This window comes from Canis lupus, chromosome 34 (genome assembly GCF_003254725.2).
Source record: "Canis lupus dingo isolate Sandy chromosome 34, ASM325472v2, whole genome shotgun sequence".
Classification (NCBI taxonomy): domain Eukaryota; kingdom Metazoa; phylum Chordata; class Mammalia; order Carnivora; family Canidae; genus Canis; species Canis lupus.
The window spans coordinates 35,460,263-36,004,284 of NC_064276.1; the positions used below are offsets into that span (position 1 = coordinate 35,460,263).

General features: G+C 42.4%; 3 protein-coding genes, 2 long non-coding RNA genes and 1 pseudogene across 15 annotated transcripts; 3 read left to right on the top strand and 3 right to left on the bottom strand.

The window, feature by feature from the left end:
- Nucleotides 1-834: 834 nt before the first annotated feature.
- SLC2A2 (solute carrier family 2 member 2) lies at nucleotides 835-32,596 on the bottom strand. 2 transcript variants are annotated; one of them, XM_025425585.3, is made up of 11 exons: nucleotides 32,463-32,596; nucleotides 24,846-24,938; nucleotides 21,455-21,717; nucleotides 16,538-16,662; nucleotides 13,641-13,756; nucleotides 12,600-12,762; nucleotides 11,951-12,138; nucleotides 9,234-9,338; nucleotides 5,954-6,055; nucleotides 5,103-5,306; nucleotides 835-5,016 (listed from the first exon to the last, which is right to left on the bottom strand). In XM_025425585.3, exons 1-11 carry the CDS (start codon nucleotides 32,475-32,477, stop codon nucleotides 4,816-4,818), a joined length of 1,575 nt encoding a protein of 524 aa, XP_025281370.1. In that variant the 5' UTR covers nucleotides 32,478-32,596; the 3' UTR covers nucleotides 835-4,815. The 2 variants fall into 2 exon arrangements, with proteins under 2 accessions (XP_025281370.1, XP_025281371.1); XM_025425586.3 differs by lacking the exon at nucleotides 24,846-24,938 and adding an exon at nucleotides 24,993-25,144 and having other exon boundaries at nucleotides 32,463-32,578.
- LOC112645962 (uncharacterized) lies at nucleotides 30,246-35,529 on the top strand. Of its 3 annotated transcripts, none has more exons than XM_035710381.2 (4): nucleotides 30,246-32,757; nucleotides 33,869-34,101; nucleotides 34,671-34,888; nucleotides 35,234-35,529. In XM_035710381.2, exons 1-4 carry the CDS (start codon nucleotides 32,713-32,715, stop codon nucleotides 35,287-35,289), a joined length of 552 nt encoding a protein of 183 aa, XP_035566274.1. In that variant the 5' UTR covers nucleotides 30,246-32,712; the 3' UTR covers nucleotides 35,290-35,529. The 3 variants fall into 3 exon arrangements, with proteins under 3 accessions (XP_035566274.1, XP_035566273.1, XP_035566275.1); XM_035710382.2 differs by having other exon boundaries at nucleotides 31,187-32,757; nucleotides 34,671-34,744; nucleotides 35,234-35,520; XM_035710380.2 differs by having other exon boundaries at nucleotides 30,247-32,757; nucleotides 34,671-35,528.
- On the bottom strand, nucleotides 34,227-35,270 carry LOC112645963 (uncharacterized). Its single transcript, XR_003127383.3, has 3 exons — nucleotides 35,080-35,270; nucleotides 34,738-34,837; nucleotides 34,227-34,526 (listed from the first exon to the last, which is right to left on the bottom strand). It is a non-coding gene; the product is annotated as an uncharacterized LOC112645963 (long non-coding RNA).
- Nucleotides 35,530-43,083: 7,554 nt separating the features above from the next.
- LOC112645961 (zinc finger CCHC domain-containing protein 9-like) lies at nucleotides 43,084-44,619 on the top strand (annotated as a pseudogene).
- A 14,598-nt stretch (nucleotides 44,620-59,217) lies between these two features.
- Nucleotides 59,218-435,842, bottom strand: TNIK (TRAF2 and NCK interacting kinase). Of its 8 annotated transcripts, XM_025425576.3 has the most exons (34): nucleotides 435,654-435,842; nucleotides 353,893-353,958; nucleotides 212,732-212,788; nucleotides 199,134-199,259; nucleotides 181,993-182,103; nucleotides 178,537-178,627; nucleotides 176,002-176,132; nucleotides 164,698-164,752; nucleotides 162,395-162,473; nucleotides 153,921-154,096; nucleotides 148,766-148,832; nucleotides 145,126-145,330; nucleotides 127,713-127,823; nucleotides 126,396-126,482; nucleotides 125,174-125,362; nucleotides 115,778-115,942; nucleotides 113,215-113,454; nucleotides 112,053-112,159; nucleotides 103,514-103,677; nucleotides 101,414-101,511; nucleotides 100,552-100,575; nucleotides 94,681-94,865; nucleotides 86,222-86,351; nucleotides 80,393-80,557; nucleotides 78,209-78,320; nucleotides 77,869-77,955; nucleotides 77,195-77,365; nucleotides 75,393-75,536; nucleotides 72,523-72,657; nucleotides 68,653-68,753; nucleotides 66,336-66,485; nucleotides 64,614-64,773; nucleotides 64,187-64,326; nucleotides 59,218-61,923 (listed from the first exon to the last, which is right to left on the bottom strand). In XM_025425576.3, the coding sequence occupies exons 1-34, from the start codon at nucleotides 435,708-435,710 to the stop codon at nucleotides 61,840-61,842; spliced, it is 4,170 nt and encodes a 1,389-aa protein (XP_025281361.1). In that variant the 5' UTR covers nucleotides 435,711-435,842; the 3' UTR covers nucleotides 59,218-61,839. The 8 variants fall into 8 exon arrangements, with proteins under 8 accessions (XP_025281361.1, XP_025281364.1, XP_025281362.1 ...); XM_025425579.3 differs by lacking the exon at nucleotides 126,396-126,482; XM_025425577.3 differs by lacking the exon at nucleotides 100,552-100,575.
- LOC112645964 (uncharacterized) lies at nucleotides 375,749-378,689 on the top strand. The gene is made up of 3 exons (XR_003127385.3): nucleotides 375,749-375,904; nucleotides 377,181-377,389; nucleotides 378,261-378,689. It is a non-coding gene; the product is annotated as an uncharacterized LOC112645964 (long non-coding RNA).
- Nucleotides 435,843-544,022: the final 108,180 nt, after the last annotated feature.

Here is a 544,022-nt window from a genome sequence, read left to right on the forward strand (position 1 = left end):
TAAAAGCTAACTCAATACAGAAAAAAAATGTTAAACATTTTGACCTTTTTGATGTGGGATGTTTTTAAACATGAAAATTCAAATTACAGGTATTTTTGTTACAGAGAATCATAATAGAATCATCAAAAAGTTGTTTAAAAGCATATAAATTTGTTATTTGGGATAAAATTCTTTGGGGGAAATGAAAAGGAAATCTGAGAAAAGAGAAGAGTGCAGTAAAATTTCCAATTACTAATATATATGTATTTATATGTATTTTAATGGTTGTGTTGAGTAACAAATTACTAGGTATTTAAATTCCATTAAGTATATAGAGCATAGCAAATTTTAAATATCAATACATACTATATTTAAAAATCACATTCTTTGCAGCTATTTAAAAAAATTTTAGATGTTGACTAAAAACCACTATAGTTTTTTTTTTTCTATTTTGTTCTTTGTGCTGTAACTATTTGTTTTCAACTTTTATCCCTTTTATGAGAATGTAAGTGGTTGAGGATATGGACCACATTTTCTAAATTTTGTGTCTTTCACAAAATTTTAACAAAGTGTCTTATTCATAGTGGGAGCTCAACTAAATATTTACTGAATGAAATATTTTATTTTATCAAAGGGAGTCAGTTGTTTTTACCTAGACTTCAGGTTAGTTTTTCCTATTCATTGATGATCAAAACAATTGCCTGATGGAAATAAAATTTGAATTTGAAAAGTAACTCACATATTATCTTTAAAATGAGAATAGGTATAATACTATAAGAAGAAAGTGAGGATATATAGTAAAACAATATTTATTTTCTTAAATGGGGTTATTTTTTATATAAAATAAAGCAACACTTAAGCATTCAGAAATGTATTTATTGACATAAAACTATAGCGTATATATACCCCTAACTAAAACCAGTCTCTTTTCATGATGATTCTTCCTAATGTGCACCAAATTAGAAAGCAGTAAAAACACCAGCAGATGGCTCAGTGTCGTTGACAACACGCCTTTTCTCCTCAGGTCACTGATAGAATTGTAATGAAAAATTATATATTCTATTACACTTTACTCAGCACATCTGCTTAGGACACCATAAGCACAAGATATTGCCAAGCATTGCCTTAGTTGCTGCATATACTATAATAAGCTATCAAGAAGTAGCTTATGCATGCACACTGGTTTACACGTATATACAGGTAACATAAAAAGGATTAACTCAGTGCTCCACTTTGTGGGGAAAACAGTCTGGAGATACTTCACCTCCCTTCTAAGCCTTTGGTATCCATCAGAATTTTATTTCCATAGTTGTAAAATTGACTAAGTTTTGGAGGATTATCAAGAAGGTTTGGTCTTGTCCTGTGATCATAATCTTGTTGAATTGCATTTAAATATATAGCATTTTACTCTGTACCTAGTATTATCCAAGAAGTAGTATTACATAGCAACCTTTTAAAAAAACAACATAACTTAGGCAAAAGCAAACCTTAAAAATACAATAAAAACTCATAACCAACTTAGAAATACCAAGTTTGAATTTAGGAATTAGATAGCCTAATATCTCCCTTAATTTTTACCATTCCTTTGTCATTGTGAAATTGTTGCTTCAAGTAGGAAAATATTATCTTGAATTTATATAATTTCTTGTTTATTCAAAAGAAATTTGGAAAAACTTTAAAAAAGAAAAAAAATGGAACTATCTTATAGGTTACAAACTTATATTTTAGAAGTATCTTTGTAAACACTAATTCTAGGTAACATTTATTGAGCACCTCCTTTGTACCAGGAACTCTGCTTAGCACTTTACATTTAATCCTCACCACTCTCTGAGGTAGGTAGTATTACTCTGCCCATTTTACAAGAGAGGTCTCCAAATCAAGTTTCATGGATGGCAAAAGGCACAAGTGGGGACATTCATACCATGGTCTTCCCGAACTGCTTATTAGACCTTGAGCTCTTTGAGGTGGAAGGGGGAGTCTTAGTTTATCACAGTGTATCACAGTGCTGTTTGCATAGAGGAGAAAGTTAGAGAAGACCCTTTCACTGGTGTCATGACTGGGCAGTAGCTAGGTGTAGCAGGTGAGTAGCCAGACAAAGAATTATAATCATGCTTCAAATAAAGCTAAGAGAAAAATCACATTTGTTAGAACATTAAATATGAAACAAATTCCACAAAAATGATAGAGTACTATGAAAATTAAATGGCCAAACTCAGATCTGATTTCCCTATAATTACATCTAATTAATCAATGCCAATTTTATTATTTATTATGATGTATGCAATTGAAGATCTAGGAGTTTCTATTACGTTAAGCTAGTTTCTAAGCTTGTTCCTTTGCCCTCCTATAAAGCTTTAACAGCTTCTTACTTCACCTTAAGTTTTCTTTTCAACTCATTTGTATTTCTGCAAAGAAAAAAATATGAAAGGGAAACAACGTAAAGTAGTTCAATTTCTCTGAGGCAGAAAACTCCAGGCATGAATTTCTGGTGTTTATGCATCAGTGGAAGTAAGTGATTAGATCTTAAAAGTGGTGTTTTGGGTTCTTTATTTAAACTTCTACTAGTTTTAAGATTTTATTTATTTATTCATGAGAGACTTAGAGAGAGACCCAGAGACATAGGCAGAGGGAGAAGCAAGGCTCCCTGTGGGGAGCCCAATGCAGGACTCAATGAGGGGACTGCAGGATCATGTGCTGAGCTGAAGGCAAATGCTCAACCACGGAGCCACCCAGGGGTCCCTAAACTTCTACTACTTTATTTTTTCATAGTAAATGAGATCAGGAATGGCAATTTGATTAAATCACATTCATCACTTGTGAAAATGTTAAACTTCTTTATCATTGTAACTTCAGGCTTCTCAAAGACCACCAGCATCCTAAAGGGAGACAGAACGTAAAGACTGCTAACTCTGGGAAACGAACTAGGGGTGGTGGAAGGGGAGAAGGGCGGGGGGTGGGAGTGAATGAGTGACGGGCACTGGGGGTTATTCTGTATGTTAGTAAATTGAACACCAATAAAAAATAAATTAAAAAAAAAAAAGAAGAGGACAAGAGCCACATAGGAGCCATTATCCTGCTCCTGCCCAATTCAGAGTCTCCACATTTTTTTTCTAGAGTTCACAAGCTAGCACAAAAGTAAACTACTTAAGCTCATCTTAACTGTGTCCTGAAATCCTAAGTAAAAATAATGTATTCCAAATTGGTCCAAAGGGAATAAAATGCAAAGTGAAAAGAAATAATTTTATGTTGTTTGGATTGCCAAATTATATAAAGGTAAACAATTCTGGGAAAAAACAAAAACAATAAGTGTTTAGCATTTTTCCTCCCTCCACTTACAAAAAGTACTTTTTAAAAAAAGTACTCTGTTTTGTGTACAGTGAAACAAACATAAAAAGGATGGACTCAATGGTCCACTTTGTGGGGAAAACAGTCTGGAGATACTTTACCTCCCTTCTAAGCCTTTGGTATCCATCAGAATTTTGTTTCCATAGTTGTAAAATTGACTGTAAGTAAAAGTCTATTTAATCATCTGTGTGTTTCCAGTTTGCCTACATAGGTAAAACCCCTTAGAACAGCACCTGGCACATAGATAATATACAGCAAATGTTAGCAATAAGATTAGAACGGCTTAGATAGCATCCATATACTGCCGTGACAAAGAAGGAACATCAAAGCGGATGACTGTCTAACCAGGAAAGTAAATAGCGATTTTGATCAAGTCTGAAATTGAGCATTCATGAAGTTTCAGGACCCCACCTTTAGGAATCCTGCAACCCACTCTTTCAACTTGTCTTGAAACATAATTCAGAAAGTATTTTTTTAACAAACAGAACAATCCTTTATTTCAAATTTCCCTTGAACTGCTCTAACCTATTTAGGGTTTGAGGAGATATAAAAATGCCCAACTTAATCACTGTTTGAATGTATTTTACAAAAATGCAGTTGAGACAACCATGCTGTGCTCAATTTAAAAGCAAGCCAAAATAGAGCTCAAAGGATTGAATAGCCAGGAATTAACATAGGTTTATAATAGATATTAATATTAACTGACAACCCAGGCTATATGACTGGTAAAATCTTTTCAGTCTTTAATCTTATAAAAATCATTTGGTCATCAAACAAAGGAATTAATTGTTTTTTTTTTCCGAGTACCAAAATATTTGGTAAACATACCAAAAAAAGTTTTTCTTTATGAACATATCTTAATAATACACTCAATAAACTATTCCACATGAAAATACAGAAAAATAAAATTTTAAACAAAATACAAATTCTAATACAGAAGAAAAATGGTGAGTGGGAGAAATAGAAAAGTTACCAATTTTAACATAAGCCTTATTGCCACTAGCCAAATCTTTAATATGAGGTCTGTGGGTACGAAAATGCCAACATAATCATATTCAAATGTAATGAGTTCAAATGTAAATGAGTTGCAGCTTCAGGTTTCCAATCACATGCTTAATGAAGCAATAACATGATACATTGAAACTGCTTCCGCTTCACGAGAACCTTGTTATAAAGGATAGAGCTAGGAACATTACAATGTAGTTGCCCTTTGGTGTAGTAAAATGAGCGAAACTTTTTAGTTTACTTAATTACAGAGTCTTACTATCAAAAATAGATGCTCTAACTTAAAAAAAAAAACAAAACTTTCTTTGGAAATATTTGATGACATTTCTGAGAAGAGCCCATAAAAGCTCTCTAAAGAATAATACTTTCAAGACGTAGATATAAAATTCTCAGAGAATCGTCCATTAAAAACACAACTTTCTTCCAGTTTCTGTTCTTGTAAAAACAAACAAACAAAACAAAACAAAAAACAAAAACAGGTTATCTTTACACAGTCTCTGTAGCTCCAAGGAATTCCATTTCCACAGCAGCTTTTGGCTTTTGGGCCAAGCCACGCTTCTTTTGGAACTCTGCTGCGATTTCCTCAAAGGATTTTCCTTTGGTTTCTGGGACTTTGAAAAATGTAAACAAAGTGAAGGCCAGGATCACTCCAGCAAAGAGGAAAAACACATAAGGGCCACAGAACTTCTGCATAGAGAACAAATAGAATTCCAATTAGCGGCTGCTCTCCTCCATCTCTGTTCAGCAAGTTTGCACAATATGAGGCTGCTTACCGCAATGTACTGGAAACACAGAGCGATGATGAAATTGCAGGCCCAGTTGCTGAATGCAGCTATTGCTAAAGCAGCAGTCCGTGGCCCTTGGCTGAAGAACTCTGCCACCATGAACCAGGGGATGGGACCAGGCCCAATCTCAAAGAAACTGACAAAGAGGAAGATGGCTACCATGCTCACATAACTCATCCAAGCCAATTTATTCTGAGGGAAAAAACAAAACAAAAGCAAAAGTGGAGTTGGGATCATTGGCTGCTGCTTCCCTTAGCTAAGCAGGCTCTCACTGAGTTCCGAGGTGACATAGCCCTCTTCCAGACGTATTTATGTGCAAATAATTATAAATTATCCTGGTTTGAGACATGTTTATTGCAGTCTGAGTCATGCTTAAGTCTTTTGAACTTTGATATAGGAAATCCTCTGGATTAGGATTTTATAGGACTCTCAGTCACTCTGAGCATACCGAGATTGCTAGACAGGATGCATTACCCTCCATGAAGTAGTGGACAAGGGTGCTGGTTGGAGAGAATCTGGTGCTTGTGCTAGGTCACACAGGTAGCCCAGTGGCAGAGCCAGTTTTAGAACCTGAAACAGGCTGACCCCAGAAACTATGCTCTGACCATTTTGCAACACTGCCTCCGTTGGTAACAAGTGTGATTTACTTGTGAATTTTAAGTCTTTAAACCCAAAAAGCAAATCCCCTTTCTCTTTACATTTCTCCTTTGTATTATATGCTGTTCCTCTAGCTTTATTTCATAAGTCAATCTCAAATATTTCGACATAAGAAGCACTTTAACCTGGAGCACAGAAGTGCTATCATATAACCAAAAATCTCAGTGCAAAACTACACTTACCAGTAGTACAAGTCCCAAGGACATGAAGATGGCACACACAAACATCCCACTCATTCCTATGAGAAACAGAGAGCGTCGCCCTGCCTTCTCCACAAGGAATACCTAGGAAAGTTTTAAAATGTTACTGACTTAAATAGTTTTTACTGCCAAAGAGTCACTTTAATTCATACAGCTGGAAGGAGGCAGTTCTATAATCCCATTTTACAGATGTGGAACTGAGTGGGGAAGTGACTTTTGCCTCAGGTGGCTGAACTTGGTCTCGGTGAGCAGAGGTAATCATAGATACCTGCTTCATTTAATCACATTGATTTGAACAGGCCATTCTGGAGAACGAGCCACAACCTTACCATCACTCTGCAGTTATCACCTGAGTACAATATTAAGAGGCTGTATATATATCTCAGATCTCTTCCAGTAGGTTTGTTGAACATTTAAAATGGCTCTACATAAAAAAAGGACATTAACTTATCTTTTGGTAATTATCCTGTTGTAAGTACAAGGTTTCATGAACTGCAGACACCTGTAATAGTATAACTGTTGGGTTGTCAGCCATTCTCATCCAACTTTCTCACTGCTAGTAAAGTCAAATTATGACCACTCATCTGGCAACTTACAGAATTTGATCACTTTACCAAATAGATCTGCATTTTTCTGGTGTGCCTAAATATATTTGGTGCTGGAAGTGAATTATCCATTTGAAAAGACTTTAAAGCAAAAACTTTAAGTGCTTTCTTATCCTAACTCAGGAGATATATCATTGATACCTTTGGGTCTGTGGACCTTTGTGTTAATGGTTAACATTTACCAATTAGTCAAGACCAATGTTTGTTAAATAGACTCTTCCTGCTTGATCCTTAGAATACTGCCAAGGTTGGTGAATCACATCTAAATATTATCTGTCATAATTTCTCACTTCAATGAGTAAATTGGCTTGGCTCATAGATCTATTAGTAAATCAATAGCAATCCAGTACCCTTGAGCTATGGCTCTGAAGATATCTAAGAAACATTTGTGTTCACCTATAGTGAAAGCCCCTTTCACTTCAGAGGTGTTTCACATTTGAGTTTCAAATCACTTCAGGATGATGAGCAAAGAGCCCACACTTAGTGTTGAGAAGGTAGTCGGAAAAACAAGTCTTGTCCAAGTTCACACCATTTCTCTATTTAATTAGACTCTGTAAATATGACTTTCAAAATTGGCTTGATGACACCATGTCAAGCTGTCAAGAAGATAGAAACATTTCTTCAGGAATGAGGGCTTTTACTATGTTTCTTCTGTTTCTGAACAATTATTATTAATAGGATAATAAATTCTAAACTCACTCCTTAAGGATGGAGATGTCTGCCTGACCAGAACCCTTGTCTTTGCTCAAGACCATGTGTGTCATGCAGATCCTGGATGTCTCCTTAGAGTTTAGTAGCTACTGCTTCTCCTCTCAACCCTTCTGTGTCCCCGTTCCTTCCACATTTCTTCCTGTTTTGTTTTCTCTCAGGTTTACAGGCCCTCTTCTACTGGCCCACTAGTGTGGAAGAAAATATGGAATGTGGAAACATAATTCATCATGGAAATCAGAAAGTCTTTCTTTTCCCAAATATTCAGGAAAAAATTGATTATGTCCCTTCCAAGTTGGTGAAATATTAATATCTTATCAATGCATATTCCTATTTGCATATCTTTATGTGAAAGGATACACAGAATTCAATTTAGGGGAGAGAAATGGGGTGACTGAAGGACTATACTTTTTGTACGTTTTGAACCTTAAAACAACTTTTCAAAAATAAGTATAATTAAAAATTTTAAATGTTGTATGTAGTCCTGGAGGGTTAATTAGATGATTAGAGATGATTTTTAAAGTGTCACTTATCTGCTTAAAAACTTTCACAGAATAAAGGGATAGACTCTAAAAGGTCATATTCAAAATAATCAAGAAACTCAAAACTCTAGCTGGGTTGATGGGGAGGGGGGGTAGTAGTTTCCTTTTAAGGCATTTACAGTTTGGGTTACCCAATTTTGACAACCTGATGCCTTACATGGCAAATCCTGTTACATATAAAATGTTTTAAGCATGATCTCTATATTAGGAAAATATGTTGATGTAGGATTTGTAAAAAATATACCTCAGGAGACAAAAGAATATGAGTAGCCTTTGGATTACATCCCAGTAACAGGCCTTCATCGATTTCAAGTGGCCTTTTGGCTTGAACAGGCATTATCTCTAAAGGCATGTCTACAGAATGGCTGGTGCTCCCTTGTTATCTGTTCTCCCTCCTCTTTCCAAGGTCCAGCACTGTTTAGTGTAGTCTGGACAAATCTACTTTTTGATCTAGGTAGCCAGCCTGTAATTTATTGACCACCCTAAGGTAATAGTTAAAAGTCCATGTGCAGAGCAGAAAAACAAGTGACTAGAGTATAGTGAATATAACATGGTGGCCAGCATTGAAAGGCACAAGCTTTTTGAATATCCTGCATTCAAATATGAAAATAAACCCAATTATCCTCATTTTAGAATGAATGACATGAGTTGGGAAGTTTTAGGGGTTTTTTGTTGTTGTTGTTTGTTTACTTTAATTCTTAGAGTGTTTATGTTAAATATTATTGTCAAGATGCTTATTCCTTATATAAGGTATTCAGTCTTGAGAAGACTACATGACCTTTCCCCCTTGTCAGAAAAAAAAATAACATTTCAAAACTAACAACATTTCAAGTTATATCACTTCTATTCCATCTCTTATAATATCACATACACTTGTTTTGCATCACTAGAAGTTATATCCTCGTGAGCTATCTGGAAGCTCTGCCAATTAGCCTAATATCATAAGAATTTGCTGAGTCTGTTTAACTCTGTTATAGGCATAGATATCTGTTACAGAAGACCTTTTTTTAAAAAAGTATTTTTGCCAAGACATCAGGATAAAAAAAGAATTTCAACCATGGAAGGAGAGGAACCTAGGTAGAAGACCCAATATTGATAGAAATGACAACTGTCACCTGATCCCAACAGATTCAAGTACAGAGCAAAGGAGAAGGAATCCAGGTATTTACACAAAGAAGTCTTCTTTGCCCCAAGTGAGTTATTAATCTACAAATGTGTGACTACATGGCATCCCAGCAAATGGAGACAGCCAGTGATCCACCTGTTCAGCTCTGCTTACTGATTTATTTTACACCCAATATATGTAAACAATAAATCACTAGTTGCTTCTAGCTCACAAGGTACCCTCTTCCCCCCCACTTCTGAACTGAGGAACAAGCAGCATATTTATCTAGGGTGTTAACTCACAGACACAGCAGTGAAAATCGTGTTGATGGTACCAACTCCAATGGTTGCATAAACAGGTTCGCTGATTCCAGCTGTCTGGAAAATGCTGGTTGAATAGTAAAAGATCTGTAAAGTAAGCAATTTAGCCTTAATAAAGAATTCTAGCACTGATAGCTTGAAAGGAAGAAATATTTTAGGTTGTTTATTTTTAGTTGTTTCTACTGAGCCATGATCCCTAGGACACCCTAAAGGTTTTATCTCTCCTCTTCTTACAGCCAATGAGAAACCACTATCAATCTTTAGTATTTAAAACTTCTGATTGCTTAAAATTCTCCTTAAATTCAGCTGAAAGCTCTGAATCTGCATTATCCTGACATATACTTTTTTAATTTTTAAGTTTTTTGTTAAGTTCTAAAGTATATACAAAAAAGTACACCCAATGTAAGTATACAGATTAATTTTCACAAACTGAACACACCTGTGTAACCAGTGCGCAGATCAAGAGTAATTTATTTCCAATCCTCCAGAAGCCCCCAGAACATCCCCTTATTTTTCCAAGGAAACTCTTCAACTTCTAATATCATGATAAATTTTACCTACTTTTGTACTTACTATAAATGGAACCACACAAAGTGAATTATTTGGTATCAGGCTTCAACATTATCTTTGTGAGAACCATCTATATAGTTGTGTGTATTTGTACACTGTTCATTATCATTGATTAGTTTTTTTAGTATTAATATACCACTATTTATTACCCAATCCACTACTGATGGATATTTAGCTAGTTGTCATTTGGGCGAATATGAATGGTGCTGCTATGAACATTTTAGTACAATCCTTTTGATGAAATACGTACACATTTACATCTAGGAATAGAATTACTAGACTATAGTGCATGCATATGCTCAGCTTTAATAGATACTGGCAAATGATTTTCCAGAAAAGTTGTATCAATTGACACTCTTACCAATGTGCATAAGAATTCTGGTTGCTATTGTTTTCAATCCAAAATTTTTCACTAATCTCAGTGAACGTGGAGAAATCTTCAAAATCTCTCTAATAGTGTTTATTAATAATTATGTTTTTACATGTTTTGTAGGCCTTTCTGTCATTCTGTCATCTTTCATTCTTTCTCTACTTAACAAATCCTGTTCCTGGCACCTCTTCTTGTACAGATAGGGCTAATGGAGAAGGACTGTGCAGATTATGCTCACTGAGGAGTATCTTACAGCACATTGCACACTATCCCACATTTTTAGGCTGCCCAACAGCCTCAGTTCAACATTTCCTGGATGCCTGTAAGTCAGGCACTGGGACAATAGCTAAAGCAGGGAGGTTCAGAAAGATTAAATATTGTTCCTTTGGATATACAGGCTGAACTAATTTGGTCTCCAAATGCTGAAGTTCTGTAAAATGTTAGATTGAAATGAACATCTAGGACCCCTTAAAGGAGGACAGAGATGACAAAAGAGTAGTATTCAGTGTGTTGAGTGAGGTTCAGGTCTCCTTTTGCTTCAACTGATGTAAATTACTTTCTTTACCTCTCCCAAGGCTCTGCCCATCCACAAGCCACCCCCTTGTGGATCTGTGATTGGCTCATTATAGAGGAAGCCCAAAGCACATTTTTAACAGCAGTATAAGGGGATAAGTGATTTTTTTAAATCTAGTTTTTTTAGCAAATGCTTACTTTTCTTCTTTTAGTAGCTAATTGTTGCCAGTACAACAATTTTAGTCTGTGTAATACAATGATTTCAGTTCAAAACGTAAAAGCTAGCTAGTTTAATATTCAGTATGTTTTCCAGTCATGTCTGGTCTACTATCCTCAGTCACCAGTTTCATGCCAGTTCACGCTACTATTTATTTTGTTTGCTGTCTCCTCAAATAGAGTGAAAGTTTCTTGCATGGCAGGAAACTTTTGTGCACCTAGCTATTTGGTTCTATCTATCTATCTATCTATCTATCTATCTATCTATCTATCTATCTTCTATCATCTATTTATTTAAAGTAGGCTTCACATCCAGTGCAGAGCCCAATGTAGGGTCTGAACCCACAGTCCCAAGATCAAGATTAACAGTCCCATGATGCTCAATCAACTAAGCCACCTAGGTGCCCCTGGTATAATTGGGTTAAACAGATATTGGAGGTGGGGGGTTGGTGGGAGGAGGATGCCTGGGTGGCTCTGTGGATTAAGCATCTGCCTTCTGCTCAGGTCATGATCCCAGAGTCCTGGGATTGAACCCCACGTGGGGTGTCTGCTCAACAAGGAGCCTGCTTGTCCCTCTCCCTGCCCCCACTCATGCTCTCTCTCTTTTAAATAAATAAAATCTTTAAAAAAACAATAAAAATACATAGATAAAGGGAACCATGAATTCATTTTGCCTAGGCTATCAGAAATCCTAAATTTGCTACGCAACTCCAGAAGCCCCTTGTAATTTAGGGCGTTTTAAAAAATAATTACTCTCTTTTTCCCTCTTTTGTGTTAATTATGATTTTTGCCTTCCATCTTAATAGATACACAGTACCACTGATTATTGACATTTCAAAAAACTCTAAGCCAATTTTAGGAAGTGGATAAGGCAAAACAAAGAAAATTAATGCTTACTCAATATCTGTTTATTATAGTAAAATGTGATGTCAACATTTTAAAATGCCTTTTTGTTATTTAAATTCATACCCCTTTCTTTCTCTATTTTAATTCACTTTGCTTTTAATTTAGAGAGTATTCTTAAACTTACCCCATTGATTCCAGAAAATTGCTGAGCCAAGTGCAGCATCAGTGCCACTAGAATAGGCTGTCTGTAGCAGGAATTGGTGAAGAGTTGAATTATGGAGACTACTTGTTCACTTGATGCTTCTTCCTTTTCTTTTCTCATCTCAGCGATGTCTTTGGTAATATCAGCATCTCCTCTGAGTCTTTTCAAGCCTGTCCCCCAAAATGATCAGGTTGGCACAACTCAGGTCAAAACAGAGTAAATTATAGTTCCACATAGCCCTTTCTATTGCTTTACAGCATAAGTGTTGGCAATCCTTTTTGTTAAGTTAAATCCTGCTTTTAAATTAAAAAAAATTGGTTTTATATAATGACCAAACAAATCCCTGATCTTTATTATCATAGAAGCATAATGCAAGTAAAAAGCTTTTAGAAGCCTCTGGTTGAGTCCAATACCCTGCACGTGGGGTTTCCTATTTGGGCTCCAAGTGTTTAAGGGTTTGAAATGGCATGCATGAATCATATTGAAGTGGTCTTTCACATTCTTCTTACATGTAGTCATTGACTTCATCTGGAAAACCCTCATACCAGCTTAACCAGTAAACATTCATGTACACTGCTTTTCATTGGCTAATAATTCCAAAACACTAGGAAGAAAAAAAAAACAGACTTACTTTTCTTTGCTCTGACTTCTTCGTCCAACTTAATGTAAAGGTATCTGGGGCTTTCTGGACAGAATAGGAGCAGCAAAGACTGGATGATGGCTGGCACACCAGACAAACCAAGTAGGATATGCCACTGCTCATGATTGCCCAGGATAAAGTTGAGGCCAACAATCTGAAAAGGCAGGGAGGAACCATGGCAACTGCACAACACTTTGGGTCTGCCTTCTGTAACCATTTGTTGAAAAAAGTACATTGGTTATTTAATAGTAATCCCTGATAACTTTGATTCAGGTATGGCCAAAGTAGAAACTATTAGTAGCATGTCTTACCTTAACTAAGTTTGAGACTGTTTTATGAAAAGTTCACTTAGGTTTGTTTTCATTAACTTATGTGGGCCATTTAGGATGGGAAACAACTAAACTTTTAAGAACACATTTGACATCTAAAGCAACACCAAAAATCATGTGTAACTTTGGACCTTAAAAAATTTCTTCTTAGATTACCTAGAACTTAAATAAAATGGGATTACATAGAACAATTATTGTAATAAAAACCAGCTTTGTCATCCTTAATGCAGGGGTTTACCCTCTGATAATCTTAAGCTAGGGATTCTAGGTCTCTGAGTCCATGGGATAGAAGGGAAGCATAGAGCCAGCTGAACAAAAAACTGCTATGGTAATCATATATATGTTAATTTTCTAGGTAAGATGCTCAAACAAAGGAAACCCAAGCAATCAAAAATGTGAAATTTTCTATTGTTTGAAATCTGCACAGAATAATTTAATTCTAGACTAGCTCCAGAAGTTCAAGACCTGGCATGTTGGGTCATCTTTAGTGCCAACCCTACCACATATCCAAGGGGAGAAGTGAGGAATGGAGTACTAATAATTTAGCTTTGAGCTAAAGAGCCTAAGTTTGTATAGCATCCCCACTCCCAATAGTGGAACTAGTTTTTTTCCTCTATGTTGGTCTACCATGAGAGTGGACTGTTAAGGAGGGAAAAGTTGGATAAAACAGAGGATGGGTGCAGTAGGGGATGGGAGTTTTTACCTGACTAATAAGAATGCCTGTGACAATGGCCAGCTGATGAAGGGTACCAAGAGCACCTCTGAGTGTGGTTGGAGCAATTTCACCAATGTACATTGGAACCAAGCCTGAAATTAGTCCTGCATAAAACATGAACATAAATGTGAAAGTGCAGCCAGGACTATCTCAATAACAATAACTTGGTTTAAGTATAATCAATATCTTAACTGAAAGTCCCTTTCTGAGTCTGTTGGAAGGAAGACCCCTTGTCCCCAGTCATAGACAAGTTTATGCAAAGAATATTTGTTGATAAGACTTGAATGAGGTTGTAGTTGGATATAGGAATAGAAAGAAATGGTTAGTCATGGATTTACCAATCACTCATAGCGTGGCCTTATTTAGTGAAAAGATGTTAAAATTGATTTTACATCATAATGCCTTAAATTGTCTTCAGAAAAGAGACTAAAGAATGCTCTAATAATATTCTTAATCTAAACTCATGGTATCACAGGAAATTAGAACATAGGCCAATCTCTTTACTTGATAGAGATGAGAAACAGTTTATCCAAGATCACAGAGCTTTAACACCAGAACTGCAAGCCCTGAGTCTCCACAATGCGGAAGTACCTCAAGATTACTGTTTGAGTGGTGAGGGAAGTACGGACAGGTGGAAGAGGTTAAGGAATTCAAGGGCTCTTCCCCCAGTTACTCCCACCAGAGCATGATCTTCCAATAACAGGCTTTGGAAAAGATTCTGGTGCTTAAAGGAATAAAAAAAAAAAAAAAGAAAGAAAGAAAGAAAGAAAGAAAGAAAGAAAGAAAGAAAGAAAGAAAGAAAGAAAGAAAGAAAGAAGAAAGAAAGAAAGAAAGAGGAAAAGAAAGAAAAGAAAGAAAAGAAAAAAGAAAAGAAAAGAAGAAAAGAAAAGAAAAGAAAAAAGAAAAGAAAAGCACTAGGCAATCCAGCCTTCTATAGCTTTCTTAAATACAGATGTAATCAGTCAGGTTGGAGATGGTGGAGCATCCAGCCGTTTGCTGAGTGCATAAAAAGGTCAGACGTTATCAATAAGCAAGGCTGAAAGTAATGTTTAGCATTTCCTTAAGAATTTAAAAATAAGACTTGTCAGAGTCTTCCTCTTAGAGAGTTTCTCTACAAAAATGGAAATGTATGGTTTTTGTGTAAAGAATGAATCTGGGAACCATTTCAGTATATTTTTAATGCTTTAAATTGTTCTTAATATCTCACGCGAACAGTTGCATGATTGATATGGCATCTGAATTTTGGCTGACATTTACATATAACTCTAATGCGTGGTCTGTTGATCTTAAATAAGAAAAAGCCTATTTATTTGGCCCTATTCCAAGCTATACTGTCTCTGTAATGCTTCCTATTGTCTCTCCAGAACATAATAATGCAGATAAGTTCACGGGTCTGAGTTCACATAATTTTAAAGTCAAAATGTATTTCCTATAATTTTTAGCAGTTTTAATGCTCAGAGCAGGATGAGGCATCATTTTAAAAGGTAGGTAGGAGTACAAATTACTTGGCAATGCTAATGATAGGTTGCTCCACATCGTTTTATAGCATTTCTTTTCAATTTTCCCAAAAATATTTGTGATTTTTTTTCATAATGTATTTTAAAAAAATGGAGAGAGAAGAAGGAAGAATCATGATGATTTGGACCTCCTTGATAGTGTTATTACTTGCATTTCACAAAAGATCTACTTAATATATCTAAGGCCAGACAGAAACAGTGCCAGAATTAATTCATTCTGAATTTAAATCTCTCCATATGTGGGTTGACTCTTCACCTTGATAAAACTACTCTAACTTTCAGCTACTTGTATTATCATTTAAAGTAATGAAAAGAGACTTTTAATTAAGTTATTAACTTGTGGGTAATTTAGACTTTTGTTTCAAGGGATCACTGAAGACACATGGAGCTATAAGTCTTTTTGCAAGTAAAAGCTATAAACATTTTATAGGTCGTTTTGTGCTCTTGCACCTCCTCTCCCAGCCCCAGTGAATATTAGTGCTTTGAAAGACAACTTTATGATTTGGGACAATGGATTAAAACCTTGGCTCCAAACCATCAGAATCAGGGATTCTTCGGCATTGAGAAGCTAAAGATTTGGCTATTTTAGAGATTAAGTGATCCTCCCTTTGTTCAGACCTCTGCTGATTAAACTTGCTTCTGAAAGTTTGAAACTTCCAAAAGTTTGAAAAGCTGTTTCAAGAACTAGTGGTTCCAGATATTCAGATATGAGGTTTTCAAGGGGAGCATCCTTCATCCATTATGAACTCCCCTACCAGCTCCTCCTGCCTAACTACCTCTACCTGTGGTCACAGCCACTGTAATGCTTCATTCAGCCACATCTGGAATCCAGTTGTTAAGGGAATGTGGTCTGAGAGATGGGCTTGGGTGTCAAGGGCTTTCTAGGAAGGAGAGACAGAGACTCAAGTGGCCAAGTAAGCCGTAAGAGCTGAGTCGGGGGTTCTGGGCGTAGCGATGTGCCACTGTCTACTGTACAACAGGAGCAATAACAGCAGCTAGCTTTTCTTGGCAGCTTAGTACAGGCAGATTCTATGCTGAACATTTCACATGTATTCTCATAAGTGCCCTACATGGTGGATATTATCTCCTTCATTTAACAGATTAGGAAACTATGAGTTAAATAATTTATCTGAGATTATACCACTAGAAATTGCCATGAGCAAGAAGAAGCTTTGCAACTCCCACTTACTGGTCCCAAACCTCCCTGACTCAGGACTTCAACTTTATGCTATTGCCTTTCACTTTTGTGATGCCACCTCTGGCTCAAAAACTTCCCTACATGTTACCATATCTGCCTTTAGAATAATTTTTGGACAAGTAAGTGTGTGTGTGTGTGTGTGTGTGTGTACATGCACATGCATGACTTACCACAGTAGAGTCCTGATAAGCTTCTTCCTGAAATTATAAGAATGTGAGATGGTCCCAGTTTTGAAAACCCCATCAGGAGAGCTCCAGCTAATGAGAGAATGTTGGCTACCAACATGGCTTTGACTCTGAAATTTTAAAAAGCAAGGATTACAAATTCAGCATCAAAACTTGATAAAATTATTTGCTTTCAGAGTATGCTATTTACCTAAGAGCAGTTATTGTAATTTTTGCTGAAAAAGTTAGTTGGGGAAATTTAAACCATGATTGCTAGTTTATCGGTGGACTAAAGCATTAACAATAATGTTTATAATGAGAAAATCTGATGTTCATGCATGTGATGTCCACATTTTAATAGAGATGATTCAATTGTGGCAATGACTAGTTTGATTTAAGATAACACTTCTCAAATTTTTCAGTTACCTAATTAAGTTTTCTACAAATTGATTTTTTTAAGTAACAACTGTGTGGTGATAGCTACATTCAACACTGTAATTATAACCTATTACATCCTCTTTCTTTCCCCTCTTTCTTCCTTCCTCCCTCTTCCTTTCCTTTCCTTCCCTTCTCTTCCCTTAACCTTTCCTTTCCTTCCCTTCTCTTCTCTTGACCTTTCCTTCCATTCCCTTCCATTCCCTTCCCTCTCCTCTCCTGCCCTGCTCTTCCCTCCCTTCCATTTTTCTTCTTTCTTTCTTTCTTTCTTTCTTTCTTTCTTTCTTTCTTTCTTTCTTTCTTTCTTTCTTCTTTCTTTCTTCCTTCCTTCCTTCCTTCCTTCCTTCCTTCCTTCCTTCCTTCCTTCCTTCCTTCCTTTTTCTTTCTTTCTTTCTTCTTTCTTTCTTTCTTTCTTTCTTTTTCTTTCTTAATGGTGCAGGGTTTTAGTTGACATAGATGATGTAAGGAACTTTCAAAGTTAAATTTGTTTTGATAAGAATTATTTGGAAGTAAATTAAAAGATATTTTTACTTTAGCCTTATCACAGAGAATTATAATTACTCATATTTTAACATTGTATGTAATGATATTTTTAGAACCTATGAATTAATGTTTACCAATGTAAAATATGTAATAAAGCTGACAATAGCAACAAAACATTATTTTCAAAATTAACCATATGAAAATTAACAATATTTATGATGTCTGATACTTTTTTTCCTATTAAATGGGAAGGTGGGGCACAAAAACCTTCAGAGTTCAATAAAGTTCAATAGATGATAAGGCAACCAATAAAAGAATCTGAATGGACAAGGTGTGGAAATACTGTGCCACAAAGAGATGTAAGCATCTTGTTATGTTCTGTGTTGAATAGGTGAGCTTTTCTTAAGCAACTTTCTTTAATACGTGACTTTTTTTTCCGGAGAGTAAAACTATGTGGCCTTATACTACAATGATTGCCCAACAAGTATGTGATAGGCTTAGTAATATCCCCTAAGAGTTCACATCCTAATCTCTCAGACTCTGGGAATGTATTACCTTATATGGTAAAAGAGATTTTGCAGATGTGATTAAATCAAGGATATCGAGATAAAGAGATTATCTCAGATTATCCTAGTGGGCCCACTGATGGAATCACAAGTATCCTTATAAGAGAGTGGCAGAGGAGAAGATTATATAATGGCAGAAGTAAGATTGGAATAATGTGCTTTGAAGATTGAATAAGGGGCCACAAGCCAAGCAATATAGGTGACCCCTGGAAGGTGGAAAAGGTCAAGGAAATGAGTTCTTCCCCCAGAAGCTCCAGAAGGAACCAGGCCTGCTGACACCTTGGCTTTAAAACCAAGTGAAGCTGAATTTGAGCCTCTGACCTCCAAAACTGTAAGAAAATAAACTTGTGTTGTTTTCAACCACTGTTTACGGTAACTCATAAGAGCAGTAATAGAAAGCCAACATATGAAAAATGTCAACTACTCAAAGGGAGGGGAAACAGTGATTTAGAGCTGGCCTGTTTCAGAGCTGCAGAGCAGAAAAAGACAGGGCTATTTCTCTGTGAAGTGCCCTTTCTCTACATAAGGACGGAGGGCAAACAAATTTAAAATTTTACCTTGAGAAATTGTTATTAGCTGGCTAGTAGTATATATTCTGTTAGGAAGTATATTCTGTTAGGGAGGAAAAACTCTTAAAAGAGATAGTCTGAAAGTATATTTGATGCCAAATTGCTCTAAAGTCTGTCTTCCTTACCATCAATGGATGCTAGAGCACTTTGCACTACTTAAAGGATTTTTAACTTCTGCTTAGGCAATAGCCAAGAATAACCCAAAAATACATGGAATTATTGAATCATGGAGAAAGAATTATATTTCTAAGTATATTTCTTTAAATTTTGCTCCAAATACTCCTGTTAGCATAGGTTTTAACACTGTCATCATCGTCTTCACATCATTGTCATCAAAGTAAGGCTATATTCAGTACCTGCTTACTCTGTGCTAGGCATTGTGGTAAGTCCTCTATCTGCGCTCTTGTAATTTTCACAATAATGCCACGAGTTAGGTATTATTATTTTTTCCCTCAGTGTAGATGGATGGGGAAACATGTTAGAGAACTTAAGTAACTCACTCATTTTCACACAGCTAAGTGACAAGCTAGAGTTTGATCTGTGTGAAAACAAAGGTTAATGCTTGGTTTTAGTGAGTTCTGTTTTTTTTTATACAAAAGAAAGAACCCATTCAAAGGAAGGCTATGTATACCTTCCTACACTTAACAGTAGTGTGGATTGCACAGACCATGGTCTCCTCCACTATATCATTATAGTTAAATTTTAAGTGTACAGCTTCTGGAAAAAGTGACCCTGAGAAGCCAAATCTATAAAACAGTGGCCACAGACATTTATTGCCTATTACACAATTACAAGGAAAGACTTTTTTTTAAAGCAGTAATGGAAAAATACATTTTTATTTACTTATTTTTAACAGAGCACTGACTTAGTAAGGAAAATCATGTAATTTCTCAGTGAATCTTCCTAGTAAAATTGTTTAATAGGAGGCTGAACTCTTTTGTCGTAAATTTTGACATTAAAGTTATCAGTTTTGTGGCTGTTAATCATAGAGAATCATTCTTCTGAGACTTGGAAGAAACTTCACTTTTAGTTTACCGTAAGTCATTCGATACATGATAATTTGACATTGATTTGGAGTATGACCATTGTTGATGCTACATTCTAAGACTTGAGAGGGTATGCGTCCTGTTTCCATCATGAGGACATGAATTGAATGTTTGAGTACATCACTGGACCTGCCAAAAATTTAATTTCTAAATGAGATAAGAACAAGGGCTGGCTGGCTCTTTCTTTCTTTCTTTCTTTCTTTCTTTCTTTCTTTCTTTCTTTCTTTCTTTCCTCTATGCCCAACTTGGGACTTGAGCTCATGATCCTGAGATCAAGAGTCAGGCTCCACCAACTAAGCCAGTAGGGGTGTGAAGAAGTATAAAATATCAATAGCTGCCAAAAGAATTGGTTTGCTCATATTTTAAAATTTAACTTTGCTTAATTTTGTTTATTTTAGAAATAGTTAATATAGAAAAAATTTCAATGACTGCTTAAACCAGTTTGGTTCAAATTAAAATGATTTTTAAATTTTTTAAACAATTAAAGTCAGTTTATGAACCCTGTAATTTGCAGATCCTGATTTTAAGTTCAGCTAAATACCAGTAAATTGATAAAAACGTGAGAAACTGACTATTTTATGGTATTATTGGTATTCATTATTTAAGAAAACTTCTTGTAGTCTTATTATATAAAATCTCCAGTGCTAGAGGAGGAAATTATCAGAATTTTAATAACAAGAGAGATAAAATTATAACTTAAAATAGGAATTTTAAAAACTAAATGAATTGTAATCCAGAATTACTAAAATAGTTATCTATATCACTTACATCTTAAAAGGTTTTTGCATTTTCTAAATATTCCATACTTGCATATTTATTCTTATTATCAGGGAAAAGATAATTAATAAAATGTGGCCTCAAAACAGAAGATGAATATAAAACAACAAACATTTGATTTTCTGATTTTATTTCCTCTCTATGTGTGGCTATGGAATCTCAATTTAGTATGTCACATGACTAAGTGAATGAAATTTAAGTGTAAAGGAGTTTCAGTGATTTTTTTTTTTCAGTGACATTTTTAATCCAAGACACGTGATTAAAATCAGAGTAAAGAAGTGGAAACACTATTTGCTTCGTTTCTAGTTAGGACTTTGAGATAGCAGAAGCAACAGCTAGAAACCCATGCCAAGTATATGGGACAAATGGGAGTTGGGGATATTGACTGACCTTAGGACTTGACTGATCCAAATGACAAATTCTAACTTGAAAATGAAAAAGTGGATGTCCGAGAAATGAGAAATGGAGTGATTTGGTGAAGCAAACCATGGATTCCCTGGTTAAAAATTTTACTCTTGGTTCTGCCATTGGGTTCCTGAGTTAACCATTTGTATAGTGGTTTCTTAATATGTTCTTTTTTTTTTAAGATTTAATTTATTTATTTGAGGTAGGGGGAGCATGAGCAGAGGGAGGCAAAGGAGAGTATCTCCCAACAGACTCCCAAATGAGTGTGGAGCCTGACTCGGGCTGGATCTCAGGACCCTGAGATCATGACCTGAGCCAAAATCAAAAGTCAGACACACAACCGACTGAGCCACCCAGGCGCCTTGATGTGTTTTAAAACTAACAAATTTAGAGAATCAAATCATTTCTGTGGAAATACACACAAAACTCATTTTTGCTATAAATGCTTCCATGATTAAGCAAACTAGGGCAACAGCTTTCTACATTATTTGTTCTAAAACCAACCTAATTCATAGAGTCATGAATTGAGAAGCAACTCTAGAACTATTCCACAAAAATAAGGACGATTTCTTTCTAACAAAGTCTTAGAAACCCCCAATACTAAAGTTTCCATGTTTATGCTTATTTATGAAACTTGCCTACCTTCCAATCCGATCCCCTAGCCATCCACCAAAAAATGATGCAATCATTCCACCAATTGCAAAGCTAGACACAGACAAGGACCAGAGCATGGTGACAAGGTTCGAAGATGCTGTAGTCTCTTCCTCTGCCAAAGGGGTTGGTATTGAATCCATTAGGCATGGGGTTGTGGGCAGTTCCTTTGTACTGTTGATAGTATAGTTGTTGATAGCTTTTCGGTCATCCAATGGAATACCCAAAACGTATGCATAATGGGATATTATTATCTGAAGAAATAAAATAAAGAAAAGTAGCTCCAATAGTTCAAGTAATCTATACACTTTTTGTTTATTTTTCCTTTGGAATGTTTGTCAGGTGTTTAAAAGGGTCATCCCGATTATGGTATTATATACATACAATCATGGATAGATTTCCTTATAGTTGACTATATCCTGTAAAACAGAGGTTGCAAATTCCAGTGCCCACAGGAACTAGGCAGGAACAAATTAAGTGAAGGAGAACCCTGATAACCAAAGGACTGAAGTACTATCTCTATTATTGAGAATATAATAGCAAGTGGGCAAGATTATAGCACTGGAAGGCATTTGTCCCACCTAAAGAAGGAAGCTGCAAATGTGACACTAGTGTTCCATAACATGTAAGTTTTAAAAAGAAGCCAGAAATCTGGGTTTTATGTAAAATTCTTCAAGTTTTAAATGCAGGAAGCTATTAAAATTGAAAATATTCTGCAGGCTAAAAAGATAACACTTTTCACACCAGTGTTACCTGTGCACAGTAGGGTTTAAATAGATTGATGCAACTATTCAAATAGAAGCATAAAAATAACTATAAGAAAAAAAGATTGGGAAAGATGAAGCCAACAATAAAGTTAGTATACAAAATCTAAACACTAGGTGCTATATCCTTGCTAGAAGTATGCTATAAATTTAACAATAAACTTCCTAGCAGCCAGCGCAAAGAGAGGAAACCAATCATGTTGATGAATTTGATGAATTTCAAAGATAAAAATAGCTGAGTGCCCCCTGAGAAGGGATTAAGACCTGAAGGACTTTTCCCCTCTGTGTCCTCATAGATTTCTGTATGTAATAGAATGAGCAGCATTCAAAACTAAATTTCATCGAGCCATAGTTTATGATGTGTTTCAATAGAGGCAAAGATCCTACCAATGTGTAATTGAGTAAAGGCGCAGCCTTTGGGCTTCCTTTCTTGTCCTTCCTCTCAGGGCTGATTGGGTCACTCTTCAGCGGCCTGGGAGGACCTCTGACAAGGGCCTGGCATGAGCTGCTCTAGGCTGCCAGTCATGGGCAAAGCCCTATGTGACGAAATCTGCTTAGTGAGGGACAGAATTGATATCCTCTTATTATAAAAGAACTTTGACCAAGACATTTGCCTCATTAGTAGACCATTCTACATGGATAATAATGCATAGAAAAAAAGGCTGGAAGGTAATATTCAAAATGTTCTCAGCTGTTTGCTCTATGTGGTAGAGTAAGTATAGGTGATTTGTTGTGAATACTTTCTGTAACAGGTATGTGTAGTTTTTATAATCATAAAAAAGTATAATTTTAAAATCATAAAAAAGTATAAATTTTAAAATTTATAAATTTAAAATACCCTAAAATAATGCCACGTGTCATTCCACTAACAAATGACGCTGGATGACTATTCTTTAATGGTGTTTAAGTGGCTTGTTAAACACAGAAAGAGGGGCTCTAGAGTGGTCACCAAGCCTGATGCCAGTGGGGGATCCATGTTTTAAAGTCTCGCTCTAGGACTTGTATTGAAGGAGGGGGAACTTTAATTTTCCCTCTCCTTCCCTGGAGAGGATGATTTAAGTAGGAAATGAAAAGGTCTTACACAAAAAGAGGCTCTTCTGATTCCAAATTATGCTGATGTTGAACCAAATTTTAAGAAGGCTGCTAAGTTGGCACGTGTTGTCATCACTCACAGAAAAAAGCTGTGGCCCCCAGCATTGTTATCTAAATCTTTCAATCTCATGATAATATGGTGCATACAACCAAAGCATATCTTCTGGCCCAAGGAGCAACACTTTTCAGGTGACAGACTAGAGCCAGTACACATTTTTTTTTTTTTTTTTGGAATCCAACATTGTAAGGGAAGCAGATGAAATATGATGTATTCATAGAAAGCACCCAACAAATGCTTGTGCCTTTAATCTTATGCCTCTTCTCCCCCACTGCCCCACCAGCTTCTCTCCTCTTTCTCTCTTTACTCACCAAACAGTTCATTGAACACCTTCTTTATGCCAATCATTGTGTTTGACATTGGTTACAGGAGGAAGAAAAAGACGTTGATCCTTCCCTAAATGCCTCAATTAGAGCAAAGGGAATGAAGTCCTGGTTCCCCCACTTACAGGCTGTGGGAGTGAAGAAAAATGACATCCCTCTCCTATTTATTCATTGGATACCAGAGTAGGGATGCACAAAATAAATGAGGCAAATGATAGGAATTATTCAAGATCTTTAAAAACCCCCATCCGGATAGTTATCATGGTGAAAATTTTGTTGGACTTCTTGACTATGATTTAGCAGTTTTATATTATCTTTTTTTTTAAAGATTTTATTAAAAAATAAAAAATAAAAGATTTTATTTATTCATGAGAGACAGAGAGAGAGAGAGAGAGAGAGAAGTAGAGACACAGGCAGAGGATAAGCAGGCTCCATGCAGGGAGCTGACCTGGGACTCCATCCTGGGACTCCAGGATCATACCCTGGGCCAAATGCAGTGCTAAACCACTGAGCCACCCGGGCTGCCCAGTTTTATATTATCTTATTTTGAATTATCTAGGGGAGACAGAATTAGGTGGGGAAGATGGGACCTTTTTAGTGTTAGGTCTCCTAAACTTTTTCATCTGGCCTAGAATTGGGCATAATAAGGTTTCTGGAGGTTAGACTGGGACAACATATGTTAAAGTACCCAATGCACAGTGAGTTGGTGCCCAGTGAAAGTTTGTGCATAAAATGAGTCATTCCTTTTATTCGTCTCGCTTATTTCCCAGCATTTTTATTCCTTTTTTTTTTTTTTTTTTTTTTTTACTCACTTATGGCTCAGAGCTCTAAATACACTCTTAAGTTTTTTAAAACAACATCTGTAGGCACGTGGTATTCTGGCTTGAGTTTTCAGTGAGCTCAGCGAACAGCAGAGTCAGAGATCAAGAATTGTTTATTACCTTTTCTTTCTTTGTGAGGGTTATTGAGTAGTCAAGGCCAAGTTATCAGCTTTGAAGCCATGCACACAGTGCCTGACGGAACACTGGGATTACCCCATGTTCCCCACGTGGGTACACTTTATCTCTGTGTATGAGGAACACAGATCGTTCAGTCACTGACAGAAATCGTCAAAAAGAGATTTGAATTGTATGTGTTTCACTTGCCTCTTGAGGTGCATTGATCACGCCAATGTCATATCCAAACTGGAAGGAGCTGAGTGTAGCGGTGAAGACAGTGAGAACCAAGGTCCCGGTGATCTGTGGGTAATGAAACACAGGGCTGGGAAACACTAGGCAGTTTCAGTTACCTACCCTCCTGGCAGTCTGTAGCTTGGACTTCTGATAGGCTCCACAGGCTGGTTCTTGCTCCTTGCTCCTTGTACACAGTGTGCCCTATGCTCCCAGCAGAGGTCTTTCATTCAGGAATGCAAGAGCCATCCATCAAGTCCTCCACATTGCTAAAGCTGAGAAAAGTTTGGGACAATTTCTTCCGAGACAGGAAGGAACCAAACCTCCTTTTCCATATATATATATATATATATATATATATATATATATATATATATATTATAAAAATATATTTATATTTTATTTATAAATTTATATTTATAAATATATTTTATATAAAATAAAATATATTTTATAAAATATATATGTATTTTTAAGATTCAAAATCAAGACTGAGGACTAGAATTGCTACTGACCAAAGGACACTGCCATGATAAAAACAGCCAATTTATATCATTGGGAGAAGCCAAAAAGGCACTAGTAACAGAGATAGGGAGGTCTGGGCATTGCTACAGTACAAAAACACCTCAAAACTCATACAAGAGGCATCACTCAGGCTTTATCATGACCGCATCAATATCCAAGTAAGGATAATCTTCAAGATTTGTAACTAATTGAACCTAGAATTATGGACTGAAGGATGTTATTTTCTTTCCAACTCCATGTAGCTACAAAACTCAGTGTAGAAAGGGACAGAGCATTCACTCCCTTCAACTCATAAATACATGTCTAACCTTCTTAGAGAAATCCCATCATACATGTAGAATCATATATCAGGATATTTGATTCAGCACTCTGTGTGTGTGTGTGTGTGTGAGAGAGAGAGAGAGAGAGAGAGAGAGCAAGATGGCAAAAATTGTAGAAAGAACCAAAATGTCATTCAATGGAAAATGGCCAGATAGGTTCAAAAACATCATGATACATACAACATGTCATGCTGCAGTTAAAAAGGGTAATGTGATCATTATGTACTAACTTATTGTTAAGTGACAAAGGAAGGTGTGTAATCTCATTAATTTTTTGGAGGCTTAAACCTGAGTATTCCATGATTTGTGCATGTTATATGTAAGTCACATAATATTTTCTTGAAGAACAAATAACAAAAGGATGACCATTGAGGAATGTGCTACTAGAGAAGGGAAACAAAACATTATTTTTTTCTTTAATTTTTATTATAAGACATTTTATAAGGAAATCATTTCATGTATAATATATAATTTAAATGTTTAAATAAATTGCATGGGATATTGTAGAAACTTCATTGAACAAATGAATGAGTCATATCAACATGGATTCCAGCTCCCATTTGATATTTAGGGAGTATTATGACCCAAACCACTTTTCCTATAGGATCTTCAAATTTTCTCTAAGCAACAGGATGATTGTAAATCTCTACTCCATCATGAATAGTTTATTAGCTAAATCTCCTCGTTCCTTAATGAAGTTAGAGGTCAGAAATCTCAGTGTCATCATCAATGAAGTATTATCACAGAACCAGCCTGAGAGCCCTTGAGTTCTATAATGTAGAGGTTCTAAAACTAGACCCCCATTGGAGAGCTTGTTACTGGTGTAGCTTCCTGGTGTACTATTGGGTTGGAATGTCTGTGATGAGAATTGGAATCTGTAGGTTTGTACTCTCTTTCCACTAATTCAGAATGAATTTCAGGTGGCACTTCTGTAGGCTTTTCTTCCCAGCACCTTTCTTCTCCAAAAGGACTTAAAACTATCCCCAAAGGTATGATAATATATTATCTTGAAAGAAGCATATATATCCTATATCCATATATATCCTGAGGGAAGCATACATATATATAAAATATACATTATATTGAGATATAAATCATATATGCCTATATATAATACAATAATTACAAATAAATTCAAAGTATATTAACTGTAACTGTGTATGCACATACACACACACAATATGCTACATTGTGTATGGGATTACCAGAGATTTTGAATTATCCTTTAATATGTAACTAGATACCTAATACCTAGTGTCTCAGGCAACCAAACTAAAATGAGTTCCATTTACTTGGTTGATAGTTTCTCCTCAAATCCTTTTTCCTCTTCAGCTGTTTCCAAGGACAGGGAATTTTATCCTTTCCTTTTATTTGTAGGAAGTAACCATCATCAGCAGTGAGGGGGCCAGGGGCCACCTTGACAAGGCTTCCACCCACTTCCCTGAAAGTCTCCATCACTACAATCTAGACAATCTGATAATAGGCGCAATGCAAACACAACTTCAAGGCCTAATACTGAATATTTCTGCCTACTGCATGCCTATTCATCGATATAGGTGATTATCTCTTTTAACTATATTGGTTTTCTCTTGCAGCTATAACAACACATATTTGTTATTCTACAGTTCTTATAGGTCAGAAGTCTGGTATGAGTCTCACCAAACTAAAATTAAGATGTTGGCAGGCTGTGTTCCTTTTTTTTGGAGGCTGTCGGGGAAAATTTGGGTTGCTGGTAGAATTCTGTTCCTCATGGCTGTAGGACCAGGATCTGTGTTTTTGTGCTGGCTGTAAAGCGAGGGCCATTTCCAGCTCTAGAGGCCTCCACAGTCATTGGTTAGTTGTGCCCTTCCTCTATCTTCTTAGCCAGAAATGGGCCAGTAACGTCCCCATGTTGCATTTCACTGATCCTGACTACAGCTGGTGGAAAAGTTCTTCCCTTTGAAGAATTTATGGGATTAGATTTGGCCTATCTGGATAATGATAGATAATCCAGGTAAATCTTCCTATCTCAAGGTCCATAACCTTAATGACATTTGTAAAGTCCTTTTTGCCATTTAAGGTAACATTTACACATTCTGGAGACTGGGTAATGGATACTTCTCATGACAGCACCATCAGTGTCCCTATTTTATAGATAGCTAGACTAGTTTAAGGTCTCACAGCCAGTAACTTATACAATAATGATTTAGACTGAGACTCTATGCTTTTAACTAATTAGTTATTTTGTATTTCTCATCGGTCAGAAATATTCAAAAGTCAAGCACATCTAAAAGTCTAGGATCATAATCTTCCTAAATAAAAAAAATCTGAGGGTGCACATGTTCACAGAATTTGCCAAGTGTGATGCTGAAGCCAAATCACCAATACCCACCAGTTTCAAGTGCATTTTCCTACTACCCACCAGACAAATCCCCTCCTTCCTCATCTACCCACAAAAAACTTTTATGAGGTTTCTGTACAAAACTACAAAAGAGCAAAAGCTACTCAACTGCTCATCTGTAGCTCAGTCAAAGAAGAACCTCATGGCCTTCCCACCACCAAGCCCAGGGCCATGATGTACTCACCCAGTTTCATCCCTGCATCTCCTTTTCTTCCTGTAGCAGAATGTCCAAGCACTTGGTGTCTTAGTGACTGCCCTTCCCACTCCATCCCTGGGCTTCTGCTCTCTGCTGGCTCTGTCCTCCTGCCCCCACCAGACAATCATATAGTTCCTTTCTTCTTATTTTAACAATCCAACTAGTCACCATGCCAATGGTGAGCAGAGGTGCTATGGAAATGGAAGTTAGGGATGCAGGTGGTGGCCGCAGCAGATCTGGTTCCCCGTAATCTCCATCGGCCCTCCCCAGCCACTCCAAATACACACTCTAAGTCACAACAGCGTTAACTGCTCCTATATTACTTGATAAAAATGAAATTTTAATTTTCAAAGATTGAAGTTCTCTGGAGCTCCCGTTCCTTTACTTTCTAATCAAATTGTTCTAAGTCATTACTATAGAAATTCTGAGGCTGCCCCTAAGACCAATTTCTCATAGGAATAATGGAAAAAGGAACTGTAAAGGAAACAAAGTTTTTAAATGTTTAGAAATCTTCAAGTGTCCTTTAAGTCCTTGTCCTCTGGTTTTCTTGGCTGCTTGTTCGGAATTGGCTTTGGTCTTACCATCCCGGGGAGGGAGGTGGCTGCAGTTTCCCCACTTTAACTTCCTAAAATAGAAATCTCATCTAGTTGGTCATGTAAGGAACAATGTTATCAATTTTAAGAAAGTTACTTGAATTCCCTACTAAAGTCATAATTCCAAATATAGAAGTCTCTGGAGCTGCTTGATTGCATTTCTTCCTTTCTTTTTTCTTTTCTTTTTTTTTCCTTTCCTCCCTCTCTCTTTCCCTTCTTTCCTTCTTCTTTCTCTATTTTTCTCTTTCTTTCTTTCTTTCTTTCTTTCTTTCTTTCTTTCTTTCTCTCTCTCTTTCTTTTTTTTTTCTGTTTTATATTCAGGTTTAATTTACCTCTCTGAACTTTGCCTTAAACTGGCTCTTTGCTTTCCATCTTTACTTTTTCTGTTGTGAAATGACAATAGATAAAATTTGTAGTCAATCTTCTATGCGTGTTGATATTAGGCTTGGTCAAAAAAGTTTTGTTTATGAGAGGGAAAGTTACTGAAGACTGCTAAGCCTGAATGAATTAGCCCATCAATCCTACCCATTAATCTAATGTCCAAGAGGTTGACTCAAGGATAGGTATATAGGAGCTAATAAGAACAGTGAGAACTTAGGAACTTACCTAGTGCAGGCTCTGGGTTCTAAATGGTTCACCTGTTCTTTCAACAACTCTGTAGGTAGTAATTATTATTTTCATGTCACATATGGAAAAACCAACACACAGAGGGTAAGGAACTTGTCCAAAGGCTACATACCTACAGAGTGGCTGAAGGTCTTCAAGCTTTGTCTTTTACCTCTTCATAGGCTACAAGATATTAAGCCTGACTCTTAGGAGGACTACTTTCACTCAGAGCTCAATAATTTTAAGTTAGAGAAACTAGGTTCTACATCCAATGAAAGATAGGCTGCAGGATAAATATGGGATTACATAGAATGGACGAGGGCTGAGCCCTAATGTAAAACAAAGTGTGGTGTTTATTTTGTGGTTTAGAAATCATATGGTGTTTGTTAGAAAGAATAAATCAACGTGGAATTCAGAAAACCTAGAAGAGTCCCAGCTAGGCCCTTATCCCTGAACCTGCTTCTTTACCAAAAAATGGGTATAATAGTTATTGCATAAGATTATCATAAAGATTAAATAAGATACATAATATAGTCTTCCTACAAATAGTGAGAGGGCTCTAAAACAATTGCATCTTTTTTCTTAAATTTTTATTTATTTATGATAGTCACACAGAGAGAGAGAGAGAGAGGCAGAGGGAGAAGCAGGCTCCATGCACCGGGAGCCCGACATGGGACTCGATCCCGGGTCTCCAGGATCGCGCCCTGGGCCAAAGGCAGGTGCTAAACCACTGCGCCACCCAGGGATCCCAACAATTGCATCTTTAATCACATTAGCATCTCACTTATCTCTCTTGTCAACCAACCATCTGTCAACTTTTCATGTCACCAATAATCTAAATAACAAAGTACAAGAAATTATCCCTATTTTATAGGTGAGGAAACAAGGGCTTAGTAAGTGATATGTCCAGTACCAAATAGCTAGTAAGTAACAGATACTCTAGTGTTCAAACCAAGAACTGGTGTTCATAAACTCCCATTGCTAAACAAACAAACAAACAAAGAGATTTTAAGGAGCTACGTATTGACTTGGTATGGAGGAGAAGCTGATGTCTTTCCTCTAAACTGCATGGCTCCAAATGCCAACCTGAAGGTTATCTTGCACCCAACTTTGAAAAACTCCAGGGACCTCTCAGGCCATAGAGTTTTCATGCTGAAAGGGATCTTAGAGAACAGAGGATTCTAGTCTAATTTTTATCATTTTTCCCTTGAAGAAACTGAATTCAAGTCCTTGTCTGAGTTATACAGCCCAGAACTCAGGTCTCCTGACTCTCAGTTCCATGCTTATCCCACTTCTTTCAAAAGGTCTGGGCAGATTTACAAAGCTGAAACATTGTACTCTACATCAGTTCTCATTATTTCTGGGTTCCATTATTACACAAGAACCAAGAGCCAAGGAATTTCTAAAGCAACAATTTCCAAAGCAAATTTCTAAAGGGAATTTAATGATAGTTCAAAATGAAGCTTGAGCATTTACTATATGTCAGACACCATGGTAAGCATATTACCTTCCCTTTTGCAGTATCTTATACACTTTAGTTATTCGAACACTACCTTTATGATATTTGCCAAATCTACATGCCATCCATATAGTTATTAACCTAATATTTGTCTTTGTATCATCTTTAAAATGCTAACCATTTTAGTTCTATCCTGTGCTATACTAGGAAATCATGAAATCCTAGTTATTTTTAAAATACATCATACAAATACATAACTAATAACATTAAAATATTTGTCATCTGTGTCTCTCAAATATTATCACATTTAGATACTCCCAGACTATAAAGAACTATTATAATCCCTGTATATCTTATATTATATTCTCCTATTATATCCCAATATGTTCTTATTTTGTCACAATATAGAAAACTCAAGCTCAGTTAAATAACTTAACTTTGGTCTCATAGCAGGTACGTAGCATCACCACACTCCAAATCCAAGCCAGGCTAATCGCAAAGTCTGTGCTCCTACTTTACTGACATCAAAAAGTGCTCAGCAGAGTAAATTAAAATCAGAACTTGAGAGATCCTACTCTAACAGGGCCACAGACTTACCTCTTGGTGTGATTGTGTGCAGGGGTAGGTGCGTGTGGTTGAGGAAAACTTACAAGGGAATGACAGCACTATGAGCTTTCTAATTTTAAGTGTTTATTTTCAAAAGTATCATATCTACAAAGAAGTTGAAAAAGTAGCGCAGTGAACGCTCCCTACCCTGTGTTCAGGAATGGTTACCATTTACATTTGTTTAATTTTCACTGTGTGTGTGTGCACGAGCACACGCATGCACGCATACACGCATACACGCATATGTATGTAGTTTGGTTGGAATCATTTGAAAATAAGCTGCAGATATTAGAATCAGTTCATTCCTAAATACTTTAGCATGTGTTCACTAAGAACAAAGACATTCTCCTACATAATTACAATACCATCACCATATCCAAGAAAGTAATAAATACGCTAATATTATCTACTGTAACAGCCCATTTTCAAAATTTCATGACTGCCCCCATATTGTCCCTTACAGCTGTTTTCTTTTTTCCAGGATCTAAGATCGCTTGTTGCACTTGGTTGTCAGTTCTTGATCTCCTTTTATCTAGAACAGTCCTTCTACCTCTTGTTTTTCATTCATTGTCATTTTTGAAAATTTCGGACCAGTTTTCATGAGTCGTTGATACAGGTTAATTTGCCCTTTTTCTGCACATTCTTTCAGAATTACTTGAGAAAAAGTTACATAGACTTCTCAGCAAACAGCAAATATCCTTAAAGTTCTGAATAGATTACATGATATAAAATCCTGACTATGATATATATTTTAGCAGCCAAATCAACTATCAGTTGGCCAAGAGAAGTAGCCTTGATCTGTGGTAGGTACACCCAATATCCCCCAAATCCTCCATCTGGACTTGAACAAATCCAGATTCATTTGGATTTCCTTAAGCTGATTTAAAATGAACATAATGCTGCTTTACCTTGTCTTCTGTCATTTTATCGGTTAGGAGTCCTCCTCTTAACTCCACGTCCTGTGATGAGTGTGGCACATGCAGCTGGCCAGCCGCTGCCTTTCTCCAGCTTTCTACTAGTTATACATTAGAGGAGGAGGAGCAAGGAAAGGAAGCGGAGTGGTCATTTTTATTAAAGTCCAAATCTAATCTTGGCAGAGGTTGACTATTGAGGAGAATCTAATCAATAAATGCTTTGCCTTCGTGACTTGTAGCTTCAATGCTTGTGCACCAGCAAAAGGAAATGGGAACAGGTCTCTCTGGCGTAAGTTACGAACCAGGGACGGTCACACTTCAAGAAATTTTAAGTACACCAGTAACCAGGGATGGTGAAAAAGAAAATCTTTGGTGTCTTTTGTAGAAGATGAGATGCTGGGCTGACGTACCGTGTTGTGAGATACAGAGACAAGGGACATGGGAGGTACATTGCACTCTGCCCTGCAGAGAACCAGTACTATGGTGTTTGTGCTTTAGAGCTGGGCTGTGTGGCCAGAGGCCCTTGTAAGCTTGATTGCTTTACCTGGATGAGCTTTGGAGAGCTACGAACTTGGGTTTGAATCTCAACATTTTACTGGTGGTATTACTTTGCTTAAGTTGGCTCCCAGTGACTTTTCTCTTTGTTTTTTCACTGAATAAAATGAAAGTAACAGAATGCATTGTTTGCTATATGGATTAAATGTGATAGGAAAGTGGTTAGTCTAGTCCATAATACGTGCTCAGCAAATGTTGGTTGTTGTTATTTTTGCTATTATTATTATTGGTATAGTGTTATGTTGAGAGGCGCTTGTAGAATATAGAGTTCTCAAGTAAATCTGCTCGTATGGCTTGAATCTGTACCCTTCTGTGTCTTCTTTATCATGTTCAGCCCTGTGGGAGCCCAGACAGGGTCAAAATTGGTTGAGCTTGAACTATGTTTGGTGACTGTTGTCACTGGCTCTACTGAGGCTCAGCTGGAACCAGTTCCAGCAGAGGACTTACAACAGACAGTCCCCCAAATCCGGGGATGTTATGAAGAAGCAGACAGTGATAAAGTGAAGGATAAAGGAGACTCCAATTTCATGTGTCTCTTATTTCACCACCGCCCTTTTATTTCTATTATCTCTGCAGGGCAACCCAACGAGTAAATAATTCAGTCTAAACCACAAACTTGAGCCCAGCACAGTCCTAGGTTCTGATATGCATGAAATAAAAGACACTTAGGTGTTCACAAGGTATAAGAATATTGTCTAAATGAAATCACAAACAATAAAAGTTTTTTTTGGTAGAAAAACATGAACTAATATATTATTAGCAATAATAATTAATCTTTATTGAGTTGTTGCTTGTCGCCAGGTGCTGCTCTCAGCATTTTACACGGATTACTTTTTCATCCCAAGGCAATCTCCTTTGTAAACTGGGCTTTGGCGAGCAAAGTTAGCCCAGATAGCCACACGGACGTCAGCGCACAGCCAGCACCTGGCTTTCTGCACCAGTTTCAGCTGGTTCTGCACCCGTTTCGGCTGGGGATGCGCGCTGCCCACTCGTCAGAGCGCCCACGATCAGGAGAGGATTTCTTAGCAAACCACTTTCCAAGCGACTTGACACTGCAGGGAGGAGTCTTGGGGCAACCGTGAGAAAGGAGTTCCCTTCTGACTTTTACCAACCTCGGGGTCCTGAGTCGTCCTTTTAAGAGACGGAATTGGCCTCGCGCGCGGCGTGGGGTCCGGGGAGCCTGCACCCACCCCCCACCCCCCATCCCCCATCCCGGCGCAGGGGGCGCGCCCTGGAGCCGCGCGCCCGCCTCCCCCGGTTTGGCCAGCACCTGTCCCTGCTCTGTCTCGCCCGGAAAGAGCAATCCGTGCCCCTTAGGGATGGGCTGAAGCTGCCTCCGGGGCGCAGGGAGGCGGGCGCGGGATCGCGGCGGAGGCCTGGCGCGGGAGGGGCTGCGGTGGCACCTGCGCGTTCCCCGGGCGGTGATGGGGCGCTGGGGGGGGGGCGCCCAGGGGCTCCGAGAGATCCCCGCTGAGCCGTGGGGTGGTTCTTCACGCTCCAAACCTGGAAGGGCAGAGTCTGATTACTTCTTGGCTGATCTAATCCTCGTGGTAGATAGCCCTGGCTCTAGGGGGGAGAGTCTCCAAGGATAGGAAAGAGTCCCTCCTCTTCCCCCCTCTTTTTCTTCATTATTTTTCTTCCTTTCAGCAACAGGAGACTTCTAGAAGAGGGAGGAGAGGAAACCAGCCCTCCCAGCTTGCTGCATTCCTCTCACCGGGCAGGTGCGGAAGGCAAAGGCGTCCCGGGGAACCCCATCCAGTGTGTTGAACTGGGCCAAGCTAGGGGCGCAGGGGGCAGCTGGAGACTCCTTGACCCTGTGGGAGACAAGTGCACTTTAAGATTTCCGAGTCAGACTCGCCCTCATGGTACTTGCCTCTTGCCCTCTCTAGACACTCTGGTCGGGGCCACCAGCATCTCTCCCGGCTGTGACCCCCTGGCCTCCCTGTCCCCATTCTTACCCTACAGTCCCCTTTGACAGAGCAGCCAACAGTGGTTTAAAAATTAAACCAGACCATAACCCCCTTTGCTTAAAAGTATCCAGAGGCTTCCCAGTCACCCTTAGAAAGAAACCCGAATTCTTTTCTATGGCAGGAGCAGCGGGTTTGGTGTAGTGTTCATTCCCTGACGCTGGGATCTCTCCTCCTCCTCCTCCTCCTCTCCTCCCCGTCTGCTCAGCCACACTGGTCTCAGGCTTGTTTAATGTATTCCAGGCTCAGCACCTTTGTACTCCTCGGGCCCCTGCCTAGAGCACTCTGCCCCAGATTAGTACGTGGCTGGCACCTCTACAATCAGATGACAGCGCAGACTCTCTAACCAGGCTTGTTCAGGTGGATGCCACCTCCCTCTTCCAACTCATTCTCGGTCCTATTACTCTGCTTTTATTTTTTCACAGCCCTTATGCTTGAAATTTTATTTACTAGTATTTTATAATTAAAACAAAATATTTCATTAATAAAATAATGAATAATAAATGACAATATTATGTATTAGATATGTATTATATACATTATGTGTAATAATGGTTATCTATAACATAATAAACATATTTAATTATTTAAATATTACAATTATTTTAATTAAAATGTATTATTATTTTATTATTTTACATGTCTATTATTTATTATGTTCCACTTTCCCCACCATATTTAGGTTCCATGAATGTGGAGACCTTGCCCATTATGTTATTTCCAGTGCCTGCTAGAGTGGTGGGTACATAGTAGGGACCCAATAAGTATTTATTCATTTAATAAATGAAGGAAGTTCAAGAAGAGTTGCCACATGCTTGGGTTTTGTTTTTTAAAGATTTTACTTTCTTACTGGGGGGGAGAGAGAGAGAAAACATGAGCAGGGGGAGGGGCAGAGAGAGAAGCAGACTCCCCAGTGAGCAGGGAGCCCAATGTGGAACTAGATCCCGGGGTCCTGGGATTATGACCTGATCTGAAGGCACGCACTTAACCAGCTGAGCCACCGGGCGTCCACCACATGCTTTCTTTCAATGCGGGAGGAGGCATCTGAGGCTGGCATTAGATATTTATTGATTTAACGTTCAATAGATGCAGTATTTACACTGCATTTTGGTAGGCACCAGTTACAACAGTGAACTGAACAGACAGGTCTCTGCTCTTACGGGGCTTACATTCTATGAAAGATACAAGATGGGTGCTGAGAAAGAGAACACCAGGGGGTGCCCACTTTAGAAAAAGTGCTCAGAAGAATGTTCTTTGAAGAGGTGTCTTTTTAGTTGATACCTGAAGAAGGAGCAGGCAGGGTGGAGGGGGAAAGTATGTGCCAAGCTTCAGGGAGGAAAGATCTTAGGTTGAAGGATAAGAGAAGTTTGGTTAAAGAAGGGGAGCAAGAGGAAGTGGCAAGGGATGCTATTGGGGAAATAGACAACAGCTATATGCAGTCAGAGCCTTGAAGGCCATGGGAATGAGCTTGGAGTCATGCCAAGGACAATGGGAACTCCTTGGATGGGATTAAGCATGGAAGTGATGTGATCCAGTATCCGTTTTAAGATTACTCATGCTGCTGAGTGAGGGGTGGAATGGATGGGGCACTCATGAAAGAGGAGAGACACAATTGCAAGGCTCTTACAACAAGCACCAAAAATAATAGTGGTAGCAGGGAAGGAGAAGTAACAAATGCAAGATATATTTTAGTGGCGAAGCTGGACTTTTTCCTAAAAGTTTTGGAAGAGTGAGAATTCAAGATGGCAGATTGGCTTCTGGATGTTGAATTGGGATGACTGTGATGCTATTTAATGGTACCGATGCTGGATTGTTTATTCATCTGAGTGATAATCTAAGTTCATCTCCCAGACCTCAAGAAGGGTGGCAATAAAATAATCGAAACAGATACATTTTGTTTTACTTTTTAGAAGTTAAACTTTGTCAAATAATTGTAGTTGTCCGAAATAGTATAGAGTTCCCATATACCCTTTACCCAGTTTTCCCCAATGTAACATCTTGTAAAACTATAGTATAATATCACAGTCAGGTTATTGATATCAGTAGTCAAGATACAGAACATTCCCATTGCCACAAGAGTCTCTCATGTTGCCCTTGTATAGCCACAGCTACTTCCCTCTCACCCTTACTGACTCCCAAACTGTGGCAACCATTAATCTTTCCAACATTCCTATAATTTTGTCATTTAATGAATGTAATATAAATGGAGTTAGCTAGGATGGGTAGTGTTCTCCAGAGAAACAGAACCAATAGTACACGTGGATAAATATGAGAATATGAGAGAAAGCGATTTATTTTAAGGAATTGCCTCATGTGGTTGTGGAGGCTTGGTGAGTCCAAATTCTGATGGGGGACACCGGCAAGCTGGGAACTCAGGAAGGAGTTGCACATCAAGTCCAGAGGCAGTTAGCTAGAGAATTCCCTCTTGCTCTAAGGAGATCAGCCTTTTGTTCTATCAGACCATTGGCTGATGAGACCCACCCACATTCTGGAAGACAATCTACCTTACTCTAAGTCCACCAATTTGTTTATTTATTTATTTATTTATTTATTTATAATTTTTTAAATTATTTTTTTAAATATTTTTTTAAATTTATGTATTCACGAAAGACACACACACACACAGAGGCAGAGACACAGGCAGAGGGAGAAGCAGGCTCCATGCAGGGAGCCCCATGTGGGACTCGATCCCAGGACTCCAGGATCACACCCTGAGCCAAAGGCAGACGCTCAACCTCTGAGCTAACCAGGTGTCTGTCCTTCCACTTTCTTTTTCTTTCTGAAATTTGTAGTTCCTTTCCTTTTCTATACAAAATTCAGAATAATCTCATATATATTTACAAACATTTCTTGCTGAGGTTTTGATGGGAATTCCATTAAACTTGTATACCAGTTTGGAAACAACTGATATATTTGCCGTGTTGAATGTTCCAATCTATGAATATGCTCTTCATTTATTTAGATCTTCTTTGATTACTTTTATAGGTTTTATAATTTTTAGCATATGAATCATAATACATATGCATTTTTAATTTTAGTGTCCATGCATTTGTTGCTAGACTATAGAAGTATAATAGATTTTTGCTTATTTATCATATATCCTACAACTTTGCTGAACTCACCTACTAGTTCTATGAGTTTTTTTTTTTAGCAGATTTCTTGAGCTTACTTATGTAGACAATCATGTCACCTGAAAATAGGGAGAGTTTTATTTGCTACATTCTGACCTACATGACTTTTATTTCCTTTTCTTAACTTATGACACTGGCAACAACTTCTAGCACCGTGATGATTAAGAGTGATATAAGTGGCTATCTTTACCTTGTTCTTAGTCATTGAAGAAAGCATTAGTCTCTCAAAATTAAGTATAATGTTAGCTCTGGGTTTTCTGTAGATACTCTTTATCAGGAGGCAGTTCCTCTTCAAATCAATTATTCTAGGACTTTTTTAAAAATCATGAATCTGTATTGAATTTTGTCAGTTTTTTTCATCAATTGATCATGTGATTTTTCTTCCTTAACCTGTTAATATGATGGATTACATTGAATGACTTGAATCAGAATTGTTTCTCTGGAATAGCTTCACTTGGTATTGAGTATAATATTTTTTATGTATTACTGAGTTCTTTTTTTCTAGCATTGGGTTAAGGATTTTTATGTCAGTATTCATGAGAAATACCAGAGTTTTCTTTTTGTATCATCTTTGTCTGGTTTTGATATCAGGGTAATATTAGGTTCATCAAATGAATTTAGAAGTCATCTTTCATCTTCAGTTTTCTGGAAAGGATTGTATAAAAATGATGTTTAGTAGGATGCACCAATCAAAAAGTCTGGGTCTGGAGATTTCTTTTTGGGAGGTTTTAAATTATAGATTCAATTTCCTCAGTAGTTACAAGATGATTCAAATGATCTATTTCATATTGGATGAGTTGTGGCAGTTTTGCTTTTTGAGAAAGCAGTATATTTCATCTAATTTGTCAAATTTATGTCTTTATTAGTATTCCTTTATCATTCTTTTTATGTCTGCATGGTTTATAGTGATATATCTTGTTTCATTCCTGATATTGATAATTTTTGTCTTCTCTCTCTGTCAGTCTTGCTAGAGGTTTGTAAATTTTATTGATTTTTTTTCAGAGAAGAAGATCTTTATTTCATTGATTTTCTATATTGTTTTTCTATATTCAATTTTATTAATTTCTGCTCTTATCTTTATTAGTTTCTTCCTTCTGCTTACTTAGGGTTTATTCTGGTATTCCGTTTCTACATTCTTGAGATGAGAGATTAACTGATTGCTTTGAGGATTTTCTTCCTTTCTAAGAAACTTAGAATTTAGTGCTATAATATTCCTTCTCAGCGCTGCTTTAACAGTGCCTCACAGATTTTGACATGTTGCATTTTAATTTTCATTCTGTCAACGTATTTTTTTAATTTTTTATTTATTTATGATAGTCACAGAGAGAGAGAGAGAGAGAGAGGCATAGACATAGGCAGAGGGAGAAGCCGGCTCCGTGCACCGGGAGCCCGACCTGGGATTCGATCCTGGGTCTCCAGGATCGCGCCCTGGGCCAAAGGCAGGCGCTAAACCGCTGCACCACCCAGGGATCCCTGTCAACGTATTTTTTTTTAATTTCCCTTGAAACTTCCTCTTTGACCCATGAATTATTTTAGAAGTTTATTGTTTAGTTTCCAAGTGTTGGGAGTTTTTTCTCTCTCTGTTATTGATTTCTAAGTTGATTCCACTGTGCATGATTTCAATTCTTTTAAGTTTGTTTAGATTTGTGTTATGGCCCAGAATATAGTCTATCTTCGTATGTGTTCCATGAGTACTTCTGTTGTGTCTCTCTTCTGTTGTTGGGTGGAATGATTGATCAATGTTGATTAGGGCCTGCTGGTTGATGGTGTTGTTGAGTTCTTCTAGCTCTGTGGTCTAGTTGTTCTATCAATTGTTGTGGGAGGAGTATTAGAGTCTACAACTGTAATGATGGATTTATCTATTACTGCCAAGTAAAAGTAGAAGTCCATGTTGCCCATTGAGCTTACATTGACACCCAAGGTAGTGGGAGGGCTTTTCATTCATGATGGTCAGGGGTAGGATTTCCTCTTCTCATGTGGTCTCCAATGACACCATGATAAGGATGATTTCATTACTGATGAGCAAGGTAAAATTCCTGTCTCTCCAGTAGGCATCTTCTGTCAATACCCTGACAGGAAGGGTAAGGAGGGGCTTTGTTATTTCAAGTAGGAGGGAAAATCTAGAGTCCCCACATGATTTCCACTGATATTGGTGAAGGGGAGTTTCAGTAAAGTATGGATAAAAGTCCTGTTCCCTACTGGGCCTTCTTTGACATCGTCCTGGTAAAGATGTTAGTTTTGTTTTTTGTTTTTTGTTTTTTTTTTAGAGCCTCACAATGTGGAAGTGTAGGCTCCCTACTTAGTCTTTGCTGGTATCATTTGGGTTGCAGCCATAATTTTTTCTGTGGTGACTGGCTGGAATAAAGCAGTTATTATGCAAAAGGTTTTTTGTTTTGTTTTGTTTTCCTTTCTAAGTTTCCCTTTTCCTTGTCCTTTGGCTAGAGAGAGCAGGTTTTTGAAGGTGAGAGGCAGAGACATAAGCAGAGAGAGAAAGCAGGCTCCATGCAGGGAGACCAATGCGGGACTCGATCCTGGGACTCCAGGATCACGCCCTGGGCTGAAGGCAGGCACCCAACCCCTGAGCCAACAGGCATCCCTGTTTGTTTGTTTTTTTAACTTGTTTGTACCCATCGACATTTCTGGGTTGCTGACTTCATTCCAAATCAGGGATATATGAGGCAGTGGAATTCACCACTGCCATTTTTCAGATGTTGAAGTTTCTAGCCAGGTAGCCCTCTATTCTCCACTTTCTGTAGTCTTATGTTTGTTTTATATTAATGTCCAGGATTTTTTTTTTATTCCAGGAGGAATAAGGAAAAATATGTCTACTTCATCTTCCTGGTTGCAGAAGGCTTGTTTCACTTTTAAAAGACTTTAGGGAAAGAAACCTAATTAATTATAAAACAAACACAGAGCAAATAAATAAACAAAAGATGAAGTCAAGCCAAACAAAGAACAAAAAATTTTTTATGGCATTTAACCTAACTTTCCCCTGAAGTAACTTCCGTTCTCCCATTCTTTTTGCTTTTTCTTATCTCATCAACACTAGAATTGAGAAGTTACTCTTTTCATCCCCTGTACTTTGGTTCATCATATTTGGGGTGAGATATAGGGGAAAGAAAATGAGTTGGAGGTAGATAAATTGTGAGCTAAAGACCATCTCCCTTCAAGCTTCAGACAACTGGATATTAATTGCCTACTCATTATCTTCATGTAATTGTCTAATAGGTACAATATGGATTTTATCATAATTAGACAGAGACCTTGATTTCTTACCTTCCTATGCTCAAATATGCCACTTGCTACTAATGTAGCTTTGGGCCTCAGTATCTACTTCTGTGAGACCGATAGGATAATGCCTACTTCTTGGGTTAGTTAAAACCTTTAGTCTTCTCCAAAGCCAAAGCCAACACTCCTTTCTAGCCCCCCTCATACCTTCCTAAGGACCTCACTCCTGCAATTATCCACTACTCTTCTTGTCATCAATAGAAATCAATTTCCGCATCTCTACTGAATCATTTACTTCACTGGTGTAAAGCACATTAACTTGGCCCATCTCGGGGAAAGTATCTCCCTTAGCTTCCTAGATGTTGCCTCATTTCTCTGTTTCCCTTCATGGCAAAACTCGTCCAAAAAATTGTGAACGCTATCTACACTGTTTACCATTCTTTTCTCCTCAATCTACATTAAGTGGGCTTTTGTCCCTCACCACACCTCTGAAATAGTTCTTTATGAGTTTCCCCACAATCTAAATCTCCCCAAGGCTAAAGGGCAATTCTGTATCTATTGGACCACTCCCCTTTTTCTTGAAATGTTTTCTTCTCTTGACCTCATGACAAATGGACCACTTGAACCCAAAGGCCACTGTCTCTCATTTTCTGACTCCTTCTTCATTTCCAGACTTAATAGTTTTATAGTCCAGTACTCAGTCCTTGGCTTATTTCTCTTTTTATCCACATTCATTCCGTAGATAATCTCATTAAATCTAATGGCTGGTATCCAATAAAATGTCCTGTGATGATAGAAATGTTCTTCATCTGTGCCGTCCAGTGTAGTTGCCACTAGCCACATGTGACTATTTAAATTTTAATTAGTTAAAATTTAAAGATTCAGTTGCCTGTTGTACTAACTATACATTTCAAGTGCTCAGTATCCATGTAAGGCTAATTGCTATTATATTGGACAGCATAGAAGTACAATTATCTGTTTCTCTTTCCAAACTTCAGATAATACTCAACATCTCTATGTAAATATCTATGAGTTTTTGTCTTAAGTTAATCCTATGTAAGTAGAACTCTTTCTCTACTTCTTTATCTTTAAATTTGCTACACAACAAGCCTTTTCTTGTTCAGTAAATGGCATCAAAATTGCTCCAGGGGCCAATTCACTGGAGAGCTCTGCCCACTATGCCTTCCAAATATGCCTTGAAACTGACCACATCTCACCATCTTTATCACTATCACTCTGGTCTAAGGAGCCACTCTCTCTTGCCTTGACTATTGCAGTAGCCTCTGAACTGCTCTGCCTGTCTCAATTCTTGCTCCTCTGCAGTTCATCTTCCTTATGGCAGTCAGGAAATCTTTAACAATATTTAAAAAATAAAAAGTCAGAATACATTTCCCAGTTTAAAATGCTCCAATTGCTTTCTAGTTAAAGGAGAATAAATCAGAACTCCTAACCTTACCTTAAAGGCCTGCATGATTTGATTCTTTGCTTATATATTAACATCTGCTCCTCCACCTTCAACTTGTTCATTTTACTGCAACCACCAAGTTGCTTGAAACCATTGAGCTAGCGCCTTTCTGTCTGGAACAGTCTTTCCAGGATGGATGCCTCCTTCTCATAATTTAGTCTCAATTCAGATATGTCCCTCTCACCTCCACCTACTTCCTCCTCCAATCTACCTCCACCCATCCCCTCCCTGACCACCCTAGCTAATATAGCATCTTCCCTGCTTTCCCTTATTAACATAATTACCCTATTATAATTTGTTCATTGCATTTGTTAATACCTAACCCCACCTTATGTATTTGTTTCCATGTTTATTTTTAGTCTCTCCCCTAATACAATACAAAGTCCTTAAGGGACAGACTCTGTCTATCATGCTCACTGTTGTATTCCCAGCCCCCCGAATATAATCAGTACACCCACATGGTAGGTGCTCCTAAAGGACTGACTTATTAACTTTAGGCTTTTCTGGGGGTATTATATTTGTTGATTAATTCATAATTAGGCAATATACGCAATTTGCCAGAATCCCTTCCTACCTTACATCAAGAGTAGACTGCCTAGCCCCTGGAGGATTAGTACACGCTTGATAAGGTACTGATAAAATCATGACCAGGTGGGCACAAGTTACCACCACGCGTACCAAGAGACCTTTGGCTGCAACATCATGGGAAGACATGAAGAAGGGGTCCTGTGAGGGAGAAAGCCAAAACCTACCAAAGAGTAAACAACTTGAAGCCAATAGGCTTTCTGTGAAAAATGATGCTCCCAAAGCAAAACACAGAAAGGACAAAAAGAAAAAGGAGTATTTAAATGAAGATGTAAATGGATTCATGGAATACCTAAGAGGAATCCACAGATGATTCACAATGGAGAGATGATAGCAACAGACAGTCAGGAGGTAAGGGAAGAAATTGCGGTTGCCTTAAAGAAAGCCGAAGGGAAGGAAGAAGACTGAAAAGACAAGCAGCAAAGAAAAATGCAATGGTATGTTTCCATTGTAGAAAACCTGGCCATGGGATTGCAGATTGCCCAGCTGCCCTTGAGAATCAAGATTTGGGCACTGGAATATGTTATCGCTGTGGGTCCACAGAGCACGAAATAACCAAATGCAAAGCCAAAGTAGACCCAGCTCTTGGTGAATTTCCTTTTGCAAAATGTTTTGTTTGTGGGGAAATGGGACATCTGTCCAGATCTTGTCCTGATAATCCCAAAGGACTCTATGCTGATGGTGGTTGCTGTAGACTTTGTGGCTCCGTGGAACACTTTAAGAAAGATTGCCCTGAGAGTCAAAATTCAGATCGAATGGTCACAGTTCGTCCCTGGGAAAAGGGAATGAGTGCGGACTATGAAGAAATTTTGGATATGCCTAAACCACAGAAACCCAAAACAAAGATACCTAAAGTTGTTAATTTTTGATAGTGACTAGTTCTATCATTTGTTACCACCTCATTGTTAAACATGAACTGAGCCTAATTCACAAATTGGAGCTGGGCTTCTTTGGAAACCTGTGTTGTGGGACCAGTATGATCTGGGTATGATCGAACAGTTTCCTGAGTGCTTTCCATTAAAGAGTGCTTCTATCACTGGAGAAAATCACTGAAGAAAAGTATAAGATGTTTAAATTGGATTCTCTCAAAGAACATTTTTAACAGAACTGAGGTATTACTGAGTGGTTATATGCTTGATTGTAACAATCACCTTTTTATTAAAAATTATGCATTAATGTGAACTACCCCTAAACAAAGTATAACTGCTTTGCATTTGGAATTGAATTTTTGGAAAAAAAAAAAAAGGAATTGAATTTTTGGTTTTATTGTTTTCTCGGTTCAAAGTGCCTTTTTATTAAGAATTTATAAGTTGCCGTAAAATTTACTGTATTTTTAAAATATTTAATAAAAATTCATTTGCTATTTAAAAAAAAAAAAGAGTAGACTGTCTAGGTTTGAATCACAGTTTCATCATGTCTAGCTATATGTGATCTTGGGAAAGTTTCTTTTAAACTTTCTGTGTCATGGTTTCCTCATCTATAAAATGCACATAATAGTGTTTCTCTCATAGAATGGGTAAGGATTAAAGAAGTTATTTTTTTTTTTATTTATGATAGTCACAGAGAGAGAGAGAGAGAGGCAGAGACATAGGCAGAGGGAGAAGCAAGCTCCATGCCGGGAGCCTGACGTGGGATTCGATCCCGGGTCTCCAGGATCGCACCCTGGTCCAAAGGCAGGCGCTAAACCGCTGCGCCACCCAGGGATCCCGGATTAAAGAAGTTATTACATGTACCTGGGATGCTTGGAACATTGCCAGGCCCATAATAAGTATTTGCTATTATTATTAATATTATTATTATTTATTACTGAACCTATGCTACATTTCATTAAAGGGCACCTTCATTTCCTAGAAGATTTTCAGTAAGGACATTGGGTTGCAAGGGACGATGATGATATTTCAAGAATTTCCTGACTCTGATCAAAACATGACAACTGTTTTATATTGTAGATTTTATTTATTTAAACAAATATTTATTCTCTGTTTAATCAAGGATACTTAGAATTAGTCTATTACTAGAATAGACTACTAGAATTAGCCAGGAAGCAGTTTAAAAATATCATCTCTTGCCCACTTAGAGAGAAAGGGAAGAAAATTTAATTAATTAGTATGGCCTTCCCACAGCGAGGTTACTGGTGGGCAGCTTTAAGCCTTGAAAGAGCCCACAGGACCTTAGCATCATCCTTCTATTGCAGTGTATGTCTGGTAATAAAAGATCTTGATATTATCCTTAACCTTGAGAAAATAGGCAGCAAGGCAAGAGGCAGCTTCACAAAAGAACTAGGAACTAGAAAAGTAATCATTAACCAGATTCCTAAGCCCTCTTTCTAAAATACTGAACATCTACCGTAGCTCAAAATTTTACACATCATCACTTCATCCCTGTAACATCATTTGAGTGAGACATTATTTTCATTTACTGGCAAGAAGACTAAGGCTCAGAGCATTGAAGAATCTATCCCAAGCTTCCATGGCTAATCAGTGGCAAAGCTGTTCAAGAAAAGTTTATAGACTATCTTTTATGTGCCAGTACTGGAGGGAGCAGTGAACTAATCAGGTGAGATTCTTGTCTTCCTTGAATTTACATTTTTATAGGTATTATTTGGTTCCAATTTTAGAACCTATCTTGAGAACACCTCAAAGTTTTTCAAATGACAACCTATGGGGGATGAGGTGACACATTAATAAATACATCAGAAGAGTGAACAACCACTGTAACAGCAGTCACAAATATTTAATGAACAATTTGTAGGTACTTGTGCTTATAGGTTCTAATAACAGCTGGAAAAAAAAAAAAAACAGACACAATGCCAGAGTCAACAGAACTTTTAAAAAAGATTGGCAAACAAGTGCTTAACAGGGTGGGGCAAGTAATGTAAATGGAAATGTCTATGCATTGTATCCTTTCCACACAGATATATATTGTGTATTAATCAATTAGACATATTCTTCAGTTTTTCAAAGGACTATGGCTTTGTCTAATTTTCTTAAAACACAAGTCTCTTTGCCTAGCTTTTCTTTTCCTGATTTTGTGAGTGAAATTCTATCTTATTTCCTGCTTCATATGGGAAAAACTGTAGTAGATGGCATCTGACACTTGGCTTCAGCCTCAGAGAGTAATAGAGAGATGTAAGTTCTGTGACAACCTGGAGAGGCTACTTTCTTATAAGGAGGGTAGTCACTACCCAATTCTAGATGATTTCACCATCCAGGCCCGGGGATTTGTGTTCCCAGAGCAAACGTAAGCCGTAAGTAAATGGGTGGATTGTTTGTTTTGAGTTCTTCCAGAATTGATAAACCCAAGAAAAAAAGAAAGAGGAGAAAATCTGGGGAGTTTAAAGGCAGGAACTGACTAAGCACATTTTCTTTTCCTTGTATTTGTCTCAGAATGGTTCTAGGTCTATAGATTCCAGAAAACGAACCACAACTTGTAATGTAGATTATCTATTTGCATGTTATTCACTGTGTGTTTTCCTTCTGTCATCTCTATCCCTCTAGCAAAGCTTTCAAGAGGAACTAAGGGATGGGTTAATGCCCACACTGAAGGGCTAGAAGGGGCAGCTGGGGAACCAATGACAGGATGGTGAATTTGGGGAGACTCGAGTCAGCCCTGTGAGTGCCCGCAACCTCAAACCTTGTGGACTCTTGCTTTCTTGCTAATGTTGGGGATGTGGATTTACTTCTAAGGGAACCTATAGTTTTATTTCAAGAAAAGAAGGAGGTTTATAAGTATGACAATTAAGATGAAGTGATGTGAAGTGCAAAATTCCTGCATCTCTTATCCACATTCATTTGGGTGTGCCCACATGCAGTACATAAAAGCTCCCCAAAGGTCCAAGTCTGCGAGATTGAGTGTAGTTGCTCTGAAACAAATTACTAGAACCTTGTTCATTTGTGTATAGTTCTGTATTAATGATGGTTCACATAACTAATAATCTCATTAACTTTCACATTCATAATGAATATAATCGTACAGGGTTTTCACAATATACTCTGAAGTAGGTATTATTATTGTTCTCATTTTATAAACAATGAGTCTGGTATTCAAATGCAGTTTAGTAATTTGATCAAGATCGCATGATTAGGTAGGGCTAGGGTTTCTTTTGAACTCAGATTTTTGGCTTCAGATCTTTTTGCTGTGACCTGCTATCTTTGCTGTGGCCTGGAAGCTACTTATAAGGGTTGTCATCATGTGATCTATGCCACAGTGAATGGTTGGTGCCGAATGGCCTAACTTATTCAGCAATTAATAACCAGATTCTTGATCATTAAGGGCAGGAGTAGACAGTTGTTTAAACTGCAAAACCATTGTTCCACTTGGTGGAAAACATACTTTTTTATTTAGTTCTACCCACAAGGAAAACACTAAAAAGAGTGGAGTCTAGGTTTCCAGCAAGGTCTGCTGAGGCTGGTATATTGTTCCTGTTTGGATGCTCTGGGGTTCAAATGATCTCTCGGACTTCCCCTGGAAATGAACCATGGCAGGGGTCCAGGGAGATCAAGTCACGGTCCAAGTGCAGTCATGATCTCTGTCTCCAGCCACACCCATGGCTAGGGGAGACTGCTAGGAGCTTAAGGATAGTGTCTTGTGCTGTGATTAAAAGGAAAGAACCCTGGCAGATTGTTGGTGCCAGTTCTGTGGCAGCCAATGCATCGGCCTACTTCCTTTATTCCTTTTCTTTTCCTTCCTTTAATATTGCCTATAATTGAGTTAATTCAATGGATTTATATAATGGATCAGAAGGAATGAGTGGACTCTTCTGGCTAGCTCAGTGGTTACCTGGAGAGACTCAGACAATCTAAGGTGACAAATCCAGATGCCCAGAGGACCTCTTGACTCCTCCCGAAGGCAGACCTATGGCTACCAAGTGCAGGGCAGAGGAAGTAGCCCTGGTCGCTGGGGTTATGACTGTTAAGACTTCTTGTATAGATGCAGTGACCTTAATAGCCTTACAGTGACCCGCACTGGGAGTCACACATGAAAAGCTACCCAGTAGCTCCTACAAGTCTAGGTACCATTCCCACCTTTTTGCTCTTTCTTTTAACTGGAGCTCGTGATACTTGGCAATGAGGACAGCTCTCATTAAAAGAGCAAGAGGTCTGCTGAGTGGGCAGCCCCCTGAATCTGTGCCATTCATGTCACGAAGGTTTGACAATCTGTGTCAAATTCCTTTGACAGTTGCACATCTATGGCAATTTTTCAGTGAGCACTGTCCTAAATTAATTAATCATTGGGTAATTCAGTCTAAATTGAATGGTGCCTCTGCATGCAGAAAAGTTTTGTTTGTGATTTTTAAGTCATCTCAGTTTAAATGAAGTCTATTAAAATTCTCCGTTCCTAACCAGTTTTCAATCAAGGATGCCTAAATGGCCACAACACTCTGCAGGGCATCTTTCTGTTTTGAGTTTGTGTCTCTTCAGTGTTCAGGGTTAATCATTTACAGACAGTGCTTGTAATATTTTCTATCATTGCCTTCAATACCATTTGCTGCTAATTTGTGGGGTGCTACGGGAGGCTTATGAGGTTGACATAAAAAAGTGGGAGTAAAGATCATGAGGTCATCATTGAGGTTTAACAAACAATGTTCCTCTGTGTTGTTGACCAATAGGTCACCAATAAAAGGACTAGTGTCAGGGAGAAATGGTTCTCATGACAGCTGTTTACCAGACACAGAGGAGTTCTAGGAATGTACTGTCACAAGCAGATGGTGCAATTTGCTGGTGGGCAAGATGTTGACCCAGGTACTCCTTTGTCTTGCAGATCTCTAAGAGGCACAGCCAGCTTCCACTTATTAGCCCCATTCCCTGGAGAAAATCCCCAGTGCTTACACCAAATGTGGGCCTCTGGCATTTTTTCAGAGACATTTGAGAGACAGTGGCAAGACCAGCAAACATAAAAGCAAATAGAATCTCTCTCCCTTGCAACTTGAAATCACCTCTTTCTTTGAGCAAGGCAAATGGATTTGGTGAAGCACTTTTTGGTGATTGATGGGAAGAGGAAACAGTTTTTATTTTTCTTCAGTGACTCGAACGAGCATATCAAAATTGAAGGTTGGTGCCTCAGTGACTCTGTGCAGCAGAGGACTCAGTTTCCCATAGGAGGACTCCTGTGGGCCTCCAGTGATGTTCAAGGCAGCCTCAGAATGGAGCCCTCCTTTGTGGTGGCTACAGTCTCCGATTACAGGGGGAGTCTGCCCCAAGGGCCTGTTACTGCCTTTCCTCTGACCTTTCTTCTCTGCTCTAAAACTCTCCTCAGGTGGCCTATGCTGACATGAAGGGGGAAATCGCTCTGCTTTGCTACAGCAAGAGCACAGGCCCCCATCTCTCTTACCCTGACCCAACTGCCAGATTGTAGCCAATCCTCCTTACAGGTGGGCTCTGTTGGCCACACAACAAAGCCTTTGCCTTTATTTTGCCACTGATGGATGAAGGGTGAAGAGGGTCAGGAACACATCCTGGTGGACAAGAGAGAGTGCTGTCCTTGGAGTGGAGATGAGCCTTCTCCTTCCATTGCTGCTGCAGCCTTTCAGGCCACCTTGAGCCACTCCGTTATGGTCTCTGAAGGGTGAGGCTCTAAGTTCCTTGCAGGTATGCAATTTTGCCCTTTTGAGACATGTAAGATCACGGCAGGGATAAGAGAGAGATTTCTCGATGATGGCTTCACACTAAAGGGCAAAGAGATGGTCTGAGTGGTCCCACAGGTAAGAGTCTAGATCATTTCTGATGATTATAGCCCCCCACTCCCTGCCCCAAGAGGAGGCCTAACGCTAGAATGTGATCCTTTGTCCTCATCACTTAACACCCAGCCTGACTAATCCATTGTCTTTACTCACAGATTGCTTGCCAGTAAGAATTCACTTAGCATTTTAATCCATTAATTTGCTGCTGCAGAGCCAGCTCTGCCTAGGAGATAACTGTTTCAGATGCCAGGGCACTAAAAGATCACTGCTTGAAAAGTTTATTGGGTAATGAAATTTTAAAAATCTCAAATACCAGGTAATGTTTTTTTCTGATTGTCATTGTTGACTTCCACGAAGATTGTAGCTGGAACGTTTGTAGGAATGTAGGAGTACAAAAGAGATTAGTAAGAAATTATGGAATTGCCACAGAGGCCACTGCTTGATTGGTGAGGCTAAATGGGAGTCTAAAGACAGACATTCTTATAAATTATCTCTTACTAAGGTAGTTCTATTCATTTATCTTAACCATCAAAGCTTAGGGAATGAAGCAGGCCAATGCATGCATATAATGCAGGAATAGAAACCCAAGAGCACCAGATGGTGCTCAAAAAACAACAGAAAGTCAATACAAAGTAATTTTGTTTTGAAGGAGGAAAAGGAAAACATATAATTTTGGGTATTGAGTGGCATAGGCACTTTTTTTTTTTTTTATAAAAAAGCTTTTATTTATCTGTTTGACAGATAGCAGGAGTGAGGAGAGGAGGAAGGACAGAGGGAGGGGCAGAGGGAGAGAGACAAGAAGACTCCCCGCTGTGCACAGAGCCCCAATCCCAGGACCCCAGATCACTATCAGAGCTCAAGCGATCACTACCAGAACTCAGGTCGGACACTTAACGGACTGAACCACCCAGGCACCCCCTTCTTTCCCTCTTTGAATAAATAGATACACACATTTAAAAGGTAATACCATTGTATTCCTTTTACATAGTGATTCCTCTAACCTCTCTTTTGAATGTTATGGTCATTATAAGAACAGCTACACACAAAATTTACAAGGAGCTTTTCCATTCATGGCCTGATGTGATCAACATAACACAACGGTGGGCATTATCCCCGTGTTAGAAATAAGAACACAGAGGCTTGGGGAGCTGTGTTTACCTAGGAACGCATATTATATGGGCTTTAGGTTCTGTTCTTCCAAATAGTTTAGGAATAAAGTCCCAGTTCTCAGCTTTGCCCTTTCCACTTGATTTTCACACACTCCCTGGGTGATCACTGATGTTGAATCATTTCTTGACCTTGATGTCTCAGGAACTAAATGCTCTTTGAAGAGGTGCTAATCAAGTGGTCTTTATTTTAAAAAAGGTCTTATTTGCACATTGTTACTGCACCGGTTTGGTAGAAAGAGCACTAGACCAGTAGCCTAAAGAACAGTCTTCTTATTTCAGTTCTACCCTTGCTATGCTAAGATCTTGAGCAAGTTATTTCTAACTCTTTGCATTTTAGCTTCCCCATTTATAAAATAAGAGGATTAAACAGAATGAGTTTTAAATTAAAATTAAAATTAGGGAGAAAAATTTTACGTATAATGGAAAAATAATTATAATGAATAATTAAACACTGATTAGGACATAGAATAGACAAAACCAGTAAAGCTAATCAAGAATAAATTAAGAGTAAAAAAAGAAGCTAAGTGCAGAGTAAAGCATATAGATAAAATGTCAATAAAAAAGGAAAAAGTTAAGAACAAATAACATACAAAAGTGTAGGCAGATGTTTAATCATATAAATAAATATTCAAAGAAGAAGAACAAAGCAAGAAGAATTTAAAGTCACAAAGACATAGAAATAAGGCCAGTTGCCAAAGAAAAGGGAAAGGCAAAAAAGAAGAAAACAGTAAATAGCTGAGTCAAAAGAAATGAGAAGTTGGTTATCAAGGAGAGAAGTATTAAAGGGAATAAGTAGTCATAAAAAAGGTTATCTCCACCTAAATCTAAGAGACAATTATAAAGAAATTAAATGGAGATTTGAAGACTTGAGACACAAATGGAGGGCTGCTGAAGGGAAGTGGGTGGGGGTGGGGTAACCGGGTGACAGGCATGAAGGAAGGCACATGAGGTGGTAAGCACTGGGTGTTTTGCTATATGTTGGCAAATTGAATTTAAATTAAAAAAATTCTTTTTATTTATTTATGTATTTATGTATTTATGTATGTATGTATGTATGTATGTATGTATGTATTTATTTATTTAATTTTTTTTATTGGAGTTCAATTTGCCAACATATAGCATAACACCCAGTGATCATCCCATAAAGTGCCCCCCTCAGTGCCCATCACCCAGTCACCCCCACCACCCGCCCTCCTCCCCTTCCACCACCCCTAGTTTGTTTCCCAGAGTCAGGAGTCTTTATGTTCTGTCTCCCTTTCTGATATTTCCCACTCATTTTCTCTCCTTTCCCTTTATTCCCTTTCACTAATTCTTATATTCCCCAAATGAATGAGACCATATAATGTTTGTCCTTCTCCGACTGACTTACTTCACTCAGCATAATACCCTCCAGTTCCATCCACATTGAAGCAAATGGTGGGTATTCATCGTTTCTAATGGCTGAGGAATATTCCATCGTATACACAAACCACAGCTTCTTTATCCATTCAGAGGAGAGAAGAAAGAAGGTGAGAGGAAAGGCAGTAACAGGCCCTCGGGGCAGACTCCCCCTGTAATCGGAGACTGTAGCTCCGGAGACCCCCAGAATTCAAAAGCCAGCTCCTCCCCACCCCCTGCACCCCAACTAGAACATTTAATAAGATGAAGAGCTGCCTGTATTAGGAGCGTCAGCTCTCACATATAAATCCTGTCACTGTGCGGGGCACTCATGCCGTCTCCACATACAGGTGTCTTTGAGGGAGCTGTACGGAAAACTCACTCTATTGCCCTTTCTGATCATTTTGCCTCGGACTAGGGGTGACTTTGGCATGCTCCGGGTTCTGGGCCTTCGATCATGAACGGCCGTCAGGAGAGGGACGGAGAAGGGGCGGAAGCCTCGGGTTCATCTGAAGGCTGTGCTGATTCTTCCTTGCTCCAGAATGCCTTCTGGTTCTAGATTCTCTCATCTTCCAACGGTCACCTATCTTACTAAGGGGGGTTAGTAATACAGATAACCTGAGATCGTGGAGCACTGGGGGTAGAACTGAAAAATTTGGTCAGACCGTGCGTAATGCTGCTAATCCATGTTTTTATGACAGCCTCTGGTAAATTAACTTTGAGATCTAGAAACCAGGATGACAGCTCTGGGGACCAGACACGTGACCCTCTATCGCATGGTTGTCGTCACAAAACTTGGGCTTAGTTGCTTATGGAAAGATGAAAACACATCCAGGCTGGGGATATTCCATGTTAAAGAGAACTCAACTCTAAAATGCTTTTCCACATAAATTACGGAAAGTTCATTTTGCAGTAACACCTTGGGCATCCCTTAGCATCTGTTTCACATGCTTCATCTATACCTGAAACCAATGGCTTGTATCTTTTGTAAAGACCTTCAGGAATCTGCAGCTTAGCACCACAGAATCCCCAAATGGCTTTGGTCCTGGAAAAGGTCGATTGAGACCTTGACCCTGGCTATTTAACAGGAATTACACGCTATCCTTCACTTGGACAGATTTGTGAAAAGACACAAAAAATAAGAAAGGAGCAAAAAAATCATTTCATTGTTATAGTGCTTCACATGATGTCATTTCATGATCTTCTTCCTTTATTTTTTAAATATGTTTCTTTTATTACGTGAGCAGGAAAATACATAATTGAACAGATCGAAACTACAAGGTGTGCCCTTTACAAGACTGAGTGAAACAATAAATTCATCAGAAGGCGTGTTTCAATTTCCTAAATGAAACTTCATGCAACAACATTCAGCGGCGCTGAGTATATACAGATGTTCGAGCCCGCCCGGGCCAGCCTCAGAACTCGTCACCTGGACAAATGATAAGTCCCAAATGTCATGAGGTTTTCTTGAAGCTGCCTTGGGCAGGGGGATACTTTTCCCATTGTTTATTTCTTGTTTTAGGGGGAAAAATGTCATTTTTAAACATTTAGACCAGGGAACAAAATGCAAAATCCTCTTCCCATTCCAATAACTCTAATACCAGTAGCTTAAGCTGGGTCCTTATCCGTATAAACGTTAAGAGTCGGGAAATGCTGCTTTTCTCCAGCTTCTATACGACAGTCTCTCCTCCAGCCCTGCGACTTGGCCTGTTAGGGTGATTAGTGGAAAAAGTACAGCCAGGATCACAGTCAGGTGTTTTCCATCCACAATAGCCTTCCAGGAAAAAAAACCATAGGGCTTTCTATTTTCTACATGAGAGCAAACCAATGCTTTTATGATAAAAAACTGTGGACATAGCTTTTTGTTTTGATATTGAAATCAAATGACCATATACCTCTGTAACTTTTTTCAATGCCAAAACTCTGTTATTGTTTATTTTCCTTCCTTGATTAATTCGTCCGATAACTACATCTACTATTTGCCAGCTGTTCTTCGAAGTACTGGAGATCGGCCAATGAACAAAGTAGATGCTGATAAGTACTATGAAAAGCAATAAAGCGGAAAATGAGTGGGTGATTAGAGAGCTGATATACCTCTGACAGTAAAGGAATATTTGTGTAGGGACCTAAGTCACGCAGAGGTGTGGGGGAAGAGATTTCCGGACAGAGGAAGCAGCCAGGTCTAAGACCCTGAGACAAGAGCACGCTCTGAGAGTGTTCTGGATAAAGCAAGAGAAATGTGGTGAAGCAAATGAACTAGGGAAACAGTAGATGAGGTGAGAAAAGCGGTATTAGTGGTTGGAGAGGGGGCAAAGGATAGGTCAGATTCATAGTGCTTTTTAGCAATTTTAAGTACGCTTGACACTTCCGGTGAGTGGGGAAAGCATTGTGGACTTGAGCAGAAAAGTACCATAACCTATATGTTTGTAAAAGTGTCATTCATCCCAGGCAAGCTGTGGCCTGGGCTTCTATATCCATAGACTGTGGATATATTGTGAGGCTAGGAAAAACAGAGTCCCCCCTCCTCCCCACACCCGCCCCTCAATGGATTGTATATGGCATGTGAAAGAGAAAATTTAAAGGCAACTATAAGATTTTCTGGTCTGGAAGAATGGAGTTGGTTGTTTAGTGACACAGGACATACAGTAATGAAGTAGGATGGTGGGTGGGGTGCAAAGTGGTTTAGTTTTGAGCGTGGTGAGCTGGAGATGCCAACCACACATCCAAATGAAGATATCAAGTAGGAGCTTAGACATAGAACGCTGGCATTCGGGAAAGAGGTTAGGGCCGGAGCTACAAATGTGAGTATTTCAGTGTATAGAGATGGTTTCTAGAGCCCCAGTTGTGGAGAAGATCTTTCAGGGAGGGACTGTCCAGTGCTGGGCACTCCAGGAACTTGGCAAAGGAGACCGAGAAGGAGTGGCCAGTGACGTGAGAGAACGTGAGGGATATTCCAGAGCTGAGAAAGTATTTCAGGAGGGAAGAGGTTATTAACTGTGTTAAAGACCGAGTCCAGAGTATGAAGCCAGAGACCTCATCGTTGCATTGAGCAGCATGAAGATCACATTGTTCTTAGCAATAGCTATTATGGTGGGAATGAGAGCCTGATTCAAGTTGGTTCAAGAGACCAAGGAGGGAGAGGACTGAAGATGGGAAGTATATATAATCCCCTCTGAGGAGTTGTTCTGTGAAGGGGAGCAGATAAATAAAATGGTAGACAGGGTGAGGTGGTCGAGGTGCGTGTTCGTAAGACAAGAGATGGCAGCATGGATGTAGTGACATCCTCCACTGGGATGAGGGACATTGGTGATGCAGGAGAGGGAGGGAATGGTGGGGGCAGTGGCCTTTATGTGGTGAGGTTGCAGAGGACCTACCCGGAGCAAATAGAAGAACCACCTGCTGTGAATTAAGGAGGCACAGTAGTAACTGGTAATCTATTCCACTGGACAAGACCAGGAAACCAAGAAACCAGGGTGTATAGAGGATTGTCAAAGTGGATATTGAAATCACCAAGAGTTAAGAAGGGGTGGTGGTGGAGCCAGCGACGGTGAGCCAAAAATGAAATCCTTAAGCACTGTGAGGGAGTGCTGGAAGGTAAATGAGGACTTTGTAGGCTGATGGCAAGAGCTTCAGAGCACTGGGTGTTTGGGAGGGACGGATAACAGTCTGGAGGTGGCAATGAGGAACAAGCAGGCATCCTACTACTATTAATGTTTTATTACCACATCTTGACAGAGATCATATATTCTGGGGCATGGCAGTGACTCTAGGGGAATACCTTGGCTTAGAACCCACCAAATCATTTCTAGCTACTCCTCGGAACAACTATGCACAACAACTGAAGGCTTTTTGTATGCAGGGAGAAAATACTGGAAAGTACCCAAAAGGTTCAGACGAGAAAATACGCCAAGAATGTTTCCCTTTTTACCCTGACACAGGTGAGACTTACCCGGCTTCAGCGTATTTTTGACAATGTGAGACGCTTTAGAAAACTGGAGATTTCAGCAACGTAGCCACTTGTAGGCATAGCAGCATGATAGCCTCCCTTCCCAATCTTGGTCAATCTGGCATCTCTACAGTTATGCTGACATTGTAAATAAGACCGCTAAAATGCACAGAAATGGTTTTGTAACATCCGATTTTAAAGTTCATCCAAGCTGTCTTTTTATTTTTTCCCCCCCTGCTGTGATTTCTTGCTGTCACCTAACATTTGAAATTCTGATTCAGGGTAACAACTGGGGTTTTTAAACAAAGCATAATACAGTATTACTATTCCTTTACACTAACCTCAGGGGAAGAGATTAACGGGAAAGGGCAGCTGGGGCCGGGACATTTGCTACGTACACAGAGGGACCCACTGTGGGAAATGAAAACTCACCTCTCCACCAGCCTTTGCTCAGCCTCAGTGGTGTAATGCCACGCACCGATGATAAAAACAAACCGTCAAAACCAAACTGTCATGCAAGGAGTTGAGTTAATTTGAAGATATCTACACAAAACCAAAAACCTGTAATCTTTAGAACATTTCTATTTTTAACTGTGTTTTTTAGTCTTCCTGCAAATGTTTGGCCTCATGGACACAGAGTCCAAGATTTTGACCTGGATTTAAAGTATCTCAAAAACATATCCAGGGACGTTTGTTTAAAAACACACTTTCATGGGGATTTGGGGTGCATCTGGCACTTCCTGCAATGGCAGGCCTAGAAGAATAAAGTTCACAGTAGAGATTAGGGTCTCATATTCTTTAGCACTATGCATTTTTTTTTTTTTTAATATTCGAGTTGCCTGTGGAAAAATTCCCAGAACAATGATACAGGACGGAACTCAAACACTAGAAAATGCTTGGTAGAAATGTACAAATGGTCAGTTTTGAACCTGAAAGTTCTCAAGGGATTTTCTTTGCTGGGGTTTCTGAAGAGAGTTCAGTTTATACCATTTTGAGACCCATGGAAGGACAGCACACCTTAGGGTTCCTGATACCACTATACTGATCAGAGTCAAAAGGCAGTGAGGCATTTGAGAAATAGTGGCAGGTGAATGAAGTCACATTTAGACTTTTGGATTTTATGTTGTGCTGTGTGGTCTCAAGGGAGGCCAGTTACAGATTTGTTTGTTATGCTTCCTTTGATTTGGTTAGTCTCCAAGTTTTACACAGACTGTTGAGATGGCCAGAACGGAGTAGCAGAAAGGATTCTGAACATGAGGGGCTCGGTAGGATGATTCAGAACAATCAGTGTGTTGTGGATATTGTCCTGTTTTCCTCCAGTGGGTTAAAAGAATTTTATTTTCTTTCTTAAAAATAACGTGGCACACCTTACATCTGAAAGCCGTCAGCACAAACGCAGTGACGCTTGTTCAAGCAGACTTCCAAAGACAGCACACATAAAGAGCTTTTCCACATTTCAAGAAAACAGCGACGGGAACTGGTACACATAATAGTAAAGAAAAAAAATTTTTTTAACCTCATGGAATGGGGTGGGGTGGGTGTCAGACTTCGGGCACGTCTTTGTCTGGCAGTGGACAAAACCAAGAGGGCTCTGACCTGCATGTCACATCTCTTTCTGATCTACTGCACAAGAGGGACCAGAGACACCAATTACCAATGAGTCACAACAGCAGACAGAAAACTGTTAGTAGGTCTTGACAAGCAGGAATGAAGATGCTTTTTAAAAGTGTGTATTTGATGCCAAGTATGTAAGCAGTGTATCTTAGAAAGCAATGCCCTGGTGTTAGAAAAATGGAGTCCCTGTCCAAGTGGCCTTGTGGGATTTGGTCTTGATCTATACTGTGGAAATAGCTCTAGCTAGGTCTTCTTGAAGCATCGTTTACGTCTTCAAGAAAAATAATGACATCTATATAAACAGAGCCATTAATTCTGTGTGGAACTTAGTGCGAGCTGTCTTCATCTCTGTCGTGTGCATGGCAACGGCTGCGTGTAACTGGCACGGGGAGGCCTCCAACCCCTTCAAACAGAGATGCTGGAGGTCATGTTTCTACCCCCAGCTGGATGCAGGAATCCATACAGTTCCCCTGACTGGCACCCTAGAATGACGGCCACCTGTCAGAACCCGGGCCACGACTACAGTATGGGCAGGCTCAGGGGAGTTCACTGCATGATTATCAATTTAGAGCAATAAGGACTGAAAAGACCGAGTGAAACTTACTTGGGGGGGCGGTGGGGATGGCTTAGTTTCTCTGTAGAACAATGAAACTAAAATCAATTCGAGAAACAAAATCCCCTCCGGGAAGAACTAAAACTAGTTTCAAAATTAAAGAAATTTTTATTAAAATGCTATTAAGATGTATGAAAAGCACAATCCTCCCCACAATGTAAAAAAAAAAAAAAAAAGCAAGCAAGCAAGCAAACCAGGAAGTTGGGAATTGTTATGAGCTATGAGAACAATAGTCTGCAATACTCTGCATGACCGGGGTCTCAGTGTGTCGGGGCTAGGGCCCACCTTGGTGGAAGAAAATGTATTTTTGAAGATAAAAGCTTCAAGGAATTCTTTAGATATCTGTCAGGGGCCCTTTTAAACTTAGTCTTGCCTTGTACTCCGTGTAAAATATTTGTACAAAAATATAAAAGGCATGGCTTGATGTTTAACGTCTGTGTTTTATTGTTGTTGGCACCAGAAAAAGCTCATGTTCTATGTTATGTCACTGTACATACTGTAAACAAGACTGCATTAATATTGTTTTTATGAGTTTTTGTTTCAATGACTCTAGATTTTAAAAAATACATTCACAAACTACCTTATGTTTAAACACAATGATTCCCTTTTATTTCTTAACTGTACCCAAAATCCCACAATAAAAAAATCATTTAAAGCTGTGTGTTTCGAACTCATCACTTGGAAATCGAAACAAAACATAACATAAAAACAAAGATCAGTTTGCAACATAATTTAAAGAAGCTTCTGGTTTAAAATACCACAGCAGCAATATAAAGAGCTGGTGGCAATCACATTTGGGGATGAGGCCCAAATCAATATATTTTGTCCATGTCAGCATCCAATTACAGTAGTTGCTAAATTCAATCCAAAAAGTTATTGCTGAATCTGTTGCATGGAATTTGCGAAGATAGTACTGTTCAGCAGCAGAGCCATAGCAATAAAAATGAGAACGGGAGGGTTTCATTGCTTTTGAGAGCTAAAGGGACCATGATGAGGACATCTTGGTGATCGCCTTGAAGATAACCCCCAATTCCATTATTGTGTGTTACCTGTTTAAAATAAATGCAAATGATAACCACCTTTACAGGAGGGGCATAATCCTCTAGGTCAGAAACTGGAAGAATTCCCCTGCCCTTCCCCCGATTGCCCAAACCACCAGATTGAAATGGCTCCATTTTCCTAACGTGTATTTCGTTCTCATTAATAGTACATCAGCTGCTAATGTATTTAGGCAAAAATCAGTAGGATCACAGACTTTGAAAAAAAAAAAAATCTGTTTACAGTGATTGTTTTCTCCAGAAACCAGCCACATTAGTTTTTATTGATGTTGGATTTTTTTTTTTTTTTGAATTTTTGAAGAACAACAATTTGGTCAACTACTGTTTTGTTTAAAAAATATTAAATACGCCTGAGATTGCCAGTTGAGCTCTCTATATGTCTCCTGGAGATAACACTGCTGTGATGAACCGTGAAACAAAACAAACGAAACGAGGTAGGTTAAAACAGGAAGCGCAACACAGATATCGTTTTTGCAACACCTCGATACCACAGGCGGCCATGCTTGTAGCTTTGGAAAAAAAAACCCCAGACAGTCACATAAAAGTTCAAATCATCCGAGTAAGAGTTTATAAGGACACGAGTCAACCTGAACTAAATACATACATATCTCTGCACAAATGTTGTTTACCGTATGTTGGGTAATTTGGAGGAAGGTAAAATGATTAGGGTCTCAGAATTTTGGCCAAAGCCTTGCTTTTAAGTTCTATAAAATCTGAACCAATGATGCCTGCTGTATCTCAGGCAGGCTTAGTAGTCTAGTCCCTTCTCTCACCAACCCAGAGAGAACACAGGCAGCTCAGAAACATTTATTATTATTATTTTTTTTCAGTCACAGTTTTCATCTTGAGAAAGTGGCACCCTCAGGAGAAAGCTGGGGATGACCAGAGCCTGGATGTCATTCACTCCCCGATTCCCAGAAAGAACTCAACAAAGTCTCACTCCTAATGAAGCCCGAAGCAAGTGACCTCTTAGCTAGAGGCTTTGTGCATTAAAAAAAGAATGTGTGTGTGTGTGTGTGTGTGTGTGTCTATATATATATATAAATTTTTTTTTAGTTTGTTTCCCAGAAGCTCTTTTTGTCCGACCTCGTCAGTCATCCCATCTTTTGCCCTGATCTGTTGCATAATAGCTGAGGGAAAGTTGTGTTACAGAGTCCCTCAATTGCTAGAGCCAACTCAACTCAATGGCACTACTACCCCATTCAACACATTCCATTCTGTACAGGGCCATATAAAAATAGGGCCTGTCAGACTTGCAAAAATGGTAGTTGATTTTATTAGTCTAAGGCTAGTAGTTTAGCCATTTAAAATCTATTTCCCCAAAGAGGGGAAAACTAGTATTTTTCTTCTCTTTTAAAAATTCATTAGCCAGTTGCTATCAAAAAGCAACCTTTTGGGTTGGTGAAGGCAAAAGAGTTCTAAAATTACCCCACTATGCAATTATGGCCTTCAGTGTAAGGAGATAAGGTACATTTATTGTGCTGTCTCTCACTATTTGAAATTGGAGATTTTACAACGTATCATATACTTAAAGCTAGCAGGCAGACAGAATTAAAAACAGACTCATTTTCTCGGTATGCATTCTCTCCCCAGTCTTACAAAGTAAGGGGGTAAAGAAAAAAGGTAAAAACGGAACAAAACTCAAAATCCACCATAACACAGCTTAATCATAAGAGCACACAATATTTGTTTCTATCCCTAACTCCGAAGGGCACATGATCCATCTTTGTCCACAAGACAACGCAGCATTCTTGAGGATCTCCTGGAAATTCCTGCCACCTTTTTCTCTCCTTCTCAACCAGGCTGCAACACTGCAAGATGGACCGTGGACTGTACCGGGACAGGTGGAGGAAGAGGAAAAGGGGAAAGCAGTATGTTCAACCAAGCCTTCTGATTCTGCCTCTAGACTGGCATTAGTCCACATGAGTTACGTTCTTTTTAATTAGAAATAACGCCATGAAGATAAGTGCCAAGTGCTCTTCTGTTACCAGTTCATCATGGAATTTCTGTTGAGGGTCATGAAAAACACTTGGCTACTTCCTCCAGATCGCACGGATGCAAAAAATACCTGTTTGAAATTAAAAAGAAGTTAGTTCAACTGCATGGTTGTTTCTTTTCCTCTCTTCTTCCACCGTCCATCCATTTTCTCTCACATGTCCTATCCTTTCCACGTGTCAGCTCTTAAGACTCAACGGCTGGTGTTTATAAAAGTGCCTTTAAATACAGTGCATCCTCTCTAAACACGCCTGACGTTCTCACTACGATTGTTACTATGACTTCTTGTGGTACTGGCCTTCAGGAACGTGGCAGGGGCTATATTTTGATTTGCGACATCCCTTCGGATGCGCGCATTTCAAAAGGGAGTTTCATGCTAGGTAATGTCCTAAATTCCTGGCCGGGGACACAACAGGTCCTTCGTTCATCTGTGGAAAAGCCACAGAGGGCTTCCCTTCTCTCCCTCATAACGACAAGGGGTCAGAGTTTAGGATGGAAGGGAATGGAATGCTTTCAAATTCCCAAAGTCAAGGGGGTAGTTTTGGGTCTACTGTCTACTATACAACTTAAGTTATCAGTTTTTAAAGTTAAAAAAAAAAAAAAAAACGGTGTGGTCAGACAGGATAAGGTGTTTAATGCCTATTCACTTTGGTATCAAGAGTTAACCCTTGGCTTGTCTGCTGGTGCAGGGCGTATCCTAGGCCAAAGGAGATAATGGCATTAATAAATAGAACCACAGTCCATTTGGTCTGGGTCTGTTAAATTGTTTTATCAAACAACTAAAAGAAGTGAGCAAAAAATAAAAAAAAAATTAAAAAAAAGAAGTGAGCAAAATTTGGGTTACTGCTTGCTTGAATGTCAGTGAACCACCGCCCTGGGAAAATAATATTCTGGGCTGTGGCCTAGCCCTTCAGTCAGCCAATACTAAACTTTGGTGCACAGCAGTTACTTTTGTCACTAGTGTAAAGTCTCTGCTACTTCATTTCCACAACTCCTCCAGAAGAACGCTGTCTCTCCCAACAACAACTTCTTAGGAAGTTCAGTGGAAATGCTTGTCATTCAGCTAATGCTACATATGTAAGTACAGCTACTGTTAGGGTCAGTGAATCAAAACGGGGAAGCACAGAGGACCCATGGAAACACAACGTGGAGGGGTGGTAGGAAGAAAGGGCTGCCGTTCTCTCCGGGCTGTGCGCACCCTGGGCTCTGAACCTTGGGCCCCCTCAGCCTGCTCCTGAGGGTTTGGGCATGGCTTAGAACAGGCTTCCTGGGATGGGTCTTCAATGAACTGAAGTGTGGGGGTCTATGCCCACATCACTCCTCATCTCAGGATCCCTTGAGACTGGGTTGGGCCTAGAATTTCACTGGGGGTCAGGTCTATTTCTTGGCATACTCTGGCCAGGCCCTGGAACTATCCTGGCCATCCACAGCTGCTGTCTACCCAGACCACACCAACTCAAGAGGAGCTGGCCAGGGTCAGATATAGTCTAGACTCATAGCCCCAGGGTTGGACTAGGACCCCATTCTGGCTTTGGGCAACCAAGATGGAGTAAGAGATGTCTGTCCGTTCAACCCATCACATTCTCTACTATAGGCGCTTTGCCTGCTATTTGGGGACAGCATTTCTAAGTTGGCCATAGTCACAAAGGATGAATTCACAAATGAGCACAGTTTAGCTACTAAAAACTCTGGGTTAGTCTACAGGGAGGGAAAGGGAGAAAGCAGCACTGCTGCACAAATACCCTTCTGAGGCGACTGATCATGCCAGACGGACTCCCCCAATTTCACTGCAAAACAATCCCCTTATGACACTTCAGAAGAAACATGGCTGGAATGACACAGGACATGGCACTAGTTGAGTTTGTGACTGTGCATTTCTTAAGGAATGGGTGACATTTTGCAAAAGTTGGTATTTCTACATGTCAAATGTCTTACATTTAAGGTGAATATAATGTGATGGATTAGGTCCCCGTAGTGACTTTGTGAAAAGTCTCAAAGTGGAGTGTGAAGTCGACCCACTGTGAATGATTGATGATGGGCCAACTCTCCCAAGTGCGGAGGAGAATTTGGGATGTCTGCTGAGTCATTATAAGGCCTTCAAGCCACAAAAGTTGCTAAGAGTTTACAAGAAATTTGTAGAAGTGTTAATGTCTTTTTAAATATGTGAATAATATGTTTTGAGGGCTCACATGAACCAAACCAAATAATGCCATTTCAAGATAATACTGTTTAACACAGATATGATTCAAATCAGTATAAAGGAAAATGAAGGTTTCACAGGTACCTGGTGGTCTCTTAAAATGCAAACACTAATGCAAATGTTGAAACGGATTTACCTTATCATTTCTTTCACATAGAAACTTTAACCTTTGAGCTCGCTTATGCATAAATACTCCATCCAAATGTCCTGTTTCCACTGACCGGATCTCAATAGCTTTCTCGCCCCAGCCCATTATCTGATTGGAATGAATGTAGGCTGTCAAAAGGAATTTCCAAAACCACATTAAAAACATTAGATGGGCAATAACTCACAGCATCTGTTCACATCTTAACCACAAAAATGACAAACGACTTGAGATAAACAGACAAAGCAAGTCTTACAAGTGTTATTCACAGACTGTTTTTTTTTTGTTTTTTTTTTGTTTTTGTTTTTTTTGTTTTTTTTTTTTTTTTTGTGGAATCAAATGGTTGTTTCACATTTCTTGACTTTCGTTTCATTTGGGGGGTGTAACTGCTGAAGGAGATAAGGAATGGTTAACCTACCCACGGACGTGGGCATTTCTCCCCATTGAAGCACCACATCCTTAGTTATCCGGCCATAGGTGTTTACATACACCCCCTCATCCTCATAGCAAACGAGCATTTCCATTCCATCTGTTTTAGGCAAGATGACAATGGCATGAGGAGTGATATTGCCCTGAATCTAGGAGACAAAGAAAGGCCAGGCATTATTCTTTTTAAAAAAATAAGACAGCGTCTTGACTATTAATCACTAAGAATTGCAAAAAAGAGTGTCCCCCCCCCGCCCCGCCCAACCACGTTCATTCTAGAAACTGACATTTTGCTTTGCTTTGCTTAATTTAACCACTGACCTGTCAAATGCCCTAGTATACAAATACAAACTCAGGTACCAGGTCAAGAATCCAATTTACCTGGTTCCTAAAAACAACAACTGCAAGTATGGGACACCTACAGAGTGCGGAGCACGGGGCTCTTCCCATACATGATTTCTAGTCCTTAGAACAGTTCCCCATGGGAGGTACCATTCTCTATAGACGAGGCATCTGCATGTCAGAGGGGTTAGGCAGATTGGGCAAAGCTGCACTGGTATTTTGGTGGTAGAACTGGGATTTGAGCACATGTCTCATGGCCGTAATAATTACGTGTTGTCCATCTACTTCTAAAAAAGATGAGGGGAATGCAGACCAGCTGAATCAGATGGAAATACCCTAAATGGGGTCAAACGGTGGGGCCCAATGCCTACCAAAGAGGCCCTTAGCATACAACAGACTGTTCATCTGCGTGCCTAAACAGGAAAATCCAAATTAACAGCTCATTGAGAAAAAAACATTTAAAGTGACCACTCTATTGGAATAAATAAACACAGATGGGCTTGTAGGAGAGGAGATGCGAGCTGGGACACAGCAGTGAGCGCTGTGTGTGTGCACGTGAGACAGACTGTGTGTGTGTGTCACATATTGAGGCAACTTTTTTCAATATTCGTGCTTTGTTTTGCAGTAAAGCCTATAAACTCTCAAAAAATCCCAGTCGGCAATAGATGAGGCCTCGGACTTTCCTGACAGTGTCTACTGTATGTTGGCCTTGGGATCACACGCAGGAAACACAGCTTGCACTGCGCCAATCCCAGTAAGTGAAACCATGTGCAGTATTTGTGTTTCACGGTCAGATTTTAGGCCATGTTCCAGGATTATAATATGAAGATGATAATTTGCAGGGGCTTGTGCCAAGTACCTTAGAGGTATTCTCTCATTTAATGCTGAGGACAACAACCCTCTGGGATAAGTCCTTTCACCCCCATTCTGCAGATGGGAAAGCTGAGGGCTGGAGAGAATGTCCAGTGTGCCGGGGTGTGCACTCCAGTGTCTGATTCCACTACATGACACTCCCCTCCAGTTGGAGAGAGGAACAAAGACAGCAAAAGGAGACCACTGACTTCCCAAGTAACATGAACCCATCTCCCTTCAAGAACTGAAAACATGGAACTTGTCCATTGTACTCTTGCTTAAAAAACACAATTTATGCCCCTGAAGGAAAAATATCATATGCATTTTAATCTAAAGTCCAGCGAGGCAACATGTCCAGTAAATGGCAGAGAACTGCCTTTACGTGCTACTCAGTTTCAAGCATTTGTAAAAGTCGGGTAAAAGTTAGCCCGACTTCTACTAAAAATGTGCAAGAACGAATCTCCTTCTACATGCACATGGTTGCACAGAGAGCCCGGGCGGCTTACTTCCAGAAACTTACATGAGACGGTATGTAGATATCATAGGAGTTTCCTGAATCAACATCAATTACATGGAAACCAGTGTGTGAGCCAAAAATAACCTTTAATCTTTGACCTTCTTCTACCGTGAGATCAACAAGCAGTGGCTTGTGCTGGAGATCTGCAAAAGACTTTAAGAAGCGCCCCATGAGTGTCCACATTGTTCAAAGAGGTTATCTTAATTTTGTCTTTTAGCTAGAGCCTGGTGAAGTTAATGTCTGACTTTCTTACGTTGAAAAGCCAGATTTCTCTTTCAGCTTTAGGTCTATTCATATTCTGGCCCTAGGAGGAAGGGTCTAGCACCCATGTGTGGCCCCTTCCCCACCTCTTGTCCTTTAGGGCAGAGAAGTGGTTTACAGTTGTCAACTCTGACCGTGTCGTTATACCTGAAAAAGCTGGCACCTGGGTGCTGCTGCTCTTTCCTATTTCTGGCTTTTCCCTCCGGAGAAGGTCCAGCCACTTCTCTGGCGCCTTTCCTTCCCATGGAACAGCCGGACCCAGGCATGGCCATGACCTCCCCAGAGACAGCCTGGGGTGGGCTGCTGGGCCAGCTCTGTGCTAATAAACCTGTTCAGAATTCAGGCGTATGCTCTGTTCTGATTTTCCTTCAATGACTGAGTGGGCATCAGATTGGCACCTTCTTTTAAACTCATTTGAGATCTGAGACTTAGGTTTGGCCAATCAAGAAGCAGGGGAGGCTGGAACATCGTAAGACTCGTGGCTTAAGTTGGCCAGTTGAGCTTAACGAGGAAGGAAAAAGAGAGCTCCAGCCAAGTTTATTGAGGTTCTTGAATCCAGAGCCCGAGCCCCAACTAGCTGTCAAGCATTATTTCTCTGTTTTCTTTTGCCATTATTTCAAGACAGTCTACTTTTTCTAGGGCTTTGGTGTCTGGGAGAGAATCTGTAAAACCACAAGTGGCTCAGCTATCATGCCACCGCCACCCAGGGGAGCCCTCTTTCTTCATTTTTTTGCTAATGGAGTCTCACAGAAGGGGAGGCTCCAGTCTTTCCTGTTCTAGTCTTGGCCTTGGCACTGCCCTCCTGCCAGGCGGCGTGGTCTACTCAACACAGCCTTTTGCACCCCCTCATTCACTTTGGCTGGTAAACTGATGGCTGTAACTTCCGAACTGGAATGGGAAGGAAGGGACCCTGCCTGGAAAGCTTTTGTGGACTGAGATTTTGGCACAATGGCAGCACCGCTTTAGCTTTTAGGTGTCACCCCTTAAGTGTTATTACTAACTTAATACAGTCCAAAATTTCCACAAAAGTGCAGTTATGGAGGAAGCCCATTTCCATCGATGTATCATCTGTCTTCCTGAGCCCATCAGAAATGAGCCCTTGCACCAAAGGCAACAAGACGGCCTCAAAGAGCACCTTACAGTGTTCCCAAGGCAGCTTCTGCCCTCACATGGCCTAAGGGGCAAGAAAGAATACATAAAGGGGCCAAGGAAGATCAAAGCCACAAGGGTGGGGAGAAAAAGTGAGCCAATGTGCTATGAAGAGAGTGAGAGGTACACAGGCAGAGAGACAGGGGACAGAGAGAAATTCCCATGGGCTCTGCACAGAGCTGCAGCCCTGCAAACACCCAAGTGCCTGCACGTACTGGTCCTTCTGGCATTTGGGGGTCAACTTTCACAAGCCGGGGTCCACAGTGCTAGCACATCCTCATCCCACTCCTGCTGAGTGTCATGAGTGACCAATCCAACCATGGTGGTTACAGACTCAGATAAGGGCAAAAATGAAAAAGCAGAATGCAGAGAAACTAAGCCATTTCCTTACGTAACTACATTCAGCACTCATTTCAGAGAAGTCCGATAACATTGGGGATACATAGGTGTCATGTGAGTTTTAGGGGCTTTACCCCAAAGGCTTATATGGATGACAAGATCTGGATTCATCCTTGAGATTTGGTGCGGCTGTTGGTATGCCTTTTTCAGACAACATATCAGAGTACTCTAGTTAGCTGCCTGTATAACGACTCTCGTTGCCTAATATCACGGTTAATGCTTTGCCCAGTAGCCACGCCCCTCAGAGATGATTCGTAGACCTGAAATGGAAGAGGGCGCACCCTAATTTTTCCCCATTCACCCACCCTCTCCAACCCCAGTATACGTTATAACACTTATTAGTGCTTAGTCTTTGCTTTTGGAAGAATAAGTCTAAGAGTTCCTATACTTTAAAAGAGGCTTATTACATATAGAAAGATTGGTTCTAGTCAATATGCAAGACTGTTAACTGGTGCAAACCTAAAATTAAAAAAAAAAATCCCTTCTTTAGGGAATCGGCGTGCCTGCTTACCTTAAATGCCATGAACTTATGATAGGGTTTAGGAGCCCAAGCATATATCTCCACAGCATTCTTTAAGGCAATCACTAGGAATTTAATCCTTTCATATTTAACTGTAATAGACAAATTATGAATTAGAACAAGGATACCAACTTATTCAGGTTTTTGTATTAACGTATGTGTAAGCCACGATATGTAAATACGTAATTGATGGTGATGCTCTTGCTGTGAGATTTGCTCATAGATCCAGATTGAACTTTCTTTTTTTGTTTTTTATTGGTGTTCAATTTGCCAACATATAGCATAACACCCAGTGCTCATCCCATCAAGTGCCCCCCTCAGTGCCCGTCACCCAGTCACCCTCACCCCCCACCCACCTCCCTTTCTACCACCCCTAGTTCGTTTCCCAGAGTTAGGAGTCTCTCATGTTCTGTCTCCCTCTCTGATATTTCCCACTCATTTTCTCTCCTTTCCCCTTTATTCTTAAACCACTCGGTCTGCAGAATACTTGGGGCCTTTTGCTTTATACTGAAGGCTCCTTTTTTCATCTGAAGGCTTAGGACACTCTTTAATCACTAGGTCTAGATGTCAATGACTCGTTGTGATAAGAATCTGCACAATCACCTTCATGTTCCCCTCCTGGCTCTTACAGTCATCCACATGCAAGAAGCTGAGGGCTGCCATGGCCAAATGGTAGAAAAATTAGCAAGAGGGTAGAGATATAAAGGTGGCCATTTGCTTATTATCCAAATTTGAACTCCAGTTATTAGGGATTTATAAGTGATGAGTGCCTTTATAAAGAAGGCCCTTACATCGATCCCCCTCTCCATACACCGCAGGAGATTGTAGCAAAAGGACTGCTGTGTATGAACCAGAAAGCAGGCCCTCAGCAGACACCGAGTCAGCCAGGACCTTGGTCTTGGACTTTCCAGGCTCCGGAACTGTGAGAAATAGATCCCTGTTGTTCATGGTGTCTGCCATAGCAACCTGGACAGGCTAGGACGGTACCTGTGGCAGTCATTTCCTTTGGGGGAATATTTGAATGAAGAGAACACTCGTGTCCTACAGAAACTGGACAGCCCATGGCCAAGAACCAAATTCTTGCTCTCTGCGCTCTTTTTCTGTAGTGTGCCCCTTCTGTTTACATGTTCTGTCTTTCATATGCTTTCAACTACTTCCTTGGCCATTTATTTCCATATTTCTAAATAATAAGCTTATCATGTGATTTCTTGATTTTCTTCAGTTGCAGGTATTATCTACTGAGTTGAGAGTCTGGAAACGATTTAGTCTCTTATGACCGTCTCCTCTCTCTAGTTTCTTTTCTCACACACACGTTTCTTCCTCCCCCAACACCACTAATACAATTATGGTTCAAATTTTTGGTTAAATCAAGATTTCATGTTGAAATGATTATTGTTCTCATCTGAGGCATCTAGGATGCCACAGTCACATTTCCTTTCTTGTTCTCCCTTTTTTTTCCCACTTCATTCTTCTCCATGCGTCTATCTCTAAGCACATGTAGACTTGCTGCTGGTGCTGTGAATGCCTTCAACGTGGTCAAACGTGGCAGGTAATCTATTCATGACCTTTTCTTTTCCCTGGAGACACCCCTTTTGGAAACGCTCCCTTGTCTCACTCTACTTGGACTGATTTTTCTCTAGACCTAAGACAGAACTGTCATTCACATTTCCTTCACCACCATTCTGGGTATTTTCTTCCCTTTTTAACCTTTTATGGCTTTATTTTGATGGAATACATCAGTCAGTAGTTTCCTGAGAAATACTGTATGGAACATAAATGTTGTGAGACCCTGCCTGTCTGAAAGGGTCTTCACACTGCATTCAAAGTTAACAAATGGTTTGGTGGTGTGATGGTTAATTTTTTGTCAACTTGACCTGGCCACAAGGTGCTCAGATATCTGGTCAATCATTGTTCTGAGTGTGTCTGTGAGGGTTTTTCCAGATCATATTAATATGTGAATGGGTACGCAGAGTAAAGCAGATTGCCCTCTCCATATGGATTGGCCTCATCCGGTCAATTACAGGCCTGAATAGAATAAAAAGATTGAGTAAGAGAACACCTCCTGCTTGACTGTTGAGCTGGGAAACTGGTCTCTTCCAGACTTCAGATTGGGTCTGAGACGCTGGCTCCCCTGGGTTTCCAGCTGGCCGGCTACAGATCTTGGGATTCTTAGTCTCTATAAGTCTGTGAAGCAACTTCTAGAGTAAACCTCTTTCTATAGAGAGAGCATGTATACACACACGTATATGTATTTATATACACACCTCTGTGTGTGTGTGTGTGTGTATCCTACTAGTTCTGTTTCTCTGGAGAACCCTGGTTAATAAGGATGGCTTATAAAATAACTAGTTGGAGGCTTTGTTTCATCTTCTTGGAAGCTTCTAGTATTGCTACTAAATCTCAAGCCACCTAATATAGAAACTTTATTTATAATCTGGAAGCCTTAAAGACTTCCTCATTTCCTGGGTCCTGAAATGTCATGTTAATATATCTTCCTGTGAGTCCTTTTTTTTTTTTTTTTTCATTCACTATACTGGGTATTCACTGAATCCTTTTAATTTGGGATTTTTAGTTCTAGAAATTTTCTTATATTCCTTCTTTGATACTTTCCTCCATTTCCAATTTGATTTTCTCTTTTTCCTAAACCCGAATAGATTTTGAAGCACTTGGACTGATACTTTTACTTTCTGACTTTCTGTCTCCTTTCTGATCTTTTTCTTTTCTTTCCTTTTCTTTTTGTCCTACTTTCTGGGAGATGCCTCATCTTTATCTTCCAATACATCTACTACCTTTCTATACCTGCCAATATATTCAGATTTCCAAAATTTTTTTCTTGTTCTCTGAGTGACCTCCTCCGACCCTGCTCCAACTTTCTTCTTAATGGTCCCTGTTCTTCTCTTCTGGAAATAGGTTTTCTAATTTCTCTGAAGTTATTACAGTTTCTTTTTAATTTGCTTCCATTCCTCATTATCTTTGTTTCCTCTAAAGTCCTTTCTTTCTGTTTAAGTTTCCTTCTTGTTAGTGGATGTCCTTGCTTCTAGTACACATGAGATTACCCACTGCTGGGCTTCAGGTGTAGGCGGTGAGATAGCAAGCTTTTCCACGGCACTTTAAATGTTACTACCTGGATATCTTTTCTTCTGGCCATTTAGTTTCTCCAAAGACAAATCTTTCAGTCTCTTGCTTGGGAATATAAGTATGGCTGCCAACATTCTGGGAGCTAAACAGGGGAAACGTGTGTGTGTGTGTGTGTCTGTCTGCTCTGGCAATCCTATATTCACACAATTCAGACTGGCTGTGCCAACTTTTCACCCTCTGTTGAGTGGGAGAGAACTTGCTGCCTCTCACCCTTCTAATACTCCTTCTGTTTTCAGTTCCACTCATATATACCTCCATCTCAGATAGACCTGGCCTCTGACCCTGGGCTTTTCTGGGTTAAGTGGCTGGATTGTTTTTGATGACTTTCCGCACTGCAGGCATAGAATTCAGCATTTCTTGGTCACCTAGGCTAGTAACTCGTCAACCAACTATCAATTCTGTTGACATCTCTTGTTTGCTGGTTTCTCATCTCTTTGTCCTTGTGGGTTTATGGAATTTTTTTTTTATTCCTTTGCTGTCATTTTAATGGGTATTTAGGAAGGAGTAGAGATAAATGTTTAAACTGGAGCATAGGACTTTAGTCTGAATGTGCTCTTTGAACTTCATCAATCTGACTTTTGGGAAACAATGCAAGTTTACTGGAAGTTCCAACGTCTTAAACTTGTAGCAAATACATCATCAATACCTGACAAAAAAGAAATGGGATGAAGCTTAAACTGAATAATTAGGATTGAGTAAACAATTCCATGTCTTTACACTTACCAACTTTGTAATGTATGCAGCCTTCCAAGTCCCCAACCGTGATCCAGCCTTGTTTCTTTTCTACTTCTGGGTCATTGTGTAGTATTCTGTTTCTTAACCATGAAAGATAGTAAACTCGTAGTTTGTTCTTCTTTCCTGTTGAAATAATAGAGCTCTAATTTCAAGCCTGTGACAGCCTTTTTTCTCAGTCCTTCCCTAAAATCTCTATTTTATTTTATTCATTTATTTTTATTTTATTTACAATTGTGTGTGTGAAGGCACAAGAACCAGTGTGCTCGGCCTCATCAAGGTGTTGTCTATGCCAACAGCTCCAAGTGTTTTGGGCAAATAACCATCTTATAATTTGTCTTTACCTTCAGGTTGTTTCTTATTTGAGCAAGCTGCTCTTTCTCTTCTCAATGCAAAGGGAAGTGTCAAGACCTAATTCTTGCAATGGAAGAGTTGGTCAGACTTCCAGAACATTCTAGATCTAATTACACGAAGGAGTGTCGATAACTGGACATTTTAACACGCTTATGTGTGACTGTCTCTCTCACCTTCTAACCTAACAGCATATGTTAATGGAGAGCCTCTTATTTGCCTTCTCTCTTACTTTGAAGATGACAGCTGGGCGTAGTTTTCTTTTACCTGACTAACAACAACAAAAAATTATAAGGAGAAAAAAGAAACAATTTTAATGAAGGCAACCTAGGCTCAGCAGAGAACCCTGGACATGTTGATGATTCTGAGATCACTGAAGGAAATACCAAACAAAAATAGTAGAGAAAAGATATATGTACTTGGAAAAAACCCAAACATGTGTACTTGGGAAAAAACAAAGTTCCCTTTGGTAAGGTGCTTCTGGAGTGAGGAATTTTATGATAAGAAAACATCTTAAAAATGTTGAGGAGTACACAGGAGCAAAATTTAATATACTCTATAAGATTCTCTGAGTATCAGATAAGAAAGCATTCCTTGGGGTGGCCCTTCCTTTCTCGGGGAGGGGGAGAGATGGTTTTTCCTAGGTGATCAGACATTTAGGCCTGTGGGTTATACTTCTTGGGTCCTTATTTTCCCTTGATTTCCCTTAGGCATCAAAAGATGTTTTATATTTTACAGATGTGATAAGAAGAAAATTTATTAAAGCATCGCACACTGGATTTGCAGGACAGTGCATTCGTAAGTTAAGGGAGTCACTGTGCAGTTACTATTCCTTTTCGTAGCCAGTGGCACAGAATTGATCCCAAGAGCTAGGCTGGGCACAAAGGCCATGCTTCCTCTTTTCTATGCCAGTGCAGATCTGATGGCAGTTCAAGAATCATTTGCTCCTATTTTCATTCTCTTCTTTCGCCATCTTTACTTCATGATAAGAGGAGATGGTTACTTTTTTTAAGAATGGGAACATGTCATTCACAACAGAGTGAAGCCTGAATGTGAATTTTCTGGTATCATTTCCACTCTTGGTAGGTGAGTGACAGATGTACTGTTTTAAATGGGATTTGTGAAAGGAAATTAGTAAAAGGGAATAAAGGGAAAGGAGAGAAAATGAGTGAAAATGTCAGTGAAGGAGACAAAACATGAGAGACACCTAACTCGGGGAAATGAACAAGGGGTAGTGGAAGGGGAGGTGGGCGGGGGGTTGGGGTGACTGGGTGACGGGCACCGAGGGGGGCACTTGATGGGATGAGCACTGGGTGTTATGCTATATGCTGGCAAATTGAACTCCAATAAAAAAAATAAAAAAAAAAAATAAAGGATTTGGTAGCTTAGCAGTCAAGCAAGCAATTAACCAGAAAAGAAGACTACACCGAATTAAGCTCAAATGATAATACAAGAAGAACTTACTCAGCTAACTCTTTTTGGGGGAGAATAAAAAGAGATATAACTCTTGAGTATTCTGTGGAAAGGTAGAAGAAAGGGAATTGTAGCCTCAAGTGAAGGCGGTTTTTCAAAACAGAAATATGGCTCAAGAGCTAAAGTTTATTCAAGGTTGAACCCAGTAGCCCTGTGTTTTCTCCTTGTGAAACAATGGCTGAGTATAGAGCCATAGTTCTCAAACTTGGCTGCACACAGGAAACACCTCAGGAAGTCTGATAACTATTGATACCCGGGCCGTACTCCCAGGGATTCCGACCCCCAGGTCTCGGGTGCATCCTGGGTTTTTCCCACCCATTCAAGTGGTTCTAACGTGCACAGGTGCAATGGTTTCATACTGGATGGGATGGGAAGGCAGGGGTAAAAAAGGGTCATTGTTTATTAAACTTCAAACATCATCAGAAAGCAAAGAACTTTCAATAAACACAGACTCTTTTAGGTTATATTGTTAACTTGTCAGTAATAAGGCCTTCACTTCTGTGTCCCTAGTTCTTTAAAGTTCTTTTTTGGGGACCAGAAAGCTGCATAGCGTAGCGGTAACGATTCCCACATTCGAATCTCTTTGCAGACTCAGCCACCCAATGGGCCGACTGCATGTGCTGAAACATCAAAGGGGGATAACCTAGAATGGTTCTTGAGAGAAAAGAGACCAGAGAAGCTCCTGCTTACAACATTTTCCACTCTGGGAGGCCTACATTTTGATACTCTCCACCCAAGAATAGGTAGCAATGACCAGAGCTCAGACCTCAAAAGCTCCTTGCTGAGTCCCGGCAGAGGTTAAAGGCCTATGAACATCCAGCCTTTGTGCTACGTCGGCCTGATTCAGAGATCATGGAGAGGTGAGAGGTTTCCCTTTGGAGGGTGGGATCCCCAGGTGATCTCACTCTGGCCCGCCTGCTATAATTCCTCGTGTCACTGTTAGCCAGGAGGACAGAGCTTGCTGCTTTTTCAGAACGAAGGTGATGGCCTTTCCCACCCGTGCAGACCCGGAGGTCTCGGTCATCCCAGTAACATACCTGATATTGTCACCAGGACATTCAGTCCCTCTAGCACGTCCATCTGCTGAAATCGCCTCCGGTTGATCAGATTATAGACTTTGCCTTGCCCACTCCGGTCCAAAAGCATCAGGCCATTTTCTGTTCCCACCAGGAGGTTTACACCTGCAAATTGAAGGAGCACCTCGAGACTGACTTTTTATGTGCTTCAACCTTCTGCATGCGGGGTCCCTGTAAAACCTGAGAAACTGTGGCTTGTTAATATAAACTAATGGGCAAGTAGGTACCACAGTAGGGAGTGAAGAAGTAGAGGCTCTGTCACGGTAATTAAATCACTGTCCCTCCTGTAATAAAATTAGTTTTCTCTTATAAAGTGGTAGCAGCATTCATTACATCCGGCTGTTTACTACCTGGCGTAGAGTCCTTCTCACGAGAAGCCTTGGGCACAGCTGCGACACCGGCACAACTAGCCTTTACTCCCTTCCTGTAACACCCATCCCTTCCCTGGCTCTCTCGATAAATCCCACCTTGAGACTTCCCCAAGGTTTATCCCCACCCCTGTTCATGCAGGGATTTCGAGCCTACCCGCCCTCAACATACAGCAGGGTGCCCTATTTCCATACCCCACTGGAAGGAAAGCCCTTCCTCCTTCTGACACCAAAGCTCACCTATGTCTCATACCCTCAAGTTTCTGCTGTCAGGGAAATGACAAGCCACTGCAAGTGGAGGTGTCAACAGCCTGGGAGTTGTAAGGGACCACCAGGTATCTAAACCTCGTGCAGCCCATCTCCCGTACCCTGTGCACTAATCCCTATTACAAAATCCCTAGCAGGTTAGTGGTCTTGTCTGGATAGCTGCCATCCTAAAAATTCGTCACTAGGCAAACTAACTCCACCTCCCTTGTCCTGCAACACACATGCACACTGAGGGTCCACTGTGCTGTGGACTATATGAACATGAACTCTCTAACTTCTGCTTTTGTACATCTATTTTTTGATTAACATAAACGTCTATTCTTTTGCCCGTAAGTTATTCCATATTAAACATGAACATCTCGTCTCCTATCTCTTCCCCAGAGGACATAGACTTACTCCCTCCATTGCATCTCCCATGAAATGGTTTCCAGCCTTCATCCACGTCTCTGAGCATCTCAAATGCTTTTAAAACTGTGGTACCCCAAAGTAGGCCGAGTATTTTATATTTTAGATGGATACAGATGCGTCCTTTTTTAATCAGTATGTAATGTTTGCAGTAACACGGACCAGGACTATAATAGAATCTCATCCTACCTAAACTGCGTTTGAGGTCAGCTACAACCTGTGCATCATTTTCATAGGAACTTCTCAACTAAAAGGGAAAGTTCATCATGCGCTGCCCTTTTCAAAGTTTTATCTTGCTACGGCTGGCCTTTAACAATTCACTCAAATATGCTAGGCTGGCTTTTCCAGCTGTGAAATGGGGGGTGATGCCCTCATTCCCCTTACAGGATGTCGTACAGCTCACAGAGGTAGACTGTGGGGCACGTCACACAGTGCTGGGCACACAGTGGGTGTGTAGTAAGTGGTAGCTTGTACTGTTGTTGACTTTAGTCCATCACTATTATGGGATGAGGCCATTTCGAGTCTGATCTTCATTATCTTGGGCATTAGGTTATCAGTTCTTGCTACATGTAAACCTGCTCTTGATCTCTCCTGAGGCCAAGACAGTCCGGAGTTGGGACTCTGACATCCATGATTCAGCCACTGCTCTCCTGACGGGAAGCTGCACAGGCTCCTAAGGTTTGAGGGTTGATGTATTAAAGAGTGGTAAAAAGCAGCACTTACCCCAGAGAGCTGCACAAAGTATTTCTGAGTTGAATCGTTTCTTATATTTTCTGATTTCCGGTGTGTCGCTATGAGGTCGAATGTTGGTTGGATTTACGTTCACCACTGAAATCTTTCTTGCTTCATTGAGTTTGGCCTGTTCTTGCCTAAGAAGTTCGCTAGTAAATAGAGCTTTGAGAAAAAGAATCAGAGAAGTCAGTGGCACCTTAGAAAACAACCAGTGGAGATACGGAGAAGGCACTTCAAAACACTACGATTTCTCCTTGTTTAGTGGGCATTACAGGAAAGGCAGAGAAACTCTGCAACTATGCACATTTTATACATTGTTTTAGTAGAAGACAGTAGAAGTCATTCACAGAAGCGGTATTTTATCCATTAGTAAAACAGACTTATGGGTATGACTTGGGTGGTTTAGAGACTAGGTATTCATCTCACAAAATTGAACACAACTATCTCCTGTATCATACACAGGAAAGATCTACTTTTTAAAATTCTGTATCATCAACTGACAAACTGGCCGAAGCTTCCCCTGATGATTAGTGAGTTGCGTTAAGTCCAAAAAGCAAGACTCTGCTCTATATCAGCCAGACCCGGGTGGTAGGAAGCACACACCTAGAACTCAACACAACTCGACACGCACTTATTAACTGCCTACTGCGTGCACAGCATTGTACCCAGAAATTGCTTTTGAGAAGTATGCGGTAAGTTTGTAGGTCTCTTAGGAACAGCTTTTCCCAGGGCCCCTGGATACCTCTGGGTTCCTACCAGAAGCAAAATAGGAGAGATGAAAAAAAAAAATGGAGAGAAAGAAATTGTTTTAGAAATCCTACAAAAATCATAATGATAATAATAATAAAAATAATAAAAACAAAACAAAAGAAGAAAGACTTCCCTTTAAGGCAGGCCCTAAGCAGAAAATGGCTTAACTACTGGGCCAATAATTAATTTCTTTACCAGGTCGTACCAGACAGGAAAACCAAGCTGTTTCTAAAACATCCGGGCCTTCTTGCTTACCCGCAGCTGATGATTCTTCATCTTCTTCATCTTCATCAGTGGGAGATGTCTGATATACTCTGGGGTCCACAAAGGGGGTGAAGGAGGCCTTCGTGCTGCTCCCCATACCGTACTAATCGATATGCAAGAGGATTAAGAAAAGCAGATAAATAAATTCTACGAGGATGAACAATACTAGGAATACTTAGCTTGGACTTTAAACAGATTCTTCAATTCTCCTCCTGGTCTTGGCTGCCAACAAGCCATTGTGCCTCTACAGGGCCCCATTAGTTGTCAGACTGCAAGAGTTGCAGTGAGCAAATTATTACATTTAGGACAATATGGTAAGATGGCCGTGGCCATAGAACTCCTCTCTCCCTTGAATAAAAACAATCTCACATTGACCATATAGTCTCAAGAAAGGCTGGCAATAAACGAAGTGACCACATAGTAGCGTTTCATCCCATACAGTCTGCCGAAGGCTCCCTCTCGGAGCCTCTGGGCCCTTGCACACTAGCCTGGTGATGTGAGTGGATTGGTATTGGCTCAAGAAGCCTTAAAATCCTCAATTCAGGGGCAATTTCGCCCAGGATGGAGTTTCTCCTTCCCGGAATGGTTTCCTTAAAAGGATACTTATATTTACACGCCTTATTTAGGGACTTCATGAAGATACTAGGTTTGTAGACAGTGCACACCTCGAGGGCTTACTGAAAAAATAAATCTCAAGGGCTTGCATGGCACCGTAAAGACATGAAGTCAAAACAGACTAGGGAACAGCAAGCTAAACATCAGGGCTTCATGGGGTGGGAGTCCGTATTTCAGCTTTGCCAAAGAAGGTATAGTAACTACCTCCCCAGCCTGTCTGCCCTCTCTCCTCCCTCTCCCATACTCAAGTCCTTTTTAATATCACAAGCAGACCTGCATTCAACATTAAGAAATATCTCCTTTTAGGACAAATGTCTTTAACTAAACTTTTAGTTTTCAGCTTTGTTTTTAGGTTTCTACTTAAAAATAAAAACATCTCAAGACCCCTCAACACATATGGAGAAAACCACAAAGATCCAACCTGATTTAATTCAAGGCTCCCCCTCCGCCTTATGAAATCAAAACCCTTTCACCCTCTACAAGGTAGGACTCCTTCCAAATAGAGGGCTTTCACATGCATCTTCTCCTTTGATCTACAGAGGTCTGTGAAGGAGGTGGCGCAGGTACTCATATTCCCACCTGGAGCTGGAGCAGCAGCAGAATTTGAACCAGCAGCAGAATCATTTGAACCATTGATTGGACAATCCCATTGGGGTTCTTTTTGGTACCACGAGAGGGGTTCAGGCAGAGAAAATTTGCCCACATGGCGTGAAGTCGCCAGAGGAAATGCCGTGCCTTCCAATGCACCTGTGTGCTCTTTCCCTCAGGGTAAACAAAGCTCATCTGCTCAATAACTTCAGAACCCAAAGGGTATATCATAAAAAGTGGGTGGACGGCATCAAAAACACCAGTGCATAGGCTTCATAATTCCCTTCAGGGCCTATGTGTGATTCACAGGACTATTCATGAAACATGACCAAGCACCATGAACTCATCCACTGGTCAAGGCTGGGTAACACCACCCACGAGCACTTCCTAACAGACTATTTGTTCAGGCTGTTTCCAGGGACTGTTTCTATTCAGGAAAGATAGCATCTTATTTCTCCTTTCCCCATACAATTTGGAGTTTTGGAAGAGGAACGGTTGGAGAACCTATTCATTGATTTCTGTCTTTCATTTAACAAATAATTTCAACCTCATTTTAGGTCAAACTTAGGTTGCCTAAATTAATGTAAACATGACCCTCAACTATTGGCCTTGGGATCTCTATAGGCTGAAGTTTCTATCACTGGCCCGGGAGATAGGAAATCCCAGTTCTACTTAGATTTGTCACAAACCAGATGTGGCCCTGGGCAAATCACTTAACCTCTCTGAGCCTCAGTATTCTCATCTGTAAAAACAGATTTTGGGCCAGATGGTACCTAAGAACCTTTTATCGCTGTGCTTCTATGATTTTCCTCTAGTTAAGTATTTGCATAAGTAGTTCTATGGTAGATACCAACTGAACACATTTCAGGGAGCTTAGCAAGGCCCATTCTTGAAGCTGGAAGGGTTTCAGGCCCCCCGCCCCTGCGCCCTGGGGAGAGAACAGAGCTGTCCTGGCTGTTGCCCAGCACCTACTTCAGTCCCGGATTCCATCTCCTGGGAATGGGTGGAGACGCGCCCCAGGCCCTCGGTTGGTGTCCCCGCTGGGGAATGGCTCTGCTGCACCAGGTCTGGAAGATTGATGTGGCCGGCGAAGCCATTGCTGTCACTGTGGCCAGATCGCTTCTTCTCTCCAGATGTCTGAGGGGGCGTAACACATGAGGAGCATTAGAGAGAGGGCAAGGGCCTCAGAGCCACATCCCTCCTCACACAGGACAGGCACAGTGGTCTCCAAATGGACCCGCTGGGCTGTGTGGGATGATAACATTCACATTTCTATTTTACTAAGAAAATAAAGAAGACGTTAGACTTTGTTAATATTTAGTATCTGGACTGACCATGGGGTCTTTTGCTTCTGCATGAGGAGCAGTCAGAGGTCACACAGATGTGGGGGTTCCCTGTGGGAAGACAGGAATGCCACAGGCAGGTGGAGGGACTAAGCATCAGAGGTGTGTACCTGCCCGATCCCCTCCTGCAGTATTTGTGCGTACACACCAGCTGACCAGATTTGCAGATTATACTACCAGCTCACAATGACACAAACCCACAAGACATATACATGACCTGAAGATATTCAGATATTGCTGAAACGAACAGGTTGAGATGAGATGATGCTAATAATCCATGTACCATGGGCCCCAAGAAAATTCAGAGACAGTATCAACCCAACTCCCAGGGCTCTTTGTCAGTCGTGAGATCAAAACAATGATTAATTAATCAGATCTGACAGGAGTTACCAAAAAAATGTATTGAAATGATCTACAGATTATTTGAAACTACAAGTTTATGTCTATCATTTTTTATATTTTTTAAATTTTTTTATTGGAGTTCAATTTGCCAACATATAGCATAACACCCAGTGCTCATCCCGTCAAGTGCCCCCCTCAGTGCCCGTCACCCAGTCACCTCAACACCCCGCCCACCTCCCCTTCCACCACCCCTTGTTCGTTTCCCAGAGTTAGGTGTCTATGTCTGCTATCATTAACCTGAATCTCCCACAAGCAATTATGGTGCCTTGTGGTAAAAAATGGAAGTCATCGTGACTAGCAAAGAATTTGAAATGTTTATAGCATCCCTTTTTCATGTCCTTCCCAGGATTACATACATATAACATATGCAGTAGGACACATGCATGATTTGTGAGTAAATACACTGTAATTATGGGGCCCTTGGGTGACTCGGTTGGTTAGGCGTCTGATTCTTGATTTCGGCTCAGGTCAGGATCTTAGGACTGTGAGATCAAGCCCCCGCATCATGCTTAAGATTCTCTCTCTCTCCCTCTGCCCTTCCCTCCTCTCCCCCCAAATGCTGTGTCTGTGCTACCTCTTAAAAAAAATACACTGTAATTATGTGCGATGGCCCTAAAATTTTTACTGACGGGACTGTATGACCTAAGAATTTGGAAACCACTGCTCTGGAGGGCAAAGCCTCCCAAAAATCCCAGGGAAGAAATACAAGATTAAAAGACAGCTCTGCTTCCATAGGCCTGGCTTTCCAATTTATATTTACACAACCAGCCCACCGAGGTTTCTTAAAACAGACCTGACTTAGTAATGAGTCCCTTCTTCCTTCCTTCCTTCCTTCCTTCCTTCCTTCCTTCCTTCCTTCCTTCCTTCCTTCCTTCCTTCCTTCCTTCCATCTAACATTACTGAGTGTCCACTAAGGGTAAAGCATTTTGCTGAACGTGGAGGAATCAGCCAGGATCAGAGGACGCAGATAACACTCCATGCCTTCTTTGGGGCTGGCTGGCATGTGCTCACCAGCCTGGCTTCCCCCATCCAGAGCCTGTCCTTGTCTTGCAATGACCACTCTGGACCTGCTTCTGGTGACAAGTGAAAGGAGGCACTTTCTGGGGGAGGGGATGGGGTACATGGAATGCATGTTACCAGGGAGCTTGAGAAATAACTGGAAGGCAGAGGCCCCCTCTGTTTCTTGGCAACCTGCTCGTGGCCTGCAAGCTGCCCCAGCGAGGGCTATTTTCTGGATTCAGTCTGTCCTGGTACCCACCCGCAACGTGTGCTCTCTGAACGGAACACTTTGTCTTCTAAATGACATTTATGGGGTTTGGTCCTGATTCATCTCACCGTCTCCAATTTTATGTGTACTGGGCAGCTTTTCCTTCCTTCTAACTTCTGTTCAAAAGCTGAAAGGCTTTTTTTTTTTTTTTTTAACATTTCCCCCCAATCTCCTAGTAGCTATAAATCACACAGGGTGTCTCTTTAGAGTTTTACGGGCTCTCTGTTCTCTCCCCAGCATTCTGACTCGGGCCAAAAATGGATGCAGACACACTGCTTATCAAAGAAAGACCTGAAGAGGCTAAGAAGGGGAAAAGGCCCCGACAGTGAGAAGCCTGAAGGAATCCAGTGGTGACCCCTGAATCTCCCCACTCTGAGTCATCACCTTTGGTCCATGCAGTCAGCTCCTTAGAATTAAATACCTTCTGTGCGCCAGGCACTCTGCTGGGAATGCAGAGATCAATGAACCACAGCCCTGCCCCTGAGGACCTCCTTACAGAACCCAACAATTTCTAGATACTTTCTGCTCTCGCCATTCCCATGGGGGCGGGCACTAAGATGTGCTGAGCAACACACGTGTCTGGGACGATGCCAACGCTCTAGGTATGTTATTCCACACTGTCCTTAAGATAACACCATCGGCTAGCTTCCATTATCCTCATTTGCAGATGGAAAAACTGCAGTGCAGAGAATTCTGCTGACTTGCTCCAAGCGACACAGGTTCTAAGTGCTGCAAACGGGGGGCCGCTGCCACACTAGGTGGTTCTGCTCTCGGCCACAGCGACTGGACTTGGCGTGGACACTGAGCCAAGCAGGATCAAGTTCCCTTTTGCGTTTGGTGTTGGGTCTGAGGACACTGGTCAGTGTGTGCGGGGCAGCTGCACCGGGCGGGATGTGGCGCATATCTTGCAACTGGGGGGCAGGTGGGGGAGGTGAGAGCTTGTGCCTGCAAAGGGAGAGAAAGTGGGTCTGTGGAGTAGAAAGAACAAAGGAGAAATTGGAGGAAAGAGAAATGAGGGAAAGGAGACACAGGCATCGAGGAAAGCAGAAGAGACAGGAGAGACAGGCCGTGAGAGAGCCAGAGATGGGCGCAAGAGAGCTGCCTGGGCTCCTCACCTGTTTTAGTTTCTGGTTCCAGCCCTGCACAGAGTCCTGACTTACTCTTTGCCTTTGGATTCCGTGTATGAAATACCTCGGAATTTTTATTTCCCTCTCTCTGACACCTACCCCACCTCTTCTTCCCTTGTTTAAGCTGTTTTAAGCGGATTCTTTTTCCTATTACTTCCTATTACCAGCTGGTCAGTAAGAAAGATGCTATGGACGGAGGCCCGTGGAGTCCCAAGAGAGGCTTCAAGGAGAACGAGAAGGCTGAGCCAGGCCCACAGGGACCTGCTGGGCAAGGAGTGGGCAGGAGGGGAAGGAGGAAGGGGGAGTAGCTCTTCGAGTAGATGAGGCCCTATGGACAAAGTGGGGGATGACAGCTGGTGTGGAGTGTTCTAGAATTAGAGTAGGAAAAGGTCTTATAGGGCCATAGGACAGGGAGACAGAAAACCACGGGGCCTGGGCATGCACCAAATTTGTGTATCTTGGCGAGAGTGTGGATAGTAGAGCCAGTATGTTCCTCTGGAACCATCCTATCCACTCACATGAGAATGCTGACTTGAGTGAGTTCTCCTTGATGTCCATGTTGGGGGACTTAACAACAGCACCCTCTAAGCTAAGTTCGATTACGAGTTTTTCTTTTCTTACTGTTCTGTCAGGGACATACTTTTATTTGCAGTCAACATTTGAACACCTCTCCTTTTAATGGACTCCAACGCAAGGTTTGTTATCTTAAAAGTCCACATTTGGTTAAGGTGGAATTTAGAAACCGAGAGACGAAGAGATTTGGGGCCCTCAACAGATCAGATGAGTGCTGTTTTCAAAGTGATCGGCTGCGGTCGCGGAACACTGGAGTGCTTTCAGCAACGTGGAGCCATTCGGGTATCTCGGGCCGCCCAACTGAAAGTGTGTCTCCTGATAATCTTCGTCAAGGTCCTGACTCTGTCACAAAGACTCAAGCAAATCTTGAACTGCATCAGAAATCAGAGTCCCTTTGTGTGGAGTCAGAGTAACGCATTCCAAAACATTTCCCCCCAAGTCTTCCCAGTAGCAAGTCATAGTGATAGCAGCCTTCTACACGTCCACAGGAATTACCCCCTCACCACACCGGGAGATTCATACACCAGCACCACGCAATGCCAACTGCACGGCCAAGTCCACTTCTTATTTCAGGCTTGCATGACAGGACTCTTTAAAGCCTACTTCAAAGATTCAGCAAGGCCATATAATGAGATTCTAGCAAGTTGCTCTGGGAACTACTCCTCCAGTGATAGCCCTACTCCCAATTATTATTTCAAAGGCCTTATTCATCTCAAAACTACAGTTCTTTTCTTTCTTGGGGAGAGCAAAGCCTGCCATTACAGTTTCCCAAGCTCTCCTGGCTGAAGAATGACAGACGATGTACATTGTTTCAGAGGCAAGAGTGGGGAGTGATAACAAGCAAAAGGAGAACTTGATTCTGTGGTGACAGTGAGATAAAATAAAATAGAGCTGACCCTTGCAAAACACGGAGGCTATGGGCACTGACTCCTGGTGCAGTTGAAAATCTGAATAGAACTTTGGACTCCCCAAGAGCTCAACTACTCTAATAGCCCACTGTTAGCTGGGAGCCTTATCAATAACATAAACAGGTGATGAACACATATTTTGCACATGTATTATACCCTGTGGTTTTATAATAAAGTAAGCCAGGGAAAAGAAAAATGTTATTAAGAAAATCATAAGGGCAAGAAAATACCAATATCAGACCGCATTGAAAAAAACCTCCACATGGAAGTGGAACCACGCAGTTCAGACTCGTGTTATTCAGGGGTCAACTGTGTTCACATTTATTATTAACTCACCCAATCCTCTAAGTCATCCTATGAGTCATCTACCATTTACGAAATTTTATACATGATAGCACCGACCCATGGGGACATCAGGTTACCAGCCATTACTTTCCTTCTAAGCAAAGACTTGGTGTCAGACTTGCATGGTGACGATGAAGTGAGAAAGGAGAGAAGACAAATTCTGATTCGTCAAGGCCCTTCTGGTTGGCACAGACGCTGTGGGAAGTGCTGCCTGTGGGAGGACATGTGCAAGGGAACACATGCCCCCCCCCACTCAAATGAAATGATGTGCCTTGAATTTAAAAAAAAAAACCCAATCGTACAGAGTGCTAAGGTACATTTTCGAGTAGATCTGCATATTCCTTTGTTCTTTCATCAAAATAGCTTAGCAGCCTTTTTAATGTTGACTTAATTAGGTAAGATGATATCACCACTTCTTGGAACTTCTAAGCATTTTCTCCATAAAATCCACAAGGATAAAGCCATGGGGGGAGGAGGCATAACAAGGGCCTCGGATGCTACTGAGAGAGACCATTCATTTCTGTTTTCCTGCTGTAGGAAACATCTAGATTTGCCAGTTTTATATCCTCAAGCTCAAAATCTATATTCCGATTTGCATTGCTCCGACTGAAGAATTGGGATTAACGTAATTAAGTCCCACTTGCAGAAGCTTTGAAGGGTACGGGAAAGAAGGTGGCGGACAACTGAAATCACTCAGCCATTTAGAAGCACAGGGTCCCCTGTCCCCGGGCCCCATTCACAAGATTCACAAGGCTTATAAAGCTTTCTGCGAGAAAGTTCTAGTATTGAAGCCTTAAGAAATGCACTTCCTCTACACGGTTTTTACACCAGCTTACCTCTCTTATCATCAAGGTTCCTTCTCTTGAAATACTGCTGCTGAAAGTGTCCGCGTGAGAGGTCTCCAGCCCATGCGTGCCGACCATTCCCACATTGTACTGCTCTGTGCTCCCGGGGGCTCCCGTTGGTCTGAGATGGGAAGGAACAACAGAACCAGAGATGTATGTTTAGGGAACGCCTGCTTCTTGGTTACTTGAAGTCTTTCAAATTGTGGTAAAGAAGCATATGTAGCATAAAGTTTAACCATCTTCACCATTTTTAAGTGTACATTCTAGTTCATTTGTAATGTGGCACTGATGCCTGAACAGGTGCCCCACTTTTGCAACATCCCGTCTCCACCTCCTCTGCACACAGCAGCCCTCGTGAGCAAGCTTCAGACTCCCCAAGGACAGAACTGCTGCCGTCGGGGTCAGAGCTGGTTCCTTCTTCGACCTGCACTTTGCACATGCTGTTCCCTCTGCCTGGAAAACTGTCTCCAACCCTGGCTCTTGGCTGGTTGCTTCTCATCTCAATGATGCTTCATCTTTTTTTTTTTTTAAGATATTATTTATTTATTCATAACAGAAAGAGAGAGAGAGAGAGAGAGAGAGAGAGAGAGAGAGAGATATGCAGGCAGAGGGAGAAGCAGGCTCCACGCAGGGAGCCTGATGTGGGACTCGATCCCGGGTCTCCAGGATCGCGCCCTGGGCCGAAGGCAGACACTAAACTACTGAGCCACCCAGGGATCCCCCGATGCTTCATCTTAAATGATAAATTGCCTTGAGCAGTCTTCTCTCAGCACCTGGGTCTTATCCTACCAACCCCTCTTCTTTCTCTTCACCCTCTGTCCTATTAGTTCTCATCACAATTTGTGATTCTTTGTCTTTTTGAGTCCCTTGTAACTTTCTCCTTCTATCTCATTAGAATACACGCTTGTGGGTGCTACACTATATGTTGGCAAATTGAATTTAAATTAGAAAGAAAGAAAGAAAGAAAGAAAGAAAGAAAGAAAGAAAGAAAGAAAGAAAGAAAGAACACATGCTTGTGAGGGCAGTCCCGTCCATGTGTTAGTGAATCAGAGTTGAAGAAAGCAGGATAAACCTTTTATTTAATGTAACACAGATGGCTATATATGGAAACATTTGTAGATATGTGTACATAATGGATCCAGTTTGTTTTTTTGTTCTTGTTTTTAAGATGTAATGGAGAAGGTAACAGGACCTTGACATATGCCATGAGAGCAGAGACTGATGCTGAAACATTTCGCAATGTGCTTGTGAGGGCAGTCCCGTCCATCTCTGCTCATCACTGCTATACCCAGTGTGGAGCTGGGCACAGAGTAGGAGTGCAACACGCAATCATTTGATACATGGATTTATACTACTTATGGAGTAGAAATATCAATTAAGGGCATTCTGGCTTCCTAGGACATCCATCAGCTACGCTGTTTACCAATATGTAGTACTTTTTAAAACCTCTGTAATTGTTCCACAGTGTGCTAGATTTATTTCCAGTTTGTTTTTTTGTTCTTGTTTTTAAGATGTAATGGAGAAGGTAACAGGACCTTGACATATGCCATGAGAGCAGAGACTGATGCTGAAACATTTCGCATGTGTCTTGTGGCACAGACTATAGCATCAAGGGAAACTGAGAACCAGGTCATGTGGTTCATCCACAGGATTTCAGTTTCCAGTGTGGACCTCACTGACATGCTGTAGCAGCAGCTGCCTCTCTTTCAAAGTGGGTTTATTAAAAATAAAGGCATCAAGGCCTGTTTCTCTCATTAGATACATTTTTTTTTAAATTTCTGGTCTCTGGGATCCAATCAAAGTCCAAACATTTGATGAAATATTCAATTCAAGAAAGAAGAAACATGCCAGTTTTCTGACATCTCTGGGACAGAGGAGACGAGACATATGTTAAAGATCCAAACAAAAAGATGAGAAGATGAAAAGATGAGTCCAGACTAAAAAGATGCAGAGCAAGATGCTTACTTCAAAACTACTAAACTGGAGCAGTAGACGGACTGAATCTAAATATCAGTTAGAACCGATGTGTTTGGGAAGAAATTTCCAAAGAAGCAATTTCAATATTGCATTCCTAGAAAGGAGACATTAAGAGAGTTCAGGAGGCATGGAAAAAGATACTGCTGCAATGAATGCCTGAGAGCCAGGTTTCCCACTGCTGGAGTGGGAATTTCCAGGTAAGGACGTGGAGGGAGCTAGAATGAGCCATGTGTTAGTGAATCAGAGTTGAAGAAAGCAGGATAAACCTTTTATTTAATGTAACACAGATGGCTATATATGGAAACATTTGTAGATATGTGTACATAATGGGTTCAATATACAGGTATATATTTCCTTGCTGTGTCAGCTGAGAGGGCCTAAAAGAAACGATACGCTAGTAGCAACGAGCACACCTAGGGCCCAAATCTTGGTTCTGACATCATTCTTTAATAAAAGGAATCAAGGCTTCCAGGAGAAGTGGCTGATTCCAGGACCAGAACAAGGAATACACAAGATAAGCCTGGAGCATCTTACAGTGTCAGAAAGTAAGGAAGTGCTTGATTGGGATGTGTCAGCCATAGGGGTATAGGTGCCAACTGAAACAGCCTCCAATGGTTGAAGATAGTGTAAGCAGCAAAATGAAGTACTGGATCATAATCCAAAGTGCAAAGTAAATATCTAGGAGTCTATATTGATATAAGTAAATGAGTTAATAAACAGAGAAGAGATAAATCTCTGCAGAATGAAATTATGTAGAGACTCCACCCTAAAGGAACGTAACTCCTCACTCCCTAAGTGCCAGCTGTGGACTCTGGCTTCCTTCCAAAGAGTACAGTGTGGAAAGGGGAGGAAATTACATCACAGCACAGAAACCTGACAAGCATTACCTCTCGGCCAGATGATCAAGGTTAATGCCAAGAGTCCTAAGTCACATGTAGAGCACATACTCTTGATATGAAGTGATAAAAATGACATGTGACCTCTGTCATCTTTCTCCCTCCCCCAAATCCATGACCTTAGTCTGATCATGACAAGAACATCAAATAAATTCCGGGAGAGGGTGATAGTCCTAGTTGGTACTCCTCAAAGCTGTTACGTTCATCAAAAACGAAGGAAGTCTGAGAACCTGTCACAGCCAACAGCAGTCTAAGTAGATATGGTAACTGAATGACTAAATGTAACATGGTATGCTGGATGGGATCCTGATACAGAAAAAAGAACTTTGGGTAAAAATTAAGGAAATCTGAATAAACTATTACAATATATTGATTTTGGTTGATTACTTGTAACATTTGTACATACTAATGTACAGTGCTTATAACAGGGATAAGTGGGACAGTGGGTAGGAGCAGTACCAGGTGAACTCTGTACTATCTACCCAATTTTCTTGTGAATTTAAAACTGTCCTAAAAAAATAAAGTTTATCAATAATAAAAGAATGAAAAAAAGGCATAGTTAAAAAAAAAAAACACTAAGGCCAAAACAACTAAAACATTTTATAGTTCAAGTAATCCTTTGTTCTAAAAAGTATTTCCAAGATCGAGCCTGGTGGAAACAACTCGTCCAATTTCTTATAAAGAAAACAAAATACTTCCACTGATTAGAAGGAAATCTATAGGAAATTTACTGTGATGAGGTCACAGGTTTAGAACAATAATTTCCTCTAATAGTATTTGTCAAAGTGTTGCTGTAGGTACTCATTTAATTCAATTCCATACACATTTATTGAACACTGGCTATGTGCACGGCTCTTAGTGTGGCATTGGGAGGTGGATATAAAAGCTGAGGAAGGGGCACCTGGGTGGCTCGGCTGGTTGAGCATCTGACTTGATTTTGGCTCAGGTCATGATCTCAGGGTCACGAGATCCAGCCCTCCATCAGGCTCTGTCCTGGGCATGGAGTCTGCTTAGGATCCTCTCCCTCTCCCTCTCCCTCTCCCCCCCCCTCCCACCCATGTGTTCTCTCTCTTTAAAAAAAAAAAAAAAAGCTGAGGAAGACACGGCTCCTGAAACTACAGAAGTGAGCACGCCAAAGAGCATCAAAACATGATGCAAATACTCAAATACAAGGCAGGACATAAGTGCGAATGCAAGACAGAGGGAGAGGTCATTGCAAGAAAAGGTGCAACACTGGAAAAATACAAAGCATCATTTGTAAGAACTGATAGGTGGGTTTGGATTGAAGCATATGTTGATGCAATCACGAGCCCCAGGGATGAAAAGGGTCCTCCGGCACCAGGATTTGGCGTGACAAGAGCCATGCTTCTAGGACACTAATAAGACCAGAGCTGGAAAAATGGACAGAAGGGCAGAGAGGACCACAGACAAGGGGCGGGGGGCTCACTACAGCAGCCTGGGAGGGCAACGGGGTCAGAACCATGGCTTTCCAGTGATAACAGAAGGAAAAGAACACATACTATGTGGCTTTAGTGTCCACACTGCATGCCCTAGGACTGTACGCAGCTCAAGGGCTAGGCCAACAGCAGAGGGTCCTAATGGTTAGATGTGCCTCCCCTGTACTGCTCTGAAGCAGGCGCAGGCACTTAAGGGAAGATGCTGATTCAAGAGGATGCTTCTTCAGCTTGCTTGATCCGATGCAAATCACCTTAGCGCACTTTTCCTTCCCTTCCTCCTGTTTTATAAAGCTTTTGTTTTTTTCCTGCTTATAAAAATAGTAAATGCTCATCATAAAATTGGGGCTCTACATAAAATAAAAGCCACTCATAGTTGTATAATCCCGAGGTAATCACTTTTATAATTTTAGTCTATTTCCCTCCACCCGTTGTTTTTCCATGCACGAGGCATAGGGCAACGGTGCAGTTGGTTAGTCAGGGAAATAATCTTAGTTATGGGCATGCTTATAGGTTCCACCCTATGCTATAAATATGAAACCGGCACCATCCATTAAAAAAAAAGTTGTTGCTTTGAGCAGTAGGGTCTACAGTTGTTTGTCTGAATGGCTGGGCTCCATTTCTGAGAAACTCTTTTAATATATTTCATGGCAGTGAGCTGTGCTGTCATATGTATATTTATGTCTGTGTGTGTACACACAAAAAATATGCCATATAGATGTATATGTGTGTTTATTTTAGATATATGGATCTAAAAATATGTGGCACAGAATGTAAAGGCTCATCTTAACAATAGAAAATAAAAATGATAAGAATATATATATATATAAGTGTTCTAACTCTGAAATACCCTATTCTGAAAAAAAAATTGTTTTATAATGATTTTTTTAACAGTGTGAAATTTCTTAAGTATACAACTATCATGCTATAGCAGAACAGACTGCATATATTTTAAACTCACAAAAATGCATATATTTACCAAACCAGAATAAACACATAGACAGAAACCCACAAACTTGTATCCTGCCTTGTCTCTGAGTATATCTCATACCCAATTAAATATTTTAAATGTTCTTTAGTGGGTGGTCATTTTCTTCTAAAATTTACCAATTCTTGGGGCGCCTGGGTGGCTCAGGGGTTTGGCACCTGCCTTTGGCTCAGGTCGCGATCCCGGGATCTGGGATCGAGTCCCGAATTGGGCTCCCTGCATGGAGTCTGCTTCTCCCTCTGTCTGTGTCTCTGCATCTCTGTCTGTGTCTCTCATGAATAAATAAATCTTAAAATAAAATAAAATAAAATTTACCAATTCTTAAAGAGCCATGTCAACTTTTGCCTCCATTCAGTGATAGCCCATTTATTATTTCTGGATTAAAGAGAATGGGTGACGGGCACTGGGGGTTATTCTGTATGTTAGTAAATTGAACACCAATAAAAAATAAATTAAAAAAAATACAGAAAAAAAATAAAGAGACAGATCCTCTGAATTGCTTTACCAGTGTCTACTCTGTCCTTTTTACAAATCATCTTGCTGAAATGATTTCTCTCAAACACGGCACTGATTATGTCACGTCCCAGCCCAGGAGGCCTTCAGTGGTCCCCAATGGCCACATGATAAAGCGCACGCTTCTTAGTCTGGTTTCACTAGACCAGGCCACCCCCCTCCCTGCCTCCATGCACCCTGTATCCCTACCAAAGCCAACCGTCTGTGCCTTTACTTCAATTCCCCCTTGCCTGAGATTCTAATATTGCCGCACGCTCCCTCTATTTTGATGAGTTGTGAACATGTCTTTCTTCTGGATTGGGCTATAAACTCTATGAAGCCAGGACTTGCATTTTCAGTTCAGTGCAATTGAACATAAATCAAAGTCACTGAAGACCAATTCTATTCCAGACACCGTGCGAGGTGTTAAGAGCACAGAGATGAATGAGACACAATCTTCACCCTCAGGGATCTCACAGCCCAGAGACGGAGACAGCATGTAATAAATATCCCGATTCCAGTATGATATGAAACTGTAGGATTATGCTCCTGCAGGGGCCCCACAGGGGAAGGTACAGGCTCTCTCTGCGCAGGCTGGGCTGTACGCAGGTGATTTCCAAAGGGACAGGAGAGTGCCGGACAGCAGAAAGGAAGTGCAGCATGGCCCACCTAAGCAATTTTAGAAAGGTGGGTGTTTCCATAGCGCAGGAAGAAATGGATGTGCCCTTAGCCAGCAGCAGGCTAAACACTGTCAACAGCCTTGCAAAATATGACAGGGCCTCAAAACCAATGTGATCGAACATCTCTTCCAAGGCTGCCTTTGGTCGTTCTTCCAAATATTTATATCAGTCTGAAGTTTCCACGTGTAATCTTGTTTCTCTCCAACTAGCCTACACACACTTCTAGAAGGTGGAAGGCAGGACTCGTGTGTGCACTCGCCGAATGTCTCAAAGCCCTCGGTATGGTATGGAACACAGAGTGGAAGTTTTATCAGTATTTTAAATTCATTATCCACTCTCATCCTGGTAGTTGTATGCTTGGTGCTTATAGGGAATTTAAAACATCTGTTAGAAAAATTAACCAATGCTGAGTCAAGATAAAAACTGAAAGGACCAGCATATTTTGCATAAATGTTTTGGATTAGTGATTTTGCCTCTAGAACAATTTTATTTGCTGTTAAAAAAGCAATTTAATGCAATTTGTTTCAAATGTCATATTTTAGCATATTTATGGTTGTCAATAACTGTGTAATCAACAGCGGAACAACAAGTATAAATTTTCAGCTATGATAATTGGATTTGCCTCTCAGAATTGCTCGTATATAAAGACTGTTAATCAATGGATGACATGCTCTGCAGCCTGGCCAGCCCTCTCTCTCCAATCCCTGCTGGACAGGACCGTAATCTGTGACCCGAAATGGCATCTTCTCTATGGGGAGTGAGTGCAGTGTGATGACCAAGACTAGTAGCTGAGCCAAAGAAATGGAGGTGAATGGAGAGCAAAGTTGGTATAGTCAGTGTCCCACTCTGTCGAATTTACAGCAAATCGGAGCAACAGCAATTGTGTGTTTATTGGGGGGAGGAAGCAAGAAATTTATGTGAGTGTGATTGTCTGAATCTACCTGTTTTAAACTGGAGAAGGAATAGGGCAGAGGAATGCTCTCATGGGACCCTGTCCAATGAGAAAAATAAAAAAATGAGCCTCCCCCTTCACTAAACAAAGAAAAGTAGTAAAGGCTGAAATATAATATTAGTAAGCAATAAGGGAAATGTAGGTAGGCATAAATATAGGTATAAACAGCCAAAAGAAGACTGCAAAGAGGTGGATAGAACGTAGTGCGGCAGGTCACAGGCCACAGAGAAAAGGATCGCACAAGGGAGACAGTGAAGAAGAAGAAAATTGTAACAGGGATATGTTTAAGTCAAACCCTCAGAAGGTTCTCTGCAGGATGATCTGACTCCTGAGTCCTCTGCTGGGATGCTAACCCACGCTGCCACGTGCATTCCTCCTTATGCAGTAGTGGTGCTGATGATGGAATATGTCTCATGCTGTTAATTTTAACTCCTAAATGTCATTGCCCATAATCCCACTCTTTCAGTTCTAGGGGGACAGGCAAGTGCCAACAGACTGGCTGTCAATATCATCTTCCCCGGAGATGACAAGAACCAAGAAAGTGTCACCGAAGGGAGAGCCAATCCAACCAGAGTACCTGGATAAAGCATATGCAGGCCGCACATCGCTCTGTACCGCAGGGGATGGTGTCTGTGGACGGAGGTAACCACAGGACTACGCTCTAATAAAAACTCAAATCCTGGGTGGCTCAGTCTGCCTTCAGCTCAGGTCATGATCTTGGGGTCCTGGGATCGAGCCCCGTGTAGGGCTCTCTGCTCAGCAAGGAGTCTGCTTTACCCTCTCTCTCTCCTTCTTTGCCCTCTCTCCCCCTCTCTTATAAATAAATAAAATATTTAAAAACAAAACAAAAGAACCAAACTCCAGTCCCCAAAGTCAGTTGGTCCTGCCAGAGACCCATACACGATCCTAGGTTTAATTCGTATTTCTTGAATATTTAATTCTTCATATTTCAGCTTCCACTTTGGAGACCTCGCCCTCCCCGGCTGACATGTGAAAAGCAGCCCCCCTTACATGAGTCTGGGTATGTCACTGACAGCCACGGTCCCATCGTGGGTCTCGCTCTCGCCATCCTCCTCCTCCTCATCACTGCTTTCTGACTCCTCACTAGAGGAGGAGTAATCAGTCACCTTCTTCAGCGGGCGGTTTGTTTCTTCAATCCGGAGTTCTCTTAATTCTTTGGCTAATGCCGTCAGATCCTACAAAAGAAAAGGTTGTTGGGCATGTGTGAATTGTAGAGACGGAGACGACCAAAGTCACATCTCTCATCAAGTCAGTGCTCCCGCTTAAGCGACAAGAAAAGAAAGCTCTATATAGAACTGTTACAAACATAGTTGCTGCATGGAACTAAGAAAACGATGTTTGTAGCGCAGAGAAACTAGAAAAGAAAGATGAAATAAATTTACACTTTGTTCAAAACCAATGGCTAGACTGCGACGGTTCAGTTCTGAGTACACATGCGTATATATGTGTATGTGCGCTGTGTGTGTACACATATATACCGACATCGGGGTCTCATTTTATTTTGGGAAGGTGAAGTTGGTCACCCTCAGAGTTAAGGGGGAAACACATGGGATTAGCAATTGCTCCCCAGTATTTTGGGACTCCTGCCCAAGCCATGGTCATGGCCTTTCCCCTCTTTGATTGCTACTGTACCAAAATCTAGCATCAGTCACAGAACAGAGCAATTCCCAAGGTTCCAGCTACTACAATGACTCATTTGGTGTGTCATCATTCCCTGGAGAGCAGAGGCACGGCATCAAAGGATGGCCCACCCCAAAGCCCAGTGCCACTGACATTTAGAGCCACAGAGCTGAGTTAATCAAGAGGAACAACAACAACAACAACAAAAAGAGAAAAGAGGAAAGGAAAAAAAAAAAAAAAAAGAATTCTCTTCCAGCACGATAGGTGTTTCATTTTCTTTTGTTTAAAATTACAGTCACCTGGCAAAAACCCTCGTAAGGAATATGGAAACGAATGTGCAAACACCAAAAGGAAGAGATCGTTTTTCAGCTTTCCATGAGTATGATGCGATCTTTAGCCTTATGGAGGTGATGATGTGGTATTTAGTCACGAGGCACATGGCAGGCAGTGTGTGGATCTCTGACTACCTTGTATTTCGCATGCTTTCAGAGCAATGCAGAGGGAAGCCGTTCTGCAGAAGCATGGCCACTCTAATTTGCATGGGTTCAGCTGCCCCTGGCACATGGCATGCAAATGAGGAAAAAGCAATTTGACATCATTCTTACCATTTCTCCCTATATTAGTGACCCATGTGGGAATCAGAGCATTCAGTGAGAGACAGGGCATTAGGGAGAAAGAAACTCATTGAAAGATACTAAAGCCCACAGTTTTCTTATGGCCATATTCTCTCTTTATTTCAGTTCAGAAACGTTATTTGTCCAATTCGCCTGATACAAGATTAGAGCAACGTATGTGATCAAAGTGACATCTCATAATCTAGCCGAATTGGCTAGAAGAAACACTGTGATAAATGTGCATAGTTAAATTAAAAATAGAATTTATCTGGGGGAGGTAACAAATCGTCATGCTTCTTTATCGTCACCTCTAGGTCAGGCATTTGCTAGGCTGGCTACGACTAGGAGAGGAAACGTTTTGGGTGTTTCATTTGGTCTAGCAATTCAGGAAGCTCAAGGAGGGAAGTGAAGGAGTCATCTCTCCGAATTTCATAGTAAAATCAAAGGAAAGCGATCGTGGCTTTTAAATTTGTTCTGAAGGCACCTGAATGGCAGCATTTGTAAAAGGGAAGCTTTTGAAAATTCAAATTGTGCATTTTCCACCCAAACATGCTTGCTTGGCTTTTTACACACATGCACACACGCATGGCCTCGCTATCAGTGGATATATTTACCCCATCTGTGAAAATGGAAATAGGATCGTATTAAAAACACTCAAAAGTGTTTAAGTAGAATGTATACCGTTGAGGAAGAAAATTACCACATAAAATTTATGCAAATTTATTTCTTGTTTCTTTGGTAATGGGCCAAAATAGGAAAAGCCAATATTCAGATTTCAGCTTTATACTCCTTATTTCCTCTGGACTTTGGTAATATTTATCTTTATCAAATTGAGAGGACAGTGAAGAATATGCAATGCTTGAGCACCATGGGAAATACAGTTTAGATATTTGTTAAAGCTATGAATAGAAAAGGATACTATAATCATCGAAACCAGTAAAATAATGACAGATAAATTTATTTTGCATTTTGTTTCCTATATGTTAGGAGCATGTTAAGTCTCACCAAAGAATGTAAAGCATTTAAAAGGTTACTTATCATTTAAAAACACATTTTATTATAATTTAAAGAGAGAATATGGTTTAAAATAATTTATTTCTAATGGCAATAATTCTGAGTAAAATATAATATTATTAGTTGTGATTTATTTAAATTTATAATACATTTTCCCCGTGGGTTCTTTTTCCTTATCTCTGACATTTCAAAACAAGACAAAAGAGATTTGAAAAAAAAAATTAAAACGATTTAGAAATATTTAGTTGGTTCAAAGCCCGTTCATTTAAAGAAAGTCTCATTCATGAAAATGTCCTAATTTTTTCTAAACACCGGACCCAGGAAAAGTTTAACGTTCTGACCTGTTTTACAAATCTCACTTTTAATTAGAACTTTTATTTGTTTCTACATTATTAAAAAGCTCTCTTTCTTGAAACACTGAAAATAACTGCAAATTCCTTTTAAGTTTACTTGGTAACGGCTTGGACGGTGAGACATATATGAGACTCCCAAAGTAACAATAATGAGTAACTCAAAGGTAATACCCCAGTCAAAGAAAATTAATCTTCCATTGCCAATAGCTGAGGTTTTGTTCCTTATCCATCCACTCTGGAAGAATTTACAATAGCAAAGTTATAGAAAACAGACATGAACTAAAATTGACACCATCAGGTTCAGATCCATTTTCATACATTTTATTTTCTGACAATACCAATTTTCTCCATATAATGAGTTTTTGTGGTAATTTATTGCTTGGCTGTCTCCAGCCTGGAGCTAAGAAGTATTAAAAAAAAGGAAGAAAAAAGTGCTATTTAGCATGAAAATATTTGAGAAACATATAACTAAAAAAAAAGAAATACAGCAAAATGGTAAGATTTTTTGACTATGGTGTAAATGTGAAGACAGGAGGCTCTTATCCAAAGGCTTCTCTTGCTGTAACACTTTTTAGAATTAACTTGACATATTTTTTTTCATTAAAAAGACTCTTATTTAATCTGACAATTATGCACACTTTACCTAAAAAAGGTGCTCTTTTAGGTCTCTTTTTAGAAACAACGCGATTTATTCAGATTTTAGTTCAATTTTTTGGAACTGTTAAAATAATGGTTAAAAATCTTTAAGCTGCTCTTTTGTTTACACATGAAAATAATTTATTTCCTTTTTAGGAAATCTTATGAAATGGCATTGGGGAAGTTCCTTAACCTCAGTATCCTCATCTGGGGAAAAAAAGGTTTTAGACCACTAGCTGTTGTTCAAGGTCTGCCCAATCTATGGGTGTGCTCTGGAATCTCTCAGATTCTTACACAGTAACAAAAAAATAGCGCTAAAGCCAGTGTTTGCTTATGTACCTAATCCTCACGTCATATGTTTAATTGTGCTAAAGGAAAAAGAGTATTTATTTTCAACGATTATATTAAATAACCACAGACTGTATCGAACAATCTCCTATTTCACTAGAAAGGAATGCTAAATTAATGGACACTCCCTCAGATCGATTTTCATGAAAAATCAAACCATTAGATGAACAATAACAAGCAACACGTTTTCAGAATCTTAAGGCTTTTCCTTTCAATCCTGGGTTATCTAAATGGCAAATCAGTTACTATAGAAGGAAGCCATATCAAAAGCTATGAATGAAGGTGGGAGAAAGGTTTATTGGACTCGTTTTCTCACCTGTGGCACTACTGACATCTGGGGCCAGATCATTCTCTGCTAGGGGTTGCCCTCCTCTGCACGGGAGGATGTTGAGCAGCATCTCTCTGTTCTACCCACAAGACACCAGTTAGCCCTGCCTCCTGCCCTCGAGTCGTGACAACCAAAACTGTCCCCAGACTTTGCCAAATATCTCCCAAGGGGATGAGGGGATAGGAGGGAAAAGGAGAAGAGGAATCGTCCCTGGTTGAGAACTACTGAGTTAGGTTGAACCAAGTAATCCTCTATTTTTAGTGGGCCTAGATCTGTGATCTCAGAATCACCTGGAGGGCTTGTTTCTACCACACAGGGATCCAGAGATTCTGGGGGTGCAGCTTACATCCCCTCCATGACGTGTACTTCGGTTGCCCCCTCTCATCTCTGTCCAGCGTATGAGAGTAAAGCAAAATAAATAAAGCAGTTTTTAAAAGCCTAAGGCATCCTGGGCTAACCAGATGAAATCCATTTCCCTTACGACTGCCACCTTTGAGCTAATTTCTGCACTCATGAGCTTTCCCTTGAGTTACGAATGCACGTAACCATTTTACTGGCAGTCATGGCACCAGAATATCGTTCTCTTTCTTCGACTATTTGGGAGAAAACTGATACAAGTTGTGAGAGTTGCTGTCCTTCTGACTATTATGAGGGGAAGGAAGGGCCAGGCTGTAGCACAGAGCAGTGAAGAGCATCCTCTGTTTCCCTTTCTATAAATGCCACCTACACGTTGTAGACGTGTAGTCTTTTTTTTTTTCCCCCAAACGAACAGCAATCCTTTACTTAAGAAATAATGTTCTAAATCACTCTGAATGGTAAGGCGGTCCTAGTTCTGAAAAAGGGGACTCTTTGGTGAAGATCAGATGCATAGAAACCTGCTTCTTCCACCTGCCAAAATGGTTCCATGTCTCAGGCCCAAGCCTTAGCATGAAGACAGCCTCTTGGCTTACACTTCACCTTACACCTTACACTTCATAAAATGCTCTTGCATACGTGATCTTGAGTGATCCTAGTCAATCTCGTAATCGAGGCAGAGCAGGTGTCTTTATCCCCATGTTACATATGAAGAGACTGGCCCAGGGACATTATGAGACTGGTCCTGGCCAGTTATTGATTAAGGGGAGCTAGACTTTGAGTCTGTTGACTCCAAAGCCAGTGCTTTTTCCATATCATTTCACAAAAAATGGTGCTCAGCAGAGCTACAGCCGTAAAGCCATAATAATAATCTTCAGATTCCATGCAGTTAGGACTCTTTGCAAGGCCTGTCTCTTAAGAAACAAAACAAAACAAAACACAAATCTACTATGCTGTGTTCATGCAGGTCTGACAAACAGCAGTAAGGCAGTCATCCTTCTTAGCAAGCTACCTAAGATTGACAAAGCCATATATTTTTCTAATGGAAAAATGTCTCCACAGATAAGGAAATAAAGTCACTTAACTCGCCAGGATTCATTAACTAAAGTTGATGTTGCTGCTGCTGCTGTAGTTAATGTCCCACAAAATTAATCTAACAATACCCAGTAACTCCTTGTTCACAAATCACACACTATAAATTTGGAGTGCTTTAGAATGATGTCTCTTTTCTTTGTTAGTAAAACTGCCATCCCCTCGCAAAGCTGGTGAGTTCAGGTTAAGGGCTGGGCTTTGCTATTGGAAGATGCTGGAATGAGAAATCGCCAATAACAAAGCACTAATGCTTCTCTTTAGCCAGACTCGAACGTTGGAGAAGTGACATTTTGGCTCAGGAGGAAGGTCTCTGGAGCTTACATGGGTGTCTGAGGACCTCAGGCTGGCTGCAGTTGAAGGGGCTCGCCTTCCAGCAGACCACTCCAGAGGACTAAACTTTAAATCTGTGATCCAACAGGCCGCCTCTCTGAATGTCAACACCAGGAAATCAGCTTTATATTTACATCTCGTGACAGCATGACCAAGAAAAGGTAATACTAACCTCATCTATCGCTTTCTTATAGCTCTGAGATAGGAGGAACCCAATCCAGAAGAATCCACAGGAGAGGGAAAACCCAGAAGAAAGGCAGCAGGTTAGACACAAAATGGGAATTGTTAGTACACAACTGATAAATGCAAAAGAGTGGGGAGAACCTCAACCCTGGGCGGGGGCAAATCCCCATCGTTACTACTCTTACTGTGCCTCCCGACTTCAACATGTACAGAGCAGAGTAAACCAAAAAAGTCTTCACATTCATTTAATAGAAAAGGTTCTCCGAAATTTCAAATAAAGTAAGTGCATAGTAACTCATCCCAAATTAATTTCCAACTTTCACATGTCAGCCGCTATGCTCTTATTTCTTTTGCTAAAGCTAATGGGGTCTGTTATGTCTCAGCAAATGAAGCTAGATTTCAAGTTGTCAAACCATGCTTATCACATTTTGGTCCGGAAAAATATAGTCCTGAAGGCATGAGAAACAGCAAAAATTACATTGATTCATATGGAAAATAATACGGGGAGAGGGTGGAGTAGACAAGAGAAACCCACAGAAAGTGCCCACATCTCCTTAACTGCCAGCTTTCACATCTTTTTGCCAAAGCTGCCGAGTAGAAATTATGTAATGCTAGGAGTTATTTCTCCCCCTTTTTTAATCTCTAAAGTAGTGCTAATGATCAGCAAAATGCCTAAAGGCAGATAAGCAATCCAAAATCTGTTCAGTTCTTTCTGGATGGCTTCCTTCTGGGTGCTTCTAGCATCCATTCTTCTTAATCTCAGTAAGTTTTGTCTCAGAGTCATGAGTGTATCCCCAACTACTTTATCCTATGGTTTCTCTGGTAACTTAAAAGAGTTCAAAAGCACTCACAGCTGGTCGACTAGGTCGGGTAATATCCCTGGATTCTTCTGGCTTCACCTTGGAAGGCTCGTGGGGGAGCACAGGTGATCCTTCCGACTTACTGTTAGCTAGATAGAAAAACAGGGGCCAAGAAAAATAATGACCATCACAAAGTGTTGACTCAAGTTCTGGAGTTCTGTGGTGAGTCATCCTTCAGGATTACTCAGGGAATACGTCATTCACTTGGGCAAATCCTCAAACACATCTGTGAACAAATTGTTAATATTCGGGCAAACACATTTAGGCCTGTAACCTGGAAGTCACTATTAATAATAAGAAAAATTGGCAAGCACCACTACCACCGCCATTTACTGAGTGCTAAATGTGCATCACGCTTAATGCTAAATGCCTTCCAGGTCAACTGTCTCATCGGATTCTTGATCCAACCCAATGTGCGGCACCCTTTTCCCATTTTACAGTTCCATATAGACTTAGATGGCATACTAGCCTAGGGCTATGCTGGAATTATGGGCAGAGTTGGGATTCTGTTTTATCCGAGCCCACTTCTAGGTTATTACACTAAACCAACTTCTGTGTTAACATTCTATGCTCGGCTGCTTCTTTGACCACCTACCCATCAGGATAGGTTATTTTGAAGGGATAGAAATCTATTTCATTTGATGGAATGTTTTTTAAACAGGAGGCAGGGGTTGTCTGGGTCCTTTAAGGAAGAAAGAATAACGTGGGAACAGGAAGGAGAGTGTCGGTGGCAAAAGGGGAGATTCCCAGAGTAGAGGTACAGAGCAAGGGTGGGGGAGGGCTCCCCAACAGCTACAGAGTAAAGAGCATCTCTCCGATTTACTGATGGTAGACAAAATCAACCTGGCACAGGAGAGATTCTTTTGTTTTAAACTGGGCTTTCCCGGGCACAAACACACCAGGGATACAGCAGTGTTTTTAACCCAGAAGACCTAGAGGCCAAAGGAGAGAAGATATGAAGTAAACCCAAACCAGATCAGAGAATTAAAATGATAGGCCTAACTTTTAGTTTCCTTTAGTTTGCTCTAAGGATATTATGTTGCTTATAAAGAAAAGAAAAAGTGGGTGAGTTTACTAAATTAAGCAAATTTATATTTGAATTAAAGCAACAAAAGCACACATAGCTATGGGCTGGGCCACACCAATGTCTGAGGAATGCATATGGGGGCAGCCACATCCCAGTCCAGCGACATGAGCACCACATGTCAGGTTTCAGCCTTTTCAAAACAGACATACAGTGATTTTACTTATTTAAAACCTTCGGAAGATATTAGGGGCCCGACTCTGTGTCTAATGAAAGAAAAAAAAATAAAGTACTGGTGTTTTTTTCTCAGGCAGAGAAATTTGTTAATATCTATCAAATTACACTTTGCAAAGTTCTAGTGTTTATTGCTTGGAAGCAAAATTATCTTTCTGAAGGAGGTTGTTCAGAAAGAGTCCGTTTTGTCGCGAGAAACGATGTGTTGTGTGTAATTAGCTGGACACGCTGCTGTCTTTCACAAGCTCCTTCATTAATGAAAACTGAACAGTGATGGAAGACTTGAATAAATGGTCAGAGAGGCTCATTTTTTATTCCTCTTTAGTAGCAATAACCTGAAGAGTCAAATACACTTTTTAAGTCAAAGAGTTTACTTCTTCTCTAAAGCGTATGTATTCTCCATTAACCTTTACCAAATTCCACTTTGAGAGATTCCCAAGTATCATGAGCAATACTCAGAATCCCGAAAAGGGACGATGGGCGTATCGGGGAGGGGGTACTAGGGGGTATCTGAACCTTGAAACAGGCAACAAGGGGCAATGGGAATTCAGGTGACTCACAAGTGATTATATTTTCAAACAGGGCCAATAATCTATGATCTTCCTGGAAGACCATGTCATCGGCAAAGAGAAAAGATTTAGTCCAAACTGTGGTGTCACACATGCAACTGGGGCTGGTGGTCCTCTCGTCTACGGAGACCGAGGCTGCGGGCAGAGAGGACTGTGCAGCATCGCACGGTGGGGGCCACGCCAGGAGCGGGGGGCACAGAGGTCAGGGAGTCAGCGGAGCCCGCGGCTCTCGGCCCCAGGCAGTGCTGTCCGGGGAAAGCTTACCTCGAACTCTGGTCCGTTCGCTGGACCCCGCTTGCGATCCAGGCTGGGAGCCCCCTTGGGAGCTGGGCTGGGAGCTGGGAGTGCTGGAGCTAGAGGAACTGCCGCTGCTGGTCCTCTGCAAGGGGCTCTCCAAGACGGGCTCCGTTCTCCGGAGGTCAGGGTTGCTGTACGGAAGGCAGAGCACGGTGACTACACCCCCAGACCTTGCCACTCACAGACACAAGCACAGTCCAGTCCCGCCCCCATGCAGAGGAGCAACGATGGCCCTTGTGCCACCACGCACTGGAAGGGTCCACGGAAATGCCAGTCCTGAGGGTCTCCGTGGAGCGCCCAGCCTGATACTGCCAGGCGGGTCCTGGGTCATCACGCTAAGGTGTGGGCTCTGAAATGGTGTTCTCCTCGGGAGGCTTTCTCTTAAACCCTTATTCTCATGTTCATCATAAAAAAAGATCTTGAAAAATATTAAAAGATTAAAAAAAGAGAGAAAGCCACACATGCAATCTCTGGCCCAGGAGACAGCCAACTATGTTTTGTTATTTGGTATAGTATCTTCTAGAATTCTTTCTTCTGTATACATAGGAGCATGCTGTATGTTCAGTTTTGCAGCTTGCTTTTTCCCCTTCGGATGGCATCGTGAGCAGCTTCTGCTTACCAAACAATAATGGCTGCAGAGCAGGCCAGTGTATGGATGAGTTAGTTTAACCGTTCCTCGACGGTTGGATATTAAGGTGCCTCTACTACGCTGGCCTGACGCATAAGGCTGAGAGGGGTATCTCCAGGCATACAAGTACTCAATCACATCTCCTTCCTGGAACTGGAATTCCTGGGTGGAAGGACGTGAACTGGCAGGTGTGCACCGCATAGGTCTGTATGTGAGTGTGTAATGACGGTATCACCAGTTTTCGCCGAAGCGTATGAAACGGTCCATCTTACTGAATTCTTAGCCACACTTTATTATGAGCAGTTCATTGATTTGTAAAAAAAAAAAAAAAGTGCCCTGTTTTAAAACATTACTACTGAAGGAGAGTAATTTTTATTCTCCTTTATTTACCATTTATAACTCCTCTGTGAATTACTTAATCATGGTCTTTGCTTATGTAGTTAGTGGTGTATTTGCATTTTTAAATTTATTTCAGGAAGCCTTTATATACTTTGGCTCTTATCAAAGGGAGGGATGTTTTATTTTATTTTTTTAAGATTTTATTTATTCATGACAGACAGAGAGAGAGAGAGAGAGAGAGAGAGAGAGGCAGAGACACAGGCACACAGGCGGAGGGAGAAGGAGGCTCCATGCAGGGAGCCCGATGTGGGACTCGATCCTGGGTCTCCAGGATCAGGCCCTGGGCTGAAGGCGGTGCTAAACCGCTGAGCCACCCGGGCTGCCTAAGGGAGGGATGTTTTAAAATCATTATTATTAAGCACTAATTTAAGAACAAATGCTAGGAGTCACCGCTTGTTATAAAATCTTACTGTATTATTCACTTTCATACCTTAAGTGCCCCCCAAATAGTGGTATTTACTAGCTCGCTCAGTTGGTTATACCAAGCACTGGCTCAGGCATTTGAGATATGATAATAAACATGACACACGCCCTTGTCATCTGCCGCTTGGTCAGACACAGCCAAACTCGCCCATGCTCTGCCCGCAGTGAGCACCGGGCCAACAGAGGGGCATGGAACAGGGCCACCTAGGCCACTTCTGATCATATACCTGCTATCCACCTGCCAGGGGGCGTGACATCGGGCCCCTCCACGTTCCCGATGTCTTGAGTTCTCCAAACAGAATTGCATGTCCTTGCTAAACAGAGTCACCGTAGTGTGACCATGGACTCTGATTGTAATGCAATTAAGTCATGTTAAAATGTAATTTTATGCCTTCCTTTCCCTCCACTCATTTCAAGAATGTCAAGCGCACTCTGACCTGTGTTGGGTACCCCATGTTTCATGTATAAAAATGAAAATAATAACGGTCCCTTCCCTCGAGACAATAGCATTTTAGTGTACTAAAAATCTGGCCACAGAATGGCATCATTCTAGCAGCAACTAGACCAAATGATTTCTTTTAGAAAACACAAGACCTCTGCTTTTTGGTGATGTATCTACCAAAAATATTTCATTGACTTACAAATATTTTAAAATATTGGGTTATCGGAAGACATGGCTAGTGGCCCTGGAAAACATATGTAAAAATAAATATGTCCTCATAACCTATTAGCTTTGATCATATAAATATAGGATTTATGACAATATTTATCCTTTTAAGTTTTTATTGGTAAAGGATTTGCTAAGTCAACCCAGCAGTATGATCAACTGCAGCAGAACTGATGATCAAACTTAAGGAAAATGTTTAAGATTCTCAATATTTTTACAGAACTCCTTTGTGCAGTAATTACTTTTGAAAACTGCCAGCACTTAATTGGTTTAAATAGATTTGGATCCATACTGGAAGTGGCCCTGATTTGGAGACTACCTAAAATGAAAAATGTATAATACTTACGCAACAGCCTACTTTGGAATTCTCCTTAAGAAAACAATCTTATCTCCTTTTATTTCCAAAAATAAATTCTTTCCCATGGTCCTCTTTTATTAAATAGTGGTGGACAGGAATTATTTAGATATAATTAATAAAGCCCCCCAAACACTTTTTCTAAAAAGTCTATTGCTAACCAACTGTATTGCAGATTGAAGGTGACAGGCAAGCGAAAGCTTCTTGATAATTGCTTTCACTTTGTAGACTGGTAATGTAGTGTTTTTTGTATATATATATAATATTATATGTATTTTAATATATATATATATTAAAAAAACAGCTATTAAGAGAAGGGTGACTGTGAGCTCTGAGATTTTTTTCCTCCTGTGGCTGTGATGTGGCAGCGGGACCCAGCTGTTTGCTTGAACACAACACCTTTCTATGAAGCACCTACTTTGTGAGTCTCGTTGGACCCGTATGAGGGATGGAGGAGAGCACAGGACACAGGCGCAAGGGGCAACATAATTCTCGAGATTTATTTATTCTCGAGATGGGAAACATGCAGCGGAGATAACAGTGGATAAGGCCCATCTCTGCAGGCTGCATGTGAAAGAACCTGTAAGTGATGTTGGAGTTTGGGGAACGATGGATGCAGCCTGGGGTGGTCGAGGTGGTGCCAAGACGGAGACAGGACTTGACTGGGCCTTGGGGGGTGAGCAGGAAGTCTGGGGGAAGCTCCTGAGCTAGGACACTGGGCTTGCTGGCATAGGGAGGACACTGGCCTGCTGGCGTACGGCGTCTGCATCCGCTTACCCTGGAAAGGTGGCTCAGCAGAAGGAACGGATGGCTTGGGGAGCGGTCCTGCGGGGCTGGGGGAGCTCATAGGCCTCCCGGTGCAGACTGAGCAGGTGGGGGGCGGCCACCTACCCACGATGAGGCCTGGGCCAGGGCTGCCAGGGAGGGGCATGGAATTGGCAGGACCAGCTGGGATGTGCAGGCCTCTCTGATGGGACTCGGAGCCTCTCTGGGTGTGAAGTTAATTGGTTCCCACGGGCATTAAACCCCCGATCTGGGCTTCCTTAGGGCTTCCTCCTCACCGGAGCTAACCAGCGTGGGTGCTGATCTTAGGAGGCTGCTGTTTTTGCTGCTGGAGACTGAAAGAAGTGTTTAGTTTCTACGTAACCACATACAGAAATTGGGAAAACTTTAAAATGCTTTTTCTACTTCATTTTTTTGGGGCGGGGGGGGGAGTAGAAGTATTTTGAGAAAATGTTACACCACTCGTATTTCTCTTTTCCTTATTATGTAGTAATATGGTCTGGCCGTGGGGCCAAGGGGTCTGACATGAATGCCTTTAGAGGGAATTTCAGAAGAATTCTATGAAATAACAGATTTCCTTTGTTCACATCTTAACTGAAACTACTCAGATCCAAATGTGTAACAACTTGAAAACATTCACATATATTTCTTAAATGCCAACTTTTAGTTCATACATTTGCCATCCCACAGACAATGCTATAAAACACACAGTAAAGTGGAAATGTGGCAATTATTCCATTTACCCGACTCATATAAAAAGTCGAAACAGAAAATTAGGATCACAAAGTGATTTCTTGGCCCAAATACTTGGGCCAAGTCTATAATTAACTGGCTGACAGCCAAAATTCACTTTACTTTGTTCTTTGATGACACAGCCAGTGAGAACAAATGAGGCATGGGAAGATAGGTTTGGGACGGGACAGAGAATTATTTTTTGAAATTAAGCATTTAGTCATTGGGTGTTGACCAGGTGTTTCTGGCTTAATTTAAATCTCTTCATATTCTAAATGTGCTTGTTTGATCAAATATTAATTTGCTTTAGAGGAACACACGAATCAAAGTTAAATATTCAAGTACCTGGGAATTTTTTAAGACAGTGTTTCAAAAAATGAACAAATCAAATCTTGATCTAGACTCAGCTGGTCACCTTGACAACATAAGGCACCCGGGAGTCCATGCAGCAGGTAAGAAAGAACTGCAGGCTGACGTGTGCCTGTGTGAGAAGGAAGAGGGGAACGGGCAGGCGGGGGTGGGGGGTGGGGGGTGGGGGGGGTGGCGGCACGGTGACTGGGTTGTCACGCAGACTTTGGCCATGTAGGATGGGAAATGTCAAATGCATATAATGACGTTAGCACCAGCTTGGGTAGGAAAGTCTGGGGCCTATAAATAGATCCCATGGGACAACTATTTTTGTTTTATTTATTTTTTAAAGATTTTATTTACTTATTTGGCAGAGAGAGAGAGAGAGAGAGAGAGGGAGAGAGAAAGGGAGAGAGACCACAAGCAGGGGGAGTGGTGGGGAGACAGAGAAGCAGGCTCCCTGGTGAGCAGAGAGCCCGACTTGGGGCTCGATCCCAGGACCCTGAGGTCATGACCTGAGCCGAAGGCAGACGCTTCACCGACTGAGCCACCCAGGTGCCCTGATACACGTCTATTTTAAAACATATTCCTATAGGGCTCTTTTCGATTTGATGTAGTGTGTGTAGACAGGAGAAGAGTGACATACTTGGAAGTTTTTATCTGGGAGAAGGAAGGCTTTTGAAAATAGTAAAGCTCCGATGTTTTCCTCACGTTATAGGTACATGCTTGCATACTCCCACTTTAACTCACCTCAAGAATCTTCCCATTCAGGGTGCCAAGTAGTTTACTGATTTAAACATACTGTTTCCTATATTCTTAGAAATCATCACACATTCTGCAGTCACTGGGGAATATACACCATCTTGCACCTAGTACCTGGACGTCATTAGTACCTGAATTCAGGACGCAAAAACTAAGCTTTTTAACCATTAGCCTCTGTTTTCTATTCTTTCTTTTTTCTATCGACTTTGCACAAAAGTGGCTTCTTTCCCACTCATATCACAATATACACAGATAGAACTGCTCTCCTCGGTGGTTCTTCTCCAAGCAGGGACTTGGAGACGCAGGTTCCTCCTGGGTTCAGACACTGTTGCCTTAAACTTGTCGTCCCTAAGTCTGCCACAGAAGGAGAAGAGAGAGCCTCTGCCTTCTTTTGCTTTCTTTAGATAAGTCAATTCACAGATTTACCCCAAAGCAAAATAAGAAAGCAAGGCAAGTAACAGAGTTTTGCCCCTAATAATGCCCATAGCCCCAAAGAGTAGCAGGTAATGGTTTATCCTCTGACCCATGGGCCCTAGACTCAGGTGGTCTTGGTTGACTCACTGGCTCCCAAGGTCCCATGTGGCCCTTTGAATAGGGGGGGTCCCATGCCCCTCTACTGGGGACCCAGGAGGTCCCCAATATACATTTGCTGAATTTAGTAAATGAAAAAAAATAATAACAAAACATCCTGATTTTCTTATTTTATTAACATGTGTGGTTTTTCTTGGGATCCATTTTTTACTTTGCCAATTTCCCACTCTACCCTGAGGATCATTTTCAAGCAAGAGGGCTGGGAGGATAAAAAGGAATATTGACCAAATATAAGAAATATAGCTGATAAACATTGTAAATTATTGATTATTTAAAACAACCCCTTTTTATGGCTTTATGGATGGGCAATTGCCTGAAAAATGGTACAAAAAGAACTATGAGGACTTCATTAAGACCAGTGTAAAACAGGAGAGTCTGCTTTACAGTAATGCCCCCGGCCAGTCACATCTCCCACTGTCCATGCCCCCGTGTGTCTCCTTTACCCACTGACTCAGGGCTTGGCCATGTGATTGTGGTTGCCAATGGGACATCAGCAAAGGTGAAGCAAGCGAGGGCTGGAAACGTATTTGTGTACTGGGGCTTCTGGGACTTTCCCCGCCAGGAGGCTGTCCTGAGATCGCCAAACAATGAAGAAGACCAGGATGAGAGAGCACATGAAGGTACAGCTGACCCATCAGCTCAGTGCAGCCACATGGGGAAGCCCAAATGAGACCGGCAGAAAAACCTATTAGCCAACACACAGAATCGTAAGAAATTGGAAATCGTTGCTATTTCAGACCACTTAGTTTTTGGGTGTTTTATTATGAAGCAATCATGAGCTAAGAATTACATCTATCACAGTAGATAAGCCAAATCCTGAAACTTAAAAAAATGCAATCCAATCTAGAGTTGCAAAGTCTGATTCACATCTTAAGTGCTGGTCACTTGGAGATGGGGGCGGCAAGAAGCAGCGTTCAGTAGGATTACTGCACACGGCAGGGATGGGGAGGCTCCAGGGCCCTCTCCGACAATCCCTCTGACTTTCACTGTAGGTAAATAATTATTACCCCTTAGCTCCCTCCCTCCCTTCTCTGTAAGCAGAGAAATGTTAGCTGTCTCACAAAGTCCACATTCTTTGGACTAAGAACAAACTTAAGTGGTTCTGAGGGGGAAAAGCTCCTGTTTTACAAGCCAATGACCATCAAAAGCCAACTATCTTGGACCTAACGTCATTAAAATAACACTTCGGCGGGAACAAAGAGCTGCTTTTTATTTGATTATATAATGATAGTGCACTTTCTTTCTGGTGATAGGAGGGAAAAAGGCTTAGAGTTGAAATGAGGCTTGATTTACAGCAGCTAAAATTCTAAGCAACTGATCTGATGAACGGAGCCCTGGGGGCCGGGTCCAGAGGAATAAGAAGCACCGATAATCAGGGGCTCGCCGCTGCTTGAAGAGGGGGATCTGACAAAGTTCACCCCGGCAATCCCAGGGCTGCTGTTCCTCTCGCTCTGGTCACAGCACACTCTGGACTTTCTCAGCGCGGCTTAGCAACACCTGCTCGGGGTGAGGCTGACAAGTCCCTGGGAAAAAATGGCTCATGCGGAGCCTCCTGCCAGTGGCAATCCCACCCAGAACGGGCGAACTTCTTTGCCCTAAAGGGATTAATGTTCTTAGTACAGTTCCATCTTATTTATTGTGGACTGACCTCTTCCTAAAGCTCTTCACGTGACGAGGAAAATTAAAGCCGCACTATATCAAAATTCCATATATTAGAGGCAGACACAGATAATCCTCTCCTTCATTCCAGCCTCTCGTCCTTACTAGCAAGGGAGAGGCCTCCTCTTATGAACACAGGGGAGAACAATGCAACAGCCTGCCCAAGCTCACTCTTTTTATAGTCTCAGCAGAGACCATTTGCTATTTCGGTTGATCCTAAAAAGCGGTGCATTTATCATGAAAAAAATCAGAGGGAAGCTCGACAAACTAGAGCAGCAAATAGTGTCTGTTGCCACATAACACCAGCTCAGATACAGTAAAGGTGTTGTTTACTTTCCAGATTCTCTTGAGACCTCTACACCAGCCGGTAGGTGGATGCAGTTTCCTGACTGTAGGAATATCCATTGTTGATGGAAAATTCTAGGAGAGTACAGAGCCGTGGTGGAAGTAGAACTGTATCTGAGTGACCCTCCGTAATGCCAAGGAGGTGATTTCCTGCTAAGAAACAGTCTTTTTGTAACGTGCCAAGCTAGGAAGCTCTGCAGATGGCCACTGATGGGCTTCTTTGGCAATGACTTTGTAATGCCTTTTTTTTTTTTTTTTTTTTTAAAGTAGGTTCCACACCCAGCATGGAGCCCTACATGGGCTTGAACTCACGACTGGAGATCAAGATGCAAGCTAAGATCAAGAGTCCGATGCCCAACTCACCGTGCTACCCGGGCACCCCTGCCTTTGTAATGTGTTACTGGCTCCCAGGGCATTAAAAATCACCTCTAACCAGGCCATCTTGTTCTGCTGACTTTGCCAAAGGGTCTCTGAAGTAATGGTTTGGGGTGTTTTAACCAGACTTATATTTGCAACTTTACTCCCCAGTTTTTAAAATTGTCAAGTGAGGTACACCGGCTTGGCTTTTGCGCGGTCTCATTTTTCTTCACCCACTCCCTCATTCATTCAAGAGCCTCCACTGTTCACTGATCTCTGTGAAAGGCGCAGAAATAAGAGGCATGTATTCTGGCCCCACCAGAGCTTACAGTCCAAGTGGCCAGTCAACAAGCCTCTGAAGTGAAAAAAGGACGGATGATTTTTAGGAGAGCAATAATGACAATGACAGGTGGGGGCCTGCCTTTTCCTTCACTTGAAACCATCTTTCTCGCCTTACCTTGCTCTGATGGGTTGAGATCCTAGTCTGGGTCCCAGAGCACTACCATTTCCAGGAGAATTCTTTCTGGCTAATGCTGGGGATATGGAAGTTGTTCTTTGAGGCACCTGAAAGAAAAAGCAGGATTCAGAAGAGTTTCCATGAAACAGCTCCAATAGGCTCCTTCCTAAAATTTACCAGGAGTTATAGAAACTATCAGAAATGGGAAAGGCATAGTGTTCATTTTTCAGAGAAAGATTTAACTCCCTAAACAAAACCACACAGAAGGCACTGAGGCACATTCAGCGATCATAAAGGAGTACGGTCTTCAATTTTATTTGTTTTTATTTTTTCTTAATAAATTTATTTTTTTATTGGTGTTCAATTTGTCAACATATAGAATAACACCCAGTGCTCATCCCGTCAAGTGCCCACCTCAGTGCCCGTCACCCGGTCACCCCCACCCTCCGCCCACCTCCCCTTCCACCACCCCCTGGTCTTCAATTTTAAAAACAAATTAAAAAGCAGACCAAGCTAATTATTTTGATTCACTGGGCTAAAATAGTTGACCTCCTTTGCTTGTGTACGAGTGGTGGATACCAGAAATTTCTCCGGGATACCATTAACTCAGTTGATCATTGGAAATTGCATCAGATGAGAATCATCCAGATAAGCTGAGCTCCACCCTAACTGATAAACAGATAAGGAAATGATGAAACCTGGCGAGAAATGAGGGTACCGGGCTACAGCTTGGGACATGAGCCACATGCCAGTGAGCTCAGAGCAATTACTTCAATGGATGCTAAGTGTCCCCACTTCCTAATCAATTTGCAGTCATTAATTAAAAACACCCCCCCCCCAACACTGTGCTTTGGAAGGTCGATTTGCAAATGTGATACAAAACAGGATTAATATTGAAAATCCTGGCAGGGTCTTCAAAAAGACTGTATGCACACCAGCAGACACACAGTAGGAAAATGTATCATTATTAGCTTAGCTGACAAGGGCCAAGTCTTAGCTTGGGGACCAGGAGGGGGAAAAACCCAAACCTAAGAAGGGGTGGTGCTCTGGCATTCTCCTGCTCCTCACTGCTGTGGAAGTGCTGGAGGAGACGTAGTAAAAGTCATCGTGAACGAGGCTGATGATGACAGGAACGCGGAGAGAGGCCCGCCAGCCTATTTACCTTTGGTGGAATGTCTTCTTCCTGTCGTAACCAAGAGCTTCGGTCAAACTTCTCAATGCGAGTGGGGAGAGGAGGGTTTTCAGAGGTGGGGTCCGAGTTCTGGCGCGGCATCTCCACGCGGTGAGAGGTCACGTTCAGGGCCTCCTGAAACCCAGACAGGCCCTTGGTGGGCTGCTCGTGCACAGACTGGGAGGCGGTCAAGGCAGGTCCCTGGGACTTCACAGCTACCAGATGTGGAATCTAAACGTCAAACCAACACGGTAGCGACATTATTAGAAGAAAAAGCAGATCTACTAGGACCTTCATTCAGTGGAAGGGAAAAATAAAATTTTAGAGCACGAGCGCTGGAGTACACGGAGCCCATCACAGCTGTCTCCAACCTGCTTTTGGAAGCTTTTCCACATTTCCCATTCACAGCCATGTGTAGGCCGGACCCAGGGCGCCTGGCAAAAACTAAGCGATTCACTTGGGCCCGCTAAGAGGTCTGTGAAATAGGTGTGAGGACAATAACAGCAATTTTTCAGTGGACACTTACTGACCAGCAGTATAATATGTTTACAAGCACTTTTCTTCTAATATGATACACCTCCTCCTTCAAAACCCTCAACTTTGACTTTAGAGAGTGCTATCGCTCTGTAAAACAAGGAGTGTTCCGGATCACCTTACTTCTTAGGAACTCACTAAATCCACTACGAGGCGGACACAATCATTTTCACCGTTTTTCACGTGAGGATGGAAGGTTTAGAGGTGAAGTAACAACCTGGATCTCACAGCTAATACTTGCTGGAGCCTGGATTGGAAGCCTCACACACCTCATGGTCCAGACATCTAGCTCCGCGCTACTCCACTTTCCGGTGAGCTGACTCTTACCACCCGTGATGGCTCTTACCATCCACACCAGGATGTTTCTTTTAGGGGGAAAGTCACATATGTTGGCACGCATTCATATCGTTCGTGTAGGGAAGACATGCCGTTTTTGGTAGAAATGTGGTTCTTTAAGACAAATCATTAGAATCAAGAGTTTTCAGGGGCGCCTGGGTGGTCAGTTGGGTAAGCGTCTGCCTTTGGCTTGGGGTGTGATCCCAGGGTCCTGGGATCGAGCCCCACGTCAGACTCGCTGCTCAGTGGGGAGCGTGCTTCTCCCTCTCCCCCTGCTCATGCCCTTTCTTGCTCTCTCTCCCTTTCTCTCAAATAAATAAATAAAATCTTAAAAAACAATAAGATCAGGAGTTCAGCGTGTTCTTGACCGTTAGCACCACTCACACTTAACTGTTACTGTCTCCTCCCCCATCACAAAGTCCGACTCCCTGGAGATAGGAGCCGTGTCTGGATGGCATCTCTCAGTCTACACTGTGCCTGGCATGTGGAATGTGGTCAATAAATCTCAGCAGGCGAAACGTCTAGGGGACTTTCTAAATTAAACTATTAAGTCAATAAACACTAACATAGTATCTGCTTTGTGCAAGGGACCTAGCAGACCCTCTTCGGTCTAAACTCTCGATGCCAGGCCACTGGGGAGCATTTCCGCAGCCCTCTTCCGCCAGCCTGGCCCTGCTCCTTTAGCCCTTGAGGTCTTATCCCTGGAGCAGCTCTGCCCTAGCTTCTTCATACCCTCTCTGGTCTGAAACCTGAAGTGTCATTAATTAGAGTTCAGAGAAAACCCTCAAGGTCTGCTTCAGGTGAATGTTATGCTTCCACCAGAAAAGACCTCTAAATCGATCAGGTTTTTATTAATGTTAATATAATAACATTATATATATAATATATATAACATATATATAATAATGTTAATATGCTAAATACTAATATGAAAACAGGGCATGTTTTAAGAACATAGCACAAAACAGAAACCTACTTAAGAGTCTTCAAAGACATCTGGGTGAAACTGGCTGCATTATCACTCTTACTTTTCGTAAAATTCCACTTTTTTTTTTTTTTTTTCATTTTTAGTATTTATCGGTCAAGAGGTCCTCTAAAACCTCCCAGAGACTTGTCCTGGAGCAGAGGAACGGTTTCCTTTTTTGAAATAGCTCCCAACTGGGGCTCTGTAGGCCGGGGGAAGGGGGGGCCTCAAGGGCCCCAGACGGCCGGGCTGGGCTGGCACAGGTATGAGGCCGCAGGTGGGAGGGGGCCCCGGGCATCTGCATTTCCACCAAGCTCTCGGGTGACATTGATGCTGAGGGTGCCATGAGCACCCTTGGGGAACCACTGGCTTAGAAGCCACAATTTTATCCAGGGTCATTTACACTTTCTGCGCCCAAATCGCAGGGAGCAAGAGACAACTGTTCACCTATGACCCCGAGGCTATGACCTCGGCCTAAGGGGCTCGGCGCCCCTGCTCGACCCGTGTCCCCAGGGAGGCCGCTGCCCAAGGGCTGACCCGGCGGTGCGCCCAAAGCCCAGGGTGGCGCTGGCCCCCTTCTCAGCGCTCCCCCCGCCCCGCATCCCCTGGGGCCTGCCCTAAGCCCGGGGGCCCCGGACCCCGTGGGGCCCGGGGACAGTCCCCTGCTCCGGGCGCCTCCCCGAACACGCGGTGTGGGGCCGGGGGACCCAAGGGCTGTACCTGGGGGTCCACCGGCCTGAGCATGGGCGGCGTCCGGGCGGGCTGCACCCCGCTGATGCTGAAGGACTCGGACCGCGGGGGCAGCGCGGGGTCGGATATCCTGTTGGCGACCTTGTGCGGCAAGGCGGGCGAGCTCTGCCGGTTCAGCCGCGAGCGCTCTTCCACCTGGAGGCCAAAGCAGACGAGACGGACACAACCCAGGCCTGAGGGCCGGCGGGAGGCTGCTCTGCGTCCTCGGCCCTCAGCGCCCCGCACCTGCTCTGCGGCAGGCACCTTTGGAGAAGCTCTTCTCTGGGGCCCCGGGCGGGGGGGGGCAGGCCGTGACCCCAGGGTCCTGGGATCGAGTCCTGCGCGGGCTCCCCGCAGGGGCCTCCCTCTCTGTGTGTCTCAGGAATAAATAAATAAAATCTTAAAAAAAAAAAAAGGCAGATCCTTTTTTAAAAACAAAAGTAGGAGGGGGCAGCTCGGGTGGCTCAGCCGGTAAGCGCCTGCCTCTAGCCTAGGCCGTGATCCCAAGGTCCCGGGATTGAGTCCCCCGTCGGGCTCCCTGCATGGAGCCTGCTGCTCCCTCTGCCTGGGTCTCTGCCTCTCTCTCTGTATCTCATGAATACATAAATAAAATCTTTTTAAAAAATAAAAGGCAGATCCTTTCTTTAAAACAAAAGTAGGGGATCCCTGGGTGGCGCAGCGGTTTGGTGCCTGCCTTTGGCCCAGGGCGTGATCCTGGAGACCCGGGATCGAATCCCATGTCGGGCTCCCGGTGCATGGAGCCTGCTTCTCCCTCTGCCTGTGTCTCTGCCTCTCTCTCTCTTTCTCTCTGTATGACTATCATAAATAAATAAAAAATTAAAAAAAAAATAAAATAAAACAAAAGTAGGAGGGGGCAGCCCGGGTGGCTCAGCAGGTGAGCGCCTGCCTCCGGCCTAGGCCGTGACCCCGGGGTCCCGAGATCGAGTCCCACGAGGGGCTCCCGCATGGAGCCTGCTGCCCCCTCTGCCTGGGTCTCGGCCTCCCTCTCTCTCCGTCTCTCTCCGGGTCTCCGGGAAGGAGTCCCACCTTACACCACCACCTGCCCCGAGCCGGAGCCATCACCCCGTGCTGCCGGGCCCTGCGCTGGGGCCTCCGGCCGGAGTTGGGGCTCCCCAGCAGTCTCTCCCGCACTGCCTGGCTCTCATCCTGCCAACGGGTCGCGCCAGGCTGTGGAGCCGCCAGGGAGCCCGAGGCGGTGTGGGGGCATCGGGTGCCCGGGGAAGGCGGACCGCCTGGAGGAGGCGCCCACTCACCCCTTCCTCACGGCCCCCACGGCCTGTGGCCCTCCCTTCAGCGGACTTCCCGCACCGTTTCCTTCCCCCTCTTTAGGGCCCTTTCTTTCCCCTCATCTCCCTGCTCCGCTTCCGGCCTGGACTCTCCCCACCCCGTTCTCTGGGCTCGTCCACGCGTGACCTGCATTTTCGCTCCCCCGCCTCCTGTCTCCCTGCCGGCCGCCCTCCAGGGTCACTTCATCTCCCTCGTCATCCCCCTTCTTGCGGAGTCTGTCTCGGCCCAAGGCAGGGGCCTGAGCAGAAGCGTTCCCCAGGAAAGGCCCACGGGCCAGGGGCGCCCCTCCGTGGGAGGACACCCCCCACCCCCTGTCCACATCTGGAGCCTGCGGACTGTCAACGAGGGCATCTCCCATGGAGATTTAGATGAACGCGACAGACACTGCAAGGCACGACTGAAGATCTGCGACAGCTTCAAGAGGCCTAGGCCTTTGCTTTCAGATCACTCTCCTCCGGCCCTTTATTTCTGTAGGGTCAGTTTGGCAGCCCTATATTCCAAACCTCCCAGGCAGCGCCCCCCGCCGTGACCCTGCAGTGTGAGCCGGACCCCCCTTCTGCTGACTCACTGATGAGGGTTCCAAGTGCCCGCCAGGGAGCCCACCTGCAGGCCAAGACCCGTCTCCAGGGGGCGCCTTCTTCACTTCACTGCCTGATTTGAAATAAAAATCCACAAGAGCTGTTCTTTCCCATCCTTCCTATTTCATTTTAAATCTTTCTAGACGCAGACTCAGCCTCAGATACAGAAGCCTGTTATTAGGTGCTTATATTAACTGCAAACGTCTTAACACAATGAGGGGGGCTGAAGAATAGAAAACCGTGCCCCCACTTCTCCCCGGGGGAACTCAACATCTCCTCTCCCACCATGGCTGTGCAGGGTACATACGATTGGCATCCAGTGGACTTTGGTGTTGAAACTCCACGTCCCCCCCACCCCACCCCCCAAAAAAAGAAACTCCACGTCCCAGAGCTCACCACACACCAAACCAGGTTAGCTACCCAAAGCCAGAACATGCATACTTTGCGTACGCGCGTGTGCAAAGTATTACATCAGCAGTAATTATTTGACCATTGCACGGAGCAAAAAAATAAAATAAAGCCAGGTTTGAGCTGAGACCATGAAGAAGAGAAAGTCCCACAAAGACAGATAAACTCAGACTAAGCCATGCACTGTATTCTTTTCTAAATACTAGTGTCCTTGAAAAGAAAGTGACGACTTCCAGACCACTGGACTCGGCCAAATATTAGCCATCTGCTTACTTCCCCGGAAGAGTGAAGAACACTTGCTGTTATTATTATCTTTTCAAGCTATAAACACCCTCGGTTTTAAACACACACTTAGAGACAGCACATTCTGAAAGCACTAGAAAGAGTCTGCCTTGAGGGGATGGAGTCGAAGAGGATGCCACCGTGAGCAAAGAAACCTTTTTTGAGACAAAGAATCCTTTTGGCAACAGCCAGCAGCAAGGTTCCAGTAAAGGGGGGACTCAGCACAGGCCACACGGCTCCAGAGCCACGTGGGAAATGAACAGGGCAGGAGAGTGAGGCACCGAATTCACAGGCAGGTAACGGGTTTGACAGGTTGTGAGTAAATATTACGAATGCACGTCTGCTAAAGTTGCCTGTGCCTTCTCTCAGTGGTTTACATACTAAATCCTACCACCGGTATGCGTCAGGCTGTACCATTCTAAAATACATGGTTTCAATAATCTATTGTTGTTTCAGGACAATTCAATTTGTTGACATTTCCTGGGTTGGAGTATGTCCAAAGAAACTCGAAAATCTATGAGAAAGGTGTAATAATGAGCCATTTGGCTATATGCTTTGTCCCAAGAGAACTTTGTCCTAAAGTTTTTAGGAAGAGAATGCTGCCCACTGCTTTTTGCACCAAAGGAAACAGCATGAGTACTGGAGCAAAGATACCAAATCAAGCATCCTACTATCAGACAAAGGAGACGCTGGGTGGTGTATCTAGGCTCAGGCCCTTCTGATTATTTTGATACTGGGCAAAGGCCTGTCTCCTGATTCACCACATCTTATTTCTACTAATTGAGAAGGAGATGGATCTGTGAGTGAGACAGAAAAAAAATGTTTTTTTCACCCAGAATAAGGATATATATGATTAAACCCTGGGGTACAATGAAGATATGTTTCGATCTGCCTTACATAGCACTAAAAATCAGTCTATTAGCTGAGCCTCTGCTCCAAGGAGATGTAAAATGTCAGAGACACCACCAAAAAAGAATGTTCTAGTAGCAACAGACATAGAGTGTCAAGGTGCTGGACCATGACAACAAGAGGTATCTGTTATGAAGGATTTCCTACTTGAAGGGATTATCAGTGAATATAGAGAACAAGATTAGGAGGGACTGGTCAGTTTTAGGACAAAAGCCATATTTTTCTTATTAAAAGGATCGTTTTAACATTAAAACTAAAATTGAGAGGTTTAGATCACCTCTGCAGAAATGCTTTCCTATGTATTACAGCATTACAGGGAGAAAAAAGGAACAGAATTGTGGTCTCAGAAATGAAAATCTGCTCCAGGCATGGCTGTGTTGTCCACTGGGTTCTACAGGAGTGATGCCTAACGCCTCTGAGATGCATAAAGGCTATGTAAACCCAGGAGACCTGAAAATAAATTTGATTACAAGATTTCAAAAAATTCCTCAAAATAAATAAAAATGTTTAAACATGTATAAAAGGACACATGTCAATTGTTAAATTATTTTGTACGTTGGCGACAATTCACAGCTTTCAATGTCTCCCTTAGCAATAATGAATGGTATCTGTTGAGAGGAATATTTCAAAACAAAATCACAGAAGCGATTTTTTAGATGTTGACAGCAAAACTATATCTACGATGTCATATGGGTGCATTTTTTATAACGCTTTATATGATGCAACATCCGTGGGGTCTGTGGTCTAGGCCTTACTTAAAAGCCTATTTATCCATGGTGAATTAAACACAGTCACGTGGGAATTCCAACTGAGCAAAACAGTTTGATGTTTCTGTCTTTACTGGCAATGTTGGGGAAAGAGAAAGAAGTCGACAGATAACCTTCAAGTGCTCATTAACTCTGTAGGACCCCACATTCACTGGTCACATAAAGAGTTGAGTCACATTGTCCTTTGGCAAAACCACAGGAACAGATGGTTACTGAGCAAGGTTGGGGATATCCCTTCTCTGAGGCACCTGTGAGAACAGGGGAGACTCATTCATGTGAAATGCTTAGAATGGAGTCTCGTCTGAAGACAAGAGCCTGGACTACTTGTCCAGTACCCACTCTTAACCAATGACTCCAGAGAAGAGTATTAGGTCTTCATGGGGATGGAGCACGTAACTTAAAAATAATAAGGCAAGCCCTTCACAAGCTGAGATGACAAGTGAAGAAGTGTGCATGTATCCCTGGAGGGGAGTGGGTGGAGGCCATGGGGTTGCATGTGGACTGCCCTTGTGAAATCCAAACCAGAAACAACAGAAGCAAAACACTTATTCCTGGTGGGTGACAGTGGCCTTGGAAACAAAACGCGACTGTGTTGAAGACTGTATTTCATTGTATGTGCACAGGGCCTAGAATTTCCATGGCGCACTCACATATGCGATGGCCAGGGGGGCATTCCCGAGAGGCAGGACGTGCAGCTGGGGAAGCTGCACCTCAGGAAGGCTACAAGACTTGTCCCGGCCACCCAGCCCGGTGGTGGGAGAACTCGAACTCAAACTTCTTACTCCTTCCCAGGTCTCTCTCATGCCAGATCTTAAGAGAGTGAAGCAGAAACTGAGGAAAGAAGGGAGCAGAGCTGTAAACTCTAAATGGTAATTTGGGACCTCATCTGTAAAATGACTCATATAAAAAGGGGGAAAAAAACCCCACATCAGTGTAGAGTAGGGAAAACCAAGTGGAGGAGTTCTTACATGCAGGGATTTCAGCGTCCAATGCGCTGATGAGATATAAAGAGACATCTTGGCCCATCGTTTGCCAAATTACACCATGGCCAGATGACTGGAATGCATCACAGAGTAAGAACATGATGGAGTGTTGAAAAAAATTAAAATACAATCTCATACAGTATTCATGTGGGGACAGCACTCAATCACTGCAGAGTGTTGATGGAGATTTAAAAAAATACGGGGGGGGAGGGCACGCGCAATTACTGCCAGGCCCATCCACATGCCATTTTAAGGAAAGGAATCTGCTCCGTTATAAGCAAAAAGGTATTATAAGAAAAGGAATCTCCATCTTTCAAAAAGTGGCAACGAGAAAAAACAACCTCCCGGTTCTGCTGATTTTTTTTTTTTCTGCTGATGTTTAACAGAATGTCATACTGATGTTTTTACGGAACAAATCTAACTTCCATCCCAATCCAGAAGTGGACGAGAATTTGCAAGGGGTGAAAATGCCTTGACCCCGCCCCTTTCCGTAGAGACCGGAAGGTTCCTCTCTGGCCCAAATCTGAAAATCACAGTCAGTGTGACAATCGGGACAAAGCACTCCTTCAAAGGAGGGAGGGAAGAGCTTGACAAGATGTGCAGAGGAGTATTTTCATTTCTTCTTATTACATCCAACAGATTAATGAGAAAGCTCATGCAAAATGCGATGATGACCTAACGTTTTACAAAGTGAAGCAACAAAATCACCGAGGGTGAGGCACTGTAACATCACAGCAGCTGCCGAGAAACTGTTGGTTTGAAAAATAAAAGAAAAAAGGAAGAGAAATAAGGGGATGAGAAAGTAACCAAAGAAGGACAAACCATCCTGGCGGGGGAGGTAGAGAGCTGAGGTAGAAGACAGATATGGCACAAGTCACAGAGGCTGCAGGGGGAGGAGCCCGTGGCATGGGCACCGCTGGCCCCTCGTCCCTGGCAAGGATCATTTCCATTTTAGACCCTGGGAAAGGATGCATTTGAAAAAGAAAGGGTACCTTTTATTCTAACTGCTAAGGAGAGTTTAACTCAGGTTCTTTCTCTTGGCTGATGAGTAAGATTCGTCTGGGCTTGAAATTCTGTCCACATCTAAAGTTTTGAAATGTATTTTGTCGTCTAGCTACTTTCAGCCCCAGCAACCCCACTGTTATAGGGAAAGAAACCTTTAAATAATGCTTGAGAAGTTCATATGCTGCTCGGAGAAGCATTAAAAAGGTCAAGGAGACCAGGATCCTCACACCCATTTTTCTTCCCATTTTAAGAAGTGGGTGTTAAGAGAATGATGAATCAAACCAAAGCAGACAATTATTTGTTCTTATTTGTGTACCAGTCACTCCAGTTCCAAATTCAGCCCATCACTTATCCAATGATCTAAATGTTTCGTCTCTCTTCTAGAATATGAACACCCACTCTAAGACTTGGGAACGGTTTCATGAATAGATGGGTTAGTTGGAAGCCAGATTACGTTAACCACACCCAGGAGGATAGGACTAAAGATGAATCCCCAAAGAATGTTCCCACACATGTCTAGAATTGCGTGAAGCCCAAAGAAGAGTGCCAGGAGCTAGGAAGCCAGAGGCCTTGGAAGATGTCACCCACCAGAGGTGGCCCAGATTTATGATGGCCGGGGAACCTCACATCGGGAGTGCTTGCTGACACAGCTGGGTTGTTTGCACGCCCAACTGCTGTGTTTCTTTCACTGCTAGGAGCCTGGCCAGGGAGCACAGAGGAATTAGAAGGTCTAGGAAACCATCTTGATGGTATCTGCAGAGATTGGCCTCCAGGAATGCCATGACTTCTGAAAGCTCGGGAACTGTGACCTAATTCCGAACAGAGAGGATAGGCCGGGAAACTTAGCGAGGAGGACAAAGAGTAACTAGATAACCATGAAGTCAAAGTGGTTAAGTTCACATCAGAATGTGCCGGGTGGAGGTGGAAGGAAGGACGTGGGAACGGCTCCGGGCTTCTCCCCCTTTGCTGGAACATTTGCACATGAGGGAGGTGCACGGGGGAAAGGAGGGATTCTGGGAAGCTTTGCAAAGAATCACGATCTTCTCCAGTGGGGTCAGTGGGTGCGCCTCTCCTAGACTCATGCCTGGGGCTGGGGGCACCGAGGGCCATGTGGTCATGCATCAAGAAGAGGTCATTTAGCGATGCAGCACTTCTTAGAGGCGTTGAGGCACTTGGAAGGATGCATGAATTCATGCCCCTCCTGCCCCGAGGTCCGCAGGAGTCTCTAAGGCCCTCCTTACTTGCAGTGATGGACAACTTGGGGCTGGTCACTTTGAAGATGTTGGGAGAGGACACACAAACGACCTTAGACCCTAACTCTTGAGTTGGACTACATCCTTGGGAGCGAGATCGCCGTGGGGATCTCACTGTGGTCCTCCAGGCTTCCTGAGCCTTCAGGGGTTCTTCAAGACCAACTCTAATAGGACAAGCTGGTCCACCTTTCTTCCGAGAGTGATGCTCCAACAGGAGTCTTGATCTGGCATCATTAATCTCTGCAGGTGCTACTGGCATTAGCTTAGCGGAGCCTAATTTCTCAGCCTTCTGAACACCTGCCATGATCAGGAGCTGTGAGTGTAGCTTAGCTGAGGGTTTCAACTTGGCAGGGCCAGAAAACGGTTTAGCAGTGGAGGAAGGTGGCACATCTCTGCCAGCCAGGACGCACATCAGCTGCTGTCTAACAGCAGAGTGATTCTGCTTAGCTGGAAGAACAGGTGGGTTATTAAAGGGTCGGTGCTGTACCTGGGAGTAGGATCACAAAATTGAGTTATTGATCTAAGAGAAAGAGGCAGCTGTTAGAGACACAGGTAAATACAAATCATCTTTATAGACTCTAAAGGAAAGTGATCAAAAACATTCTTTATGTGGAATCAAACGATTTTCTCTACAGATTCCGTTTTTCTAAGTTTTAAAAGAAAAAAAGTTTGGTTTCTGTAAAAATAGCACACGATCACCATAAAAGATTTAAGCAACATATGAGAATACAAGAAAGTTCAAAGAAAAAAATTGTTTGTGCTGCCCTTAAACAATCATCGTTAACATTGGGGTGACATCACTTCAAGAATTTTCTATATATATATATATGCATATATATATATATACATATATATATATATATATATATAAAAGAGAACAAAAAAATAAAAAGACGGGAATATGTTTATAAAAATGGGATCTTAGGTAAGAAATCTAGTTCTGGTAAGACTGTACTCTAGATAACTTGAAATAAGCTCTAGCACCTGAAGATACTAGAAGAAAATACAAAATACCACAAACATCCTCTTAAATGACTGGCTACGCTTACAAGGAAATAAAGGAAATCACTGGGTGCCACAAACAATGACAGACCTGAAAACCAGGGTTTTAAGCACACAGACTGACACAGCGACTTCTGGGAAGGTTGTTAAGCTTGGCTGATCTTGTTTTTTTTTCGCTCTGTCCATTGGGTCATCACCTTTTTTCCTCCCATCCAAAGAGTTTTAAATTAGATTTTTAAAATAGCTCATCACAAGGCCGAGTTCTTAAAAATCCGCCCTTACTCTAGTAGTTGAGCAAATGAAGAACCAGGGCTTTGGAAGTACTTGCAAAAGAACTAGCAATGACCTCTGATCCTGAAAGCAGAAGCCACAACCGTGGGTCTGAGACCAACTGTGCCCCCATTCATACCGCAACGGAACAAGGGAGAGTCGGCGGCAGTGCTAACGATCACTTTTAGGGTCTAGGTACAGACAGGAAATGATTATACCTAAAATTCCCCAAGTCTTTATTGAATCATCTTCTTTCATGGGGGAAGTCATTAAATATCCTCATGCTGCAAACTCATTCGGACCCTTACGACAAAAGTGACTTTTCTACTTCCTGTTATTGTTTACAAAAATCCCCTGTATCCAAGAAGATACCAACAAAAAAACAAAACAAAACAAAAAACCCAAATCCCTGAAAAACAAAAATCACTAATGGATTAAGGTGCCTTGCCAATTCTCTACAGAAATAATATTATGGCTCTTCCCAAAGCAAAGCATGCACTGCTCACGAGGCATCGTTTTCCAGTTGCGTCGCACTAGTTTAATTCTCTACTTCTACTGGGTCAACTCACCGCAGCCACCGGCCCGGCCGGCGGGACATGGCTACACTTGCTGGAGCACTTACCTCCTTGGCCCATGCTGGCTTCTCGCTAGGACTCATCCCTTCCTTGTAATGGTACAGTGGCTTCTTCTCCACAGGCCTCTGCTCCTGCCGCTGATGCTGGAGGGAAACCAAGTAGTCTCTCTCTTGCTTCAGCTGTCTCTGTAGTCTTTCTGCTTGTCTCTGTTCTTCCAATTGTTTGCGTTTATATTCCTATCCGGACCAGGAAAGAGAAGCAAAGAAAGGGCCAAATCACCATATGGAAACCACTGGCCGGCACCGGAGAAGCATGCAGTGGAGCCCAGAGAGATGGTAACAAGAGGCCTGAACGCCAACAGAACCACAGAAGGATGTCAGGGCGTGTTACAGAGATAGGCTCCAGCCGGGGCTTAGCACGTCACGAAAACACTCTTGCCTTCGTGGCAATCCCTACAGCACACCCCCCATTGCAAAGTGACTTGTCCCTGACCTGTGACCAAGAGAGTAGCAATAAGAGGACATCTGGATGGTCAGCACCACCCCTACAGGGAGCCATCCACTTCCCGATTTAGTAACCAAACCATTCAAACATGTCCAATGAAGCCCCAAACTAAGTAAGTAGCTACAGGTATTGCTCAAATCCTCTTTCGTTTAACAAAAGTTGGTCCAACGAAGGCCATTGGCAAGCATATGCAGAGGCTGAAAAATATCATAGGGCCGCTGAAGAAGAAGCTCAGGTAAAAAAAAAAAACACATCGAGAAGCTCATTTGGAGAGCAGTGCGATAATAATAAAAAAAGCCCTTCAAGTGGAAGCCGCGTGAGCAGGGAACACAAAATGTTCCCATCGTAAGGGTAAAACTAATAGTCTGCAGATGAAATATGACTGCAGAGCTGAGTGGGTTCCTACAGAAGAGGTGCCTTTTGCTGTGATTGTATTCCAGCACGTTGCAAATGACCTTAACAATTACCCTGCGATAAACACAGTGGGCCTCGAAAACAGCCCGAACTGGTAATACGCCCGGATTCGTGCGAAAGTTTCGCAAAGAGAAGGAGGCACTAAGGAGTGCCTCCAAGTGCCTCACATGTATTCGGGTGGCAAACTAGGTCAGGAAACGTAGTAAGCCCCCACGAGCCTTTGGAGGTCCATGGGGCTCGGAGGACCCCCCCCCACCAGGACCGGCGTGTTAGGGGGCACACACAAGGACACACGCGCACACACGCAGGAGGAACACAGAGCAGGTGACTGGCCCTCGGCTTTCCCATTACCAGAAGTAGAGCTTGTTCATGCAGTAGCTGCTGCTGCAAGATCTCTAACTGTCTCTGCTCCTCCTCTAACTGTCGCCTGATGTACTCCTGGAGAGGTAGGCAGCAGAGCACGCACAGCGACACAGGAGGGAGAGAGAGAGAGAAAAAGAACCGGTAATTTCAAAGGTGACAAGAGCTGCCGAGGAAAGTGTGGAAGGAAGGAGGGAAATAAAAAAAACAAACAAACAAAAAAACAAAAAAAACCACCAAAAACCAAAATATACCCAGACACGTCCTCTCACCACACGGGGAAAGTAGGGAAGTAAAAGCCCTTGTTGGCGGCCCGAAGCCCCAGGCCTCGCGGCTCTCATGAACGCGGCCAGTTCGAAAGTTTTCCAGCGCAGGCTCCCCGCCCCGGCTCCCCACGCAGCAAGGCCAGGGGTTCAGGGGCTCCTGTGCGCGGCGGGAAGGAATCCTCGTGGGCTGTGGTCGGCCCGCAAGTGTCACAGGAGGGCCCGCGGAGGCTGGGGTGTGACCGTCACTCGCACCCAGGGCCCCGCACCCGCGCGGCCGGACGCTGTGCGAACAGAAAAGCCCTTCCGAAGCCACGGCCGGGCCGGCTCGCTGATCGGGCCTCGGGGCCACGTTCCCAGGAGCCCCCACCCCGGGGCTGGGGGGACCCCAAGATCAAGGTGGGTCAGGAGGCTCGGCCTGGCAGGAAACCAGGCGCCACGCGGGCATCGCCACCAGTGGGCATTGCTAGGGCTGTGCGTCCTGCTTCTGGAAGGGGCGAGAGGAGCGGGCTGATGAGCAGTCCCGGGGACCCCCCCTCCACCCCCAGGGTGGCTGGTTCAGGAGCTTCCTCCCGGGGAAACCCCTCCAACCCCCCACCCCCAGCCCCGGTGGCTGTCTCAGGAGCTCCGCCCTGGGGACCCCCTCCACTCCCCCGGGGCAGCTGGTTCAGGCACTCCATCCCGGGGACCCCCTCCCAGGGTTGCTGGCTCAGGAGCTTTCTCCCGGGGACCCCCCCCAGGGTGGCTGGCTCAGGAGCTCCACCCGGGGACCCCAGGGACCCCCCCAGGGTGGCTGGCTCAGGAGGTTTGACCCAGGGACCCCAGGGACGCCCCCCAGGGTGGCTGGCTCAGGAGCTCCCTCCCGGGGACCCCAGGGACCCCCCCAGGGTGGCTGGCTCAGGAGCTCCACCGGGGACCCCCCCCCCTCCAGGGTGGCTGGCTCAGGAGCTGTCCTGGGGACCCCAGGGACCCTCCCCCAGGGCGGCTGGCTCAGGAGCTCCGTCCCGGGGACCCCCCACCCCCCCACCTGCTCAGGAGCGCCTACCTGCTCGTGCTCGGCGCGCCTCCTCTCCTCCTCCCGCCGCATCTGCTCCTCGTAGTGGCGGCGCTGCTCCCGCTCCTGCTGCTTCCGCAGCTCCTTCTCCCGCCGTTGTTGCTGCGGGGCCACAAGCAGGGGAGCGTGAGCGGGGGACAGGGCGCAGGGCCTTCCGACGGTGGGGGCACCGAGAGCAAGCCGGGGCCACGCAGGTCCCCGCAGGTCCCCGCGGCCCGTGCCATGGGCTCCCCGGGTTTTACTCCCCCGGGGCTCCCGCCCAGTGCACCCCCCCCGCCGGGCCAGGGGTTCCACTCAGGGGCAGGAGGCCCCCGCCGCACGGGGACATAGGACATGTGACACGTCAGCAAACCGCTGAGGAGATTCTGCGGGTCCTACACGCGTGGGCAGAGCTCGCCACCCGGTCTCTGACACGCGCAGGACAAACATTGCACAGGTGAGAGAAAGCAGGATCCACGGCGATCAAGTGACCTGTTCGAGGCCATTCGGGAATTAATGGCCACAATTCACTGCCTCTGACCCCATCCGCCACCCCATCTGCTACCCCACGCTGCCTTTCTTTACTCTCTGGAGTATTCTCTGGCCCGTGTGCATTTCAACTTCTCATCGAGTAAGACCCTTACACGCGCATCACGGACAGTGGACAGGGTGACGGGCCTTTCGTGCTCGGCCTTACTTAATCGTCGCAAAGATCTGCTGACGTGGAGGTTACTATTACCATCCCCAGGCCCCATGAGAAAACGGAAGCGCGGAGACATCCGGCAGTTGCCCAAGGTCCCCCTCCTGTCGCAGGTCATGCCCCCCAGTCGGTGGCGGAGCTTGATTTCAAAGCACAGAAGATGAAGAGGCAACAGCAGTGATAGACGGAAACAATCCAGCTCTTCCTCGTGCTCTGGGAAAGGGAGCCCACCTCGGGGTAGTCACAGCAACCAACGGTTCTCGGTGGGACAGTACCGTCCCCCAATCCCTGGAGCATTGGGAATGTGCAGGGCCCTGGGGGAGTTCTTCTCTCGTCTCTAGGACCACAGGCCGTGCCTGGCACTTCGTGTGAGGGGCCAGGGATGCCGAACATCCCATAATGCACAGGACGCTCACGCATCACAGTGTCTTCCTACACCACATGCCATCCGTGCTCCTTTTGAGAAGGGCCGCGGCCCTATACTGGCATTAGGATTTCTTCTTCCTCGAATATGAGGTTTGGGGGAATCCATGCGAGTGGCTCATTCCCCTTTAACATTCTCAACAGCACTTTGCTGCCCGGCTGAGAAGATGGGAGTTACTCAAAGCAGAATGGACCCGGCCTATATCACACTGACAAGCAAGCTTAGGGCAACCAGGGAAAGAACCTTCTGGTACAAAAGCTCTCCGTCACAGGCCCAGCTAAACCAGGCAGACGTTGGAAACGCCAAAGAAGCCCACGAACGGGGAGGCCTTCCTAAGGTGGCTCCCGCCTGCAAGCCCCGGGCCTGCTGTCTTCCAATGACCCCTGACGCTCGGAGATAAGCTACAATTTTTTGAGACTCGGGATCAAGTTGGAGATCAAGAATTACTCGTCCTCCTTAGACTGCAGGGGATAGGGGGCCACTGTAGGACTTTCTGCAAATGCCAGGACCCGACTTGCATTCTCAAGGGGCCTCCGGACAGCCGTGGGAGGGGGCAAGACTGGAAGCCGAAGTGCAGAGCGAGGCCGTTCTCTGGGTGCAGCCAGAAATGACAGGGCACCCATGAGTCAGGCAAAGGCAGCGGGGGACCCACGTTCACACTCGCGGCTGAGAACGGAGACGCAGCCAAAACGCAGACAGACTCAAAGCTACCCAGATTTCCAGCTCTTCTAACAGGACTGGAGTGGATGCCAACTTAGAAGGAGAAATTAGAATTAGGCCAAAATAAAATAGGCAGGATTTGGGGACTATGGGGCTTGGGAGGGTGAGGGAAATTCCTGGCCAAGGAGCAGGGCAGACGGTTTGAAACAGGGGGAAAAGCAGGTTTGGGGAAAGGAACGAGGGGTATATTGGGGGATGGGGATGAGTCCAGCTCCAGACGTGTAATTATTTGTTTTACAGAAAAATAATACCGGAAGATGCGAGTAGAAAACATCATCAGAGGAACTGCCTGAATAATTTGGATTACAGACCCAAAACAGAGATCTTTCCAACACTCAACCCAAGTGAATCAATGCCAGCGCAGAGGATAGAATAATTATGTGTACAGATCTGGCTCCTGGCAGGAACTAGCCCTACTTTAGCTAACATCTCAAGTTTTTTACTCCCACCATTGGCCTCTTTCTGGACAAAAAAATAAAATAATCAAGGCTTTTGAAGATTTAGCTGATTTTTATGTGAAGGATTTGTACATTTTCAACCCCTTTGCCGGGAATCAATACTGTTTTATAATTACATGCCACTCAGGTGCTTGTGCAAGGTGTACACAGTATTGATTGCAACTCAAGAGGGTCTGTAGTTTCTGAGAAAGACACTCAGAAGTGACTAATAATTAATAATGATCTCACTCAGATCAGCTGCCGCTAACGCACGGAGGCATCTGCCGGGGCTTCGGTTCCTGTGGCGAGGTTGGAAAAATAAATCACTTCCCCAACCTTCTGAGGGCACCTTGCCAATTTCCAGCTGCTGTGTTTCAACGCCAATGCCTTTCCCGGAAAAATCTTTGCTCTCTTTCCTCCTGGGCGTGGGGCTATTTGAGGGGACATACCAAAGGCCGGGTCGCTGACCTCAAGCAGACACCTCACCTCTACAAAGCTCTGATGACGCCCGCTAGAAGCAGCTCATTGAGGGAAGGCCTGTGCTTGATTCCCGCTGGACCCGCAGCCCCCCACGTGTGGCTGGGCACCTGTCAGGGACACGGAAGGTTCTTTGGACTGAACCAAGGAAGAAATTTGGGGCAAAAGAGGGCAACACAATATCTTACATTTCCTTGGAGGCATTTTCTGTCTCATCAAACCTTAGAGTTTATATCATACTGTGCCTTAAATTATGGTTATCTGAGTGTGTCTTACCTACTCTACAATCTCGCTGAAAGCTATTTGTGGGCAGGATCTCTGTTCCACTCCACTTTTTATCTCCCACTAACTCCCAGTACGTCCCTGATACCATTGATCTTTGTTGCACTTAATACAGTAAACTGGGTTGCAAGAGGGGAGGAGAAAGGCTAGCAGAGCTTCAGACAACCCCTCCACCCTTCTATGCCTTTCTGGGCCAGAATATTCTTTTGTGTTGAGCACAGACAATGCCCGAGAGTATTTTTCTTTTCTTTTTTTTTAAAAAAAGATTTTATTTATTTATTCATGAGAGACACACACAGAGACAGGTGGAAACATGGACAGAGGGAGAACAGGCTCCCTGCCAGGAGCCTGATGCTCAGGGATCACGCCCTGAGCTGAAGGCAGACGCTCAATTGCTGAGCTACCCAGGCTTCCCCTGAGAGTATTTTTCTAAACCGAGAGCATTGGCATGGCATCTATTTGCCATCTTAAAGAAAGGCGGGAAAATAAAATAAGGGAATAAGAATCTAACCATTTCTAAATTTCATTTAAATTATGCATACAGTTGACAGCGGTCCTATTGTCAAAAAGGAATGGCTTACACCAACTATCCTAAAACTTTTGACCAATGCCCCACCTTTACTGAACTACCTAGAAGTATATTTTCATCCACATCTTGTATCACTTAAATTAGATATCCAATAGGTTTTTATAAGTTTCTTAAATTTTTTTTCCCTGGTTGGGGGATGACTGATAATACCCACTGAAAATTTTCCAGGCTAAAATCACTATTACTGCCTTGCTCTAAAGGAGTAGGTCACTGAGGTCTTCTTGTCCTTCTGTCTTCTTAAAATGTTTTTTTTTTTAATTTTTATTTATTTATGATAGTCACAGAGAGAGAGAGAGAGAGAGGCAGAGACATAGGCAGAAGGAGAAGCAGGCTCCATGTACCGGGAGCCCGACGTGGGATTCGATCCCGGGTCTCCAGGATCGCGCCCTGGGCCAAAGACAGGCGCTAAACCGCTGCGCCACCCAGGGATCCCTTGTCCTTCTGTCTTCTATGGATCTTCCCAAAGAATAATTTTGTTTAGAGTAGTTTTGGTTCTCCCCCAGGGTGTTCCCCTCAGGCTCCCTCGAGTGGAGGCTGTGTGGCTGTATTTCAAGGATGTGAACTGGTCAGTTTATCCAAATGAAATAATCCTGTTCCCTTGCTCAGGGGAAGGGTTATCCATTACACCTAAATTGATTATGCAGAGTTTTGGCTCTTTAAATTCTTGCAAGACAATATCACCTTAACTCTTAAGTATTCAATTCTTATTAAAGTTGAAACAAATAATCTCATGGCTGGTCATCTCAAAAGCCATGGTGTTGATCTGTCTTTCCTTTGTTTGTGTTTTTGTTTTTGTTTTGTTTTTAAATGATCCTTTTAAATTAAGTTTAACCAGCAGAAAGGTGTGAACTCCACTAGGGTGCTCTGGCTCTCGTAGAATTGACTTTTGATGAACTGTCGGGCCAGACCCTGCATTTCACAATGTTATCAGAACAGCTGAATAAAGCTAAGCACTGTGTTTGTGGGAGGAACATCGCCTCCCACATTCTTCGCAGCACTACTCAACCATGACTAGGCAAATGTACAGGTTCTCAGTTATCTCAGAAAGCTTGCTCGAGCAGCACATTTACTTGTATCCACTGGACAACGTGAATCTCAAACCACTCGAGTTCACCTCTTTTCTCAGGGGCTAGGGTTCTCAGAGTCAGACTGGTGGCCCCCTTCAGGCACCTGTGCCCAGGGGCACCATGTTGTGAAATGACCCTACCTGGCTTTGTCTTGTTTTTCTCTTCTGCTTTATAATCCCTTCTACTTAATATTCTCTTCTATAAGAATTTTAGTTGCTGTATTAATCCTTGTAAGCAACCTTACGTCCTCTTTCTGAAACGAAGAAAAATCACAAAGGCTATGCACAAACAAATGAAAAATAAATCGTGGTTCTCATGAGAGACACCTAACTCTGGGAAATAAACAAGGGGTAGTGGAAGGGGAGGTGGGCAGGGGGTTGGGGTGACTGGGTGATGGGCACTGAGGGGGGCACTTGGCGGGATGAGCACTGGGTGTTATGCTAAATGTTGGCAAATTGAACTCCAATTTAAAAAATTAAAAAAAAATCTTGGTTCTCCACAGATTTTATGACCTCAAAACCTCTCTTGGAAAGATCAAAAGGAGATAAACAATAAATTTAGACTTGTAATTTGGTTCTTTGTTTAAGAAGGTGGCACCTCTGTCGATATCACCTGAGCAAGTGGTTAAAGTTGTTTTTACAGCAATGGGGGCAGTTCCCTCTGATCCCACCACACCCTCTCACTGAAGGGCTGTGAAAGTGAGCAATGATGGCCCGCGTAGAACTGGCTGGCACCGAAGGGAAACAACACAGTCTCCTTCCTAATATAAAAGATCATACAGTGCACCGGAGCAAATGTGGCTAAATGCAGCTCACCCATCGTTCTAGAACATGGAATCTTTTGGGAAAAAAGTACAGGATTAAAATCTGTATGTATGGCATTATTTTTACCTAAAAAAGTACTGCATCACTGACTATTCTAATTATAGGCTCACGTTAGCTCTGTCAGGCCAGTGAGGCAGATGTCATTTTCTTTATTTTCCTTTCCGACTCTAAAGAAGGTTCATTGCCTTTCAATGGCCACATGCTAAGTTGAGGGACGATTATGAAATGAATACAAATCGTATCAGGCAGTGTCTATGGATGTCAGGTGTTTGCTTGGCCGGGTGATTTACATGCTTCAACTCATTAAATCTCACAATATGACTACACACTTTATTACCATTTTACAGATAAGCAAATTGAGGCTTAAGAGGTAAACTGTTCCTTGTCACACAGCTGGAAGATAGTGGAGCTTGGAATCAAGCCCAGGTTGGTCTGACTCCATGCTATTTCCACTCCATGCCCTACCACTGCCCAGCCCTGGTACCTAGAAGAATGTTCCAGTGGTTGGAGAGGTAATGGGAAGCGCAGTTCCGAGTATGCAGGGAGTCACTGAGCAAAAGATACCTCATCTATCCTACCACCATCAGCATTTTCTTCAATATCCTTAAGAGGGATCCCTGGGTGGCGCAGCGGTTTGGCGCCTGCCTTTGGCCTAGGGCGTGATCCTGGAGACCCGGGATCGAATCCCACGTCGGGCTCCCGGTGCATGGGGCCTGCTTCTCCCTCTGCCTGTGTCTCTGCCTCTCTCTCTCTCTCTCTCTGTGACTATCATGAATAAATAAATAAAATCTTTAAAAAAAAATATCCTTAAGAAATTCCAGATGGGATACTTGGCTGTTTTTTCTATTTACTGAATGTTCGGATTGAATTTGAATCTTGTTCTCATGACAGTCCTATAGATTTGGGGCTCTGGGTCCATCTATTATATGCATTACATTTCCCAATATATAGACTCAGGGGTAATACCCATGTTTGAGAATGAATATCCCATAGCTGCAGTGACATGTCACCGGGAGAAGAGGGGGTAGGTAAGAGAGGCCTTAGGGCCTGGGCAAAGAACACTGGATCAGAAATAGTAAGACTAGGCTCTGGTCCCGCTTTGTCATAAAAACAAACATTTAGACCACAGTCTCAATAAATATTTTTCTAACAAATGAGTGAATGTTAAATGACCTTGAATATAAGTCACCGTAACCCAACCTTCAGCATGGGAGCAGGCTAGGTGACCTCACAAGTCTGTTCATCTAGCCTAAGCAAGGATGTATTGTGGAGAGCCCAACTAACAAATCAGAAAGAGAAGTGAAACAGTAGAATTTGGGTTTGCTCTTGAACAGCTCCACTTGTTTCTCAACTTGGGTGACCTCCTGGAAGGGCTGAGAGAGGACCCCATGGACCATGGAAGACCTGAGTTGGCCTCCAGAAAACAGGCCAGCAGCTGACACAGGATCAAGTTGGGCTCCTTGGCAAATACCTCAAACCGTCCCCTCAACAAAGCAGCTCTCTGTTCAAAGACACTTGGAGTGAAAGGACCCAGTGTGCCCTTTTGAATCGACCTCACAGCACACATGCCCCTCACTTAAGTAGGACTGTTCTGTAACAAGCCTAACAGCAGCTGTGAGGAGAGATGTTCGGGCCTTTGGGCATTCGTTAGCCCATTTAAGACTTGCTCACATTTCAGTTTTGGAAAGACCTTTGTGAACCATCCATTTTTAGGGCAAGGGCATGATTCCCTGCAACTAACACTAGGATTCTGAACAAACACTAGGGGGTGCCTCCCAAGAGGCCAAGCACAGCCCCAAGCCCTTCACTCATATTAACTCATCAATTCTCACCACAACCCTGTGGGGCATGTGTTGCCGTCACTGTCCCCATTGGACAAATGAAGAAACCGTGGCACACACATGTCGATACCTTGCCCAGGTTCACTCGCTAAGTGCAAAGCCAGGACGATACCCTATGTCTGGCTCTTGCCATGCCACCTCTGTGGATTCGAAAGAAGCTGGTTGAGACATCTACATACACAAAGTGAAAGATGTCGTCTTATGCTTTTTCAAGTTGGCCATTTTCTCTTCTTTTCATCCTTGCTTTCTTATCTGCCTTTCCTCATAGTCAACGGAAACCCAGTGAGAAAGCTCGACAGACCAGGCGGGCCTCATTCTTTTCTTTTTACACTTACTTTATGCTACTAAAGCCAAACCATTCAACCTACCCATTCAGAGACTTCCTGGAAAATTAACTGCCTAAATGAAGCTCTTCCTTTGGGTTCTCAGGCCAACTTTTGATCAGTAGGCAGTCCATCGCTAAGCACCATCTGAGCACCTGGGTGCTAAGCTGGTTTTCATGCATGTAGTACAATGAATGAATGAAAGTTCTAACTGGACTGAGCTAAGAGAAAGCTTAATGAAGAATTCTGGTTTGGCCTCTTCTCCAGGAGCTAGTCAGTATGATCAAGCTCCTTATTATCTCTCGGCTACAGTTTCCCCCCAGGGGAGCGGCTACTGGGGTCTTCCTGGATACCATATAGGGAAGCCGGAATGACATCCTGAGTACCTATGACTTCATAGGTTAGTGTAAAAGTCAAGTGCAGATCCCTCCAAATCCCTCTGCCACCATTTGGAAGCCTTAATAGGAGACTCCCAGATGGGGTCTTGTGAAAACAAGCCTGTCAGAGACCAGTTTATTAACACAGTGTCCCACATCTGGATAGTACTGGAGACACCAAATCATATCATCCATGGAAAGGTTGGGGGAACTGGTGACAGCTGGGAAAGAACATTCTCCTTGCCACAAACATTTCTGGGGCTGATGTGGAAGGTGATATGGTTTTCTTTGGCATAACTAGTGTTAATGCAGGGATATCACAAGGACTTGAGTCGATAATAGGATACATAGTTAAATCAGGAGCTGCTCAAATACAGGATATGCTTCCATACGCCTCTAAGCATATAAACAGAAATTTTATGTTAAACAGGTTAAATGACTATCCGAGGACTATTGACAAAGGGATTCTTGCTTCGAAAGAAGAATTGGCTTAGATCACTTTTGAGGTCCCCTATGTTCTCCAGCCTCTATGGTTCTACAGAACTGCGCACTGAAGAAAACAAGAGGGAAATGAAAACAATTCAGGGTAGAGGTCATCTGAAATAATACTGTGAAGCTACTGTTGTCAAAGTGCCACGGTTGGGGACAACCAGGAATACTGACTGTAAAACAGAGATGCAGACCAGATGCAGTAAAAGAAGTTCCATGAAGACCCTAGATACTGGAATCCCATGCTGTCCCAGGACAGTGGCTCTGGCATCCATCTAAGGTGCTCTTAGGGGCAGGAGCTTCCTAACACTGGCTTTTTTCCAGTACGAAATGCTCGGAGTATGAAATGCTAACCCGTCTTTCCGATTCCTTGGGAATGGAGGAAGGGGTCTGGACAAAAGGATTTCAAACAGCAATGACATCTGAAGCTGCCGTACAGGAACGTCAGCCCACCTTCTTCACCCTACTAGGAAACCCCTGCCATCACAGGGCCCAGGAGACCAAGCAGCGTGGTGGGCCAGTCAGAACAAGGAACCTTCTGGATGCACTGGGGAGCAGCGTTCCCTGCGGCTATGCAGACCACATGGCCACACGGCCTCCTGAAGCACCAGCGTGACCTCCACACGCGTGTGACCGCGGACCGCTGCCAGAGGCCCACGGGCAGGCCCCGCCCGGGACAGTGGGCATCCAGTTTGCCAGCCTGGCTCCCAGCTGTTTCATAATTTCTGTTCAGTTACTGAACCCAAAGAACAAAAAGGCCAGCCAGGAAGCGCTCAGGCTCCTTGCGGATGCTAACGACACTCAGGGATGAAGGGCTGCTCGGCTTCCAACCGGAGGCCGCTCGCCAGGCACATTAGGGTGCCTACCGTTCACGACGAAGTGGATTCAAGGCCATTTCTCAGCAGCGCCAATGAATGAACACCCTAGGCCCCGAATGGAGGAGTTATTCTTGTTCATGGTGCTTTCTTCCAGCCGAGGGCCCGGGAGTGCAGTCCAGTGGGTGGGAAGGTGGCACCGGTGAAAAGCCACCCTGATTTCCCTGTACCCCTGCACCTGTGTCCCAAGCTCACCCACAAGCACCTCGAAAAGATGACTCAGGGGAGCAACACAACCTAGATCATGGGATACAAAGATTTTCCCCTTGTGCGACTCTCTTCTTGAACTTCCCGTAGGTACCTATTCAGCGCCAGGGAGTAGTACTCTAAGTGCTTCCTGTGTATTAACTCATTTAATCCTCGGAAGCTCCACTATCCCCTTTTATAAACAAGCAACCTGCAGCACAAAGAAGTCATGTCTCGCCCAAGATCACAAAGGCGGCAGGCAGGGCAGAGCCGGATTCAAACCCAGGCGGTTTTTTTTTTTAATTTTTTTTAATAAATTTATTTTTTATTGGTGTTCAATTTGCCAACATATAGAATAACACCCAGTGCTCATCCCGTCAAGTGCCCACCTCAGTGCCCGCCACCCAGTCACTCCCATCCCCTGCCCACCTCCCCATCCACCACCCCTAGTTCATTTCCCAGAGTTAGGAGTCTTTCATGTTCTGTCTCCCTTTCTGATATTTCCCACTCATTTTTTCTCAAACCCAGGCAGTTTATTTGGTGGCCTTGACTGCCTTGCATCTACCCTCTCGGGGAAAGGGTTCACATCAGTTCCTGCTGCCCAGAAGCTTCCTACTGAGGCAGGATGAGATCTCTACCTTCTTATGGGTCTTGTTTCGGTACTGGTAGGCCCTAAGATTTGCTGCAGCTACTTGGTGGCAATGACGGAATCCTAATTACCCAGTGTCGGAAGTGACAGCAAGAAATACAGGTACGAGGGGATCCCTGGGTGGCTCAGCGGTTTAGCACCTGCCTTCGGCCCAGGGTGTGATCCTGGAGTCCCGGGATTGAGTCCCGCATCGGGTTCCCTGCATGGAGCCTGCTTCTCCCTCTGCCTGTGTCTCTGTTTCTCTCTCTCTGTATCTCTCATGAATAAATAAATAAAATCTTGAAAAAAAAAATACAGGTACGAGAATAAGTCAGAAAGCAGAGTTTCTCCAGGGGGGGGTTCCCCTGAGGCTTGGGACAAGGCTAAGTCACCCGCGGACAGATAGCCCAGCAAGACACAATGAGAGGGGTGCTCAGAAAAGAGCCCTCAAAAAAGGGATGGAAAAGTCCACATGTCACAGTAAACGGAGAAGACACGTCAGTGAATTAAGGAAGGCAGACACCGGGAAATGCCGTCTCTCTAGACAAACCCAACAACCACTTTGGGATCTTCCGTTCCAAAACAACAACAAAACGTTCCCCGAGCAACGACAATCCTTCTCGTGTCAGGACTGTGGCACGCCTTCCGTGTACCTGCTTCCCTTTACCTCTCCCAACAATCCTGCAACGCATACCGTACGTCGAGTGTGCGCATAAACAAGCTGGGGTTCCGAGAGGGTCCGTGCGTGGCTCGAGGCCACGCAGCTTGAACTACACCTGGGGTTCTGCAGCTTCAAAGCTGCCACACTTGGCCTCTGTACTAATGTGCCATCCAGTCGTTTAAAAACCATCGATGTATATTTTTTTTCTCCTAAGGATGTAAATGAATTTTAACTGGTATAACAAATATCTTCCCCAAGACATGAATAAAAGCTTACCTTTTGGTACATTGATCTTTTTTTTTATTTAAAGATTTTATTTATTTATTCATGAGAGAGACAGAGAGAAAGAGAGAGGCAGAGACACAGGCAGAGGGAGAAGCAGGCTCCATCCAGGGAGCCCCATGTGGGACTGGATCCCAGGACCCCAGGATCACACCCCGGGCTGAAGGCAGGTGCTAAACTGCTGAGCCACCTGGGGGTCCTCTTGGTACATTGATCTTAACGGATGCAAGAGGGTTTTACTACAGCACATGAAAGAGTTTACACTTTTGGAAATTACACCTCTGACGTCAGCCAAAGGCACCTCCTCCAGTAATAATAACTAACATTTACCGAGTGTGTTCTCAGCGTTAGTCACAGTCCATCCAACGGTTTCCATGCACTAACTCATTTAACCCTCGTGACAGTCCTGGAAGGGAAGTGCTACTATTTTTCTAGCTTTACAAAGAAACCGAGGCACGAAGAACTTATATAGAATGAGCATTAACCAAAACACTACCGTCAACAGAATCTCCCCCAAATGCTCCAAGGCCCACGGGACTTTTTGGAGCTTGAGTACGTTGTCTTTAAAGACATGTGCAGATTCCCCCTGTCTACCTCCGGCCCCTTTTCTTTGGTTTAAAAACATCTGGGTGGGGGCGCCTGGGTGGCTCAGTGCTTGAGCACCTGCCTTCGACTCAGGTCGGGATCCTGGGGTCCTGGGATCGAGTCCTACATCGGGCTCCGTGCAGGGAGCCTGCTTCTCCCTCTGCCTGTGTCTCTGCCTCTCTCTCTGTGTCTCTGTGTGTGTCTCTCATGAAAAAATAAAATCTCTAAAAAAAAAAAAAAAAAAGATTAGAAACATCTGGGAGAAACCACATGGGTTCCAAAGAATAACCTAGCTGACCTGTGGCTGCTCTGGGCTCGGGCTGCAGCTGGCCCAGCTTCTCTGAGACCAGTCTGCTCACCCCAAGTGGAAGCAAATGCTCAGAGAAAACGTGAGCAAGAGCTGACCCCAAGTGGACGAGCATGTAGTTCTGAAGAGTCCCCTGAACGGAAGCCCAAGGTGGGACCCGTTGGCAACCTTCAAGCCATCCCGGACGAGGCCTTGAGAACAGAGTGCTTTCAGGCCCAGCCTCCCGGTTCCTCCCCAGTGTCCCTTAGGGGGTGGGAACAAACTGCACGGGGTGGCGGGGGCGGGGGGCTCTCTGCAGAGCCCAGGGAGCGGGGCTGGGGAGACTCGGAGAGCAGCCAGGGCGGGCAGGGGGTGCACGGCAGCCCTCAGACCTAAGCCACGTCTTCGCACCCCAAATTCACATCTCACCGGCTGAGCAGATTGCTTCCCTTCCTCCCAAACAGGAAATGAACGCACTTTTAGAGAGTCCGACTGACGATGTCAAAACGACCTTTTCACATAACGTCTTTGCCCTGAAACCCGCGACGCGGTCATCTCCCTCGACCTCTGGCGGGCTGGAGGCTGGGCCTTAGCTCTGCTGTGCTGCCCGCTCGAGCTTCTCTGCCTTCGCGCCAGTTCTCCTCCGGGCCCTCAGCAGCCTTCTCTGCTGGCCTCCCCTCTCCGGCCCTGCGGTCTCAGGGTTCAGGCCCACGCTCTCCCCTCGTGTCGGGGCCCACTCCCAGGGCCCGAGGCCAGCAATTCCCCTCGTTTCGCCCCCCCCGACCTCCCTTGCCTGGCTCTCTCCATATAATCCACCTGCACCCTTGGCTTCACCACTGGCCACCTCAGAGGCACCTTAAATTCACCGCGTTCCAGACGGATCTGCTCCTTCTGCTCCCACCCCTGGTCCTCCACTGCTCCGGTCCGCACCGGGGACGTCCTGCGACCGCTTTCTCTCTTCCCTCTGTGACATCTAGTCAGCCGTCTCCCGCCCAGTCTGCATCCCTTCCAGATGTGTCCCCTTCTCTCACACCCCACTGCCCCCCACCCACAAGAGCGTCACCCTCCCTGGCCTACACTGACTCGGCCCCCTCACCCACCCTTGCTTCTTCCACTCGACCTTGCAGCAGCCAAAGTTTCCTTTGAAAAATGCAGATCCGATCGATTAACACACAGCAATGGTTTCCCACTATTCTCGGGATTAAATGTAAGAATCTTGAACTTGGCCTGTGAAGTCCTACAGGACTGGGACTTGGCCTCCCCGCCTACCATCTCCGCGGGCCCCTCCCCCAGTCGTCCTCCCGGCCAGGCTGGGCTGCTTCCCCCTCCCCGCACCCCCATTCCTTAGCCCCCCATTCCTCCCTACCGCGGCACCCTGGCCATGATAACGAATGGCTATTTGGGTGGCTATTTGCCCAATGCCTGTTTCCCCCACAGATCTGGTGAGCACCCGGGCAGACTGTTCCTGGCGTCCAGCATAGCAGAGGGATGAATTCACAAAATTCGTTGAATGGCTGCGTATGGGACTAGGAAAAAGTTTTTAATTCTACTGTGCCCTTCTTAGAAAAACAGTTGAACCCAATGTCCTTGAAATAAGAAGCTCGCAATAAGAAGTTAGAGGCTCTAGGAAATTCACACACAGTGAGACGACCAGGCTCTCATTTTTTATATCCGGGCTCCGCTATGTCTGGCCAATAAGGTGCTGGTGGTATTTCTTTACAAAAAATTTCGGGGCACCTGGGTGGCTTAGCGGTTGAGGGTCTGCCTTCAGCTCAGGTCGTGATCCCGGGATCGAGTCCTACATCAGGCTCACAGCAGGGAGCCTGCGTCTCCCTCTGCCTCTGTCTCTGCCTCTCTCTCTGTGTCTCTCATGAATAAATAAATAAAATCTTTAAAAGAAATTTTATTTTCAGGCAATAGAACCAAAACCGTATAATATCTCTTAGCTAGAATTGGCTGTTTCTATAACGAGCGGTGTTCTGATGGTCTTGAAGGCACTAAGTGAGATGCAGGTGTCTTGGAAGACTTAACACAATTCTCTGAAGAATAAAACTTACCACCATTGAGCAGTTTGGTGCCCCTGGGGTCAAGGCGATTATTCCTGTGACTTAAAGATATTCTCCTCCAAATGAAGGCATAGAGAATGCTCTTAGCGAGTTGAAAAAAAAAAAAAAGATAAATCCCTGAAATCATTCCAAAACTCTTGAGCACAGTTAAGCATCACCACAAATCTTTTGGCCAAGGTTCGTCTGTCTGAAAAGATGACCAGGGTAAGTGCCTTACGGATTCTTGGACTCCTCTCCTGCATCCTGCCCCTGATTCTGGGATCCTCCATCCGTGATGGAGAATAAACACGAGGGACTTTCCTAGGCCAAGCAGTAGGAAGTTTTATTGAACTAAATAACAATAAAAGAGGCCTTCTTTGTACTTTTCTCACTATTGAGGGACTCATTTCACCTTAGCTACGTTTAATCAATTTCCTGGAACTTAGTTATAAATTGTACTTTATCACTGGTCAAAAGCTGAAAGCCTTGTACCCGACATTTCATTGGTCCAAAGCCATGTCCTTTTCATGAAGCTGATAAATGACTACATCCAGTGTACAAAGTCCTTTTAAGTATATGCAGATTTAGAACTACCCAAATCCACATGGTTATCCATAAATAGCAAAGGACGTGCAGGGCTTCCTTAGAAACCACAGCTCTGGTAGGAGGTGACATCTGAGACCGCTGGGGAAGACAAAGGCTACAGCTTACCTAGCCCTGTGTCACCAAAGGGGCATCTGATGGGCATTTGAGAATGGGAGTGATTTTTCCCAGGACGCCTGCAAAAGCCCACCTGACCCACACTGAAGCTAAATTCGCGAGTCTAACTGTGGGCTTTAAGTGCCTCCGTGTGCCAGCGTAGTCCAAGCTCCTACTCTGGAACCACAAGGTCATCATGCAGGAGAGGAGTCCCCGGTGGCAGAGACAATTGTTATGTATGGGTTCAGAATTTACAACCATTTGAGTATCGAATATCTCTTCGTCTTCCTGTTGAGCAATAGGAGCAAGATAAAGGATTAATGGATAAAGCCACCATAGTCTCTTAATGCCCCGCGGTTACAAGTGTTCCCGGAGAAGCCAGGGCTCACACACTGTGGTGCATAAAGCAAAGTGTCCTTGGGGCCACTGTTGCCTTTGGTGCAAGTGAGGACTTAGCGGGTCTGTCCTCGTGGGTGCATGTGCCCCGCTGGGTCTGAACTCTGACTTGCCTCCAAGACAGAGGCTCCAGGAAGTGCCACAAAAGAAGGGACACGAGGAGGCCTCGGCTGTTAGCTCTGACGGGGAGCGTGAGAACCAGAACCCATCGCAAAAAAGAGCACCTGCTGGGTGCAGCTCCTTGCCCTAGCTCAAAACTCGAGTTCTCAAAGAAAAAAGACTACAGAAGCGGAGGCCGGGTACAGAATATGGGCAAACATGACTGGCTTATCAGCCGAGAGGCAGTGACAGCACCCGGGCTCTGGAATCCTATCCCCTGGGCTCGAATTGCCCAAGCTGTGTGACCTGTGGCAAGTTATTAACCTCTCAGACTCAGCTGCATTATTCTGAGACTGTGGGTTACTGCGACGATTCAGCGAGACGATTCAGGTAAAGTGTGGAACAGAGTAACTGTCAAAGGGCAAATGCTTTGGGAAGTGTTAGAAAATGTGATTTTAGCAACTCATGAAAAAAAAAATAGGAAGCTCAAATAAGTCATGCCAGGTAAGAAGGAAAGAAAATAGAGATCGAAACAAAACAAAATAATACCACGCATCCTTTGAAAGGCTTTGCATCAACTGAGGATCTAGGCTCAAGGGCCAAAAGTTCTCATGTTAAAATTAAAAAAAAAAAAGAAAGAAAAAAGAAGGCGCCGCCGACCCCTCGAAGCCCTCTGCCACCCGCGCTACGGAGGCTCCGTCTACAGCCTGATTCTTAGCACAGGAGAGGGGGACGGTGAACGTCTCGTGCGCCGCACATTCTTCGCACTGACCATACGCGGACTTGCACACTTACATCCGAAGGTGCTTCGCGTGCCCACTGCTGCCCGCAGAAGCCTGCAGGGTCCAGGTCTGAGGCTCACAGTTCAAGGCTTCGGTGACTTATCTACACTTCCCGTCCAGGGCTCGTGTGGACGTTGAGATCGGACACACCTGGGTGTGAGCCCTGCACACTCGCGGGCCCTGTGACTCGGGACCGACGACCTGCCCTCCCTGCACTTCGGTCTCCTCCGTGTTACACGGGGTTTGTGTGCATCTCCGCCCGAGGGGCAAGGGACGCTCGCAAAGACGGAACGACAGCCGCTGAGATCCGGGACGGAGCCGAGGACCTCACCTGGAGCCGGCACACAGAAGTCGCCGCCTGGTCGCACCTGGGACGTTGCTGTCGCCGGCCTGCGTATGCGGACGTGTGAGGTCGATGGGGTTTTCCTGCGAGCCGGAACTGAGGCCCTCACGGATTTCTTTGATTACTTTTTAGCTTTTTAATTTTCTTTTTTTTTTGAGGCCCTCGCTGATCTGAGCCAGGAACACTGGGGCCGAGGCGCGGCACCTCCCGCCTGGCCACCGGCCACCGCTCCGAAGCAGGGGGCGGCTGGGGCAGCTGTCACCCCACTGCCCGGCGGCTGCTTACCTTCATCTCCCGGCCCACTTTCCCGCCAGCCCAGGCTCTCAGCCTCCGAATCCTTTAGAAGCTTTGATTTATCGGACAGAGGAAAGGGGTTTTAAACTAAACACACGGGGAAGGCCGGCGGGGCGGGGTGCGGTTTCCCACACAGGTGCCAGCGATGCCGCTGGGGAAGGCGAGGGTGGCCCCGGGGCTGGGGACCCGCCGGGATGCCGACGGCGTGCACAGGGACCCGGGAAGCCGCGGGACGGCTCGGCAGGCCCCGTGTGTCCACACGGGACACTCGGTCACCAGCTGTCACCTCCGGTCACCGCATTAGTTCACGCCCGCCTGACGGCGGCCTCCGGGGGCTGGTGACGCCCAGGGGACATGGCCCCACCTCCCATCCTCGGGCTCGGCCTTAAGGTCCACAGGAGACGCGAGGGTGACAAGTGCGGGCGGGACTCGGGAAGGAGGCAGGAGCCCAGGAGGGGGCCGATGTTAGGTCTGGGGGTCGGGGGGGCTGCCCGGAGGGGGGGGCAGCCTTCACCTGCCCTGAGGCCAGCACAGCAAGGCCGGGCGACCGCCAGGTCACACGTGTCACCGCCCCCAGCAAGGGGAGTCCTCGGCTTGTCAGAGCAGGCTGGCCTCACCCCTCTGCAGGTGACCGTGTGTGCCCCGGGGTCACGGCGGCGCCCAGGGTGGGACCCGGCATCCCGGGGGCCCAGGGTGGGACCCCGCGGACCTCACCTCCTCCAGCCGCCGCCGCTGCTCCTTCTGCTCCTCGATGCGCTTCTGGCGCTCGGCCAGCAGCTGCCGCTTGTGCTCCTCGTTCTCGCGCTGCTGCTGCTCCAGCTGCTGCCGCCGCAGCGCCTCCGAGCGCTCCTTGTTGGCCAGTTGCAGCCGCAGGAAGTCGCGGCGCAGCGTGGACTCCCCGGGCAGGTTCAGAATGGAGCTGCGGGAGGGGGACACACTTGGGGATCCTGTGCCGGCCGGGCCGCCCCCCCGCCCACGAGTGTCGCTGGTGACCAACCCGGAGTCCCCGAGTCCCCGGAACCCCGGATCGGGGCTCGCTGCCTTGGCCGGGTGACTAGGGCATGCACCTGCGGTCACCGGCCCTTCTCGGGGTCACCACCTGCCTCCAGCACTGTGCACAGGCTCCCTCACCCTGTGACCCGCGCAGATCTGCTTCTGAAGGCGAGGGAGTGAGCCCCCGGGCCGGAGCTGCAGGTTCTCATGCTCAGGAAAGGCATGAACAGAGTTGGCGAATGAAAAAATGAACCATGCAGAGAGTAAGGGAACCTGCTCTAGTAGGGGTGCATCCTCACCCCGGGGACTCCTTGCACCAAACCTTAGGAGGCCAAGGCAGGCTGCTCATGGGAAGACACAATAAGCTAGGAGGGTGGACCTCTGAGTCCAGGTCAACCCCAGAGTGGAGCACGAACCCACGCCGGCCGGCGTCTGAGAGCCAGAGCTGTCTCTCTGCCCCATGCTTAGAGAGCAGGGAATGGTTTGGCTCTGGAACACATGGTGTAGCTAGGACTTCAACCCGGCTCCCTGATTTCTAGATTCCAGTTAAGCACCATGGGCCTCAGTCTTCTCATCTGTAAAATGGTAATTGTGCATAGATGTGCGTGTGTGTCTGTATGCGTGTGTGTGTGTGAGACAGAAAGAAAAAGAGGACAGAAAACACCATAAAGGAATAGCACCTACTTCCCCAGTGGTCTAGGGCCGCCCTATTCACATCTAACTGCAGGTGAACAACTCAAAGTTGGGCTCTTTGGTTGGGTGTGGCAGCCTAACGGGGTAGGCGGGGTAGGCAGGGCTCCTATTTGTTCATGCAAACCTAGCTCTTTTAATCTTTCTGGCAGCTTCCACCCGAAACCCGTTAAATAACTGGTGAGCCATTTGTATGCAGCAGGCATGGTAATAGGCTCTCGTGGACATGGGCAGTAGCTAAACAAATTCTCCCTCTAGTTACCTCCTTGTGGGGAAGAGAGACAAATAATTAGACAAGTGACTACAAATAGCATAATTTCCCATATGAACAGGCTCCAGAGAAGACAAAAGATGTAACAGTTTAAGAGTACAGTGGTGGGGGGCTGGGACGGGGGCGAAGGGCTCTGCTTCAGAGGGGGTGATCGGAGGAGACCCCTCTAAAAAGGTGCCAGCTGAGCTAAGACTCAAAAGATGGAGTCAGTCCCATGAAGAGGTAGGGAAAGAACGTTTCCAGAAGGAAGAAATGGGGAGGCCAGTGGTGGGGACAGGTGGGACCTCTTTGAGGACTTCCCAGAGCAGAGTGAAGGAGACAGGAGCTGGTAAGGCACGTAGCATGGAAGCTGTGCGCGGAGAGGTTATCGTCAGGAGAGGGACGTGATGGGATTTGTTGGGCTGCTGCATGGATGACTGTCTGCAGGGGGCAGGAGGTCAAGCAAGGCCACCTGAAGCCTGTTGATGGATCTGGTGTGGAGAGTGAGCCATGACTCGCAGGTTTCATCCTGGCACCCGGACAGTGGTGGTGACGCAAACTGGGGTGGTGAATGGTGAGGGGGAGCAGGTTTGGTGGCAGCTGATGAGGGGATCATGCTGTGTTGGACAGTGTAACTGCTGTGCTGTGTGACTGCCATCTATGCCCAAAAATGACATGAAAAGGGCTTCGTTCACAATGCCCTACAGACAGTGCCTGCATTCCAGTAACAAACCTCCTTTAAAACTTACAGCTTTTGTGCAGAACGCTAAACCAAACCCCGAGCGACAGTGCGTACGTACACAGGCCACCAGCCCTGGGCAAAGGCGGCAGGACGGGGGAACCCGGCCTCACCATGCACACGAGGATGCTCCATGAATACAAACTGAGGTTGAATCTTTGTCAGGTGAGCTGAGCCGTAGTAGTGGCTCAGTCATTGACTTGGTGTGTGGCCTGGGTGCCACCTCTGAGCTCTTACCTCATTTCTAAAATGAGATAACCACTGTCTCTTTGTTCTTTTCAGGATTTCATGAAGATTGATTACATGTGTCCATAAAACAGGCCTTGGAACAGAATCCTCAATGTGATATGATGACACATTGAAGTGCTGAGGCACGGCTAGGTCAGCCCGCTACGGGACTCCTAACACACGGGTTAGCGAGTACGAGTTAAAACAGGGCTTTTCAGTTCTATAGAGAATGGTCAGTAGTCCTGACGTGACATCTGGGTGAGTTTGGGAAACATAAAAATAGTAGGCAACTTCTCTGAAAAGCAGGGCATTCGGTTCTTTGCCTTTACAAGAATGTTCATTTTCCATGTCACTATTTGACAAACGTCATCTTTATCAGCTAAACTGGGGGTAGCCAATGTGTAGAGTATTGGATGGAAGGAAAAATTCTTCAATCTTTGACTTTGAAAATTCCTTTAGTAGGTGAAGACAAAAACTGGATGGCCCTCTAAGTCCCTCCCTCTTCCATCAGTTTAGGAATAATCCAGCTGGGTAGAGCTGAGTTAACTCAAAAGAAAGAAGCCAATGGCTTGTTCTAGCAGCAGTGGCTGAGCTGGCCCCTTTCCTGAGCAGTATGGGACCACAGGAGTCCCTCCTTGGATGGCTAGAGGACGGAGACCTATATACCCCACTGAGCCTTCTGCTTGTGCATTTTCCCCAATAAATGTTTTCTGACCATGGTTCATGTGCCCGTACCCTCAATTCGCTGAACTGCCACCTGCTGAATTCTCTCACGGAAGACAAATCCTTGAAATGTGAGCACCCTAACCTTAATTATTCATACGCACACTGGAAGAAAGTTGCAATCAATGTCAAGTGAAATTCAAAATGCATGGATGATAATGATAAAGCAACATTGATCCTGGGGTCCAACATGTGACAACTGGAATAAGCATGTAATTTTCTATCTAGGGTTCCCCTCCAGAGTGTGATTTGGTTTCCTGGGAATCATTTTCTCTTGGATTAGCTTGTGGTGAAAATACCAAGACAGGTGACAAGGACGGTGGCTGCTGAAATGGGCTTCTCAAAGGTATGAAGAAACGAACTGAATGTGTCAAGTCCAAAGATACCACTTAGAGGTCTCCTGAAAGTGACAGTTTTAGGCACTTTGAGTCTTGGATTACTCAGATAATTGCCTCCTACCCATTCTACACGTTACATATGTGAGGAAACAAAGTCTTAGAATAGAGACCATAAATCTTAGGGGACAAGATAAAGAATACGCTGATTTCCACGTTTCTGTAAGAGTCTGCCTGGGGACATTTTCCCAAATTAATGAGTAGGTTCATGGGCAATAAATTAAATAAGACCACCTTGCTGGATTCTTAAAAATGAACCTATAAATCAAAAGGAAGCAAGTTTCACAGTCGCCCAATTCAGAACGTGAAAATAAGACTCGGCTTTTGCTCTCCTACCTGGGCTCTCCTGAGTCATTCTCCTCCTCTTCTTCCTCACTTCCGCTGTACTCATACTCGGTCTCATCTAAAGAGAGACTCACAGAATGTTAGTGCACAAAAGGACGCTACAGTTCAGTCAATCCCACCCTCTTCTTCTTATATATATATATATATAAGCCTGGGACAGGCTCCAGGCCTTCTGACTTGTGATCTAACAGTTCCCACCACCTGGATTCAAGTACGTGGACTTAACATCCAAGACTGTCCCAGCTGATTCCAGATATCTGTCCCTGATGCCTGCTGTTCATATGAAAGTCAAGATCAGGAACTGAAAAATAACTTCTCGGTTTGTGTTAATTCCCATTAGAGGACCACGTGAACCAACCTTTTATTGGCCCACTATTAACACATTGTCCTATTAATCATTTCTCAAGCAGGAGTTTTATTAGGACTTACATGTGCCCACAGATTTGTCTTTAGATATCTTGATAAACACCAGAAGGAAATCTGACAACGTGCTATCAGAAATACGGAGTTAAATGACCCACTGGGGACAGCCATTTAATTCAGTCATACGTTAAAGCAGGTTAACATGTAGTAATGAATAAGACTGGGTCTTTGCTTTGGAGCGGATCAGAATCTAATGGGCAAGGTGGACAAGTAGGTAATCAGATCTGCCATGATTATTAAGAAATTAATCCATATTGAGTGTCTCCCATGCTGGTCACCCTTCTAGATACTTTACCTAGGTTCTCTCATTTGTTTTGCTTAACAATCCTTTAACATACTGCCCACGTTTCAAGCGCAGACACTATGACAGGAGGTTAAGTGATAGAACCAATGGCTTATTAATAAAAGGTCAATCAATCTGGGATTTGGATTTAGAATTTGATCCAGAACTTGTCCAACTTTAAAACTAGTGTTCTTTCTAACATATATATGCTAAATAAAAGGGCATAAAAAGAGCAATGAGATATCAGAGATAGGCGCAAAGTCCATTGGTCATAATAGGGGAAGGAGACAGGAAAGTCTCTTGAGGAGATGAGCTGGGCCTTGCAATGTCGGTGACCCTGTTCTAGGCAGACGGCAGCTAAAAGTGGTGGCCAAAGGGCATTCTAAGCAACATAACCACGTGAGGAAGCCTGCTAGTATTACAGGGCATGCAGGACATGTTCACAAGGAGTTGTGAGTGGCTAGATGTGTGGCTGTGACAAAAACAGATGGAATAAGTAAGCCCAGAACATGTGCTAGGACGTCTTGATCCTTACATATATATATATATATATTTTTTTTTTTCTTTTTCCTGAGGACTTCTCTGTGGGCAATGGTGAATTTTGGAGGAGCTTTTAATTTTAAGGAGGGAGAGTGTCACATTACTATTATCCTTTCATAGCTGTGGGTTAGTAATTACAACTTGGGAGGTTTCGGTTTAATTCCGAAAAAGGAATTAACACTGCAATTTGGCTGTGTTACCACCAGGAAGCAGCACATCTGATAAGAACTAAACACTGCCTTCCAGACTCTTCAGCCAGTAAAGGAATAATGAAAAGGAGCCAAAAGCACCATGACTTCAAGTGTATTTTTTAAAATCACAAGTTAGCTTCAAATATTTAGACACGTATGTGGTTTTCAGACGACTTATTTTTTTGAGTATTATCGCACCGGAAATGTAAAGGACCTTCATAAGGTGTTTCAATATCCCACACTGAAAGTTTACTACTCCAAACTTTCCTGAAATGGGTCAACAGGGAGCTTGAAGGAAGCTGCAGAGATTTTATCTAGCAAAGGAAATTCTAGCAAGGGAAAGCAGCACACAATTGATCCAAATATTTCTACTAAGGTAAAACCTTCATTTGTCAGGCCCTTCAATTGTAATACTTCACCAGAATCTGGTCTTATTGCTTTTATGTTACTGGCATAAATTAGCATATATCAACAAACGTAAGGAAAAAATAACATCAGGTTAAAAAATCATAATGAATTTTCATTAAAATTGTTTAATTGTGGGACACCTGGGTGGTTCAGTTGTTTAAATTCCAGTTTTGGCTTAGGGCATGATGTCATGGTCCAGCGATCCAGCCTGCCTCAGTCTCCCTGCTCAGTGGGGAGTCTGCTTCTCCCTCTGCCCCCCCCCCACTACTTGTATGCTCTCTCTCTGAAATAAATAAATGAAATCCTTAAAAAATAATTGTTCGGTAATAGCAAAAGCTGGTCTTTGAGCTACTAAGAGAGTGTGAAATTTTTAGAGGAAGTAAATTAAGTCATTTGGTGAAACCGAACAAATGGAATGAGACCTCACTTGATGGATTCTCTTTCTGGGGAACAGACAGAAAAGAAGGTTTCTGATGGCTCTAAACCTACACAGAATTAGGTTCCTTACATTACTGGGTAACTCCTAAGGGCATCTCCTACCAAGAATCATACTCACCTACTCTGCAGAGAAGGAACCCGTTAAAAATAATCTATTGTCATAGAATGGGGAGTTCTGAGTCACCTTCCAGCATCTGAGCCCCCAAGAAGTGAAAACAACCCAAGGCACAAGCTTTACCCACTCTACTCACAGGTCAAAGGCAAAGAAAGAGGTTACGAGTTCCCGGAAGGTAACTCTGACTTGTTCTGAAAACTTATAGGTCCATAAAGAACTGTTTATGTAAGAGTAGCTAATATTTATTGAGTATGTTTATACGCCAGACATTGTATTAAACATCTTAATGCATTATCTCATTTAATCTGCAACAATGCCAGGCGATAGTGGTCACTATTATATCCTCTCTCTTATTTTAAAGATAAGAAAACTGGCGTGAAGGTCATCTAACCCTTCAGGGATTAGAGCTAGAATCTCCAGTCAGAATTTGAATCTAGAAACAATAGGCCTGCAGGAAAATAAGTTTCCCTTTTAAAGAAGTCAGCCTTTAATAGTTGCATGTTTGATGAAAAATCAGTCCTGGAATTATTTTAGGGGGTTGGGGAGGGGCAGAGGGAGGGAGAGAGAGAATCTCAAGCAGACTCTGTGCTCAGCATTCAGTGTGGAGCCCGACACTGGGCTTGATCTCATGACCCTGAGATCATGACCTAAACTGAAATCAAGAGTCAGACACTCAGTTGACGGAGCCCCCCAGGTGGCCCAGTCCTGGGACATTTTGATCTTGACTTACCTGTTTCTCTCATGCCTGGTTCCTCCTGATTTCTCCAGTTCCCTTCCCAGCTCCTCCTGACCGACACCTCATCCCTTCCCACCCACTAATAACTGGAGATGGGCCTCCTTTTTTATTTTTTGTTTTCTTTTGTGCAGGATTTTTATTTATTTATTTTCCAGTGCTGTAAGAATTTTATGTTCGATCAAAATAGGCAATGAAGCTTCATCTCCTATTTACCACTGGAAATAAAAATAGTCTGGGGAGCGCCTGGGTGGCTCAGAGGTTGAGCATCTGCCTTCGGCTCACGGAATGATCCCGGGGTCCTGGGATGAAGTCCCATGTCCGGCTCCCCACAGGGACCCTGCTTCTCCCTCTGCCTGTGTCTCTGCCTCTCTGTGTTTCTCATGAATAAATAAATAAAATCTTTTCAAAAAATAGTGTGGTCCCCAAACATTTAACCGTGTATGTTTTTTAAAAACAGGGATCCCTGGGTGGCGCAGCGGTTTGGCGCCTGCCATTGGCCCCGGGTGCGATCCTGGAGACCTGGAATCGAATCCCATGTCAGGCTCCCTGCATGGAGCCTGCTTTTCCCTCTGCCTGTGTCTCTGCCTCTCTCTCTCTCTCTCTCTCTCTCTCTGTGACTATCATGAATAAATAAAATCTTTAAAAAAAAATAAAAACAATTGCAGGATAGTTGAATATCATATTTTATCAATTTCAGGTGATGGGTCTCCTTTTTAGCTTAGCTTTATAACCTCGTACTCCTGAGACGAACTTGATTGCACATTTCCCTGGCAGCCGGGAAGAAACTCTTCCCTTGAACCTTCACTCAGGGCTTCTCCTCTTGCCTCAGCCCTCTACCGCTCTTACCTCTGCGTGGTTTTGACTCCTGCACCGCTCACCACCCACCCCACACACCTCCTCATACCTCGCCATATTACAGACAGTAACTGCAGAGGCAAAGAAGGGGAAGCCAAATGAAAGCAGAGCACCCTCCGTCCTGTGAGGCCCCCCACCCTCCAATGCTCCATCTGGCTTGGAAAGAACAGAAAGGAACGGTGTCCAGGACAGAAGCGAGGAAAAGCACAGGGCCGTGTGCCTCTCACCCTAGGTGTCTGGCTTCCCCTTTACTCCCCACTCCCCACATGCTCACCTCGCCAGCCCTGTAACGTCTCTTCACTGTCATCCCTCCTCCCCCCTGCCCCGTGGCTCCTCCAGCCTCCACCCAGGGAAGACTCACCCTGTCTGTCCTCTGGATCTTTCCCTTTCCTCCCCCTACCTCAATCTTCCTTACCTCCCACCCACCGAGGCACAAAACCGGCCCCAGACCACCTGAGTTTTTCTCCTTGGTCAGGATGCTAGGTAAGGAAATCTGAGTCTCTACTCCCATAACTAGGACACAGTCCCAGGACTCCAAGTTTGAACTCTTGTCCACTAATGCACTGAGAAGGCAGTGTGTGGTGCCTCAGCCAGCTACAGCCACCAGAGATAAGGGTTTTGAATCTACAAAATAAACAGGTGCATGAAATGATCTTCTAGCTCAAAGTGCAGGGTTCTGTATATCAAGTCTGGCAACTCTGTGACTATTAGAAAATTCATCTGACTTCTGTAATAAATTCCAAATGGGCCTCAGAGCTCAAAAACTTAAATGTTGAAGCCTGCCAGTCTAGAAAAATGTCAACTAAGTGTTTTTTTTTTTTTGTCTTCTGTCGATTTTTTGTCTTCAAAACATGAATATTCATTTGAACTAAGCAAATCACTTGTCATATTAAACCACTTCATAGTATTACTCAACATGACTCTTTGTCAGGGCCTGGAGAAGGTGATATTCCTTACAGTTGTATCCTTTCATGAAGATTCCATTTCACAGTCTCACTCCATTGATGCCTACAGGCTGCGAGCTCAGAGGCAGCCCTTCACACTAGAGAATAATGCAGGCCCATTTGAAAGCCCCACGGCCACCTCCAAATATATCAAGAGCCCATGACTCACTCCATCTTTTGTTTCCTTTGCTAAACTACAAATGTGCTTCTAACCTTTCTCTCCTCGTTTCTTCTTTGTTCTGTCAATATGGTCCTTGAGTTGAATGCGAACCTGTCGTTCATTAGGTTGGTCTCGTATAAATGGATGCTTCATCAATTGTTCTGTTGCTGGTCGCTGGCTGTGATTCTTTACCAAGCAGCTCTCAATAAATGACTGGAATTTTTTCGACCTGCCAAGTGAAAGAGATGAACCCAAAGATAAAAAGGCAATCCAACGAAAAAGTGACCTTCCATTTTCTAAAACACTACGATGAGAAAAAGAAGGCAGGTTCGATTAGTCAACATAGGAATCAACCGATCACAGAGTAGGCCTAGAATTCTATTAGGCACGATGGAGTTCAAAGGCATCATTACCATCAACACACAATTGACGCATTGTATGGGAGTCACATGCATAAGAGCATTTTTGCCCAGATTTATAAATAATATCACACAAGAAACTAAAAGGAATCAGATAAGAGAAAGGCCTTGGTGAGAATCACATCTGGAAGGTCTAGTGTAATGAGGGAACCTGAGCTGGGCTTGAAAGGATGCAGAGGAAATCATTCTGGGAAGACAGCTCAGGGAGATAGGAAATAGTGAAAAGCTAAGGCTGAGGCTGGGCACACTACACACCAGGGCACATTGAGGTGAGCGGCCTAAAGAAGGCAGAAAATGCAAGCTGCAGGAGAGCAAAATCAAGGTTGGCCAGGGAAGGAGGAGGTCATTCTGTAGAAATGAGAAAGATTCCTACTTGGTAAAGTGAACTTGATTAGGTAATTTTTTTTCCCACTGGCAATTTCAAAATTACCTTTGACCTTTGCACTCCAATTATTAAGAACAGGGTGTATGTGTATGTTCGCTATCAACCAAAGGACTCGGAAACTTAAGGACTAAGTTCATACCCACACATGCATTTATCTCTCTCTAGAAAGGCACTATTGCTTCAAAGATAAACCCTGCACCAAAGACGCACAGGGGAGGGGTACCCAGGAGCAGGCTGCAAGTCCACACCGTGGTAGGAATCACCGGTGGACTTCAGCTGTGACTCAGGAGTTGGGAATGCATGTTCTTGCTGAGAGTTCCAAGAAATTGTCCGGCATCATAAATAATTACTTCACGACTCTATAGCATGTGCTTCCCCTGGCAGCTGGGCATAGCACCCCGAGAGCTCAGGGGAACTCTCATCACGCTCTTGGCGGTTCCCCCTCTGCTGGGAGCAGGAGGGAATCCATCCCGTGCCCGCCGTCGCCCTCCTGTGGAGCGCTGTGGAGTCACAGGAACGGATCCCTGAGCAAGCTCCCTGAGGTCGACCAGCTGGCTCCACACGGACTGCAGGCCAGAAAGCTGCCCCGGCCACAGGGACACCCGCCGACACCCATCGTGGTGAACATGTTCTTCAAGATTCAAATGCAAGAGGGCGCTTGCATCTGCACCGCTCTCCACCTCTGCCCAGGTCCACGCAGGTCTCCTCTTATTCCATGTGGTCAAAGGACCGAATATGAATATTTCTTCCTCCCTAAATACATGTCTAAGCTCAGTTCAAGCTTTTAAATTATTTGACATCAAAGTAGATGCACCCTGCTAGGCTTGGGGGTCCCCCCCAGGATCAATCAGGATCAGCTACCCTGTGGACTGTGGAAGACGGAAAGAGCAGGGTGGACACCCCACGCACCTCCGTGTATGTCCCTCAGCCCATGCCCTCCGCGGCCTCCACACTGGTGTCCCCTCTATCAGGTGTGCCACACTTATCTCTGCATCCTGAGCACGCCGCTACCTGCAGCCTCCAATGCTCGATGAACACCTGCATGCATGCGTGCTTATCGGTGAGTGCTGGGCAAGTGTGGGGAATGGCAGCCTGCAAATCTGTGCTTCTGAGGGACAGAGAGGGAGGGTTGGAGATGAGATAGTACCGAATATGCCTTCTCCTTCAGGCCCACCAAAGCCATGGAGGCGCCAATGTAATTTAATCGAAGGGGAGACTTTGCTTCAAACAAACAAAAACACAAACAGACAAACAAAACCCATCATGGAATAATAGGCTGTCCTGAGGAACACGCCGAAGACAACGAGGGTAACCTGCATAAGGAGATAGACACATTCCACACGGCACCCTTCTAGGTAGGAAATCAGGATCAGGAACATGAAAACAAAAACAAATTAAGACAGGGAGCTGTTAAATATTCATGAGAAATGCAAATGAAAGCCCTGTTTCTTCTGCTTGCAACTCGAAGGAAGTGCTTTCTTTTTATAAAGTGCTCAGCTATTAATTAGAAGGCGATAAATAAATCACACCCAATTTAAAAATGAGATCCAGGCTGGATAAACAGTACATTCCATTCCCCAGTGCTGACAACCAAAAAAAGTCAGTGGTGTCTCTCGGAGGAGACCGCGATCAGAGGTCAGCAGAACCAGCCGTAGTACAGGGTCCTCTTTCCACTCTCTCTTCTGCTGGGAAGGAAGCCTCGGAGACGTTCAGGAGAGTAACTCTGGGCCCAAAGGTCGGGCCAAGATGTGCAGAACCGGGGCAGCTGGGTGGCTCAGCGGTTGAGCATCTCCCCTTGGCTCAGGGCGTGATCCTGGGGTCTTGGGATCAAGTCCCACACTGGGCTTCCCACAGGGAGCCTGCTTCTCCTTCTGCCTGTGTCTCTGCCTCTCTCTCTCTCTCTCATGATAAATAAATAAAATCTTTAAAAAAGTGTGCTGAAGCACAAAGCTGGCGATGTACCTCATGTCTTCTTCAAATGGTACCGTTTGAAGAGAAAATAATGCTTACTTTAAAACAAATCTTCGAAGAAAAGATTCATTGTCTCTTATTTAAGTTAGCGTGACCAAAGAATCAATATGCTTAATTACACATTTAATTAAAAGTAAAATCCCTTCCCCTATGTTGAACACCACTTGACTATTTGCTGAGCGGTCTGATGGGTTTAAAGTACATTTATATAACTTTATTGTTTGCATCTCTGCTGCCAGTAATTTAGTTCTGTCTCAAATAAATAAATAAATAAATAAAAAAGCCTAAGATTAGTAATACTAATTTCCCCAGTGTTGGCCTGGAGAGATAAATGTTAATGTTTGGCACTTACAGTCTGAGGCCCTGGTTCTAATACCTGCATCACCACTTTATCTTCCCAGAGTTTTTCTGTTTGTATATTTAATTGTGTTAGAGGAATTAAAAAACGCCTGAAAGATGATTACATTAATCATTATAACCTGTCGGGCTAAAAGTTTTTGGTAATCACAGGACTCCCTAAATGCAATTTGAGCTGCAGAATTTGCATTTGCCCAGAACCACCCCATTTCTCTACTCTGGGCTCTATCACTTCTTAACGGTGTGACTTTGGGCAGGTTCTTTAACTTCTCCGTGCCTCAGTTCCCTGACTGCAAATGGTGATATTGTTAGGATTTATCTCAAAAGAACGTTGTGATGATTCAAGGAATGAATTGATGGAAGATAGTGAGCACGGCGCCCGTTACATCATAGACACCGCATGTATGTTTGCTGTTGCTATGACTTTTACTCCCACGATGATGACAAGGTCCTGGCAACCTGTGACCATCACCAAGCAGCAGCAGTATCTCTCTGCCGTTAGGTCTGGGGGTAGAAATTGGAAATTCAGCTTCTGTTGAACTGAATAGTGTAGTGTTCTTAAAAGGGAATTATTGCACATATGTTTGGATTAGATACGCTAGCATGAAGAGTCAACGGGACCATTATCTCCAAGGAGACCGGGCAGAAAAGGTTAATTAAAAAAAAAAAAAAAAAAAAAAACCAACCGTGCAGCAATTTTTGTTTTGATTTTAATAAAGTCCCAAGTCACATTACTGCTAGCAAATTCAGTTAATCGGAGATATTTTCTAATATTTGCTTTCTGTTATTATTATTTCACTTAGAACATGCACACACACACACACACACACACACACACACACACACACAGCTTTGTCGTTTCTTAAAAAAACAAAAGTGCCTGGAGTGCTTGGGTGGCGCAGTCGGCTAAGCCTCGGACTCGTGGTTTCAGCTCATGCTGTGATCTCAGGGTGGTGGGATGGAGCCCCGTGTCGGGCTCCAAGCTCAGCGAGGAGTCTCTCTCCCTCGCCCTCTGCCCCTCCGGCTCATGCTCTGTCTCAAATGAATAAATCAATCTTAAACAAACAAACAGTGCCTGACAACCCACCAAGAATCAGAACTGGTGTTTCATAAAATAGTAGGAGTGACTGAAAGTTTTGGGGTGAAGGCAGAAGGCGGGGGTTCCAGGTTGGCTGTACAGGGAGGGGCCAGCTAACCACACCAGGGCCTCTGGTCTTCAACTGGAGCACCAGTAGCTTGGACCAAGGAACCTTATGTCTCTTTCCAGTGAGAAGCACTTAAGGTTTTTCTAATGATCTTGATCAAGTGCTCCTTTGCCTGTGTGCAATCTCCACATTTAAGGAGCATGGGAAGGGAAAGAGGCCAACCATCTTTTACAGGAAGGAAGTCATCCCCGTATTTCTCCAGAAACTCCTGCAGGAAACCATAGCACTCAGTAGGACAGGGGAGCCAGGGGGAGCATGGTGGGAAGAGAAAGGAGAGGAAATGGGTTGAAGGAGATGGTTCACCATGTGGGTGGAATCTGACCATGTATTAAGACGGGAGGAAGAAATGGGCATCACAGCTGGCTGCGCCTTTGCCTGTGGTGACATGGAGACGGAGGCCGAGAGCACGCTTGGCCTCTAATTCAGCTGAGGTTGTAATCCTCCCGGAGACCTAATTATTGAATGGCTGGGCACTGACTGGAGCCCTGACCCCATGACCTCCTCGGCACTGAGGCCTCTCCTGATGCGGGAGGAAAGGGCAGGTTCTGGAGAGTGGGGGTGCTTTCCTTCGCGTCCTCCCACAGCCTAAGGGCCGAAGGGTAGCTCTCCTGCCTTTCTTTCCCTGGTTTTAAGGCACAGGAAAAAAGTGTTCAACTAAGAGACTAGTGTCCCATTCTAACCTTGAGCTTAAGAGGCCGGATGATACAGTAGAGGGAATGGGGTTACGAACCTGGGAAACGAAAAGATTGTACAGACTTGTGCAAGGAACAGAACCCACCTAACCTTCGATCTTCTAGCTACAGGATGAGGACCCAGAGCATCTGCCTGGCAGGGCTGTGGTTAAGATTAAATATGTGTATATACATATACATACATATCTATAGATCTTATATATATGTACAAATAAGATGTAATTGTATTAAATTTAATTTTATTAAATATATATTTTAATTTTATTAAATTGCATTTTATTACATATATTTAATCTTATGTATAAGATTAATCATTATAATTATATAAGATTAAATATGTATGTGCATATATATATATTTATACACACACACACATAAATTATTGAGTCTACAACACGCGTATGCCCTCTATGTCCTGTATGTTGTAGATTTAGTAAGTTTGCTGGAAACGACCCGCAACTGCATACTTGTACTACTAAAGAGTTGCTGGCCCATCTTACCACAACGGTGCGCCCCTTTGGTAGCACTTCAATATATACCCTGAGAACAGGGTACTTCATCTGCTAATTCATCAGACAGAGAATATGGCTGGATAGAAAAGCAGCATTTTGGAGTTTTGTATCTTTGGACGGGTGGGGAGAGGGATCCTCTCCCTTAAAAAATAAAAGAAAAATAAAATATTTCACTTCCTCCCCAAACACATATTAAAGCAAACCCTAACTTTTTTTTTTTTTTAGATTTTATTTATTTACTCATGAGACACACACACACACACACACACACACAGAGGCAGAGGGAGAAGCAGGCTCCATGCAGGAAGCCCAACATGGGACTCGATCCCGGGACCCCAGGATCACACCCTGGGCGGAAGGCAGGCACTAAACCGCTGAGCCACCCGGGGATCCCCAAACCCTAACTTATTGCAAATCACTCTGGACTTGGTCATTCAAGAAAGTACTCTGTGGCTTATTTTCACTTAAAAAGTAGGATTAAAATATTTTTGCTTAAAAAGTGGGATTCTATTGCAGAGGATCGGGAGCCACATCCCGTGTCCTACGGCCCGGGGACTACATGGCCATGTTATAAAGGCGGGGTTCTGAGTGAGAAAGAGTCCTTCGCCAGGGCTCCTGATTGCCCACGCACACCCGAACAGCCAAGCCATCTCCCCTTCTCTGTCGGGCAGTGTGGTGCTCACAACCTAAGGGGCTTCCCTTTGGAGTCAGGGAGGCCGGGTGAGATGGAGGCCTGGTCTCCTCACTGTCCCTGGACGGACCCAGCCCTGGAAGCACCACCAGGATTAGTTCTTGTGGTCAAAGGTTTGAAGCAGGAAAGTCAGCCTGTAGTTTCCTCCAAGCCTGCATTTCTCAAACAAGGTCAGGGCAGAGTTGACCTTTCTTGGAGCAGGGTCAACAAAAACTAAAACTGTAGTGCAGGGCCTGTTCACTCACTTTGCTTTTCTAAGGGGACAGAGAGGTTGGCCAAAGGGCAGTGCAGGCCCGGGAGAAGAGAGAAATAGGACATATGCAAGGACCAGCCACCCCCGGCTTCTGAGTTGGAGAGAGGTGGCGATGGGTGGAAGGACAAGCTGGCACCCAAGAGGAGCTGGAGCCACTCGGCCAGGCGGTAGTGCCACACCTTGGCACAAAAGGCCAGAAATCTGAATATAATGCTCCACCACCAGATTTTTAAAAGTTGGCGATTAATTCAAGTGTTTCTGAAACAGCCCCACTGTGCTGACCAACCATAACACCTGTGTGGGTGGCCAGGGTGTCCTCTGCGGGTCCAAGGCTGGAAACAACTGTCCAGCAGCAATGCAGGGAGCAGGAAGGGAGGGAGGGAGGGCACAGGGTCAGGAAAGCCCACTTTATACAGTATATGGGGTGCATGTGGGCGGGGGGGGGTGCGGGGGGACAGGGAGGCTTGGCACGGAGGACGAGCAGAAAGCTAGCAGAGGGCTCTGTGGTGCCACTGATGCTTCCTGGGAGGGAGGTGACCCGAATTCTTTCCCGGGGAGTCTGTTGCAGGGAGAAGAGAGGAAGCAGGGCCTGCTGCTCATGTGCCGTACACGTACCCAATGGCAGGCTGTTGCTGGGGAGAGAACGACTTCTCGCACAGTGACCCTCCAGAGTGAGGAGGAGGAGCCACCTTCCCCCTTGTTGCCAATAGCAACTCTCAAGCTCTTCCTCTGCAGGCCTTGGCAACTCGGGGCTGTCGGTCCCCCGGCTGTTTCCCTCTCCTCTCGGTGCAGTATGCCTTTCTCCTGTCACACCCGGGTGGCTGTGTCATTACTAGGTGACTGGTATGAACTAAGACGGTGCTCTGCGTGGTGGAGGGGGAAGCTGTGGGTGAGAGGGGTCCCAGGCAAGGGTGACCATGAAGTGACCGTGAAGTATGAAAAGGGGCCGGAAGGTCTTGAACCTTCATGCTCTGACTTGCCTAGAATATGTCTCTAGAAAAAGATAGGGGGTCGTAAGTGGTCCAGGTGTTGGCCCGGGGCATGGGGAGTCAGAGACTCAAGAATGTGCTGGAATGCATCAGGATGTCCCATACACACAGGGGGAAGAAAGGAACAATGAATTTTTGTCAGGGAATGATAAGCTACAAAGACCCTGATCTAAGTACACACAAAACTCAAAAGTCGACCCTCTGGTCTCACCTACAGAATTGTATTTCCCAAACTTGAGCCAGTCGTGTACTACCAACACAGTTTTTTGTTTGTTTGTTTGTTTTTTAAGTAGGCTCCACGCCTCCCCTGGAGCCCAACATGGGGCTTGAACCTACGACAGTGAGATCAAGACCTGAGCTGAGGTCAAGGGTCGGATGCTTACCTGAATGAGCCACCCAGGTGCCCCACAACCAACACAATTTTTAACCAGACTCTTACATCGTCCAGACTAGTATCTATCTACTTGTTTTTTTTTTTTTTTTTAAATCAGGTCAATTTTTTTATGGCAATAGGTTTGTTAAATGAGAAATTTTATCACCGCCCCAAATAAGAAGCCAATACCACGTGTCTTAAGGGGAAGCAATAGTAAAAACCAATATTACAAATATTTATGCACAGGCCAGTGAGATCATCCCTCATACTACCGGTGTGTGTGCGCCCTTACAGGATTACCATCTTCAGGAGCTGAAGAAATGCCAGCCAACCTAGCCAGCTGACTCTTGGAATCGTCACCGTCTCTGATGAGATGCCAGGAAAGAGATTTCTTGGGAGGGTGATAAATCAAAGAGCTTTCACGTTGTTACTTGGGTTCCACTACTCCCTTAGCTAATCGCTCCTCACCTTGAAGGTGGAGTGATACAGACCTGCTGTGCAAAGAGTCAGTACTTAACATTTGCTCTACCATGAGTGACGGCAGATGGGAAATCACTCCCCAAGGCTCGGTATCCGTTGGTCTAATCCTGCAGCTGGACCTACGGATTTGAGCTCGTCCAAGAGAGCATCGCAGGAAAACCCTGCCCTTTGATCCATAAAACACTGAAGACCAAACTCACCACTTCTTGGACTTCAGGCGAGGCGCTGGGTTCCGGGGGATGAGGAAGAGGGCCCTCATGGGGTGCATGTCACAGAGAGCTGCAAGAGACCAGAAGAAGGGCCGGCTCAGGTTAGGAGGCCAACCCCAGGCCAAGCCCCATCTGGCTGTGCAGCTAATGCTGCCAAATGGCTCGGAGTCCACACAGGCCCAGCGAGCAGAGTCAGAAGATCGCGAAGCTTCTACGCGTTGAGCATTTAAAAGAGCTGATGTTTAACTACAGGAGTCCCATAAGGTACGCATTAAAACTCGACACTGTTAACATTTCTACGTTTACTTCATCTTTAAGAAAACAAAGTTAGGGGGTCAAAACCTTTGTTTGGCTCTAAATAACCATCTAAGACGCAGAGTAAACAGCATCAAGGTAACAACTGCTCTGGAGACGGTAGGTTAGTTTTCTTTTTCCTTTTTTTTTTTTTTCTGGTAGGTTAGTTTTCATAGTAAAACCCTAAGTCATAAAATGAAAGGTAAATGGTCTGTTTCTTCTACACTGAAGGCTCACGCGAATGCAATGCTACCTACACAGAGTTTTAGAGTACAAGGCGCTAGACCAGAACACCTTTCTCTCTGTATTTCCAAATATCCTGATGCCTTTCCAGGCTTCATGACAGGTTTGTCTCTGGTTTTGCTTGTTTGTTCACTGGCCCCAGGAAGAACAGAGAGATCAAGGCAAATAGGGTCTGGTAGGAAAGTTATTAAAATATCTCAACCTGTAAACTACGGCATTATGGTTTCTAGAGAAAGCACTCACGCATTCTTATCATAATCACAAGATTTCACTAGTTTGCTTTCCAACCATCGGGGTATCTTTTCCTTTGTGCCCAGAATAAGAATATATTCTCCCCAAAAGCTGAAGGATTCTGTGGGTAGAAGTTTATTTTCGACCCCGTCTCCTGCTTATCAAGAATGACAATGTGAGAGTCATACTTCAGGCTGCGATATCTGATTTTCCTGATTCATAAAGGCCTCTCAGCATCGCCAAAGGAGGGGAATTTTGTCCCAACAGCCCGATCACGCTGCAGAGGACGCCTCCCAACGCTACGGTGAGAACTGCAAGGACCACGGCAACGTGAAGACCAGCAGTTGTGAGCAAAACCACCGATCATGCGCCGAAGGGGACGGCTTTGGTTCAGGCCGTCCGCAGAGCAGACACCAAGGTGGCAGTGACGAAGAGGAGGCTCTGCCGGGGGGATCCTGCCTGAAAGGAGGTGGGGGGCAGGCTGGCCGGGCTGTCCCATCGCTCTGCAAGGTTGACCCGAGTGAAGGTGAGAGGTGGCCCTCGGAGGCAGCTGTGCACTAGCAGGTCCTGCGGCCTGAGGACCCCAAGCCGAGGACTAAAGAGTGAGGTCTGCCTACGAAGGCATCCTGTGGTTTCGAGAAACAGGTCTGCCGTGTGTCTCTGCCATGCAGGGCACAAGGGCACTGAGTCGGGGTGGCGGGGTGGGGGGGCCTGGGGGACCCTGGGTGAGCCAGGCTTCCTGCAGGGGAGTCTGGGGGCACAGGCTCGTGGCCGGGGGAGGCACCCCTAAGCCCCAGCTCTCCAGAGCTCAAGCCCTTTCCGGGGTCCCCCGGGGAGCCCTGGCCTCTCAGCACAACCCAAACTCTAAACGTCGGCGTCGGATGAGGACCCAGGGCCGCGGAGGCTGTGACTCGTGCACGGAGCGTGGGTTCTGAACTCCGGTTACGCGGGCGTTTACTGGCGCTGTGGGTCGGGCCGCTTCTGGGTTAGGTCAAGAGCAGCTGAAGAACAAGTGACACCCGGAATCCGGGAAGCACACCAGAGTCCCCACGTGCCTTTTGCCTTTTCTTTCCTTTTTTCCCCCTCTAAGCTCAAGATCCTGACTGCGCTCCCAAATCAATGGATTCCTGGTTGATGGAAGCAGACTTCGCTTTCCACGCACGCCAGCCGCACCCCCACGGGCTCTGCGCAGCCGAAGGAAAGCTCCTCCGGCGCCTGGCAAGGAAGGCCCAGTCCCCTGCAGGGAGCAGCCCGGCTGCAGGTCCCACCCGGTCCCCTGCAGGGAGCAGCTTAGCAGCAGGTCCCACCCGATCCCCTGCAGGGAGCAGCCCAGCAGCAGGTCCCACTTGGTCTCTGCCAGGGAGCAGCCCAGCTGCAGGTCCCACCCGGTCCCTTGCAGGGAGCAGCCTGGCTGCAGGTCCCACCCGGTCCCCTGCAGGGAGCAGCCTGGCAGCAGGTCCCACCCCCACCCAGTTCCCTGCAGGGAGCAGCCCAGCAGTAGGTCCCGCCAGGGGGAAGGTACTTACGGGGAGCGCCCTCTGCCATCTCGATCGCGGTGATTCCCAGAGACCACAGGTCACTCTGAAAGACATGCACACACGCGTCAGTGCGGGCAAACTGCTGCAGCTGCTAAGTGCTCCAGAAGGGCCTGTAGGAAACCCATTCCCTTAGCAACCGATTTCACCCACGAAGCTTTAAAAAAAGCAAGGAGAGCCTTTTATTTTAATTTTTAAAAAATTTTTTTTCTTTTTACTTCTCATGGAGAGCATCCTTCGTGGTATTGTCTCATACACAGTGGCTTTTCGGAAAATATGGGGAACATGCATCTCACGTTTTAACAATGAATGTACAGCTGAAAGGAATCTGTTGATCGGACCATGTGCAATTGGTATTTTTCGACAGTTTTTAACACCTTTATTCAGGTATGATGTTTCCTTTTTTTTTTTTTAAAGATTTTATTTATTTATTCATGAGAGAGAGAGAGAGAGAGAGAGAGAGGCAGAGACACAGGCAGAGGGAGAGGCAGGCTCCCTGCAGGGAGCCCGACGTGGGACTCGATCCCCAGACTCGGGGTCACGCTGTTCAGGTAGGATTATCATTAATTAACTGCCCCTGTTTCAAGGGTATCCCTTGAGAAGTCCTGACGTGTACGCGGCCCGTGGAAGCATCCTCACAACCAGCAGTGTAAAGAGATGCAGCACCCCCAAACGGTTGTGCTTGCTCCTCCGTCGCCTCTCCCCCCGCCCCAGTCCCTGTTCCGAGGCACCCCCCAATCTGCCTCCGTAGTGACACTACGGATTGCTTTGCGTCTTTTGAAGTTTTCTGTAGATTCAGTCATTCCGTGTCCTTGGCTACCACAGGGGATGACAGTCCAGGCCCGCTGCCGTGTGTAGCAGCACCTCATCCTTTTTATTGCCGAGTGTGGGCCCCTCGTGTGGATACACACTCGCCACACTCTGCTCATCCATTCACCTGTGGATGGACATTGGGAGTGTTCCCAGTCGGAGCCACTGCAAATAAAGCTGCTACCGACGCTCACGTGCAAGCCTTTGTGCGCACAAATGCTTTTATTTCTTTTGTGTAATGGCTGGATCACAGAGTAGGTGCCTGGTGAGTGGGTTGTTCTGACCCACAAAAACAGCAATTTCACGTGGTCTGAGCAAATAAGATGAGGACAGGGCAAGCTCTGTCCACCACCTGGGTGGTGGCATTCGCTGATATATCTCCAGAGCCTAGGACGGAGCCAGGCCCAGAGGTCGGTGCTGGATATGTTTGTTGAATGAGTGAACAATATCTTCTATCTTGCAAGTAGACATCCCGTAAAAGAGAGAGCCGGTACCCTTGTATTCTTTCTTATGTTCTTGTCAGAATTTTCTAGACTCATGTCTTTACCCCCTGCCTGTGCAATCTCTGCCTGCACCAGCATGCTTCTCCTCCACCGTGTGCATGGCTCAGCTGTCCCTAAGTACTGCACAGGAGGGAGCAAAGTAGAAGGGGGACACCAGGTTAGGAAACCCCAGAAGGGATGCTTGCTGCTTCACGGTCCCAGCAGCTTGGTAAGAACACACAACGTGAAACAGGATTCAACTCGAGGAAGACTCTCATCCTCCTCTCATTTTCAATATATCCTGCACTTTGTGTGTTATTCCAAATTCCCTCCTGTCACCTCACTCGGATTGACAGAGATCAAAGTTAAGTTTCCTTGCTATTCCCATCAAACAAATGTCAAGGTCACAAGACAGGAGATACACCTGGAAAAGGGACTATGAAGTCCATGCCAAGCCATTACCCAGAGCTAGACTTCTCGGTGTGCCGTGAGTGACGGCCAGCCCTGCTCAGTATTTGGACGGAGGCTCACATGCACACGGAGGTCGTCTAGCCTCTTGCCTGAAGTGTAATCTACTTTAGAGCAGGTGCCTGGGACACACACTAACCCCATTCTAGGACCAAGGTGGGGGGATTCTTTTAATTCATGAGCCCATCAATCTGTTCGTGTGTTACAAGCTCTCAGATGACCTTGTGACAATAACACACCTGCACAATACCACTGTTCTCAGAGTCCAACTCACTTCTCTGCATAGGACACAACTCAGGAAGGCCTTTCCCTTTGTTCTATTTCAAGACGTTATTCAAAGTTGTCATCACACACACACACACACACACACACACACACACGCAGTTTGCAGAGCCCAGCAAGTGACTAGGTTTGCCTGCAGGCGCCTGGCCTCGCTCAGCGAGGCTCCTCTGGAGCTAATGGGGAAGGCCCAGTCCACTATTACCAACGGCTCAGGAGCACTAACTGGTAAAACTGAAAAGCACAGCAACCCCGTACCTGGGGCTTCACGGTGGATTAACAGGGACAATCATTTGAGAACATGGCAAAATAACACTGAGTCACTCACTGTGCAGGAGGCTTTAAACAGGAAGCCCAGCAAGAATAGTCTGGAAATGGCGGGTTGTGCTATTTCGGTAAGATTTCAACATCTCTAGGACTTGGGGGCTCTACATTTTCCCTATTTGCCCAGAAATCGAGTGTTTCTGTAATGTGAAATGGGGTGCAAATAAATATAAAGGGGGTTGCCAGGCTCTGTGTCCCTAAGGGCCATGGCAGGGTCAGGTGTAAGTGGCCTTCAACTCCCGGGGGTTTGAGCTGGTCTGAAAGCCAACTGAAGGCCTCTGAAAGGAAATGATGGGGTGAGAGGGGCTCCGGGCCCGTCCTCGGATGGGGAAGCAGCAGCTCCGAAAATCCAGGCAAGGTCCGCCTCCGAGGCCTTGCCTTAGCTCTTCCCTCTGCCCGCAGCAACTCCCCCAGTCCTGTGCTGGCTGACACCCCCTGCCCAGGAGGCCTTTGTTCACACGCCCTGTTCCCAGGGAGGCTCACTGCATTGTCCCCCGGTGCGGCCAGACCCTGTCCCCTTGTCCACGTGTGGCCTCCGGAGAACGAATCCCCTCTAACACCTGCGTAAGTTACTACTCGTCAGGGGCTCCTACTGTTTGCTGCTGCTGTTTGTGTCCCCTGCCCCCCCCACACACAGTAGAACATAAGGTCCCCAAGGGCAGGGAGGGATCTTTGCCCTGCTCACTGGTATGTCCCAAGTACTGAAAGCAGCACCTAGACACAGTAGGCACCTAGGAAAGAACTGTTGAGTGAATAAACGAATGGAAGATGCTTGGGGGAAAGGAGCAAAACTGCATCCTAAGATTGCTGGACTCCTTGTAGGGCATCTCCAACCTTCCACACACAAGGGGAAACGACTTAGGCAAGACCACAGCACAGCTCAGCACCAGGCTTGGAGCAGAGCTGGGCCTCCTGCTCTCTGAACTGTCGTCCCAACATAAAAACCCGAGGAGTCATCTTTTAGGTAAAATTTAGTCCCGCAGGCCTGGCGCCGAGCACACTCTTGGGCATGCAGTGAGCTCGGGAACATGAATTTCCTCCCTCTCCGTTGTCAGGTGGGACTGCGCGTGCCGGCCCAGGTTTCCCTGGCCCTGCTAGTGGCAGATGTGGTTTGCTGGCTGACCCAACAGGCATCTCAGTCCTCATTCCCTTGCTGCCTCTACCTCGGAGCACAGGGACGCTAAGCGTGTTCGTCCAGACTCCCCTGCAGCCAAGGATGGCGGGTAAGGACGTGACGTAGCTCTGGCCAATAAGACCCGGGCAAACATCTTCTGGAAGCTTCGGGGAAAGCTTTTGTTTTTCCCGACACGAGTGACAAATACAGCTGATGTCTTGACAACCCTTTCCCACTTCTTATTGCCTTGAATAAAAGCATCAGATCCAGAGTCGCAGCATCCAGCTTGTCAACCATGAGGCTGTACGTCAACAAATTCACTGTGACAGGCTAGAATGGCAGGGCCCGGGGGTTTGAGTCCACCAGGGAGCCGCTACACCAACTCCGGGCGGCCTGCCTCTAGCCTCCGGAGGACGTAGGGGACCGGGGTACGGCCCAGAGCGTTCCTTAGCGGGACACGTATACAGCAATAGCGTGAGGGAGCGCAGCCGGCCAGTAGGCAAATGGAGGGGTCCCAGTTACGAGGTGGTCCTGGCTTTGCCCCACAGGCAGCAGGAAAAGCCAGCGAGGAGACGCTTCTTTTATTCAGTACACATGATCTCAGGTCTCCTCTTAGGCAGCTCCCCACCCCCCACCCCCCAAAAAAACCAAACCAGCCCCATTCAAACCAAAGTCACACCATCCCAAGGCCTGTACAACCTCTCACGGTCAGGCCAGAAATTGTACCTTCTTTAAGCCCTCATTTGATACCATCATTAGGGTCTTTCTTTTCTTTTCTCTCTTCCTTCCTTCCTTTTTTTCTTTCTTTCTTTCTTTTCTTTCTTTCTTTCTTTCTTTCTTTCTTTCTTTCTTTCTTTCTTTTTCTTTCTTTCTTTCTTTCTTTCTTTTCTTCTTTCTTTTCTTTCTTTTCTTCTTTCTTTCTTTCTTCTTTCTTTCTTTCTTTCTTTCTTTTTCTTCTTTTTTCTTTCTTTCTTTCTTTCTTTCTTCTTTCTTCTTCTTTCTCTTTCTTTGTTCTTTCTTTCTTTCCTTCTTTTTCTTCCTCCTTCCTTCCCTTCCTTCTTCCATCCTTTCCTTCCCCTTCCCTTTCATCCCTTTCCCTTCCCCCCTTCCCTTCCCTTCCCTTCCCTTTCCCTTCCCTTCCCTTCCCTCCTTCCCTTCCCTTCCCTTCCCTTTCTTTTCCTTCTCTTCTTTTCCAAAAGGAACATTTCTATTCCTGGCCATATATACCCAGAGCTGCTTGTAAGCTACGCTTAACTGCCCGTGCTAGACAGCAATAAACGTCCTTGACGGGACTTGTTTTAAGCCTTTGGATACATTAGCAAGTCCCAAAGACACTTCAGAACTTAAATACGAGAGAAAATGTTCCAATTACAACTGGCAAGACAGATCACAGGAGATGAGAGAGGGAAGAGGGAGGAACAAGATGGGGAGAGAGTCGGGGAGAGATAAGTTTCCTTCGTGGCCGTGGTGTGACTCATTTTGGCAGGAGCTGGGTAATTCATTATTCCGGAGGCGCTGTGCAGCCTGGCCTGTGGCATGATTAATAGCCCCGTCCTGTGTGCATTACAAACAGAACAGAGACAAATTCTAGCGCCTCTGAGAAGGCAGAGGCAAGCACGCGACTTCTGGCCGGTGGGGGGTCAGCTGGCACGCAGGCGGCCCCAAACGCCGCAAATGAACACTCCTTTTGGGGCTGGGCTGCCCATTGCGTGAAGAAAAGGACGCTGGCAGATGGCTGAGCCAATCACACAAGGAAAGAGAGGGCTGCTGTGGTGCAGGAAAGAGCCCATGCTAGACAGACAGACCTACATCTGACTCTGAGCTTTGCCACCACCAGCTTGGTGGCCTGGAGCAAGCTGCTCAACGTCTCTGTGCCCACTTGCTCGCCTCTAATGTGAAGAGAACACCTATCTTGCAGGGTTAACACCATAACTCAATAAGGTGATGTATGCACAGGGCTTCATGCGAGGCAGTGCAAATCGTGGGTATTGCACACACACACCAGAGCCGTTACCTCCGAGTGGCTCCTGAGTCAGGGACGCTGGCCGGGAGCTCTGGCACTTACAGCACTCAGAGAAGTAAGTCCCTGAGATGATGCAGGAGGCCTACAGGAGGCAGAAGGGCATGTCCTGCCCCCTCCAGCCTCCAGGTCCCCCTTTCCCTGGCAGAGCCTAGTAAGGAGCCGGATGGACAGGCACAGGTGGGGGGAGCTGGGTGCCGGCCCCATCATCCCCAAGCAGAGGGCAGACCTGAAAGACAGCAGCTCCATAACAGGCACGGCCCACACCACGACTCGTGGACCAGGCCACAGTCTTCTCCTGTGACTTCTCATTACTCTCTTTGTGGGACTGGTCTTGCCAGAGAAAGGAAATTGTATTTGTTGTGTGCATGCCCTAAGGGAAGGATCTGAACCTAGAGGTAGAAGTTATGGAGATGCAGATTCCGACTCAACGTAAGCGGACAACTAAAGGTGGGTAAGACAAACAGGAGGTTTGACTCATATGATGTTGCTGGCTTTTTTAGGTTAAAAAAAAAAGAAGGCCTCAATAGCAGTGCCTTCCTATGACACACAAACACAAATATTAACCATCCAACCACTTTATTCTGATGCAACCTGGTAATACATGATTTGTTATCCCCATTCTATAGAGGCTTAAGAAGGCTTAAATAACTTCCCTAGGTGATAGAGCAAAGAGGAGGAGGCAAAGTCTACATTTTACACCAGTAAAATGCACTTATGTCATACACTTATACTCTACATTATATATAATCAGACACGGGGGCGAGTCACCTGGGGTCACGGAGGATGTTCGAGCACAGGTAGTGATTAATAATTCCGTTTCCCACCCTAAACAAACTGAGTGCAGGAATCTTCAGCGCCGTGTTCATCTACATGTGTTATGTGAGCCAAGGGAGAAGGTTAGAGTACCTTTATCATTCAGCTGGGGACCAGCAAGGGGGTGGAGGGGGTGCTCTGTGTCTCACTGAGGACACTTACACATGTAGATGGGAACGTAGAGCCACAAGGAATACATTTAATAGCAATTTCAGCTTCTCACTGGTGGTAATAACAGGCTATCGGTGTCATCTGTCCCCCCTTCGGAATAAGGGTGGGGCCTTCGCTGGACTCTCAATACACAGAGGCCCGGTGTCCTTTGAGAACGTAAGCCTCACTCTGCAACCTGAATCTTGTCCTTTCACATCACACCCTGCGTGGATCTTGGTGCGGCCCAACGAGTCAAGATTTCTCCTTCCACCCTGCCTCAAGAGAGCCAGTCACCTGTAACACAGGAGCCCGAGTACTCGCTCTACAGCCAGACCCTGGAGGAGACGCCCGTGGCTGCAAATGAACCACAGCTCCTGCGCGGAAAGTCTCATAAGCAGAGGTGAGGGGAATGATACACAACATGAGCACAGGTCGGGCCAGAGGATGGGGGGATGTGGTGGGGGGCCGAGGGGCTATGCCATTTTACTGGAGTTCTCTAACTTTACTAATTTAATATAAAAGCAAGGACAGTTTATGGAGGGGTGTATGTGTGGGTGTGTGGGGGGTAGGGACAGGACAGAAAAATACATAAAATAAAATATAAAGAAAAATATAAAAATACATAAAAAAAATTTAAGCTTTCCATTCCCATGTCCTATGTCATATATCCACCCACGGGCCAGGGGCGAGTGAGACAGCTCTCCACTCCCGTGTCCTATGTCATATATCCACCCACAGGGCAGGGATGACTGAGACAGCTCTCCCCTCCCATGTCATAGGTCATATATCCACCCACGGGGCAGGGGCGAGTGAGACTATATCATGTGCACTATCCCGTGAGCTGCTCTTTGCATCTAAGGCTCTATCTTGGGGTCTGTCCACCTTCAGCACGCCCGCCGCCCCACGGCTGAATAGCTGCGTAGTATTCCACTGGACAGATAGATGCTCCTTGGCCTTATTCCACCCGTGTCCTACTGCTGCAAATTTGGCTGCAGAGAACCTTCATTAGTGAGTAATTCTGTGAAAGCAATAGATACACAGGACTGTAAAATACTTGACAACTCCCTTCCAACTGAAATGAAATTCAAATTTCAAAAATAACAATTTAAACAGCTTAGGAATTCTGAGCGGTTTTATTAATTTTAAATCTCTTGAATGCTTATTATGAAATGAGAAAGCTCCCACTATTGCCCCACATACTTATCAGGGAAATGAAACCTTTCCTTTTGCTTGAAGTGTTTTGACAGAATTTCTGAAAACAAGAAAGGAAGGGCCTCTAGGGGAAAGTGAACACACCAGGCATACGAGCTGCTGGTGCTCCTCCTTAGGATAAAGGGTTATTTTCAATCCGTTACTTTCTATGCCTGGGAGATTCCAGACAAAACCAGACTGCACTGAAAAGCAGGAACTCTTCAGACTACTTTCCTACAGTAGAGGCCTTTCTTTTATTGAATTAGAGTAGTTTTTAGAAAAATCTATAGCAGTCTTTAAAGATATTTTAAACAGTAGATAGCTCAAGATATCTCAAAAGGTAGCTGGTAATAAATAATAAATTAAACAGTAAAACACAACTATATTCTTCTCTTACTTTGGTCTTGATTTTAAAGGAGGGGCTTCCGTGAAATCTAACAGAGCCTGGTGGCTTTCAACTCCTCTTTTATGGCAAACATTCCCCCTAGATGGGAAGTATCTAGAACACACGAGAGCCCAAATGTTGACCTGGGTTTCTGAGGCTGGGATACACAGCTGGGTCAGATGGACCGCGGACCCATGGTACCAAACGCCTGAAGTCGGATGCTGTTGGAGAAGAATTTTCTATGTGGAAAACTGCATGTACAGATGCAACTTGCCTCAGTCTCTACACGTGGTGAGCTTTTAATAAATATGTGCTGAGTGAATGAAGAGATGGTTTTGAAAGGCAACATATTGTCAAGTTGTCTCCTGGTGACAGACCACATTCCTAAGAATGGTGAACAGAAAAATGGATAAAAGCTGGTGCCAAGAAAGAAGTAGAAAGATTATATTTCCAGAATCGTTGCCTCTCTGGTCCACTGTAAAGGTGTGAAGTGGTTGACATAAATCTTCAAAGAACACTCAAACTTTCCTATCTGCCCAGGCTTCCTAACTCACCCTTTCGTCGTGCCCCTTCTTGTACTGGTGACAATGACCAGTGAGAGGCTCACAGTCTTGCCAAGGCTTCTTCTTCCTCTTGTGCCATCTGCACCCATAACAATCCCGATAAATTAGTTCTCACTAAGGTCTCAATGACTACCATAGCGAACCTGTTCTCTCAGCAGGATTCCTTATTTTTTAATAAAAGACACAGAAATTAATCTTTGGCTTATTAATGTCTCAGGATACTTTTATAGTCACATAGACCTTCCAGTATCTCTGAAATCACCTTGTGCAGCACGATGCCCCCCATCGTACCAGGCTTTGTCCACACCTAGAATTACGCAGTGGGCTCAAAATTCTTTTACCGACCCCAAACAATAGTCCTTAGACTTAATGGGAGGAAAGACGACCAAGATACCAGTTTCACTCTAAGCTTTGGTTTTGCTAGAAGGAGGTCCTCTTCTGTATTATCGAGAACAACTAAGTCATGGGGATTTATTTTATGTCACAGAAAATAAGTCCCATATATAGTACAGCCACTCAAACTCGTTAAGAGGCTAACCCAAGGGTAAAAGTTGGAAACACCCTGATTCTCCATGGTACGTTATAAAGCAGTAAAAAATATCTGTGGCCCCGAGCAGACTAGTTGACACTTGCTAAGTATAACTATTGTTTGAAGAATTGCTTATGGCCAATTATGATACACTTCCCTGGTCTGGGACATATATTTTGTAGTGGCTCCTCTGAAGGGATCTGCCAATTGAATTATTTAAATGTGCTTATCATTAGCAGTTTAAATAAATGACATTTATTTTGGCGAGAGATTAATTTTTAACTTGGCAGCTGTTTTCAGACAGATTGTTGTCAGGTTATTACACTGACTAACTTTGAGAGAAGGAAGACATTTACAGGAGATTATTTTGGTTTTAGACTTTCAGCTTGTGTTTCTCCAAAGAGGCAAATAAGTCTGTCAATGCCCTGAGATACTGGGTCCCGAAGACATTGCAATGTTTGCATCTTTGTGACCTGATTTCAATAATAACCCCACATGTGGAGAACTAAAAATGTTCTTTAAAACAGGAATTCTTCAAATATGCTCTTCAGAAGCTGTTTTGTGGCTAAGTTGGAGATTTATATAGGAGTACATCATAGAGGAGCAGGGTAATATATTGGTAATATTCTGAAAAGAGCATAGGAAGATGAGAGTTCAACTTTCAACTCTGAGAAGCCCAGTGACTTGATGTGCACTTGCAAAGGCCTCCAGCCTCCATTTCCCTGTAAGAGGAGGGCACACGGAAGTGACCAGTAAGGTCCTTTAGTGAAAAGTCTAGAGCACCTGGGTGGCTCAGTGGTTGAGCGTCTGCCTTGGGCTCAGGGTGTGATCCCGGGGTCCTGGGATCGAGTCCCACATTGAGCTCCCCACAGGGAGCCTGCTTCTCCCTCTGCCTGTATCTCTGCCTCTCTCTGTGTCTCTTATGAATAAATAAATAAATAAATAAATAAGTAAATAAATAAATAAATCTTAAAAAAAAAAAAAGAAAAGTCCATGCACCTGTGAAATCAGCTTGAGTAGTATCAGATTTTGTCCACTGTTGTGCTGGGGTCTACACAAACACCAAGCATTATCTCTTCATCTTTTGCACCAAAAACTCACAGTTTCTACATCCTATTTGCCTCTAATTTTATGATGTCTCAACTTTCAGCCACAATTCATGACAATACTATCAGCTGACATTGCAGCTATCAGCGGGATAGTAACCCCAAATCATGCTTGACCATTGGCTAGGAGAATGGAAAAGAGGGGGGCTTTCTGGAGAAGGGGACAACTGTCACCATCTACTTAAACATTGCTTTGAATTTATTAGCAAATTGCCAGTTGATGATGCAAAGTGACAAGGCACCAATCACATTTCAATAAACAGCATGACAGGCCACAGAAATACCATGAAGTAGCTACCAATACCCCGTTTTGTTCTCTCTCATTGAAAAGAAACTTCAATAATTAAACTTTGAGCAATGGAGAAATGAAGATGTCTATTCTTTTTAAAGATTTTATTTATTTGAGAGAAAGGGAGAGAGAGACAGAGCACCAGCAGGATGAGGAGCAGAGGGAGAAGCAGAACATCCGTTCTCATCCCCAATGAGACTCAATCCCAGGACCCCGGGATCATGACCTGAAGCCAAGGCAGGTGCTCTACCGACCGAGCCACCTGGGAGCCCCGATGAAGTCTATTTTTAATCAGAAAAAGATGACCCAAGACAACAAATTGGCATCTTTTAACCTAAAAAGCTCTCAGAATATATCTATATGCTTTGTCAAACCTCTAACCTATAATCGTAATAGATATTTGTTGCCTATTTTTAAGTTTTTATTTAAATTCCAGTTAACATACAACGTAATATTAGTCTTGAGTGTACAATACAGTGACTTAACACTTCCATAAGAAATCTATTTTCCAATAAGAAACGAAAGGAAGTTCAAGAGAATATAGAAAATGGTTTTAACATCTTTTACAAACAGGCAATCAGATATAACGGGTGAACGCGTGAAAAAGATTCTAACACTTGAGTGTCTTATTATTTTAAATTCAAATAATGCTTTTCAGTTCTCCCTTTGGATTACATAAATCCAGGCCCAAAGGTACGTGAGAATTTTCCCACTGCAAGACTCGGGGCGGGACATGAGGCACAGTTCTGAAACAATGAAGAAGTCATACCTTGAAATCGTATGTGGCATCTGGGTTTTCGTCACAGGCAATGACTTCTGGAGCCATCCAGTAAGGGGTCCCGATGAAGGTATTTCTCCTGCCCACTGTTCGATCCAGCTGGGCACTGACGCCAAAGTCCACTATTTAAGAGAAGACAAATGAATAAAGTCTATGATCCTTACGTGGTGATAAGACGAATGCTCATTTTTTTAATGTGGCAAAATAAACATGCCACAAAATTTACAATTTTAATCATTTGTAAATGTACGGTTCTGTGCCATGAAGAACATTCACATTGTTGTGCAACCATCACCGCCCTCTGACTCCAGAACTTTTTCATCTTCCCAAACTGAAACTCTGCACTCATTTAAACAATAACTCCCCATTCTCCCCTCTCCCCAGCCCCTGGCAAGCACTGTTCTACTTTTTGTCTCTAAAAATCTGGACTACTACAGGTACCTCATATAAGCGGTACCGTACAGTACTTGTCTTTGTGTGACTGGCTTGTCTCAATTAGCATAGTGTCCTCAAGGTTTGTCCTTGTCAGAGCATGGGTTAGAATTTCCTAACTTTTAAGGCTCAGTAATACTCCATCGTATGCAGGCACCACGTTGCATTTATCCATCCACCTGCAGATGGGCAATTTGGGTTGCTTCTCCCTTTTAGCTATTGTGAATGTCTATTTTTATCTACTTTTATTTATTTTTTTGCACAGAGATATTCACAGCAGCTTTATTTTCAACAGCCCCTAGTTGGAAACAATCCAGGTGTCCTTCACTAGGTAAATGGTTAAAGAAATGGCAGTGGTGTAGCCCGGTGTAGTATCAGGGAATACTACGCAGCAATAAAAAGGAGCAAACTGGTATGCATAATAATCTAGATAATTCTGTAGATGTTTATACTGGGGGGGGAGCCAATTCCAGAAGGCTACATACTGTATGATTGCATTCATACAACCACATCCTTTTAACTGTTGTGAACGTCTATTTTTAAAGCACATGAATATATGAAATGTGTACTGAGGAGGAAAGCACGTAACGCTGTATTTGGTTAAACCAAAGGTCTGTAGGGACAAAAACAGATGTTAAATAACAGGCAAGCTTGTTTGCCATAAGAGATAATACTTAGGGGGATACAAAGAAAGTGTTTAAGAGCCAGGTTTCTGCAGTCAGAGTGCCTAAGTTTGCAACCCATCTCTGCCACTTACGAGTGATGTGACCTAGGGCTAGCAGATCAGGATTTAAGCTCCAGTTTCCAAACTTATAAAATGAGGCTGATGATATTTACATAGGGTTGCTGTGATATAAAAATGCTGTGTATAGGGCCTGACATAATCTCTCAACAAGGGACTGTTAATGGGTGATGGGTGAATATTCTGAGGATAGAGTACTTAGCCAGTCCATGGAAGATATGTGTATATACATATACACAGGTGTGTGCACACACACCCGCCTTCCCAACTAATGTATATTTTTGTTTTAAAAGGGAATATTCATGGGATGAAAGTTTAGACCCAATGCTAAGAAAAACATGGAAATTATATATTTTAACGAAAAGGCACGAACAAATGTTTGAGATATAAACGTAGGGCGTATTTCGATCTCTTTGAAAATAAACAATCATATGGGCAATAACTCCTTTCTAGATGACAAACTGCACATCCTACAGATAGCTGTCAATTCATCCTCTGACTCATAGACACCAAGGGGGTGGAGCTTGTGCAGCATGTGGATTCTCTACCCTATGTGGACAATCCCAGATTGGTGGGAGGAAGCACCAGGGAAAAGGGTTCCCTCACTGATAACTCAGGCAAACAGAAGTAGGATAACCTGCATGCATGCAAAGTAGAATACTGTACGCCCGTTATGCACAGGTGCCCCAGGTAACAACGAAGTTGATGTAAATATAGCTTAAAACATATGGGAATATAGCAGGAATTCGTTATTCTAAATATGTCTAACTGCGGATATTTTTCAATTAAAAAATGGGTCATCACTGTTCTGTGATAGCGACAGCAAAGTAGACAAATGGTAAGATTTAGGAAGCCGTTTCAAGGTCATTTACTTCTAATCTGAAAGGTTTTTGCTTTAAAAAAACACTCAATTACTTCTATAAATTGATTAAGCAAATGGTTCCTCCAATTCATTCCTCAAGCACTTTTTAAAAATGTTTTGAAATAGACAAATAAATATTTTCCTTTTCATTCCTTAGTACAGTGACCTCCAAATTCAGTGACAATTTACATTCATTAAAAACAAAACAGGGCAGTCCAGGGGGCTCAGCGGTTTAGCGCCGCCTTCAGCCCAGGGCCCGATCCTGAAGACCCGGGATTGAGTCCCATGTTGGGCTCCCTGCATGGAGCCTGCTTCTCCCTCTGCCTGGGTCTCTCTCTCTCTCTCTCTGTCTCTCTCTCTGTGTCTTTCATGAATGGATGAATACAATCTTAAAAAACAAAAACAAAAAAACACAAAAGAAAACCAACTAGCTGCTGAAATAATCCTATTCATTCCCTCAATTCCTAGGCTCACTGGATGCTGCTCTTACCCAGTTTAACTTCTGCGTTCTCAGTCAGCAAGACATTCTGCCCTTTAATATCTCGATGAATCACTTTATGCTGATGCAGATGACTCAGCCCCTGGAGTAACAAGGAATTGAGAAGGGTTAATAGGAACATAAGCCAAGATGAAAATAAAATTACTTGGACTGTCAATGATCCCAAAGAGATGTTAACTCACCCAGAGATAGTTTCCTTTTTTTTTTTGGTACTTTCATTATCATACTCAGGTCTTTCACGTGTATACAGTGCCGTCCTAAACTAGGCAATTGATTAATAAACTGCACTAGACGTTAACTCACTTGAATTTAAGTAAAAACTTGAAAGAAAAAAAAAGTTAAAAGTTACATTATATCATATAAGTTAATTTCTCAGACCAGACAAAAAATTTCCCATTGGCTTTAGCCAATGTGGCTCATATTAAACCCACCGCCCCCAATTTCTGTTTCCTTTGTTGGCATTCATAACTGTCTTCTTTAGTGCTTTATGGTATCTGTGACGTTGTGTTCATTGCATGAAATAATTATTTGGTGACATCTAAACCGGATTGTGTTCCATTTCTCCATGAATTACTCTCACGCTGGCTTGTGGTGTGAGTTCTAAAATCTACAGATTGCTCTAAGTGTACACTTCTCAAAGTGTAACCTAAAATAATCTCAAATTGGAGTCTTGAAGCAAATTATGCTATGCTAACACTCGCTAATTCAAGGTACTGTATACTCAAGTATTGTCATTTTATTATTTATAATTTTCGGTACTTTTAATTTTCCTCCATAATGACCCTGGTATAAAAGATGAAGTTGAAACAAAAAGAAACAAAATATCTGAATTCCTTTGTTGAAAATACTCAGCAGGGATCCCTGGGTGGCGCAGCGGTTTAGCGCCTGCCTTTGGCCCAGGGCGCGATCCTGGAGACCCGGGATTGAATCCCACGTCGGGCTCCCGGTGCATGGAGCCTGCTTCTCCCTCTGCCTGTGTGTCTCTGCCTCTCTCTCTCTCTCTCTCTCTCTCTCTCTCTGTGACTATCATAAATAAATAAAAATTAAAAAAAAAATACTCAGCATGAGAATGGGGATGCCCAAAAAGATCGATGTGTATATTCAGGAATATCAGTAAACACAAACCATGTGAGAAATTGAAGCACTGGTTTGGGTTTTAAAAAAAATTATCTTTCCTCTCTACTCAATTCAGCTCAAGGTAGGCATCCAGCAGATCAAAATGTATGGTTTTACGGCATATTAACTGCTCATGAATATTTACAGGGAACAAAGATCCCTCACACTCTTTCACTACCAGAGTGGTTGGAAACAGGTATCAGAGCACGTAAGCGAGCCAAACCTTATAGTTAATGAGATCATAGGATGCACGGAGGGTTATCTCTGAAACTTCTTGTGATTGAATGTCCCTTCCAATGAGTCATCTTATCTCAAATGTCAGTATCTTTTGGGAGAATGTATTGGAAGCGAGAAGAAAACACAGTTTTCACACTTTCGAATCAGGTACTGGGATATACTCATCAGGTGAAACAGAACCCTGGAACGCACATGGTTGATCATCCCCAGGGTTACCCATCCAAGGCTCCCAAGCAGAGCAGAAAGGTGGACTGCAGAACCAGCCGGGAGACCCAACAGATTCTTGGCGTCACGGGTGGTCTGGATGCCTAAATAACCCTTTGTGCTTTCTCTCAATGAGTGAAATTCTAAGTCAGAAATTCAAGTGAAGTTTACACAAAAGCACCTCAACATTTGAAAATAAATGTCAGGTTTGAGGGAGAACAGCAACCATACCTCCCTGTTTCCTGCTCAACTTTGTCTTGTGCTTGTTTCAGAAATCTTTCTGCCCACTCCAAGCCAGAGAGGGTTTATCCTATGCTTGCTCTTAACAGCTTTATTTTTTGTATCTTTCCCATTTAAAATATCTCTAATCCAGCTGGAATTAATTTTTGAATATGTTAGAAAGCAGGTATCATGTTTTCACATGACTAGTCAATGGACCAAGCACTATTTACTGATAAGAGCACCCTTTCCCCATGTGCCGCAAGCACTTCTTTTGCCATAAATCACGTGTCCATACGAAGTAGGTCTGTTCCTGGACTCTTGATTCTGTTCCTTTGGCCATTTGTCTATTCTTGTGACAATACTACTCTGCCTTATTTACTTAGTAGCTTTAGAAGAAGTCTCAATAACTGGCAGCATAAATCCTCCAGCTCTATTCTTCTTCTTCAAGATTGCCTTGGCTATTCTCAGCCCCTTTGTACTTCCATATAATGTCTTAAAAAACAGCTTGTCAATATCTACAGATACACCTAGAGGGATTTTGATGGGGAGTTCACTGAAACCATGGATCAAACCAGGGAGAAATAACATCTTCACAATATTAAGTATTCTTATCTGTGAAATGGTATACACACCTCCATTTACTAAGATCTACTTTAATCTCTCCCAGTAATGTTTTGTGGTTTTCAGTGTAGAAGTCATTCACATCTTTCTGCAAATTTATTTCTACGTTTTTGATGTTTATGCTATTATCAACGTTATTTTTAAAGTTCACTTTCTATTTGTTTTTGGGTTCTTGCCTAATGTGGTTTGAATATTTTTAATGTCTTCCATCCATCCACCCATCCACCCACCCACCCATCCATCCATCCATCCATGCAGAGCACATAATTTGCCTCTCAAAAGTGTATCTTGGACATATCATGAAAATACTTTTAAATTTTATTTCCTTAGATTAAATAGGCAGAACTTATAAATAAATTATGATTGTCAAGCACATCTAATAAGAATGCTCAGTGAACACACAATAGCCTCCATATCAGAAGCAAGAGATAATTAAACTAGCCTGACTGAACTAAAATATGACCTTCTTTTCCCTGAATTGAGCTCAGTAAATTGAAGCTACTGTCCAGATAGCCTGACTGAGATTTGTGGGCAAAACTGGTCAAACAGATAGATACAGTCTTGTCCAGCTATTTTGATCAATTTAAGTGACAAAGTCTTGAAGGTTTTTTTTTTTTTAAATTTAAAATCAGTTAAAAGTTCTATAAGTTCTATATGCTAAAATGGTAAATGTCATGCAATCCTTACACTAGTTATAAACTTTCAGAAATGGAAAATTCAAATGAGTAATCAAAATACCTCTAAAAAATTCATTTCCTAAGTAAAACCTTATCTCTATGTTCTAAAATCAGATTTCTAATTGGAAATATCATTGGAAATGAATCCTTGTTAAGGGAAGTCACCCAAAGTTAACACTCCAAATGAGAGTGCACATGGCCTGTTCAGAATGGCTCTCACCTCCACTGGAACAAGACCACAAAACTACCACTACTGCCATCACTGTTAGAATGAAGCTTTAAAAAAGTATGCAATATTTTTGTGAATGTCAGTGGAAGGTTATTAATACAAAGTTCAATACCATCCCAGATATTCCGTGTTGTCACTTACTCGTAAGATCTCCCTGCAGATGTATGCAATCCACTCCTCCTTCAACGTGTTACCTTTTGTGTTCTTGATCAGGTCAGTGACAGAGCCAGCGCCACAAAACTCCATCACCAACTGGCAAAGGAAGCAAACACACCATTACTATAATTATACTTCACAACTTTCACTCGGTTAAAGCATAAGTCATTCTAGTTGGCTGCTTTAGAATGCCATTCCCGTAAAGAATAAGTGATCATAAGACAATATATAAGATATAAACTCATATCTTAATTTCTTTCCAAAATGATGGAAAGGAAAGATTATTTTTAATTTTCCAATCTGAAAATTATAATTGGAAATTGAGGAAAATCTCCATATTCTAAGTATTTTTAAAAAGGAGGACAGCTAGGTGGTTCAGATATGGTTGAGAATATCTTCATGTTTTTATCCAGCAATTGAGCCCATCTTTCCTACAAAAATGGATCATTCCCCTGTCTGAAAGAGCTATGGTTTTCTAGGCAGTCCAACATTAGGACAATAAAGTGTACACTGTTTATGCTATTGGCTTGTAAGTGGCACTGTAAGCTGTCAGAATGGGGACTATCTGTTTTTAATTAACTTCAGCAAATGTTCCCAGGAGGTTAGACACATCAAATAAATTCAATAAACAATAAGCCTTAATTTAGCACCTTTCATCCAAAAAGCTTCAAGTTCTCTATAAATATAAACTCATTATAGCACTCAGCAACTTTATCAAATAGGCGGAAAATAACCATCTCCTTTATTTAATGGAGAAACGGAGACTAGAAGAAAAGCAATCCATCTGATTTTATATCCATTTTCTAGGTTTGGGAAACACATCCATCTCCTTACTTTCTCCCTTTGCTTAAAAGAAAAGAAAGAAAAAGAAAGGTCTTCAACAAATGGCATTTATTAAGGTACTTATATTTTTTCCTAATTATATGAAAAGGATTCAGAATAACTAGCAATCGATCTCTGACTAAACTAATCGATCTCTTGTTTCTGACTAGAAACAGAACTAAAATGGAGCCATAATGAAATCACACTGACGGTTTGGGCTTTGTCCAAATGTACATTCTTAACAATACCATGTATACCTAGTAGAAACTCAAAAGAACTCATGAAATGAGTTTTCAATGCCTCTTCTGACCTGTCTTATGATTCCACAAATGGTAGTGAAGCCCTATCATCTTTTCCAGAGCACCAGAGGAAGTGAAGAGACCTCTTAGGAGTTTTTGTAAGGAAATCTGAGAAGTGCCACAATAGACCACATTGCGGCCCAATAAGAGCTGTAAAATTATCACATAGGATAGTCAGCAAGCTATCAAAGGCCATAAACTCCTGTTACAAAGAACTCAAGAGCCAACCTGAAGAGGTTCTCACTAACCAAAGATGAGATGATTTGAGCATCCATAAGAATAACAACTGCAATGGCTTGAAACACATTAAATAGGCATTAACTAAATGCATTAACAAACAGCACTCAAAAAAAGAATAGAACTGGCCCTGGCTTATTTTGCTACTGGTAAATAGAGGGAAAGAATCAAGAATTGACACTGCCTTTCTTTCTTTTCTTTTTTTAGAGATTTTATTTATTTATTCATGAGAGACATAGAGAGAGAGAGAGAGAGAGAGAGAGAGAGACACACACAGGCAGAGGAAGAAGCAGGCTCCCTGTGGGGAGCCCGATGCAGGACTCGATCCCAGGACCCTGGGATCACAACCTGAGCCAAAGGCAGATGCTCACCCACTGAGCCACCCAGGTGCCCTGACACTGCCTTTCTTAGACAAGCTTTAGCATTGGATAATTAAGTAATTAAAAGGGGCAAATCTTGTCTTTATAAAATGCAGGCATTCCATATAATAAATGAAAAGGATACAATAGAATTAAAATATCATTATTTCATAGCCCCTAACAAACTAATGCGTTTAAGCACTGATTATCAATGGCTGCCAACATAAAAAAATTAAGAAGTAACCAGAGTGTATTTGCCTCTCGATTAGAATAACATTACCTAAGAAGTAGCTTTGTGAAGAACAAACAAACAACAGAAAACAAACCACAAGATCCCCAGAATCTGATCAAGCATCTAGTTCCAATTACCAAATTACAGAAAGTTCAGAGGACTCAGGAACATGTCACCTCATGGGAATACAATTGAGAAAACCTGGAACAGGAAACTCCACAGGGCAAATGACCCAATTTATTTGCTTCAACAAATAAATTGCAAGAAGGAAAAAAGGAGATGGAGGGAATATCTAAAGACTTAAAAGCATCAAAAAAGATATACCAACAATTTGCAAGGGATGTACCTTATCAGGATATGAGTTTTGTTTTTAAAAAAAGTTCTTAAAATTTTTGAGGTAATTAAAGCTTTGAATACAGATTAGAAATTTGATGATTTTAAGGAAATATGAAGGTTTTCTAAGTGTGATAATGGTACTGTGGTTATGTAAAAAAAAGTTCTTATCTTTTAGTGAAACATACTGAATTACTATGGATAAAATGATATGATGGTCTTCTCTATAAATGGTGCTGGGACAACTGGATATCCATATGTAAAAGAACTTCAACCTCACACCATACAAAAAATTATCTCAAAATGGATCAAAGACCCAAATATAAGAGTTAAAATGATAAAACTCTGAGGAAAGAACATAGGGGAAATCTCCATGATCTTGGACTTGGCAATGGTTATTTCACTATGACAATAAAAGCACAGGCAACAATAACAAAAAAAACAGATGAGAATTACATTAAAATTAAAAACTGTGCATCAAAGGATACAATTGAGAGAGTGAAAAGAAAAAGCCACTGAATGGGAAAGATATTTGTAAATCAAATATCCAATAAGAGTCTAGTATCCAGAATATATAAAGGACACTTACAGATCAACAAAAAAATGCATAAATAAATAATTCAAAGATGGGCAAAGGATTTGAATAGACATTTCTCCAAAGAGGATCCACAAATAACCAACAATCATATGAAACGATGCTTAATAACATCAATAGTCATTAGGAAAGTGCACATCAAAATCACAATAATATGCCACTTTATACCCACTAGGATTTTTTTTTTTTAAAAAAGGCAGAAAATAACACATGTTATTGCCAACGCATGTTAGCAAGAATGTGGAGAAATTGGAACCCTTGTATGTTGCTGAAGGGAATGTAGACTGTTGCAGTTATAAACAGCTCGATGGTTCCACAGTAAGGTAACACAGACTTGCCATATGACCTAGAGATTTCACTTCTGGGCATACACTCAAAAGAATTGAAAACAAGTATTACAACAAAAACTTGCATCTGAATGTTCAAAGCACCACTATTCACAATGGACAAAGAGTGGAAGTAACCAAAATATCCTATCAGATGAATAAACTAAATGTGGTATATCCATACAATAGAGTACTACTCTGCTATGGAAAGAAATGAAGCCTGACACAACTTGATTGAATCTTGAAGACATACTCATTGAAAGAAGGACCAAAAAGGTTATATATTGTACAAATCCATTTATATAGAAAATCCAGAATAGGTGAATCCAATCCAGAGAGTAGATTAGTGGTTACCAGGCTCTAGGGGGAGGGAGGAATGGTGTTGAATGGGTGCAGGGTTTCCTTCTGGGGTGATGAAATTTCCAGAACTAAATGGTGGTAACAGTTGCACAATATTATGTACTTAATGCCACTGAATTATGTATTTTAACATGGTTAAAATGCTAAATTTTATGTTATATATATTTTACCAGAATTTAGAAAAAGCAGTATGATGAGGTTTCAGAATAATAGTAGAAGGGAAGAAGTGGGTGAGCATGTGTTTGGGGCAGGATTGGTCAATGATTGTTGGTTGTTGGGGCTAGTTTTGGGCACATGTGTGTCCATGATAGTGTTCTCTTTACTATTGTGTATTTGGGGGATTCTCTATAAAACAGAGTTAAAGAAAATCCCATTATGTAGCAAACCATGGTTCAATGCAGCAGGAGAGACCAAAGAAACATCCTTGGGTAGAAAGAAAATATTTTCTCAGGTGAGCAAATATGCTTGTGTCCCTTCTCAAACCCCATTTTGAAGAACACAGTGACCAGACCTCCTATGAATGCCTCCATTGCTCCTATATCAGCTGAAGAAAATGTCCCACCACTGGGCTCTATTAGGCCATGTAATTATAGTTCCCAGGGAAAGCAGTGGAAGCCCAGTGGCTCCAGTCTTTTAAAATTAGATTGGACAAAATACTTTCAAATATTCAGTAGGAAACAATCCTGCTCTAGCCAGGCACTAATGTCAGTGATTTCTATAATTTGCTTCTCTATTCAGCTCCAGCTGAAGGCTGCTAAATTCTTTTCATCTCACTACGGAACGAAATGATTGTTAAATTATGTAATGGGATTTAAAAAAAAAAAAAGAGAAAGAAAAGAAGAAACCAGCATTCGCTAGCAACTGGTTCCTGCAACCGCACAACAGCACTGATAATTACTGCCACCACGCAGCAGGGACCCTCCCTCACCACAAGTAACCTCATCACATTAATAAACAGAAACAGGGCTCAACATGCCAAGCCCAGCAGTGATAAGTCAATAACTTCACATCTCACAAGCAAGAAATAATGGATCATTAATGTTCTCTCCAAAAGAAAGTTCTCAAAGAGGTGACACTGGAGCAACAATACTTGCTAACATTTACTGAGAATTTGCCATGTGCCAGGCGCTGGGCTCAGTGATTTGCAACTACTATTTCATTAATTCTCCTTTCCCTCAATTCCCTTTTCCTTATTTACTTGGAAATGAAGCTTAGTTGTGGTCCGCAGCCTTATCCAGAGTAAATATACTCATTAAGTAAGTAGAGCGGGGTTGAGAGCATGGTGCTCACTGAAGTACTACCTATGTGACCTTGGACATGCATGTCCTCTAACCACCCTGGGCTTGGCACCCCACCATCAGCACTATAAAATGCAAAATAAAATAAAATGTTTGATGTGAACATTAAGTGTCTATGAGTGTAAAACTCCTAGTAGCCCCAAATCTTAAACTACACTTATTACTTTTTATCATTGGTCTGTTTGCACTTTAAAAAAGGAAGAGTTTCCAACTTGGAAGATGGTATCAATAGCTTCCCAAGATCCACTTCACTTGGATGGTAAATAAAAGGCTGACAGGTGCTTATAAAGGGCATTGGGCACGTGTGTTTTTAAAACCCCTGTTAAGGGGGCACCTGGGTGGCTCAGTGGTTGAGCATCTGCCTTCAGCTCAGGTCATGATCCCGGGGTCCTGGGATCGAGTCCTGCATCAGGCTCCCCGTCAGGGAGCCTGTTTCTCCCTCTGCCTGTATCTCTGCTTCTCTCTGTCTTCCTCGTGAATAAATAAATAAGATCTTTTTTAAAATCTTGAAAACAAAAACAAAAAACCTTATTAAGAAAAGAGCACAAAAGACACATGTCCTTTTTTCAAGCTTGTATCTCATGGCAAGAAGAAGTGGTGGATGTTGCATCCTTTTTTTTTTTTTTTTTTTTTGGAAAATTGGAGAGGTTGAGAAGGAATGGTACATTTGAAATGCTCATTCAACTCCACCTAAACAGGATACACCTACATGTCACTTGGGAAGAGAGAAGGATGGCTAGGTTGAAGGTGAAGACAGAACCAAGCTCATGTGGGACAGGGATTGGTCCTGGACCTAGAACTGGAACCATTCTACCCACAAGATGTTTAGGAAACAGTGTAGCGCAACCCAATTAAGAGAGAAAGGGTTGCTTGGATGATCTGGGCATGGTAGTTATTTCTATCTAAGTTAAAAAGGTTAACTTTTACAAAGAGTTCTAATGTATGTCACAACTGCGTGGTTGCTCATCATTTATTTTTGTCAGTTGTCTTATATTTCTAATCAGCACGATGTCTTTTCTTAGAAGTTGTGGGGAGAGGGGACAATATACATTTTTTAAAGATTTTATTTATTAATTCATGAGAGACACACAGAGAGAGACAAAGACATAGGCAGAGGAAGAAGCAGGGTCCTTGCGGAAGCCTGATGTAGGACTCGATCCTAGGACCCCGGGATCACGACCAAAGGCAGACGCTCAACCACTGAGCCACTCAAATGCCCAAGAGAGGGGACAATATTTAAGCAAAAGATCTTTGATCTCAGCTGAGCCCAGAGGGAATTTCAGAAGCACTGTCTGAGCCAGCCCTGAGTTCACCTCCTCATCGGGAGGGGCCTTTTGTATGGAGTCACCTGTTGTGGTCACTTTTAACCTGAGGTTTCCAAGTCCATCACCTCTGAAGGAATTTTCAAAGGTTTATCTTTAAAACTAGCTTAAGAAGTTTAGGACGATTTCTAGGTTCTGTACAATAGACACTCATCTGCTAGTTAACTGGTTTTAAGTTCCTATAACAAGAAATAACACATTATGATATTTTAAAACTGCAGGCGCTAGCCAAAAATACCTTCATTCGTCCCCCCCACCCCCAAATGTCACTAGTCAGTCAGTCACCCAGAAGAATAACTGAATCTAACAGATCGCTTTTATAGTAAAACAAGGGGCAAGAGACGGGGAGAGGAAGAAGAGGGAGCAGGATGTGGAAGGTCTATCTATAATGAGAGAAGTTTGGGACACCTGGGCAGCTCAGTGGTTGAGCATCTGCCTTTGGCCCAGGGCAGGATCCTGGGGTCCTGGGATCGAGTCCCACATCAGGCTTCCTGCAGGGAGCCTGCTTCTCCCTCTGCCTATGTCTCTGCCTCTCTCTCCATGTCTCTCATGGATAAATAAATAAAATCTAAATAAAATAAAATAAAATAATAATATAAAATGAGAGAAGTTCAAGCCCAGCAAGTCAAGGGGCACTCTAACAAAAGGGTAGGAAAGAGAAACATCCAAGAATTCATAGCTCTGCAAAGGACCAGCCTATTGACCTTGAAGGTCCAGAAACATCAGCAAGGCACAGGATATTTTTATCATGTGTGGCTGGGAATAGCCACAGATCTCATCTGCATGATTTATGAAGGTGTAAACAAAACCAGTGCTTTGTTATAGAATGCTATCACACTTGCCAGACATGGTTTAAAGTCCCACAACATAAAATACGTGTGTATAGAAGTACACAAATTGGCAGGTATACATATGGACACATTTATCATTTAAATCAACTTATATAAAGGTAAGGTAAAACTGTTGAGAATTTTAAATTTGAAAAGGCAACCTAAACAACCCTTTGCAATCATTTTTAAACTAGCATGTATTTGGACAAGAAAAAAAAAAAAGCCTTTGGCTTCTAAACTATATTTTTAGACTTGAGAAAAAGTGCTTGAACTACAAATTCCAAGTTTTCCAAAGGTAAAAAATTGAGGCCCAAAGACGTGAAGTGTTCCAAACTTTGTCAATACAGCTTCTGGGTAATGAACAACTTTATATCTTGAGAACGACAATGGTGGTTTGAATATACAGAACCAACTGGTATTTTTAGCCCCAAAAAGCCACTTGAAAGGGTCAATGGTCAATTGTCCAAGGAGAGTGTCCCCGAGTCAGTATGGCAGCATTCAAGGAATGAGAGAAGTTAGTTACATCTTGTATTTGGTTTCTGGCACTCAGATTTCTCAGTATGTATGCAAAGTCTGTTGGAGAATTTTTCCTGTTAGGAGTCAATCATTACGTGCCCATTCTGGCCAGGGACTCACTCCCAGAGATTAACCTTATTGGGGATGTAAAGAAATGTTATGCCCAAACAGAAGAATTTGGGGAGAGGATGGGAAAGCAAGCTTTCAGTCAAGTAAAAATACAAAAATAAAAGAATATACTAGCCTCAGAGGATTTATGATTAAATAGCTTGATAGTTGAGATAGTGAAAGGGATTATAAGGGAAAGGAGGGGGACTGGGTGGGAAAAATTAGAGAGGGAGACAAACCATGAGAGACCCCTAACTCTGGGAAACACACAAAGGGTTGAGGAAGGAGAGGTAGGTAGGGGGACGAAGTAACTGAGTGATGGGCACTGAGGAGGACACTTGATGGGATGAGCAGTGGGTGTTATACTTATGTTGGCAAATTGAATTAAAATTTTAAAAATGTAAAAAAACAAAACAAAACAAAAACAAAAACAAACAACCCAACTTGATAGTTGAGAATTTTGAGAAGCACAACTTAAATGGAACACAGACTTTGGCTCAGAATTCATCTGGAAAAGGAACCGGAGGTTTGTATAGACCAATAGCAGAGTAACGTCGGGCACACAGAAGTCTTCCTTCTGCTAAGGTGAAAAGCAGTTTAAGCACAATTCAAATGAAATTCATTGGGATAAAAGAAGAAATCCTTTGTACATTCTGGTCACAGCATCACCCATCAATTCATAAAAATAGCTCTTTTAAAGCTGAACTAAAGCCCTGTTGCAACGTATTAAATTAGGACTGGCTTTCACTCTGTTTGTTCCTAAGTAGCATATCCTCTTGCTATAGGTCATGCAATAGGGCAGCTCTGAGACCGAGGGCCTGTTTACAATCACTCCTCCTAATATTTTAGGCACTCCCAAGTCAATTACTTATAAGAACGAAAGTCAACTTTTCAAAAATTTCTATTCACAAATAATAAGATTCAATCACTTCTTCAGACAAATGACCAAGGCTCTACATATGTGAATAAGGGAGTTCTTCAGTTATATAAGTGACAAATACTGATTAGGACAATCTGAAAAGAAAAGAAGAAAAAAAGAAAGAAAAAAGAAAAGAAAAGAAAAGAAAAGAAAAGAAGAAAAAAAAGAAAAGAAAAGGAAAAGAAAAGAAAAGAAAAGAAAAAAGAAAAGGAAAGGAAAGGAAAAGGAAAAGGAAGGAAAGGAAAAGGAAAAGGAAAAGGAAAAGGAAAAGGAAAGAAAGGAAAGGAAAGGAAAAAGCCTCACTTCTGATATAGAATTCAAAAAAGAGACATTTTAAATTGTTCAAAAGACTCAGCTACAGGTGGCTGGATTTTGAATCACGCTATCTGCGGCACCTCCTATTTAAACCTTAAAACAACTACAAGAACAAGAGGGCCTGGTTTCTTTGCCAGACAAGATGCTACAGCAAGCGTTAAACTATACTAGACCTAAGGTTTAGGGACTGTGGCCATCCTCCCTGCAGATTCTAGAAAGGTCCTCTCATTGGTTCATCTCAGTATCTCACTCCTGGATGATGTTATACAGGAGCTGAGCAAGTAATGTCAGTGCAGGAAGGCGAGTGTGTGTGGAAGACAACAGGGAGTGCTGGGACCTCTGGTACAAACTGGAGTGGGCTGTGTGCTCTCCGAACAGCTATAACATCCTACTGCTATGGGGGGAGTTCAGGCCCGACATTCCCATATCCTCCTATTTTTCAAAACTTTTCAAGGAATCCAGACTTTTGTGTGAAATAGATTTTTTTCCAACGCTGGCATAAAACACCACCACCTTATGTGAATCAAACTCAAATACATCCACCTCGACAGTATTTAGCCTCCAGGCTGCCAGCCTGAAAACCCAGACCTACTCTAACATCTCTATCATCTATCTATCTATCTATCTATCTATCTATCTATCTATCTATCTATCATCTATTTATAAGATTTTTATTTATTTATTTGAGAGAGAGAGAGAGAGAGAGAGAGCGTGCAAGCCCAAGCCAGAGGGAGAAGCAGGCCCCTGCTGAGATGGGAGCCCAACACCGGGCTCTATCCCAGGACTCTGGGACCATGACCTGAGCCCAAGACAGACACTTAACCAACTGAGCGACTGAGGTGCCCCTGCCATTTTTTTTTTTCTTTTTAAGTTACATTTTTATAAGGAAGGAACCCAATGTCAGAGATACTGCCTCTGCCAATACTAGAAGCCAGGTCTCTGGACTCCAGGTCAGTTTCAGCCAGTAGCTGCCACGCTTGTCCCCAAAATGCACACAACATGATTTGATGACTCTCTGATGCTACGCCGTAGCAGTTTAATGAGTGGCCTATTAAGAGATTTTATAGTACAGCAATCTGTCTTACTTGACCGCCCCACATTTTCCGAAACTAATCAGAAAGGTATTGTTTTTGTAAGCTATTCTAGTCCTGCGATTGTGGTGGCATCAGAAGAGACAGCAAAATATACGTGATTTCGCTTCTAACGTCAGAGAAATGGGTACACCTGATGGACGGTGTACTCGCCCTGGGCTCCCAGCGCCTGAATGCTGCGCAGCAGGATGGAGAGCTTCTCGCCACTGGCTGAGGCCAGGCGGCATGAGATGGCAGGGGCGTGTGACACAGCTCACTTGTTTCCAAGAGATCAGAATCTTTATTGAAAGAGCTCCCTTTTTTGATTTCCGGTGCAGGCCCTGAGCAGTTGATAAAGTGGAATGACTTAGCCATTATCAGAAGTAGCTGTATTTCCGCAAAGAGATGGTACTAAACCAAGAGTTTATCTCTACAACAAGACTGATAGAATTTGCCCAGATTATAATTCAATCAGACACCTAAAACAGCACATGTGTTGGCTGGCAGGCTCTGCGCAAAACCTCCAGCCACAACAAAAGAAATAGCTGGGGAATACTTGAGGCCGTCTGAAAACTGGGAATGAACGGGACCAAGGCTGCTCTGGGTGCCTGAGGATTATGTCTCTATATAATCCACAATAACATTTTTATATAAATGTGATCCTAACAGAATGCCATTAGTCCAAAGAGTCAACTCTCTGTGACCTTTGCAATTGTTTGCTGAAACATCCCCGAAAGGTTTAATGTACTCTTCAAAGCATATTTCTTCGACTTCACATCAGCCTTATTAGTAGCGAACTGGTCCTGCTATACCCTCTTTGAGAATTAGGGAACTGAGGAACGAAGGTTAAAGGTGAGGCCGAAATAATTTATTTTTTTAAAAATATTTTATTTATTTATTCATGAGAGACACAGAAAGAGAGGCAGAGACCCAGGCAGAGGGAGAAGCAGGCTCCATGCAGGGAGCCCGATGTGGGACTCGATCCTGGGACTCCAGGATCACGCCCTGAGCCGAAGGCAGATGCTCCACCGCTGAGCCACCCTGGTGTCTCCAGGTCAAAATAATTTAAACACAAAGCTTCAATCCTGTTTGGAATACCAACTTTTGATATCAGAACTATTTCTTACAACTTAAAAAAAAAAATGAGTGTAGAACTCAGGGGCTTGATTCTAGCTTCAGACAGCTTGGGGCTGGCTAACGCACTGGCTTTATCATCCACCGGCTGTGAGACCCTGGGAAAGTTCCTTAACTTTTCTGAGCCAAATTTCCTCATGTGTAAAGTGGGACTAATGATAATGTCCAATTTGTAGGGTGGTTGTAAAGATCTAATGAAATACCATGATGATGCAAAACCCCACAAAACTTGGCATGCGATAAGCAAGCAATAAATATTACCTGCTATTGTTATTATTAACATGGGATGGTCCAAGCTTAGCAAATCAGAGGCCTTGGAACAGAGACTTACACATTATCAGATTCTATAATCAAGTTCCCACCAATACTATAATCTGGTATTAATTCCCTATTTTATGTTTCTCTTCTCCCTTTACTTTTCCAAGTCCCCCCTTAGTTTGTTGCCAAATAGAAAGAGCACAGATAGAAAAAAGCAGCTGCCCTTGCCCTCACAAGCATCTCGTGGCTTTGTACTTCCATCCCCAGTGACACAGAAGCTAATGGATAGATTAGGGATGTGGGGACGGTCAGAACAGTTCTCTGCAGGACCACCAATCGGTAAGTGCCAGGCCCTCTGTCTTCCAAGCAGAACATGGGGCCTTTAATACTTACTTGCAGGTGGTAAAAAGGAATGTGAAGGTCTGGGTCCTCCCCTGGGGCCTGGGTTTGGGAGGGATCACCACTTGCAGATCTCCCTTTGTTAACTTTAGGAAAGGGATTAGCTTGCTAAAACAGTCTCCTAACTGGTGCCCCTGCTTCTGCTCCGGCCCACATCTGGTCTAATCTCAACCCACCAATAAGCGGGAACCCCTTAATTATGAGGATCAGATTCCATCCCTCCATCTTCAAAACCCTCACCTCACTTAGAGTAAAAGCTGACATCTTTCCAGTGGTCTGTAAGGGCCTACATGATGTGGCCCCACGTCATCTCCCATGTTTCTGGTCACACTGCTCCCATTGTTCTTCTTGGAAAACACCAGGCTTGGAATGTTCTTCCTTGAGTTATCTATGATGGGGCTTCTCCCCGGCTGCAACCCCATTAAGCTTCCCCTGCTCTACCAGGCTCTGTCAGCCTCTAGCATCCTCTACAGTTTTCTACTGATTATGTTTATTATCTGTGTGTGGTCTGTAATAGGAATGTAAGCTACATGTAGGTAGGGGCTGCCATCAATTTTGTTCAGTGATATATCCTAAGTGCCCAAAAGACTGCCTTGTGCCTAGCAAGTGCGTGATATGTATTTGTTAGATGAATGGATGGTGAATGAATAAATGGATATATACACACATGCAGACTCTCGATTCCCGGCAACCACAGCTGTCTTCATGGGAGGAGCAACTGGCCAGGGTGAGGACTGGCAGGCAGCAACTGGTTCCCAAGAGTACAAAACCTTCTATTCACTCCATGCAGATGCAAAGAGGCATGCTGCTTTCTCCTAGTGCCAATTGGAAAATGGGCTGCAGGTTTCGCTTATTTAAAAAAACAAAAAAACAAAAACCAAACAGACTTCCAGTGCCTTTTACAGAACTCCAGGCCAAGCTAAATTGTCACATTTCAGGATGCCTGCATTCTGGCTCTGCATTCATCCATTAATGAGCTTTGAGGCCCTGGGAAAGTCAATTAACTTCATGGGGACCCAGCAAAATAAAGGAAAAGTAATTTTCTTGCCAACTTAAAAAAAAAAAAAATCACAGCATTAGGAAAAGGGTAAAAAACAGTCAGTCCCCTTGACCAATCTTCCTCTCTTTCCTTCAACCAGTGATTTCTAATAGCCAGATTTTAACAATTCATTCTCACAAGAAAACCGACAATCCAATCTGGCCCATCTCACAAAAGAAATGATATTAATAGTTGGGTGTGACTCAACTAGTACTATGGGGGTGATTCCTGAAGGTGCTGGTTCCAATGCTACAGTAATGCCTTCTTTTAATTGGGAACAATGGCCCTGACCAAACAAAACACCTCTCTCCAGAGAGTACTAAAATAGCTATCATTCTCCACTTATTATCTGTTGAAGTTTATGGCAATATGGGGTCATTGCTAAAAACCTAGATTCTTTGGGCGTCTGGGTGGCGTCAGTTGGTTAAGCACCTGCCTTCGGCTCAGGTCATGATCCCAGGGTCCTGGGATTGAGTCCCACATCGGGCTCCCTGCTCCAAGAGGAGCCTGCTTCTCCCTCTCCGTCTGCCTGTCACTCCTCCTGCTTGTGGTCTCTCTCTCTGTCAAATAAATAAATAAAATCTTTTTTTTTTTTTTAAAGCTAGATTCTTGATTATACAGAAGTGCTTTAGGAACACAGACATATTCCAACTTGTGTCATCTCATCATTTCTGCTGAACCTAGAGGCCACAGGAAAAATGAGCTCTCAAAGTACCTACAGCAATCTGCTTCGTACCAACATTAGCAATCAAGTTTATAGGAATGATAATCACTTCTCTACAGACCAACTATTTTGTCAGCATCATAAGCGTGGCACCCTCCTAGCACCGAGGACATTGAGGTGCAAACAACACAATCTTTGTCCTCACACAGCTGATGGTCTATGAGGAACAGACACAGCCCAATGAGAAGCAATTTAAAAAAGAAGGAACAGAAGTGGCTCTGATGTGTTCAACTTCAGAGAAAGCTTAGAAGAAATAAAAAAAGAGCAGACGTAAAAAAGGTTTCAAAAATTAAATTACTGAAATAACTACCCAGATAGGAAATGTAAGCTACACGTAGGTAGGGGCTTCCATCAATTTTGTGATTTTCTTTTTTTTTTTTTAATTTTTATTTATTTATGATAGTCACACAGAGAGAGAGAGAGGCAGAGACATAGGCAGAGGGAGAAGCAGGCTCCATGCACCGGGAGCCCGATGTGGGACTCGATCCTGGGTCTCCAGGATCACGCCCTGGGCCAAAGGCAGGCGCCAAACCGCTGCGCCACCCAGGGATCCCAATTTTGTGATTTTCAACACCATTGGTATATATTATTCTAGACATCTCCACCATTTATAGATATAGATGGATAGATACATATATTTTTTCTTTTTCTTCCTTTCTTTGACAAAAATGAAAATGCATTTTATCTAATTGTAGCTTTTTTATAAAAGGCTTAAAAAACCCCATTATAATAATGTTTATCCATTGTAAATATAAATCTACATCATTTTAACTGGTGGATATGTCCTTTCATAGTGTCCTTTAATGGATTTACTTAAGTAATTCCCTCCTGGTTAACTTCTACACACATCTTTATGTAGTTACCCAAATATTTATTTAGGATACATTCCTGTATATCTGTGTGTGTTGGAGGGTGGGGTGGGGAAGAGAGGGAGCATGTTTATCCGTCTGTATTCCAATCGCCCTTGAGATAGAATACAAACCTCCAACCTCCATTTCTATAAGCAGGGGGCCTGACTGTCCATTCTGGGTATATTATTAAAAAACAAAAAATCTTTGCCAATCTACAAGTTAAGGAATGGTATCTAATTCTTGTTTTCTTTTATATTTATATAAATATTTTATATTTATGTTGGCATGATTATATTTTAAGAACATCTTTACAGGTAATTGATATTTCTTACTTTGTTAATTGCTGCCTTGTTCTTTTAAGTCTTTTTTTTTTTTTTTTTTTTTTATGATAGTCACACAGAGAGAGAGAGAGAAAGGCAGAGACACAGGCAGAGGGAGAAGCAGCAGGCTCCATGCACCGGGAGCCTGACGTAGGATTCGATCCCGGGTCTCCAGGATCGCGCCCTGGGCCAAAGGCAGGCGCCAAACCGCTGCGCCACCCAGGGATCCCTGCTGCCTTGTTCTTAACTCCATATTTCTCTTAATTTCATATTTTACTACTGATTTATAAAAATTCTCTAAAGGCTACTAAATTCTTTCTCATCATGTATGGATTGATATTTTTCCTAAATCAGTTATTTGCATTTTTACTTTAGTTATTATGTTTTTTTGTAATGGGAAACTTTAAAAAATGTATATAGGCAAGTCCATCAAACTCCTGTTTTGTGGATCTGCCCTTGAATATATGCCCTTGTATATCTTTCTTTAGCATTATATAGTTACAGCTATTTTCTCCTACTACTTTTACATTTTTAATTTTCACATTTATATCTACCATACATTTAAGAGGCCATGATTAAAATCTCACTATAACTGTCAAAAATCACATAAAATATATAAAATCAATGTGATCATACAAAGAGGGTTTATTTATACAAAAGTGCTTTTTAAAATTTTTATTTAAAGATGAGACTTACAGGGAAAAAAATATCCAGCAGCTCTTTTCACTTCCAAAGATCATAGCATTCAATTATCAAATGATATGAAAATCTTGCTATTTTTCTGAGCTAGCATTATTTTTTCACTTGTGGTCACCAACTCTGTTCACTGTGGATGTTTTGTGTCTTCTCAGCTGGACTACAGATGTCTTTTGCATTAAGACAGTAGACTGAGATTCTCTGATCCATTATCCATGAAATAGTAGTCATAGGAGCCACAGAATTTAGTATCTAATCTGGCATATAGTAAGCTCTAATTAAATAAATTTTGTGTGTCAGACACATTTTAAGAGCTCTAGAAAAATGAATAAGATGATGAGTGATTAAAAGAGTATTTTTAGACTAATTAATCCAATAGCAACATATGAGATGAACAGAGATTCAAGAAAGAGAGACAGATCAAATAGAGGTCTACTGCAAAACCTAGGCTTCCAATGAATGGGCCTGCACTAGTGGGGTGGGTGTAAAGTTAGCAAATGAAGATTAAAGCAAGAGAGTATTATACATCAGCCTGAGGGACTAAGAATAAATAAAAGTTCCATGGACAGAAATCAGGAAGGTGAGAAGAGAAGCAATCAGAGCAGAGCAGGGACAGGAGTAGTGGTTTTAGTATCAGGCGTACTGAACTTACTTTCAGTGGGACAGATTGTCAAAGATACAGGACTGGAGCACATGGCTAACTGGAAAGGCAAGCAATCTATTTGAGTACTTATACAGTATCGGAGATTGTCTTAGGCATTTCACTAACGGAATTGGAATTTAAATTTCAGTTATTGGGACACCTGGGTGGCTCAGCAGTTGAGCAACTGCCTTCGGCTCAGGGAGTGATCCTGGAGTCCCGGGATTGAGTCCTGCATTGGGCGCCTGCTGAGGAGCCTGCCTCTCCCTCTGCCTGTGTCTCTGCCTCTCTCTCTGTGTCTCTCATGAATAAATAAAATCTTTTAATTAATTAATCAATTTAATTTCATTCATCCACACATTTAGTGATAGACAAGGCAAAAGACTCCAAGAGCTTGGTTAGATCATTGCTTTGCCATTTCCAGCTACAAAGACCTTAGGGCAGTCTACTTACCATCTTTGTAAGCCTAAGTTTTGTCATCTAAGAAATGAAGAAATGATAACGTCTACCTTAGAGAGCTGGAATAAGTGATATAATACATAGAAAGCAAATAGCATGATGCCTAAAGTATCATAAAAACTCAGTAAACAGAGTCACTAGTGGAAAAACCAGAAAACTTAAAACTTGCTGTAGGGATAGAAGGGATGGAAGATAGAAGATAAAGATACTTAAAAGATGGAAGTGCGCCTAGGTGTCTCAGTCTGTTAGACGTCTGTCTCTTGGTTTCGGCTCGGGTTGTGATCTCAGGGTCATGAGATTGAGCCCTGTGTCAGGCTCCATGCTCAGCGAGGAGTCTGCCTGAGATCTGCACTCTCCTTCTCCCGGTGCCCCTCCCCTAACTTGCAGAATCTTTCTCTCTCTCTCTCTCTCTCTCTCTCTCTCTCTCTCTCGCAGTAGATAAATAAAAAAATAAAAAATGTATTTTTTTTTTCAAAAAAGATACTTAAATGATGGAGAGGTGTTTAGGGAAATGAGAAAGAACCCTGAAAACACACTGTTATGGAAATCATGGGACTGAGAGTTTCGAAGAAAGAATTCATTACTCCAACATGAAGATAGAGAAATGAACTATTTGGCCCTGGTTGTTCTTCATGTAAGAGGCAAATGTGGATAGCACTACATACCCAAAGTTGGTCATCCATGCCTGGTGGGTTCTTTTTGATAAAAGCACCATAGTATGTAGCAATATTTCGGTGATGAGAATATTTCTTCAACATGTTAATTTCTTGTTTGATTTCTTCCTCTTCATCCTGTATTAGAATAAAAATATTGTCATGAAAATCCATTGTCTTTAGTAGGATTCTGTTTTTCATCACCATCGATATCAACTATGTAATAAATTCTTAAGTTTTTTCTTCTGTGGTGATAAACAAGCAAAATTATTATATAACTTGACTTTCTCCCTTGACCACAAAGAAAAAAATTACAAGACAACAAATCGGCAATCCAAGAGGGTCTTCTGTTTGTACAGCAAACAGGCATAGCATGTAACCTGCTAGAAAAAAAAAAATCTCACCCTTTGACCTGGAAAAAGATCAAGGTATATAGACTTTGAGATAAAATTCACTCCTGGCTTCTGGGAACTGTGTCCACGGAGTACCTAACACTGATCATATCTGGTATAGGAAAGATTAGGGGAAGAAAAAAAATACAGACTCAGAGATTTAAAATTTGTTAGGTTCATTTTCTTTGAAGCCTACTTTTATTGAAGTAACTGACTGAAGATGATGAAAGTCAGATGGGAAAGGGAGTGAGGGTAGTTTCCTAGATCTGAGGAAGTTCACAAAACAGGAGTACTCATCTCACCTTCAGGAAACTAAACATAAAAAGAAAGGGGGGAATGTGGTAGTGCCATGGATGTGAAAAGAAGTAACTCTCCTACAGACTAAGTTTCCTGATATTCCAGTGTCATTCATCCTGAATTTCAATTTGGAGTCCTCCACTTGGGCTCCTTTTGGGGGCCTTGACATTATCAGGCAAGTGTGCATGTGCTATCCCTAATTTTATTTTAATATGTACACATTAGTTGGACTGTAAACTAGCACTTTACTTCCGAGATTGGTGGGAAAAATCCATCCCAGGAGTGTTGTTTTAGATGCAGCAGTAGTAACAATGATGTATAATAATAATAATGTAGTTTGTTTCATCATCTTTACCTAAAAGGCTGCCCATGCTGTGTCCCTATCTCTCCCCTTACACCATAAGCTGCTCAGCCTCACTTCAGTCTCTACATTGTCGGGCCCTTCTGCAGTCTTCCATGTGATGACTTCTTTCCCCTTCCTCTTCTTCACATGATTTATACTCATTATTCTTATTAAGTTTAAATGATCCCCCTCAAGATGTCTCCCCTAATTCTTTCAGGCCATGTCAGGTCCCTACCTCCCCCCATCTCTCTATCTTATCCACCCCCTACACTTAGCATATGCACCATATTTGTTGGTACTGGTATGGAGATGTGTCATAATTTGCTCATTTACTTGACTCTTGTCTGTGGATTATAAGCCCTCCTCGGCCTTCAGGTCTCTGTTCCAGAGTCCCTTCCCCACCAAAGCCCTCTGATCTACCTGACTTGGCTTGAGGCTTGTGGATCATCCCATGGGTCTTCCTTTGAAGCACCTACCACAATTGTAATCCACATTTATCCACCTGACCATTTGATTAAACTCTCCCTTCCCAATGAGTCCATAACAACTGTAAACACAGGAATGGTGCCCGCTTTTGCTCTGTAACATGCCCGGCATCAGACAAAGTGCCTTTGAAGAAGTGTGAATAAAAGAATGAACACCTGCAAAGGGCGAGCTGCCTAGAGCGGCATTAGCAGGTGCTTGAAAGGAAATGGGAAGAATGAGATGAGAAGAATGGTGAAATGCTGACATTTCCTGACCACGCAAAAATAAGTTTGAGCGAAAAACAACGGAGATCTGACAACCCAGGAGAACAAAACATGTTACATGTCACGTGGCTTAACAAAATCCAAGACTAGGTGATCTCAAAATAGAATGTACGATTGGGGCGCTGAGCTAAGGAGAAGCATGTGGCCATCATGGTGAGGAGGGGGGTCCGGGAGGGAGGGGCTGGGATGGCATACTGCTGACCACCCATTCTTCCCTGCAGCTATCAGAAACTAGCTAAGCCTTTGTCGCTGGCCTGGGGAGAGACTGACCTTCACAGACCTTCCACTTGTTCAAGGGTCCCTGCAGCTCACCTCAAATGTCTTACTATGGTGCATATGAGGCTATTTTAAACCTACCATGTGGAGCCAAATAATTGTTGATGAATGCAGGATGTGAGTGGATGTACTTTAGGGAAACCCAGACAGAAGGGGAGAAAACAAACCTGAGGGTTTCTGTGGGCAGCCTGGGATCATCGACGGCTGCTTCCATTAAGGAGCAACTTCGTGAGGCAAGAAATCACCCATCCCTTTCCCACGGCAGCTGGCCAGTGTCACCTTCCGGCATTGTTAGTGACAAGTTGGTTCTAGAATACTGCTGCCGGCCTCCTAGGTTCTCAACAGCATGGAGGGTGATGTAGGAGAATCCAAGGGGGGAAAAGTGTCTTTAAAAAGCTTACAGTACTTTTAAGAAAATGAGACTTTATGAAACAGTTAAATAAGAGTGCAATTCAATATATAATTAAATCCAAAATAGTGTTGGAGATCGGAATGAAGGCATCATGCTCTCCATCACTTTGCAAAGGTAAACTGAGGCAATCGGAAAATGAAGAAAGCACATGCACTGAGTCAGAAAAATGAGGGTGGGCATGTTCACTTTGGGCTCCACGGTCCTAGGAAAGTAACCTATCTTCTACAACCTCAGTTTTCTCCTCTGTAATTAGATCCAGATTTTATAATAGTATTTTATTATATGCCCCGGTCTTTTGGGATATTTGAATGAAGTATATTAAAGTTTAAAGAGTGATACAAACCAAACATTATTATGGATCTTGTCAACCAATAAATAAATAAATATCAAGGATGGAAGAGCAGGAATGAAAGTATCTTGAATTTTTCTTTAAACTGTATAGTTTCCAAATACAATTACGAAACCACTGTAGGTCTGGTTCTGTAGCTCTAGCGTAGAGCCTCGATCTAGATCTCATATGACCTTGTGTGTGGGCAAGCATTTTATTGGGCTACTGTTTGTCACAATTTCTAGTCTAGGGCAGTGGTAGCAGCGAGTGAGTCAGTGGCACTGAAAGGGACACACTTACTAGTAACTACGAGCACTTATTTAACATTGGGCAAGCAGTTCACCCTCTCACAACACAGCTATTGAAAAATATGAGTTATAACGTTTTCAAAAAGACAGAGACAACAAAAGAGGCCAAAATTAGATTACAAAGTTATAAAAGAAAGGTGTCTTTTGCTTTGTAAATGTGTAATTCTTATGTCTTAAGAATAAGGTGAAAAGATCAAGCCCACCGGGAAACTAATGACCCCTGGGTCATACTGGAAAACAAAGGCATGGTATCAAATAGTCACAAATTTTAAAAGGGACTAGTTTTAATAAGACAAGTCCATTCCCCTAGAAAGAAGTTATTACTTCAGTCATGAGACTTCAACATCTAGTCCAAGCTGATACATTACGTACCCTTAGACATTGCATATAGACTCTCTGAATATCAGTTACGTGAATGAAAATAAGAACATCTATTTAAACCACCTCTCAGGCTTAGAAATTATTAAGTGCTTAAGCATAACTTTATTATCAAAATAAAGAAGACTGTTATTTTCTCAAGATCACGGGAATCTATTTATTGCTTAGTATTTGTGATATACTTGGTGGTGGGGGGGGTGGGATGTGTGGAAAGGTCATGATTTTGCAGGCCTCCTTCATGAAGAGATGGGAGCCCATTTCCTCTTCTTGTGTCTGGGCTTGGCCATGTGACTCGCTCTAGCCAATGGGACATTAGCAAATGTGATGGAGCAGAGGCTGGAAAATTCCTTGTGCACTAGGGCTAGCTCTCTCCTACTGTTTGCAGACAAACCTTCCGTGTGAGAAGCCACGCCTGACCTCCTGGAGGATGGCAAATCACGAAAGAGAAAGTGATTTTCAAATGCAAAGAAATGGAGGCTTCCATTTAAGCACTGAGCCATGACTATCTCTGATGATGGTATCATATAATGATATGACATCGTGGTCATAAAATAGAGCCAAAGTTCACCTCCTGCCATGTTTGCTATGTACCAGAAACCGTGTGTTACCTTATTAAATATGCAAAACAGCTCTATGAAGTAGATGATTTAATAGTTCCATACAAATGACGAAAATGAATTTCAGAGAGGTTGAGTAACCCCCACATTCATTCATGTGAGATTCAAGGTGAGATTCACCTGACTCCAAAGTCAGTGCTCTCAATCCTATACCAAAAACTCCTAGACAGAAGAGCAGTTAACCCACGGTGATAAAACTAAAGCTGCTAATCATGAAAGACGTGTTTGGGAGCATTTTAAGCCAGGGATGATGAGAAAACTGCCTTTGGTCTTCCAATTAAAGAAGCTCATTAGCACACAATAGTATTTGCTTATAAATGATATCGGGGGATAAAGGAGGGATTTTAAGTTGCATATTGAATACACAGGGAATATACTTTAAGCATCTATAATATGCTAGGATTGAAAAATGGGATTAATAAGATACTTAATATTAGTGTGCTCTACTGATGAGTTTTTTTTTTTTTTAAGGTTTTATTTATTTCTTCATGAGAGACACAGAGAGAGAGAGAGAGAGAGAGGCAGGGACACAAGCAGAGGGAGAAGCAGGCTCCCTGCAGGAAGCCTGATGTGGGACTCGATCCCGGGTCTCCAGGATCACGCCCTGGGCTGAAGGCAGGCGCCAAACCGCTGAGCCACCCAGCGACCCCCTATTGTGTGCTCTATAACAAAGAGCTTGCCCAACATTTAGCTCTCAATCCATGGAACAAGAATTAAACTGTGTAACTCTTATAATAATCAAACTGACTGGTGCATTTGAACTCAAAAGAAAAGTCTGAGACGTATCCATCCAAGTCACTTCACCCGAGGTGTGTGGACACTGGTTTAAACCACTTCTGCTCCCACCTTCCATAGCACTTGTTGGCCTTAGGCTGGAGTTGGCACCAACTTTCCTATCGTTCTCAGCTTCACTGTTGACAGAATCTGACACAAAGTTGAAGATAATTGATTGTTAAAGAATCACGACACTAGACTTTGAAGGGATTGTTGACTTTTTCTGGGATGTAGTTTTTAAATGTTTTAAAATAATCTGTAAGAGTGAAATCCCTTCCTCTAGTAGAAAGTTTAGTCAGGATGGCAACAAATTGGATCAACAAAAACTAGAATTTTAAAATAGGTAAAATTGCATTTTTATGAGTTTAACTATTCATATCTAGTTATTAAATTAATCAATGACAACAAAAAAGCTGTTTTAGTGAATACAAAATTAGAATTTCTGAAAGAAATACAAAGTCATGGGTAGCCCTGGTGGCTCAGTGGTTTAGAGCCACCTTCGGCCCAGGACCTGATCCTGGAGACCCGGGATCGAGTCCCACATCGGGCTCCCTGCATGGAGCCTGCTTCTCCCTCTGCCTGTGTCTCTGCCTTTCTCACTCTCTCTCTCTCTCTGTGTCTCTCATGAATAAATAAATACAATCTTTTTAAAAAAAAAAAAAAAGAAATACAAAGTCACATCAGCTTCAATATCTCATTCATTTTCAGTCTTGTCTTACACCCAAAATAGAGATAAGCTATATTCCTAAGATAAGTAATTGCAAATTTCTCTTTTTAAAGGGAAGGGTTTGACACCTGCACCCCGATGTTTCTAGCAGCAATGTCCACAATAGCCCAACTGTGGAAGGAGCCTCAGTGTCCATCGAAAGATGAGTGGATAAAGAAGCTGTGGTCTATGTATACAGTGGAATATTACTCAGCTATTAGAAACGACAAATACCCACCATTTGCTTCAACGTGGATGGAACTGGAGGGTATTATGCTGAGTGAAGTAAGTCAATCGGAGAAGGACAAACATTATATGGTCTCATTCATTTGGGGAATATAAATAATAGTGAAAGGGAATATAAGGGAAGGGAGAAGAAAAAGACTCCTAACTCGGGGAAACGAACTAGGGGTGGTGGAAGGGGAGGAGGGCGGGGGGTGGGGGTGAATGTGTGACGGGCACTGAGGGGGGCACTTGACGGGATGAGCACTGGGTGTTATTCTGTATGTTGGTAAATTGAACACCAATAAAAAATTAATTTATTTAAAAAAATAAATAAAGGGAAGGGTTTGAAGTTTCAGTAGAAATTCTTCTTACTGAATGAAATTCTGCACACGGATAGAGGAATCCAGGAGTATAATTTAAGAGGTTGCCATATTCCAGTGTGTTTATTGGTGTAATAATATACAGCTTGAGGTTTGTTTTTTTAATCACATCTTATTAAATATGAAAATGTATTAAAAATTAAATGATAATTAAGCATGTATGGATCTCCTAAAATTATCTCAAGGTGGGGTTATGCACCTATAAACTATACTTTTACAGACCCCGAAAGGTTCAATGAGTTGCCTGAGCCTTGAGGGAACTAGGACTTTGCCACGACTTTCTGCAGGCGGTACCTGGATCTGTTGCATTTTAATCTTAGGCTAAAGAATTCATTCTGCGGATATTTAACTGTTTACTGTATCCCAGGTGCAATGCTAAATGCTAATAATATCATAATACAACCATGGGCATCACAGATTCAAGCTCTGCACCAATGACACTTACTATAGGCTGTGGGCACACAGATGGGAATCAAAGAATGACAAAGATGCACGAAGAATGACAAACAGGAGAGGTATGGGCAGCTCACCTAACTGGAGGCATTGGGGGACACAGCACCAAGAATTTCAAGTTTGAGCTGAATTCTGAAGGCCTTGTGGGGGTTACCCATTTAGGAAGAAAGGAAAAGGCTGATGTGAGACTAAGAAGGCAACTGTTTTTCCAGCAGAAAAATCGTGATTGCCAAGGCCCTGCAGCTGCAGGTTGCATCCTCTAGGGACTCTTGGTACCACGGAGAGATAAAGGAAAAATGTCATGCCCTAGTGTCAAAACTAGGATATACTCAGATGACCGTGCCAATCTGCAGGGCTCTTCTTTACCGTGAGGCTGGCCTGTTCTCTCCTGCTGGGAAATGCTGTCCCTTAGAGAAACCGCTAACGCAGCCCGATGTGCATTTTTCTCACAACGAAACCTCCACTGATGATGACTCTCAAGAAAACCATGAATTTTAAAAATAATAATAAACTACTCATGCTCAAATAATCCAGAAGTAAATGAGTTTCACCCCCTGGTAGTGTGGTCACTAACTTGCCTAAAGTCTGCCATAAATGAAGTGGCTCATATTGCTCTTAAGCAATCTCTCGGACACGTTGTGCATACACATACAACAAGCCTACCCATCCAGGCCATACACCCAGCGTGTGCGCACATGTGCAGAGGCCTAGACACACATAAGCCACCAAGAGGGGTACACTCTGTAGGCAAGATGGGGGGAGACGTGTAAGTGTGCATGTATAGTGGGCAGCTCGGCCTGTTCATTTTTAGAACTCTAGAAGCTTTCCAATATCTATCATCCCCTACAGAACGGAAGCACTAAACACAGGCTCCAAAGGCAGATGGTATTATGCAGGCAAAAATAATATTTGTTTATCTTTTCTTTTTGAAAGTTCTCATCATATGCCTCATTAGTCGGTCTGTCTGCTAAAGACACCTCCCTGAAGAGCCCCAAAGAGGTCTCAAGAGGTGTGTTCTGAAGGGTCTCTGTAAGCAGAGTCTGGGGTGGGGATTCCCAGGCTTTGTTGAACCCTCCTGAGGGCCAAACTCCTACAGCTGAGAATGCCCTTCCCCCAGCCCTAACAATGCAAAACCAAGATCAACTCTTCCTCAGATCTTGCGTAGCTCTCACTTTATCTGGAAACATCCTAGCCACACAGATAGGAAATCTTAAATTCTCTCTTATACTCTCTGCACACTCCTCAGAAGTTCAGAACTGTGATTCGGTCGTTCAACCATTTGTTCAGTGTGTATAAATGTGTTTTATGCATGCTGGAATGTAAGATTCCAGAAGATAGTGTGCGTCTCGGTTTTCACGGCCTTCACACTGCAACGCAGCACCCATTTATTCTTAAATGAATGAGGAAATGAACGAATGGTTGTGGTTTCAGCCTTCAGCTTCTGGAATCTAGCTGTCCGTTCTCTCTTAGAGCTTGCTCTATACTAAGTCATTTTGTATATGCTCAAGGTGAGACTAATATTGTTCAGGGGAAGACTAATAGCTCTGTAACTGAGCTGGCGAAGACAGGCCCGAGTCAAACTATTGACGTGTATTAACGAGTAACTAACCCAAGTATGGCACGTAGTTCATAGCACAGGCTGCCAGCCCCATGTTCTCATCTACTGATGATAGAACTAGGCACTCTCTAAAATCCTCTCCAATCGTACTGCCTGCCCCATTCAGGCATTCACTGTATCTTACCAGTAATAATTAAAATCATTTATTGAGGACCTGTTAAGTGGCAGGCACTATGCATTATGTCATTTTAGCCTCATCACAAGTTGGTGATGTTTGTATTTCCACCAAACAGGTAAGTAAAATAAGACTCAGCAAGGTTAAGAAAGCTGCCTGAGGTCACAGTCAGTAAGGAGGGTAGTAGGGCGTGATCTCAGCTCAACCTGAGATGCTGCGCCAGTGGTACACCCTCACCTCATTCCCATAACTGGGCTGTGAGGAGGGTGCACACACCCTGATTGGCTGACTTGGAATTCCAACTCTGCCATTTACTATCTGAGGGGCTTGGGCAAATTACTTAGGCATTTTGTGTTTTCAATTACTCATTTGTAAAATGAACAGTGTCCGCTAATGGGGATTGTTTTGAGGATTAAGTGAGCTAACATATATTTAACCAAGTACAACAGTGCCTGGCACATGATAAGTACTCAGCCTTTTTATTTTGACCATGGCTGTTGTTGTTATTACTATTATAAATAATACTATGTCCTGTGCTACCAACCACTCCACTGAATGGCCTCTCTTTGGGAGGGAGCAACAAAACATGCTTGGAGCAATATGTCCCCTGACTCTCCCAAACAACTCAGGATGAAAAGATTTTTTTTTCTTTTTGTCCAGTTTCAGTAAACATTCACTGAACCCATTAATTATGGGCAAAGCCCTCTACCAGAGGCTCCTGGGAGACCACTTCCTTACTCCTCAAAGAGAGATGGAGCCTGGTCATAAGCTTCAGTTACAGGAATTCAGTAAGCAAGACAGAAATAGGAACTCAGTCAAGCAGGGTTTAAAATGGATCCTCCTAGTAGGCAGATGTTTAGTAAATGCTTATTGAATAAATTAGTGGGAAAAAAATCACAGTGAATTAAACACCAAATGCCCTTCTGTATTAATTGGAGACTACAGCAATGTGTCAGAGGATGGACTTCAAGGATAGAGTTAAATTGCCCAGGCTGAAATAGTGACCCCACCATGTACATGTTATATTGAGGCTACTTAATAGGCCTGGTCTTCTCATCACTATAATGGTGCTGTTAATGGAAGCTGTTTTGCAGGTTGCTGAAATGATTAAGTAATCAATATACAGAAAATATTTAAAAGAGTTCTGGCTCATAATAATCACTCCACCAATGTTAGTTACCATTATTATTACTTTTGGCTGAAACATAACAAAGGCTCTTGGAGAGGCACTTTACGTAAGGACCAAATCAACTTTAAGCACATCCACTACAATGATAGTTGATGTCATGGTGTTGCAATTCTCCTGATTTTGCCAACTCAGCAACCTTTCCACCCTTTTCTCAAATACTTCTTTACGCTTTGCTTTGAGGAATCATCCTTTCCTAGCCTTTGACCCTGTAGGTCCCTGGGCCAGGTACCCAATCCAGATATGGAGGAAGGAAAAGAAGGATTGGTTCAGGGTTGGGGACATGACCCAAGCTTCACCACTGATATTCAGACCGGCACTTTGTTGGGACTAACAATGATGAAGTAATTAGAACATGAACCTGGAAGTGTTGGTGAGAAGAAAGCAGAGCCCAAAGAAAGAGAAAGATAACATTCCTAATCACATCGTGTGACTTCTAATAAACTCCATATTCAGCTTCATTTGGCTTGAGTCGGGCTTTGGTACCACAACCCAAAGTGTCCTGAGTAATAAGATCAGAACCACTCATTCTGAGTGAAGATGATTGGTGAAAGGTGAAAGCCTAGGATATTAAGTTATTATCTCCTTAATTCCTGTGTAGGCTTTAAGATACCATTGTAAAGGGACTAGTTGACACCAGGAATTTTTATCCAAATGAAAATGAGGATTATTTACAGGGTTATCAAAGAACCATAGTCTCTTCATATATGGTGTCCAGAAAGCAGTGAATATAAAAGCCTAGAAAAGTATCCTTCTGACTTTCATGAATCTGGAGTTCCTTGGGGAGCTTGTAGAAGAGGCAGGTTCAGAGGCTCCACCCTGAAATTCTACAGCAGGTCTAGAAATCTGCATTTCTAATGAATACCACTTGGGGGGCTGACAGTTCACTGAAGCTAGTAGTCCACTTTGAGAAACACTACCCAAGAGGGCCCAGTTTTGTTTAGATATTGTAGGCAAATCTAGAGTACACAAACCCAGCTGGGAAGGAATCCCTAGAAAGCTGCGAAATGAAGAAATTCTCATAATTATTTCAGGAACTAAAACAACTTCAAAGACTAAGTCTGAGTTGAAGTACTAATTCTGAAGCAAATATCGGCAAATTTGGAAGTGCCTCAGCTCTAAAACCAGAAGAGCAGAAGCATTATACCCAGTTCTTTCTGTGGCTAGTTTCTATTTAAAAAAAAAAAAAAAAAGAAAGAAAAGAAAAGAAAAGAGGAAGTGGTGTAGAATAAAAACAATAATCTAAAAATTGATTTCAAGCTTATGGTTTTATCAATTTCATTACAATAAACTATAGTAACTTTGCAGTAGATCACTGCAAACAATTAACAAAGACGACCTTTGAGAATTCATCTCAGTTTTTAACAGAGAAGCTATAATGAGCACAATTATAATAATTGGTAAGAAGCTCTCGCAGCATTCCATAATACACAAAAGACAACACGGCAAAATGAAATAGATTGTTTTCTGAGGATACCACACAAATTTCACAAAGGAAATCTTATGCTGACTGTAATGTGTAAGGAGATGATACAAAAGTCATTTGATGCTGTATCAGACACTATGAGAAATGAGAAAACTATCTCCTCATGTGATATCCATATTGATCTTTGTTAAGGGTCAGTGGTCACAAAATATCAGTAGTGTGTGTAAACCAGGGAAACTACCCAGCCCTTTCAACAAGGGTTTTCTAAAAAAATTAAGTCTAAGTGCCATAAAGCGTCCACTGTATGCTTCTCCTATGAACTGACAACAAACAGCCTTAGCTCTGTACCATCCTCTGGAGAATTGAGAAAGAAAGAGTCTCTCATATTCATTTTCTGCAGAGCTTTGCTATCTTGTGGAACCCAATTTAGAAAGGCTAATTGACATTCCCTAAACTGAAAATAGAAATGTTGGGATAAATAGCTGTGTTGATGCCACAGCAAGGTGGTCTAACAGCAATAAGTGGTTCTTTAAGTAACTTAAAGTCTCAGACATAGAACCAGAAACTATGAAAATAATATTCAGGGTTCTCAAGTCATACTTTATGCATCAACATACAACATTGTGGCCTGAGATTAACGATGCCAGTGGAAATCAAGCGTAGTTCCACAGAACCACACAACAGAACTTCATGGCATGAGTGGTGTGGGCTCCACCCACAGTCATTATTAAATTGCCAAGTGTATCACATGATGTGGAGATCCTATTCAATCCAAGAAAATACGGTGTTATGACTTCAGCAGAACTGCAAAATAAATTCTGACTTATTTTGTGGTAAAAACTTTATAAAAGGTTTACGTATTTTTTATGGGTTTCCGCGTAGAGGCTAAAAGTGCCTGATCTTGATTTTTGTGTGAGATCTGCTAACTGGTGACACCATCACCCATCCTCCCTCCACACCTCACAAAACACAGATTTTTAGCGGCACATATTGGGAGAATAAAAGACTACATTTCCCAGCTTCCCTTGCAGCTAGGTTTATGAAAGCAGAAGTGAAATGGAAATGTTGCATATAAGTAGAAAGGATTTTCGTGGAAGTAGCTCTTTTCTGTGCCCTTCTCCTTCCACCCACTCACTCTCCTTTTCTTGCCACCAAAGAACGTGATCGATGGAAATTGGACAACCACCCAGAACCTGAAGTGTGGAAGCCACTCCACCACCTGGTTGCCATGCAGCCTTGGGCTGTAGGTTCCAGGCTCCTCTAACATGGAAAAGCAAGACACTTCCATCATGCTTGAGCCTTTGTCCTTTTGAATTTTCTGCTTCAAGTGGTAGAACCAAAATGTAATTCTAAATAATCTACATGCAGCTTCTTCTTCAATAAAGGCCAGGTGAATTAATAAACTAATAGGGATTAAGTATTTGAGCTGGTTTGCAACCTTTGAAATTTGAATAATGTATTTACTTCAAATGCATTATTCAAATAAAAGGACAAATAAAAGGAAGTGGTACTTTAATGCTAAGAAACATGGGGATAATTTTTTTTTTTTTTTTTGCTGGTGAAAAATTCATATAATTTAAAGACAAATTCAGATCAATAATAAATAAGGAAAGGAAATCAGTACAATACATGGTATAAATGAACATTAGTGAAATTAGGATTATGGTAGACAATGTACCATATAATATCTACTTATCAAAGGTAACAAACGGGGCCAAAAGGATGTAGACTGAGATCTGACAAGCAGATATATTGTGTGTGTGTGTTTTTTTAATTTTATTATATGTTGGCTCTTGCTATCTTTGTGTGATTCATTTGTTCTATGTCTATTTACATTGAATAAACCACTTCCGGGTTGAATGGAAGACTTAGGTCCTTTAGTTTTTATGTATAGTGTGCAGACATCTCAGAAAAATCTCCAAACAACAGAAAATTATTAATATGCTTTTGATGTCCGGTGAGTCCTTTCAAGTCTGATTTTTGCTCTGTACTCTCAAAAAGGCATTAAATATTTTAAAGAGACCTAGCAAAAAGGATTGAAAGCATTAGATTTTATTTAAAATGAAGTCTAGTCCTTAGATTGCTTTTGACCTTCCAGGCAGAAGTTATATTTCAGTGTTGCTCCAGAATAAGAATTTTTGGTTATTGGGATTTTTTTTTTTTTTTTTTGGTCAATATTTTGGAGGAGAGAAATATTCATGTGAAAAGGCCCTAATCAAATTGCAGTAGTGACCCAAACTCTTATCTACTCCAGCACTAGGTGGACCTTTGGGGAAACAGTTAAGACCCATCTCTTCTGTGTAATCTCAGTATTATTCTTTTAATACCTTCAAATCCGTGTTCTGTCTTCATAGGCAAATATCCGTGGCTGTGTTTATGTAAATTTTCAACACACGTTATTCACTCTAACTATAGAAGGCAGTGGGTAGGTATCTAATTTAATTAGAGTGATTTATCCATGGTCTTTGCAGTCAGCTGTTCAATACTCTTAACTGCTTTACATTAAGCTCAGTGGAGAAAGACCTTAGATGTTTAGGAAGATTCTATTTCTGAAAAACAATTTTTTTATCACTAATTTCTCTATCACAAATATAGAGCTACTGAGATGGAAGATAAAGATACATTACCCCTGTGACATCCATGACCTTAATGGCTGCAAGCTGGCCCGTTTTAACATGACGACCCTGTAAAGAAAAAAAATAATAAAAGATTTAGTTCTGATAAGCAATGTCCACATTCAGTTCCACCTATAGAGAACAATTACCCAGATGACTGTTACAGAATATGGATGGGGAAAACAGAAACACACACACACACACACACACACACACACACACACACAGTAATCTTAAATGCTGGGTGGCTCAGTGGCTGAGCGTCTGCCTTTGGCTCAGGTTGTGATCCCGGGGTCCTGGGATGGAGTCCCCATCAGGTTCCTACAGGGAGCCTGCTTCTCCCTCTGCCTGTGTCTCTGCCTCTCTCTGTGTCTCTGATGAATAAATAAATAAAATATTTAGAAAAAAAAATCTGAAATGCTTTAAGGATCAATTTCTATGTAGTATTTACTTCGAAAAACATCTCCATCACTTTGATTTTGGATTTATTTTCATAGTGGTAAGTTAACCAAAAAAGGCAATGTTGAATAATTTGGTTCTATCTTCTCTCCAAGGTGGTAGATAAGGGCTTCTGTGGGAGGAAGGAAGCTCCGCGTGGAGGCGACACCAGTATCTCCTCTGTCAGAAAATAGTAGGTGAAGCAACTTTAGTTTCCTGGACAGTGAAAATATCTTGTATTGTAACAGTTTCAACTGGACAGGATTCTGCTCTAACTTGAGAATGTAAATTTATCTTTGTCTTAAACGTGAACCTAAAACAAAACAGGTAGTAATCAATTCAAATTTGTGATTAAAGAGGCAGCGTTGAGCATAAGCAGCTGCTTGGCTAAAGCAAGCATCTTTGGTCTTCAGAACCACAATAGAGGGTCAACCACACAGAATCCGAAGAAAATAGTGTCTGGTGAGAGGGCAACCTCCGAACAGAAGCTTTCTCTACACTTGCTCCTTGAAAAACGTAAAATCTACATCCAATTCTCAGACAGTAGCAAAGATGGTCAATACACATTCCTTCTAAATGCATTTTATGAGTGGCTTCTAAAATACATTTCGAGGACGCCTGGGTGGCTCAGTGGTTGTGCGTCTGCCTTCGGCTCAGGTCAGGATCCCCAGGTCCTGGGAACAAATCCCACACTGGGCTCCCTGCAGGGAGCCTGCTTCTCCCTCTGCCTGTATCTCTGCCTCTCTCTGTGTGTCTCTCATGAATAAATAAATAAAATCTTAAAAAAAATACATTTCAGCAATGACTGTGACCAGGAAGTATTATACTGTCTCCAAGATCAGCTGGATTCAAATGCCGGCTCCGTGACCTTAGTCAAGTCCCCTAACATTCTAACCTTCATCTGAAAAACAGAGATAGTGGTACCTGACTCCTGGTATCTCAGTGAGGATTAAATGTCATAACATATATAGAATGTTTGACAGTGATGAGCTGTCAGCAGGTGCAATCTATGATTATTTATGACCCTGTTTTGTGATTAATGTTAAATGTTGTCTTTCCTTCTAGGCTCTGTGTTTCATGAAGGCCAGGGCCACATCTCATTGTTGTATTCCCAGGGCCTGGAATGGTGGGTAGTCACCCCACAGCTGGAGTGGCATGTTTGTGGATGAAAACAGCAGGTGATGGAGGCATGGACGCTTGTAGTTGGGAAGAGGGGATAGGTTTGGCGCTGCCTGTCCCTTTCCTTCTCATCGCTCCCAGCTTTTTACACCCATTTTATTCCGATTCTGGTAGTGCTCCCTTCACCTTTCCATTTCCCATTCTGCTCCTTCCCTTTCCTCCTTAGTCAGGAAAGAGCTAAAAGAAGGAGGCAGCAACTCTTAACCCAATATGGTTATGAGCACAGCCTCTCCTACTTATTTCCTCTTTGAGACCCTAAGGGAAGGGCCTGGAGTGTTAGTGCACAGAGCCCTGGACTGGAATTCTGGAAGCCTGGTTCTGGTCTAGGTTCTGTTCATGACCAGCAGGTTCATCTGGGAAGAGTGATGTAACCCATCGGGGCCCTAGTTTCCCTGTCTGCAAAACATGGGGGGGAAGGACACAGTGGCTGGGGGTGGGGAGTGGGGCAGGGGGCAGGTATCATTGTTACTACCAACTCTTTCTCCAAAGAACACTTGGAATTGCAGTTTTCACCATGACTGAGCGGGAAGCATAGTGCTACTGCAGTTCAGTGTCCAGAGGCCAGGAATCCTACTTTCCTGTAGAAGTCCTTTCACACAAGGGAGAAGTTGCAAGTGTCCTCTGTTGACAAACACTGAATGGTCTCCAGAGTTGTCTGGGTCCCAGTAAGAGTCTGGGCCACTGTAATGATGACCTCAGCAAAGCAATCAACAGCTTCTCTTTGGGAATACCGTCGACTCTTGAACAATGCATGGAGTAGGGGCACTGACCCCTGTGCAGTCAAAAAATCCATGTATAACTCTCGACTCCTCAAAAACGTTTTACTACTAACAGCCTACTGTTCACCCAAAGCCTTTCTGACAACATCAAACCCTCGATCAACATATATCTTGTAAGCTGTATGTGTTATGTACTGTGTGCCCACAATAGAATAAGCTAGAGAAAAGAAAATGTTATTAAGAAAATCATAAGGCAGAGAAAATACATTTACAGTATGTAATGTAAAAAAAATCTTCGTACAAGTGAGCCTATGCAGTTCAGACTCATTTAGGGTTCAAACTGTATAAAGTCTTTAAAGCAAGGGCCATCAATCATACCTTGAACAGTGGCTGCTTCTCTACAAAAGCACTAAAGGAGGGTAGGGAAACGGAAGACAAATGCAGAGCGTCTGGCTGGTGTCCTACAGCTGTTTCACCTTGATGTTCTCCTAATGGCTCCATACAGCCGGATAAAGGCACACCCACCCCTGCATGTGGCCTGCACGGCCGCCTGGGAACCGACCCTCTATCTGCCGGACCACCTTGAGGGCCTCCCCTCCGCTCTTATTCTGTGGTCCCTGAGACTACACTGTTTGTGTTCTTTGAATGCACCATATTGTTTCTTGCCTCTCTGATAATGTGTTTTCTTTGCCTAAGATGCTCCTCTGCTCCTGAATCCCCAGTAAAGTTACTCACTCTTGTTAGATTCAACTCAAGTACCACCTCCCCTGAAATCTCACTGTCAATCCCTCCTCACCTCTGTGCACCAACGAACATGTCCATGTTTCTACCACGACATTGAGCCCAAAGAACCAGTGGTCCCCCTCCATCCCTCTCTGTTTTTCCTTCCCATTCTCCCTTCTTTGTCCTCTGACTTCATTTGCAGCAGAACCCCCACCCCCATCCCCACCAAAACAAAAGAAAACAAATCTCCAATGGAATCTTCCTGGTTCAAGCAAGGGCTTGACCAGCGAAGTCTGGTCTGCTCTAAGGGCCACCTCTTTCTCTTCCCTTGTCAATACACAGTTTGAGAAACATTACACTTGACCTTCAACTCCTTAAGAAACAGGGAATCTTCTTGGAATAAATAATTTGTTACAAGGACATGTCAACACCTCCTTCTTTCCACCAGCAGCCCCTGGAGCCGAGCGGATCTAGCCTTTGGCCCAGGTTGGAGGCCAGGAATAGAAGCAATCCACTTCATATTTCAAACACAAGGCAGGGGGTGGGTGGTTCTCAGTTTGAAAGAAATAAATTAAATATCTGCTACTTTTTTGAATATAGGGTATGTTGTTGTTTTTGTCTTTGCTTTTATTTGAGTGACTGTTATCATGTCACTGAAGGAAAACACCGAGAAAGAAAATAACCTACTTCTCTCCCATTTCCAATTTCACTCCCAAGCTGAAGAGCAGTTCTCGATGGCTCTGACAGATGACTGAATAACACACCTCGGGATGGCAGTTTGGGCTTTAAATGAGATCCTGGAGATGGAACAATTAGCAGCCTCAGCTCAGTCCCAGGCAAAGACATCCCCCGCACTCCGGGATAGGAAGGCTGCTGAACTGTCACCCTTTGATAGAAGAGGGCCACAAAGGAGGCCGCCTGGCACGAGGTGCCTTTTACATCACTGGAGACTGTCAACCCAGATTAGGATCCAGATTAAGGCTGACTTTGAGGAGATAGCCAGGAGTCAGCTGACCTAAAGATCCTAGAAACCCGAGGCGCAGTCATTGTTAGGAGTGTTTAAGGAGGCAACTTCATAAAATCACAAATAAATTAATAGGAGGAGCCCCTAAAGTGCCTAATCCAAGACCCTTTTAGAGATGAGGCCAAAATCTCACAATTAATGAGGACCTCAAACGCAGGACACCTCCTCTTCTCTCACGCATCTGCCATCCAGCCCATGAATTAAAACTTATCGTGAACATTTTAAGAAATTCTTAAACAAACCTTCCTTTCATATTTTACATCACAGGGGTGAAACATTGAACTGTTTATCTCTATTTCAGGTAGGATCCAAAAAAAAAAAAAATCTTTTTTATTTGAGGGCAAGGCAACATGGGAGGATGTTATTACAGGAGAATTTTAAAGCGAAAAGTTAACACTACTCCTAATTTTAATTTATTTCCACTTCCAAAAGAAACGAAAAATATAAACAGGGAACTCCATCTAAATTTGAATCTAAAATACATATTCAACCAAGGACAAAAAATTTTTTTGATCCTGGTTGGTGGGGGGAGAAACTTTAAAGGGAGACAAAAGGGTTACAGTTTTTTCTCCACAAAAATTCGAAAAAAAAAAAAAATCTTGTTGGACTGCAGTTGCTGAGTCATTTTTTTAATAAAAGAAAGAAGTTTTTTTTTCCTGAAATAGCCAACAATAACAAAAATAACAGACTAAATCTAGACTAGAAAGCATAATTGGTATTCCAGTAGGACCCAAAGCCTATTGTCAATCACGTCCTCAAGCATAACAAGCAGGCCCACTAAAAAGGAGGAAGAATGAGCATCAAATTGGGGAGAGCAAAGGGTGTGGGGTCACTCAGAACTGGTGAGCGTGGTCCAGTCCCATCCTCAGACACACATCCGAACACACTCTGCTCCCCTTCTTCCTTTCTTCTATCTCACACTTGAAGTCAAAAAATATATATGCTGATTCTTGTTCTTTACAAAATAACTGCTGTGAAATCTAAATCACTCAAGGATTATAGTACTCTACCCCTTTACCTCCTCCCTCAGATGAATGCAAAGGAAAAACAATGGTTTTGTCTGAAATAGCCCTGTAAGCCTTGGCTCTGTTATTGCTGTTCTTTTCTAAGGAACAGCAAGATGGCTTTAGAGCGACTAGCCCGAGGCTAGCCTGGAAGAAAGAGTACTTTCATTTCTAGGTCACTGAAATACATTTGTTTCCAGCAGAGCAGAGGAGCAAACTGGGTTTGTGGAAAATGCAGACATTCTACCATTTCCTTCCGTGCTGTTCAAGGACTCACACACAGGTAGAATGTTTTTAGCTCCTCGCGTGTAGGTTAGATTAGATCTCACCTTTATTGAGGAAGACTTCACTTTCCTAATTGCAAGCGCACTTTCCTAATTGGAACAATTGTGTTTCCATGGCATCCTACACGAACCCTAATGGTCATATCCAACGCTGTGATTTTCAAATTGTGCATCGCTAAGAACCATGAAAATTGGGGTGCCTGGCTGGTTCAGTTGGTAGAGCATGTGACTCCTGAGCTTGGGGCTGTGAGTTCAAGCCTCATGTTGGGCACTGAGCTTACTTAAAAACAAAGAAACAAACAAACAAAAAGCCACAAAGGACCATGAAGATAAAATCAAATGGAAAAAAAAAAAAATCTGAGGGTAGCACATGTGGTTATGGCTGTTGTTTCATGGATCAAATGTCATGATTTTGTCTGTCTATCTATCTATCTATCTATCTATCTATCTATCTATCTATCTATCTATCCATCCATCCGTCCATCTATCATTGATGCTGTAGGAGACCACCCAGATTCTCCCTTCAAAACTGAAACATCTGACAGCTCTCAGCCAGTTCAATCTCTGGGAATTGGCTTCAACCACAAAAGCACTGCCAGGCACATGCTTCCACCTGGAGACAGCCAAATCAATGACTGGTTGACACAAGAGTATAACGGTCCAGCCCTCTTGTCTTAAAGAGGGACAATTCTGAAGGACCATCTCAGCTCCTGACTTCCTAGGGATGGCTGTGGTCTTTATAAGACTGCATTGCAGTTATACTCTTTCTTCTGCACAATTCCATTTTTCTTCACAGGTGTAGACCCCAAGACCACTCCTCCATAAAATTCCTGGATGTAAATCTCCATCTCAGGGTCTGTTTCCAGGGGAACTCCACCTAAGACAGTCGGTGACAAGAATGGCTCGAGGAAACAGACTCTAAGAGTAGCTGTCAAGGAGATCCCCATCACTGGTGGCAGTGGCTCCTGCATAGCCTCTGGCATATTGTAGCAGTGTCACCTGACAGTGAGCACTGTCAAGATGTTCACTACTGGGGAAATGGAGTAGGATACAGGTGCCTATTGGACACAATTGAGTCCAATATTTCCAATGTTGGAGAGATCCGGAAGAAAGAATAGTTTAAAAAATGGAACCAGATGGCTTTTGCTGAGAGCCACTTATATACTAGAGTTTAAAAAAAAAAACAAGAAAGAAAAGCCAAGAGCAATTAATCATCAACTGAAAGCAACCTGTGAAAATCATCAGAGAGGTGAGGCTAATTCCTGAGGCCTACCTTTAAATAAGATGGGAACATCACTGCTGTGGACTCAGAGGAGCTGGAGAAATCGGAGGTTTCAGGCTCTCAAGTGTATCAACTTGGATGCCTCTGTTCCAAGCTTCAGTCTTATTCCTTCCCAATCAGACCTGAATTGGGGATTCATCCTTTTTCTTCTACCCTGATAATTAATTCCTGAGTCTGGGCTTCAGCTTTTCCTACTCTCAGGCTTCAGAAGATAAGATTTTTTTTTTTTTTTTTTTAATGCCACCCAGGATTTTGGTAGAGGGACAAGAGAGGCAGTCAAGCCTGAGAAAGACATGGTAGGCATGCCTCAGACTTCTCAGGAATGAGGATCAGGTCACCTCAACAAGTCAGCCACAGAGACCAGCAAAGATGCTAACCAAGGAGAAGAGACGTAAAATGGATAGTCGAGGAGGGAAACAATGAGCCTAAGCTGCAACCATTAGATAAGATGCAGCTGGGGGCTCTTATAACATTGCCAAGGAAAAGAGACGAGCTAAAATATTAGAGGAGCTGTTTCCAGACTTATTATACAAAACAAGCAAGCCCAAGCATCATGGGAGCATGTTCAAAGGTCCTGTTATGCTATAGTTATCAGAGCATTTCAGTAACTAAAAGTAGGCCGCTATGGCAGGGTAGAGAGAAAGTGTCTAGCAAGTCCACAGGGCCTCACAGGCTACTTTGAGCAGTTCTTCCTTTATCCTAAGACCAATGGGCAGCCTCAGCCTCTACAGGGTCTGAAGCAAGGGTGTAAAGTCACCAAGTTTGTGTTTTGAAAAGATTGTTCTAGGGGCAGGGCAGAGAGCAGAGGCAACAGAAAAGAAGGTGGAAAGAAATAACATTTATAATGGTAATAATTAATTCAGCTGAGGGGATGGCAACTTGGACCAGGATGGAAGTAAGGGAGAGGGTAAAGAGTGGATGGAATCAAGAGATACTCAGCAGGACCCGGGAATGGCTTGGATATATATTTACCCTGCTCCTCCCACGTGCTTGGCACAGCAGGGCCTCAGAGTAAATATTTGCTAACTAGTGAACTGGAACAAGCCGTAAGGGCTGAGGGTTGTATTCAGGTTCTTGGTCAACACCATCCATATGTCCACATCAGTCTCTCCCAGTTCCTTCCATTTCTATCCAGGCCCAAAGTGTACAGGAGCAGATGGGGTGGGCCTGTGAGCAAGAGTTTCAATCACCCCACTCATCAATAAGACAGGAGAAGCTGAATTTAGTGGATGAAGTTTCTTTCAACTCGACAGAGAGGCCAATATACTCCCCCTCTCTACAGATCACAGAGACCAGAAGTTGGTTTTAGCTTCCCCTCTGAGCTATAACGAGGAGGGTGAACTCTGGATTCTCTAGTCACAGTTAAGATTAAAGCATAGTTTAGATACCTACTGGACATCTTCAAGAATGCGGCCTTCCTTTGACACAACATGTCTTGAGGCAAAGAAGTAGACCAAACCACCTTATGGAAAGACTCCAGAGAGCCTTCTGATCAAGGAACAAGAATGGTCACAGGATATATTTGGACCAGCGTCTACTCCTAGGGTTTCCCCAGGTTAAATAAGGACTTATTTTCCCTTGGCCCACATGTGCGGTTCATCAGGAGCTTTAAAAAGTCCTGCTCTCCGTGCCGTAGAGCTGTGATCCAGCCATCAGTGCTTCCAGACTTGTGGCAAAGATGAAGCAAGGTGCTGACACAGGACAGTTCCCAAGCAACAGCTCCCCATCTCCACACCACTCACTGTGAATTCCTCTGCTTGGCACCTCTGCCAGGCAGAAAATGGATTGTTTTCAAGATTGTTCAGGGCTGGGCCAACTGAGAACCAAGGCTTGCTCACAGACACAGGGTGGGCAAGAAAAGACTGTCTCATTTTTCTTTGTTAGAAACTAGGATTCCTGTCTTCAGGGCTGCCAGTTTGGCTCAGTTTATAAATCAAAATGGATGATTAAAGGGGGAAAAAAAAATCAAATAGTCACAATTTTTAGCAGACAATAGTTAATGTATGCAGATTCCATGGCAGGGAGCCTAATGCCTGTACCCAGGAAAGACACACACAGCTGAAGTGACAGCAGTGACGAGGCAGACAGGCTGCAGGGTGGTGAGAGCTCAAAAAAGTAGCAGAACCAGTCTCTTGGCCGTGGCTGTGAGCCAAGAACACACTTCCCAGGAACCTCTTCTCTCCACCCAAGGAGAGGAACACAAGACCAAAGATCTCATGGGCTCTCCTCTCATTTATTCCATGGAATTACCAGTCTTCGGTGGCTTTCGGACAGTAATTGCTGGGAAGATAATTCCTCTCGGAAATTCGAGCCTCCTCGATGTAGGGGTACAAAAGATAGAGAAAGAATGTGTGTCTGCAGCCAACTCCTGGGCTTCCCCAGTGTTCCACCTCTCCCCACGTGGGCCAACAGCCCCCCACTATTACCTGAGTTGGGGTGGCCCCTGTAGACATCGATGGTATTTAAAGTCCCTGGTTCCTGGACACCAGTCCAGGATGATGAGTATACTCAACTTCATTGGAAGGAAGAAAATAAGGACCTTGTCTGTGGCTTTTTTCTTCCCCCCAGATAAGCCAGAGGTATTCAACTCAGGTAGGTTTCTTTACTCTAAGACTGTTGGTGGAAAAATGTCCTTCATGAAGTGTTCTTAATTTTTAAAAAGCAAAAGGGAACAACTTTATGTTGATTCTCAGTGGTTATTTTTGTTTTGTTTTTTGTACTCTGAAATCTGAGTGTCCAAGCACAGTCTTTTTTTTTTTTTTTAAGCAATTAATATTAGTTTCAGAGGCCAGTGTCTTAAAATGCATGGGTTGCATGATAGAGGTCAGTAATGCCCCTACCATACACAGACAGGCTGATCTCGATGCAGTCTATGATAGTTCAATGCTACGGTGGACAGCCCTCAAGAGTTTAGACTAGACGGTGTGAATCCTACTGGAACCAACTTGTCCCTCCTCTGAGTTCCCTGACTCCCCAGTGCCTTTGGGCCTTCAGTGCACCAAGTACACGGCTGCTGGACGCTGAAACCACAAGCTCCTCAAAGGCAGGGACTTGGCCTTACATATGCTTAATCCTCTGCCGTGGCCTAGCACAGCATTGGACAAAGAGTAGGTGTTAAATCACACCTGGAAACATAGTTGCTGGACCTAGTGGACCTTGTATGCTGCCTCCAATCACAGTGAACGGAGAGACCCTAGTGATCCATCCTGGCTTAACCTGGAGAAGCATGACAGAATGTGGAGAACTATCTACCTACGAGAGGCAGGTAGCTTTTCCCTTAAGATATAAGGGACTGTAAGGCCAGTTCCCAGTATGGTAACGGGAGGAAGAGGCCACCTGGTCTGATAGGAGTATTTTGCTCAAGAAGATTTTGGGTTTGTTTTCCTTTCCCTCTGCTAACCAACACCCTTGGGTCATAGGAGTGAGGCCCGGAGGCGTGAGCAGACACTAGCGCTCTGCACTTCATGACCTCACAATTTACCTGACAGAGGAAAGGGACAGGGAGACAAAGATATGACAAGAGAGAGGTAAGGCCCAGGTGCCACCCTGCTCAAGCACCTCCCTCTCTGCCTTCTTTTTTCCCGACACATCCAACTGCTCTTGGAGGAGGGCACCTCATTTTGTCAGATTTTGAATCAACAGCTCTGTCTTTGTGGGCTACTTCAGGGGGCAAGTGACAGACCCTTCGGCCCACTCCATTCCACTTCCCAGCTGCAGATTAAGAAGATGTATTACATCCTCTCCCGGGGCCTGCATCGGTTTGTCATTACAGCCTCACACCAGCCTGGGCTTTTTGGAGATTTACCACCACGTGGTCAGGAGCGAGTGGGTTGGCTTTGCACCACGAAGCACCATAGGCAGCAAGGCAGAGATAAATAATAATAATGATGATAGAAAAGACAGTGCTGCATTTCATTTTCACCTAATTTATGGCTTCAATAGGAAGCCGGTCTGCCCACAGTGCCGTCTGGGTTACTTCATAATAGCGTGTCTGTGGCAGCAGCAGCAAGAGCAGGTCTGGAAGCTTGGAGTTCTGGGGGAAGAAAAGGATGGCACAGGAGTGGTAAGGAAAAAACAAAAGGCAAGGACCACTGTGTCCCCAGCTATCGTGCTCGGGCAGCAGGGACACAAATAGGGACCCACTTGACTCTTTATCAGGGCTGTTGATGAATAAACTCTCTCCCACAGTGTCCTCAAACCTCCAGAAGTTTTAATTAAAACAAAAGAAATGTCAGCAGGAGAAGCACTGGAATATAATTAGGGCCCACCAAATCTAAAGTAATGCGGGGAAAAAGGACTAGTAATGAAAGGGAAGCTTTCATGTTCTTACTGAATCCCTGCTCTGTGGCTGACACAAAAATCAATTTCAATAGGCTTTAGTTGTATCTGAGCAGGAACGCAGGCGACAGATGAAATTTAGTGAGCAATTTACTGGAGTCATAATGATTCCCATGGAGAAAAAAAAAAAAAAGACTACAATGAGTGCTTCCAACCAAATGTCTCCTGTGTAAGGATCCTGTAAGAATGTGTATGTGCACAGATAGATGGTGTGGGTGTGGGTATGAGGATGGGTAGGGTATGGGTGTGGGTATAGGTATAGGTATTGGTGTGGATATGGGGATAAAGATGGGTATAGGTAGAGATACAGGTAATAGAATGGGTATGATGGGTATGATGGATATGGGTACGGATGTGGGTATAGGTATAGGCATAGATGAGCGGGTGAATTTTAAAGTCATATATGTTTTATCCTAAAAAAAATGCAGTTAAACTCTCTACCTCACCCTATTTAAGGGACAGTTTTCACTCAGCCCCCAAAAGGCATTTGGGGATGTCTGGGGCCTTTTTTTTGGATTGTCATGACTGGTACTACTGATACCTTGTGGGTAGAAGCCAAAAATGCTTCTAGACCTTATACAATGTGCAGGACATTCCCTTCCCCCAACAAAGAATGATTGGGCGCAAAATATCAATGGAGTCAAGACTGAGAAACCCTGCTTTAAAAGAATTCGACATTTAATAGGTACTCCGTGAATGCTGAATTCTAAAGTCATGTTCTCCACAAGGGCACAAAGATCAAAAGATAAGGCTTTGCCCTCAGGGATCTCCCACAGTGGGTGAGAGGAGGGCGAGGGAGGTGGCATTGTTCTTTCTCTGCTTAGCATTTACAGATGAGGGGCATATTTCTCAGATTCCAACATGCATGGTCTTCTGGAACACAGGTAATACCCAATGGCCATGACCCGTAAGACCACTTTCCACCTGGCTTTGATATGAGTAAGAGACTCATTCCAAGATCTTTGCTGTCTCCCAATTAGGGGGCATTTTCTGAATTAAAGCAAACAAACAACAACCTAATAAAGAAAAGTACTGGGGCCAGATACAATTTGGTTTATGATACTTGCACACAGAGGTATAATTTTGCTAATTACATTAATTTTTGAAAGAACAGCCTATTTTCATTTCTTAACAACTCTTTACAGCGCGTGTGTCCTTTCCCCCTTTTTCAAATGTTTGGTTATAGTTTTTAATTACTGGCAGCTCGATTCAGGAATACATTGTTCTGTTTGATTAAAACATAAATCAAGGGGCACCTGGGTAGCTCAGTCGGTTAAGCGTCTGCCTTCAGCTCCGGTCCAGATCCCAGGGTCCTGGGATCAAATTCCCGAATGAATGAGACTTTCTTGCTCAGTGGGGAGTCTGCTCCTCTCTCTCCCTCTGCCCTTGCCCCAGCTCCTGCTTGCTGTGCTCCAGCACAGGTACACTCTCACTCTCTTTCCCTCAAATAAATTAATAAAATCTTAAAAAAAAAAATAAGGTATAAATTGTGATGAAACTTTAAGCTTAAAATATAAGGGTTATCCAACACAAGCTCCTCAAATGAAGGGATATAGGGATCGTGCTGTTGCTGTTGATCGGTTTCCAGGAAATAAGGGAAGCATCATTTGGTATTTGTAGAAAGAATAAGATGAGCAACGCTCTGCTTTATCAGGGACAACCATTCCCCACTTTAGGCTCTTGAGGATTCAAGAAGGCAAGTCTCCTGAAGGCAGCCAAGGTACAGCATCCAAACAGGGCTCCCCCACACAGGGCCCAGGGAGTGACTAGGCCCGGTGATGGTCCCACCCACAGGAGCACCAAACCCAGACCTCTGCGAAGCCTGAGTCTCTGCCCCCAACAGACGTGTCAGAGCCCGCACAGCCTGCAGTAGCCCCGCACTTCCCACGCGAAGGCCTGCAAACCCTGCTTTGGGAAGGGGGGCCAGAGGACAAAAGGATGTTTGAAAGCAGAATGCCACTTGGTGAACGCAGGACAGCTCCTGCATATTTATAATCAGGTAAACGGGTGGCCGGCAAGGACAAGGGCGATTCGTCTGTAGACACATGGGTCTCGGGAAGCCAGCTGCCGGGCTGAGAGCTGGGGCGCCCCTCGGAAGCCTGCACCCTCCTCCTGCCTGAGACTGGGGCGCCGGCCAAATACGAGGACACTGTGAGCAGGAACTTGGGGTTGGCCCGAGCTCTGGGCAGGGCTGGATTGGGGCGCGGGGGCGGGGGGTAGCTAAATGGCTCAGAAATGCACCGATTTCCAGCTAAATTTAGCTGCAATCCGACCTTGACCAGTCAGGTAGCTTCCTCTCCGGGAGGGCAAGGTTTCCCTGACTCCAGTGTAATCCTTTCTCTGCCATCACGTTTCTAGGCCTCCCGCTTAGATTGAGGGATGAGGGCTGGCCAGGGGGGCGAGGAGGGCCTCTTGCCTGCGACTTGGGGTCTCGGAGGGAGCCAGAGAGCTGAGCTGAGGAGCCTGGAAACCAAGTCAGGAAGGCTTTGGAGGAGGCCCGAGGTGCCCTGGTATGATTTATGGGGTCTGGAGCTACTTTGGGCCAAATTTTTCCTTATCCAACAGGTATAAAATAATAAGGATTAAATTTATATATACACACACACACACACACACACACACACACATAATAGTGTATATATATATAATAGTAAAAAAGTAAAAGTGTGTATGTATATAGTAGTGATGTACTTTCTATATGTTCTGGGTAAATGACGATGTTAAGCGTGGCTAGTGCAACTGTGGGGTCCTATTTCTGGCCTCACCTCCTGTTCCCCACCCACACTCCAGGCACGGTGCCTTTCTCCCTTTCCACTCATGTTTTCACTCTGCTCCTTCACCTGCCCAAAGAGTCATTCTGGGGAAGACACCATTAAAAACAAAATTCTAATATATGTTGGCCTGATAACTCACAATTATTATCTTGAAGAAAAGTAGTGAGAAAGAAATCTAGCTTATCTCATTGCGAAAGAACCATTTGTATCAGATCCGGAATATTCTTCCCTAACTTACTTTGCAAGGTTCTCCAAGCTTCTGAAAATGGAGCAAATGAGTAAAATGGAGCCTTACATTTCTATAAATCTTCTTTTGGGAGTAAAATTTATTAAAATGAAATTAAACTAGTGAGGAAATTTTAATAATTTTGATGATGATGATGATAATGATGACGATGATGATGATGATTCAGACCCTACAGAGATGGACACAGCGCTTTATATACAGTAGAGGCTCAGTAAGTAGTCTATGAATTTACATTTTAATCAACAGGGCTGCCATCCTGGTCAACTCCAGGAGTCCTTTCCGGTCCATCAACTCGGCCCTCTTACTGCCCTCCTCCCTCTTACTGCCCTCTTCCCCCATTTGACTACCATCTGAGAAGTTACACCTTCTGTTTATCTACCACGTGTATTGGACATGTCTCTCCAGAATGGAGGCGGCTTGAGGGGAGGCCCTTCTCTCTGAGTTGGTCTCTACTCCATTCTCAGTAGTGGATCAGTGCCTACACAGAACGGGGCACTTCACGGACAGGCACTGTCTGAATGCATTCCCAACCTCTTTGTGGAAACACTTTTTCAACCCTCTCTACTCTTTCAAAGAGCACGGCAGCTCTGGAGGGCGTAACAACTCTGATACTGGGGCTCAGCAAAGCAAGGTTCTTGCAACCTGCATTTTCCTTTCAGACAGGTCTTGCATCTAAGTCAACCAAGCAAGAACATGACCTCAATTTTGCCCTAAAATTCTCCCAAAAGCTGAAAGAGTTAAGAATAGAGCTATAAATTCAAATGCCTGACAGTCTGAGTATATTTTATCCATGAAGATTTGTGTAACTATTTGCCACTGTTTCATTTAGATATTAGCGATCTGATTGAAAAATTACATAAGAGAGAATGTTGAAACCCTCCTGCTGGCAGCAGCCAACAGATCAACCTTACTGGTAGCAGGAAAGACCAGGTTGTGCTTTTTGAATCAAAGAGAACATCTGATGACCTTTTCTTGATACAAATACAAAAAGATGGAGCTACCAACTTTGCCTAAACCTTTTAGACCTCGACTAAGGTCATCTGCACAAAAGAATGAGGAATTGCCTTTCTTTCCTCCTCTTCCTCATTTCCAGTTACGGAATATGTGTAGGGATATAGCCTAAGACTTATGCACTAAATCTGATTTAACCTCGGTGCCCAGACTTGATTTCTATCACCTGGGGCCTTAGGTAGTTGCCTACTATCCGAAAGATCAGTGTCCGTCTGCATTCCCTTGGCATTTAGCTCAGCAATCTGGTGTACGCACCATGAATGGTTCTTTCCTTTGGTGGCTTCAGTCTTCAGAAAGGAGGGTAAAAAAATCCAAATGGTGCTCATTTAAAGCAAATAACTGAACTAAGAATTTTTAATTATTTAAATATACCATGTGGTATCTCAGGAACTCCTATCCAGAAAATTTGTCTTAGATTTAATAAACCATTAAATGATTGTAATTTAAAGATTGCAATTTAATGCCAATAGTAATACCATAGATTAATTTATTAATCATTGATGGACAGTCAACAGTTTATAGATCTGACTATTGAAAAACATGTAAGAATTGTACCCCTTATGCTTAAGAAGCTTAAGCCATAATTTAAAAAATACATTAAATTTCTATTTTTGCACTTTTAATGTTTTCAAAATCTTTTTGAAAAGAACTTTAGAAAACAAATTCAAAAGTCATGAAAAATCTCTGGAGGATAGTAAATGCAGAGGACCCAAAGGAGTAAATATATATATATTCTCTTCAGAATTTGATCTGTTTTCAATTTTTCAAACAAGGCTCTAGGCAAATCTCTTTAATTTTTCATGTATGTTCTAAAGAAAGAAAATGGAAAGTTCCTATGCCTATTTTCCCTTATAGGACAAAAATGTAAACAGAAGCAACCGGATAGTGAGTTCTGATGACTCACCTCATCAACACTTCATATGTGTTGTTCATGATAACTTCTGATGGAGCTGTCTGGCCTCGACAATTTTTGTTACAGCCTCACAATATATCATACAAACAATCAGTACAATATTCCACTATTAAGCAAAATGATACTAAAAAAAAAAAAAAAAAAAACCTTTCCAAAAGGCATCATTTCCATAAATTGAAATGGATTTCAGTGCACACTGAAGTGTATGAAGTTTTACAAAGAAAGGTCTTTATGGGAGCACCTGGGTGGTTCAGTCATTAAGCGTCTGACCCTTGATTTCAGCTCAGGTCATGATCTCAGGGTCGTGGGATGGAGAGCCCTGAGATCATGACCTGAGTTGCCTGATGGAGGATTCGCATTGGGCTCCCCACTCAGCAGGGAGTCTGCTTGTCTCCCTCTCCCTCTCTGCCCCTCCCCCTGCATGCTCTCTCTCTGAAACAAATTTTAAAAAAAGAAAGAAAGAAAAGAAAGGTCTTATGAAGAAAGTATATTAATGTCACATAAAATGAGAAGAACAATTATAATAATTAAAAAAAAAAACCTTCTTTCCTAATAACAAGTCACATAATTACACAACTCCAAGAAACACAATTTTTATTCTTCTCCGTATGAATGGAGTTTCTGGAGTTGACCAGGATGGCAGCCCTGTTGATTAAAATGTAAATTCATATGCTACTTACTGAGCCTCTACTATATATAGAGCACTGTGTTCATCTCCGTGGGGTCTGAATCATCATTGACATTATTATCATCATCAAAATTATTAAAATTTCCTCACTAGTTTAATTTCATTTTAATGAATTTTACTCCTAAAAGAAGATTTATAGAAATGTAAGGCTGTTTTACTCACTTGCTCCATTTTCAGAAGCTTCCTCAAAATTAACCATGACCAACATAAAGTCACGGCATGCCTTTCTGGGGAAGATACCATTAAAAATAAAATTCCAATATATGTTGGCCTGCTAACTCACAATTATTACCTTGAAGAAAAATAGTGAGAAAGAAATCTACCTTGTCTCATTGAGAAAGAACCATTTGTATTTGATCCAGAATATTCTTCCCTAACTTACTTTGCAACGTCCTCCAAAAACAACCCTAATGCATCAACCCTAAAACAAATTGATGAGGATTGAGATTCTAGAAAGGCTGTTTTCTAAGGCTACATTACAATTTTAATTTTGTGCTTTGTACTCTCCTATTCTCAGCAGATACTCTTTTATTCAAATAATCAGCATTCAAATCCATTCTTAAATATACTCAATTATCCTGGGGAGGGGGAACTTTTCTCAAATTGTTTAATAAATGGTAGCAAAAAAAACAAGACTTCCTGCATTCTAATTCATATTTGCCAGCACAAAATCGCTCTCTAGTCTGGTCACATACTATTTCTGTCACAGCTTTAGGTGAATATACTATGAAGAAAAATATCACTCTTTTCAACTTGAAGTTTAATCTACTGGCTTCTGTGTTACAAAGGTCATATAGAAATAAACATTATGATTGTATTTTATTAATCGACACACCCATATCTGATATACTTCACTTAAGAGAAAAACTAATTCAAGGGCAATAGTCTAACAGCTTGCTGGTTCTCTATAGATCACGGAGCATGTTCAGATTTCAACAAGAGACCTGAAATTACTATGAGATTTTGAAACAAGAATTTAGTTAAAGCAATTTGTATGAGCTTCCTAACTATTCTGCTTTTAATACACCAAAAACTATTGACAAACAAATTCTTTCTGGATTGTCAATAGTCTCACAGACTCTTAGGATATATGGTGTTGAAGCGAATGATTAGGGAAAGGAATCTGGAATAAAAGGATATAGTAATGCAGGTCTGTTGAACTCATACTCCCATTGTGTCCAAAGGAGCTGGCCATGTAGGGATCTGGGTTCTACAGGACAAAGACCTTTTAGTTTTCAACACTGCACTTAGGTAAAGATGTAATTACTATAAACCTCAAAACAAAGTTAGGGGAGTCAGAGGATCCTGAGAGTGACCTGAATGATTTGGTAAACAAAAACTTTTGGGGAAAGGTTCAGCTCAGGGCAGTCTCCTATGCATTTCTCAACTCCCTCCCCCAGATGACTTCTGCAAAAACAAAATTAGATCCTCATGATTTTGATGTGATGACAGTATCATAGTATTCCATAACAGAAGAGGGAAAGGCTAGATTAGATTTTTTTTAAATCTGTGGGGTAATTTATATAGTTTATACATTTGTCTCCTATAGATTACCTCATTTGATTCTGATCATTTTCCTTCAAGGGAAGTTCTTACTCTACTACAAATACGAATAAAATGCTATTTCTTGCCCTCGTGGGACTTACAGGCATAGGCTTCCTTCATTACACATTTGTAATATTGTGAACATTTTAATACAAGTAAATGGACATCAAGTTCTGTCGGAAATAGCGGTGAGGGGGAAGAGAAGTGGAGGTGGGGAGCAGAAAAAGAGCAGCGGTCACTGTTGGTGTAGGGCGGCCTTGGAAACAATATAGGACGTAGAGGCAAGGAAAACCAAGTAGAGAGCAGAGAGCTCTGTGGTGAATGAGAAAGCACGAGCATGGGCGTGAGCATGAGAGAGCATGCTGCCAACGAGGTTTATGAAGCCGGGCCAGACTCTTGTGCCATTTTCTGGACATCATGGACAGAGCTAACCCTCTACTCTGGGGCAGAGAGTTGAGAAATGCATATGAGACTGTCCTGAGCTGAACCTGCTTAGAGAAACATCATCCCCCAAACCTTTCCCAAGTCAAGTGAAAAGGTACATCTTTGAAACAAAAGTGGAAACTAAGATGACTCAGCAATTACAAGGAATAAATTAGACCCACTGAACACTCAGGTAGAGAATCAGTCAAAGGAAATGTGTCTTCATATTCATACTTCAAAACAAGACAGATTCTAATCACTTTAGTAAAAATAGAAATAATAAGTTTGGAGCAATCATAGCTAGTAAGTGAAAGTTATTATTAATAGTTAATACCTTCTTCATGCTTACTGTGTCAGGCATTGTTTTAAGCATTTTACAAAAATTAACTCATCATAACAAACTATGTGGTAGGTATTATTATTATCCTCATTTTACAGATAAGGAATCTGAAGCACAAAGAAATTACATGACTTGCCCAAAATATCTATAATTTAAGGTATGTAGCATCTTAAATACTACTTAAATTACTTAATATATGTAACATTGACATTCATTTCACTAACTACATTTTCCTTCCTGCTTCATTGAAGTAGACAAAAAATATTTCTCAAGGCTCTTGAGAGTTCACTCGTAGCCTTAGCCTCTCTAGTACTGGTTTCTTTCTCAAGATCTTGGCTTTTCAACTGTGATTGCTCAAAATGGAGTTCTCAGAACTCTCAGCTTGAGAAACTGATAACATGATGGACTCATTCCCAAACATTAGACAGCTGTAGATGTAGAGTAGACGACTCAGATTGGGCTGAACAGGAATGGGAGCAAATGTAAGACTTAATCCAGTCCTAAACGATCCAAGGACAAAGGCAGAAAAGGACATTTAAGTCACTGAGTATAAAGGCACTGATTGGCCAACATACTAGAAAGGGCAAGAAACTGTGTATGGCTATGACATCACACGTATGTGGAAAACAACAGGAAATTAGCTTGGAAAAGTAGACAGGGCCCCCAATCAAGAAGAACTTTCCATGTCATGCTAAGGAGTTTGACCTTAAAGGGTTGAGGCTGGGAGTCACAGGATGAGAATGGATTCCAGAAAGGATACCCTATTACCATCTCCCCCACTTCTTCCCCACCTTCCCACCCCCCATCACCCATTCCCAGCTGTGTAATCACAATTCATCAATCCTCCAACCAAGATCTATAGACTATTAAACAAGACAGATTCTGAAACAAAGTCTGTGGCAGAGAGAATGGATCTGAGGAATGAATAAGAGGTAGACTCAACAGGAGTTGTGCATGGGGTTTGGAGAGTTGAGAGAGAAGAACTCTAGGAAGAAGTTGGCGTTTCTGGTGTGTGTATAAGCATATCATTTATCAAGACAGAAGAGTAGGAGCGAAATGAAGAGGGGAGAAGGTGCCTTCATTTAAGACACACAAGGTTTCCAGGGCCATGATGCACATCCCAGCTGTGCATCCCACGGATGGCATGCTAGCTATGGGAGCTAAGCTTCAGGAAGTTGAGCTGGTTTCACTGAGACAGAAAGATTCAAAAAGAACACTAAGAAAAAACAACCAGAGAGTAGGGAAAGAAAGAATTGTAGAGCCACTAGAAAATCAAGGAAGGAGAAAATTTCAGAAAGGAAGTGGGAGGAGTTTCAAAAAGGAGGGTATGATCAGAACCAAATACTACAGGAGACCAAGTTGAAATAACGACTGAGAAGGGGTCATTCAATCTGGCAATTATGAGGCCCCTGGACACAGAAGCAGTGATTATGAGGCAGGACTAGAGGCCAGATCATACAGAGGGAAGAAAATGATGGAGGGTCATCAAGTGAAGACAAAGAAGGTAAGAAAAAAATTGGCCCAGTCTGGAAAAAGAAGGATACAAGTAAGTGAGATGTCATGGAAAGTGTCTGTGGGCCAAGGGGAAAGAGGCAATACAGGGGAATGGCGGGGGGGAGAGACAGTAGAAAAAGGAGGAGGAGGGAGCCACACCCCCACAGGAGGTTCCTTCCTGGGCAGAAGGGAAGAAAAGTCTTGCTCCAAGATAGGACACAAGAAGATAAGGATGTGGGTGGGCACGGATAAGTGGGGGGGGAGGAAGTGGGGGTGGGGGGAGGCATTGTGTGACATCTGTGCCATGTCACACCCCTCTCTCTAAGACACAGGCAAGAAAGTCATCTGCAGAGAGTAATGAAGGCAGGGGCAGTGGAGGGAAGAAAGATGAAGCTTTGGAGTTGCTCTTCGAGGGAACAGGAGAAGGACCCGAGCAGGTACACAACGAGCAGGTACACAACGCAGATTACTGAGCAGTCCTGAGTGTCTCAGCGGGGTCAGGGTTTGCCCTTTTCGGAGTTGTGCAGCCCCAATGCAGAAGAAGGAAGCATCTGGCTGGTTTGATCTCAGGGGAAGGGGGTCTGCAAAATGGAAAGTCTCGAAGCAGAACAGGCAAAGGAGATAACCTGTTGGCTTAAAGTGATCAAATTAAGGAATCCTGAGGCCCAAGGCTGGACGGACAAGCTTTTAAAGTTTCATGGGGTCTGAGAGGCTGCCAGAAGGGGCCTGAGGGCTTATTCAACCTCAAAGAGCAGGTGTGCGGGTGGGAGGGAGCACACTCTAGGGGAATCAAAGGCTGTGTTCTGGGATTTAAGATTCTTAAAAGCAGAAGAGAGGAGGTTCCTGATCAAGTCCAAGGTGTGAGTCACGAGAGTGGAGTGTCATTACAGGTAACAGCACCACAGCTATGGGATCCATGCTACCCCATTTCACTAATGAGCCAAAGATGAGGACACTTATCCAAAGTCTGGTTAATGGCAAGACCAAGGCTTTTTTTTGTTTGTTTTGTTTTTTTTTTAAGATTTTATTTATTTATTCATGAGTGACAGAGAGAGAGAGAGAGAGGCAGGGACACAGGCAGAGGGAGAAGCAGGCTCCGTGCAGGGAGCCTGACGTGGGACTCGATCCCGGGACCCCAAGGTCACACCCTGGGCTGCAGGCGGCGCTAAACCGCTGAGCCACCCGGGCCACCCAAGACCAAGGTTTTAATCCAGACCTCAGCTGCCAACTCTCGTGATCATGTCATACAAAATCATTTGGTACCTTTTCTTTTCAAACTTTGAATAAAAAATAGTTAAGATGGTGATTTTGCTTTTACTCTAGAACCAAGTCAGAAAGGAAAGAAACCTAGAAATCAGGCTTAAAATGCAGGTGAAAGCTTTATTTTCGGTATTCTGGTTCTAACCACCCCCACCCCCCACCTGCAGACGCTTGTGAAAGTCTGTTAAAGTGCATCTTTGCAAACGTTTTCTTATTATAAAAGAACGTAAATAGCTACAGAATGCAGCAACAAAAACACTTAAGCCCCATTTTAGCTCATAGAACATAAATCCAGCCTCAAGTTGGGGGTTGGCCATGATTTCACTACGGGGTACGCGCCGCTACCTACCGAGGAGCAGGCTGCTTTAGCATGACTGGGGCTGAGTCAGGAAGATAACGAGGCGCTCCCTCACATGCTTTTCAGCCCAGGTACACTCAGGCGTATTCCCGAGTGTGAACATCAGATTTGCTCAAATGCAAATGGGGCTGTCATTGCCCCTGATGAGGAATCATTACTGTCACCAGACCATGGAAGGAGCCAAGCTTGAGGATGGGGGGCTGTGCTGGAAATGGCCATTAGGGGCCCTGCTGCCCTTGGCCGCTGCCAACCCCGTCGTGGGCAGCCCTGAGGTCCTTATGCATTTAGAGGCAGGTTCAGATGAAACGTTGGTGGTAAATGGTAGTAAAATTCAACCTTGAATAATTCATTATGGAAGACAAAGGGAAAAGTGTCCAATTTACTCCCTAGGACATCAGTCATCACCGGCCTTTACTATGTCTGGAAGCGAGGAGCCTGCAGGAGAGCGGATTCTTCTCACCTTCTCGCACGGTCACGCCCCAGCTACCCATCGCCCCCTCTCCTGAAGCAGCAGGGTTTTCACCCGGCAGCTGGGTGGGGCCACCCTGGGGGCCACCCACCCACCCACCCACCCAGCCCACCAAGACTCACTCACTGTCCCTCGTTTTCCTGTTCCTCACCAACCTCACAGCTAAGAGCTTGCTTTTCCCACGTACTTATTTGCCAGCGTGGGGCTATTTGACGTCCACACTACCCACGTGAGGTAGGGCTGGGGCCACCTCACCCTACAGAGGGGCAAGCGAGGCCCGGTCGCAAGCCCCGACAGCGCGCAAGGCCAGACTCGTAGCCGAGCCCCGCGTCCGCTCCAGGCCCCTGCCGCCCTGCTGCCCCCCTAACCTCCCGCAACTTCCCTACCGTCCAGGGGCCACGTGTTCAGGAAGGCTTCCCACTGACCCGCGGCCACCCCGATCCTCCAGAGGCCGTGGGTTTCTGCCACCCAATGGGTGGGCCTCGGGGAGATTAAACGGGCCCTGCCTGCCGGGGACACCGGTGCTGACAGATGAGACAGCTTCTGACAGACAGAAGTGGGGTTTGCATTAATTAGCTTTGGCACTTTAAAAGCTGTAAATGCAACCCAAGCCCTGGTTCTCCAAATTGCTCAGGAATAGAGAGTTCTGGAAATCTGAGTTCTGTTCTTTCTTTAACCTCATATGCTCGAAACCGGTAGACGTAAGAGACTAGAAAAAAAGCATGTTGGCGCTTTTGGGAACATCTGTGCCTGTGACATTAGCCCCTCGCAGCCCACTCCTTCAAGGCCACGCGGCTGACTCAGAACACAAGGATTGCAACCCCTTTAGCTGTGGGCGGAGGAACGCCTGAGGCCAGAGACCCTGGGTCTGCACCAGGGGCTGCCACCCACCGGCTGTGTGACCTTGGGCGAGTCACTCAGATCTCTCTGGGTCTCCGTTTCCATCTGGAAAGTCAGAGTAATGATACCTAAGGCTGCTGTAAAAATTAAATGAGCGGGCATGTGGAAGTTTGGCAAATGTGGAGTTCTGTAAAAATGCCACAACTTTCCATTATTTCTTTATATTCGGGGTTTTCGGCTTGCACGTTGGAGATTGATTTTTTTTCCTATACTCCTCTGCGTGCGGTACTCATCAGTGGATGATGTCCAAGACCGCTGTCAAGCACAGGGTGCGGTGTTCAAAGGCACCAAGTAACAAGTGACCACGAGCCGAATGAGCTCTGTGCCTCTGAAAATGTGTGACCAAAGATATGGCTAAAGCTCGTCTAAACAACAACAGGAAACCCAGCAAAGCCTAACAAAAGGTGTCGCCTATGTGCATAGACCGCCGGACAACTGAAAGGTGGAATCATTACTGTCACCAGACCATGGAAGGAGCCAAGCTTGAGGATGAGGGGGCTGCGCTGCCCTTGGCCGCTGCCAACCCCGTCGTGGGCAGCCCCGAGGTCCTTATGCATTTAGAGGTAGATTCAGATGGAACGTTGGTGGCAAATGGTAGTAAAATTCATCCTTGAATAATTCATTATGGAAGACAAAGGCTATCGGAGAGGAGCCCAAAGCAGAGCACATGTCGGAATCTGCGTAGAGTCTGGGAAGACCTAGACAAACAGCAGAGACCAGGACGCTGGTGTGAGAGCCTCCTAGAGGAGGATCAAGTGAGGCGTCCTTTAAAAGATGATGGTTTCAAGAGTGTTCAGACTGCCCCGGTCTGTTCCAGCAAGAGCCTGGTCGCTCCTATTGTCAGCGGCCTGAGCTAAAGTCTGAGCATGTCTGGGTAAAGGTTTTGGTGACATGCATTGACGGCTGGGCCCAGAGATGAGAAATAGGAAACGCCACAATAGTTATTAACTCTCCTGTCACAGTCTTGGGATGATTTCCTCTGGCCTGGGCAGATTAGCAACCTAGGGCTGCGGCAGGAGCGTGGTGCAAGGGCACTGCAGGATACTCCTTATGAGATTTTTCATTGAACTCGACCCTACAGAATACATGTGTTTAATGAGGGCCTAAATTACCAAGAACCTGAATTTCCTACAGATGTTATTAGATATTCAGTATAAATAATGTGTCCAATCTTATTTAACAAAAGTACAAAATGGATTTTGTCTCTCAGCACTAATGCCATTGATGTTTAAAAATCATTTTCAAATTGCCTTCATCGTGTCCCTCTGGATGCCGAAAGAGAATTATGACCCCCCTTTATCTGTTAGAAGAGGTATTTGGTTTTTTGAAAGAGTTTAATATCTTTCCAAACATTTGCCTTCTTTTCATAAATACGTCTTCACCTTAAGCAGTTATGGGAGAGAGGATGCCTCTATAGCTTCCTCAAGCTTACTGGTTGGTTAAGGCCTAAGTGTTGGGCAGAGAGTAGGTACGGAATCAATGACTGACTTGGCCTTAAAACTTAATCTGGATAAGTGGCCTCAACACAAAAGCTAAGAAACCAAAGAGATCTGGGTATCTGGTAGAAAATTAACATGTTCACTCACACGAGTAATGTTAAAAATTGGGGGTGGGAGGAAGGGTTAAGGATATAAACAAAATCATGGAAAGAACTGGCATGTGGCCTGCCAGTGTGAACGGAATTAGAGCAAATTCTACGTCATTGCATAGAACTGGTTCCTGACATTCAGCATGTAACTTAGGCGTAAGAAAGCAGTCTATGGCAGGGGTGGGGGTGGGGGTGGGGGAAGGGAGTGGGGATGAGGCCCAGGTTTGTAAGAAAGCAAACAAAGGGTAAGGGTGGTGGGTTGGGAGACTACTAGGTCCGTAATATCCAAATCTTCCAAAAATGTGAAAATCTACAGCTGGGATCTTACCAGGGAAGGCAGAGGAAAGGGGCATTTTAAGAAAATTTACATGGAGTGAGGGTGTGGAGAAGTATTTTATATTTGAGAATGCGCAGGTTTCCTAGGGCAGAAGAGCAAGCCACTTTTCCTTGATTTTGTGAAATAACTGAAGTGTCTGTGAATATTAACCCAGGACTTGAGAGCAGTCTCTCTGGCAGCCTGAGGGAGGCTGGCAAGGTCTCTGATTGCAGCCTCTCACTTCTGGCTCCCCTCGTCCACCCCCAGATTTGGTTTGTCTGGTTAAGCTAGTTAAAGCAAAATCCATGGAGAAGTCTTGACCCGTCTCTCCAACTCTCACCTTGCGCCTCACACCAAATGGCTGTTTAAAACCCCTCTCTCATAGATCTGATTTCAAGAATAGAAGCAATCAGAGGATGACTTTTGAGGGGCTTCTGGGTGGCTCAGTCAGTTAACTGCCTTTGTTCAGCTTTTTTTTATTTCTCTCAAATGCCCCAACTAGGAGAAAATTTAGGCTGGTAGGGCCACTCAGACCATAGAGTAGATGTGAATAACAGACCTCCTCCATTGCCCTTCCCAGACAAACTCTGAATTCAGCCATTCTATCCCTTGAAGAACAAAACCCATATGATTAAGTTAAAAATTAATTATTGAAAATTGGGGAAAATAGCAGGAAATATCTTTATCCTATTCATTAGTACTTCTGAGAATTAGAACAAAGGATGTAACTAGAGGGCCTTCCATTGTTTAAATAATTGCTTTATAAAAACATATAACTGGCAAAATTATAAAATGTTTCATGACTGTAGGGATCTGGACATGGGTCAACTAGCCATGTCAATCTTTCTTTACATTTCATTTTTAAAAATCTGTTCTTAAATCCTCAATTCATACCAAAAATGCAAATGACAGATAACAACATTATATATCCTCTTTTTTAAAAAGGTTTTATTTATTTATTTGAGACAGAGAGAACATGAGCAGGGGCAGAGGCAGAAGCAGACTCCCCATTGTGCAAGGAGTTCAATGCAGGGCTCCATCCCAGGACCCCGGGATCATGACCTGAGCTGAAGGCAGATGCTTAACCAACTGAGCCACCAGGTGCCCCTATGTATCCTCTTTCTTAAACATATATTCATTTTAGCAACTTGTAGAACGCCACAACAAAGATATTCAATAGCTCAATTACATCAATCTCCTTACAGGCTATTATTAAAGGCATTTTATATATTAAAAACCCAAGGTAGTCTTAAAAATATGAACTGACTCTCTGAAAGTCTGTTCTCCAATTCTTTGACCCCCAAAGACCACCCTTTCCTTCCTCCATCTGATGCCACCAGGCCAAGTGATGATGAACTAATTTACAGAATTTTGGGTTTTACCCAGGCTCCTGGAGGATTCAATCCCTAGGGCTTCAGTATTTGCTCACTATTCCCCATATAAACCACAGAGTCCCACATAAAAACCCAAACTCCCTGTGACTCTGCAGTTCAGTTTCTGGGTGTAAATCACCAAAACAGATGTAGTTAGATAAAAATGTCACCTAGAAGTTTTGTGCTGCATTGATATTAATAACCCCACAAGCCTCTCGTTTTGGTGGAAAACAAACAACAACATTATTACTAATCAAATTTCTATTACTAGATGAAGATTCAACTGCTGACTAATACAGCTACAAACCATATATCTATCCACCCCTTACAAGGAAGATTTAAGAGCTAAATGGAAATCCTACTTTTATAGCACTAATCCATCATTGTGATAAAGTTCGTGGGTATATAACACAACAGAGACCCATTGTTTTAATCCTATTTCATAATCGGAGAGAAGCGATATGCAAAATACAGGCACAGAAAAGCTATTTGCAGAAAATATGATCTGATTTTTCACCGTTTTTGAATAAGCAAGATAAATATGTTCTCGTTTGGAGTATGGTAATGGCTTTGGGAATTGTGTTCTGAGAAGCAAAATAAAAAGGGATTTAGCATGTAAAGTAATCATATATGGCTTTCCCAAAGATTCAAAATGAGAGAGCCATTTTTAATGTATGTGAAAATCACTTTGAATTTGCAGTGCCCACCCCACCTCAGCCTCGTCTCCTAACTTTGGTTCATCTGGTTCTGCTGGGTTGTGGCTGATTTTGAAGCTGCAGTGTGTTTTGTTTGATGCCAACTCAATCTAGAAAATAAAGGAGTAAAGTTCTTGAAAGAAACGCCTCGCCAACCACGCCTGATCTGGGAAGAGCAGTTATCAATCACTCCTTTGGTTTATGAAAAAGCCTAAGTTTAAATAAACCAAAAAGATCCCTCAAGTTCAATCCCCTTACTCTCCATGAGGAAACCGTAGATTTTTCTCAAGCCGTCTAGGTGACAAATGCTGTCTGGTGATAAGTGATGCGCCATGGCTTAGCTAGAGCAAAGACAGTTTGAAAACCAAACGACAAATCATTTTGAAAGTTCCCTGTTTCACAAACTCCAGACACAAGTTTTAGCCATTCTTCTATTCACTACCGAGACATCATCTGCTCATCAACAGGTTTTAAAACATTTCGCGGTGGCAAATTTCCAAAAAAGGTCTTCACAGGTAGCCTAAGTGCTTATCCACTACACCACCTCTTCAAAAACAGCAGAGAGTAAATACAAAGTTGTCTGATGAGTCAGGAGACAAGACGAATTCAAGCCCAAGTGCCTTAACGCAGGCAAAGGAATGTCTGGTGTCACAGGCCCAAAGAACAAAGCTGATCTTGTTCTACATCCTTTAGCTGTCACGGCCCATATCCTGGAGTTATCTTTGGAAACCACAGGTATGGTGCTCAGCGTTTCAGAAATGTCTTTCTGTAGGAAGGAAATGGAAAAGTCATCGACACGACAGTTTGTTCTATACTTTCTAAGCCCTCGATGGTTTTGACATTTGTCCCTTGTCCTTGAGTTCACACTCAAGGGTGGGTACAGATAGTGTGGAGGACGGGGGGTGGGAGAAGGATCTAGGGATCTAGTTCCCCAGGCAGAACCAGAAGGGAGGTAGTTCTACAGACCCACAGAAGGGAGTAGGATTTTACAACAAAGGATTCTGGGCAGCCAAGAAGGCAGGCATTTACTACTCTCCCACACAGAGAAAAAAGAAGGAAATCATAAACTCCAGCAAAGCAGAAAGAAAAGGTATCTGCTGCCCCTCTGCCTTGTCTGCTTTGAGCATGGCTGCTGTCTCGGGATGCCTCCAGCAAGTCTTGTTTTCTTCCTCAGTTCTTTTCTCTGCCTTCTACGCCTGCTTCCTTCAGTTCCAAGCAGAAGACCCAAGAGCAGACTATTAGGAATTCTCCCGATGCCAGAAATGCAACAAATGACTCTCCCATTCCCAAGGCCCGAGGCCTAGAGAAGTACTGGCCGAGAATTACAGGAAGCAGAAGGGAAAAATCTATAAAGAGGTTAATTAGCTTACGTGGTACAGCCAGAGAGGCACAACACCGTGCTGAGAAATAGCCAGGGTGTCCCAACAGGGAGACACTATATTTTTAACCAAGCGAGAGGCCTGGGGGGCCTCTCTTCTGCAATACTTCACAGACGTTCAAAAACAAAAGCCGCAAACGCGCAGGACAAAGGGCTAACCAAGAAGGCTCACGGGAGCGAGCGCATGAACACCTCAGGAAATACTGTATTCTCCTCCACTCAACCTCCTCTACGCTCCAATGTCAGATAGAACTTTAAAGAGGGTGAATAGCCGAGGGGTCCTTTGATGGACTTCCTAGTGACATCGGAGAAGCCATTTACGTCACCACTAGTGCAGATGGATGGGTTCTGGATCATCCCGTTCTGAGGCCTGGGCTTTTTGGGGGATCCCGGAAGGATATTTGGAAGCAGCCTAGCTGAAATGAGAACTGGAGGTGGAGGCCCAGGATCAAAACAAACCAAATGCTCATTTGAAAAAGTACAACAACTTAGGCCTCTGTCCTGTAGGCAGAGTCCTCTGGCCTTCCCCAGGGATGGGTGCGCCACCGAGAGTTTCCAGTTTGGTGTAAAAAATCAGGAAAAAAGTAACCCCGCTGCTGAGAGACACTTCCACTTCCCCAGGTCCAAACATCCTTTCCATCTTTTTTTTTAAACGTGAAAAGTACCCACCAGGGGCTGTTTATTCTAGTTCTAAAGTGGGTTTGACTTGATCAGCCACTGCACAGAGATGGCCTGGAGAAGAAGGGAGTCACGAGGGAGGCAGCCTTAGGCCTGTTTCATCTCAAGGAAAAGATGCGCTCCTCATGGTGTGGCACTCTGCTGAGGTCCTGGGGTGTGTGAGGAATTGGGGACTTGTGCTGGGGTGATCAGGGCACGGGCTGCTCTAGGGCTGGCAATTCATTTCCCACATGTTCAACATAGAAAGAGGTCCACATACCTGTCCCTTGTGGAAGCATGCAAGCATACTGAGACCACAGGGGTCCAAATCCTGGCTCTTCCTCTACCAGCCGTGTGACCATGACCCCATTTGGGGCCTCAGTCTCCCCATCTAAGAAGAATAACATCTCCTATCTCATAGAGTTGCTGGGAGAGAGTCCACGGAAAACACAGGCTGGCACTCAGGCCATGATAACTATCATTACTGCCGTCCTAATTTAATTGTACTTGTGCTCATCACAGCCCTCTGTCCTCTGATCCAGCTTCTCAGAATAGAAAATAACATTCCGAGGACAATGAAAGCAAACTGGACATGTCGGGAACTTGAGAATCCATGCCGCTTGAAAAGCCCAGCTAGGGTTCCCACATGGCCACTGGGCGCCAGGGAAGCCACCCACCCCAGAGCACCTTCCCTCGCAGCATTAACACCCCATTCATCTTTGCCATAAACCGGGCCACACCTGATGTGACACTCCGGAGGGGAGGCCTCCCTACTCTTTCCTTGCGGCCCAGACTCTGTGATTGCATTACACTGCCCAAGGGAACTGAATCCCGCATATGCTGTCAGCAACCCAGCTTCTCGAAACACCTCTGCAATACCAACCGTTAGTCGGGGTTCTGGTTTCATTGCTGATGAGTCTCATTCCAGAGGTACAAGTCAGAGAGCCTTTTTTAGTTTCTGCAGTCAGAGACTGTCCCTTACCACCGCAGACAAACACATCATTTTGCTCTTACAGATGGGTGTTTTTCTTTTCTCCCCTCGTCTTCATTTTTCCACTACAGTGATGATTGATGCCCCGAGATCTCACGAAGAATAATGGCAGCAAAATGTAAAGCATATGTGTCATCTCTCGGAAGACATGTGGGCAGTAAAATATAGTTGTACCAAGGCCTCGTGGTCATAACTCTTAATATCTCTGTGCAACTGGAAATGATAAAGCAAACTTTATGATTAATATTTTATCTAGAACTCCCACCACTGTGGAGAAACTGAAAAAGGCAATCCACATTCCCAAGGCCCTTCGCGTCGATAAACAAAGAACCTTTATAAAACCACGGTATCCCACTAAAAATTTCTTGACTGACCCAAACCAGCTTTCGGAGAGAAAATCCAAGTAACAAAGATCCAGGAGATGGGAGGATAACTTGTTTTTCTGATTGCCCTCTCCTATTTTCAACGCCTCCCCCGCCCCCCCGGGTCAGTCAAAGAAAGAAGAGCCAACAGGGCCCTAGCCCTCAAAACAACTGCCTGCAGCCACTGTGCAAGCTGCCTGGGAAACTGGTAAAGGAAAAGCAAAGCTCAGGCTCTTCTTGATGAGGATCAGCCAAGTTCCAACTTACAATAGATAAAAGGGAAGTTCTTTCAAGCCAAGTCCGATTCTCTCCATCTCTTCCAGGGACACCATGCCTCGGCCTACCCCCTTTCTGCCCATTCAGCCTGGTTCCCAGGATTTTTCTTTCTGTTTCCCTGACCCTCTCAGAAACTATTGGATACACTAAGTGGTGTTTATCTTCCTGGTGACGTATACAATTTGTTTTTTATTTTTATTTTTATTTTTTTTGATGTATACAATTCGATGACGGTGATCTTATTACAAATCAGTAACCAATTATCCTTGTCTGCCCCTCGTACTGCTCGGTTGAGTTTCCCACACACAGGCCACTGAAGTATGATTTCCCCCGTAACTGTCCACACGTCTGCCAGCTTTGTAATGTAGTGTAATGACCTGTGTGTGATTTCCAGATGAACAGCTTATGTCCCACCAAGTCCATGACCATGTGTTGTTCTGTGTGTGTGTGTGTGTGTGTGTGTGTGTGTGTGTGCATGCACCACAGTGTGTGCTTACTATTTAGGGAATAAATCTTAGATGTAAGCCTTACATTCAGGCAGAGTGCTGACACCAAGCTATAAGCACAGATCTAACACTTAAACATCACCTTCCAGGAAGAGACAGCCATACTGGTCTTTCAGGGGCCATCGTCCGGGATCTATCTCATGGATGATGGAGTAAGCCTTAGATTTTAGAAATAAGGAAGAATTGGCAGTTGTCAACTGGCAGTTGATACTACCTCTGAAAACTGCCAGAAGGCCTAGAAACTGACCCGCGTGGGAATCCAGCCACGCCAACCAAAGATGTGATGAGCCTCCAACATTGAGCTCCTGAACAAAGAGGGTTGAAAGAATTCTTGTGGCTTATAGTTTGCTTCACACATGTGTTGGGAAGACCTAAAGACCCAAACATGGACAGGAATGCCCCAGCATATTAGTATATAGAAGGAGAGGAAAAGAAACAAATGTTTTGTTTAACCACGTGGCTAAAGGTCAAGACTTCACAGAAATTAGGGCAACACTGAAAAGCGGTATCCTCAACTAAAAAATACTCACTTTTTCTACTTTTGCCCAGGCACTCTGTATAATATCACAGAATTGCAGTTTTAAATTCTGCCATTGTCTGTTTTCATTGCCCTCACCTCTCACCCAATGCTCTTTGAGAGATCTAGTGAAGCTATAACTAGCTTTGCACTCCTCAAAAGCCTTCCATCATTCTTCTTGCCCTCATTAACTAAAGCCCTAGAAGTAAGTGCTCACCGGCAGTGTCTGGGGTTGGCTGTCCCACATATCCCATGTAAGATGAAAACCTGGTGAAATGGCATCCTTTCCTACCCCTTCCTCCTCCTTAAGACTGACAGACAGACAGACAGACACACACACACACACACACACACACACACACACACACTTTACTGAGGGCATTAATTTTCAAGAGGGTAAGTTTGTGTGATTTGGCAGGGATGGGGTGGACAGGGTGACAAGGGGACAGAGGCTACCAGAATTCATTGCATCTTTGTCCCGTGAGTTCTGGGCAGCTAAATTGATATGCACTTCAGAAAACAAGAGAGTTGAGCTCAGCTCACAATGGTGGCTGCACCATCTGGTTCCCAATGAGTTGTTTTTAGCTAAATTTTCAGTTAGGTTCATTAAAATCTAAGACACTTCAGTGTTTAAACAAATGGGTTCATGCAGCATTTCAGAAACTCAATAGAACTTTCCTTTAATGGCTAAAATGCTTTATGAAATTCCTTTGGGTCAGATGGAGTGTTTTTCCAAAGCCAACTACTTTGGAACTTCTTACCGGATAACTAGGGTTACTGCAGAAATATTATAGATTTTTAGTTTCAAATCTTTTCCTAGACCAAGAGCTTATTTTGTATTAGGTATTTCACAAAAATCTAGGGTAACTAATAATAGATTATGTAAGTTTACAAATTATCTTTTCTAGAAATTTGTCTGCTTTCCTTTCTTCCTCCATCAAAGCCCTACTGTTTATAGCTCGGTGTTAGGCGCTGGAGACTCAGCAGTGAGGAACACTCAGCCAGTCCATTTTTATGCTGTTGAGCAGCAGAGCAAGCAAAACCCCAACCTCAGAACCCCCAGCCAGTTAGTAAATTGAACACCAATAAAAAATAAATTAAAAAAAAAAAAAAAGAACCCCCAGCCAGGTGTCTTCTCTGCCACTTGGGCACATCCCTGCGCAACCTGCTTCATCTTTGTTAAGTGAAGTTAAACCTAGTCACTTCCGGTTGAGATTTGAGATTTAAGTAAGAATTAATGGAAAGCCCTTTCTCTAAGTAGGAGTGGCGGGTAGGTGGGGGTGGCAGTAGTATTTTCCACCATTTTCCCATCACTGCTGCCATTTTGAGTGAAATGTTGCTTAGAGACGGCCAGCCTGCCCTGTAGCCTACCCTATTTCACGAAGGAATAGGGAGACTGACAGACTTCAACAAAAATATCTGTAATAACACAGCTGCACAGAAGTACATATGATACACAGAAAAGATTACAAATCCTTTTCACAAACTGCCTTCTACCCAATGCTGAAGAGAAGCAATAATAGCAGTAAGTTTGGCAACCTCGCATGTATAATTTTAACTTCAACAGAAAGTTCTGAATCTGCTAATACAACTTTCTGTCAGCGTGTCCATTCACTCATAAATCCACCCATTTGCCTGTCATTTGTCTCTTCATGTATCTATCTATTAATCTTTTTATCTCTTTGAAAGGATGATAATTCAAAGGATGGCGAGACATGCCATGGTAAAATTCTGGAATATAATTCTGCTGACTATTTTCACTAACACTGTAAACTGCGAGTCCCCAGTAGGTCCAGCTGCATCCTTTGTCTTCCCAGTTATATCCATAAAGTTTTCCTGATTGGAATGGAAAAAAAAAAAAAAGACCCACAAAGGTTCTGAAGTCCCAGATTTAGAGTTAAGTCCCTGGTCTGCTAGTTATAAAGCCACATGAATCTAGGAAGTTACTCCACGAGCCTCGTATCTTCATCTGTCCTTATTTCTCAGGGCTTCTCTGTTCATGAAATGAGTAGCACATAGAAAGAACCCAAAACAGCAACTGGTACATTTTAGGGAGATGCTAAAAAAGTTAGCATACTTATTCATGTATACCAACTCCACTTGTTTGTTCAAATGTTTGTTTTTTTACTGTGATATTTTCATTTTAAAGTTTTAAGTAGGGGATCCCTGGGTGGCGCAGCGGTTTAGCGCCTGCCTTTGGCCCAAGGCGCGATCCTGGAGACCCGGGATCGAATCCCACGTCGGGCTCCCGGTGCATGGAGCCTGCTTCTCCCTCTGCCTGTGCCTCTGCCTCTCTCTCTCTGTGTGACTATCATAAATAAATACAAAAAAAAATTAAAAAAAAAAAGGTTTTAGGTATAGAGATGGGAACTTCTTTATTCTAAGCAAATGTGGAAATATATTATCCATATGATCCAATTACTTAAAGGAAATGAATCCTTCTTTTTCCCGATTCATTATATCCAAATAATCATACCCATAGTGGTAGTACTCATTTGAATATTGGATAAACATAGTTTTACTCGAGGCAGCAGTCAAAACTTACAAAGATTTTCATATAGTTCCTTGCATACAACACAGGACAAGATTGATACCCAATAAAGAATCTCATCTCTGTGGCAAATGCTAGTAAAATCTTCCACCATAAATAATAATATTTCCTTCATCACCACTTTCAACTGCATAGGGACTCAGAATTAGAGACGATGCATGCAGTGATAAAGGACTGGTTCACTTAGAGTTGAACCTACTGAACACAAGATGTTACTTTAAGGCTGAGACTTAGACACCACAAGTGTCTTAACAGGGTCATATTAGTAAGTGGCAGGACCCTGCTTCCCAACAAAGAGCTCCTTACTCCAAATCCAGTACTCTTCTGACCACATCTGTGTTCCAAAGTAGACATACAAAGGAAGTTTAATTCACGAAACCCAGCAAACATGAGACATTTAGATTTTCCTTTACTATGACATGAGTGGTCCTTTATCATGTAGCCCCAGAATTTGTCTACTCTCATCTGTTACCTCTTTCTACTCAGCAAGCACATGAATCACACTTACATGCATCCAACAGACACCAACAGGTGTAGGGTGCCCTAACAACACAGAGTAATTCTTGTCAATCTCCATAGCAGAATACCAGACACACAGCAGACAGTTAGTGCATTTCTTTTGACCACTAAGTCATCCTAAGTCTTTTCCAAGCTCTTACACATGTTTTTCAAACATTTAAAGGTTGATCTCATGTCTCAGATATCTTTTCCCCAGATAATTAGCCTTAGTTTCTATAAACTATTACTTGAATATCAGATGGATCCCAAACTCTTCATCATTTTGACTATTTTCTTCCACCAGAAGTACCCCCACATGGTCAATATCCCTGCTAAAATTTGGAGACCCAAACCCGACCTTGGTGCTGGACAGAGGCAGGTGAGCTGTTCACTCCCCTGAGCTGGACAACACCCATGCATTTTTCAGAAGAGTTGCTTATAAGGATACCTTTCTCCTTCTCCTCACTTGCTGAGTTCATTTCATGGTGTTAGATTTGTCCATAGACAATGTCATCTTGGTTCACAGTGCTTCTACCCCATTAATATAATTTTAATTTTATCAACCCACAGATTAGTGATCCCTGTCACTTTTGTGTCATTTATAAATTCCACATTTAGGCCTCCAACATCTTCATCAAAGGCACTGATTTTTAAAAGGCAAGAAAGGAAAAAAAGAAAAGGACAGCTGCCATTAGAAACTTCTACCAGATGGATGATGGCCCATAAATCAACACAGGGCTGTGAGAGAAGCCATGAATCAAGCCAGCTCTGTTCTTATCTAACCAGTAATATTTTCATAAATGATGTCTCTAAGACACAACACTGATAAATACATTGCCTAGTGTAAATGTCCTGATAGCTCTTCATATTCTATTCATATCTATTTTATGGACAAAGTAAAAGTCCTTAATATAATATACAAAACACCCACACATGGCCTCTGCCTGGCTCTTCAGTCTCAACTGTGGTTCCACTATCCCCTCCCCACACTTTCATCCTTACCAAGCTACTTTCTGGTCACTTGGGACTAAAGCATTTTTCCCATCCTTCCAAGTGATGCCACATTTCTACATCTTTGTTCATGCTTATTTTCTTTCCAAAATTGCTCTCCTTTTCTCTCCCTTTGGTAAACAGTCACATCTATTTCATGATCCAACCCAAGCATTATTTTCTTGGGTCTTCCTGACATTTCATCCCAGGCAGAGTCAATCATTTCCTCCTTTCCTTATAAGTAATTTTAATCATGGTATCTGCACATTTACTCCTTTACATGTCTGTCTCCTCTATTAAATGTCAGTCTACTTTTAAATAGTGGCCTCAGCACCAAAAATAGTTTCTAGTAAGTAATAGACAAATATTTGTTGGGTGGATGTATGGATAAATGAGTATCATTTTTGCTAAAACAAGGCAAGTGGCCATGCTATAATACCAAGGGTAAAGAAATTGATTTTAATTTCCTGTCTTTCTTATATAAAGTCTGACTCCCTTGTATAAAAAGTATGACTCATCCACTCAACAACTGAGCACCTATCCTACGGGGCATCATTCTAGGTGGGCAAGGCAACTAACACTCTTGTTCTAATGAAGTTAAAAGTAAACACACGAAGTAAATACATAAATGAAGATCATTTCAGACCAAGATGTGTGGTATTTGGAGAACAAAACAGGTGTCAAAACCCAAGGGCAGGGAGGTAGGTCTCGGGGGAGTGGATACAAAATTTTACATTGGTTTAGATAGAAAAAGTCTCTCCAAGGAGGTAACATTTAAGCTAACTCCTGGATAATAGGAATATGTCAGATTATATGAACAATAGGAGTCAAATATGAATACTCCCGTTTATAACCTTTTTGGTCCTAACCCAACAGTGCGGTCAACAGTAGATCATTCTGGGGGCACTGGAAGCAAGTCCAGGACTATGGTCTAGCTCTGCTCACCAGAGACCCCTCCAGAGGATATGTCACTGCTGTGCTGATTAGCCATCCTAGGGCAAGGATGGACTGACCTAGAGAGGCTTACTTTTTCTTAGTTCTGTTTGTAAAACCTGTCTGCGCTGTTTGATTTCACTGACCTTTTAATAAAACAATCAGATTTAGCGCTTCTGCCTGTCTCTCGAGTGCCCACACGCCTCCCATCACACCGCACCCTACCCCACCCCACCTCCTCTCTGAAATGAGCCTGAATGCCATTCCTCATCACTTTCATCTGGACATTGACAGAAAGAACAAAAGCTGGCATCCCACATCTCAATTTATCTGCTTGCCCTCCAGAGCCCATAAATAAAACAAAACAAAACAAAAAATTCTAACATGACTCCTAAAAATACTCTGCGAGATGAAAGATCAATGTCTGGAAGCAACTTCTCTCAGTTGTTCAGGGCAGAATCAGCAAGAAAGAAACCCCCTTCCTAAACCTGAAGGGATTTCACCTGGTTTTCCAAGGTGAGTAGCAATTGCGAAGCCCTGTGGTTGAAGCCCTGTGGGAAGCAGCGGTACTAATGCATTTATGGGGAATCAGAAAAGGGATTCGAGTTCAAGGTTTGTTACTATGTAGTTGGTTGTCTATCAAAAAAAAATTTTTTTTCTCACCTTCTACCTGGAGAAGGGACCCACAATTTTGTCCTATGATCCACCCCTCAATGAAACGACATTATTCCGAATTCAGGTATGAATCCTGACCTATCTTGGTAATCTGAGCCCCCTTGCAAGTGACAGTCTTAGGGGTGAACGGGACCCATTCTAACTAAAAGAGAGGAGGCAAAATCTGCAGGAGGCCTTCTGGGAGAAGTTTTCTTGCCGATGAAACACCCACAGAAAGATAGAGACCCTCTTATGCTGCTGGACATTATCATACCCGCATCTGACACATGGAACTTCAACAGCCACGTTGAGTCTCCAGATAAGCCAACCTAAAGACAAGCAATAAGCCTTCTAATTCATAACCTTTGTCACCTCAAAAAGTCACCACGGCATTCCCAGACTTAAAAATAAGTGATTTTTAGCTATATAAATTTCAAGGTACTTTCTAGCTCAAAAAAAAAAAAAAAGGAGTGAGATTCTCAAGTAACAGAGCCAGTGTTGATGTATGTGATGTTACCTGTAAAAACCCTGCCCAGAGACTTGACGAGAGACTTGTAGAGGTTTTTGTTCATAGGGAGATATAAAATCAGACTTGTTTGCCTAAAGGCTTTCAACCTTTTTGGAATGAGTCAAGAATTAGAGAGGGTTAAGAAAGGGCATTAGTTAGGAGAAATATCAAGTTTATGCTCACTATGCCAGATTGCAACTCTCTCTGTGAGGAAGAAAAAAGGTAGGCCTCTCAAATTTCAATGATTTAAAAAAAAATGCTTTCAACGATGTTAATTTTTTTTTAACCTCCATGTGTTCATTTATCCATTCAACAAATACTTATGGAGCACCTGGAATTGGACAGATAATGCCTGTACGCAGTGATGTAAAAAAACAAAACAAAATAAAAAAAACTACACAATTCCTTTCCTTGCGAAGTGAACAGTATGGTGAAGGCCGTAGACAGGTAAAGATACCACACTGTTCCTGAGAAGAGCCATTATTAGAAGAGTCCAAGGAATTATGAGAGGCCACATGAAGGTTTCTTACCCTGGCCTGGGGCAAGTGGATAGGAAACAACCCTTAGAGATTGGAAGTAGGAGGGCTTGGTAGGAGCCTGGCACATGGAGGGGTGGGGAGTGGGGGGACCAGGGCTTCCTTGAGGCCGGCTCACTGGCTATGCAGCAGGGAGCTGTGGAGCTAGAGAGGTAAAAGCTGGGGCCAGATCCCAGGAGTTAAGACTAGCACCTGGGAGAGCCATGAAACAGGATGTCTGCATGTAGTGGTGTTCCTCCCCCCCTACCACCAGGCCCCACAGCCCTAGGTCCCTTGGGCTTTCCATCCTCTATGCAAACTCACCTCTGGAGGCTCGAAAATTGGAAAGAGATTCCACAAACTAGCTTAGACGGTGGAATAAATGAATAAGCACAGCTGAAAGTACAACTATGTGTTCGTTCTAAAGGGGGATAGACCCTCAACACAGAGGAATGAAGCCACAGTCCTGTGTTTTAGGGATTAAGGAGCTCCCGGAGACACATTTAGATCAACTCAATTTACAGCTCAGGAAATGGAGACCCAGAACCACTGTGGAACATTCCCCCAAGCTGACCCACAGCATTTCAGACCTCAGCCATTTGAGAGGTGGTGGGAGGAGTTCCCTTAAGAGGCTGTTGAGTGAGGCCTACAGGTGGCCAACTCCTGAGAACAGTCTGTGTCACCTCAACTGAACACCTCCACTTTGAGGACAGGAAGTGCTTCTCTTCATGGCACAAAAATACGGACCCCCCACTCATTTACTAGAGGAAGGGAGGATCCTGTTGCCATTCCTCATGTGCAAGTGAACGCCACTTCTCTCCACCGTAGGCACCAAGAAACAGAATATGGTGCATGAAGTGTATTTTCAAAAGAAAAAGCTGGCAAATGACAAAATCCAAAAAACTGGCACAGCTGCTTGCTGTTTAAAGAATCAAATACTGAAAATATTTCAAATAATAAAAGGAAATCTGGAAGAATTGTGACTTAGGACCAATTTGGAAAGAATTTCAAAGCAGATAATGTTCAGTTTGAAGAGATGTGTGGATGCTCATTTTCAAACCTACTGTGACTTCTTTTCAGAAAAGCCACGGGCTAGAAGAGGCTCCCCAGTGAAACTCGAGTCTTGTCTTTAATGACCCGACAGGTATTTCCACGACCTGTGTGGTCCCAGACCTGCATTCGTTCTGATTGGGGAAACAGATTTCACAACTGTCTGGTGGGGGAAGAAAAGAAGAATGTATTCTTCAAGCGTTTTAATTTTTTTTTTGTATTTACAGTTCAAGCAGATGCTCCTAACCGGTACACATGCAAGAATGGCTAAAGGTTGCAGGAAAAAGGTAATTAAAATCATCCTAAGGAGGGAATTCGTTTTTGGAAATGGAACCAGCGACAGACAAGCCAACGTTAATGCAACCAGGGTTAACAGGAACGCAGCAGGAAAGGGGAATGGCCAGTGGTTGAGTCTGAACAGAACTGGCCTGAACCATGAACCTTTGCTTTCAAGAAGCACTATTCTTTTTTTCCTTTGTAAAGGGCAAAAATTACCAGATAAGGATCTACAACTTGCCTGCTCAGTAACCCTGCAGCTCCTGGGGGCCTCCAGAGGCACCAGCCTGTCGCGGCAGCTCAAATTTAGACATACCTCCTCCCAGGTCAGCACACCTCCCCACATGGTCTAGAATCCAGGGGAGGCACAGGCTAATGGGGCAGGAGCCCACGTTGCTGTCAGAGTTGAGAGACAAAGGGAAAGGGCAGAAGAGAAGAAGCGGGAAGGAGACAAGGAAGGAAAAGGGGAAGAAGGAAGGAAGCAGAGAGGGAGGAGACAAGGAAGGAGAAAAGGGGAGGAGAAGGAAGGAAGGGAGTCCTTATTCCATAGATCAGATCCCTGTTGCCACAGGGCTGTGGACATGAATTTTACAAAATGAAAAGAAATAAGGTAAGCTCCTCAAGCTTCCAGGAATTGTCATTTCGCCATCCTTCCCAGGGGACAACTGCTCAGGGAGGTGAAGAATTCTTCAATATTTTGAAAAATTTAAAAAGCTTGCATTAGGGTCTCCTACTTGGGAGCATTAAAATAAAAGCAAAACAAGCAAATAAACAAAAAACAAAAACAAAACCTAGCTTCTGGAAGCTTCTCCCTTTTGGGTTTCCTTTCACCTTCCCCCAGAGTAGGGAGGAATGAGTTTGTCCCCCAAGGCTCTGCAACCTCAGGGCAGGGAACAGGCTGGACTCTTTTTTATTTGAAATGCCTCTATGGGGCTCATAGTCGTTACTGCGTCCTTCCGCTGATTTAGAATGCAGCCCTGCTCTGCCACAGTTGTGCGAGATTTGCCAAGTGTCTAATCCAACCGCGTGGTGAAATCTGGATGCTTACATGGGAAAGCCTGGTCTTAGCAGGAAAAGAGTGCATTTTACACAAAGGGAACCAAATAGAAATTTGGAAAAAAAACAACCTGGGGAAAAAAAAGTCATAGGATGCCTTGAAAACACTTCCTTCCCCTGGCCTTTGAGAAACCAGAGCCAATGTCTTCCAAGTTGCAAATTGGTCCAGCTTAAGTTAAACTGGCTTCCTTCTGTTCTCCAAAGCAGATGATTATCATATTTGACTATTCTCACTCCGAGTCTGTTCAGAACAGCCTGGCCAGTATAAAATCCAAAAACGTTTCGCTCTCAGATTACTGTTTAAAATGCTTCTCTTATAACGACAAGCCTGGACATGGCAAATGACATTTTCAGATTTACTAGACTTTATTGACCGATAAGAAGATGGGACAGATAAATCTATGTATTATTTATTGGGATGTGACTTTTTTTTTTTTCATTTTCATTTGTAAGGATTAGTAGAAAAAATATTATCCAGGGTGTAAATGAAAGGAGAGTTTGTGATCAAACCATTTTGGAGTTATAGCAGTATATACCCTCTGGGGCAGGGATGAGTCACTGTATACAAGTTGGCAAATACAGAACTGACATCTTGCTTCGAGGAGCCAAGAGGTTCTCAGACAGCCAGCCAAGGCTGCTGGCGCAGGCCACTTTCTTCACCTGGCTTGGTTCAATGTAGTACCAAAGGATTCCTGGCTCAGTAGGTCCTGAGAGAAAATGAGGGGCCAACCTCTTTTAAAAAGAGATAAGACCCAGTCAAGAAGGAGCATGGCAGGGCTGAGGAGCCTGAAATGAGAACCAGACACTCCCAGGTACTCCCAATGCACCTCTCTCTCCATCTGACTGTTCTAGTCATGGGAGATAGTCATGGGTTCAAACAGTCTCCCTTTCAAGGCAAGTCTCCAGACTACAATGTTCTATTGTGACACTAAAATGCTTAGTCTTCATCCTTCTGATTCCAGAGACTAAATACTTACATGGCCATCAACCTATCTCCTCATGGATAAGTTAACAGTGTTGTCCATACTGTTGCAAGTACTGACAATTTTCTAGTGACCTTCGCCATTGAATAGGACAGAAACAATAAAGGTAATTTTTCGTAAAACTGAGATGTATAAGAGAAGAGAGTGAAGTTCAGCCTCTCTATGTGCCAGTTCCCTCAGCTGTGAAATTCACTCATTCATCTAACAAATTTACAGAACTGCTGCTATCTATCCCTAGGGATTGAGGATTCACTAATACACAAGCAAGATGGACACAGACCTCACATCTACTCTCTGCCACTTCCAAACTTTGACCATGGCCCCAAACCCTCGGCTCCCCTTTCCCTCTTTATCAGAAGGAACCTAACATGGCTCTTCCACTGCACTGCCTTACGTCAGGACTGAAGAGTCCTCCCAGAAGTCTGTCTCAGACTTGAGCCATATTTGGAGTTGATTAGCAACTCATCTCATATGCAATCCTTCCTCTTACGATACTACAAGTGACAAGGAGTCTCTGCATGGCCAAACGTTAGTTTGGCTCTTCTACATCCTTTTGACAACTAGGTCTCCACTTTTGGACTTCTATGCCCACCTTTACATTGCCCAGTTTTAGCAAGAATCCTGCCATGTTGGTATTGCCAGAATTCTTCACCACTGGCCCCCAGGTAATATCTAAGACCTGGAACTGCCTTCAGCAAGCATCCTACTAGGTATGTTGGCCAGAATGACCCTACTCTGATTAATTTTTCCATCCAACCACCATACCCTGCTCCTTGGCTACCAATCCTCCCTCTTCTTGTAACATTTGGGGCTGAGCCCAATTCTATACTGAGGTCTCTTTCCCCCTGGTACAATAGTCCTGAATGTAATCTCTTCTTACTGCTTTAACTACTGTCCAATTCTGGTTTTCTCTGATGCCAGTCCCCCAACCCTGAACATAAATTACATCAGTGACTCCATAATTTCTAAACTTAAGTAAGCAGAGACCAGCTGTGGGGAGGAACCAGAATTTCCTTTTGGGAGAAGCTGAGGGGCATGGTAATTCAGAAAGAAGATCTGGGTGGAATGCTATGCGTGAAGGCATGGACAACCCAAAGGCTGGAGCTCCAGGAAGAGGGGCAGAGCATTGCAAGAGGAGAGCAGCAGTGTGCCCATGGCACTGTAGCTGGCGGATTTCAGAAGTGATTCGGTAGCCAAAACAGTGGCTGCTACATAGAGGGATACAAATACAAAGGCATGGCTATGTCACAGCAATTTACACTTTCCAGAAGTATAGTCACCCCATGAGTAGAAAAATTATATTTTTTACTCAGAGTAATTCAACTCATATATGACACAGCTCACTAATGTTATCAAAGTCTTCCTATTGACATCTCAATACAAAAATTTTCGGGATTATTCAAAGCTCATTTGAAAAGCTTCAAAAAATTGTAATTATAAGTACAAAATGGCTGCATTCGGCTTCTTGAAAAAACATCAAACTATAATTTTTCTTACAATGAAAGAGTAATACTGTCTGTAATTTATTTAGAGAATCTAGTGTAAAGCAGACATGCATATTAAACACTCTCTATTTCATTTCATCTGACTAAATGAATAAATACATTATACCATCCAGACACACAGTTGAAACATTTCCCCGAGTATTCTTTACACACAATGTGCAAGATTGCAATGGCATCATGACTGATAAAAATGACAAAGACGCTGTTAATCAAGTAAATAAAAAACAACAGCATGAATTACTTATGCCAATAATATTTGCAACCATACAAATTATATATTGATGCTATATTGGAGTGCTTGGTATTTCAGCTAACATACATCACACGATGTCCCCATCCCACCCCCGCCTCTATATTTAATTTCCTTGAAAAGCTTTAATTCAGTAGTACCACTTAAAACAGAGCCATGGATACAATAGCAATTTTTTTTCTTGGTTGGCTCAAAATGTGATTTCTCTCTTAATATGAAATAGTTACTCTGCAAGCCATGGCCACAGCTGGCGTTCTTTTAGAACTCCCTGCATGAAAGACCACCGAACTGGCCTATGCCAGGAAGACTGGAGTTCCATTTGCCTTCATCTCGAGAGAGAAGGGGCATATATGACAATCACTGTTAAAATGGTCTTTACTCACCCCTGTATTAGAGCAAAAACAATTTAAGGGAGGGGCAGCTAAAGCGACTCTCCTAAACCAGAGGCCACAAAGTTTCCTTTTGTTAACCTAAAAATATCAGAAAACTTTTGAAATATTGAATATCTAGAAAGATTTTTATTTCTCCTTCATGTAGGAGATCAATCATCTATACTGATTCCTACACCTCAACAGAGGATACTCTCACAATCCACACGCATACTCACACGTGCACACTCACGTTAAGCAGTTCAATTCCTGCTTGGAAACTGAGAAGACAATTATTTTTCCTTTGCTAACATCATCTTTCCAAGTTTGGAGGGAGCCACTCAGGTTCTTGCCACAATTGGGCTGGATACCCATCACAGTGTGACTTCCTCAAGGGTTGGAGGCAATTACTCCCATAGCATCCACTGTTATGTAAAATACTGTTTCATTTTTTAAATTGGAGTGGGCTATTCATAAACAACTGAACCCCTTAGGAAAGAGCTAGAAGGTAGTACTACATCTACCTTCTTGAGATACATTTCCCTGCTTACACAGAAATGGAACATAAGGAATGCACTAGTGTGTGTCTGCCAACGTGGAGAAAAAAGAGACCAAACAGAGAACACCTGGTAACTTCAAAAACACCCACCCATCATCTCCTTAGTGTGACATCCCCACCTAAATATCACAGCAGTCCAAATGATGCCCAACGTAAAACTCATCTCTCATCTCCAACCTCCTTCTTCCAACTCTCTATATGCCTTTCCATATGTTCATTTCACTTCCTGAAATACTTCCCCAGCTTTGTTGGCTCCTCTCGAACTGCTGACCACCACTCAACTCTCTCCTGATGGGATGTAGGGGTTCGGAGCATGGACTTCGGTTTGAATCCCGCCTCTACCACTGTCTGGTTGGGTGATCCTGGGGAAGTTACTGCATGCTCCGTGCCTCGTTTTCTTCATCTACATAATAGGGATAATAAAAGTTCCTACTTTGTAGGGTTGGCAGGAAGGCTAAATGAATTAATAGATGCAAAATGATTACGATAGGGAATAGGGTCTGGCACATAATAGGTGGATGTTAAGTGATAGTTGTCATCCTTCCTGTTACTTAATCCACAGCTGGACCTTGAAAATGCACTTAATACAGCACTTCTTTGCTCATCCTTCTGCCTCCCCTCTAAACTGAATTCAGGAACTATTTCTCACCCCTGAGTGCAGCACTTGATCCATGGTAGAGATTCATTAGGTATATGTGGAAGGGATTGTGTTCTGGTTTCCCCCTCTGGACACTTTAACCTCACTGTGTCTGAGTTCAAAACCTATCTGCAAGTCTTTTAACAATTTTTTTTTTTAAGATTCTATTTATTTACTCATGAGACGCGCACACACACACACACACACATACACAGGCAGAGACACAGGCCAAGGGAGAAGCAGGCTCCATGCAGGGAGCCTGACATGGGACTCGATCCTGGGTCTCCAGGATCATGCCCTGGACTGAAGGTGGTGCCCAACTGCTGAGTCACCGGGGCTGCCCTCCTTTAGCAATTCTGCTTCGAAACCTGTATCTTTCCTACTTACGTCGCCAACTCTAATAGTTTTGGCATTAACACATCAGTTGCACTTTTCCGCTATTCTCATAATTTGCCTTCCCTCTTCATCCTCACTGTCATCTGAACAATCTTTCTAAGAGCCAATCTGATCATTTTTTTAAAAAAGAGAAATAGTTACTGGCTTCACTCAGATCATGGACATCAAATTCAAGTCCTCCTGCTTGGCACTAAGACTCCTTTATGATAAGCCCCTGTTCTCCTTTCCAACATCATTACCCATGACCTGCCCAATATACAATTCTAACTTGCCTTGCATTTCCTACCTCCAATTCTGTGCTCAAGATGGGCCTTCATCCTGGGAACACTGCTGTCGTCTGTTAAAATCTCATTCATTTCTCAAGATCAAAACCAAGTGCCATTTCCTCTATAAAAGTTCTTTTCAGAATTAATCTTTATCTCCCATATAGTTCTAAAACACTCTTTACAGGAAGTCTGTTTTTATAAAAATGTTTGTGATTGTTTTGACTTTAGCTATTATATATATTAAGTTTTTAGAAAACAGGGACTGGGACTTAGTCCTATCTGTGTCCAGAAATGAAAGCCTAGAGCAATATTCCACAAACTACTACATATAATATTTTAATTGCATTTAAAAGTATAGATTTTTTAAAGGTTTTATTTATTTATTCATGAGAGGCACAGAGAGACAGAGGTACAGACACAGGATCCATGTGGGGAGCCTGATGGGGGATTCAATCCCAGGACCCTTGAGTCAAAGGCAGATGCTCAACCACTGAGCCACCCAGGTGCCCCTAAAAAGTATAAATTTAATTGATGCGTAGGATGGTAGGACGTATATACCCTTATAAGCAAACTTAAATTTTTAATTAATTAAGTTCCAATTAAATTTCAGTTTCAGAGTTTTTCTTGAGTGTTAGATACTTGCTTGAACCCCACTATTTGGTTATAGGCTTCAAGGTCTCCTTTGTACGCTCTGAAGCATCTTTCACACAATAGGCACACAAAATATTTACTGGATGTAATTGTTCAATTAAAAATTCATACAATTATAGCTGCCACCTGGTACTACATGATGATACCAAGCACCCTTTGCTGGTCCACAACTGCCATGCAAACACATGCATCACTTACAGAACTGACCTTGACTTTCCCCCCTCCCAGCCTACTGGACCCATGACTAGTGTTGGGATTGCCCAGGTCTTGATGGGGCTCTGCCTGGCAAGATGTGAGCACCAAGGGCTTCACTGACAGGGAAGGCAATCACAACGTCAATTTCTAGGGAAGTCCAGGACCCGGAAGTCAGGTCTTCAGCAGCTGAGAAAGGGATCTCCACATCTCTTTTATGGGCTAGAGCTCTGCAGCTGTGAGTTGGCAGGGGGCCCCTCCTTAGATCACATCCTGCACACGGAGACAGAGGGGAGCCAGGTACAATCCCTGAAGTGGCTGTTCTCAGGCTGAGGAAGAAGCCAGACAATATCTTGCTTCTTCCCTGAGTTTATTTAATCATTTAATTTCCTGTTGATTGTTGTTCTCTCCCAGTCTTTGATAAAGTGTTCGTTAGCTATTCCAGCCATCTCAAACCGTGAGCCACTGAGTAATAAGGAGAGTATCCAGGGGTGTGATGGTAATTCTTTAAGAACTGGCTCTCTAGGAGAAATGCCCCTACTACTTGTCCATCTCTGTAAGTGCCATGGCACCATGGCCAATTTCAAACTATCAATATGCTGTCAATCGGGAAGAGACACACACAAACAGCTCCAGGCAGTACCAACTGGCTTGAGAATACTCCTCACATCCCCCCCACAGTGAAGTATTGCCAGTAAATATTCATTCAAAGGACCTACACCAGCAAAAGATGCTGGAAGGAAATTTTATTTTTGTTATGGAAAGTAGTATACCTTTACCACACATACCAAAATTCCAAGGGAAAAAGAAGTTTGAGGTTGAGCCAGTTATGAATTAATACCAAAGCCTTCAAAACCATCCATTTTTGTCTACACAACCTGAAAACATACAAAATTTGGTGAGACTGAGATTGGCCAGGCATTGCAAAACCTGAAACACAGCTAGGCTACAATACCCTGGGTCCCTTTTGTTAGGTACGGACACATATTTACAGTCAGTCAAATGTGAATAGAAGTGATGTGCTGTCCTTCCAGGCTTGGCCGTAGTAGCCTACCAATGTGGTCTCTGTCTCCCCCACCCAAGTCTTTTCTCTTCCACTGGCTTGATGCAGACAAGCACCTCAAGGGTAATCAGAGTGAGTGAGTATTTTAAATATGGCAGAGTCACAGAATGTAAGGAGTCTGGGTCCCTGAATCACTTTTTGAAGGAAAACTGCTCTTTCTATAAGAAATATCTGTTTTGGACCTTACGTTAACAAGAAATAAACAACTATCAGATATGAGCTACCTAAAAGTTGGTTTGTTGTGGCAGCTAGTGTTAACTTAGCTTAGTGTTAATTTGGCAATATCTGCCATGATCCTGTGTACTGCAGATCACGAATATTCTGGAAAAAACTTAACATAGATACTCTGGGAAAAATCCTCCAGGCAAAGCTAGAGAAAAAAATTAAAAGCACATATTTAAGGGCACCTGGGTGGCTCAGTTGGTTAAGCATCTGACTTTGGCTCAACTTAAGTCCTGATCTTGGGGTCCTGGAATCTAGCAGCAGGTTGGGCTTCCTGCTCCATGGGGAGTCTGCTTGCCTCCCTCTCCCTCTGCCCCTTCCCCTTGCTCGTGTGAGCATGCGCTCTCTCTCTCTCTCTCTCAAATAAATAAAATATTTTCAAAAATAAAAAGTAGATATTTAGAAATGAAACTTGAGGCTCTTGATTCACAAAACACACTCTATTCATTTTGATTTGGCTGCAGTTTGAGGTCCCACTAAGAGTTTTTTTGTTGTGATTTTGTTTCTTTTTAAAAGAATGACTTTTTAGATTAACAACTCTAGGTGAGAATAAGAAGGGGAAATTAGAAAAGATTCTGAGAAGGTAAAGGGAATCAGACTAAGATCCATGCCTTGCTGATTACACTGTTTTCCCTACAATTTATACATTCATTGTAATGCATTTATACACATACATATGCTCAAATACTAAGTGATAGTTAAACATTTATAAACAACAACATATATTTTAACCATGCCTACATCATTGTCACAAACTGGAAGCCCCTTTATAGATCTTTTAAAGCTGTGTTTTGAATGTTGCCAAATCTTATTTAAAAAGTCCATTCGTTTACATATTTGTGTAAAATCAGTGGTACCACAAGAGTCTACTCATCCAACTTAAATGTGTGCCATTTTACACCGTGGTAGTTATTATGTATTAGTGCTGTCTTAAATAAATATAATTATATTTGCATGTAGGTTGGTCTGATAACTTAACCCTAATATATTCTCAGAGTATATTGTGTATTATAATAATTCATATATTATAAATAAAATATTAAATCAGAAAATATTATATTTTTACTGTATTAAAGTTCTTTTCATAACCTACATTAGCCACAGCACTAGTTCATCAGTGCCCTGAAGGCCAGTGTTTGTGATCCATGTCTAAGCCACTCACATCTCTCCCAGTGCAATCCTGTGGTGGGCAGAACTGTGTAAGATGATGAGTAAATACACAAAAATAGTAATTTTCCAAGGACTCATTTGGACTTTCATTAGCAGTAATTCTTTTTTAGAAGTTGATCAGTCACTCTTCCCTTTTAAGTCCATACATGTGGTCTTGGATCCACATCATCATGGTGTGACCTGCTATGGCCAGGGCTGTCATAGCAAGCCACCTCCAAAAGGGGTCATCAGCATCCATTCGTGGAGACCAAATTTGAATGCTGGATCACAGGACAGGGGTAGCTTGTAGTCAACAGGCCCATGCATACTTCAACACCCACTGTCTCCCTTTTAACTATTCCCCTAGTTCCGGTTGTATTTTGGTTAATAAACACAATAGCATACTCTGTGTTCAGAGACTCTGCTATCTCAGAGAAAAGTGTTCTGTACAAATGGAAAGACCACCACAGTCTGGACATGGGTCACTTAGATGCTTTCTCATAACTGCACATATATTCCAGGTTCCTGAAGGCCAGTCTAGATAAGGTTCCTGGAAGATATACAAGCAACTAGAAGGTATTAATGGATGGTGCTCTCATGGACACTTATCCAAATAAGGAATGTGCCTGCAGAGCAATGACTAGCCCATCCTCACACATTATCCTCACACAAGATAATGGATTCAAGTGGAATTAGATGGAGCCTCAATTTATACGTGCCATGCAACCCTCAGGACTTCATCTGGGAAGCCTCGTGAAAACTTTGGTTCTGACCATTCCTGAAGCTTATAGGAAGGCTTAGAAAATCATCCTCATTCTATTTATTTATTCAATCCTCAGGGTTTTTTTTAAAGGCAGAAATTTACAGCCTTCTAATAACTTTTTAACCTTGGGAGCCTCAAAATTTACCATTTGGGTATGTGCCACAAAGCTTATTATTAAATTAAAATGTGAGTAGAGCCTAAAGAAACCAGCATAGAAACATTGGAGACTTTTTGACAACAGACAATGAACCATGACACCATTTGTCTTGTTTTCCCGGGAGGGAAATCAGAGCTAGAAAATCTGTGAATCAACAGCTTGATTTACTCTAAACTTGCATGAAGAAGGTGGAAATATCAATAAGACATAAGTCTTCCTAAGGATCTGAGCACAGACATCCCAAATATCTGATTTTTCTCCCTCATTTTGAAGAACAAACATTTATATCATAAGGGCTGGATAGAAAATGAGAGAGAGGAGGTGAGTTAACAACCTACTTTCAACAGCATCTTGTTCGGTGTTTAAGGGGAAATAAGCATCTCAAGGCCCTATGTCCCAGTCAGCTTGTGAGTATTCTTTAGCATGCAGGAAAAGGCCTTAACAAAGGAAAAGGCACACAAGAAACATGAGTGTTTTCATTAGAATTTTCTATAATCCTCAAGGGTTAATTTGGGATGTTTGGAACTTTTAGACGAAAAGTAAGATGCAGTCTGACTTAATAAAATACAATTTGTTGTCAAAGCTAAGGAAAAACGCATTTTCTCTCTCTCTCAGGTTGCTTGTAGGGACTGAGGCCAGGAAGAAGTGGAAATCACCTCAGAAGCACCTATAAGGTATTGGCTGCCTAATCAATAAGGAGCTACCCATCCTCCAGCCCCGAGTCCCTGCAAACATCACACAATGATTGTACGAGGAGGGAATTAAGAAGATGGAAGCAGAAGGAGTACTGTCATAATGTTAAGACAGAAATATGGTTCTAGCATACTGAATTTCAAGGAACTCTTACACAGATAAAGGTTAAGTTGGCAGGCCAACCCATATACCACTATAAAATGGACAACAGGATAAAATATTGGCTAATAACAACTCAAAATACAGGTGTAGAAATATTGTGACTTCTAATTGACCACACAAGTTGATCATCTCTCCATCAACCAACCCCACTAAAATGAGAGTTAAAAGATTGAAAATGGTGTAAATTCACACATTTTTTTAAAATGCAAGAGTCCCAAGAACGTTAAGAGATTCAAGTCAGAGAGAAGATGTAAGAGTGATAATCAAACAAGGCAAAGCAGCAGTCTTTAATATGAAAATCCCTAAAAAAGACTCAATTGATCTTGCAGAACTTGGCAACACTTGGGATTCCTTGTAGGACAAAGAATGAGAGTAAGATATAAAGCACGAAAAATGATTTGAAAGCTTGTACATGGAGCAACCAACAACTTATACGTACCATGTGCCTCCTCCATCCTGCCAACCAGCCATCTCTTCTCTCATCCCCCTTCTCCCTTCTCTCCATCATCCTAGAAGCTGCCTCCCCACAAAATAAATAAATACATGAGTTTGTAGCAATCTTCTCTAAAGAAACTGAAAGGCCTCGGAGAGAAAGATTCCACAGTTCAGACCCACTATCATAAAACTAAGCCCACATAGAAAGTCACAAATTATGAGTGGACAATTCTTAATTATGAATGGACAATTATGGGTTAACAGACAAATAAGGAAAACCTCCAACAAAAAGAGAGCACAAGCAGAGTCTTAAAAAGGGGGGAAGTGGTCCTGGAGGAAAAACAAATAAAACGGGCAATAGAAGAGAAATATCAAATATCCCAAAGAGAGTCAAGAACTATAAAAAAAGAAGACAATGCTATAGAAGAGGAAGAATGAGTAAGCAGGAAAAAAAAAAAAACCTAGTAACTGAAAATTCTTTTTAACATTAAAAATTGGGGTGCCTGGGTGGCTTAGTCAGAAATAACTTTCATCTCAGAATTCTATGTCCAACCTAATCATCAATCAAAATGGAGAATAAAAATGTTTTTAAACATTCAGAGACTCAAAAAAGTTAGTTCTTTTACACCTTTTTTCATAACAATATAACTGAAGATAGGTACAACCAAATTAAAGCATTCCGCTCTTGACTTTAGCTCAGGTTGTGATCGCCCAGTCATGGGATCAAGCCCAGCTTCAGACTCCAAGCTCCATGGGGAGTCTGTTTGAGATTCTCTCACTCCCTCTCCTACTCCCTGCCCACTCATGTGCACACACACACACACACACACACACACACAAACTCTCTCTCTCTCTCTCTTCCTCTCTCAAATAAATAAATATTTTCTTTTAAAAAATCAAATGAAATTTAAAATTAAATGGAAGATAAATCAGGAAACATTCTCATTTCTTCTAAAATTCTACCAATTTTAGAATTTGAATTCACCACAAAATGCACCTTTGTATAAAAGAGAAAGGAAAAAGAAAAACTTGACCTCTACAAAGGAAGAGGAATCAGACAGGTATGGGAATCAGACTTTTCAGCCTGGAAGACTGAAGACTAAGAAAACCCTCCTGCCACGTTTCCCTTTCTCTCCATCCCACTCTAAACACTCACCCTCCTAAGTTCTAACAGAGGAGCCAGAAGGAAATAACTTTCATCCTAGAATTCTATGTTCAACCGAATCATCAATCAAAACTGAGAATAAAACATTTTCAAACATTCAAAGGCTCAGAAAAGTTCATCCTTCTTCTCCCTTTTTCATAGGAATATAACTGAAGATAGGTTCAACCAAAATGAAGGAGTGGCCATAGAATGAAGAAAGGATGGTTTGGAGGAACGAGCTGATCCCAAGCAACTAATACCCCGAGTGACAGGTGAACAGCAGGCCTGGAGCAGTGAGGAGGATGCTGGGCAGGAGAGTCTCAGGAAAGGGCATTGTGGTGACCCTAACGTGAGAGTGACAAAAACTAGATTTGTGACTAAACACCAAAAGGGCAGGGAAAAGAATGGCTTTTAGAAATTCCATGAAAATAGAAAGCCATTCCAACAAGAAAATTGAACCATACTGATCCTTAGCGCCACTGGAAACAATGGGTTGCAAATACTAATGTTATTTGATTTTCAATTTTTACAATTAAACTTTCTATAAAGCTCTAAAAATTTAAGTGCAGTTATATAACAGAATGAAATAGTATGAGCCTTGTTATATAAAAATAAAAAGAGGTAGGAAGAGCAGGAGTGCTAAAATCTTAATTTTACAAAGAAGGGAATCTAAAAGATACTATTAGTGAAAATTTGTCGAACTGTATATTTAAGAAGTGAACTTTTGGCTATGAATTTCAGTAACAAGTGGAGAAACAAAAAATAACAATATAAGTATGTTGCAAATACAAAAGAATGGGCACACGAGAGCATCATGAACTCAAGTCTCATCTACCTCAGCAGAGTGTCAACAGATGTCTCAAACTAATAAATTAGGAAACAGCAATAAATGCCTATTATACTGAGATTGAAGGCAATGTCCAGAAGAAACAGCTGAAATAGAAACAAGCAGCTGCTTTTAAAATATATATATATATATATATATATATTTACTTATTTGAGACAGAAAGAGAGAAAACATGCTCCAGCAGGGAGAGGGGCAGAGAGAGAGGGTCAAGCTGACTCCATGCTGAGCAGAGTCCAATGTGGGGCTCGATCCCAGGACCCTGAGATCATGACCTGAGCCCAAATCAAGAGTTGGACACTTAACTGACTGAGCCACCCAGGCACCCCCACTCCCAAGCAGCTGTTTTTTGACATGCACTGGTGCTATTTTAATTTAAAAATTAATAGATTTTATTTTTATTTTTTTAAAGATTTTATTTATTCATGAGAGACACAGAGAGAGGCAGAGACATAGGCAAAGGGAGAAGCAGGCTCCTCACAGGATCCTGATGTGGGTCTTGAGCCCTAAACTGGGATCACACCCTGAGCGAAAGGCAGACACTCAACACTGGGGCACCCAGGCATCCCAAAAATTAATGAATTTTAAAGAAACTAGTATTATCATAAATGTACAACGTATCAACAACCCACAAGATAAATAAGTTTCTGTGAACTGTTTTGGGAAATGAATGGTCATTCATAACGGGCACTGACCATCTAAATCCGGTTCACTGTTTTTAGAAATAAAGCTTTATTGGAACACAGTCACATACCCATTTGTTTACATATTTGTCTGTGCCTGCTTTCTGCTACAGCAGAGCTGAGTACCTGCAACAGCCCACCAAGCCTAAAATATTCACAATCTAACCCTTTACAGAAAAAGTTCGCCCATCCCTGGTTTGTAAACACTAGCTTTCTCGGAAGATGTTATCTATAGTCAACTTGATTTTTGGAGAAGAGTTGGTTTCTAAATTGGGGCTGCCCTTTCTTACAAGTGCAGCTCGCTGGATAGCAACAGATGTGCCCCCGGACTCGGTGTCTGACGTTTTCCTATTGGGGGTGTGTAAAAGGTGCAACCTACCATCCCTGTCTCCAATCAATAGCGATGGAAGAGTCTGCCATTCCATTGTAATTCTCCTGACCTTTCAGATGACAGTAAAAACCTAGCGCTTGTATTTTCATTGCCACATGCTGGATGTTACCTGTCAAAAAAACAGCCGCCTTCCCATGCTCACATAAAAATGAATTTTTGCCCGTATGTCCATGTGGACATCAGAAAGAAGCTACTGATACCCATTAACACAAGCACTAAGCATTCTAGGCTGAAGACCCAGCAGCCGGGCATTAAAAGACATGCTACAGATAATTGTTTTTGTTTTTAAAAAGATACACTAATCCAAATACCATATCTCTGGCCCGTTTCATCATGGTTCTTCAAATTGTCGTATTGCCTGGAGATAAATCCAACGATGGGAAGAGGAAATAAGAATGAAGTAATGATCTGTCAAGAAGACCATTAAAACAAAAAAGCAGTCTTCTTCCCACATGACAAGCACTGGCTTTGCCTAAATTGTGCATTCAGAGTGAACATTAAATAATCGTATTTCTTCATTACTACCTAGTTCCTAAGAGGCCTAGCCACATAGAACCCATTTGACCTTCAAAAGGACTTCGCTTGTGACAAAAACCTTCATCCCATATCTGGGATTCTCAGTGGGTATCATGAGAGAATGTGTAGGTTCATGTCCCTTGGAATTGTATCAAAATTTCAGGGTGGAAGGAGCCTCTTTAAACTGCACTTATTCAAGTTAGTGAGAATTATTACCGCACTGATTAGAATTTGTTGCATGACTCGGGTATATTGATGAGGGTGACAGTGCTACACAATTCTCTTTGGGGGGATAAAGATTCCCATTAGGATTTCATCATCACCCTTAATATTTGGATGCAAGTTTATATGTAGACATTAACGGATAAAACTGTGCATAACTAGCAAAAACAAAGTGTAAGCAAATTTCAAAAACGAGAAGTTAACTTACTACCTCTGGCTTTAAAGAAACTAAAAAAAAAACAAAAAAAAACCCCTCATTTGAGAGTATCCATTAAGACATTTTTTTGACAGGAGACGTCTATAGATATAGTGTATGTTGCTTGTCTTTTTTCATTTACTTTATTATTGAATCTTTTTATGTCCATAAGCATACATCTCTACTTTTAATATCTTCAGTTAGGCATATGTCACTTTGTCCCTAGGGCAGAACTCCCTAGGTCACAGAGCTTGTACCTTTTTAAGACTTTTGATAACAGATCTCCTAACTGACCTGCCCAGAATTACCAACTTGCCCTACCACTACTGGCATAGAACGGTGTGAGATGCCCACGGCTTTGCCAGTTCCAGCTACTGGCATTCATCTCCACGATTGCGGTCTTAATGACTCTTAAAAAGGTGCACAATTTGGTAGGAGTCTGTTTGAACCGCTCCATCCAAGGCAGCAGTGAAGTGCACTTAGCATCCCCAACAACAGCAACAACAATGGTGGTGGTGAGGAGAATGGGATAAAGGGGTGCTATTTTTACAGAAGAGGAAATGAGAGAGACTCTGTAAATTGCCCAAGCCTACAAAGCTAATAAGAGGTAGAACTAGGTAGGATTTAAACCCCCACATTCTGGAGCTAGAGTCCTTCACAAGTGATCTTGTCTCTTCAGATATCAGTACATACCCGGCTCAGGGTCCATCCACTGTAAGGAAAAAAGATGCACAAAACTAGAGAGATCACCATCCATTCCTACCCTCAGGAAAACAGAGTTTCTGCAATTTTGCAGACATCCATTTACTTAAATACCATTAGCTGAGTACTTTCCCGTCTGGAATTGGGTCTCTTTTAAATCAGAACTTATGCCTCCGCCTCCACCCACTCCATCCCACCCCACCCCACCCCGGTCTTGGATACATGACACTCATGAATGGAGAACTAGTGTCTCCATGTATCACACTGGTCAATCAGCCAATTCTTCAGCCTTGACTAGTTAGATGGCCTTAACCCTGCCCAGTATCCAGATAATCCATGAAGCTTCGACTGAGTCAATTCTCACAAATGTTGTGTGTGCTCTTTTTTAAAGATATTATTTATTCATTCATGAGAGACACACACAGAGAGGCAGAGACGTAGGTAAAGGGAGAAGCAGGCTCCATGCAAGGAGCCCGATGTAGGACTCGATCCCAGGACCCCAGGATCACGACCTGAGCTGAAGGCAGATGCTCAACCACAGAACCACCTAGGTGTCCCACAAATGCCGTGGTTCCATTTGATCACCATACATGAGACTTTTTGAACAGTGCAAGAGACTTTTGGATTTTAACAGGCAATCGAGCATGATGTGCAAAGGCCTTGGCTTCCAGGGTCTACCATTCAGGAGCTGTGTGCTCGTGGATCAGATGTTTAATCTCTGATCCTCATTTGTTTTTATCTGATAAGTGAAAATAAAAATATTTACAGCTCGTAGAGATGATATGAGAAAATGTGTATGAAAGGCTTATGCCTGGCACATAGTAAATTCTTGATTTGATACTATTGATAAATAGTAGTTATTGCTATTTCCAGGTGTCTCAAATGTTAGCTCCTTTTGTTATCCCTCTTGACCCCACCTTGAGAATTATCATGATACTATAGAGTCCAAACTGTCTCTAAATTTAAAATTGCCTCCAGGAGCCCCTGGGTGGCTCAGTTGGTTAAGAGTCCAACTCATGATTTCTGCTCAGGTCATCTCATGGATAGTGGGATGGAGCCCCATGTTGAGCTCTGGGCTCAGCAGCGACTCTGAGTTGTTCTCCCTCTCCCTCTGCACGATCTCTCTCTCTCTCTCCAAAATAAATAAGTATATCTTTAAAAAACAAATTGCCTCCAAAAGAACAATTCTTCAGGGATGTATCAAAAGATGAAATAAAAGCATTCTTCACTTTAAAAAAATCAATATTAATGTACATTATATAATATTTTCTTAATATCAGATCTATAGGCTTTAGGACTATGCTGTTACTAGACTTAGGGCTAATACTTTAATACTTGTTACCCAATAAATGTTAATTATCAACATTAACACACTATTTACTAATGTTGATATAGTTAATTAATAATTATTAATATTGATACAACATTATACAATAATTACTATAATAACAATAGAGAAATCGATATTTCATGCTACTGTAATGCTGATCATGACTCGAAGAATAACCTGACAACATCTAGGGCAGCCAGGAAAACAGATGGTGCTATGAACCGACTGAATAAATGGTCTCAACCAGCTTCCAGGAAGTACCCCGCTGAAGAAGCTTGGGATTGATAATATCCTTAGAGAACAGCGCAGCGTTCAACACAAATAGTCCCTATTGTTAGTAGGAAATATAAAAGTCTTGTTAAATTGAGATAGACTAGACCTAGTCCCCAAATTTTGCTTGGATTGGAGCTACTTTCTATTTCCCTTGTGGCTTAAAAAAATAGGAGAACACTGCCGGCGAAACGATTTACTAAGAGAGGGAGGAAGCCTCCCCAGCCTTCTCACATGAAAGATCCAAAGCTGAGAAAGAAAAGGGATGGCTTTATACAGTCAACAAATTTCAACCACATTAACTCACAACTAGACCTTTCCACAGGGTAGCCAAGCATGTAAAACTTTGCTTTTAAGCCAGATTGCTATGGGTTCAAATTCTGGTACTGTCCTGACCAGCTGGAAAGTCATGACCAAGTCATTTACCTCCTTTTAGTGTCAGTTTGTTCATCTGTAAAATGGGAATCGTAGTAGAATCTCCCTCACAGGGTTACATGAGGATCAAGCAGGGCAGTGCACACAAGGTGCTTAACACAGTGCCAGAGGAGCAGGCAATACATTTTAAATATTATTAATATTTTTGACATATCAACAGCTAACACTAAAACTGTATCAAAAAAAATAAAAAAATAAAAAAATAAAAATAAAACTGTATCAAATATAATTATTTTGCTCTCTCTCTCTCTCTCTCTCTCTCACACACACACACACACACACCACACACATCTATATACATCTCAGCCCTATCGATCTTGCAGCACCTTAGGGTCAATGAGGGCCATGTTTGCTGCCATTGTACAAAACTTTGATTATGTGAAATGTCATCCTGGGCCCCACTCACAGGGTAGACCCGAGATGTGATCTCCAGGATGACTGTTGGAGCTGCAAGAAGTCATCCAGGCCATCATCAGTGTCTTCAGTCCGGGTTCAGGTGAAAATCTTGGGTTATCCTCAAAACAACATTATCCTTGCGGCATCGGGCCAACATCTCCATTCCAGTGAATCACAGAGACGAGAAGGAAGAGCCAGCAGGAGTATTTATAGGTCACTGCCTTGGTGCAGGGCCAAACGTATTTTTCTAACGAACATCTCTGCCAAAGGAACTATCTGTGGGTTCTCCTAATGGTATCTGGAAGCTTTTTGAAATAACAGATGAAATTGAAAAGAAAAATAGAGATATCAAAACAGCTATACTGAACTGTTCTCTGAAGCTCGAGAACAAATGATGTAAAAACCTCATGAAAGAAGCTGAAACCACTTTCTTGAAAATTCAAAGCAGCAATTTAGAATGTAGAACTCCAAGAGAGAGAGAAGGAAGAGGAGTGGAAGCAACAGGAAGGCCCAGCACCCTAATCTTATAACGGACTTGGGCAATTGCTGTTCTTCATTCTAACAGAAGAGTGAGGCAGGCGTGCTCTTTCCAGGCTGGCACCCAGCCTACGTCACCTGCAAAGGGAGAGTGAAACCCCGGGCCCCGGGCCCCACACTACTTTCCCATGAAAACTCTGGTGAATAAGCAAGCAGTGGCCTTTATAAAGGAATCATTTTATTAAAATTGTGTAAACTAGAAATTTTTCATAGTTCCTTATGGAGGAAAGGGGGAGGAAGCTAAATTTTATACTAACTTTTGAAAAATCTCATGTAAGGTTAAAACTGACCAAATTCTCCTTGAATTTCATATGTAACAGGAAAAGGAGCTAAGAAAACATTACAGTCTTCTGAAATGTTTCCTGGATTCTTTCCTCTTTTTCCACAAAAATAGAAGTACCCTTTTTTTTTTCCTTTTTTTTTTTTTTTATGGGAGATGAGGATTATATAGGAGATTTGGCAACCTGAATGCACATATGAGAAAGCCAATTGTATAACGAAAAGAAGTAGATCCTCCAAAATTATTCACTCAGGAGAATTTCAAACTTTGGTGCTAAAGCTTCAAAATAATAATCATCACCATCTGAATGTTCCTTCTCACCAAGGGGCTGAGGACTTCAGTCTTGCTATCTACCAGTTAAGGGCTCCAAAGAAGAAGGGCTTCTTGACAGCCAGCCAGAGCCAGTCATGGAGGAGGATCCATCATTCCTGCCCTCTGTAAAGCAAGGGGAAGACGGAAGAGAATTCTAGGAAGCCTGGAAGAAACCTTACAAATCCAGGGCTGTGGGGAGGCCAGATGAGGAACAGGAATTCCCACCATCCCACTAAGATTCTGGAAGCACTAGTGTACTGCCAGGCACTGCAGTATCAGGAACTGGTTCCCAGAGAAGTGCCTCCAATCACAGGACGCAAGGAAGCCACCCAAGTATGGAGCTGCGTGGGAATGCAAGCCAACCAATCTCCCCAGAACTACCTTTGACTGTCTCTCCACCATCTGCCAGGCCTCCCCAAACCCCTGAGGGATCCTTCAGGTGGCTGTAATTCGGGTTACGCTACCAACCCTCCTCGGGATTCCCCGGCACTGGAGTTTGAGAACCTCTGAGCATTCATTCTAGAGCAACACAATCTCATGAAAAATCAGCCTTGAGAACAACATCTGGATGCATGTCGGGCAACAGATAGGTGCCTGAAGAGAAGACACCCTCTCTGTCCACTCCTGAATTATATTACCGAATAGCTCCCCTTTGCAAAAAATGTCCTCTCACAGGCAGCATTTTATAAGGAGCAATCTACTGCAACGAGCCAGCGTCACATAAATTCCCCTGCCTTTGTAGTTTCCCTCAAAATCGTACATTATCGAAGGGACCTGTCTCGTAGACATTTTTCAATAACACCTAGAGCAATACAAACCCTTCACCAGCTCTAACTAATATGGACTAATACAATAATAAGTAATTTAGGAACCAACACTCAAATTAGTAAGGTCTGGTTTCCTGCAGATTACCAAAGGGTGAGGACGGGGGAAGGGGGAGCTCAGATAAAATGTGCATGGACTAAAAGGCAGAAAGGAAGCAGAAAATTTATTCTGAACAGATGCCAAGACTTTGCCACATGCTTACAGTAAGAGAAACGAAGAGCAGAGAAAATTATTTTTAAAACCTTCTTTCCTTGAGAACTATGTTAATAATAGCCCAGCTTTAGGATACTAAGCAAATACTTTTTCAATGGAGGACATTAGGCAAACACAGAACATTAGCATGAAATATGCCTTAGATTATGAAAAGGATACAGACTGTTTATCTTCCATGGACAGGAATCACCTGTCTTCAATGATAAAATTCAAGCAGATAATTTCTTGATAAAACTGTTTTCTTTATAGGCTGTTGATAATGTATCACTTATATTCCAAGGCTGGGATAAACACATCACCCGGTGAAATTCCTCAGCAGTACTCAGGCTGCTGAATCTGTTAGCATTAGTAATACGTGGCAGCCTGCTTGACTTCAACTGCCCTTATTCAAAAGAAAAAGTGGGAGGAGGTGGCAAGAATGCAGAGATGACGGGATGAAGTAAAAAGTGATTAACAAGCAATAATTGTGAAGAAGCACCCACTTGCACTTTCAATCTACTCATCAGATGTTAATAACATTAATCTTTATTCTTCCATTTGGCAGGTGAGATAGGTTCCAGGAGTTCTCACCCTGGCTGTACATTAGTTAGATTCACCCGGGGTGTTTCAAAACCAAAAAGTGCCACCCACCACAGAGCACCTGGATCATACTGCCTGGGGATGGGGCCCAGGCATTGGCGATTCTGGTGCATTCTGGGGGTTAAGAAACATATTGTGGCTTTTTTTTTTTTTTTCTTGACAAAAATCAATTGGGAGCAAATTGGCTACTCTGCAATGTGATTATTTGGTGGATTGGTTTCTCCATTCCTGATGGATCAAGAGTAGGACACCGCCTTGGCCCATCTCAGCATCCCCAGAAGATGTCTAGGATACCATGATTATGAAGGACAAAAACAAAACAAAACAAAACAAAAACCAAAAAACCACTTACTTCAATATTGCTCCATCATCTTTTGGTGGAAAGAGAGGGGAATATATATAAAAATGAGCCATTGAAATAGCATACCTGAATTAAGTGAGACAGCAGGACAAGAGAAGTGGGGTTGGTTGTTATTCTTAAAAAGCCACTGTTCTCCTTGTTCATCACCATCATCTGCCACCATAACAGATACATAAAGAGTCCCTCCCACAGCACTAAGAAGATGAGCTGAGAGTAAGAGGATAATTCATGAGTGCCTTGACTCCCCTAGACATAAAAGGGTAGTAGGAGACTGATTCAGGCATCTTTGGAAGAAACCCACGTCTTCTACTACTTCACAGCCTCTGATATTCCTTGATGATCTTTCATAGCAAAAATATAAATTGCAAATTGAGATATAAAATTGTAGATGCAGAAATGTCACCTTAGAGAGCAAACAGATGTTGACTACTTGTTCTGAGTCAATTAAAATTACCTAGTACTAAATATGAGCCAGGACTATGCAAGGTACTTCCATTCATACAACCTCATTTATGACACAACGTTGTAGTTGGAAGAGCTCTGTGGACCATTGTCAAGAACACAGGGACCTCTTGTAATAATCAATTGCGATGGAAGCTTTTATGATACTAGAATCTTACTCTATATTTCATATGTTTTATAGCTTATTTTTGGCAACATGGTTTATATGATGCCAAGTCTTTGTTCCAAAGCGTTTCTTCCCTCCATGATGTTGTTCTCATAAAATATATATCTGTTTTAAAATAAATCACTTTGTAGTTACTGTTTCCAGGAATACGTTGAGGCAGATGTAGGCGCTTTCACTGCAGTCCTCAAGGCAAATGAAGATGATCCTGAATATGATATGCTGTTGCAAATCTTCCTTTTGTTTCCTTGCCCAAGTTTTTGAGCTGGGCCAGGAAAAATTCTCATTTCAATTCTTGAGAAAGTTCTCAACACTAACATCTTAGTATCAAAATGACATCAAATGCTATTTTTATCATTGGCCCTTTTCAAATTCAATATATCTAAACTTCAAATTCATTATATCTAAAAATGCCCATAGACATATCTAGTCAATTAGTTTTGTGCTTTCTTCTTTGGTTCTAATGCAAACACCAGGATAAGAACATCTAAGGAAGTCACCCCGTTGTGCAGGGAATGTGTTGTGAGTCTAACAGGATCTCTGTGTCTAGTAGCTTTAACCTGGAATAAAGGCTCGTGGACAAGGAACTGCATCTCCTGAAAATTTCCATTTAAGGAATGTTTCACGATGTATTTTGGAAACTTCCTGGGGATTTTACTGTATTTCACAGTAATGTGGTTTTAAAAGATTACAAGTTTGACCAATCATACCTAGTGCATCAGCTAGTCAAATAAGGTGTCGAATGTGGCTGCGTATTTTATTCAAGGTCAGTATTAGTAGCACCGACAAAACTATTCAAGATTACCAAAGTCAGTGAACTTCCTTTATATTTCTTCTCCTCAAGTTCATTAATCACCGTCAAATGACGACGCTGTCCCAAGATGGGTTTAAAAATTTAAGTTATAACATGTATTTTCATTCAAAGCACCTTTTCAGGATAGTAGTTCAAGAGACATAAAAGGAATCCTCGCAAAGAACGCATTACCAGAAGAAGTAGACTAAGGGGAAGTGGAAGGAAAACATGCTTAGGAATGCCCTAAATTGGGAATTAGGACTCCTGAATGGTAATCCTCATTCTCGGATGACTAATTGTATGTCCCTGCCTCTGAAGTGGACATTAAACTGCTCCTGGGCTTGAAAGCACCTGCAAAAAGAGAATATGAGAATAGTGTTCTCTACGATTCCTTCACCCCTTTAAAAGGCTATGGTTCTAAGTAAACTGGGAATTTGATTTTGTAAGGCCTTAAAAACTCTTTAGCTTTCCAATTAAAAATGTTTCATCTCCTGTAAATGTCACTACCAATCTGATATCCTGCCATGACATTCCAGACATGAGACAGGAGAAAATGTGACAAGCTTATGTAGATGCTATTCCCATCCTCTTACTACTCTGACTTTGCCAGGAGCCAGCTCAATCCTGGAACACTTCAAAAAACATGTCCTTACCACTGAAATTCTAGAATAGGCATTCAAATTTAAAGTGTAAGAAAAGGCCTCAGTTTAGATCTGAGTCCAGACATATGACTTCACACCTTCTTCTTACACTACCATTCATCTGGGCCTCAGTTTATTCCTCCAAATAGTGGAAAAGAACAAATCATGTGGGCAACTGCTATGAGATTTATGTAGACTAATAGCTTTAAGAGGAGTGGAGGAGGATGAGAAAAAGAGCTTCTAGCACCTTGGGCCCTTGGGAAGCCATGTAGGACCCCTATCATCACCAGCGGACCAAATATCGTGTTGCATCGTTATTCTCAAGCCCTCAAAAATATCCATGGATGAATGATGATGACAAAGTAGATGTCAATGTTTAAATGTGATAGACTTCAAACAAGAGGAAATGTGATGTGTGGGAAGGGGTTCGAATCCCAGCCAACCATCATTAACTTGACCTCCCTACGCCTAGTTCTCCATCTGCAAAATAGGGAAATTGTAATTTTTCTTGTTGACCTTATTTTGAGTATTAAGAGATATATGACATGTAAAGGGCCAGTGTAATGCCTGGCACATAACAGGTATGTGATAAATGGCAGGGATTATTATATAGAAAAAACTGACTACGTGAAGCAAACCCTAATACCTTTTTCATCATATCACACTTACCCACCATTAACAGTATCACGAGTTACTTGCAAGACACCCAGTCATCTCTGACTTGTAATTTACTAAAACCTTACCTTTAAGAAAATATTTTACTTCGTCTGAAACTTCCAAGTCCTCATCTCCATAATTAAGGAATCATTCCAAGTTTACTTAGAACCACAGCTTTTAAAAGTATAAAGGAATCTTGGAGAAGGGCATTCTCATATTCCATATTTTCAAGTGTCCTCAAGACCAAGAGAGATTTAATGTCCACTTCATAGGCAGGGATATACAATTAGTCATCCCAGAACCAGGGCTATCATTCAGGTGTTATCATTCAGGTGTCCTAACTCCCAATGTAGGACATTACTTACTTCGTAAAACAAGGAAGAGCACTATAAGCCCAAAGCTCACACATTTATGGGGAATGGAGAAACCCTGTGACAAAGTGCAGTGGACTCTATGGGAAGTGAGTGAAAACAGCCAGAGAAGTAGGAAGGAATGGTAGCTACAATGAATTCCAGGACCAGTCCATACAACTGAAAAAGATCGCCTGTCCTACTATGTTAGTCCGTCCATACCACAAACAACTTAATTAGTTTTTAGAATTCCATTTTAAATTATCCATTGGCTTTTTAGCTACACCTCTTTGCAGTATTTTTTTCCTAGGTTGCTCTAGAGAATATATTTCCTTAACTTGTCACATTCTACTTTGAGTTAATATTGTACCATTTCACAGAAAATGTAGAAACCTTACAACCATATATTCCATTTAACTCCCCTGCCCCAACACACACCATAGTGTAACCTTATATGCTACGGTTGTCATATGTATTACCTCTACATACATTATAAACCCCACAAGGTAATGATACAATTTTTGCTATAAATAATCATGTGTACTTTTAATTGAGAAAAATGCAGTCTTTTATTTACACAAATATGTCTCATTTCAAATGCTTTATATTACTTCCTAAAAAATCCAGGTTTCCCTCTCCTATTATTTCCCTACAGCTTAAAGGACTCTCTTTAGAATTTCTTGAAGTACAGATCTGCTGGGAATGAAATCTCTCTTGTTTCTTTTTATTGAAAAATATCTTTGCCTCAGGGTGCCTGGGTAGCTCAGTCAATTGAGTGACTGACTCTTGGTTTTGGCTCAGGTTGTAATCTCGGGGTTGTGGGGTCAAGCCCAGCATCAGGCTCTGTGCTCAGTGAGGACTCTCCTGGAGATTCTCTCTCTCCCTCTCCCTCCTCTTCTGTCCCTCCCCCTGCCCTTGCTCGCTCTCTTGCTCTTTGTCTTTCTCAAATAAATAAAATCTTTTAAAAAATCTTTTTTTGCCTCTTCTCAAAGGATACTTTCACTGAATATAAGTTTCTGGTCCAACAGAGATTTTTGTTCTCCCTTCTAGAAGTTTGAAGATACTGTTCCACTCTCTTTGGGCCATCATAGCTTCAGATGGGAAGTCCACAGATATTGGAATCAGTTATCCTGTAGGTAATATGCTATTTTCCTCTGCCTGCTTGCAAGATTTTCTCTTCATCAGTAGTGTATCTATGATGTGCATTGGTGTGTCTTTCTTTCCATTTAGTTTGTTTCAGTTTCACTGAGCTTTTTGAATTTGTAAATTTATAATTTTCATGAAACTTGGAAGTTTTGGTGACTTTCTCTTCTATATTTCTTTGCTCCGTTCTCTTTCTCCTTTCTTGCTGGGATGGTAAACATATGTTGGACTTAATTTTCATCCCACAGTCTTAAGATTCTTTACTTTTTCAATCCTTTTTTTCTTTTTTCATCAGGGATACTTTCTATTGATTAATCTAGGTTTACTGAATTTCTCCCCATTACTTCCATTCTGTTATTAATTTAAGTCCATTTAAGTTATTAATTTAAGTCCATATGGAAAATTTTTAAATTTCAGAGACCAAAAATTTTTAAATTTAAGTCCATATGGAAAATTTTTAAATTTCAGAGACCAAAAATTTTTAAGTGTCCCTTCATATTTTCTGTTTTCCTGCTGGAATGCCTTATATTTTCATTCATTTGTTATAAGAATATTTTCATTTATCTCAATTTTAATAGTTGCTTTAAAAATCATGTCTGATAATTTCAACATGTGAATCATCTCAGGGCTGGCTTCTGAGAATTTTCTCTTGAGAATGGGTTATATGTTCCTGGTCCTTTGTAGGACATGTAATTTTGAATTATATACTGAACATTCTGAGTGCTAAGTGTGGAGGCTCTGGATTCTGTTACAGTCTTATCAATAGCATTGATGTTTATTTTAGCAGGCAATTAATTTTGTGAAATTATAAATGTTGTCTTGTCTGCAGTAGGGAACAAATTAAATCTCAGTTAAGTTCTTTGATATTTACCTATGCTGCTTTGAGTCTGTCCTAATGTATGTATAGTTCAGGAGTCAACCAGAGACTTAGGCACAATTTATGCACAGAACCTGGGGTTCTCCTTCTCTGACTCTCTCTTTCCTGGAACTCCCCTCTCACTCTCAAGTAGTTGTGGTCACTCCAGCCTCTGTCCTTTTGTAGCTCAGGCAAGAAAGATAGCAACTGTCATCAGAGCTTCAGCTATTCTGAGCCAGGCCACAACTGCAGCTTGCTTCCAGGTTTTATATAAATATGTGTGTGTGTGTATATATGTGTGTGTGTGTATTATATATGTAATTTATACATAATTTTAAATAATGAACTATAGGCTGTCAGGTTTTTCTGTGCATGCTTCAGTCTCATTTTACCCCACTCTCACAAGAGTCATGCTGGGTCTATCTACCATGGCCAATACACATCCTCTATTGTGCATTTCAACTCATCCTCAGCTTCATTCATATCTGGTCTCTGCTTAACGGGTCTTTGTTTTCCAAGTGCAAGATGTGCACCACTGATAAACCAGATGACTTCAGGTGGCTGAGATCTAATATTAATAGCACTGAATCGGAATCACACTAAGAGAAAGCTATTTTCAATTCTTTTTCAACTCTTCTAATTCTGTCAAGGAATAAGTCTCAGTTTTGTGCTAATATGCCTTTAACACCTTTCTAATAAAGGCTAATTTCCCCCTTTCCAACATAGAGACAACAGGTCTCATCTGAAGAATCTCCTCCAGGCAACAGCACCTCCTAGAAATGAATAACATTATTTTGTTCCACTTAACGTATTTTTAGAGTTGCTTTCTATTTGTAGTGATACTGTTTTCTATTTGTGATGATAATATAGAGCTTAATTTTAAAAACAAAATTCACAAAGATTAAAATGATTTAAAAATAATAAATGGCCGTATAGGTCATTTACAGATAAGACTAAGAAAATGATTTGCAGTAGAGTAGATAATTCTAGGTGCTGTAACAGATATCCACCCCACCCCCTTCCCAAATCAGCAGCTTAACACAACAGAACTTATTTCTTAAGCATGAAAAAGCCAAATGAATGCTTCTAATTTGTGGTAGTTTTCCATTTGTTCATTCAGGGCCTGAGAATTGGAAAGCCTCTACCTTCTTTAACACATGGATTCTAAGATCACTTTAAGTATATCCAGCCAACAGATAGGAAAGAAAAAGCATGACATACATACAGTATGGAAGGTTTTTATTGGCAGGCTTAGAAAAAACATGCATCCTTCTGGCCACATTCCACTGGCTGGAACTCAGTCTATGGCCATGCTTAACTGTGAGAAGCCAGGAGGAAACTGGTTTAACTCTGAGCCCAGGAAAAAGGGAATTCTGGGTCTGGGTGAGCATAAAGTTTGAGAAACTACACTCAAGTCTGGGAAACTCTGCTCTAGGTTGTTTCTTCAAAGCAAAGCAGAGGAGGGAGTCATCACATCTCAGAAACTTCCCTTCATCTTTTAAGAATGACTCTGGATATTACCACCTCTTCTTTTTGCTCATCTTCCTGCATCCAGCATTAGACCTCTACCCAACAAGTGCAGAGAGACAGACAGAAAGTCCCAGAGATGTTCTGTCTGTTTCGGTAGACCTCGCCCCACACAGGATCCCGGGATGTTCTCTCTGGCTCCATACTTCCCAAAGCTCCTGTCCCCCGCTGGTCCTTTTCTTCCTGACAGTTTGGCAACCATAATGTACCAAGCCTGCCTCTCACCTTCTCTACAAAGACGTTGCTTTCTGAGAGTTCCAGTAGCTAACCTGAAAAAGTAACCAGTGTTCATGGTAATTGAAAGCTCTTCCTGCCTTCCCTCCAGGGAAATTAAGAACATTTTACACAGCAGCTTCCTGGAGCCCAGGATGTCACTCCCAGTGTGTCCTAACAAGATATTGCAACTGCTGCTCCTGCCTGAGCCACCCCAGACCAGGGAGGGACCCCTTGGGGAGGGGAGCATCTTCCTGATGGGATCTCTGCCCCTCCACCAATCCCACTTTGGGAGTATCTGGCCAGTTCCTATTTGGCCACTCCATCATGCAAGAAAGGGTGCCAGGTGTTTAAAAGCAGGAAATGTCCCTCCATAGGATCTTTCTTTGATCTCCACAGATCACAAGCACCTAGTTCAGGGTCTGAGTTCTCTGCTTGACCTCAGTAAACTTAATTGAATCAAATTCAAATTATTGATTTAGCACCACTGAGGCATTAGCTGTCGTTCAAATTATGTTCTATGCATTCCTTAAAACCAGTATAATCTTAAACAGTCAGGAACAGTAAGGGTCAAACCTTTGATCATCCCCAAAATGCTGTAATTTGAGAGCCAGCCCCTCACACTTTGTCAGAGCACAGTGGAAGACCCCCATGGACTCAAGCCTTCCCTCAGAGTTGACCAATGCTCGACCCCCGCTATTTTAGATTCATGAACTGTTCAAAGAGCGTGTCAGCAAATAGTAATTTCTGTGACTATGTTGCAGGAGAGAGGTGGGTCCTGCCATAAGCTGGTGTTTCATGAGTATATCAATAAAATGCTACACTAGAGGAGAAGACTTCTGATATCGAAGCCTAAACCCACCCTCCACACACTCACACCCTTCTAAGAAAGCAAGGGAAGCACTTAGATTCAAAGGTAGGGTGGAGTTTCCCCAGAAGGTTTTGCTTATTACTTAGTTACACTAGTTTCACGAACATCTCCAAACTAAGTGGGCTTGTCTTCTGCCTTGAGGATCTCCCAGAGCTTCTGGAGCCAGACTGCAGAGGTCTGAATCCTGGATTCACCACTTCCGAGTTATGAGATTTGGAATTTGAAATTCTCCAACCAGAAAAACAAAAGGGGGGCAGCCACAGCGTAGTGAAACAGGACGGGCAAAGTATTGATGATTACTGAAAATGGGTAAGGTCATTCTATCTACTTTCACGTTTGTCTGAAATTGGTATAATTAATTCCTAAAGTCCACTTTTTAATTACCTAGAGCATAAATAATTTCCAAGTCCTCCTTTCATGAAACAACTTTCTCCTGTTAAGAAGACCCACAGGCCCAAAATGGTGTCACTTAGGCCAAGTCACTAAATGGGGCTTAATACCTAACCTGACTGTAGCTGCGAAGTCCCCCAGAAATGTAACCTTAGCCGGTCAGTTGGGAATTTTCTGATCAGCACCAGTGAGGTCATCCATCACATGGGCCCTCCTCATCCCCCCACCTCACCGCAAGAAAGATGAGGTCATCTGCATAATAAAGAGCCCTCTGACCTTCCCCCAAAATGGGAGGTAGTCTTGCCTGAAACGCTTTTTTCTTTTGCTAATAACTTCCTTGCCCCACTCTCCTAAGAAAATTTCCATTTTGTACAAGTCCTTGGAGCTCCCCTCTGCTTGTTAGATGGGCTGCTTGCTGGCTAATTACGAACCGTCTAATAAAGCCAATTAGATCTTCCACCTTCCAGGTTACTTAACTGAATTCTGTTTTTTAACACTCCTCTACTTCAGAGATACGTAACAGACAATACACTGAGACTCCTCCCTTATTTTGCAGAACAATGTCAGGTTTCCCTGTTCTTATATGTTAATGACAGAACAAGAACTTTACTTTTTCCCCTTCTTCTACTTCAGCTGTTCAGACCTAGGAAGAAATCAAATTCCCTGACACACATTATTACACTGTGATCCTTGCCCCTTACGGGCCAGTTAAGATACTAGGTATCTGGACACAGTTATAATTTAGTGCCATTCTTGGTGTTTGCTCAAAGATTCTAGGGCCTCAATACCTCCCCTTTCCAAAAGGGGACACAAAAGGAGGCAGGAGGAGGAGAAGAGGAGATGAAAAGTTATACACTGACTTCCTTTTTCAAGCACCAAACACAACTCTGTTTTTCTCCCTTCCTCCCCATTGACTCAACATCTGGAGAGATCAAAACATAGATGCCACATCCACGAAGAGGGGAGACAAGTAAGGTGATGGGTTGGGATCAACATATACTTTTCTTTTTCACCCTTACCTCATCTTTCACATGCATGTAATGAACTGAGAAAAAGAGATGGTTTCCTGCTGGAGCTCCAACAGCGCCAACATAAACTGCTGGCGTCCCCTGAGTTATATTAACATAACTGACTCACTGGTGATCCCCGTCAGGTCTACATGTGATGACGTCAAAACTGTAAGTCTCGGGGGAAAGGATGTATAAAATGCTTTCCCCAAAATGATCAATTTTTAATTCTAGCCCAACAAAATATCGACATCTCCTTTATTACTGACAGAGCACATAAAATCCGGACATGTTTTCCTTCATGTCTTTCACAAAAATTGAACTCGCAATATAATTTTACTACTTCGTTCCTATGTCTTCGTCACCCTAACTTAACCTGGGTCAATTCTCTTGAGTTATTTGAAGTGTTAAAAAAAAAAATGAGATCAGTTTGAATTTCAAGTTAAAAATTCAATAACTACAATCAAAGTAAAGGTTAGAAATAGATGCAAAACCAGTTCATATCCGCAGCACATGAAGAGGAAGTCTAGGATGGCAGTTGTAATTATTATGTGCTCTTGTTTTTCACTTCAGAAGAGCAGCAATTCGATCTCCACTCAGACTTTTGTGGAGAGTACAGTGTTGTGTACCTGCAGAACTGGCACAGTCTCGCTCCCTCCAACGGTGGAAGGGGTTACCTCCTGCCACCACAGATTCCGGGTCAGAACGGCAGATGTGCACTGTTTCACGAACAGCCCAGCGTTTCTGATGATTTAGGATGGTGCTCATCTACCACTTGATTTCCATTCAGTAGGAACAAGTACAAAATGATCTTCGTAGCCTCTACCAAAATCAATACAGACTGAAGCACATGTCGGTTTCCATCCAAATAGTGTATCTGGACCAACTACAGTTTCTAAGGACCGGAAATTCCATCATTCACTGTCTTACCCTTGGGTCAACCCCTTTCTCTGAACCTCTCAACTTCTGCCTCTTTCTAAGGGCGATTATTGGGAAAGCATTGTTGTAAAATGTAAAGCATTCGCACGTGAAATTTTTCTTGGTCACTACCCACTCGTAAAAGTGCTCAGCCAGACTGAGAGGCTGACTTTGCACAAATGCTTGTCTGTGGCACGGACAATGTGCTCGCTAAATATTCCATGTGTTCCCCCTAGGTCCCAGCTCTCACAGTTAGGTTGGGCCATGTGATAGTTCTGACCAGAAAGCTGTGGGCAGAAGTGGCCTGTGTCACTTTAAGGTCAAAGCACGAAAGAGCTGGCATGTGATCCTCTGGCTGTGTCTTTTCCTGTCATGGTGAGTGAAGGGGCCGTGAGTTACACATGTCACAACTACAAGATGTTAGACTGCTGGCATCAGCCTGAATGACTGTGTGGGGGTACAACACCACCACAACTCTTGCTGGATTTGGACAGTGAAGAAACAAGCCTTTGTGTGTTATGCCACATACAATGATGAAAGATGGGGTTATCTAGTTCCTGCAGAACATCTGTCATATCCTGAATATAATGTCTAAAGTCCCCAAACCTTAAAATTTTCACCTAACCAGCTTCACACAACTCCAGATGCCTTATTGCTGCACTCCCTCCCACAGTGATGGCTGAGATGAAGGGCAATATGCAGGGAATGGCCCCACCATGGCACCCTGGCAACCTTGGCCATCTCCACATAGGCCACGTAGACAAAGCTTAACCACAGTCTGACCCGAGTCTTGGCAGGCTGCCCTCAATTCTTCCCAAAATGAAGGGAGATAAGCAGCTCTGTGGGGAGCTACCATGTGGCAACTTCTCAGCTACCTCTCAGTCTTTTGAGATGGCCAAAGGATAGTTTCCCAACCATCTCCCTCGGTTCAGTTAAGCACAGGACTTTCCTCCTAACATGCCTTCCCACTTAGGGCACAGCTACAGGTGTCTGTGTCTACAGAATGACTCGGCTGTATTTTAGATACGGCTCTTCTAGGACAGAGTGACCCACCACTCATGCCACCTGTGATCTGGCCCCTCCTGCTCAGTGTCATCCTCTGTGTGGAACAAGGGAGATGGGGTAATGATGCCATGCTGATCTTGCTTTTGCTGTAGGAGCAACTGATACATGTGTGAATCCATCTGGACTCTTGCTCCCTTTAGTGGCCAAATCTATGGAAGTGTGGGGATCCAACGGGATAGCTGTCCTATTGGCCACCACCATTAAACTGCTGCTTGGGGACTGCCTGACCACTAGACCATTTACGAAAGGTGCTTTCGTAAATATTTGTTGCTCAACTTCAGACAGGTTTGTGCTAGGATGTCCCTCTCTGGCTTAAAAGACTAAAATGGGGCTCTAAACGGGACTCTATATAGCTTTCTGATTTGAAGTTGGAGAGCAAATGAGCCAGGCTGATATTCCACCACTTTAGCCTCCTCAACATTCTAATAAAGTTAGCATTAGGTTTATAAAAGTCAGAAGGGGGATCCCTGGGTGGCGCAGCGGTTTATTGCCTGCCTTTGGCCCAGGGTGCGATCCTGGAGACCCGGGATCGAATCCCACGTCGGGCTCCCAGTGCATGGAGCCTGCTTCTCCCTCTGCCTGTGTCTCTGCCTCTCTCTCTCTCTCTCTCTCTCTCTCTCTGTGACTATCATAAATAAATAAAAATTAAAAAAATAAATAAATAAAAGTCAGAAGGCTCCAACAACCCAGGCCCGGCTTCAGATATTTGGTGTCTACAGGGGGTAACAAAGTCTAAAGTGTGTTGAGTGGTGGCCTCAGGGTTTGGTGAAACCCAAAAGAGATCGTCAATACACTACCTATCATGCAAAGTCTGGTAGGAATCACACGAGTAAAGCACTCAAACACTGGTGCTTTTCTGAGGGAAAAGACCTAGTGTGCTAAGCAGAAACTGTTAGAATTAATCAAAAGGAAATAGTAACGTGTTATCCTTATTACTATTCTATCAATCACAAATGTTTATGTGGGCCTTCCTCCATGCCACGCATGTTGCTAGGCAGAAAGAGTACAAAGCATCGTGGACATGTTTGGTCAATCAGTGCCTTGGCACTGTTAATTGAAGCTCCATTTCCTTGGAGATTCCTTGGTTCTAGGGTAACCAGTAGTGCTCAGTTAAAAGTTTCTGGGCTTTGGCAACCTCTAAAACAATAACTGATTCAGGCAAGGATTCTCAATGGATGTCAGGATCATTGGGTCAAAGTTTGGAAAGGATCAAGAGAGTCGCATAGTTCTCAAAGAATTACCCGCATACATTAATTAATTACAAAAGGGAAAAGGAGAAACCACTGTAATGGGGAAATTTAGTGGGTACCAGTTTAACCAAGGGATTAAACTCAGCACCACCAGGAATGGCACAAACATTATGTGGCTCCTGAGGTGATGCAACGGAAAGGATGAAATATTGTCTACATGGTACTCTTGCCAAATTCATTAACTTGAATCTAATCATAAGGTAGCAGACAAACCCAGATGATGAGATATTGTACCCAACAACCGAGCTGCTTTTTCAACTCTGCACAGCAGTTTTATAAAACACAAGAGACGTGGATTATTCTAGATTAAAGAAGACCAAAGCAACAGAACAGCAAAGGCAATGCATGAGCCTTGATCAAACCAAACAACTGTACAGATAATTCTTTGAACAACCGGGGAAATCTAAATAAGGTCTGTGTACTAAATGGCATGATTGTTTTGGTTTCAAATTCCTTTGTACTTCATGGTTTTACGACTTTTATAGGACCAGTCTTTGTTTTTAGATAACAATACTAAAGTATTTAGGGGTGAGGTAGCATGATGTCTTCAACTTACTTTCAAATGGTTCAGAAAAAAAGCCAAATATGTATGTATATATCTACATCAATACGTGAGGAGACACAAAGCAAAAATGTTCACAACTGATAAATTTACATGAGAAGTACATGGGTGTACCCTTACTAGTGTCACAACTCTTCTGCTTAATTTGAAACTTTTCGTTAAAAAGGCAGCAGGTGGAGGGGAAAAACTCAGCAGCTGGCTAAGCTCAGGTTACAGCTGTGGGTCACAGAAAGCAGAAAGGCTAAGAGGCCGCATGGACGAAGCCCAAGCTCTGGGTCTCACAAGACACCCTCCGCCAGGGTGGGCCTCATGTGAATGATGGGACGGTCCAGGAGGTACATTCCTGGTTTGACATGGTTCACGATACTTCAACTGCCACACCCCAAGAGATTCATGTTTGGCTATACCTACGGACTCATATGAGCACACTTCAGAAAACGGACAGCTTCCCACGTGTTATTTAAGCCAATGAAAACCAGCACAAATTCTACAACTGCAGTAGTAGGAACTACTCAGTAACTGACTTCAGGACAGGGTCGGTAAAGCTTTGGGACAATGTGGGTAGTGTGCCCATACTCTCAAATGTGGTTACAACCAACCCCTGGCTCCAGTGGGAACCTCAACATCAGGCTTGAGATTTTTCTCCTGAATTACGAATTTGAGTTATGAATAGTCAATAGCCTATGCCTTTAAAATTCTGGCAAAAGTCCACATATGAATGAATTCATTATATGTTTTAAAGGAAAGTCATGGATCCTTTGTAAGTATTCTTTGGGGACCTAACAGGGAAAAATCAAGAGATGTTATTTGTACACAAAAGAAGAACAACTCAGAGTCCAACCTTCAATCTTCTCTTTGCAGCTGAGAAGACACTGAGTGCTTTTCCCTCCTAGAGCCCCCATCTCCTCCGCCATCTGTGCCACACCAATGTACATCTCTCTTGTTCAGGTCATCTAGTTTCCTTATTATTATCAATCAGCCTTTTCCATTTGTGTCTCCATGATGCAAAATCAGATTCACATTACAAAGTGATTATTTTTCTTTACAGGTTGTCTAATACTGACAGAACAAAATGCCTTTATAACAAAGGGCCAACACCAGCCAACGCAAAACTCACAAAGTCAAACAAAGGAAAATTTCTATCACATAGCTGAAAAGTAATATTCCTACAAAAATTGAGGAGGGTCAAAATGACTCTTCCCTCGTCTTTTATTGTTCAGGAACAGTGTAAAGTAAATAGGCAATTACTACTTAGAGAAGTTTTGAAGTTGAAAACTGTCAGACGTCCCTCTTCCATGCACCAAAGAATCTGAGCATCCATGTCCATTCCTCCAGGTCCAAATTCTAGACTCTATATGTAGGGCTTAATGTATGGCTTTAGCATCATTTAAATTAATAATCTGTAGTATTTTCAAATTATAACTTTCACTTAACATTGTGAAACACATAATTCAAAGTATCAAAGTATCCGACATTAGTATAGAACTGGAACATAGTTCCGTTCAACCTAAGAAAAATATTTTTTACAGTCTACCACACGTCCTCATTTGTCTATATATATACATATAGAATACATAACATTTCAAAACATTCAGATTATATTACTAAATGCCTGCCTTTTTTTTTTATGCCTGCCTTTTCATCAAGAATTTGAGGCATTATATGACATAGCTTTCACACAAAAAGCTTAGAACTAGGCACCCCGTGGTTCAACTCACATATTTTTCCTGTGCTGACTCCAGTCTGCCAAACATATGTATTCAATTATTCTTCTAAGACCAACTCTTTAAAAGCTGGCATGTGTGAGTAAACACTCTATACATGGTCCCCTTCCACCTAAATAGAACTCAGGTCATGATCTCAGGGTCGTGAGATTGAGCCCCAAGCAGGCATGGAGCCTGCTCAAGATTCACTCTCTCTCCTCTCTCCTTTTCCCTCCGCAGGCCCCCAGCCCTGCCCCTCCCTCTATCTCAAAAAGAAGGGGGAGAGGGGAAGAGGAAAGGCCCAGGGAGGAAGCATGACCTGGGTTGGGCCTCAAGGGAGGAAAATCCAGAGGGGGATCTACATGAGAGGAATCCTGTAAAAGGAGAGACAGAACAGCCTGGGATGTGTGCAGGGAAGTAAAGCTACCGCAGTTCGATGAGGATTAAGGAGTGGTAGACAAATACCTGCTGCTAGGTCAGCAGGTGCCCAAAAGAAGAAAACCCTATGGGGAAAGAAGGGGAGGAGCCAGGCCGATTGGCTAAGAAAGAAGGGACTTTCTGTAAGAAGGGGGCTCGAGAACAACGTTCAGAAAAACACTGGATTAACAATAGTAGTAACCTAGAGAGCTAAATGGGACCCTGCTGCAATGTGGCCATTGCACAGCATATACAATTTTTTGGCTGTTTTCTGTCTTTCTCTTCAACCAGACTGTTAAAGAGAAAGGCCACAGCGAGTTCAGGAGCAACTGAAGATCCGAAGCGTTCCTTACCCATTAAAGAAAATACTTCATTTGGAAATTCCTTTGTAACTCTTTTGATAGCTTTGCATCCCAGCTCTGGTTGTGTGGGGTAGAAAGCACCATTATATAAAATAAGAAGACAGGTTATAGATGCCAGCTGTGCTCCTCAGGGCGTGCAAAATGACTTGTTACCGGATTTAAGGCAGAAAAAAATAAGCAAGTGAAATTTCTTAATCTTTCCGTCTCAATGATCAATGGTGAGACTGTTAGACATTTGGACTCAATTTGAACCAAAAAAAGAAGTATATTTGGATGCCAAGTGTCTCACTCAAATGGATATTCAGGGAACAATGAAATGACAGGGCCCAAATGTAAATACCACCAAAGCCCCAGGAAGTGGAAAAGGAAAACAACCAGTAGGGAAAATTTGCTCTCAGTGGTCAGACACAGCAGCAGTCATTCCCAGCAATTCCATCCTCAGCTTTTCTTGAAATAACAAAGTCTCTAAAGAGAGAAGAGAAGGCGTGTGTGCTCTGCTGTCACGGTGATGGGAAAAATCTCGGCTGGCAGCAATGGGAAGTGACTGGGCAGATTTGGCAGATGCCAGGCCTGGGAACAAAGTCAACAGCATGCTTCGTGTTTTAGGGACAGTCCCCTGTGCATCCCCAGAACAAAGACTGGCAATGGGATTCATGGCCACAGTCAGAGGTCGCCTAGAGAAAGGGCAGCGAGATGTCAAAGACATCTGGGCAGATGTCTGATATCAAACCTTCCTTTACATAAGCTGGCCAAACCCTTGTTTTCCATTGAATTCTTTTGGCCTTGGAACTCTAGGCATAGAATTTTGGTGGGGAGTGAGGACAGCTGCATATGGCAGAGGTGCCACTCTGTGCCATCACTCTGGGAGGAAGCTCGAAAGCTAAAAGTGATGGCAGACCAAGGGTAGTCAAATTCCAACCCTGCCTCTGGGCTCATCCATGTAAACCAGGACTCTGGGGGAAGGCCTCTTCTTAAATAGTTTCCAGTTTGGGGGCTCCATACATATTCCACACTCACTTAGCTCCATGGCTCAAGAAGATCCTCACCATATAGGAGTAAAATACATTCTCCTCACTTGATCGGCTCAAATCTAATTTAACGTGTTTCAAAACGATGCAAGAGTTAGAAACCACCAAATATTTTTCTTGTGTTGTAACTATTGAGTTTTCTTTCTTTTTTACTACTAGCGGTTCCAATTCTGGACCACAAAGCGATGTGGGAGGTTCAACCTTCTTTATTTTTAACCCTTCGTACAAAGTTATTCCTCCCAGAAAAAGAAGTAAGTGACAGAGGACTGAATGAAAGAATCCGCACAATCACTCTCAAATCTTTTTTTTTGTTGTTTTAAAGTATTTATTCATTTATTCATGAGAGACACAGAGAGAGGCAGAGAGACAGGTAGACGGAGAAGCAGGCTCCCTGTGGGGAGCCCGACATGGGACTCGATCCCAGGACCCTGGGATCAGGCCCTGAGCCAAAGGCAGAGGTTCAACCACTGAGCCACCCAAGCGTCCCACCCTCAAACCTTGAGACAGCTATTGTGCCAATAGGGCGAGCGGTTCTCAAAGTGGTTGACGGGCCTCTGAGGGCTTCTGAAACCCTTTTGGGGGATCCATGACATCAAACCATCTCTCTAATGGTACATGATGGTCTTTGCCTAATTCACTTTCTCCTTCCACAGTTGTACAGTGGAGTTTTCCAGAGGCCCCATGCCTCAAGAGGTTATCATCACTCTGAAGCTAATGGAGTGTGTGTTGGTATATTCTTGTACTGTAAAAATTCCTCACTGTGTTTCATACATTCTCATTTATTGATAATACAATAAAAATTGATAGCTATACCTCACCTGAGCAAAAGCTTTTTGGAGACCTCAATACCTCGGACGAAAGTCAAGGGGCTCTGAGGTAAGAGTCTTTCTAAGAGGGCCCTTTCATTCAGAATCTTACTAAATAATAAGCTCCTATCAGGGTGTCACACAAGCAGCTGGGTGTTTTAAAAATGAAAAACTTAAATATCCTTCAACTTTTTGCTTTATGTGATGATAGAATTCTAGGGCTTTCCAGCTCTTTTACCAGTAGCCTGGCTTTATCCTTCCCTGGAGCTCTATTTGCTGATTCACCTTTTGGGGAGAAAGAAGTTGTCTCATCACCATTCCTCCAATCTACTTTTGCAAATAAGACCTTTCCCTGAAATCTCATCAGGACAGTCACTCCCTGAGGCTCTTAGTCGCACACACTCCTTGACTATTACTTAACCTCTCCCCATTGTGGTAATCACCTTTACCTCTTTACTCATTTTTAATCATTACTTAGAATTTATCTACTCTTTCAAATCTGCTCTATCCCAAAAGGTACACATTACTGCCTCTCGTACAACATCTTCCCAATAGCTCTGTGCCCGGCAAAGTATATGATTCCCATATGCAGCCCTTTGCTGGATCTTCTCCCTCCATAGATGGTGGGTCTGCTCTGGATGGAAGACAGTCTCTGTTGAACTACAGTCTTTGTTTACAGGGTTCCTCAAGACTGTGAGATGTATAGGGTATTTTTTTTCTTTCCCTTATAACTAACACAGAACTATGTTGGATGACTGAATCAGTTAATGCATATAGGAGTATTAATTTAGAAATTAAAAATGTGAGGAAGAAAAAGGGAAGCAAACGAGCAAAACAGCAAAGCTGCAATAACTATTTACAGTACATTAAATCTGATTCTGATCTTTCAGAAGGCTAAAGGAGAAAAAATAAATAAGGGTTTGACTTCATTTCCCCCATCTAGAGGAATCGGTGCTGAATAAATATCCCTTGTAAAAATAAATAAATAAATAAATAAATAAATAAATAAATAAATAAATAAATAAATAAGTACCCCTTGTAAACCAATGCCTCTTCTCAACAAAGTCTGAGTTTTCTGCTCAATGATATATTGGGTATCACTCAAGATGTACCTCAAGGCAGGTGTGGCTTCTTCCAAAGGAACCTCCGTCACCCATTTCTAAAGAAAGACTTGAACTTGGGCTTCCCACATTCCAACCTCTGTCTTTCCCTCCAGAGTGGGTTTAATGACAAAAACAAAGTTACTCCACTATGAAATGACAAAAACTTAAGGGAACTCAGTTGATTGAGAAGAAATGCATCGAGCTTAGAAAAATCGGCTGAGTAGCCAGAGGGGTTAAAGATCTTAGGGTTGAAAAATAAGGAATTTCCCTCAATTTCTCTTACCTCTTTGTATGAAAACTTGCCAATTACTTTTCCTGCTCTACACTATTATTAAGCAATCTCTTGCTACATATTAATATTTAACATGTAAATGAAGCTTGTATTTTCGAGCATTACAACACAAAGTCTACTTGTCCTTCGCCTCATATGTTAAGAAGCAGAACAAAAAGCTGATACCGCACTCTTCAGAATGGCTGTCACAAGCAAAAAAGCAAAACTATTTACTTTTAAATTTTTCTTCCAGGAATCTATCCAGCACTTATAAAATACGTGTGCCACCCAGTTATTTCAGATCATAATGTGTTTCCCCGAATGTGTCTGTCTTTTCAACTCAAACACAAAGTGGCCCCCAAATCCCAATCTCCCCTCACTGCTCCCACTCACGGAAATTCTTGGGAGTTGATGAGAATGTCATAAAGAGAGGCCCTGCCAGCTTTATTAACAAACATAAGAACGTGTTCTGACAGCAAAGTAGAGAAGATTTTTTTCAATTCAGTGACTCCCTCTCATCCAAATCTTTTTAGTATGAGGGAAGGAAAACTCCAATCACAGCATATGATGAGAACCTTTTCTACTGATTAACATTATACAAATCATTTTGTGCAAGGTGTTTATCTGGGTAAATATTAGCATCCCATTATCACCATCACTCACTGTCTCGAGGATGAATTGTATTCCTCTGCGCACTTCCCAGAAGCCTCTGGGGAAAACAGAAGGAACGAGTGCACCAGTAAGCACCTACTGTGTGCCAGGGAACTCCACATACATTTTTAATTTTATATTTAAGCTCCCTAAACATCTGGCAAGATGCCAGGCACCCCTGCCTGTTGCCCACAGGTGAAGAAACTGATGTTCATAATAGTTACGTAACGTGCTCAAGATGGTGCCGAGGAGCTAAGGGACAGGGAAGCCAACACTCAACACCAGGTCTGTCAGATTCCAAGGCTCCCGTTGGTTCCTCTACACTAGGCTGCCTCCTGGGAGCAATCTTTTAATATCAAAACCTGCCCCCAAACCAAACATGTGTCATCTGACCCCAGCTGACCCAGAAATGTGAATTGGAAAGATTCATCAAGGATTCCCCCCCGCTTTCCATGACTTTAACAAGTCCTGTCACATAGAACAACATGACAACTCATACCTTTGCTTTACAACAGAATTTAGAGAACAAAACCCATCATTTAGGTTTTGCTCTTTCACCATCAACTTTGCTGTACTTTAGATAAGCTGGACTTTGCTCAGCCACCCAGTTGTTTATAGCTGGGTAGAAGGGGCAGGAAGGGTTTTAGCAACTAACATATGAGCAAGGCCAGGAAGTGCCAAAGTCCCAAGAGTACACATGACCTTCCCCCAGGGGATGACAAGGGAAGGTGCCTGTCCACTCACTACCACCGGAGTGTGGAGAAGGGAAGCAGGAGACGCACATGTCATGGCCCTGATACTCGTGCCCTCAGCTGCCCCTAATGGCTGCTCCAAATCAGAAAAGACAGGACAATGCCTGGCATGTCTGATTTTCAAAATCTGAGCACAGTTATGCTGTCTCTAACACATGAGTAATAATAATAATAAAAGACTAGAAGGAAATATAGTAAAAAGGAGAATAAAAGGTTGTGCCTGGATAGCAGTATTAAACCATCGTGAGTTCCTTCTATATTTTCTTACTCCTTCCAAATTTATCAGAAAACATGTTATTTTTGTAATATGAAAGAAATGTCTATGTAAATGTATCACTTGTAAAATATTTCCATTTTCAAATTAAAATTAAGTTCAAACTAGACGGTTGACTAGCTTGACTATCCAGAGCAGCAACTCTCTGATGGGTCCCAGAAAACTGCAGTCCTGCAGAGGATTTCACTCTTACAGACGTATATGACTTGGGACATGTTTGCCTGAATTGTCCCATTCTTGGTGGATATCCAATGGGCCAGGGATCTATTTAACTGAATGCTTTCAATCTATTGTACCAGGCATCTCCTTTTGGCTGGGGTCTTTTTTCTGTTTCACTAGCAATCTTCAAATTTCTAAAACATGTCGAGTAAATTTACCATTTCCTTGGTCTGTTGTGTTGAACCTTAATAAATTTGCCCCACTTTTTTCCAGCAGGAATGGCCCAATGCCCAGTTCATTAATTCAATAGTATCACCTGGGTGTCTCTGGCAACACTAACTACCTTGGCTTTCACAAGATGCATCTATCCGAATTCTGGTTTATGGCTGAAATCCAGCAGCTCCCAAATGGGGCACTTCCTGGAGCATGGCAATTACTAATGCTTAAAGATGAAGGTATTGGACCACAGAGTGCCATTAGATGTACTTCTGACCTTCAAGATCTGTGCGTGCTTAACTTCATGTGGATCCCAGCATGCTACGATGAATAAGAGATTACATTTCACAGGCATCGCTCTGCAATCACGGAGATAATGTTTGAAAAATGAAGGAAGTTAAGAATACAAATGTTTAGAAACCACTTGGGAGATTTTTACCAGCAAGTAGTTTATAAATTCAATACCAGGAACACTGCCTCTAAGGAGGCCAGCTTGTCCAATTTTGAAAAATTCAACTTTGTCATTATTTGTGGTACTGTTTACCAACTTTTAGCCTCCATGCAAACAAAAAACATGAGAATGACACACAGCGAAAATCACAGAACAGTAGAGCTGGAGGGAATTTCGAGGTCCTCAGCTTCAAACTGCTCATTTTAAACATTAGGGAAATCGTGGGTGTAAGAGTTTAGGTGATTGGTGGAAGACACACAGAATTAGTGACAGAGGGGGATCCCAGAAACAGCTTCTTTTTTTTTTTTTCTTATCTATCAGTCCTAGAGAGTAAAGTGTATAATTGCTCCTTTTGTCACTAGATGGATATTTCATAAGAAAACTCCTGCAAGTACAAATACCTCCAATGGTGTGAAATTCACCCATAATAATAATTTTCAGAGAGATTATTATGAAATAACAAACAAGTAGCCATATTTCCTCAAAGCGGAGCTCTGGCATGGGGGAAGGGGAGGGAGAAAAGGAGTCCCAGCATTTAAATTATTCAGAAAAACATATATACAAACACCAAGTCTGTTATCCTGAGGTCTTGTAATACCCGAATCTTGAAAATAAATGCCACCAGAAGTTTTCTCTGAAAATTCATTCCCTTCAATAAATCATTTATCATACTAAATTAACTTTGAGGAGACTATCGTTCCTCTTGGTACTATTCCAGGATCTGAGTGCCCTGAAGCCCGAGGCCTTCATCAGGCTTGATCTGCGTGAAATCAGATGGGTCCAGAGAGGGTAAACATCCTACCCTACATGTTACAGGTGCTCAGGAAATGTTGAATGCTCCATTCCATATCACACCATTCTCACATGGACATGTAGATGAGAAGCAACAACATGAGGAATATGAGCCACGCTCTTGAGAGGACCACTATGCTCTGGTGCTGGGGTCACCTGCCAACCACATCCCTAAATGCAAACTTCAGGCATGACAGCATATTCCTCTCTTAGGAGAACCTCTACCTCTGCTTTATCCCTCTGCACTGAGAGCCACAAGGGCTAATTTGGCCTGCCTCCTCTGGCTATGACTCTGAGACAACTGGTTGGCACCTCTGAGCAAGGGTCTCATGAGGACAGCCTGGAAAGATGACCGAATCAATTCTCCACTGACAACACAAGTAGGACATCCACGCAGAGCTCAAGGCTGACCTTCTCCAAGCTGCAGGGCCATCCCGCTCCTGCCTCTCTGCGATTTACTTAGGCACTCACCACACGGTTTCATGGGTATGGTCTGAGGTGTATAAAATGGGAAGTGGTTGCCAAAGGGCTGGCCTAAATCAACTCTAGGAATTTCATTCACTCATTTATCTGATCACTCATTCCAGAAATGGTAACTGATGCCCACTAGGTGAGTCTGGTTACCTGTCCTCCAGAAACTCAGTCAACCAGGGAAAACCCACATAAACAAAACATCATCTAATAAAGCACAGTGGAGATTTGTGAGACTGGAGGAGATCGTGCAGACTTTACAGAGGTGACGTGGTGATGGACCGAGCATGAGAAGGACTCTGGGGGCAGAGGAAGGGGAAGGGTCCCCAAGAAGAAGAAAGAGGGTGGTACCCCAGATTAGTGAATATCTGATCAATATAGCTTTCGGTTGTCACTGAATATCTTGGTCCATTTTTTTTCCCCCTTTACAAACAGAAAATATTACATCAAAATGCCTGAGTGCTGTGGAACTCAAGTAACAACTGTAAAACACTTCATAAAAATACAAAATGGAACACAAATTCCAACAATCAGGAACAACAAACCCCCCCCCCCAAAAAAAGGGATAAATCCTGCTGAATCTGGAAGTGAACCATCCAACAAGAGAGACAAACAGAAATTGCTCAAGAAAGTTGGGGACAGAAATATAAAGACTAAGATTCTAGTTTGCATGGAAAAGGAGAAAGAATTGCTGCTATTTCAATATTTAATAATCCTAGCTTTTTAAAACCCCCTCAGTAGCCACAGTGACAAAAACACAGCTTTATTTCTAAAGACAGAATCCCATGGGCAATTAAGTAATTCAGTTCAGCCTCCTCAACTGATGACAATGTTGTTAACTGGGAAAATCCACATTTTTTTTTTCCTTCTTAAAGAAGAGTTGGAACACACAGAAATGTCCTGAACTCACCCTGGTCTCTTGAAGAGAACAAACACAATACTCTATTCATTCATTCAATCATTTATACAAATTCATTCATTACCCAAACATTAGTGCATTGGGGTGCTGTGCGCCAGTTCATAAGAACTTCCCTCTAGGAGAGTATATATTTGTTTTCTAGGGCTGCCAGAACAAATTACCACAAACTGGGTGGCAAGAAAAGAAAAAAAAAAAGAGAGAGAGAGAGAGAAGGAAGAAAGGAAGAAAGGAAGAAAGAAAGAGAGAAAGAGAAAGGAAGGAAGGAAGGAAGGAAGGAAGGAAGGAAGGAAGGAAGGAAGGAAGGAAGGAAAAAAGAAAGAAAGAAGAAAAGAAAGAAAGAAAGAAAGAAAGAAAGAAAGAAAGAAAGAAGAAAGAAAGAAAAGAAAGAAAAGAAAGAAGAAAGAAAGAAAGAAAGAAAGAAAGAAAGAAAGAAAGAAAGAAAGAAAGAAGAAAGAAAGAAAGAAAAAGAAAGAAGAAACTTATTCTCTCACAGTTCTGGAGGCTGGAAGTCTGAAATCCAGGTACCATCAGAGTTGGTTTCCTCTGGAGATTCTGAGGGAGAATCTGTTCCATGCCTCCTCCTCTAGTCTTGGTGGTTGCTGCCATTCCTTGGTGTTCCTTGGCTTGTAAATTCATCACTCCCATCCCTTTGTCTTCACGTGACCTTCTCCCTTGTGTGTACGTCTGTGTCTTTTCTCCTATTCTTATTGGACACCAGTCACATTGGATTAGGGCCCACCCTAACTGAGTACGGCTTCCTCTTGACTTGATCACATCTGCAAAGACTCTATTCTAGATAAAATCATATTCACACGTACTGAGGCTGAGGGCTTCCACACATCTTTTTAGGGGACAGAATTCAACCCCCAATAGAGCATGAACCTCACCATGTGGTCGTAACTGACTTCCACTATTGCCTTCTCTACCAAGCAAGAGGCTGTCACTGGCGTTAAGGAGATTAGAAAGAGAGATACATAAATCTATCTTCCCTGCTCTTGTCACAGCTGCAATTTTAGCTTTGTGGGTTTTGCTGCACCTTTATTGCCCATCTCCACCTGAAGCCTGGAAGCTCCCAAAGCACAGGTGCCATGTCTGTTTTCTGCTTCCCACTACATTCCCATATCCTTGCACAGTGCCAGGGACAGAACAAGCTTCCAAGAAATGGTTGTTGAATAAACGTATAGACAGATGAATGAATTAACTAGATAAAAGCAGGAATGGGAGAAGCCTATAACGGGTAACAGTGATACACACAATGGACCAAGAATGAGGAAGAAATCATTGATTCTGATTTATAGGACTATGGAAGGTTTCATGAAAGAGAAGGCATCTGAACTCAGTCTTGTGGGCTCAAGAGGATCTTATAAATGAATAAGAAGTAAAATTTATCCCTTACTAACCAAACAGAATAGCCAAGGCCAGGAGATATAAAGCATGGTCTTTGGAAAAACAGCTAATAGACCTAGTAAGCTGGAGCAAAGGGTACCTAAAAGATGTGAAAATACTTGGGACAAAAAATGAGATGAAAGGCAGCTCTGAGAGGCCTCTGAACCCAGGCTGTTCTGGGTACAGTTGAGAAGGGAAATGACATGATCATACCTGTGCTTCAAAAGAAAAAATATATATACATATATAAATGATTCATGTATATGCTCCTTCTTTATCCTCCTCTTGCCTGAGTGATAGCTCTTATATTACTACAAGGAGCATTTTATATTTACCTGTGTGTCTACTATGTACTTATTTGCCTGAGGAACTAAGAACCATACAGCTGACCCTTGAGCAACACAAGTCTGAACTGTGCAGGTCCACTTATATACAGATTTTCTTACAATAAATACAGTACAGTACTGTAAATGCATTTTCTTTTCCTTATGATTTTCTTAATGACATTATCTTTTCCCTAGATTACTTTATTGTAAGAATACAGTGTATAATAGGGGCACCTGGGGCGCAGTCAGTTGTACCCAACTCTTGGTTTCAGCTCAGGTCATGATGTCAGGATCATGGGATCAAGCCCCACATGGGGCTCTGTGCTTAGTGCAGAGTCAGCTTGCCCCTCTTTCGCTACTCCTCCCCCCACTCTCTCTCTCTCTATATATATATGAAACAAATAAATAAAATCTCTTTTTAAAAAAAGGAATACAGTATATAATAGATACAGTACTCAAAAAACGTGCTAATACGTTGTTCATATTATCAGTAAGGCTTCCAATCAACAGTAGGCTATTAGTAGTTAAATTTGAGGGGAGTCAAAAGGTATATACAGATTTTTGAGTGTGTGGGGGATCAGCACCCCTAACCCCCACATCGTTCAAGGGTCAACTGTACATAAGTGGTTACATTTCATAATTATTAATTAATTATATTAAATTTACTGTACAATTATGTAATTATATAATTAATATTAATTTTATAATTAAAAGATCGTATCTTAGAAGAACTTAAATAGGATGATGTCACAGGTCCTAAACCTTTTCTCAGAATAATAACCTGAAATTTAAAGCCTAAGAGAAGAGCTCCTGATTTTCTATTACTGTAGTAAGACTTTTACTTATAGCAAAACATTCCAACTTCTGGGTCCAGCCTAATTCTTTGGTTTTGATTTGAGCCCGGCAAGCCCACAAAGCAGCAACATTGAAACTCAAGGCAGAGGTGGGCTACCACCTGTTGTTCTCTCCATGAAGCACTAGGGACCCCACCACTTACCACCACTATTGGGAGAGCAGCCAGGCACCATGATGGTAGGACCTGATGAGTCACCCCAGTTACCCATGGAGGCCTGTTGAGTAGCTGAAATTCTGTCAAATGGAGAGATGTTTATTATGGTCTTGATGCCTCCAAAAGTCTTTGGTAATAATGTGAACATTCTGAGGAAGAAGTATTTAGCCATTCACCTGTAAGAGGAATCATTGTATGGAACTGTTAACCAAGAGAAACAGCTACCCTAAAGAGAACCTGGCCCAGTTCTGCTAAGGCAAATGAGGGGCTGAGTGCATGGAGAAGGCCTGAGTGAGCAGGATGGAGATGGCGTGAAGGAGAAAGAAACTCACTTCATCCTCACAAACCCTGGAAAGTAGGGCCCAGAATTTCTAGCTTATGGCCATCTCTTTATTATGTAGACTGTGAGTCAAAAGAAGGATCAGGACTGTGTTTACCTGTTCCACGTTGGTATGGAAGTCCTAGGAATAGGCCTAGCACATACTTAGATGTCCAATAAGTGTGTGCTGAAAAGGAGTGAGCCGCCAGGCAGAAATGCCCCTACTCTGTGGCACTCCCTACTCTGTGGCACATTTCTCTGACCATGAGCATACCCATCACATACATTAAAATTCTGCCTGTGAATCTACCTCTCCCACTGGACAATAACCTCCCTAAGAAAAGGAAAGATGTTTGGTTATTTCTGGTACAGTGCCCGGCACTTAGAAAGTAAACAATTTTTGAGTCTCAGGGGATTAAAATAAGGTGCACAAAGTATGTTAAGAGGCTTAGGTTTGAGTTAGGTCTCCTATCTAAAACCTATGCTTTTTCTATATAGTTCACTGTGGAAAGGCATCCTATTATGGTTTGACTTGAAGCTGGCCTTGTGAAAGAAGGTTCATTGGAAACAGGTTAGCCACTGAGCTCTACCTTATAAAGCAGGTAGTCTGTATGATTTTTTACTATGAGTGTTTCAGGTATTTAATGCTTGGTCAAAATACAGGCATAATATAATTTAAACACATGCAAAAGCACAGACATCTCAAAATTTGAGTCCAAGTAATCATTTTCCAAAACATAGATTTTTAAATTTGTTTATTTATTTTTAAAGATTTTATTTATTTATTTGAGAGAGAGAGAGAGAGAACGAAGGGAGAAGGGGAGGGAGGAGCTGACTCCCTGCTGAGCAGAGGGCCTGATGTAGGGCTCAATCTCAGGACCCTTAGATCATGACCTGAGCTGAAGGTGGATGCTTAACCAACTGAGCCACCCAAGAGCCCCTAAATTTCTGTTTCAAAAAGATGAGTTTAGGTAGAGATAGAAAGGTTGAGAGAAACCCAAAGCAAAAATTTTAATAAGTCAATTTCTATTTTATGTATATTCTAGCTCTCATTAGGAAATATTAAAAATCTCCAGTTCAAACCTATTTTCTTAAAACCCCTAGACGTGTCCATACTCAAAAAAAAAAAAAATCTTTAAAAGCTAATTATTTTTACACTGTAGTTCCTCACATAGCCTGTGGACTTTATCCTTTGCCAAAAGACCTTTTTTTTTTAATTGATAAAGGCAACTTCTAAAATGCGCTAAGCTTAAATCCTCTTTTATAAGCTCTCAAATTAAGTTAAATTAGTTTAAGCTTTCATGCAATATATTCCATTCTAGTTAATATTGTACCTACCAATATTCCAGTAATATGAATGTAAAAGAAAATTTATACTAGAGTCATAGGGTTAACTATTACATGCAAAAAACATCAGGAAAGAAATTCTATCCTAAGGAATGCTTGATCCTTTTTACTTTATAGTTTTACAGATGGGCAACTTTCTATAATTTTGTAGAAAATGTTGCTGCTGTTGCATAAGAATTCTGCATAGTTGACCCCTTAACCATGGTCTGGAAGAAATTTAACATGAAGACAAATTAGAATGACAGCATTGTTTATCCCATTACTGATAAATTAACAGGTCTAACTATTAAGTTTTATAAACACATCTTTACCAGCCCTTCTTGGTATTTTTAATTAATTTTGCAAAGGTTTTAAGAAAGAGTTCCAGAGCAAGACATTCCGTGAAGCGGGTTGGTTGGCTAGTTGGCTGGGTAGTTGGTTAATTGGACCGATGAATTTTAAATATCTATCTTGGATTCCTGAACCAAGAAAATGGATTTTCTGACCCTGAGATCATGACCTGAGCTGAAGTCAAGAGTCAGATGCTTAACCAACTGAACCACGCAAGCCCCACCCCCCCCAGCATACTATATTCTTACAATAAGTAAGCCAGAAAAAAAGAAAGTGCTGCTAAGAAGATCAAGGAAGAGAAAATACATTTACAGTATTGGACTGTATTTATCAGAAGAAATCTATGTGTAAGGGACATCTGCACAGGGCAGGCCTGCGTGGTTCAAAAATCAACTGTACTTGATTTCCAGTGCCTGCCTGCAAAAGAACCTCATTCTTAAGGGAAGATGACCACCCTCATCTATTTGCTTCCTTATTACTGATCAAGCCACAGGAAAGAGAGCCTTCCATGGGCCTTAGGCTTCTTCCACATTGGCTCATTCCACTTGAGCCCTTACCTGTTATTTAATTAGCAGCCAGAGCTACTACAATAAAGATATTTTGATTTAAATGTTCTAATTTAGTATCCATGGTGACATTCTAATATGTCATCTTTTGCCTATAAATTGATTAATAAATTATATTAACTGCTATTGGAGATTTCACCATAATGATCTGCAAATAAAAAATTAAGCTCAGAAAATATAAACAGAAAACACTCAGGAAAATGAGCTACACAGGGAAACAAAGAAACTAATTTGGCCATCTCACCCTCAGTCCCCTCAAATTGAAACTATAAAGTGGAAAGAGATGAGATTGAGTTTTAGGACATTTAAAGAGAAAAAGTACTCCTGGTTTCAATACTATGGGAAAGGATGAAGGCAGTACTTAATTCTTCGTTGCTCAAAAGTAGAGTTTCTCCTCATGAAGACTTTCCTCCCAAGGATATGGTCCAGGCAAAAAGAAACAGATGCATATCTATTGGTTTGGACTCAAAACAACAGCAGCAGTAACACACTTGCGAGCACTCTTCTAACCAAATAATAATAATCCCATGTGGGCATGCTTCATGGAGAGAAATATAACTTGGACCTCACATTTGTTAGAAAGCTCTGGCTACCCTAATAGATGACTTTCCAAAAGACAGGGCTAAGCAAGAAGGCGGCATTATGAAGAGGCTGTGTCAGAGAGAAAAAACTTATTTGGTTATTAATATTCCCACTCCTGCTGGCTTGCCTGACACATGACTGGCCGTATCTCCTTCTACCAACATCAAGAAACAATGGGACCCCGCAAACCAAATGTGTCATCTTCCACCCATAGGCGCCTTCACAAGGAAGCAGGGTGTTGGATCAGACACCCAGAAGCTGTGACATCTGTAACTTAGCTAATTCCAATTAAAAGCACAAAAGAAAACATAATAATAATAATAATAATAATAATAATAATAAATTTCTAAAGCCTCATATACTAATGACACAAGAGGAAGGGGGGAAAAAGTCATTTTTTAGCAACAGCTGTGCAGACTAATTTTTTTTTAAATCACTCATATACTTTCAAAAGCATTCATTCCCAACTGCTGCCTTCGTACTGGCAAACCCAAGAAATTCAAGACATGTAAACAAGAATAGATTTGCCCTTAAATCTCAAGGTCAAAGACAGCATCTGTTGTTTCAGAGAACAAGGAGGGCTTTCTCTTTGCTGGTTAGTTTGTTACGGGTTTTTTTAACAACAAAAAAAGTAAACACAAATTTTCTAGATGTTTCCGCGTCACTTTAGGTGGCAGAAACTAGAGAAACCTGCATACAAGAAAACAAACATCCAGTGGTTTAATATTTCAGTTGCATGGATGAAAGGCTGGCCATGCGGTGATTTTTAAAGCTGACAGGAAAATTCATTTTCATACCAAGTCCCCCTCATGCCATTTGGCTATTAAATTATTCAAGGAATTTCTCTGCTTATAAAGATTAATAACATCAACCCAAACCATTTCTGAAAAGTACTTTCACCTCCTGTAGGAGACAGATGGACAACAGGAAAGCAGCCGATCGTATTACAGGCAGACAAAAAGATTTCAGATTACCAGATTAACACACCAGGCGGGGAAAGAATGATTAAAGTAGCAAGATATGAAATACTGACAAATGGAACCAAGTATCCTTCAGAGCCTTCCTTGTGAAAATAAACATAATTTGGAGCCCATTGTATTTCAATTTTACCTGTTTCCAGCTCACAAACCCAGCTAATTAGCATAAATGTCAGTTCCAATTTAACCAAAGACTTTGAAAATCTAGTGGAGCCTTATTAAAACGCATTGGTATCAGGGGACAAAGGCACCACCTGCTTTAAAGACCTTTTGTGCTCTAGTAAGAAATGTGTTTTAAAATCTGGGTATATAGTTTGGAGTCATCGTATTGCAGATTGGGGGCTTTTTATTTTTTATTTGGCACTTTTGTGTTATTTTAAATATCCGCATCCCTTGAGAAGATATTCTTGCTCCTGTAAAACCTAACACTTCCCTAACTCTCAAATCTCTCATATAGAAAGGGATTTCCCAAAGTTGTAGTTCAGAAAGGGTCGATATGAAAATATTACAATAATATTAAAATCGTAGATGAGGGATCCCTGGGTGGCGCAGCGGTTTGTCGCCTGCCTTTGGCCCAGGGCGCGATCCTGGAAACCCGGGATCGAATCCCACGTCGGGCTCCCGGTGCATGGAGCCTGCTTCTCCCTCTGCCTATGTCTCTGCCTCTCTCTCTCTCTCTCTCTCTGTGTGTGACTATCATAAATAAATAAAAATTTTTTTAAAAAAAAGAAAATAATCTTAAAAAAATAAATAAATAAAATAAAATCGTAGATGAAATGTATTCGTAGATTCACAGAAGCAGGCCGTATTTACTTTTTCATGAATATGTTTTTTAATTAAATACCCAATTAATTTTAATTCCACAAATAATGCAGGAATCATTCGCATTTTTAAGTAAATAATCCAGAAAAAGGTCAAGTACCCTCCTCCTTAGTCATCCCACTCCTAACTGTCGTGAGTAAACCACTGTTACCACTTAGTAAATACATACCTTCCAGAACATTTTACAAGCATTTGTGTGTGTGTGTATAATGTGACTTTTTTAAAAAACTGGGATAATACTGCATCTTCTGTAATTCCTTCTCACCATCCCAAATGGCTAAGAAAAAAAATCGAATGCAATCTGAAAACTTGGTCCTACTTCTACTATACATATGTGTATGCACATAGGCAAGCATCCATGTGTAGTTCAACACAAAATGTCACCAAAATAAGACACTAAGAAAAGCTCCTTTATTCCTCATGATACTTCACTTCCTAGAGAAGCTATGAGGCAGATAAAGCAAAACGCTTCATTTCTCCAACACAGCTTTGACTTTGAGATTAGTTTTTTGGTTGTGTTTGTTTGCTTGCCTTTGGGAGGATGGGGAGCACCAAACTAGAGATCACCCAACTGACCAGTGGGCTACATCTGGTCCACCACCTGTTTTTATACAGCTTGTGAGTTAAGAATGTGTTTACATTATTAAATATTTGGAGGAAAATATTTTTTAAAGAGTAACAGTCCATGATATGTGAAAGCCATGTGAAATTCACATTTCAGTGTCCCCAAGTGTTTGATTGGAACACAGTCATGCTGCTGCCTTTGCCTGTTGTCTATAATGGCTTAATCTCTACAAGGGCAGTAACTGACTTCAGTTATGACAAAGACTGTAATTCCGCAAAGGTTGAAATATTTACTACCTGGCTCTTTATGGAAAACGTTTGCCAACCTCTGTTTCAGTACATGAGATTTATTTTCCTAATACCTCACTTATAAAACAATTCTTTATCTGCCATGTGGACACTCTTTTAGTGGGTAAGGATGACCAGAAGTAGGCAGAGAGGCAGTAGAGGAGGTCACTTAGCCTAGCACACATGTAATTTACATATGGACAAATCTCCAGCTTTTCTTTCTAGACTTTTTGAAAATTCTATTGGTCCTAGGACATTACTGACAATCTGCTATTGAAGTACGGGTACCATGGATTATGTTGCTAGAAAGTCTGGCCCATTTGTCCACCTGTTGCCACCTACTGTGTTCCAGCTCAGTGCTGGACACTGACAATTCAAGAGTCAACAAGATGGACATCATCCTGGCCCTCGGAGGCTCCCAGCCCAGTACATTATTCACAACAATTGTGAGAAGCTAGGAAAGCACCGATCAGGGAACTATACATGATCTAAGGGATGGGGTGGGATTAGAAGAGATTTGAGGTAATTTCACTGTCATCGGATTGAAAACTCTCAAAAACCAGAGTACAGTTCCTGAAAAAGAAATCAAGTAGCAGTGGGAGAAACTGCCACTATCTCACTATCTCTGTGTCCTCACTCTCTGTTCTTTATAAGCTATGATTCAGAGCAAAAGGAACATTGTAGCTTGGATTAAGATGGATCTCAATCTAGTTTATAAGCACGGTCAAGCCAAGCTCTGCACCATCAACAGATTGTGAGTTTAAATGTCATTTTTTTTTAGTGTATCTAATCCAACCACCAAACCCAAGACCCCTCCGTGGAAAAAAGAAATGAGACTGCTACACATCTGGTAACCATCCAATGGTACTTAAAAAAAAAAAAAAAAAAATCACTCTGTCTCATTCCAGTGTAATCCCAGCAGCCACTCCCAAGTAGAACTCCACCCAGATAACAACAGCTTTGTGTCCAAATAGAAGAAATTAATAGTATTTTTTTTGTGCACCTGGAATCCCCATACACACAAGGTGGGAAAACGAGAGGAACGGGGGAAAGCCAATGTCAGCAAGAGTGTGCAATCTCTGACATAGGGTGGAGTTTGGGTGAAGCTCTAGTAACTTCAAGGTCCTGTGCCTTTAAGGCTTGACAAGCTTTTGAGTAACTGAACTATGGGGACATCCAAATTGGGTCAGAGTCTCTCTTACAGGTTTCCTTGGTGTCCTATGTTCCTGTTGACTTTATAGAGAACGAAGCAAGCATAAAAGGTCTCTAGAGAGAAGCAGCAACTGGAATCTGGGACAGAAGGAACAAAATGGCTTCACATTGCTGCTACTAGGTCTCTGTTCTTTGCACAGAGTGAGCCCTATTGAGTAAGTTGTAGCTGACACTATCTGCACTGGTTTCCCCATTAGGACCCGAGTTGGTGGGGGTCAGGTGTTCTTATTCATCTAATTGATGGTAATTAGGGGGGCTAACTTTGCTCACACAAAGACCTAGGCTTGAAAGTTAGGTTTTGTGATTCACCAAAGATAAAAATCATGAAAGGGAACTGGAGCTCCCTAGGCTTTTAGAAACACCAGGCTTTCTGAGCCACCAAGATCCAGACATTACCTAGCTCCAAAATGGAAAGATTAACCTAATCTGCAGGGCGAGACCAGTGTGTTAAATGAAACTCAGCTGGGCTGATGCTGTTTCTAAGAGGTCAGCCTTTCTCTCTGCAAACAGGCAGAGACCAGCATGACCATCTCTCCAAGAGAGGAGAAAGGAGAAGTTGCCCAAGACCAGAGTGGCATAAAGACAGTAACAATGGCTTGATAAACAGAGTCTAAAGGCAAAATGACTCTGCTAACCAGGAGCCTTGTGCAGGGATTAGTAAGAAGCTCTGCACATCTTGGTGGCTCCAAGTGTTCCTTTGCCACCAGTTACATGACTTGTCACTAACAAACTTATTTGACAAGTAAAAATTTCTGGACGTCCAGTTAAATTTAAATTTCAGATAAACTAACTTTTTACTATAAATATGCCCCATAACTAAGAATATAATATGGACCATATTTCTACTAAAAACGAAAAACTAGTTGTTTATCTAAAATCCAAATGGTCACACTATTCTATATTCAAGTTTTTAAGTTATTCAAATATTACCCAGTATAGCTATAGCTATAGGACATACACTAAAGTGTTATTCATTGTTTATCTGAAATTTAAATTTAACTGAGAATCCTATATTTTATCTGGTAAATTTAGTTGTGGCAAACACAAATAGCCATGGTCAGTGACATTTTAAAGATTTAGGGATGCAGGGGATCATTCTTTCAACTTGCTAGAAGACCATTTTGGAAGGGTTTATTTTGGACTTCGATTCATTGATTGATGTTTGTAGAAGAGCAGGAAAGTAGGCATTTTTATCTTAAACCTGCTTTTCCACATGTATGGAAAAGAGGTGGGACACCCAGGTGGCCCAGTGGTTGAGTGTTTGCCTTCGGCGTTTGCCTTTGGCTCAGGCCATGATCCCGGGGGTCCCAGGATCGAGTCCTGAATCGGGCTCCCCGCAGGGAGCGTGCTTCTCCCTCTGCCTGTGTCTCTGCCTCTCTGTGTCTCTCCTTACGTATTATTTAATACATAAATAAAATCTTTAAAAAAGAAAAGAAAAAAAAAAAAAAGAGGCAAACATTGCTGACAGCAGGGACTTGCTCCAGGAAACAAATCTCAGAGTTCTTGTAGCGTTGGGCCCACTATTCCCAAGCCTCCTCTCCTCCATCCTGCAGACATCCCAGTGGCTGAAGTCCATAATGCTCTCTTCAGGTCCCTGGGGGTTTAATTTGTTTAGAGCTGTTCATCTGTGGTATGTGGCAGGAAAGGATAGTTGAAAATATTTCCAATAAATCGGTTAGGATTACAAAACCATCATGCCCAGAGTTCTGGGTAGACAAAGAGGAGAGTGGCCAAAAGTAATCAGTAAAAACCAAGAGGAAAATTTCAAAGGTGTTTTCAATCTATCTTTGCTTTAAAATGCTTTTGAAATATATTAGCTCATTTCTTCTGCTTTATTATGTAATATATGTGGAAAAATCATTGGGAATCCTAGGCACTTGGACTGCCTCGAGTTACCTTTCTAGATATTGATTCTCACTACAGAGTACTGTAGGCAGACAGACTAAAGAAGCAGGCATCTAATCTAAAAGAGTAGCAGTTTCTCTGTCAAGTGTCCTGAAAGCTTATGTCCATCTCTTTCTCCCACCAGAAAAAAAAAAAAAAAATTCCCATTCAGATATCCTAATTACCTAGGTTTAGACAAAACTATAATCAGGAGGTACAGTCTATGCATGCCAGTGATTCTCAAACACTGATGTGCATAAAAATCACCTGGAGAGCTGTCAAAACACAGATTGTTGCCTTCTTCCTCAGAATTTCTAATTCCGTAGGTGTGGGGTAGGGTCTAAAAACCTGCATTTCTTAAAAATTCCCGATGATGCTCATACTTCTGGTCCAGAGACCAGCCTTTGAGACGCCCACGTCTGTGCAATTACAGATAATGGTATTGTTGAATTCATTTGTTCACATGGAGTCCTTATGATTTGTCACACCATAAAGGCAAACCACTCCTACCCTTGACTGTGCCCTTCCTAGATTCTTATCTTGTCTGCTTATATTTTTAGACTGTCTAGAAAGTCCCCAACTCACAAACACCATACTTAGAATCATCCCCTCCTACAGGATGTCTGCTCTGGCCCCTAAAAACCCCCACTGCCAATAACACAAGAAGCATTGTAAAAAAAAAAAAAAAAAAAAAGATGATGAATTTTTAGAGAATCTATGCTAAAGAAAGGAAAGAAGCTATGCCATCCCTGGGATGGGACTCCCACTTTAAGACAAAAAATGATTTCTGGGATGGATGAGGTAGGAGGATCTGTTATGTGATCACACGTCAGTGCGATTTAGTTTAACCAGGCTGAGATGTTCCTCATGCTACACAGAACCACGGCTGAGGCCAGAGAGACCAGTAATCCTGGGTATAGACTTAAGCATCCAGCAAACCTGATGAAAAAAAATAAAAATAAAAAAACACACAAAAACACTGCAGAAAATTGCATCAGGGGATAGCTGATAGATGGCAGTTACAGAGCCAAAGCCGCGCATGTGCTCATCAACTATTTCTGTGGCCTCCTGAGCACAGAGGCTCCCTTTCTTGCCCCCCCCCCACCCCCGCATCCGGGAGGAGTCAAGTGACTATTTCTGCCAAAGAGAATATTAGGGCAGGAGAGCTAGACAGTTCCAGCCATGGCCTCTAAAATGACCCATTAAGATGGACACTCTCCCTCTTCAGCTAACTGTGGGGGTGTCGGAGAAGGTCCCAAGGGACATGGTGTGACTGGATGGGAGCCACCAGCGTACACCACTTAGAGGATAGCTGCCCATCCAGGACAATGGTCCTGGGCTTGGCAAGAGAAAAAAGCAGACTTTAGAGCATGAAGCCACTGAGATCCGGTGGTTGTCACTGCAGCGTAGCCTGGCCTTCCCTAACTAATACAACTACCTAAGACAAAGTCTGACAACTGTCCCTTTCTCGTCCGAGCCAAGCCAGACTGCAGCCACATTCTGTTCTACTTATTACATAGAACCTAGACTGTCTTCACTCCAGACCGGATGGCTCTCAAATTGGCTCATTAGGAAAATCACTTGTTCAGAAAAAGGATCCCGAGCGCTCTCCAGACCCGCTGAATAGGAATCTCCAAGTCTGAGGCCACCAGCTTCTCAAACACACAGCTGATTGGCCTGCCTGGGTTGACCTGAAACGTCCCTTTCAGAGAGCCAGTTTGCCCCTACCTGGAGACCAGGTCATGTCTTGGCAAGTGCATCGTGTAGGACATTTTGGAAGGCTTGCGAATCTTTACCAAATTATTTTTGAGGCGAGGATTTTAAATTATGTATTGGCAGGAATCAAATATTCAAGTGTAATGGATTTAATTAATTTAAAAGCTTCTCTTTTAAGATGATGCAATAATTGGCATAAAGCCCGAATGCCTGAAATACCTACCGCTGAGAAGGATTTAAATGCTCAATTAAAACAATTTGAGTTTTATTGGTTGTGAAGGAGGTATTTAAATATGTAAACAAGATCGACTCCCCAAGCTCTCCAGGCTGGGAGTAGTTTCTGTCTGCCTTTCTTTACCCCCTTTAAAGGAGTTTCCATGCCCCTTGAGGATGGGGCACAGCCTGAGTGGACTTAGGCCATCCCTGGAAGTCAGTGAGGAGGCCCAGCCTGAGGATCCACTCTTGGTCAGAGCATAAGATCCCCATCTAAATTGTCTAAGACTGCCAATTCCTTGTTGATCCCCAAATATAACACCATCACTCTACCTCAGGGCCTTTGCACTTACTACTTCTGCTGCAGTCTTCCTCTAGTTGTCTGAAAGACTTGCTCCTCCATTTCCCTTATGCTCAAATGTCACACTATCCTTGAGGCCTTCAATGAAGCAAGACCCCTCACTACACACACACACACACACACACACAGTTTCTTATGTTCTACTTTATTTTTCCCTCTAGCAGTTTCACCGTCTGACCTGTTAAATATTACTTGTTTATTTGTTTATTATCCTAGTTATCTCACATGTATCCTTAGGGTTTACAAGCTGGCACATAAGTGTGTGCTCAATAAATATTGTGAATGAAGAAATAACCAATCCTATCCTCCGAAGTTTAGTTAATATAAATAATCTGAGTATTTGGGGGGCTTTAAGTAAAAGATGAGTATGTCCTGGCCCTGATATAATGGCTAGACAGATGACAGGGTTTTCTTTCTTTTTTTTTTTTTTTTTTATGACAGGGTTTTCTTACGACACAATTGAATATATGGTTCTCATTCCCTACTGCCTAGTAATTCGCTCCATTCTGGACAAATTTGCCAGAGAAGGAAGTGAGGACACTCCATCTAAAAGAGTTGCCCTCAAAATGTTTAACTTCTCATGTCCAGAAAAATATATTTGAACTGAACGCTTTTTTGTTTTGTTTTCAAATTTATATTTTAAAATTCTATATATATGCAGCCCAGAGATGGGCTGTGTTCTAAAAACATGTAACTCAGGGCCTGATTCCCCTCAAGGGGATGTAATTGGGTGGCATGGTGGCCAGTCCATAAGCTACTAAGGCGACTCCAGCCCAGCCCCCAATCGTAGTCTTGTGACATAGGAAAGCATGTCCTGGTCAGAATGACAAGGCTAAGAGTGTCCCCCTCTTCCTATAGTGTCAGGGCAGAAATGGCTGTAAGCAAAAGTGCAAAAAACTCTAGGTTCGACCTCAATGTCCTACCAGAGCCTTTCTAACCTCTCCTGAGGCCACAGTCTCAACCTTGCCAGTCCCCACCCTGTAACAGCACAACCTCATCCTCAACCAGTTTGTCAGAGGAAGAAAGCGTAACCATTAAAATACTCTTTAGTCATGATCTCAGGGTTGCAAGATCAAGCCCCCTGTCAGGCTCTGCACTCAGCTGGCAGTCTAGTGGAGATTCTCTCTCTTCCTTGCCCTCTGCCCCTCCCCAGACCCCTCTCCCATGGGCACGCTCACTTCCTGTCACTCAAATAAAAAAATAAATTTCTTTTAAAAAAAGAAAAAGAAAATCTGTTCAAAACAAGATTAGAAAAAAAAAACAAAAACAAAAAAAACAAAAAAAAAAAGAAAGAAAAAAAAACAAACTCCAAAATTATTTGCCTATGAAAATTATTGGTACTTAAATAATTTTTTTGTAATAAAATATTATAAGAACACAAAACCAAAAGGCTAATATTTATGTCATTTATATTGATCATTTACAGGTCATTAACATTTTATGCTAAACTCGAGTTGCTAAGGTGAGATGAAGCATTTGGAGTGTGAAAACAGCTGGCTCAGGGTTTGGATCCCAGCTCTTCCATTAACTGCCTTTGTGACCTTCCTGGGACAAGCACCCCGATGTGTTTTACACTCATCAGCAAAATGGGGGAAAAATGGGATACATCTCTCTGGATAACCCTGAGAGTTAAATAATGCCTTGTCCATACTAAGTGCTCAATTCAAATAAATGTTAAGTGCTGCTGTCATTTTTTGAAATTATTTAGTATTAGGGTAAATATTTTTCATTGTCTTATAAGACAATAAGATTGTACTTTGGGGGCACCTGGGTGGCTCAGCTGGTTAAACATCAGACTCTGGGTTTCAGCTCAGATCTTGATCTTCCAGGTTGTGAGTTCAAGCCCCGTGCTGGGCAATTCTACTGCAGTTTAATTATTTTTCACTAATAGATTACAAAAACATTTTTAAAAATTAAAAAAATAATAATGTAGTAGAAAACATCATGACTTCCAGACAGATAAATGTGTCCAAATCTCTTACTAATGAGCTGAATGTCCTTGGGCCATTTATCATGAACTCTATGAGTTTCAATTCTCTCACGTATAAAAAATGAGAATAAAAATTCCAACTTTCAGTGTTGTCTTGGGAATGAGAAATGACAAAGTAAAACCCCCTAACACATAATGGGCCCTACTGATATTTTGAAGGAGTAGATGGCAAAATAAAGAAAATATCAAAATCAATGCCTCTTCATTTAGGCCAGTCATTAGCTAACGATCAGTCACTGTGAATGAAAAAAAAGTCTAGTAAAGTCAATAAAATCTGAAGTGAAGCCTAATTCATTTTTACAATATGACCTACTTTCAGCTATTTTTGATTCACATGAACGACCAATGCTACAAAGAGCTGATTCTGCAAAGACTACTCATTAAAAGCATTTTCTTTTCTTTTCATTATGGCTTTCAACTTTGAGGGGCTAAAAAAAAAAAAAAAAAAAAAAACAACTTTCAGTTATAAGCATCCACTGAAAGACCTCTGGTCCTAATCTTACAGTGTGACTTTCAAAATCTATGCAGTATCAAAGGTTGCTACGATGGGGGAGGGAGGGAGGACCTGAAGGAAATCGGTTTTTAATTCCATTCCATTATGCAGCTTCCATTAGGCAGCTCTGAATGCTCTAAATAGGTTATTTAGATCTTAACATTTGAAGGTTTGCAAAAATAAAATTCCAAATGATCTTCTCCCTTCCTACAGTGTACCAGTAGAGGCACCTAGGTCTGTGATATGCTAGTTTTTCATTTGGGAAACAAATGTGCTTATTATATACTGACCCCAAATCACTTAAGTGCCATTGAACCTTAGACAGCAAAACAGCTGAAGGAAGATATTTTCAGCTGCTTTGGAGCATCTTTGTAAAGAACCATTGTCTTGTCTCTCAGGGACTACAGCATTCTGTAGCCAATCGAATCTACCTGCTAACAAAGATAAAAAAAGGAAGGCTTATTTTCCCAAAGGCTAAACAAGGATTAATGACTGCCAAACTAATTGTCTCTTAATTTTCTTTTCTACTCCCTCTCTGGCTGGCCTTCTAGAGATAGAGAATACAGACTTTCCTTCCCTTTTCTTCTTTAGACCTACCAACCCAATGACAATGACAGCAAAGGATTCATCATGGCACCCTCTTCCTAGCCTAACAGACCCCCGGGCTACATCCACGGGGACATCCCGGGGCTCCTACCCAAAGAAGAGTAAATAGCCAGTGAGCAGATGGCACAGATCTGCTTATCTTCCTTTCAAAATAAAGAAACAAAAGATATAGATGGTCCTCTTACCAATAACAGAAAAACTCAAGCTATAGAAGTACCAGTGGTGACTAAATTTTCGAAGTTAACCCAAGCCTTGTAAACTGTGACACGAAAACAAGATTTTGTGATCCTCTGAAACTGCAGTGTGTGCTAATCCCAATGAGAGAGCAAGGCACTGGGGACTGTTAACCAGCACTCAACCGTCTGGTGAAGGAGCTCCTCTCCTCCCTGAGTGAACAAAGGAGCCCCTCAGAGCCTTATACACTTAACCCAACAGGGGCCACCAGCTCCGCCCCAGCTCCTGGGCCACTCCCTGGACCTTTCCCATAGAGCTTCCATTCAGGAATAGCATGGCAAAGAAAACCTCCCAAATGCCAACTGCTGTCATTTCTTAATGTTTTCTGAGATGGCTTGACTAGCTAACATGACAGGGTTTATTATTTTTAGTTTTCGGCTTTGGTGAGTTGATCGGTCAAAACAAAGCATTCAAATAGCACCTACTTGGTAAATTCGATTTCAGATAACTGCATCTTAAACCCATAATAGACTCCTATAAGCCTGATTTTTACATGGTTAAGGAAGTTTGAGAAGAAATCATAAATTTCTAGCTCAAAGAGGCAGGATGAATAACTTCTTTTGTCTGAAACGGGAGTCTATTTTGGAATCAAATCCCAAAGGAAGTCAATGAGAAACAACAAGACATTTAAATCATTTCAGGACAAATAGCAATGGGGGCTTAAGAGGGCTTCTGAAAGTTCTAATGTTCCATCCAGTACATGTGAAATGCTTGAAATCTCAGTTAAATGTAGCATTACATAGAAGTAAGTAAAGTAAGTAAATGGTGGTCCAAGTAACATATGTTTTTTATGAAGAACATAACAATTTTTTCTTTGAAAATCTCCTTTAAAATAACCTAGGGGTGCCTAGCTGGTTCAGCTAGCAGAGCATGTGACTCTTGATTTTGGGGTTGTGAGTTCAAGCCCCACATTGGGTATAGAGTTTATTTTAAAAAATTAAAAATAAGTAAATCAAAATAACCTAAGTAAGTATGAAAAATTATCTTGTGATAATGTAAGCCACGAAAGCCATTTTTAATCATTTTTAAATAACTTGTTCTAATTTTTAAAAATAATGCAAGTAGGGGATAAACTGGGTAAGGCATATTGGAACTCTGTACTACCTTTGCAGCTTTTCTCTAAAAAAAGGAAAGCTACTCTAAAATTTAACAATTTATTTTTTTTAAAGCTTTGTTTTACTGGAGAATATCTGGAAAAAATATAGAACATTGTATAGAAAGAAAAATACTTATAAAAATAGGTATACATACAACTATAACTCTTTCTCTCTCTATATATATAAATATATATACACATATATATATGTGTGTGTATATATAGTTTTATATCCTGTCTTTTTTGGATATTATGGCATTTTCCCATATCATTAAAAATTCTTCATAAATACTGTTTTAAAGGGCTGCTTATCATCATTTCGTATGGTTAAACCCAGGTTTCATTTAATCATTCTACCCATGGCATCTTTGACTGGTTTACTATTTTTAGTTATTGGAATTAGTTTTACAAACAATATAATTGTGCATATTTCTGAGCATTTCTTCATATGGGTGTACATTTTTAGACATGGCCAAACTGCTTTCCAGAAAATTAACTTATTCTTAAAGAGCATGCAACACCCAACCTCAGCTCCAAGCACTGCCACACATGACAACCTTCCACAATGGAATGCAGCCAGTTTAGCACTAGGGCTCTTCCTGGGAAGAGCCTCAGGACTGAGTATCTGCTGTGAGTCAAGGCTGCTAGAGCCAAAGAAAGGTGTGAGATGCTCAAATGTCTCCAGGTAATCCTTCTGTCAGCCAACCACCTCCTGATTCCGCTATAACCAAAAGCCAGGTGCATTTACTCAAACAAAATCCACTGAAATAGGAGGTAAGGGGAAGAATGGCTGAGACAGGAAGATTTCATAAGGATTCAAACTGTCATATTTGGCCCAAGGTTATTCTCAACAAATGAAATGCAGAAAGGGATACTTGGATATTGTCTATAATGATTCTGGGGGGGGGGGAACCCCTCAGCTGGGAGTAGGAATATTGTTTCCTAGGAGTTATTTACAAATTTGATGGCATTTTGCCTTGTCAAAATGACAGGATCCTCAATCTTGGGGGGTGGGGGACGAGGTGGGGAGACCAGAAATCTGTGAGTTCCAGAGAAGAAAGAAGAATCGTTCTGCTCAAAATGCCAATAGCATAGTGACGTTCTTGAAGATGTTTTATTTGACCAGAACAAGAAGCAGAGGGAATCTTTTTAATCTTAAATTCAAATTTAGGGTGCCTGGTGGCTCAGTCGCTTAAGCTCAGGGTTGTAAGATCCTGACTCTGGCTCAGGTCATGATCTCAGGGTTGTCAGATCAAACTACGCATCAGGCTCCATGCTGGGTGTGGAAACTGCTTAAGATTCTCTTTCTCCCTCCACCAGCTCTCTTAAAAAAAATTATAAATTCAAATTTAACATTTGGAATTTTAACATAAAATCTGGCTTCTCTCAGAAAATTAGAAGACCCGACAACATTGAGTCTAAATTCCCATGGCAACAACTGGTGGGACATGAGTGACAGCTGCCCCCTTGATTGGAGAAGACTGACCAGTGTCATGCATTAGAACTACCCGTCTGGCAAGCCTGTTCCTAACCACAAGGTCTTTCCAGGAGTTCCTTAATTCCCTCAGCTGGGAAAGTCCTAGGAAGGCCCCCAAGTAGTGCCCCTCCCTCTTGCCCCCCATGTTTAATTACTGGAGAGATACAACACTGGAAGCTACTCCTGCCAAAGGTCATTTTCACTTGGGGGCAGCATGTTTGTCTTTTATTTGCCATCTCCCAGCCAACTGAGCTGGACAACCCAGCAGTTCTCTTCCTGGAGCCTGAAAGCAAGTTTTCCAGTGCCAGAGTCTTGTTTCTTCCCCGACGGCATCACCACCATTATAACCATCACCACGTGCCCTCAGACCAGTCAGCATCAGTGCCTCCTCCACAAAAGAGCTCCCACTCCAAACCCCAGAGGAACTTCACAGGTGCACCAGAAGCTCCAAACTACAAAACCATAGCCGAGCATGGAGCCGAGAAGAAAGAAGACATAAACAACATTAAGGACCCTGCCAAAGAAAGGGATCCCGCCAATTCCGCACCTGTGGTCCAAACTCTGAGATGGCCTCTCCTATGACCTTGGCCTTGTCTCTTGGTCCCTCAAAGTTCATTTCCCCATCTGTAAAACGGGGGTAACAAGACAGCCTTCACAAAGTTGCTGGGAGGTGTGGATGGGGGTCATGAATGTGCAAATGTCCTTCCTGCAGCTCAGGCTCAGGAAATGCCAGGCAAATGTGAAGCTAGTTAATAATAACGCTTGTACTTGCTCTGCACCCGGGCTAACATGTCTGCGTCTGGACAGCTGCACCTGGGAAAACAAAGCATCAACTGTCTTATCTGCCCCTGGGCACAGAGTATTATTAGCCGCTTCCTGTAACTTCCAGTAGCAAATCAAATGGGGTCATTTCTTTTATCACTGTTTTTTCAATGATGCTTTGAACAAGGATTAACTAAGCACCTACAATGTGCTGGGGGCAGAGTTCCAAAGGGGAAAACTCACAAGTACAAGAAATCAAAGGATAGTGACAAAAACAAGCATATATAACTCCCGATTAGCACGTACTCTAATAAATCCTCTACCGGTGACGTGTAATTGGAGCTCAGGGAACTGGGAGGTGGAAGTCACTAATGCCTCCATGTGAAAGGAGGCCAAGAGATCAGGAAAGAAAAGGAGACCTTGAAGTCCCACCTAAAGGCTGACTGGATATTCACCCAACAGACAAAAAGAAGAGGTGCATTTCAGACAGAAGGCCCAAGAACGAAGCCGTGGAGAGATTGAGATTGTGTCATGGTGCTTTTGAGGAAACACAGGCACTTGGCATAACTAATGCAGGTGGTAGGGAGGGGGTCGGGCAGGGGTTAAGCGTGAGGAGAGAGCGCCCCTTGGATTTTGGAAATAAGAAGGGTTTTAAGAACTGGAAAGAGGTGTCCGATTCGGCTTGTAGAAAGAGATTACCCAAGCAGCCTGTTTGCTGTTCAGTTTCTCTCTCTCCATGTACACACAAACTCCACTGTGGATGTAGGAACCCACCCTGAGGAGGTGGGGTGAAAGGAATAGAACACTGGAAAAGGTGCTGGGGGAGACGAAGGAGCATAATGGAGAAGAGGAAGCATCACAGACACAGAGTTTCTGGCAGGATCTGTGGGCTCCAGATATTTTTCAGGCCATAGGACGGATTTATGGCCACACTAAGGATACCCAGAAATGGCCCTGGCCTGCAAGGATCTCAAAAATGTGACATTCAGGTGCAGTATGGAAGAACCTTCTAAAAATGGGCTAGAATCAAGCTACGTTTCTGGCCTGTTCCTTTTTCTTTCTTTTAAAGATTAACTACCTCTGAGGCTGTGCCAAAAAAAGAAAAAAAAAAAAAAACAAGGGTGGGTCAGGAACAGACTCATGAAGGCCTGAGCGGGCAGTGCTGTTCACTCACCAAGTCTGACAGCACTATATTGTTTCTGAGCCGCAAACATGCCAGTAATTCCCTCAGGGAGAAGTAAAGTATGAAGGGAACGTAGCTTATATTATATTTAAAAACCTGAGTCCTGAATAGTTGATCTTTATAAGCTGGTTCTTTTTGGGTTTTGACCATATACTGTCATGATCCCTCTGATGAGGGAATTTATTACTCTATTAGTACTCACCACAGATCACCATCATTTGCGGTGATTTTCAATCAATTTTTTTTTTTTTTTTTTGTAAAAAAAACATTGGAGCCCAATGTGAGGCTTGAACTCACGACCCTAAGATCAAGACCTGAGTTGAGATCAAGAGTAGACAATTGAATGAGCCACTCAGGCTCCCGGGAGTCTTTTAGAGATAGAGATGATCAACAATGTGTCCCCTCAAACCTCTTCTCCTAAAAGCCAGTCACCAGCAGCCTTCTCTTAGCTGGGTTAATACTGGAGAGTCTCTCTAAGGCAAAAGGGTCCAGCCTTTGAGGCTGGCTTTTTTCACTTCCCATAATGATCATGAGCTCTGCCCACGTAGTTGCTTGTATCTTCATATCCATCGCTGAGGCACATTCTGTTGTTTAGATGTAACACAAATTGTTTTCCCAACTCTCCCATTGACAGATACTCAGATCCTCCCCAGCTTCTGGCTATGACAACTAACCTGCTGGCAACTTCCCATGTAGATCTTTGTGTTCACACGGGTTTTCTTTCTCCTGGGTAAGTACCTACAAGTGGACTTGCCTCGTCTTATGGTAAACAGATGAACGACGTGATAAGAAATTGAGAGAGTATGTTCGAAAATAGCAGTATCATTTATAGTCTATCAGCAACGCATTAGAGTTCTGGTTGCTTCATATACTTGCCAACATTTGATATTGTCGGTCTTTTTAATTTTAGTCATACTCCCGGTGAGGATTATAGCTCACTGTGATTGTAATTGCATTTGCCTGATGATTGATGTTGAGTATCTACATGTGCTAACTTGGCTGCATCTAGCTTTTCTGCTGAACCAAGTATCTTCTTTTTTTTTTTTTGGAACCAAATATCTTTTAATGAAAATTAAAGCTACATTATTCATGTAGATTTTTCCAACACAATCCAATTAATATTTGATATCGACAAAATACTTTTTCGTCTTCCATCTTTTCCTGGAAAACTTCTAAGACAAATTAAACATTTCTTTAACTCCTTAGTGTTCTTAACCATTTTCTTACAGGAATGGCTGAGGCATGGTACCCACACCAGTTGACTATATGCTTTTCTTTTAAAAATTAGGTTTGTGTTTCATTTTCAGTTTTTCTCTCTCCATCTAGTCAGGGATGCTTCTTATTGTTGTCCCTATGCTTGTCTAAAATTGCACATTGTAATCTGTATAATTAGCTATAAGCTTGTGTAATCAGTTTTAAAATGAGCGTAAATGGCTCTGCGTACAGGCCTGACGGTCTATCCAAGAATCAGGCCCGCAGGCTTCTCCGAGGTACCTGATGACACACATTTTAGGGCTTATTTCCAGGTCAGGACTGTGCTGCAGAGATAGGTCAAGTCAGTTAATGAATGTCCTCAGGATCAGTGGAGAGACTCTCTATCAGATTTGCAGATACGCAGAAAGTCTTGGGAGGACTCAAAGGTTTAGAGAATGCAACTCGGATGCACCCCGGAAGGAACCAATTTTTCTGTTCTGCAGCTGGGATGATACCAAATAAAATACAGTTGATGCTCCAGGACAGTGTCTTAAAATAAGTCCCAGCTTTTTTTTTTTTTTATTTCCTCCCTGGCAGAGAGCCTCCAGCTCATGGAAACACCCAGAGAGCTAAGAAGCAAGGGCACCTCCTGCCAGGGAGAGCTCTGGACTCCAGCCCTCCCGGGGCCTGGGCCTCACTGCTCCGGGTTTCCCCATCTCTGACATGGGAATAAAGTACAAACCACCCACCTCTGAGCACCTGGTGCCCATCAGACAGGAAAGAGAACGTGAACCTGCTGAGTCAAGGGTATCCGACCACAGGGGACCAGTCTTAACCACAGCTCAAAGGGAAGCCTGACCCATGCTGAGGTAGGAAGTTCCTAGGAAGCTAAACAACAGCAACCACATAAGTACCCTTTGAACGCGACAGAGGAAGGCCACGAGGCTCGAGGTGAGACAGGGTGACCCGGGCATCGCCTCGGAAGGAGAACAGAAACAGGCTTTGGGCAGAGCAGAAGCAAGAGGGCCCGACCAGCGAGCGGAGGGAAGGACGGTGAGGTCCCGAGGCCGCACGCAGGAGTGGCAGCGCTGGGCATGCGGGGGCCCCTGGCATCCTGGCCGCACAGCCACAGCTGAATGTCACACTGCAATCCGGAGTCCCCAGTCGACAGGGCTTCCAGGGAAATTTCAGCTCCCTTCTTCCCACTTCAGTGTTGCTTATCCACAAAAACACATGCCAGTTATGTATACACCCCACGCTCTTCCTGCATCTCCTAATGGCATTTTTATCCCAGCTCGAGTCCCTCAACTGTCAAAAGTAGATCATCTGGGGGCACCCAGGTGGCTCAGCAGTTGAGCATTTGCCTTTGGCTCACATTGTGATCCCAGGGTCCTGGAATCGAGTACCGCATTGGGCTTCTGTCTCTCATGAATAAATAAATAAAATCTTAAAAAAAAAAAAAAAGTAAATCATCTGTTTAGAGAAAATGTCTGGCCATTCGGTTACTTCTAGAAATACTTTCTCAAGATTTTCTGCACAAGCAACAGATCTTCAGAATCTTCAGAAGGCAAGTTTCCTAGACTCTTCCCAGAATGCACACATCAAAATACCCCTGGGATCAAGGAGCTGAAGCCAAAACAAAATAGGATGCTGAGAGTGAACCCTAGCTCTGCGTCTTTTTTCCTCTAAATACTATCCCAGCCTGAGCAGGAGGGAGAGAGGCTGTTCTCACAAAGAGAGAACAATAAATCCATTTAGCAGTTGAACCTGCCCCTTCAACCATGTGCCTCCAAGTCTCTAATTCTAACAGGTCCTTTAATATGGATCCATTTTTCTGTAATTATTATCACAATGTGATTGAAGAAAGATTCATCATGTGGCTTCCTCCTCTAAGACTTTTATGTTCAACCAACAGTTAAATTTTAGGTAATACTGCGTATGCTAATCCTTCTGCTCTCCCTTGCCTCATCTCTAAACTGTGAGAAGGCTTCGTTTTAGTATGAATAGCAGGTGATGTGTATAGATGGGTGTGCATAAAATTCCATCATACTGCATCTTCTTTACAAAAACAGTGACCTCTCAATTTTCTAAGTGATAAAAAAGAAAGCTGGATGTCATCAGAGAACGTGTAGTATATTAATAACATCCTCTCAGAAACTCCTCATTAAAAAAAGCTATCACTGTTTTTATTAATTAACATTTATTAAGCGCCAGGAAATGCACTCAGCTCTTTGCAAGAATTGCCTCATAGCCCTAACGTGTGGTAAGTACTGTGATCAGCCCAATTTATAGATGAGAAAACTGAGGCTCGGAGATGTTAAGGAATTGATTCAGGATCTCAAAGGCTTTGAGAATGGAAGACCTAATATCTGCATCTAGGATTGTCTGACTTCAGAGCCCAAACTCATAATGACTGTGTCATAGCTATTAGTCTTATCTTCTTTCTCCCATAATGCCCATTTCTTTCTTTCTCTCTCCATCCTTCTTTTCTCCAAAATTTATGCATTCCCCTAACGAAACTTTATTGAAAACCTACTAGAACACATGCCCAGCCGGAGGCTAGTTGCTGTAACACATTCCTGAATTCTCCATTTCAGTCACTAGCACTAGGTTAATTTCTATCTCCCGTAACCCAGGATGAACATCCAGGTACCAGCACTAGACCCCCATTTGTAGGATGAACCAGGTGCTCATCATGTGGACCAATGGGACCTTAGACCAGCAAGGTGTACTTCCAGGCCTCCCCTCCATGACTTGATGATAAGCCACCACTGCTAGGAGTTTGGCCCTGACCTTGTGCAGTCAACTCTCTGCCTACCGCACACCTGACTCTGTCTGGGAACACACTCGACATTCCAGTTCCGCAAGAACCAGGGCTCTGCTATGCTTTTGCCAGTCCCATCCACGGAAGATCTTCCTTGCTAGAATCTAAGTGCCCTGGGAGCAGAAATCCACCTGTTCATGGAGGTACCCCAAGCTCTGAGAGCAATGCCTGGTACTCAACAGACCCTGAATGATATCCGCTGCTGGAGGAGACTCGGGTCCTTCAGCCAAACCTCGAGCTGACTGAAGGCCATGCTGCTTCCTAAAAGAATTCTGAGACCTATTTCCTCTTTTCCTGTCTGAAGACCATCTCCGAAGCTTCTTGGGATACTCTACAAGCCCCTCGACACCCAAGAGACTACCAGAGTCAAGTCTGGTGCTATAATTTTCAGATTATATGCCTTGGCTGCCAGACTAGGCCTTCTGGCAGCACCTGCAAGGTGTGTTTGTTGGCATGTACCAGGTCATGGGCTGAGTTCCAGCCCCTCCCAGACCGCCTTGTTTGGCAGTGTTAATTGGTCTTTGCCTAGTTTAATCTGGAAATATGTTTTTATATAGCTATATACAAAATTCATGTTAAATTCATACAAATTTATGTTCAAAGATGTCATAACAAGAAATTGGAATAAATAATAATAAAACTGTTCAGTAAAGTATGGCGGATAAACACAATGGCCTTTAATTCGGCCATCAAAACATTAAAAAGAATTCTGACATAAGAAAATGCTTATATAAGTTACAAAATATGACATGCAGTATGATCCTACCTGTGGGAAAACACATTTTTAAAAAGAGCAGCAATAATAGTGGAATTATGAATGATTCAGGCTTTTTATTAACATTTTTCTGCAGATCTCGAAATTTCTACAACAAGCATATATTACTTTCATAATATGAAAAAAAAATTGTAAAATTCATGATGCAAACATGTCCTAAGGGAAGTATCACTGTGCCTTGACAATACTGACAATCACAAACTTCTCAACCATTATAATCTGAGTTATTGTCCTATGGTGTCAGGAAATTTAATTAGATAAAACAACATGAATGCAATCTAAATTTTCATTTATTCCCTTTTGATTTCAAACTAGTGAATAAATCTACAGACTCAGGTGGTACAGCCTACTCACATGGCACAGAGCTCAAGTCTTCTGGAGTGCCTGACACCATGCCCTGTTAATTACACTTACTTGTGGACTTGACTCATTTCTCCCAAGAGGCTATCAGGTCCCTAAGGATATTCCTGGAGTGCCTAACACAGAACCCACGTGTAACTTGTACAACATAGATGCCTGTTGAGTGAATTCATTTTCAGAATATACTAAACTAGTTCCAAAGCAGTCAACTTCTTTCAACATTACTATAGAGGGGGAAAAAATTAAAAAGCAAGCAAACAAACCTGGTAAGTCCAATGGAAAAAAAATCTCTATTCAGTCAAAAAGTCTCTCCTCAGGGCACCTGGGTGGCTCAGTCAGTTAATCATCGACTCTTGGTTTCGGCTCAGGTGGTGATCTCAGGTCACAAGATCTCAGCTCCCTGTATGGAGCTCCATGCTCAGTGTGGAGTCTGCTCGAGACTCTCTCCCTCGCCTTCTCTCTCTGCCTCTGCCCTCCCCTTGCATGCGCTCTCTCCTTCTCTAGAATGAATCACTGAAGTGAATGAATGAATGAATGAATGAATGTTTTCAAAGTCCCTCCTCTATCTCTTTATCACAATAGCATAAAAATCCTTGGTCTTTTAAAATAAAAAAACAAACTACAAATCCAGAAATAAGCAAGCTGCCTCCTGTAATGCAGAAGAAAGTTCTGAGAGAATGGATGAAGAACGCTATTTAAGAGGTGGATGGCGAAAGATGAATGGATAAAGAAGCTGTGGTCTATGTATACAATGGAATATTACTCAGTCATTAGAAACGACAAATACGATTTGCTTCGACGTGGATGGAACTGGATGGTATGATGCTGAGTGAAATAAGTCAATTGGAGAAGGACAAACATTATATGGTCTCATTCATTTGGGGAATATAAAAATTACTGAAAGGGAATAAAGGGGAAAGGAGAGAAAATGAGTGGGAAATATTAGAAAGGGAGACAGAACATGAGAGAATCCTAACTCTGGGAAACAAACAAGGGGTGTTGGAAAGGGAGGTGGGCAGGGGGTGGGGGTGACTGACACCATGGGGCACTGAGGGGGGGGCACTTGATGGGATGAGCATTGGGTGTTATGCTATATGTTGGCAAATTGAACTCCAATTAAAAAAAAAAATAAGAGGTGGATGGGAGTTAGGTGAAGTATCTCAATAGTCCAGTTTATCAAACTGCCAAGTTATCAAGAGAATCAACTCAGATACTCATCAATCATTCAGGCCATACCAGCGTGATTTCAGGAGTCCAAATAGATTTCCTACATCATAAGCCTGCCACTACAACCCTCATTCCATTCAAACGTTCCCTGTCCACTAATGAGTGCTTCAAGTTTCACAATAAACAAACTTTTCTCTGAAGTGTTTCTCAATATAGGTCAGACAAGTAAACATTTCAGGTGATACACAGATTAATCTTCTAGATTAATAAATACGCATTGATTTTAATATTGACTAGAGAGTATATAACAAAGACTGCAACATCCTAAGTTTATGGTTATCAAAATAGTTGTAAATCAGGGAAAAAGAGTCAATTTAAAAAATACCATTCAGTTAGTACAGTACAGGTGAGTCTGTCAAACCTTATTCAAATGTACACTTAAGAATTTTATATTTTGGGCAGCCCGGGTGGCTCAGCGGTTTAGCGCCTACCTTTGGTCCAGGGTGTGATCCTGGAGATCTGGGATCAAGTCCCACATCAGGATCCCTGCATCCCCCCAGCCTGCTTCTCCCTCTGCCTGTGTCTCTGTCTCTCATGAATAAATAATAAAATCTTAAAAAAAAAAAAGAATTTTGCATTTCATTGTATGGAAATTCTACCTCAGTTTTTAAAAAAGTGATAGAACAGAATGGGTTCTGTAGAAATCCTAAGGTATTATATGGAAATGGAAACCTGAAAAATAATGTGCTCATTTCACAAATATTCACTGAGTTCATACCATATATGCACTAGGCACTGTCCTAGGCCCTGGTGACAGCAACAACCCAGTCTTTCTCCTTGTGGTGCTTACAATCTAGTAGAGGAGAGGCCCAATATAAAAATAATCCCAAATATTCATTCTGGTTCACCAGGCACTGTTGAATTCACCATTTTATTGGATCCTAGTAAGGAACCTTTGATGTCTACAGAGCTCTTACCACAGGTCTACAAAAATGGATCCAGTGTAGTCTTCCTCCATATCAGTATATTTTCAAGATTTCTTGTATCTTCATTTCAAAAACAAAAACAAAAACAAAACAAAAAAAACAAGCATCTTGGTTTAGAGTAATTTCTTAATGTTTTCCTATGGAACAACATGCAGTAATCTAAACACAACCAAAAAAATACACTGAGTCGATCACTCTTTATGTTACCACTCATAAAACTCATTAAATCTGTTGGTGTTTTTCAAACTTTAAGAGTGCATCAGAATCACTTGCAGGGTTTGGTAAACACAGACCGTTAAGTCTCAGTCCCAGTATTTCTGATTCAAGAGGCCTAGAATGGGACCAGAGAATATGTGTATCTAACAAGCTCCCAGGTGATGCTGATTCTGCTGGTCCCAGAAACACAGTTTGAGAACCACTGACCTAAGTTAAACTTCAAAACAGACAACTCTAGAATCCCTCTGGCTTAATAGAGTTTTGTTTTCTTAGTAAGAATAAATGTTCTTCACAAATTAGTAGAAAGACTTTGCTGGTTGCAGTCACTCAAAGATCACAGCCCCGGAGCATCCTGTAATACCAGAAAGTAAGAAAAGGCTCAACAAACAAACAAACAAAAACAAATAAAAGGTCTCCAGTGTCAAAGGGACAGAGCAGATAACTGAAAGAGTTTCCGAATGGCCAAAGCCAGACCAATTTGAGCAACAACATAAATAAGGTAGCATTAGAGTATAACCCAGAGTATAAAATATAACATCCCTGTGTCCCTACTGATATAAATTAGAAATAAATAAATAAATAAGAGAGAAAAGACAAGCCTTAAGTGCAGAAGAATTGCAAATAATTTATGCAGATACTTTGTCCTCAAGGAAGGGAATAATGCCCCACTCCTTAAGTGTGGGTTGGGCATAAAGACATTCTTCCAAAGAAAACCGTATGGAAAGAAGGTAAATGTACAATGGAAGACCCCCAACAGACACTACTTTAGCCAGGCGATCACGGTCAACATCAACAGGGACAAGTCATGTTGATAGTATGTACCCTTAATGATGAGACAAGAATGGTATTTTACCTCTGCAGACTTCCTCTCCAAAACCCAGTTTAATTATGAGAAAAACATCAGACTATTGAAGGGCATCCTACAAAATACCTGATCAGTACTCCTCAAAACTGTCAAGATTTATCAAAAACAAAGAAGTCTGAGACACTGTCATAGCCAAGAGGAACCTAAGGAGACATGGCAGGTCAATGTAATGTGGTGTCCTGGATGGGATCCTGAAGTAGAAAAGGACATTAGGGGAAAACTAGAGAAAACCAAATAAAGTATCAACTTCATTTAACTAAAAAACAAAACCGTGAGGTTCAATGAGTAGCCACCGTATCTCAGGATGTTGGTGACCTTGACGAGGGGAAAGAGAAGGCTGAAGGTGCTGGCACCAGTAATGAAAGGCCTACTCCACCACTTTTGTTGGCCGTAACTACTCACACGGCCCCACCCACTCAGAAGGGCACACAGACATGTGAGAACCACTATGTGCTCAGAGTAACAGGAGGACACAACTACTAGATGAACAGTACCAGTGACACCTACAGCACCTGCTTTCCATCCTTTGGAAACAGAACCTTGGATCACCTGGGCCTTGTTCTGCAGATTCTTGGAGCCAACCTCTAGACCAATGGGCAACACTAACTGAGCGTGCTGCATGGTCTCCATATGGAGATAATTTATACTGCAACTAACTTTCTTCTAGTGTCTCCTAGGATATGCATCATAATCAATAATCAGTCTAGTCTTGTTTCTCCGATGATTCTTTTGATTTTTACCTCAGATCACAACCAAACGGGCTACTTAAGAGTTGTTTGGTGGTTTACTCAAAAGGCACAAACGACTTTCAAGGCCTCACTCACTTGTTTCAGTAAAATGAAAAAAGGCAGCTCCTTTTTCACATGAACCTGCTCAACCAATTTACCAACCAAGCCCTCAACCTGTCTGGTCTGAGCGGAAATCAATATTTCAAACTTAGTGTGCTTCCCCCTTTCATCTCCCATTACTCAACTCAGTTCTTAGTCTTTGCCTCTTCCTGGAAACAGTTCCCTTTTATTTCTCCTCTCTTCATATCCATCCCCTTCCTCAAAAAAGCAAATGCACACACACATGCACATACACATACCTAAACAAACCCAGCTTAATTGTCTTTTAATGCCTGGATCTTGATTCTGTTTACATTTCTCTCCGCATGGCTACAGCGAGACATTAATTTTCATTTTGCTTTCCCATGTCTGGGAAATTAAACACATGACCAGCAGTTCTGGTAACCTCCTCCCAAAGGACATAGCTTGACCTTGAAATTGTCTACAAACTCCGAAACTTCTCTTTCAATAAACAAGTGTTATCTATATTCTTCATAGTCTGTGAAACAGCCACAAGAAGGTCTTGCTTCTATGTAGGGGTTTTGTTGTGATAGTGGAGGCAGTGCATGTGTGCATGTGCATGTATTTTCATTTTCCTTTTCTCCTAATGCAGCAGTTTTTATAGCAGAGACATAGTACGGCCACTCAGTACTGAAAACTGTGCAGAACGCACCCAAGCAAGGAATTACTGATGGCTTCATTTCGGCAAAGTATTAATGATCAGCCGTCCTTACGTATTCGGCACAGTCCAGAACTCTGAAAGGCACAGCCTAGGTTTTGTGAACATTGCCAAAAATATAATCACACCCAGATCAAATGGTTTAACCCCTTAAGTGTATGTTTCTTAAATTATCTTTTTACATCGACATTAAGAAAGTCTCATTTTTCTTAACGGACTCCTCCTGCTTGAAAATAGGCCCATTTGATCACCACAAATTTGGTACAATGGTTTAGGATTCTTAGCCTTGCCAAAATTCCAGATTTTATTTTATGGATTAAGAGTATTTAACTCTTCCTATATTTATAATATTTATTTATTTCTATATTTACTTATATCATTGTCATAAGGACCAAACCAAATTAGAAGCTGTTGAGATTAATATCTCATTTGTACACATATCATGTACTTTGGCCCAAGCTCCAACACCATCAACACTTTTCCTAAATTGGTGTTCCCAATCCCTTTATTAGAGATAATGAATTCATCTCATGGCTGGGAGCAGATAGTGATTTCCATGGTCTCAACTGATATGAATCAATCCCCTCGGGGCTGGGAATATGTCTTAATTGTATACTTGTTCTTGAACAAAACTACTGCTTCCATTTGATTTCTTCCCCCCAACCCCCTTTACTTACCCAAATGATTTTCATTCTTACCTCACTCATCAACTTGTCAATTGGAGAACAGGAGCTATTTCCTTTCTTTGTTTGGGATTCTGGCCACAACCCAGGCACCATTTTCCAAGTAATTAATGAGCCCTGCAATGTCCTGGCTTGTGACCACCAGCCTCTTCCTTTGTTGTATTACATCTCGCCAGAAGAAGGACTGAATGTAAGAACAGGCAGTAGGCTGCGGCTTAATGAAGAGCAAGCTGCTATTTTTAAGTGAAAATACCCTAAGGTCTTTTAGTTTTGCCACATGGCAAAAGTGTGTGCTTACAGTTAAATCTTAGGCTCATGAAGAAAGTCCCAGAAACACAAGTATTTAAGAGTTACAGATTTCTAATAGATAGTCAAGAGCTGAAGTGGAGCACACAATCTAGTAGAGTAAGAACTAGACCTTTGCACCTACCTGCCCCCCCAGAGCTGTTTTCTCTGCATCAGCGATGACAACACCAGAATACCCAATTTGGGGTGAAGGGCAAAAAGGTCAAAAGATGAAAGTGGACTTTCTTTCCTTCCTTATTTCTTCCTTAGAAGAAAGGGGATAAAATTTTGAGGTTTTCTTCACCATGATCATTCATATATTCAAAAAATAGGCTTTCAGTGTCTGCTAGGTATCAAACATTAATTTAGTTGCTAGGGGCAGAGTATACATCAAACAGAATCCTTATCCTTAAGGGAGAGTTTAGTGGAAAAAAGACTGAAAAGAATGAGTGATTGAAGGAAGGAATAAATGAGCAAACGAATGGCAGATGGTGATGAGTGCTACAGGAAATAAAAAGACAAGCACAGTAAGGGGAAAAAGGAATGGGAGGCCCAGAGGGCAGGGCATTTCTCCTCCTAGAGGAGGTCAGGGAAGGTCTCTCTAATAAAATGACATCTGAGCAGACACTTGGATTAAGTCAAGAAGCAAGTAATAGGGGTATCTGAAGGAGAGAATTCCAGGCAGGTGAAACAGCAGGTACGAAGGCCCTGCAGCCAGGTCCTGTTAGCCTGGTTGATCATTCATTACTCTAAATGCTTACCAGTCTATGCAGAATTGAGTCACTATAGATTAATGCTTATTCTTTTAAGACCCCAAACATTGATTTTACCATTTTTGAAGAAAAAAATCATTGAAAATGAGTTATATAGCCCTCTGCCCTATTAGAAATCTGGCCCCTAATTAAATCTTTTCTGATGACTCCCCATGTGTGAGCATCATCCTTTACACATGTACGTATTAAGCATCTTTGTACCATATACATCTTTGTACCATAGTCTACTTCCTGTTTGCCTATCAAACACCTACTCTTTACTCTTTACTTTTGTTAGTTACTGAGAAGACTATGATATGCAGAACAAAAAGTCCCTGTCCCCATGGAGCTTCCAGTGTGATGAGGGAGAAAGGCATTATCCAGCTAATACACACCACTATTATCTGAGCCTAGTGCCCTGAAGGAATGTGAAGGGCCTATGAGAGCTCAAAACAGGGCCTAGGATCTTCTGGAGGATGAAGAAAGGTTTTTGTGAGGAAATGACATGAAAGAATTCATAAGAGGAGAAGAGCATTCCAAGAAGCAGGAACAGTATGTGCCAAGGCCCTGAGATACACAGGAACAAATTGGGTTTGCTGTATCAAAAGAAAGCAATGTGTCTGGATCCCAAAAAGTGAGGCGGAAATTGCAATAAAAATGACTTTGGAGAAGGAGACACAATAGTCACAATCATGCTGGGCCTTGTTGGCTAATTTTGGGCTTAAGCAAATGGGAAACCATTTAAAAGGTTTCAGGCAGGAGAAAGACATGGTCCACTAACCATTTTTATATGACCTCACCGGCTGCACAATGGGAATGCAGGGACTTCAGAGATACTATCAGGGGAAAATCCACTATCAGGGTGCTCAGCAGAGAGGCAAAGAATAGTGCCTGCCCAGGGGGAATGGTGGTAGAGACAGGAAACATAAGAGGGAATCAAGAGGCATTAAAGAAGTAGAGTCAGCCAAGCTTGGTCATGGATTTAAATTCAAGAGATTAAGATGTCATGAGTGACTCCTATTTGGCTTTTGGATGATGCCCATCATTCTTTTGTCCATTTGCTAGGAAAAAGAAGAAAAAAAGAATGACATGATATCCTAGCTCAGGCACCAAACACACAGAGCACACTACGTCTCTTCTCTTTGGCAGCCAGGCTGGGTTCTAAGTTAATATCAGATCCTTGGTAGTCACATCTTCTGTACCCTAGGCTGAGAAGGGTCTATGCCCCCCAAAATTAAAGAGAAGCCAATAGTCTACATTAGACTAGGGATAAATGAGCTCCTGATCCCAGTGACTTCTGTTTCAACACCATTATTGTGGCACTTAGCTGGTCACACCTACAAAGAAATCAACAAACTGGGTGACTCATTAGGATTTTCTTTTCAAGGGAGCAAAGCACCTAAATAAAGAGCCTCACATTTAGCATACAATACCAAGAAGTCATCTGAGCAGCAGCAGCAATTTGGGAGAACTTCAAGTGTGGCATTTAGGTTTGAGAGGGGAAGTTAGAAATCAGAGAACTGATCTCACAAACAAAAAGCTTTTATAATAGCCTGTCCTGGATAAGACAGTAATGAGGGGACAAAGAGAACAGCCGTCCTCCTCTTAATGCCAAGGGAACCTAGGGAAGTGACTTCTTAAAAAGAAGCAGGTGAAAAGAAGAATTTTAGTGTCATCAAGAGTGACTGTTCTTCCTCTTTGCTAGAAATAGCTGAGAGAATCTAAATCACTCACCAAGGCCCTAAGAAAGGAGGTGCTTATAAATGAGCTTGAAATGAAATTGTGCAGTATAGATTCTTCTAGGCTCTTCTAAGAATCCTAATGGACTGTATTCACCTAAAGATCATCTATTAGGATGCCTGTAGTTTATTCATTTTGTATGTGAATCCATCATAAATCCCATTCCTTCCCCTGACCATATATTATTAAAAAAAAAAAAAAAAAAAAGTCTTCCTAAACCTTAAATGCCTTACACTTGTGTTTCCCAACCAGAAAATGTGTACTATGGCGAGGAAGGGTGGCGGGGGATGGATGCCACCCCTATGCCAAGTAAGGGCAGAAAACAATAGATTTTTTTTAGGTCTACCTTTCTGTAGGAATAAGTTTAAATAATTTCATTTATTTATTTTTTTAAGATATACTTATTTATTTGTGAGGGAGAGGAAGAGAGCATGCATGCACATGGGAGTACTGGAGCACAAGTCAGGGGAAGAGCAAAGGGAGAGGGAGGGAGTCCCAAGCAGACTCCCCACTGAGAACAGAACCTGAGGAGGGGAGGGCTCAATCTCAGGACCCTGAGATCATGACCTAAACCAAAATCAAAGACTCCAACGCTTAACAGACTAAGCTGCCGGGTGCCCCGAGTTCAAATAATTTTAAATTGAGGCAACAATGACTTCCATAGTATAAAGGACAAACTCCAATTGAAGTTTTAAGATAAAACACAAGCTTTCAAATACATTCCATTCTTCTGATTTCCCCACCACCACCCTGAAGGAAGCCCCCAAACTTTCCATGGGGATGGGCAGGTACAGACCGACTCCTCCATTAGGCAAAGTGGGTACGAAAACAATTAATTCTTAGGTCAAAGAAAAATGTTTTAATATATAATACTAATTTAATTGTTTTTATGCCAAAATAGTTCTAAAATCTAATTTATTTTTATTTTTTTTTTATTTATTTTTTTTTTTTGGATTTAGGTGACCAGAAGGCAAAAACGCCTCGGAGCCACTGTGGCCTTGGGTCCCTCCTAAGGGAAACCTCAGAACAAAGGTGACAGTTGATATAGGAGAAATGTTCAGGTTGCAAAAAAAGGTGGTTTTATTAAAGCATGGGGACAGAACCCAGGGACAGAAAGAGTTGCATTGGGGTCATGAGGAATGGCCCATTATATACTTTCGAGTTGGGAGAGGGTTAGGGTAGTGAAAGTCTCTAAGGAATTTTGGAAGCAAGGTTCCCAGGACCTTGAGGGGCGCTAGCTATTGTTAGGAAAAGGTCATTTATTACTGTCTTAGAAAATCTTAGTCATGAGACCCTTCCTTTAAAAAAAAAAAAAAAAAAAAGATTTTATTTATTTATTCATGACAGAGAGAGAGGCAGAGACACAGGCAGAGGGAGAAGCAGACCCCATGCAGGGAGCCCGACATGGGACACGAATGAGGAATGTCACTCAGCCTGTTTCAAGGACTTGTCATGGGGTTGTAGGTAGTAAGGAAATTTTTTCTTTTTGCCTTTGTTTCCCACATCAACATGGTATGTTTTAAAGAACACCATGATTTGGTGGGACAACGGCAAACATTTTTAATTTGAAAAGTATGCACTAGGGCAGCCCGGGTGGCTCAGTGGGTTAGCACCACCTTCGGCCCAGGGCATGATCCTGGAGACCTAGGATTGAGTCCCATGTCAGGCTCCCTGCATGGAGCCTGCTTCTCCCTCTGCCTGTGTCTCTGCCTCTCTGTATGTGTGTGTCTCTCATGAATAAGTAAATAAAATCTTTAAAAAAAAAAGAAGAGTACGCACTACATTTTAAAGTGTGGTGAAAAATGATGAGTTTCCTACTGATGGTAGCAATAAAGTTTCCTTTTTGGGAAATTAGAATTTTTGAATAGTGGTCTGATTGCTTAATTCCATTTTTAAATCACACATCATAATGTTTTTCAGAATCAGTGGGTCAAACTGTTAAGAGAGGAAGAAACATTTATTGGTTGGGACAAAGCATCTCTCGCCAGCACATGAAATGATCCTACAGCTCTTGCATTATACAGATGGAGGCAGATAATTGATAAAGATTCCCCACAAGAATGAGATGTTCACATAAAAATGAGGTCAGCAAGTCCAGTCCTACCAGCTGAGATAATTTTACAAGGGTCAGACAGCCATGGGGCACAAACTAATCACTCCAGAGTCTGGAGGAAGCCGACTCCTGATTCCCAAGAGGCAGCATCACGCAATTAGATTGTTTACCCTTGCTCAACAAAAATTTGACACATTTTCCAAAAACCGCCTGCTGAGGTCCTGTCAAGATGGATGATGGAAAGTCAGAATAATTTTTCTGGCCCATAATGTCTAGAATTTCAATAATCTATTCCATTTCAGTCCTGTTCTGGATGTATAGAAGGATATTTTTCTCAGTAATACCTAAAATCAATCCATTCTTGCGTGTTTAGCTCCCCCCAGTATAGATCACTGTTGAATCAGAAGAAGCCAGTGGCATCCAGGACCTTCTAAAGTAGTATCTGAAGGTTTCTTTGTTTGTTTGTTTTTTTCTTGTATGTCTTGGAATTATTAATTCAGAGAGAAGGAACTTCTCTATTCCCAAAGCAAGAAGGCCTTATGTTATTTTTAATGGCCAATGAAATTTTCCTCAGGTTGCTGGAAGAAAGCTGCCCAAAGAAAAATATTCTATATATTTCTCATGAACATTCAGACTACAAAATAAATAAGACATAGAATAGAACATCATTACAAACACTTTTGAAAAGGGTAAATAAGAACCTCAATTGGTTCATTCACCCCTGCCAATATTTGCTATACCACCATCCTTGCCTAATATTCGCATAAAATACTGTCACTGGTAATAAGTAGAATCAGAATTTGAACTCAGGACTGCTTAGACCTAAACTCCTGGTCTTACTCCCTGTACTGGAACAGTGCCTGGAACAAAGCTGGGTAGTCGATATATATTTTTGCATCTGAATTTAGATTAGAAAATGGGCAGTTTGATCCAAAATTCTGATGTATTTTCTAGAGTTACTTTACAGTTAATCTCAACTCTCAGCATGAAAGAGTTGGTTAAAACTTCTGCTAGGATTCGAGGACCGTATCTGGTCATTTATCTCTGTGCGGTGTGACAAGCCAACCAAAGAATATTTGGTCAAATATTCTCTCAGGTTAATTTTACTTCTTATTGAAATTCAATTAGGATGAGAAAAATGAACTATTGCAATGAAGTAAGCAAAAAGAAGGAAGAGCTTTCCATACAGCAAGTTTAAAGTTCTGTTGCTTAAAAGAAATGAGTGTGCAAAGAAACTCATTTAACTGGATTCCAGATCACAGAGCATACTGCATATATACAAAACTAGAAACCCATTCGTTTTTTTTTGTTTTGTTTTGTTTTGTTTGAGTACTCGTTTCATTCTTGAAACTCTTCTAAACGCATTTCACACATTATCTCACATAATCCTGGTGAGGCAGGTACTATTACTATTCCTATTTTTCAGTAGAGGAAACCAGGGTAGAAAGAGGTTAAGTAATTAACCCCACGTCAAACAGCTAATGAGTGGTGGAGCCAAGATTCTGGACCCAATGGATCTAACGGAAAAGCCTATGCTCTTAACCACTTTGTTCTGCTGCTCCCTATAATGACAACTACCACTTACTGGACCCCTCACTGTGTTCCCCGCATCCTTTATACACATTATCTCCTTTATTATTTCCAGCAGCCATAGGCAGAATGTTTGTATGTACGAGTGTGTATATGGATGCGTGCAGATATAGAAGTAGGCTTGCGTGAATCACCCCATCTTCTTTCCCATCACTTCAAATCATTTGGCCAATCTCTCAATCCTTGAAAGAAAGTCATCTTAGATATTCTATCATTAATCACATGAAGAACTCATACAAAAATTGCCTTATGTATCATCTTTCTCAAGGTTCCATTAGGTGTTTTAAGTGAATCTTCATTTCAAGATTTCAAATTGAACAGAATTCATTTATTCTCATGTTCGTGTTCTTTTTTCCCCCCTTTTAACATGAAATATAACAGCACCATAGAAGTTCTGCAATATCTTAAGGGACAGAGTTTTTAAAACTATCAGAATTTTTGGACTATCACTGAACTTATAAAAGTTCAGAGGGAAGTCTCCAATGCACAGTAGCAGCCAAATGCCTCAAGTCTGTACGTACGTTCCACTAAGCATTATAAGACGCCGTCATGTATCCTGGTTACTGCCAGAGCTAAGACCTGCCTTCACCTCTTCACTTACTCAAGTGCGTGATTTATCTCTGTGGGGTGCGACGAGCCAACCAGCACTGGACATCAAGGCCTTGCCCTCATCCTCTCACTTCCCAGAACAACAGTTCAACACAGAAGTTAAATGGCTCATTCAAGGCACCAGCCCACTCCAAATCCAGTCCTACACCTCCTCTTTAATTAGGAAAAGGTGTTTCATCTAATCAAATGATCTCTAGTTCTCAGGGCAAATGACACAGCCTAAGTTCATTCTTCCCAAATTTAAATGTGCATATAAATCACCCGGATAATTTTGTGGAAAACCAGGTTCTGATTCAGTTGGTCTGGGAGGGCCTGAGACTACACTTCTTGCCATCTCCTAGGTGGTGACGCCCACACTATCAGATAGCAGACCACACCTGGAACAGGGAGGCTCTATTAATAGGCAAATGCAAAAAATAAAAGTCTGTGTTTCAGTTTTTGAGAGGCTCATCTTGGGTTCAAATCCAGAGTGAGCTATAAAATTTCCCATTATCTCCAGGTGACATTAAAAACTCTGAACAATCCTTAGAAATATCTATTCACTTTTTTAGCCTTCAGACTCCACAGGGTTACCTCACTCCAAGCAGGGAGGGAGATTTTTATCCCATACACAAAGGTAAAGGCATCCCTTCTGTCGCTTAGCCGTGTGTCCTCTTACATCCATTTATCCAAAGAGTAAGCAACTAATGACTTCAAAATGGTGAATCCGTGACACAGATGTGTTTAATACTCAGCTTCTCTAACTCGGACTACTTTGGATGCAAGGGTTAGTACCACTATGTAAATCAGGGACGATTTTACCGCGCAGCTTAATGAACCAAGCACAGACAGCGCAAATTCCTTGGAGAAAATGCTTGAACACCGAAGAACAACTTGTGATTAGCATATCAATAGGAATAAGTAAACAGTAGTTTTAAGATACCTGAGGGTACTTAAGGACAGAGGTTTTTCAACAAACTTCTCAAACTTCTGTTTATGCTACTCAACTACTTGGTAAACTCTTCTCAGACACTTTAAAAGGTCAAGTTCAGCTCAGGTCTCCTGTCTGAAAATTAATAAGGTTTTTTAATGCACTCAGAAATGTAGAAGTGGTGTCAGTGAGGTTACTTGACTGACCCACACCAAAGAACCTTCTAGAATAGCAACGTATTTTGGCTGGGTTTCTCCCTATCCTCTTAAGCGCGATATTTTAAAGAACATTTATTTCAACATGTTGGCAGAAGCACTAGGTCACTTGCAAGAAGCAGGATAACTTTGACCTTTTCTAACTGGTCAGAGAGCAGCAATAAAGCATGTAGACAATGCTGAGGGAAAAATGGCTTGTCACTGTGGCTTCTCCACTTTACAAGGGGTCCTAAGAACTAGAAGAAATAGTAGTTTTCTGTTAAACCAGAAATGTTGAAATGTTCAGATCACCGAACACTTGAGTTGAGCCGTCAGCCCCACCATGCTTTCATCCTTGCCATGAATTATACCTGCCTGAATCTTTGATGTCAAAAGGCTATAGACGGCTCACCTTCAGATCGCTCCCCTTACTGTCCATGTGACCTAGGGCAAGTCAAACTTCCTAAGGTTCAGAGTCTTCATCTGTGGAGCAGGGATAATAAGTAGTAAGCATCTGTCTTCCTCACGACGTTGTGGAATGGAGCCTTTCGTATAACGGACGTAAGTACTGTATCTGTACACTGTACGTATGTGTTTGCTTATCAATACTGTTTCTACTGTTTTAAAAGAATGGGGTTCAGTGTGTGAGCTTTAAAGAGACACATTAGGGGATCCCTGGGTGGCTCAGCGGTTTGGCATCTGCCTTTGGCCCAGGGTGTGATCCTGGAGACCCAGGATCAAGTCCCATGTCAGGCTCCCTATATGGAGCCTGCTTCTCCCTCTGCCTGTGTCTCTGCCTCTTTCTGTCCCTGTGTGTCTCTCATGAATAAATAAATAAAATCTTTAAAATAAAATAAAATAAAATAATAAAATAAAATAAAATAAAATAAAATAAAATAAAATAAAATAAAATAAAATAAAAATACACATTAACCACAAGGACAGTCAATAACTACCACCTAAACTCCATATTAAATCTACGAAACTCTTGAGAGAGGACCCAGGGTAAAAAAATATAAAGAGATTGTTCCTTCAAAAACTGCTGGAAGAGTTCTAAATGCCATTTACTTTCTAAGGTTCAAGTCTAGAAAGACGGTAGCATGTGACCTCGGTGTGACCTTCTACAGCACACGAGCCCACAGGGCTGTGTTTTACCTTAAGTCAGCTCTTAGGCTTAGGTGTTTCACTGGGATGTCCAGTCCTTCATCTGAGCAAAGTTGATATTTTTTATTTCTTACAATTTGTATCTAGAGGATTTTTGTAAATAACCTCCCCCTCCACATCCTCCAAAATTGTATGTTAATATAAAGTGCTATTATTCTAACAAAATAAGCTTTTTAGGCCACACACATATCTTAGGGTGACACTGCACCACCAGGAAAAGAAGTGTCCTCAACTGCTACTTCTTCTTGGGAAAAATTCTAATTCAAATAATGTGTGTAGTTCAGTCAACAAGAACACCAAATGGAAACATATACCCTTACATATCTACTCTTTTTTTTTTTTTAACTAATATTCAGCACCTCACACTTAATTGCTTCTACTCTAACCCAAAACACTGACAGTGAAGAAAGGATTTAAGGGATTTTTCTCCCCCATATTTACTTTGGAAACAGACACCAGCCATAGAGAAGTTACAAGCTGACAGCACCTCAGCTGATTAGTTCCCTGAGCTGTGTTCTTCAAGGAAATCTGGAAAGAAAACCTCTCAGCTTTAACCGGGACCTCAGAGAGCTGAGAGAGCAGCTCTAACAGAGTTCTGTGAACCAAGACTACAGGCCTAGGAGTTGTGTGTGTCACACCCTACCTGAGCAGCAAGATCCTGAGTAAGACAGTGAAACTTCTGGGTGTTTGTATTCTCACCCCGCAGTGGATATCACAATCCCAACTAATCTCCAGCTTTGATTGTTAGAATTACAACATAATGACCATAGACTTGGATATGGCAAGATGTTCCCTAGAAGAAAATTATTTGCAAATCATATATCCACTAACAGGTTAATAACTGAGATATATAAAGAACTCAAACAACTCAATAACAACAACAACAAAAAAAACAATTAAAAAATGGGCAGAGGATCTGAATAGACATTTTTCCAAAGGACAGACAGATGGCCACAAGCATAAAAAGAAGCTCAACATCACTACTCATCATTAGGAAAATGCAAATCAAAACCACCATGAGATGTTACCTTATGCCTGTCAGAAAGGCTATTATCAAAAAGACAAGAAATAATAAGTGTTGACAAGGATGAGGAGAAAAGGAAACCCTCATGCCATGTTGGTGGGAATGCAAATTGGTGCAGCCACTATGGAAAACAGCGTGAAGTTTCTTAAAAAATTAAAAATAGAGCTCTCATATGATCCAGCAATTCCACTACTGAGTATCTATCCAAAGAAAACAAAAACACTAATTGGAAAAGATATATGCACCCCTACGTTCGTTACAGCCTCATTTACAATAGCCAACAGATGGAAACAACCTGTGTCCATTGATGGATGAATGGATAAAAAAGATGTAGTGTACATATATATACATATACATGCAAATATATATATGCCATGTATACAAAGGTCAAATCACTGTTGTACACCTGAAACTAATATAATATGTCAGCTACTAATAAACAATAAATTTAAAAATAAAATTAAAAAGGAATATGTGGGGAAAAATTAATTAACTTAAAAAAAACAAAGATGCTCCCTAGAGACTATTGTACAGAACAAGGTGTCCCTTCTACACTGAGATGCAAATGACAGAATGCTGGGGTATGAGGTTGAGTGATGAGGGGGGTGTGGTGAGAAATCTACTTACTTTTAGGTATTAACAAATACATAGATTTGCACAAGAACTAACATTACGATGCATGGTATTCAAGCCAAATTTCAAAGAGCACGCTTCACCAGGCTGTTACTCATCAATCTCCTGGGCTTCTGGACTGAAAACCAATACTCAACACAAAGCCATATGTTTCAGAGGTTGCTATTTTGTTTTGGGTTTTGTCGGTAGGCTGTTTTTTGTTTCTATGCTCTGGTTTCCCCCATTCCTTATCAACACTGGTTGATCTTTAGTTTATAACATATTTACTCAGATGATTAACTGTAGGCATTAGTCTTGTTCAAGCAAGTCTTGTCCTGAGTAACAGATAAACCAGCGACCCAAGGAAGAAAGCAGCCAGGGCTCCTCCTCAGTCATGGGCTCACCTCACCCCATCTCTCCATCTCTCTGCAGACCAGTAAAGCTGGGGTCAGCTGGAGAGCTGGGTGCCAAGCATCTCCTCCTGTGAGCCCTCACAGAGGGCCACATTCACACACGGAGGGGAGCAGTTTGGGTGATTAGCTTCCATGATAAGTTTCTTTAGAGAATGAAAGGTTTTGAAAGTTTTGAAGTATCTCTCAGAGCGCTTACGCGGGCACAAAATGGTAGAACAAGATGTACTGAACATTTAGGTAACAGAACATTCCTCTTCTGCTAAAATCACCAGAAAGGTTAAGCTGAGGGGAATCAGGATCTGCTTAATCTGAAACTCCTTTTAAGAGAATGTACAATTGGGGTGCCTGGCTGGTTGTGACTCTCGATTTGGGGCTCGTGAGTTTGAGCCCCATGCTGGGTGTAGAGATTATAATAATAAATAAATAAATAAATAAATAAATAAATAAATAAATCAAACAAACAAACAAACAAGCAAACAGACCTTAAAAAAAGAGACCATCTGCAATCAACTCTGCTTCCATTCAAAGAAAAGAACACAGTGCCCTGTGTTTTCTCTAGCCTTCACTGTTTTGACACATAGTAAGAGAAAGAATGAGATCAATGTGGGTAAAACATGCCATTGAATCATCTGATAATAGCTTTTAGGGGTGCCGGGGTGGCTCAGTTGATTAGGCTGCTGCCTTCAGCTTAGGTCATGATCCCCAGGGTCCTGGGATGAAGCTCTGCATGAAGCTCCCTACTCATGGGGAGCCTGCTTCTCCCTCTTCCTCTGCTGTGCTCCCTCCTTGTGCTCTCTGGCTCTCTGGGGCGCTCTCTCTCTCTCTCATCAATCAATCAATCAATCAATCAAATCTTTTTTAAAAATAGCTTTTAGAGGCCCTGCTAGTGTTCTTGGGTCATGGATGCTATGTATCCACAATCTGTAGGAAAAGAAAGAGTGAATAGTGTGGTCCTTAACAGTAACAGAAATGGAGAATCTTTACATAGGTATTCCCAACTTGCACTCATGACACATTATCCAGTAAATAGTCTGCATCCTCATAATGTAGCCAGGTCATCCTCGGAAATTCTGTCCTGAGCAACAAATAAATCAGAAACATAAACCAGAAATTCTTTCCTATCATCTTCTGTCTCATTGTTCCTCCCAGTCCCCAACTCCTAACACACAAACTTAGGTCGTCCTGCGAGAGGGAAATATAAAAGCAAAGAGTAAGCACTTTGTCACCGTGCCATGCCGGGTTACACATACCTGGCTTTTCCCTCTGCTTGGGATAGAGAAAAGTACGGATTATGCACCTGGCAAATATTTGCATGGTCTCCAGAGCAGTTAGATTCATCCATTTGCTCACAAAAGTACATAACTACAGCTGAGAGAATAAATCAATTCAATTCAACAAACATTTATCAAGCTCCAGTCTGATTGCAGTCTTTCGGAAAAAAAAAAAAAAAAAAGCACCTGGCTATTGGAGCTGATTCTTGAAGTAGTCTAGAAATATTCCCTCCTTCCTCCCACCAAAAAAACAAATCATGAGAAAAGAAGCAACCACTTCCCTCAAATGATCACCACAGCAGCATTTCATATTATAAAAATGTCACAAGCACAAGGCATGCCAATTCCTTTTTGTAGATGGAAAAGAATTCCCTTCTTATCTTTCTGAGGAAAATGGTGATTTTGTTTGTTGTATAAAAAAATAACAGTGTCTCCACTTGCTAAGAAATCAGTGATTAATTATTGAGCCATTGATCACGTATCAGTATCTTGGATATAGAGATTAGAAGAACTACATATTGAAATAAGTCACAACATCATTGCTTTAGGTTAGAAATTCAGACTTATTGGGGATCTCCTTAAAATGAATTCTAAATGTGCAATACAAGGGAAGGGCAAAACCAATCCCTGCCAAACATTTAAAGGGATCTAGGCTACTTGACCACGAGCCAGGTTCTATAGCCTCCTGGTGACATCAGGAAAGTCACGTATAAGCTCTGAGACCACAAGTGCCCCATCTGTAAGACAGGAATAACCGTATATCTCTTATCTCATTTGTGGGAGAATTGTAAAGGTCAAGTGAAATAATGAGGATGAAGGTTTCAGGGAAATGGTTATAACCATCAGTACTGATGTCTAACTCCATGGTCCCAAACACATGGCAGAGGAAAACCTAAGAAAACTCATCTGTGTTCCCAAAAGTGTGTAGCAGGATCTTTACAAGTTCAAATGAGCTGTGACCCCTTTTGTTTTTCTGCAGGGACGGTTTTAGAATCATGTCCACGAAGCTAGTTTTAGAAAGAAGGGAAAACATGTTTCCCTTATGCTATTTTTCTCTTACGCTGCAGGGGAGGTGGACACTTTTTTTTTTTAATTTAACTTACCAGTATTTAACCCACTGTTGGCTATTAAATATTATATATTTATATATTATATTATTATATAAATAACCCTGGATTAAACACTTGAGACTAAGCAAAAAGCACATATTTCACTGAGATAGGGCATTTCAAACTCAGCAAAATATAGGAGTCGTGTGCTCTTTTTTTTTTTTTTTTTTTTTGAACCATCCACTCTGCACTGGCACTAGAGGAAAAAGTAAGGCAATGTTCTGGACCTCAAGTAGCTCAGAGTGTCAAGCGGAAACAACTAAAACATTACAAAAGCATGAGGTCACTGCCACAAGAAGAGGTCAGCAGGTGTCATACGGTATGGAGGAGGGTGCTGCTGAGCCAGGTGTTCAGGAAGTAGGGTAGCTAGCACAAATAAACAGAAAACACATGCGGTATGCATGAGGGCTGGGCAATGAGATAGCACTGAGGCACGTGGTGAGTCGGGATGAGCCAAAGATGAGGCTGGAAGGGAGAGGCAGAGACCACATCATGAGGGACCTGGGAATGAGGGCCGAGGAACCTAAGTGTGGGGCTACTGTGTGGATTGATGCAGTGACGGAGTATCAGGTGAGTGTTGCACTGATGAAGGAAGAGCTGCATGAAGGAGGCCCCAACAGTCCTCCGCCCAGAACATTCTGCTGTTGTGTAAAATACTGCATCTCCTATGAAAAGAAATCTCCTACTAAAACAGAAAATAGTTGCTACATTTAAAGGTAAAAGGGGACCTCATTTATAAAACTGTAATAGATATAACCACAGCCTAGAGAACATGTTAATAGAGAAAACATTAACACACTGGTTCAGGATTCATACAAAATGCTTGTACATTTTTTTATTGACCTTGACCTCTACTTCCACCTCCACCTGAGAAGGATCACTTTATTTCCATATGAATAGGATAGAAAAATCAAGGACTCAGCTGGTTTCCCGCTTCCTAGGACAAGATGCAGCCCCTGTAGGTAGTGAGTGGTCAGTCACCTGGAGAACACAGTAGGCTGTCAGTGAGGCATCTTGAGGAACGGACAAACAGATGTGCGGGACCTTTCCAGGATAGCCTGAGTTGCAAGAAACTATCCAGGAAAGCATCACCTCTACAATTAAATTAACTAGGAGTATTTTTTTAAAAGAAAAACCAGAGGCTGGGAAGAGGAAAGAAAGTAGGGAATGAGGATTTACTATTTAATGGGTAGTGAGTTTCAGTGTGGGACGGTGAAAAGTTCTGGATTTGGATAGCGCTGATGACAAACAGTGAAAATGTACTTGCTGCTACTGAATAGTATTTTGTGGTATGTATTTTTTTGCCACAACCAAGAAGACAGAGAGAAGCCAAACTAAGAAGTAGGAAGATTTCTACTAAATTTAGCTAGGAGCCTCATACTGTCTTCCTGAATGTGATACACAGACCAAAACTCAATTGCTCAAGAAATACTTTAAAGAAAAGAATCACCTGGAACATTCTAGTGGCCTGCCAAAGACTATATATCCTAGGGGCCAAATTATGTAACTAGGGCAAGTTTTCTAAAACAATAGAGCATCTTCGCCTTACAGGAGACTGAGCTCTTCATATCATCTGGCTCATAACTCTTCCGTGCAGCCTAGGAAGATAATATTGTTATTATCCCCATGAATATGATGGTAGCTATTTGGTATTTATTAAGAGCTGGCTCTCAGTGAGCCAGCTGCTCTTCTTTTCTCCTTGGTTGTAGACAGGAACAAAAAAAAAAAAGGAGAAGTTCTGTGCATGCCTCAGAAAGTAAGCAACAGGATCCAAATCAGAAGCAATGCCCAAGGCCACAGCACTTGGCAGAGGGGGTTGCACTCAGCCTGATTTGGAGGCCCTGGCAATCTTTGTTCCCTCATTCTAAATCCTCATCACCAAGCAGAGCTCCGACTTAGAGAAGAGTATGTATTTACTTGTCAAACAGCTGATATTAATTTCTGCACATGCAAAATGTCCAAGAAGATGAATAAACTTACATTTGAGGTTAAACCACCGAGATAAGAAATTCAATCTCAGGGTCTCCGTTAATTAATTGGTTAATAAGAATTGGTTATTCTTTTTTTAAAGGGCCTCATAATGTTTCCCATGTACAAAATAGTTAAAACTGTGTATGGCTCTAAATTCTGTGCCTATAATCCTGGCAGAGTTATTTTACAGGTTACAAATAACCCAAAATAATGGTAATTACATAGTAAGTATTGACTGTTTAATTACTTGAGACTGCCTTATAATCACCAAGTCATTAAAGATGTTATGAGTTCTAAAAACTACAAGTCACCAGGGTGTTGTGCATCAAGTTATTTGGCAATTCACAGATATGAGATGGGCTGGAAGTATTTTGAACTAAAAACAATTTCAACACTTAAATGAAAGGTGGGTACACACATGCCAAGTTGATAACAGATGCTTATTATAAAGGCTGACGCTGAATAAACGAAGAACCGCAGTAAATAAGAGATGAGTGGTAGAGACTCCAATATAGAGATAAGAGTGGTAGAGACTCCTTCCCAAAGGCAAAGACACCAAGAAGAGCCCCTATATCACCTGAGAAGCAATACCAGAGTCCAGCGGCTCTCAGCTCTGGCTGCAAATTAGAAACAAATGGAAGTTCGAGAAACCAACTCTACTCAATCATACACCAAACCAACTCATACCAAGTCTCTAAAGAAGAGCCCAGATCTCTATTTTTCAAAGGTATCCAGATGATCTCCACAAACAGTGAGGGCTGAGAACCACTAGTAGCAACAAGAAATCCCACATCATCCCCTGTGGCAAGTTTTGGTGGCAACTCTCGAGGTCCCCCCACCTAGCAGAGAAAGCGACCTTTCCACATGGCACGTGGCTTGTGGCACTCACAAAGGTCTGTCTAGACTCACGGTGCCAATCATCTCATCCATAACTCTCAGTAGCATGAGGCTGCATGGGCTTGAGCCAAGTTAGATGCAAACAACATGGGGATCTATGAGGATGATCTCTTCAAATCAACACATTTCAAGGATAAATGATTCACCCCCACCCCCAGAGTTTCAGAGTCCTCCAACCAATTCTTATTTCCTCTAATAATTGACCATTTCTTTACAAATTACTGGGAAGTTGGGTTTTTTAAATCCTAAAAACCAACTATCGTATCTAAATGGCAATTACACCATCAAATGCCATTTAAGTATTGTGAACTGGATTTAATATAAATAATGCGATCCTGAGCATACATAAATACCAAGAGATAAAAGGTAAAAGGGGAAGCACACGGTTATGTGTGTTTCTGACTGCATCTTCTATGAATGCCTCTTTCAGATCATAAAATCTATAAAAATAGGACCATGGAAAGAACTGGTAGGCTAGACTCCACTGGCACACGTGTTTGGGAAGAAGACAAGGTTGCTGAGGGCCGACTGAGTGTCAGGCACTCCCCTGAGGTCTTCCAGACACATTACACCCCAGGCTTCTGAGGAACCAGACTGAGGCAGAACCAGACTGGGAATCGAGCTCAGTTCTGCTCCAAAATCCTTTTGATTACACTCCTCTCCACTTACTAAAATGCTAAATTATGCTCCAACATGTGCAAATGCCAAGGCCTCCAAGCTTCTTCCATATCCCCCTTCCATCATCCATTCGGGTGTCTACTCTGCCTGGGTAGCATTCTGCTCCATATGCTACACTCCAACTCTTTCTTTCCACCAGTGCTAGGAGTTTGGGTATCTTGTCTTATCCTTAGAGAAGTGGTTCTCAACTAGAGATAATTTTGCTCCCCAGGAAATATTTGGCAAAGTCTGGAGAAATTTTTGATTGCCATACTTTGAAGTGGTGCTGATACCTCATGGATAGAGGCCAGGGATGCTGCTAAACATCCTACAATGCACAAGAGAGCCCCCCACAACAAAGAGTAATCCATCCCAAAATGTCAATAGTTCCAAGATTGAGAAACCCCGCATTGGAGTGATGATGCAGTTTAATAAATAGTGCTTTAGTTTTTTTCCCCTACAAAATCATGAGGAGTAACTAAGACAATATATATGAAAACTTTTAGCACATAGTAAGCACTCTGAGTCCTAATTAGATAATCTGATTGCACACTTCCATAGCATAAGAACTACCTCAGTTGACTCTACATTCTTCCCACACAAAGCACAGGGCTTTCATCACTGGCACTCAACAACTGTTGCCACATTGCATTCATTGTATTGGAAATTCTTGACTAAAAAACCAAATGCCACTATCATCTAAAAAAACACAACAGTCTCCCCATACTCCTTACCAAACAAGACGCAAATAATACAATTCACAATTCATTAGAATGGACTATGTAAAGCTACATTAACTTCCATATCAAGACAATTGATATTCTCACTATTAAAATGTTTTGTCTTACAATAAATAGACTTGAGGAAATCTCATGGAACAGGCTCAGATTCTTCTATCTATACCAGGTCGGTTTGACTACATTGATTCTCAGATCTTAAGTTATTCAGGACAACCTTAAACTGTAATCACAACATGTCGAATAAAACACCGAAAGTGACATTATATGGTCTCATTCATTTGGGGAATATAAAAAATAGTGAAAGGGAATAAAGGGGAAAGGAGAAAAAATGAGTGGGAAATATCAGAAAGGGAGACAGAACATGAGAGACTCCTAACTCTGGGAAACGAGCTAGGGGTGGTGGAAGGGGAGGTGGGCAGGGGGTAAGGGTGACTGGATGATGGGCACTGAGGTGGGCACTTGATGGGATAAGCACTGGGTGTTATTCTATATGTTGGCAAATTGAACACCAATAAAAAATAAATTTATATTAAAAAAAGAACATTAAAAAAAAAAACCACCAAAAGTTAAATCTCCCAATGAGTAAATTAAAACTGGCTGGGATCATATCTCAGGTCAAGATCTTTATGTTTTTGCCTTTTCCGTTGATGTAAGTTTGAGTCAGCATGGAAATACTAAAGTAAATGATTACAAAAAGCATTAGGATTAGCACTCACTCAAGTGGCCCTACAACAGGATAATAATCTACACTCATTTTTGCAGTTTCTGGAGGCATGACCCCATGTCCCTAACCATCAGAATGAACTCATACACTTAATAAAAATGTAGCTTCCTGGACCCCACCCCAGACCTACTGAACCAATATTTCAGATACTGATCCTAGAAATCTGTATTTTTAATAATTTCCCAAATATTTGTTTTGCACATTAGAGTTTGAGAACCTCTGCCAGGAGACTGAACCCCCAGAAAATGGATTTGTCTCATTTTGTAAATGTCCAAAATGGATCTGGCTTCTATAGACTATCAACAATTCATTTAAACATAAAATCCACATCCATATCCCACAATAAAATATAAGCAGAGCATTTTGTTGATTACTTTTGTGTAAATATGCATTTCTGAAGTAAACAGACTAATATTGTATGAGAAATGCTGAAAGACTGGAAATGAATATAAAAAGAATTATCCAGGAAAACAAAGCTCAATTCTAGGCCTCATCATCATCAACAATTACTATGTGCCAGACTAGGGATACAATGGTGGCTAGACAAAGTAGGTCTCTACCCTGATTCTTCCTTTATTTATGCATTTAAATTGTTTACTATATACTCGAAGAAAGAAGTAGATGATTTCGGATAGTGGCAATGCCATGAAGACAATAAAGACAAGCTGATGTGATAGAGTCTGTGGGGGAAGGAGGCAGAGGTAGTGGCTATCTGTATTAGACACTAGGATGAAAAGTGGTTTCCCTGAGGAGGTAACATTTGAACCGAGACCTGAAAGAAAAGAAGCCAGTCATGAGAGGGTTGGGGGAAAGTGTTCTAGACAGAGGAAACCACGGCTATGAGGACCTCAGGTTGAGAACAAGGTTTTATGAAAGTATTATAGGAATTAAATCAGAAATCAGATCACATATACAAAATGTCCTGCAAAATAGGAAACTATTTAAAATTAAAAAGTTATTTTTAGGAGCATCTGGATGACTCAGTTTTTTAAGCATCCAACTCTTGATGTCAGCTCAGATCATGACCAAATGGGTCATGGGGTCCAGTCCTGCAACAGTTTCCCCACTCGGTGGTGAGTCTGCTTGAGGATTCTCTCTCTCTCTCTCTCTCTCTCTCTCTCTCTCTCTCTCCCCTTCCTTGCTGCATGCTTGCATGCACCCTCTCTCTCTTTCAAATAAATAAATAAATCTTTTTGAAAAATGAGATACAAGTATGTGTTTGGGGGAAGAAAGGAGAAGTCTTCAAATATCTGAAGGAATATATCCTTGTGAAAGAAGATTTTATTTTACTTTTTAAAATAGCTCTGAGGGTATGGAATGAGCTTGAAATGGTAAACATCTTAGGAAGCCAGACTCTTGGCTCAAAATGATAATGAAGATTCAAAGAGAGCTGCAGGAAAATGGACTGACTGGGAGGTAGTGAGTTCTACATGACCAGAAGGGATCAAGGTTGGGCTGAACAGACATTTGGCAGAGGAATGATTACATTAGATGACCTGCAAGGACCTCTGCACTCCTTTGAAAGCACACAGTCACTCACTCACTCACAGTGCTCTCTCACCCATGCACTGTAACATCCAAGGTGGCCTCTTTAGTTCATGCTGTATAACCTTAAGGAGGTTTTGAGAAAAGCCTGAGAGATACCGAGGACTCTATCGTATTTCTAATTCACACATATTTTATTCCAAGCTCATCTGGAATAAAATAGGTCCCCATCTCTGTAACAACCAACATATATTCCAAAAGGGCAAATTACGAAACAGGAGAGACTAACATTCATTTTTGAAATCTGTGGCTAAGATTTAGTGGTGTTTTAGCAGTAAACATTAAACAATTATCTCAACCTATTAAAATAATTATTTTATTTTAACAAAAACGTATCTGAATTCCATTAGCTCTCAATATGCATCATGCAAAACCTTTCGTAAATAGGTATGTGGCCTTTTGTTGATTTGGTTTTTAATGGGAGCCATAGCCCCAGGCAGATGATTTCCTCAATAAAAGTCCTGACAGAGAATCACTACTCTATTATTTATGGAGTCAGACCAATAAATAAAGTAAAAAAAAAAAAATACTGAGTTGCCACCTGACCACCTGGGACCAAAATGCTAAAGATAAATCTAGTCTTCCAAGGACAGAGAGCCCAAGCCATACTTGGGAGAAAGACTAGAAATAACTTTGAAAAGCTAAACATTACTATGACCTTTATATAAAATATTTATATTTCCACATCCAGATGTATGTGGCTCATATTCAAATAAACTGCAGGAAATATTCTCTTACTGTCTACAGTTTTTGTGCACATTTTTATTTATTGTATTAAATAGGTTCTTAAGAGCTACTTGTAAATAAAATCATATCATTACCCTTTTAGGATAACTTATAAAAACAACCTTATAATGAATCTTTCCATAAAATAAAGATAATGTCTATATAATTGCACAAAAAAATTTTACTTCATTTTATGAAATCCAAGAACACCAAAAGCTGGATTTATAAAAAAAAAAAAAAAAATGAAATCAAAGTTTTAATACTTAGTATAAAGAAAGAATTTGTCGTAAAAATTTTTTGTGGAAGAATCTCTTCTTAGGGCTATAAAATTTCTACTTATGCCTGCAGTATTTTAGAAATACACCTATTTCATAAAAGGTAAATATAATCTATAATGTGAACAATCGCTTTGCACCTTATTTCTCTTTAGGTTCACATATATTTGATTTTGCTATTTTATCTTTAAAGACTTATTTATTTATTTGAGAGAGAGTGGGAAAGGGGCAGAGGGAGAGGGAGGGAAAGAATCTCAAGCAGACTCTCCACTGAGCACAGAGCCAGATTCAGGGCTCACTCCCAGGACCCTAAGATTATGACCTGAGCTGAAAACAAGAGTCAGATGCTTAATGGACTGAGCCACCCAGGTGCCTCTGATTTTGCTATTTTATTAAGCTTTAATTCTTCTGAACTCAGGGTGACAAAAGGACTGGATTAGTGGCTCAGGAAACCCAGGTATCTCCATACATAAAAGCAGGCACCACTTAATATCATCTGACTGGCCTAGAAACCAACCCCTTAAATGACTAGGGAGTTTTAATTCTTCAATTATATCATCACAAGTCCCCAAAGCATTTCTAATTATATTCTCACTTGACTAATGCACAGAAAAGCTGCAATGCCACAAAACAATACTTAGGGCTGGTGAAAGAGACCAGGTCTTCTGTCCCACATCCCAATGTGTTTGCAGTCTCCCTTCAGCTTGAGTGGTGCCAAAGTTTTGTATCAATCACTAAATAATGGCTCCTTCCTTCCTTTCCTTTCCTTTTCCTTCCTTCCTTCCTTTATTCATTTATTTTAAGTAGGCTCCATGCCCAACTCAGAACTCAAACTCTCTGCCTACATCTCTGTCTCTATCTCTGTGTCTCATAGACAAAATAGAATAAATAGATAAAATCTTTAAAAATATATAGTTGGTAACTACCTTCCCTTTCTAAAAAGATCTGACACCTCTTGATACTTGTTTCCTCCCCTCCCCACCCCCAGCCAGGTAATAAGAAATTAGGAATAATTCTGAATTTTCCAAACATTCTCATCCGTAACTTAATCTCTTTGTTGTCTTCTCTTGCCAAGAGTGTAGTCTACCTCTTAGATTAGTAGACAAAGCTGTGAACTGTGCCCTAAATGCATTTTCTACAGGTGGGAAGCATGGTACAACGGAATGGTTCTAAGCAATGGCACCATAAAACCAAGAGCATGCAACAGAGTTGCAACTCCATACTGTCAGCAAATGAGAAGTAATTTTCTACCTAAATCAGAGCTTAATTCATTAGCCCACATTAATTCACAGGTTCAATCCAATTTCTCAAAATTCAATAATACAATCTTCCAACCTAATTATCTTCATTGACAGTATTTAAAAGCATTGCTGAGACACATTTCTTTCCTGTGTCAGACAGGATCAACATCAAGTGAACAGCTTGGGTGGACTACATTCTGTCTAATTGCAAGGGGTTGACATTTTAAGAAATAATCATTTCTTGCAAGGGAGAAATGTCCACCCTGGGTGGACACCAAAGGGTACCTCTCAATAAGTAAGGTTTAAATGCATCTGTTTACAATGGTGTTCAGATTCTCAAGAATATCGTGTGTGTGTGTGCGCGCATGTGTATACCTGTGTGTGTGTACTTTTGACATTCTGTAAAATTGGAAACATTACAATACGAATGACTTCTAGAGTTGTTCTAATCACTAAGAGAAGTTTAGAGATCGGAGAAGGAACTTTTCAAAACAGAACAGCGAAAAGAGATCATTTGTAATGAAACCACCATCCCATCTCACTACCACTCAAGAAAATGATGGCTATCTCCTTAGAAACAATCATGAGAAAAGAATTGGTTTGTTTTGAAGGCATTTATTTCAATAGCTCATTTACTAAAACCCCCTGAATTTTAATCCAAAAACAGTTCATCTCCATTTCCTTTTGAAAATCAGAAGGGATATCAACCCACATTTTTGTAAGATCTTTTACTGGGGGGCAATATCTTTTAAAAGCACTTTTGAGAGAACTTATAAGCAAAAATTAGTAAAAGGACGAAAAAAGTACTTCCTATTCCTCAAGTTTAACTTTTACTTATTTTCTATCTTCTAAAAGTCATTGCTGCCATTAGGCCTTTGCTTTGCGAGGTAGCCAGTTTTCTCCTAATACTGTTCACTAAGCTCAATTTAATTCATGCCTTGAGCCAATGACAAATCTACTTTTCCAGCTGCAATACTTTAATAGGTTAAATTTCTAAAGTAAAAGGCATCCTTTAGTCCTTTGAAAACCAATTCTGGCAGCATTAAAATAAAGGAAATTGGATACTTAAAGAGCTTCAAGTACACAGCATTGGAATTCATGTGTCAGATGGAGACATTATAATATACAACTAAGGGTGAATCCCGTTTAGGCAATGGGACTACAGATATATTTTAAAAGATGAAGAGTCAATTAACAAGCATATTATTTTGTTTTAAATCTGTTACAAGGCATACATGAGCAAGAATAGACGGCACTGCTATTTAGCATTCATGAATCAAAAACCACAGAGAAGCCACGTTCAAACTCAATGATCTTACCTTATAAACTTGTCCATATGTTCCATTTCCAACAAGTTCCACCAATTCAAAGATCCCTGCAGGGTCCTAAAGGAACATAAACAAACAAAAATTCAAAACAATATTCCAGGCATTGTCTTAATCAAAAGCAAATATTTAAAATAAGCAAATAAATAACTTCAGCGTTGGGGGTTCTCGTATGTTATTATTAATTACTATTATGATTTAAGACAGCCGCAGCCATGACACTAGTCAAAACCCACTCTGTTTCCATTTTACATTTCAATGGGATGTGTGTAAAACAGACAAAAGGAGACATGACTTCCCCCAAACAATAAAAAAGAATGAACACATTTCTTGCTGCCAAATGGAAATACATTTGCAGGCACATCGGGATACAATGAAAGACCCATCATCCTGAGAGGGATTCTAATTTTTCAGATCTTTCTCTTTGAAGCTTCTGAGCTGCCATTGTGTTGAACACAGTCAAGAAAGGGGTGTTTCTCTGTCATGGGGCAATCGTACATAAGGTAGTTAACAGTTCCCAAGGGCCAATACAGTCAACGTAGCTGCTTCTTCCCATTTTTCTTTGGCTTCACCTCCTCCTCTCTACCACACCGTCCCTGCAAAATATGTTCCTGTGGATGGTCTCCAGATCCTGCAGTACCTGAAGAGTACCTGCAGGATTTTGAACACAAACTGAATTGGAGATTTCTGCAAGTCCTGACCACCAAACAGGTGTCTGCCAACCCTCAGAGTCAGCTAAATGTGAGGGTACTTGATAAATGTCCAGTAATTGCTTTTATTTGTTACTGAATTATTATCCCCAAAAGTTGAAAAAAATATCAAAGCCTGTAAAATTCAACACAGAAGCATAAACTGACTCTGACCTCTACTGATCCATCAACAGGACAGAAATTGTTTTGTTAAGGGCCTAAATGAAGAATCACACACTTAACTGTCCACAGAGGTGAGGCAAGTTGACTGTCAAAGAGTGAAGGGGGCCAGCTGGGGTCTGCGGCAACCTGAAGAAGCCCTATCTCCCTGCGGGGGTTGGGGGTGGGGGGTCACGGAGCTGGACTCAGTTTTTATGTCAACCTATGAGCACGATATTGCTAGGTCTAAAGTCTTTTATTTTGTTTTGTTTCCAAGATGTCCTAATTTTTTTTTAAAGATTTTATTTATTTATTTGACAGAGAGAGAGAGAGTGCACAAGCAGGGGAAGCTGCAGGCAGAGGGGGAGGGACAAGCAAGCCCCCCACAGAGCAGGGAGCCCGAAGCAGGGCTCGATTTCAGGACCCTGAGATCACGACCTGAGCCCAAGGCAGACACTTAACTGACTGAGCCACCCAGGTGCCCCAAAGATGTCCTAGTTTTTAAATGTTAGGCACTAACTCACTTTATTTTTTTAAATGATTTTTATTTTATTTTATTTTATTTTTTTTAATTTATTTATGATAGTCACACACAGAGAGAGAGAGAGAGAGAGAGGGGCAGAGACACAGGCAGAGGGAGAAGCAGGCTCCATGCACCGGGAGCCCGACGTGGGATTCGATCCCGGGTCTCCAGGATCGCGCCCTGGGCCAAAGGCAGGTGCTAAACCGCTGCACCACCCAGGGATCCCCACTAACTCACTTTAAATATATATATATATATTCTGAGGGAAGGATAAATGAAAAAAAAATGTAAAGGAAGTAACAGTTTTCTGAGAGCACCGCCATATATTATGAGGGTGACTGAAAAGCAGGAGAGGGAAAGAAAGCCTGGGCTTTGGATTCAGACAGACCTGGGCCCAACACCAGCTTTCCCTCGACTGTCTGCATGATCGCAGGTCACCCTGGGAAAGCAACTAGTCTCTGGGCAGATAAAGTGGAGATGACACCTGCCTTGCAGAGCTCTGATGAAGAGGGAGTGAGGGCCTAGCACCACACCCTGCATAGAGCAGGCAACCCACTCGTGTCTAATGGCCATCAAGTTTAAGCTGAGGAACGACCCATCACCAGCAGCATTTAAAGGGCAAAGGGTTGCTTCAAGGCTGCCATTCGTGGGGAAGGAGACAAATGAGGTCAATGTGACAAGTAAGAGCTCTTTAAAGTTAGTCTTTCAGGGTCCCTGCGTGGCTCAGTTGGTTAACCATCCAACTCTTGATTTTGGCTCAGGCCACAATCTGGGGGTCCTGGGATCAAGCTCCATGTCAGGCTCCTCACTCCAAGGGGAGTCTGCTTGTCTCTCTCTCTCTCTCTCTCTCTCTCTCTCTTTGCCCCTCCCCACCATGAATAAATAAATCTAATAACTAAAGAAAGTGACAGTCTTTAGCAAACCAGGCCCAACACCAGCCCTTTGCTGTGTGCCTTCCAAGATTCTGCACAGAAAACAAAAAATAAATAAATAAAGCAAAAACCCAACAGCTGAAGCACTTTGTCACTGAGAAAAAACTGTCATCCATATAATCCATTGCTTTTATAAAGCCAGGAGGGCAAAAAACCACACTCCAGCCTGAGAAGTCTGGAAGCTCCAGCCACACCCCACTGGGTCCGCGGGGTGGATGACGTTCCGGGTGGAACCGTGTGACAGGAGCAACAGTAAGGGCCCAGAGCTCTGCTGACAGAGGCCTCCTAGCTGAAGACCACCTGGGAGCCCTCAGGATGGGAAGGGAAAAATGGTGTGTGTGAAACTGCTAGGCCATTGGAGCAGCAGTTCTATTACAAACAGAATTAGAAAGAAATGAGGGAACAGGGGGAAAAAAAAAGCCCACAAATGGTGGCAGCTGCTGTTTGTTTCTAAGCTGTGCTCCCAGTAGTTTGTTTGCTCAGTGGTGTTTCTGCAACAAATTTTGAGAGAGGTTCTACATTTGCTCGAAATATCTCAATTGTGTTTTCAACATTCGTTTTTTTTTTTTTTTTCTTGACTAAAAAAACACAATTTGAATGAAAGAGAGAAGCAGGACAGTGACTACCACCTGCTTTAAGGGGCCTAGGAAGCATAAGGGGGTAGGGGGCAGGGGGTGGCGGTGGTGGAAGGGGAGCGCAAGAGCAGGATGCAGAGCTGGAACCAGTTTCTATGCTCAGGGGCCAATCCATCTCATGGACCTATCCTCAGGGCTGAGGTTTAACGGGCTGGTCTCAGGAGTAGCTGGGTGACTGACTTCTAGCTCTTTCCTCTCCTTGAACAGTCCACCAATGGGCCTATGGCTCAGCCAATAAGAACCAAGGAAGTGCAACGCCAAGACTTCTGTTCCAACTGCTGGGAGAGGGGGTATTGCCGCTGGATGCATCCAAGGGGCTCAAAAGCAAGAGTAACCACAGTTGGATTGGTGACCCACCTTCAGGAGGCAACCAAACAGAAAACAAGCATCATATCAGAGTGGTTCCCCAGGAAACAGAACTCAAAATCACTGATATTTACAGAGGGAGTTTATTGGGGGTGTGCCTCAGAATCAAGACCCTGGGAGTGAAGGAAAAAGGATAGGACTGAACAGAAAGAATGCATTCAGCTGTGATACAGTAGAACCAAAACTTCATCCAATCCCACAGGAGCTCTGGAGCTGGGGTGACTCCCCAAAATTACCCACCTTGATGCATGGGGGCCTTTGCACACCACCTCCATTGACTAGTCATTGTATGCAGGCTGTTCCCCACCCCGTCCCCCCTCCCATCCCCATCCCAGAGGTTTTGATCTTGTGTGAATTGACACTCTTCTGCGAGGGACAATCCCCAGGTACCCAGACTTCTAGCAGGTGGGCAATGAGTGCCTCAGGTGCAGAGATGAGATCCAGGTGACCCATCACAGCAACCACTATAAGCATCATGGCTACAAAGGAGTATCGATTTGGAATTGGAAAAGAAGCCTATGAGCATGTATCTTCTACAGTATGCTGACAGTAATAAGAAAAATGGCACAATTAGAGTTGGTATTTGCAAGGAGGGGGCTCCCTGAGATCCCAGAAAGCAGAAGGCAGAGCTATTGTTCAAGGGCACTTGAACTCAGCCCTGACCATCACTAAGCTTCCCTCTCCCCACCTCCACCCAGGTCCTGGAGAGCTGGTGTTTGTGAATGCTCCCTTACACAAACGCATCTAATCGCCAGTTAGGCTCTTGGGGATGGGCTACAGCTTGAACGGGGTGAGCACTCATTCAGCCGTTTTCTCTACTCTTGTAGGACTCGAACACAACTTCTCCCAAGGGCTACCGATGACTCAATCGCTTTATCTATAATGGTCTCTTCTCAGTCCTGTCCTGGCTGTTCCCTCTGAGGCACTGACATTGCTACTCTTGCTGAAATACATCCCCTCCCTTGTCTTCCACTCGGTCTCTCTCAGAGACTCTGTTTCTTCCACCTAGATCTTAAAAGTTGGCTGACCCCAAAGTTCCAACCTCCTGTTATTCACTAAGTGCTAAGGATTTCATCTCTCAATTCTCCATCATATCCATGTACTCCACTCCATTCATGCAACAGGCCTTCTCTTTCTGGGACTATTTGCTTTCAGTCAATTCTTCCTCCCTTCACACTGAAATTTCTAAAATAGATAGAACACATCATGCTTTAGAATCCTACACGAGGTGGTTCAAACTGAAAGTCAAGGTCCTGTCATTCTTCAGCCCAGTCTTCATTCCCAGTCTCATGTTCCATCACTTCATACTATAACCAACCGCCTCAAACCGCCCGCCATTTCCCTAGCACACCACACAGGCCGTGTCTCTTTGCCTTGGCTCATGTCTGTCTGCCAAGATTATTCCTTCTACCATTCTCCAGCAGGCAAGCCCAGGATGCCACCTCCCCTGTGAAGCTTTTCCCAAATTAGCACCACCAACTCTCTGCACCCACAGCATGTTGTACATGGCTCTATGATAACCACTTCCACATCGTGCCATCCTCTCTTCCATTTCTTGCCCTTAATAAATTACAAATTCCCTAAAAAACAGGAACTATAACATATTTATTTTAGTATTCCCCAGCACTTAGCCTGGTGACACAATGATTTACTGAATAAGGTTGATCCCATTCCCAACGCTCCACAACATGCATAGAAGAAGTTGCAAAAAAAAAAAAGAAAAAAGGTGGGGGGATCAGGATGTTGAGCCAAAGGTCTAACAAACGTATCTCATTTATTTTTCAATCTAGACAAGCTGTCCCAGCCACTATTCCCTCCATCCCCCCTACCCCACTTCAACCATCACATACATTAGCTCCTAGGGTATTCCCAGCTCTATTTTCTAAAGAAATTTCTAAAGAAATTCCCAGCTATAATTTCTAAGGAAATTTTCTGAAGAAAATTCATAAAGTCCACTGCTTTAAGCTGTGCTTCAGGTGCATTAAGAAGACAGGCTGTCAGGATGTGGCCACGTGCAATGCAACCAGATGATGTACCTAATAATCATGTTACAAAGACAAGAAAGCTAAGAGACAAGAATCCGCTTAATTCTCTCTCTCTCGTGTTTGTTTAGCTACTCATAAAGCCAGGACGGACGGCATGGAAGGTTACATACACCAAGGAGAAAAGAGCAAATCGTTGACATTTACCAAACTCAGAAATCCCTGTTGGCTATACATGCCTTTATTCAGATCTTAACCTTTGCTGGGAGACAGAGAATTTAATTCTAAGGTAGAGTAGTTTACATTATTTCATAATGATCTATAACTACACATCAAAAGGCAAGCTGTGTCAGAAGAGAAAACTATAACTTTTCAGCAAGTCCTGATAAAGGCAAATTTGGTTAGCCACTGTCGTAAAAATCACAGTAATAGCTCACATTTCATGAGTATTTGTGTGCCAGGCACTGTTCTAATAAGCAGTTTCCAGGCATAGGTCATTTAATTATTTCAACTGTGTCAAGCGGATGCTACTGTTGTCTTCATCTTACAGATGAGGGCACCGAGGCACAGAGAGGTGAAGCAGGTGGTTAAGGTCACACCACCGACGGGGGGCTGCGCCAGGATGGGCGCCCAGCTGGTCAGACCCCAAACCCTGCGCTCTTAACCACTCGGTTCTCTACCCAGCTTCGTGGAATTAGCATTCCCAGCCCTTGACTTACCATCTGTTAGCTCTCCAGCCTCAGGCAACTTTCATAACTGCTCTGAGTCTCATTTTCTTCATCTTTAAAATGGGGATAATATTACCTCCCTCACAGGGTCACTACGACAGCCCTGAAAGTATCTAGACTAGCTCAGGGCCTGACACATAACAGTATTTTCAACAAAAACAGTCACCTCCTTCCTTTTTATCCCCTTTGGAAAAAAAAAATACTCATTTCATATACAAGGAATATGCCACAGAAAAATTCCATCTGTGTTTTGTATCCTTCCAACAAACAAAGCCAATAAAAAGAAAAGCTATTGTTTTTTAACCACCACCACCACCACCACCACGCACTTAGCAGATAGGGTCAGATATTTATGGACAAACAGATGTCTCTTTAGAAATTTACTGAGAAATCGGGAAGATACATTAACTTTAGGGGGCTCCTGGGATGTTGGAATAAATTCTCTCTTCCATCAGCTGAGGCCACTCAGGCGGCCTTGGCAGCTCCAGCCTGACTTCGCAGCACAGCGCAGAGACTGAGGATGTAGGGGTTAATCGTCCTGGTCACTGAGTTATACTTTAATTCTTCCAGGCCTCCTGAATGACATGACACTGGATTTGTAAGAACACTAAATAACATCGCTAGACAAAAATCCCAAAGACGGCAAAAGACGAACCTAAATATATCAGTAGGATGATGAGGTCTATTTTCCCCAGCCCTTCTCCCTTCTCAGTAAGAGACGGATTGGCAGAGATTATGGCCCACGGCTTAGATCCTAGGCATCCTTTCTCCCACTCTCCTCTCAGGGGCAGCCGTTCTGCGACAGATCTTTCACTTGGGGTCCTCGGTCCTGTGGCAGGGTGGAACAGACCCCAATAGGGTACAAAGGGCTGATACGGCTCCCAGAATGACTGCCTACCCCCCAGATTCCCTACCGACATCTGCCAAATGACTGTGCTTGCTCTGAACGTATGGGCCTTGAAAAGACCAAAATGTTATTTCTCTTAGAACCATATTTAGCAGCTGTTTTGTTCGGTTTCAGCCCTAACTGACAAGCATATGCTTACAAAAGCAAAACAGCACAAAGAAAACAGGAACAGTAGGAGAACCCTACATATTCATCTTGAGCCTTCAGGCTTTTCATCGTTCTTCCGAAGTGAGCACAGTGCTGGCAAACATCGCACTGAGGCAACACGGCCCGACGCTGGCCCATGCTGGGCTCCCAGACAGGCAAGGCTCCTCATTTTTTTACCGACCTTCCCTCCTTCTAATGTAGGGATCTGCTCCTTACCTTCCACAGTGGGGTTTATTCAGTGCCTGAGTGCTACTCACCTAACTACTTCCCAAGGTAGAAAAAGGTACCTGGGCCCCTGCCTCCTGGAGCTTCCAATCTGATGAAACAACAGACGTGAGCACATAATTACACGTGCACAGCCATTAAATTACAGTTGAGTTATATTAAATATAATGTAAATTATATTTATAATATAAATATATATGACAAGCAACACGCAGGAAAAATGCAAGGTGCTCTGAGAGTGTGCACCTGGGAGATCTAGAATGTAATCCAGACTTACCTTCATTAACATACTGCCCAAGCCAGCATCTCAAACAGAACAGGTAACCCAAGTAAAAAACTATATTCAAAAATATAAAAATAAAATGACGATCGCTGAATTTTCACATTTGATCATTTGTGCAGAATGGAGTAAATTATGCACACCTATCGGACGATTCGCACAAAAAAGTTAGGGTTCAATTTGCGACTCTACTCCTTGCCAGTGTCATCTGAGCTCTCATATTCTGGTTTTCCCACCTGTAAAGTGGGGTAATCCCACTTGGCCTGGCGTCCTGGCAAGGGTACCTCCTGCATGCAAATGTGCTAGCCACCTCCCCAGCTCCACTTGCCCGGGGTGGTCCTTTGGGAAGGGTGGTACTGATACAGGCTGACTCCAGGACACCATCCCCCACACACAGTTGGGCCTGGCTGGCTGGTATTGGTGTCCAAAACCGGTTCCCGGCAGGGTCAGGACATGGTCCCAGCCAAGCGTCAAGCAACATCACCCTGGATGATGGTGGCTTCTAGCCCCCAGAACAGAAAGGCCAGCGACTCCTCACCTCCCGCTTGGCTTGCTACCTGTTCAGTTCCACCTGCTAAGGAGCAGCCGTTGGGAGTGAAACAGCTTCCCACGCACCCTGCTCCTGGTCACCTGCCCACTCAGGCCTCTGCAGCCCCAGCCTGTCCTCACAAAGGCAGCCTTTAAAATTAGATCTGAAACCTGGCTTCTCGGAGCAATAGCTGCCAGACCGTAAGCTATAATGGTCATCCTCACTAGCTCCTGAGTAGACAATGGCCTAAATGCTTTATGTGATTTTATTCATATTTAATCCTTACAGCAACCATGGGGTGTGCATATTACTAAACCCCATTTTCAGATGATGAAACTAAGGCTTCAAGGAATTCAGGAACTTACTTAGTAACTATTTAGTAGTAACCCCAGGTTAAATAGTATGTGGTGGAGACAGCAGCCAAGACCAGGCTGTAATGTTAGGATAAAAATACATCCTGTGGGGATTGTCATGAGCACCAGAAACAACATATAAAAAGCATTTAGCGCAAGGCACACTAATCCTTCATAACTATAAGTCGCTGATATTATTCTTGCTATTGCTGCTGGTATTATGAAAAGTTGCCCAAGGTGTCAGCATTGATTAGTAGTAGAGGTGGGAGTCAAATCCAGATATTTTGAATGCAAGACTGTCGTTACTCACTTCTCTACAAATGGCCAATGCTGACGTTCACTTGGGGTTACTGGGATGGTGAAGACCTTGTGGTTTAACAATGAAACCAAGGAAGGGCCAGTGACCTCCAACCAGGTAATATGACCAGCCAGGCAGCTGGGAACCAGAAGTAAAATGTGCCAATGGTTGCTCAGAGCTCCTGCCTTCCCATAAGAGCCCAGAAGGACTTATAACATTCACTTGGATATTTATTTTGATTTTGGTACACCAGTTACTTTATTTTTTAATTTTAATTTTATTTTTTTAAAGATTTTATTTATTTATTCATGAGAGACACACACACAGAGAGAGAGAGAGAGAGGCAGAGACACAGGCAGAGACACAGGCAGAGGGAGAAGCAGGCTCCATGCAGGGAGCCCAGTGTGGGGACTCGATCCCGGGTCCCCAGGATCAGGCCCTGGGCTGAAGGCGGCGCTAAACCACTGAGCCACCCGGGCTGCCCCTAGACTGGTTACTTTAATCCTTTGTGAACCGTTGGGATTCAGCGGCCAGCCTTTCTCACTCTTCCTAACGCAGAGACCCTGAGCCATGACCACAAACCAGCCTGTGCCCGTGTGCAATGCACAAAGCCCACTGCTCTGTTCAGAGACTATTTCCAACTCACCCACTGTCAGGAATGCTTAACTCCATAAAGCAGACTGAGAAATTTCTCCAGGATAGTAAGCCAAAGAGTGGATTTTAGACAAGGATAGGGATCTCCAGCTTCCAGAACTTTCCTCAACTCTCCCACAGTCTGTTTAAGCTCAAACGTGGGAAGTTGCTCTAAAGGTCAGTATGTACATAAGGGCCTCTAATCTGGTTCCTTCTCTCCCATCATCAGGTTGTCCCAGAGCTCATAGAGCGGCACAGGGAAATGTAGCATACAGCTTACCGAGTTATGCAAACATGAGATCTCTCTAGGTCTCTTAGGACAGAGTAATTTTTCAGTACTGGAAGCAACATGAGGTTGAAATTATGGGAACCAGACTAGCCAAGATTTGGGCATTCTTGCCTTTTTAAAGATGCTTAGATAAAGAAAAAGGATAGCATTTGCAGCAGATGGATTTTAAAGACAAGAACTTGATTACCTGAATAATTAAGTAAGAAATATTAGGAAACCATCCAAGGTTCCATTTTGGGAAGAAGGGTGTTAAGCCTTCCCCCCAAAGGTACTCATTCACCATCTGTTTACAACAGGCCAATGACATATATTTGCTTGAAAGCATTTTCAGCACTTCTCCCAACACCTACAGGCAACCATGTAGTTGACAACAGACCCTCTCTAAGGGGTGAGGTTAACATTGGCTGGTTGGATCCCCTATTACTCTTTTATTTCAGGAGAGGAGCGGGATGTCCAAGAGCCACGTAGGAATAGACCACCGCCCATCAATACATACCTGGCGCAGGGGCCTATTATCTGGCAGATGATGGTAATGAGCCCATCCCAGTCCATCACTTGGTGTCATCACTAATGGTACAGATGGCTGGTGAGTTAATGCCAACTCTTAACATGGATTATTATAACAGAGCTTCACTGGCATCTGATCTATTATTTTTCTTTCAAGGCTTTTGTCCCTATGGCTAGGCTAGTGTAAAGAATATATTATTTGTCTGTCTGTTTTACAAGGCACATAACTTTTGAATGGAGATTTATCCAAGGATCTAAGAAGGGTTTTTGGCAGATTCAAGAAGCTATTTCTCTGTCCTTCCAGGCTCTCAAAGGTGTTAGATCTCCATTGTCAAGTAAGTCTGGGAACAATGAGTTTAAAAGATCAGCAATTTAGGGGCACCTCGGTGGCTCAGTCGGTTAAGTGGCCAACTCTTGGTTTTAGCTCAGGTTGTGATCTCAGGGTTGTGAGATGGGCCCCATGTCCAGCTCCACACTCAGTGTGACGTCTACTTGAGATTCTTCACCTCCTGATCCCTCTCGTTCTGCTCTTCCCCCCACGTGGGTATGCTTACTCTCTCAAATAAATAAATAAATAAATAAATAAATAAATAAATAAATAAATAACTTAAAAGATTAGCAATTTAGCTCACTCTTTACTGTGCACAGCCTCTCAGAGCCTTCAACATGTTAATGTTCCCCGTGAATCTCCAACGGAGGGAAAAGCTTTCCACATTTCCTAAACCTGAATAGCTGTGGGATGCTTTTTAAGGGAATTTTGTGTCTCTCTAAGCACTGGTGTTTGTAGAGCACAGGATAGAAAATGAGAGCGTAGAGAGCAATCTTCCCCTTCTCATCCCCACTCTCAACTGGAAGTTTGCATCTTTCCTTACTATAGCAGGGACTGCTCAATGCCACCCAATGTCCTTTCTTCCACTGTTCCTTACTAACAAAAATCCCAATTTTATTTGGGAAGCCAACGCATCCAAGTCAAAACCTACATGCCCTAGCTCCAGTGAAGCCAGGAGTGAATATGTGACTGAGCTCCGGCCAGTGTTATGTAAGCAGAATTATTGTGGAGGACTTCCAGACCGGTTGCTTAAATGACTCAGCTGAGAGAAAGGCTCCTTTGTCTTCCACCTTCCTCCTTCCAGCTGCCTGAAATGTAGGTGTGATGGCCAGAACTCTGCAGCCATCTCTGACTCCAAGGTGAATTTACAGATTGAAAAACCCTTTTGCTAGGTCGTTACAGCAGAACAATAAAATAATCCTCAACTCTGATGACCATGGAACTGCCATATACCACCTTATGTCTGCTTATGTCTGGACCTCTTTGTCACGAAAGAAATATAAACTTCTACCTTCCTCAACACACTAATATTTCAGATTTCTTGTTTGATGTAACTGAATCCCAACTGATTTGCTTGAATTCTACTGTTCAGATATTTTTATTTATTTATGTTTAACGGTCCTTCTTTAGAGTATTCTTCTCCACCAGTCCTTTGATCTTTGATGGAGATGACAGTCATTACAGTTGTTCAACAAATATTCTAGTTCTCCTGCTGCTATGTTACATGAGGTCATTCCTCCACCCTTCTTTAAGTTGGGTGCAGCCACATGATTTGCTTTTGCCAATGCAATGTGAGTGAAAGTGATGGGTCACTTTCAGATGGAATATGTGATTGTTGTGTAAGATACCGTGATGACTATGGAAGCAGACATGGGAATGAAGTCTCCATTGGTCTCCACTGGGTAGCTGATGAATAGAATTCTCTCTTGATGGGCTCTGGACATGTGGCATGGTCAAGAAATCAACATTAGTTGTAATAAATCTCTAAGATTGTTCGTTATCACAGCATAGCCTAGCCTCTTCTGACCAACAGAACAGAAACAACCAAATGGCGGTGATACTAATAGTCTCACTGCATAATGCTTCATGATTTCTGAGACAATATTTCTGAAAAAAGCCCCTTTTTTACTGGGTAAATCTTAATCCTCAGACACTGTGGGGGCCATTTTGCAAAAATCATTTTATTTAATCTCTGCATTGATCCTGGGAAGTCCACTGTTTTCAAAAGAGAAGACCAACACTATGAGAGTAACCTACGCGAGATCAATGTCCAACGCCAACATGCACACTCTCCCCACTATCTCTAATCCACAACATCTGAAGCCAGCCCTGGGAAATAAAAATGCTTACAGAGCTGGCTGGTAACACAGGAATTTCAGGAACCCTTTGTTACCAGGAAGGGGAAAGAAACATTAAAACATGGAGTTTGCATTCACAGGGCTGATCACACCCTATAGGCTGAAACCAGGGCATGCCGGGGCTTGTAGTCCCTGCACCCCACTGAGGACAGCAGAACTGCAAGTCCCCCAGCTGCTCATATGAGTCCTTTGAACTCAAAACCTGCCTTTGAGCTACTGTCAAGGTAACCACGCAGCTGAAAATAACTAATTGGGCAACATTCTCTGACTGCTGGCATGGGCAGTTATAATCTCAGCATCTCCGTGGCAACCTGACTGGAATTCTGGTTATTTGCACAAAGAAAAACCAGTCTCCGTTCAGACCAGGGCTGCATTTTGTCTCTACTCCACTTTTCTCATTACAAGTTGCTATTGAAGGAACAATGCTTCTTTTATGAAGAATGTTTATTACTGGTCTGTGGAAAACCAGCATTTTCATAATCTGGAAAAATTTGGAAAGGGAAAAATCGTAATATATCCTGTATTGCCAAACACAAAGAGATTTTATTAAGACAGGCTCTATTATAAACAACAGTAAAGGTCACCATGGAGTAAGTGACCTATAATCAGGCCACAGAATTCTATGGAGATGTCAATGGCATAGTCCAGGCAAGGAATCCCAACAACTACATTGAGTCAATGGACCAGTGCTCATCTCCTGGGCACTGACAAGGTGCTATTGCAAACCCTGACCTAAGTCCCAGGGGCTCCCCTGGCCTACTCTGTTCCACCATCCCATTCCACAGTGCTGAATCAGGAGGGAACATTTACTAGAGGAACTGCTGTAATCCATTTTTCAAGTCCCTTGCCCAAAAAGAAGAAGGGATGGAGCGTCGGAACCCTGCTCCAACCTGACAAACAGATAGAACACAATGTAAATGCTCAGGGAGTTCAATGGGTGGGAAATCAATATAGAATGACACAGCCAAGGAAGGCTAAAAGGGAAACATGGGCATCAGGCTGGACTTTAAAATACAGACAGAATTTGCAGTACAGAGAGCTGAGCAGAGGGACAAAATTGTTTTTGTAACGGTGCCATTTAAAAAGGATACATGTTCATCGCCTGTAGCACTTCTGTCCAAAAGGACAAAAGTTTAGAAACATGTCACTTTGGGGATAGCACCTTCATTCAGCAAGTTTTACATCATTTCTAGAAACCATGGTTCCATAAGCATTTTATAAGGCAGATAGACCAAGTAAGTATTAAACACATGGCTATAGCAAAGTGGCACACACAAATGGCATTGAATACTACATAAAGCCATTAATTTTTTAAAGATATTTATTTATTTATTTGAGAAAGAGAGAGAGCATGAGCAGGAGAGAGAGGGAGAACCAGACTCTTCGCTGAGCAGGGAGCCCAAAGCAGGGCTCAATCCTGGGACTCTGGGATCATGACCCAAGCTGAAGGCAGATGCTCAGCTGACTGAGCCACCAGGCATCCCAAAGACATTAATTGTTTTAAATAAAATGCTACGCTTGTTCCAGGCAACAAAGGAATCAGTATATAAGTGGGACTGCTGTAATGATTTGCTTACATATACCTTCCCCACTCAGGTCTGCTCCCTCCTACCACAGAGAAGGGGCCAGGCTCTCTCCAAATTAATGTCCTTAACAACGTGCACCATACTCGGGCTACAGAAGGCATCTAATAAATATTGGTTAAGTACGTAAGTAATTTTATCAAGACAATATAAGACATGTTATTTATTGTTTTATTGGTGAAATAGAGACCGTATGTATATCATGAAGATATGGATACACATTCGTCAGGAGTACACAGCTGAGCACCAGAGAACATATGAGGCCACATTCAAATACGGGAAGGCTTCCTGGAAAGCTCATTTTCCACAAGGATTTAAGTGCTTGTATTTTCATATATTGGGTTAAACATTGATAAGATTGTATCAGTATTTTTTCTGGTAGCAGTACCGTCATCAGCCCACCAGGATCTCTATGGGTTTGAATTCAGTCTCTTTCACCAATAGGAATGTCTTGGTAAAAGCATCTAGAAGCATATCATCAACCTCTACCACTTATATACCTGATTTTCAAATATAGTAAATGCTCTTTAAAAAAAAAAAAAAGACTTATTTGGGGGATCCCTGGGTGGCTCAGCAGTTTAGCGCCTGCCTTTGGCCCGGGGCACGATCCTGGAGTCCCAGAATCGAGTCCCACGTCAGGTTCCCGGCATGGAGCCTGCTTCTCCCTCCTCCTGTGTCTCTGCCTCTCTCTCTCTCTCTCTCTCTCTCTCTGTCTATCATAAATAAATAAATAAATAAACAAACAAACAAATAAATCTTTTTAAAAAAGGAAACATCATTAAAAAAAAAAAGACTTATTTACTTTAGAGAGAAAGCACATGGTGGGAGACACAGAAGGAGAAAAGGAAGGAGTCTCAAGCTGACGCCAAGCCACGAGCCCGACACAGAGCTTGATCCCACGACTCTGAGATCATGACCTGAGCTGAAACCAAGAGTTGGACACTTACTGATTGTACCCCCGAGGCACCCCAGTAGATGCTCTTTATTTCACCTCTTTCATTTGGAATTCGCCATTGCTTAGATGAGAACTGGACAGCAGTTTAATTATCCACTGTCCACACAGAGAAGATTTTAAGGAATAATGTAAAAAAGATAACCAAAGGAATAATTTTTTTTTGAAAAAGCATTTCAGCCAAGTGTCATTCACATCGAATCCCTGGCTAATTGCAGTCAGACATGTCTATTAATGCTGGCGCTCTAGGACTGGTGTTAGACAACACTGCTAGTCTAGTAGCTCCTAGTGATTGTCTACACCAAAAAGGGAATAAGATTCTTTACAAATTATTATTGTCTTACTTTTCACCAATATAAAAAATTCAATTCTTTAGATTAGCAAGGTTGTCCTGTGAGGCAAAAAGGATCATTCTAGTTCTCAAATAGAGACTTGGTCTAGTGGCCACACTGGCGCTAATTAAAGAAGATCAACATTTTTGTTTTGTGCACTTTTCAATAAATTAAAAGGCCAAAAATAATTTAATCATGAAGAAGGTAACTTCAATTTAAAAGAATGAGGAAATAGATATAAGCAGCAACCCACCAATTAAAATATCAGCTTCCTGTCCTAGGAGTGCCTCAGAGCTCAGTTAGTGAGGCCTAGTTAAAACTCTCTAGGTAAAAGTCTTTTGTTATAACACAGAAATTCTTGCCCTGATTATTGAATTCCACTCAGTAGTTAACCATACCACACAATACCATGCTAAGCATATAATTCTTATAGAGTATCTACTTTATTGACTACTGTTTGCCAGTGAATATGTAAGCAAAAGAAATTTATGGTCACATCCCAAACCTGACATCAGGTCTCACATCTTTTATACTTGTGCCAAAAATCTTTCAGAGATAGATCTTTCCTTTTTAAAAAAAAAAAAAAATATTTATTCATGAGAGCCAGAGAGAGAGAGAGGCAGAGACACAGGCAGAGGGAGAAGCAGGCTCTCAAGGGGAGGCTGATGCGTGACATGATCCCAGGACCCCAGGATCACGACCTGAGCTGAAGGCAGACACTCAACCACTGAGCCACCCAGGCATCCTCTAGAGACAGATTTTTCAAACAGCCCTCTCATGTGCCCTCTCCACCAGTATATTCAAATGTGTTTTCAAAACAAGAAGCTTGGGGAATACACAGATGAATATATTGTGAGGAAGGTGGGATTTTGTACCACAGATGGTCAAGTCAAACCATGAATTAAGATAAATGACAATGACTGAAAAATCTGCAGGTCATTAGAGTTAAGTGTCTCTTTTGAGTAGGGACCATTTGGCTTGTACCAAAGCCACCAGCAGACTGAGATTCTATTAAGTGTGAGGCATGGGAAGTTCTAGCAAGCACTGGTAGGGAGACACTAGTTCTCCTCTCTGCGGTGTCTCATGGGTGAAGGTGGAGTAATTCTAAGCTCTGAGGGAGAAATGCAGGGTCAAAATGGCTTAAGTGGGTGCAGAACTGGGACTCCAAGCAAAACCAAAGCAATGCTGCACCATCAGTAATACTGGCAGAGGAGGTGGGGCAGGGTGGGTTTTTCCAAAGAGAGAAAAGACTCCTGCCAGTGAACTACATGGTTTTTTGATATGTTTATTTTACCTTAATCCTCTCCAGGAATAATGAAAAATGATGAAACAGCCTGCATGCGTTTTGGCAATTTCCATATACTACAAAGTTCTCAACAGAGACACTATCCCCGGGCAGAGCTTGTGAGCTGCTGAGCTGGCCCTCAGCCTCCATCTCCTAGTACCACCTCATCCCTCCTGACCACCAGAGGTCGAGCCCTCAGAAGAGTTACCTCTTGCCTTCCTGGAGGCCACCAGACCTCATCGTACCTGAACAACCAACTGCTGAAAGCCCTTGCTTAGAACCTCATTTTTATAACACAAAATTTGCCACTGACACACGTTACGAGCTAGAGATACTCTCTTCCTGATAGAGTTAGGGCTCTAAGAAGTACTACACAGCATATTTAAGACTGTAATTCACATATTTCTAAAATTAGGTACAAAAAGGTAGAAAGAGCCCGGCATTGTAGAAATCGTTTCAATTCAAATTTTAAACCATGCTACTTACTAAGTATGTGACTTTGAGCAAACTGCTTACTTTGTTGAGTTTTCCAAAGTTCTTGGGAACAAAAAGTTACCTCCTACATAGGGTACTTCTTCCCTGACCACATCTTCACACACACAAACACCCTCACACACAGCATCCCTTGCTGCTCTACTTCAACTACTTTCTTCTTTTTAAAGATTTTATTTATTTGAGAGAGAGGGCATGTGTATGCATGTAAGAGGGGGAGGACAGAGGGAGAGGGAGAAGTAGACTCCCCACTGATCAGGGAACATGGTTCTGGGCTCGATCCCAGGACCCTGAGATCATGACCTGAGCTGAAGGCAGGCGCTTAACCAACTGAGCCATCCAGGTGCCCCTCAATTACTTTCAGTTAGTCTGTGTACAAGCGACTTCTTACAAGCTGGTTTTCACCTCCAAGCCCTTCCTCAAACCCACCTCCTTCTCCCTAGCAGAACTTAGTTGTTCCCCCTCTGTGTTCTCAGAGTATTTGTTCTAGAAGATCACCATAGCACCTGCCATTTATGGTAATTATGTGTTTAAGTCTCTGACTCCCTCTCTAGACTGTAAGTAAGTGACTTGAGGTATTTCTGAGTCATACTGATATCTCTAGCTTCTAACTAGTGTCCCATTCATAGAATGTCCTCAATAAGTGTTTAATGAATAAATGAATCTATGTGAACAGTGTTCATTTCTTGAGCACTTATTTTGTAACTAAGCATTTACATGCATCATCTGTAACCCTGGCAAGAGTTCTAGAAGGTGGACACGGAAACTATAATTTTATAGATGAGAAACGAGAGACCCAAACACAGCAAACAAGTGATTAAAGTCAGGGTTGGACCAACTCATGATCTGCCTATAAAGATTCTAGAATGACACCTAGCACTTATTAGGGCCTCAGAAAAATAGCACCTTCCTTCTAAGCAATCAATAATAAGGGTGTGACTGTCATAATGTATCAGAAACGAGACTCATTGATGTTGGTTAACACTGTAATCTAGGAAGTTTGAAAGAAAAAAGCTCATTTCACCAAATTCTGCTTAGCACTCATAATCAGTTTTTTTAATCGCACATTAATCATTCCCAAAATATTTTCCAAGTGCCTGCTCAACGCCAGCTCTGTACTGTGCACTGGGGACCTGCAGATAAGAAGTCACGATCCCAGTCTTCCAGGAGCCAACACCAGGAGGTACCAGCATTTGTAGAGCGCCTGCTATGGGAACTTCTGAGTGCCTCAGAGCACATATTCTTAATGGGCAGATGTTACACACCCATTAAGTCTGCCATTAGGGGGATCTATGAATCATTTAATGGAACACAGGGCAGCCTGCTCGTGCAATGTATGTGGCCACAGAAGATTCTTTTAGGAAGATAATGTTCATATTACAATTGAAGAGCAGCCCACATGTGGACTCCTGCCACCTGGGATAATGAAGTGAGGCCTTAGGGAACTGATCAGTTTCCAAAGAAACGACCATAGGGCTGCCACCTAGCAAAGTAGGGAGCAGGAAAAACATCAAAGCCATTCATCACTGACATTTTACCACACATGCCTTGCCAACCAGTCCCTGGAGGAGCCCCTTTTTTCCACCAATGCATTACATCCATCTTGAGACTGGCAACCTGGTGTGCCTCTGCTCACAATAGCAAGAGGCATCCTTCACACAGCATCCTGTGTAAATTGGACCCCCGAGCACAACACAATGTGATAGGAGTATACCTTGAATGATATGCAACAGAACTGGTCCTGGCTACCAAAGGAACTGGGGATTCCCAAACACCTTCAGTGGCCATGTCATGATCAGCAAATACAATTTTTAGGCAACATGTGGGAAGTCTGCTATGGCTTTCCAGCACTGACCAGCCTCAGCAGAGCAAAGCCTAATGATCAGGGTGCATCTTTCTGCCCTAAAGCTTGGGCATGCAATCCGCCACATAGAAGAGACCCTGACAAATTACCTCAGCATTTTAATTTAGCTGTTAAAATGCCACTCAACTGAATATCATCTTGCCAGATCCTCATTCGGTGTTAATAACTGCCATATCATCTTTGAAAGCAACACAAACATTGTTGAAAGTAGATAATAAATAATGATAGTACAAGACTGCAACCTCATCCTTGTCTTTTGTCACATAACCACACCTGATCTGTGTTCTATACCTTCAGTTCTCACCATCATTGCTCACAGATGGAGTAATTATTGTTTGCAAACCCCTCTGAAGAGCCCCTGTTTCACAGGATCTCCCAGAGAGCCACCCAACTAATAGAACTAAATGTCTTGGGTAGGTACAGAAGCTGCCAACAAATTGCACTTGGCACTTGCTTCCACGGAAGAGTGTGATGTTGGGTGATGTTGCTCATCCCATCTTTTTTAGGTGAAGGTCTGAGCCCGTCAACCTAACTGAAGGGATGCATGTTAACCTAACACCTGCCCTTCACGAAATGAGTGTGCTGGCTTGAAACTACTGAAGGGGTTTAGAATATTCCACCCCAAAATACACCACTTTGACGTATGGATTATTTTCAGCTGAAGACGAATGGAAGGAAGCAAACGCACAAACACACAAATTCTGCACTCTCCCTCTTTACCAGGAAGGGCAGAACAATTATCACCCCCCAGAGACAACTCTAAACTCTTATAGCCCAGAAATACACCAAAAGAATCTACATAGTAAATCTTACTAATGAGCCCTTACCTTCCATTATCTTTCTCTCTATATTTATCTTCCCACAGTTTGCACTCTTGGAAGCTTAAAACACTTTTTCTGTCTTGTCACTTTTCTACAAATTCATTGCTTTTCTGGTAAGATGCTATACAAGCCCAAGTTCTAACCACCTCTTTGAGCTACTCCTCACTGAGTTCTCTCATTTGTATGCACATGTATGTGTTTTTAAAAAATGTGTTTCTGTTGTTAATCTTTCTTTTATCCATCTAATCTGCAAGGCCCCAACAAATGAACCAAAGATGCGTAGAGAAAGAAGTCTTTTTTCCTCCCCTACGCTATATTCTATCAAATAATTCTTAATCTGTCTATGCCCATGAGGGTCTGTGAATCTCCTGAAACTAGATTCCATGTTTTGTGCATGTGCATTTTTTTTAGGGAAGGGAGTTCAAATATTTGATCATCTGAAAGGACCCTAATATCCAGATTCTCAGTTGACCCTTCAATATTCCTTCAACGTGAGCTAAAATGGTGGTACACTCACCTAAGGAAAGAACAAACTCTGTTATTATAACTCTCCTGAGTCACCTAAGAAAGGTCAAGGAGCCCTAATCCTAATCCACATATCCACATCTTTTTTTTTTTTTTAAGATTTTTTTCATTTATTTTAGAGAGAGAATGTGTGTGAGCATGCAAGCAGGGAAAGGGGCAGAGGGAGAGGGAGAGAGAAACTTAAGCAGACTCTGTGCTAGGGATAGAACCTGACAAGGGGCTGAATCCCATGACCCTCAGATCATGACCTTAGCTGAAATCAAGAGTCAGATGCTTAAGTGACTTAGCCATGCAGGCACCCCTTCCTAATCCACATCTTTACATAAAATGCATCCACGATCTCTAAGACCCACCCTGCACAGACTACCTTGGCTGAGATGACTTACTTCTCACCTAGACCCTAAGTCCTAAGGAAAAACTATTTTTATCTATTTTATATCATTTCTGCATGTAGTAGAGGAAGGGGCATTTGTATATAACAACAACCATGATCAGTCAATTGATGGAAAGCACCTTTGATTTTCAGAAGTATCTATTTCTATTTTCTGTCATAAGACACTTGTAGGACAAAATTTTTTTAATGACTATATATAAGGCCATAAGATGTGGGGGGACAAGACTTTGACAAACCTATAACAGATACCAGGATAAGCCTGCTCGGTAACAGAGACAAAGAAATGTCAAGATCTAGAAGTTCCCAATACTCTATAATTGCTGAAGACTAAAATTCTAACAAAGTAACAGCTCAAAATCTCCTTTCAAGTCCTCACAAAATCAATTAACTCCTTTGAAAAAATAGTAAGCAACTGTACCAGGGTTTTTCAGAGAACACAAAGATTAATCAGGTGTGGATCCTGCCCTCAGTGAGCTTAGGGAGCATGCTTAGAGGGAGAAAAACCACGGAGCCATAACACCTGCCCCTTCACAGCTCCCCAGAATGCTTCTTGGTTTTCAATCCTAAAGCTGCAGAGACTGTGCCTATCCTTCAATAAAACAATATCTGGTCAATGTGTACACAGGAAAAAAAAATGTATATTCAACTCCAACGCTCAAAACATTTTAAACAAAACACAATGTGAGAGAAAAGTTTCAAGTTATACTTAAAACTCAGTTGGTGTAACAGCAGAATGATGTGTACATGATTTTGCAAAGTGCCAAATTCAGCAACAAAGAGGGTGTGGTGGGGATGCTGCTAGCTGCAGCATCCTTCATGATCAGGAAGCTGAGGTTTTAGCATTTTGTAGTCTAACAAAAGAGCTTCCTCATTGGTATTTTTACTGTGTTTTAGCTACACTCTAAGAGGGTTGGGGCTTTAGAATTGACATGTAACATATTCTCATTTTCCTTATAAAAAGGAAAGAAGAAGGAAAGGAAAGGAAAGGAAAGGAAAGGAAAGGAAAGGAAAGGAAAGGAAAGGGAAAGGGAAAGGGAAAGGGAAAGGGAAAGGGAAAGGGAAAGGGAAAGGGAAAGGGAAAGGGAAAGGGAAAGGGAAAGGGAAAGGGAAAGGGAAAGGGAAAGGGAAAGGGAAAGGGAAAGGGAAAGGGAAAGGGAAAGGGAAAGGGAAAGGGAAAGGGAAAGGGAAAGGGAAAGGGAAAGGGAAAGGGAAAGGGAAAGGGAAAGGGAAAGGATAGATCTGCCCCAGGTAGCTTTTTAGGCAGAATGTCTGGTTTTAGGAAAAATTAGTGCCTATATCTATGAACCGGTTAACAAATAGTTAGAAGCACCCAAACAAAGACAAGTGAAGCCTTGGCAGTTCAGAGAAGGGAGATGTTATTTCTAACAGGTAAGAGGGATACCAAACTTTGTTCAGGGGCCTAACTTTGAGCCCAGATGTTGAAAGGCAGAATTTAGACAAATGCAAATGGTAGGACTCACCCAGCAGAAGGACTAAGAATTGGGCAGGAAAGTTCAGGGCATGGGCAGGACAAAGGATACGTGAAGGGGCTGATGGAGAGCTGGGGGTTTCAATCAAGTTCTAGTGTTCCCAGTTTTCCAGATTTTCACAAGACAACCTGGTGGCTTTGAGAAAGGGCATGAGGGGTTTGGTCATCATGACCTAAGTTAATGACAGAAATTCCCAAAAAGCTAACAAGGGTCCCACCTAAAAGAGGAGCACAGTGGCCCAACCTATGTACTGTTAACTCAACATATGAAAACAGCACATCTTTGATCTGCCCAAAGACCTTCAGTCTTGATTCTAACTTGTTAAAAAAAAAAAAAAAAAACAATTATATATAAGAAACTTTCAAATGCATTTTTGTCTCCTAAGAAAGGAAAATTTCAACCATTTTACTGGGCACGAAAATATCCACCCTAATCTGTTTCTGTCTCATTGTCCAATAAAAACAATGGCTTTCTCCCTTTGACACAACGTGGCCTGCCCATATAAGTCACATTTCTAAGAACCACGGTAAGAGGGCCACTATCAGTATATCTAAGGGCAGACAGGCCTTTCAACCCTCTCTCCTGGCTCAGTGCACTCTCTCCCTTGCACAAGTACAAACACATGGAGAATGTGAAGAATGTATCTAAGTTTGGCAGTGCTTACTACATTCTGCCGGTAGAAGTGCCCCCGAATGGTGCGATCTGAAGCAAAACAGCCACAGGAGCAAAATGCAATCTCGAGGTCAGTGCAGACCCAGCTGCCCTTGTCTCTTAGACATTCCTGGCTGGAATCCCACCGAGCAAATGTGGGGGAAGAGAAGACAAGACAGACCAGAGGATCAGGAAATACCCAGCTGCATGGGGAAAGAGCAATCATCAAACCCCTAAGCTGAGCATGCAAACAGCAATTTCTCCCCACCCCCCCACCCCCCACCCCCGCAAGGAGTGCCCCTGAGGGTGGACCTGTAAATTATCCCAGGATAATTTTCAATCATGCCCTGACCTTACCACTGCTTTTTAAACCCTGCCTCTTGAGTTACCGGCCAGTCCCATAGGGGGTCAGCAGTAGGTCCACAACCAGCTTCCACTATTCCACCTGAAATCTCAATAGAAGAATGTCACCCCCATAGAGCAGTTTGGTCACTCAGCCACTTCTGAAACCTTTTTTCCCAAAGCTTCAGTTGGGAGTGATCATGACACCCATTTAAGGACAAGTGTTCAAGGCAAACAATCCGTCGTTTCTTTCGTAATCTCAACGTTGTCAACTAAGAGAAGCTGCACAACTGAGAAATCGAGTGTGATGTTCGTTTCTGAGGTATTTATTGTCTTCCAAGTCTACACCGGAAATGGACACTCATACATTCATTCTTTGAAAGATATGTAGGTAAGTGCTTACAACTGCATTTTATCAATTCTCAAATACACATTTTTCCACATTTTAACGTCTCTGGAATGGAGATACTGTTGAAAACTAAGATACTGATTCCCTTCTTTTAATACACAGAACACAACAGCATGCTATAGTCGATTACGTGTGCCACGCAGGGACTGCTCAACACTTCCTAACTGAGAAAAACAAGTCTTTCCCCTTGACTGTGTCCTTCCCTCTCCAATGCATCCTTGGATACTGCTACCCAAGCGATCTCTACAGCAAATCTGATCGCGTTACCCTTCCCCTGGTTTGAAGGAGCCAATGAATTCTCTTTACCTCTGGGTAGGCAGGGAGTGAGAGGCTGTTCGTGACATGTCCCAGGACTACTTTCTCAGCATCATCTCCCCGTACCTTCTGCCAAATGATGAGCATTTTCCTCAATGTACCACATTTTTCTCAACTCAACATAACCTCCAGGATTCAGCTCAAGTATTGACTACTTGAAATCTTTCTCTGAACCTCTCCCACCTCCCCAGGGTTGAAACAGATGTTTACCTTCTGAGGTCCCACTTGTGTATTATTGTAGCATTATCATACTTGAATTTGGGCCTCTTTACCTCTATCTTCCAATAGATCATGACTTCTACAAAGGCAGACTGCATCTTGCACACTTCTTATCAAAGCGCTTGGGACACTGTGACTCTGCCCAGCTTGGAGGTGGAGATCAGAGCATAATTAATGAACAGAAGATGGGCGAACAAACCTCCTGACATTCTCTTCCTTGGTTCACGAGATGACTCACAGGTTCACAAAGTTCATGACTTTTAGAGGTCATCAGCAACCAGATAAAGTTTCATGTCTTCTTGGTTACTCTTAATTGCAGGTGCCCCTTCTGTGAAAAATGACACTGCTGACGGTCTCTAGTTCCCTTCTATTCTACAATTCCATTACTTATACTCCAGTGAAAGCTACCTGCTATTCTGCTCATGGAGCGTTGACCAAACACTGCTTTTGAAGATGGATTCTCAGATTGGCAAAATAGCCCAGCTCTCAAGATCCTCAAGGTTGTGTGTTGAGAGGACAGCATGTCTAAACTCCAGAGAAAATATGTCATTTGAAAATGCATATTCAGGGATGGCTGGGTGGCTCAGTGGTTGAGTGTCTCCCTTTCGCCCAGGTTGTGATCCCGGGGTTCTGGGATCAAGTCCCGCATGGGGTGCCCCACAGCAACCTGCTTATCCCTCTGCCTGTGACTCTGCCTCTCTCTCTGTGCCTCTCATGATAAATAAATAAAATCTTTAAAAAACAAAGAAAATGCATATTCAGTATAATTTTATAACTGGAAATCAAATACTCCATTCATTACAAACTAAAGAATATAAGGCTTTACAAAGTGATCTTGCCAGATAGGGAAAGAAAAATATAGTGATCCTCAACTGAAGAGAGGTGATACATATTATCTTTTATATAGTCTTTTTTATCTTTTATATATTTTTTAGAAAGTCTACCAAAGGGGGCATGGGTTTTAGAAGATCACAAAACACTGGGAAAGCAAATGCTCACATAGCATAGTCATAAAGAGTAGTATAGATTCTGGTATTCCTCTGGGTTGAAATTCCAAATCTACCCCTGGCTAACTAGTTTTGTGATTCTGAACACTTTACCTCCCCAAGCCTTAGTTTTGTCATCAGTAAAATAGGAATTACCATACACATATCACAGGGTCATTACAGGAATTAAATTTTTTAAAACTGCACATAGAACTTCCTCTAGCAGTACTTGCTTGCCACTTAGCAGGCCTCCTAATGAATGATCGCAATTATTACAACTGTTACTAATATCGTTCTCCAAACACAGGGACCATGTTATATGCTCCATTACACTGCACAGGGCACTGGAGATGCACACAGGCACTCAAAAAATAATGGCAAAGGTGATGGCGATGATGATAATGAGACAAAGTAGTAAGTATCCATGGAAGGACGTCTGATTTTTTTTTTATTATATACTGAAAAGAAATCTTTTCTATGATTCACCAGCTTTTGGGGGGGGGGGAGGGATCAGATTTTTTAAAAACTCATGAAATACATCACAGACACCAGGAGTGCTTATGATATATGTGTGCAGTTTATATAAAAATTATATACATTAAGCACAGTGAACATCCACGTACTCACCACCCAGCTTAGAAAACAGAACATTACCACTCTTTCTGATGTCATCTGGATGCCCCACTCCCCTCCCTGGTAAGCCCTCCCTCCCACTTCCCAGGGTAACTGCTACCTTGAGCATTACATTTCTCAAATTTACCATTTCTTGGTTTTTTTTGAAACAGCTTGATTGAGATATCATTTGCAAACCATAAATCACCATTTAAAGTATTCAATTCAGTGCTTTGTAGTATATTCGCAGATACGTGCGACAATCACCAGAGTCAATTTTAGAATATTTTCATCACCTCAAAAAGCAGCCCTACCCCCTTTGGCTACCACCCCCAATCCCCTCACCCTCAGTTCTAAGCAACCACTAATCTATTTTCTGCCCCTGCAGATTTTCTTGTTCTGGACACGATTAATGAAATAGTCCAATATGTGACCTTCTGTGACGGGCATCTTTTACTTAGCATAATGTTTTCAAGGTTCGTCCGTGAAGTAACATGTATCAGTATTTCATTCCTTTTTATGGTGGAATAATTTTCCATTGTATGAAGATGCCAAATTTTGTTTATCCATTCATCAGCTCATGGACATTTGGGTTGTTTCCACCTTTCGACGGCTAGGGATGCTGCTGCTAGAATCATTCATGTACAACCTTCCAAATGGACATATGTTTTCATTTCTCCAGGGCGTATAATACCTAGAAATGGACTCACGCCATCATATAGTAACTCTGTTCAACTTTGTGAGGAACTGGGTTCACCAGCTTTTATGCTGATTTCCAGATGACAAAAAGATAAAAGTTTACTAATGACTTATGATGCTAAACCAACCTATTCAGCCAAAGGTAGACCCTCAGAACCAGTGGCAACTCATCTACCTTGTAAGGAGTTACGTACCAATTATTCATATATATAGCAGAAACCATGCTACAAAAATGAAAATGTTCTAGCTGTTAAAGACAGCCAGGAGCAAGAGAAGAAATGGCCTTGATAGAATCAAGGCATCCCCCCATTCTATTCCATTCCATTCCCTTCCACTCCCTTCCATTCGCAGTTGACTCCTTTCACTTACAGAAGGTCATTTTTAAAACATCTTCCTTTTAGACTCAGTCCATTATTTGTGGATGCCAATTCTAATGATGAAATCATTAAAGGTAGAATATAAAAATGGACCAATACTGAAGAATTAGAGAAATATCCACCCATTGAGCAGACGCTGTTTTTTTGTTTTTTTTTTTTTCGTTTGTTTGTTTGTTTGTTTTTTTATGTTTTGTATGACTCCCTTTGAACAAGTACGTTTGTAAAGATGCAGGTAAATCTACTTCCCACTAAGAGTCTGAACTGCCAGGAGGACGCTGATATCATATGATGTGATATCATATGATGACCAGAAAGTGGACGAGGGGTGGCAAGAAAGAGATTAAGGAACAGAAACTTCATTTGAGAATCTCTGAAAGGTGACATCTGGAAAATCTATTCGCACCTTCACAAATCACTGCAGGTCTGACGTGTCAGTCTCTAAAGCCTTCGATACAAGAGTGCTAAGGGCATCTGTCTGTGATTTTCCTACTGAATGCCTGCCTTGTTTTCCACGGTCTGCTGCACTCCTCTTTTATTAGTCATGGCTGGATTGATGGACGGAGAGAGGTGACAGACCAAAGAGTACATTGCTTACCTTTCTGTTAGTATGTTGAAGGGGTTAAGAAGTTGGCCAATACAGAAATGTCTCTGAATTTTAATATGGTATTTCTGAATCTCTTTGAGTCGTGCTATACCATTGCTCAGAAAAATACGGGGTAGGCTTCCAGAAGCAAGGATTCTACATACCCCATGGTAACTGGCATGAAAATACGCTGACTGCTCATCCGCTCCTGTGAACTCCATGTCCCCCTAATCTCAACGTGCAGTTAGTTAAAAACAAAGAGAAAAGAAGATAAAATTCCTCCTTGTATCAACCATACTTCAGTTTAAAACAAAGTAAAAAACAAAGAATTTTAATTCCTCCTTGCGATGACAAATGGATTTGCAAAATGACAATGTACTGAAGAGTTGTTTTTACAACTGAAACAGAGATCTCACTGTGATATACTTATATCTCAAATGAAATGCATACAAAGGCTCGCACACTTTCCTAAAATCCAAATGCAGGGTCACCTGGGTGGCTCATTGGTTGAGCGTCAACCTTGGCCCAGGGCATGACCTGGGGATCAAGTCCCACATCAGGTTCCCCACAGGGAGCCTGCCTCTCCCTCTGCCTGCGTCCCTGCCTCTCTCTCTGTGTCTCTCATTAATTAATAAAATCTTTAAAAAATTAATAAATAAAATCCAAATGCATTCAGACGATCCATACACCCCAGACATTAGTATGTAGCTTATTAGTGAAACTATTCCCATAATACAGCATAAACACTCTTTTTCCTTTCTGCTTAGTTCTATGGTCAAGATTTACAACATATACAAAACACAAAAATAGCGTAGCAAAGTGTGACCTAATACCCCTTTAGGGATCCTAACACTTTTATCTTTTTCTTAACCTTTACTGCCACGGAATTCTTAGATCTTAGAGATGAAGTGTTATGTGTAGAATAGGAAATGTTGGAGAAAGAAAATACAGTGGCGATATGTGGAGGTTTAATTTATGTTGGCCAAAACACAATCTTCCCATGTACGGATTCTTTTCACACCAGTCACAGTAAATAGCACAGAACTTTTGGAGACACCAAAATAACTGATGTTTTACTATTAGCACTTTTCAAATCATTCCTCCTTAGACTGTCACCTTTTGCCAGCTCCAAACAGACTTCACAACTCCAAGTTTCCACTGTGTAATTCCAACACTGCAATATTTTCCCCAGTGAGGTGTGAAACAGGTCAGTGTGCGGAGCTAATGGCATCAAATTGTTATTTAAGGGGAAAGAATGCACAGTGCAGAGCTGTTAGGAGAATAGGAAGCCAAGTGGAGGGCTTCTCCTTCCACAGTGGTCTGGAATGGAAGGCCTGTCCCTAACCAGCTGACAAAGGAATCCGGACTCCTCCCTGCACGGCTCACGAAGCAGCCTTTCCCAATCTGCATCCAGCCCAACCTTCCACCTCATGGGCCACTGTCTTTCTGCCACGTGCCCAAACCAGTGCTACCGAACTTTCTCACAGGCAACCCAGAGGTAAAGGGCATGGACAGAGTCACTGCCTCCACAGACCTGTCGCCTTGTGTGGCACTAAGGTTGGGAAGTTCTGTCTAGATGCCACATATGGGAATGCATCCCCAATTTCCTGGACCTGTCAAGTCACCATCACAGCTCCATGCTGGGGAACACCTCCCCCCCTCCCTCTGCAAAAACAAATAATCCCTGTTTTTCCAGATTCCACTCAGACATCCCTGGTACAGCCCTTAGCCCAAAGAATGGGAGACCCTTTTCTGTGTCCCCAGGGCAAGTCTCACCCACAAGAAGCCTCTTCCCTATCTGTCTCCTGCACTTGCAAGTAAGCCGGTTGAGGGCTTATTTACGTCTGCATCCCTGGAGCTGAGCACAGTGCCCGACAAATCATAGGTGCTCCACTGCTGGTCTCTGAAATAATTTAGAACTCATCCAGAGCATGCAGAGAACAGAGAGATTTCAGAACCAGTCTCCAGCAAACAGGGATTTACTCCGAAGCGTGTGCATTCAATTTCACTTGTGGTGGTGCTTGCCATTTATGGATTCCTGAAGAAATTATTTTAAGCCTCCTTCTGAAACGCAGCATGCAGTCTAGAAGATCTCAAGCAGATGTGAACAGCAGCAGGCAAATTCCCTTGGCCCCTGAGCCTCCCTCCCTCTTGGAGGCCAGTTTAGCTGGAGGCCAATCAATCACAAGAGTGCTGGTCTCGCCCTGAAATCCAGCAGCATTCAGTATCTAGAAATTTATGTCCTAAAGAAATAATCAGCAATGCGCGAGCAATTATGTTCAAGGTTATTAAATGTAGCATTATTTATAAGAGCACAAATTGGAAATGGACTAAATGTTCAACAACGGGGGATTAGTTAAATAAATTATAAACATCTCAATGCGAGAATACTAGGCAACTATTAAAAAAATCATGTTGATAAGAATTTTTCATGACACAATAAAGATCACTGCCAAAAAGTACAGAATAAACAACATTATATACAGTTTATCCAGTTTAATTAATAGAAACCTGTATAGGAGTATCTGCATAAATAAGACAAATGGAAGGAAACACATTAACATGTTTGGTGGTGTCTATATCTGAATGATAGAATTATGGGTGATAATAAACTTTATTTTGGTCTCCATCCTTTTTCAGTGTTTTCCACGTTTCCCCATTCTAAGTATGTTTTACTTTTGCATTAAGTAGGAGGTTGGAATAAGATGGAATAAAAAAAAAAAATCAAAGCAGAAGGAAATGAAGAATGCTGATTGATCAATTGTCCTGCTCTGGGCTGCACATAATTGTCCAGCCAGGTTCTGGGAAACAGGTCCACTGTCAGTGTCACAAGACACATAAATAGTAAGGCTCTTCCAGGAATATGCACACAAGGATGCCCAAGACCTGACCTAGCTTCCAGTAAGTTCACTGGAAACGGATCTAGGGGTTGTCAGATTTTTTTCAATTGGTGGAAACCATCCTCTGGACCCACAATTCTCTTTCCATTCTAGGACTAAACCAAATATCTAAAATTGTAAAATTTTCTGAATTTGATATTTAGAGAGATATAGAGGTTTTAAATATCATACCAAATTCTTTTCCTGAAGTCCTTATTTTCCTCATAGAAAATGCTAGATCTGGATCTCTGCCGGAAAGACATTTCCTCTCCATCTATATACTCTTCTACTACTCCATTTTGCAAATAAAGTAAAATTCTATTTCATCCTTAATGTTGCTGAAAAAATTTTTTTTAGAAAATTTCAAAATGAGGAAGGATTGGTCAGGATGATGAGGAGTGGATGGTATCACAAAAGGTGACAGAAGAGAGTTTGTTGAGCATCACCTGCTCCAAAGAAATTGACGGGAGATGGGATCCGAAAGCACCCTTTGGATTTGGCTTCCAGTGAGCGCTGATGATCTTTACCAGAGTGATTCAGGCAGAACCAAAAGTCAGAATCACATAGGGTAAAAATAATGAACTATTCCTTAAGGGGCTTATCTAAAAATGGCAGGAGAAGCACAGGCCAGTGCTTACAAGATCAAGTGAAGAATTCAAATCTGTATTTGAAGCTACAGTGAAGGATACAGGGAAAAGGAGACCAGTGAAAATTCAGGACGAAAAGAATAATGGTGGAGCAGGTCTAGCCCTGGAAGAAAGAGAGGCTAAGAACCAGAGCCAAGTGAGAGATCACTCTAGAGCAAAAGAGGCCATTTTGTCTGCTGGAGCTCAACTTGGTGATTCTTACCCACCTCGGGAGCACATCAGAATCTCCCGAGAAGATCTTACAACCACGACACACCTGGGCCCCACCTGCTGAACCATCATCTTCAAGGATGTGGGGCAAGCTAATCATCTTTTAAGGTTCCCACGTTGATACTGATGCACACTGATGGGGAAAGAAGAGAGGATGTGTTCAGAGGCAAACACATTCATAGCCTTGTCCGTGGGGGTAAGGGCAGAAAATTGAAGGAGGGGAGGATTCAAAGTTCTGTCAATGTAGGTCATACCAAGAAAGAAGGCAGGAGGTGAGCAGAGTAGAGGTCTTAGGATGGTCTCTGGGTATGGCTCAGAGCGAGGCATCTGGGAGCAGCAGGTGGGACTGGCCATCATGTGGAATGTCCAGGAGCTCCAACGAACCCCATGGAATTACTTCTTCCCAGTAGGGCTCAGCCACACAGAGACCCGGGGAGAAGCAGATGGTCAGGTGGATCTAAATGTGGGAGTTTCACAGGGAATTGGCATAAAAGAGCAAAGAAGCAATTTCATGTCAACCTCACAGGGATGTTGGAAGAATTAAACAATGCATTTAAACATAGCCCAGAGTCTCACACAAAATGAGAGCTCAATAAATGTTAGCTGTATTGTCATTGCTGCTGCTGCTGTTATTTATTTCTGGAACCAGGCAAAGTGATCCCTGTTTCTTAGGGACCTACAAAATACAAGTCAGCGGTTACCCCTCGCTAAATAGGAACACTCACAAACTATGCGGGGTGTTAAATCTTTCAAACAAAAGACGCTAATGACCATGCATTTTTATAGGTTTCCATTTATGCTTACTTTTGAATAGTTCGTGGTTGGGCATTCTTGTGATAATACCTGAAGATAACTGGTACCATTGTCACCACAAATATGACAGCACAAAAGAGGTAGAAGGTTGAACGGAAAATAATGCTGTCTTTAGAAAGTCCACGAGAGGTTGTTTTAGGGTAAGACATTCTGAGCCTGTGTATTCCATTATTGCTGTCCCCACCTCACTTTAAAGAGATTTGTGGAGGTTCTCAAAGACACATGCAGAACAAAATTAAGAAAGCGAGGCAATTAATCTAAAGAAAACTAAAGGGTAAGGAAATATATATTTGGCGCCCAATGGAATTGAATGGACACGCTTACAGGTCCTTTTTCTCGATGCCTGTGGTGGGTGTCAAATTTGGCTGTGAATCACCTAGCAGTGAGTGCAAAGAGAAAAGCAGGACCCAGGAGTTTCCAGGAGTTTCCAGGAGTTTCACGGTTTCCAGGAGTAAGAGAAAATGCTGGGGATGCTGTGATTAAAGTATAAACATTTCCTCCTCTATAAATTGACAGGAATACAGTGAACAACATCTACAATATCATCCACATAGCAACACTTTGCCACCTGATTAAAAGAAATCAATCCTTCAGCTTCAAAAACACTCTTAATTCCTGGTCAAAGAGACTAGGTACCGGAATCAAAGCACAGCTCTCCAAAATTCAGAATTTTTTTCTCTATATTTACTAGTCCTTTTTGTTCCATAGTAGGTAGACTCACTTTGAAACGTATCCAAGTCAAGTCTATTCATGCTTCTCTTGGAGGAATTAAATTCACACATCATACATGACTGATATGATCACGCCTCTACAAATAAAGTGTAATTTCCAACCTAAAATTCCTTACCAAGGAAAACTAGCCAAACGAAAAATCATGAGAACACGATAACACCATGTTTAGATATGCGGTGTCTAAAAACGATCCGCCCTTTCTCTGAGAGTTCCTGAAAGATGTGTTCCTTGAAACAAGGGAGTAAGCTAAGAAAGAGAGGACTCAGGATCCAGGAAAGATCCAACACGGAGGGGTGAAGAAGGATGACAGTGAAAGGGAGGGATCAGAGGCTCCAGAAGAAATGACTCGCAACAGATGGGAGAGCAGAATGCCTGCTGCAGCTCAATACACAGTGACAAGGCAGTTCACGCACAGGGCAGGAGTGTACAGCGAGGCGGGCAATGAGTACGTAAGACACCAACCGTACCAACAGGAGCTTTGCATTGCAAAGGGGAGGGTAGCTCTCTATCCACCCGTTTCTGACATAAAGAAACAACAGAAGTGTAAGAAATTCATAAAAGTGGCTACTTACAGGAGGCAGAGGGAAATGAATAGATTATGACAAGCGTAGGAATGAGACTTATTAAAATATATCTTATGTGTTGCTTTAATGCTCGAACCACATGTATTACCTCTTCGAAAATAAATAAAAAAGAAAAGAAATATTAAAAAAAGAAAAACTAAAAATAAATTTAAAAAAATTAAAAGAAGAAAAAAGAATGCCGATTCCTTTTTAACTGATGACCGGTGAGTGGTGAGTGGTGTCACTCCTTTTAGTTTTTCTTTTTTTTTCCTTTTGGTTTTTCATGGCAACAACTGTTGACCTACACCTGGCTTTTTATATCACACACGTCTACAGAGAATCGAAGGTCACAGGACATGGCTGCAGCCTTGAAAATAAAATGAAGGTAGGTATGAGAAGTGGGGAGAAGCATTTTCAATTTATCAAAACGAAATACAGCCTCTTGTTTTCTCTACAAGTAATATTGACCGTGTTCCCATAGTATGACCCATGTAGAGAAATAAGGTGACAGGGTGTTCTTCGTGGGGGTGTGATTAGGGTTCTGGGCAGGGTCTTTGTTAAACTAGGCTGCTTTGCTCACTGCAGGGGGTGTAGCATCCCTGGCCCCTGCCTGTCCACCAAATGCCACTATGGCCCCCCATTCACTGTGACAACCAAAAATGCCTGCCCTGTCACCCTACATCTCCAAAAGCCTCTACAACTGACTGCGAACCACTATAAGCAATAAGTAAAGAGAATTAAAATTAAAACTTGCCAACTTTTTCCCATCACTGCAACTAATTTTCATCAGTTAATTAATTTAATGAATTTTCATAACACATTCGTTAGGAAATCATGAGCAATCTGATCTGACAAATGTTTGACTGTTACTAAAAATAGTTGTGCCTTGAGTTAAAAAAGAAATGATCTAAAGAAAATCTGAGGAATCTAGAATCCTTGCCAGGTTTCAGTCAAACCCGCTTCAGAGTGCACAGTTTAATTTTTTTTTAAGTCTGTATATATTCTTTCATTGATTATGCTAATTAAATCTCTTACGAGTCCTGCAAGCTTGGCAAGGAAAATATTATTTTCCCCATTTTCACAGGCAGGGAGTCCAAGGCTCAGAGTACTTAAGTGATTTTTCCAAGCCCATAATTGACAGAACTTGGGGTAGAAACCAGAACTTTTGGTTGCCAGGCTGGCAGTTTTTTTCCTTTCACTCTAGATAGTATTTCCTCTATGACAAGCCAGTAACACATTGACTCAATTCAAATCTTTAACCCAGTAATTATAAATTTGAAATGTAGCATCGTCTTTTTAAGTAGTTAGGCCAGGGATAATGGTCCTGAGAACGATGTGATTTGAAAATCCATAAAGCTGACTTAATAAGCCCACACAGGTGGTAGAGGTGGGTGCAGCCATTATTCCATTTTACAGGTGAGGAAACAGAGGTTAGCACTGTGTTCAAAGTCACACATCCATAAGAATGAGATTTGAATACAGGCAGTCTAACTCAGAAGGGAAAACTTACAATCAATTAAATTTAAAAATAAATCACAAGAAAAATTGATAGGTGGAATGCTTTAGATAAGCAATGAAATGTTCTCTTTAAGTTTGTAAGTAAATCAGTACCCCTCATTAAATTTTGGTTGATTTGTAAAAGTGATTTCACAGGTCAGAAGCAATCATGCAGGGTTCCTGGCTGGCTCAGTCAGTAAAGCATGCGACTCTTGATCTCAGGGGTAGGGTTGTGGGGGTCCTAAATTCAAGCTCCACGTTGGGTGTGGAGATTACTTAAAAATAAAAAAAAATCTTAAAAAAAAAAAAAAAAAGCAGAAACAGGGGTGCCTGGATGACTCAGTTGGTTAAATGACTCTTGATCCCAGCTCAGGTCTTCATCTGAGACCTGAGATCAAGGTGGTGAGTTCAAGCCCCTCATTGCACTCACTCCATGTTGGGTGTGGAGTCTACGTAAAAAAAAAAAAAAAAAAAAAAAAAAAAGAAAAGAAACAATCACACAGCTTGTCCTTTGTCAATTTGGCCAGTATTGTAACCAGTCAAGTAGCAGGCAGTTACTCAGTTATTGATTTTCTACTCCAAAAATACTTCCGTGAAAACAAAGTAACTCTGAAATAATGAAGACTCTCAGACATCTTATTTGGATGACACAAAGGACTTAAAATTTTTCTCCCCTTACTCTACCAATGCATAGCGTGAAAAAACTAAATAAGTAAATGCACAAAGAACTCCATGATACCAATTTGGCAAAAGATTGCAACAAAGATAATACAGAGGCAAAGAGCAGTCAGGAAAATAGATCTACTTAGTGCAAACAACTTCAAAATAGAAATGGAGAAGTTGATCCCATTCTACTCCATGTAGCAGGTTATGATGGTCATGATGCATAACCAGTGCAAAAGATGACACTTTTCTCTTCTACAATTTCTCCAGAGCATCTCCAAATTCTATTTTTTAACCAAATTGAATCTCTAGATGTAAGGGTATGATATCCTACTAGGAAATACTACCTAAACCGGAAATTCACTATGTCAGATAGTTTTAACAGAAAGAGTTATGCTCATGCCTGAAAATCCAATCCAGGCTGAGGGCAAATGAGAATTTAAGGAAAAGCTGGAGTTATAGCTAAAGAAATCATTTGTCTGACTTCTCAGAAGACCCAGAGCTCTACAGAGGTAAAAAGGAAAGGGCCAGAGAAAAGGCAGAGTTAATAAAACTCTGTGTGGCCTAAACTTTGTGATAATTTATGTTTGGTGCCATAGTATAGGTTGACAAGTATGTTTGGGTCTCCAATACCAGGATTATAAACACACAATCAAGTTAATAATTAGGAAGTCAATGATCCATGACCAAAGAAGAGCTAGAAGAAAAAACACAGCGTCGACTTGCTATTGATCCAACAGTGGTCCCTGCTGCCACCAGACATTCATTAATTGCAGAACCTTACACTGTCTTCCTAGATGACAGAAATCTGACGCCAGCATGCATTCCAGGAGCTGCCTGGCAGGGCTCTGGAGCCAGATCCACACAGAATCGGGGACCGAGAAGAACCCGGAGCTCTGCGGTGTGCCGCAGACACTCCACATACTGAGACAAAACATGGCACAAAGGCTCTCTAGAAAAAATCCCCCAAAATTAATCAGCCAAAGTAAGAGACCATGTTCCCATTTTACAGATGGCAAACTGAGGCACCCAGAAGTGTGATAGTCTTCAGTTCCCTGGGTCAATACGGAACACCTGAGAAAGCAAGCTTAGTGATTTGCTGACAAAGACCATCATGGATCCCACAAGACTTAGTCTACAGGAAGGCAGAACAGGGGTGAAGGAGGCCCTGCCAGCCGCAATTAGTTTGGGGGTGGAAGTAGGTAAAGGTAGAAGAGGGCAGGAAGAGGCCCTTCCAGTCCTGGACAGAAGAGGAAAGGTTGGGAGGAGTTGGGAGGGGATGGGGACTGGGAGGAGGAGGGTCTCCACTGCCGTTTAGTGGATGAAAGAGAGGAAGAAAAAGCTGTTAAGCTAAAGAAAGTGGGAGAAAGAAGAGAATGAGAGTGGGTCTCACAGCAGTCAGGCGGAAAGGGAGGAAGGTGGGCTGGGGGGATGATGAGGACCTCAGCAGGACTGTCATAAAAAGAAGGCAAGCGTCTACCTACCTGACCTTCAATAATGCTAAGATCCTATTAACTTTCCAGAATTATCTGTTCCAAATTTAGAAACTCTTTTACTTGCAAGGTGAAAACTGCCTTGTTGCTGTGGTCCATTTTCTTTCATTTTAAATGGAGTGGGGTTGGGGGACAGTTGGCCACCATTACTGAAATAACAATTATTGCTGGCTTCATAGCACCCTCAACAGCCCAGGAGGCAAACCTTCTCACCCCCTCCCCATCTGTCCCACATTGGCAGGCAGAGCGAGGCAGGCAATGAAGCAGCACCCACCCTCTGCAAACAGGCACCCAGTAAATGCCCTTTGGTGGGACAACAGAACTTATACCTCCGTTTTCCAGGGGAACAGAAATATCCAAGATTTTAATGTTTTTAACTTTAATCTAACAAGTATTTCAAGGCTCTCGTTACAGGCCACGCTTCCCCAAGTGTGCACAGGGGAACCCCGGGACGTCCCACTGTGGGACACACACGAGAATCGAAGAGCTGTGAGCTGTACCCATCTACCTCCTCCAAGCATCCGCTGTCTCATCAACAGTCCAGAAAAGGAGTCCAGGTGCCTCAGGGCTGCTTCCTGTCCCCAGTCCCTTCAGTAATTATGGCTCTGAGTCAGCTTTCATGATCCACAGTGAGTGACACACCTACTCTGAAGCACACAGTTTGATATAACAAAGCCCATAAAAGGCTAAAGATAAAAGAGAAAATCATAACAGCATGATGGGAATCATAACAAGATATAATTTCCATAAAAATCATCTCGGTGGCAGCTTCTTCTAAAAAAAGGAGCCAAGTAAACATAACATCTCTCACATTATGTTTATGTTCTGTACCTGGTATAAATTCTATTTCTTCACTAAATAGACGGGAGGACAAAGTCTACATAGAAAACTAAAATACTACACGAGGCATTTTTTTCCCCATTCAATTTGGAAAGTTTTTGCAAAAGTGGATCATTTATTTATGGAAATCCTAACTTTCTCATCTTATTTAATGAGGAAAGCTTTAGCTTCGGTGATGGGAAAAGACCACAGTGGCTCATTTAACCACTAAGGGAAGCTTTGGCGAGGGCAAGGCCGAGATCATCAAGGAAGGCCCCTATGGTAAGTAAGGAGACTTGGGTAGTGGCCGTCAGATTCATCCTGCCACTAAGGACCCTTCCCTGGCATGCGAAGATGGACATTCTCTGTCTTTGGGCCAGAAGACACCAGAAAGCAGGCAGATGTGGATTAAACCCAGGCTCTGGCACTCATTAGCTGTCTCAGTTGTGTTTCTTAATCTCCCTAAGTCTCAGATCCTTTGATGGTCAGATGACAATGAGACCAGTACCTACCTCGGTGGGTCAGTGGGTTGTCGTTGTGATGAGGTGAAATGTTAATGGTTTTGGCTCCTGTGACCTATACCAGCCCTCTTCCACTTCCCCTTACCTCCCTGCCGGCCAAACCCCATACCAGCAGCAGAGCATACTAAATATCTCTAAATTTCACTTTCCTCAGCTGCAAACTGATGAAAGCTAATATATGGGAAAGCATCGAATCAACGTACCAATGTTAGGAAATATTATTAGTAGCAATCAGCACTCCTTCCCCAAAACTGTATTTCGTGGAACAAGAGTAAGAAGCATCTCTCAGGCAGTTTCTCCCCTACCTGCCTACCACTAAATGTTGATATACTTTTATATTAGTATCCCCTGACGGGGATTAAACTGTGCGTTATAGTTATTTTCATTTTCATTTTGTGCATTTAATTAATGCTTTTATTCCTGTGCTCATACTCTAGGGTAAAATTTGAGACAAGAATTTGAAATGCCAAAGACAAATATTAGCAGTAAGCAACTTGATTTTTACTTATCCTTTCACCCGCAGTCCAAAAGGCAATGGATATGTAGGAAACACACAGGATTTAAAAAAAAAAAACAAAAACAAAAACAAAAAACAAGCATCAAAAGAAAAAGGAATGTGAGTTCCCTTGGGATGAAGTGAAACTTGCCTTGGAGTCCTCAGTGCCTAGCAAAGGGCCCAGCACCTTCTCCGTCTAGAGAAACAATATGACTTCAATCTACCATCACCCATGAATGTAAAAAAAAAGTTAAAAACTCAATCTGAAAGCCACGAGCATCCTTCTACTGATATGTATTTCCACCGAGTAAATAGGAGGGCCACAGGTGGCCTATAGACGCACATGGCCTTCAACTCTGAGCTATTTAAAATATACAGATCTTATACCCATATTGTTGAGAAGATAACCTCAAGGGACAGGCACAGCCTACATCTCACACATACCACAGACGCCTCATGGCTTTCAGAGAAACACCAGTGCACCTACTCACCCTGAACTATCTTCTCATTCAGGATGCCAAATGTTAAATAATCATAATCAAGACCAAAAATTCTGGAGTTTTCTCTCTCTTTCCTTCCTTAGTACAAGCACCATTTTTATCCCTAATGTATAATTATTTTTCCTCTCTTCTTTCTGCCAATTTCTAGGTTCTTCCCACCCGCCCCAGTGTTTCTTGGGGCCAGGGCAACACCGGCTTCGCATGGAAATCATGCCAGAGGAATGGAAATTCATATTCACAGTTTTGTAACAAACAAGAAAAGCAAAGTTAAGTCGAAAGGAATTAGAAGTCTGATGAGAACAGTAATGTATACAGGGTTCTTTGGTCCAGTAGGAATCTTAAAAGAACCCCAATAACATCAATCTAAAGAGGTTCCCAGCATCTGACTATAGAAATGTATAATTCTGGACAGTCAAAGCATCTTCTCTCCTCTGACACTGAACAAGAAAACATCTCCTGGCTCTGGTTATCTGATGCTGAATAACCAACCACTTCAAAACTTTGTGGCTCAAAACAGCATATTTTTATAATCTCTCATGGCTCTAGGGGCTCTTGCTTCCCATCTGAAGCTGGAATCACCTGAAGGCTTTTCCTCACATGTCCAGCACCTTGCCGAGATCACTGGTTGGCCTCCCTCTCTCCACACAACCTCTCTGACCAAGTGTCTTGAGCTTCCTCCCAGCATGGCGGCCTCAGAGTAGTCCGACTTCTTACACAGCAGCTGGCCTCTCCCGGGGCAAGCCTCCTGATACAGAGGAAGGGAAGGCTGCAGTCTCTTAAAATCTTTGCCCAGAAAACTGGCACAGAATCACTCCTCCCATACTTGACACAACACAGCACTCATCAGACCCATTCAGATTGAAAGAGAAGGAGGGACAGACTCCATCTCTTGGGAGAAGTGAGTTGGAAAATAGGCATCAGCACATTACTCTCAGATGACCATGCACGGTCTCAGCCACAAATGTAGGGCTGATGGCAGACTGAGCCCCAGTGGATCAATATGTGCACATGTAGACACGCGCTCTCACGGGGCATCATAATCTTATTTCTGGGAGATGGAAAGAGGCACTGGCTAACTGTGCTGGTTAGCTACTTACAGCGTTTTGATTTCACTGCGGGTCACCAAGGTTGGAGAAATGATTAGAAAGAGTAAAAGAGTTTTCTTCGATCACTAACAATCATCAAATTTACATATGTATTGCATGTGTTTTAAAGTCTTCTGGTTTGGGGCCCCTGTGTGACTCAGTTAGGCATCTGCCTTCAGCTCAGGTCATGATCCCAAGGTCCTGGGATGGACCCACATGGGGCTCCCTGCTCAGCAGGGAGTCTGCTTCTCCCTCTCCCTCTGACCCTCCTCACCCCCTACCTGTGCTCTCTCTCTCTTTCTCCAATAAATAAATAAAATCTTTCACACAAAAAAAATAAAGTGTTCTGGGAAAGAAAGAAAGAAAGAAAGAAAGAAAGAAAGAAAGAAAGAAAGAAAGAAAGAAAGAAAGAAAGAAAGAAAGAGAAAGAAAGAAAGAAAGAAAGAAAGAAAGAAAGAAAAGAAAGAAGAAAGAAAGAAAGAAAGAAAGAAAGAAAGAAAAGAAAGAAGAAAGAAAGAAGAAAGAAAGAAAGAAAGAAAGAAAGAAAGAAAGAAAGAAAGAAAGAAAGAAAGAAAGAAAGAAAGAAGAAAGAAAGAGAGAAATTACCATTAGTATTTTCATGGAGATGACTGGTTTGACTTCAAATTTTGATCATTGTTAAGAGTTCCCTGCTCATCTTCCTGTACTGGTCCTCCAAGTGCAAATGAATGGATAATTAGTCAGTTCCCGGACAAACAGATTTTCAGGACATTAGCAATGTAAACTTGTGCTTGAATTCCTGTTGTGAATACTCATTTAGATAAGCTGCAAACCTTCAGGTAATTTTAAATTAGACCTAGAAATCAGCCCTACTGGTACTAGAGACCATAGCTGTATAGAAAACTGCTCATTAAAGCCAGGCAAGAAAGAAGTAACTCCTGGAAAGGCCAACTGAGCAATTACACCAAAGCTTATCCCCACCAGTGACTCACTAATGAATATCTCTGGCATTCTAGGCCCTAGAAGAACACACAAAGGACAAGGCAAGGAGTTTTCAGTGTTAGATGCCCATTAAGCCCTGTGGGAGTTGGTTCTCTCTAAATCCTTTGTCTTCCCTTTTCCTGGTAACTGCACCCAAGTAGGTGGCTTTCTTGCCCTGCTTCTCTGGTTTCATAACTGCCTATTTCAAATGTGCTGAGCGACTTCTTCGGAAATCTCAAGCCATCAATTACTTGAGCTCATCCTTGCCCCCACACAGTCAAAATAAGCCAGGGCAGCTCCAATAACTCCTCAGTGTGGGGAAAGGCAGCTCTTCCCTGGTGAGGACAAGGCGAGGGCGACGGTGAGGCAACATCAAGTTCTTGCTTCACCAGCGTCAGGTGGCCAGAGTACCGCACAGAACAACAGCTTATGATGACTGGGATGGGCACGGAGAGGAGGGTGCATAGTGTCAACATGGAAACCAGGTTAAGAAAACCCCAGGGAAAAAGATAACTAACCAGAGATTTCTGATCGACACGCACAAACTGGAATGAATTTTCAAAGACGTTCTCTTTCTGTGTGTGTACCAGAACTTAAGCCTTTTTCTGAGCACCAGAAAGGTTAGAGCCAACAGAAGGATTCGGTGATAGAAAACAAGAAGAAAATTAATCACGAAAGAGACATCCGTTGAGCCCTTATAATATGCCAAGTGGATACCATGACTCATTCCATTTTACACACGAGGAAAATGGGGCACGAATACATTTAATATCCTGCCCAAGAGCATTTAGCAAGCCAGCGGGGAGAGCTGGCCAACAATTAAGTTCATACTCTTAACTACCAATAGTATAGAACGAGAAACAGGGGTTTCCGGAACTAGACCAGATAGTGTCTGATCCCAACTCCACCATCACTGTGCTGGTTATGGGACTTGTTAACTTCCCCGAGCCTCAGTTTCCCTGCCAACAAAAGAGAGATACCACTTAATTCTTCCAATGGCTGTGAATTCCTCGAACATAGTTGGTTTTCAATAAACAATAGCTATTTCATCATGCAGGCCAGAGGGAAAATGGTCCAGTTAACAAAAATAAACCACAGAAATGAAAAGGAAACCTGGAAGCATTAAGAACATGAACACCCCATGCTGAGCTCCACAGCAAAACCATACCTCAGAGAGGGCTCCCTCTCTACAGCCTTGACCCTCTCCTTACACATGGACTGGACACAGTGTTGAGAGAGCTGTGCAGTCTGCATTTACAACTCAAGGAATTAATAGAGATTTCCCTTTTCCTTTTACCTAGAGATACATAAATATATAATATAGAACACACAAAAAATATATTTTTACTCCTATCCAATGTTTTCTAACTCCAACAGTTCCTCACATCTGATTCTAAATTAAGGCCTTTCAGACACAGCTCTGATTAAATCTCCCTGGCTTCAGAGCCGTTGAAGGATCTTCAATGCTAATAGGATGAAATCCAGTCTCTGTGGCCTGGCCTCCTGTTCTTCACAGCAGAGATTCAGGCTTCCATTCTAATCCCATTTCTCCTTCAAGGATGAATAACGCCACTCAACCCACTTGTCCCTGGACATACTACCCTTGGCTCATTCCCTTCTGTATCTTTGCACCAGCCGGTCCCCCTGAGCACCAGCTCCTGCTCACCTTCTCCTGTTCAAATCCCTTCAACCTTTTAAGGCCTCACTAAGGGGCCTCCTCTTCAGCAAAACTCCTGATATGGTTTGAATGTTTGAGTCTCCCCTAAAATCCATGTTGACATACTAACCCCCAAGATGATGGTATTAGGAAACAGGCCTTGGGGAAGTGATTAGGTCATGGGAGTGAGCCTCATTAATGGGATTAGTGCCCTTATTTTTAAAAAGGGCCCAGAGAGCTTCCTTGCCCTTTTTACCATGTGAAGATGCTGTAAGTATGTGACCCAGAAAAGGGCTCTTTCCCAACCATGCTGGCTTCCTGACCTCAGAGTAATAAATTTCTGTTGTTTATAAGCTGCCCAGCTTGTAATATTTTGTTACAGCAGCCCAAACAGATGAAGACATGCATCCCATCAGCAGGTCAGCCCCCAGACACACCTCTGTGTGTAAGTCTTCCTCTTCTTCCCCTAAATTCCCACCATGTATTAGTCTTCCTTCTCTCCATTGCATGTATACATGGTACAGTACTGCTCCATGACTTCCCTCAGAGAATATTCTTCTCTCTCCAATGATACCAGATGCAACTTGAGAGAACATAGATGATTAAGGGGATAGGTTTGTAGGGAGGCAAATCTAAAGTCAAACCCCAGCTCTGCAATTTTCTAGCTATATGACCTTTAGCAAGCTATTGAACCTCTCTAAATAGCATTTTCCTCTCCTGTAAAATGGGATAATAATATTAGTTACTGCCTCTGATTTGGGGGAGAGTTCATACTAGGTACATGTAAGTGCTTAACAATGTCAGCTATAGGGACGCCTGGGTGGCTCAGCGGTTGAACAACTGCCTTTGGCTCAAGGCATGATCCCGGGGTCCTGGGATTGAGTCCCACATCAGACTCCTTGTGGGGAGTCTGCTTCTCCCTCTGCCTATGTCTCTGCCTCTCTCTCTGTCTCTCTCATGAATAAATAAATAAAATCTTAAAAAACAAAACAATGTCAGCTATAATTATTACCAATACCCATCTTTCATACATTTTTCTACCCTCCACAGACCAACTATCTCAACTATTTATCTACCTATCCATCCATCCATCTTTCCATTTATCTGTGTAAGACAGCCAATGAGTCTTTGCTTATTGCCTAATTTAGATGCACCAATCCTTCTCACATTTCCATTCTCCAAGAAGCACAGAGCTGTTTCCAGTTTATTAATCTGGCATTGAAACTCAAGAAGATTCTCCAGATAGGATCTCACATGCTGATTTCCAGGAGGCTGAAATAGGAGTGAAAAGTGATCATTTCCTTAGTTCAGATATGCCAGTTTGAAGAACAGCTGAATTATTCATTAGGTCCTTTAAAGTGCATTGATCAGATTCTTCTCTTTGAGAAGCATTTTACCTTGAAGTAAACTATTTGTCATTCTCCTTTCAAATGAGAGGTAGATAACAGACTGCCTCTGTTTAACGAAACTATAATAAAGGTCTAAATGATAATAATCCCTTAGACTTGCAGAGCGCATCGCAGTTGAGAAAGCACATTCACATCTATCATCCCATTCCATCCTTCCAGCCACCCCATCAGACAACTAGAGGGCTTCTCTTATTGTGATAAATGGGAATGCTCAGGAATGTTCAAGAGCTTTCTCACATGCCGCCAGTTTGTTGGTTCAAATCTTCCAAGTCCTACTTCAGAACTCCTTTTACAGCACCACAGGGTTTAAAACTATTTGCACATCTTTACAAAGACGTGCCCAACTGGAAAGAATGGAACCCACTGCTAATTTATATTTTGGTTACAGGACTTGGATTATCATCTTGGAGATATGACCACAAAGCAAAAATGCCAAATGGTATTCAATGTAGTTCTATCCAACAGGAGACTAAGTGGGAGACCTCGCTGAAAGCCTATTTTAATGCTAGCCATTCTCGGGGTCTTTCATACTTGTTTCCCTCGCACTAACACAGGCGTATACAGCTCCAGCCTCCAGGGATTTCCCGGTACGATACTCAGCGTGGGCCACAATTGGCCACTCTTCCTATGTCCAATATTCTATCAGGCCCCCTTACTCACTGGCCTCCAGCTGCCCAACCAGCTCTCCGGCCCCGCTTCAGACATAGAATGGGTTCTATCGAACACCTGGGCCATTCAGGGCTGTTCCCATCTGCAGCCTGCTCTCTTAACTCATTCACACCTTTGCACAAATATACCTCAGATAGGCTTTCAGTGCATCTTATCTCATTACCTCCCCCCCTCCCCATGCACACACCCAATAACCATTTCCCTTCCGTTCCATCATGGTACTTATCACTATGTGACATTTTACAAATTTTTTTCTCTCTCTCTTTATAACAGGTCTCCCCACTAGAATATAAGCCCCGTGAGGGCAGGGCTTTGAATAGTTCAAGACCGTACCACCAGTACTTAGAGCAGTGTCTGACAATAGGAAGCTCCCAATAAATACTTGTTGAATAAGGAAATACAGCCTACCAATTTCCCCGTTTAGAATCTCTACTTCTTCCAATACAAAAAGACTTCTAGACACGAAACTAAAAGAACTAAAACAAACCCTACAACAAGGACAAATGCAAAGAAAATTAGTGCCATGGCAGCGACACAGAACATGTGGGCTAAATCGTTGGGACCAGAACAACCCCAACTGCAACTAGGTGACATCAGTACAGCTAATGCCATTCAGTTGATAAGAACAGATTAAAGACCCCAACACTCTTCTTCCACCCCAACCAACTCGGGTCTCATGGCCTAATTCCATCAAATGCCTCAGGCTTTCCTTTTGAAAAGGGGTCCAAGTTATTTCTTGGATTTTTGCACATATGACAGTAAATTGGTATTCATCATGTGGGGGTAGCACAACATGACATTACGCACTTCCGTCTGATGCAATAACAACTATGCAACATTGGTGATGAAGTATTCTTGCTAAAAATATTTAATCTGAGTGTAATAGTGAAAAAAATCATCACATGCCCAGAATGTCGGGTATTACACAGGGCAACTGGCCAGGACTGCAAAGAAGTTAATGTCAGGAAGAAGAAGAAGGAGGAGGAGGAGGTAGAGGAGGAGAAGGAAGAGGAGGAGAAGGAAAAGAAAGACAGGAAGACTCTCCCAGATAAAATAAATCTAAATAAATAAATAAATAACTAGGTTGGTTCCCAGGGTCTGGAAAAACATAGCTATAAAATTAAGAAACCAGAAAGATTGAATATGGACTGCATTTACCTCCAAAAGCTCCATCGGCTATTCCCATTTACTGGGTTATTGAAAGCAAAGATCCAATTTATCATTAGTCACCCCTACAAGTAATCATTATGCATCTTCCACATACATCGCGTCCTCCAGTTGCATACATCTGGTCACAAGAAAACCTATATCCTGAGTTCAACAGGGCTTAGCCTCCATGGAGCTTCTTTAATGCTAATCAGAGGAGCCAGAGTTTGTAAATCTGTTTCCTAAGCCCGTCTTTTGCATGATTCTTTCCGTGTATTTCTCCACCCTCCTCCCTCTCTCTTTGCGGGGGGGTGGGGGGTGGTTATTAACATTTATTAAAGTTCCTATAAAATACTACCTCAGCCACTATACTGCAAATTCCTTGAGAGCAGAAATGATACCTGGTTAATCTTTGCATTCCTCGTGGCAAACACAATGTCTCACAAAGAGTAAATAGCTCTTGAGTGATTGTTGATTCTAAAAATCACTATACTTTAATTTCGAACATGTAAGGACTATTTATTGGCTTGAATTTTTAAATGACCCTGACTCTGTGCTACAAAATGTACTGATGAACTAATACATTTCTCAGATTTTGCAACTTTCATTCAATTGCCAAGCCTCTGAAGCATTTCATGAAACATTTAACAATAAAACTACTCTTCACATCTCAAGAAACATTTTTGAAGAAATTGGGAAATCAAGACATTCTTTCCATGTATAAAAAAAATTCAGTAAATGATTCAATAAGCCAGTGTCACACCTTATTTTAAAACGAGATGCCATGAAGAGCATTTAGTAAGATCTTCTGAATACTCTTATCCCCATCCTGCTAGGAAAAGGCCTATTTCACCAAAGAACCTTGCATCATGATTTACCCACCTTTCTGCATCCGCATCAACCACATCTTCACTCACCTTCTTCAATGAGAAATGTTACAGTTGCTTATTTCTTTAGTACTCATTGAATTGATTCTGGTAATGGGAAAGGTGTTATAACATTTAAAAATCATTTAACTTTCTGCTTTTCAGCTCACACCTTGCTTTTTTAATTTCCATTTCCATTTGTGAATCTTGACATTTGTAAATGTCCTGGATCATCAGGCTCTGAGACGTTCATATTCCACTTTACTGAAATCAGGCTGCTCACTGTACTTCAACAATCATATTTCCTTTATTCTTGCTGACACTCTTTCATGACAGTCTCCAAGATCAACATCTCCACTGGGGGCCTCATGCACCCCTTTCCTATAATCAAAATGTTTTGCAAGACAAGCTTTCTCTAAGGCCATATAACATATCCCAAAGAATTACCATGACCTAGTTTTAGAATGTCACTCCAGATAGATTTCAGCCAGTGGCAAATAATATACGAAGCATCTCTACTTCAGCAACTGAGCCTCATTTCTAAGAACTGCTCCCTCTTTGAGAGGTTAGCCAGAGGAAGTCACCTCCCACCCCTGGAGACTATGTGTTTGGTCCCTGTCCAGCCACTACCTAGCTGCACAATCCCAAGACATGAGTCTCTGAGCTTTAGTTTCCTTGTCTTTAAAATAAAAGTTCTACTACTAGGTCACCTTGCACTTGCCGTCCACTTCTAAGATTCTGTAATTCCACTGAGTGTTCTTATGTGGGACAGAGGACAAACATGATTAGCAAATTAAAACCAAACAAAACAAAAAGCATAATAAACCTTTGGGTAACTCTTCTGTATTTTGCTACCTCAAAGGATTTTGGGTACTCTGGTAACTTCCAAAAGGATCTATGAAACCTGAGAGATTAAAAGATGGCCCAAACCTATGACATAGCAACTGCACTCTTAGGTCTATACCCAAGAGAAATAAAAACGTATGTTCACACAATACTTGTACACAAATGTTCACAGCAGCATTATTCACACTAGCCAGACAATGAAAGTAACAAAAATGTCCATCAACTAGTGAATGGATAAACAAAATGTGGTACGTCCATACAATGGTCTATCATTCAAGAAGGACTGGAATACAACTACCTGCCACAACATGGAGGACTCTGGCAACTATTATGCTAAGTGAGAGAAGCCAGTCACACCTGTTATGCAAACCTCTTTATATGAAATGTCCATTATAGGCAAGTCTCTAAATACAGGAAGTAAATAAATAGCTGCCGAAGGCTGGAGTGGGGAGAGAGTTGGAGGGAAATAGGAGATAACTGCTAATAAGTAAAAGGTTTCTTTTTGGGGTGATGGAATTATTCTAAACTTGATTGTGATGATGGCAGAACTCTGTCAATATGCTAAAATCCACCAAATTTCACACTTCACATGGATGAACTATAAGGTACGTGAATTAAATCTCTACAAAACGGCTTTTAAAAAAATTAACAAATAAACATGCCCCAGATAACTGCCTAAGGATAAAAGAAGAAAAAAAAATTTTGAAGGAAGCTCTGGGTTCAAATCCCAGTGCTCCTACTCAGTAGCTGAGTGATCTCAAACCAGTCTCTTATTAATCCCCATTTCCCTAACCTGTGAAGTGGGGAGAGCACTGCAATCTCCCCCACACACACTGGTGAGGATTAAATGAGGTAACACACAATGTCCAATATGTACTAAGCATTTAATAAATGATGGCTGTTGTTGATGTCATTATGATCTCATCAATGCAAGACCTGGCTGTTTCATGAAATGAATTGATTTCAAAGCTCAGGCACTAAATTTGTGTGCAAGTTTGTAGCAGCTAGTGCCCAAGTGACAACATTTATTTTTTTCATTTTCTGACAACAGAAGTCAGGGCCACTGACCTATAAGCTGGCTATCCTATCAGTATGTCTTGACCCAAGAAGAAGCATGTCAGTAAAATCAAAATCAAAATGGCTTTTAGCACAGGTAGTTCCAAAGGAGAATTACAACACATTTCCAGGTAATCAAAATCCTTTAATGACTCATGCCCAGAAGTGGTCCTCAGTGATTACCTTATTCATGCCTGACTTGTGATGAGCTCTATTTCAACCATGATGTAATAAATGTTGGTGAGACGGGTCCGGTGGGTTGGCCTTTGGGGGTGCTCAGAAGGAACAGACCTAGCCTCTGCCGTTGGGAAGTTTGTATTCAAGCATTCCGGCCTAAACTAATGTTAAAATTTACCTTCACCCTGATTTTGCCACAGCGCCAGCTCTCCATATGAGAAATTATAAATCTGCTCAGTACATGAAGGTAGGTAGTCGAAAAGAAGAGCAACGCTCAAGGTGGTGCTCATGTCTCTGGGCATTTCTGAGGCTGGGTTCTGCTCAGAGCCCAGAACTCTGCACCTAAAGCCGAGAGGTCAGAGTGCTGTGCCTTGATCCACCAATGGGCCAGCCAGGAGTCTCAACCACTTCACTCCTTTGTGCCTCACTAACATAGGCAGGGCCTAGCCTGGGCATTTAATTAAATGTCTCTACCACTTAGGACAAAAAATGCTTATACTAGTTGTACATAAGTTCTTCCCAGTTTTATGAATATGACTGACATAGACCATTGTGTACGCTGAAGGCATACACCGTGACAACTGGGTAGATGTAAATTGGGAAGTGATTATAACAAGGTCATCTAACGCATCAGGCTCTAACTGCCGTAGAGCGCCAGTGAGAGTTACCGTTCTCAGTCTAAATTAATAAACTGGTACAATGTTCCATACAAGATGCAGAGCTTCCCCCACCCACTGCCACATACCCCTACACACACACATAGCCCAAAAAACATAAGGTGAGGTCCCTGATCCTGCATGACAGAAACGACCCATTATGGTGAAGTCACCCACGTGAGAGGTATCCTCTGGAGGGACAGCCTACCAACCCATCCTGCAGAGAACACACATTTCTTTCCCTGGCCCTTGTCAGGTACTACACGTAAAGCGATGCTATGGTTCAACTTTGATGCACGTTCTTCCTCCAAGGTCATACTATCATCAGCCTTTTGGGTATCCACAACCGTACACCACAAACACACACGCACATTTATACGTACGTATTCAAATTCACGCAGTTTCTAACTGGGCCATTTACTTCTGTGAATTAGTACATCAGACCGCAAACATGAAGGTAGTATTTATATGGTTTCTAAAAATTAGCTAAGTGGTGTCTTCTTTAACTCAATAATGTATAATTCGTTTTTTAAACACTCTACTTTCCCAAAGTACCTTCTTTTGTTTTATTACCTTTTTAAGAACGGCTATCCGAAAATGGGAAAATCAACTTACTTTTGGCAGTTATACAGTCGTCAAACATCTAACATGGGGTTGGGCAAAAGTGGGGGGAGGGGAGTGGGTGATATAGGCTTCCCATTGTGGAATGAATAAGTCACTCAAGCAAAAGGAACAGCATAGGGAATATAGTCAATGACACTGGAATAGCGATGTGTGGTGACAGATGGTAGCCACACTTGTGGTGGGCACAGCATAAGGTATAAACTTGTGGAATCACTATGTCTGTACACCTGAAACTAATGCATCATTGTGCATCAACTATACTCAAAGAAAGAAAAAAAAATCTAACATGTCCCAGCAGTTGTGCTCTACACTCAGACACAAAGATGAATCCATAATATGGGCCTCTAGTTAGCCTTAACTCTTAAAGAGCTCATTGTTCAGTGAAACTGTAGTAAAAATTTTATTTTTAACATTTAAAAAAATTTTTTTTGCTTTACTGAAATATAATTGACATGTAACATTGTGTAAATTGAAGGTAAAAGATGTCGACTGGATACACTTATATAGTGCAAATGATTACACTGTAGCCTTAGGTAACAAGTCCATCCAGTCCCATAATTACCATTTCTTTTTTGAGGTGAGAACATTCAAGATCTACTCTCTTAACAACTTTCAAGTATATAATACATTACTGCTAACTAGGAGCACAATGCTGTGCATTAGATCCCAGGACTTACTCACTTCCTAACTGGAAGTCTAGACCCTTTGACCAGCATCTCATTTCCCCCACCTCTGGCCCCTGAAAAAAAAAATTTTTTTTAAGCATCCAGATGAATTCTCTTCTCATTAGTGTTCTAATACCTCCTAGATGGGTTGGCTTTGAGCAGCTGAAATCTTTGGAAGCTTAGAATCTTCTTCTGCACAAATGAGAAGACAGACCAAGAAGTCTATCACACTCCTTCTCCAAGGAAAATAGGTGCATCGATGGCCATTTTAAGGCAGCTTGAACTTTCCCTTGGGTTTTGCAAGGTTCCACGGCCACAGTTGAAGACATTTTAGCCCATGTGAAAATCAATGTGTAGCACTGTTCCAATAGGTGAATAGTCACTTATTATACTCCTATTATAAACCTGTACACGTTACTAAATAGAGAAAATTACTACAATCATCCAGGTCATTTAAAACCAAATTCTTTACATTAAAAAATAATCTGAATTCATATATATTGGTATATTGTGTTTATGTGCACTCTCATTCAATTGACACACGATTAATTTGTGTGCTTCAGAAAAAAAGCCACGAGATCAATAGCTATTTTTAACATGCATATACTAATTTCAAAAAACCACAATTTAAACAACCTGCCAAATATTGAAACATGGGTTTGCAAGCTAACAATTCTTAGATATCTGTTAGTAATTTTATAAATAGTAACACTAATTCACTCTAATATAAATGCCAACTTTTTAGCACCTCTTTGGCTAAATAGAGAAGTATGCATAATTTGCCTATCTACAAACTCTAATTTTAAGAAATTATATTTATCACTCATGCTCTATTTATTACCCATACCTACACAGTGTTTATCCTAAATTCTATGCAAAAGACAACCCATTGGTAATTTTTTCCATATTAAAAGAAAAAGTTTAATGTGAACAATAATGGGGTCTACTTAATTACACACACAAAAAAGGAAGAAATAGCAGCAACATTAATGTAAAAATGCACATTTTTTTCAACATCAAAGTCATCATGGAACACATACAAACCTATTTTAAACAGGAGTGAGTTTTATTCACATCTACCTTGCTTCAAATCTCTGCCCATTTTGGCTGGAGCCCCCATCCTCTCTAGACCCTTCAAATCTTCCTCTCCTTCTTACTATCTGTCCATTACCCCTTTTCAGCACACCCTGCCACTGTTAACCCTACACTGCTTTCCTTGTAAGGCCACAGATCCCTCAACTCCGGCCACAGGGACCAATGACTGAGGAGACAGAGAGGTTAAGCATGCCCTGGATTTGGGGAGAGCAACGTACCGCAAGAGCCAGGTGTTGAACGGCCACCTACCTGGACAAATAATTAAGTCAAGGATGATGAAGACGAGGGGCAGCCACTATGGAAAACAGTATGGAGGTTCCTCAAAAAAATTAAAAATAGAATTGTCACATGATCCAGCAATTTTGCTTCTGGGTATTTAGCTAAAGAGAAGGAAAACACTAACTTAAAAAGATTCTGCACCCCCAAGTTCACTGAAGGAGTACTCTCAGTGGTCAAGACGCAGCAACAGCCTAATTGGGTGCATGGTTAAAGAAGAGAGATACTGAGAAAAATCCTCCCTGATTTCTGGCATTAAACCATCTTTTGATCCCCTCTTTTTGTTTTTTTAATTTTTATTTATTTATGATAGTCACACAGAGATAGAGAGAGAGAGAGGCAGAGACACAGGCAGAGGGAGAAGCAGGCTCCATGCACCGGGAGCCCGACGTGGGATTCGATCCCGGGTCTCCAGGATCGCGCCCTGGGCCAAAGGCAGGCGCCAAACCGCTGCTCCACCCAGGGATCCCTGATCCCCTCTTTTTAAGTATAGTAGAGCGCCTCCATAATCTAAGAGCACGGACTAGTTCATTAAGCTTGTGAAAGCTTATAAGCCTTCCCAGTACTCGGCTTCCTTAGCTGTGAAATGGAATGGAATGTCCACCGGTCAAGGCGGGTGTAAGATTCAAATACGCCAACAGATCCCAGTAGCTGCCACCGAGTTGGGTGCCGAACAGACAGCAGCGATGGTCACTACCCTCTGAGGCCTGGCTCCTGCCACGACCACGCACAGTTTCTCTCCCATGAACTAAAGAATCCATGGAGAGCCCACTTCCGAGAGGTATTCTAGCCACATGAACAAAACCAAGGGAAAATCTTTGCCCTTGTGGAGTTTCCAGCCCAGCAGGCAGAGAGAGATGGGTAATAAATAAAACCGAGAAGTAAATTAGAGTGTTAGAAGATGCTAAGCCCCATGGAGTCGCAATTTATGAAGTGTGTTCTGGGAGGCCTCATTGAAAGGATGACACGCGTGTAAGCGAACACCTGAAAGAAGCGAGTGGCCAAGCAGATGTCTGGAGCGGTGTTCCTGGGAGGGCCGAGGCAGGAGCATTCTGGATGGTCTGAGGAACAGCAAAAATGCTAGTGTGGCTGATGTCAGTGAGCCGGGCAAGAACGGTAGATGAAGGCAGAACAATGAGGGGAAGGGGGCAGGAGGGGTGCCAGTCACACCCGACAGGACCTTGAGGGCCATTGTAAGGAACTCAGTGTCTACTGTGAGTGAGAAGGGTAGGAGGCCCTGGTGAAATCCGTGCGGTGGCATGATCCAACGTAACCCCTGTTAGGATCACTGTGTGCACTGCTGAGGACAGGCTCAAGGTCAAGGAAGGAAGTGGAAGGCCAGTTAGGAGACCAGTTCAGTAATTCAAGACAACGGTGATAGTGGCTGGTCGAAGTCAATAAAGGTGAGAAGTCGTTGGATCCTGGGTAGATTATTGAAGGGAATGCACTATCCAGGGGATTTTCTGATGGATCCAACATGCGGTGCAGAGAAAGGGAGGGCCTGATGATGACTCCCAAGGATTCTGTCCCCAGCAACTGAAGAACTGAGCGGCCCTTTAGTGGGCGAGGCAGCAGGGTAATGCCTTTATCTCTCCTTGACCATTGCTTCCTGCCCACTAACAGCCCAAGGGTCTTCCTCGCTTTAAAAATAGAAAAGAAAGCCTGTCAGCTTTCTGCTGTCCTAATCTCTCCTATTGCTTGACTCTAAATTTCCTTGCAAAATTGCTCTGTAACCACTGCCTTCACTACCCCGTCTCCTCTACCATAGACACCTCCCCTTCCCTTCCAAACAACTCCTGCAGCGCCATGAGGACATTCCAATCACCCAGTCCAGGTTCTGGAATGCTCTACTGCACCCTTCTTGCTACACTATAGCGTTTGGCACTGCCTTAAGACACCCTTCCTCAAATTCTGGCTTTTGTGGGGAGATGTGGGGTCCTGACTTACTGGGATGGCTGTGGTCATTCCCTCCATACTTCCCTTGCTGCTTCATTTCTGCTCTCAAGTATCACATCCTCTAAATTCCTCTCTGTCCCCCTGAAGCTGCACTACCAAGACCTTCCACTCACAGCCATTCTGACCGTTCCCTTCGTGGGTCCCTACTAGCAGCCAGTTCGGCGTCTGTAGCATCTTTGATTGCACAAATGAACGAATCAACCCGTCCATCAATCGTCACATCTCTATTTAGTTTTCACCTGTCTCCCAAGATCCTGCTCTGTTATTACAGCCACGAGCTACGCATTCCTGTTCAGTTCACGGAGTCTAAATGAAACACTCCATTTTAACCACCCGTCCACGCAGCAAGCTGCTTCATTCTGAAGACCATTTTAATTTTAGGGATATAACCACCCCTATATAGAAACTTCAGTTTCCTCAAGACTAAGATTTCAATAAGAGCCTCCCTTCTGCCCTCCTCAATTCATTTTACAATGCTGCCAGTTGAATTTCCTAAAACACCCATTTCATCCATAATATTTACTGGCTCCATGTTGTCTTTGGAAGTTGAAAGAGAGAGAGAGACACACACACATAAACAGAGAGAGAGAAGGAAAGAAAGCAAGGAAGGAAAGAAAGAGAGAGCAAGAGAATATTAGCTAGGCCTGGTTTGGGTTATTTTTTTTTTTCTTTTCTTTTAAATAAACTTTCTTCTACACCCCTCCTTCCCCCCCACCTCACAAACCAGTTTTATTCCAAGCTGTTTCTCAAGGCTGCTTTTTAGATATATTTTCTCCTCCTAAATCTTGATATACTCCATCTGGCCCCTTGAATGGCCAGAGTATAATACAAGCCCTTCACTGTATATTAGAGACCTTTGAAAGTCTAGTCTGTATCAACCTGTCCAATCTTATTCCCTACGAATGGCCACCAAAACCTATTTTGTCCCTTCAGAAGGTCCCTCCAATCCCTCTGACAAGCCTCACACACCACTGCTCTCACAGCTCCCTCCCTGATTCTCTTTTCCGCCTTCTCTTTGTACCCTGTACTTTATGGTCCATCAATGTCTTGTTTAAATCCTACGCTGCACCAGAAGTTGTACACACACATCGCAGCCAAGAGTGGTTTGCAGCATTCCTGCCCTAGAATTTACTGTACTTGCCACTCCTCTGTCACTGGTAACACTGGTTCTCAGCGGGTGGCCCTGCAACCAGCAGCAGCAGCATAACTTTGTCTAAATGCAAATGCTTATGTGTGCCCCTCACCCAGCCCCTAGGCCTACTGAATTAGAATCTCTGGAGGCAGAGTCCAGCAACCAGTGATTTACCAAAATCTCCAGGTAAGGCTAATGCACACTAAAGTTTGAGAAACACTGACTTAAAATAAAATACTGCCTTGGGACGCTCAACAGTTGAGCGTTGGGACATGATCCCGGGTCTGGGGATGGAGACCCACATCGGGCTCCCTGTGGGGAGCCTGCTTTTCCCTCTGCTTATGTCTCTGCCTCTCTCTCATGAATAAATAAATAAAATCTTAAAAAAAAAAAAAGAAATGAAAAAACACACACATACATACACACATACGGAAGCCTAAAATTCAAGTGCAAAAATGGAGGCAGGAAAGAACAGAATTGATACTGTGGAAAATAATATCCATTGAAAAACAAACAGGAGACACTCTACCAGCAGCAATTTAAGAACAGATATAAAAATAAAGACAGGGGAGGTGACATACAAGGATCATAGGGGACAGAGATCCAAATCAAGCAAATAGATATTTCACAGGATGAAATTCAACAGGAATTTGGGAGTTAGTAAAAGTAGTAAAGATAGGGGCACCTGGGTAGCTCAGTCAGTTGGGCATCTGCCTTCAGCTGGGTCATGATCCCAGGAACCTGGAATCGGGCCCATTGGGCTCCCTGATTAGTGAGTGGTCTCCTTCTCCCTTTCTCTCTGCTGCTCCCCCCGCCCCCTCATGCTCGCTCGCGCTCTCTCTCTCTCTCTCTTTCTCTCAAATAAATAAATAAAATATTTTTTAAAAAATAGTAAAGGTAGATAAACATAAGTGGATCAAAACCAGGCCCCAGGAGCAAAAGTATACTGATTCCTAAGCAAAATAACTGAAAACAGATCTCACCTGTGCCCAAAAAAAGTAATTTTCAATTTTTCAAAACTCATATAACCAGACATAAAATGAGATTAACTACAAAGTAATATCAAACTAGCCCCAAATCTTTCACAATATTAAACACCAAAAGCCAATGAGCCACCACAAAATTTGGTGAGGAAAGGGTGGTGATAAAGTAATTGTATTCCCCAATTATTGTTCATGAAAAAAGGCAAAAGAAAAATTTGAAGCTAGGCAAGAACTCGTAAAATATGATGAATACATAAAAAAGTAAAGTATATATTTCAGTTAATTGAAAGATAAATTAAAAATAGAGAACTCAAAAATATAATAAAAGCAAAAACCAACCAATGTAGAATAACCAATTTAATGCAAACCAATTTAACGTTAGGAGCAGTATCTCAAGTATCGATAGCTGTCCCTCAAGAAACGTGAGTTCCTCAACACTGCAGTAATGGCTGAAAGTGTCTTGTTTTTAATACCTTCGAATTTTAATTTAACACTTAATCTTTTAAAAAATAAGTATATAATATTAACATTATTATATATATTTTGTGTGTGTTATATATGCCGTATTGTATTATATTATATTATATTATATTAATGTAAATATATTAGTATAATATTATATATACTATATTAATTAATATTATATACTTAATATTAATAATTGATTAATGTATTAAGTTGAGGTAAGGTAACATATATACCCAATCTGTAATATCACTGGAAAGGAGAAGGATGGGATCAAGGCAGGCAAATAAGGTTTCACTTTTTACTCTGCAACAGGGACATTAATGGCTCCCATTTTACTATTAATTTGCATAATTTGAGAACTACAGGTTTAAGTACATATTTAAATTGCATTTTTTTAAAAGTCTACGTAGAGGGATCCCTGGGTGGCGCAGCGGTTTGGCGCCTGCCTTTGGCCCAGGGCGCGATCCTGGAGACCCGGGATCAAATCCCACATCGGGCTCCCGGTGCATGGAGCCTGCTTCTCCCTCTGCCTATGTCTCTGCCTCTCTCTCTCTCTCTGTGTGACTATCATAAATAAATAAAAAATTAAAAAAAAAAAAAAAAGTCTACATAGAGGGCAGCCCCAGTGGCTCAGCGGTTTAGCGCCGCCTGCAGCCCAGGGTGTGATCCTGGAGACCCGGGATCGAGTCCCACGTCAGGCCCGCTGCATGGAGCCTTCTCCCTCTGCCTGTGTCTCTGCCTCTCTCTCTCTGTCTCTCATGAATAAATAAATAAACTCTTTAAAAAAAAAAAAGTCTACATAGAAAAACAAAGGAAACAGTAAGATGGGACTTTAAAAAAGACAGGTAATCAAACATTTCATAAATATAAGTAATCAATAAAACCAAATGATTTAAACTCTCTCACTGAAAGAAAACCATCTAATTAGGTCCAAAAATAAAATCTTACTCGCAACATTACTTTTATCAGATCCTAAAATCTAAAACTAATACAATGTCAATTATATCTCATTAAAAAATAAACAAAAAACCAAAATCATACCAGGTATATGCTCTTTCTTACAGCAAAACAAATCTAGACAAAGTCTAGAAGTTAAAAGAAAATCAAAACTATCAAGCAAGCACAAAGAAACACTCTTAAAAAAACAATTTCTTTATGCTGAGCACTGAGTAATGTATAGAATTGCTGAATCACTATTTGGACACCTGACACCTATGTTAACTATACTGGAAGTAGAATTAAAAATGTAACTTAAAAATAATAATAATAATTTCTAAGCAAAGCCAGTACCTGGGACAGAGTGTTTTCGTATTCATAATAACTATAATCTACTATGAAGTTGTAACTTAAAACTTTTATATAACAAATAATACAATACGACATATATAACACACACAAATGACAGAAATGCAAATCAGTTGATTAGAAAGCTATTTTTGTCTGATCATTCTTCCAGATGAAATTTAGAACCATTTTGTAAAATCCTAAAACAAATTCTTGCTTGATATTTTTATTGGAATCCCATCTTAACATATGATAAATAGACACCTTTACATTACTAAGTTTTCCTATTCAGGAACATGGGATATCTTTGCATTTACTTAAGTCTTCAGTATATGCTTTGTTAAGATTTAAATTTTCTTCATAGAAGTCCTACAGAGATCTTGTTAAATTTATTCCTAGATGTTTTACGCTTTTTTGTTATTATTGTAAAGGTATAAAATACATTTCTAATTGGTTATTCTGGTTCACCAATAAGAATGCTATTGGTTTGAGTATACTTATTTTATATCCAGTCATATTGCTAAAATGTTATTGTTCTATTTTTTCACTTGATTCTCCTAAGTTTAAGGTATCATCTGTAAATAATGAAAACATCACTGTCATCAAATATTTGTAATTCTTATTTCTTCTGTCTTGTCTTATTTCAATGGCTAGAAGTTCCAGAACAGTATATATTATTATTGGTCCTTATCTTAACCCTGATATCTTTGTAGGATACCTGACTTTAAAAGGAATATCCCAGGGGGATCCCTGGGTGGCTCAGTGGTTTAGCGCCTGCCTTCCGCCCAGGGTGTGATCCTGGAGACCAGGGATCGAGTCCCACATCAGGCTCCCTGCACGGGGCCTGCTTCTCCCTCTGCCTGTGTCTCTGCCTCTCTCTTTCTCTGTGTGTCTCTCATGAATAAATAAATAAAATCTTAAAAAAAAAATAAAAAATAAAAAATAAAGGAATATACCAGACAGTCCCTGACTTAGGATAATTTGACTTCAACATAGTGTAAAAGCCATATGCATTCAGTAGAAACCATACTTGAAATTTGCATTTTGGAGCACCTGGGTGGCTCAGTGGTTGAGCGCCCACCTTTGGCTCAGTCATGATCCCAGAGTCCTGGGATCAAGTCCAGCATTGGGCTCCTCACAGGGAGCCTGCTTCTCCACCCCCACCCCCGCCTGTGTCTCTGCTTCTCTCTGTGTGTGACTCATGAATAAATAAAATATTAAAAAAAAAAAAGAACTCTGCATTTTGACCTCTTTCTGGGCTAACAAGATGCAGTACGATACTCTCTCATGATGCTGGGCAGTGGCAGCAAGCTAGAGCTCCCATTCAGTCACACAATCATAAGGGTAAACAACCGATATACTTACAAACTTTCTGTGCCCACACAATCAGTCTGTTTTTCATTTTCAGTACAGTATTCAATCAACCACATGAGATATTGAACACTTTATTATAAAATGGGCTTTGCATTCAATGATTTTGCCCAACTATAGGCTAACGTAAGCAGTCTGCGCGTGGTTGAGGTAGGCGAGGCTAAGCTATGATGTTCAGTAGGTTAAGTGTATTAAATGTATTTTTGACATGATATTTCCAACTCACAATGGGTTTATTGGGACATAACTCCATCATAAGTCAAGAAAGAGCTGTGTATCACTTAGGATATTTACAAGTGCAAATAAAAGAATACACAACTACAGTGGTTTAAACAATGAGGAAATTGTTAGCTAACATAATAAGAAATCTGGAGTCAGGACAGTTCTGGGGTTGATTAATTCAGCTACTCAACAACAATGTAGGGATCTAAGTCGGTTTTTCTGTGATTCTCCAGGTTTTCCCTTCATGATTGTCAGATGTCTGCAGCAAATCTAAACACCATGGTCTTCTACACAATACCCAAGTTCAGAAGAGGGAACATCTCATTTTTAAAAACTCACTCGTAACAGTGAGGAAACCCTTCCCACAAAGTCCCGACTCCTTCATCAGCCTAGCTGTGTCACATGATTGCCTAAACTCATCAACAAAAGGAATGGAATCCAATCCTTAATCTAATCCACATCCTCCATGCAGAGGTCAAGGAGTGGGTGACAGGGAGGGGTGGGGGAGGTCCCCTTCCTCTGAGAAGGTGGGAGGGGTAAACATCAACACAAATTCAGAGCACTGACATCAAGAAAAGAGATGGGAATGGCTGATAGGTAGTTAACCAGCAGTATCACCACACAGAGTCTCTGGTGTTTGAAAAGTAAGGATGAAGTGAGCTACTCACACTCTCTATCGGGTCAAGAAAGAACCCCCTCATTCCTAGTTAAATAAGAATAGTTGGAATGGGGTGCCTGGCTGGCTCAGTCAGGGTCATGAATTCAAGCCCCACATTGGGTGCAGAGCTCACTTAAAAACATAAATAAATAAGGGCGCCTGGGTGGCTCATTCAGTTAAGTGTCGACTCTAGATTTCGGCTCAGGTTATGATCTCAGGATCATGGGCTCGAGCCCCATGTCAGGCTCCACATTGAGTGTGGAGCCTACTTAAGATTCTCTCTCTTTCTCCAGGGGGAAAAAAAGATTCTCCCTCTTGCTCTCTTTCTGCCCATCCCACCTCCCCCCCCAAAAAAAATAAATATATATTTTTTTAAAAAGAATACTTGGCTTTGGTGGGGGCAGGGGGGATGTTAAATCAAGAATCACAGCTAAATTTTCCCAATGCCTTTTGACATCTGTTGAAATGATTCCAGAGCTAACATTCTTTGGCCAACTAATGTGTTGTATTGTAATAATAGATTTCCCAAGAGGGAAACAAAAGTGCTTAAAAGGCATTTTCTGTGTTTTCAGTTCCATACTGATTTGTAATATTTAGGCTTCCTCATACAAAGCAGGATACACACACTGCTGCTTAATAAACAACACTTAATAAACAACACTTCCCCCCCCCCCCCCACCAGATCCCATGTCAGAAAGATTGAAGAGAGAAAGACCAGAGTCATGGGGTGGCAGGTGGGAGAGAAATACATAACAACCCAGGTAAGGAGTAATTCAGCTTGTTCTGGGGTAAGGACGGCAGTGCAGAAGTGATGCAAAGGCTACTTCCAAGAACCAACTCACACTTGATCCACATCAGTATTTGGCACCAATGGCACTCCCACCACAGAGCCAATGAAAATCGCTTTAAGGTGTATGGGCCCCCTGAAACATCCCGATCCCCATTTGGTCCACTTCACCTCCCTCTCCCCTATACAGCTAGCCATCCACCCAGGAATCTACCAAACATATCTATTTTTATGTTTGCCTCTACCACTACTCTTGGAGCTCCTTGAAGGCACAACCTATACCTTGTAAGCCTACATATGCCCGATCGCTTGCACTACTCCAGATCCACAGTGGGCTCACCAGTTATTTAAAAAAGCGATGCTGCGTGTTCATGTTAAAAATTAAGTCAAAAAAAAAATTAAGTCATGCATTTGCAATACAGCAAGCACTCTCCTTAATATTTTACATTAAAGATGTCCTTTTTTAATTCCTGCAATATCCCCACTAGTCTTACTATTATCTCCATTTTACAGGTGTGAGAAAAAAAAAAAAGAAAAACTAAAAGAATTGACATCATTTGCCCCAAGTCGCCAAGTCTTTAAGCTGTAGTGCCCGGACTAAAATCCAGAATCCGACCCCTGATGCAACCTCTAAGCCATTTTGCTTCCTGTAACTCTGAGAACAAATGAGATCAAGCCACAAGCTCACGAGTGTAAATTATGTCACGATCACCTCCCATAGAGGTTACTCCCCGTGGAACTGCCAAAAATGCTCTGGCTGACTTCACTGCCAAGGTGTCATCTGGAGAATCCTAACCAGGCGCCAGAGGCCATCATCATGCATTTACACTCCCCGGTCTTAGAAGAGCTGAGAGCAGGTCAAAGATTTGAACATTTCAGCACAAATCTGCATCGGAACAGGCAGCGTGTCCACCTCACCATCCTTTCCCTGTCTTCACCCAGAAGACAGGCATTTCCCCCCGAGGATCACCTCCTTGGCCAGCTCATTGAGTGAGAATCTCAACATACCTCAAAAAGAACAAAATCAAGTGCGACTGTATCAGTGCCCGTTCCCCTCTCCTTTTATTACTGCCCCAAAGCCTAAAAAAGCTTGGAATCTATTAATTCTATGTTTATAGCAGGGATTTCTATTCAGTATTACCTGAAAAAGAAAGAGTCCATTTAATTCACTTGATTTCAAAGAGTCTATCCCATGAAGCTAGAGTCCGCTGCAGTCCTATCAGCTAATTACCGTAAAGTGCAACAGTCTGCATTTTTAAGAGAAAAAAGTATCCAAGCGTAACAGGCTATATACCCAGTAGAGAACATAGAAACAGGATGACCACCTTTGTCACTGGACAAAGTGACACTCCACATTTTCACTGGACAAAGTGACACTCCACATTTTCAGATCTGATGAAAAAAGCTCCCTCTCCACCTTGCTCATTTTCCAGAATGCCAGTTAACTGCCATGGGCCTGCCCCGCCTCCAGCTCTAAGAGAAGAACCACAAGAGCCAGTGAGCACTCCATAAAGCTAATCAATATTTAGAAGCTAAAAATAAAGCAAAGAAAGAGACAAGTGTCTGCCCAGGTAGCAGAAAATGGCCTTTTCCTTGTGCCCCGAGAACTGAGTCCTGGGCTAATGCTTGCAACTGTTTCTGAGATGCGCTGGGATTGACAGCTGGACGAGATACGCAGGCACCTTCGTAGCTGAAGAACAGCTGAGTCCCTCCTTCTGTCCCAGGCCAGCCCGGCACCACTGAGCCTGGACCAGCTCTCTCACAGCAGTCAGGGAGGCGAGAGGGGGTCTGCGGCCAAGGTCACCCCCATCATCCCCAACTTCCCTTAGGTAACTGGAATCCGGATCTCATCTGCTGCCACAGGAAGAAGCGACCCTTGAACTTCATCTGATGCCTCTGGATAAGGGAGAGAGGATCTTTCTTTACATACACCTCACAAGGGTAAACTTAGAAGGTTCCAGATGACTTCACTGGACAGATAGGAGTGGCTACAATGTGCCATAAATGACAGGTGCTGAGGAAATCCAGGGGATTGATGGGGAGCTCCTTGAGAGTTGGCCATCCTCACCGTGATGTACCGTGACGTCCTTTACCCTGCCTTCCTGCTAGGCCCCGGCCAAGCTGCCCCACAGGCAGCGCCTTTTAGAGCCCCCGGAACAAGGGTGGGAATACACTGCTGTATGTTCGCAGGGACGTGCTGACAATAAAAATCCACTCGGGTCTCAATTTACTGAGCCTGGGTTTATAAAGAGGTTTACGGTCTGCTCTGTTAATGAGCCACTTTAACATCGGAGGGGGGATAGAAAAGCGACAATTAAAGGCCATTTCCCCCATCTCAGTGCCCTTTTCTGCTTCTTGCCGTTAAATCTTATAGGACCCTGGAAGATTTCTAGGGATACCAACATGAAGTCCCACAGTTGCCTGGGATGTGGTTTTTGAATTTCTCAGGAGTCACTACACTCTCTTAAGGTTTGGTTTCCCGATGTCACGATCCCTCCACTTAAGGCCTGAAAACACACCAAATTTATAGCCAGGGTCCCACCCATTCAGTGCCCAGTGGGGCTGCAGGACCCAAACGACCCCAGGAATGTACCCCACTCTGAATTACGCGTTAGACATTCTATGAAACACAGATGGAAACCAGACACTATTCCTGTCCTTAAGGAGTTTATAATTTTAAGACGCTAATGACTCTATGGGTAAATAATTCTAAAACAAGACCGACCTGCAGGCGATGCTAAGTATGAACAAAAGAAATGGGAAGAACAAAGTAGAGATTAATGTTAACAAGATAGAAGGGTATCCATCCCACAAACAGGGGTTTTTGTAGATTGATCAGGGTCACAAAGGAAGAGTGGGTGAATTCAACAAGACCTGTCCATGGGATCCCTGGGTGGCACAGCGGTTTAGCCCCTGCCTTTGGCCCAGGGCGCGATCCTGGAGACCTGGGATCGAATCCCACGTCGGGCTCCCGGTGCATGGAGCCTGCTTCTCCCTCTGCCTATGTCTCTGACTCTCTCTCTCTCTCTCTCTCTCTCTCTCTCTCTCTCTGTGACTATCATAAATAAATTAAAAAAAAAAAAAAAAAAAAAGACCTGTCCAACAGCCCCTCAGGGTGGGATGAGCATTCTAACCTGGGCAGGATAAGGACCTAAAGGTTCAGGGCCCACCCCAGCCTCGTGCCGGCCACAGAAAGCCAATTTCTGATCAGATCTGTGGATTCCCAAGTCCCTCCAAAATCAGGGACACTCTGCCCTGGAGAGCAGACACAGCAGTTCCACCCCTTGAAGGTATCACCGCTACATACTGAGAAAATAAGCAGCAGCAGCAGCACGAGGCTCACGTTTCATACTTCTCAAAATCGGACCAGCCTGGGTCGAAAACCAGGCCCCAACGTTCCCAACAAGTCACTTAAGCTAAGCCTCAGTTTGCACATCGGTACAGTTAGAATAACAGTACATATCACAGGGGCGCTTGGGAGGCCCAGTCGGGTAAGCCTCTGCCTTCGGCCCAGGTTGTGGTCCCAGGGGCCTGGGGATCGAGTTCTGCATCGGGCTCCTGCTCAGTAGGGAGTCGGCTTCTCCCTCTCCCTGTGCCCCTGCTCCTCCCTCCACTCATTCTTTGTCTCCCTCTCAAATAAATAAAATCTTTAAGAGAAAAAAAAAATTGTACATATCACAAAATTTGACTACACAGTAAGTAAGTAGCCCAGTGCTCCACACGTGGCAAGCGGCCGCCGAGGCCATTAGCTATTAATATTGGCATTGTTATGATTAAATAAATTCTATTCCAGCGCAGCGTCAGGTGCATCTGGTGTTGGTGTGGCCTGAGACTCGGCATCCTGACCGCATCACGTCCTGGGAACTGTAAAGCTGAGGACCAAATCTCTGCCCTAACCCAGGCCGGCATGAGCCAGCCGCCTATGCCACCCGCCTCCCAGGCCCTCGCTCAGCACCTGGCACAAACAGACCCCAGGAGCTAAACATGCATTCAGTCTCCACTGGTTTCAGGAACATTTACCCTTGTCCCCCAGCTGCTCCGAGGGAAGGATCATACTCTCCCTGCCTCCCCACTCTCCCTGGGGCACACAGGACAAAACTGCTCCTTACGCTTTGCCAGCGCGTAATTCGACAGGTCTATCATTTGTCTGTCTCTGTTTTTATAATATCCAAGCCCATGTGAGCCTGGGGGGGGGGGGGTGTCCTCAGTGATAACTGGCTCTGAGCCCACACCCAATTCTGCTACTTCTGGGACGTTCCCAAGCCCCCCCGCCCCATTTCCCAAAGGGTGCTCTCGTGGCCATAGCGGCTCTTGCAAAATCCAGCAACATGTTCCTCCGTGAGGAATGACCCTTTTCATAATCCCCAAAGCTCAGCTCTTCTGCTCCCACCAAGGGGGAAGATTCCTTTTATCAAGTGATCCTAGCTACTCTCAGCATCTCGTCTTCCCCGAATCTCTAGGCAGACACCAAATGTCGAATTGATGAAAAGTAGCAGAAGACGCGTCTGATTCCTCTGGGTGGAAATCTGAAAGATGAATAGGTGCTCATAACGGAGTTGGTGGAGCCAAGGTGGGGCCTGGGCACGCGCTTCTGCACCTTGCTATGGGACTGCAGCTTGGGATCGCCAGGGTGAGCCCCCAAGGCCCCAGCAGAGCTCCCCACTCCCAGAAGGTGTCTCAGAGACAAGCAGGAGGCCTCAGCCGGCTAGTGGGCGTCGGCAGCGGCAGGCTGCTATTGCTTCTTAAAATGCAGAACACATACATCCTAATTATCTGTGGGTCAGAGTCGCAGATCTGTGGCCGGATAACTGAACTAGAATTTGCAAACTAAATCCCCTCCAGGTGAATCGTGTGCAGGCCCATGACCTAAGTCAGAGCAGTGAACTTCAACTCTGTAGTGTCCTTACTCTGTGAGAAATACGTTCGAGACTGTAACCCGATATACAGTATATGCAAAAATATAGGAACCGTAATAGTTTTCTACTCTAATTAATTTCTTTAAAGCTAATTGCAACCCATTAAACTCACTCCACAACTCGTTACACTTTGAAAGACTCTGGATTAGTGTGCATAGAGAGGGAGTAGGGTGGTGATTGCTGACAAGGCAGAAGAGCAAGGAATGGCCTAACGGCCATCAAAGGCATTACTAAGTTAAGGAGTTTGGCCTTATGCTGCAAATCATGAGAAGTCATTCATTTCATTAATAAATAGATGAGCAGATCAACAAAACACGGGTCCTGCCCTGTTGGAAACTACAGTCTCCTCTGGGGAAATGGTGGGGGAGGAGACAAATAAATTACCTGCTAACAAGAGGTACTGGAGAAGACATCTAGGCAGGGGGAACAGCACTTGGAACAGCAGACGGGGTGGTGGTGAGTAACAGCCAGAAACACTGAGAGAACTGCAAGTGGCTCAGTAAGGAAAGGTTTCAGACTGGAGTAGCTATTCTAGTCCTTTCTCTGGGAGGGGAGAGAGCTACTGCCTACCTTATTTTTTTTTTAATTTTTTTTATTTATTTATGATAGTCACACAGAGAGAGAGAGGCAGAGACACAGGCAGAGGGACAAGCAGGCTCCATGCACCGGAAGCCCAACATGGGATTTGATCCCAGGTCTCCAGGATTGCGCCCTGGGCCAAAGGCAGGCGCTAAACCACTATGCCACCCAGGGATCCCCATACTGCCTACCTTATTTTGAAGGAAATTATTAGCATTACATTCATTAAATAGCTCTCGTAAAGTATGAGACATCCTTCAGAATAAGAGGTGACATGAAGGCAAGTACAAGGCAGTAGACAGGACCAGAGTTCCCATCCCTCAAGGTCTTGAAGAGATGGTCTCCTTAGAAATACCGGAGCGGCCTGACTGGGGGACCTGCCTTCATGGTGTATGGAGTTGATAAAACTGTGAAGCAATGTCTTAGGCCCATCCTACCTTAACAGTTGTATTGAGGGTGTAATTTTTTTTTTTTGAGGGTGTAATTTAAATGCCATCAAATCTCTTGTGTCACCACCATCCAATTGTAGGACATATCCCATCACCTCCAAAAGACCCCACGTGCCTACGTGCAGTCCCTCTCTGTTTTCATCACCGGCCCCAGCCAACCACTAACCCAATTTCTGTCTCTACAGATTTGCCTTTTTGGACATTTCATATAAATAGCATCACACCAATATGTGATCTTTTGTGCCTGGCTTCTTTCACTTAGCATAAGGTCCCCACTGTAGCAGGTATCAGTCATTCTTTGGTGCTGCCGGAAAGTAAGCCATTGTGCCCCTCCACATTCTGTTGACCTCTTCCTCGGCTGACAGACACTTGAGTCGTCTCCACTTGGGGCTATGATTATGAACATTCAGGTTACAAGTTTTTGCCTGGACATATGCCTGCACGTCTCTTGGGGTGAGATTCAGAAGTGAAATCGCTGAGTCACATAGTAAACTTATATTTGACTTTTTCAGAAACAGGCAAACTGCTTTCTAACGCGGCTTAACCGTTTTATAATCCTACCAGCAAAGGATGAGAGTGCTAGTGTATCCACATTCTCAGGGATATCTTAAACCCAGATTTACACTGACGGTGGCACGAAGCATAGTTTGAATATGGCTTTAACTAGCCGTTCTTGCAACTGTGGAGTTCACGTGGCCTTGCCATTTATTCACATTCCAACTTTCCTCGAGAGTTAGAAAAGAAACGATCAGAGGTGTTCACTTGAACCATGCTTGAAATCGCTCGGATGGAAGTGCAGAATCAAACAAACGGCCACAGAAAATTTGACCACACTATCTGTCGAAGGGGACTGATCAAGGAACCAAGCATGACAAACGAGAATGCGCCTCGCACACTAAAACAAGAGTCCCGTAGAGACAAAATCCTAATTGTGAATCCTGCAAACAAGCAGCAACTTACAGAAAGCAGGAAGCCAGAAAGAAGGTCAGGGACCTATTTCTTTAAATCTGATGCAACTTGCATTGCAGCAGGTGATGAGCTACCAAGCAGAGACCCTGCTTCCAGAAAAGAAAAAGAAACGGATCTGGCCCCAAGGGGACAGAGAATAGTCACAGTAATGACCCTGCTGCTTTGTAAACCCCAGATACCACTTACAAGCAGACTCCCAAATTAAAGGAAGGGGTGGGCGCCCAGAAAACCAGCAAGAGCTTTGGTTCGGAGACCAGGGGAACACCAAGCTCTCCAACACCCGCCATTTACATTTTCCAATCTGGAAAACAAACCCTCCATCTGGGGCTGGGACCAACACGTCTCTAACATCTTACACCAAGTGTCATACATGGTTCACTGAATATGTATGAACATGTACAATCCCCTCTCCTCACTGAGAGGCTTCTTCTTTGGGAGGGACCCTTTTTGCTCCTGGGGAGGGATGAAGGCCTACGAGGGAGGCCCCGTGCCAATTACCGGCGAGCACTCTTTCTGGTGCCACCAGTTAAGTGGAGATGCAGGTACCCAGCTGGTCAGGTTCCAAGAGATTTCCCCTGCTAATTTCCAGTCACTCAAGGAAAACAAAGGAGTAACTGAGATTGGGTTACCATGATTTTAAAGACACAGCGTTCCTTCTCTTCTTCTCTCTCCCACCCCACCCCCCGCCACAATGTGTAAACTTCTGTATTTCACACTTTTACATCTGTGCTGCTCCAAAAATAAAAGCTGTTTATATTCAAGAAATCATGACTACAATGCCACTGCGAGTTACATCTTTAAAACACTCACAGAGAGCACATGCGTATTGTCCTGACCAAGGTGTGTTAGGTGTGCAACGTTCTTTCCCAGAGTGGCATCTGGGTATTGGGCGCCAGGGGAGCACTGTCGTGCTCTTGTTTATTCGTATGAAAAGAAAACCTGAGTTCTCTCTAGAGCTACCAGTTGAAAAAAAAAAAAAAAGAAAGAAAGAAAAGAAAGAAAACGTAAGGGTGGCCTTTTAGGAAGAGCAACCACTTGGCTTTGACTTTATCAACTATAGTTGAGTAGGACGTGTCCAGCAGAACCACCTGAATTCAGTTTCTGGCCCCTAAACGAGTTCAACTGGAAAACCACAGCAACTCCCCAACTCAGAGGACCCATTCCCCCACGCAGATGGCTGCAAAGAAGCCATGTCAAAGTCATACTTTCCTGGGCCTAAGATACCTACCACACACACTACAGGAAACAAAAGTGTCCCAAACCCGGTCCCAGAAAGAGCTTTTTGAATGACGTAGAGAGAGAATCACAGGAGGGTAACCCCATCTAGAGAGCAGTTAACACTCCTGATTAAACTGCTCAGCTCAGGTCGAGGATACTTTAATGGCATGAAGACCTCTTCTGAGAAAGCTGGACCTGTCCCCTCAATTGCAATATGACAAAAAAACGAGTCATTATTAACCAGGTATTTTGTGCATCCTGTCCAATGATGATTATCTCACATCTCTTTTCCCTTTAAAATAGGCCTTGTAAGTGGGAGGCGGGAGGGGGGTCTTTGTATTCAATTTTTTAAAAGCATCTGCCCAGCAGCAAGTATGAAATAAAAATTTGATGCATATTCATTATCAAGTTGTATACCAAGTTGCCTTAACAACCCCAAATAGAAAAATCACCCAATATAAGCAGTGGGTTTCTCTAAGAACTACAGATTAGAATAACAACAGGGGACGTGTTTGTAGCTAGGTAAGAGATGTTTATGAATTGTTGCTACAAGGAAAGTCTGATCCTTTAACCTGCCGCCTAGATTCCAAGAGTCCATTTCATTTTTCAAGTTTCACAAAATAAACAACTCAAAGATTTCAGGCTTCAGACAAAAGTAAGAGCTGAAAGAGCTGTGAATACGGATTCCTTTTTCAGCGTCTAGGCAAATACTAGCATCTCCTGGGACTTCAAACTGAATCCCTATACGTCCATAGGGAAAAACAGGAAATTAGCACCAAAAAGATGCATCTTCCTGGTCATGGGGATGGGGCTTTCTGCCCCCTGAATAAACTTGCTAATTAAAAAAAAAAAAAGCAACAGGAAAACAATCCAGGATTATCAGTTGAAAGATGTAGACTAAATAAAAATAAAAATTAAAAAAATTTAAAAAAAGTTGTAGGCTATTGCACTTCAAGTATCCCCCATCTTACAAACAATTCAAATGCATGTGTTACTATGAAATTTTAAATTCCGTATTCCTGAAAGTATGCGCCTTCCACAATTTGAAGCCAAACGCCTTATGAAAAAGTTGCAGTTACCTTATATAAATAAATCACTATTTTCTACTCTGCAACATTTTCAGGCATAGCCAAATTTCTGTGGATATGCTGTGTTTTCCTAAAACAACCTGTATTTAGTAAATCATTCTTACAATTATTTCTCTAACATATGCTTCTCCCCATTCATTAGGCACCAAGATCCAGGAGGACAGTGTTCACATGTGTCTTCTTCTTCACCAAATGCTCCAACATCTAGCACAACGCTAGGCATGCGGTAGATGATCAATTAATTTGTTGGATGAATGAATGAATGAACCAGCATGAAAGAACAAGAGGAGGGGGAAAGCCTGTTATTTTAAAAACTTAAGCCAGTGATTCCAAAACTCTGAAGTACATCAAAATTACCTGGAGGGCTTCTTTTTTTTTTTTTTTTTAAGATTTTATTTATTTATTCATGAGAGACACAAAGAGAGAGAGAGAGGCAGAGACACAGACGGAGGGAGAAGCAGGCTCCATGCAGGGAGCCCGATGTGGGACTCGATCCAGGGACCCCAGGATCACGCTCTGGGCCAAAGGCAGATGCTCAACTGCTGAGCCACCCAGATGTCCCACCTGGAGGGTTTCTTAATGCACAGGTTACCGGGCCCCATCCCCAGTTTCTGATTCAGTAGGTCAGAGAACCAGAACCTAGGAGATGAGTGTGAAGCTACTGATCCCGGGATCTCACTTTGAGAAGGAACCACTGTCGAGGCAGTTAACCTGTCAACCAGCTCTTAGAAAAATCGCAACACACAGGATAACATTTACTAAAAATCTACCAACTGCAGACTCCTCTAATACCTACAGAGACAGCCACGCCAAGTCCTCGGTCCAAACTCTTGCCAACACAGGACATACGTGCAAGGGGACGATACCCAGACACATGTCCAAAACAGCAAGAAGTCATTAGTACGGTCGAACTAAACATGTTTCATTTCTCCAGTGCATTTCTTTATGATGTATCCTACTGTGCGGTTTAATCTATTTTTCTCAGATGGAAATTACTAAACTGCAATGCATAGCTGTTCTTTCTTGCACAGCCCCAAGTCATTTCACTTACTAATGGGACTTTTGTCTGAGGCCAGGGCATGAAATGCAGTAAGGAAGCCCATTTTAAAGCTTACTGGTGTTGTTTATATTTCAGTGTCTATAAGGACCAGAGCAATGATTCAATATTCAGTCCTCCATGATCAGAAAGCAAGCAGAGGTACTCATTTCATCTAAGCCTGTCACCGCATTTAACAAAAGGATACACAAAAACAATCCAACAGGATCCCAAGCTCTAACTCTGATCATTGCATAGGTTTATAAAGACTGGCTAGCATTAATTTTCAAACATATACATCTCTCAGGACCCTGTTCTGAATGTAAGTGCATTTTTACCCAGATTATAATCAGAGAGGGTATTTAATTAGATAATGTCTGCAACTTTGAAGACAGTAAAATTCCCTATAAATGCTAAATATTGTTATTATTATTATCATTTAAACGCAGTTTGTAGTTACTGCTTACAACCTATTCCACCCACCACATTGGTATAATTTGATTACAAGCAGCTAAAAAAAAAAAATAATAATAAATAACCTAGAAGTACTAGAAGTAGAAATCATGAAACTACGTCCCTGTGAAGCTCTGGGTTTCTACCCTAGGCATAAATGATTTATAGGCATTTTAAATGGAAGGTTAGGGTAATACAATCTAGTAAATCAAGGCAGCTGGCCTCCACAAAACTGACAACCCCAAAGTGTGTCCATTTTAATAGTTTCTTACTTATAAACCTGGTGGGAAACCAACTGTGGTGCAAAACACAAGGCTGCCAGCTGCTTCTTCCATTTTCTCTACTGTAATCTTAAAATATCTATAACCTTCTGAAAAAAAGGTACAACTCAAAATTTTTTACTCTAATAGTCATGTGACAGATAAAGGTTTGAGAATGGCCCCTGCTATCACTTATCTTCTGGCTCATCTTGCTAGCTTCTGCAGTAATCGCAAATTCTTAAAAAACAAGCACCTTTGAGCCTGGTTCCCCATGTCTTCCCAACACACCTGTCGTGTGATTTTCCAAAGAGAATGACAGACTAAATGTAAACATGCCTACACCCATCGTACAAGGAAACCACTGCCAAGCCCAAAATGGTGCACATTTTATGTCTCTATATTTTTAAGGCAAGAAGAAGAACAATTAACATATTCTAAGGGGACCTTGTTTTTTTAAGAAACAAAATCACAAGGAAATAACACTCAAACACTAGAAGCTCATCAAAGAGAGCTTGTGCCCAAAAGAAAGGCTTCTGGGAAATCTGTGAACTTTAAAGAGATAATGCATCAGATAATTCTGACGTCTTGACAAGGTCCACAGGGCAAGTAATCGCCATGTGAGTCACTACTGGCAGTGGCTTTGGCGCAGGTCAGCTGTAAGTTCAGCCATTTCGTAGCTCTATGACTTTTTGTAAATTAATTGACTTTTCTAAGCCTCGTGGGTTCACCTAGATATGATATACGGCCACGTCACAGGAAATCTGGAGATAATCTAACAACATCAAGAGCCTTACAGGTCATTTACACACTTTCATCAAAAACTGCACTTCTAAGAAATTATTCCAAGGACACAAAGATGTATACAAAGATTTACATACATTTACGGACGCACTGTGTACAAGACTTGAAAAGCTGGAAATAACCAAAAGCTTCATCAATAGGACTTGGTTAAATATATTATGATTCATCCCTGCAATAAAATGCTAGGCAGCCATTAAAAACATATGATTAGAAATTGGGCAGCCTGGGTGGCTCAGTGGTTTGGTGCGGCCTTCAGCCCTGGGGACCCAGGATCGAGTCCCACATCGGGCTTCCTGCGTGGAGCCTGTTTCTCCCTCTGCCAGTATCTCTGCCTCTCTTTCTCTCTGTGTCTCTCATGAATAAATAAATGAAATCTTTAAAAAAAAAAAAAAAAAAAAAAAAAAAAAAAAAAAGAAATTTGAACACTCACTGAATACTTGAAGAAATTTTAAATTACATACTAATTTCTAAGCATGATAATAGTATTGCAGTTATGTATTTTTAAGAGTGCTTATCTTTTAGAGATGCATACTGGAATGTTTACGAATGAAATGATATGATGCTTGAGAATAATATGGGGGAGGAAGAGGATGGAGGAGGGAGGTAAAACATGACTGGGCATGAATGGATCATTATTAAGTTGGGGGCTCATTCTACTATTCTATTTTACATATCAGTTTTATTTAGATTAAATTCACACTCCATAAAATTCATCTTTTTGAAGTGAGCAAGTGATTTTTAGAGCTGAGTAACCATCACCATTGTCTAATTTTAAGACATTAGCATTTTCCACTGCCCCTCAAGTTCTAGAAACCACTAATCCACTTTTCTTCTCTATAGATTTGCCTATTTGGGGCATTTCACATAAATGGAATCTTGTACCATGTGGCCTTCTGTGAGTAACTTCTTTAATCTAGCATAATGTTCATCCATATCACAGTGTGTATCAGCACTTTCTTTTATTGACGAATAATATTCCACAGTACAAATATACTACATTTCATTTATTCACTTATCAGGTGGTGGACATTTGATCTGTTTCCACCCTTTGGCTAGGATGAATGACAATGCTATGAACATTTGTGTGTAAGTTTTTGTTTGGATATATGTTTTCAATTCTCTTGGGTATATACCTAGGAGCGGAATTGCTGGGTCACATGGTAACTCTATTGTTTAATTCTGAGGAACCGCCAACCTGTTTTACAAAGTGGCTGTACAAGGAAGCCTGGGTAGCTCAGTGGTTGAGCGTCTGCCTTTGGCTCAAGGCCTGATCCCGGTCCTGGGGGATCAAGTCCTGCATCGTGCTCCCTGCTTGGAGTCTGCTTCTCCCTCTGCCTGGGTCTCTGCCTCTCTCTCTGTCTCTCATGAATAAATAAATAAATAAATAAATAAATAAATAAATAAATAAATAAATAAAATATACTTTTTAAAGTGGCTATACCACTTTATATTCCCACTAGCTATGTATAGCATTCTAATATCCCTACCACTTTTACATATGTTTAAAATTCCCCATGACAAAGAATACTTTAAATTATGTTACAGAAAAACATTAACAGCATGTAAAAAGGGTGATTATTAATTATTAAGTTTAAAAAACAGGTTGCTTCTCCCTCTGCCTGTGTCTCTGCCTCTGTGTGTGTGTGTGTCTCTCATGGGTAAATAAATACTTTAAAAAAAAAAAAAAAACAGGTTGCAGGGCACCTGATTGACTCAGTCAGAAAAGTATGGGACTTTTGAACTTGAAGACATGAGTTTGAGCCCCACATTGGTGCAGAGTTTAAATAAATAAACAAACAAACAAACAAACAAATGCACCACACAACTGAAAACACATTTTTTAAAAAACAGGTCACAGATAATATATACAATACGATCTTAACTTTTAAAGCTATCTAGTTAGTGGGGCACCTGAGTGGTGTAGTCTGTTGGGTATCCAAGTCTTGGTTTTCGCTTAGGTCGTGATCTAAGGATTATGGGAATTATGGGATCAAGCACCACCTTGACTCCACATTCAACACAGAGTCTGTTTGAAGCTCTCTCTCCCTCTCCCTCTACCCTTCCCCATACCCCTGTGCACGTACACTCTCTTTCTCTCTCAAATAAATAAATAAATCTTTGTGGAGGGGAGGCTACTTCATTAGCTATGAATAATAAAAAAAAAAAAAAATCTACTAGGCCATATATCAAAAGGAGTCCTGAAGCCTCAAAGGTCATCCTGGTGGCAAGTCTTAACAAAATCAAATACATGCACTGGCTTCAGGAAGTTTACTGTCTAGTGGTGGGTATAATCCTTGTAGAAAATTCTGAGTGTGAGGTCAGTTCTGAAAGGGTGTACAAATGGGATGGATAACTACTCCCTAAGAGAAATCAGGGGCCATTTTGTGGGAAAAAAGTGGCCTTTGAAGGTTTAGCATTAGGCTAGTAGGTACAGAAAAGAAGTATGAGGCAGGTGACCCCCGAGGGAGCATCCACAGGGAGAAGGAAGTCGTGCTCTGAGGCAGGAGTATGGGATCGGTCGTCAGAACTGCAGCATGTGGTGGGAGGCCCAGCCGAATTACAGCTGGCCTTGCTACTACGCCGAAGAGTGGAATCTTTGGTCTGTAGCCGGTGAGGAGTCAGGGAAGGCTGGGAATAAGAAACCCCGAGGCTGGAAATGTGCTCTTTGAAGAGCAGTGTGGCTGCAGGGACGAGCACAGGGAGACCCGGCAGGAGAAGGCTGGTGGGAGAGGCATGGGAGGCAGGTCTCGGCCCGGGTGCCGCCCAGGGGCCAGTTCCTGCAGTGGTTGTGGGGAGGAATGGGGCAGAAAGCCTCATGCAATAGAGTAAGGAAGGACATTCGAGACTGGGGTGAAATAAAATGTGTTTGGAGAATTTCAAGGCACCCCTAGAGACAACTGGAGAACAGCCTGGGCATGTAAAAAGCAGACAGCGAATCATCTTCCTCTAGAGGGAAATAAGCTTCCAACCAGAATGAAAGAAATTACAAGCGGAATTCATCCAACATTTTCTATTTAAGTCCTCCCTCTCTCTCCTCTAGGAACCTTATATTTATATGAGCAGAATAACATTTCATTCAAAAAATATCACCCAGATTTTCTTAGAATTCTCAGCACACTGCTGGTTCAGGCCCTGTTCTCAGACAGCTACTTCCCCCACAGATATGGAAGAACCAGTTTGACATTAAAGCATTTTTCAGACACAAGTGACCCCAAATTCTCTCAGAAACACATTCTCAGGGACCGGTGGCGCTCCGCGGGACATGACAGCCATGATCCGGTCACAGCAGCTCAGAGCCGGGTGGACTTTAGAACCAGAGCCGTGAAGGAAGGAGCAGCAGGAACAAGAAGGGTCCGCAGACTAAGACCAGGGCAGGAACCCAGCCGTGCAGAGAGAAGACTCAAAATTCCAAGATTTCAAAGGGCCTTGCAGGTAAGGGGCGGGCAGTGTGATATCCTCGTGAGGGAAAAATGATGGGGATTCTTTCTTCAACAAAATATTTCATGACCTCCTAAGTCGACAATTATGCAAACAGCAAACCATGACTTACATTCGCTCTTGTGCTAAGATTACTCCAGTTAACAATGCACACTGGAAAATGATTATCCATTTTTCTCTGATGTTCTGATAACTACCACTACACACTATTTCGTTCTGAGGCAGCGCTATAGCAAAGAAAGCACCTGCTTAATATCTCTGAAAAAACAACCAATGTATCTAATTTTAAAAACTGCCCTGCTGTTATCATGTTAAGATAAGGTCATCTTATCAATCCTTGCAACTTTACTAAACCCTCGTTTAAGAGCAAATGTAATTAAGTGCTTTGGGGGTAAGGAATTAATAAGGCCTCAAGATTTCTTTAACCCCCACCCCCTCCCGCCACCGAGACCTCTGACCAGAAGGTTTTAAATACTGGACTCGTATAATTTCAGGGGCCCACTCCCCTCCAGAATACACAAACTTTGAAAAGACACAGGCATGATAAATGTGGTTTTATTTTAAAAATGTTTCATCCATTAAAAAGGGGAAAATTAAAAAAAAAAATGAGAGAGAGAAGAAAAAAAGAAGAAAGTTCTAATGAATAATGCTGATACCTGATACTGGTTTACAAATACTCCAGGGGCGCCTGACTGGCTCAGTCATTAGAGCAGGCAACTCTTGATCTCCAGGTTGTGAGTTTGAGCCCCATGTTGGGGGTAGGGATTACTGAAAACTAAATTCTTAAAAAAAAAAAAAAAAAAAAAAGCAATGAATGCTGATACCGGGGCAAAGGTCAACCCAGGCCAGCAAAGAAACATATGAGGTCATGTTGCCACATAAAAAGGAAAAGGCACTATTAAAAAGATGCAAGGCCTTCTGTTATCCTTTTCTCAGGGTCATTTTCAATTAGGTGAAATCATTGGGGTCAAATGGTAGAATCAAGATTCCCATAAAATTCTGGGTAATCATGGAATTGTGTATCTGTGTAGAGCTTTACGGTTTTCACAGTATTGCCATAAACACTGTATCTGGCTGTTGAAGCCAGCCTATGAGGAAGGCAAGCAGTTGAGATCATTCCCATTTTTCAATGAATTATAGTTCCATGACTTACCCAGAATCACAGAACTACTAAGACATGGGCACAGAACCCAGTGCTCAGCCCACTCCACTCACTTACTCACCAATTTGTGCATTTATCCGTTTATGCAACTAACTGCAATTACAGCCTCAAAGCTGAGCAAGACCTAACCTCCGGCCTCACGGAGCCCATAGTTTATGAAGTAGGCAGAAAATAATCCCCACACCATTTATAACACAAGGATGAAAAGTGCAGCAGGAAAGATGTGTGCAAGTCTTCCGGATGAGGTCAGTTCTTAAATCTAGGTCCTGGGAGACAAAGAAATAGCTGGGCCTAGGAGGCAGTGAGGGGCAGGGGGAAAGACAAGCAGAGGTCATCTGATTCTGCTCAAATAGAAAAGTGAGTGCGAGTCCTGGCAGAAACTTCGAGTATGAAGTCAGCAGCGGCCAATCTTGGCCTTGGACGCCTTCCTCTATGGGCCAAACTAAGGACAGCCAAGGTGCTCAGACTCAGATGTATGCTAATCTCCAAAAAGCTTTCTGGGCTGATCTCACGTCATATGTAATAAAGCGTACCGGTGGCAAGTTTCATTTCTTTTAATACTGTGATGTCTTGAAGGGAGAATGACTCAAGCCTTTAGTTTGAATGAGTAGATTGTTTTCTGTAGCCCATGTATGTAAACACACATTTCATACACCCACATGGATAGTTTATAACCGTAACACGATATATGAGGATCCACACAGATTATGCAAAACCTACATAGAACTCCATAAACCTCACATGCAGAGACATCCGAATAATGTGCAGATCCAGACTGACCCGATGGGACAAACTGAGATGGAGATGGGTCCCGGAGACAGGGTACTATGCAGGACAACCATCTGTCCTAGATGATTCAGTCATTTGCCGACAGAGGAAGAACTGAGGCGGGTTGAGCAACATGAATTCCGTGAATGCTCCAGGGCTTTATGTATTACGAGCTTACCTGCATGGAGCAGTTTCTCTATTCTCAAAAAATAAAATTCCATGACTCTGGTGAAATAATTCCTCGCTGCCATTTTTTTTTTTTTTTCTGTGCTTAGGCAGAAAATGTATTATTGATTTCTGATCCAGCCACAGACAATGCGACTTAGAGAAAAGAGCCCTGAATGAGAAGTCGGGACACCCAGATTCCTCCCCAAACCACCCTTTCCGCTTCCCTCACCCCCATTCCAGGGGAGACGGGGCTGTGTGACCTTGGACGAGGACTACACCTCTCTGGGCTTCAGCTTGGTATTAAATGGAAGGAGTGGCTAAGTGTTGTCCAATTCTCTTTCAGCTCTAAATCTATAAAATCATCCCCTTCCCCCCACACTTGGTTTATCTCCAGAGCCTTAAAAATCAGGACTAATAAAAAAAAAAATGGATTCAGATCATCTCTCTTCTAACCCAAGAAGATCCGGTTTTATCTTACTTTTTAAAACCATCCAAATCTTGCATAATTTAAGTGATCAGTGCTGTCACTGGTTGCTCTGGTTTAAATTATGCATTGTTGCTATTTGGGGAAAATTTAGACTGGGTCCAGTCTGGGATCACTGGCTGAGAACAATAAGCCCCCAAAGTGAGAAGGATAAAGGCCTCTCCAGACAGGATCTGCTTTTAATGCATTGAGCTCAGGGTTTACAAAAAGAGCATTGATTGTGTACATTAAAGAGCCACCGAGACAGCAAGGGACTGGTTAAGGCTGCAGCAAATTCTCCAAGATGCCACTGACCTTGGCTGCATTTCAGGGGTCAGGCATTCCCCACGAGGCTCTCAGCAGGCGGGCTTTCCTGAGGGGTTAGGAACTAATGAGACCTCTCATCTGGATAAACCCACCTCTCCTAATTTGGAAAGATAGAGAGACATTATCTGCTCTCGGATTTGTGGAGATCACCAACAGGGCCCTTGGACTCAATGGCCCGCCTGCACACCTCACCCCCTACAAGACTGGTCATACTCTCCGGCACCGGGGATGCAATCGTCTCCACATCTGCATTTAGGTCTTCCAGCCAGCCAGCAGTTCCTATCTCTAGAGCTGGCCTTCGCCCTCCCTCTTCACACACCTCCTGCAGGCAGAAATACAGAGGCAAAGCACTAAGCCCAGGCGACAAAGAGCAATTTCAGTGAATCCTGCAAGATCTCTTTTCAAAATACAGATCTCTGGAGCACAGGCCTCCCGTGTGTGATTCACACTCAGGCAGGCCCGGTGAGCCCTCGTGGTTGCTCACCAGCCTGCAGGCTCTGGGCTCCGGATCTCAGGAAACCTTCCCCGTGAAAAAGCCAACGGGGGACACCTCCGACCGAGGCCAACTTAAAAATCGCCTCGGATTGCTTTCTATTAGAGGAGGATGAGGACATTCTGCTCAGGAGAAAACCACAAGCCTTGCCCATTGTTCAGGCTCCTTCCCCTACCCCCCACCCCACCCCCTGCGGGGCTTCGCCACTTTCCCCTACCCTGTAGTCTGGGCCATCCATCCACCTGATTAACCCGCTGGCAGCAACTCCCAGCACAGAAAGTAGGGCAAATGAACACACACAGCCTGTAAGGCAGGAAACCACAGACTTAGCCAAAGCACCCACCCTATTACCAGCCCCCACCCCCAGCTGCCCAGGGAGCTGCGGCTTCTGAATGTGGCATTTCTGCACCAGGCGAATAGACAGCTTACTGTAATATCACATGAATGAGCTTTTGCTGCCCAACTATCCAAAAAAAAAAAAAAAAAAAGAGGCCATTTCAAATGGCATCTATGTTCCTTCTCAACCCCTGGACTGCCTCGCAGAAACCTCACCTCTGGGAAGGATGAAGCAGAAGAGGAGGGGAAGTTCCACAAGAGGAGGCTGTGCAAGGGAGGGAGGCTTTAATGAGCCGCAAGAAAAAGTAGCACTTGGACGGTTCAAGGCAGCTCTTCAAGATACCCGTGAGGGAAGGGGCAGTGGCAGGAGGAGGGGTGAAGATTCAGGTCTGTAACCCCGAGATTTAGCATCAGTGTAACCATGTAAGCCTCAGGAGGGCGTGTGAACTTCGCGGCTGCACCCCTCCTGCGCGGCTGCGTGGACAGCACCGGCGAGGCGGGCCCCGACCCTCCGCGCTGCCAGGATACACATGCAGTCGCTTTCCCCCCTTTAATTCCTAGTCTTCGTTCAGGGGGAGGAAGAAGCCATCCTTAACTGGGGTGCGATCCATCTCAGACCCCCCCCCCCCCCACTGGCTGCAGCATCAGACCCTCCCTGTCCCCCTCTTCGGGAGGCAGCATCTCATTAAAATGGCAAGAAGGCTCGGCCCCCTTCCCCCGAAAGAGCGTGTTGGGATCCGGGGGTGGGGGTGGGGCGTCGTCGAGGCTACACTGGGGTTCCCGGGATCCGGAGCTCAGAACAACAGCAAAATGGATCCTATGGCAAGTGATGTCTCAGTCCATACAATGAAAAAAAAAAAAAAAAAAAAAAAAAAAAAGGGCGTCTGGGGCGATTCACGTGAAGGGAAACGCAAAGCCAGCCGCGGGGCCGGAGGAGCTGGATGCTCCCCCTACTCTCCCTACAAAGGGCTGGCCGCGGGCACACGCGCACACGCGCACACTCACGGGAGTTCCGGTCTGAGCGGGGGAGCGCGGAGAGCACATCCCTTCACCTGCCTTAAGTTGGCCCATAAAACTGAAATGTCAGGGCCACAAAGTCAAAAAAAAAAAGAAAAAAAAAAAGCAAGCAGGGCTAAGTTACACCGTAAACAGGGGTGCGCGAGGCGGGCGCGGGAGGGCGCGGGGGGAGCCTGGGGGCGGCGGCCACCGACGGGCACCGGCGTCGCGGGGTCGGGGCCGTCGGGCTGCCCCGGTCACCCCGCAGCGAGCTGCGCAAAGTGAGCGGCCGGTGCGTTTCTCCACGTTTTGCAAAAAAAGAAAAAAAAAGGGGGGGGGAGGGGGGACGGTGGGGCGTCGCGCCTTGCACGAGCTGGCCGTCCGGGGCGCGTGTGCACAGCGCACACACACGCGCGCGCACACGAGCATTCCACGTTCAAGGCTCGGGCGCCGGGGTAAGGTGAATGCCCCGCATCCCGGGGAGCCCGGCCGCCGCCGCGGGGGTCACGGAGCCGAGGCTCGCCCGGGGCGGGGACGGGAAGCCGGGGTCCCCCCCCCCGCCGCCGCCGCGCATCCGCCTTGCCCCCGCCCGCGCGCCGCCCCTAGCCCCCGGCGAGACCCCCCGAGACCCCCCGAGAAGCCGGTTCTGCTCACCCTCAGCGCCGAGAGATCGATCTCATCCAGGCTGCGAGCCGGGGAGTCGCTCGCCATGTCGACTTCTTCGCGGGAGCAGCGGCCCTGCGCCCCCCCGAGGCTCCCCCCTTGCAGACTCCACCTGGTCTACCGGCCTCGCGTCCTCATGCGGCTGCCGCGCCAGAGGCCCCGGCCCAGCCCCCGCGCCCGCCCCGGCCCGGCCCGGCCCGGCCCGGCCCCGCGACGCCCGATCCCGCTGCTGCGCCCGCGGGCGGCCGCGGACCCGGAGCCCGAGCTGCGCGGCTCTCCCAGCCCCGAGCCGCGGTGCGTGTGGGCTGCGCGCCCCGCTCGGCTAAGGGCGCAGGGGCTGCGTGGGTGTATTTAAATGGGACATGCTTCCCTGCCTGTGCGTGGATGGCGGCTGCATCGGCGGTTATAATGAGACACATCAACTCCTCCACTCCGCCGGGGGGTGGGGGCGGACGAGCGCCCCGAGCTGTCCATCAGCGCTTCCTGGGAGGAGTGAGGCGGGGGGCGGGGGCGGGGCGGGGCGGGGCGGGGCCTCCGCCCGGGAGAGGCCGCGCTTCCTGACCCGGGCCCTCTGCACCAGCGCGCGGGGCGGGGCGCGCCCTCTCGGCCCGGGCGCCCCCCGCGGGGTCTGGAGAGCGGTCCCCGACCCCGCCGGGCCTGTCGCGGGGGCCAAGGGCCTTTATTCGTGCGCGTCCGAGTCGTGCGCTGCAGCACAATGGCCCTCCTCGCACCGGGGGCGGGGGCGGGGGGCTCTCGGCAGGGTGCGATGCTCCGCGCTTTGCACATCCCGGGGAGGGCGGTGGGGTGGGGGGGGGGGAAGAGCGACGGCCGCCCTCCCCCCATTAGTTATTTGTGAGGCTGGAGTAGCACGGGCTGGTGCAACCGGTGCATATAAGGACTTGTGTGCAGGCAAGGGGATCCGCCTCCAGGCGCGGAACGAATGGGGGCGAAGCGCACGGGCACCCTGCGCTCCAGCGCTGCGCCGCGGCGGGGGGGGGGCGCCCAGCGACCCCCGGGAGCCCGGCAGGGGGCATCCGGGACCGGCCACCCGCGGGTCGGGGGCTGGGAAGGTTACCCCGGAGCGGGAGAAACGCAGATCGGAGTTCCCTGTTGGCACCGCCACACCCAGGACCTGCCCGTACCGCAGTTCCCCACGGAAACGACCGAAGCGAAACGAGCAGCCTCTTTTTTTTTTTTTTTTGCTTTTTTTTTTTTCTCTCCCTTCCCCCGGGTGCCGCAGCGTCAGGTACCCCTCCAAGGGCGACAGCGGGTGGGGCGGCGCACGTCGGCCCTGGGGGCAGCATTTCCGCCGCTGAGCTCCTGGGGCGGGCGGAGAAAGTTTGGCGGGTGCTGGGAGGTGTGTGTGCAAAATGCACGGCAGGAGGGCGAGCTCACCCCCACCCCCCGCCCCGCCCCGCCCCCCGCTGGCTCCTGGAAAGGCTGAGCGTGGACAGTGGTAAGCATGACCTTCCCCAACCAAAAGTATGAGGTCACTTCCCCCGGGCCCCCCGCGCAGGAAGGAAGGGACGCGGGAGCCCAGCTGTGCCCCCCAATGCAGCCGTCGCCCTGCAAGCGCTCCCTGCACCCCTGCTGCAGCCGAGGGGGGCCTCCGGGCCACGCGCAGGCCGGGCCTCGGGGTCCCGTGTGCGCAGTCAGCCCCCGAAGGAGGCTCTTGAATGAATGGACCGAAGGCAGCGCCGCGGGGTCAGCGGGACTGCAGACCCTGAAGCCTGCGCAGCAGCGTCGGCCCGGCGCCCCGGTCCCGCTGTTGTCCAATGATGGGGCTGCTTAGGTGCCCCGGCCCGGGACACTGGCCACCTGTTCCCACGGCCACCGTTCCAACGCGCTGAATTCAGAACGCTCCACGTGACCTCTCATTTTCTACCAAGATCATCCAGCTTTGAGGCTGGATGCAAGCAAGTGAGGTGCAGTAAGCCACCAAAGGGATGTAGAAATGATGTTAGGAAAAAGCCCTATCATTTCCCATCATGTGCTTCCCATCATGGTCCTTATTTTTCCCTCCTCTGTCTCCTTTGTACCCTTAAGCTAGATAACCAAGGCATGCACTGTCTCGGGGTTGAAAGAAATCATTGAGATCTATCCACCTATTTTGTATTTATTTATTTATTTTTTAAAGATTTCATTTATTTATTCATGAGAGACACAGAGAGAGAGAGGCAGAGACACAGGCAGAGGGAGGAGCAGGCTCCATGCAGGGAGCCCGATGTGGGACTTGATCCCAGGACTCCAGGATGACGCCCTGGGCCAAAGGCAGGCGCTAAACCACTGAGCCACCCAGGGATCCCCTATCAACCTATTTTTTAAACTCCATACATATGAAAAATGAGATTTTTTTTTTTTCATGGACAACCTCAGTTTTAGACCCTGGGTTTTATCTGAAACATCACAAAGAGGATCATTTCTTTCCACCTTAGTAAGCTGTTTAGGGTATGATGATGTCATGATAGGGCCCTAAATTCTGCTCTTGGATCTAGAATTGGAAGACTGTATGTTCAGTGCAGTGATGGGTACTAAGTGGGGGAGGGTTTCCTGTTGGCTGACTGGAGGAGCAGGGTCAGGTGGAGCCGGGGATGCAGTGGGAGTGCTGATGGATTCAGCAAACACCCTAAAAGGAAAGATTACAATAGCCAAGGCACTTTCAGCTAGGAAAGGAAGGAGCAAACTCCAAGCTGTTTGTGCTGGAGGTGAGGTAATAGGGGCGACCGACTGGATTGAGAAGGGAAGCAAAGGTCAAATCAGGTAGGGCTGGCATGGGTCCCATTAAGGAACTTGAACGTGTTCATTGAGGTCAAGTGTGTATCAAATTTCAGTCATTTCAATACAAGCTCCTGATTTTTTTCCCTGATTTTTTTTGTCCTGTGTACCTCCCATACTATTATCTACTTAATATTTTTCTTTAAATCAATGCTTTTCTTTTTTTCATATTTAAAAAGAAACAAAGGCACCTGGGTGGCTCAGTTTGGTGTCTGGCTCTCGATTTCTGCTCATGTCATGATCTCAGGGTCGTGAGATGAACCCCACACTGGGCTCAGCACTGGCTGTGGAGCCTGCTTAAGATTCTCTCTCTCCCTCTCCCTCTGCCCCTTCAGCGCCTCCCCACTCACTGGCTTGGGTGCACCCCCCCCCCAATAAATAAATAAATGAAACATAAGTCACTACTGTAAATGGAAAGGTGGCAACACTTGCTAAAAAGTAGAAGGAAACCATCAAAATAAATATAATGGGAAATAAGGCAATATTATTTAATTCTATGGCTGCCTGCTTCAGGCTTCTAGCCTAAGGCCTACTATTCCTTTGTTAAAAGAGAAATTAGCAAATGCCAGAAAAGTCTTTCAAAATTTGACCACAGTGAGATTTTTCTCTTGGTGTAATCTGAAGGATTAAAAGACTTTGTATCATTTATGTGCAATTTGAAATCCTGTAAAACAGTAAAATATGCTGTTTATGTCTATAAACATATAGTATATGTTTTTAAAATATGTAAAAGGGGCGCCTGGGTGGCTCAGTGGTTGAGCATCTGCCTTTGGCTCAAGGTGTGACCCCAGGTCAGGGATCGAGTCCCCCATCGGGCTCCCTGCATGGAGCCTGCTTCTCCCTCTGCCTGTGTCACTGCCTCTCTCTGTGTGTCTCTCATGCATAAATAAATAAAACCTTTTAAAAATAATAATAATAAAACAAAATAAAACATGCATTAAAAGCATGGACACAGGAAGGAAGGACACAGATCAACTTCAGGATAGTGAGAAGGGTAGAAGAATAGAATGGGAAGGTACAAAGGCTCCAACAATGATATCTAATTTATTTAAAAAAAAAAGATCTAAAGCAAATGTTGCTAAATGTTTGGAATTCTGAAATCTGGATGGTTACTAATTAACATTTATGATATTGTGCTCTGTATATTTGAAATATTTTTCTATTTTAAAAATATTTATAAAAACAGAATCTCAAAGAGGGTTAGGTTCCCTCTATTAGATGTTATTTAATGTCATATCCATGCTCCAACTAAAATAAACACTGTGGAAATCAGTAACACAGCTTGTTGAGATTCTAAAAGCACACTTTGTACATCTTCTATCAGCACAAATCCCTAGATATAACAGAAAATATATTTTAAAAATACTTTAGAGTTCTGGAAAACAAAAAAAGGGAGCATCAGTGGTCCAGCAATTCAGACCACTTCCTGGGTCACATAAAGTGGGTAGAATTGGATAGCCAGTAGATCTGTAAAACACAACTGTGCAGGGTAGGACCAGGGCGAGAGCTGGGGGGGCTTCAAGCTCAGGGGCAATGGATGTAAGGGGCAGGCACTTTCATCATGGTAAGTAATGAAGGCATGGCATTAATCCATTCATTCCATTATACAGAAATCCTTTACTCTGTGCAAGGTGCAATACTAGGTCCTGGAGGTTTGCTTTCACAGAGACAAATAACAAAGTTGTAAATAAATAATCCATAACCAAGAGTATTTTAGATGGTGACAAATGATATGACAAAAATCAAGCAGGATGATGAGAATCAGCAGGTGGACGTGTTCACGCCACCTTGGCAGATGCTCTCTATAAGTGTGGGTGCTTGGGTCAAGGAGACAGGGTATCATCCCAAGGAGCTGCATACCAGTTGCCAGAAGGGAGAGCACACACACACACACACAGACGCACATGCACAGACACACAGAAGTTAAACTTCCTGGATCCCCTTCTCTGTCGGATGTTCTGTGCTGCTCCCCTTCCAACCATAGTCAACAAAGGCAAGCACTCAGAATTAGAATTGGCACCACAGGGGTGCCTGGGTGGCTCAGTCAGTTGATCATCAGACTCTTGATTTGATCTAGGGTCATGGGATCAAGCCACTGAGTGGCAAGTGTGCTTGGGATTCTCTTTCCCTCTCCTGCCTCTCCCACTACTCACGCTTTCTCTCTCCCTCCCTCCCCCTCTCTCTCTCTCACTCCAATCAATCAATCAATCAATCAATCAATCAATGTTTTTAGAATTGTCACCACAGATAGGCAAATAAGATTTTTAAACACTAAGATGAGCAGACATCCTTGAATCACCAATTGTTCCTAAAAAGCTATTACTATGAAAGAGAGGAAACAACTGCAACCAACAAACAGACTAAATATCCAAAGTTATTGTTCATAGAGCAAAAAGAAGTTTTATAATATATATATTTTACCCTCGAAAAAATAATACCGGATCTGACATTCATAAAATGACCAGTTACTATGAAAACAAACCAGTTTTGTTTATTAATATATTAATTGAAAGTAATATATTTATTGAAATTTTTAAGATGAATGTATAGATTGGGCAATAATAAGTAATACTATGCTGCAGATACTCCTCTAAGCGTTCATACATTAACATATTTAATCTTTATGATCTAAAGTAGGCAATAATATTAGCATATTCATTTTGCATATGAGTAAACTGAAGACTTGAAAGTTTAATTAACTTACTCAAAGCAGCACAGTAATGAATGGCTGAACCAGGATTTGAACTCAGGCTTTTAATTACCATGCTATACTGACTCAAGCTGAACTGAAGGGTGAATTAGTAAGCGAGAAGATTGGGCCCAGTTTTATCCCAAATCCCAGAAGAAAGGAGAGATAAAGCAATGAGCAAAAATTTAAGTAATATGTAGAATAAATCCAGATGTTCCAATATTCATCTGATATCCATCTAGAGAATAGATAGAAGAGAATACACAAAGAAATAGTGGAAAATGTATCTTCAGGCTAAAAGCTCCTGTTCAGTGCATAAGTAAAAAAAAAAAAACACTACACTTGAACACATCACGATGAAATTTCAGAGCATCAAGGATAAGGAAATTCTAACCAGATCACCTATTTCTCATCAGCAACAATGGATGCTAGGACAAAGCATTCTAACATATGGGGTAATGGGATAATGGGACAAAGTATTCTAATGCAGGATTCTCTACCCAACTAAACTAGCATTTAAGAAAATACAAAATAATGGCATATTTTCAGACACATAGGGATTCAAACGGTTGGTTATTTCTTAAATTATTAGAAAATGTATTCCGCCAAAGAGAAAAGTGAATCCGAGAAGAAAATGTGTGATACAAGACAATGGTAAGCAAAGATAGCAAACCCTGTGTGTTACTCATACAAAGTCATTCCCTTTTTTCCTTTCTAGCAAAACTCTGATTTTGAGAATTTATCCTTCAAATATTTATTTTTTAAATATTTTATTTATTTATTCATGAGAGAGAGAGGCAGAGACACAGGCAAAGGAAGAAGCAGGCTCCTGCAGAGAGCCCAATGTGGGACTCGATCTGGGTCTCCAGGGTCATGACCTGGGCGGAAGGCAGCGCTAAATCTCTGAGGCACCTGGGCTGCCCAATCCTCCAAATATTTAAACAACATGAGTTCTCCATAGTACCAGAGGGAGACAATATTAACTGGTCTAAAATCATCATATAATTTTCTAGTTTTTGTCCTAATGAGTGTGTTAGGCACAGACAGCTCTTGCAACACTGACTTAAGGGAAGTGAAGAGAAGTTTGGTGGGGGTTATAAGAATGGCTTTACTCTTTGAAAACTGAAAATAACAAAGGAACAAAAGAGAAAAGAAGAGGGGCCAGGGAAAGCTTTTTGCCGGTGATAACCATTCTCCAAGATGGCTTCCAACAAGCCTCATCTCCTGGTATTTACACCCTTGTGTAGGTCCTTCCAACATAGAATACAGAGGACTGCCAAAGCTGAGTGATTAGTGCATTTCAGCTTGTACCTTGTTCTCTTGGTTCACAGCTCAAACACCAGGGTTCTCAACCTCAACATTATTGACACTTCAGTCTGATAACTCTAGTTGTAGGGGGCTACCCAGTACAGTGTAGAATGTTTAGTGGAATTCCTATTCTCTATCCACCAGCTGCCAATAATGCCTTCCCAGTTGTGACAACCAAAAATATCTCTAGACATTGCCTGGCAGGCAAGATCATTCCCAGTTGAGAACCACTGCTGTAGGGAGAGCCAGTAGTCACATCCTGTGGACATTTCATGCAACTTGCCAGCCTTGAGAGTTGGCTTGAGATGCTTGTTCATTCATTCCATTTGTGGTACCCTACCCCTGGGTATTTACCAGAGTCCATTTCTCTTCATTGCTCAGAAGTTGCCTTGCTTCCTGCTCATTTTTAAGGTTGGCTCTCTGTGCTGGTTATCTATTGCTGTGCAACAAACCACCTCAAGACCTAACGAATAAAACAATAATTAATCTCTTAAGCTCATAAATCTGTAATCTGAGCAGGGTTTGGTGGGGAAGGCTCCTGTACTCCACAGATCATCAGCTAGGGCTGGAGGACCTACTTTCAAAATGACTAATTCACTGACTAGTAAGTTCCCTGCTGGCTACCTGCTGAGTGTTCACCCAAAGCTGATGGCTGGAAACTGGTTCCTCTCCAGGTTGGTCTCTCCGTGGGGCATTGGGTCTTTTTGGCATGATGGCTGAATTTCAAGAACAAGCATCTTAAGAAAACCAGATAAAAGTCGTATCACCTTTTATGACCTAGCCCCAACAGACATGTGACTTTAATTCTCCCATTGTCACAAATCTACCTCCATCGAGGAGGAAGACACATCTTGCTCGTCTTTTGATGCGAGGAGTGTCCAAGTCACATTAAAGAAGAACATGTGGGATGAGGAAGTCTTTGGAGTATTTTTGGAAACTAAGACCTATTGCATGCTTCCCAGCCTTACTATTCATTTGCTGTACTCCATAGCTTTGCCTTTTGTTCAGGTTAACCAGAGTTGGTTTCATTGTTGCTTGCAACCAAAGAATAATGTAGCAGGCATAAACACAAATATATCAGACTAAGTATAAATATTTAAGTTTCCTTATTAAAAGACAGAAGCTCTCAGACTAGGTGAAAGCAAAGCAAAACAAGCACAGTAAACTAAGAATACACGTGCTTTCCAAACCTGCCACAGGAAATCGGCAAAATTTGACCAGGCCACAAGGTAAAGTTTGATACTTTCCAAAAGGCCACAATCATAGATACCACATTCTCAGACCACATTACTAGGAGGTTTCAATAATCATGCCACAGATTATCTAAATAAGTGATTCACAATTCTTGGAGTTTCTTCAAGAAAACTTGTCTCTCTCATAGCACTGAATTTACTTCCAGGGACCCAATCAGAAAATTTATCATCATCTTAAACAGCTCTGCCTTAGAAAATAAAATTTCAATTTCCCATTATCCAATTATAAACCCAATCCTTCTAGCTTTCTCGTAGACTTCACTGATATTACCGCTGGTGTCAGCCACACAGACTTCACTTCTGTCATTGGTAGCATTCTTCATTCTTTTGCAGTTGGTTTTCCTCTTACCTTTTCTTCCTTCCAAGCTGGACCTCAAAGTATTTAGGAGCCTAAAATTTAATTTACTGTATTTTGTATGGTATGATCTAAGGTGAAGACCATGCTACTTGGAGTTGATCAGCCTGAGATCAAATCCCAAAATAGAAAAAGAATACAGTTGTTTATAGTTCTTGTTTTTTTTTGTTTGTTTGTTTCAGATGGATAGATTTTTTTTAACCTTAGTTACCCTTGAAATAATAATGCCAGGTGACTACATCTCTTTTGTATTAAATGGGTACAGAATAATTTTCCTAATTATCTAGCACCATTTAATCCCAAAGACAAACACAATACTTTATCCAAAATACCATTATTACACTTTCCCCAAATACAGAAAACTATTTTTACTAAAAATTTGGCAAGCGCTGTCAAAACAGCATTTTCTGTTTTCATTCTTTGGGAAATTCCTAACAGCAAATATGTATAGAAATCTTAATATGCAGCTATAATCCTTCAATATTTATTATAAAAGTTTAATTGTTATTACAGTGTATGTTCACTAACTGGAATTTAATAAAAACTTGAAAAAGAAAAAAGGTGAATTATCATCTTTCTTAGAAGTTGCTTGATCTTTTTAAATCCTGAAGAAGTTTTCATTTTAACTATATTCTAGGCAAATAATGGAATTTTCAGCTTACTTTTTCCCTCAATATTTTTAGGGAAAAAGTGTCTTGCAACAGTAAGCATTCCTTACATTTCTAGTAAATGACCAAACATACTATAATAGAAGCAGTGAAAGAACATCTATTCTGACCACCAGGCCTGTCCAGACCATGTCAAAAGCCTGTGGTGCTTTGCTCCTTGCTAACTATCTCAATTGGTTTCCACCCTTTTCATTTAAAAATTATTTTTTTAATTTATTTTAAGAAATCTCTACACCTAGCATGGGACTCAAACTCACAACCCCAAGATCAAGAGTTGCACACTCATCCAACTAAGCCAGCCAGGCGCCCCGCAACTAGTTTCTACTTTTTCTGTGTAACTTTTCCATAGGACTGTATCTTTTTGAGTTTTAGATTCCAACCTCCTCATGCCCCAACGTACACAAGATACTTTTCAGTTTTTCATTTCATGTCCATATATTTGAATAGCATAACCCCATAGGTGAGTCCAGAGCTGGGAGAGGGGAGGAGTAGCCCAGCTGGATCTTTACATGAAGTCATAGGGTTGATAAACGCTCTTATCAGACTTTTCAAGCTGAAAGGAACATTAGAGATAACCCAGGTCCAACCCTCTCATTTTACAGATAAGGAAACCAAGGTCCAGAGACTCTGTGACTTGCTCAATGTCACAGAGTTAATACAGGAAAGGGCTCTGGAGACTGAAGGCTTTGTGCAAAAAAAAAAAAAAAGAGGAAAAAGAAAAAAAGCAGGTGTTTTTATTGTTACTGCTCCCCCCTGGATTCCAGATTCTCTGTTCCTTTCTACTATACCATACTGCACCCCAGACATTTAAAGTACTATCCATTTGTGTTGTGCATTTTATCTTAAGGAAACTGTAAAGTATGTAACTGATCGTATTCCCCTTAATGTGTAGGCTGCCTGAGAGCTCCAAGCTAAATGAGTAGGTTTGCCATGCCTGGTACTGGCTCTAGTGTGGGAGGAAGAGCCAAAAATGGAGCCAAGACACTTGTCTGAGTGGGATCCTTAAACCACAGAACCCAGGCAACAAAATGAGGAATGGGAAGTTGTTTTGATCACTTGGCCACAAAAGGTAGAGGCCAAACACTTCTAGAGATTTAACACTCTCATGCAATTACAAAGATGACTTGCAAAGTCTACACTGGAAAATGTGTTCTCTCTCTTAGAACATTTAAAACACTGTAGGGCAGTCAGTTTTCTTTTCCACGATGAAGCTATTGAATACCAGGAGTTTTCTTATCCACCTCTATTTCTCTACTGTCTAGCGTAGCACCCGCGATAAAGTGGTGGTTATAAAATTAGTCAATAAATCAATGTAGTAAAGAAGCTGGTAAAGGTGGACAGCCATGTTGAAGCCAGAAAACTTGGGGCAAGTCTTTTAAGCCCTTTAAGTGTCATCAGTTTTATATTCATCATGATTTTGCATTTTGAGAACAAAGCAAGTGAGATTTTGAGAAGAGAGCAAATGACCCCACAGCTATGACTATATCAAAAGCTGATAATAAAAATTAGTTGTGGATCCACTTTTCTCGTCCATTCACAAAGAGTAGAAAATCATTCACTCATTAGTGTATCCATTCATCAGAAACATGTATTGAATACAGGGATCATCAAGACAGTCTTTGCCTTTATAATTTAGGTGATGTTTCTTTTTTTTTTTTTATTGGTGTTCAATTTACTAACATACAGAATAACCCCCAGTGCCCGTCACCCATTCACTCCCACCCCCCGCCCTCCTCCCCTTCCAACACCCCTAGTTCGTTTCCCAGAGTTAGCAGTCTTTACGTTCTGTCTCCCTTTCTGATATTTCCCACACATTTCTTCCCCCTTCCCTTATATTCCCTTTCACTATTATTTATATTCCCCAAATGAATGAGAACGTATAATGTTTGTCCTTCTCCGACTGGCTTACTTCACTCAGCATAATACCCTCCAGTTCCATCCACGTTGAAGCAAATGGTGGGTATTTGTCATTTCTAATAGCTGAGTAATATTCCATTGTATACATAAACCACATCTTCTTTATCCATTCATCTTTCGTTGGACACCAAGGCTCCTTCCACAGTTTGGCTATCGTGGCCATTGCTGCTATAAACATCGGGGTGCAGGTGTCCCGGCGTTTCACTGCATCTGTATCTTTGGGGTAAATCCCCAGCAGTGCAATTGCTGGGTCGTAGGGCATAGGTGATGTTTCTAAAAGCATGGTCCATGGAGCACTTATATCAAACATGAGACAGAGCTTAATTAACATGTGGATTCCCAGGATCTTGGGGGAGCGTGGTTCAGGAACTTTCACCTTGAACCAAGTCCCTTCCCAGGTGATTTTTTTTTCCCCATTCCTAAATATCTATTGACCTTTTTTGATGGGCAAGGACCTTACTTGGTTAAACCAAAGGAATGATGGGAATAAATTATGTTCTGCAAGTATCTTGGTCTATCTGGGCTGCTGTAACAATATATCATACACTGAGTGGCTTATAAACAATAGAAATTTATTTCCCATAGTCAAAGAGGCTGTGAAGTCCAAAATCAAGGTATTAGCCGATTCAGCATCTTGAGAGCCTGCCTCCTCATAGACAGCTATCTTTCCACTGTGTCCTCAAATGGCAGAAGGGACAACCTAGCTCTCTGGGGTCTCTTATAAGGGCACAAATCTTAATCATAAGAGTCCCACCCTCATGACCTAATCACCTCCCCAAAGACCCAAAACTCCAAATACCATCACTTTGGAAGTTAGAATTTTAACATGATTTGGAGTGGGGGGTGGGGTGGAGGATAACACAAACATTCAGTCCACACTAACAACAGACAAAATCCATTTAATAAATGTAACGAAATTTATTCGGTTAAATGCTCAGATGTAGGAAGAGCTGAGGGGGTGAGAGAAATTCAGAGACAGAGTCCAGTTTATGAAGAAAAAATATTGGATCTTAAAGCTGGTTAGATAGATATTCTAGACATTATACATGTTATATGAGATCTCAGAGGAGACCCCAAAATTTTGCTTGAAATTCTTTGTCTTCTAGTATACACATTGACCACTTCTATAGGCATATGCATATCACCACAGTTAATTATATCTATGTCCCCTCTCTCTGTTTTCTTTCTTTGCTAAAATATTTTTTTAAAGATTGATTTATTTAAGAGAGAAAGAGAGTGAGTGAGCGAGCGAGTGAGAAAGAGTGTATAAGCGAAGGGAGGAGCAGAGGGAGAGGGAGAAGCCGACTCCCTGCTGAGCAGAGAGCCCAACATGGAGCAAAGTCTCAGGACCCCGGGATCATGACCTGAGCTGAAGGTAGACGCTTAACCAACTGAGCCACCCAGGCACCCCTGCTAAAATATTTTAAAACAAATGTTTAATACGCTATTTCATCTCTAAATACTTCAGTATGTAGCTGAAAACCCTTTTCAGAAGGCTGAGTATGGACTGCATTTGTTGCCTTGTTTCCAAAGAATAGTGTATGGAAAGAGGGGTGAAAGTAACTCTACAGTGAAAAAATCTAGCAAGTAGCAAACATTACTTTAGCTGAGTAATCAAAGTTAACATTCTTATAACACCAGTGATAAGTCATGTTGATAGAATGCACCCCAATATGATATGAGAAAGGCACTAGTAAAATTCAAATAAAGGCATACAGTTTAGTTAATAGTAATGTGACAAATTGGTTCCTTAGTTGCGACAAATTTATCAGAGTAATGTAAGAGGTCAAAATAGGGAAAACTGGGTCTGGAGTATAGGAACTCTGTACTGTCTTTGCAGTATTTTGATAAATCTAAAACTATTCTAAAATTTTTAAAATTTATAATTTAAAAAGAGGAGAGTATAACAAATTAGATAGCCTGGAAGAAGTAGATAAATTCTTAGAAGCATACCAAGACTGAATCATGAATAAATCGAAAACCTGAACAATAATTAACAAGTAAGGGGATTGAGTCATCATACAAAAGCCTACTCATAAAGAAAAGCCCAGGACCAGATGATTTTACTGGTGAATTCTACCAAACATTTAAAAAGAATGAATGCCAATCCCTCTCAAATTATTTCAAAAAGTTAAAGAGGAGTGAACATTCCCAAACTCATTTTAATGAAGCCAACCACATAAGGACCCTACAAAAAACCCTAAACAACAACAACAACCAAACAAAACCCAAAAACAATAGGCCAATATCCCTGATAAATATAGATGCAAAAATTCTCAACAAAATACTACCAAATTCAACAGTCCATTAAAAGTATCATGGGATGCAAGGATGGTTCAACATACCCAGATCAATAAATACGACACATAAAAAATGCAGGATAAAAATCATATGACCATCTCAATAGATACAGAAAAAGCATTTGACAAAATATAACATCCTTTCATGATAAAAACTCTCAACAAACTGCATATAGAAGGAACATACCTCAACATAATAAAGGCCATATATGAACAAGCCAACTGCTAACATCATATGCAGTGATGGAAAGTTGAAAGCTTTTCCTCTAAGATCAGGAACAAGAGTACATATTTTTATCACTCCTATTCAACATGATACAAAGCAATTCGGCAAGAAAAAGTATGAAAAATCACCCAAATTGGATTTGAAAGGAGTAAAATTGTCTCTGTATACAGATGATATGATCTAAATATTTTAAAAATCCTAAAGGTTCCACCAAAAACTGTTAGCACTAATCAACAAATTCAGTAAACTTGCTAGGCTACAAAATCAATGTCAGAAATCAATTGTATTTCTATATATTATTAACAAAATACTTGAAAAAGAGAACAATTTCATTTGCAATAGCATCAAAAACAACGAAAATCCTTAGAAATATATTTAACCAAGGAGATGAAGCTCCCCGAAACTATAAGTTTAATGAAAGAAATTGAGGAAGACACAAGTAAATCTCATGTTCCTGGGTCAGAAGAATTAATATTTTTTAATGTCCATACTACCCAAAGCCATCTATAGATATAATGCAATCTCTATCAAAATTCCAGTGGCATTTTTCACAGAAATAAGAAAAAAAAATCCTAAAACTTGTATGAAACCACAAAAAAAAACATGAATAGCCAAAGCCATCCTGAGAAAGAAGAATAAAGCTGGAGGCATTACATTTCCTGGCAGTGGCATTAAAAAAAGACACATAGACCAACAGAACAGAGTTGAGGGCGCAAAAATAAACTGTTGCATAAAGGGTCAACTAATATTTGATAAGAGAACCAAGAACACTCAAAAAAGAAAGGATGATCTCTTCAATAAATGGTGTTGAATAAGCTGGATAATCACATGAAAAGTATTGAAATCAAACCCTTATCTTGTACCATTCATAAAAATTAACTTGAAATGAATTAAAGACTTAAAGACCCCAAACCATAAAATTCCTAGAAAAAAAAAAACATAGTGAAAAAGCTCCTTTACATTGGTCTTGGCAATTATTTTTTTGGATATGACACCAAAAGCCTAAGCCACAAAAGCAAAAATAAACAAATGGGAATACATCACACACATTTCTGTACAGCAAAAGAAACAACAAAATAAAAAGGCAACCTATGGAACAGAAGAAAATATTTGTAAGTTATCTATCTGATAAGGGATCACTTATCCAAAATACTTAAGGAACACATACAACTCAGTAGCAAGAAAAACAAGCAATTCAATTAAAAAATGAGATGAGGAACTTAACACACATTTTCCTAAAGAAGACTTACAAATGGCCAACAGGTATATGAAACCATCACTAATCATCAGGGAAATGTAATTCAAAACCACAATGAGATATCATCTCACACCTGTTAGAATGACTATTATCAAAATGACTAGCGGTAACAAATGTTGGCGAGGATGTGGAGAAAGGAGAACTTTTGTGAGCTGTTGGTGGGAATGTCAACTGATACAGCCACTATGGAAAACAGTATGGAGATTCCTCAAAAAAACAAAACTAGAAATACCATATGATCCAGCAATCCCACTTCTGGGTATATGCCCAAAGGAAATGAAAATAGGATAACGGAGAGATCTCTGCACACCTATGTTTAATGCAGCATCATTCCCAATAGCCAAGATGCAGGCAATCTAAGTGTCTGCCAACAGATGAATGGATTAAAAAAATGTGATACATATGGATTTCCTCCCTTCTCATCACCCAAGGAAGGAGGAAATCCTACAATACGTGACAACATGGATGGACCTTGGGGACATTATGCTAAGTGAAGTAAATTAGAGAGAGAAGGACAGATATTGTATATTCTCACTGATAAATGCAATCTAGCACAGCTGAACTCAGAGAAACAGAGTATTAGAATGGTGATTGCCAGGGCCTGGAATGGTGAGGGGCTGGGGAATGGGGGAAATGTTGATCAAAAGGTACAAACTTCCAATTAAATGAATAAGTTTTAGGAATCTAATGTACAACATGGTGACTATAGTTAATAATATTGTTATTTATATACTTGAAAGTTGGAAAAGAGAGTTGATTTTTTTTTTAAAGATTTATTTATTTATTTGAGGGAGAGAAAGAGAGAGAGCACATGGTAGGGAGGGGCAGAGGAAGAAGGAGAGAAAGAATCTCAAGCAGATTCTGGATCATGACCATGAGATGAGCCGAAACCGAGAGTCAGACATCCAACTGAGCCACTCGGGTGGTCCAAGACTCAACCTTAAATGCTGTCATCACACATGCAAAAAATTGTAATGATGCGAATTAACAGAGGTTTTAACTATTGTGGTAGTCATGTCTCCATACATATCACAGGAAGTCATCATATTATGCACTTTCAACTTACACAATGTTATACATCAATTTGTATCTCAGTGAAGCTGGAAAAAATGAAACAGAAATTAATAATATAAATAAATAAAATACATAATTCCTCACGATTTTCTCACTCTGTCCTAACTTAAGAGTAAACTTCGGCGGGGGGGGGGGGGGGGGTTGGAAACATCTGTTGTTTTCAATAGATGCTTACCAAAAATCTTAGTAAAAAAAGAGGGAGAAGGCACGATGACAATGCTACTCTCACACTTAAGAAAATCTGTGGGACACCTGGCTGGCTCAGTCTGTAGAGCATGCAACTTTTAATCTAAGGATCATGAGTTCAAGCCCCACGTTAGGAATGGAGATTACTTAAAAACAAAACAAAACCAAAAACAAGTTGTCCCAAACCAGGTCAGAGACAGAACGTTTTTGTATAATGTAATTCAGAACCACCTTCTGCAAATATATTTACATTCATGATAAAATTCTTAAGCACTTTTCTGATGAAACTGATGACACTAAAAGTTGTCTGAAAACCAGTAATTGATCCACCCACATGGCTGCCAGTCAAGGATACAGTGAACTTTAGTCTTTTTGTTTTGTTTTGTTTTTAGTCTGCTCTATGTTGGATATCTTACCAGTGTCTTTTTCCATAAAATAAGAATGAATCTTTGAATGGGCCCAGTAAGACCTTTCTCCTCCTTGAATGGTAGCGATGTTTGATGGTGAAAAATCGTCACTTATGTTCATTATTAAATTATCTGAAAAGTTTTCTTTAATAGCACCTAAAAAACCATCATTCCTTAACATCATCTAAGATCCATTCTTGTATTTGGCTATTATATGCAGATGGTTCTAGAACTCGCTAATGTCTGGAATCACAGGCCTCTGTTGGACAGATTGGAAGAGCTGATAACAGCCTCTGGCTTTGTAAAAGGAACATCAAAGGCCGTGATCAAAGCATGGACTCCTTAGTCTACAAGTCCCAAACTTCTCTTATTTTATGGACGCTTTTGATAAGTTTGAAGCTATAGACCATCTCCCCAGAAATACACACATCTGCAGACATCTGACTTTTTTTTTAAGTAGGCTCTATGCCCAAGTCATGACCCTAAGATCAAGAGTCACATGTTCTACGGATTCAACTGGCCAGGGGCCCCTGCACACATCTGAAATTTTTGCCCTTAATTTCAGGGAGATTCATGGAGCTCTTGAAGTTCATCCAAAGGGTCTCAGACCCGGGGGAAAGAACACACACTTTAAACGTCCCTTCCCATTTGTCACTCTGCTGCTCTCACAAGGAGGCCATTATCAACAAGACATGCATTGCTTTGTTTCTTTAGAAGAGGACATTGTGCCATTGTCATGACCACCACACTCAGTCGAGAATACAATCTGTAGTCACATGATGGAGTGGAAAATCCCTAAATTTGACTTAGACTCTCCAAGTTTTTTTTTTTTTTTTTTTTTTTTTTCAGTACTTTGAACAAATCACTTAAGGGGACAAAGATACAGTTAAGGTTAAGGTTAGAAACTTACAGTGCAAGGAACTCTACAATATTACCATTTCCATTTTACAAGTTGGAAATTGAGAATTGGAGAGGTTAAATAATGCATCCAAAATAGTCTGCAGCATATTGAATATATATATATTCAGTCAGGTTTCATCAACACTAGGCTTGTCTGAATTCAAAATTTACGTTTTTTTCAGATTACACTAGTGGTCTTCGAACTGTGCCTAAGAGAACCTTCCGGGAATGGTTGACCCAAGCAAGGTGGGGGTAAAGGCCCCCTTTGGATTTTATATATATATGACTTTTTAATTAGAATTTGCTAGGCTGCAAAAACATTTGGAAACCACTGTGCTTCACTCTGCTGTTCAGTCTCCAGAGGTATAATGCTAATAGGCTACTTTATTGTGATGGATAAGCAAGAAGTGCACATGGAACAGCTGTATAAACTTCTAGGCATTATTCAGATGGAAAATATTAGTGTAATTACTCTACGGTGGTGCAATGGAGAGTTTTCCTCCTTAAAGATCTTTGCTACAATCAGCCCACAAACTTGGTGTCAGGTTTCATGCACCTGAAAAGCATGTTAGCTTGCAAATGGTTTGGGGCCCTAGTTTAGATATGAAAGCTTTATGTAAAGGCTGGTGTCCCTCTGTTTTTGAAAGTTTAATTATTAACACATTATTAAATGCATAATTGGATTATAAGCTACCATGGATACATCTTCTCAGATGTATTTGAATTGATCCACCTTTCATTTAAAATCCGTAAGTCTAACCTAGAATTCTGAGAACTTTGGAGGTGTGATTTGAGGTTTATCATAATTTTAAAATATTATTATATTGGGGCACTTGGGTGGCTCAGTGGGTTAAGCAACTGCCTTCATCTCAAGTCATGATCTCAGAGTCCTGGGATTGAGCCTCAGGACAGGCTCCCTGCTCAGCAGGGAGTCTGCTTCTCCCTCTCCCTCTGCCCCTCTCTCTGCTTGCGCGCTCTCTCCTCTCTCCGTCAAATAAATAATAAAAATCCTTAAAAAATAAAAACATTATTATAACTTTTGTTGGAGACTAAAGGTCAATTCTCAGATTTTGAGACTAGCCTTGTCTGCCAGTCTTTCACTGGATGACTTGGTGAAACCACGTCACACCGCAGGACCGTAATGAGTGTAAAAACAGAGTGGCCTCCAAAAGCCTGCTGAACCTTTCAGAGTCGAGGCATCCAAAATCAAAGGAGAAATCTAGAGCGTTATTGCTGAGCTGACTTGTGGGTAGAAATGACATCTTCCAGAATTGAGACCTCTCACAGGTGGAAAAATATTTCCATTTCCAAAATTATTTTTTGAAAAGTCAAACAGTGAAAAAAAAAAAAAACACCTACAAAAAAAATTCCCCTTGTATGTATGCTTCATACTTCAAAACAATATCACTTTCATTACTGAGTCATCAGAACTTCCCGAGTATTTCTTTTTTAAGTGAGATAACCAATCACTCACCCGTTTTCTTTTCCACCAGAGCATTTATAGCAAAAACAACTCAGAAACAGTCTTTGGTAAAACTGCAAAGTAGGCAAGGTTTTCCTCTGGTGTCTTCTAGTGCCCTCTTTTAGTCCCCCACCTAACGGAGGGCCCAGCCCCCTCGCTGCTCCTCTGAGCCCCAACTGTCTTAGAGGATCCCTTGTTCCCCAAGGCAATGCTCTCTGAAACTCCGAGGACCAAAGTTGGCTTTTCCTTCCCTTCCCAACAAACCCAACCGCCATCTCTCCCAGCTGCAGGCTGACCTCTCCATACATCTCCAGTTCAGACCTCTCACCCCCCAGCATCCTTTCCCAGGACTTTCCTGCTGCCGGGCCCCACCACACACACACTCACCTTGCCATCTCTTGGTAAACCACCTTGCAGGCTTCCACACAATCTGGAGGCAGGCTGCTGGTTGCCACCATGGGCAGTGCATTCCAAGCAAATGGAGTCCCCTGGAGGTGTGAGCATGAACACAAAGTGAGGGGAAAGGAGAGAAAATGAGTGGGAAATACCAGAGAGGGAGACAGAACATGAGAGACTCCTAACTCTGGGACACGAACAAGGGGTGGTGGGCGGGAGGTAGGGGTGACTGGGAGATGGGACCTGAGGGGGGCACTTGATGGGATGAGCACAGGGTGTTATGCTATATGTTGGCAAATTGAACTCCAATTAAAAATAAATTAAAAAAATAAAAAATATTAAAAAAGGTACATGGAAAAGATAATGAACACAAAGTGAACGAGGCCCCAGGGTAAGCAAAGTCACTGTCCTGGAAAGGCCATCTAAAGGGAAAGCCCAGGCCTTAATGGCCAGTCCTCCTCAGGATTTATCTTCATCTTCATTTCCTTGGACCCTCCTTGGACCCCTTCTTTCCTCGTAAAGCACACGCATTGAGTTTAGACAGGCTGGTTTGAAGGGTGTCACTGCTACTTCCTAAGTCTGTGACCTGGGGAAAGTCACCTAAGTCTTCCAGAAAAACAGGATAATAATGACCCTTACCTCTAGTGAAATCAGGTGGACTAAATGAGTTAATGTTGGTAAGAGCGCTGGCTGAGGGGCAAATTCAAGTTACCTGCGGGGTGGGGGGGGGTGCCAGCTGGCTCAAACCGACCCTTCTCTTGGGGTTGGGAGTCTGAGCCCCATGTTGGGTGTAGAGGTTACTTAAATAAGTAAGTAAATAACCTTAAAAAAATGTTTTCTGACAATGTTATTCTTAATTCTAAGGCTGAGATTCCACCCATGGAAGTCCACAAAGCCCCTCTTTGAACTAAATGGAAATTATCTGTATGCTCCCCTGAGTTCTCCGTACTAATTATAATTTTTCTCTGTAGCTTTTGAACACATTTTATGAGATTGACAGTTAATTCAATTAAAGCAGTCCTTAAATCTTATAATGATCAAATTATTAACACAGTCTCTGCTCAGAGGTTCCGTGCCCACCCTCTAACGTATTTGAGCCTTGCATCTCTCATCCTGTGTGCTTCCTCACCCTGTGTTCTTTTATCAATAACAACAACAATCACTACCACTGTAGTAATAATAATAATTACCATTTGCTAAATGTGTTTTGTGTCAGACACCTTGTTCGATCTCATCTCCACGGCGGGTTGGCATTCTCATTGCCATTGTAGAGTTAAGGACACCGAAGGCAGGGGTTTTAAAACACATTGTTCAAGACTTCAAGGCTTGTAATGTTGAATCCAGGGATGGCTTATCCTAAAACTCATCTCTACCCTTTGCCCCAGGCAACCACTACCTTGCCTTCTATCTCTAGACACCCGGTCTTTGTGTCTGAGAGACTGGGTTTGTCTATTGCGGATATTCCATATAAATGGAATCCTATTATATGTGAGCTTTTGTGACTGGTTTCTCTCACTTAGCATGTTATCAGGGTCCATCCATGTTATTGCATGTATCAGTAATTCGTTCCTTTTATGGCTGAATAATATTCCATGGGATGCATATAGCACATTTTGTTTATCCATTCATCAGATGATGGACATTTGGGTCATTTCCATTTTGAATGGAATATGAATAACTCTGCTGTGAACATTTATGTAGAAAGTATTTGTGTGAAGAAATGTTTTCAAATCTTTTACTGGGAGTGGAATTGCTAGGTAGTCATATGGGAAATAGAAGTTTAAGAACCTGCTACCCTGTTTTCTAAAGTGGTGTACCATTTTGTACTCCCATCAGTAACGTATGAGAGTTCCAGTCTCCTCTTATTCTTGCCAACACTTGTTTACTGTCCATCTTTTTAATTATAGCCGTAGCCATGGGTATGAGGTGATATCACACTATGGTTTTGATTTGCATTTCCCTAATACCTAATGATGTTGAGAGCACTATCTAATTTTATGTTAGTGTTCTTGGGGTGAAAATACAATGTCAAAGTTCAGTGGATGCTGAGTGAAGAATGATCTAAATAGGGGCACCTGGCTGGCTTAATCAGTACAGCACGTGACCTTGATCTCAGGGTTGTAAATCTAAGCCCTGTGTTGGATGTAGAGATTACTTTTAAAAACTACAATCTTTTAAAAAAGATCTCGATAAATGTTTCTCTTGTTTCAAATTCCCATACTAAACTTAATATGGCATTTAAAAAATTAATCTGTGGGGCGCCTGGTTGGCTCAGGCAGTTGAGCATCTGATTTTTGATTTTGGGTCAGGTCATGATCTCAGGGTCCTGGGATGGATCTTGCACTGGGCTCCACAGTCAGTGGGGAATCTGCTTGAGGATTTCTCCCCCTCTCCCTTTGCCCCTCCCTTCTGACTTGTATGTGTTTTCTTCCTAAAAAAATAAATAAATCTCTTTTTAAAAATATTTTATTTATTTATTCATGAGAGACAGAGAGAGGCAGAGACACAGGCAGAGAGAAAAGCAGGCTCCCTGCAAGGAGCCCAATGCAGGACTCGATCCTGGATGCTGGGATCATGCTCTGAGTCGAAGGCAGACACCCAACTGCTAGCCACCCAGGTGTCCCAAAAAATAAATCTTAAAAAAATATTAATTTGCTTTTTTGTACTAGCCAAAACAAAACAAAACAAAAACAAAAACAAAAACCAACAAGCTTTGTCCTTGTTGCATCTTTTTATAAAGATGTTTAAATACAAAAGAAATAAGCATATACTCTGGTGGTTCCTAAATCACATGCTCTCAGCCCACCTAACTTCAGGGCAACTATGTTGGCCAGTTCCATGTAGTTTCTGTGCCCACCTTGATGTTTATTCCTGGGATGGTCTAGTTTGGACCTCAGGATTTCTCCATGACCATGGAAAGCTGCTCCACTGCTCCTAGAGCCCAGAAGTGTTAGGGCAGGAGCCCAGAAGTGTTGTGTTAGGGCAAGAGGTTAGTGGAAGGTAGAATGACCTCCAGAGGGAAGCTCCAGTCTGTAAGGCTGGAAGTTGATGGATAAACGCTCCCATACCTTAATGGGACAATTCTGCTGGCATGTTTTACTCAGTTCCTTGGAAGTCCCCTGTAAGAGTGAGGTGCAATTGCTCACAGCAGAAACTTACCCAACAACAAACAATTTTTTGGCATTTCTCCTTTCCCTAGAAATTTTGCAACTCCTGCACTCCTGTTTCCTAGGATCACCTCCCAGATAAGCTCCCTGCTCACAAGTCCTTTTCTCTGTCTTTGGTTTTAGGGAAACACAAGTTAAGCAAAATTATATAAATGAAAATTGGCTAAATGGGTAACGTCAGCATTAACTGGTTGAAAAGTTAGAAATCCTTTACTCTGAAGATTCTCTTTTGTTATTTTTCTACTATGGACCTAATGTTTTAAAGATTTCTTCTACGAAATAAATTGTATTGATGAAATAATAATAAATGTTACTGTCTTAAGGCCAATGACAGTCTGCTTTCAATATCAATGTTTCTCAGCCAAGGTAACATCACTTTTGCCAAAGAGCAAAGAAGACTGGACTTTTAACTAGCCCACTTAACCTTATTATGGTTAAATGTGTGTGGTGTGTTCCATTAGATTTGTTCAAAACATTTCCCCAAATCTGATTACTACTACTGTATTAATGATCAAATTGGCACATAGTATATGGGTGTACTCCAGAGGCTGGAGTTTCATGCTGGCCAGTTCTTCCTGTGATGGACTCTTTGGGAACCAGGGAGTAGGGTGGTGCCCATCCTCAGTTCCTAGCTGCATCCAGACCTTTTTACAGCCTGTCACTAGCTGCCCCTTCTTTGACTGTGGTATTCCAGTTCAGCTTGCTCTCCGTGAGCGTTTCACAACTCCCCTGTCTGTGTTTTCATAAGTCTGCACTCTTCCCACTTAACCCAGACTTGGCAGCTAGCTCTTTTTGGCCATCACTCCACATATGCTTGTGTCTCCTGATACCCCATTCCCCCGAACTGCCATCCTCTGCTAAGCTGAGAAATGAAGAGACCGGCTTAAATGGTATAGAACAGTGAGATGCTCCTAAAAGGGTTCCAGTCGCACACCTGCCCCTTCCCAGCCTTGGGACAATGGACAACTCAGAACCTCTCTGAATTCTATTTCCTCATTATTTGTTAAAATAAAACTTTACTGTCTGTTTGTTTTTAAACTAAGTTTGTGCCCAGCGTGGGACTTGAACTCACGACCCTGAGATCAAGAGTCATATACTTTATGGAGTGAGCCAGCCAGGCATCCCAAGATTTAATGTTTTATTTATTTTTATTTTTTTAAAGATTTTATTTATTTATTCATGGCAGACACAGAGAGAGAGAGCCAGAGACACAGGCAGAGGGAGAAGCAGGCTCCATGAAGGGAGCCTGATGTGGGACTCGATCCCTGGTCTTCAGGATCACACCCTGAGCTGAAGGCGGTGCTAAACTACTGGGCCACTGGGGCTGCCCCCAAGATTTAATGTTTTAGAGCAGTTTTAGGTTCATGGAAAAATTGGGGAGAAAGTACAGAGATTTCTCATGTATCCCCTGTCTTCACATATGCATAAACTCCCCAATTATCAGCATCCCCCACCAGAGTAGTTCATGTGTTACCATCCATGAACCCACACTGACATATCACGATTATGCAAAGCCCATAGTTTACATTATGGTTCGTTCTCGGTGTTGTATGTTCTATGGATTTGGACAAATGTATAATGACATATAATCATCATTATGGTTTTATATAGACAAGTTTCACTGTCCTAATATTTCTTCCTCTTAAATGTGACACAAGATTGATTCTGAATCCTCACAGGATTTAAGAAGATAAAAACTGCTTAAAAAACAATAAGGGGCACCTGGGTGGCTCAGCTGGTTCAGGTCCTCATCCTAGGGTCCTGGGATCGAGCCCCAAGTTGAATCAGCCTCCTGCTCAGCAGAGAGTCCGCTTCTCCCTCTCCCTCTGCCCTTTCCTCTCTTCGTGCTCTCTCTCTCTCTCTTAAATAAATAAATAAAATCTTTAAAAAAATCCCTATAAGCTGAGAAAGTTCAGTGTAGTGTTATTCTGAGAGTGAAAAATTAGAATTATACTTAATTTAAATATCCAAACACAGGAGCCTAGTTAAATAAATTATAATGTAATCAACAGAATCTTTGTAGTCATTAAAAATTATGTTGGAGAATGGTTAAAGGTACCAGAAAATTATGCGAAAAAATTTTAAAACAATATGTACAAGTAGAGGTGATTAGGGTCTTTGGGGAGGCAGGGCTGGAGAGTTATTGTTTAGTGGGTACAGAGTTTCTGTTTAGGAAAAGTTCTAGAAATGGATAGTAGATTTGTACAACATGCACAACGTGATAACTATACTTGATGCCATTGAATTGTACACTTAAAAATGGTTAAAATGGTAAATTTTATACCATGTATATTTTATTACAAAAAAAGGTACCTGGAAGGTTGTAGAGAGTTCTTGGCAAGGTCAAAAACAATTCTCATGTGAAGACATGTGGTTTCTTACAGTTTGCTCCTGTTTGCATTATCATAATTGATGTTCTATTATTTACTGATATTTTCAACACAAAAAGAAAAGTGTTTGGTTTAAAATATAATATGCACAGAATGAACCTATTCCTTAAATCTACCTACCTCTTATATCTATGTCTCTATCTATCTATATGTAGATATATATACACATGACATGCGTGCCTGCTTTTTTTAAATTTTCTGTGATGAATATATATTACTCCTACACCAAAACTTTATAAAAATGTATGAAGCATTATATAAACCATAAGGAGCTTTTATTATTCATATAAGGTCTTTGGCCTATCATAGTGTAGAATATACAATTGTTGCCAAAGAAATCCATCTCAGGTCGTCTCCAAGACAGTGGCTGACTTTAATTAGCAGGAAGAGAAAACTGTATATGCAAAGTTCAGAAAGCAATAGACTATATGGCTCATTTGAGACCTTGCAATAAGTTCGTTTTGTTTGGAGCATCAGTCTGTGAGTGGATGGTATTGACAACAAAGGGCTCTGGATAAGTTTGGAGAGGTAGGCAGGTAATAAATGAATAGTTGACCAAATTAAAGAGTTTGGACTTTATCCTAAAGACAACAGCAAACCACGAATGGGTTTTAAGCCAATGATGTGATCAGACTTGCATATTAGAAAGATTACGGTGCTTGCATCATGGCAAATGGCCTGGAGAGGAGCAAAACTGGAAGCAGAGAGGTTGACTAGAAGTCTGTTGGAGTCATCGGGGCATCTGCACAGGAATGGTCACAATGGGTATAAAGCACATGGATCTCAGACCCATTAGAATGTAGAACTGGTGTCACACTTGGTGTTGATGGGATATGAGAACCAGAGGATCTAGGGTGCCTCCTGGCTTGCCTTGGGTAATCAAGAGGGGCTGTGTCACTCACTGAGATAGGAAGCAAGGGAGCCAGAAAATAACACGCTCATCCTGGAACCTGATGAGCCTGAGGTGCCTGTGCAATTCGAAACCCAGGAAAGGGAGAACTCAGAAGGAGCAAAAGTCAGCAGCACATGAAAAGCATCTGAAGCCATAAGAGTAGGTAAGATTTCCGTGGAAACGGTTGGGGAGAAAAGGTTTATCGCCTTTCTTGAGGGTGAAGGAGGGGGAAACTGATGGATACTATGAACATTTTCTCCAGAGATTTCTTTAAAGAAATCTGGCTGTTCAGGGAATGAAAGAAATCCGGATATAGTGGAGGGTTGTCATAGGATCATAAAAAAGTTCTTTTTCAGCTGAGACACTTGAGTAGTGAGGAAGTGATTAAAGAAATAGGAATGAGGAGGAATAACTGGAAAACCAAATCCCTGGGAAGAGACAAAGAAAGAACCACTATTCCAGAGCAAGAGGTGTGAGTCAGGCAGAGTAGTAAGATAGGAAACAAGGAGGCAACTAGAAGAGAATGCAGAAGAGTTTGTGGGTTGCATGTCTGGAAGTTGGAGGCTTTCTTGTCAGATGACCCCTCTAGACTCAATGAGCAGGAGATGAAGTCATCTATAATGAGGGTAGCCAGAGGTCTGAAGTCTGTCAAATGGCCACTGCAGAGATTAGGACCTATGATCAGGAACGGTCATAGGATTTCTGGGCTGTGGAAGTCCAGCTGAATATGGGGATTAGGCATTCATAAATAGGAATAAATCTGGATGATTTTTCTGCCACAAATCTCAGGATCCTTGGTTGTAAGTTAAAAGAAGGCAATAGTTCAATTCTTTGAAGGCTATAGATTCATGCCAAGAATCATGAGTGGAGCGAAGCAGATGAGGGGTCAAATAAGAATTGACCATAGATTCCTCAAAAAGTTAAAAAGAAAATTACACAATGATCCAGCAGATATCACCACTGGGTGTTACCCAAAGAATACAAAAACACTAATTTGAAGGGATACATACACCCCAATATTTATAGCAGTGTTATCTACAATAGCCAAGATATGGAAGCAGCTCAAGTGTCCATTGATTGATGAGTGGATAAAGAGATGTGATATATTCATATATATAAATATATAAATATATAAATATTTATAAATTTATAATATATTTATAATATTTATATATATAAATATTACTCAGTCATAAAAAAGAATGAAACCTTGCCATTTGCAACAACATGAATGGAGCTAGAGAGTATAATGCTAAGCAAAATAAGTCAATCAGAGGAAGACAAATACCATATGATTTCACTCATATGTAGAATTTTAAAAACAAACAAAATTGAGCAAAGGGAGAAAAGAGGGAAAGAGAGAAACAAACCAAGAAACAGACTCTCAACTATAGAGAACAAGCAGACGGTTACCACAAGGAAGGGGAGGAGGGGAGGGTGAAATAGACGATGGGAGTTAAGGAGGGCATTTGTGATAAGCACTGGGTGATGTATAAATCACTGTATGTACACCTGAAACTAATATTACACTGTATGTTGATTATACAGGAATTAAAATAAAAGTAAATTAAAATTTAAAAGTACAGTGAAAAAAAGAAGGAATTGACCATAGAATGATGTGCCCATTGTCAAAGCTATATAGAAAGAAGTGAGATCAGGAAGGAAATGGGGGAAAGAGAAAATGAAAATATCCAAGAATTGAAAGTACCAAAGTTCTCAGTGAATCATTTTAAAGCAGGAATTTATTTTTTATTTTGGTTATTTTTTAAAATCACCAAGTGTCTTGACGCAGCTATACTGTAGGTTGATCATAAAAACTTGGCCAGAACACTGAGTCTAAGAGAAGCCATAGTCTTAGAAGACTAAGAGAAGTTCACATTCCTTGAACCTCAACATAATTGCAAAGACTGCTGTATAATTGCTCACTTGTCTTTCAGATAGAAGAACAGAATTAGCCATTAAAATATATCTTTTTTCCCCAAAATTCAGGGCAATATTACCTTGCATAAATAAAGTCAATGGACTGGGTATTAAATAATATTGAAGATTTAGAAATATTCTTGAGTGTATAAAGGAATTATGGTTAGGTAAGTCAATATCCTAGTGTTAGGAGATGCCTTCTAAAATATATGGGGATAGTGGGGCGCCTGGCTGGCTCACTCAGTGGAGCATGCAACTCTGAATCTTACAGTTATGAGTTTGAGCCCCATGTTGGGCATAGAGTTTAACATAAGTTTACTTAAGAAAATAAATAAATAAATAAATAAATAATAAATAAATAAATAAATACAACTAAATTTTAAAAAATATATAGGTGTGAATCACCAGCACATCTGCAAATTATTTTCAAAGGGTTTTGAAAAAAATTGTATAATAGAGCAAATGTAACAAAATGTTGTTTTTTTTTAAATCAAATTAGTTCTCAGTGGGAGGGAGGGAGCAATTTTACTTCCTAGGAGGTATTTGGCAATGTATGGAGACATTTTTGGCTGCCACAAGTTAAAGGTAGTAGTGCTACTGGCATCAGTGAGTAGTAGCCAGGAATGCTGCTAAACATCCTATATTGCACAGAATAGCCCCAAACAACAAAAATTATCTGTACCCAAATGTCTTATGCTGAGCATGAGAAGCCCTATCCTGGAGAATAGATTTACAGATGACCATGGTGTTTGTTCTAGCTTTTCAAATGTCCAAGACATTTTAAAATTTGTATTAAAGAAAACTTAAAACAAAAACTAAAATATGGGAAGAAAAAAAATCAATCTTTTCCAAGTAGTCGACAATAAATTGTTTTTGACAGTGGTGAAATACAGACCATTGTTTTGAGTTTGGCAAGGGATACTCTCAGAAACCATGACTTTTAGATGGAAGGCTGGAAACCATTCCTCATCTTCCTTCAGTCAATCAATCAACATAGAACACTGTCATTATCCAGTACTTGAATTTTAGTATAAAACGTTTTCAAAGAGAGGAAAGGAAGCAAAAGGGAGAAGAATCGATATTTGTAGATCACTTTCTGTGACCCAGGCAACACGGGACACTTTTCATATATCATCCAGTCTGGCTTGGACTCAGCTGACAAAGTGAAGTCAATGGTGTCACACAATGACTCCTTAGATTCATTCATTCAATGGTTCATTTGTCCATTCAACAAACCTTTATTAGATACCTACTGTGTTCCACACTTTCTGTTAGGCTTGGAGATAAGAGAAATAAATGAAGTACATTCCTTGGTCTCAGGGGGCATAGATCCCACTGAGGGAGACAGAGAATTTAATACTGAGCAATGTGAAATGATCATCCTTAGAGGAATGGGCAGGTTTCACTGGGAGCACATAGCAACCAACCCATAGAAGTCTTCTCCGACCTGGAATAGGGAGGAGGAAGTCAACTCAAGGGATCCTGAGGCGAGAGAAGGAAGGGTGTGGGGAGCCAGGGACAAGAGCATCCCAGGCATGTAGGACATCATTAAAGGCCTAGACATAAGAGGTAGGGAGTGGAATGCCTTAGAGAGGCTCTCTAACTTGAGCATACCTCAGAATCTTCTGGAGAGCCGCCTTAGCCCAGGCAGGTTAATAGGTAAAATTAACTATCACAGCCCATATGTCTTTATCTGTAATAGGGGAGACTGATAACTATCAAACTGTCTGTCTCTCAGCATTCTTTTGAGAATAAAACCAAGCCACATTATGTAAGTTTAGATTACCATAGAGATAGTTATTAAAATCAACTCATATATATGTCAATTATATCTTAATGCAGCTGAAAAAATAAAAAATAAAATCAGCTTATTTAGAGCCAGAAATTGTCATTTTCTAGATAACAAAACTGAGAAACAGCAGGTGGTGATGGTGCCAGCCAAAGTGCCCTGGGCCTGACTCCTGAACGCTTACCACCGCACCACCCCGCCCGTCCCTGCCACTCCAGTTCATGGGAAGCATTTCCCGAGGACAGAAAAGCCCTCCCAGTTGTTGACCCTGCCTGTTGGCCGTAATCCACTGAGTGAGGTACATGACAAGGCTGATTGTCTCAGTTTGGAGCCTTAGAGAATGACTCACGGAGAAGTTAAATATCTAACCCAGCTGAGCAAAAGCAACTGGCAACCTAAGGTCGGACGGGCTCCTGAACTCACTGTTTCACCCACTAGATCATTCTTGAGGTTCAAGAACAGGCTTAAGGGTTGATTTTGAAGGGGGAAGCTAGGCCCTGAGACTGGCTCAGTCAGCAACTCAAACCCAAAAGGAGAACTCAGAAGCTTCATTCTGGAACCTCTGTTAAGGGAAAGTAGGATCCTTTGGGGAATTGGCATCCTCGGGTGTTCCTATTATGAGCTGCAAGAAACCTCGCCTTTTTTTTAATCTTCACATTTGCATATCATTTACACTTTAGATTTGCTTTTACTTTTACTTTTTTTTTTTAGTTCTCATGGGTAGTACTATTGTTCCTTTTTACAAATGAGAGTTTCAGTGACTTGCTCAGGATGATACACCTAGGAAGGCCTTTGGAATCCAAATCTTCTGTGCCGAACTCCATCAAAATATTTATGTGAAATAAGTGTGACCTGTGCCAATTGCTTTCAGTAGACGTGGTAATTATGTATATAATATATGCGTACATATGTGTATGTGTATGCATCTGTGTGTGTGTGTGTGTGTGTGTTTTACATGCTTTAAATGTCCTAATTTTCTTTTGTCAATACTACTTTGGCACTTCATCTGCTTTTTGAGGGATTGTTGTTTGTTTTTGTTTCTGTTTAACCACCTGGAATCTATTCGTAAAGAGTAGAAAATATTTTTGGTGAAAGTAATCTTTCAAATATTAGGATTTAAAACAGTAGGAATTTGTCATTTGATGGAATAAAATGAAATTACTAAAAAACATAAGTTTAATGGTGAACACTCTGACCAGAAAAAAAAAAAAACAACATTGAGTTGGTTTCAGGAACTATCATGAGTTTTTCTTTTTAATTAAGAAAAGAAAGGTTCGGGAGGCCTGGGTGGCTCAGTGGTTGGGCGTCTGCCTTTGGCTCGGGGTATGATCCTGGATTCCTGGGATCGAGTCCCACATCGGGCTCCTTGCATGGAGCCTGCTTCTCCCTCTGTCTGTATCTCTGCCTCTCTGTGTCTCTCATGAATAAATAAAATAAAATCTTAAAAAAAAAGAAAAGAAAACAAAGGTTCAGAAGCTCCTTGAAACATTTTCCCCAAATAATACACATAGGACTTCTGTGAGGGAAGTCAGGGTGCTAAGTAAAGTGAAAAAGAAAAAAGGGCTTTGATCAGCTCCCTCCACAGTTAAGATAATCCAGCTCAATAAACTATGAAGGCCTCAAGGTTGGGTAGAGTTCAGAGTTCAAGTTCAGAAAGCCACCAGAAGCAGAACTGGAGAGACTTACACCTGTGAGTGAGGCCAGCAGGGGGAGAGGTACGTATCTACCTCTTGTAGATACACCTTTGATACACACTTTATCCAAATATTTTAAGCATTGCTTCTTCTCTTCCTGAATAGCGTCTGGCTTGCACGAAAGACCCTTAGGGTCATCAAGTTTTCACCTTATAAAGATACATGTATATAAGCTTACAAAAGCCTGGGCTTAACAGAAGGTTTGTCTTTTTAAAATCCAGAGTCCTTTTTTTTTTTTTTTTCTTTTTTTTTAAAGAAAAGATATTACTCTGCTTGGACTCATAAAACCTTGATGCTGACACAGAGCATGTACATCGTTCAGGGAAAGAGAGAATAATTTACCCAGAGTCACCCAGCCAAGTGGGCCGCTAATTTCCTGACTTCCTGCTTTGGTGCTCACACTATGGATCTGAAGAAATACAAGAGACTCAAGCAAGAATAAAGTGAAATATTTAATGGCATGAGGGAAATGTCTGCAGTACATTTTTGTGTAAAGAAAGCACATTCCATAATATGTATCTCATGATTCTATTTTGGGGGGGAAAGAGGAGGCATATGTGCTAGGTAGAAAAAAGTCTGGGAACACTAGCAGGCCTGAAGTCTTTAAGCAGAGCAATTAGCTCATGCTATTTTCCTCTTTTAGTTGTTTTTTAAATTTTTTGGATTTTCATAATAAATACGTATAACTGATAATCGAAAAGAAATTAATGTCATAAATAAATAATTAAAAGCATCCTAGAAAAGTCAGGCAAGCACATTTCAAAAATATAGAGATAAATAGCATTAGAACTCTTTCTTCTCAAGGGCTGGGAGGGAGAGAACTCCATACTCCATATAGGAGTGGACTGTTTGACCAGAGTTGTACTGCAGGATGGCTAGAGCTGATGGGCAAAGGGACACCTAAGAGCCAGTGCGTGGGCCACAAGACAAATGTTTGGGGTGAAGGAAAAAGTGAGAGCTTCCCTTTAGAGGGAATATCAGCTTACTTACTGCCCCCCACTGTTCTTAACATATAAATTATTAGGAAATATGGAGCTATGAACCCTTGTGTTACACACTTCTTTAGAGGCGTGGAATATTCTTCTGGAACTACACTTTCTGAAGGAAGCTAATCTCTCATGGCCTCTCCATTTCTTTTCCCTACCTTGACTGTGTAGCTGATACTCAGACCTGGTAAAGACCAGGAAAAAAGGAATAAAGATAGTAAAGTAGAAGGATGGATGGATGGATGGATAGATGGATGGATGGATGGGTGACTGGCGACTTTCAGTTATAGAGCACCTCTTCTTTATTTGCCAGACTAATTTATGTGCTGTATAATTTCTAATCCTTGGCATTGCTGCTAACCCTTACATTATCTCTAACTTCAATAGGAAGACATTATTATTCCCATTTCAGAGATGGTAAAATTGAGACTGAGAGAATTTGAGCTATTGTAGAGAACAATGTTAGAACCCAGACCTGTCTGACCCAAAGGCCTATGGCCTCTTCCAAAGCTACTGCTTCTTTTTCTGCACCCTGGAATGGCCCCTTCCTAGTGGATCCAGTAGACTGCTGTAGGAGAAAGAAGAGCACTGGAATACGAGTCTGTTTCTGGATGCACCTCATGGATAGTTGTCTAAATGACCTCCAAATGGTCCCTGGCTGACTGTCTCTCATCTTCACACTTTGCCCATACAACAGACATTCTTTGCCACAGTTGTTTTATTTTGTTTTCTTATTTTTTTAAAGATTTTATTTATTTATTCATGAGACACACAGAGAGAGAGAGGGAGAGAGGCAGAGACACAGGCAGAGGGAGAAGCAGGCTCCATGCAGGGAGCCCAAGGTGGGACTCGATCCCAGGTGTCCAGGATCACGCCCGGGGCTGAAGGTGGCGCTAAACCAACGAGGCACCAGGGCTGCCTTTATTTTATTTTTTAATATGTTGACCCCAATCAACTCATTGAGATAGAAAATCTCCTGCTTAAATGAGAAAAGATGGAACTTGGAATGAATTCTGTTTCAGAAACCAATTCAGGACAGAGGATAAAGGTAGGATGGGTTTTACTGAAAAGTGAACCCTAAACGGCAGAGCCCTAGCTGTCAAAATGTATTTCCTTTTCATTTCATGGACCCGTCTCTCAAAATGCTTGTCTGTCCTTTGTGAACCAACTAATGTTAGTGACAGAGAACCTCAAACAATTTCCTCAGAGCTCTTTTAAGGGGACCAACCCTAATGTGGTTTCTGGGTAGTCAACGGGTAGGCTCTTGTTAAGTAAACAACCCAAGTTTGATACCAGAGAGTTTGTGGTCAGGATGGGGGTTGAGGTTGAAGGAGAGTAGAAGCAGGCTGGGGGTGGGGGGCGGGGGGGGGCGGGTTTCAAGCAGGAGTTTTTCCTCAAAAAAGAAAACAAAGTCTTGATTAAAGCTGCTCTCTATTTCACCAGGTGGGACCCATCCTCAGCCACTCTCTACTGACCACGTGCTGCGCTCTGCTCTTTATACTTGCCCTGCCCTCTACGCTTGGCCTTGGGCTATTGGCCCTCACTGGGTGATGTCAGAGAAGTTGCTCTAGGTCCTGCAAGAAGATCATTGAGAATGTGGCTCACTAAGCCACACAAGAGAAATTTCTCAGTTCTCTGTTCCGGAAAAGCTGCCTTTTGACTGATGATGGGTAGGTTTTATCTTATGAATGTTGGGAATCAAGCAGTTTTCTTTCTTTGTGTTAGCTGCAAAGAAACTCACAGCCAAATTTGGGATCCCTTTTAGTAGAGTGTGCTGGGCCTTGGGGCATGGTTTGAAGCACCAATCTTGCCTCTTTTTTGTTGGATTCTTCCAACTACTTTGTTTCCTTTCCACTGGGTCTCTTTGTTTAAATGATTTTTTAAAAAAATCTTGTACTGCTTGTGTCTTTGTAAGCTGCCTTACATTACTCTGGAACAAGTAGGAACAACTGTATATATTTGCTGCACCGTGTTTTTAGGTGTCTACCTAACCTATAGTAGCACTCTCCTTTTTCTTTAAGATTCATGGGAAAATGAAACCTGTTGGCACCATGTGATCCTTCCTATCTAGCCAACTTGACTGGAATTGAGGTCGCTACCTGACCTATACTAAGCCACAGATTCTTTCCTCCAGAAATTTGAAATTGAGACTCAAATGATTATTTGACCATGTAATATATCTACAGCGTTGATTCTCAAATTGGGGGCCCTATAAAATCTCTTGAGGCCCTTTTTAAAAATATAGATTCATTCCTGATTATCAAGGAAGGCAAAGACACATACAGATATGTAACCAAAATGGATCTACTGGCTGGATTTATCTATTGTCATTTCTCCAGAGAGCTGTGATTGGAGAATATGAGAGAAAACCCTTGAATAGCCCACCTCTCAGTGAAAATTGTTACCTAGGAAGCATATGAAACTAAAGCACTTTCTGTTCACTTAAGTCCCGACCATCTGTATGTGGACAGAGTTGTGAATTCAATAAAGGACATTTACTAGCGCTGGGTTTTATTTTCTGATTGTTTTTCTAGGTTTCACTCCCCCAGTTAGATTTATGTATTTAGCATACACTTGTTGAACACATCTTAAATTGGAGGTCCTCTGCTGGATGCCACGGGAGAAGGTTAGGGGAGAGAAAGAAAGTGGGTACGTACGTGAAGTTGAACCTGGGGAGGCAGGTGACAAGGAATGTGGCAGGGGATGATGGATATAGCATTAGGAAGGCACCAGAAGCCCGTTCCAAGCAGCACTAGTGGGTTCTCCTTATCTTGTTTTACTTGCAGTAATCTATTATTCTTTCCATTTGTGGAAATAATCAAGGGTTGGCTAAAGTAGCATTCAAATTATGCCCGTGAAGAGGCTAGATGCAACCAGCCTCCAAGAACAGCCTCATTTAAATCTAGATAAAAATCTATCTGATACTCTGCATATTAGAACTCCCACTCGAATTCCTTGCTCAACACCAATTTTCTCAGTTGGCCTTTCTTGCCCTTTCTTTTTATTGTTTATCTACCTTTGAAAATAACAAAGAAATGGAGTGGGAAATGGAAAATTACTCTTTTGGAAAATCTTACCTTCCTAAATGTGAGCTTTCAACACATTCAGAAATAGTCTATAGCATTGCTGAATGCTCCCAGGCATCCACACCAGCTAGTGTAACTGACGCAGGTTGGAGAGAAATAACAGTAATACTTAAAATTTATTGAGTACCTACATGCCAGACATTTTTCTAAGAACTTAGGTGCAATATCTTGTTTAACACTCAGAACAACTTTTGAAAAATTTTATCTTCTCTGTGTAACAGAAGGGAAAACTGAGGCTTAGAGAGGTAAAGGGAGGTGCCCAAGGTCATGCAGGTCATTAGTGGTAGAGAATGGAGCGGTATCCCAGCCTGTCCACTAGAAACAAGGACTTTGTTTTTAATAGCTGCTGTATCTACAGTGCTTCAAGCAATGATGGGAACTTGGAAAGCGGTCAATAAATTTTTGCTGAGTGAATAAGTGAATGACTATCAGGCTCTAGATGCAGATCTTGAGCAAGTGTGTAGAAAAGATTCACGCAGCTAATGGATAAGTCTCCTACACCATGGATTCTGAGGTGTCCTCTTTCAGAAATGAGTGGTGGAACAGAAATAGTATCCCATGACCCAGAAGAGCTAGGTGCTAATCTTGGCTCTCCTGTTGTGTGACCTTGGACCCGTGATCCTCATGCCTTTTTGGGATTTGGGTGTCTTTTCTGTAGAATGAGGCCCCTAAAAGTACCTCTAAGTTCTCTTCCAAATCTAACAGCCTGTCATTCACAAGAATTTTACACTACAGAATTTATCTTCTGGATGAATCACTCCAAGGACAAACCACAAATGGTATCAAGAGCTGTGGGAACAGAAGGATTCCCATTTTCCATTCTGTATTTAGTATTACCTCCTGTCTTCCTAGATTCTCTGCTGGGATGCTTTACATTGTGGGTTTTTTTTTTTTTTCCTTTTACTTTCTTTTTCTTTTTTCCATTTTTCAACTTGTAATCTTGGAAAAAATTTTTGACTCTCAGAAAAAGTTAGAAAAATAGCACAAAGAATTCCTGAATATCTATCACATAGGTTCCCCCAAATTACCATTTTTCGTGCCACAATGAAAAGATCACAATGAGAAAGTGAACATTCACAAAATACTATTATCTGATTCACGGTCCTCACATTCACCAACTGTCCCTCTGATGTTCTTTTTATGGTCCAGAATCCAGATTCACACATTACATGTGGCTGTCTTGTTTTGTTTGTCTCCCTTAATATGGAACGGATTCTCAGTCTGTCTTTGTCTTTTATGCCCTTGACACATCTGAAGAATTAGTGACCAGGCATTTTTCAGAATATCCCTTAATTTCGGTCGTCTGATCTTGATTGAATCCGTCTTACACACTCTCCATAAGAATACTATAGATGTGATTTTTATTTCCTTCTGAATGTATTTCATCAGAAGCTATGTGGTGTCAATTTGTTACTGCATTACCCATGAGATAATGTTGATATCTCTTTTTGTTTTTTCATTTTGTATATATTTTATAAAATGGAGTAATAATAGTATTTGCTTCACAAGGTTGTTGTAAGGACTAAATAGAAAAGAAAAAATGGTATATGAAATAGCACTTAACACAGTTCCTGGAACATGGTAGGACTTAACCATTGTATTATGACCCCATCGTTGTTTTTTCTTTAAAAGTATGTTGAACAATTAGGAATTTGTTTAGGTAAAATGGGAGTTGCTGATGGAGCTGCACTTGGGGCATCTGCAGATCCACATTCTGCTTTTGCATTTGCTGCTGCAGCTGTGCCCCCTAAGCCAGGAGAATTCCAGCAGGCTCAGAAGGATCACAGCCCTCAATGTTTCTCTGTAATGGCAGCAATGTAACTAGAATGTCATTTGAGTGTTTGGCGATTGTACACTCGGTGGCAGGGGACATGTCCATTCAGCCCTGGGTCTGGCCTACAAGATGTCAGGTAACCTTTTCAAGGCCATGAGATTTTAATAGACTTCGAAGTAAAGTTACCAGATATTATGTTTTTGCCTGAGTAAAACATACAATTAACATATAAATCTGGGTTTTACAAATGACATCTGCATACTGTGTTTATTTAACTAACTGCAGACCGATTGACATGTAGGCATTCCCTAATATTTTTTTCTATTAGTCTGTGAATAAGCTGTCCAATGAATTATTTATTGGTCTAACACATTGTGGTGCTTTTTTTTTTCTAAGAGGACATTTTCTATTGGAAGTCCTGGCCTTGCTTAGTCTATTAACCTTCCCCTGTCCAGATCTCCTCTCTGGAGGAATAAACCATCAAAATCCAAAGTAGCATTTTAGTCTGCAGAGGAAGGGATCATGGCTGCTCAAGACCTTAGTCCCCTCCTGTTGTAATCTCCCCAAAGTTCGATGTAAAACCTTATTCCAAATCAATTGCGATTGATGTACGCACATGTGGTTATTGTCATTTTCTAGAAATGAGCTAAAGCCTCTGTGGCAAAGGAGGAAGAGAGATGACAGATCCCTGTTCATGCCAAATTTAAACTTGTTGCCCTGAAAATAACTAATGGTGCCAGGGATGGGGACAGGTGGAGGGTGGAGGAGGTCACAACAAGAGCTGCTGAATTAGAAGGCATCACTCTATTTTCCCCTTTGTTTTTACCCTCCACTCCCTCTGGTGCTACTTTCTCCCCTGTTCCCCTTTGTCCCAATACTATGCTGGTAATTCAAGTGGGGCATGATGGTGGCCTGCACTGGGGTGGTTGAGGAGTTGGTGATGATCAGTAGGGTCAAATTCAGAGGATACTTTGAAGCTAGAGCTGATAGGACTTGCTAATAGATTGATTGAGGTGTATGAATGAAGGAGAGGTCAATGACAACACCAGATTTTTGGTCTAAGCAAATGGCTGGGTGCTGGTGTCATTTACTGAGGTAGAGAACCCCCAGAAGAATGAATTTGGGGGTGGAAAACTCAAGACTTTGTTTGGGGACCTCTTATGTTTAAGATGCCTGTTACAGAGCAGAGGAGAGATGCCAAGTAAGCAGTCTGGATACACAATTTGAAATTTGAGGTAGAGTATAGAGTGAAAAGAACAATGGGATTGCACATAGTACATTTGGAGCTACAATCATATTATAGACCTTAACAATATACTTAACATCTTTGAGCCCTAATTTTCATATTTGTCAATTGCAAGTTATATTACCCATATTTCAGTTGCTTTTTGCTTTGTAACAAATTACTCTAAAACACAGTGCCTTAAAAAAACAATTATTTATTACTTTTTTTATGATTCTATGGGGTGGGGCTTAGCTGGGTGGTTCTTCTGCTAATTTTCCCTGAATATCTTATGCCCCTGCATTTAACAGGGAGTTTTGCTAACACTGAAATAATCTAAGATAGCCTCTCATCCCCTTGAATATCTTTCCATGTGGCCTCTCATTACTTTGTAATTTAGCCTGAGCTTTTTACCTGGCAACTAAATACTAAAGGAAAAATCCAATACTGAAGGATTTATTCAGCCCCGGCTTATATTGTGTTTGCCAATGTCCCATTGGGCAAAGTGAATCACATGGCCAAGCTCAGAATCCACTTTCAGTAAGAATACTGTAGACCCAGGGATACATAGGGTGTTGATACTGGAAGGTGTGAGTAACCGGGGAATACCATGTAGGAGTCTCCCATAATGGACGTGACTGGGTTTTTATGCAGATTAAATTGTCTGCCATGTGGTAAATAGTCAGTAAATATTAGCTGTTATTATTAAGACTTAACAACCTTCAAAATCAATCCCCAGGACCCATATTTCCTATTTTACCTATAAAGGTACAGGGTAAGAAAATTAACCTGCTTTTTTTTTTCTTTTTTATGTTCTCCAGCAGAAGTAGAGCTATAGTCTTTTTAACTTTGCGCTCCATTGTGCTGCCTAACAGAGGTACTGTGATTATTTAAAATCCAGCAGAGATATGGTCTAATATTGTGATTTTAGAAAAGTAAGAATTCTCATATATTCTCATTAAAAATGACTTTGAAACCGAAATTAAAAATCTGAACGTCCATGCTCTTTCGATGATTTTTCCAAATATAAGGGTTGCATTTGATTTTTGTGATTTTAACTTAAGTCCATGATAAGTCCTTAATTCTAACTGTAATTCTCCCACTATTTCTTCACCATTTAATATTTTTTCCTACCTCAGTCACGCCAAGGTCACTACAAATATTTCAACAGTAAAGGAACAAATCACCTGTGCTTTATCCATAGCTCTTCTCCTCCACAAAAACACACAAAGCAGTTCACTGTTTAGCAGAGACATGGAAATAGAGAGGTGACACATATGTGTTGCTTATCCCATTCTGAACCCCAGAATCTTGACTGCAAGTGTCACACAAAGAATCTGCCAGCCCAGAATTTCCTATATAGCAATGCCAAGAAGAGTTCTGAAACTGGAGACGTTTTGAGATGGATTGTACTTAGGTTATGGCTACATGTGTCTGTATGTATGTGCACACACAAACATTGTATGTATAATAATAAGAGCTCTATGCAGAAGAGCTCCGTTATCGTCGGTAGGGTAAGAATACTTCGCCAGTGGATATTTCTTTTTTTCTTATATTTTCTAGGTTCCATGAATTCTGATTGGATTCTGGCCCCAAATATCAGGCCTCCTCGTACTGAAAGGTCATTTCTTTGGGGCCCTTAATTCCTATGGCAGAGCACTTGTGGTCCGTCTTCCAAAATGATTTGTGAAATGTTTTCTCCTTGTCATATGTAGGCCTCTGTTTCCCTGCCACTGCAGCTCTACCTAGCCTTCTGCATCCTGTGTCTGTTTCTGCTGTGTAACCCTGGGAAGGATGATTTATTCTCTTTCCTTTGACAAGAAATATAACTTCCTGTTTGGGATCCAAACATAAAAGGCTGCATCCACTGGTGGCAGCTTGATTGTCGAAACGTGTCCTGTGTAACACCTCTAAACACCTCCCTTCATCAAAGCAGCACAGGGGTGCTTTTGCTAAATCACAATGAGCACAGTGTTGTCTGGGTAACAACAGTAACAGGACACAAAACAAATTTGATATGGATCAATTCAGAGTCTCAGAATTGACTTTTCCTTTTCTTACTGAATTGTTGGTGCCACTTTCATAAAAACCCGTGGTTTACTTTATTCCTAGGAATCAAACAACTTCCTTTGTTCACTCTATTTATAGAAATGCACTAGAAAATTATTTTCAAACTGGAAAATCATTGGCTATGAAAACATGTTTTTATTTGTTTCAGATCACACAATCCTAGTACCAACTTATGCATTTTCCTAAAGTCAAAAGACATCGATACATTTTTTACCTTATTTTCATACAATAATTACATAGAACTACATGAGTCGAGATAATCTCAATTTTGTCGTAGTAACAATCAACCTCGAATTTTAATGATTTAATAAGGTTTATTTCTCACTCACTCTACCTCCCAATGTGAATCGATTGGAGACCTCTGGTCCACATGGTCCCCAAGGAGGACTGGAAGAAGCTCCATCTCAATTCATGCTTTCATGATCATCTAGGCAGGGAATAGAGAATGTGGCAAATTGTGCATTGGCTCTTGAAGTTTCTCACCAGAAGTACCATATCACTTTATTCATATTTCACTGGCCAAACAATTCACGTGGCTAAGCCTATCTTCAAAAGGAGAGAGGTCTAAACCTACTATGTTTCCAGCTGGATAATATGTGGAATGTGTGTGAACAGCCCCAATGATTACTCCAGCACTTAAGAATCAACCTCCCCAAAAATCAAAATGGTCTAAAATATCTGAGTGAAGAAACAAGAAAAAAAATTACTCGGTGCTACCAAAGTAGCAGTAATATGGTCACTCTCTCAAGGGCAATGGAGCCCCCCAAACATTGTTGAAGCATTTATAATAACATGGTAAAATGTTCAAGATGTAATGTTAAGGGAAAGCTATCAAAGTATAATATTGTTTGGGTATTTTTTTAAGATTTATTTATTTATTTATTTAAGAGAGAGGGAAATAAAGAGAGAGAGAGAGAGAGAGTAAAAGCAAGAGGGGCTGAGGGAGAGGGAGAGAGAATCATCAAGCAGACTCCATGCTGAGCATAAAGCGTGACGCGGGGCTGGATCCCAGGACTCTGTGATCATGTCCTGAGCCGAAACCAAGAGTTGGAGGCCCAACTGACTGTGCCATCCAGGCGCCTTGGTGTAATATTGTTTTCGATATTAGCTCATTAATAGTGTTAACAGAGGTTATCTCTGGCTGGCGGGATTAAGGTCTTTGTTTTCCAGTTTTATACATTACACACTTTCTAAAACAAACATGCACATTTTTATTGAAAAATATATATGAACTTAAAAAATACATAAAACCTCAGTTTCATAGCTTTGTTGGAGTATAATTTATATACCTTAACATTTACCTACCTAAACTATACAATTATATGAGTTTTAGCAAACATATACAGTCATGCAACTATCACCATAATAAAAATTGAGAATATATGCAATATCCTAAGAGCTCTTGAAGTCCCTTTGTGGTCCACCCCTGCATTCCCAACAAGCCCCTTGGTCTGTTTTCTGCTGCTATATGGTTGTATTTTGCTAGAGGTTTCATACAAATGAAACCCTACAATATGTAGTCTTTCATGCCTAGCTTCTTTACTCAGTACCATGGTTTTGAGATTCACTCATGTTACATGTATCAGTAGTTCATTCCTTTTTGTTACCAAGGAGCATTCTATAAAATGGAAACACCATTCATCAGTTGGTAGACATTTGAGTTGTTCCCAGATTTGGGCTATTATGGCTATTATGAGTAATGCTGCTTTGAACATTGCATACGAATCTTGGTCATATACTTTGAGTTCCCTTGGGCAGACACCTATGAGTGGAATTTCTGGGTCATACAGGAAGTGTTAGTTTAATTTCTTCCGACTTGTTTCCCAAGTGGCTATGCTATTTTGCATTCCTATCAACAATGTAAAAGGGTTCTAATTTCCCCACATTCTTACCAAAACTTGGAATTGTCTGTCTTTTTAATTTTAGCTACTCTAGTGCGTGAAAAACACATAGCACTTGGACAACTCACTCACAGACATTTAGTTGGCAGTTAGTGTGGTTGTAAGCTCCACTCACACAGTAGCTGAAATCTTGAGTTCCATGATCGCAGGCCTCCACCAATCTAAGCAAAGCTAAGGTAAATCTCCATTAACTACCAAAAGCTTCATGTCCTCATAACTATGAACTTGGGCCGAGTACATTTCTTACAGTAACACAACACAGGCGACTCAACTTACACACAAACTAACTAAAATAGATACGTATGCTTCTTGAAAATGTGTACGCTGCAGGTAGGAGAATGGAGATGGAATTATGTTGTGAAATTTTCTCTATGCATTAAAGCTAATCAAGGAACAGTCATGCCACGGAGTTTTTCTTCCTTTTTTTTTTTTTCTTTTTTGGTTTGACAAGACAAAGTATGAACTGAATTTCTATTTCTTGATAACTACAAGGACAGGAAGCAACTGCTACGGTCCTAATGAAATCCTTGGGCTTGGGATAAGCTTAGGGAAATGGGATACTGGCGTGTAAGAAAGATAAAGGAGGAAATTCCCAAGAGAAATTTATGTGTAAGGTTTATGTTATGTATGGGGAGATGTGCTGAGTTGTTGTTGATGAACACTGTGCTAGAATAAAAACGTTCTAGGTTCAAATTTAAGTCTTCCATTTATTAGCTGTGTGACCTTAGATATGCCATTTAATATCTTTGGTTTCCTCATTTGTAAAATAAGTATAATTCTATCCAATCTACCTAGCACATGGTAACCAGGATGCAAGCAGCCCTATAGTAGCATATTTGTACTGCAATTTACGTTACCTGTACATGGTACACTTGTACTTTTCATTTCATCTTTTATGTGATCACCAAATAACCCATTAAGGTAGGAAACAGTAGTTATTATCTTTATTTATAGACTAAACTGAGACTCAGAGGGTTTGCAGTCCCACTGTGAATTTGTTGCAGAAGAAAGGCTTCTTATTCCCCGGCCAATAGACTATTATTTTGTGTTGTGATTCCTCTATGTTATATGTTGCACTGTAATTTGTAATGTTTTTTTCTTTAATGATTTTATTTATTTATTCATGAGAGACGGGGAAAGAGAGAGAGAGAGAGAGAGAATGAGAGAGAATGAGAGAGAGAGGCAGAGATATAAGCAGAGGGAGAAGCAGGCTCCCTGCAAGGAGCCCCATCTGGGACTTGATCCTGGATCCTGGGATCACACCCTGAGCCAAAGGCAGATGCTCAACCACTGAGCTACCCAGGTGTCCCTGTAATGTTTTAATTGGAATAAGGCCACATTTGATTCATTTATGTATTGTCTATGTAGCTTTTGTGCTATAAGGGCAGAGTGAGTCATTGCATGAGAAACCACATGTCTTAAAGCCTAGAATATTTACTATATGGTGCTTTAAGAAAATATTTGCTGACCCTTGCTTTAAACGCTTTGTGTATGTATTAATTCATTTATTCCTCCTAAGAATCCTATGAGGCAGGCTATGTTAGGATCCCCATTATCCATCTGAGGAAACTGAGGCATAGAAGGGTAGAGCAACTAGATCGAAGTCAAACAGGTTTGTCCCTGAAGGACGCTGGCTTCAAAACTTTTGTCTTAATCCCTTTCATTATTGGTCTTTCTCACTCCTGCTGGACTGGATTTCCTTCAGGCAATAAAAATTCATTGAGCAGCTATTCACTGCACTATTCTAGGTAAGGGACACCATTCTAGGGAGTTGGGGATAGCGTAGAACAAGCTCACATTCCAGTGGGGGAGAAAGACAATTAACACATAATTGAATAAACAACCGAGACTGCCTCCGAGAGTGATGAAAGCTGAGGCAAAAAGGCCAGAGTGACAAGGACAGAGAGCTGGGTGGAGTGGAAGGGGGTGCAGGGAGAGTTGTTGCCGGAAACTAGCTGCATGTGTTGAACACATTTTGACTGTGATCTTCCCTGAGGCCAGGCCCTTGCTTGTCCTTCTCTGCCTCTCCAGCCCCTGACACGGTGTAGGCCCTCAAAAACCATGTGAGTCCATATGATGGCTCCTTCCTTCACCTGCCTTCCCACTGGCCTTTGCCTGCCCCTTCCTCTGGCTCTGTATCTGAGTGTTCACTTGGCTCATCTTTCACCCAAGATTATGAGCCTCCTATGGTCATGACCTCTGACTCTGTTCCACGGACAGTCCAGAGTTCTGCCCTCAAGAATAATTTCTAAATGGTTTATAACCCACCTTCAGCCTGGAGTGTTTCAGAAATAGCCAGGGGAGTTGAAGTTGCAGTTAATACTGCTTGTCGTCCATAGTTTTGTCTCTCTTATTTGAGGTAATGGAGAGGTTGCCACAGTCATTTGCACCAACAGATGAAGCATCGTCCCCCTGTGCATCTCCGTGTGTGCCAGCGGCACTCCCATACCACTGCTCCATTTACCTGGCCCTGAGTCCTGGTGAGACCAGCCTACCCATGGGGGTTTGGGCTTCAGCCTTGGGCTGTAGAAGGTGGGGAGGAGGGAATGACCCGAGTCCCTATAAGAGACAAATAGGGTGCTGCTACACTAGGAGCGGATTAAGGTTGATTTTAGACTCATGCTGTCAACTCATAGGAAACACAGCTTTCCAGGAATGATTTAAGTAGAAATTCCATCCTCGTGCCAAACTAGCCCTTTGCAAGTGTAAGCAAAGCCAGAGCCCCCGTGATGTAGGATGGAAGGAATGACTGAACGCCTGGAGAGAATCTGACGTGGGCATTTTCAGTCCCGGCTTCCGCCTGACCTTGTATGACCTCTGCAATTGTCCTGGGCAGGCTGACTTCATGACACCTGTCCTCTATAGCAACTGTCAACGCCAGCCCCACCTGGCTCCACTCAGCTGGAAGCTGGGTCTGGCCGACGCTGCCTGCTGCTACCCTACTGATGCCCTGCTGATGCCCACATTTGCCTTTATGGTTTTCCTTTTGCCCTTATCTCCTTTACTGCCTCCTCTTGGTTCTACTTCTTCTTCTTCTTCTTCTTTCTTTTTTTGTTTTTTTTTTTACCCTTCTGTACTCCTATGACTGCTAGTTGCACATATTTGAAAATATCCTGTTGCCGAAAAATGTTTTGTTCTGGATATGAAACTTTTTCCAGGAAAGCCTGGGAACAAATCCTGGAGACTAGAAAAAAAGCTATTTGTATGTGCATTAGTTTCCTAGGGATGCCATAACAAATGGCCACAAATTGGGTGGCTTAAAGCAACAGAAATATATTCCCTCACAGCTCTGGAGGCTAGAAATCTGAGACTAAGGTTTTGGCAGGGCCTTGTTCCCTCTGACAGCTCTAGGGAAGAGTCCTTCCTCGTCTCTTCCAGCTCTGGTGGGTGCCAGCGATCCTTGCCATCCCTTGGTTTGTAGCCACATCAGTCCAATCGCTGTCGTCACGTGGCCTTTTTTTTTTTTTAAGATTTTTAAAAAAGATTTTATTTATTTATTCATGAGAGAGAGAGAGAGACAGAAACCCAGGCAGAGGGAGAAGCAGGCTCCATGCTGGGAGCCTGATGTGGGACTCAATCCCGGGACTCCAGGATCACACCCTGAGCCAAAGGCAAATGCTTTAACTGCTGAGCCACCCAGGCATCCCTCACATGGCCTTTTTCCTTGTGTGTGTCTGTGTCCAAATCTACCTCTCCTTTCTCTTATAAAGACACCAGTCATTGGATTTAGGGCTCACTCCCATCCAGTATGGACTCATCTTAACTTGATTACATCTACAAAATCCTAGAAGGGCAAATGAGGTCACGTTCTCCAATACCAGGGATTAAGACTTGGACGCATCATTTTGGGGGCGGGGAGGGGGCACACAATTGAATACACTACAATATGTGTTGGGTGTATTAGGAATGTGAGGTCACGTTTGGCCCAGGCCATGCTGCCATCTGACAAGAGGCTGCACTTTAAAAGCTCACCTCCAAATGAGGAAGGGAGTGGATTCGGGAAGATGACAGAAGGCCAAGAAGTGAGGTTGGTCTCATAGAAGCTTCCTGTTCACTGCAGATCGACAGGATTGGTTTGTGCCCTATATCTTCTTCTGCACGTTTTAGACGGGAGTCCAGCTTGCCAGGATTCGAGGCGATCTCCTCTTGCAGCTGTTCATTCCCATCTTCTATTTATTGAGCATCGACCATGTAGCAGACCCCATGTGAGTACTTTCTTCCCTGAAAGTTCGGAGGTAGAGCCTCCCAGCACTGCTTCACATTCAGTAAACCTGAGGCTTAGAAAGTGTGAGTCAGTAACCTGCCCACGAAACACACTTGGCAGGTGGCACAGCTGCGAGCGGGATTCGATGCTGTCTGCGTCCTTAGTCCCCTCTCTTTGTTCCACACACTCATCAAGGTGTTCATTCAGCTTATAATCGTTAAGCATCAATTAAGTGTTAGACCTTAGTGATCAAGCAGGGAACCAGATGACCATGGCCCTGAGTTCACATAGCAGAAGAACTCTGGAGGATGCAGGGGAATTAATTACATCAAAAGCCAGGAGAAGAGCATTCCATGATTTCTCTTCATGGAGCAAAGGTGTCCGAAAGGTTGTCATTTTTAGCATGGAGGATGTGACCGATTTTGTCATTTGGGCACACCGTCAAGATTGATGAAAGGAGTTGATCTTCAGAGGGCAAGGAATTTTGTTAGTTAAAATGGCTTATGATCCGAGCCTACTCTCATCCCGATGAGCTAGCACGTACCGCTCTGTTGCTGGCCTCTTTTCGATCAAGTTCCCAAGATTGTGAAACAGAGAGGACAATCCCCCGAGTTAGTTCAATGGCTGTACAAGGGACATATTGAGTATAAAATTCAAAAGTGACAATGATTGGGCTTTACAAAGTACCACAAGGTTTAATGTTTGTGTCCCACAAATACAAGATACCGTTCGTTGCATTCATCTTATTATCAAGATACTTCCAAAGAAGATGGGAAAGGGCTACCAGTTCGCCTGGGTTGGCAAACATGTTGTATGTCACTGAGACTGTTGTCATCCTTACTGGTGTGGTGTTCTCAGGAAGCCCGGAGGCTCCTGGTTCGGCATTTGGAATGGGCCCACTTGCCACCTTAGAGAGGGCTGTGCAAGGAGAAATGATGGAGAAGACCCTGCTGCTCCATATGCTTTCCTCACAGCTGGACGGCACAGGTTACCCCTGAAGGACAACCCCCCACACCGATTGAGGTTTCATCTGATGAAGGTGTCATCTTCCATCTCACAGGAGGTTGGAGAGCTGCCCAGGAGGGGGAGTATACATACAGTCCAAACCTCCTCCCTCTGCCAGGCCTTCAGTGTCCTCTGTGGTCTGGCTTCTACATTCTTATCCACCTTAGTCTTCTACATCCCTCCACCTCCTACCCAACCTGCCATGAGTCCACATGGTCAGGGCATGTATCCCTGATTATGCTCAGCATATCGAACCTCCCAACCCGGTGTGGCCTTTTCCTTATGCTTCTGTGGCAGATTGTAAAAATGGCCACAGTTGTGCATTTTCCTCACTTACAACCATACCCCTCTGGAACGTGACTTTTCCTTTTCTTTCATCAGGAAGTGGAACTTCTCCTCACCCCTGAATCTGAGTTGGACTTGTGACCTACCTGGGCCAGCACGATGCAACAGATGTGAGGGAACACAAGTTTGGAGCCTAAGCCTTAAGAGGCCTGGCATGCTTTTGTTCACTCTCTGGGAACCCTACCATCGCAGGGGGAGCAAGGTAGGCTGGTCTGCTAGATGATAAGACATATGTGGCTCAGTCACCCTGTCCCTCAACCTGACAGCCATCCAGCCACTAATGGAGCCACCAAGGAATTGCGGATGGCACAGTGAGTGATGGCTGCTGGCCGGGAGATCAACCATGCTGGGCCCAGAGCAGCAGAGCTGTCCATCTAATCTGTGGACAGGCAAGCAGAAATAAATGGTGGTTGTTTTAAGTCACTAAGTTTGGAGGTGGATTAATATGGAGCAAGAGATAACTGAAACACTCTGGAATTTCTTTTCCACCCCTCCAACAAACACACGCTCCACGCCACCATGTCACTCCATCTGTGCTCGGCGTGGGGGGGCTTAGAGCAAACGCAGACTATCTCCAAGGAGCTCCCATTTCCCCTGTTGGGGCCTTTGAAGTTCAATTCTTTCAAGATAGCCAAATCCCACTTTCCAGATGTCTTCCCAGATCTTCCCAGTCAGAATGAGGGGCTCCCTTTCCCAGCCTCCACAATCTTACACTGAGCTTTCTGAGTGCAGATCACATTATGACTCCCTGAGTAAATCCTTGCCCTGGACTTCTCTCAGCCTTGAGACAAAGTCTCACCTGCTGTTCTCTGACCCCGACGCTAGCCCAATCTGCTGTTCCCAGCCTCACGTCTTTACAGTCCGGCTATCAGTAGTTCACTCTTCCTAGTTCTCTTCCAGGAATTCTCCCCACCCTGGTCTGCCCGATATGTTGCTATTTATGTCTTAAATTGGGTTGTCACCTCTTCCAGGAAGTCTTTATTGAACTCTCTCCCTGCCCCACCCCTCCAAAGAGAGTTGATCACTTCCCTCCTCTGTGCTTTATAATAATTCTGTTGTGTACCATTGTCATTGCTTGTGTTTACATGTCTGGGGTCAAATATTTGTTCATTCAAGGCCTAGGCATTAATATTATCTGTGTAGCTAGCTAGCCCTTATGTAAACTCTTTCGAGTTCAGAGATCCTCAATAAATTGTTCTTTGAGTGAGTGAGCCAATATATGAAATATGAAACAAATAAAGCCTACCATTACAGTTACCCCCTACACCCCAAAAGGGTACTTTCTCATGTCTGTATAACACATGTATCCTATCCTTGTCCAAATAAAATTTCCTTATCTCCTAAGAGAAAATTTCACCTTGGAGATAAAGGAAGAGAGTGTCTTTAGAAAGAGTGAAGAAATACCTGTTGTAATGGGAGACTGATCATATAAAAGCCAAACATCATCTACCATCTGATTTCGTATGATCTTTATGAATCCTGGGTCATGAGGTCCAGTCTCTATATTTCTAAAAGGAGAATTCTAATCTTCTTTAATGTTTCTGAAAAACATTAAAGAAGGTAAGGAGGACCCACTTTATCCTAGCACCATTGCCTATTTATTCTCATCATCCTTCCCTGAGTCTTGGGCACCACATGCTCTCTGGAGTCTGTCATCCCCAGCACTACGCCCACCCAAGAAAAATTATCTGCAGCATGGCAGGATGCTTTTCCCTCTCTCCCACTTGTCTTCACCTCTCTCCTTCCTAGTTATTTAAAAAATATTTTATTTACTTATACTGAAGAATAATTGACACACAAATATTACATTAGTTTCAGGTATACAACCTAGTGCTTCAGTATTTATAAATATTCTGAAATGGTCACCACAGTAGGTCAAGTTACCATCTGTTACCATGCGGAGTTGTTACAATATTACTGACTATATTCCCTATGCTGTACATTACATCCCAGTGTCTTATTTATTTTATAACTGCAAGATTCAACTTCTTCTAAACATCCCTAACTGGTCTTTCTCTCATTTGACTTTCTCTCCCCTCTTTCCAAATCACCAAAGCCAAGGACATGTGTGGCAGAGAAATCTAACTTTATTAGAAAAGAGGATCTAGAAGAGAAGAAAATTTTATGAGGAAATGATAATGTTCCCTTCATGAGAGCGAGGTGGGTGAGGCTAGGAACAATTAGACTCTAACACAGCCTGGTAGACTTAATGATTCTATCTCTACTTGGTATGATCCAATTCATTGGTCTACAACAAAATGAGAAAAATAAACCAGAATGTTTGTGAAAACCATTATTAAAATGAATTTTAAAAACTGTCTTTTAGTTTGGAATCTACTTTCCTAGGGTCGCCCTTTCTTCAGTGAAACCATTGTGATAGAAGATAGCCTTTTTAATGTTCTTATTTGGCAAAAGAGAAAGTTGGCAAGCAAATGCAATTCCACTGTTTAAAAAAATTTTTTTAACGAATCCATAAAATCTTCAAAGTATGGGAACCATTAATCTACTGTTAAGAGTTAAGAAAAAAAGGTGGGAAGGGGGCTGCAGTTGAGGGGAAAGAAAAAGGAAAAGAGAGGGGGAGAGATGTCCTAAACTCTAGTGAAACATTCCAAAAGCTATTCTTACTCTTTGTTCCTGCTCGCAGTCTGCACTTCTGGACCCTACGGACCTTCAGAGTTACTCTATGGAGGGTACTCAAGCTACTGGCAATATTTCAACAAGTCTAAAGAAAACTATCATTTGCTAAATATTAGTCTGTATGGACTAGACAGCAAATGTCTCTGTTCATGGCTAGAAGGATAAGAAGTCAAATAGTAGCAAGGGTTACCTCATGCCAGTTAGAAGCACCAATTATAACACCTTTGTGTTTATCTTAAAAAATGGAACATTGTTGATTGTTTTATTTGAAAAAGTTTGATAGTTTCTTAAAGAATTAAACAAATATAGAGTTACTGTCTGACCCAGAAATTCCACTCCTAGGTGTATATACCTGAGAGCACGCTAAACAGACATCCGTAGAGAAACTCATGAGTTCATGGTAGCTTAAAAGTGGAAACAACCCAAATGTCCATTAACTGGCAAATGGAGAAACAAAATGCAGAGTACTGTGGAATATTACCCTCCGATAAAAAAAGATCAAAGTACTGATAGAGGCTGTAACATGAATGAACCTTGAAAACATTATACCAAGTAAAAGAAGCCAGGCAGAAAAGACCACATTCTGTGAAATCCCATTTATATGCAACGTCCACAGTAGAGGCACAAAATCCATAAAACCCATGGAGGCAGCAGGTAGACTAGGCTAGTTGTTGCCAGAGTCTGGGGGGAGATGGGAATGGGGGCTGACTTGTAGTGGGTTTCATTTTGGTAACAAAAATGTTATGGAATTAGATAATAGTGAGGGTTGTAATTTTGTGAATATGCTAAAACCTTCTGGACTGGGCACTTTAATAATAGAAAACAAACTAAAAATGAATTAGATACTTTAAAAATAAAAAAATAAACTAAAAATGTCATATTTGTTTCGTAGGTATAGTATTCAAAACATATGAGGGAAAAGGAATAAAAACAAATTTTGGGAGGCACCTGAGTGGCTCAGTAGGTTAAGCATCTGCCTGCAGCTCAGGTTATGATCTCTGGGTCCTGGGATCAAGCCCCACATCAGGCTCCTTGCTCAGTGGAGAGCCTGCTTCTCTCTCTCCTTCTCCCTCTGTGTTCTCTCTCTCTCCTCTCTCTCTCCTCTCTCTCTCCTTCTCTCTCAAATAAATAATAAAACAAAATCTTTAAAACAAAAACAAACACAAACACAAGCCAAAAAACCATAAATCTTTGGAGAGAGGTTTGGGAAATACTGCTATACACAAACTGAGTCTGCATGGGGAGTCAAGTGTTTTCATATCCAAACAAACAGGGTGGCATTCACATTACCTGTAAGTTCAAAGGGGCTCTACCCTTTCCTAGGTAACACTATTAGTGCTCAAACAGGCCCCTCTGTGCCAAACCACACAGAGTCCCAGAAAGAAAGGAGAAAGTGGCCAAATCCGGCTTTAGGTCTCTCTTTGCCACCTGGCCTGAAAGCCACACTGCTTGCTCCTTGGAGTATCCCAGAAAACCTTGTGAACGTGAGGCTTGTGGCTGCTGTACCCTCTCCCCAGGACTCAGACTGGTGGTGGGCCCTGCTCAGGACCAGCCTTGGGCTGTTCTCCTTCGTCCCCACCCATTTACTCCTACCGGACCTGTAGGCTGGCATCCTGATCCCAGTTCATCAGACACAGTTACACTCAGGTTCAAACCACAGTTCAGCCAAGGCTGCTCCGATCCTCTACGTTATTACATTCCCAAATGATCTTCCCCACATCACACATTTTGAGGCCAAGATTACAAAGAAAACGAGGTGAAGTAAAGATGAAATAAAATTAAGGAGTGGATTTTCTTTAAGTTTTCGCTTTTTGGGATGCTAGTGTCCTATCTCTTCCCAGACAAAATAATGTTTCGCCATCACATGAAGGAAAGCGGCACCTCCTGAAAATCAAGGATTGGTTTTGAATTTCCCAGGGAAACCTTTGGTGTCAGAGAGTCTAGGGCTGGAAGGGGCTTTGCAGCGCCTCTGGTGCAACATGTCAGCCACTGTAGGGATCAGTTCTAGTGCATTCCTGCCCGAGTTCCGTCAAGCTCTGACCTTCATACATCTCAGGAAGAGGAGCTCTTCCTCTAATACATTGCTGTAAAACCTTTTATGAGCCCATGTTTTTCCTTTTGGTTGAAGCCCACTGTTTATGTACTCTATCACTAACGAAACCATCTTGTTTCATTTTATTTTTACACCAATCCTGTAGGAAAGGCACTGCTATCCCTATGTTACCTTTGAGGAAACAGAGTTTCAAAGGCATGAAAGGAATCTCCCAAGGTTGCAGAGTCAGGATTCTAACTCTGAGCTTCCCACTTTTTTTAAGTTTATTTATTTATTTAAGTAACCTCTACACTCAACGTGGGACTTGAACCCATGACCCCAAGATCAAGAGTTGCATGCTCCTCCAACTGAGCCAAGTCAGGCGCCCCTAAGCTTCTAATTTCAAATCCAAAGTTGTTTTCACACTAATCTGTAGCCTTGTAGAGCTTTCAGAAGAAGGAGACCATATGTTTATGCCTTTTTGTGCAGTCTTAATAAACACTGTTTAAGTAAATTCATTTATTTTCCAGACATAATTTTAGTTAGTTGATAGAGTGTAGAATAGAAGAATCATAAAGTGCTAGATCTGAGTTCCAACTTGGTTACCTACAAGGTGTCTGACCTTGAACACTAACTAACTTAACCTTGCAGACCTTAATTCTCTTGTTTATAATATGATTTGTTATAAAAATTTATATTTTTGTTATAACTGTGTGCATCTGCTAGTCTCCAAGGATGGTCCCTCAATGAGTCACATGGCTTAGGATCTATACCCGTGAATCTGGATTGGTCCTATGAGTCACTTCTAACCAGTAGAAATGGTGAAAGCAGCTTGATATGACTCTGGAACTAAGTCATGAGAATCTTGCAGCTTCTGCCTTGGGACACTCAATCTGGGAAAAGAAAGCTACCATATAAAAAAATCTGAATACTCTGAGATTGTGATGCTTTGAGGAAGCTCAAGCTGATGGATGGAGAGAGATGACTACCCAGCCAGCCCCCAGATGTCTCAGCTTCCCCAGTTGTGGGGACAGACATGAGAGAAGATCCCACTGTGGCTATCCAGCACAACCGCATGCAGGTCCGGAAGAGAACGGCTCAGCTGAGCCCATAGAACAATGAGGGATAATAAGAATGATAATAAATCATTCTTTTAAGCCACTGAGTTTTGAGGTGGTTTGCTAAATAGCAGCAGGGAGATGGAATGCATGAAGGTGGTAACCATACCTACCCTATGGAGATGGTGCGAACATTGCGTGACATAGCAGGCAGCCAGTAAACTGCAAACTATTATGGTTGTTGTTGTTACACTTCATTCTAGGCCTCCATGAAGTTCTTACATAAGGTAGCTGATACTTTTTTTTTTTTTGAAGATTTTATTTATTTATTTATTCCTGAGAGATACAGAGAGGGAGAGAGAGACGCAGAGACACAGGCAGAGGGAGAAGCAGGCTCCATGCAGGGAGCCCGATGTGGGACTCCATCCCAGGACCCCAGGATCACGCCCTGGGCTGAAGGCAGACGCTCAACCACTGAGCCACCCAAGCGTCCCAAGTAGCTAATTCCCACATATGTCCCACAGATGTACATTTTGCAACTCTGAGAACAGAGAGCATTTGCCCAGGGGACAGTGAATGTACAGCAGCCTAAACCCGAAGGGGTGCTGGACCCCCTGCCCTTTGCTGAAAGCCTTTTTCTCTGTTCTTTATATCTTTCTTGCCTTGTTGGGCTGGTTCCTGCTCCCTCCAGTTTCAGCATGTCACTGGGATCTTATCTGCTCTGCTTAGGGTGTGTCTTTGATCCACCAATACAAACCACTTAACATGAATCACCATTCACAGCCCTGCCAGTTGTCTGTCAGCATAAACTCCTCAGTTTTGCTCTTTCCAAAGTGGGAAAAAAAAAGACCTCTTAAAAAAGACATTGGTGCTACCAAAAATATTTATTAATCAAAGGACCAGAAGGTCTTATTTTATAATATTTCGCAATGCAACCAAAGCAGGTGTGTCCCTGTGCTTTTAAACTCACACAAATATGCAATCATAAGTTTGCCCAAGTATGATGTTCAATACGTCCCCGGTGTGATGAGAAGTAAGAGGGCATCAAGACTCACAAGTTGATGATGAAAGTGTTGGGCCTTAGGTGAACTAATGGAGCATGTATGTCTTAAAATCAGGAAAAGCTCTGCAAAGCCAATTGACTGGCCACCAGTTGAATGGTCATGTGGCTTGGCTGTGATAAATACATCTGATACCTTGGTGGTGGTCTCCCATTTCAAAGGGCTTTCCCATTTGAGTCTCCAACTTGCTCTGGAAAAAATGAGGACTGCAATTTTCATCCCCATCTCACAGAGGAGGAAACCGAGGCTCAGAAAGGTTAAACAATTTTGTTCAGGTGTCCCAGCTTCTAGTCTAAGACCAGTTTCATGACAATAAAGTAACTCTTCTTAGGTCAAGAACCAAGTTCCAACTCAGTAAGAGAGAGAAATTTAAAAAATTCATGAATGTGAAGATAACCTTTTTATTAAGTTATTAAGCAGGGACTTTTAGGGTGTTTTTATACTAGGGGTCTGTAATTCCTTATCTTCAATCCCTGGGGTTATCTGTGCTTTAGGATTTAGAATATTTCAATACCCACACACAGACATGCACACACACTAGCGGGGTATACCTTATAATTAAACGTTAATTTTTGCAGCACAATCTGTAAATGTTCATGCTAAATAAGATATAAGATAAAGATTATAAATAGCTTCATGCCAGCTCATGTCAGATCTTACCACCACATGAGCTTGCTGCAGGTTTATAAACAAAAACTTTTGTTTCTTGGAGCTTTTTAGACTTCAGGATTGCAGAAAATGGGTTGTGGAATTGTACTCAGACTACAAAAATGATCATTTTTCTCGGTGCTTCTGCTATTGGGAATGTCACTTGTTGGCCTAGCGGGCTTGTTCTCAAGCTTTCTGCAGGAAGGCTGACTGGAACAAACAGTTTGCACCTGCTTGTCTGTCTTCCGTAGCTGGCATGCTCTCAAAGGAAGGGCCTTGGCTAAGTTTGAAGTATAGTTCCAAGCTTTGGGGAGACAAGCCAGTGAACTCAACTAATAAACTCTTTTATCCAAAATCCCTAAGGGCAAGAGGAGAAAAGAAAAAGAAATTAAAATGGAATAGCAGCCTGCTTTCAACTCCAAGAGAGCTGATCATATGATGAAGCCAGAGGCATCTCATCAAGAAAGTCCAAATTTGATGAAGCAATTTTGTTCTGGAAGCCTCTGACTAGTCAGACCTGCAATGAACCCATTATAAGGTCATCAAGATGGGTTGCTAGAAGTAGAATCCATATATTAATATTAATGGACTAATAATTATGATCCCACTCCCCATTTCGGTCCCTGCCTGTGAGACAAGGCTGGACCATTTCCTACGCCAAGAGGAGACAGCGAAGGTCTTCCAAGGACACTGAAGCCTTGCTGTGTTGTCACCGTTCGGCCTTCTTTTCAGTGACCTTCAAATGGAGCAGTGTCCGTTCTGCTATCTGGTCATTCCTGGTGACTACATCAGTTGAGAGTCATTTTGTGCCCAAGGCGATGGCACCTCTTACTGGGGGACGGTGAACAGTGGGGAGGTGGGTAAGTGGGTGGTATGGGGGCGAGCCCAGCACCCACAGGCCCCAGTGACCTGCACTCGGCAGGAGTCTGCTGACACCCATGGAAAGAGCAGGCTGGTTGCTGCTGCTGCTTCAGTGCTGCACGTACGCTCAGTGTATGCGTGCTGTACGTAACCTGCATATATATTCAGTGCACGTTCACTCGATGCGTGCCTACTGTATGTACGCTCAGTGTATACCCAGCGTGTGTAGACTCAGGATATGCTGGGAGGTTTGGGCAGTTGCCTCAAAGCAGCGAAAACACCCACCTGAGAGGAAGCATTTGGAACAAAGCTTTTCTTGTGCCCCCCTCCCCCTTTTCTTTTTTAACTCCACTCACATTCAGTCCCCTTGTAGTTTATTCACAATCATCTCTGAAATCTAATCAATTATTTGGTATCTTCCTTGTTATGAAGGAAAAATATCAGGGCCTCTAATCTCCTCAGTGCTAACTTCTTGTGCCAAGTGACTCCCTTATCTCTTGGTGCACCTGACTCCATTCAATTTTTGAAAAAAACTGTTATTGAGCATTTCCTGTGTGTGCAAAGCTCTGCTGGCACAGCTAATCGGGTCTGAATTCCAAGCCCACTGCTTCCTAACTGTGTGAATCTGGACAAGTTACTTAACCATCACAGGATGCAATTTCCTTAATTGTGAAATGGTAGAAACACGTGAGAACTCTGTTGTGAGAATTAAATGAAGGAATCAGGGTGCTTATTTACCCAAGACAGACACTGAAGAAAGGTTTATTAGAACTAGATGCTGAGGAGAACATGAAACTAAAGAAAACACAGCACATTTTTTCAGTGCGGGGGACAATATGTAAAGGATTTCTAAAATGGTTTGAGAGCACAGAGAGAAGTTACGTGAACGACATTGTGCAGTGGAGGGTGTGCATGTGATCCAGGTCTGGGCAGATACAGAGAATATTAGAATATCAACAGGCTGCGAAATGAGAGTGAGGAGATTGAGGAAGGAAAAAAAAATGCTTGTAGGCATTAAAAAAAAAAAAAGTGATACAGAGGCAGGAAAGAAGTGGGAAGGAGAAAGCACACCATAAGACCTAGACTTTTCCCAGTACTTACCGACTGAAAATATTCTCTCCCGATAGCCTCACAATTATTCTCTTATTTGCCAAAGAAAGTGTTCTGACTTGGGGATTGAAAAATAGTCATGCTCATATCCATTGTGCCATTGCAACCCATAGTTGGTGTGAGGTTGGGGGTGGGGGCGTGGGGCGCACATTAGCGGATTGTGATTGCGGAGGCCTTGAGAGCCCAGAAAGGGAAGGAGATGCCTGTCTTTGAAGTGTCCTCTAGCAAGAAGTAGTAGGTTTTAGGACCCGAGTGGCATGAGTGTGCAGGATGAGCTGAAGGGGAGGGGGACAAGGCAGGGCAAGGGGATCAGGCCAGGGGTCCTTTGTAGCTGGCAGGCTAAATAAGAAGTCGTGCAATTTTCTAAATACAAGAGTAAAAGACAGGACTTCACAGCCAGAGGAGCTACTTTAGGAAGCCGCCTTGTGGCTAGAAGACTGAGAGGGACTCAGGGAGGCTCTGCTCGTGTTCCAGCCTTGCCATGGCACCTTGTTCTGTCTCCTGTGCTGGGGATGCAGCCGCTCACCTCCGGTAATGATGCTTGGCCTTTTCAAACACAGCAATCCACAAAACGAGTCACCATGTCTAGCTACTGCCACTAATAAAGTTAATCTCATCACAAAATGCCTGCCAGTGGGAGAGGATCTCACAGACCAGAGCTTTCGAAACAGTGGACAAAACTGGGCAAACACAACCTATCAAGTGTGGCTGGCTCCTGAGCCACTGTGGCAAAGAAATTGTATGTGATTAGAGAAGCTCTGCAGTCAGTGTAGACGGTGGCTGCCTTTCTTTGCCTCCACCTGTGTGTCCGTCTTGCCTGCCTTCCAGCCTTTTCCCCTTCCCTTTCTTGTAAGAGGTGAGACCAACCCCCTCTGTTAAGTTGTATATGAGATTTGGAAGAAAATGCTGGAAATTCAGGTAACTTGAAGATGGTTTGGAATGTTCTATGATCAAGGGGGAACTCCTACATGCATTAAAAGGCCTTCTGAACAGCTATTCATTATGACAAGTATAACAAAAGAATTTTCTACTGAGTTGACCAAGACTAGCAAAATACTTCTAAATTTGTACGCCTGGGAACTCCCGTGACTTTCTCCAGTAAGTTTGAGTTTTCCTCTAGGGAAATGGCTCTGCTTCTCTCTCCTCTCTGAAGGTCAGGCCTGAGTGCACAGTAGATATCGCCTGCAGTTACCTTGCTACGCCTAGAAGCACCCTCCAGAAGGAAATTAAATGCATTCAGAGATCAGCCATCGTCTTAAATGACACGAGTAGGGATGTGAGGCAAACTGGAGAAGATGCTCCAAGGGTGTGTTTCTTCCTGGCTACCAGGCACACCCTTGACTGCTAGATGGAACGAGGCGCATGATGGAGCTGTGGTCTCAAGGGAAAACTGGACATCTCTGGCTTGGTGTCGTCATTGTCATCTGTCCACCCCCAACTTGGCAGAAGCTGTCTCAGTATTTATTTTAGAGGCTAATTCAAGTAAGTGAATTTGGGAAGAACCGCATGGAAGGTGCTGGGGCATGTGTTGATAAGAGTTTGCAAACAGAGAGGCTCTGATTTCAGCACAGGACTTGCCTACCTGGGAGTTCAACTTCTCTCTCTCTCTCTCTCTCTCTCTCTCAAGATTTTTAAAAATCTATTTAAGAGAGAGAGAGAGAGAAAAAGGGAGCACAAGCAGGAGGGGGGCAAAGGGAGTGGGAGCAGACTCCCCGCTGAGCACAGAGCCAGACATGGTGCTTGATCCCAGGTCTCTCAGATCATGACCTGAGTCAAAATCGAGTTGGGGGGGAGGGGCAGCCTGGGTGGCTCAGCAGTTTAGTGCCACCTTCACCCGCGGGGGCCTGATCCTGGACTCCCTGGATCGAGTCCCATATCGAGTCCCACATCGGGCTCCTTTGCATGGAGCCTGCTTTTCCCTCTGCCCGTGTCTCTGCCTCTCTCTCTCTCTGTCTCTCATGAATAAATAAATAAAATCTTAAAAAAAAATCGAATTGGATGCTCAACTGCCTGAAGCACCCACTGCCCCAAGTTCTCCCTTTTTAAATAATTAATTATCATACCTGGCATTCAGCCCCTGTCACCCTCTGGGAGAAAGAAACGTGGGTCTCTTCAAATGCTGTTCAGGGACTCCTTGGGCACTCACACTTTGCCTTAAATTGGCTACTCAATTCCACAGTCCTTGGAGTTATTTCCAACATGCCAGAGACACTGTACAAGCCAGTGGATCCCCTTCCCCCAGTATCCCATTTCCGTTCTCTACAGGTGAAAGTTTCAGCGCCTGCTCTGTTATAGCATGCCAGACTCTCAATACCGATCACTAGTGATGAGGTCCTCGTTGTCATCTGGTGAGTGAGTAAACCATTCCAGTTCTCTCATTAGAGTCCAATTCCCAGAAATATTCAATTATGTCAGGTTGATTGGATAGTGAGATTCAAGTCTTCTCTGTGCTTATTGATCTCTTGTTCTATCAGTTCACAAAGGAGGAGTACTGAAATTTCCAAATATAGTTGTGAATTTATTTCCTTTTTTTTCAGTTTCTTGCATTTCTGTTTCATGTATTTTGAGGCTGTGTTATCAGGTGCATACGTGTTGAGTACTGTTATGTGACATCTTAGTGAATTGACATCTTTATAACCATATAATGTTCCTTTCCATCTCTAGTAAGATCCCTTGTTCTAAAATCTACTTTGTTTGACACTAATAATGTCATTCTAGTTTTCCTTTTTCTCTTAAGTAAGCTCTGCACCCCAACATGGGGCTCAAACTCACAACCCTGAGATCAAGAATTGCATGCTTTACCAACTGGGCCGCTCAGGCACCCCACTCTAGTTTTCTTTTTAATTAGTGTTTGCCTAGTTATGTTTTGTCACCATCTTCCTTCAATCTAGCCGCATTGTTTTATTTAAAGTATGTCTCTTCCAGAAAATATATAGTTGGTCTTGCTTTTGTATCCAAGCTGACAACCTCCGGCTCTTAATTGAAATGTTTAGACTATTTATATTTGACTTAATAATTGATGTGATTACATTTAAATCTACCAGATTGCTGTTCGTTTTTCATTTGCTCCATCTGTCCAGAAAGTGCACTGACTGAGCCAGCCAGGTGCCCCCCAAAAATCCTTTTTCTTTTTGTGTTTCATTTAGTATAATTTTATTCTTAGGCCTTCATGTTCAATAATTTTTCATTTTGTAGTGTCTAATTTACAGTTAATTCTACCCAGTGTGTTTCTCTATTTAAATTATTGTATGTTTTTCTCTAGAGGTTCTGGTCAGGTCTTCTTTTTATATCTTCCATTCCTCTTACCATTATATTCATGTTTTCCTTTATATTATTTAGCATATGGAGTATATTTCTAATGACTATTTTAGTCTTCTTCTTCTAATTCTGCCTTTTATGTGATTTCTGGACTTGTTTGTATTGATTTATTGTTATCTTGATTATGAGTCATATTTTTCTGCTTTTTTCATGCCTGGTAATTTTTTTATTAGATCACAGACTTTTGTGAATTTTTTTGTTTATGAGTGCTGGGTTTTGTTGCATTCTTTTAAATAATTATGGACTTTTTTTCTGACCTGCAATTAAGTTACTTGGAAGGAATTTGATTTTCTCAAGGTTTCTTGTAAGCTTTGTTAGTCTGGGTCCAAAGAAGCCTTTGCCTTAGGATAATTTAGTCCCACTAAGATTCAATTCTATTGAATCTCCTGTGTATTCTGTGTGTTTCTGCTCTAATAGGAATGTGAACATTTACCAGCCCAGTGTGAACTCCAGGAATTGTTCAGCTTACTTTTTGTTTTTCTCTCTCCAGCCTCATGGTTTCACTCCATACTCCCAAAGGTTAGTATTCAGTTGAAGATTCCAAGGGGTCTGGCATAAAGATCTTCAGGGCTCTCTCTTTGTGCATTTCCCTTATTTCCGATACTTTGATTCACGAACTCTAGTTGCCTTGGCCTCGCTGAAATCTGTTCTCTATCTCACTTCAGTCATACTGATGCATTCTATTTGGGTTTCCCCTCTCCTGCTTGCATCTGAAAGCTGCCTCCTGGTAGTAACTAAGGTAGTCATAGGGAGGGCTCATGTTGTATCTTTCTCTTCTTTCAGAGATTAGTTTTGCTTTTGTCTTTTGTCCAAAATCTGAGAACAGTTGTCATTTCACATATTTTATCTGTTTTCTAGTTGTGTATGTCAATTATTGCAGTTAATAATTCATGGGCAGAATCAGAAATCTATTTAACCAAAAATAAAAAATAAAAAATAAATCTATTTAACCTTTTTAAGACATTTTCTACCACTTGTCTTCAAAGTGGCCTTTTAGTGTTCTCAGCATAACATTCAAAATAATCATATGAGGTAAATGTGATGTGTGTACACGTGTGTAATTATCCTCGCTGTTCATAATCTATTTGATCCTAAGTTCACATGGAAAGATTCTTGACAGAGTTTCAATAACAAGGGATACCTCCTTACCTGGACCATTCAGTTCTTTTTTTTTTTTTTTTAAGATTTTATTTATTTATTCATGAGACACACAGAGAGAGAGAGAGAGAGGCAGAGACACAGAGGGAGAAGCAGGCTCCATGCGGGGAGCCCGATAATGGACTCAATCCCAGGACCCTGGGATTCCTGTGGGATCACTCCCTGAGCCGAAGGCAGACTCCCAGCCACTGAGCCACCCAGGCATCCCAGGACCATTCAGTTCTTAATTTTGAGTTAGTGAGGTAACAGAATTGGGAAAAGAAAGGATTCTCAGTTGGGGTTTTCAAATGGAAACACATGGTACATTCAAAGGGTTTAATAAAAGAGGAATAAAGGAAGATAACTGTTGGTTAGAGAACCAACAAGAGCCCAAGGATTAGCAACAATGGGAAGCGGTTAACATCCCTAAACCTCAAGGACAAGGAAAAGGAATGGTATTCTCAGGGCCTCCATGACAACTGGAGTCCTGGAAGGGGGGCCACCCAGCAGAATCTGTAGCTATAGATGGAGCTCAGCCACTGCTGGGGTTGTGATGAGGTCCTAGGGGAATACATATGAGGGAGGTCCTAGGTCTCTAAAAGCAGACCCTGAGGTGAGAATTCATGTGTAAATGAATTATTGAAAAGTGCTTTCTATAAGCAGCTCTGGAATCAAGACAAGGAAAGGAAGAAAGATTTGCAAGAGTGCAAATTCAAGCAAGGTCCTAGCCCTAGCCTAACCCTAACAGATTTTTCTGGAGTGCAATCATACCCCAGAGTTGTCAAACCTGAGTTTGTCCCACCTCAAGGCAAGGGAACTGGTCTTTCATTTTCTTATACTAGTTATTGGCTAATCTCTGGGGGACATGATCTCCTTGGCACTCCCAGCTCTCTAGTTGTACTGGATGAAGTGACTCTGGTGGTCTGCAGGTGGTTTTCTGAAATAAAGTTACATCTGTCAGCCAAAAGAAGCAAAGAACACACACATTTAGAAATGGACACACAGAAACAGTCATTCAGGCATAATACCAACAGTGTCCACCACAGGGAAGGAGGGAAATAAATAACACAACCACACATCCATTACTCTCTTAGGCTGTACCCAACTAGAAGCAAGTGGGCAAGGCAACCTAGGTGATGCAGGCCTTAGGCATCAGTCTCCTGAGCCATAGAGTAGGCATGGGAGGGTAGAAATGGGCCTGGAGAGCAAAGGGAACATAGTTAGGACAGCAGAAATAGACCCAAAATTTTATATGTATTCATTTAGTTATTGAATTCATATAGTGATAGTTTGGAAAGCGAGACATATGGGTATGGGTGTGTATATGTATGTAATCAACATTTTCTATACTAATAACCATCATATAACAGCATGGATTATACCCTTAATGTTACTTCTGTGACTGTAGACCAGCTTCTCTGGGTCGAATTCCCCATTTATAAAATTTTAAAAACCCCAAAGGCACGTTTCCAGGCTCCAGCAGGGAGCAGTTATAACAACGTGCCAAGTGACTGAGATGAAAAGAACTACTTCTGGATTTTAGTTAATACTTGAAAACATATCACTATTGTGTGTGAGTGTGTGTGTGTGTGTGTGTGTGTGTGTGTGTTTAAGTTCCAGGTACTGATGAGACAGAAATGAAAAGGTATCCTGATAGTATCTTTAAGAAGTTTAGATTCTGAAAAGGCATTGATGCTTGTGATCCTGAGAAGTCCTAAATAAAATCATTGTTGCCTGTTTTTTTTTTTTTTTTTTTTTTTTTTTAGCATTTTGCCTGTATTTAATTTTCTTTCTGATATATGGCACTAATTCTGTGGCAAAGTAGAAAACTATTTGGTAAAAGCCAAGATTCCAAGTCCCATAACAAGCATAAGTTTGCCCTGGGAGGATATGAGCCAGGTATCAACGATTGAGTGATGTAATGATCATATCCATACCACTGCAGTGCCAAGGTTGGGCACTAAATTCCATTGGGCACTATTCCCAGTATTGATATAACTTATTCAAGCTTCTTCTTTTTTTATTTTTTATTTTTTTATTTTTTTATTTTTTTATTTTTTTCAAGCTTCTTCTTAAGCCCACTAATGGTATATCTAAAATCTGGACTCTTTAAAAGGTTTTCCCTACTCCGACTTATATAGGCTTATATAGGCCCAATGCAAAGTATTTGTCAGGATCCCCTTCCTTCCTTCCTTCCTTCCTTCCTTCCTTCCTTCCTTCCTTCCTTCCTTCCTTCCTTCTTCTTCTTCTTCTTTCTTTCTTTCTTTCCTTCTTTCTTTCTTTCTTTCTTTCTTTCTTTCTTTCTTTCTCTTTCTTTCTTTCTCTTTCTTTCTTTCTTTCTTTCTTTCTTTCTTTCTTTCTTTCTTTCCTTTCTTCTTTCTTTTTCTTTCTTTCTTTCTCTTTCTTTTTTTCTTTCTTCTTTCTTTTTTTTCTTTTCTTTCTTTCTCCCTCTCTTTCTTTCTCTTTGCCAATAACAGCAAACAACTCATATTAACTTAGGCATAAAGGGGGATTTATTAGTTCCATAGTTATACTGGGGAAATGGCAGAGTGGTTGCTAAGTATTGGGGTATTTAGACCTTGGCCCTTTCTCCACTAATTCCCTCTGCTCCAGTCTTTATGTTGATTTATTCTCTATAACAGGGTTTCTCCTATTGCGTGGAAGCATAGCCTGGTTCTCATCTCTCTGCTTTACCACTGCCAAAGGGTAGAAGCTCACCTTTTCTCTTGCCAAGCGAAAGACATCCCAGAGAGACCTGATTGACCTGATTTGAGAGTCAGGCATCCACTCCCTGATTAAATGACTAAGGTCAAAGGGATTGGCTACTCTGATTGGACCTTTTTGGGTCACGTGGTCACCATTTTGCCTATCCATGGGGTCAGGAATGGTCACTGTGAGAAGAGACTAGCTCACCCTGGACCTTAGAGTCAGAGGAAGGAACAAAAGAAGCAACGTTCAGACATCTGCTCTGTGAAGTAATTATGACAATTTTCATATTTTTATAAAATTTTTTTAAGATTTTATTTATTTATTAGAGAGAGAGAGAGAGAGAGTAAGAGAGAGCACAAGCAGAGGGAGCAGCAGGCAGAGGGAGGAGCAGGCTCCCAGCTAAGCAGGGAGCCTGACGTGAGACTTAATCCCAGGACCCTGGGATTCTGACCTGAGCCGAAGGTAGATACTTAACCCACTGAGCCACCCAGGCGCCCCTTGACTATTTTTATTTTAAAGATAAGATAGCCATATCTCAGAGAGGGCAAGGAACTCCTTTAAGTCTACAGAGGTAATAAGTGCAAAGCTGTGACTGATGAGAGGCAATAGGTTATAGGGATAAGAGCACAGATCCTAAGACCAGATAGATCTAAGCCCAAATCCCAGCTCTGCTACTTACCTGTTGAAGTCTGGGATGAATTACTTTACTTCTCTCCCTCTGATTTCTCCACTTACATATGGGCTATATATATATAATTATAACATCTCCTTCATTAAGATAGGAGGATTAAATGAGGTAATACATGAAAAGTGTCTAGCGCAGTGCCAGCCATACTGTAATTGCTGCTTAAATATTTGCCGTTATTATTGGCTTGGAGTTGAACTTGCTAAGTATGCCTGTTTCAAAGCAGCACCTATGTGGTTGGTGAGTATCACAGGAATTGCTTTGTGCTGTTCTTGGGCCCAATAGCTTTGGAATTTTTACACATGACTTACAGGCAAATGAAGTTATGAACATAGTCTCCATCGCCACTAGGCAGAAAGACCACTACCAGTCACTAAATGGGCTTGAGCAATTGACTGGAAATCCAAACCCAGTCTCAGAAATCAAGGATTCCAGCCAAGTCTTATTATCCGAGGACATTCCGTCTGTTTACCTGAAGAGCTAATGTAGTCTCCCACCTGAGAGTGCTAACATCATCATGCTTCCCAACTGGACGCAGGCAACCGTGGCCTGTCACTCACTCACCAAATGTTTCTTCTGAATACACTATGTGTAGCCCTTGAGCTCTGCATATTTGATATTTACACATCAAAAGAGTCTCTCCTGGTTGAAAAACCAGAAGGGTATTACGTTCTTAGACAGAAGACCTGTCAGGGGAGAAAATTTAAAAATACATACTATCTGACAAAATTCTCCTTGAAACCGAGCTTGGGAAAATCTGAAAAAGTTTCTCAAGAGTGAGAAATTAGAAATGGAAATTAAGTATAGTACCCATTCTTACTAACTCACAGTGTATAAAAAATATCAACGACGTTCTCATAAAAGCACGAAATGTACTTTTTTGTGGTGGACAAAACTTCCAGGAGCAAATTACCAAGGGGATGTTTCTGGCAAAATGCATAAGGCTAACAGTGCTTGTGTGAAAGATGCCTCTGCTTGATAACCTGTGAAAAATGCTCATTATTCTTAATCACAGTTTATTGATAGGTATTCATTAATTATAATAATATTTTATAGATCCACAGATCCTTTTATCCCTAATTTTCAAAGTGCTTTACAACCAGTAATTAATTCCTCCAACATCCTAGAGCTGAATTTAAAGGGAACTTTCAGCAAAGCTTGCACAGATGCTCAGAATACGTTACTCAGAACTGGGTCCAGACCCTGGTTTTGTTGCCTGAAGCCTCAGAATGAGGAGCAGCTGGTTCCCAAATTGTACCCAGAAGGGAACCCAACAGAGCGAAACTCTTCGTACGCTGTCAAAGGAAGACATTCAGGGTGTGGGAAAGGCCATAAATAAGGGTGACACTTACAGCTGGCGTGACCTGTTGGGTAAAACAGAACTCATGTGGAGTTACAGGAGAAAGTTCCCTGGGTCTCACTGAGATGTCTGATAGCACCTTTCAGGAGAGAGCTGCTCTCCCCTCTGACCCAACTCCATGCAACATGCAGGCTGTGATACAGAAGTGGGGGAGTCCAGGGCCTGGGCTGTCGGGACTTGCTCTGTCATGGCTTGGCTGTGTGACCTGGAGTGAGACATTTCACCTCTCTGACTCTTTATTTCTTCATCCACAACATCAGTTTGGGTTACTTGAAAGCCATAGGACACAAATGGGCAGCCTGCATGACCACATTGGCTGGTAGCCCTGTTTTCTTTGGCTCACACACTGGTGCATGTACCTCTGGTTTGCCTCAGCCCCCACTATTCCTTTTGACCTTCCACCCAGTCTTCCTCACTCATTCATGTCCCTTCCCTGGCCCCTGTAAGCATCTGACGTTGCAATTCCTGGAGTAGATGATCGCTGATACTACTCCCAACCCTGATACCCAGTAGTCTAGGACCTAAGAGGTTACTAAGCCTCAGTAACCTCTAGTAGTCAGAATTACAGGACTACAAAGCTTTGGAGCTCTTTAAAAAAATACTTCCAGACTCTTCTATCTGCAAGCTGATGATCTAATCTCGTAGGCCTCTTCCTATAGATCCCCAACAGCCAAGCTCTCGACTGTCATCACACAGTTAGCCTTTCTTGTTCACAGCAAGTGATAGCACACAGCTTAGATCCCTGTGGGGTTTTTGTTTTGTTTTGTTTTGTTTTGTTTTTCCCTAATTCTCTCTCCTTGACTTTTGGAGACCAGCTACGGGAATCACCCATAGGGCGAAAAAGCTCTTGTCGGGAGCCACGCTTGAAGGAGCGATGGAGGAAAGAGAGGTGGGAAAGAAAATGTCAGTGCCACGGGAGAGTCTGCCCCCAAATTTCAGGTAGAAAGGAGTCACAAAGGCGGGTTAGTTATTTTAGGATTATCTTCTACAGATCCCCAAACTTCTTGACTCTTTTGACAGCTCCAGCTCTTCCTGAGTGCTTTCCTAGTTGAGCAGGTTTCACAGAGCCTTCCAGCAGGGCTCCCTTTCTGCAGGGCAATTTGTTCCCGTTGACCCGAGGGCACGCAGCTGCCGCGGGACCCCCGGGACACAGGCTGTCTGTACAATGCAACCCTGTTGTAGAAACTTCCCCACACATGTCATTAATGCGGTCTGGGTCATGGGGTGGAATGCACAAAGGGTGGAGGAAAAGAACTCTTTCTCTAAGGCTTTCTTTTTATAAGCTTTGTCCCCCTAGGCCCCCATCCCAGAAACTTGGAATTTTTTCTTGTAGGTGAAAAAAATATATTTCTCTTAAATATGATCCAGGCAGTTGTTTGTCCCGAAGGATCTGTTGGCCAAACAGATAATTGAGATGACAGTGGAAAAGGACCCGACTACAAGTGAAAATCAAGAACCACATAACAATTGTGGTTTAGCAATCAGCTCTCCTTATTAAGTGGTTAATTGTCTTCTTCATAATCAAAGTCAATTGTACTCACTATGGAAAACAAAGGGAGGGAATAACAATCAGCCATATCCTCCACGCTCACAGATTTCATGGCAGCACATTTCCTGGAGATTTTCTATGCACAAGAATATTTCTTTAAATGAAGTTGAGCTCCTACCAGTCTCCTCACTTAAAGCCACACTTTTCTTTTCAGGACATTGTGAAATTTCTCTCAGGGTAGACAGAAGGCTTATGTCATTTAATTTTTTTGTAATAAGATATTCAAGGGTTCAGGAGAGATGGAAACATTGGTCCAGAACCACAGAATTTTAGTCATCGAGAAAGGAGATTCAATACTTTCTAAACAATGCCACGGGTTATAGTTTACTGGACTTAAGCTGTGGAACCCAGAGCTCCAATTCTTTTTTTTTTTTTTTTTAAGATTTCCTTTCTTTCTTTCTTTCTTTCTTCCTTTCTTTCTTTCTTTCTTTCTTTCTTTCTTTCTTTCTTTCTTTCTTTCTTTCTTTCTTTCTTAGATTTTATTTATTTATTTATGAGAGACACAGAGAGAGAGGCAGAGACACAGGCAGAGGGAGAAGCAGGCTCCATGCAGGGAGCCCGACATGGGACTCCATCCTGGGTCTCCAGGATCACACCCTGGGCTAAAGGCAGCACCAAACCGCCTGAGCCACCCGGGCTGCCCCAGAGCTCCAATTCTTGCCCACACACATCTCCCATGGGACTCCTACAGAAATTCACCCTCATAAAAATACTGGGAAAAATAACTCTATTTTTCTATTATTATTATCTCCTAACAGACCTCTGAGATTCGACCCAGAACCACTAGATTTTTAAAGCAGCCTTGGGAGAAGCTCCAGTGTATCCCCACATCCCAAGGGTTTTTCCCGGAGAGCATAAATGAGCGGTCTTTAAGGGGAGGGAGAGCTAATAAGTGGCGTTTTCAGTGTCAAAAAAAATAAATGAAAAATTTCTGTCAAAGACCATATATTCAGGGATCCCTGGGTGGCGCAGCGGTTTGGCGCCTGCCTTTGGCCCAGGGCGCGATCCTGGAGACCCGGGATCGAATCCCACATCAGGCTCCCGGTGCATGGAGCCTGCTTCTCCCTCTGCCTATGTCTCTGCCTCTCTCTCTCTCTCTCTGTGACTATCATAAATAAATAAAAATTAAAAAAAAAAAGACCATATATTCAGCCTCGAGCTTTTAAAAGACTTCTAGCACTATCTTTTTAAAGTAAAGATAGGTTTTATGAGAGTTCAAGAAAGGGAAAGAAGAGTCAGAGGATGGAAGACAACTTCGCAGAGGAGAGACATTTGAGCTGGGCCCTAACAGGTATGTGGGGTTGGAGTGGGGGGCAATTACGGGCCCAAGGGACAACTCCAACAAAGCACAGAAGCAAAAAAGCATGGACTAGCAGCAAACGGTGAGCAGTTTTGCATGACTTGGGTGTAGGATGCATAAGGGGAGGGACAAGAGGGATTGAGACTAAAAATGAAAGTTAGAAAAGAAAGTGAAAGTTAGAAGAGTATTTTGGAGGCTTTTGAGTAGCAAGCCACAAAGTGCTGGATTTTGTTCCAGGAGCAGGATGACTTTCTCAGAGCGGAAAATTAGTGTGATCCGGGTGGAAGGGGGGCGGGGGAGGGGATGAGGGATGGGACGACTGCTGGCTGCAGCCACAACGTGGGCAGGAAGGACCAGGGCCTGCCCGAGGACAGAGACCAACAGGACAGCAGGAGCAGAACCCAGAGTTAGCACCTGGTTGTGAGGATGGAGCCAAGGACTTAGGCCAGTGGCATCCTTCCTCTAGGCCGTAGGTTGGTTCTCTAGCTCCATCATTCCCAGAGAGCATACACCATTTCTAGCACTGTCTGGAAAGCACGAGCCCAGTGGGAGAACCCGTACCCCATAGACACTTCCCTGTTAGGCCATCTGCAAGGTGCAGGGACCCCAGGGTGCACAGTAGTTGAGGAGCTGCACCCCAGGAGACGAGCTCCAGAGCTGCCCTGGCCTGGCTGAGCCCACCCGCGGGCCATAGAGACTCCTGGGGCTCCCCCACGGGTCGGTGTCAGGGGGGCCAGGGCTCAGGGCTCTTTGTCCCCACGGAAACCTGCACCGGAACCTCACTGATGCCGGCCTTTCCACGGGGCTCATTACAGTGATGACTGTGTAGACGCCTCGACTGTGTCGACTGCAATCTGGAGCCTGAGAACACGCGATGCAGAGCTGCTCCACTCAGTGCACCTGGGTGCTTGGTACGATTACGTGAGCCGCCCCCCCCCCCCCCATGGCTCCAATAAAGGACATCTTACAAAATTCTACCGCCTAATCTTTTCAGGCCTTGGAGAACAAGGGGTTTGTCTGGAACTAGCGTTTGCCAGATGGACATCGTGCTGGGGGGGGGGGGGGCACTAACGCTTAAGATCTTTGCTGAAGTGGGAACATGACATGCTCCCCACCTTAAAGAAGGGGCCCAGGGAAGGCAGGGGCTGCTCCGACCCGGTAGCTACAGAACCTGATTGAGGCAGAAAGCCCACCTGCCTGACTGCTGAGGCCTCCCTGCTACCTGGCTGGCTCCGGGGGTGTCAAGCCTGGCTGCAATGGGATGGAACCTGGGTCCCCTCCCTTGGGGGGCGCACTTGTAGGAAGTGCCAGCAGCCCCTGCTCAGCTGGCCCATGGGGGTAAGAGCAGAACCCGGCTGTCTACCTGCAACCTTAGACGTTACCCATTCAGGGCTTCTCCTGGAAACTTCTCTTCCCTACTGCCTTATTTATTTAAAAAATTGAGAATATTCTTACTTGTCTTTTCTTATCACCAGAACAATATCTGTTGACTGTAGAAAAATTGAAATATAAAATATGTACCAGGAGGGGGAAAAAAGGGAAAGAAAACCCCCACCCACTTCCTAGAGATAAAGACTATTAGGGCTTGGTATCTACCCTTGTTACACATCCTGTATTTTATACTTAATCTCTGGTGATCCTCTTTCCATGTCATTAAATATTCATTCCTCAACAACTGCACCTTTTGACACCGCCAAAAGGCCACCTCCCAGTGACACCAACTCCTACGTGGACTGTCCGTCTAGGAGCTCGTCTTGAGACACAGAGAAGACTACCGAACGTTCTGCTAAGGACAGATGTCCGAGCACCTCCAAACACTCAAAGCAAGGTCTGACGGATAGGTACAAAAGGAATCCGGACCTAGGAAATGCACCTGCTTCTCATGAGGCGGAGACCAAGAGTGATGGAGGATCGCCCAGAGTCCCTCGAAGCCACCAGACATGCTAGGGAAGTGCCAGGGCCGGTGTAACAGTACAGGGCACTGCTCAGTGCTGAGGAGTCATCCTGCCCAGCAAGGTGCAAGAAAAGGGGTCCTTTCCTTCAGAAGAAGCCCTGCCAGCCCGGTGGGACTCTGACTTTGAGCCATTTCCCTAAGTCTTCCTCTGCCCAAGTAGAAGTCGGGGAGAAAGGACACACTGCCCTTTTCAGAAGTGAGACTTAGACAGATGACAAAGCCTTTACCAAGAAAAGACAATTGCTAATTCAGAGGGGAGGTGGGAGCCAAGTACCACACTGAGCTAGAAGCCCAGAGCCCGTGAAAGGGGGGATTGCATCCCTCATGCTCGGATATTCAGGGAAATTAAAAACCTGTCAAAATCTTGAAGTACACCAGGCGCTTCTGCTTCTCTACAGGGACAGACCTTCCCACTGAAGATAAATCCAGGAATCCGGGGTTTTCTTTTCTGTTCTGCTTCCCGTTCAGTGCCTAACACATTGGCTGAGGCCCTGGTCATCCTTTATAGCCCACGTAGAAGAGGGGTCTTCTATGAGTGGGGACATCAAACAGAGCAGCGTATTGTGCTACCAAATAACTAATTTTGTCTGAGCAGAAGTTCTCTTTCCCAACTTTGGAATCCGGCCAGGGCAGCGACTCTAACTGGAGCCTTCCAAAGCTCTGGCGATTGTCTCAGAAATGACTCTCAGGTCATCCTTACTCTGCTTAGGGAGAAAAAATATGAGGGCTTGGCTGTCCATTATGCTCTTCAAGGTGAAGGTTAGCAACAAAATTTGTAATTTCATTCTCCTGTATTGTTATTCAAGGTACAGATAACTGTAGGAACGATCTGGTTCTCCTGACTCTGTTATCCCTGATAACCCTGTATTATGACCCATGCTTTTTAGCTGGCCCGGTTTGGAGAGGCGATAAAAAGGCACACTACTTTGTTAGAAAAAATAGCACGATAATAGTATCATTGGTTTTGATAGGCATTTTTAGAAAAATGAGGGATGGAAACATCTTTCTGTTTTATTTATGTGGATCCGACATTCACTTACTCATTCAACAACCATGTGTAAAAGCTCTGTCACTGTGCTGGGTGCTGTAGGGAATGCAGAGATGAAAAAAGGCACAGCTCCTGCCCCCTTACCTCCCAGTCGGGAGATAAAGCATGTTCACAAGCAACCATATAGTATAATTTAATTGGCTCAATGAGAGAAGCAAAGATAGGTTTTATGAGAGTTCAAGAAAGGGAAAGAAGAGTCAGAGGATAGAAGACAATTTTGTAAAGGGGATGACATTTGAGCTGGGCCCTAACAAGTATGTGGGGATAGATGGTGGGGGGCAATTATGAGCTGAAGGGACAACTCCAACAAAGCACAGAAGCAAAAAAGCATGGACTGGTAGCAAACAGTGAGCAGTTTTGCATGACTTGGGTGTAGGATGCATAAGGGGAGGGACAAGGAGGGATTGAGACTAAAAATGAAAGTTAGAAAAAAAAGTGAAAGTTAGACGAGTATTTTGGAGGCTCTTGAGTAGCAAGCCACAAAGTGCTGGATTTTGTTCCAGTAGTGGGATGACTTTCTTAGAGTGGAGAAATAGCGTGGTTCAGGTGGAGGGGGCGGGGGGAGATGAGGGATGGGACGACTGCTGGCTGCAGCCACAACGTGGGCAGGAAGGATCAGGCCTGCCCGAGGACAAAGACCAACAAGACGGCAGGAGCAGAACCCAGAGTTAGCCCCTGGTTGTGAGGATGGAGCCAAGGACTTAGGCCTGTGGCATCCTTCCTCTAGGCCATAGGTTGGTTCTCTAGCTCCATCAGGATCACCTGGAGGGCTTGTGCAGCTACAGACCGTGGGCCTCATCCTCAGAATTCCCAATTTCCGTCTGGCATGCTTAGCAAGTTCCCAGGGGATGGTGATGTTGCTGGCCTGGGGACCCTTCTTTGCAGGCCACCGCCCCCGGGTGCTGTGTGGCTCAGCTCTGTGACTCTGGGGAAGCAACTGCAAGGGGACAAAGTGGCGGAGGGAGGCAATCAGAGGTGTAAGTGATCTGGAGGGCCCTGCAGCATCCTAGCGGTCTGCAGCCAAAGGGCTTAGTTGGAGACGTTTCCCCCAAGTACAGCAGGAGGCTAGCCCAGGGCTCAGGCCTTTCGCCTTTCTTTGAAAAGATAATCTTGCGGGGAGGCAGTGAGATGATATAATGTCAGAATCAAGAGCCCTGAGTTGAAGTCCTGACTCTGCCACTGCTGCCAATGGTTTGACTTCTAGAAGCTACTCTGTACTGAAGCTGGGATAACGAAGCCGGGGCTCAGCCTGTGACCAAGGCCTGGGGAGGGCACTGGGCATCCTGCCCGGCACACCGTGGGGCTTGGAATTCCTCCCTCCCCGACCCCCCGGGCCTGAGGGAAGCGGGTGCAGCCTGCGCCCAAAGCCTCAGAAGCAGCTCGGGGGCCAACAGCCCCTCAGAGGCCCCACGATGACCTGGTCGGGCCCTCGGCCTGAGTCTTCGCCACAGCGTAGCTCCCCCTACAGACGCCGGCCCGGCGACTCCCCAAAGCCCCCAGGGGGAACGGGGGTGTCAGGGATCTTCTGCTGGGGTTAAGGGTTAAGAAGGCGCATCTGAAATGGGACAAGGACACAGAGACAGAAGTCCCTGGAACAAAGGAAAGTTTTGGGTCCTTTAGGATTTTGCTCAGGCCCGCAGGCCTTGGCCAGAGCAGCTCCACTTAGGGCCCCTTGAGGCTTGATCCTCACAGGGAGGAGGCCCTGTGAACCTTACAGGGTTTTCAGACTGTCCTGGGGCAAGAAATGAGCGGGTAAGCATTTTCTCCTTTCACCAGATAAGTCTGATGTCATAACATCCCCAGACAGGAAAGCAGAAGGCAGCCTGGCGGTGAATCACAGGGGGAAGGGCGGCTCACTGAGCCCGGGTCACGGGGCCTCGATGACAAAGAAGAGGCCCTGAGGCCCCGCACCCCCACCTGGGGGTGGGGGCTGGGGGGAGGGGTTTGGGGAAACAGGCAGCTCCATCCCTTGAGCCCAAGGAAGCGGGGTGGGGGAGGGAGCCGGAGGAGATGGGGTGTCACACAAGTGGTTTTCCTGCTCTGCGCTGACCTGACCCAGAGAGCAGGGTCCCAGGTAGGAGGAAGGTCAGGCCTCTACTCATCCCCTTAGTGGGGAGATGGACACAGGGAGGGGAAAGGGCTTCCCTAAGTCACTTTTAGGGGCCTACCCCACGGGCCATTCTGTGGGTCTGTGTAGGAGCTAACAGGCCCCACCAGGGCAGGCCTCCCCTGGGCGTCCCCCCATTGGAGAGTAATGAAGGGGGGTGTGGGTAATTCAGGTCCCCTGGGTCCCCACTGTGACTGGGCACTTTGCATTGTTTAAGGTGTATTTCCTTGCCCCTCAAGCAGGCCCGGCTACAGATACAAAGGAATACTACGCAGCTAAAATAAGTGCCTTTGTAGAGCGCTCTGCAGTTACAAGGAAAGGGAAGGCAGGTCACAAAACAGTACGACCCTGCTGTCGGGTAAAAAAAAAAAGGAAGGAAACGAAGCCTGGAGAAATGTCTCAGGGTGACCCTGGTGGTCCAATCACAGATACTTGCTTCTCCTTTTCTTACCTGTGTTTTGGAGATTATTTACAAGTCAGCATATATCCCCTTTGAAGTAAGAAAAGTCAACATTATATAATTCAAAAAATAGGTCTGCTACAGAAAAAGCTGCTCTCTTTTACTAAATATGAATAAACTACCTCAAACTAATAGAACACTGGCTGTTAGCTACCCTGGAATTAAAATAAAAAAAATTTAGGGGTGCCCGGGTGGCTCAGCGGTTGAGCATCTGCCTTCAGCTCAGGGCGTGACCCCGGGGTCCTGAGATCGAGTCCTGCATCGGGCTCCCTGCCTGGAGCCTGCATCTGCCTCTGCCTGTGTCTCTGCCTCTCTTTCTGTGTCTCTCATGAATAAATAAATAAAATCTATAAATAAATAAATAAACAAACAACAAATAAATAAATAAATAAATTTTATTTATTTTTTATTTTTTTTTTAAAGATTTTATTTATTTATTCATAAGAGACACTGAGAGAGAGAAAGAGAGGCAGAGACACAGGCAGAGGAGAAGCAGGCTCCATGCAGGGAGCCGGACACGGGACCTGATCCCAGGTCTTCAGGGTCAGGCCCTGGGCCCAAGGCGGCGCTAAACCGCTGAGCCACCCGGGCTGCCCAATAAATAAATTTTAAATGTGAATATAAACTATACACAATTTTGTGATCTGTACTTAAACATTTCCCATGCTGTTAAAAAGTCGGTAGTATTATTTTTAACAGCTGCATGGTATTTTGTCAAACTGAATATATCGTATATTTTTGTCTCAATCCCCAATATGTTGGCTGTTTATATTGCTTTTCCAGCTTTTTGTTATTATTTGTAATCAATATCTTTTTAATTTAGTTAAGTTTCCCATAGATTTCTCTAAAGTTAGCCACGCATAGATTTTACCTCTCCCCTCATTACCTTGGCAGGATTGAATTTCCACACATTCCCACAACTGCAGCAACTTTTTCTTCATTATATAGCGCTAAACTCTAAATCTTTTTTTGTCAGCTCTCTCTCTCACACTAAGATTTTTCTTGTAAGATTGTTAGGCATTTGAATTGCCAAGACAGTTACCAATCACAGATTTGCGCTTTAAAGGTTACTCAGTCCTATGTCCATTTTCAGGAAGGAAGCTGAGGCCCGGAGTTGTGACTTGACCAGCCCAAGGGCATACGTGGTTACTTGTGACCCGGCTGGGAAAGCAACTTCATGTATATTTTTCAAGGGAACTTTGGAGGATCGTGAAACACTAAATGGTGATGGAGCAGACAATAGAAAGAAAGAATGAGAAAAGATTTGATGGTAAGAGGGGGAAGGAATAGAAGGATGAATAGGACAGAAGGAAGGTGGGTTTGCTTAGGGGAAGGGGAATGAATGGGCCAAGAAAGAACAGCAAAAAAAAAAGGAAAGAAAAAAAAGGAAAAAGAAAAGGTAATGAGAAAAATTAACATGCGGAGATCATTTACAGCAGAGGTTCTAGGCCTTGGCACCACTGGCAATTGGGGCCACAGCTCTCTTCGTGTACAGAGCTGTCCTGTGCATTGTAGGATGTTTCACAGTGTCCCTTGCCTCTCTACCCACTAGATCCCAGTGGCACCTCCTGCCCAACTTGTGACAACCAAAAACATTTCCAGACATTGCCAAGTGGCCCCCGGGGTGGGGTAGGGAGATCACCCCGAGTACAGAACCACTACTTTACCGAATGGTTCTCCACTGAGACCACTGGAGAGATACTCCCCCAAGTGGTATTGTTCTGCACCGAGACCACCTCCTCCCTATTGCTGGAAAGGAATCTAAAATAGCTGCTGTAGGATGAAATTGGAAGCAAAGCATTTGAAGGCATTTTAGAGAATGTCTCTAAACCGTAAGGTTGTATTGCCAAGGCGGGGAAGGAAAATTAATCCATAAAGCCCATTTTTCAGATAAAGAAAAATAAGACTGGAAATGGGTAATTTGCTTTGGGCACGAAGATGAGTCAGAGAGAAACCAGTAAGAGAAACATGAACTTGGGCTCTGACCTTTAGAATGAAGGAAAACAATTTTATCACTAACCCCTGCCCACTTCAATCCTGGATCTTTGTGAGAAAAAGGAAGGAAATTTCCACTCTACCTAGAAGCGAATGGACATCAGGATCTGGTAGTAGCATTTAGATTTTTTTCTTTCCTATGAAGGATAAAAGCAGAGAATGGTTAAGAGCTAGATTCCCTGATTTAAATTAAAAAGAAAAAAAATCAATGTGTACCGAATGCTATAAAATGCCTCACATGCATCATCTCCCCCAAACTTTACATCAACCCTTTCGGCTGGGCCCTGTTATGTGATTTGACAGATGATGAGATGAGGGTCAGAACACACTAAGTGAAGAGACCGAGATTTCAAACCAGACCTGCCCAATTCCTAACCCCTTGGCATCCCTGCCTCTCTGCCATTGACAATGCCCACTCCTGTAGGGTTGCCATTCTGTCTCATTTTAGTGTGTTTTCTAAGAAACCCCAAAGTTCACTTCATCACAGACATGGACAAGAGTATCAGGCATTGCCTGGGCCCGGCCTCCCAGGAACCCCAGGCTGCGCTGCCACGCTCCTGGCCAGTGCTTGGCTTGCTTTCCTTCATAGACACCATTAGGGCATCGCTGCCAGACTTAAATTTTTTTTTTCATGATTGAAATATAGTTTGATATACGGTGTTACATTAGTTTTTGGTGTAAAGCATAGGGATTTGACAATTCTATAGATAAGCAGAGTCACCATTTGTCACCGTGTAACGTTATTACGGTATTCTTGACTATGTTCCCTAAGCTGTGCTTTTCGTCTACACTTGCTTTTAAGGCAACTCTTTTTAGAACCGTTTTAGCTTCATAGCAAGACTGAGTAGAAGGTGCAGAGATTTCTCAGCTACCCCTGCCTCCACACAGGTACAGCCTCCCCCATTACCGACTTCCCCTGTCAGAGGGGTGCGTTTGTTTTCACTGACGAACCTACCTTGTCACATCATTATTACCCAAAGGCCGTAGTTTACGTTAGGGTTTGCTCTTGGTGATGATTTTTCTTTTTCTTTTCTTTTTCTTTCTTTCTTTTTTTTTTTTAATTTTGAAGACCTCTTTTGGAACCGTACTTGGTATTTTTCAAAAGAACTTCTATGGGATTGTGTTTTAAAAGCCATTGTATTCCCACCAAAAGGAAGACTGTAGAAGGCACCAGCTATTTTTCACGACTTTCTCCTGGTGGGAAAACACTCTGAGTTATTTGGATGTGTAGTGCAGATGTTTCATGCCTCTCCTTGCTTCCAGGATGACAAATAGTTACATTTCATTATAATAATAGTTTTATATATATATATATATATAAAGAAAAAATATATATATGACTATTATTATAATGATATCTAACTATTTGTTACAATATAACATTACATTGTTATACATATATTCGTCATAATAATATTGTATATAACATTGTAACATTACATTATATTAATATTACATTATAATAATATTGTATATAATATTGTAAAATTACATTGTTACAATATATCACATTACATTGTTATATATATTCGTTATAATGAATCGAATATATATTCGTTATAATGAATATATATCTATATTAGTTATAGCAACAATGGCAGACGGTATAATCTGCTTATTCTGAGCCACGTGCTCTTATGCATGAGCCACGTGCTTTAGACTTTCATACGTGAAGAACTGAGGTCCAGACAAGGTCAGTTCCTTGGCCCAAGTCACACAACCAAGTAGGGCAAAAACTTCATGCAACAAAAGAGCGGAATATTCTCGAGGCGGTTAAACAGGATGTCTGCTTTCAATACAAGCTGCATCGCCTACGGCGGTTCTCAGAGTGCAGCCTTGCTGGCTTCCACAGATATTTCTGGAAACCCTACTCTGAGCCACTCAGAGAAGAAAGGTGCCTTCTCTTGGCAAGATTAGAATTCCCGGCCTTGATTTCAGCACTGGATAGAGACACGCGAGGTCATAAAAAAATCTTCTTAGTAGGAAAACAAAGGTGTCTGGTGCTCAGCGCCTCCGGGTGGCAATAGCCCTCCTCTTCCCCTCCCAGGAGATGGCAGCAGCCACCACCTACTTCCTCTCATCTTCACCCCTCCACTCTGGGCTTCCCCTCCTGCTTCTCAAAATGCAGCCCAAGGTGAACAGGGGTCCTCCTCTGGGGCCTCTTGGCTGTGGCATTTGACACACTTACCAACTTCCTCTTCCTGGAAACTCCCTTTTCTTGCAACCCTAGCTACTTTCTGAGACCACCCTGTTTCCCACACTCCTCCCGCCCCCGTGATGCTCTTTCGCAGTCTCTTTCGGTCCAATGCATTTCAAAACTTGGAACTCTGAACACGCTTTGTGCGTCATTAACCTACAATGGGTTTGTTGAAAGAAATCAGCATCACACCCACTGGCGGGTGGGAAAACTGGAAGGGAAGGCCTTCAGCTGGCCCAGGATTCAGGGAGAAGCTGGATTCCCAGCTCCAGCGATGCGATGCACTGGGCTGTGTCTCTTCTGGGCATTTACTGTCAACCTTCAAAGAAGGAGTGGCTCATTGTTTGCTATGAACTATATTTAGGAAAGACAAAGCCTGCTGGGTGTGGAAAGACTGTAGGTTGAGGCAGAGGGTGGAGCTTTAAAGGCTTAGACCCGCGAACAGCACTCATTGCATAGAGTGCTAATTTTAAATGTGAATTTTCTAACAATAGGGCCCCAGGTTCTGCTGCCCTTAAAGGGTTGCAGATTTTCCCTCCCAGTGACAGATTGCACAGCTACATCCCAGAAGACATAAAACTCCTTCCAGTCATCCCAGAATTAGGTCCATAGATTTCCAGTTATAGAAGAGAGCCATTCTGGGTAACGCAGCAGATGTAAATTGTGTGCCTGAATTGATTTTGCATTAATTTCTTGTAGGCTATTTCCATGCTGCTTAAATACCACTTTTTAAAGCTTTCATGGTATTGTATTTCAAAAGCGGATTTGTTTCTACCAAAGAGAGGGCTCCAACAGGCAAGAGCTATTTTTCAAACTCTTCCCCTTGTGGGAAAGTATGTTCACCAGTGACGAGTTCTTGGTAATGAGCTACCTGTTTGCACAACCCCTGTGTGCATGTTCTCGTGCTTCTTCTGTATTCTTCCTTTTGCAAGACACATCATGGGGCACAAGCTTCAGCTTTCATAGCTCCTTAAAGGACCAGCCTTGAATCCATTGGAACTGACTAAAGTGGCTGGGTAGGGGCTTGGGGGCGCATACAATGACACCATGTGTCCTTCCTGCACAGTGTCTTAGGCTGTGAGTTCTTGGCTCTCCTACTTGAACCGAGTGCTTTTAGAAACCATCATATGAAAAGCGAAAAGATTATCTATAAACTCATCTTTTTTTTTTTTTTTAAGAGAGATGAGAGGTTGGACTCAGACTGAAGTCCTGAACATGATACAGCAGCTCACCTTACCACTATCAAAGCACAAATTTTCTCATATATAAGGCTCCATAGCATGCAGCAAAGTAACAGCCTATCAGCCCTTCCTGTTACCAACACATGCCGTGAGCAGGGGCTCTTGAGTTGTGCTTCCTCATTGCTGTGGCCATGTCTGCTAGGGGTGGGTTTATTCTTGAGACATTTTACAAATGGTTTGATGAATTCTCAATTAGGTCTTAAAGTACTGAGAGATGCAATCGAATAGGCGTGTGCTGCTATGATGAAAAGGAAAGTTCCATGAAAATGTAAAGGGGAAGACGAATGGGGATCAGTCACAGAAATAATTGGACAGGACAAAAGGGGAGGCATACAACATGGAACTGACATCTGTGGGTGGTTAGGACACCGGTATTGACGTTGCATTTCTGTTAGGCTATGATTAAGTCAGAAGGTGGCTCTGGACTCAAGGACAATTGGACTAAAAATCCCCTTGAGGGATGTAGTCTCAAAGGGAAGGGTAATTTTGCACCAAGTTTTGGCTCCAACCAGGGCCCGTCTCATGTTTAGATTCTAGCACCACCTAGAGGAGAGAATGAAATAATTTCTGCCCACTGCTGAGTCAGAGGACTCTGCTCTATTAACCATTCTCCAGTTTTCAAGGTACTTGCTTTTTAAGATCTCATTTGCTATTCAGATAATTTTCCTTGAGATAGGAATTCCTATCTTCATATAGATCAGGGAATTCAGGTCTCAGCAGCTTACAGTACAAAGAATTTGACCAATTTTTCATGTGATGGAGTGGTCTCCATGAGTTAATTTTTTTTTAACAATGCTATTTAAGTATCATTTACATACTGTGAAATTCACTAATGTTAAATATACAGGTCAATAATTTTTAGTAAATTGACTGAGTTGTGTAGCCATCACCATAATGCAGATTTAGGACATTTTCATTAGCACAGCAAAATCCCTCCAGCCTCTTTCACATTGCATACTCCTTCCTGCCCAGACCCCAGGTGATCCTCACTCTGCTTCTGGTCTCCATAGATTTTTCATTCCTGGGTATTCCACATGAATGGAGTGATACAACATGTGCTCTCTTGCTGCTGGCTTCTTCCACCCATGTTGTTGAGGTTTATCCAGGCTCAGTATTTATTAGTATTAGTCTATCAATGGACCACATTTTACTTGTCCATTAACCAGTTGGTGGATATTTGGCTTGTTTCCAATTTTTTGCTATTATGAAGAATATCCATGTGAAAGTCCATCTTTTTAAGCAAGAATCTTTCATTACTTAAGAGGGCAATGAATAAAATGTGTAGAAGGAGACTGATTACATAAGTTATATGTATGGGGGGGGAATTAGGATAAACTATCTGGAGATGCCCAAGAGAAAGACATCTGAGTCCTATGTTTTATATATGTGTGTGTACACACACACACACACACACACACACATACCCAGGAACCAAGGGGCTCTTGGAAATATACTCTTGCAAAAGCAACATGTGGGGAAATAATTGAGGGTGTACTTTAATGGATTAACAGGATTCAAAGACAATTTTTGTGATTATTTTGTTGTTGAAATAATCTCTATACCCAACATGGGGCTTGAACTCACAACCCCAAGACTATGAGTTGTATGCTCTACTGACTAAGCCAGCCAGGCATCCCTCACTGGAATATGTAGCAGATACAGACTTTATTAACACATCTGAGGTTGGGGGCTCCAATATATTCCTCTCATCATGAAAATTATGTCAAGGGGTCCTTTCAAGAGTTAAAAATAAACTATGAGGTCAGATGAAGCTGAAGTCTAAATCCAGGTCTGCCAATATGTTTAAGGTCTTGGTTGGCCAATATTCTCATCAGCATCTTGGAAGGCAATAGCATCTACCTTCCAGGGCCCAGACGAGGACTCACTCTGATGGTGTATATAAAGCAGTTAGCACAGGGCCTGGCACACAGTGAGTTCTGATGTTATTTTTGTAGGGTTGGACTGTGCCCTAGATACCCTGAAAGAATGACGTTGACCTCTGTTTATTCCAGACAACATTTTATGTGCTTTCATTGGGTGTTTCCAGCTTGAGATCCAGGCAGACAGAGGTATAAATTTCTTTTAGAAGTGATACAAAGTTTGTGGAAGTGGAACCTTATTAAAAGATATTGCTTATCACCCAGAATGCCATAAGCTGGTAGGAAGATGTAGTGGAATTCTGAAGGGAGTGCTTAGGACTTCGGGGGATAAACACCAGAACAATTAGCATGATAAGTTAGCAACTCATTTTGCATATAAAAACATTGCCTGAGACTCCACAGAGTTTTCTCTATTTATGGCAGCCAGTCAGAGGTTCTTGGGTTTAATCAAAATTTAATACCCTGTGAGGGGAAATATGAAGAATACGAATTCTCAGTAATAGGCAATATGTCAAAGGCAGTAATTGCCAGTTTTAAATAGTCCTTTCTGCTGTCCTTCTCCTTGTCAGCTTGTGCACCTGATTTGTAGTTAGGAAAACATGGCCAGAGCCATACTAAGTCTCCGAGGAAACAAAAGAATGAAATACATATTCTATAGCAGAAAATATGTCAAAGACTCAACAAAACCAGTATAACCAGTATCTCTAAAATGACAAAGTGAGGGGCTCTGTTGGGTAGGCGTCTGCCTTTGGCTCGGGTGGGTCATGATCTCAAGGTCCTGGGATCGAGCCCCACGCTGAGCCTCACGTCGAGCCACACACACCTTTATATTCACCAGTGTGTAAGTTTAAGAGGCAAAAGTCACCATGAGTTCCAGAAATCATTCTGTTGAGGAAGCCAGACCCTGAGGAGGAAAAGTCATGGGATGTGCTTATCTGACACCAGGAGCATGCGGGTCAGTCAGGTGCAGAAACAAATACAGACATGCTAGAGGCCTCCTTAGGGAAACCCCAGACACAACTGACTTGGTGGGACACAGCTATGTGGGCCAGCAATCCTATCAGATATTTTGGTACATTGACTTACGGGCACCACTTTTTGTCGCCTTGTAGCCACATCCTTTGCCCTGTGACTTTGCGATTTTCATTAAAGGCATGGATGGGTGTCGGGTTTAAACACAAGACTTGCTGTGGCCGATGGATTGTGGCCAAGGAACTGCGGGCAGAGTGACCACGTGCCACTTCCACTTAGCCTTCAGGAGGCATTTGTGCATTCGGTTGCCCTATTGTGCCTCTGCCATTGTCCGGAGGAGAAAATGCTGTGGTCAGCCCAATGGGCTAAGGAGGAGGAGGAGAGACACATGAAGCAGATCTGGACATGCGCTCAGCCTAGATTAGCCACCCCTGAGCCACCCCACAGATGCAGGAGCATGAGTAAGTAATCACTGTTTAAAGTCGCAGGACTTTAAAGCCGTCAAGCAGCATTATTGTGACAATGGGTTACTGATATAAATGGCTATTTTATAGGGTTAGTTGAAAGAAGAACTGAGAGGATATTAATCTGAGAACTATCAGAACTTCCTCTTTACATTTTTTTCCTGTATGGGTAATAGAAAGTTAAATTTTCTACAGAAACCTGAGCATATCCTATATCGAAAATTGTTGGTTGGACCATTGGAGAACCTACAAAACAGTTTCCATGCAGGTTTATCCAGCATAGGTTGTGGGAACAAGAGTCCTTGGATTTTTATTTAGATAATCCTACCTCAGGTAGCCCACTCTGAAGACACTCCTCTTTGCACACCCTCCCTCCCCAAATGACAGACTTATCAGTTTTCTGTTTTTCTACTTGCAGTCCTCTCTCTCCAAATCCAGCTGGGTTTTGTGCAGCATGAATTCTCATTTGTCAGCCATGTAGAATAACCCTGGGGTACCCTCAGAGGGGGCAGAAACTTCTGGCTTAAAGTTAAGAGGGGAGCAGGTGTCAGGGCCATGCTGGCAGCCGAGGGCATCCCTGATAGAGCTGATGGGACACAGAGATTTGAACAAAACTTGGGACCACGTCTGGGTTGGAACTTTATTCCTAATTGCCTGGGAGGCCAGCATTTCCAAATTTGCTATTTCATGTATCTTAACTCCATCTTGGATAAATGGAGGACTAGGGCTCAGATTCCAGGCTGGAATTCCAGAAGCCTGAGTCGGGTACGAGGTTGAGGTGGACAGCAAAGGTATAAGGCAAAGGCCAGTCCAAAGCATCAGTCAGTAAGAGGCAATATGGTCAGAACCAGAGTGGAATGAATGACTGGAACACACTGGAACAGCAGGTGGGCTCAGGACCTGTAGAAATGCTCTGGGCCCCACTACATGGCTGGGGGATTGGGTAGGTCCTACTGGGCTGACTAGGGCTCCAGGCTACTTTGGAGCCAGGCTCCGTGAGAATGAGACAGGAGAAGTTGTGCTGGTCTGAGCCTGGCAATCACGAGTAACCATGAGAGCCCTTCCTATGCTGGCTTTCTTTCCTGAATTCTTACTTCTATCTAAATGAGTTATGAAGAAAGAAATGAAGACAAAAAAAATCACCTAGTACATCCCAGCTTTTTGGCTGTTTAGAACTCTCTAGAGAAAGGTCTTTCTTCCCCTGCCAACCAGGAAGTTTTGTACTTCAAAATGTCTGAGCCTACCTCTGCATGCCCCCACCACTTTACTTTCCTGCCAGGAAATGACTGCTCTCTGTCTCCTTGAAGGGGATTAAGTCAATGTCTCACTGAGAGCTGAAGATAGAAGCTTAAGAGGAGATGAGGCATGATCCTTAAGAAAAAAGAGCTTCAGCTCCTCTTGAGGAGAGGAAAGACATAGGTGGCTATCTGCGCATGGTGGTGACCTACCGTGCTATTGGGGTGACAGGCCCTCCGTTTGCTTTAGACTGAGGGATTTCCCAGGACAAAAGGCTTTCAGTATTAATACTGGGCCAGGCACTGGATTTATCCTCTAGAAGGTGACAGTTTTTAAAGGGTTAGCACTTGAATGCCAAGGAAGAGGCTACCTGGCCATGTGCCTATATGGGGCAGACATTGCCAAGTAACAGATTGTATTAGTTTTCTACTGCTACATGACAAATAACTACAAATTTAGTGGCTTAAATCAGGACACATTTATTATCTCACAGTTTCTCTGGGTTAGGAGTCTGGGTATGGCTCACCCGGTCCTCCGCTCGGGGTCGCACAAGGCTATAATCAAGGTGTCAGCTGGGCTACATTTTCATACAAAGGCTTGTCTAGGGGAAAATATGTTTCCAGAGTCATTCAGGTTGTTGGCAGAACTCATTTCCTTGCATCTACAGAACTCTTGATGGCTTGCTTCTTTAATAATAGAGAAAGAGTCACTGGCCTCAGAGAGGACCCAGTTCCTCTTTTAGGCCTTCCACTTGATTAAGTCAGGGTCACCAAGGATAATCTCTCTTTTGATTAACTCAGAATTGACAGGCCTTTTTTATATCTGCAAAATCCCTTCACCTTTGCCATATTCTATTGGCTAGAAGCAAGTCACAGGTCCCGTCCACGCTTAAGGGGAGGGGACTGTGCAGGATGTGAACATACGAGATTTGTGATCCAGAGGCTTTCCTACAAACCATTGTCATACAATTCATCTCAAAACAGTGTTGCTTAAAAAACATTTCAAAATAACTTTTATTTCCTCATGATTCCATGGGCCAGTAACTTGGGCTGGGTTTAGCTCGGCAGTTCTCTTTTTTTTTTTTTTTTTAAGATTGATTGATTGATTGATTGTTGGGGGAAGGGCAGAGGGAGATGGAGAGAGAGAATCTCCAGAGAACTCCCTCTGAACATGGAGCCTGATGTCGGGCTTGACATAGGGCTGGATACCAGGACCCTGAGATCACGACCTGAGCCAAAATGAAGAGTCAGATGCTTAATCGTCTGAGCCAGCCAGGTACCCCTACTTGGGCAGTTCTGCTGATTACACCTGAGGTCAGTCATGTGATTACAGACAGCTGGCAATTGGCTGGGAGCACATTAGCCTAGGAGGTCTCAGCTGGGACCACTTGATGTGGCTCTATGTGGTCTCATCCTCCAGTAGAATGACCTGGGCTTCTTCACACGGCAGCCCGACAGTAGCAAGAGAGAAAAAAGCACTAGTGTGGAGGTTATTTTCAAGCTTGTGTCATATTTTCTAATATCCTCTTGGCCAAAGCAAATCATCTGGCAAAATCTTGAGCCAATATGAGATGGAACTATGCTAGGGTGTAAATAGAGGGAGATGGGATTCATTAGGGGTCATTACTATAACAACCTACCACAATAGCATTGGGAGATGCAATCAAAAATCCTCTTGCCTGGGATCCCTGGGTGGCGCAGCGGTTTAGCGCCTGCCTTTGGCCCAGGGCGCGATCCTGGAGACCCGGGGTCGAATCCCATATTGGGCTCCCGGTGCATGGAGCCTGCTTCTCCCTCTGCCTGTGTCTCTGCCTCTCTCGCGCTCTCTCTCTCTCTCTCTGATGACTATCATAAATAAATAAATTAAAAAAAAAATCCTCTTGCCTTAAAAAAAAATCCTCTTGCCTTGATTTAGAAGAAGGGCCAATAGTACCTGTCTTGAGTGGAACAGGAAAGCTATATACTAGCCAATAAGATACAACAGTATATTAAGAAGATTATTCACCATGACCACGTAGGATTTATCCCCAGGATGCAAGGCTGGTTCAACACTCGTAAAATAATCAATGTGATTCATCATATCAACAAGAGAAAAAACAAGATCCATATGATCCTCTCATTAGATGCAGAGAAAGCATTTGACAAAATACAGCATCCATTCCTGGTCAAAACTCTTCAGAGTGTAGGGATAGAGGGAACATTCCTCAGCATCTTAAAAGCCATCTACGAAAAGCCCACAGCAAATATCATTCTCAATGGGGAGGCACTGGGAGCCTTTCCCCTAAGATCAGGAACAAGACAGGGATGTCCACTCTCACCACTGCTATTCAACATAGTCCTAGGAGTCCTAGCCTCAGCAATCAGACAACAAAAAGACATTAAAGGCATTCAAATTGGCAAAGAAGAAGTCAAACTCTCCCTCTTCACTGATGACATGATACTCTACATAGAAAACCCAAAAGACTCCACCCCAAGATTGCTAGAACTCATACAGCAATTTGGTAGCGTGGCAGGATACAAAATCAATGCCCAGAAGTCAGTGACATTTCTATACACTAACAATGAGACTGAAGAAAGAGAAATTAAGGAGTCAATCCCATTTACAATTGCACCCAAAAGCATAAGATACCTAGGAATAAACCTAACCAAAGAGGAAAGGATCTATACCCTAAAAACTATAGAACACTTCTGAAAGAAATTGAGGAAGACACAAAGAGATGGAAAAATATTCCATGCTCATGGATTGGCAGAATTAATATTGTGAAAATGTCAATGTTACCCAGGGCAATTTACACGTTTAATGCAATCCCTATCAAAATACCATGGACTTTCTTCAGAGAGTTAGAACAAGTTATTTTAAGATTTGTGTGGAATCAGAAAAGACCCCGAATAGCCAGGGGAATTTTAAAAAAGAAAACCATAGCTGGGGGCATCACAATGCCAGATTTCAGGTTGTCCTACAAAGCTGTGGTCATCAAGACAGTGTGGTACTGGCACAAAAACAGACACATAGATCAATGGAACAGAATAGAGAACCCAGAAGTGGACCCTGAACTTTATGGTCAACTAATATTCGACAAAGGAGGAAAGACTATCCACTGGAAGAAAGACAGTCTCTTCAATAAATGGTGCCGGGAAAATTGGACATCCACATGCAGAAGAATGAAACTAGACCACTCTCTTTCACCATACACAAAGATAAACTCAAAATGGATGAAAGATCTAAACGTGAGACAAGATTCCATCAAAATCCTAGAGGAGAACACAGGCAACACCCTTTTTGAACTTGGCCATAGTAGCTTCTTGCAAGATACATCCATGAAGGCAAAAGAAACAAAAGCAAGAATGAACTATTGGGACTTCATCAAGATAAGAAGCTTTTGCACAGCAAAGGATACAGTCAACAAAATTCAAAGACAACCTACAGAATGGGAGAAGACATTTGCAAATGACGTATCAGATAAAGGGCTAGTTTCCAAGATCTATAAAGAACTTATTAAACTCAACACCAAAGAAACAAACAATCCAATCATGAAATGGGCAAAAGACACGAACAGAAATCTCACAGAGGAAGACATAGACATGGCCAACAAGCACATGAGAAAATGCTCCGCATCACTTGCCATCAGGGAAATACAAATCAAAACCACCAGGCGATCCCACCTCACACCAGTGAGAATGGGGAAAATTAACGAGGCAGGAAACCACAAATGTTGGAGAGGATGCAGAGAAAAGGGAACCCTCTTGCCCTGTTGGTGGGAATGGGAACTGGTGCAGCCACTCTGGAAAACTGTGTGGAGGTTCCTCAGAGAGTTAAAAATAGACCTGCCCTACCACCCAGCAATTGCACTGCTGGGGATTTACCCCAAAGATTCAGATGCAATGAAACACCGGGACACCTGCTCCCTGATGTTTCTAGCAGCAATGTCCACAATAGCCCAACTGTGGAAGGAGCCTCGGTGTCCATCGAAAGATGAATGGATAAAGAAGATGTGGTCTATGTATACGATGGAATATTCCTCAGCCATTAGAAACGACAAATACCCACCATTTGCTTCAACGTGGATGGAACTGGAGGGTATTACGCTGAGTGAAATAAGTCAATCGGAGAAGGACAAACATTATATGGTCTCATTCATTTGGGGAATATAAAAAATAGTGAAAGGGAATAAAGGGGAAAGGAGAAAAAATAAGTGGGAAATATCAGAAAGGGAGACAGAACATGGAAGACTCCGAACTCTGGGAAACGAACTAGGGGTGGTGGAAGGGGAGGGGGGGTGGGGGTGACTGGGTGGCGGGCACTGAGGTGGGCACTTGATGGGATGAGCACTGGGTGTTATTCTGTACGTTGGCAAATTGAACACCAATAAAAAATAAATTTATTAAAAAAATATATTCCCCCCCCCAAAAAAATCCTCTTGCCAAAAAAAAAAAAAAAAAAAAAATCCTCTTGCCTCGGTTTGGAAGAAGGGCCAATAGCTACCTGTCTTTGGTGGAACAGGAAAGCTAGATAGCCCACATAACAAGAACAGCTACAAAGTCCTCAAGAAGAGAGGCCTGTCCCAGATTTTCTGGATGGTCTCAGCTTTATGGGTTTCATAAATGGCTCTAGGTAGAGGGAGGGATCTTCCTAATAGCAACTGACAGTGGACCTCTGAGTACGTTGTCAAGTACAGATTTGGGCATCGCTTTAGTTTGACTCATAAAAAGTAATATGTAAGCAGTTTGGACAGTAACTTTATGTTAACTGTGTATTTTTACTGGGATCTTTATAATTTGAAATCAGAACACCTTATTGCACATTCCACATCATGATCACCCCTGGAAAAGCCCTTATTAGCCTTTTCCTTGCAGCTCCATTATTCAAATTGGATAAATTCCAGCATAGACAAGAATCTTTTATGCCAACCCCCAAACTCCTAATAATTGCCGTCATAAAGGTCACTGAAATAGCTGCATCATAGGCTAAAAAGAATGAAAGCATAGAATTTTAAATGAGAAATTATGAATAAAAGTAATAGAAACTTTGAGATTTCACATATATCCTGAATAAATGGGGGAGAGGAGAAAGTGGATGCCAGAACAAAATGGGAGAAAAAAGCAAGGCACTCTTTTTCCTTTTCAGAGATTACCTGGATTCAATAATAATGTTTTTTTTAAACATTCATTAAAATTAGGTGGTGTATTACCTTACAGCAGTTTGGTGTTTCGTGTAGGTTCTGGGGTGGTGGGTATTGCGAGCTTCCCATGACTGGAGTTTGTGAAAGCCATAGGTTTCCTCTATAACCTTTTCTACGGGGCAGTGTGCTAGAGCTAAAGGAATCTCCGATGGAATTGTCCCACACATAAAAGCATTTGGTAGCAAACAGGCACAAAAGAGGTCATGCCTGTTCCTTAAACTCAGAAAAAAAAAAGACTATGGCCTCTTACATGGCTGAAAGCGCCAATATTCTGACAGTAGGATTTTGTTCTTTTTAGCCTAAAGCATGATTAGATTGTCTTCCATTGGATCATGCAGCCTAAGTCTCTTGCATGATCCAAGTCTGTACCAAAAGGTACTCCTTTAAAGTGTTGGCCATAGGACCTAATGGAATTTTAGACTTGAGGCGTTACTCGGATGATAGTAGGACGTGGACTTGCCTGGTTCCGACACCATATATCTTGAACACCATTTGCCCATGAAAATTTGTTTCTTATAAATGTAATACGCAAAGGTACTCTTGAAAAGTTTAATCCATTAGAGACAAGGTTAAAATCTCTCTGATCTCAGTTTCATTCCCAAAGGGAACCTTAGTCTATCTGAGGCTTCATACAATTTCGTCTGCGTTATATATTTAGATAAGGTACTTATATACATTTTACATGATGGTCATGTTATTCCAAAATGAATCTTTTACTTTTTATCTCCCCAACTTTTTATTATGAATGTTTTCAAACACATGGAAAGTTGAAGAAGCATTAGTCTTCATATACTCTCCACCTAGGTTCAACAATTGCTTACATTCTGCTCTTTATTTTTTTCTATAGATTCACATATTTTACTGTATCTTTTGAAAGTATACAATACTTCATTCTTTTTTTTTTTTATAAGAGAATGCATACACACATGCCTGTGTGAGCGGGGCTGGGGAGGAAGGGCAGAGGGAGAAGGAGAGAGAGATTCCCAAGCAGACTCTATGCCCAGTGTGGAGCCCCACATGGGGCTCTAATTCACTGCCCTGAGATCATGACCTGAGCCCAAATCAAGAGTTGTATGCTTACCCAACTGAGCCCCCCAGGCACTCCCATACTTCATTCTTAAATACATCACATGCCGCTCTGAAAAATATTTCTATCATCTAACATAATTACCAAGTCCTTTAATTTTGATTCTCAAAGTGTTATAAAAACTTTGGAGAGAAAGAAGAGCATAAAGAAGAAGAACAGTGGAAAGAAGACTACCACCGAGATAAGCTCTAGTCATATTTTTCTATTTAAGTCTTATCTTCTTTTTGAAATACCTATTTCTTAAAGTTGATTTTTAAGCAAAACCTGGCATTTCCTAAGGCGGATTTCATGAGATGTTAAAAGGCATTCTGCGACAAAAAGAGCTCACTTGTTCACTAACTCTTAAACATAGAAGTTTTCAAACTTTCCAAGTGATTCCAATGTGCTGCCCTAAGCTTGTGCTTATCAAAATGCAGTGTCCATAAAATCACTCAGGGGCTGGTTAAAATGTAGAAACGGATCAGTGAGAATCAAGATCCTAAATTTCTGCATCTTCCTAATTGATGCTGAAGCTGTTGATCTGTGGACTCTCTTTTGAAGAGGAAGGCTTCACAGCACAAGAGAAGGGTGATGGAATAGGATGGCAGATGTGGTGTAAGTTCAGAAGGCTCTTTCTAAATAACTATTGTACCTACCCAAGGCCAGCTGCTTTAAAAGTCTCAGGTCATAAATTTAGTATAATAAGAAAAACCACCACCTTGTATTGAGTTAGTCCTTATTTCTATGTGTTCTGTATACATTACCCCACTTAAATCTCAAAATGCCCCTATGGAGCAGGGCAGCAATGCTGTTGATGTCACATCCCATATCCCCTGGCTCCACTTCCACATCCACCTAAGACCATGGTGGATGGGTCCCACGCACCTGCTTACCTTCAGCACCATGTTGCTCTGCTGCTTAGTCACAGGACCCAGCTCAGGCCCACGCAGGGAAGCCTGGAGTGCCAACCACTGTTCGATCATGGTATAGTTCACATACGCTATTTAAATACAAGAATGTTCATAGAGGTTTTATTAATAATAGCTCCAAGATGTCAACAACCCCAAAATGCATTAACAGAAGAATGGATAAAGTTCAGTTTATTTATACAGTGGAAAACCGCAGAGCAATAAAAAAAAAAATAATGAACTACTGCTACCTGCCACAGTACAGATGAATCTCACAGACACCACGCCAGCAAAAGAAGCCCCACAAGTTTCATGAAGTTCAAGAACAGAAAAACTAATCAACAGTGATAAAAGTCAGTATAGTTATGAGCAGGGGGATGAGTGAGGAGTGTTAAGGGGGAAAGGGCTGGAAATGTTCCATATCTTGAGCTGGGTATTGGCTTCATGGGTGTATACATATGAAAATATTTATCAAGCAGTACTCTTTCATATTTGTGGGTTTCGTGTACTATACTGTAATTTTCATCTCACATCTAAAAAACCCCCAGGCACCCAAACAAAAACCCCAAACCAAACGAAAAGTACAGACCCTGGTGGCTAACAGTGGTTCTCAGTAAGCTTAGTTAAGTGGTGCTCCCAGTCAAGCTGCTCGGCCAGCTACGGCGCATTTACTGGATCGGATCAACGCAGCCTCTGCCACTTGGTTACAGCTATTGGTCTGGTGAACACATTCTTCTCTCTTTTTTTAAGTTTTTATTTTAATTCCAGTTAGTTCACATACTGTGTTATATTAGTTTCAAGTGTACAATATGGTGATTCAGCACTTCCATACACCACTTGGTGCTCATCACGAGTGCCCTCCTTAATCCCCTTAATCACCTATTTCCCCCATGCCCCCGCCACCTCCCCTCTGGTGACCATCAGCTTGTTCTCTATGGTTAAGAGCCTGTGTCTTGGTTTCTCTCTCTCTCTTTTTTTCCTTTGCTCATCTGTTTTGTTTCTTAAATTCCACATATGACTGGGATCATCCAGTATTTGTCTTTCTCTGACTTAATTCACTTAGCATCATAATCTCTAGTTCCATCCATGTTGTTGCAAATGGCAAGATTCTACTCTTTTTTTTTTTTACTGCTGAGTTATAGTCCATTATAAAGATATAGATATAGGTTACATTTTTCCATTTTGGCCAAACTGTTTATTTAGTATTCCGTGGTTGCTTAACACACACCTAAATGGTCTTATTAGAGGAGGGAAAAGGGGAGGTACTTGCAGATTCCCGAGGAAATATCAGAAAGGCAAAATATGGCCAACATAATCCAGTTTTTTTTTTTTTTTTGATTACTGGGTGAATAACACCCAGTAAGCATTTGATCTCAGATTTTTCAAACTGAGAGCACTGATATCTCAGTTTGAAATCCTGAGAACACTGAAATCCTAAGAGTAGCATACCCCGGCCACCCTCTAATAACAAGCTTGTTTGTAAAAGCAGAAGGATTCACCTCTCCATTTTAGATGGCCAGATGTTTGTGGAAGGTCTTAGAATTTCTGGCCTCATTTACTAGGAAAAACCAGATACAGGAAGTGGCCTTTAGGGACAATTTTTCTTTATGTACCCCATCTTCCTTATCCATTCATCATGGATGGACACTTGGGCTGCTTCCATGATTTGGCTATTGTAACGAATGCTCTATAAACATAGGGATGCGTGTAACCCATTGGATTAGGAACACACTCTTCAATTCCCAGCAGGTAAGAAGTTGACAAGCAGTTTTCATTTACATCAGAAGGACAGCAGGACGGGTTCATTTTCTTGCCCCACAGTTATGTTAATTTTCTGGCTCTCTTTGATAAAATACAGTCCAAGCAGGGGGTTAATATTTTGACATTCGCAGAACATAGTAGGACTCCACTGTGTTGATCACATCAAGTTAACCAGACTTGGGGAGCAGTCAGTGGTTGGTAAGACACATGTGAGCCAGATGGTGTGAGAAAAGCCCTGCCAAAATCCAGGGGACAATTCTATAAAGTTTTTAGAGATCCAATAATCTGCTATGTGCCAGAACATCCCCTCTAAAAAAAAAATAAATAAATAAAAAACAAAAAACAAATTACTGCATCTCTACATTAAGGGGAGCGTATAAAAGCCCCATAGAGACACTATCGCCAGCAGAGGTCTGAGGCTCAGGTTAGTGGGTCCCCTTCTCCAAGCTTCTGGATTTAAAAAACTCCAACTTCCCTTTGTTCTTCCAGGACAGGGGTAGTAGCTGCTTCCTGCAGACGCCCTCTCTATGGTGCATCAGCATGATCTGGCCTTTGTAGTTTGGGTGGGAGTAAACAAAGGATTTTCTGTCCTCCGGTGAAAGTTCAGTCCATCCTTATACTAAAGGAATGCTGTCTGTTAAAATGATCAACGTACTTTCTTCTTTTATCAGTGTTCAAAACCAGTAGGAGATTACATATTAAGGTTTTTTTTTTTTTTTTTTTGCCAAGAATTGCCTTATGCAATTGTGGGGGCTGGCAAGGCAAGGCTGGACTCTGGAAGGCAGGCCATTAGGAGTGGGGGGCTGGAACTGTTGGGTGTGAACTCTCCTCTCTGCAGACAGAATTCCCTTCCCCAAGGAAGCATCAGTTCTGCCCTTAAGGCATTTCCCCTGGTGGACTCAGGCCCACTCAGGGTGCCCAGGATAATTTCCCTTCCTGAAAGTCAACTGGTTATGAACTTTAATCACATCTACCAAGAAAGACCTTCACAGTCACATCTGGATGAGGGTTTGTTCAAATAACTGAGGACCGACTAGCCATGTTGACACTGGCCCTGTTGACGATCACAGCCTACTTCTGACTCCCCCCAAAGCTGTGAGAGACAGTTGTACACACTGAGAGCTTCTCGAGTGTCCAAACGCCTGTGTTGTTTGCCTAAGGGCTTTCTCAGGCTCCAAGAGTTGTGTTGCATGTGATTCCTGTGAGGTGGGACTCAGCCTGCTGCTCACGGCCGCAGCCTGCTCACGAATGCTCTCATGGTGGTGCTTCCCCTTCCCTGCCTCACTTGTCCCTCTCCTACGCTTGCGCTTTCTGGGGTTACCTCCCCAGTAAATGAACTGCATCCCAGTTCATCGTGCAGTCCCATCTGCCATTGGGAAAATACCGATTAACCAGTATCATTGTCAACTCCATTCTATACCTCCTTTTCCTCCACACTAGCCAAAATAACATCCTAAAAATGTATTGTTTCAGTCCTCTCACCTCAACCCCACTTAGAATTCTCCGATTCTTAACAATTAGGATAAAATTGAAACTCCTAACCAAGACTTAAAAATTTGACCTGGCCCGCCCTTGCTGGGACTCTGATGTCATTTCCCACTATTTCCTCACTCACTTTCAGTTACACTGGCCTTCTGCTGTTCCTTCATCATACCAGTCATCCCTGCCTCATATCTGCAGGGATGATATGCAGATCTCTTCTGCCTAAAACATTTCCATCTGTGCTTTTACATGGCTGACTCCTTTCGCCACTCAGTTCTCTCTGAAACGCCACTTTCTTAGAGACACCTTCCTTAATCATCCTACCTCACATAACACTCTCTCTTCTAAGACTAGCAAATTTATTATTCACCCCACACCACCATCATTTTTCTTTTAGGACTTTCTAGCATCTGAAATTCTTTTCTTCATCTTTTGCTTCCTTGTTATCTGTCTCCTTTCCCACTGCAAGCAAGAGCTGGGCTAAATTGTTCACCACAATATCCTCAGGACTCAGGATAGCACCCATGACATTGACATTGTAGACCCTTGTTAAATATTTGATGAATTAATAATTATAAAAACACACATAGTTTAAAATCCTGAAAATCACTTCAGACCATGTCTATGAGTCACAATGGGGAAGACTAAGGTAGAGTAAATGTGAACTTCACAAGCACTGGAGTAGAGCTCAAGATACTGAAAGGTGAAGGTGTTAAAAGAGCTACCCATCTGGATGATGAGATGATCCTAGTTAACAGTAAATAACAATGAAAAATCTCTGTAGTTTGGGTGGGAGTAAACAAAGGACTGATAGATGACAGACAGTGATGAAATATAAAATTAAGACCTTAATTGTATAAGTGGGTGGTTTTTTTTTTTTTAGGATCTCAAAAATCCCATCCCCTCCAGACATTTTACTGTATTTTCAATTCCAAAGACACTCAATAATCCTATCGTTAATTTTTTACAGATTTTCTTACCATGTTTTCCATAATGCTCTCTTTCAAACATAGCACAGGGATTCACATAAAGTAAGCACTCAATAAATATTTATGTAGTAAAAGAAACTGAGATTTAAAATGATTGGGTTACTTGCCCAAAGATAGTGCGTAAAATATTGACAGAGCTAGGATTTGACTCCAGAGTCCATTATTTTAATTATTAAACAATACTGCCTTTGTCCAACTGTTTTAGTAAATAGACTTCTGTTTTTCCTACAGAGTTAAAACTGTATATGTTTTTAAAATTCCCCAAATATTTTTAGGATAACACTCAAGAATCAAGTAGATCATTAGGATTTTTGTAAATGGGATGGAGACGGTCAGGAAAGGTCAACAAAGCATTTAAACTCGGGCTATGGTTGGCTTTATTTGCAGCCTGATGGCATGGGAGAGTGAGAGGAAGCACAGCACAGTTTATAAGGCTGTTTTAGCTGGACATACTCCCTCAACCTCACGGGGTCAGCTCTAAATACTTGGGGGGGGGTCTGTCCCTTTCTCTTTACCCGTTGTTTAGACTTCGTCCATGTCATTTAATCTCTTACTCCTCTGTACCATAAAATGTGACTAAATAGCAGCTGCTCTGATCTGCCATGAGGAACTATTCTGGGATCATACTTGGAAATGTTTTTGGCTCTTTGGAGAAGGTGAACCATCTGATGGCATGACACTGCTCTCCTGCAGTGTCTCAATATCTGTTATGCATCCCAGGCATGCTCTAAAGAATGAATGTCCTCAAGTGGTGACTGACGTAGCAGCGTGGTCTGTGGGGAAAACACCCAGGCTTACACTCCGTATCATCTGAGGTCCCGGTTTTTTCCTGGTCCTGATTCCTTATAACAAGTTGAGGAGATCTATATTACCAGAAAAAAATGGAGGGTACTTGGGTCTGGTGCATGGTCTCTGGAATTACCAAGGCCAAAGCCATAATCCTGAAGCAATTCCCAAGCCATCTCTGGCTGCGGGCATATGCTTTATGTTTGCAGAACCCTTTACAATTTGCACAGCAGTTTCACTTATTGACTTAGGTGTGCTTTACTACAAGTCCTGCCCTCCACAGTAAAATCAGAAGCTTAGCCTCTAATGGATGTTCAATTAACATTATCTGTCTTTAATTCCTCCAAATTTTCATTCTTAACTACAGATCTCTGGAGAGATCAAACAAGACAAAAAAGTCTATTTAGACTTGCTTGAAGTTTACTGATTTTGGTGCCATTTGTGAAGGAGATAAATTAATGGTCCCTGGGCTTGTGTCTGCCTCAAGTTGGACACAGGTTGAGTAGTGCATACCATACTCACTCAGAGGTAGGTTTCTATAGGAGGGTTTTTTTTTTTGAGATTTTATTTATTTATTCATATGAGACACACAAGGAGAGAGAGGCAGAGATACAGGCAGAAGGAGAAGCAGGCTCCATGCAGGGAGCCCGACGTAGGACTCGATCCCGGGTCTCCAGAATCACACCGTGGGCTGAAGGCGGCGCTAAACCTCTGAGCCACCCGGGCTGCCCACTACAGGATGTTGTTAACTGTACATCATGTGGTTTATTTTAGATAGGAAAGAAAGAGCTCTTTGAGACTCTCACTCTGGGCACCTCAAAATAAAAGGAATAACCAAGAAAAAGATTACGTTGAAATAGTTTGTTTCTGTACTGAGGTTTTCAATCGTGGTAACTATACAAACTCGGGTAAGGTTTAATAATTTAATTTTCTGGCCAACATGTTGGGAGAAACTTTGAGGCTGAGTGACTTTACTTTCCCCTTGGACCCTCCATACTCATCTGTATCTCACTTTGGATAGTAATGGCAACATTTGTGGTGAAAAGCATTTTTGCCTCAATAAATAAAAAATGGCAGGGATAAATTTACAGTCTTTCTTTTTATTTTTTCCTAATTAAAAATGAATATTTGGTTCCCTATTGTATTGCTATTATTTATGATCATTACTATTTTATTTGATGTGCATCTACGTCTTCATGTGTAAAAAACTCAAGGGCCAGAGTAGCAGAAACCAAAAGAATACTTTTCCCTTAAGCTTTTCATATAGTATCATTTCAGAGCTGTTATAATGACCATTTTGTTCATTAAAAAAAACCATTGCTTTCTGAAACCACTGCATTTGTGGTAGCTTTCTCTCAGCAATACAGCTGTCAAAGAGGAATGCTTCTCTCTTCTATACCTCTCTTAACTTCTAAAAAGGCAAGGTGTCTTACTAACATGTTATGTGCAAGTACATTTTAAAAATGAAATCAGGTTGGGATGCTTGAGTGGCTCAGCAGTTGAGCATCTGCCTTCAGCTCAGGGCGTGATCCTGGAGTCCCAGGATCAAGTCCCACATCGGGCTGCCCGCATAGAGCTTGCTTCTCCCTCTCCCTGTGCCTATGTCTCTGCCTCTCTCTCTCTCTCTCTCTCTGTGTGTGTATGCCTTTCATGAATAAATAAATAAAATCTTAAAAAAAAAAAAAGAAATAGAGATGCCTGGGTGGCTCAGTGGTTGAGCACCTGCCTTTGGCTCAGGCTGTGATTCCAGGGACCTGGGATTGAGGCCCACATTGGGCTTCCTGCATGGATCCTGTTCTCCCTCTGCCTTTGTCTCTGCCTCTCTGTGTCTTTCATGAATAAATAAATAAAATCTTTAAAAGTAAAAATATAAAAATATAAAAAATGAAATCAGGTGAAACAGATCCCACTCCTTACAATAGAAAAATGAGTTGAGGTTGGCTTATGTGAACAAGAAATACCATGGCTTAATTGGAATTCAGGTTCTTGAATACAATGGAGTTCTTCTCCAAGTGCTGGAAATCTATCATGAAAGAAATCTATCACAGCATTTGACAACCACTGAACAATTCTTACAACAGAACTCAATGTGAATATGAAGACCAAAGGCTTCAGAATTTTTACAAGCACAGGAGGGTGCTTGACATCTTCCGGGATGCAGTTATCTCCAGACAATCCACTCATGAAAAGAATAGAGCAATAATCACGGGCACCTGGGTGGCTCAGTCCATTACGCATCCTACTCTTGGTTTCAGCTCCAATTGCAATCTCATGGGTTGTGGGATTGAGCCCCACGTTGATCATCACCCCCCACCCCCAGCTGGGCTCTGTGATCAGTGGGGAGTCGGCTTGAAAGATTCTCTTTCTTTGCCCCTCCTCCCACTCACTCATGTGTCCTCTCTCTCTCAAATTAATAAATATATCTTAAAGTAAAAAGAATAGAGCAATTACCTAGTATCTACTAGGAAAACAAGAAATCTGGAGAAAAAAAAGTAGTATTATGGCCAATGTGTGTGGTAGCTAGCTGCCGAGATAACTCTAGTAATCTCTGCCTCCTGGTATTCATGTGTGAATACTCTTCCCTCACACCGAACAGGACTGACTGGTGTAATCGATACAATATCATTGTATGATGTTTATGATTTCCAAGGCTGGGTCATAAGAGACATGTGGCACTTTGCTCTCCCTTGGGCTATTCCCTTTGGGGGAAGCCAGGGCCATGCTGTTGTGAGGTCACGCAAGCAGTGCTCTAGTATGAGGACTTTCATGGCAGCATGTGTGTGGTGATGGAGAGCTGGAGAGAACCTGAGTGCCAATCTTTGGAAAAGTAACAGGCGAAGTGTGGTGATTACGTAACATCAGACACCATGATTACCCTCAAGAGATGAAACCTAGATACATCAACATAGCTCGATATTAAAAATAGTGCTTTGTCAGAAATATCGCCCACGCTGATAAAAAATCCTCAAACAACAATACACATTTTGCAAGAAAACATTCAAATAGAAAAGATATACAAAAATAGCTGAAAATGCTGACGTATGGCAGGGAGGGGAAAATGAATAGGGCATGGAGATAAAAACAATCAAATTAATTAAATGAGAGAAAAATCTTAAATTCTAGTTAGTTAGCATACAGCATAATATTAGTTTCCAGTGTTCAACTCAGTGATTCAGCCCTTCCACACAACACCTGGTGCTCATCACACGTGTGCTCCTTAATCCCTATCACCTGTTTTACCCATCACCCCATTCCCTCCTCCTCTGATAACTGTCCGTCTGTTCTCTATAGTTAAGTTTCTTGGTTTGTCTCTGTCTCTCTTTTTCCCCTCAATGATCTTTTGTTTCTTAAATTCCACATATGAGTGACGTCATGATATTCATCTTTCTCCGGCTGACTTCTTTCACTCAGCATCACACTCTCTAGTTCCACCCACATTGTTGCAAATGTAAGAGTTTGTTCTTTTCTATGGATGAGTGATATTCCATTGGATATATACACCACTTCTTTATCCATTCATTAGTTGACAGACATTTGGCTCTTTCTGTAATTTGGCTATTGTTGATAAGGCTGCTATAAACGTTGGGGTGCCTGTATCCTTTCGAATGAGGATTTTTGTATTCTTAGGGTAAATAGCTAGTAGTGCAATTGCTGGATGGTAGGGCAGTTCTCTTTTTAACTTTTTGAGGAACCTCCAAACTATTTTCCAGAGTGGCTGCACCAGTTTGCATTCTCACCAACAATCTAAGAGGATTCCCCTTTCCTCGCCAACACCTGTTGTTCCTTGTGTTGTTAATTTTAGCCATTCCGACAAGTATGAGGTGATATTTCCTTGCAATTTTGATTTATATTTCCCCTGAAGATGAGTGGTGATGAGCATCTTTTCATGTGTCTATTTTTTTAAGATTTTATTTATTTATTCATGAGACACACACACACACACAGATGAGACAGAGGCAGAGACACAAGCAGAGGGAGAAACAGGCTCAGGGAGGGAGCCTGACGTGGGATTTGATCCAGGGTCTCCAGGATCATGCCCTGGGCCAAAGGCAGGTGCTTAACTGCTGAGCCACCCAGGGATTCCCTCATGTGTCTGTTTAAATTCTCATTTTATGATGTTGAGGTATGATCCCTCTCCCTACTCTGTTGAGGGTTTTTATCATAAATGGATGTTTTAATTTGTCAAATGCTTTTCTCGACATCTATGGAGAGGATCGTATGGTTCTCATCCTTTCTCTTACTAATGTGGTGCATCATGGTGATTGATTTATGAATATTGGACCACACTTAGAGCCCAGAAGTAAATTCCACTTGATCATGGTGAATGATTATTTTAATGTACTTTGTATTTGGTTTGTTAGTATTTTATTGAGAATTTTTGCATCTATGTTCATCTGGGATGTTGGCCTGTAGTTCTCTTTTTTAGTGGAGTCTGTCTGGTTGTGGTATCAGCATAATGTTGGCTTCGTACAATGAGTTTGGAGGTTTTCCTTCCATCTCTATATTTTGGAACAGTTTGAGAAGAATATTTATTAATTCTTTAAATGTTTGGTAGAATTCACCTGTGAAGCCATTTGGCCCTGGACTCTTGTTTTTTGGGAGATTTTTGATTACTGATTTTATTTCTTTGCTGGTTATCAGTCTGTTCACATTTTCTATGTTTCTAGGAGTTTATCCATTTCTTCCAGATTGTCCAATTTGTGGCATATAGTTTTACATAATAGTCTCTTAGTTGTATCTCTGTGGTGTAGCTATTTCTCCTCTCTCATTTGTGATTCTATTTATTTGGGTCCTCTTTCCTTTCTGATAAGTCTGACTAGGGGTTCATCAATTTTATTAATTTTTTTCAAAGGACCAGCTCCTGGTTACATTGATCTGTTCTATTGTTTTCTTAGCTTTTATATCATTCATTTCTGCTCTAATTTTTATTATTTCTTCCCTTCTGCTGGCTTTAGGCTTTGTTTGTTCTTTTTCTAGCTCTTTTAGATATAAGGTTAGGCTGTTTATTTGAGTTTTTCTTACTTCTTGAGGTAGGCATGTATTGCTATAACCTTCCTGTTGGAACAAATTTTGCTGCATCCCAAAGGTTTCAGCATGTTATCATGTTTTCATTTTCATTTATTTCCCTGTATTTTTAAATTTCTTCTTTGATTTTTCTGGTTGACCCATTCATTGTTTAGTAGTATGTTGTTTAACCTCCATATATTTGTGGTCTTTCCAGATTTTTTCTTGTGGTCGACTTCAAATGTCATAACACTGTAGGCAGAAAACATGCATGGTATGATCTCAATCATTTTGTACTGGTTGAGGTCTGGTTTGTGACCTAACATGTGATCTATTCTGGAGAATGTCCCATGTGCACTTGAAAAGAATATGTATTCTGCTGCTTTAGGATGGAATGTTCTGAATTTATCCATAAAGTCCATCTGGTCCAGTGTGTCATTCAAAGCCACTGTTTCCTTGTTGATTATCTGCTCAGATGGTCCATTGATGTAAGTGAGGTGTTAAAGTCCCCAACTATCATTGTGTTATTATCAATATCTTTTATGTTTGGCATTAATTGTTTATATATTTGGGTGTTATGTTGGGTGCATAAATATTTACAATTGTTAGATCTCCTTGTTGGATTTTCCCCTTTATGATGATATACTGTCCTTCTTCATCTCTTCTTATAGTCTTTGGTTTAAAGTCTAGTTTACTTGACATAATTATTGCTACTTCAGCTTTCTTTTTTAAGATTTTATTTATTTATTTGAGAGAGAGAGTGAGCAAGAGATAGAACACAAGCAAGGAGGGGCAGATGAAGAGGGAGAAGCAGAATCCTTGCTAAGCCAGGAGCCTGTCATGGGGCTTGATCTTGGGACTCCCCTCATTTTTTTATTATTATTATTTTTTCCTTGCATTTAATTCTTTTGTTTACTTTTTTATGTTTTTTTAAATATATTTTTTAAAATTAGAGTTCAATTTGCCAACATATAGTATAACACCCAGTGCTCATCCCGTCAAATGCCCCCCTCAGTGCCCATCACCCAGTCACCCCAACTCCCCTTCCACCTCCCCATCCACCACCCCTTGTTCATTTTCCAGAGTTAGGAGTGCCTCATTGTTTGTCACCCTCACTGATATTTACCATTCATTTTCTCTCCTTTCCCCTTTATTCCCTTTCACTATTTTTTATATTCCCCAAATGAATGAGACCATATAATGTTTGTCCTTCTCCGATGGACTTATTTCACTCAGCATAATACCCTCCAGTTCCATCCACGTCCAAGCAAATGGTGGGTATTTGTCGTTTCTAATGGCTGAGGAATATTCCATTGTATACATAGACCACAGCTTCTTTATCCATCATCTTTCGATGAACACCAAGGCTCCTTCCGCAGTTGGGAGGTACCCTCTGGTTCTATATACTGTAAATTCCTCGACTCTCCCTGGAGCTTCCCAGTGCTGCTTGGTTGCTCCTCCCCTGTCCTTCCAGCTGGTCTCTGGGGGCAGGGCTGCTGTGCTGACTCTCAGGTGTGTGCACCTGCAGGGGATTCCCCGCCCTCACCGGGTGTGCGGCTCAGGTGAGCTGTTGAACCCGTGAGGCCCCTGTTTCCCTGGGGGCCCCGCCCCTCCCAAGGACAGGGTGACACCAGGAGGGACAACAGCACTGGCGGTGGCCAGGTCTCCAGCCCTGGAGTCAGCTCCCCCAGTAACCACCTGTAGCTCCCAGTCCACACTGGCCTAGGTGCTCCAGGGGTGCAGGGTGCTGACCTGCACAGCTTGGGGGTGCCCACGGGGGAGTGTCCTCGCTGTCCTGTGCCCTCCCCTGCCCCCGCTCAGAGGACCCCCCTCCCTGAGCCCCTCCTTTTCTGGTGACCCCCGGGAATGGAGGGGTCCCTGTCCCTCCTGTGGCCCTGCCTGACTTCCCTGCTGAGCACTTTTCCATCAGGGAAGAGTCCCGTGGATTTTTTTCTGCTTCTCCAGGGCAGAGCTTCCCTGTCCCGAGGCTCCCCACCCACCTTGGCCCGGCTCCTGGGGGTGCCTCCCCCACTTGGTTCTTTTTTATTTTATTTTTTCCCCCGCCTTCCTACCTTGTTAGAAGCGCAAACCCTCTCTGTAGCGTTGGGCTGTCCTCTCTTGAAGTCTCAGGTAGAAGGTGTAGGGGTTGAGGATGGTTTGACAGGTATCCAGGTGAGCTGGGGGGCCAGGTGGGCGAGGCCCCACCCCTCCCCTCACTGACTATGCAGGTGTCTTTAGGCCTAAAATCAGTCTCTTGCAGGCAGCATACAGGCTGCTCTTGTTTTTTTTTTTTTTTTTTTTTTTAAGATTTTATTTATTTATTCATGATAGTCACACAGAGAGAGACAGAGAGGCAGAGACACAGGCAGAGGGAGAAGCAGGCTCCATGCACCGGGAGCTCGACGTGGGATTGGATCCCTGGTCTCCGGGATCGCACCCCGGGCCAAAGGCAGGCGCCAAACCGCTGCGCCACTCAGGGATCCCTGCTCTTGTTTTTTAATCCATTCTGATACGCTTGTTTTTTTCACTGGAGTATTTAGTCCATTTATCCTCAGAGTAATTATTGATAAATATGTATTTAGTCCTGTTTTCTTACTTGCTTTGTCATTGTTTCTGGAGATTTTCTCTGTTCCTTTCTCGTCCTTGTTACTTTTGGTTTTCCCTTTCCACTCAAAGAATCCCCTTTAATATTTCTTGCAGGGTTTGTTTTATGGTCACAAAGTCCTTTAGTTTCTGTTTGGGAAACTCTTTATCTCCCCTCCTAGTCTGAAAGATAACCTTGCTGGATGGAGTATTCTTGGCCACAGATTTTTGAGTACATCATGCCGCTCTTTTCTGGCTTGTCAAGTTCCTGAGGAGAGATCTGCAGCTGGCCGGATGGGTCCTCCCCTGTAAGTTAGGGACTTCTTTTGTTTTACTGCTTTTAAGGATTCTTTTATCACTATATTTTGCAAGTTTAATTACATTATGTCTCGGTGTTGGTCTGCTTTTATTGATTCTGATGGGAGTTCTCTGTGCCTCCTGGATCGGGATGTCTGTTTCCCTCCCCAGATTAGGGAACTCTTCAGTTATTACTCCTCAAATAGATTTTTGTTTTTCTTCTTCTAGACTTGTGTTCATTGCATTTTTTTTAATTCATTGCATTAAGCTTGTTTCCAATCTCAGTTATTGTATTTTGCATTTCTGATCCTTTTATCTCTGCAGTAAGGGTCTCTCTGAAGTCTTCCATTTTTTTCTCAAGCCTACTGAGTATCCTTATGATCATTGTTTTTAAATTTTCCGTCAGGCATATTACTTATATCTATTTTGCTTAGATCTCTAGCCATGGCCTTATCTTGTTTCATTTGGGATGAATTCCTCTTCTTGGCATTTCATCTAAGTCGCTTTTTCTCTGTGTTAGAAAAGGCTGTTATGTTTCCTCCCCCTGAGAGTAATGGCCTTATGAAGATGAGGTTATGTAGTGTCGAGGGCCTGGCGCTTGAGGAAGTGTCTCCAGTGTGTGCTGCATGCACTTTGCTGCTGTGTTTTGGGTGCTCTATCCTCCAGGCCATTCACCTCCAGAGGCCCCCCTGGCCTGCAGTGGGGATTGGTGGTTCTTGGCCAGAGTGTGGCCGGCTTGAGCTAGGTGCGCTCTGGTCGGCTTGTTACATGAGACTTGTTACTACTTCCGCTAGAAATGAAGCCTTGCAGAACTCTCTGATCAGGAGACATGGTGTGGCCAGGGCTTTGGGGAAGGGGTGATCACACTGAGCTGAGCCAAGCTTGACCGAGAAGGGCATTTGTACCAGAGTGCAAGGGTGTGGGACTTGGAGCAAGTCGGTTAGGAAGCCAGTATTGGGCTGGGCTGCCCTCAGCAGGTGGCTCTGCACGGATGCTGAGGGGTGGGAGAGGGAAAGGGTGCCAGCCAGCTCCTTAGTCCCTATACAGGCGCCTCTGTGAATGCTACCTCTCAGCGATGCCCTCCAATAGTTATCTGGGTGCTAACTATGGGCTGAGAGGAGCCTAGGGCTTTCCTGCTTTGCCGTCATCTCAGCTCCTTTCTCCAAAGGCCCAGACTTTAAAAAGAGAGGGCACATGGGAGAGTGAGAAAGAAGAGTTGCATCCAGTGACCCCTCAGACCAGTTTTCAAAACGAAGGGGGGGAATCAGTGATAGAGCTGGGTTGTTCTAGATGGAAAAGCGGGTAATTAAGCAGGTGAGGGGAAGGTGACGTAGACTGCCAGTCAAGAACTTCCAGATTTTCGCTTCACTTTGGAGTCCCTGTGTCTTTATCTAGGAAAGGCATTGTAATGTAAGTTCCTTAAACAGGAACAAGGGTCACGAGAAAAGGCTCCGGAAATTGGTCTTTATTTTAAAAGGCATTTAAAAAGTGCTCCTTCTGTTGTTTTTCCCAAATCACCAAGTGCTTGCCTGCTGAGTTATGTGGGGCATTGCTGACCTAAGTCCTTGGGGCTACTATCCAGCAAGCGAATAGTAGTCAAATATCCTGGGGAAAACTTTTGAATTTTAATTTTTCATGATCTTTCCAATGAGGTTTTGTTCTGATGTTTAAAAATGCCATTATGACTGATTTAACTCATAGTTTCCATTTATGAAAAGTGATTGAGACTTAAATACTGAAGAAAACTTTGGAAATCCAAATTGGATTTGGATACCGCCTACCTCTGAGCTCACTGGCAGCAGCAGTTGAGGTTCCCCACGTTGCAGCTTTGCCTCATGGGCTTCTTGCTGCTTCTCCACCGGCTCTCTCTGACCCACAGCAGTTTGCTGAGTCCATCTGCAGGAAAGTTCCAGAAATGCCTGGGATTTGACATGGCAGGGGGCAATCTTCAACCAATGAGAAATGGGAGCTGGTGGGTAAGGATAGCAGCCTCCCCAGCTTTCAGGGGTCTAAGAACCATCAGGCCCTGCTGCCTTCAATGGGAACCTCCTCTTTCATCTACTCGTGATTGTCTTTGCCCGTCGTGGGCTTGCTTTATCCCTTCCTCCGATGGGCTTCCTGAGAGAGTGAGGACTAAGTAACCAGGCTGCAGGTGGGCACACAGCTGGCAGGGAAGCCCCCCACCCTGGGGGGGGATCACCTGAGAAGACGCGGGAGCTTGAGCCAGAGTGTGGGGACATGAAATGTGGAAAGGGGAGCCGCGGTGATTTTAAAGAGTGACCAGTTGCCTGGAAGCCAAGGAGAGCTTCAGCCAGGCCTAGGGAGTTAAACACCGAATGTGTCCACGTTGAAAAACCAAGTGAGGTACAAAACTAGGCAAAAAGAATCTATGTTTCAAGAAGTCAGGGACTTGGTAGTGACTGGAAGGGGTGGGGACAGAAATTGGGGTGCTGCTGAGCTGTGTACCTTAAACATCAAGCTGCCTGTTTGTCATATATGCACTTTCTGTGGGTATGGTATATATTAGCAAAAAGTGTAAAGGAACCAGCAGTAGGTCAGTTCAGGTGGGGCGGCTGGAAACCAGATAGCAGTAGGTCATATTGCCGCTAGAATGTGAAAAATGAAAAATGGAATACCCTGAAGAAGCTTGACTCTATCAGCTGTCCATTGCTGTGTCACAGACCATCCCAAAACGTAGGGGCTTGTGACACTGACTGTTTCATTTGCTTATAATTCTGTGTGTCAGCCACTTGGGCTGGGCTCAGCTGGGTGGTCCTTCTGTACTTTCTCGGGCATCGGCCTGGGTCGGGGTGATCTAGCATAGCCTCACACCCATGTCAGGCAGTTGGTGCTGGCTGTCATCTGGACCTCTCTCTTGGCTTGGTCTCTCATCCTCACTGGGTGCCAGCATTTTAGGAGGATAAGAGTGGAAGTTGCAGTCTTCCTGGGGTGTGGGTTTGAAAGTTGTACAGTATCATTGCAGCTACGTTCTTCTATTGGTCAAAGCAAGTCATAAGCCCCCTCCCACCCTCCCCCCCCCCCCGGTTTCCTAGTAGGGAACGGTGGAGACCTAGACGGAGCAGGACTCACCTTCAGGGGCCAGCTGTTCGGCTCCAACAGGGATTGATGCTCCGTGTCCCATTGCTCCTAGACATTCTGATTTTGCATAAAAGTCAGAAACCTAAAATGTCATGTGAAATCTCTCAATTTTTATATTTAGCAACTAATTCATGATGTTAAACATTACATGGTCCAAATAAGTATGCCTCTGAACTTGATGTAGCCTGTGAGCCTTGAAACTCTGCCTCAGATTAGAGCAAGAGTTAGAATAATAGAGACCATCATTCTCCAATAGAAGTGGAAACGAATTTAAGAAATCCATACTCTCTCTTTGGCCTGTGGGCCATCAGGCCATGACTTTTGGTTTATTTCTGAGTACAGGAGACCAACAGTGTAAAATTTGGAGAAAATCACCTTTTACTCCTTACCCTTAGACACCTCCCTATGCCCTCTCTCCAGCTGAGAACCTCCACTTGGAAACTACTATTTTTATTTTAGTAATTCTATTTTTTAATTGAAATATAGTTGATATACAAAATCCTATTACTTTTAAATATACATCATAGGGATTCAGCATTTTTACACATTATAAAACGATCCCTAAGAT

Bases quoted from the DNA above. Each gene is read 5' to 3' on its own strand.
- SLC2A2 (XM_025425585.3), bottom strand. The intron at 16,663-21,454 runs GTAGGCAAGTTT...TTAAAATTTCAG, and splicing joins CTAGGGGATCGGATTGGAAG to AGTCAAAGCCATGTTGGTAG. The intron at 6,056-9,233 runs GTGAGTTAACAC...AAACTTTCCTAG, and splicing joins CGATTTTCACTGCTGTGTCT to GTATTCCTTGTGGAGAAGGC.
- LOC112645962 (XM_035710380.2), top strand. From the start codon at position 32,713: ATGCTTGTGCACCAGCAAAAGGAAATGGGAACAGGTCTCTCTGGC. The intron at 32,758-33,868 runs GTAAGTTACGAA...TTTCATCCCAAG, and splicing joins TGGGAACAGGTCTCTCTGGC to GCAATCTCCTTTGTAAACTG. The intron at 34,102-34,670 runs GTGAGAAAGGAG...TCTTCCTTTCAG, and splicing joins GGAGGAGTCTTGGGGCAACC to CAACAGGAGACTTCTAGAAG.
- TNIK (XM_025425576.3), bottom strand. From the start codon at position 435,710: ATGGCGAGCGACTCCCCGGCTCGCAGCCTGGATGAGATCGATCTCTCG. The intron at 112,160-113,214 runs GTAAATAGGCTG...TTTTTCTTTCAG, and splicing joins AAGAAGACATTCCACCAAAG to GTGCCTCAAAGAACAACTTC. The intron at 100,576-101,413 runs GTGAGTGCTTTT...CTCCTATCTCAG, and splicing joins CCCGACCTAGTCGACCAGCT to AGCTATAAGAAAGCGATAGA.